General features: G+C 44.5%; 2 protein-coding genes across 2 annotated transcripts; both read left to right on the top strand.

Moving 5' to 3' along the window:
* Positions 1-117,608: 117,608 nt before the first annotated feature.
* Positions 117,609-391,309, top strand: BRDT (bromodomain testis associated). The gene is made up of 20 exons (XM_077452924.1): positions 117,609-117,720; positions 117,831-118,045; positions 140,739-140,876; positions 144,017-144,161; positions 188,079-188,278; positions 246,017-246,382; positions 250,360-250,488; positions 253,110-253,280; positions 261,896-262,083; positions 264,232-264,515; positions 265,062-265,178; positions 266,926-267,057; positions 302,873-302,919; positions 304,729-304,873; positions 345,156-345,268; positions 346,191-346,290; positions 347,603-347,703; positions 356,658-356,821; positions 381,948-382,134; positions 390,931-391,309. The coding sequence occupies exons 2-20, from the start codon at positions 117,857-117,859 to the stop codon at positions 390,997-390,999; spliced, it is 2,985 nt and encodes a 994-aa protein (XP_077309050.1). The 5' UTR covers positions 117,609-117,720; positions 117,831-117,856; the 3' UTR covers positions 391,000-391,309.
* Positions 391,310-441,100: 49,791 nt separating this feature from the next.
* On the top strand, positions 441,101-546,798 carry EPHX4 (epoxide hydrolase 4). Its single transcript, XM_077452923.1, has 7 exons — positions 441,101-441,404; positions 475,379-475,464; positions 493,428-493,585; positions 502,186-502,314; positions 521,937-522,040; positions 527,687-527,835; positions 542,757-546,798. The coding sequence occupies exons 1-7, from the start codon at positions 441,114-441,116 to the stop codon at positions 542,989-542,991; spliced, it is 1,152 nt and encodes a 383-aa protein (XP_077309049.1). The 5' UTR covers positions 441,101-441,113; the 3' UTR covers positions 542,992-546,798.
* Positions 546,799-575,479: the final 28,681 nt, after the last annotated feature.

The following is a 575,479-nucleotide window of genomic DNA, read 5'->3' as shown; positions in this document are numbered from 1 at the left end:
CTCCGCCTGTGATAGGCGGAACACTCAATTTCCCAGCAGCCTGTGTTCCGCCTATCACGGACATCCTCTCATACTCGTCCGTAGTATGAGAATGAGCGGATGTCCGTGATAGGCGGAACACTGACTGCTGGGAAATTCAGTGTTCCGCCTATCACAGGCGGAGGCGGAGAAGGAGGCGCGGCTTTTGAATTTTAATGTCCGCCGTCTGTCTGCTCGATACGCTGATCGAGCAGTCAGACAGCGGTGACTCGAGTATAAGCCGAGGGGGCACTTTCAGCCTCAAAAAAGAGGCTGAAAATCTCGGCTTATACTCGAGTATATACGGTACTCACTTTTGTTGCCAGCGGTTTAGACATAATTGGCTGTGTGTTGAGTTATTCTGAGGTGACAGCAAATTTACACTGTTATACAAGCTGTACACTCACTAATTTACATTGTAGCAACATGCAATTTCTTCAGTGTTGTCATATAAAATGATAATAAAATATTTACAAAAATGGAAGGGGCGTACTCACTTTTGTGAGATATTGTATGTATTGCTGTGTTGTTGCTAATAATGTAAAGTTATCACAAAAAAATAGGCCCATAGCTAAAATGTAAAATATTGTGCTGGTCCATAAAGGGTATACGGGTGCAAGAGTTGAACTGGTTAAAATCTTATTCAGTTTAGTCATCCCAAAGGAACTACCGTATATACTCGAGTATAGGCCGACCCGAATATAAGCCGAGGCCCCCAATTTACCCCCAAAAAACTGGAAAAAATTATTGACTCGTGTATAAGCCGAGGGTGAGACATGCCTGTCCATCCCTGTGTGTCCGTCCATCCCTGTGGGTCCATCCATCCCTGTGTGTGTGTCCATCCATCCCTGTGTGTGTGTCCATCCATCCCTGTGTGTGTCCATGCATCCGTGTGTGTGTGTGTGTGTGTGTGTCCATGCATCCGTGTGTGTCCATCCATCCCTGTGTGTGTGTGTGTGTGTGTGTGTGTGTGTGTGTGTCCATGCATCCGTGTGTGTGTGTGTGTGTCCGTCCATCCATCCCTGTGTGTGTGTGTGTGTGTGTGTGTGTGTGTGTGTGTGTGTGTGTGTGTGTGTGTGTCCGTGCAGCCTACCTGTGTCCAGCCTGCCTGTGTCCGTCCAGCCTGTGTCCGTCCAGCCTGTGTCCGTCCAGCCTGCGTCCGGTCCGGCCCGTCCCGTCCCGGCCCGTCCCGTCCCGTCCCGTCCCGAGCCTCCGTCCTTCAGCTCTTCGTCGGCGGCCATTCTAGGATTCAAAAGCCGCGCCTCCGTCGGTGATAGGCGGAACACTCAATTTCCCACTGACTGCTGGGAAATTGAGTGTTCCGCCTATCGGATGTCCGTGATAGGCGGAACACTCAATTTCCCAGCAGTCAGTGGTCCGCCTATCACGGACGTCCGCTCATCATCATACTACGGACGAGGATGAGAGGATGTCCGTGATAGGCGGAACACAGACTGCTGGGAAATTCAGTGTTCCGCCTATCACCGACGGAGGCGCGGCCTTTGAATCCTAGAATGGCCGCTGTCTGTCTGCTCGACACGCTGATCGGGCAGACAGACAGCGATGACTCGAGTATAAGCCGAGGGGGGCACTTTCAGCCTCAAAAAAGAGGCTGAAAATCTCGGCTTATACTCGAGTATATACGGTACTTGTTAAATGTGTCCAGTTGTTATAGGCAAAAGAACTCCTTAGTCATGTTGTTTTTACTGAAAGAGCTATAGATTTTTCTTAAATTATAGAGAAGTTATTTTATGTTGCCTTTTATTTAAAGTTCTTAGTAAGTTTTTAAAAAAAATTACTGCCAATTTGGAGTATGAATTCTTGGCGCAACATTTGGAGGATGAAAGACGTGTTATGTTTTTATCCGGCGATTTCAAAAAATACGTCTAATGCGGGAAAATGTCTTGAAGTGAAGGCTTTTCAGACATCGGTATGGCAGCTAACAATTTGTCATGGAATAGTCAAATCAAACTGAAAAGGCAAAAGACTAGTCAGAGTCTGCATAAGGCTCTTTCTTAAATGATATGACAGAATACATTAAAGCCACCTTTAGTTATTTCAGAGCCTTTATTCGGAGAACTGAAAAAAAATGTTTGCGAATGATATTCATAACTTTGATTTGGCCTCTGGTTCATCTGTCAGGCAACATCTTCCTGACAAGAGTGGGAGGTTTACAACACTCAGAATGTGTATCAACAGGATAGTGCAATTATTCAGAGCTCAGGAATTTCTTTCTGATCGGTACGAAGCTCAAAATCAGACATTTTGAGAGTTCATAGATTTGTAAATAGTGCAGAGAAGGAACAACTGTGTACAATACCCAACGGACCATTACAGTAAATCACGCTTTAGTACACACAGTTACACAACTTAACATGAAATTGGGCACAGCAGAGGACTGAATAAACATGCACTTAAAGTATTTGTAAAGGCAGAAGGTTTTTTACCTTACTGCATTCTGGGCAATAAAATAAAAAACCTTCTGCATGCAGCTCCCCCCACAGACCGGGTCTCTCACTCCTGATTGGCTCAGATACAGCAGCAGGAGCCATTGGCTCACACAGCTGTCAATCAGAGCCAGTCACAAGGGAGCAGGGCATGGGGCTGGGGCTGACCTCTGCTCTGTGTGTCTTATGGACACTCAGAACGGGACTCGGGAACGAGCACGCACAAGTGAAGCCAGGAGCGCAGAAGAGCAGGATCAAGACTGCTCTGTGCAAAACCCTAGATTTAACACGCTTGTTATTTTAAGCAAAACAGGGCTTAATTATCACTTTAACACAAATCTGTTGAACGCTCACAGAAAGTGATCCTAAAGGTAGAGAGCAGGCACTTTTTGATGCCTTTAATGCTCCAGCACCGTGCCCCAATCTGTCGCTGCAAGGGCCTGTGTTGATAAGCTCTTATTTGCTTCAAACTGGCAGCATTTTTGTCAACAAAATATTTTTGTCACAGCGTCATTGTCATTGATAACATGCAGCTGACGAGAACTATGATGAACATATTTAAAATTCAGTTTCAAATTCAGATAAGGAAAATGCGACTAAAACTAAAATAGGATTTTAGTCAAAAGACTATAGCTAAAACTATATCAAAATTTGATGTCAAAATTAAAGTGATACTAAAGTCTCGTTTTTTTTTTCTTTAAAAATAACAAGCATGTTATACATACCTGCATTGTGCAGTGGTTTTGCACAGAGCAGCCTGGATCCCCCTCTTCTTGGATCCCTCGTCAGCACTTCTGGCCCCTCCCTCCTGCCCCCACAGCAAGCAGCTTGCTATGGGGACACCTGAGCTGAGCCGCAGCTTTGTGTGTCCATTTAAACACGGAGCTGTAGTTTGGCCCTGCCCCCCCCCCCCCATTTGCTAACTGACTTTGATTGACACCAGTGAGAGCCAATATCGCCACTGCTGTCTCAGGCAATCAGGAGGGAGTTGTAATTTGACTAGTAGGTGGGCATCCACATTGGGCAATATGCTTTCCCCCAATTTGTTCAATGACAATGACCAGAACTCTGGGACATGGTTATCTACTAAGGGCTTGTTTTGTTGCGATTATAGTACCTGTAGGTATTGTAACAAACACAAAAAAGCAATGTAGTTTTTTTTCTTACCACTGGTAAAACTTTAAAGATTAATCAGGACATACATTGTAATATTACATCAGTGGTATAGGTTATAGAATGTAAAAGTTGCAAACTACAGTATCTGGGATGCACTATACTTCCCTTGAGGATCAGGATTTCAGAGCACTCCAATGACACCAATAACCACAATGCCAGAAATATTTCAAATGTCTCTAGACATTTTTGGGACATCCATAAAGGTAATCTTAATTTTTTGGCATTGAACAGGTTAAGAAACCCCCAAGAGATGGTAATGTGCACTGCTTACTCTTGCAGGGGGAAGTGTGGTAGATCCACACTTTGAATATTAGAATGCCAGCTGGTTTAAACAATAAATGTAAAACATTTTTGGGGATATTTCTGGCGTATTTGAACATCTAAAAACTTTCTTTTTAAAGTCTATAGTCATTTATATACTATTGGTTTTCTGATGTGTTGTCATCTGGCGTGTGACCCTCCATGTGTATCCAATTCATGTTAATTGGTTTTCATTGTAATTATGTTCAGTCCGGCCCCTTCCATTAGTTGGATGGTGGGTTTTTACAATATTTAAGTAATGTCATTTTAATGTTAATCTCATAGTTACATAGATAGTCAAGTTGAAAAAAAAGACACAAGTCCATCCACTCCAAAAAAAAATAAAAAATAAAATACAATCCCATATACACAATCGTATACCCACAGCTGATCCAGAGGAAGGCAAAAAACCCCAGCAAAGCATGATAGACTGATCAGTTCTTTGTCAATGGGCAAACATACTGTAGCACTAACCCCCGAAGGAGCTGCTTGTTTTATTTGAGCTTACCGTTACCTCACCTGCTCGCTTCTCCATCATAGGGGTCCCGTTGGTAAGTAGCCCAAATGATGTTGAATCCGACACTTAAGCCCCGTACACACGAGAGGACTTATGTCCGACAGACTTCCGAAGGAGTTCCGTCGGAGTTCTGCTGGAATTCCGACGGAGTTCTGACAGACTTTTCGGCTGAGCGGACTTGGCCACACACGATCACACTAAACTCCGACGGATTCGAACGTGATGACGTACGACTCGGCTCGAATAAGGAAGTTCATAGCCAGTAGCCAATAGCTGCCCTAGCGTCGGTTTTAGTCCGTCAGACTAGCACACACACGAGCGGATTTTTCCAAGGGGACCGGGTCCGGCGGAGTTCCTTCGGAAAAATTTGAAGCATGTTCCATATTCTAAAGTCCTTCGGACTTTGGCGAGTCAAAAGTCCGTTGCAGCCCACACACGATCGGATAGTCTGACGGACTCAGTCCTTCGGACTTTGGATGTTGAAAAGTCCGCTCGTGTGTACGCGGCATTAGTCTTTTTTTTTTTTAACGTTTATTCAGGATAAGCACAAAAGTCCTTCAATAGAGGGTCAAAGGATAAAGGTGGAGTTCAGGCACCTAGTATTTGCGGGTTAGAGGTATTGGTTAGATCCAGAGGACAAACAGCTCCACAGACTGGATCCAGCAACCATCGGATAGGCCCCTCTCACGTGACCTAGCAGCCGATGAAATGCTCAACAAGTCTCTGCCACAGACTTGTCAATTAAAGTAAGAAATCTTGAGAGTTTTGAAGAACTACCATACAGTACCAGGTTCTTTCAGCCGACCTGGCGATACTGTACGTGTGTTGATCCGGGTTGCGTCCTCTGAGTTTCCAGGCTCCTCCAGAGACACCAGCCTTGCACACGGTCCTCTACTAAAGAAGTCCTCCCCTTGATCATCCAGTTTTCTTGGCTTCTAACCACAGACGAGACAGCACAGGACGACCCCTGAATCAGTAGGCCCCAAGACTTTTCTGGACGCTCAGTTGCATAGCCTCAGGCCAGCCGGCCCCGAGGCGCAGAACCATGCGACACAGTCCCCAGGCCAGGAGGGCCATGAGGCCAGGATAACGGACCCCGCAAAAAGAATCACCAAAAATGGCATTGGTACCTTAAATACCCTCTCCCAGAATGCACAGCAGGGAAGACACTCCCACTGAACTATTTCCGAGCAAGAGGTAGTATTCAATACATCAGCCTCCTGCATTTCCACACCTACCGGCGGTGACAGCGACACCTACGGTCAAGTGGGAACCAGTGCAACCCAGCTGGACTGGCACAGAAACCAGAACTTTTAGGAGAAATTAGCCTGAGCCAAAACTATAGCTCCGGACAACTAAATTTGAAAAAATAATAGCGTCTGCGCATTAGGAGCAGGGCGCTACAATACAAAATCAGCAGGGGATCAAATACTTTTTTCCCCTGACTGTATGGAACGGAAATTGAAAATAATAACTTAGGGTTGTACAGGTTAAAATAAAATACCAAGTTAATATTTAAACACAAGTCTGCCAGCTGGTTTCTGTACAGGACAGCCTGATCCAATTTAAAATTGTCCACAGGGCATACCCCACACAAGCTTCATAAGCCGATTCACTCATCAGCCTGTTGGAGATGCGGTCACTCAGACTGGGACTTTTACCACATCTTTGGGACATCTCCTAGTTCTGGCTGGGGTATCTCAACGCGATTAATATGGTCGTCCAAGCTCGACTTACTCCAATGCCAAGAATATGGGCATGGTCGAAGAATTGGCCCCTATTGTGGCTCAAAGGATGCTCCTGGATTTATTACTCTTTTACGCTAGAATTATGCTCAATCACCAAGCAGTGGAAGAGGACTTCCTCCCCCCTCCACTTTTTTTCAGAAAACGTAGGGTTATTTTGAATCTTACTCTATTTAGGATAGGGGTAGTAAGAAAAACTTCAACAAGGTATAGGCAAGGTGGCTGGAGGCAGGGCTGCGGATAGAAATCACTGAGCCCTGAACAGCCTAGCTGACAGGGCCCTCCCTTCTCCGAAAATATCTGCCATGCAGGACCGGTGTTCTAACACCAGCCGCTGATGTTCCGCCAGTGGCGTACTAAGTGCTGTAGTTGGGCGGTGTAGTGGGGGGTGGGTGCGTGCGAGCCTCCTCGGCGCACTCGAGTGACACCTGTCGGCACATCAGGGGGCCGGGACCCGCAACAATCCCCTTCTCTCTGGCACGGTGGCTGCGGCTCTGATCAGTCTTGGCTCGGCTGTCTCACACAGCCGAGCAGAGTGAAGCCGCCTCCCCCTTTATGTCTACACAGGGGGAGGGGCCTCGACATGCAGGCCTGTGCGGATCTGAGATACATTATGGGTCTGAAGGGGGGGTTCTGTAATGTAGGGGGGTCTGTATTGTAGGGGGTCTATAATGTAGTGGGGGGTTCTGTAATGTAGAGGTGTCTGTAATGTGGGGGGCCTGTAATGTAGGGGGCCTGTAATGTAGGGGGGTCTGTAATGTAGGGGGGTTCTGTATTGTATGGGGGTCTGTAATGTAGTGGGGGTTCATGTAGGGGGGTCTGTCATGTAGGGGGGTTCTGTATTGTAGGGAAGGTTCTGTAGTGTAGGGTTCTGTAATATAGGGTGTTCTGTAATGTAGGGGGTTCTGAATTATAGAGGGTTATGTAATGTAGGGAGGTTCTGTAGTGTAGGGGGGTTCTGTAGTGTAGGGGGGTTCTGCATTGTAGGGGGTTCTGCATTGCAGGGGGGTTCTGTAGTGTAGGGGGGTTCTGTAATGTAGGGGGGTCTGTAATGTAGGGGGGTCTGTAATGTAGAGGTGCTTCTGTAGTGTAGGGGGGTACTATGTAACGTAAAGGGGTCCAGAGGCACAAGGTGCTGGAACCTCATATCATCAACCTCCCCCACGAAGCGCCGTCGACACCCCCCCCCCTCAGTCTAAAATGCCCAGGCCTATTTTTTGTCCCAGTCCGGGCGTATCAAATCGCTCACTGTGTTCATTCAGGGTAGCGTGTTCATTCAGGATGGTGAGCAATCCCCCACTCACCATGCTGAAATAACCCACCTGTGTGCCCTTAGCAGCTGCCGGCAGGAGAGGAAGGAAAACCGCAGCACTGCGGGGGAGAGGGGCACACAGAGATCCCAGACAGCAGGAGTAAGGGGGCACAGATCCTGGAACCAATCCCCCTGCAGTGCCGACTGTGGAAGAGAAGAAAAGTCGAAGTTGGCAAAACAGCATAAGTTTCACAAATGCCAGCAATAAGGCAGCACTGCTGGCCCTCTTGCCCGGGCCCCCCCTTTTGAACGGATGAGGCCTGGGCCCACGACACGGGGGCTGGCTGTACTGCCTTATCATCGGCCCTGACTGGAGGACCCATCTACCATTGTGTATTAGGCCCCTGACATTTGTCTCCGATTCTGATAAGGTTATATGAACTCCCCCAGTTTTTATTTGTTCCGACCAGTGTTAACCACTTGCCGACCGCCGCACGACGATGTACGTCGACAGAATGGCACGGGCAGGCATAAGGGCTTACATGTACGTCCTTGCCTGCCCGCGGGTCGGGGGCCCGATCGGGCCCCCGCCCGATGCCTGCGGCGGTCGGTATTCGTTCGGGAGCGATCCCGGACGAGGGGACGGCCATTCATTCATGGCCACCCCCTCGCGATCGCTCCCGACGAATGAAAATGTCCGGTGACATCACTTCCTCTCCTGTAATGTAAACACAGGAGAGGAAGTGATGTATTCTCTCCTCCGTGTCGGTATTTTTCGTTCCGGCACCGAGGAGAGAGCATCGGTGAGTTGCACAAGCACTACACTACACAGTAGAACATGCCAGGCACACTCACACCCCCCCTTTACCCCCCGATCACCCCCCAATTACCCCTGCCCCCCCCAGTCACAGTGACACCAATTGCTTTTTTTTTTTTTTTTGCATTGGTGTCATTTGTGACTGTAATAACTGTTAGGGCAGTTAGGGTTAGCCCCCTTTAGTTCTAATGTGCCCCCCTAACCCCCCCAATAAAGGTTTAACCCCGTAATCACCCCCCGTCACCAGTGTCACTAAGGCTGGGTTCACATTGCAGCGGTTTATGAGAACGAATGTGATTCGCACCGCACTGCAGTGCAAATCACATCCGATCTCTGTGCGATTCGAGTTCAGCCATACAGATAGTATGGCTGAATTCGTGTCACACCCGCCGCAAATTCGCACGGGACCCTTTTTTTGGCCCGCAGCAGAATCGGATCGCATGGGTGTTCACACCATGCGATCCGAGTTTGCAGATCGCACTGCGATATGCGAACTGATCTGGGGGTGTCATTAACATTTCACTGACACTCCCAGCAGTTCGCATAGGGCAGTGTGAACTGCCGCCGGGAGGCATGCGATGCGGGAACCCGCCACGGATTCGTGGCGTTCCCGCATCGCTCCAGTGTGAACCCAGCCTAATAAGCGATCATTTTTCTGATCGCAGTATTAGTGTCACAGGTGACGCTAGTTAGGCAGGTAGGTATTTAGGTTCGCCGCAGCTTTTTATAGTGCCAGGGACCCCCATATACTACCGCATAAAGCCCCCTGATTGCCCCCTAGTTAACCCTTTCACCAGTGATCACCATATAACTGTTACAGGTGACGCTGGCTGGTTAGTTATTTTTTTATAGTTTCAGGGCACCCGCCATTTATTACCTAATAAAGGTTTAACCCCCTGATCACCCGGCGGGTGTCATTTGTGACTGTAATAACTGTTAGGGCAGTTAGGGTTAGCCCCCTTTAGTTCTAAGGTACCCCCCTAACCCCCCCAATAAAGGTTTAACCCCGTGATCACCCCCCGTCGCCAGTGTCACTAAGGCTGGGTTCACATTGCAGCGGTTTATGAGAACGGATGTGATTCGCACCGCACTGCAGTGCAAATCACATCCGATCTCTGTGCGATTCGAGTTCAGCCATACAGATAGTATGGCTGAATTCGTGTCGCACCCGCCGCACCCGCCGCAAACTCGCACGGGACCCTTTTTTTGGTCCGCAGCAGAATCGGATCGCATGGGTGTTCACACCATGCGATCCGAGTTTGCAGATCGCACTGCGATATGCGAACTGATCTGGGGGTGTCATTAACATTTCACTGACACTCCCAGCAGTTCGCATAGGGCAGTGTGAACTGCCGCCGGGAGGCATGTGATGCGGGAACCCGCCGCGCATTCGTGGCGTTCCCACATCGCTCCAGTGTGAACTCAGCCTAATAAGCGATCGTTTTTCTGATCGCTGTATTAGTGTCACAGGTGACGCTAGTTAGGCAGGTAGGTATTTAGGTTCGCCGCAGCTTTTTATAGCGCCAGGGACCCCCATATACTACCGCATAAAGCCCCCTGATTGCCCCCTAGTTAACCCTTTCACCAGTGATCACCATATAACTGTTAAAGGTGACGCTGGTTGGTTAGTTATTTTTTTTATAGTTTCAGGGCACCCGCCATTTATTACCTAGTCTCACTAGTGTACCCCTAAATTTAGGGGTGTCTACTTTCCAAAATGGGGTCATTTGGGGGGGGGGGGGGTTTGTGCCATCTTGGCATTTTATGGCTTTCAAAACTGTAACGCCCTTAGAAATCCTGAAGGCAGTGCTTGGTTTTCGGGGCCCCGTACGCGGCTAGGCTCCCAAAAAGTCCCACATATGTGGTATCCCCATACTTAGGAGAAGCAGCAGAATTTATTTTGGGGTGTCATTTCACATATGCCCATGGCATGCGTGAGCAATATATCATTTAGTGACAACTTTGTGAAAAAAATAAATAAAAAAAAGTTTGTAATTTTCCCGCAACTTGTGGCAAAATATAAAATATTCCATAGACTCAACATGCCTCTCAGCAAATAGCTTGGGGTGTCTACTTTCTAAAATGGGGTCATTTGTGGGGGTTTTGTGCCATCTTGGCATTTTATGGCCTTCAAAACTGTAATAGGTAGTGAGGAGTGAAGTCAAATATTTACGCCCTTAGAAAACCTGAAGGCGGTTCTTGGTTTTCGGGGCCCCGTACGCGGCTAGGCTCCCAAAAAGTCCCACATCTGTGGTATCCCCGTACTCAGGAGAAGCAGCAGAATTTATTTTGGGGTGTCATTTCACATATGCCCATAGCATGTGTGAGCAATATATCATTTAGTGACAACTTTGTGAAAAAAAAATAAAAAAAAATTAATGTTTGTAATTTTCCCGCAACTTGTGGCAAAATATAAAATATTCCATGGACTCAAAATGCCTCTCGGCAAATAGCTTGGGGTGTCTACTTTCTAAAATGGGGTCATTTGTGGGGGTTTTGTGCCATCTTGGCATTTTATGGCCTTCAAAACTGTAATAGGTAGTGAGAAGTGAAATCAAAAATTTACGCCCTTAGAAAGCCTGAAGGCGGTGCTTGGTTTTCGGGGCCCCGTACGCGGCTAGGCTCCCAAAAAGTCCCACATATGTGGTATCCCCGTACTCAGGAGAAGCAGCAGAATTTTTTTTGGGGTGTCATTTCACATATGCCCATAGCATGTGTGAGCAATATATCATTTAGTGACAACTTTGTGTAAAAAAAAATAAATAAATTTATTTTTTGTCATTATTCAATCGCTTGAGGCAAAAAAATAAAATATTCAATGGGCTCAACATGCCACTTATCAATTTCCTTAGGGTGTCTACTTTCCAAAATGGGGTCATTTGGGGGGGGGGGTTTGTACTGCCCTGCCATTTTAGCACCTCAAGAAATGAGATAGGCAGTCGTAAACTAAAAGCTGCGTAAATTCCAGAAAACGTACCTTAGTTTGTAGATGTGACAACTTTTGCGCAAACCAATGAATATACAATTATTGACTTTTTTTTTACCAAAGACATGTGGCTGAATACATTTTGGCCTAAATGTATGACTAAAATTTAGTTTATTGGATTTTTCTAATAACAAAAAGTAGAAAATATAATTTTTTTTCAAAATTTGCGGTCTTTTTACGTTTATATCGCAAAAAATAAAAATCGCAGAGGCAATCAAATACCATCAAAAGAAAGCTCTATTTGTGGGAAGAAAAGGACGCAAATTTTGTTTGGGTACAACATTGCATGACCGCGCAATTACCAGTTAAAGCAGCGCAGTGCCAAATTGTAAAAAGACCTCTGGTCATTTACCAGCAAAATGGTCCGGTCTGAAAGTGGTTAAACTTGTCTACTAAAATATTTTCGACAACTAAATCAACACTATTTTAGTCTAATAAAGTATGACTAAAACTAAAACAATTTAGATGACTAAAATATGACTAAAACTAAAATGGCATTTTAATCAAAAGACTAAAGTTCAAAACTAAAATGGCAAAAGATTAGGACTAAAACTAAATCGAAATTTGACATCAAAATGAACACTGCACTACCACATAAGAATAAGAACAAATGGCGGGCATCAACTAAGCTGCTGAAATATATTCAGGTGATATGTGCAATGACAATTCAGCCAATAGAATTTACAGTTTTTTTTTAGTTGTTTAATTTTTGCACTTCTTTGTCAAAAAGCAATATATATATATATATATATATATATATATATATATATATATATATATATATATATATATATATATATATATATATATATATATATATTGTGGCAGCACGCAGGTAAAGTCACCTGGTTGTATCCAGGATGGGAAATATGTGTGCCCTAGATTCAGGCTTTATGCAGACTTTTACAATTAGAGGGGAAAAGTTAATGAGCCCAGCTGAAGTAAGTGGGCTCATTAAGACCTCTACAAAAAACCCCAGCATGCTTAGGGAGATGCTCCATCCTGGAACCAGTTTTGTGTTGTATAGACTGGGGAGTGCGACACCTGTTCTGTGCGGTGAGTTAATGCCTGTGTGGCAAACCTCTACAACAGAGACAGGGACTGGTGCAGCACAAGGCTGCACTCAGTTGTTAGATAGGGATTCTAAGTGTGTAATTAGAGGTCAAGATGACCAGGATTTATTTTCATGTTTTATTTTTGTTTGGCTGTTATATGTCTCACTGCATGTAGCATAAATAAACCGCATCTTTTGTTTTTTTTTGCACCTACAACGCTGTCTGCTGTGCCTGATTTTGTGTTGTGAACCCATCCAGGGGGTCACACACACCCGCTGCCGAGCTAACCCCTCACAGTTGGTGGAGAATTTTGGCAGTTTTTTTATTTTTTTGTTAAGGCCAGCATGGAGGAGATACTGAGACAGCTGGCTCTAGCAAATGCAAACCAGCAGCAAGCAAATGCAAATCAGCAGCAAACAAATGCGGGTTTACAAAAGAGCCTTGCAGCCCAGCAGCAGATAAATGCAACTTTGCAGCAGAGTCTGGAAGCTCAGCAGAAAGCTCACCTGCAGAGTTTGGAAGCTCAGCAACAAGCCCAGCAGCAATCTGAAGCCCGCTTCATAGACCTGTTGCAGAAGCAAGAGCAGAGTTTTCAATGGCAAATAGAGACATTAATACAGCAACGTCCGCAGACCAATGAAGCAAGTGGTTACAATAATACCGCATCCTTTGGTGTGAGCCGTTTACTGACAAAAATGACTGGAGAGGATGATCCGGAGGTGTTTTTGACCACATTTGAAAGGACTGCTGAAAGGGAAAAGCGGCCTAAGGGGCAATGGGCTGGACTGGTGGCCCCTCTGTTAACTGGGGAATCGCAGAAAGCTTATTATGACCTAGAGCCTGACCAAGCAAAAGACTATGTGGTGCTAAAAACAGAAATATTGGCACGGCTGGGTGTCACCCTGGCCGTCCGGGCTCAGCGTGTGCATAATTGGACTTTTCAGGTTGGAAAACCTCCCAGGTCTCAAATGTATGATCTCATTCACCTGAGCAGAAAGTGGCTGTAGCCAGAGACTTTGACCGCACCAAACATTGTGGAACGTGTGGTTATGGATCGTTTCCTGAGAGCTCTTCCTACTGCCATCCAAAAATGGTTAAGCCATGGAGACCCAGAAAATGCAGATAAACTTGTGGATCTGGTTGAGAGGTACTTGGCTACAGAGAACCTGACCACCTCTTCCAGGGACTCACGGACTTTCTACCCTAAGACCAGATCATTCCCAGTGGCGGGTAAGATGACTCCAAGGGGTGAGGGTGGAGAGAGTGAGAGGGTGGGAGTTCTACCTAAGGTCTGGCGGGAGCAGCCCAGGAAGCCCATGCTGCAAGAGGCAGCGAAAAAGATTATTTGCTACCGCTGCCGGCAAGAGGGACATATTGCAGCCAATTGCCCCGTTGTGGATGAGCCTATGCAATGTGACTTTATAAGGGAGAGACGTCAGTCGCTGTTTGCGACAGTTGCATGCACTGCCATTCGGGGACCTGAGAAACATTTATGTAAAATGTGTATTAATGGTAGAAATGTTCATGTGTTGCTGGATTCAGGTAGCCTGGTAACATTGATAAAAGCTGAATTAGTTACTACAGAGGTCTCTGGGAAGAACAGGGGGGCTGTTATTTGTGTGCATGGGGACACCCGAGAGTATCCTGTAACTTCAGTGTTTTTTGAGACCCCCAAAGGTAACCTCTCTCATCAGGTGGGGTTAGTGTCTCACTTACCACATGATGCTATTGTGGGAGGGGATTTTCAAAAATTCTGGGAACTCTGGGATTGTCCTGAGCCCCCCACTGGTGCCCCTATAAACCAGGAAGATGACCAGAATTCCTCTGGGAGTGGTGAGGACTCTCCTGAATTTCCCTTGTCGGTATTGGCGGGGGAAACTCGAGAAACTGGGGAGGAGCCAACATCCTCAGATGAAAACATGCCATCTGTGGAGTTTTCGGATCTTGAGGTTCACAGGGAAAATTTTGCCACAGAACAGTTAAAAGACCCCACCCTAATAAAGGCACGGGAAAATGTGGTGAAAATAGATGGCGAGTTAGTGAACCCAGATAAGACTTGCACTTATCCTTACTTCACTATGGAAAGGGACCTGCTGTATCGAGTGGCTCAAAGGGCAGAAGAAACCATTGAGCAACTTGTGGTGCCCAAACCTTACAGGAAGTTGGTGTTAGAATTGGCTCATGGGCACATTCTGGGAGGTCATCTGGGGACAGAGAAAACCAGAGAGGATATTGCAGGGATTCTATTGGCCTGGGGTCATGAAGGAAATAGAAAATTATTGTTCCTCCTGCCCTGTGTGTCAGAAGTCGGCACCTATGCCACATTTCCGTAACCCACTGGTACCTCTTCCTATCATTGAGGTCCCCTTTGAAAGGATCGCAATGGATTTGGTAGGTCCGATAATGAAGTCCGCCAGGGGGCATCAGTACATTTTGGTTATATTGGACTATGCCACCCGTTATCCGGAAGCAATTCCTCTCCGAAATACCTCGGCCAAAACCATAGCCAAAGAGCTATCTCTTGTTTTTAGCCGCGTGGGTATTTGTAAGGAACTGCTTACGGACCAAGGTACACCCTTTATGTCCCGGGTTATGAAAGAATTATGCAAGTTGTACAAAGTGACGCAATTGCGTACATCTGTGTATCTCCCCCAAACAGATGGGTTGGTTGAAAGATTCAACAAAACCCTAAAACAAATGTTAAAGAAGGTGGTGGATAGAGATGGAAAGAATTGGGACTGTCTAATACCCTATCTGATGTTTGCCATTAGGGAGGTACCCCAATCCTCTACGGGTTTCTCACCCTTCGAGTTGCTCTATGGGAGACACCCAAGAGGGCTGCTGGATATCGCCAAGGAAACTTGGGAAAATGAGAGTTCTCCTCACAGGAGCGTGATTGAGCATGTCGCCCTGATGCAAGATAGAATTGCACAGGTAATGCCAATTGTAAAGGAACATTTAACCCAAGCGCAGTTAGCACAGCAGAGAGTGTACAACTGTGGGGCCAAGACCCGTACTTTTTCCCCGGGGGATAGGGTCTTGGTGCTAGTCCCTACGGTTGAAAGCAAATTTCTGGCCAAATGGCAAGGTCCATATGAAGTAATTGAAAAAATTAGTGAGGTGAACTACAGGGTTAGACAGCCAGGAAGGCGAAAGCCGGAGCAGATCTATCACGTCAATCTGCTGAAAGCCTGGAGGGATAGGGAATCCCTAGTCGCAGAGACTTTGTCACAAGTACAGCCTGATTGCTTAGTTCCTGAGGTTGGAATAGCAGACACCTTATCGAAACCCCAACAACAGGAGGTTAAAGAGTTTGTACTTCGTAACAAAGAGATTTTCTCTGAGCTTCCGGGACAAACATCTGGCGTAGAGCATGACATTATCACCCCGCCAGGAGAAAGGGTAAAACTAAAACCTTATAGAATACCAGAGGCCCGACGGGAGGCAATACGTGGGGAGGTTCAAAGGATGCTGGAATTGGGTGTGATAGAGGAGTCCCAGAGTGACTGGTCCAGTCCTATCGTACTAGTGCCCAAACCTGATGGGAGCTGGCGGTTTTGTAACGATTTTCGACAATTAAATAAAGTTACAAAATTTGACACCTACCCCATGCCGCGTATAGATGAGTTGATTGACCAGCTGGGAACAGCTCGATATATGACAATTCTTGATCTCACCAAAGGGTATTGGCAAATTCCCCTGGCCGAGTCGGCCAAGGAGAAAACTGCGTTTGTAACCCCAGATGGGGCATTCCAATATAAGAGAATGCCGTTTGGGTTACAGAATGCACCGGCAACATTCCAGCGGAAAATGGATAAGATTCTGAGGCCCCATCAGAAATATGCTGCAGCTTACCTGGATGATGTGATTATCCATAGCACAGACTGGGTCTCACATTTGCCAAAAGTACAAGCAGTCCTAGACTCTATCCGGGAAGCTGGGTTTACGGCCAATCCAAAGAAGTGTACCATTGGACAGGAGGAGGCCAAATATCTTGGGTACACTATTGGGAGGGGGGTGATAAAACCCCAAGTCAATAAAGTCGAGGCCATACAGAGTTGGCCACGTCCCAACAGCAAGAAACAGGTACGAGCCTTTCTGGGAATCGCTGGCTATTATCGACGATTCATTCCCCATTTTGCTTCTCAGGCTGTGCCCCTCACCAACCTGACAAAAGGGAAAGAGTCCGTTATGGTTAAATGGTCCCCAGAGGCTGAAGAAGCATTTCAGTCCTTAAAAACATCTGGAACGGGGAAGAGCACCCAGTCATTTACCACAGCAGGAAGTTGAAGTCCCATGAGGTAAATTACGCCACGATTGAGAAGGAATGTTTAGCAGTGAAGTGGGCTCTAGATTCCCTTCGGTACTATCTGCTAGGTAGGCACTTTGACCTGGTGACTGATCACGCTCCTTTAAAGTGGATGGCTCAGAACAAGGAGACCAATAGAAGGGTAAATAGGTGGTTCCTGGCCCTACAAGAATTTAACTTTACAATTAAGTATCGCCCTGGTGTTAAAATGGGGAATGTGGATGCTTTGTCTCGGATACATGCATGTCTGACTGCTTGTGTTACAACCCCAAGGTTGAAACAAGAGGGGGGGGGGGGTGTGTGGCAGCACGCAGGTAAAGTCACCTGGTTGTATCCAGGATGGGAAATATGTGTGCCCTAGATTCAGGCTTTATGCAGACTTTTACAATTAGAGGGGAAGAGTTAATGAGCCCAGCTGAAGTAAGTGGGCTCATTAAGACCTCTACAAAAAACCCCAGCATGCTTAGGGAGATGCTCCATCCTGGAACCAGTTTTGTGTTGTATAGACTGGGGAGTGTGACACCTGTTCTGTGCGGTGAGTTAATGCCTGTGTGGCAAACCTCTACAACAGAGACAGGGACTGGTGCAGCACAAGGCTGCACTCAGTTGTTAGATAGGGAATCTAAGTGTGTAATTAGAGGTCAAGCTGACCAGGATTTATTTTCATGTTTTATTTTTGTTTGGCTGTTATATGTCTCACTGCATGTAGCATAAATAAACCGCATCTTTTGTTTTTTTTGCACCTACAACGCTGTCTGCTGTGCCTGATTTTGTGTTGTGAACCCATCCAGGGGGTCACACACACCCGCTGCCGAGCTAACCCCTCACAATATATATATATATATATATATATATATACACACACACACACACACACATATACATATGCACCTCCACTTCTTATATACTAATACTCTACTCCTCTGTGTCTACCTGATTTAACCACTAGGTGTCCGCTCTATAGCCGAAAGACGGCTGCAGAGCGAACGCCAATTGCTGGGAGCGGTCCTACAGCGCAATCGGACCTGCCAATGAGAGATGATCTCAAGTGTAAACATATGAGATCATCTCTCATTGCCGGCTCTCTCCCCTCACACAGACAGCGTGTGAGGAGAGAGAGGATCTGTGCTGAAGCTGCAAGTAAATTATTACTGTGAAAAGTATAAATCTGTGCCCATACAGTGCCCATACAGTACCCAGTGTCACAGTGCCATCTGTTATCACTGCCATCTGTTATCACTGCCACCTATCAGTGCCATCTGTCGTCAGTGCCATCTGTCAGTGTCACCTGCCACATCAGTGCCACATGTCATCAGTGCTACATCAGTGCCACGTGTCATCAGTGCCATCTGTCACCAAGTGCCATCTGCCAGTGTCACATATTAGTGCTACTTATCCGTGCCACCTAACAGTGTCACCTGCCACATCAGTATCACCTGTCAGTGTCAGCTGCCACATCAGGGTCAACTGTCAGTGTCACCTGCAACACCAGTGCCACACCAGTGCAATGTGTCATCAGTGCCATCTGCCAGTGTCAGGTCTCATCAGTGCCACTTATCAGTGTCACCTGTCAGTGTCACCTGCCACATCAGTGTCACCTACCTGCCACATCATTGTCACCTGCCACATCAGTGCCATTTGTGAGAATGTCGCAAAGATTATTTTCAGCCGAGGAGGCATACAATATTCTTGTGGCTGATGAGAGCAATGGGGAGCTCTCCGCTTCGGATTCCTCATTTTCTGATTGTGAGTCTGATGTGGACTATGAGCCTGTCCTAACCAGTGGAACACAGACAGCCTCAGAGGAGGAAGATGAGAGTCTACCCGCCAGAAGAGGGTGTACTGGTGAGGAGGCAGCGCCATCCACCAGCACCGCAATGCCATCCACCAGCACCGCAGTACCTCGGCAAAGGCCACATACCAGTGGGGTGTCAGCTCAGTCCTAAAGGGTTAGGTCCCATGCCACCATTCCCTATTCCCTTCAGAACCCCTTATGGCTTCCTCCCAATTCAGGAGAAGCTATCATTCCCCCTTTCACTGCCCAGCCAGGAGTCCAGGTGAATAGAGAACATTTTTCTCCGATCGATTTTTTCAACCTAATTTTTACTGAGGACATGCTTGCATCAGTTGTAGTCCAGTCCGACCTATATGCCCAACAATTTATTGCAAGCAACCCAACGTCCTATTATGCCTGTCCCTACGAGTGGAGAGCCCTAACAGTGGAGGAATTTAAAAATGTTTTGGGCCTCACATTTTGTATGGGACTAAGCAAAAAAAATGTTTCTTGATCATACATCACGGGACACAGGAGCTTCATTACATAGTGGGTTATATAGGCACCTCCGGTGATTGGACACTGGTTAACCCCCAACCAAGGAGAATTCCTCCCCTATATAAACCCTCCCAAATAGGAGGCACCTCAGTTTTTTCGCCAGTGTCTAAGGTGGTTGATTTTCAATTTGTGACCTTGCCGTTCAGTCTCGCTATGGCTCTTCGAGTCTTCACAAAGATTCTAGACCCTCTCTTGGCAAGCCTAAGAGCTCAGGGTATAACCGTGATGGCTTATCTAGACAATTTACTTCTCATAGAGCAAACAGTAGCGCTCTTGAACCACAGTGTTACCAAAACGTTAGAACACCTGAAACGCCTAGGTTGGATTATAAATCTAGAAAAGTCGTCCCTACAGCCTGCTACCAGGTTGGAGTATCTGGGCATGGTCATCGACACCACTCAGGGCGGGGTGTTTCTACCAAGGCCAAAGGCCATGGCTATAAGGGATCTGGTGTGCCTAATTCTGGGCAGAAGAACTTCCCCCATTCGGTTGTGTTAGACTGTTAGGGAAAATGGTCGCCTCCTTCGAGGCCGTTCCATTCGCCCAGTTTCACTCAAGGCCTTTGCAAAGATGCATATTTGTGGCTTAGAACAGGAAGCCCCAGGCCTTGGACTTTCCTATGCGTCTATCCCCAGGGACACGCAAGAGTCTCGTTTGGTGGCTACAGACCAAGAATCTGCTGAAAGGCAAAACTTTTCTTCCTCTTCCATGGAAGATTATAACTACAGATGCCAGCCTGACAGGCTGGGGAGCAGTGTTGGAGGAGGCATGCTCGCAGGGGAAATGGTCTGCGACCAAGAAGCTATTGCCCATAAATGTTTTGGAAATTCGGGCAGAAAGAGAGGTGAATCGCATACTTGCTTGGGCAGAAAGACATGTTCCATGCCTTTCTGCAGTCTTCATTCCAGGAGTGGAAAATTGGCAAGCGGACTTTCTAAGCCGCTAACAGTTATGCCCAGGAGAATGGGCTCTATACCCCGACATATTTCGGAACATACACTACCGTTCAAAAGTTTGGGGTCACATTGAAATGTCCTTATTTTTGAAGGAAAAGCACTGTACTTTTCAATGAAGCTAACTTTAAACTAGTCCTAACTTTAAACAAATATACTCTATACATTGCTAATGTGGTAAATGACTATTCTAACTGCAAATGTCTAGTTTTTGGTGCAATATCTACATAGGTGTATAGAGGCCCATTTCCAGCAACTATCACTCCAGTGTTCTAATGGTACAATGTGTTTGCTCATTGGCTCAGAAGGCTAATTGATGATTAGCAAACCCTTGTGCAATCATGTTCACACATCTAAAAACAGTCTAGCTCCTTCCAGAAGCTACAAAACTGACCTTCCTGTGAGCAGATTGAGTTTCTGGAGCATCACATTTGTGGGGTCAATTAAACGCTCAAAATGGCCAGAAAAAGAGAACTTTCATCTGAAACTCGACAGTCTATTCTTGTTCTTAGAAATGAAGGCTATTCCATGCGAGAAATTGCAAAGAAATTGAAGATTTCCTACAACGGTGTGTACTACTCCCTTCAGAGGACAGCACAAACAGGCTCTAACCAGAGTAGAAAAAGAAGTGGGAGGCCGCGTTGCACAACTAAGCAAGAAGATAAGCACATTAGAGTCTCTAGTTTGAGAAACAGACGCCTCACAGGTCCCCAACTGGCATCTTCATTAAATAGTACCCGCAAAACACCAGTGTCAACATCTACAGTGAAGAGGCGGCTGCGAGATTTTGGGCTTCAGGGCAGAGTGGCAAAGAAAAAGCCATATCTGAGACTGGCCAATAAAAGAAAAAGATTAAGATGGGCAAAAGAACACAGACATTGGACAGAAGAAGACTGGAAAAAAGTGTTGTGGACGGATGAATCCAAGTTTGAGGTGTTTGGATAACAAAGAAGAACGTTTGTGAGACGCAGAACAAATGAAAAGATGCTGGAAGAATGCCTGACGCCATCTGTTAAGCATGGTGGAGGTAATGTGATGGTCTGGGGTTGCTTTGGTGCTGGTAAGGTGGGAGCTTTGTACAGGGTAAAAGGGATTCTGAATAAGGAAGGCTATCACTCCATTTTGCAACGCCATGCCATACCCAGTGGACAGCGCTTGATTGGAGCCAATTTCATCCTACAACAGGACAATGACCCTAAACACACCTCCAAATTGTGCAAGAACTATTTACAGCAGAAGCAGGCAGCTGGTATTCTATCGGTAATGGAGTGGCCAGCACAGTCACCAGATCTGAACCCCATTGAGCTGTTGTGGGAGCAGCTTGACCGTATGGTACGCCAGAAGTGCCCATCCAACCAATCCAACTTGTGGGAGCTGCTTCTAGAAGCGTGGGGTGCAATTTCTCCAGCTTACCTCAATAAATTAACAGCTAGAATGCCAAAGGTGTGCAATGCTGTAATTGCTGCAAAAGGAGGATTCTTTGACGAAAGCAAAGTTTGATGTAAAAACAATGTTATTTCAAATACAAATCATTATTTCTAACCTTGTCAATGTCTTGACTCTATTTTCTATTCATTTCACAACGTATGGTGGTGAATAAGTGTGACTTTTCATGGAAAACACAAAATTGTTTGGGTGACCCCAAACTTTTGAACGGTAGTGTATGTCACAAGTGGGGCACTCCGGATGTAGATCTGTTTGCATCCAGATTCAACAGGAAACTGGACAAATTTGTGTCAAGGACAAGAGATGTACTTGCTCAGGGGTCAGATGCTCTGACAGTTCCCTGGGATCAGTACAATCTAATTTATGCCTTCCCACCATTCCCGCTTCTGTCACGGTTCCTGGGAAGAGTCAAGAGGGAAACAAAGTCGGTTCTTTTGGTAGCCCCGGAGACCTTGGTATGCAGAGATCATGAAGTTGGCAATAGGCAGGCCGTGGATCCTCCCTCTCCGGCCAGATCTACTCTCGCAGGGTCCAATTTACCATCCTGCTTTACACAGTCTGAGTTTAACGGTTTGGCTGCTGAGACCCACATTCTGAGAGATTGTGGACTTTCGCAGCAAGTCCTTTCTACTCTGGTCAATGCCAGAAAGCCGGCCTCCAGGCTTATTTACTACAAAATCTGGAAGGCACATGTTTCCTGGTGTGAACCCAGGGGATGGCATCCTAGAAAGTATGTCATTAGCAGGATTTTGGCTTTCCTCCAGTCAGGCCTAGAAATTAATTTGGCCGTAAGCACTATCAAGGTGCAGATTTCTGCCTTTTCAGTGTTTTTCCAGAAGCCACTTGCATCACATTCCCTTGTGTGGGCTTTCATCCAGGAGGCTATGCGGTTAAGGCCGCCAGTCAAACCTCCGGTATGCCCATGGGAACTGAATTTGGTTCTCTCGGCATTGCAGGGGCAACCATTTGAACCTTTGCATCAGGCTTCATTAGTTCTTTTGACTAAAAAATTGGTTTTCTTGATAGCCATATCCTCGGCTAGAAGAGTGTCAGAACTAGCAGCTCTCTCCAGCAAGGAACCTTATCTAATTATTCATAAGGTAGTAATGCGTCCTAATAGGTTCTTTCTGCCTAAGGTGGTTTCAGGATTCCATTTGAATCAAGATGTAATCCTACCATCCTTTTTTCTGGATCCACAGTCCGTAGAAGAAGAGTCTTTGCACACTTTAGATGTGGTAAGGGCAATCAGTATCTATCTCCACTGCTCAGATAAGAAAACCAGATTGCTTATTTATTTTGCCGGAAGGCCCTAGGAAGGGCCAGGCGGCATCAAAATCCACTCTCTCAAGGTGGATTAGACAGGTTATTTTTCAGGCCTATAGTGTAAAGGGGAAGAGTCCTTTTCAAGTGAAAGTGCACTCAACTAGGGCTGTAAGTGCTTCTTGGGCAGTGCATCACCAGGCCTCCCTGGCTCAGATCTGGAAGGCTGAAGCTTGGTCATTAGTCCACATTCACCAGATTTTATCATCAGGTGGATGTCAGAGGGAAAGAGGATATCACCTTTGGGCGCAGTGTACTGCAGGCTGCAGTTTAGATCCTCTGGTCCATGGCGGTCTATAATTCTGATCTGTGTCTCCCTTTTTATATACAGCTTACCTGTAAAATCCTTTTCTTGAGAGTACATCACGGGACACCGAGCTCCTGCCCTTCTTGGGTTTTACGTGGTTTCTTATTGCTTTGCTACAAAACTGAGGTGCCTCCCATATGGAAGGGGTTATATAGGGGAGGAATTCTCCTTGGTTGGGGGTTAACCAGTGTCCAATCACCGGAGGTGCCTATATGAACCACTATGTAATGAAGCTCCTGTGTCCCGTGATGTACTCTCAAGAAAAGGATTTTACAGGTAAGCTGTATATAAAAATCCTATTTTTACATTCGTATTGGTCTACCCTCCCCATCCACCACATGCCCATCTTTTCCTCAGTAATGCCCAGGACCAGATATCTCATGATTATGAGATTCCTACTCTACAATGATAATACCCAGTGCCCTCCCTGAAATTACCCAAATTTTGACAAGCTTTATAAAATTCGGCCACTACTGAACTATTTTTCTGATATCTTCCCCCAGTTGTTTACCCCTGACCAACACATTTGTGTGGATGAGTCCCTTGTCAAATTTTCTGGCAGGCTGGGCATAAAACAATTTATTCCCTCCAAAAGGGCCCGCTATGGGGTGAAGATGTACAAATCTTCACCGCACTACAGGGTATACCTATGCCTTCATGGTATACGAAGGGAAGGACACCCAGCTACATCCCCCCAATTGCCCAGAATACATTGGATCTAGTGGGAAAGTTGTTTGGGAACTCGTAAATCCACTCCTGGAGAAAGGCTACCATCTGTATGTGGACAATTTTTATACAGGTTTACCCCTGTTCCGCAACCTTCACAGAAAAAACAAAAAATTCCAGCACGTGGCACCGTAAGGAAAAAACGGAAGGGCTGTCCTGAAAGCCTCGTCAACAAGAAGCTAATAAGAGGGGAGACAGCGAGCTTACGGAATGAGGAAATTCTGGCTGTGAAGTGGAGGGACAGAAGGGATGTGTAAGTTCTTTCATCGATCCACAATAATACCTTCGTGGAGATCAACAGGAGGGATGGCCGAGTTCAAAAGCCAACATGTATCCACGAATACAACATGTTCATGGGGGGTGTTGACTTCAACGACCAGATGCTCAAACCCTACCTTGCCACAAGATGAACATACCAGTGATATAAAAAAAGTTTCCATTTATTTAATTTGGCCATATATAACAGTTACGTAATTTATCACAAATCCACTGAAAGACCCAAATCCTTCCTTGCCTATCAAGAGGGAATCACCACTGACCTTGCATTCCCAAACGGCCCACCAAAAACCATTCGATCTGATGTGATTAGTAGACTCTCCGAAAGACACTTTCCCGAAAAAAATCCATCCCAGACCAACAGGCCAAAAACGGCAAAAAAAAAATGCAAGGTGTGCACCAAAGGAGGAATGAGAAGAGACACAACTTTTTATTGTCCCCAATGTCCTTCCCAACCAGGCCTCTGCGTAGTTGGGTGTTTCTGCCATTACCATACTTCACTACATTATTAGTGAATTATGGTAAACATAACCCTCACTTCCTGGCATTTACCTTCACACCCCTTACCCCTCTACTTGCTCTGTAACTGACCCTGGCTTGTTATTCGACCACACTTCTGCCTACCGATTCTGTTTATACCTCTGCCTGATCTGGAACGGACCCTGGCTTGTTATTCGACCACGCTTCTGCCTACCAATTCTGTACATACCTTTGCCTGATCTGGAACTGACCCTGGACTGTTTGACCATCCTTTTTGCTTGCCTCTTGGACTGATCTTGTACCCTGCCAGTGGTCTAGTGGGATTCATAACACAGGGGTCTCACATATGTGAGGGGCTCCAGAATTGTTTTTCTGGATGAAGAAAACTTTTTTTTTTGTTTTCTCATTCGTAGATAAGGGTCTGGAGACTCGGAGGCTTCAAAGAGATTTGGGTGGGAGAAGCCTCTGCCCCTATCCCCATTCTGTCCTGAACTAGGCCCTACTTTTGCCTGCTGCCTGTAGGACCTATGCCATCATGCCTCTGGCTGTCGGTATGAACTGACCACACCACATGGATGGACCATTGCTTACAATCTCTGCCTGCACTGACCCTGGACTGTATCCCTGACTGTACATGGAAAGTGTTCCTGCCTGTTGCCTGGACAATTGCGTTTTCTTTTGCTGACCAAGTCCCTGCCTGCTGCCTGGACCAGTGCTATCCTCCTGTCGACAACTGTGCTACTAAAACCACAGGTAATCTTTTTTTTTACCCTTTACTCAGCAGAATGTTTTTTGGGGTGTAATTATTGGTATGTGCATGATATGTGTCCTTAGAACACCTGAGGTTGTGTTCCTTGTATGTGGCCAGGCTGTGTAAAAGTCTCACACATGTGGTATTGCCATACTCAGGAGGAGTAGCAGAATGTATTTTGGGGTGTCATTTTTGCTATATACATGCTATGTGTTGGAAATATCTTATAAATGGACAACTTTGTGTAAAAAAAAAATGCGTTTTCATTTTTTTCCACATTTTCCAAAAACTTCTGGAAAAAAATTAACCATTCAAAAGACTCATTATGCCTCATAGATTATACGTTGGGGTGTTCGTTTTCCAAAAATGGGGTCATTTTGTGGGTGTTTCCATTGTCCTGGTGCTCCAGGGCCTTCAAAAGCGTAATAGGTGGTTGAGAAATGAGATGTGTAATTGATGCTCCTAAAACCCTTGAAAGTGCTATTTCAATGTCGGGCCTCTGTATGTGGCCAAGCTGTATAGAAGTCTCACACATGTGGTATCGCTGTACTCAGGAGGAGTAGCAGAATGTATTTTGGGGTGTCATTTTTGCTATGTACATGCTATGTGTTGGAAATATCTTATAAATTGACAACTTTGTGTAAAAAAAAAAAAATGCGCGTTCATTTTTTCCCACATTTTCCCAAAACTTCTAGAAAAAAAAATGAACCATTCAAAAGACTCATTATGCCTCATAGATTATACGTTGGGGTGTTAGCTTTCCAAAATGGGGTAATTTTGTGGGCGTTTCCATTGTCCTGGTGCTCCAGGGCCTTCAAAAGTGTAGTAGGTAGTCAACAAGTTAGATTTGTCATTTATGCTCCTGGAACACCTGATGGTGCTCCCTGCATATTGGGCCTCTCTATGTGGCCAGGCTGTAAAAAAAAAGTCCCACACATGTCATATCGCCATACTTAGGAGGAGTAGCAGAATGTATTTTGGGGAGTCTTTTGTGGTATACAAATGCCATGTGAGAGAAATAACCTATTACAATGACAATTTTGTGGAGAAAAAAAAAATCTTAATTTTGCAAAGAATTGTGGGAAAAAAAATGACAACATCAAACGCCTCACCACACATCTTACTAAATACCTTGGAGCATCTACTTTCAAAAATGGGGTAATTTGTGGGGTATTTCTACATTTCTGGCTTGTTTGGGTCACAAGAAATTAGATAGGCCACCAGTACTTCAGGTGTGATACATTTTTTATGATTTGCACCACAACCTGTAGACTCTTTAACTTTCACAAAGACTAAATAATATCCATTAGTTTGGGTTATTTTTACCAAAGATATGTAGCAGTATAAATTGTGGCCAAAATTTATGAAGGAAAATTAATAATTTGCTAAATTTATCACAGAAACTAAGAAAAATTCTTTTTTTTTCAAAATTTTCGGTCTTTTTTCATTTATAGAGCAAAAAATAGAAAACCCAGAGGTGATCAAATACCACCAAAAGAAAGCTCTATTTGTATGAAAAAAAGGTATTGTATGACTGAGTAATTGTCATTCAAAGTGGGAGAGCACTGAAAGCTGAAAATTGGTCTGGTCACGAGAGGGGTTTAAGTGCCCAGTTGTCAAGTGGTTAAATCACCTAACAGTTAAACGGTTTACAAATTTGCCACCAACCCTAATCATTACTAATTCTGCATCCAACTTGTCACTAGACATGACTGCTCAAGTATACAGCACCTGCCTTGAGCTGTACTACATTTCAAAGCCATCCTTTACCACTTGCCTACCGGGCCATAATAAAAGGACGTCCTCTACTTTGTGGGTGGATATCTGAACTATTCCTGTAGCTACGACCATCATTCAGATATCATTCTGACTGGCGATAAGAACGATCATAGCGGCTGTTCCCCTGGTTGATCGTGCTTATAGGCACATTCGGTGCTTCTCTGGGCTCTCCCGTGCCCTCGGGGGCCCGGAGACGCTCATAGCGGCAGTTCCCCTGGTTGATCGTGCTTATAGGCACATCCAGTGCTTCTCCGGGCTCTCCCGTGCCCTCGGGGCCCGGAGAAAGAAATTTACCACCGCCGGATGACAAGCATAGAGATTTCCGGTGACCAGACGGTCACCAGTCATCTCTATGACCGTCGGAGGCCCAGGCGCGAGGTTATGACGTCACGCCCAGACCCTGTATTGTAAAAGCCATGATCGTGGCTGTCAGCATGAAATCTGAGATTTTTTTTTACAATCTTATGCTTTACAGCCTGGAGGAGATATTATTGACCGCGCATCTCTCAATAAAGAGGACCTGTCACGATAGAGTCCCATTACAAGGGATGTTTACATTCCTTGTAATAGGAATAAAAGTGATCAAAAAAAGTAAAATCATTTTTTTTTTAAAACACCCCTGTCCCTGGTAGCTCACGCTCAGAAACGAACATGCAGGTAAGCCCCGCTCACATATGTAAACGCCGTTCAAACCACACTTGTGAGGTATTCCCACGTGTGTTAGTGCAAGAGCAATCATTCTAGTCCTAGACTTCCTCTGTAACTCTAAACTGGTGACCTGTAAAAAATTTCAACGCGTCGCCTATAGAGATTTTTAAGTACCGGCGCCATTCCATGAGTGTGCACAATTTTAAAGCGTGACATGTTAGGTATCTATTTACTCAGCGTAACATCATCTTTCACATTATACAAACAAATTGGCCTAACATTACTGTTTCGTTATTTTTTAATTCATGAAATTTTTCCCAAAAAAGGCTTTCAAAAATGATTGCGCAAATACCGTGAGAGATAAAATTTGCAATGACCGCCATTTTATTCTCTAGGGTAGAGAGATATTTGGGATCAGATGGCGCAAAGAATCAGTCACTGTATAGTCTCTATTTGAGTATGAGTATTTTAAAATGTCAATAACAATAGCATTTGTAATAATATAGGAGAAGCACCGTCGGCAGCAACAGTCTTGAGAGGAGAAGCAGGGCTCTCTAAAGATTTTGAAAACACAAAAAACAGGGAGAAGGTGCGCCAGACTAAGTGCAGTATAAACGATAAAGTATTTATTAAAATAAAAAACATACGGCCAAATGGCTACTCACAAAGGTCAGAGTGATTTAGGCATGTAAATTAGATAGGGATGTATCCATGTCTCAATCCGGTCCACGGGGTTTGCAGAGCTGATGGAGTATAAAAGCAGACAGGGGGGACGACAATAGGCTTGCCTCTGTGTTCCAAAAGCTGATTTGGAGCAGCACCTCTGTATTTCTAATAGTTTTCATCGGTTTCCAGCTTTGTTAAGCGTCCGGATGGTCGGATGGCCGGAACCGGAAGTGCGTTCCAGCGTGGAACGCAAGCTCTGGGATCCGGAAGTGACGCGTGGGCCAATCAGAAGACGCGTTTCACAACTTCAGTTGTTTCCTCAGTTCTCAGAGGAAACAACTGAAGTTGTGAAACGCGTCTTCTGATTGGCCCACGCGTCACTTCCGGATCCCAGAGCTTGCGTTCCACGCTGGAACGCACTTCCGGTTCCGGCCATCCGACCATCCGGACGCTTAACAAAGCTGGAAACCGATGAAAACTATTAGAAATACAGAGGTGCTGCTCCAAATCAGCTTTTGGAACACAGAGGCAAGCCTATTGTCGTCCCCCTGTCTGCTTTTATACTCCATCAGCTCTGCAAACCCCGTGGACCGGATTGAGACATGGATACATCCCTATCTAATTTACATGCCTAAATCACTCTGACCTTTGTGAGTAGCCATTTGGCCGTATGTTTTTTATTTTAATAAATACTTTATTGTTTATACTGCACTTAGTCTGGCGCACCTTCTCCCTGTTTTTTGTGTTATTCTCTAGGATGTCTGCTAAAAAAAATTTATAATGTTTGGGGGTTCTGAGTAATTTTCTAGCAGAAAAATTATGATTTTTACATGTAGGAGAGAAGTGCCAGGATAGGCCCGGTATTCAAGTGACACTATGATGAAGGAAGGAAAACAGTAAATGAGTTACACACTATGGAGAGTAGAAGCAGAGGAGATGAGCAATGCTATGGTTAAAGGAGGCAGAAGAGATAAATATTGCAATGGAAAGGGAAGGAGGAGAACACGAGTGGGGCTATAGCGAGGGAAGGAAATGAGCAGCACTCTGGAGAGGGGAAGAGGTGAATGGTACTATGGAGCAGTGACGTGCAGTAAAGGTCAGTGGCTGGTGAGGCACTGGCTAGTATCAAAGCCAGATACACACAGGTTACATATGTCACGATTGTTGGAGCGAGAGCAATAATTCTAGTACTAGACCTCCTCTGTAACTCTAAACAGGTAATCTGTAAAAAAAATGTAAGCGTCGTGTATGGAGACTGGAGTTTGGCGCCATTCCTCGAGTATGCACAATTTTAAAGCATTACATGTTAGGTAACTATTTACTTGGCGTAAAATCATCTTTCACATTATACAAAAAAAATAAAAAAATTGGGTTATCTTTGTTTTTTTTTATATTCATGAAAGTTTAAAAAAAACATGTTTTTAAAATTGCTGCGCAAATACTGTGTAGCATAAAATGTTGCAATGACCACGATTTTATTCCCTAGGGTTTCTGCTAAAACATTATATATATATATATATATATATATATATATATATATATATATATATATATATATATAAAATAACTTGTGGCAGGTTGCAATCCACAACGTGTGGCAAGTGACAATCCGTAACTTGTGGCAGATGGCAATCTGCAAGGTATGGTAGGTGACGTGGCAAGTGACAATCTGCAACTTGTGGCCGGTGGCAATCCGCAATGTGTGGCAGGTGAAGTGGCAAGTGACAATCCGCAATGTGGCAGGTGAAGTGACAGGTGACAATCCGCAACGTATGGCAGGTGACATACCAAGTGACAATCTGTAACATGTGGCAGGTGACGTGGCAAGTGACAATCAACACATGGCAAGTGACAATCCGCAACACATGGCAAGTGACAATCCGCAACATGTGGCAGGTGACAATCAACAACTCAAGGCATGTAAAGGTTTACTAGTAATAGCAGCGATCTTCGATTTTTAGTGGTACTGCGGCCTTGTGGCAGACAGATCAGGAACTTTTGACACATTTTGGGACCATTGACAGTTATACAGCGATCCGCGCTTTAAAAATGCACTGATTATGTCACTGTCAGGGAAGGGGTTAACACCAGGGGCGATCAAGGGATTAAATGTGTTCCCTGGGAGCTGTGGGGGGATGGGATTGACTGGAGGAGGAGAGAGATCGCTGTTCCTAATCACTAGGAACAGCAGATCTGTCTCTCCTCCCCTCTCAAAATGGGGATCTGTCTGTTTAAATTGAAAGATTCCTGTATATATACAGGGATATAAACACACGTATAGCGTCATGACCGGTCCTCTTTATACTCCTTCATACAGTACATGTATAGAGCCATGACAGTTCCTCTACTCCTATACATGTAAACAACCATGACATGTCCTCTTTATACTCCTATACATGTAGACCGCCATGACCAGTCCCCTTTATACATGTATAGAGCCATGGCAGGTCCTCTTTACAATCCTATATATACATGTATAGAGCCATGAAAGGTTTGCCCTCTACCCTATATACATGTATAGAGCCATGACAGGTCCTCTTTATACTCCTAAATACATGTATAGAGACATGACAGGTCCTCTTTATACTGCTATACACATGTAGAGCCATAACAGGCCATCTTTATACTCCTACATACATGTATAGAGCCATGACAGGTCCTCTTTATACTGCTATATACATGTAGAGCCATAACAGGTCCTCTTTATGCATGTATAGAGCCATGACAGGTCCTCTTTATACTCCTACACACATGTATAGAGCCATGGCATGTCCTCTTTATACTCCTACATACTGTACATGTATAGCGCCATGACAGGTCCTCTTTATACATATATATATATATATATATATATATATATATATGTATAGAGCCATGACAGACCCTCTTTATTTTCCTATATACATGTATAGAGCCATGACAGGTCCTCTGTATACTCCTATACATGTATAGAGCCATGCCAGGTCCTCTTTATACTCCTATACATGTATAGATCAATGACAGGTCCTCTTTATACACCTATACATGTATAGAGCCATTGCAGGTCCTCTTTATACTCCTATACATGTATAGAGCCATGACAGGTTCTCTTTATACATGTATAGAGCCATCACAGGTCCTCTTTATACTCCTACATACATGTATAGAGCCATGACAGGTCCTCTTTATACTCCTATATACTTATATAGAGCCAAGACAGGTCCTCTTTATACTCCTACATACATGTATAGAGCCATGACAGGTCCTCTTTATACTCCTACATAAATGTATAGAGCCATGACAGGTCCTCTTTATATTTCTATATACATATATAGAGCCATGACAGGTCCTCTTTATATTTCTATATACATATATAGAGCCATGACAGGTCCTCTTTAGGTTTCTATATACATATATAGAGCCATGACAGGTCCTCTTTATACTCCTATATACATATATAGAGCCATGACAGGTCCTCTTTATACTCCTACACACATGTATAAAGCCATGACAGGTCCTCTTTATACTCTTATATACATGTATAGAGCCATGACAGACCCTCTTTATTTTCCTATATACAAAGTATAGAGCCATAACAGGTCCTCTTTATACATGTATAGAGCCATGACAGGTCCTCTTTATACATGGATAGAGCCATGACAGGTCCTCTTTATACTCCTATATACATATATAGAGGCATGACAGGTCCTCTTTATACTCCTACATGCACGTATAGAGCCATGACAGGTCCTCTTTATACTCCTACATACATGTATATAGAGTAGACATGTGCATTTCGTTTAGTTCCGAATCGAAATTCGGATGAATTTTCATTATTCAGACATCCGGATGCATCCGAATTACCGAATTACAATGCTAACGAATTCAAACGAAATTCGAATCAAATTCGAAAAATTACATTTTGCGACCCGAATTTGGGGCCAAGTATCTCGGGGCCACTTATAGCTAGAAACCCCAAATTTGGTATGCAAACACAGTAGAAAAGATTTTAATAGAATATAAAAGAATAGACTAGAAAAACAATAGAACAGAATAAAATATAATATATTCTATTCTGTTCTATCGTTTTTCTAGTCTATTTTCTATTATAATCTTTTCTTTCCAAATTTAAAATTAATGAATTTAAAAATTTGAATTCATACTATTCGAAATTCTAATTTATTCTATTCAAATTCGAATTTCAGAAGATGGTTGTATATTCTTTCTATTTTATTCTATTAAATTATATTTTTTTTCTATTCTGTTCTAATCTTTTCTATTTGAATTAGAAATTTTGGTGGAAGATGGTTAGTTACTTATACTTACTTTTATATATCTGTCACATCAACTTTTCATACTTGCAGTGTACCAGTGCAAAAAAAAAACCCCACACATCTTATTTCATTTACCGTATATACTCGAGTATAGGCCGACCCGAATATAAGCCGAGGCCCCCAATTTACCCCCAAAAAAACTGGCAAACTTATTGACTCGTGTATAAGCCGAGGGTGAGACATGCCTGTCCATCCCTGTGTGTGTGTCCGTCCATCCCTGTGTGTCCGTCCATCCCTGTGTGTCCGTCCATCCCTGTGTGTCCGTCCATCCATCCCTGTGTGTGTGTGTGTCCATCCATCCATCCATCCCTGTGTGTGTGTGTCTCCATCCATCCATCCATCCATCCCTGTGTGTGTGTGTCTCCATCCATCCATCCCTGTGTGTGTGTCTCCATCCATCCATCCCTGTGTGTGTGTGTATCCATCCATCCCTTTGTGTGTGTGTGTCTCCATCCATCCATCCGTGTGTGTGTGTGTGTGTGTGTGTGTGTGTGTGTGTGTGTGTGTGTGTGTGTGTGTGTCCAGCCTACCTGTGTCCCGAGCCTTTGTCCCGAGCCTCCGTCCCGTGCCTTGCCTCCTTGCCTCCGTCCCGTGCCGTGCCTTGCCTCCGTCCCGTGTCGTGCCTTGCCTTGCCTCCGTCCCGTCCCGTGCCGTGCCTTGCCTTGCCTCCGTCCCGTGCCCTCTTCGTCGGCGCCTCGGCGGCCATTGTAAAATTCAAAAGCCGCGCCTCCGCCTTCGCCTGTGATAGGCGGAACACTGAATTTCCCAGCAGCCTGTGTTCCACCTATCACGGACATCGTATCATCCTCGTCCGTAGTACGAGGATGATACGATGTCCGTGATAGGCGGAACACAGGCTGCTGGGAAATTCAGTGTTCCGCCTATCACAGGCGAAGGCGGAGCCGGAGGCGCGGCTTTTGAATTATAGAATGGCCGCTGTCTGTCTGCTCGACACGCTGATCGAGCGGGCAGACAGCGATGACTCGAGTATAAGCCGAGGGGGGCACTTTCAGCCTCAAAAAAGAGGCTGAAAATCTCGGCTTATACTCGAGTATATACGGTATATTTATGGTATCAATGAAGTTGTCAGCATGCCTGATTGAAGAAGTCACGGATGTCGATCACAAGGCAAGTGCATATGCTGTATGTCATTGTCCACTTGCCACAAGTTGTGTATTGTATTTGTCCACTTGCCACGTCACCTGCCACAAGTTGTGTATTGTCCACCTGCCACGTCACCTGCCACCAAGTGACCCCAGATATGGGCAATATGCCAAGTACTTTTCTGCAGTAGAGAATTACATTTTGCGACCCGAATTTGGGGCCACATATCTCGGGGTCACTTATAGCTAGAAACACCAAATTTGGTATTCAAACACAATAGAACTAGCACTACAACATCTCCAAATTTGGGGTTTCTAGCACTAAGTGACCCCGAGATACATGGCCCTAAAGTTGGGTTGCAAAATATTTTCGAATCCGGTTGAAATAATTTCGAATCATGTTGAAATCATTTAGAATTCGGTAGAAATATTTTCGAATTTGGTTGAAATATTTTCGAATGCGACCAATTTTTCGAATTCGGTAGAAAATAAAATCTGAACACGAATTTAACGAATATAACTAAACTAAATTAATTAATAAATTAAAACGAAACTAAACTAAACAAATTTTTTCCTTTTGCACATGTCTAGTATAGAGCCATGACAGGTCCTCTTTATGCATGTATAGAGCCATGACAAGTTCTTTTTCTACCCCTATATACATGTATAGTGCCATGACTGGTCCTCTTTATACTCTTATACATGTAGGCTGCCATGACCGGTCCCCTTTAGTCATTATGATATAAAATAATGGATGTGGGGGCCTTTTGATGGGCATGATTTCTTTTTCTTTTTTTGGGGGGGGGGGGGGGGCAGCATTTCATTCTTGGTCCCAGGAAGCACAATGTCTTTGGCTGGCCCTGCTCCTACTCTCAAAGCAAAAGCAAAATAGAAGACCAGGGTTGTCATATGGCTATGCTAAGTGACTTTTCCCCCATTTCTGCATTAAAGTGGATGTAAACCCGATTCATTAAATTTTACCTGTATATATATATATATATATATATATATATATATACACACATACACATACACATACACATATATATATACATACATACATACATACATATATACATACATACATACATACATACAGTGCCTTGCGAAAGTATTCGGCCCCCTTGAACTTTTCAACCTTTTGCCACATTTCAGGCTTCAAACATAAAGATATAACATTTTTATTTTTTGTGAATAATCACCAACAAATGGGACACATTTGTGAAGTGAAACGAAATCTATTCAATCAGCTCACACATAGTGTATGCCCAGACTCCACACCCAATGCTGGAAAAGGAAGTAAAACATGCTAACACCATGTTCACTTTCTAAAGGATACAGAAAGCTGAAGACAATAGATACACAGTATCCCACAAAAGTGAGTACACCCCTCACATCGTATCTTTTCATGTGACAACACTGAAGAAATGACACTTTGCCACAATGTAAAGTCAGTGTACAGCTTGTACAACAGTGTAAATTTGCTGTCGCCCTCAAAATAACTCAACACACAGCCGTTAATGTCTAAACCGCTGGCAACAAAAACGAGTACACCCCTAAGAGAAAATGTCCAGATTGGACTCAAAGTGTCAATATTTTGTGTGGCCCCCATTATTTTCCAGCACTGCCTTAAAGTGGAAGTAAACCCTTCTATCGTTTTCAGTCAAGGAAGCTGCCATCTTGGCCTCTAATGATTCTTCAACTGCCATAATGCTGCACATGTGATCAGTTATGAAACCAGCCATTGGATGGATTGAAAAGTTTGGTTGAGAGCACAACCAATGTGAAAGTTAGCATTTCCGGCATGCCAGGAATGCAAGTATTTTTTGAAACTGGGTTTACTCTTGCTTTTTTTGGCATAGCTCCCAACTGCCCCCGATTTCGAGGGACTGTCCCCGATTTGGAGCAATGTCCCTCATTCCTCCCCATTTGCCCCTCATTTTGGTCTGATCTATAAAGTTGTATATAAAGTGAACTTTTTATCTTTCAAAAAGTGTTTCCCAGTGTTAAACCTTTCATCTAAATTCTAAATTGGTGCATTTGTACATTTTAAAAGCCAATGTAAAGGAATAGTAGTGGTAAAAAAAAAGCACTTGTGGATTTAATGAACCTTTTGTTTTTGGTTAATTCTCTTTAAAGGGGGTGAGGCAGGGGGCATCTCCTATGCCTACATAAGTTTGCTAGTAGGTGTTCCTCATTCCCATTTCAAAATGTTGGGAGTTATGCTCTTTGGCATGCAGTTCACCAGAGCTTCACAGGTTGCCACTGGAGTCGTCTCCCACTGCTCCATGACGACATCACGGAGCTGGTGGATGTTAGAGACCTTGCACTCCTCCACCTTCCGTTTGAGGAAGCCCTACAGATGCTCAATAGGATTTAGGTCTGGAAGCATGCTTGGCCAGTCCATCACCTTTACTTTTAGCTTCTTTAACAATGCAGTTGTCGTCTTGGAGGTGTGTTCGGGGTCGTTACCATGGTGGAATACTGCCCTGTGGCACAGTCTCTGAAGGGAGGGAATCATACTCTGCTTGCTTCAGTACGTCACAGTACATCTTGGCATTCATGGTTCCTTCAATGAACTGTAGCTCCCTAGTGCCGGCAGCACTCATGCAACCCCAGACCATGACACTCCCACCACCATGCTTGACTGTAGGCAAGACACACTTGTCTTTGTACTCCTCCCCTGATTGCCCCCACACGCTTGACACCATCTGAAGCAAATACATTTTTCTTGGTCTCATCAGACCACAAGATATGGTTCCAGTAATCCATGTCCTTAGTCTGCTTGTCTTCAGCAAATTGTGGACTTTCTTGTGCATCATCTTTAGAAGAAGCTTTCTTCTGGGACGACAGCCATGCAGACCAATTCAATGCAGTGTGCAGCGTATGGTCTGAGCACTGACAGGCTGACCCACCACCCCTTCAACCTCTACAGCAATGCTGGCAGCACTCAGATGTCTATTTCCCAAAGACAACCTCTGGATATATGACACTGAGCATGTGCACTTAACCTCTTTGATTGACCATAGCGAGGCCTGTTCTGAGTGGAACCCGTCATGTTAAACTGCTGTATGGTTTTGGCCACTGCAGCTCAGTTTCAGGGCCTTGGCAATCTTCTTATAGACTAGGCCAGGGATCTCCAAACTATGGCCCATAGTTTGGAGACTCCTAGCCTAGGCCATCTTTATGTAGAGCAACAATTCTTTTTTTCAAAACATCAGTAAGTTCTTTGTCATGAGGTGCCATGTTGAACTTCCAGTGACCATTATGAGAGAGTGAGAGCGATAACACCAAATTTAACACACCTGCTCCCCATTCACACCTGATACCTTGTGACACTAATGACATGACACCAGGAAGGGAAAATGGCTAATTGGGCCCAATTTGGACATTTTCACTTTTGTTGCCAGCAGTTTACACATTAAATGGCTGTGTGTTTAGTTATTTTGAGGGGACAGCAAATTTACACTGTTATACAAGCTGTACACTCACTACTTTACATTGTAGCAAAGTGTAATTTCTTCAGTGTTGTCACATGAAAACATATTTACAAAAATGTGAGGGGTTTTGTGAGATACTGTACATGTAAAACCTATGTAGGGAGATTTGTTTTATCTTTTTATATCATCTGGGGCTGATCACTTCACTGGGTATATGTGAGGGTTTACATCCACTCGAACGTAATTCCGATGCTTCACCTACTTTTGCCACTTCCTTTTTTTTTTATCTGATCCTCTGACTCCCCTCGCCTTGTATCTTATGAAATAAATACTAACATAGTCTAACTGTAAAAATTTTTAAAAGGTCCAATATTTTTTATTTATTTTTTATCTTGACCAAATAATGAAGTCCAATTACAACAAAACAAAGTGTAAAGTGACTAACACATCTGCAAAAGTCACATCAGAAGAAACCCGTGCTAGCAGACTGTTTGCCTTGGCCTAGCTGGTCAGTATGCCTGAAAAGAGGGCATACCCTGAATGTAAGAATTAGAAAATACTATGAGTATGTATGAAAGGCTGGGGGAATGGGTGGGTGGGAACCCAGAAATGCTGACAACACTGGCTCTGACAGAGGAGGAGGATTGAATAGCCCTCTCAGGCTCCTCCTACAAATACAGGCTGGCCTCTGGCCAGCCCTTACACTTGTAGTCAGAGTCTTCAAGAGGGAAATGCGATATTCCTAAGAACCAAGGCCTGAGGTGTGCCTTGGCCTAGCTGGTCAGTATGCCTGATAAGAGGGCAAAAAGACACAAATTTAGGTGAAGAAGGGAAGGTAATGAGCCAACACATATAATAGCGTGCGCCCAGATGGAAACAGTAAGTATCGGGTAAGTATCTGCTGTGACAAGAGAAACCCACCGACTCCTGACTTGGTGATGAGAAGGAACCCCTATAGAATCTGCAAAACTACCCCAAACCCAACTGAACATCTCGTGAAAGATTGGAATGAGCCCGATACCCGAGACAACCCAGACATGAGAATGAACTGCTTGTGAAATGAGAGGATACATGGGGGAAAGGAGCAAGGCCTGGTCAGAGGAATCCCTGCAAATGATGGCCGAGAAGATCGAAATTACTACAAGCGGACACCAGTGAACTAGCTCAGTGACATGCCCCCCCCCCCCCCCCAATACTTGGTATGGGGAAGTGAGAGGGTGAGTGCCAAAAGACCACTGGCAGGAGTACAAAATGCTGGAAACCCGATGAATGTGATGGCGTAAGCGGATAAGGCCCATGTGCCATGGCAATAACACCGTCAAACGTAGAGAAACCATGCCAGACACAGGACACGGGTCCCACCGAATACGATTGGGTCGTGCTTCAGCCAGAGACCTAACAACCGAGTCTGAATCCTGAACCAAAGGAGGAGGGCCAGATTCCATCCCTTGGAAATAAGTCCCATGGCATGATACAGACAAAGTGACTGAAGCCCCCCCTACCTGGAACAGGCTGGGGATCGGAAAGGACGATTGGACTGACGTCCCTGAGCAGTACTCCAGGCAACAGGCTAGACAAGATCAGAGCCAAGAGTGGAATCCAGAATCATGACGATGTTTGCCCAAACCCACCACCCAAGGAACGTCAAGGGGGACGTGGCTTAGCACACACCCTGAGAGAGACTATATATCCATGGGCGGTAACCAGGGCCTCTACGCAACAGTACATCAACTGAAGAAAAATTGACGACTGCTTCTGACCCAAGGGTGAGCACAGTGGTGAAACGGCATCAGCACCAATCAACTAGCCCCAACAACGGGCAGGGCTGATGGAAGTGAGTGCAAGCATGATTGAGATCGGTATGGATGCCAAGACGGCCCAACCTGAAAAACACAAACTAGAGAAATGACAGACAACCAGACATGAGAACAACACCCCTCTCTGCCTACCTAAGAATGAGAACATGAGCAGAAACGTCAAGGCCACTACACGTAAATGAACCCGACGACGGACCCCCCCCCCACCCTCGTGTAAGTGGTAAGTGAGCCCGAGTAACCTGCAGTACAGAGACAGGTAATTAACTGAAAACTCAGGGCTAGTGTACCCAGAGACCGTGGTGGGTAGGTAGTCGTATAGATGTGGTGAATGAACATGCATCGTATAACGTATGGTATACTGATATACGGGCGAGAAGATTGTGAACAACAACCAATTAACAAACAAAACCTCAGCCCATATGGATCTGTAGACGTGACAGATCCTGAAGTGTGAGCCCTAGCTAACTGACCCAGGTACAAACATGAACACAGATACGATGAGACATGACAATCAACGAAGACGAAAAACTACCAGAGTATGCCATAAGTGAACAAAGCCCCTCTGAGAAACCCTGAGGCTGAAACACTATGACAGAAATGCTGGGCAGCAACAAAAAGACAGCAACGCTATGACAAATGCTATGACAAACGCCATGACAGAAACGCTATGACAGAAACACTGACAGGAAACACAAAAACGCCATGACAGGAAACACAAAAACGCCATGACAGAAAAACGCAGAAACGTAGTGATAGAAATCCATGGGAAGAAATGCAATGTCAGAAATCCTGGGGCAGAAACGCTATGACAGAAAAGCTGAGAAAGCAATGCAACGGCAGAAATCCTGGCCAGAAATGCAATGACATAAACACGCTGATACCGAAAAGCAATTTCAGAAATCCTGGGGCAGAAACGCTATGACTGAAAAGCTAAGACTGAATGCTGAGCCAGAATACAAAGACTGAACGCCGAGCCAGAAAATGAAGGGGCAGAACACCACGACAGAAATGCACGCAATGACAGAAATACCAGGGAAGAGACGCAAAGATAGAAATGCCGGGGCTGAACGCTTATGACGAAAATGCTGGGGCAGAACGCTGTGACGGAAATGCCGGGGCAGAACGCTATGACGGAAATCCCGTGGCAGAACGCTATGACAGACATGCCGGGGCAGAACGCTATGACACAAAACCAGGGGCAGAAACGCTATGACAGACATGCTGGACAGAACGATATGACAGAAATGCTGGACAGAACGCTGTGACAGAATTGCTGGACCAAACGCTATGAGAGAATTGCTGGACCAAACGCTATGAGAGAATTGCTGGACCAAACGCTATGGCAGAAAAATGCTGGACCGAACGCTATGGCAGAAAAATGCTGGACCGAACGCTATGACAAAAAAAAATGCTGGACCGAACGCTATGACAAAAAAAATGCTGGACCGAACGATATGACAAAAAAAATGCTGGACCGAACGATATGACAAAAAAAATGCTGGACCGAACGCTATGACAGAAAATGCTGGACCGAACGCTACGACAGAAAATGCTGGACCGAACGCTATGACAGAAATGATGGACCAAACGATATGACAGAAAAATGCTGGACCGAACGATATGACAGAAAAATGCTGGACCGAACGCTATAACAGAAAAATGCTGGACAGAACGCTATAACAGAAAAATGCTGGACAGAACGCTATGACAGAAAAATGCTGGACCGAACGCTATGACAGAAATTGCTGGACCAAAAGCTATGACAGAAATTGCTGGACCGAACGCTATGACAGAAAAATGCTGGACAGAACGCCATGACAGAAATGCTGGGCAGAACGCTGGGCAGAACGCTATGACAGACATGCTGGACAGAACGATGGCTGTGATAGAACCACTGACCAAAGAAAGTAAAATAACAACAAGTAAAAGCAGCAAACCTGGCAGATCTGTCACCTCACGTCTGACCGTTGCCATGACAGCTGTGGGTGGTCTGATATCCTGTGTAACTGCTGCAGAGATGCCAGTTTTGTGGGGAGGAAAGGAGCTACGGGCGGGTGACCGCCCATTTCCCCCCCACCCGTGAGCACCGGGACCCACCAGGCGTGCGAATCCCTCGTGGGGATAGATGTGCATGGGGAGGGGAGCCGGACGATCAGAACCGCCCCCACACCCACACCAGCCGCCACATGGAGAAATATGAAACAAGGGGAGAGAGGAGCTGGCGGGCGGCCTATCACCAGGCTCGTGGAGCTAAATGCATGGGGAGTAGGCGGGCGGGCAGCACGCTAGCCAGATGGAGCCGTGGGGGGTGGAGGATGGATGGACTGCCCCCCCGACATGAGCGCCGGGAGAAGCGGGTGGCTGCCCCCCCCCCCCCCCCCCAAGATGCTGGAACCTTGGGGCTGCAAAGAAGGATGGCAGGGTAGTCTCCACAAGCTGGAGCAACCCAGGGATGACAGGGGGGACCATTGCCGCGGCTGACCGCCGCTCTGAAAGGTGGCCGGAAGTGACGTGTGTCCACCCAGAAATGCCGACAACACTGGCCCTGACAGAGGAGGAGGATTAAATAGCCCTCTCAGGTTTAATATTTTATTGGATCTTTTTAAAAGGATTTTGACTACACAATGACAGTTTTTTTATATTGTGAGATATGAGAGGGGAGGTGGAGGCATGAATGAAAGGAAAAAACGGAAGTGTCAGGAAAAAGCACACAAATTTTTCTCGTTGCATGGCAGGTCCAAGGCAACCAGGGGGCCATAGTTTGTCTGTGCAGATGGTGTAGCTCTGCATATAAAGGGGAGGCTCTGGGGGGCACAGAGAGCCCTTAAAAATGTGAGGGCCCAGTTTGCCTGCTTTAAACAACAACCCTGCTGGCAGGCATGTTTAAATACAGGACTGGTACAGTTGGAGTGTCATGGGAAAACAAAGGATGTCATAAAGTTGCAGTACAGATCAACTATGAAATACACTTCAAACTGGAAACAGGTATTTGGACATTGTGCAAGGTATCCAAGACAGCCTGTATTGAAGAAGATGAATAGGATGAGGAAAAAAACACAAGCCAAATCATGATAACAGTACTCCAGATATAATCCTATACTTTTGCATTACCAACACCTCCCCCTTACCCCAACTAAATATACCATAAAAAAACACAACTCAAATTGCTGGAGTAAAATCAGCCATTTTGGCCCCTTTATTAAATAGTAACAAATATAATAAACATTCCTTAAAGCGGTTGTATACTCATTTTTTTTACTTTTACCTACAGGAAAGCCTAAAATAAGGCTTACTTGCAGGTAAAAAAAAAATATCTCCTAAACCTGTACGGTTTAGGAGATATTCCCCTCGGTATGCACCGCTGACTGCAGCGGCGCATGCGCACAAGGGGGTTAGCGGCTGAAAGTGCGGCAGAGGCCGGACATGGCCAGGATGAAATCTCCCGCGCGCGCATGCCCGGAAGAAATGCAGAGGGAGCATGTCAGCTCCCTCTGCATGGATCGGGCCAGATGTCGGGGCCTCGTTCTAAGGTAAGTATTTCATAATGAGCTAGTATGCGGTGCATACTAGCTCATTATGCCTTTTGCTTTGCAGGTGGTAAAAAAATAAATAAAAATTACTACCGCTTTAAGGGCCAGTTCACACCAAATGCAGTCCAGTGTGTTTTTTTCTGCATCAAAAACGCATAGAAAGTAGGTTATATGGTTTTCAATGGCATAATTAACACCAGTGCTTGCAGTTCCAGTGCATTCCAGTTCCAAAAACATAAAAAAATAAGAACATGCTGCATTTTTTCTACACAGGACTGTACTGGAACGCTGTAAAAATAATCAAAAGCTCATGGGAACGCACCGGAACGTACTCAAAAACACACTGGAACACTCATGTTCTTATTTAAGGTTAAGGGGAAAAAAAGGAGAGGAAAATGCACTGGACTGCATCAAAAACGCACCAAAAACGCACTGGAAGGCATCAAAAACGCACATGCAAAAAGCATCTGGAGCGTATCCAGACTGCGTTTCTATGGTGTGAACTGGCTCTTATAATGGAAAACAAAATACTACAAGAACCATCAAATTAAGTTTAACAACGAGGGGGTTTAGGTCGCGCTATGGATTGTGATTCTGGTAAAAGCAGCCCCTATTTTAATTTCAACCCAATGAGGGTGGAAACAGAGAGGTAAAGTGGGGGGGGGGGGGGGGGGGAATAGGTTTGGCGCTATACCGTTTAGTATTTAAAATTCAGATTAAGCAATAAGCAAGAATTTTCCAGCGTGCTGGATAATAAAATAAAATAAAGATAGAAAATAAAAATAAAAATAAAAATAAATATGTGTTCCCAACTGGTATAAATGTGCTTATCAACAAACGATCATTATATCTTAAAAACCATAAATGTCATAGAAATCATAAATTAATGAGCCATAAATTAATTAAAGCAACATACAGTTACTAAATGCCAATATTAAAGTGCAGAGTGCCAGTGACAAAATGCAAAAATATAATTGCTAGTAATGTGAAAAAAGGAACTATAAGGGTAAAAAGGTGAAGACCAATAGTATGAAGATTGAAATATAAAACATATAATATATATAGTCCGATTATCTGTTCCATATATCGGGTCCTCACATAGTGCAACTGTGATTAAAAGTACGTGCAAAAAGTAATTACATAGGGTAAAAATGCGTAAAAATGCAAAAGGTGAAAAAATGTGGTAAAATTTAAAAAGTAAAAAATAAAAATAAAAATGACACTAAAGTTGAAAAGTAACAAATAGAAAATGAAATAAAATAATGTCCCAAAAAGTGGTGAGAAAAGTAGTGGGGTATCCTCTATAAGTGGAGGTGAAGGGAAGAGGGAAGGTGACTTCAACTGTTGCTCCCGGTGCTCTGTGACCACTTATGCAATTGCTCTCACCAGAGTTATGACCCCGTCCGGGGTGGATCAGCCTTCACAGTATTAGCCACTGTGTTGCTCTCTGGCTTGCCTCTATTGTGGTTCTGGGAGTCCCTCGTTCCTCCGTTCGTATGCCGTGCTCGATTATATGTAATGAGTAAGAAGCATATCCATGGTGTAGTATGTCTTTTAAAATTCCATTTTTATTAGATAGGTAAAATTACTCACAAACATCCGTTCGTATATGCTTAAAAAAGGAAAGGAAGGAAAGATCCCGTTCGGCTACCTCGCCGTATGAGTTGAAGGTGTATGCTGTCTGGCCACGCCCTACGCGTTTCGTCATCAAAGACGATATGACAAGCAATATGTGGGAAGAACCACGCGTGAACTACATGAAAGAATCAGGGAACACATCAAAAATATTAGAAACGGATATGACAAACATAGTGTCTCAGGCCGCGTACACACGGGCGGACTGTTGGCTCAACTTTGTCCGCTGAACAGTGTTTCAGCGGACAGTCCGCTCGTGTGTGGGGCTTCAGCGGACAGTTTGACGAACAAAGTTTTTCGGAAATTCCGAAAAACTGTCCGCTGAAACTTGGTTTGAGCGAACAGTCCGCCCGTGTGTAGGCCACTTTCGAAATGAGCAAATTGTTCCCGCTCGGAGGGAAGTCTGCTCATTTCGAGCGCGTGTGCAGGTAGGCGGGGCCCGCGACGGAGACGTTGCGGGCTCCGCCGCCTGGAATGAACTTAAAGGGGAACCCCAACGCCAAAAAAAATCGGCGTGGGGGTCCCCCCAAAGTCCACAACAGACCCTTGTCAGAGCACGCTACCCGGCCGGCCAGGAAAGGGGGGCGAGCGAGCGCGCCCCCCCTCCTGAGCCGTACCAGGCCGCGTGCCCTCAACATGGGGGGTGCCTTGGGGAAGGGGGGCCGCGCGGCCCCCCCACCCCAAAGCACCTTGTCCCCATGTTGATGAGGACAAGGGCCTCTTCCCGACAACCCTGGCCGTTGGTTGTCGGGGTCTGCGGGCGGGGGGCTTATCGGAATCCGGGAGCCCCCTTTAATAAGGGGGCCCCCGGATACCGGCCCCCCACCCTATGTGAATGAGTATGGGGTACAATGTACCCCTACCCATTCACCTGTAAAATAAAAGTACCCAAAAAAACAACAACACACGAGATAAAATATTTTATTGCACAGCTCCGGGGGTCTTCCGTCTTCGGGGGTCTTCTCGCCGGACTCCTCCGCTATCTTCTTGTAGCTCTTTTGCTAGCGGAGGAGTCCGGCTTTCTTCCTCCCCGCCGCCGGCCTCTTCTCCCGACTTCGGGGGTCTTGTCCCCCTCTTCGGTTCTTCTGCCGGGCCACCGCGCCTTCTTATAGCTCTTTTGCAGGTGGTGGCCCGGTCTTCTGTCGCCGCTGTCGCCGCCGCCTTCCGTTCTTCTTCTTCTTCTTGTTCTTCTTCTTCTTCTCCAGGAGATGTAGACACGTCGCTCTCTCCGGCCGGAATGCCAGAGCCGCGCTGTGCGGCCACTTATATAGTGACAATGGGGCGGTGTCACATGGTATATGTCACATGGGTTGGTCACATGGGTTGATGTCACATGGGGACTATGACATCGTAAGGGGGCGGGGTCACCATGTGACCAACCCATGTGACATATACCATGTGACACCGCCCCATTGTCACTATATAAGTGGCCGCTCAGCGCGGCTCTGGCATTCCGGCCGGAGAGAGCGACGTGTCAACATCTCCTGGAGAAGAACAAGAAGAAGAAGAAGAAGAAGAAGAAGAAGAACGGAAGGCGGCGGCGACAGAAGACCGGGCCACCGCCTGCAAAAGAGCTATAAGAAGGCGCGGTGGCCCGGCAGAAGAACCGAAGAGGGGGACAAGACCCCCGAAGTCGGGAGAAGAGGCCGGCGGCGGGGAGGAAGAAAGTCGGACTCCTCCGCTAGCAAAAGAGCTACAAGAAGATAGCGGAGGAGTCCGGCGAGAAGACCCCCGAAGACGGAAGACCCCCGGAGCTGTGCAATAAAATATTTTATCTCGTGTGTTGTGTTTTTTTTTTGGGTACTTTTATTTTACAGGTGAATGGGTAGGGGTACATTGTACCCCATACTCATTCACATAGGGTGGGGGGCCGGTATCCGGGGGCCCCCTTATTAAAGGGGGCTCCCGGATTCCGATAAGCCCCCCGCCCGCAGACCCCGACAACCAACGGCCAGGGTTGTCGGGAAGAGGCCCTTGTCCTCATCAACATGGGGACAAGGTGCTTTGGGGTGGGGGGGCCGCGCGGCCCCCCCTTCCCCAAGGCTCCCCCCATGTTGAGGGCACGCGGCCTGGTACGGCTCAGGTGGGGGGGCGCGCTCGCTAGCCCCCCTTTCCTGGCCGGCCGGGTAGCGTGCTCGGACAAGGGTCTGTTGTGGACTTTGGGGGGACCCCCACGCCGATTTTTTTCGGTGTTGGGGTTCCCCTTTAAGTCCATTCCAGGCGGCGGAGCCCGCGACGTCTCCGTCGCGGGCCCCGCCTACCTTAACACGCGCTCGAAATGAGCGGACTGTTGCCTTGTGTGTGGGCGAGTCCGCTCATTTCAAAAGTTGCGCGGACTTAGTACGACGAACAAAGTTTGCCGTATTTGTCCGCTCAAAAAGTGCCGTGTGTGGGCGTGTTCGTTCATTCAAAAGTTTGAGCGGACTGTTTGACGAACTTAGTTTCGGCAGACAGTCCCCGCGTGTGTACGCCGCCTCACAGCATTTCAGAGACTTTCACAATCAGGACCCCAAAAAAATTACTTTTTACGCAATTGACAAGATTAAGGGTCATTGGAGAGGAGAAGACAAAACTATAAAAGTCTCACAGAATGAAACCAGATGGATTTTTAACATGGAAACTTTACATCCTGCAGGAATGAATATTGATCTAGATCTTAACTGTTTTTTAACTAATTTTTAATTTTTAATTCTCAACCAATTTAATACTTTTTACAGATCGAATGTAATACATTCAACAACCAGGTCTAGAATATACCCATATATTTTAATATTTTTACCTTTATATGAATTTCTACATCAATATTATACTCATTCCATTATCTCCTTCTCCTCCCACACCCTATTCTAGATTTTACCCACACAGTCTGCATAAAAGGGTCGAATGTTATTCATTCAAGGTTCCTAAATAACACATACCCCATCTTCTTTTCAATTATTTTTAATTATTTTAATTATAAGGATAAAGAACACAAAATCATTGGGTGTTTTAACATTTCCATCATTACTATACATTTCCTTTCCCTTCACATTTTATATATATATAATATATATATATATATATCTTTTATATTTTATAATTTGTCTTATTTAATTTCATATTCTCTTGTATCCACTATTTTCACAATAGCCTCATGTTTATTCCCATCTGAAACTTTTAATTATTTTAGAATTATTTTAGAAATAAACAAATCCACAACACTTCACGCCCATAATCTAATTTTAATATTCATATCACTTCCCCTAGAAACTTCTTTTCCAGGAAAGGATAAAACGTACACACATAATTTTCGGTAAAAAATCCTTTTTCAAAAAACTCCCTTTTAAAATTAAATGCTTTACACTATTCTGTTGTATTCACACAGCATTTTCCACTTCCCCTTTATTTACGAATTCATTTAATGTTCTTATTTCATGTTCCGTTTTCATTGTATTTTATATCATGTTCTGTTTAATGTAAGGAGTGTCAGTATTTTTATAGCCAAATCCCAGACACATAGATTCCCCCTATATACACAGGAGTAATGTCCAACCATATTTCGGCATTATATATTTATATTAACAAAGGCGCATTGAACAATCACCTGCCTAGCCTAATAAGTTCAGCATTACACTAATAGAGGGCATTCCCTCTATCAAAATGGCGGCGGGGTCTTCCGCGCATGCGTGTTGGCACCCTATATATAGAAAAAGGTGTATGCAGATGGCCGCTCCAGAGGACGTCTTTGATGACGAAACGCGTAGGGCGTGGCCAGACAGCATACACCTTCAACTCATACGGCGAGGCAGCCGAACAGGATCTTTCCTTCCTTTCCTTTTTTAAGCATATACGAACGGATGTTTGTGAGTAATTTTACCTATCTAATAAAAATGGAATTTTAAAAGACATACTACACCATGGATATGCTTCTTACTCATTACATATAATCGAGCACGGCATACGAACGGAGGAACGAGGGACTCCCAGAACCACAATAGAGGCAAGCCAGAGAGCAACACAGTGGCTAATACTGTGAAGGCTGATCCACCCCGGACGGGGTCATAACTCTGGTGAGAGCAATTGCATAAGTGGTCACAGAGCACCGGGAGCAACAGTTGAAGTCACCTTCCCTCTTCCCTTCACCTCCACTTATAGAGGATACCCCACTACTTTTCTCACCACTTTTTGGGACATTATTCTATTTCATTTTCTATTTTTTACTTTTCAACTTTAGTGTCATTTTTATTTTTATTTTTTACTTTTTAAATTTTACCACATTTTTTCACCTTTTGCATTTTTACGCATTTTTACCCTATGTAATTACTTTTTGCACGTACTTTTAATCACAGTTGCACTATGTGAGGACCCGATATATGGAACAGATAATCGGACTATATATATTATGTTTTATATTTCAATCTTCATGCTATTGGTCTTCACCTTTTTACCCTTATAGTTCCTTTTTTCACATTACTAGCAATTATATTTTTGCATTTTGTCACTGGCACTCTGCACTTTAATATTGGCATTTAGTAACTGTATGTTGCTTTAATTAATTTATGGCTCATTAATTTATGATTTCTATGACATTTATGGTTTTTAAGATATAATGATCGTTTGTTGATAAGCACATTTATACCAGTTGGGAACACATATTTATTTTTATTTTCTATCTTTATTTTATTTTATTATCCAGCACGCTGGAAAATTCTTGCTTATTGCTTAATCTGAATTTTAAATACTAAACGGTATAGCGCCAAACCTATTCCTCCCCCACTTTATCAAATTAAGTTTGTTGATCCTTGGAGCCACCAAATATAAAAATTATCACTTCATAACATCATCACAGCAGGTTCATTTTAAAATGCCTCCTAAGACCAACCACCACAGCGCAAAGTGTGAAGCCCCGCACCTTTGTGCCCCTCCAAAAAAGCAATGCCCACTGACCCCCATCTTGTAATCCCAGCGACCACAGATCCGAGCCCATCTCATTAAGATGCACCCCATCGTGGCGTAGGTGGCGCCACGTAGCCACCTACAGCTTCCTATACCTAATCACCAAACCACTGATGTGCACTACGGACTTGCAAACTTCCTTATTGATCTTCACCCTGGCCTTGTTAAATTTTTCCATGGATGTGGAAAAACGCAGAGACATGCAGCCTACAATGTTGGACCACACTACTACTGTGCAAGGAAAATCTAACTACAGCCGCAGGACATCAAACTTGATATACCAAATGAGGTGTCGGCTGGAACGGACACCCAGATCATTAGACCCGAACGTCTGGGGGCCTATCCCATCATGAAACCATATGGGACCACCCTGCTTCACAACATTCCCGCAACACCTATCCACCTGATGCTGGCCTCAGACCTAGAGAAACACAACTGACAGCCATTAGGTCTGACGTCAGCACTCTTAGCCCCCAATAAACGAATGAGTGACCCAAAATCCACATGAGGCAAGCATGATCTGAAAAGAAATTCATAAACACAACACATACCATGAAAAACTAACCAAACACACAGAATACGAATAACAATAAGACGTCCCAAAAACAAAAAACAAAAAAAAAAACAGTTATGCTTAAACCAAATGAAGACAGACAAAGTCTAAACCGTTCTGATTCCCACCTGCTGATGCGTCTGACCACTGTGTCATCTAAACCCCACCGGGTGGCCTCAGTGGCACCCCGATGCTGAACGAATGGGAAGAGTAACTGTGTGCCTCCAACCCTGCAGCGGTTAAACAACGCCGAAGCACTGACACAAACTTGAAAGTGGACCATCTAAATGAATTAGAAAATAATCAGTCCCAACAGGGCGAAACTGTAAATACTTCACCACCACGGAAACTGGGCAGATGGGAGAGCCATGAACCCTCAGCAATCACAAATCACTCCCCTGCCCGCTTGATCCGTCTTAAATCAGCGGATAAAAAGGCCCACTGAGGAGCCATCACAGCGGACGTCCGCCACTGACAAGCCCCCTTGGGTGGCCTTGGACTTACTGAACAACTCACCTATCCTAAGAGCTCCATAAAAGGCTAAGGCAAAAGCCGCATGGAATAAACGAGTTTCAAAAACAGAAGAACATATCAGCAGGAACAAAGATTGCTGTATGTCAAAAGTAGTAGGCCGGTGGCCGTCCGGCCTGCAAGCCCCTTTTCGGTAACCGCACAGGGTCTGTTTCACCAAAAAGTCCTTGGTAAAATCTGGGTTGCCCTGTAATGTAAAGGAGAAGGCCAACCCTGCCAATTTACAGTTCATGGCGGAGATAGTCATGCCCGCAACAAAACGTAAACAGACAAAATAGATCAAGAGATGTCTCCCCTCAGAGGTGCCCATATCCACCCTTGCCTGCTGAAGAAACTCCCCCCATTTTCAACAAACCTTATGGTATGAGGACCACATAGACTCCCTGAAGGAGCCTCGAATCAAAATGGAGGGGACGTCAACGCAATCTGCCAATCTGCCACAGGGGAGGAGGACAAGGGGTTTCATGTTGCTCCACGCCCGGCCCCAACTCCTGGAACCTGTCCAACTGGAAACAAGAAAGAGCATCAGCCATGAACAGCATAAAGAAACATACTGTATTTAGCTGAAGACAACATAAAACAAGATGTTGCAGAAGCCGGATCACAGGAGGGGAGGAGCCCGACAGTGAGTTGATGACCTGAACCACCTCTAGGCATGTAAAGATTCCCCCCAGATTGCTACAGCGACCAGAGCCGGAAAAAGTTCCAGAAACACCAAATTTCTTAAGAAGCCTGCCTCCTGCCATTCGGCATGCCACCATTTCACACTCCACCATCCCCCTAAGAAAGCTCCATAGCCAGTAGAGCCAGTGACATCAGTAAAAAGCTTGAGATCATAACTGCTGACCGGGTCCTCCATGCATAGTGACCGGCCATTTAAAGCTTCCAAAAAAAAATAAACTTGCCACACTCGCAGGTCGGCCTTATGCTCCCTGTTTAAATGGACAAAATGCCTAGGTGAACATACCCCCGTCATGGCTGCCAACAAAATCTCTGCCCATTGGCATAAAACGGCATGCAAAATTCAGCTTGCCGAGGAGGCACTGTAACTCCTGTAGCTGGATTTTATGTTTGCCACTCACCAAACGGACCTCTTCCTTGAGAGAAAGTAACTTGTCATCAGGCAGACGACACTCCATCACCTGACAATCAATTACTACCCCAAGAATTTGATAGACAACGTGGGGCCCTCCATTTTTATCAGCTGTGAGGGGAATCCCAAAACGCCAAACCGTAGCCAAGAGAAACCCACATAAAATTAGAAGAGGGAGGGCCAACGAACAAAGTCATCTAAGTAACGAATAACTGAATTGACACCCACCACGTCATGAACCACCCATTCCAGGAAAGAGCTAAAAGTCTTGAAAAGGGCACAAGATATGGAGTCGTCCATATGAAGGCACCGAGCCACATAAAAAAGAAGCCCAACCACCTACTGTACAACCCAACAGGTGAAAACTGCGCAGGTGGACTGGCAACAAGCGAAAGGCTGACTCAATGTCAGTCTTAACCACGAGAGCACCCTTACCATAGTGCTACACACCAAAAAAAACGCAGTATCAAACGAGGTGTAAGACACCGCACACGCCTCTGGATCACTGGCATCCTTAACCGACCCACCTTTCGGGAACCAAAGATGATGAATCAAGCTAAATTTATTGAGCTCCTTTTTAGGAATGACACCCAAAGGAGAGACCACCAAGTTGTCCAAAGGGGGGTTAGGAAAAGGACTGCACATCTGGCCCAATAACATCTCCTTAGTGAGTCTTTCTGAAACCACCTCAGAGTGTAAAAGAGCCGACTGCAAATTGTCTGCGATGGGAGGGATCTGATAAAGGCAGCAAGTGATTAAGAAACCTTTGCTGAAACCCACCTGCAATAACTGGGCTGCAGGCCAGTCCAGATATTCTGTCCGCCCTCACCGGAGTCTTGTCTTTTTCCCGCAACATCGCCCGGACAGGCCCTCCCGGCCTTGAAACAGCAAGACAGGGGGTGAGCTCCCCCGCACCCCGTGAGAGCATTCCTGTTTGTATTTGCAGCCGGTGCGAATCTGCAAGAATGCTCATTGAACTGCCAGCACTGGCCCCGCCGTTTTGCAGCTGGTTGTCTGGGGGAAATTGGACTTCCAGCCCCCACTGGAAAAAATTAAGTGGAGACCCGAGGCGAGGTCATAAGGTTCATCCATAAACTGATGTCTTTATGATAGCAATGTAGTGAGGGACAAATAGCCTTATACTGACGAAACTGTTCATCGCAACGCAGCCAGCCCATGCCCCTGTACACCCTCTGGTCCTCAGATTTTTAACCGATCACACTAACAAATGGTGAATGCCTGGAGCCAGTTACTAAACTCCACGGAATCAAACAGTAGCAATGTTATTCCTCACCCTCCTCATTTGATTCATCCAGTTTAATCCTATCCAGGTTAAATTTCTCAAGATTTCCACATAATCCCTCCGCCAAATCTTATCCCGCACCTCAGATTTGAGATGCTCACCCAAATCGAAACAGACATAAACCTTGCAGCCATCCCCAGAGCCGCAGTGTTCCCCGACATCCCTCCAGGCACCTGCACAGGAACGAAACAGCCTGGGCCTGTGCCACTGCACTGCTAGCCCCCAATGGATCTGAAACCCATGCCACCACCAGCTCTGAGCCTGCATCAAAACATTGTACTTCCGAACGCAGCCTGGCCACAAGATCATGGACAGCTGTGGAATCACCATGCACAGTGGGCCCAGAGCCCACTGGCCATAGTAAGAGGGGCCCGCTGTAGCCGTAATAGTACCCACAAACCCCGTAGACCGGACCCACCCTAATCCCCGACCTAAGAAGATATGGCGTTAGACATGGACTTGCCAGGCTGATCATGACCCAATCCCACAGCCGCAGATCCGGAATCCCCCGTCGCCGATCGCAGTGAAATGACCATGTCTCCAGAGTCGGAAAGCTCACCCTCGGATTGCGAGGAATCCAGGGGATCATCTTGCAGCCGAGGGTCTGGCACAGATGCGCCGACCACAGAGGGCCCTGCAAGACTTGCGCGCCTGGCTGTCGCAGCACGACTCCTCTTCACCCCTCCGCTGGTATGAGGGGCCCCATTGTGTAGACCGCCTCCCGCACTTTGTCGATCCTGCCAGTGAGGTGGTCAACCAGCCACTCTGCCTGTCTGGTCAACACCAGCATGAAAAATCCTCCCATGCCGGGCCACCACTCCCGCTGCGGCATCTACCTGGGAAGTGACCGTATCCCTCTGAGATCTCCTCTGTGCAGGGACTGGGAACAATGCTGGACTCTGCCCCATCCCGCTCGGCTCCACTCCCGTCCTGTCCCGCGGAGCTACGCCCATGGTGGGGTTCCTCCCAGCGCTCACACCAGAGCTAGCCATAGGAGGCTAAGCCAGCTGGGCTGGAGGATCCACAGCTGGGCTCCCTGACTGGCTCTGCACAGGAGAGGGGGGTGAAGGGCTGAAGTGCTCCGGGGGGCAGTGCCTACCGTGCGCGCCTTACAGGGGAAGCAGCCGGAGCCGAGGAGGAGGCTCCCTGCATGGCAGCTACCTTTCAGGAAGCCGGATGCATGGAATCCTATGGCGGGTGGCAGGAAGGGGTGCATTTTTTTTTAAGCACCTGACTAGAGCCAGAGGCTCTAATAGGCTTCCAAAAAGAGTGGCTTGGGGCGCAGAGAGTGCGCCCTGATCCCACCCAATTGGAGGCACGTCAGTGAGCCATGTTTCCTGATTGGCCAAAGCGCCAGGTACCCTTATTGGGCGCCCATCGATTTGGTGAAAGTGGGACAGAGCGGAGGAAGCTGACTAGAAAGGAGACGCCAGAGAGGAGGACACCCGGTAAGCGCTGAACCTCCTGCACAGGAATCCATCCGTGAAGGGGGTTGTGCTGTGAGCGGGGTGTCCCACGATCCATCTGTGGGGGGGGGGGTGTTGTGCTGTGAGCGGAATGTCCCAAAATCCATCAGTCAGGTCGGGGAGTGCTGTGAGCGGAGTGTCGGGGGGGGGGGGGGGGGGTATTGTCATGCTGTCAGTGTGTCGGTGTCTGTGGTGCTGATCTGTATACCATATATGTGGTGCTGATCGGAATACCGTATCTGTAATGCTGAGCTGTATACTCTGTTCTGTGATTCTGGGGCTGTATACTCCTAACACTATGGGTGAAAGCAAGTAGGATACAGGGGAAAGAGTGGGTGGATTCTATAAGGGGTGGGGCTTATGGGAAGTGGAAGGGATCAAAAAGGGCTAGGTCTGGTGCCCCCAACCTAAAACTTCGCCAGCTTCCACTGCTGAGAGAGAGTTAACCCCTGGCTTACCCGATTCCCCTGTGAACCCTTTTATGCTAGCCCTGTGCTTTTTTTTTTTTTTTTTTTTTTTTTTTTTTGCTGCCGGCTGTACTTAATGCTTATCTAACATTTTACAGCAATGCCCAAATGATCATCATAAGTCATTGTGTAGAAAATGTCATTATTTCTTAAAATTGTGAAAGGTTACATCTTCTTATCTTCAAGTATTCCATCAGGTCTTATCTTTAATGACGTTTATACCCATATTAAGTACATAATTAGTGCCTGTACTTACTCTGTACAAAATGTGCTATTTCTTGAACAGCACATACTGCTTTGTCCAGATAACCGTCCAGGATATTATATCATGCATATTTCTTTCTGTGCAGATTGGCAACATTTATGTGTACATCAAAAGTATTCAATTTTCAGTTCCAGGTGAGGCCTGGCCTGAGATTCAGAACAGCGAATACTGATACATTTACATTATATTTGTGGCTGCTGACCAACAGCTACAACACCTTTCTTGGTAATGCTGCTTCTTTTTTTTTTATAACACAAAAAATGAACCAATATAACAGATGTTTCGATATTTTTCTCCTGGTGAAGAAATTTTAAATTTATGAACTGTACGTCTCGTAGAGACTCAACCTGCCAATATTCCTTTAGTTTTCAGCTTGGGCTGCTAAAACTGACTACAGTACAGCCAAGTTAGATTCCAGTATGATAGCAAAAAGTAATTTGCCCAACAATAAAGGCTTTGTACAGATACTGATTTAGGCAAATAAAAAATAGCCACAAAAAGAAGATTTGTCTGGAAAAAAAGAAAAAAGTTTTAGGCCCCTTTCACACAGTCTTTGCAATTAGGTCCCCACTTGTCAGTTTTCCAGGTGGACCCGATCGGAAGCACAAACCATATCTATGGGCAAATGGATGCAAATGGACTTGTGTCCATTTACATCAGGCTAGCTCCAATTAGGTCGGAAAAAAGGAAAAGGACACAAGTCCATTTACATTTGGCCACCCATGGAGTCATCGCAGGTGTACAGATGTCCACTGCCAAAAGGCAGACTGAGAGGCTGAATAGACATGGATGTCACAAAACTGACATATGTCCCATTTCACTCCAATTCAGTAGGAAATCTATTCATTAATCCCCTACTTAATGGAGCGGATGAAGCTCATGTGAAAGTACCCTTATACCCGGTACACACTAATCAGTTTTTTGTGTTCAACCTGTCGGGCTGAACAGAAAAAAAAAAAAAAAAAAAAAAAATGAAGAACTAGGGAGCAGATCGCTGTACTAATTATCCAAAGTTAGTAAAGCGATCTCCCCACTGAGCTATTATGTTCTGACAGGGGGACTGCTCCCTGCCAGAACACACCGGTTAGCGCTTGCAGCCACTGGCTTCCAGCACTGATCAGATTCTGATCAGATTCGGTTTTACCAGTATGCCTGTTCGACGGAAGCCGCCCATAGACACACTCCTAAACCTTGTGAACATCCTTCCCAGAAGAGTTGAAGCTGTTGTTATAGCTGCAAAGGGTGGGCCAACTCAATACTGAACCCTATGGACTAAGACTAGGATGCCATTAAAATTCATCTGCGTGTAAAGGAAGGCGTCACAATACTTTGACAATTTAGTATAATTTATATTATATTATATATATATTCATAGGAGGAGCCCAGGGGTATTTAAGGAGCCCACTCACCCAATTTCCTTGCTGTTTCCAGTACGTGATACTATACGTCACTGAGCCGACTCTTCCCAGCTCACTTTGTGTACACGAGTCTGTGCGTTTGATTAGAAGTGTGTTGCGGCTTCTCTGTTCGTGGTCTTAGTCGGCGGTTCCCGCTCGCTATCGCAGGTAGGATTCAAACTTTGTATCATACTCAATGTTGCAATTTGTTAGGTTTCATTACCCGCAGCCATTTTCGTAGTTAGCTGCCTCCGACATCATTCGGGACAGGCGTAGTAGATAGGTATGTAGTAGATGTGTATGTTCCCTCTGCCTTGGGTGTCATCCCATCCACAAACATACGATTTTTCGTAGATCCAAGCCTGAGAGTCGCTGGTGGTCACGCAACACAGGCTTCGCTGGTTAGAGGGTTCAATGTCTATGGGGCTGCCGCCTCGTCCATTGGAGATTAACATGTATTGATTGCACGGGATCTGTGGCTGATCGAGGTGGTAATTAGATCCACCTGATGCCTTGTCTGCACTTGATTAGCCTGGGGGGCTGGTTGGTTTGTATGTGTTCGATTTTAAAGTAGTGAGACGGAACCCTAAACACTCACCACAGTCCGATTCGTATCGGAGTAATTTCATACAACCGATTTGTATAGGATACATTGCATACCCACTACAGTCTGATTGGAACCAAGTCTCATTGGTGGCACATCGGTTTTGGATCGGACACTTTGCACACTGATTCATGTTGGATCATGTCTTTTACCCTACCTACCATTTCGCATCGACCTACCTCATTTTACCCTGCTTAAGCATCTACCCTAACTACCGTTCTACTCCACAACCGATTCGTATCGGATCCATTTGTTCATCACAGTCCAATTCAAATCCAGTCGCATCAGCGGCACGATTCATAATCGCTTACACTATACTTAACGATTCGGACCAGTTTCATGTCCTACCCTACAACTGATTTGTATCAGGTCATTTTTCCATACCTGTTACAGTCTGATTCGAGTCTAGCCCCCCTATGGAACTACGATTCATATCCAATTCATTTTCTCACACCATAAGAGCACAGCCACAGACGCTTTAGGGTTACGTTTTTAGTCGTACACATTCAAAATTCTCCTATCTTTTGTTGTTTCGCCTGCCAAAGGCCACCTTTTGCTACTCAGACACTTGTGACGTGACCCAATGCAACCACATCTCCTGCAGCACAGACACTTGCAATCACACATACAGCATCCCAGACACTTGTAAACATTGCAACCATGTCTCCTGCAACCTAGACACTTGTAACCCATTGTAACCATGTCTCCTGCAGCACAGACACGTGCAAATCTTTGAGATACTTGCAGTCCTTGCAACCATGTCTCCAGCAACTCAAACACTTGTAACCCATTGCAACCACATGTAGCACCCCCTGGGTCTACTGGGAGCAAAAAGGTACCTCCAGATACGGGGAGTGAGATTACATTCACCCCAGGGCTGAGTCCATGGCTATAATGGTAAGTTAGAACAGAATTTAGGCACCAGTCACTTTAGGTATTTTTCAATGCTGTAATGAGAACTTGAAAGAAGTAGTAGGAGAGGGGGTTAGGGGAGGTTTCAGATACCCTTTTTGCAGATCACTTACGACTCCTTAAATCCAAAGGCAAAACAGCTTTCTTTTATAAGATCTCAGATACCTGGGTAGGTCTCTCACACAGACCTAGCAACCAGTAGAATGTCTAGACAAGCCTCTCTCAAAGACTTGGCAGTCAGCATAACTCCTGAATAAGTCTCTCTCACTGACTTAGCAGCCAGGAGCTAGTTACCCTATTTAGAGTGTAGAACAGCTTGACAGTACCAGAACCCTTAAGCCAATCCAGGGATACTGTAAGGGTAAGTTAGATATAGGTGCATCCTCCAAACGAGTCATCAGGTCACCCTAAGAGACCAGCCTTCATCCTGGCTCTCTCCAGCAAGGGTCCTCCCCTGGATCTCCTCAGCTTGGCTCGGCTCCACACAGGCAAGACAGCCTAAGGACCACCTCATGATTAGTATGCCCCAGACAAATTTCTGGGCCTACTTGCAGAACTTGCAGCAGTAAATCCTCAGGCCAGGAGGGCCCCAAGGCAACGAAAGACTAAGAGCACATGGCATCTGTCCAATAAATACCCCCTCCCAGAACGCACAGCTGCCAGGAACCTCCTACTGGGCTATTTCTGGAAAAAGAATAGTCATTACAGCTCAACCTAGTTGTAATTCTCAGACTGTCCTGTGGTACCAGTGACATCTACTGGCAACAGTGGGAAATGCACAACTCAAGTCAAGCCAAGTTTAGAACAGAACCAAATATACAATCAAATCAAGAGCTATAGCTCAATTTTTAGGAACAGGGAGCGACACACTTCTCCTGCAGCACAGACACTTGCAGTCAATGTAACCATGTCTCCTGCAGCACAGACACTTGCAAATCTTTGAGACACTTGCAGTCCTTGCAACCACATCTCCAGCAACCCAAACACTTGTAACCCATTGCAACCATGTCCCCTGCAGCACAGACATTTGCGGTCTATGTAACCACGTCTCCTGGAGCACAGAAACTTGCAAATCATTGAGACACTTGCAATCATTGATATCACATCTCCAGCAGCACAAATATAAAAAAATAAAAAATAAAAAAATGCTGCACACACCGAAGTGCAAGCACGCATAACAAGAATAACTTCTTGCAATCATTGCATCATTTATCTCCAGTGGCATGCGCGCCACTCATCGTTTTCCCTGTCATTTCTCCCTTAGATCAGATGAGTTCAGGTTCCATCCTGCACCAGGTTGGATGTCATCTCCCTGAAAAAAGAAAAAAACCATAGGAATCGCATCTTCACCAGGGCCAGTCGCAGTGGTGGCTGGTGAAGTTTTAGGACGGGGGCAGACCCCGCCCTTCCTTTCTGACCCCTCTCACTTGGTGAAAATGGCCATGATTTCAGCGAAATAGTGGGCGTGGCTCTAAGGTGGTGTGGTTAGTGTCTGAGATGAACGAGGGACAGAGGGAGAGGGAGACAGGGATGGAGGGACAGCAGGGACAGATCCTACACAACAATAGAAATATGTGTATTCTAGAAAGTTTAACAAATCAGCAGATAAAGATATTTCAAACACCTGGTGTTAGCACTTCAATTACCCCGGCACCATGGTTGTTATGGCGTTAGGATGATTGAAGTGCATTATTTCTATTATAACAATAACAACAATATAAAATTAAATCATTCATCTCACCATAATTCAGAATCAGTGGGAGCCCTGAGCGTGTCACTAGCCACATCGCCTGCCACCAGATGCCATCAGGTGTCCCCAGCGGAGTCCCTCCTTACATGCAGCCTGTGTCCCACCAAATGCAGCCTGTGTCATCAGCAAATTGCAGCAGCATGTGTCACCATCAATTGCAACAGCACGTGTCACAACCAAATTGCAGCAGCATGCCTCCCACCAAGTTACAGCAGCATGCGTCCCACCAAGTTGCAGCAGCATGTGTCCCACCAAGTTGCAGCAGCATGTGTCCCACCAAGTTGCAGCAGCATGTGTCCCACCAAGTTGCAGCAGCATGTGTCACCAAGTTGCAGCAGCATGTGTCACCAAGTTGCAGCAGCATGTTTCCCACCCTGTTGCAGCAGAATGTGTCACCAAGTTGCAGCAACGTGTCACCAAGTTGCAGCAGAATGCGTCACCAAGTTGCAGCAGCCTCACATCAAACCCCCCCCTTACTTACATTGCAGTGTGTTGTCCTCTCCAGCGATGTCTCCTCATACTTCCTGGTACCTCTCTCCTGGGTGCAATTGGAGAGAGAAAAACAGGAAGTGACATCATCTCAGATGTCAATCAAACCGCCCAGCCATAGTGAAATATACTACGAACGGGCGGAAGCTACTCGGCGCTTCACAAAGCGCCGCAAGGTGGGCTAAACGCCCACAAATGAAGCGCCACGTCTGCAATCTCGTGATTGCATAGATGTGGCGCTTCCCAGAGGTGCTGTGTCTGGTGTCCGAACACAGTGCACTTAAGGACTTTTTTTAAAGGGCCAGCTTTAAAAAAGAGCGGGAGTGGGACAGTTCGTTCAGATTTTTTTTTATTTTTTTAAGTTACACTTACATTGTCCCCATTACAGGGTTTTTAGTCAACCAAGTTTCAATCCTTACCAGGACCTCGCTTCTAGGGCATCAGTCAGATTTATTTTGCAGGGTCCTCTGTCAAATTATCCTGCAGCATCCTTACACTATACGTTTACTTCACATACACAATTTGACATGCTGATTGGGCGCTAGTTATTGTCACATGTGTCTCCACGTTACAATCTGTTATCGAAGGATGACCCTTCACCTTACGCAAAGGAGGTTGCTAATATGTCAAGCTTGCTGACAGTGCAAGTGTTAGCAGGCCGAGCATACGTCACTGACTACAGACCGCAACATTCCTACGTAGGCCGTACCAGAATTCAGCTGCTCGCCCCAGTACGCCCTGGGGATCTGGTCTACAGGTTTGTGCTCGGCACAGACAGGCACCCGAGCATCAGGTACTTGGCCAGTCACCTCCTGGCTCACCTTGGTTGTCACGCACTCTTGAGTTTTAGGGTTCTACACAATAGAAACCAATTGGCTCCTCCCTGCGCCTGCCGTTTCTTTATCCGTACTTCTCCTTTTTCCTTCTTATATGAGTTTCTGTATCCCGCTCCGCTCACTATCATACTGCTACACCTCAATTTAACACATACACCCCCTTTTTTTGTCTTATAGCCAGTGCCATGTTGCAGGCTGGCAGTGATGACTTCACCCCTGCCCCTGTAACCCTCTGTGGGCTCAGAGGAGCAGCAGCGTGAAGTCCCTCAGGGGATGGACCATTGCCAAGTGCATAGCAGAGCTGAGGCACAAGGGCATTTCCTACCCTGCCATGGCCAGGAAGGCAGAGCTCTTCAAGTTCCTCTTCCCGCAAACCACCTGCAGCCGAGCCCAGCACCGAGCAGGCTTCCTTGAAGTCCATCTCTTGGGCCATCTCCCAGCAGTCACTGATGTCCAGACCAAAGTTACAGTTCTGGAAGTATACCCAGCCATGGCCCTCCCTGACCCAGTCATAGTCCCGGTACTAGTGTAGCAAGGTCTCTGCCCTTGTCAAGTCTAATGAAAACTTTCAGGACCAAAAGATTGCCGACATCCTTCTGTATGTGGCGGGTTGTGAGGCATAGTGGGTGCAAGGTGGATAAAGTTATTGGGCGCCAGACACTTCTTGGGATGTAAAAGAGGTTTTATGTCTCTTGACTGTCCTTTTTATATTTTGAGGGGAAAGAGGGTTAGGGCCAGGACACCCTTAAGCAGTTGCAATTTCAATTGGCAGACTTCAAGGACTTCAATAGGAAGACAGCCATTCAGGGAAAAGCCCCAGCAAGGTGCCACAGCTACACGTGCAGGATTGCTGTCTCCTATGGCAACAGTCCTTAACAGTTCCTAACACAAATCATTAGCTTTCTCTTTGTTTCACTATAACTTCTACTTGTAATTCTTCAGCCCCTTGAGCTCCCGGTCTCTCACCAGGCCCTCCAATTCACTGACTGAATCCCTGGAGCCCCTCAAAGTTTTGCGGTGGTATGTCCCTCAAGAGTCACCCATGCTTCCCTGCCGGGGCCCTGACTTGACTCACAAGGCTGCTCTGCAAGCGTCACCTCAGCTGGTGGGGACTTGATCACCTCCTGAAGTTTTCCCCACCTCTGACCACTGACAGATTCTCCGGCCGGCAGAACCGTCACTTCTGGTTGGACTGCAAGCTGCAATCCCAACCCTGCACTGCTCTCTTACTTCTGGATAGGCCCTCACACAGCCTAGCAGCCATATGCCCCTGGGATAGGCCCAATCTCTGGCCTAGCAGCCTGGGGCGTACAACACACATCCACCCAGACAGCCGTCCAGGTGTCACAGAACATAAATCACCTGACCTCATCTGAATATATAGGGTCTCCCAACAGGCTAAGGGATTCAAGAAAACACCTGTCCATTGGCTGAGATCCCCATGTACCCATAACCTGACTTTGGGTTGCCCTTGTCATATCTAGTACCACCAAGTACCTGACTACCTAGAGAAAAGCGCAACAAAGCCAAACTTAGGGAGAAATCAGTGGATCTCTAGAAATTGACCAGGGTAACTACTATTGGCAAGTACATTTGTGAGGCGCTCCCTGACTAAACCCCAGGTTGCTACACTAGCAGGCCCCTTCTGACAGCCTCCTTTTCAGACCTGGAGAGTCAGCACTACTGTGCTTGTCCAAGGCAAGTTCTCCAATGAACTTTGGTTATTATTGCTTTGTTCTCTCTTGAGAAGAGGCGGTTAAGGGGGATATGATCAACATAAAAATATATAAGAGGTCCATATAGTGGACTTGGTGTAGAGTTATTCACCAACAGGACAAGGGGGCACACTTTAAGCCTGGAGGAAATAAGATTTAGTCTCCGAATATGGAAATGTTCTTCGCAGTAGGAGCTGTAGGATGTGGAGTGGACTCCCTCCGGAGGTGGTTCTGGCTAGCTCAGTGGATTTCTTTGATTAGGACCTGGATCCTGTCCTAAATGTACACAATATAACCGGGTACTGACATTATAGGTAAATTTGAGCTAGGGTATATCCGATTGCCCCTCGGGAGATCAGGAAGGAATTTTTTCCCCTGTTGTAGCAAAATTAGATCATGCTTTGCTGTTTTTTTTTGCCTTCCTCTGGATCAACTATGGGTATAGGGTTGTGCATGGGTTCAAATGATAATATTTTTTATTTAATTTTTAGGGTTGGGCTGGATGGACTTGTGTCTTTTTTCAGCCTGCCTAACTATGTAGTTATGCAACTATGTTTAGTGTACGATTTGTTTGCGCTTAATTTTCCTCGATGATTTTCTACTCTTAAAACAGCCAGGCATACCCCAGGTAGACCTAGACAGGTTAAGAGTGGTGTTTAAACCTTAACGCGCCCATAGCCAAAATTAAAGTGGAAGGCCCGACACACTCCATAACCTTCCTAGGCATCACTCTGGACACGTGTGCCATACAGGCCAGCCTGCCTCCCAACAAACTAGTCTGCATCGGGACGGTCGTTCCCGACTTTACCCTTCTGCAAGGGCGTGCTAAGAGTTATATTTCTTCCTAGGGATGTTCAATTTTGCTGTGAGGATTATTCTTCAGGGGTGGTACTTCATTTTATGACTCTTGATTTTTCTTTCAAGTACAGACCCTGATCAAATTCTCACACTAGACCCAGCAGAGTTAGCAGATTTAACAATGTGGGATGAGTTCCTTACAGTACATCAAGGTTAGCCCATCAGTATCAACTCTGTCACCACAGGTAGTCACAGATGCCGCAGCCTTCAATTTTTGGCCATCACTGGTTCGCATGACCTTGGCATCCAGAAATCCAGGTTTCATTAAGTCTATCGTACTGCCACATGCAGCTGGCTCTTTTTCATAGTATCATCAGGCTATACCTAGCTGGCAACCAGCCTTTTTGTCCTTACAGGACCCTGGAAGTCATCAGTGTTTAAGGCTCTTTCAGTCAGATCTCTCCTACATGGTATCCAAAAGCACCAGCCCGTAGTCAGCGCCAAACGCCTACCCATCACAAGTGCAATCTTTAGGGACATGTCTAAAATCCTCATACATTCCCCGTTTTTTTTTTTTTTGCCCGGTCTAGTTATCCAAGTGGCCATCTACTTTAATGGCACCGGCAGTCAGATACTGTACAGATGTGACCTGACTCGCTTCCAAAACAATTATGTCCTTCATCTTTTTTTTCTGTGGCCACCATTATTTTCCAGCACTGCCTTAAACCTCTTGGTCATGGAGTTCACCAGAGCTTCACAGGTTGCCACTGGAGTCCTCTTCCACTCCTCCATGTCAACATCACAGAGCTGGTGGATGTTAGAGATCTTGCGCTCCTCCACTTTCCGTGTGAGGATGCCCAATAGGGTTCAGGTCTGGAGACATGCTTGGCCAGTCCATCACCTTTACCTTCAGATTCTTTGGCAAGGCAGTGGTAATCTTGGAGGTGTGTTTGGAGGTCGTTATTTTGGAATACTGCCCTACGGCCCAGTCTCCGAAGGGAGGGGGATCATGCTCTGCTTTAGTATGTCACAATACATGTTGGCATTCATGGTTCCCTCAATGAACTGTAGCTCCCCAGTATCGGTAGCACTCATGCAGCCCCAGACCATGACACTCCTACCACCATGCTTGACTGTAGGCAAATCACACTTGTCTTTGTACTCCTCACCTGGTTGCCACCACAAATGCTTTACACCATCTGTTATCTTGCTCTCATCAGACTACAGGACATAGTTCCATGTCCTTAGTCTGTTTGTTGTCTTCAAACTGTTTGCGGGCAGTCTCTGGTTATCTCCTGTAGTGGCATTTGCAATCTGGTCATCTCCTGTAGTGGCATTTGCAATCTGGTCACCTCCTGTAGTCGCATTTGCAGTCTCTGGTTATCTCCTGTAGTCGCATTTGCAGTCTCTGGTTATCTCCTGTAGTCGCATTTGCAGTCTCTGGTTATCTCCTGTAGTCGCATTTGCAGTCTCTGGTTATCTCCTGTAGTCGCATTTGCAGTCTCTGGTCATCTCCTGTAGTCGCATTTGCAGTCTCTGGTCATCTCCTGTAGTCGCATTTGCAGTCTCTGGTCATCTCCTGTAGTCGCATCTACAGTCAATTTAAAAGTAGTACCTGCTGTTGCACAAATCACTTTATTGCACTTTTATTTCTGATATTTATGGCTATGCAGATTTATTTAATCCATATCGAGCACTATATTGGATTGGCTGCTTCTGCTTGGCACACACGCACAAATAGTGCTCAATAAGAATTAAATAAATAGATATAAAGTTCAATAAAGTGATTTGTGCAACAAGGTCATTAAACATTCTACATTCAGTGAAAGTTTGTGTAGTGCAAACTTTGCAGTATATAAACTTTCACTAAATGTAGAATGTTTAATGAGCAGGGGCGGACTGACCCATCGGGCTGTTTATGTAGCGCCAATCCATAATTTGTTAATTGAAAGATTAAAGTGGTTCTAAACCCTTACAACACACTTTGACCTACAGGTCAGCCTAGATTAAGGCTTACCTGTAGGTCCAAGAAATATCGCAGGTGCACTGAGCGCGGCACCGCCAACGGCGATATAGCGCATGGCGGCTCCCTTGCGCATGTGCAGGAGTGATGTCATCGCGGCTTCACCGAATGACAGTGGCGGAGCAGCGAGACCCACCGAGAAGATGGATGCGCCGGACTACAGGGGACAGCGGGGACATCTCTGGCTCCTGTGTTAGGTAAGTGACACATAATGGACTACTATGCGATGCATAGTAGTCCATTATGCTTTACCTTTGCAGGAAATGAAAGAGGAAGTAAACTCATCAGGGTTTACTTCCTCTTTAAAGAGCTTGACTTGTAGTTTTGTTAGCTGTTTTTTTTGTTTGTTTTGACAGGGGAGCAGTTTCAGTGCTTGCCATAGGCGCCATTTTCACTAGATATGCCTCTGGTCTCCAGTAGGATGCCATGCTGCAAGGTGAAGAGGGATTCAACAACACTGTATCTTCAATCAGCAGATCCATTATTTCAGCTGGTGTATTGGAATTCATCAGCACTGCCTGTAAACACTGCCTGTTACCATCAGCTGTAGAGCTGTTCCATCAAGTTCTATGGTATATCATTTATTGTAACCTCACCTTTCCACTGACCTCCTTAATTAAAACCTTGTACCAGGGCTAGCTAAACTTATTTCAAAATGACTACTTCTAAATTCAAAAGAAAACACACACATCTGCTTTTAATACAGCATTTTAAAGATGTGGCAGGATGTCAAGAGAGGCCACCAAATAGCTGAACCATATAACACAGACTGACTCGATTCACCAATTGAAAGAAACAATATGGAAAAACGATCACATCATCCAATTTAGGAGACATCTTAGCTTTCTATTTAAAAATACATGGAAGCCGGTTTATCACAATCAGTCAAAGGCTTAGTTAGTTGTGCTTGCTCTGCAAAAAAAAAAAAAAAGGTTTTATCTTATATAATATCTATTACACATTAGTTTTTAATGCATAAATCGGGAATTACTTTTGCTAACTGGCACAAAATCTGAAACCAAGAAAGAAGAAAAAAAAAAAAAAAACTCGTGAATTTCATGTCTGCAAATCACATCAACGTATTTTATTTCTCCACGTTTGAGGTGGCTGCAAATTCAATAACATTGCCGTAAAATAGGAGACTAAATCAACACGTCCAGTATATCGAGAGCTTGAGGAAATCCTTCACCACCTAATTAAAGCCAGCGCTTACAATTCACCCACGTTAAACATCAAATAAAACGTGATGGCCCACTATTTCAGTAGAAGAAAAGCAACATCAAACTGAATGTAGTGATAGAGCCGAACACATATTTAGGCTACCAGAAAAAGGTAGATGGCCGTGTGGCAATGCCCATCCCAACCCGTTTTCAGCTGATGTCTTTTTGGCGTAGTTCAAAAATAAAAAAGGTAAAAGTTGAATTCTAGGAGCAAAGCCCTTTCCCTTTTTCTTTCCCCATCAAGTATAAATTTTTATTATTTAAAAAACAATAACAAACAAAAACTGTAGAACCAGTAAAAATAAGTAAAAATTTAAAAAAAGCCGTAAACCCTGTTGTTTGCTCATAAACAAATTGCTCTTAAAAGGATGCAGTCCTCCCTTCCCTCACTTTGGCACTAGTTGTGGGCAATTAACAAGGTTATACATTACGAAAAAGTAATTTACAAAAACAGATTTTGCCCCTACAAATACAGTTATATAGCAGTTCACAAAACTTACATTTTTGAAATTACTCTAGTTGCGAACCAAAATGGACGTGAACCGAGGCAAATTTTCCCATAGGGTTCTATGTAAATCATGTTAATCCGTTCTGAACATTTTTTTTGTTTTTGAACCACAAAAATATGAAACAGAGTACAGAACAGTATGAAGTGAGAGAGAACACTAAACTTACTTGACACAACTTCTCACGTGGAGGAAGGTGGGTGTGATGTGGTTATTGTTTAGACGGAGAGCCCCCCTCCATAAGGACATTGGGGGAGAGCTCCTCCAGGGGTTTCCGGTCTTCTTTGTCTCTTTGCCGCAGGCCAAGTTTTGCTGAAAAATCTGTCCAGTGTCACTTTTCTTTTCCTACGCTGCATAACCCCCCCCCCCCCCCCCCCCCCCTGAAAATGAGACCATGGTATTGGACATGCTGTTCATTACAGTTATGTTGGAGTGGTTCTTCTAAAAAAAAAAAAAATCATGGCACTCATTCCATTTTTCGATAATAGATTTTATGGCATCACTGCTAACCTCCTCCCTGTCTCCCTCTTCCTCAGTGACATGCTCCTCAATAAGTGTCTTCTGCTGCTCACTGTGGAGTTCAGAAAGTTTTTCCATGGTCAGCTTCTCCTCATGTTCCTCAACAACAGCCTCTATGTCTGCACTATCGACGTCCAGACCCATACTGTTGCCTATGGACATAATCTCCTCCAAATCAAACCCTTCAAAGTCACGTTCAATGACACATTCTGGCCACAGTTTCCTCCAGGCTGAGTTTAAGGTTTGGCAAGGGACATCTTCCCAGGCTTTGTCAAGGAGGTTAATGCAGTGGAGAACATTGAAATGTTTCCTCCAGAATTCTTTCAGATTGAAGGACATCTCTTTAGTGACATTAAAACTCAGAGTGAAAAGTGCCTTTGTGTACAGCTTCTTGAAGTTGCAGATCACATGCTGGTCCATGGGCTGCAGAAGTGGTGTCATGTTGGGGGGAGGGGGAAATTGGCCCTCCAAATGACAGGCAGTCTGGCCTCATTCACATTCTGTTCCCTGAATGCACAAGGAGTCTGGGAATGGTACACCAGTAATGGCTGAATCTTCAGATTGGCGCTTGTGTTCACACACAGCAAAAGGGTCAATCTGTCTTTCATGGGCTTGTGCCCCGGCAGTGCCTTTTCCTCCTGCATGATATAGATTATGTTCGGCATCTTTTTCCAGAAGAGCCCCGTTTCATCACAGTTGAACACTTCTTGAGCGAAAGATCCTTCTGTCTTCGTGAATTCTGCAAATTCTTTGTTGGCTTCTGCACCGGCCTTTTCAGAACTAGAGGCCTCAACATGTCTTGTCACACTGTGTATGCCACTTCTCTTGCGGAATTTTTCAAACCACCCTCTACTGGCTTTAAATTCTTCACTTGCTGCACTTGTAGAGGGTTGCTTTTTTGTGCAATTTCTTGGCTTTTTCACAGGTCAGAGCTTCACTAATGCTATCATCTGCCAGCTGTTTCTCATTCAACCACACAAAGTTTTTCCACCTCTTCTAGCACTTGCATCCTCTGTTTGGTTAACATCCTTACTCCTTTTGCCACAGCAGCTCCTTTTATGGCAGCTTTCTTCTTCAAAATAGTCGACTTCACCATCTTGTACTCCATGGCCAGATCAGTCACACAAATACTACGGTCATGCTTTTCTACAATTTCCTTCTTCAGCTCAATGGTTATTTTCTTCACAAACTTATTCTTATGCAGTGTACACATGAGTGGAATGTCCGACAGAAAGTCAGACGGGAGCTTTTCATCATATATTCTGATCGTGTGTATGCCCAATCGGACTTTTTAAGTCGAATATTCTGATGGACCTAGAAAGAGTACATAAAAAAAAAAAAAAATAGAAATAAGGAGTAAACCGGCGCTCCCTATACAGTGAGAAACAGCAGTCCTAACATAATATACTGATCCTGACATACTGTAATAGTGACAAAATATCTAATACACAATGAAAAGTGATGGATAAAAAGGTCCTAAGTCACCTTACAGAGTACTAAACCCCTCAATTGCTACAATGTACATGTGTCATAAGTGTAATATGCTGTACGATATGTGCCATAACGGATATTACCAGTCTAATAATAAGACGTGATACTCCTTAAGTGCCAAAAAACAATAAAAATCGCATAAAAAAACTAACAAGATGTGAACTAGATGCAGATGTGAATTGAATAAATGAACCAAGTCCAAATTATAACATCCAAAACCATGGAAATCTAACAAAACCAAAGTCTTTAATAATACTTAAGTGCTTGGTGACTTCCTATTGTAGTGAAAAAATCCAGATGACTTTCGGTGCTCCCCCTTATGGGTCCCCACTCACCAGCTCTAGTCACCCCTGCAGGGGTATCTCGCCTATAAAGGGGGCTTTGGTGCCCAGATGATGTTATTATCCTAAACATCCAGTATTCAGCTGTTATGGATCATCCAAGGGTATCCCGCTCCTGGATCTGTTGGGGTACACCTGATGTGCTCAGGGGGCAAATCACCCAGCTGTATTGGTACTTACTCTCACCACTCTCCGGTGCAGCCAAGGGTATGCATGCGAAAAAAGATAAAGGGCTCCCATACTGTAGTAAAAAGTATTTTGAGTAAAGTTTTTATTAAGTAAAAAGCAATAACAAAAATCGTAAAAAATCCATAAAAAATAAAATAAAATAAAAACCTGAATAAAAACAGGCTTTCCACAAAATTAAAAATCCTCAAAAACCAAGTCTACATCTACGGGACAACACAAGTGGCTTTTAGGGTCATGGAGTATCGCTAGCAGCATGCGTTTCAGATGCGCTCCACAGACACCCACAGCCGCTATCATACCCGGAAGTGATGTTAGTACGTAGTAATGCCCTACGTACGTTTATTTCGTGAACATCTTTTGAGGCGAGAAAGAGAACATGTTCTAAATTTTTCAGATGGAACCAATTCCTATCGGGAAAACTGCTCGTCTGTATGCTGTTCTGACGTACCAAAAACTACGCATTCTCTGAAGGAAGTACAAGACGGAAGCGCTCGGTGTGGTAAAACTAGCGTTCAGAATGGTGATAGCACATTCCTCATGCAGCAAATTCTGTGATCTTTTAATGCAGCGCATCCATTTCTTCTTTATAATGCTAGAATAATGAAGTTGTTTTGCTGCTCATATTCACAGAGTTCTCACAAACGTATTTCTTGATTATTTCTCCTGATCTCATGAATAATCTTTTACATTTTTAAAAGCCAGATCTCCATAATAATGTTTAGGGGTTTTTTTTGTCTTATTTTTTATTTTGTTATTTCATCAATACCTTTATTTTGGATTATTGAAAATGTATTTTCTAGTGATCTCCATATATAATTTTATTCTTTGTGTATCAAGTTACCACAATAACTTTATTATCTTGTATTTTTTATTAAGCTCAAGGGGGTTGGTGTCCCTTGTTAATTTGACATTGTCTTTTAGAAATGTACCTGCCTACTCACAAATGAACTTTCCTTTTTGTAGAAAAACACATAGGCAAGTATTTTCAGACAATAAAATCTCCATTATTCTGGGTAACAAAATAAAGAGGAAGGCAGCGCTGGAGAAACTTTTGGAAAATTGCGAAGCCTTTTGGCCCCAAGGGCACACATCAAGTCTGTGGAAAATAAAAATTGGTAGCTTGAGAAGTCCATATAATTTGGAGCCCAATCTGGTCTAGGACTGCCAAAGATTAGGACCAGCAGCAGATGACATATGTTCCCAGGCTATGGTGGTACACCAGCCTTGTGTCTATCAGACCAGACTGAAGCCAGGTCATCACTTTCTTCTCTTCGCTGCAGCCTTCGTTCCACGCTTACCTGCAGCCTTCCTTATAAGCTGTGGCTCTGGTGGTGGACTTGTGGCAGGAGGAGGAGGAGGAGGAGGAGGAGGAGGAGGAGGAGGAGGAGGAGGAGGAGGAGGAGGATGGACAAGCTCACATACGTGGCTGTTCTCAGTCAGCTGACCCCTCAACTCCTTCTTTAGGGCCTCACCAAAAATTCCCTCACAGAGGAGGCGTTGGCCCTCCTCCAATTTCATCAATCTTGTGGCTAGATAGCAGCCATAGGCCTCTGGGGGGGCTTCTGAGGACATCACTCGCTTCCCTAATGAGGTCCAGTGCTGCCTCCTCCATCATCATCCCCTTCCTGGGCCTTTTTGTTGTAAGGCGGAGGGGAGGCACCTGGCATTGGGTGAGGCCCCTGCTGGGCCTGCCCACCTCTTGGCTCACACTGGACATGGCCTCCTCCTGGCTGAGCTCATCCTGTGTATAAAAAAAAGGGACATGGTTTTAGTTTTTGCTTTGTCAGTCACACACAATTTTCAGCTCATGACTTGCAAATTGAATGTTTATAAATAGAACAGACTATCATTCTGACCCCAGCATTTTTCATTCTTTTGCCAAACATTTTTGTGGCCACTACTGTCTATTGATATGTAAATCTCTGTTTTAAATCATTAATTTGTTATCAATTATAACATCATTAATATTAGGACAATAAATATGTCTAAAAATAGTATACCTGGCTCCAGCCAGGTGCATCCACTTCTTCCAGGATGGAAAGCCCAGGTTGTTCCTCGTCATCCTCTGCTGGGGTTGAGGGAAGGTTGGAGGGAAGGCTGCAGGGAAGGATAAAAAGTGACTCCCTGGCTTCAGTCTGGTCATCCAGAAACCGCAGTTTGTTGAAGTACCACAGCCTGGGTACATACACTTGCGCTGCTGATGCTCCTGATCTGAGTGATTTCTGGATCTTATTATGCTGCTCCTTATACACGTTCCTCAAGATCCCAATTTTCTTTTCCAAGAACATGATGGTTGCATCGGGGACCCGAGTCTTCACAAATTCCAGAAGTTTCTCCAGTGTTGACCTCCTAGCCTGTTTATTATAATATAAGCTGTGTTTCACCTTCATCTCCCTGTATTTGTCTATGGAACTGGCCATGAATTCTGGGTCCTTAAAGTGATTCATATTTGCTGTAAGACAATACACAAGACAAAAACACTAATGTCAGCCTAAACTCTCAATCTTATCCCAATATAGGCCTCAATCTTGAATCAGTATAGGTCACTGATGGCCCAAGTTTAAATTTTACCTTTGTTTAGGACGCTCACCACTTCCGTTCCTCCTTCCTCTGCACACAGATCATACATACGACACATGCATGTTAGCTTGATATACACTGCACATACATGAAACTCCGCCTGCGTCACCCGCCCCTAAACGTTCTTTCTAGAATATCCCCCCCCTTCTCTTCCGTGTGTAGTAGTAGGGACATGGCGGAGATAGAGCAGGTTAATTCCAGCAACGAGGAGGAGGAGGAAAGCACAGAGGCCGAAATGTCCTGATCCCGGAGGGGAAGATTTAATGCCTCAAATATGGCCTTTCTTGAGATGGTGGAGATTATTATTATTATTATTATTATTCAGGATTTATATAGCGCCAACAGTTTACGCAGCGCTTTACAATATAAAAAGGAGGCAATACAGTTACAATACAATAAAATACAAGAGGATTACGAGGGCCCTGCTCAGAAGAACTTACAATCTAATAGATGGTGGACATCTTGAGGAGGAACGACTATGATGGCAAGAATGGACCATACACCAACCCAAATGTGAGAAAGGACAAAATAATGACGAAAGTTTTGAAGAGTCTGCACACAAATTTTGGGGTACAACGATTAAAGGAGCAAATAAGGAAATGCTGGTCAGACCTGAAACTGAGGGGAGCCAGATCAGTATAGAAGGATCAAGAAGGTGCTTCTAAAAAGTAAGTAGTTGTCGTGTGCTCCGATTATTATTATTACTTGCATGCTGCACCATGTTATTTTCATTACTGTTGTAGAGTTTAAAATGGCGACTTTCATGTTCGTGGGCACATTAATCGGTCGTAGGAAACATTGTTCGCTCATTAAATACGATGTTTTGGGCAGATACAGGTTAAATACATTTGGTCATGCCCATTTGTCTAAAAATACGTTTGGGACATTGATATCTACTGACTGCACGCACTGAAAACCAGATACAAACCCACAAGTATAAACTGAACAGCAGTTCAAATGATCTGAAAAGCAACATTCTTGTCACCTGCATTTCTGCTCTGCACATTTTTGTCACCTTCATTACTGCTTCGTACTTTTTTCTTGCTACCATGCTTGCTCTGAATTTTCTTTACAGCCATACTGGATGTACAGTACAGTATGTGGTAAAGAAAATGGGGAGGAGATGAACTCAGGACTTTAAATGGGACGTGAGGGAAGGTTCATGCCCCCATCCCTTGAATTTGTATAAAAGAGGGAGGAATTGGGACTTTGAGTGAGGAGTGCATGGTGGGACCAATCAAATTCACATAAGTCCAAACATTTGTATGTTTGAGACCTATGATCGACAAGGCATAGAAAGCCGCATTACATGCATAAATTATAGGCAAGTAAATTATAATATATTAAATAAACAGCATAGATGACAACATGGCATAATAAAATGTACATCCTGAATCTCCATGTATTCAAGTAAACCATTACACAATAGACACAGAGGTAAAACCATCTAAAATCGATCGATGTATGTTGAATGCATAAAGGAAGGCTCGACACGTTTCATGGACTTCTGTCCACTCCTCAGGAGCCAAATGCATCCATATTCTGTAAGAAAAACTTATAACTACTGTTCTGGTTAGTGTATCCTTGAGGGTAAAAAGAGGAAGAATGGATATAAAAGTAAACAGGCGTGCCAATCAATAAACAGATTTGCACAAAAAAAACAAAACAAAAAAAACAAAAACAAAAAAAACAGGCATGCCAAAATAGTACTCACATACAGCCACAAGTGGAACCGTGCATAACCATGTGACAGGGGTCGATTAAAATGAGCCTGGCCTGGGAGCTGAGGGGGGGAGAGACAACCAGAAGTCCGGGACACAAATACCATCCCCCATAAATAGCTGGGACTTCTAAGGTATGTAAAGTAAAAATGGTATATATCTATGACAATGTAAGTCAATAGGATAATCTGAAGCTAAAAATAGCAGCAAACAGAAAGCCCATAGCCCTAGTAGTAAAGTATAAATTGTGGGTTTACCTAATGGATCCAAGGAAGACGGAAAGCCAAATGGCAAAAAACAAGGATCCAGATGTATGGACATGAGGCTGGCTCATAAATGGGGCAGCAATAAAGAGGAAAGGGATTCGGACCCAGCGCTCCAGGCGGTTCCCCCCCAGCATCACACTAGTGCTGCACAAAGGGAGAGACATCCCGGCAGAACGCCGGAGTGACTCCCCACGTGTCAGCCAGATAGATATCACAGGCACATGCGTGACCGACCGCCCAATAGGACGTCACACGCACAAAAAAGCTTTACAGCAAGTGTGCACAGGGATGTACAGTAATATGTGCTAAAAAGCACACCAAAAAGCTTCTCAACACTGTAAGTGTCTTTACAGTACACTTTCAGTGTCTGTGTCTGGAATCTCACCTACAGGAAGTTGCAACCACGTGTCAGAGCAGGGAAGATTGTTGCGGCTCGGGTTTGTGAAAATTTTTTGTGAACCGAGGTATCACTGTATAACAAGATCTGGGATGTGATCTGCATCAACCCTAATGTCAACAATGCCTAGAGATTGAATACAGCCTCCCCTATATACCCACAAGCTCAGTCACTCTGTTACGTACCTAGTGGACGAGCCCGACCTACAGGGAGTGACCTCTCTTGCGGCTCTGACTCGAAGGCCCTGGTAGGGTATACAGGAAGCACAAGAGTCAGGAGTGGCATGAGTGCTTGGCAGGATCAACAGCAGTGGATGGATCTGGAACCCAGGAGCACTGTGTAGCATAACCTCCGACAGGATCAGAAGACAGCTCGGGACCAAGAAGGAGCTGGATCGGCAGGCGGGTGCAGCAGGCTGGAACTGAGCAACAGGTAAGCAACAGGAACCAGGATACCGGAGCAGGACCTCAGACTGGAACTGGACTGCAGGCAGGAGCTGGACCAACAACTGGAAGCTGCGAAAGAGGGAAGGGGGCTCTCAGTGGATCAAAAGATTCTAGTGTGGTGGTCTCATCCCTAATACATTTTGAACAAAAAAAATCCCCCTATATAAATGGGATTATAAGTGACCACCAACACCACACACAAATCAAAAACATGAATATTTAATTAACAAATACAGAACAAACGATACACAAATACATTAAAACCAGATGGACCTCTGGTTTTAATGTATTTATGTGTATCTTTTGTTCTGTATTTATTAATAAAATATTCATGTTTTTAATTTGTGTGTGGTGTTGGTAGTCACTTATAATCCCATTTATATAGGGGGATTTTTTGTTGTTCAAAACAACTGGAAGCTGGACAGCAGACAGGCACCAGGAACCAGGATACTGAGAGCAGGGTAGTCAGACAAGCCGGGTCGGTAATCAGGTGGTCAGCAGAGGTACCAGAGGATCAAGCAGGAGGGTAGTCGGGCAAGCCGGGTCAGTAATCAGGCAGGTAGCAGAGGTACCAGAGGATCACACAGAAGGGTAGTAAGACAGGCCGAAGTCAGGTGCAGGCGGATGGCAGGGATGGTAGGAGACAAGCCAGGTAAGTAAGCACAAGAGACAGGTTTTCAGGATACACACACACACACACACACACACACACACACACACTAGATCAGATTGTCTGGCACCAACAGGCACATGCGCACACCCGCGCACACCCCACGCGCACATGCAGCGGAAAGCCCAGGATGTCTGTCACTGGCAGGATCTTACTGACATTGCCCCCCCCAAGGGGCAGCCTCCGGATGCCCAACCGGGCCCATTTCTCAGGATGGGATCTCTTGAAGGCTTGGATTAAACTTCGTGTGGATGTTCTCCTCAGGCTCCCAAGAGTTCTCTTCCGGGAGATACCCTTTCCATTTGATTAAGAATTGGGCTAGATTATTCCTTTTCCTACAATCCAAGATTGCTTTGATTTCAAATTCTTCCTTGCCATCCACTATTACAGGTTCCAGAGGATTCACGTTCTGGTCAGGAAAAGGGTTAGAGACAAAGGGTTTCAACAGGGAAACGTGAAAAACAGGATGGATCTTGAGTGAATCTGGGAGCTCTAGCTCATAAGCCACCTCGTTAATTTTCCTTTTTACAGGAAAAAGGCCCAAGAATTTGGGACCCAACTTCCTTGAGGGACAAGTCAATTTTAGATTTACAGTGGACAGGCAGACAAGGTTACTGGTTTATTGTGCTCCTGGGATTTTGCCATAGTTTTCTGTAGTAACTGATTGTTAGAGGAAAAAAAATGTATTGTTTCCAGGACCGCTGGCCCAGAACATTCAGGAATGGAGTTAGGAAGAAAGGATGGATGGAAACCGTAATTAGCAAAAAACAGACTTTGCTTTGTACCGGAATGCATGGAATTATTATAGGCAAATTCAGCTAAAGGGAGCAGAGTGACCCAGTCATCTTGAGAAAAGGATGAAAAACAACACAGATATTGCTCGAGGGTCTGGTTGTTCCTCTCGGTCTGACCATTTGTCTGAGGGTGGTAAGCGGTGGAAAATGATAATGCAATTCCCAGGGCTTTACACAGAGCTCTTCAGAATCAGGAGGTAAATGGTACTCCGCGGTCAGAAACTATACTGGCTGGGATTCCACGGAGTCTAATTACCTCTCTGATAAACATTTGTGCTGTTTCAGGAGGGAGTATCCTTCATCGGGATGAAGTGGGCCATTTTAGATGGCCAATCTACCACCACAAAGATGGCAGTATGCCCTTCCGGAGGTAGGTCGACAAAGTCCATGGACAACATTTTCCATGGCCTATCCAGAATGGGCAGGGGTTTCAGTAATCCCCAGGATCTGGTTCTACTGATCTTATTGCGAGCATAGGTAGTGCAGGACTCTATGTAACTCTTATGCCCCGTACACACGAGCGGACTTTTCGACATCCAAACTCCGACGGACTGAGTCCGGCGGACTATCCGATCGTGTGTGGGCTGCAACGGACTTTAGCGAAGCTAAAGTCTGACGGACTTTAGAAATGAAGCATGCTTTAAATTTTCCCGACGGAACTCCGCCGGACCCGGTCCCCTTTGAAAAATCCGCTCGTGTGTGTCCTACTCCGACGGACTAAAACCGACGCTAGGGCAGCTATTGGCTACTGTCTAGGAACTTCCTACGTCGAATCCAGTCGTACGTCATCACGTTCGACTCCGTCGGAGTTTGGTGTGATGGTGTGTGGTCAAGTCCGTTCGGTCGAAAAGTCCGCCAGAACTCCGTCGGAACTCCGGCGGAACTCCTTTGGAGGTCTGTCAGACTTAATTCCTCTCGTGTGTACGGGGCATTACAGTCTTTAAGCACTTGTGGCCACCAGAAGGTGCGCTGGACAAGATCAGCAGTCTTAGTGACACCAAAATGCCCTGCCAGTGCATGGTCATGACAAAGTTCTAAAATTGAGACCCGTAGGTCTTAAAGTACAAAGATTTTGCTTCCGTACCAAAACAGTCCATCCCTGGCTTGTAGTTCTGCTCCTACGGCAGGCGCCGACCCCAGTGAGGCTTGCTTTATCCGTGTGAGCAGATCTTGTAGTGGGAGAAAGTTCCCCGGGGCCAGAATAGTGTCAGGAGGCAAAGTTTCTTTGGATTTATGGAACATCCTGGAGAGGGCATCAGGTTGTATTTTTGGAGCCTGGCCGATAGGCAACATGGAAAGAGAACCTGGAAAAGAACAGGGCGCACCTGGCTTGTTGTGGTCTCAATCTCTTTGCGGACTTCAGGTATTCCAGGTTCTTGTGATCTGTGTAAATCAGAATAGGATGAGCAGCTCCCTCCAAAAAGGTATCGCCATTCCTCCAGAAAATTTTATGGCCAGTAATTCCCGATCACCTACATCATAATTCCTTTCTGCGTAAGACAGTTTGTGAGAGAAGAAGGCAACTGGAAATAGCAAGGCTTTGGTCCCTTGTCACTGGGAGAGAACCACTCTTTTGAGGGACTCAAAGGCGGCTTGAGCTTCCGGGGACCAATGGAAACAAATCCCTTGCTTGGTTAGTTGCATTATAGGGCAGATGATAACCGAGAACCCCTTGATAAAATTTTCTATAAAAATTGGCGAAGCCAATGAAACGTTGGACCTCTCTTGTCCGTGGGGGCTGGCCAGTCAAGGATTGCAGTAATCTTCTGTGGATCCATCTTAAATCCTTCTACAGAAATGATTAGTCCCAAAAATGGGATGCTTTCTTGCTCAAACGCACATTTTTTAGCCTTAGCGTACAGGCTGTGCTAGGACACATCTAACATGTTTACGGTGGGAGTCCAGAGAAGAGGAGAAAATGAGGATGTCGTCTAAAGTAGACTATGATGAACAAATCCAAGTAATCCCAGAAGACATCATTTATGAAACAGTCTCCGAAATAACTAAGGTACCAAAGGAAGCTGGTACCGGTTTTTAACTGTAATTGTATTCAGTTTTTCTATACAGGGCTGAAGGGAGTGTTTTTTTTTTCCACAAAAAAGATGGCTGCATCTGCTGGGGAAGTGAAAGGTCGAATGAAACTCTTCTTCAGGTTTTCATCAATGTATATATTTTCAATGTTTCTTGTTCCAACTCGGTCAAAGGGAAAATCCTGCCAAAGTGAACTTCGGCTCCGGTAAGGAGCTCAATGGGGCAGTCATATGCCCGATGGGGTGGAAGGGTTCCTGCCCCCTTTTTACTAACGACGTCTAGGTAGTCATGATAGACTATGGGGACCAACTGGCAAAGTTCAGAATTAGAGTCCAGACATAATAGAGCAGAAGGTTCACCGGAACTCTTTAGGATACAGAACTGCTGGCAATACGGAGAGAGGAACGCGATTTCTCCGGTGAGCCAATTTATGGGTTATTAGGGTTGTGGGCCTGCAGCCATGGCATGCCAAGAATAATAGAGAACAATGGAGACGAGATAATGTCCAAACAAAGCAGTTCTTGGTGCAGGTTGGAGATAGTAACTGAAAGGGGGGCAGTTTCTTGTATAACTGGTCCAGATTTTATTTATTGCAGATCCATCGGCCAGGTGGATAGAAAGTTCTTGGGTCTTTTAAAACAGACGGATCTGATGTTTACTGGCAAGAGAGTCGTCCATAAAGCAACTAAAAGCCCGGAGTCAATGATAGCAGGGACTTGTAAAGTCCTTCCTGGGAGCTGCAACGAGACAGAAAGGGCGAGGTGAGAGAAAGTCTTAAGCCAAGCAGTTGTAGCACCAGAAGAGATGGACATGCACTTACGGAGCTTGGTAGGGCAGTTCCCGACATAGTGCCCAGGTTCTCCACAGAAAAGGCATAAAGTTGTTGACCCAACAACGTTGGCGTTCCTCCATCGTGAGAGCAGGGCGAACAACTACAAGCTGCATGGGTTCAGGAGTGTCGGGTGCCAGGGCTGGACTAGAAGTAGGAGCCGGATAGGTGTAGTTAGGAACTCTGGGCAACATCCAGAGTGGACCCAATACCTCTTTCAGCTCTTCGCTCCCTCAGCCGCCGATCAATAGCAAGGTTAATCTAGGCATCCAAGGTTTGTGGAATTCCTACTCGAACCAGATAATCTTTTAGGGGGTCAGAGACCCATACGGAACTGGTAATGGAGGGCCGCATCGTTCCAGTCTGTATCTGCACTCCAACAGTGGAATTCTGCGACGTAGTCCTCTACAGCCCTACGCCCTTGTTGCAGGGTGGCTTTTGCAGTTGCGGAGAGCTGTGGGTCCTTGTAGAGCTGGGCTAGGCTTAGAGCTGGGCCATCGTGTCAAAAAAGGTGGTCAGGTTAGTTAACACCTTGGCTTTCTGCTCCAGCAAGTGATGAGCCCAAGCTTGAGGGTCACCCAGGAGTAAAGACACCACGAAACCCACTTTGTTGTGAAAAGGTGTGAGATTGTAGAGCAAAGTACAGTTCGCATGAGTTCCAGAATGCCCTAAATTTACTTCATTCCCTGGAAAACTTTTCAGGAGTGGGAACTCTGGGTTCTGGAGGCAACATGACTGCTGTTGGAGAAGTGGTGCTGGAGGCAGAAGTAGACGTAAGCTTGGGCGTTAGTGGGTGAAGAAAGTGCTTGGACCTTTTCTTCCAGACGAGTATATCCTTCCTGGAGACTCTTGACAGCCTAGGTAAGGCCTGCCAGATGCAAACAAAGTTCCTCCATGGGAGAGGCTCCCCGTGCGGGCTCTGTCATGGCTGTCCGATACTGTCACGTACCTAGTGGACGAGCCCAACCTGCAGGGAGCGACCTCTCTTGTGGCTCCAACTCAAGGGCCCTGGTAGGGTATACAGGAAGCACAAGAGTCACAAGTGGCACGGGTGCCTGGCAGGATCAACAGCAGTGGATGGATCTGGAACCCAGGAGCACTGTGTAGCGTAACATCCGACAGAATCAGAAGACAGGCCGGGACCAAGAAGGAGCTGGATCGGCAGGCAGATGCAGCAGGCTGGAACTGAGCAGCAGGTAGGCAACAGGAACCAGGACCTCAGACTGGAGCTGGACTGCAGGCAGGAGCTGGACAAACTACTGGAAGCTGGACAGCAGACAGGCACCAGGATACTGAGAGCAGGGTAGTCAGACAAGCCGGTTCGGTAATCAGGCAGTCAGCAGAGGTACCAGAGTATCAAGCAGGAGGGTAGTCGGGCAAGCCAGGTCAGTAATCAGGCAGAATGCAGAGGAACCAGAGGATCAAGCAGAAGGGTAGTGAGACAGGCCGAAGTCAGGTGCAGGCGGATGGCAGGGATGGTAGGAGACAAGCCTGAGTAAGTAAGCACAAGAGACACTCTGTGGTGAACTATTTGGTAAAAAATTTTACCCAAATGGGACTCGATAAAATACTCGGCAGATCAAATACCACCCATTGTTCGCACCTGGCTGCGGTAAACCCCAGCAGTTCTCCTGGTGGACGGCTAATGGTTTTACGGACATTCATTCTCATTTATCCGGATAATCTTGTTTGAGGCCTTACACTCCTCCCATAAGATCCCTCTACGAGAACACTTTAGCTACCTACAGATTCGACATTTCCTCCAGGGGCTTATAAAATCTCGGGCAACTCCTTACACTCCGACCCCTTTGAAAGTTTCTGTAGAGCTCGATCCCAAACCTTGGGTTTAATATCAACAATCTATTCCTCTATTATCTCCAAAAAAAAAAAAAAAAAAACACATATATGGCCTTATCACCTCCAGTGGGAAAAGAAGCTAGGGAGGAAGCTAGACCCAGAAGACTGGCATGTCATTCCTTTAATGCCATCCAAATGCTCAAAGAACGTTCTCTTTTGGGAAAACGCTTACAAGGTACTCTACAGGTGGAACTACACACCGGCTAGATTGGCTAGTTTCATCCCAGCTTACTCTCCTTTGCGTTTCCGAGGGTGCCCTCAAGAGGGCACCATAGGGAACATTTGGTGGACTTGCCCGAAGGTGTGCAGATTGTGGATCAGAGTCTACTCCCTTCTTCGCAACATACTCCATACTGACCTCAAAAGAGATCCATTCGAGGCTCTTCTCTGTAACCCGATTGCAGAATTGGTCTGTCCAGAACGCCAGCTGGCTCTGCACCCCTTTACTGCAACCAAGCTAACAATAGCAAGGGTATGGAAGACACCAGTACTTAGTTTTGAGGTGGTTGGACAACATAATGGTTAATGAAAAATTGACGGCTATCCTCTCAGACACCCACGATAAGTTGCTTAGGGTCTGGCAGCCCTGGGTTGATTATACCAAACCTACTAGATTTGACACCACCTTTCTTCAGATCTAATGTGCTCCTGCTCCCCACCGCAAGGACCCCCCCCCCCCCCCCCCAATTAACTCCTCTCTTCTTTGCTAATCTTAGACCCTGCTTCTTCCTTATTCTCCCTTTCTGTACTCGTATTTCTCATTCTCACCTTAAAACCATAAGGTCTCTGGGCTTGGCCTGGATAAGTTGGTTACATGGCTAGATACCCAGTACTGTTCAGTTAGTCTCTCGTTAATATAGACTTTTGAAATATCTGTTTAACATTGAACAATGCCCTACTGCCATTCCTGGAACCTGAGAGCATATTTTTTTTTTGTTATTAGTATTCCTATTTCCTTCCAAGTAAGCTCTCTGTTATGTTCATTTACAATGTAGCCTTCAAATTGTCAAGCTGTAACATTGCTATGGATATTAATAAATTATTTTTTTACCAAGAAAACTTTACCCAAGCGCTTGCTGTTTACAACTTTCAATGCTGCTGGCTCCTGGCATCTCAGTGCTGCTTCCCTGAACTTCTGGTCTTCACAGGAATAGGTTATCAGTGGACAGTGCAGTCCTGAGTCAGTCTGTTAGCTTGGAGAATTAGGGAGGATGCCCTACTCTTGCCATCATAGGCTATGCTGTGCAATTCTATTGATGAGATAGATAGATGTATAGATAATAGATAGATATCTATCTATCTCACACATATACAGTCTAGTGTATGTGTGCATATTTACACAGTATCTCACAAAAGTGAGTACACCCCCCACATTTTTGTAAATGTTTTATTATATCTTTTCATGTGACAACACTGAAGAAATTACACTTTTCTACAATGTAAAAATAGTGAATGTAAAGCTTGTATAACAGTGTAAATTTGCTGTCCCCTCAAAATATCTAAACACACAGCCATTAATGTCTAAACTGCTGGCAACAAAAGTTAGTACACCCCTAAGTGAAAATGTCCAAGTTGGGCCCAAAGTGTCAATATGTTGTGTGGCCACCATTATTTTCCAGCACTGCCTTAACCTTCTTGGGCACGTAGTTAAACAGAGCTTCATAAGTTGCCAGTGGGGTCCTCTTCCACTCCTCTATGACATCATGGAGCGGGTGGATGCTAGAGACCTTGCGCTCCTCCACCTTCCATTTGAGGGTGCCCCAGAGATACTCAATAGGGTTTAAGTCTGGAGACTTGCTTTGCCGGTCCATCACCTTTACCCTTAAACTTCTTTAGCAAGGTATTTGTCATCTTGGAGGTGTGTTTGGGGTCGTTATGGTGGAATACTGCCCTGCGGCCCAGTCTCCGAAGGGAGGGATCATGCTCTGCTTCAGTATGCCACAGTAGAGGTTGATATTCATGGTTCCCTCAATGAACTGTAACGCCCCAGTGCCGTAAACACTCATGCAGCCCCAGATCATGACACTCCCACAACCATGCTTGACTGCAAGCAAGACACATTTGTCTTTGTACTCCTCACCTGGTTGTCAACACACGCTTGACACCATCTGAACCTCATCCCTTCAACCTCTGCAGAAATGCTGGCAGCACTCATACATCTGTAGCAGCCATAACCCATTGCAGGATGGCCTTGACTTATTGGGCTTACCAGTTACCTTCTCTTGGCCTTCTCTTCCACATCTAGGGGTTCCCAGGGTTGATACTCAGTGACTTGAACACTGACACAGATGACACAGTCTCTTAGGGAACAGAGGGCATGGGTAAAGAACTCAGGCACCTTGAACTGCAGGTCTAGCAAAATCTCTATTTCCAACCAGAGAGTAGCCACCTCGCAGTTGGGTACTTCAAGGCTAAACAGATCTGTAGCCAGAGATCATGGCAGTCAGCACTTTGACTCAAACTTTATCAATAAACTAAGGGTGAACAGGAACCTTTTTCTGCCGTACCTGGAACGTTTCCCGTCTCCCCAATGGTACTGGAAAAGTGTGAATTTGTCAATGTCCTTCCCAACTCAGTAACCAGGCACTTCTCAGGATGCCTCCTGCCGGCCCTCCTCCAAAGAGTCCTCCCCCGGTCACTTCCACGAGCTGCGGTGTCCCTGCAAGCCGAGAGCACACCCGGACACTTTGAATCCTCCCTCAGTTACCGCACTTCGGACCAGCAGATTCCAAGACTCGGGAACAGACGGATCCCTACCCCAGACCAAGCAGGTCTATCAGTGGCCACTAACAGGAACATGTTGTGGGATGTCAAACCCCCCCGGGACCCCTCACGGGGCTACCCCAGTCCTGGAACCATAACAGACCACAAAGGTCTCACGAACACCTCTCTCAACCACGTGACCCACACCGCTTAAGTACCCCCTTCCCAGACTCCTCAGTGGGCCCTGGCACTCCCACTGATTGGCTCAGAGAAGGCCGATACCCAAACATCCAACCAGATATGGTTCTGGCCTGTCATGTGCACCTCACCGTCCACATGACCAGGCAGAACTTCTAAACACAGCCTGGCTAGACTGGTGTCAAGGCCCACCTATATAATGAACCCTCAGAACCTTTATTGCTCTGAGGCAAAAACTAAATTTACATGCGTATGACATTTTGTCCAAAATGTCATCCGCTACACATCTATTTCCCAAAGACAACCTCTGGATATGACGCTGAGCACGTGCACTCAATTTCTTTGGTTGACCATGGTGAGGCCTGTTATGAGTGGAACCCCATCCTGTTAAACCACTGTATGGTCTTGGCCACAGTGCTGCAGCTCAGTTTCAGGGTCTTGGCAATCTTCTTATAGCCTAGGTCATATTTATGTAAAACAATAATTATTTTTTTCAGATACTCAGAGTTCTTGAGAGTGCCACGAGGTGTCATTTTGAACTCCCAGTGACCAGTATGAGAGAGAGAGCGATAACACCAAATTTAACACACCTGCTCCACATTCACACCTGAGACCATGCAACACTAATGAGTCACGTGCCCCCGGGGAGAAAAAATACCTAATTGGGCCCAATTTTGACATTTTCACTTAGGGGTGTACTCACTTTTGCTGCCAGCGGTTTAGACATTAATGTGTTGGGCTGTGTGTTGAGTTATATTGAGGGGACAGCACATTTACATTGTTTTACAAACTGTACACTGACTACATTACATGCAAAGTGTAATTTCTTCAGTTTTGTCACATGAAAAGATATAATAAAATATTTACAAAAATGTGAGGAGTGTACTCACTTTTGTGAGATACTGTATAAATATATTTTTTTCAAATGTGTGTCTTTTTTTGTTTATAGCTCAAAAAATATAAAAAAAACTCCAATGGTCATCAAATATACCACCAAAAGAAAACCATTTGTAGGGGAAAAAAAAAAAAAAGACAAAATTTAATTTATTTGAATGACTGCACAACTGCCAGTTAAAGTAACAGTACCAAAAAACAATGGTCATGAAGCAGGCATACATTTTCTGGAGGTTAAGTGGTTAAATAAATGTTACTCTTAATAAACAGGACATGATAAATGTTAAAGACCTGTCTCTCTATGGCTGCTTTGCTGTTTTTTTCAGTTTTGTGTTTCAGGTGACAAGCAGCCTGCTGTTGCTAAGAAGATTTACCTGAGCTGCCGAGCATTCGATTAGTGACAAATCTTTTGGCGGAAACATCTAGCCAATAACTGTAACCTTTCCCTCGTATAGCCTGTCCTGTCAGTGGGCGGAGTCAGCATTTACCTCAAGTCTGTCAGCTGGTCTCATATCTGGATTATTTTCAGCCTCTCTTTTGGATCTTTTGACATTCTCCCTGCCAAGAATGGATCATCTACTACAGTAATGAACTACTTCAAAAAGGACCAATTCCCTTTCTGGATGAAATGGCTCAGGCTTTTAATACATTCATTTTTTTTAACCCCCCCAGTTTTTATTAGTGACATCTTCATTTTCTTCTGTGTGCCCTGTGCCTGTATTTTGCCCCTCAGCCCTGAAGTGACAGGGCTACCCTATATACTAAGCAGTAGCCTACCTGAGGTCTGTCAGGGGAATTTTCATCTACCTGTGGGCAGAAAAGGACCTGCAGCAGAACTTTCATGAGCAGCATCAGGACTGTCACCTTTGTCTGGGGAGGATGGAGACATTGAGGTACTGCGTGGTCAAGATGACTGGCAAGCATCAGCACATCGCTCTCCAAGAGACCGCCAGGCAAACAGGTAGATGTAGAAGATGGTGAAGCTGGACAAGAAGTGCCTGAGTATATCACCACCACTGGGACCAGATACCAATAAGGCCTTGTAGGGAACCAGAATAGGAAGACCGCAGACCAGAAGTGTTACCACGAAGGCCGAAAGGACGGGGCTACCATGGACGAATGTGCAGGCTGAGGAAGCTCTGCTCTGTGCCACTGCTCCTGCCACTGAGTGAGATAGGTCATGGTAGCAGCTTTAAGGCCACTGCCTAACAGCCTGATTCCTCTCTATCAGGACCCTCAATCATCACAGGCTGGGGGCGAGTAGGGGCTTGTTTACACTTGCTTCAAATGCTCTGAATACCAATCAAAGCACCTGTCACTAAACAGAAGGGTAAGCTTACAGTCCTGTTTAAATGTTGTGTTCGTGTCAAGAATGATACCCCATGTCGCCATTTGGTGCTTCAAAGCCTCCATAGAAGTCTATCTCAAAGCTTGCTTATAGCACCTGCAGCTTTTGAGAGGCTTTTATTCAGCTTGGTTTTGTTGATATTGCAGTTATGAGGTATCCCAAGATGCACTGGTAAAGCAACACGCGAACCAGAAAGATGTCATCACAAGTCACTTCCGGTTCATGTGACTATATTATAGGCGTGTCTGGTGCAGACGTCACATCTAGTGTACAGCATGGAGCAGCAGGAAGCTGAACAGGGTCTGGACCAGAGCAACCAGCACTGCAGAAGGCACATGTGGTTTGTAACACGGGAACACTACAGCAGAAGGTGAGCAGGGACAGGAGAGAGAGGACTAAGCGGCAGAGGACCAGCAGAGCTGGCGGATCAGAGCATAAGAAACTAGCAGGTGTTATACATGGTGAGCTGCACGGGAGCAATATAGTGAGAGGTGAGCGAGCACTGGAAAGGAGGATCAGAGGAGCTGAGGGATCAGAGCAGGAGAAACTAGATTTCACACATGATGAGCAGCTTTATATAGTGAGAGGGGAGCGAGGACCGGAAAGAGGAGAGTATCAGCAAACCAGAGGATCAGCAGAACTGGGGGGTTAAAGTGGTTGTATGCCCAATTTTTAACTTTTACCTACAGGAAAACCTATAATAAGGCTTACCTGTAGGTAAAAAAAATATCTCCTAAACCTGTACGGTTTAGGAGATATTCCCCTCGGTATGCGCCGCTGACTGCAGCGGTGCATGCGCACAAGCGGGTTCTCGGCCTGAAAATCCGGCAGTGGCCGACCGGCCAGAATGAAATCTCCCACGCGCGGGAGTGACAATATCATGGCTCCGGCCACTCACAGCGCCGGAGCCGCGATACCCGGAAGAAACACAGAGGGAGCATGTCAGCTCCCTCGGCGTGGATCGGGCCAGATGTCGGGGCCTCATTCTAAGGTAAGTATTTCATAATGAGCTAGTATGCGGTGCATACTAGCTCATTATGCCTTTTGCTTTGCAGGTTTAAAAAAAAAATAATAATTTGCGGGTTTACTACCGCTTTAATACTGAGAGGGAGCATCAGCAGAGGTGGTGGTACTACTGAGCAGGAGATATGCTGAACAAGTGTACTAATGAGCTTGGGATCTGTTGAAAAAGGACTACTTATAAGTGGGGATTCTACTGGGCCCCTTTAAATCAAATAGAAAATCAAAACACAAAGGGCATTTGCCAAGCTTCATTAAAACTTCAAAAAAGCAACACTGAAAAAACACAGAAGCATCAAAAAAGCATCTTGAAGCGGTAGGCGCTTTTATTTTCTCTCTCTTTTTTTTTTTTTATAAAAATTATTTTTATTCGATTTTCGTAGAAAAGGTTACAAAATAGAGCCTCTGGGCATACCCCAGCTCAAAATAGTGCAAACACAAAACAAAAAAAACTGTTGAGCACGCCAGAAGCCTATCCCACGGACACCTGTCTGCTATGCTGCCTGAGGCCTATCCAGGAGCAGGAGAAACAGCGTAGGGCTGGGGCTGCAGGATTGTGAGTAAGCTGAAGTACCAGAACGGTCTTCTCACCAGCTGGTTACAGTGAAGAAGTGGAAAAGCATTAGCAAGTGCCATGCCAGGGACCCAGCAGGTTAGTGGGAATGGGGCTTGAGAAGTATACAGCGGGATAGCTGTGGAAGACCTCAGAAGATCCAGTGCCGACTGGGATCTGGAAGTCTAGGGAGAAACTGGGAGCTCAGTGAGTGAAGATCTACATTGGGATACTGTGAGTTAAGAGAAGGACTATTCTGTGTTACCAAGTGTTATATACACAACTACCTTTAGTGACTGTTGCAAGATTAGTTGCCATAGGAGACAGTGGTCCTACCTATACAGGAGCGTTAACTGGTTGGAGGCCTTCCACTGTATAGCCGTCTACCCATAGTGTCTCAGAGTCTGCTAATTATCATTGAATCTACCTAAGGGTGTCTTGGCCCTAACCCGCTCTCCCACAGTTCTTGTTAAACAATAAATCTCTTGTTCGCATTCAAAAAGTGACCGGCGCCCATCATTTCATCTTGCATTACACCCACCATGTCTGTTAACCCACGCTACAAGGAAGGATGTCAGCTCTCCCTAAACCTGGATGTCACCATTAGGCCTCTGGGGCCCCCGGGACTTTGCTACATTTGGCGCCCAACGTGGGGCATTATTCATGCAGCGGTCGCCCCTAGCAACTGGCTACAGCTACATCTGGATTTTGACTAGCTCCATGGGAAGGTGGCAAGTAACATCTGCGTATAGATGGTGTTATTGTGCATTCCTGCAATGTGGGGAAGAACCAACATGTCTCATTGCTCAAGGGAGAGGGTCAGCCTGGTCTTTTGTCACTTTACGCCAGTGCTGCAGGGGTTTAAATGGGCTCCATTAAAGTTTTGGCGTGCCGTGGGCAGAAAGAGGTGGGCGCTGAAGTTTACAGAGAGCCTATACATCAATCCCTTGGCAGAGGGAGGAGATATTTCTTTGCAGAGGAGGATAAGGAAGTGCCACCACGTGATGCGATTGTTGGATGGAGAAGATGGCGCAGTTTGGAGATACCATGTCGGATTGGAAGGTGTGTGTGTTCCGGGTGTTGGTCCTGGTCTGAGTGGGCCTAAGGGCATTCTGACTGACAGACATTGGAGTAGGGCACACACCTAAGGGTAGCCTTGCCTTGTACACGCCAGAAGCTACAAAGCTTTGGGACCGATCTGTGAGAAGTGTTCCATTTTGGCCAAGCAGCTGTGGCCTTGGATAGTCTGTGGACACTGCAGGGAACACTTGCTTGAGGGAGTCTCACCTGCCCGGATACTACAAGCAGATTGGGACAGTAATGTCGCCATCCCAGCTGAGGACAGCATCGAGAGTCCCCCAGCTATCACCTGGCTTGTGCGAAAAGCTGCTCCTCATCTATGTGGCTGCCCCAGGGCACCGCGCTCCAGTTATCCCTCGAGGCTGTGGTCGGGCCCACCTGCATTTCTTGATGATGGAACCTCCTGGTGGAAAAACGCCAGAGGCAGGTAAGCCTGAAATGGATGAAAGTAGTTTGCCAGCGGGGGGGGCTGGGTGAAGCTGTGATACCTGTGGCCAGTAAGGGGGATATGGTTGCTTTGGCAGTTTATGTTAGCTCAAAAGCACAACCTGCTCCCGGCCAAAGATTGCTCCACTATCTCCGATTTGGATATTTCATCCGATCTAATCTCTGAACTGTTCTCAGGCACTTTATCATGGACTGGAAAGTGGACTGATAGTGCAGAGGAACAACTGTGCGACTTTGAGGAGGATGAAATTCCTTCTGTGCCAGCTGCCAGTGTTAAAATTGAAGTGTCCGCCAGTGCAGCTCCATGTTTGTGTATCACTAAATCCTTTGAGGGAGATCGTTGGGCAAGCTAGGTCCCTAAAGCTGTGATAGCTAAGGCCAACCCCATTGACCACGTACGGTTGCAAACCTGATATCATTGCTGGACATATAAACAAAACATAAACAACAAAAAAGAGTCACTGGCGCACAAACAAATATTTCCTTTGTTCAGAACGGTTATCCATGTACCGGTATTAAGATACTCGTTATTTAAGACGATGTCCAATACGTAATGTAATACGATAAAAAATAAAAAAACAGCGCAACAAAGAGACTTGTGATATGGTGTAAGAAAACACATAAAAAACATTAAATATGAAGAAAACAATGGCAAAGACATCAGATCCTCCTGGGATCTTAAAAGCATAAAAATCATCAGTCATCAATCATAAAAAGATATATAAACTGACAGATGTTTTGTGATGAATCACCCCTGGAGTCTTTTGTTTGTGACTTTAGGATGATAAAAAAGCTGCACTGCCACCAATCAGCTGGAATATGGGGACTTGGTAATTGTGAACAATCCTCCAGAAAGGGGTGAGGAAAAAGTTAATGAAGTGCAGGTAAATGGAACTATGTTCCTGGAGTCACTCACTGTTAGTGGATGGACTGCGGCGCCGCCACTCTGAGCCTGTGTAGTGGAGGGGAGATGTACAATCCTGCTCCGTGTGTTGATGCAGACTCTGGGACGGAGGTGCGGTGCACGCTGAGTGGTGTAAACTAAAGTTGGGCGCGAGGTGGCGCGCATGCATGAAAAAGCGCATGCGCGCGAAACATGTAAGCAGGCAGTCGGCATGGCAACCCTCCTCACTACGGAGCTCTTCACGTGACACCCAGCCGTTCGGACAGACGGCATGACGCGTTAGACTTGTGCATTGCGCACCAGGTCTTCTGTCACGCCAGGCGGACGCCACCTCGCGCCCAACTTTAGTTTAAGATCTGGATCTAAAATTTTCTGACAACAAAATCTGATCGTTTAACTTCCATATGTAGACAATTCCGACAGACAAAGTGGCATGCATGCCCAGAATAAATTACGAAATGAAAGCTATTGGCTACTGGCCTCTTTATAGTCCCCGTTGTACGTGGTTTACGTCACCTCGTTCTGAATGATCGGATTTTCCAACAACTTTGTGCGACCGTGTGTATGCAAGGCAAATTTCGGCCAAAATCCATTGGAAAAAAAAAATCTGATGGATTTTGTCATCGGAATGTCCGACCGTGTGTACAGGGCATAATAAAAAAGGCATGAACATCCATGTAGAGGTCCCTGGGAAGCTCAAGCCCAAAATTAAGGGAAAAGGGAAGGAAAAGGGGAAAGGAAACCTGGTGGGCTTCAAAAAGAGACTGATGGCAATTGAAGAGAACAACTGTGAAGGCAATATGATTGTGAAAAAATAGAAAAATATGTATGATAAAGAGCAAAGTTGTTGCACCACAAGGAATTAAATGCTGAGCTGCAGAAAAAGCGGTATATCCATAATCATTTCAGATGTCAAGGAAGTAGTTCGCTAATCAGGGACAAGATAGAACTTCAAAGCCAGACCTTAATACACCTAGTTTCTATGGATTGAGAGAAAAGGCTGTAAAAAGAATCAATTCTTGATGTATTGCCAACGTATATTGTAACTTCGGTGTATGTCCTGTATTGCATGTATGATGGCACGTAGGGGTATAGGGTACCCGCTATTAACAGTCACCACATCAGCATTGAGAGTTTGTTTTATCCGATACCCTCCTCAGAAGAGCTCGAGTGTAAGGCACTTGCTGACTACTGACCATCCATCCATCCATTCACAAAGATTCCTTGTATTGTGTGTTGCTCAGGCTCGAGAGGGTGCACAGATACTCCTTCTGCCAATCAGCAGAAGAACCGCTGGGTTAACTACAATCAGGTCCTCTCAGTCTCTCGTGCCCGCTGAGGGCTTGCTTCCGGGATGAGGGCTTGCTTCCGGGACGCTGGTGACGTCAACACGTTTCACAAGTGAAGTCACATAGCTTCATCTGGATGTATGGGTGGGCTTCTGACTGTTTCTTATAATGGCATCAAGCCACAGAAGGTAACCGCCCCATATACAATAATAAAGGAACAAAGTGTGTTCTGTCCAGTATTTAACGATCATTGCTCAACTCCAAATCTAAGTGTCATAATGCTATGGCATATAGTAACAAACCATTTACAAATATAAATACACAGAGGGAAAGTGAAGGGAAGGAGATAATAGGGAAGAGGGGGGAGAAAAGCAAAATGGGAACATGGAAAAGACCACAGAGGATTATCTATATGTAGATTCGTAAACAGAATATATACATAGAATGTAGAGATATTTATCGAAAAAGTATATATTCCTGTTTTATGTACTTTGATGCATACATAGCAACAAATTTTGTGGTGATATTGCATTCCAGAAAAGATACACAGTAGAGTATAGGATTAATAGAGTCAAGATAAAAAGCAAAAATCAAAAAATGAAAATAGTGATAAAAACAGAGTCAAAATCAAAATCACGGTCAAAACTCCATATATGTATATTGTATATAGATTTTGACCTCCGAGGTCGGGGCCCTGATTCTGATTACATAAGGGCAACATACAATTAAAGAGCTACATATGGCATCTTCAATGGACATGCCAGGAGTATGATTCCGTGATATATCGAGCATGTTTAAGAGTGAAATAGAATAGAGATAAAATGCAACAAAGTATGTTCTAGGTTTCTAGAAAGACCTGTAAATATAATTCTGTATTTAGGCCTAGCTGCGTGAGCGATTTTTTCTTTTTGCAATAAAACACGATTAAAAATCGCCTCTTCTGGATGGCAACTTCAGTGAATAGATTCCTTTCACTGTCATGCCTTCCAAATTGCCATTGTGATGTTGGGCAAAATGTTTTAATTTCACGAATATGTTCCCCTATTCTTAATCTTAACAACTTTTATCATTGCTGGACACCCGGTTCAATGCGCACGTAATGCACAGGTTTTACTTGGGTATGGAGATCCTAAAATGCTTTCCAGGCTGTCTAAGCTACAACGGATAGTCATTAAGAAAGTGGCTGAAGATTGTGGCTACTTGTACCCTTATGTACCAGCTTGGCTAGAGGAAGAGATTCAAGAAAAGAAAGCACAGTGGGTAGATGTGGCCGTGTTGAGTTCTCAGGATTCCTCTATACCTCGAGTTCAAAAAGTTGTCACCCAGATATTCTAAAAAGTATGCTTCTGTCCTGCAAACTTGGGACAAGGGACGTCAAATTAATCCAGATTGTCTCATTATCTGCAGGCCTAATAAGAAAGACATTCGGCATTATATTATCACTGTTAATTCAAGAGTAGGGATGAGCCAAACCCCCCTGGTTCAGATCGCATCCAGAACATGCAAACTTTCGAACACCGCTAAAGTCTATGGGACTCGAATGTGAGAAATCAAAAGTGCGAATTTTAAAAGGCTAATATGCCAGGTATTGTCCTAAAAAGGGTTCGGGGACCCGCGTCCTGCCCCAGGGGACAATGTATCAATGCAAAAAAAGTTTTAAAAACTGACATTTTTTCGGGAGCAGTGATTTTAATGATGCTTAAAGTGAAAAAATAAAAGTGAAATATTCCTTTAAATATCGTACCTGGGGGGTGCCCGTTTCACGTGTTTAGAACAGTCCCTGAACAAAATGACATTTCTAAAGGAATAAAAGTAATTTAAAACTGCTTGTGGCTGTAATGTAATGTCGGGTCCTGGCAATATGGATGAAAATTGATAAAAAAATAAAAAATAAATGAGTAACCCCCCCAGCCCATTACCAGGCCATTTGAGTCTTGCATGGATATTAAGGGGAACCCCGCACCCAAATTTAAAAAAAGAAAAGGCGTGGGGCCCCCAGGCCCTATATACTCTGAACAGCAGTATACAGGCGGTCCCAAGAAAGACAGGGGCTGTAGGTTTGTCCTTATGTTGAATCTGTTTGTAATTTGGAACGAACAGTTAAATTTTGTAAGTGTAGCTCCAGCCAAAAAAATAAATTTTTAAGCTTTTTGGAAAACATAGGGAAGGGTTATCACTCCTGTAACATTTGTGTTGCTGTCTGTGTCCCTATTCAGATGATTTCACGTCACTTTCTGTCCCAATGACAATTGGATTTTTTTTTTTTTTTTTTTTTTTTTTTTTTTAGGGAAACAAGGATTGGTGATAAAGCATTAATGGAGGAGACACCCTTTTCCCATATTAACTCTTATGCCCTGGCCTACACAGGGCTGGTGCTAGACTATTTTGTGCCCTAGGCGAGACCAGCTACTTGCTCCGCCCCTCCCCCCCAAAAAAAAAAAAACTTCTGAACCGCTAAAATATAATTTATATACCTCTATACGGTATAGAATGGGCGCAAAATAGTCTAGCACCGGCCCTATCTATACCCCCCTGTGATGTTTGTTGCCCCCTCATTGAACTGCTGTACACAGTGAGCATAGTTGACAACATTTAAAATTCTTTTTTTTGAGAAATGGGCGACAGCAGAGGGCTGGGTGAACGCAGGGCAGAGGGCTGGGTGAACGCAGGGCAGAGGGCTGGGTGAACGCAGGGCAGAGGGCTGGGTGAATGCAGGGCAGAGGGCTGGGCAACAAAAGGGCACTGAATGACAGCAGAGGGCTGGGTGACAGCAGGGCAGAGGGCTGGGTGACAGCAGGGCACTGAATGACAGCAGAGGGCTGGGTGACAGCAGGGCAGAGGGCTGGGTGACAGCAGGGCAGAGGGCTGGGTGACAGCAGGGCACTGAATGACAGCAGAGGGCTGGTTGACAACAGGGCCGAGGACTGGGTGACTGCAGGGCAGGGGACTGGGTGAAACCAGGGCAGGGGACTGGGTGAAACCAGGGCAGGGGACTGGGTGATAGGCAGACGAATGGGAGACAACAGGGGATTGGGTGACAGCAGAGGGCTAGGTGACAGCAGTTCAGAGGACAGGGTAAACGCAGGGCAGAGGACTGAGCGACAACAGGGGACTGGGTGTCTGCAGAGGGCTGGGAGACAATAAGCAGAGGACTGGGAGACAACAGGGAACTGGGTGACAGCAGAGGACTGTGTGAACGCAGGGCAGATGACTGGGCGACAACAGGGGACTGGGTGACAGCAGGGCCGAGGACTGGGTGACAGCAGGGCCAAGGACTGGGTGACAGCAGGGCCAAGGACTGGGTGACAGCAGGGCCAAGGACTGGGTGACAGCAGAGGGCAGGGTGACAGCAGGGCCGAGGACTGGGTGACAGCAGAGGGCAGGGTGACAGCAGGGCCGAGGACTGGGTGACAGCAGAGGGCAGGGTGACAGCAGGGCTGGGTGACAGCAGGGCAGAGGGCTGGGCGACAAAAGGGCACTGAATGACAGCAGAGGACTGGGTGACAGCAGGGCCGAGGGCTGGGTGAACGCAGGGCCGAGGGCTGGGTGAACGCAGGGCCGAGGGCTGGGTGAACGCAGGGCCGAGGGCTGGGTGATAGGCAGACGAATGGGAGACAACAGGGGACTGGGTGACAGCAGAGGGCTAGGTGACAGCAGTTCAGAGGACAGGGTGAACACAGGGCAGAGGACTGAGCGACAACAGGGGACTGGGTGTCTGCAGAGGGCTGGGTGACAGCAGGGCAGAGGGCTGGGTGACAGCAGGGGGCTGGGTGACAGCAGGGCAGAGGACTGGGTGAAATTGGGTTGAAAACTGCTCTGCCCAATATCTCAGTCAAGACACTGCTACAGGAAAGACCAGATATCATCTTGATCTTTGTCACTTTTGTTTAAAAGTCTAAAGATAAAAATAATAAAGTTGACAAAGACCAAGATGATATCTGGTCTTTCCTGTAGCAGTGTCTTGACTGAGATATTGGGCAGAGCAGTTTTCAACCCAATTTTACCCAGTCCAGTGGCTGCATAAAAAAAAAAAAAACAGAATTTTTAGAGCCTTTTTGTACCTAAATGATGCTCTGCCCAGAAGGACTTGCGATCATCCCTGAGGCTGGCTGCTCCGCCCCCTGTCCCCCAGTGACATGTGGGATCATCCCTTGGCTGGCCACACCCCCTCACGAGTCCCAACCAGTGACAATGAAGGAGGTGGGCCAACTCCTCGGTATCAGAGCCCTGAGCCGAACAGCTCTGCAGCTGGGGGAGCCAGGGGAGGGATCTGTCATTGTAATACATGTGATAGTTCCCTCCCCGCGCCCCTGCACCATCCCTGGCAACAGACATTCCCTCTCCTCCTCCGGACACACTCCTGCAGACCTGCTACACGGGGACAGCGGCTCCATAGGTTACATCCAGCGGGGATGATGAGGTGACAGGCCATGGCTGCACCCTAGGTGGTTGCCTAGTCCGCCTAGTGGTAGCGCCGGCCCTGCCTGTACACACGGTCAGAAATTCTGATGGAAACTGTCCGATCAGCTAATGTTGTTGAAAAATCCGATCGTGTGTGGGCTCTATCGGACTTTTACCATCAGAAATTCAGACAGAAAAAGTTTGAGAGCTGGATCTAAAATTTTCCAACAACAAAATCCGATCGGACTTTTTCTGATCGTTTGTAGAGAATTTTGACGGACAAAGTGCCATGCATGCTCAGAATAAATTACGAGACTAAAGCTATTGGCTACTGGCCTCTACATAGTCCCGTCGTACACAACAAACGTCACCGCGTTCAGAACGATCGCATTTTCCAACAACTTTGTCCGACCGTGTGTATGCAACAAGTTTCGGCCAAAATCCATCATAAAAAAATCTGATGGATTCTGTGGTCGGAATGTCCGGCCGTGTGTATAGGGCATTACAGGAGAGAATTTCCCTTCCTAGGGGTAGATTTCCTCTCACTTCCTGTTGTCCCTCTTCATTTGTAAGTAGGAGTCGTTTGTAAGTCGGATGTTTGAAAGTAGGGGCCTGCCCTATATGCTCTGCAGAAATTTGGGCCTTAGGTGTTGGTGGTACCAGAACACTGTAAGCCCTCACAGTTACTCGAGGGGCGCTGGAATGGGCCTTGCTGGGATATATTATATCAAGAATAGTAATTACGCGCCCCTGTCGACCAGGGTCATAAAAATTGGGCCTTTGGTGGTGGTGTGGTGGTGTTGCCACAACACAGCAAAAATTGTAATTACACGCCCCTGTTGAACAGAGGCAGAAAAATTGGGCCTCAGCCACTGGTGGCGGTTCCCAGAACCAATAATTTTATTATAGGCCATCAACATGAACAGTGAGGAGGAATATGATAGTCACTCAGTATCAGCATAGGCAGTCTTGAAGGGATCTCGCGTTCATAAAAAAAATTTATTCAGTTACATCAGTATCAGGTTCTTCGTAGCTGGTGATCCAAGACTGATTCATTTTTATGAAGGTGAGCCAATCAACTGAGTCGGGGGACAGGCGCACTCTGATCGGTTACAAAGCCTCTAGCAGCACTGAATGTGCGTTCCGAAAGAATACTGGATGCAGGACATGCCAGTAGCTCAATTGCATACTGTGCAAGCTCTGGCAAGTGATCCATCCTCGAGACCCAGTAACCCAGAGGATTTTTGGTTGGAAAGGTCTCCAAGTCTGATCTTGCCCCTAGGTATTCCGGCACCATGTAAATAAGACGCCGGCAATGGTTGCTGGAACCGATCAGACCTTGGGACTGCGGACTAAAAAAATTTGTCTGAACGCATCTGTCAGATGGCCACCTTCTCTACCACTTCTTCTGTGACTGACCGAAGCCTCAGCAACACGTTGTCCAGGACCAAGAATTTTTAACCTCCCAGGCTCTGGAAACACGTTGCACAAACCTTTCTATAAGGCCTCCCAAAGATGTTTGATCCTCTGCGATGGCTGGATAAGTTCCGCAACCTTACTCTTGTAACGTGGATCAAGGAGGGTTGCCAGCCAGTAGTGATCCCTCTCCTTGATACCACAAATCCGAGGTTCCTTTCCCAGGCTTTGCAGGATCAGGGAGGCCATGCAGTGAAGGTTTGCTGAGGCATTCGGTCCGGAGTCCTCTGGATCACTAAGGGCGACCTGATCTGCAGCCACCTCCTCCCAGTCACGTACAAGTCCATGGGTTTCTGGTGACTGTAAATGATCCCTTTAAGAATGCTGCTGATGCTGAGTGCTAGGCTCCACCTCCATGCTGACACAATCCTCCTCCTCCTCTTCCTGTGTGATCGGACCTCGGGCCTTTCCCCTTGCTTGCACGAACACTGTCTGGATAAAGGGGGCCTTGAGAGGTAAGAAAGTCCTCCTCTTCCTCCCTCTGTTCTGCCTCAAGTGCCCTGTCCATTATTCTATGCAGAGTGTGCTTCAACAGGTAGACAAGAGGGACAGTATCACTGATGCATGCACTGTCACTGCTCACCATCCTCGTGGCCGCCTCAAAATGATGACAGGACAGTGCATGTATTCTTGATCATGAGCCACTGGCGTGGCAAAAAAGAGCCAAGCTCCACTTACCCTGTCCTGGTGCCATAGTCGCACAGGTACTCATTGATGGCCCTCTGCTGCGTGTGCAGCCGCTGCAGCATGGCCAACGTTGAGTTCCATCTGGTGGGCATGTCACAGATTAGGCGGTTCTTGGGCAGTTTGTATTCCTTTTGAAGGTCAGACAGCCAAGCACTGGCATTATATGACTGGCGGAAATGCACACAGACTTTCCTGGCCTGCCTCAGGACATCCTGTAAGCCTGAGTACCTGCACAAGAACTGCTGCACCATCAAATTAAGGACGTGAGCCAAACAGGGAACATGGGTGAAGTGTCCCTGTTGCAGGGCAGAGAGGAGGTTGGTGCCATTGTCGCAAATCACCATTCCTGCCTGAAGCTGGTGTGGCGTCAACCCACCTCTGAGCCTGCCCCTTCAGTCAGTGTGCGCCTGTCCCCTAAGCACACCAGCTCAAGAACCGAATGGCATCTTTTTGCCTGAGTGCTTGCGTAGCCCCTTGAACACCTATTGAGCATCGCTGGTTCCAAGGACAAATCTATAGAGGAAGAGGCCATGGAGGAAGAAGAAGAGGAGGAGGGGGTGGAGGAGAGAGGTTTGTCAGAATCACCACTAGTAGCATTATGAAGGCATGGTGGCGGATCAAGCTCCAACAATACTACACCCTGTCCTGCATCCTTCCCAGCTGCAAGCAGGGTCACCCAGTGCGCCGTGAAAGATAGGCAACGTCCCATTTCACAAATTCACAAAGGGGGCAGAGTCTACCAGCATAAAAAGGCAGCAGTTGGAGTGCTAGCAATTTAGCCAAACTAGCAGTCAGCCGCTGAGCATGTAGATGGCTGGGACCAAATTTATTTTGCCGGTTTAGCAACTGGGGTAGGGAAATTTGCCTGCTACAATCGGACATTGGTGTAGCAATAGCAGATCGTGGGTTGGAGATCCCAGCTGATGAGGAGCAAGCAGAGGTCTGCCTTGTTCTTTGGTGTGGGTCTTTTAAGTACGCTTGCCAACGGACTGCATACTGTAGGTCGACATAGGTCTGGTCATAGGTTCGACATAGGTCTGGTCAAGCATGTGGTGCCCAAGCGGCTGGTGTTTTGGCCCCGCTTGATATGCTTCAGACATATGCTGCTGCACACGTCTCAAAAAATGGCCACACCAAAGAACTTTTGGAAAAACGTGGAGTCAGCAGCGCCCTGCACATGTGGAGCTCTGTGGTGGGAGGCGGTCGGTTGGCTGCCCTTAAGCTGGCTCCTGGAGGACATCCTGCCTAGTTGAAGATGTGCCGCCTCCTCCTCCTCTCTCCTATCAGGCACCCATGTCGAGTCAGTGACCACATCATCCCTTCCCTCCTCGTCACTGGATCAAACCTGGCAGTATGCTGCAGCTGGGGCAACATGACTGCCAGTTTGATGTCCTTCTTGAGCACCCCCTCTCTCTGGGCTCACGTTACTGCCTTCCTCAATCTGGGTACCATCATTGGGTCCTTCAAAACGCTGCTCATCCTCCTGCAGCATGTACCCAACACTGTGATCGAACAGTTCAGGGGACTCCTCAGGGCATGATGTTGGGGCTAGGGAAGGAGTAACTCATGACATTAAGCCAATGGAAGAGGCCGCTTTGGCAGCCAAAGTACCGAGGAAGATGACGACGGCTTGGTCATCCACTCTACCAACTCTTCTGCATGTTGTGGCTCAACACGGCAAGCTGCTGAAAAAAGGACAAGTGTTCCCCACAGCCATGTGCTGATGCATCGTGTCCATGACCAGCAATGTTGGCTATAGACACAAAGCCTGCTTGCCCTCTTTTAGTGGCCTGTGAGCGTCTGCCTCTCCTTGGTGGCCTTCCAAATATACACATATACTGTAGCTAACTGAATCAACTGCCTGCCTGTAGTATATTAGGAAGAGAACAACAGGAATGGTCTGCAGTGAGATCTAGCTGCACAGGATACAGTACTGAATATACTGCAGCTAACTGAATCAACTGCCTGTAGTATATTAGGAAGAGAACAACAGGAATGGTGTGCAGTGAGATCTAGCTGCACAGGATACAGTGCTCAATATATACTGCAGCTAACAATGAACTGCCTGCAGTGAGATCTAGCTAAACTAGGAGAGAGATAGAGAGATAGAGAGACACGCACTCGCTGTTACAAAGAAAATCATTTATAAACAGCTTTGATTGGCCCACAGCTATCACATAGCTGGGGCTAGAGCCCATAGCAGCAGTCACCAACCTTTTTGCAGGCCCGGGGGGAGCACGCCGGTGGTAAGCAATTTTTTGCGGACAAAGGCTGGTGTTGGTGTTTCAATCATCAAGGCACCATGGATGATATGGTGTCAGGGTTATCAAAGCGCATTGTTTCTATGGTTACATTCTCATATATAATGAAGTAGTTCAACTCACCATAATGCAGAATCAGTGGAAGCCCTGGGCATGTCACTTGCCACATCTGCCACTATATGTGGATTGTCACTTGCCACCAGGTGTGGATTCTAACTTGCCACATGACCTGCCACCATTTCCAGATTGCCACGTCACCTGCCACCATTTGCAGGTTGTCACTTGCCATGTCATCTGCCACCGTTTGCATATTGTAACTTGCCACGTCACTTGCTACCATTTGCAGATTGTCACCTGCCACCATTAGATTGTCACGTCACCTGCCACTAGATGTGGATTGTTACTTGCCATGCCAGCCAGTGCCACCAAATGTGCATTGTCGCTGCATTGGTGGCAGGCTGGCAGCACTTTTCCATTTAGTTAGGACAGGAGAGCGGAGATGGGGGGGTGGGCAGTGAGAGATGATGTAACCTCTCTGCTCCCCGCTGCACCTCCGACATTGAAGTGGCCCGCGCACTGAGGGTGGAAGAGCGCCGATGTGTGGCGGGCAGTGAGAGATGATGTAATCACTCTGCTCCCCGCTGCACATCACTCCCACTCGGCTGTGAGGGCGGAAGAGTGGAGGAGCAGGCGGAGAGAGATAATGTCATCTCTACTCGTCCACCCGCTCATCTCTCTTCTCCACCTCTAATGCAGCCCGCCTACCGCAGCCGCAACCCTGCGGCAAGAGACTCACGGCTCCAGCCTCGATAGCCACCCCCTGGCGACGCCTAAGCACACCACCCTGCACCATGTGATTAGCTGTAGCCAATCACAGATCACTAGTTATCACACTTGTCATTAATGGTTAACCCATTCATGACAGTTGAAAACTTTGCTATTACAATGATCTTCATTGTAACAGCAAACAGTGTTAAAAAAAAAAAAACACAAACAATAAAACCAAACAAGCCCTGATCAACCCCCTCCACTATGGTAACACTGAACTACTATGAACTGACCTACATATGATGATGCTGTACTGCACTGGTGACACTATGTGAAAAAAAAAAAAAAAGTTATTACATTGCTTCAATTTTCAAAAAAATTGTGACAAAAAAAAAAAAAAAAAAAAAAAAAGACAAAGTGAGAAGAGAATAAAACAAAAAAAGTAAAAAAAAAAAAAAAACAAAAAAAAAAAAAACAAAACAAAAACACACACACTTACCATGCCTCTAAATGCCTTAGACTGTCTACTTTCCCAGCAGTCAAAGCGTAATTTTGGGGGGAGGCAGGGGGGGAGGGGGGATTTGAACGGTCCCGGCATTGTAGGGCCTCATGCCACTTGCTGGGAATTTGGATTTTTAAAATATCTGTCTGAGGATCCCCTTTATTTTCCTTCTGCAGAAGCTGAAAGCCAGCTTCTCCACTCCCTCCCACCGGCATTTGGCTACTTCAGGAGGAAAATCCAGTGGATTAGCTCCAGGAAACGCCTCCTGCTGCCCCTCCTGTCCTTCTTCCTCTTTTCTGCTGCCCGCCCCCCCCCCCCCCCCATGTGCTGCTCTTTCACCAAAGTCACTCAACAGGGCTTCTTAAAATTGTAAAGAAAAAAAAAATAATAATATATAAAAAAAATGTAAACATTGAAAAAAATTAAACAAATAAAAACTACTGGACACAATCTACTGCTCTTCTGACACCAATGTTTGCCTACTGACACTGTCCTCATACCCGGTCACTGTAATACAGACCCCGTCATTGGTATTTGGTTGGTATGAGAAATCACTACTTGAGTCTTAGCGACCTAAGCATGCTGGTCTGGTAATGGTTAACAGAGGATCTGTTTGGTAAAGGTTAACGATAATTTCATAATTTAAATTGATTTAAACACAATTTACTTTTTAGGTATGTTTTTATGGTATGAGGAGTTTTATTGGGGTGTACAATTCCAATTGTGTGTCACTATCCAGAAACAGATTAGATACTCTAAACCAGTGGTTGTAATCCTATGAACTGACATCACCAAGGAGCCACACATATTGTGTAGTATATGTAACGCTTGAGAGGACTGTCAGAAGCCGCAGACCTAATAAAAAGGAAATGTTGGTCAGAGAGTGTGGACAGGACACATTGTTGGCTAGGGATATCACACTTTTTAATAAAATGGTAAAATGGCATAAACAGAGCAAACATAGTCAAAACATATAAGGAGCTGCGCTAAACAAATGTATAATTGTGATCAAAAACGGATGATAATAATCGAATCAAAATATAAAGTGCAAACAATCCTGGATAAAAAAACTTAAATGACAAGAAACACCTACACCCAAAATGAAAAAGTCAAAACCAATACCATGATAGGGTAAATTTCATATATGTGCTCAAAAATTCATGAATGAATTAATGAATAAATTACAGTAAATTAAATAAATTGATAAATTTGATAGAAGCACTTGATATAAATACATTAAAGAATTGTCAGTCCATATATATACTGTCCCATCAAAAACCGAAGAAATTCATGCAGAGGGATCAGCAGGAACTCAGTGGGGAATCAAACAAACGCCCTTTGGAAAAGTGCTGTAAAGTGTAGAGGATGCCACCATGAATACTCTGGCCGCTTACCAGAACCATAGGTCCCTATTATATGGGACCTAGAAAGGCATGGATTGATCGTCAGGATTGACACTCAGGATGGCAGACAGGCAATCTCTCCTCCCCAGCAGCAGGATGTAGATGTAAACTCACATTATCCGGATACAGAAAAAGCCATAAAAACGCTAGTATGTTTTTATGGCTTTTTCTGTATCCAGATAATGTGAGTTTACATCTACATATTATGCTAATAAACGATAAAGGTTTTATGCTATGCAAGCATTTCTCTTTTTTTTTATATATGAAACTGTTTATCGCTGTTTGACATCCCGCTGCTGGGGGTGGGAGATTGCCTGTCTGCCATCCTGAGTGTCAATAAATCCATGCGTTTCTAGGTCCCATATAATAATAGGGACCTATGGTTCTGGTAAGCGGCCAGAGTTTTCATTGGTGGTGGCATCCTCTACACTTTACAGCACTTTTCCAAAGGGTGTTTGTTTGATTCCACTGATCCCTCTGCATGAATTTCGGTTTTTGATGGGACAGTATATATATGGACTGACAATTCTTTAATGTATTTATATCAAGTGCTACTATCAAATTAGCAATTTATTTAATTTATATCTATTTAATTCACCGTAATTTTATCAATTCATTTATTCACCAATTTATGAATTTGAGCACATATATGAAATTTACCCCATCATGGTATTCAGAATTTTGTTTTGATTTTGTTTTGTTTTTTTATTTCATTTTGGGTGTAGGTGTTTCTTGGCACTTACGTTTTTTATCCAGAATTGTTTGCGCTTTATATTTTGATTAGCTTATTATCATCAGTTTTTGATCACAATTATACATTTTTTAGCGCAGCTCCTTATATTTGATAATTGTTGAGTGTCGTTTTATAGCGATTTGAGCTGCTGCTCACTGGGTGGCTTTAGGTAACAGAGCAGTTTTTCTTTTTATTACTATTTATAGTCAAAACATAGCCAGGGTTTAGTAAACAAAGCGGGTAGTCGGAACAAGCCAATGAAACAGGAATCCAGAGATCAGCGTAGTAGAGGCAGTAAACCGGACCAGGATCCAGAAGGGAAGTCAGCCAGGTAAAAGTCTTTAACAGGAAAACACAGCAGAGAGTATACGGATATGTTGTCCAAAGGCACAGGAGCTTTGATCCAGGCAGTAGAATAGCCAACAGGGCTAGCTGACGAGCAGGAAATGAAGATCAGGTGAGTCGCTGTGGAACAAAGAGTACTGGCAAGTAACCAACAGCTGAGATCAGAGCTCTGAGAAGGAAGGGCTGAGCCCAGCCCTGACAGTCCCTCCTCCTCAAGACCCCTCCTCCTCAGAGGACCAACTGGTTTGAGGGGAAAACGTCTATGGAAAGTATGGAGGACGACAGGAGCATGTACGCCTGGGGATGAGACCCAAGAGTGTTCCTTCGGACCGTACCCTTTCCAATGAACCAGATACTGCATGTGCCCATGAAACCTACGGGAATCTATGATAGATTGTATTTCATACTCCTCATAGTTCTCAATCTGAACTGGGTGAGGATATAGTACCGAGGTGGTGAAGCTGTTGCATACCAAAAAGGTTTTAATACGGAGACAGGAAAAACATTAGAAATATGCATATTAGAAGGAAGGTCTAAAGTGTAAGCTACTGGGTTGATCCTACGGAGAATACAGAAAGCCCCAATAAACTATGATGCCAGTTTCATTGAGGGAACACGGAGTCAGAGGTTGCCAGATGAAAGCCAGAGCCTGTCCCAAACTTGGTAGGAAGGCACAGGTAGGCATCTGCGGTCAGTATGGGGTCTGTACCTATCCTTGGCACGTTTCAAGGATTCTTGGACCTGTACCCAAGTGGAATGAAGACCAGTGAGATGCTCCTCCAATGCAGGAATTCTCTGAGGAACAAATGAGTCAGGCAACATGGATGGTTGGAAGCCATAAAAATTGCCATGAATGGAGACAATCGGGAAGCGTATTGACGGCACTATTGTGAGAAAACTCCACCCAAGGTAAGAGGTCTGGCCAGTTATTGTGGTCAGAAATGTAGCAACGTGAAAACTGCTCTAAGGACTGGTTGGCTCGTTCTGTGGCCCTATTGGACTGCATGTGATACGCAGAGGAGTAGGAAAGCTGCATTCCCAACTGTGCACAAAAGACTTGCCAAAACAGGGACACAAATTGGCTACCCCTGTCCAAGACGATAACCTTGGTAGCCCATGTAAGCGAAAGATCTGCTGAGCAAAAAAAATGGAAGCCAGTTCTTGGATGTAGGCAACTTCTTGAGTGGAATACAATGAGACATTTTAGACAACCGGTCAACCACCATAAGGATGACTGTTGACCTGAGAGTTGGGTAACTCTACAATAAAATCAATAGACAGGTGGGTCCAAGGCCTCCATTGGGTATGGGTTGTAGGAGGCCCACTGGAAGGTTTTGTGGTGTCTTACTCTAAGCACACACGGTACAAGCAGCTATGAAGGCGGCTACATCATTGCGTAGACTGGGCCACCAGAATTGTTGGGAAATAGCCCAAAAGAGTAGATTCTTCGCTGGGTGGCCAGCAACCTTGGGAGAATGGCAAGTTTGGAGAACAGCGGTGCAGAGACTCTCAGGGACAAAGCAGCGGTCACACGGTTTCTCAAGAGGAGAATGGATCTGAGCTGCAAGAATTGTCACCCAAAAGGTGAAGTGAGACTTGTACAAACCATAGCCAGAATACGAGTGGGAGGTATCACTGTAACAACAGGAACTGACTCCATCTTGGAAGCGGAGGAAAACTATCACAACAAAGTATCAGCCCTTACATTCTTAGTCCTGGGTAAGAATGACACTACGTAATTGAAGCATGACAAGAAAAAGAGCCCATTGTGCCCTTCTGGGAGAGAGGCATTTAGCCTCAGACAAGAATGTGAGATTCTTATGGTTAGTCAGAAGAAGAACCGGCACAATGGTACCTTCGAGAAGATGCTTCCATTCTTTAAAGGGCTAAAATGATCGCTAACAACTTTCCCCAATCTCATAATTGCATTCCACAGGGGACATTTTCTTGGAAAGGTAGCACTCTCAGGAGGTTGGACTTGGAGACAGTAGGGCACCAAATCCAGTCACAGATGTATCAACATCAACGATGAAAAGGTACTATAGGATCAGAATGAACCAACACAGGAGCAGAAACAAAGGCAGCCTTCATCTACTCAAAGGCATTATGGAATCCAGAGAACAATTCTGTGGGTTACTGTCCTTTCTGGTCATATCATTCAGGGGTTTGACCAGAGACCACAAGTTTCGAATAAACTTCCGATAATAATTGGCAAAGCCAAAAAAAACATTGCAATGGACGTAAACCCACTGTTTGGGGCCACTGTAGTACTGCCGAAACTTTGGATCCATCAAAAAAACAGCAGTGGAAATGACAAAACTCAGGAATTTAAAGGGGTTGTAAAGGTAAATGTTTTTTCACCTTAATGCATTCTATGCATTAAGGTGAAAAAACATCTCACACTGCCGGCGCCCCCAGTCCCCCCGTTTTACTTACCTGACCCCTCGAAAATCCCGCGCTCGCCCCCGCCGTCCTCTTCGCCGCTCAGCCTGGCCGCTGATTGGCTGGATTGAAAGCAGCGCAGCCATTGGCTCGCGCTGCTGTCAATCACATCCAATGATGCAGCGCGCCGGGGGGCGGGGCCTTGTGATACAGAGAGCGGCTGTATCACGGGAGCGCGCCCGCAGTGCTTCTCACCAATGCGAGGGAGCTCGCATTAACGTGAGAAGCACCTGCGGGAGGAAGCAGAGACAGCCGCCGAGGGACCCCAGAAGAGCAGGTTCGGGGCCACTCTGTGCAAAATGAGCTGCACAGTGGAGGTAAGTATGACATGTTTGTTATTTTAAAAAAATAAAAATTTTTACTTTACAACCCCTTTAACCTGTTAACAATGAAACTCGCACTTTTCCAATATACAATACAGGATATTTTCTCTCAGCCTCTGAAGCACGCATCTGTGTGGTGGCACTCTAAGGACTTGGAAAATATGAGGATATCATTGAGATAAACCACAACACATAGCTGAAAAAAAAATCTGAGGACATCGTTGATAAATTCCTGGAAAACTGCCGGGGTGTTGCCCAGACAAAACGGTAATTGATAATGGCCTGTTCTGGTATTAAATGTAGTTTTCCACTCGTCGCCCTTCATGATCCTCACGAGATTGTATGCCCCTCTCAGATCAAGCTTTGTGAAAACTGTTGCTCCCTTGAGGCACTCAAATAACTCAAAAGTAATCAACGGAATTGGATAAGCATTCTCAATTGTGAAGCGATTGAGGCACATATAATCAATACAAGGTCTCAGTTCACCACTCTTTTTCACAAAGAAGAAACAGTAACCAGCAGGAGACAAGGATTTACAGATGAATCCTTGACAAAGTGTGTTGGCAACATACTCCTTCATGGCTTTGTACTCAGAGACAGGTAAACCTGGCCAGAAGGGGGTATGGCACCAGGTCGAAGGTCAATTGCGCAATCATACGACCGGTGTGGGGGCAAACTACCGGCTTGACCTTTGTCAAAGATATCACTAAATTTGCTTTACTCCTCCAGCAGGGAGGGTGAAGAGGTGCGCAAGACCTTAGCCACTTTCTGAAAACATGTATTCCTGCATTATGGTGACTAGGAAAGAACCTCAGAACGAAGCCAATCAAAAGAGGGGTTGTGCTTCTGTAACCAAGGATAACCAATAACCACCGGGAAAAAAAGTGAGGAAATTACTTAGAATTGGATCATCTCATCGTGAAGAGCCCCTACGGCCATGGTCAATGGAGCAGTCTCATGAGTCACATGGGCAGGTTGTAGAGTGCTCCCATCGATAGCCTCAATGGCAAGTGGAGTGGCAAGAAGCTGCAGCAGAAGCGAGTGCTTAGACACAAAGGCACCATCTATGAACAGGCCTGCAGCTTCAGAGTCGATTAGAGCCTGTGTCTCGATGGACGACTCAGACCAAGAAAGGGTAATCGAAAACCAGGGGCTTATCCAGTGGCGGCTGGTGAAGTTTTAGGATGGGAGGGCGCCAGACCCTGCCCTTCCCTTCTGACCCCTCCCACTTTGTGAAAATGGGCGTGGTTTCAGAAAAATAGTGGGCATGGCTCTAAGGTGGTGTGGTTAGTGTCTGAGATGAACAAGGGATGGAGGGGGAGGGAGAGAGGGATGGAAGGACAGCAGGCCCAGATCCTATACAACAATAGAAATATGTGTATTGTAGAAAGTTTAACAATCAGCAGATAAAGATATTTCAAACACCTGGTGTTAGCACTTCAGTCATCCCGGCACCATGGTTGTTATGGTGTCAGGATGATTGAAGTGCATTTTTTCTATTATAACATTGTAATATAAAATGAAATCATTCAACTCACCATAATGCAGAATCAGTGGGAGCCCTGAGCATGTCACCAGTAGGGATGAGCTTCGTGTTCGAGTCGAACGTACGTTCGACTCGAACATTGGCTGTTCGTCCGTTCGGCGAAATCCGAACACTTGGTCTGTTCGCGTCAAAATTCGCGTGGCGCTCACGGCCCACAATGCACTGCGATGGCGCAGTGCATTGCTGGCTCATGATTGGCCAAGCATGCACTGTGACCCTGCATGCTTGGCCAATCGCAGCGCCAGCAGCGAGGAGAGCCATGATTGGCCAAAGGCAGGATGCTTGTGGCCAATCATAGCTCAGGCTGTGTAGTGCACGCCCCACACTATATAAGGCCGCCATTGAGGCGGCCTCGTGTAGTATGTTGGCATCTGAAGCAGTGGATGTTCTGTGTACCTTCAACACAGTACACACTGATCGTTTTTGGCTGATTTCCTATCTTGCTGTTGTGTAGTGGTTATTGTCTGTGCCCTGACCGCAGTATACACCACTATATTCACCTCACCTATATAGCTAGTGATCTATCTTTAATAATAGAGCTTGCAGTCAGTAGTGTTAGGAGATAGTGCGTGCTGTCTGCGTGCTCTGTACCCAGTACATACCGCTATAATCCACCTACATAGCTGTTCTCTATTTGAGCCCAATTGCCATCTGCAGGAGTTATTGGAAGTTGTGTGTGCCTCCAGCACAGCACAGTATACATCTGTATATACCCCTTTATCTCTGGTGTTCTATAAAAAAGGCATCTGCAGGAGTTAGTGGGTGTTGTGTGCCTCCAGCACAATATAAACTACCCAACTGCTGTTTTACCCAACTCCCTTCAGGCCATTACCATGTCTGGAAGGCCAGCAAGGAGAGGCAGACAGGCGCGAGCCGATAAAAGAGGGCAAGCAGGCTCTGTGTCTAGAGACAACAGTGCTGGTCGTGGATGCGGTGCATTGTCATCAGCACGTGGCCATGGGACATGCTTGTCCTTCTTTTCGGCAGCTGGACATGTTGAACCGCAACATGCCAACGACTTGGTAGAGTGGATGACCAAGCCCTCTTCATCCTCCTCATCCTCTCTCACCCAGTCTCAGGGTAGTAGCAAAGCAGCTGCCAACGCATCGTCTTCCCTCCTCTCAATGTCATCATCAGTGACTCCTTCCCTAGACCCACCACGTCCTCCTGACGAGTCTCCTGAACTCTTTGAGCACAGTGTTGGGTACATGCTCCAGGAGGATGCCCAGTGTTTGGTGGGCTCTGATGATGACACTCAGCTAGAGGAAGGCAGTAGCGTGAGCGCAGAGAGAGGGGATGCTCAAGAAGGACAGCAATCTGGCAGTCATGTTCCACAAGCTGCAGCATACTGCCAGGTTTGCTACAGCGATGAAGAGGGAGGGGATGATGAGGGCACTGACTCCACGTGGGTGCCTGGAAGGAGGGAGGAGGAGGAGGAGGCACATGTCCAACGAGGCAGGATGCCCTCCGGTGGCCAGCTTAGGGGCAGCACACCGACTGAATCACACCGCAGAGCTCCGCCTGTGCAGGGCGCTGCCTCTGCACGTTATTCTAAAAGTTCTTTGGTGTGGGCCTTTTTTGAGACGAGTGCATCAGATCGCACCGCTGCTATTTGCAACATATGTCTCAAGCGTATCTCACGTGGCCAAAACATCAGCCGCTTGGGCACCACATGCTTGACCAGACATATGTTGACCTGCCATGCAGCTCGTTGGCAAGCGTACCTCAAAGACCCACACCAAAGAACAAAGCGGACCTCTCCTTGCTCCTCATCAGCTGGCATCTCCAACCCCACTAGACCTTCAGTCCTCTCTGAAACCTGCTCTGAGAGGAATGAAGGTGTAGAATTAGGTGTGTCACAGCCAAGTGCTTCCAGGAACTCTGCTAGTGGTACACCCACGTCCGATTATAGCAGGCAAATGTCCCTGCCCCAGCTGCTGGACCGGCGGAAGAAGTTTACTCCCAGCCATCCACATGCCCAGCGGTTGAATGCTAGCTTGGCTAAATTGCTAGCACTTCAACTGCTGCCTTTTCAGTTGGTAGACTCGGCCCCCTTCCGTGAGTTTGTACAATGTGCGGTTCCTCAGTGGCAGGTCCCCAAACGCCACTTTTTCTCACGGAAGGCGATTCCGGCTCTCTACCGGCATGTGGAAGGCAATGTCCTTGCCTCGCTGGACAGGGCGGTCAGCGGTAAGGTGCATATTACCGCTGACTCATGGTCCAGCAGGCATGGACAGGGACGTTACCTGTCTTTCACGGCCCATTGGGTCACTCTTCTGGCTGCTGGGAAGGATGCAGGACAAGGTGCAGTAGTGTTGGAGGTTGTTCCGCCACCAAGCCTCCAAAATGCTACTATTGGTTGTGACACACCTCTCTCCTCCACCCCCTCCTCTTCTTCTTCCTCCATGGCCTCTTCCAGTGCTCTGTCCTCAGAACCAGCGGTGCTCCGTAGGCGTTCCAGGGGCTACGCAAGTACGCAGGCAAAACGATGCCATGCCGTACTTGCACTGGTTTGTTTGGGGGACAGGAGCCACACTGGGGCGGATGTTTTGTCAGCTCTGCAGGGGCAGGCCGAGAGGTGGTTGACGCCACGCCAGCTTAAGCCAGGAATGGTGGTTTGCGACAATGGCACCAACCTCCTCTCCGCCCTCCGACAGGGACAACTGACCCATGTGCCCTGTGTAGCTCACGTCCTTAACCTGGTGGTGCAGCGGTTCTTGGGCAGGTACCCCGGCTTACAGGATGTCCTGAAGCAGGCCAGGAAAGTCTGTGTGCATTTCCGCCGATCATTTAATGCCTGTGCTCGGCTGGCTGAGCTCCAAAAGGAGTTGAACCTGCCCAAGAACCGCCTTATATGTGACATGCCCACCAGATGGAACTCAACATTGGCCATGCTGCAGCGGCTGCACACGCAGCAGAGGGCCATCAATGAGTACCTGTGCGACTACGGCACCAGGACAGGGTCAGGGGAGCTTGGTTTTTTCTCACCACGCCAGTGGGGCATGATCAGGGATGCATGCACTGTCCTGTCACCGTTTGAGGAGGCCACAAGGATGGTGAGCAGTGACAGTGCATGCATTAGTGACACTGTACCTCTTGTCCACCTCTTGGAGCATACGCTGCGTGGAATAATGGACAGGGCACTTGAGGCAGAACAGAGGCAGGAAGAGGAGGACTTCCTTGCCTCTCAAGGCCCCCTTTATCCAGACAGTGTTCCTTCTGTGCCACCCATCACACAGGAAGAGGATGAGGAGGAGGAAGAGGAGGAGGAGGATGATTGTGTCAGCATGGAGGTGGAGGCTGGCACTCAGCATCAGCATCAGCAGTCTTGTAGGGATGATTTACAGTCCCAAGAAACACGTGGACTTGTACGTGGCTGGGAGGAGGTAGCTGCGGATCATGTTGTCCTTAGTGACCCAGAGGACTCCGGACCGAATGCCTCAGCTAACCTACGCTGCATGGCCTCCCTGATCCTGCAAAGCCTGCGGAAGGATCCTCGTATTCTTCGGATCAAGGAGAGGGACCATTACTGGCTGGCCACTCTCCTTGATCCACGGTACAAGGGTAAGGTTGCCGACCTTATCTTGCCATCGCAGAGGATGAGACATCTCCCGGAGGCCTTGCAGAAAGGTCTGTGCAACGCGTTCCCAGAGACTGGGAGGTTACAAACTCCTGGTCCTGGACAACGTGTTGCTGAGGCATCGGTCAGAAGGAGCGGTGGAGAAAGTGGCCGTCTGACTGATGCTTTCAGACAATTTTTTAGTCCGCAGCCCCAAGGTATGATTGGTTCCAGCACCCATCGCCAGCGTCTGATTTACATGGTGCAGGAATACCTAGGGGCAAGGTCAGACTTGGACACCTTTCCCACCGAAAATCCTCTGGCTTACTGGGTCTTGAGGATGGATCACTGGCCAGAGCTTGCACAGTATGAAATTGAGCTACTGGCCTGTCCTGCATCCAGCGTTCTTTCGGAACGCACCTTCAGTGCTGCTGGTGGCTTTGTTACCGATCACAGGGTGCGCCTGTCCACCGAATCAGTTGATCGACTGACCTTCATCAAGATGAATCAGTCTTGGATCACCCACAGCTACCAAGCACCTGAAGCTGATGTAACCGAATAATTTTTTTTTAAATACCACATCCCTTCAAGACTGCCTATGCTGATGCTGAGTGACTGTCCTGTTATGTTGATTGTCTATCCTCTTCCTCCTCCGCTGATATGTTGGAAGAACATTTTTGGTTCTGGGTGATGTCAGCAGCCCAATTTTTCTGCCCCTGTTTAACAGGGGTGTTTAAGTACAATTTTTGATGCAATGCTTTGCAGCAGGGCTAATTCCTGCAATAAAACTAGAGTATATGGCAGAGGTTGCAGTGTGATGGCACCAGTGCCTAAGGCCCAATTTTTCTGCCCCTGTTTAACAGGGACATGTAATTACAATTCTTGATATAATATTTCACAGGAGGGCCCCTTCCTGTGCCCACCCAGAGTAACGGTGAGGACTTATAGTGTTGTAGCACCAGCACCACAACCACCAAAGGTCAATTTTTCTACCACTGTTCAACAATGGCATGTAATTACAATTCTTGATATAACCGTTCACAGCAGGGCGCTCCAGCGCCCACCAAGAGTCACTTTGAGGGCTTACAATGTTGTGGCAAAACCAACACCTTGTTCCGCCATTTCTGCAGAGCATATAGGGCAGGCCCCTACTTTCAAACATTCAACTTACAAACATCTCCTACTTGCAAACGCAAGGAGACAGCAGCAAGTGAGATGAAAAAAGATGGACGACAAAACAAATTATACAGGGGTGATAACCCTTCCCTATGTTTTCCAAAAAGCTTAAAAATAGTTTTTTTGACTGGAGCTACACTTTAAAAATGTACCAGTTGAAAATTACAAACAGATTCAACTTAACACAACAAACCTACACAGTCCCTGTCTTGTTTGCACCGCCTGTATACTGCTGTTCTGAGTATATAGGGCCTGGGGGCCACACGCATTTCCTTTTTTTAATATGGGTACAGGGTTCCCCTTAATATGCGTACAAGACCCAAATAGGCTGGTAATGGGCAGGGAGGGCTACCCATGCCATTTTTCTGAATGATTTTCAAACATATTGCAGGAACCAGATATAACATTAAAACCGCAAGCAGTTTTAAATGGTGTTATTTCCGTTAAATGTCATTTTGTGCAGGGACTGTCCTAAACACGGGAAACACGTGGCACTTCACAGGCATACTACAGACACCCCACAGGCACCATATTTAAAGGAATATTTCACTTTTTTTTTTTCACTTTAATCGTCATTAAAATCAGTGCTCCCGCCAAAACGACCGTTTTTAAAACTTTTTTTTGCATTGACCCATGTCCCCTGGGGCAGGAGCCAGGTCTCCAAACCCTTTTTAGGACAGTATCTTGCATATTAGCCGTTAAAATTAGCACTTTCCATTTCGAACGTTCGAGTCCCATAGACTTCAATGGGGTTCTAACGTTCGTAACGAACGTGGGGTCCGTTCGAAAGTTCTGGTGCGAACCGAATCGGGGGGTGTTCGGCTCATCCCTAGTCACTAGCCACATCGCCTGCCACCAGATGCCATCAGGTGCCACCAACGTAGTCCCTCCTTACATGCAGCCTGTGTCACCACCAAGTTGCAGCAGCATGTGTCACCATTAAGTCTATTTTATAGGCCCTATAACTTTTGTGCAAACCAATCAATAGACACTTATTGCCATTTTGTTTTACCAAAAATATGTAGCAGAATACATATTGGCCTAAACTGATGAAGACATTAGATTAAAAAAAAAAATAATAATTTACTGGATGCGTTTTATAGAAGTAAAAAATTTTGTCGGTCTTTTTTGTTTATAGCACAAAACATAAAAACCGCAGAGGTGATCAAATACTACCAAAATAAAGCTTTATTTGTGTGAAAAAAAAAATAGGACATCAATTTTATTTGGGCACAGCGTTGCACGACTGCGCAGTTGTCAGCTAAAGTAACTGCAGTGCCGTATCGCAAAAATGGCCTGGTCATTAAGGGGGTAATGTAAGGATTGTACTGTATACTAAAAGTACTTTTTAGACTTTGTCCGCAACTAACCACGAAGGTGCTGTGGGTTAAAGTAAGCAATGTTTTTTCACATGTTCAACATGATTGGGCTGGCATGCACCTCAGCTGACCAAAATTTACACTTGTACCTCTTTTGACAGCGCACCACACTACAACACCTCTTTTGGCAAAGTGCATTGAGAGGCCATTCGGAATAATTGGAATCGCATCATCACAAGTAGCATTTGGTGACTCTTATGCACAGTGAGATAACGTGACCAAGGCCTTACTAACTGCTTTGTCATGAATATCAAAGTTGCATGACAAGTCGCAGCCCATTTTTTTCAATGGCACCCGTTAAAATCGGTGCGACTTTAAAAAGGTGCCCACACTACCTTGGTGCGGCTTTGGTCCAGAGAATGTAAAGTCAGATCATAGTCGTACCAAAAGTCTAATCAAAGTCGCACGACTTCTAGACACGTTAATGTGAATAGAGCCTTAGCCAAAAAAAATAAAAAAGAAAGATAAAACGATCTATATATTTTTAGGGATTTAGCTTACCTGTAATGATATATAACCCATGCTGTTCAGGCAGCTGGATCCTGTAGAAATAGTCTGTGAAGGGATGCCCTTCCTCTTGCTGCTACTGAACTTCCTGGACTGAGGAAGATAAAGAAAAATCTATAGTCACAACATACACAATAACAATATAAACAATAGATTTGACAATCCAATATAAGATTTCTTCAGAAGTCTCATTCCATGTTGTGAGTTCTGCTTGTCTGCTGCCTTTTCATCCACAACTTCCCTGCATGCTTTGCAACTTCTCCTCTGCTGTTTACTTTCAATGTCTAAGGACTACATATCCCATGGTAGCTTGCTGCCTGATTCCTGTACTGACAGCTTTTCCTCTCAGGATCTCTGTAGTTACGTAGGCAGGCTCAGTGAAATGTGTGACACAGTAGTGCCTACTCAAAGGGCATAGTGAATAAATTTCACACAACTCAAGGTAGCAAATGTGTGGGGATTTTCAAAAAGTAATTTTTGCAAACTTAAAGAGGAGTTCCACCCACCCCTTGAACAATTCTGTGAATGGTAGCCACATACTGTAGCTGCTGACTTTTAACATTAGGACACATACCTGTCCTGGAGTCCAGCGATGTTGGCACTGCAGCCGATGTTTATACCTTAATGCATTCCCTGCAAAGAGGTAAGAAGTGTTCCACTGCCTGTTCCTTCCCCAACACTTGCTGAGCCCTCTCACAATCCAGCGCTGTGCCCATCTGTAGCAGCTCTGCTCTCTCTTCCTCTCCTCACATGACAGAATGAGTCAGTCACATCCTGTGAGAAGGTAGTGGGGCAGAGCTTTGCTGCGCTGCGTGTGTCTATGGACACACACAACCTGGCTCTAGAGTGCACCTGCACGTGTGCCCTCATAGCAAGCAGCTTGCTACGGGGGAAGATGCAGGAGAGGAGGAGTGGACAAAGCCAGACCCCATAAGAGTACAAACCTTTTTTTTTTTTTTTTTTTTTCTTTTTTTTTTTGGTAAAAAAAATAAAATAAACTTTACAGTCACTTTAAAGATTACAGCAGTAGGCTAGAAATCAAATAAAATTGAAAGTTGAAGTGAATATATGGCTTTCCATTTTGACCACACATTTTTTAGCTCTGAGTCTTTTGTGAAGTTGCAGTAAACAAGTTCCCAATGGGGATCCCTCCCTACTCCATCGAAAAAGTTGTGTCTTAAGCAAGCCATAGATTACACAATTTTCTTTTCTTCCACCATGGGTGGAATCTGGTGCAGTTGTACATGGTAGCCTATCAGCTTCTAACTTCAGCTTGTTAAATTAATCTATGACAATAAAACCTGGAAGCTGATTGGTTACTGTGTATAGCTGCACCAAATTCTGAGTGCACCATTTTTAGTAAATTTCCCCCAGTCAGGGTAGATGGGGGAATCCCTCCTGACACCAACGATTGGGGCACAGTTACTCCCAGTGACACCAATAATTGGGGCACAGTTACTCCCAGTGACACCAACGATGGGGCAATATTCCGCTGACACCAAAGATGGGACATTGTTCACTCCCATTTTCTGCTTTCAATGGCCACAGTCCAGCCCCTTTAAAGTCTGAAGGAAAGTAAAATGGCCCTTAGAAAGTTTGCAGACCCCTGCTGTAGCCCACTGCATGTTTGGACTGCCAGTGCCTACCTGTATCCACTCTTAGGCTGCTTTCACACTGGGGCGGTATTCAGGCGTTACAGCGCTAAAAATAGCGCCTGTGTAGCGCCTGAAAAAAACCAGCCCCTTTCACTCCAGTGTGAAAGCCGGAGGGCTTTCACACTGGAGCGATGCGCTGGCAGGACGGTGAAAAAAGTCCTACTAGCCGCATCTTTGAAGTGTATTCACCGCTCCTATACCGCTCGTACCCATTGAAATCAATGGGACACCGCGGCAATACCGCCGGCAAAGCGCCGCTGCAGCGGCGCTTTGCGGGCGGGTTTAACCCCTTTTCGGCCGCTAGCGGGGGTTAAAACCACCCCGCTAGCGCCCGCACACCGCCGCTAAAACGACGGTAAAGCGCCGCTAAAAATAGCGGCGCTTTACCGCCGACGCTGCTCCCGCCCCAGTGTGAAAGCAGCCTTAAGTCCAGCTAAATGCCTCTTTACTACACACAGCAGACACTTACATTGCACATGTTGTAGAGACATTGATCCGACCTGCAGCAACTAAGCATAAAGAAAGATTTCTGTGTTAAAAAAATTTAAGAAGTGAAGGGTGTTCTAAATTTGGGTGGAGTTGATTTTTAAGTTGGCCTGGGATATACTGCTTGATAATGTAGGTGATTCCACCCATCCTATAGGAGCTCTGAGTTCTACCCAGCACATGCTTGCTTAATTGTCCACTTCGTGCCACCTGCTCTGACTTCCATGTGTGTTTTAACATAGCAGGGGGGAGCAAATCATCAGGCTGTGCATCATGGTCTGGATTCACAAACTTTTAGGGAAATCATACCCCTTTAACCTCTGGGAGACACAAGTCATCATCAGTGGAAGATTCAGCTCACAGGTGTGCATCCAATACTGAACTACCTGCAATTGTCAGGCCATTTAAAAGATTGCTCACAGAAATGTTCTGTGGCATGATTAAGCTGTGATATTTGGAAGTGTTTGCTGATCAAGCAAGACCAGGATTTATACAGGGTCAGCTATAAATCAAGAGGCTGATCATTTTTTTTAGATTGGTTAAATAGATACCTTATTAAAATAATTGCTTGATCTTTAATATATATATTTTATTTTATTTTTTGCAGTGTAATGTATACTGAATCGGTGCACCATGTTAAGCCGGCAACTGCATTCATCTATTGCAAATCCTCCACCCCCGGAATACATTAATCGGAATAAGACTGGACGCCTGACCAATCAACTACAATACCTAGAAAAGATTGTATTAAAAGAGTTATGGAAGCACAATTTTTCGTGGCCGTTCCAGCAGCCTGTGGATGCTGTAAAGCTGAACCTCCCTGTAAGTCAAAAAAAAAAAATGTAACATGTTTAATGTTGGCTAGCTGTTATGATTGCATTGTAAGTTTATTTTTGCACCCATGTTGTGTAGATCCCTGGTGTCCAACCTGTGGCCCAGGGGCTGTATGCGGCCCTTTGTGCGTCTATCAGTGCCACAGCAGACACTGATCTGTGTTTCCCTATTGCCCTGTTTTTATGCACTGAGGGTTATTTACAAAAGGCAAATCCACTTTGCACTGCAAGTGCACTTGGAAGTGCAGTCGCTCTAAATCTAAGGTGTAGATATGAAATGAGTGGAAGCTCTGCTGATTTTATCATCCAATCATGTGCAAGCTTAAATGTTGTTTTTTATTTTCCTTGCATGTCCCCCTTGGATCTACAGTGACTTTACATCCAAGTGCACTTGCAGTCCAAAGTGGATTTTCCTTTAGTAAATAACCCCCTATGTCTCCAGTCTATGACTGTTTACAGAAGCCTTTCCACAGTCTTCCCAACAACTCCTATAGCATGTTCACACTCACTGACAGTCTCCTGCAGCATGTCTCTTGTATCAATCCTTTCCTATACTAGGTCTGCAATCTTTGAACATCTCTGTTTCAAGTCTACAGTCTTCCCTGACTATCTTCTGTTTCATGTTTTTACACTCTCTGATCATCTCTTGTGTCATGCCCATAGTCTTTGACTATAGCCTGCATCTCTTGTCTCTGACACTAAATTATTCAATAACCTGAATGGGCCGCACTTGGGAACCTGCATATCAAGAACGTTAACCACCACTGGTCTAAATAGTGTGAAGGTGGGCATATTATGGGTTGAACCAATATTTTACTTTTCAGTTTACATTGGGCAGTAAGGGTCAATTTTGTCCTTTTTATGTGTAAATGTTTTAGTTGCCTCTTTAAAAACCCACCAAACTGCAGTGTGTAGATGTGAGGCAAACACATTTTGTCTTTAGTTATACTTTAAAGGCTTGTTTGCATCAGTGGGTGCATGTTATGACCTGTATAATGTCCACTGTTAACCCTATGCATTGCAGCAGCACTGCATTGATTTTCTATTTTTGAGGTTTACACTGCAAAAAAAAAAAAAAAAAAATGCAGACCTGCTGCATTTTTATGTAACGCACATGTATAGTTTGAACTGGCCACATAGAAAACATTTGTTCTTTTATGTGCCCTTGCTGGTGTGAATAAATCCTAGCAGAATACAAGGGTAAGTTGTCACTAAGGTCCAAAATATTTGATTTTTATTTATTTTTTTGTGAACCCTATTCTATACCACAGAATGGTTGAAACATACGGCTAATATTAATAATAGCCATCTTAACTTTTTTTTTTTTTTTTTTTAAGGAAAAAAAAAAAAAACTTGTTATACCTAATGAAGGATAATGTTACATTGTTAGTGGCTATGCAGATTTGAATGACCGATACATTCCTCTTTTATCGGTGATTTTATCTGAAAAATATGACTGCAATTGTACTGCAGATCAAGTATTCCAAAAACGGCAAAAAAAAATTGTATTTTAAGGTCAATAAAATGCTATGAAATTCCATTTGTCATAGGAGAAGCATAGATTGCCATTGCTGAAAATATTAGCCCTCTTGCTTTTCCTCCTGACTTCAATGATTTGAGGTACTGACTTGATACAAGTATGCGGATGAGTATTTTTGGCTTTATCTGTGTACCGTACTTGTCTTGCGCCAGGGATTTAGAAATTATTATAGCCAGGCAACTACATTTTTCAGTAGGATGGCAGCCTTGGTATCGGACCAGCTGAATTGTTGCTTTTTCAGCTCCACAAACCGCATTACTAATGTATAACCTATTTGCTTCTGTTATCAACCTGTACTCCAACCTTACCATATTTATCAATAAAAATCATACAACTTCTGGAGTAAAATAGGCCTTAGCAGCCTTAATTTATTAAACAAAAATATAGATATCAATATATAAATATTTAACGTAAACATTAACAAACATCTGTTACGAACAAACATTTAACTCCTCCTCCTAGTGTTGGTCTTTGCAGGTCCACCAATAACAACTCCTCCTCAGTATCCAAAGAATTACGACACTGTGGTCTCCCTGACGTGGTTTTTTTTAGTCCTCAAGCCGACACGCTGGCTCAGAGATGCCCACTTACCGCAGTGCCCTCATAACTAACTTCCGTTATCTGGGGTACCACAATCAGGACCCATACCACTAGCAGATCCTGACTCTCCGTTACAAAATCTCTTCCTCACCCGCAAAGACCAAACGCCAGCCACAGCAACCAAGGGGAATCCCTTTACCCTTGGAAACCCCTCCACACCCTCAAGGCTCGCTGCGTGCCACCCTGGAGCCCTAGGGCCCACAGATCAATACCCTATGTCATTTAAGTACCGCCATGTCTCTACCTCCAGCTCCAAATGCCTGATTCCTAGGCCCACATTCCTCACCACAAATCTGATGTCCCTGCTGATCTTTCGTCGGGCCCTATTCACCCAATCTACTGATCTGGCCATCCTCCACGATGTGCGAGCCACCATGTCCGACCACTCTATAATCATGTCTGGAAAAGGCTTACACAGCCACAACAAGTCAAATTTCATGTCCCTGGTAATATCCAGCATAGACCTGACCCCCCAAATCGTTCCCACCCACATGTAAAATCAGAACATTGGGTGGTTTATCCAGCTGTGAAAAGACTATGTACCTCCAATACCATCCTGCTCCATAACATTCCCAAAAATCCCAACCAACGGACACAACCTTCCTGTCTGGAAAAGCCCAATTGTCACCCATTTGAGCTGACGTCTGCCCTTCTCGCCCCCCAGCACACATGAGTGGCCCAAAATCCAAATCGGGCACGACTCGGCACCTGCAACAGAAAACAAAACGCACCACCATGACCTAACAACCCAATGTACACCATATCCCCCAATGCCTTTTTACCTAGCGAAGCCAAGTTCTACAACCTCCCAGACTCCCAACGCCCAATGCGCTTAACTGCCTCATCTAACCCGCACCTAGCTGCTTCTGTCGCTGCCCCTATTTGAAACAAATGAGAAGAGAACTCCTTGTCTGCTAAACTCAAAACCCTCAAGCATTTTCTGAAAACAGAAAAAAAACTGAAACCGAGACAGGGAGGAACCATCACCATGTATCAAAAAGGAACCTCCGGCCTTCACCGGACATGAGGACGATCCCTGCAAAGGATAAACATGTACCACCCTGCCTCTACCTAACTGGTCTGCTTTGGATCTGTATAGAAAACCCCCCTCTGCGTTGCAATGAATATCCCGATACCCAATGCCCCCTTGAACATTCTTGGAGGGGCTAACCAATTTGCAGATTCTAAAGGCCCTAAAGAAAGCCAAAAGAAAGGCCACCTTGAACAAAATCAGCCTCATAATCTGAGGAGCAGACAGCAGCCAATTGCTTTAGCATGCCACATAGGATATCAAACGACACCGGACGCCTAGCGTCTTGGCGCCTCACTGTCCTCCTATATCCTTTCAGGGCTTGGCACACCCAAAAATCCTTCATAAAATCCGGCAGCCCTTGCCATTTAAACAAAAAACAAAAATAAAGCACCAACCACTTCACTTCATGGCCCAAGTGGATCCTCCCTCACCTCTTAAACAAAGGCCCACCATTCCTGCCATACTTTACCATATGCAGCCCACGTGGACTCACTCACCGAATTCCTGATCCATCTGGCGATTCGTCCAATGCATTCCTCCACAACCAGTCAGGACAAGGAACTACGTGTAGCTCCGTGGCCGGTGCCAACTCTCGGAACCTGTCCCAATGAAAGCAGGATAATGCATCAGCAATCACGTTCTCGATACCAGGCAAGTGCATTGCAAGAATAAACACATTCAGCTGCAGACAGCGCAAAACGAGGTGCTGCAGCAGCCTCATAACCGGCGGGGATGATGCAGATACTCTGTTGATCACCTGTACCACCCCCAAATTATCGCCATAGAAAAGCACCTTCCTGTCTTTGAACAATGCACACCACAGCTAGTACCACTGGAAACCATTCCAGCAGCACCAAATTCTTTGTGAACCCTGCGGATATCCAAGACTGGCCACGGACCCCCACTCCACTGACCCTGAAAGAAGGCCCCGAACCCAGACTCTCCAGCTGCATCAGTGAACAACTCCAGATCAAAATTGCTCACTGGCCCCATCATCCACCACGCTCCCCTTTAAAGGATTCCAGGAAGCAATGCCAGACTCCCAAATCCTCCCTATGCACCTTCAGCAGTCGCACAAAGTGCTTGGGCAACCTTACCCCCACCGTGCTCTATGACAGCCGTTGGCAAAACACTCTACCCATCGGCAGAATCCGGCACGCAAAGTTGAGTTTCCCCAACAGCGATTGAAGTACCCTCAGTTGCGCCTTGCGTTTTTGTCGAGCATGTCTTGTATCCCCTTTTTGAGATACTCGAGTTTGTCCTCCGGCAACCTGAACTCCATTGCCTCCAAGTCTAGCATTATCCCCAAGAAGGTGATCACCTTCCTGGGCCCCTCAGTCTTCTCAGGTGCTAGAGGTATGCCAAAACGCTCCGCTATGTGTTCCAGCGTTGCTAGCAGAATCCCGCATATCCTGGAATCCGGTGGTCCCACGCAGAGAAAATCGCCCAAATAATGAATAATGGAGTTCACTCCTGCGACATCCCTCACCACCCATTCCACGAATGAGCTAAATGTCTCAAATAGGGCACACGATATGGAGCAACTCAAAGGGAGGCATTGGTCAACGTAAAACTTGTCATTCCAATGAAACTTTCCGGATGAATGGGAAATAGCCGAAGGCCGACTCAATGTTGGTTTTAGCCATCAATGTCCCCCGCCCGTAACGGCGGACATAACCCACCGCTGCATCAAAGGACGTGTAACTCGCTGTGCATTCCTCCGGGTCAATGGTATCAAAAGACAAATGGTGAATTAGCCTAAACTTATCTGGTTCCTTCTTAGGAACCACCAAATCAGGAAATGGCGCTTTGGTGAAAGGGCCCCCCAACTCTACTTCCTTACATAGTTTTGGCAAAACTACGTCCTGAATGTAACGAGGCTGATTTTAGATTCTGTGGAACAGAACCCCTCTCCAATAGCCTCGCCGCCTTTCGATCCAGATACCTACCGAGAAACGGCCCCATCCTTTCCACCATCACCGGCATTCTCCCTCTTGTGTGCAGAGTCTCCAGTCCTACTCTTGCCTTGTTTGAAGCATCTAGACAGAGGGTGCATTCCTACACAGCCGGAACACTCGTGCTTGTACCGACAGGACCCCCCAAACCTACAAGATCCCTCATTGTACTGCCAACACGTCCCCTTTTTTTTCTTACCGGCTGATTGTCCTTGGGAAGAAGATCCACCGGCTCCCCCCTGAAAAAACTGACCAGGGACTTTTGCCGACGTCATGAGCCTCATCCACAGACTGATGTCCTTTGTGGTCCCATCTTACCGACGGCCGGACCGCTTTCCGCCTGCGAAACTGTTAGTCATATCTAAACCATGCAGTGCCCCTGTACACTCGGTATGCCTCACCTACTGAATCCATATAACAAAATGGAGCCGAGCAATGTTCAGCGTTCTTTTCTCCAATCACACTCGCCATGATGGTGAATGCTTGTAGCCAAACGTTCTTGGAATGAGGCGGTACCTTCTCGTCTTCCTTTTTAGAGTCGTCGGGTTTCACTCTATCCAGGTTGAATTTCTCCATCGGCAGTAGGGAAAATCTTTCCACATACTTGCCCTCCCCATATTTTTCCCGCACTTCAGATTTCAAGTGAGCCCCTAGCGGCCCTTCGAAGCACACATATATATACCTCGCATTTCGATGAATCTGCCAAACTGACAATATCTAGTCTGTTAGTGTACATAATTTAATCTGAATTATGTGATGAATCAGAACACAATAGTCTAAATTGGTGCAGTAAAATTAGAAAAATGTATACATAAAACTATTTTTCATAAAAAAAAAAAACTGATAATTGAAATGTGCATATGTATTCACCCCCTTAAGCCCATAAAAAGCTCTGGTGCAACCAATTACCTTCAGAAGTCACATAATTAGTGAAATTATGTCCACCTATGTGCAATCTGAGTGTCACATGATCTGTCATTACATAAAGGCACCTTTTTTTTGAAAAGCCCCAGAGGCTGCAACACCTAAGCAAGAGGCACCATTAACCAAACACTGCCATGAAGACCAAACAATAAGGCACAATGTTGTTAAGTATAAGTCAGGGTTGGGTTATAAAAAAAAAAAAATCTTTCATCCCTAGGAACACCATCAAATCTATCATAACCAAATGGAAAAAACATGGCACAACAGCAAACCTGCCAAGACACGGCGCACACCAAAACTCAGACTGGGCAAAGAGGGTATTAATCAGAAGCAGCACAGAGACCCAAGGTATCCTTGGAGGAGCTGCAGTGTTCCACAGCAGAGACTGGAGTATCTGTACATAGGACGATGATGAGCTGTACGCTCCATCGTTGGGCTGTATGGCTGAGTGGCCAGCTGAAAGTCATTACTTTCAGCAAAAAACAAAATGGCACGTTTTTCAGTTTGCAAAAAAGGCATGTGGGAGACTCACAATGTATGGAGGAAGGTGGCCTGATGAGAAATTTTACTTTTTGGCCATCAAAGAAAAAGCTATGTCTGGTGCAAACCCAACACATCACATCACCCAAAATATACCGTCTTTCAGCAGTCGGGACTGGGAAACTGGTCAGAGTTGAGGGAAAGATGGATGGCGCTAAATAAAGGGATATTCTTGAGCAAAACCTGTACCACTCTGTGATTTGAGGCTAGTTCACCTTCCAGCAGGGCAATGACCTCAAACACACTGCTAAAGCAACACTTGAGTGGTTTAAGGAGAATCGTGTAAATTTGTTGGAATGGCCTAGTCAAAGCCCAGACCTCAATCCAACAGAAAATCTGTGGTCAGACTTGGATTGCTGTTCACAAGTGCAAACCATCCAACTTGAAGGAGCTGGAGCAGTTTTGCAAGGAAGAATGGGCAAAAATCCCAGTGGTAAGATGTGGCTGGCAAGCTCATAGACTTATCCAAAGCGACCTGTAGCTGTGATGGCTGCAAAAAGTGGCTCTACAAAGTATTGACTTTTGGGGGATGAATAGTTATGCACATTGACTCTTTCTGTTATTTTCTTTCCTGACACTATGCACTAAAACGCACTATATTGCCCAAATGTTTGGTAAAATATAAAAGATCTTATGCTGAGTACACAGATGCCAAACACGACGTGCTTTAAAATTGTGCACAACCGTGCAGCGCCGACAAACTACATACAATTTTTAAAAGCCTTTACAGGTTACCACTTTAGATTTACAGAGTCGGTCTACTGCTAAAATGACTGCCCTTGACCTGACGTTCGTGGTGATGCCTCACATTCATGGTGCAATTGCTGTTTACATATGACACGAGACCGACGCTTGCATTCGCCTTTGTGCATGAGCACGGGGGGACTGGGGTGCCTCCCTTCCCTCCTTATATCCAGCAAAACCAAAATCGTGAAATGCTCGTAGCTTCAGGCCATAGAGATTATTGGAGCCGTTCTGGTCTTTTATCTGCTCTATGGTCAGCTGGCGGAACCACCGGTTGTATTCTCAGGTTCCCCGGCGGAACAAGACAGCCTGAGGAAAAACCATGGAAGGTGGGGGGGTGGGGGAGAGATAACGTTCTGTGTTTTTTTTTTTTTTTTTTTTCCTTTTTAAAACTGGTGGTGAAATCACTTCCTACAGCACTGGAGTCGCCGATTTTACGTATCATGAGAGCAAACACTGTTGCTGTCAGGATAAACCGGTGCTGCAGCTGAATGGCTTACCAGAAAATAAAGTAATGGTTAACAAAACACTGTTAAGTATAAAAGAATTACATACCTGAAAAGCAAACCTGATAAAACATAGTGACAATAAAACGACAACTATTTTTGGCTTTTTTAATTATACAAACATTTTTTATTTTTATTTTTTTGTTACTGTAACGGTTCCAGGTGAAAGTGTGCTCTAGATTGTGCCATGCTGTACCCTACGCTAATACGCCGTGTGTGTGTTAGCGTTGGAAACATTCACCGATGCAGAGACCAGGTTGGCCAGGACAGGAGGGACCATAATAGCGCGTATATAGGCTTGACACCCGCTTTCTACAGACACATCATCTTGGGTGTGCTCGTTGGGTAGAGGTACCAGGGAGGGCATACGGAAAGTGCCTCATGCAGCCGGCTCACTGAATTTGCATTCAGAAGTTTTTTTTTTTTTTGGCACAGCTGTGACGATCTCTTCCTGGAATTTAAGGAAGGATATAATTTTTGTCCTGACACTTTATATAGCACATAAGAGTTCAGCAGGGCGACTAAAGTGGCACGCTAGTGTAATTAATAATTGTCCGTGTACAAGTGGTACCCCTTTCCCAATAAGGGTGACACCAATTCTCAAACAATCTTGTCAGCGCTCCCTATGTAGCCTTGGGCTCCATGTGACTATCTCTTCCCTCGTAAACCTTAAAACTATATGTATAGCCTGTTTCCCTGTCACAGAGCTTATACTACTTTAACCCCATATCTAGCATGCTTTGCTAGGGAGATACTGTTTGAAAGACAAGCAGCCAGGAAATGTAATCTAGGACTCCTCAACGCAGACAGCTTGATTTGGAATAAACAAGGCTGCAAACTGTTGATTGAAGTGGTTTACAGGGGGCTGAATCTTGTGGAGCTAATCATATCCAGGGTCACCCCAAGGATGAGAGGGTTCATTTTCAATGAAATGCATGAACCGCAAGATCTGCTCATATCTAGCCCTGGGGGAAGCAGAGAACACGGGCATATGGTGAATTGGGTCAGTGGACCAATAGGACCGCAACTCACTTTTTTTTTTTTTTTTTTTTTTTTTTTTGATAGGCCCAGAAATGTCTTAAATTCGGAAACCGTAACCCGTTTCCAATCCCTGGCAAGGGTTAACTGGGGATTAGCGACGATTAATTGACCAGCATATAAATGGCTTTGATCCACAATGGCTCTATAGAAATTTTGCGTGAAAAACGGTAAATAAAAATCAAGTGATATAAAATCAACTGTTTCCACCTGAATTCTGGGTTGGCCAGTGAATGGGGGAAGTGCGGGTGGGCTCCCGATCAGGGTTGGCATATTCTGCAGGAAAGGGCACTATGGGCTCGACAAGCCTGTCTTTGTCTTCTTGGTGGCTGCGAGACACTACTTATGCTAGCCACTGCAATAGCTTGAACTGCACTTATTGGACTCGACGCATCACCACTTGATCCTGCAGTGCTGGATGTACGACCAGGATGTACTAGGCCGCTGGTGCTTGCCAGTTCACAGAGGGATGAGCGGCACTAGTACTGGCTCTCTGCTCCATACGAGAGCCCTGTGGTTCTTGCACCTCAACAGAACAGGGTCGAGTACACCTGACCTTGGCTCTGGCGATGGAGTAGTGGTCCCTGCTATCTGTCAGGGTGCTGCTGCTGTCTACCAGTTTGTATACTGAGCCTGAATCTGCCAGTGAGGCGGCTTCCCCTTTGCTCTCATCAGTCATGCTCGGTAACATGTAGGCTTCTTCACTAGTACAACACGCACCAAGTTTCTCAAGTTCTAAGAGCTGTCAGTCAAATTTTGTAAATGTGGGACCTGGGAAGGTATAAAAGGTAACGATAACCCAGTGCAGCTGGCTAACCACTGGTAAATGGAGGACAAGAGACAAAAGGCAGCGCTCTATGGGTAAAGTGATTGATTAATTTCATCCAGACCAATAGATAAAAAAAATAAAAATTGGTTTATTGCACTAAAAAGATGACCAACCACTACAAAAGTCTGTGTAGTTACTAAAAAACTCAACGAATAATGTTGACAATAATGGACTTTTTAGGCATAAATATAGATATAACAAAAAAAGGGGTGGTCATTTTTAAACTATTATTTCTAAAAAACAGACAAGATCTCGGTGCCTCAGAGCATAATCTTTCACTGTCTAGCGTATTATAAGTACATCATATTCTACGTATATTCCCATAGGCATCCAATGTGGGAGCATCAAGGAACAAACAACCATAAGTACAAAAATTCGTTTATACAGACAGTATATCACAGACGAATCAGCTCAGAGATACTCAAATGCTCTACATGTTTCGCATTCACCATAACGCTTCATCGGGAGCTAATAACTTTTTATTCCGTATGGCTAGCCAAAAACAGCTCTTCAGGGGTAAGGCAGTAGTATAGCCCGTATATCGTATATATAAAGAGGCACAAAAGGAAGCGAGGACTCTGGAAATACAGGACAAGAAAAAAGAAGGGTTGTATAACCTGTGATCTTCCAGCTATTTCACAATGGTTTCCGACCTATCCTTGATGTAGAGGGGGAGAAGAAAACCAACCCTCAATGGCTTCCTAGCCACACACCAGGTCTGCTGTGAGAAAAAAGTCTGTGCAGGACTGTAAGCTATTGAGACGAATGCAGCAATCAGTCATATAGCATAGAAGCATGTGGCAAATGTAATGATTAAAATGTTTTAAAAGCAAAACGGTACCACACAATGAACCAGGTGGTCTGGATGAAATGAATGACTTTACCTATGGATAGCTACCTTATTGTTTTTTGTCTTTTCACTACTGTACCTCCTGTTTGGACATTTTAGCCTCTAAAAATGTATAGGTACAACTAATGCGACTCAAAGGCAAGAGTCCCTGATTGTCAGCGACTGCTTCAAACGCTACCAAAAAAACTGTTGGCGTTCGCAGGGATCAGGCCTGACTGTGCAATTGCTTCAGTTATGTGTGTTGTGTTTTTGTAAGTGACAGTGATGGATTGATACTGCACTTGGGTGGGCTGGGCGGAGGGTCTAAACGCAGGTGCTAGCAGGTATCTAGGTTGATTCTACTAACGCTGTATTTTTGGGAACCTTAAACTACTTAAAGTGGTTGTAAACCCTTACAACACACTTTGACCTACAGGTAAGCCTAGATTAAGGCTTACCTGTAGGTCCAAGAAATATCTCCTAAACCTACACGGTTTAGGAGATATTTGCCAAAACACAGGCACCGCTGTCTACGGTGCATGCACCATAGACAGTGGCGCACTGAGTGCGACACCCGTCAACGGCGATATGCCGTGGGTGGCGGCTCCCGTGCGCATGCGTGGGAGTGATGTAATCGCGGCTTCGCCGAATGACAGCGGCAGAGCAGCGAGACCCACCGAGAAGATGGATGTGCCGGACTACAGGGGACAGCGGTGACATCGCTGGCTCCTGTATCAGGCAAATGACACATAATGGACTACCATGTGATGCATAATAGTCCATTATGCTTTACCTTTGCAGGGAATGATAGAGGAAGTAAACTCATCAGGGTTTACTTCCTCTTTAACCACTTCAATACAGGGCACTTAAACACCTTCCTGCCCAGACCAATTTTGAGCTTTCAGCGCTGTCGCACTTTGAATGACAATTGCGCGGTCATGCTACACTGTACCCAAATTAAATTTTTATCATTTTTTTCCCACAAATAGAGCTTTCTTTTGGTGGTATTTGATCACCTCTGCGGTTTTTATTTTTTGTGCTACAAATAAAAAAAATACCGAAAATTTTGAAAAAAAAAAAGTTTTTTTTTTTTTGTTTCAGTTTCAAAACTTTGTAAATAAGTACGTTTTCTCCTTCACGGATGGGCACTGATGGGGCTACACTGATGGGCACTGATAAGGCGGCACTGATGGGCACCAATGAAGTGGCACTGATGAGGTGGCATTGATGGACACTGATGGGCGGCACGGATGGGCGACACGGATGGACACTGATAGCTGGCACAAATTGGCACTGATAGCTGGCACGTATTGGCACGGATGGGCGGCACGGATGGGCATGGGTAGGCGGCACAGATGGGCATGGGTAGGCGGCACAGATGGGCATGGGTAGGCGGCACAGATGGGCATGGGTAGGCGGCACAGATGGGCATGGGTAGGCGGCACAGATGGGCGGCACAGGTGGGCACTCATTAGCGGCACAGGTGGACACCCATTAGCAACACAGGTGTTATACTGTACTAATGGATGCCAATCGGTGCCAAACAATAATGCATGCCAATCAGTGATGCCCATTGTGGGCACTGATTGCCATCCATTATGGGCACTGATTGGCATCCATTGTGCCTGACTGGCATCCCTGGTGGTCTAGGGAGGATTACCTCTGCTGGGCATCCCTGGTGGTCCAGTGTGGGCATCCTTGGGGGGGGGGGGGGGGGGGGGGGGGTGCTGATAATCGATAATCAGACCCCCCCCCCCCCCTGTCAGAGGAGCAGCCGATCGGCTCTCCTCTACTCGCGTCTGACAGACGCGAGTGAGGAAAAGCCAATCACCGGCTCTTCCCATTTACACTGTGATCAGCCATGATTGGACACGGCTGATCACGTGGTAAAGAGTCTCCGTCGGAGACTCTTTACCGAGATCGTAGTTGCCGGGTGTCAGACTGACACCCCGCAACAACGATCGCCGCGATGCGCGCCCCCGGGGGCGCGCAGCGGCTCATAATCCTGATCACGTCATATGACGTCCGGTTAGGATTATGAAACCACTTTGCCGCCGTCTATTTGTAATAGGGCGGGCGGCAAGTGGTTAAGAAGCTAATATAGTTCTGATCCAATAAAATATATTGATCCGTTCAGACACTATACTAGTAAGGGAGGTGTCGTGCGTGGGTGTTAGCGTTACTGGCACTAATCTGACACTCAAGCTTTATTAGGTAATGTATAGCAGGTAGTCTGACGCTATTTAAAAAAAAAAAAAAAAAAAAAAAAATGGAACCAACCAGCATCACCCGTGACACTAATATGGTGATCACTGGTGACAGGGGGTTAAAAGGGTTAATTGGGGGGGAATCGGGAGGTTATTACCTTTTTTATTAGGTAATATATGGGGTACCCTGACGCTATAAAAGAACGGTGAAACTAACTAGCATCGCCCACGACACTAATACGGTGATCAGAAAATGGATCTACTAGCGGCACTGGTAAAAAGGGTTTAACTGGGGGGTGATCAAGGGGTTAAACCTTTATTGGGGGCTTGCCTAACGCTACCTGGGCCTACTACTAACTGCCCAAGTGCTGATTAGTGTAACACTTGACATAAATGCAGTGATCAGTGAAAAATCGGAAAACTGCAATTTGTGACAGGGAGTGAAGGGGGTTAACTGAGGGGCGATTGGGGGGGAGGGGATGAAATGTGTGCCTACGTGTAGTGTTGGTGCAACTCTCAAGTTTGGATGTTCTCTACTCGCTCTGGAACCGAAAAGGTGACATCACTTCCTCTGCCTGTGCTTACTCTACATTTTACAGGCAGAGGAAGCATTTTCATTCGCCAGGACCGATCAGCAGGTCCAGCCCAGAAATCATTGGCCTGGACCTGAACACTGGTTCTGCAACGAATCCAATTTCTGCGGGGGCACACGAGATGTACAGGTACATCACTTTGCGCAGCAGTGCCATTTTGCCGGCGTATATCGGTGTGAGCTGGTCAACAAGTGGTTAAAGGCAATTTCAGGTTAAGGATTAATGTAAGGGCTTGGATCAATGATCAGGTTATGTTGCGAACCATTTTTAGGCTGTATTTAATTTTGTACGTATCCTCTCGCGCCCTAGCTGTGTGGGTCATATGAGGAGCTCTCTGGCACCTTGCGTCTCAAGACCAGCAGTTTTTCAGCTTTTAATTGGGGGGTTAAGGTAAGAAATTACATTGTGGCTATGGCCTTGTTGAGAAGGGAGGACTTAATGTTTTAGTAACCAGTCCAGACCGAGAACTGTTCTGCTGTGATAGTATGAACAAGCTAGTTAAATACACCACACTAAGGGAAGAACTTGTCTAGTAATGGAAGTTGTGTAGCCAAAAAAAAATTGCAATAAAGGTGGGTGTACATAGGTGTTTTGGTTTTGCAAAAAAACATACTGGTTTAAATCAAAGGAATTTAGCATTTGAATATCGTTGGCCCTGGCTGATGTAGCTCTGTAATAAAAAATAAAAATAAAAAATAATAATTTTTTGCTACCAGTGTAAGCACCTGAGTTTGTCTTGATATCCGTCTCTGGCAATGTTATGTACAACAGCATTCAGGCTGGTAGGGAAAGGGAAGGCCTGGCAGATGATCAGGTGGGGTGCATGCAAATGTGCTGGCGGGCAACATGAAAGAGGAGACTGAGTGACTGAATAAAAGTTTAAACAAAAAAGGGTATAGACTAGGACCGTGGTGTGTTTGGTGTGTGTGGGGGTTTTTTTATTATTTTTATTTATTTTTTGCGTTGTCTAGAAGTAGGCGCTTCTTCAGTTCATTGCTGTGTCTGCTAGTAAAGTCTGCCAAAAATAAAACTGCGAACTGGTTGTGCAAATGATTTTAGTCAGTTAACACATAAGGTGCACTAATCAAAAAAGTAAAGCTATGGCAAATGTGTGGGGTGTTTGTGGTGTTTTTTTTTTTTTTTTTTTTTGTTTTGTTTTTTTGACATCTTAAAATGAAAAAAGTATTAAAAAAAAAAAAAAGGATTAAGAAATGCACATTTTGTCCTGATTTTTTTTGACAGTTTATCCCATTAGTCTGTTTTTTCCAAATCTGAGAAAGAAATGACTCAAGGGGTAAAGACACAAAGGTCACTGTTTCTAACCAGTAGCTTTTTTTTTTTTTCCCCCAAATTTTTTTCAAATAATCAAAAATCACCCACACTGTCTGCTCCATCATATAATGGGAACCATTATACCTTTTTTGGATATTTTATATCCAATATTTTTCCAAGCAGTATCAGAGAATGGAGGAGGCTAATTGATCTGCAAAAGCATCAGGCTCCTCCTCCCTCCCTCCCTCCCTCCCTTCCCTCCCTCCCTCCCTTCCCTCCCTCCCTCCCTTCCCTCCCTCCCTTCCCTCCCTCCCTTCCCTCCCTCCCTTCTCCCTCCCCCCTCCCTCCCTCCTCCCCCTTCTCCTCCTTCTCCCAGACTCAGGGCAGAAGGTACTATTGCAGGAGCCATTCATCTTTGTAGACTTTCGGCGTCTCCATTGTCTAACGTACTGCGCAAGTGCAGTACAGGGCGGACACTATCCGGGGGACAGTATTCAACAAGACACTGGTGCCGCCATCCTCACTAATGGAAACAGGCAGTGGAGCCTTGCGGCTTCACTGCCCGTTTCCTACTGCGCATGCGCGAGTTCCCCGATGATGATTTCTGAATAGACGGCTGTCTTCTGTGACACACACACACACACACTGTTCCAGAAGACATTGCACCCAAATTTCCTAGAAATCAATGTGAGGAGGAGAAGACTGAAGATCACCGTGGAATATGAAGTGGCAGATTAGGACGTTCTGCCTAGCAACAGGCATTTATGGTGAGTAAAAAAAAATTGTGTGGGGGGGGGGTTTATTTTATTTATTTATTTTTTTTTTGGACCTCCACTTTTAATGACATTTCTAATCATATGAAGTTAATGACAAGAGTCCCCCTTTACATCCAAGTCCAGAGTTCCCCTTTTTTTATATCTGGACTCAAAGTTCACTTACACTGTAAGTGGGGACTCTGCAGAATCTGATGTAAGGGAGAACTCTGGAACTCAACATAAGGGATGCTCTGGGAACCCTGCATTAAGGGGCAACATTGAACTCTGTAAGGGGGAACACTGTGGCCACTGGTGTCAAGGGGAACTCTGATGTATGGGGTGCTCTGAGAACCCTGATTTACCTTTTTGTGTATTCAGAGGCAGGAGAGAGAAGGGGGGAGATGGTCAGACAGGGATGGATGGTGATCTCGCTCACCCTTTGGCAGTCAGAACCTCTCATCCAGATATAACTGAGGCTGCTAGACTTCAAATTTCGCACCCACCCTTTCCTTTTCTGAGACACAGCCCCAGGGATAGGCGTGTGGGCAGATAGATGGGTGGGCAGGAGGAAGAGGAACAGATTGAGAGTGGGGGGGTGGGGTGGGGTGTTAGTGCTGGCTTTGGGCAGTGAAACCCGGACGCATGATTCCAATCCCGAACATTCCGGGTGATTCCCAGACAGGTGGCAACCCTACCCTAAACTGCTATGGCCAGTTAGGCCAGGCACTTTTATTGCACAGGCATTAAGTGAAACTATAAAAGAGAGGCTCAAAGATCGCACATTGAATTTGTAATAGTTAAACCCTGAAAGCATTGCTTTAAACGCTCTGAAACTTTCATATACTGTATTAATATCCACGACTTGACTGAACAGCAAAGTAGGTATCTGAGATAAGGTGATACAGCACGATTTGAATTCTAGGGAGGTGTCCATATCAATGATTAAAGTGTGTGTGTGTGTGTGTGTGTGTGTGTGTGTGTGTGTGTGTGTGTTTTAAAACACAAACCTGTTCTACTTGCCTAGTTTTGCATCGAGCAGCCCCTATCCTCTTCTTCTCAGGTCCCTCATTGGTGCTCCTGGCCACTCCCTCCTGCCAAGTGCCCCCACAGCAAACATGCAGACACAGGGCCATCACCTGCCCCCTCTCCCTCCTCATTGGCTCAGTGACTTTGACAGCAGCTGGAGCCAATGGTGTCTGCTGCTGTCTTAGCCAATAAGGAGGGAGACTTTTTGGACAGCCAAGGCTCTCGTATAGCATCACTGGATCGAGATGGGGCTCAGGTAAGTATAAGGGGGCGTGTCTTGTCTGCCTTTTAGAACCCCTTTAAGAAATAGATTTGAAGGAAAAGAGGGATCCAAACTAAACCTGTGCAGAACGGAAACTTTTTTCTTTTTTTTTGGATAGATTTGTTAGTTTACTGATGTCGTCTTTGTTTCATTTATTTTCTAACATCCAAATTTCTAATTTACAGTGCAGATTAATTATTGAGGACCTCCAATTTATCTGAAACCACTATGCTTAGTTTTCGTTGTGTGTGTGTGTGCATAGTTGCCAACAGTCCAGATTTTCCTGGGAAATTGGCTTTTGTCCCAGTGTTCTGTAGGCGACCCGTCAGATCACTGGGACTGCTGCAGTTTCTGGCTGTGCAAAAACACAGATGCGGCATCTCCCTCATTCTAGCAGGTCTCTACCCTGTGGAGAGAGGGGTGGAGCCTCTGACCCGGGCAGCTAATGGCCTTCTCTCTTCAGTGTACAAGCAGAGCAATTCACTTGTACACCGAAGCCATTTAGCTGCCTGGGTTGGAGGTCCCTCCCCTCTCCAATGTACACAGGAGAAAGACCCGCTAGCTGGCCGGAAATCCCGGCCAGGCACCACAGAGCAAACCCCCCCCCCCCCCCCCCAAAATCTCATTGAGCTGATAGGCCAGAGGTGCAGGGGGAGATGCTGTGAGTGGCACAGTTTGCAATGAGTGCCCATGGGTAGGGATGAGCCGAACACCCGCCCCCGGTTCGGTTTGCACCAGAACTTTCGAACGGACCACAGATTCATGCCAACTTTAGAACCCCATTGAAGTCTATGGGACTTGAACGTTCAAAATAAAGTGCTAATTTTATTGGCTAATATGCAAGATGTTTTCCTAAAAGGGTTTGGGGACCTGGCTCCTGCCCCAGGGGACATGGGTCAATGCCTAAAATGTTGTTAAACGGCCGTTTTTTTCGGTAGGACTGATTTTATGACAATTAAAGTGAAAAAAAAAAGTGAAATATTATTTTAAATATCGTGCCTGGGGGTGTCTCTAGTATGCCTGTGAAGTGCCATGTGTTCTCGTGTTTAGAACAGTCCCTGCACAAAAATGACATCTAACGGGGAAAAAAAGTCATTTGAAACTGCTTGCGGTTTTAATGTAATATCTGGTTCCGGCAATATGGGTGAAAAATCATTGAGAAAAATGGCATGGGTAGCCCCCCCCCCTGCCCATTACCAGCCCCTTTGGGTCTTGTACGGATATTAAGGGGAACCCCATACCCATATTAAAAAAAAGGAAAGGCGTGGTGCCCCCAGGCCCTATATACTCAGAACAGCAGTATACAGGCGGTGCAAACAAGACAAGGACTGTGTAGGGTTGTTTGTGTTAAGTAGAATCTGTTTTGTAATTTTGAACTGGTACATTTTTAAAGTGTAGCTCCAGTCAAAAAATCTATTAAGATTTTTGGAAAACATAGATGAGGGTTATCACCCCTGTATAATTTGTTTTGCCGTCCGTCTTTTTTCATCTCACTTCCTGTTGTCTCCTTCCGTTTGCAAGTAGGAGACGTTTGTAAGTTGGATGTTTGAAAGTAGGGGTCTGCCCTATATGCTCTGCAGAAATGGCAGAACAAGGTGTTGGTGTTGCCACAACATTCTAAGCCCTGAAAGTGACTCTTGGTGGGCGCTGGAGCTCCCTGCTGTGAACAATTATATCAAGAATTGTAATTGCATGCCCTTGTTGAACAGTGGTAGAAAAATTGGGCCTTTGGTGGTTGGTGCTGGTGCCACAACACTACAAGTCCTCACAGGAATGGGCCCTGCTGTGAAATAGATCAAGAATTGTAATTACATGCCCCTGTTAAACAGGGGCTGAAAAATTGGGCCTTAGGCGCTGGTGCCACGACACTGCAACCCCTCCCATATACTCTAGTTGTAGTGCAGGAATGAGCCCTGCTGCAAAGCATTGCATCAAAAATTTTAATTAAACGGGCAGAAAAATTGGGCTGGTGGCATCACCCAGAACCAAAAATGTTCTAAGATATCAGCGGAGGAGGAAGAGGATAGACAATCAACATAACAGGACAGTCACTCAGCATCAGCATAGGCAGTCTGGAAGGGATGTGATATAAAAAAAAAAAAAAAAAAAAAAAAAATTTATTTGGTTACATCAGCTTCAGGTGCTTGGTAGCTGCTGGTGATCCAAGACTGTTCATCTTTATGAAGGTCAGTCAATCAACCAAGTCGGACAGGCACACCCTGTGATCGGTAACAAAGCCACCAGCGGCACTGAAGTTGTGTTCCGAAAGAACGCTGGATACAGGACAGGCCAGTAGCTCAATTGCATACTGTGCAGGCTCTGGCCAGTGATCCATCCTCAAGACCCAGTAAGCCAGAGGATTTTCGGTGGGAAAGGTGTCCAAGTCTGACCTTGCCTCTAGGTATTCCTGCACCATGTAAATCAGATGCTGGCGATGGTTGCTGGAACCGATCATGCCTTGGGGCTGCGGACTAGAAAATTGTCTGTCTGAACGCATCGGTCAGACGGCCACCTTCTCCACCGCTCCTTCTGACCGATGCCTCAGCAACACGTTGTCCAGGACCAGGAGTTTGTAACCTCCCAGTCTCTGGGGACGCATTACACAGACCTTTCTGCAAGGCCTCCCGGAGATGTCTCAACCTCTGCTCCTTCTGCGACGGCAAGATAAGGTCGGCAACCTTACCCTTGTACCGTGGATCAAGGAGAGTGGCCAGCCAGTAATGGACAGTAATGCTCTCCTTGATCCGAAGAATACGAGGATCCTTCCGCAGGCTTTGCAGGATTGGGGAGGCCATGCAGCGTAGGTTAGCTGAGGCATTCGGTCCGGAGTCCTCTGGGTCACTAAGGACAACATGATCCGCAGCTACCTCCTCCCAGCCACGTGCAAGTCCACGGGTTTCTTGGGACTGTAAATCATCCCTACAAGACTGCTGATGCTGAGTGCCAGCCTCCACCTCCATGCTGAAACAATCATCCTCCTCGTCCTCGGTGATGGGTGGGACAGCAGGAACACTATCTGGATAAAGGGGGACTTGAGAGGCAAGGAAGTCCTCCTCTTCCTGCCTCAAGTGCCCTGTCCATTATTCCACGCAGCGTATGCTCCAACAGATGGACAAGAGGTACAGTGTCACTGATGCATGCACTGTCACTGCTCACCATCCTTGTGGCCTCCTCAAACGGTGACAGGACAGTGCATGCATCCCTGCTCATGCCCCACTGGCGTGGTAAGGAAAAACCGAGCTCCCCTGTCCTGGTGCTGTAGTCGCACAGGTACTCGTTGATGGCCCTCTGCTGCATGTGCAGCCACTACAGCAGGGCCAACGTTGAGTTCTACCTGGTGGGCATGTCGAATATAAGGCGGTTCTTGGGCAGGTTCAACTCCTTTTTGGAGCTCAGCCAGCCGAGCACAGGTATTAAATGATTGGCAGAAATGCACACAGACTTTCCTGGCCTGCTTCAGGACATCCTGGAAGCCCGGGTACCTGCTCAAGAACCGCTGCACCACCAGGTTAAGGACGTGAGCCACACAGGGCACATGGGTCAGTTGTTCCTGTCAGAGGCCGGAGAGGAGGTTGGTGCCATTGTCGCAAACCACCAATCCTGGCTTAAGCTGGCGTGGCGTCAACCACCTCTCAGCCTGCCTCTGCAGAGCTGACAAAATATCTACCCCAGTGTGGCTCCTGTCCCCCAAACAAGCCAACGCAAGCACAGCATGGCATTGTTTTGGCTGCGTACTTGCGTAGCCCCTTGAACACCTACGGAGCACCGCTGGTTCCGAGGACAGAGCACTGGAAGAGGCCATGGAGGAAGAAGAGGAGGTGGAGGGGGTGGAGGAGAGAGGTGTGTCGTAACCAGTAGTAGTATTTTGGAGGTGTGGTGGTGGAACAACCTCCAACACTACTGCACTTTGTCCTGCATCCTTCCCAGCTGCCAGAAGAGTGACCTAATGGGCCCTGAAAGACGGGTAACGTCCCTGTCCATGCCTGCTGGACCATGAATCAGCGGTAATGTGCACCTTACCGCTGACCGCCCTGTCCAGCGAGCCAAGGACATTGCCTTCCACATGCTGGTAAAGAGCCGGAATCGCCTTTCCGTGAGAAAAAGGGGTGTTTGGGGACCTGCCACTGAGGAACCGCACATTGTACAAACTCACGGAAGGGGGCCGAGTCTACCAACTGAAAAGGCAGCAGTTGAAGTGCTAGCAATTTAGCCAAGTTAGCATTCAACTGCTGGGCATGTGGATGGCTGGGAGTGAACTTCTTTCGACAGTCCAGCAGCTGGGGCAGGGAAATTTGCCTGCTATAATCGGACATGGGTATACTGCTAGCAGAATGCCCGGAAGCACTTGGCTGTGACACACCTAATTCTACACCTTTTATTCCTCTCAGCGCAGGTTTCAGAGAGGACTGAAGGTCTAGTGGGGTTGGAGAACCCAGCTGATGAGGAGCAAGGAGAGGTCCGCTTTGTTCTTTGGTGTGGGTCTTTGAGGTACGCTTGCCAACGAGCTGCATGGCAGGTCAACATATGTCTGGTCAAGCATGTGGTGCCCAAGCGGCTGATGTTTTGGCCACGCGAGATACGCTTGAGACATATGTTGCAAATAGCAGCAGTGCGATCTGATGCACTTGTCTCAAAAAAGGCCCACACCAAAGAACTTTTTGAATAACCCGCAGAGGCAGCGCTCTGCACAGGCGGAGCTCTGCGGTGTGATTCAGTCGGTGTGCTGCCCCTAAGCTGGCCCCCGGAGGGCATCCTGCCTCGTTGATGTGCCTTCTCCCTCCTCCTCGTGAGCTCTTCATCGCTGGAGCAAACCTGGCAGTATGCTGCAGCTTGTGGAACATGACTGCCAGATTGCTGTCCTTGAGCATCCCCTCTCTCTGCGCTCACGCTACTGCCTTCCTCTAGCTGAGTATCATCAGAGCCTACAAAACACTGGGCATCCTCCTGGAGCATGTACCCAACACTGTGCTCAAACAGTTCAGGGGACTCCTCAGGAGGCTGTGGTGGGTCAAGGGAAGGAGTCAGTGATGATGACATTGAGAGGAGGGAAGACTATGCGTTGGCAGCTGCTTTGCTAGTACCCTGAGCCTGGGTGAGAGAGGATGAGGAGGAAAAAGAGGGCTGTGTCATCCACTCTACCAAGTCTTTGGCATGATGCGGCTCAACACATCCAGCTGCCGAAAAGGACAAGCGTGTCCCATGGCCACGTGCTGATGACTATGCACCACGTCCACGACCAGCACTGTTGTCTCTAGACACAGAGCCTGCTTGCCCTCTTTTATCGGCTCGTGCCTGTCTGCCTCTCCTTGTTGGTATTCCAGACATGGTAATGGCCTGAAGGGAGATGGGGAAAACAGCGATTGGGTGGTGTATATTGTGCTGGAGGCACACAACACCCACAACACGCGCTGGCGGCCTTATATAGTGTGGGGCGTGTACTACACAGCCTGAGCTATGATTGGCCACAGGCAATCATGGCTCTCCTCGCTGCCGGCGCTGTGATTGGCCAAGCATGCGGGGTCATAGCAATGCACTGCGATGGCGCTGTGTATTGTGGGTCGTGAGCGAAACACGAATTTGGCGCGAACTGCCCACAGAGTTCTGGCTTCGCCGAACGGGCGAACAGCCGATGTTCAAGTCGAACACCAAGCTCATCCCTAGCCATGGGGTGATCCTGCTGGTTGGTATGTGTGTTTTGGAGGGGGGGGGGGGGGTAGGTGTTACAGAGCTGTATTGGAGGTGCACATCAATTTATGTAGCATGTCTGCACCCTCTCTGACCATCTTCTGTAGCATGTCCGCACCCTCTCTGACCATCTTCTGTAGCATGTCCGCACCCTCTCTGACTGTGTCTTGTATCTGTTTGATGGGATCTGCCTGGGGTATGGTATCTCTCTATATGGTGTCTCTTTATCTGCTGATTGTTAAGCTTTCTGGAATACAGATATTGCTATTGTGTAGAATCTGGGCCTTTTCTCTTATGCTCCTGTGTTTAGTGGTATTTTTATGTTTTTTTTTTGTTTTTTTTAGGATTATTATAAAATCATAAAGAATCCTATGGATTTGAGTACCGTAAAGAAAAGGCTGGAGTACAACTACTATACAAATGCTATGGATTGCATGAAAGATTTGAACACCATGTTCACTAACTGTTATATTTATAATAAGGTAATATGGAATCGGTAAATTAAGGCGCTTACCTCAGTAAGAACTCTAACCTGGTGGTTTGGTTGTGAAAAAGATGAGATGATTCATTCCGAAACTACCTTTCTCACTGATTCCCACTGAACATGGTGATGTATATTAAGATGCAAATCATTTAGGGCTGCCACCTTTTTCTTCAAGCTGAACCGGATTGTAAAAGACCCAGGACACTTTTGGGTGCCCTGAGGAGAGTAGCAATGCAGCTTGGTGCGTCACAGTGGACAGTGAGCGTGGCAAAATTGACAACTGGGAGGCCCCGGATCGTGGGCGGAATAACTGTGATTCTACCCATGAGTCCGGAATTGGTGCAAATTGTGGGACATGCTCGTGATCCTGTTATATTGGCACCCTATCGCGGCACAATTTTGCTGCGATTATTTATTTATTTTTTTCATGACAAATCGCGTCAAAATTGTGCCAACAGAATTGTGGGACGGCTGTTGCCCAAAAGAAGTTTTCACTCACTAATTAGGGTGCCATTGAAAGTAAAGGGGATTGCGAGCACACAGGAATTGTGGGCAGAATCATGGTTCTTACACCTGCGATCCGGAATGCATAGATGTGAATGGAGCCTATGAGGCTTATGCACACAATGCAGGGGCAGGAGTATATAATGCATATTAGGAGTCATGAGAACAAAACAAAGCGTTCTGGAGTTGGGTATGTAACGCAGAGTGTAGTGGGTAAGAAGAGTGCAAAATTCCCTCTGCGAACAATTCTTTCCTCCACTTTACCCTTTCATTAAAAACCCCACTCCCTCTCCTGCAAAAAAAAAAAATCCAGCACTAGTCTTTGTTTACCCTCCACCCCACCAGCAAAAATCCCCCCCCCCCCAATCAATTAACGGGGGCAATAGGGAAGAGAGAGAGGCACCAGGTAGCTGATGGTAGTCGTTTTTCTTAATGAAAATTTTTAAAATGATCTGTATCACACTCGCACATGTGTTGGAGTGGTAGGCATAGATCAGTCTGAAGTCCACTGCCAGCATTCTTCCACTCCACACTGCTGTGATCACTGAATCGCTGGAGGAAGCCGGTATAAGAACACAGAGAGCCATAGAGAAACTCAAGTGAATTGTCAGAGAGCCTGAGGTGCTATGACCAATCAGAACGTTTTTGAGGCTTAACCACGCCTCCATCATCTGAGGCTGATCGTTCACTGGAGTTTCTATGTATCCTTATACTGACTTCCTCCAGCGATTCATGGATCAGGAGAATGCCGACAGTGGACTTCAGACTTTAATCTATGCCTACCACTCTGACACCTGTGCCAATGCAATACAGATTCTTTTTAAAATTGTAATCTGTACTGCATTCGCACATGTGTCGGAGTGGTTGGCTTAGATCAGTCTGTGAAGTCCACTGTCAGCATTCTCCTGATCCGAGAGCCATGGAAAATTCCGGTGAATGGTCAGGCTCTGATGATGGAGGCGTGGTTAAGCCTCTGAAACGTTCTGATTGGTCATGGCATCCCAGGTTCTCTGACAGTTCACTGGAGTTTCCCCACGGCTCTCTGTATCCTTATACCGGCTTCCTCCAGCGATTCAGTGATCACAGCAGCATGGATCGAGAGAATACTGATAGTGGCCTTCAGAGACACAGATCTACCTCTCTGACACATGTGTGAGGGATTGTTTTTAAGCATTTAATTTAAGAAAAACGATGTTACCAGAGGCTCCCTGGCGCCTCCCTCTCCCTTCCCTTTTGTCTCCTTTGTAATTGTCCCCCCCCCCCCCCCCCCCACACACACACACACTGCCACTAGGATCCCCCTGCTGTCCAGGTCCCCCTGTATGCTGAAGCAATGTGGGACCCCTGTTGGCAGCACTGGTGTCCAGGTTTCAGGCAGAGGGAAACCCAGGCACATCATTCTAAACCCGGACTGTCCAGGTCTAAAGCGGACAGGTGGCAATCCGAAGACCCCTTTCACACTGGAGAGCTTTGCAGGCGCTACAGTGTGAAAGGGGCCTAAAATCATTATAAGGCTGGGTTCACACTGCTGCGGGGGGAGATCCGGATGTGATTCGCACCGCAAATCACATCCGATCTCCGTAGCGATGCGAGTTCAGCCATACAAATAGTATGGCTGAATTCGCATCGCTCCCGCAGCAAACTCGCACGGGACCCTTTTTTTCGTCCGCAACAGAATCGGATCGCATGGGGGTTCACACCATGCAATCCGATTCCTGTGCGAGTCGGCAGATCGCACTGTGATTTGCGGACGGATCTGGGGGTGTCATTAACATATCATTGACACTCCCAGCCGTCCGCATAGGGCAGTGTGAACTGCCGGCGGGAGTAATGCAATGCGGGAAAACGCCGCGGATTCGCGGCGTTCCCGCATCGCAGCGGTGTGAACCCGGCCTAAAGGTATAATGTGTCATTAACTGTTAATGCCTAGAAGCACAGTGACCAAATGCATGCATTTCAGACTGCAAGTAACAAAATGTGATTATTTTAAGGGAAGAGATTATTTTTTCATACACTGTGTGTGTGTTATATATATATATATATATATATATATATATATATATATATATATATATATATATATATATATATATATATATATATATATATATATATATATATATATATATATATATATATATATAAATATTTATTTATTACATGTCTATATTATATGTCTTTTTAGAGTGGACCCATACATTTATTTTTATTTTGGTATTTTTTTGTTTCTTGAATACCAGAATGTTTTTGTCACTTCTGTATAAATAACTGAAAGAACAAACATTTTTGTCTGTGCCAGTAATTTTGCAATCATCAGGCCCTTGGATCTGTCACTATTAATAAAGCCTCCTCTTAGTGGTGTCCCTAGACTTGGAGTGTTCCAACACAGTAATGTTTAGTTACAGAACAGAAATGTGCTATAATTTTGGCATTTGGCAGAAACGAAGTCTCTTGTTCAATAGCAATTTCAATGATTGGGTGAAAACATCAAAGGCAGACTTCTTTTTAAATGTTTTCTGGAAAATGGAAGAAGGTGATGACATTTCCCTTTTTTTTTTTTTTTTTTTTTTTTTGAAATATCACATTTTGTTGTTTGTGCTATTCATTCATGGTAGACTACATTGTGTCTTTCAGCCAGGAGATGATATTGTGCTAATGGCACAAGAACTGGAAAAGATCTTCATAGAGACCATTGCTGACATGCCCCATGAAGAAATCGAACTGTCAGTGGTGGGGAACAGAAGTGTTAAGAGCAAGCTAAAGCTTTCTTATGAAGGAGGTAAAAATTTATAAATAATGAATAAAAAAAAAAAAGTGTGTTACCAAAAGTATTGGGACACCTGCCTTTACACGCACATGAACGTTAAATGGCGTCTTTAGTCTGTAAGGTTAAATATTGCGTTTGCCCACCCTTTGCAGCTCTTCTGGGAAGGCTATCCACAAGGTCTAACAATGGGTCTATGGGAATGTTTGACCATTCTTCCAGAATGTGAGGTCAGGCACTGATGTGGACGAGAGAGCCTGGCTCAGTCTCCACACTACTTCATCCCAAAGGTGTTCTATCGGGTTGAGATCAGGACTCTGTACAGGCCAGTCAAATGTTTGGGATGAATTGGTGCAGAGACTGCGAGCCAGGCCATCTCGTCCACATCAGTGCCTGACCTCACAAATGCGCTTCTGGAAGAATAGTCAAACCTTCCCATAGACACACTCCTAAACCTTGTGGACAGCCTTCCCAGGAGATTTGAAGCTGTTAGAGCTGCAAAATGTGGGCCAATGCAATATTGAACTCTACGGTCAAAGACTGGGATGCCATTAAAGTTCATGTATGTGTAAAGGCAGGAGTCCTAATGCTTTTAGTAATATAGTGTATATATTTTATACATCTATCTCTCTATTTATATCCTAGCGCTGTATTTACTGGTTTACCCACTTCAGCTGGATTGTTCTCTTTACACATTAAAGTGATTGTAAAATCTTGTTATACTTCCTCTGTTGCAGTGGATTTGCACAGCCCAAATCCTCCCCTTCTCTTCTTGCCCCCCTCCCTCCTGTTCAGTGTCCCCACAGCAAGCAGCTTACTATGGGGGGGAACCTGAGTCGAGTCATAGCTCCCTGTATTCAGGCAGCTCCCGGGGGGGGGGGGGGGTACACATGCTGCGATGCTTTGCAGCCACGCCATAAATTAAACCCCCATTACTCTACAGCATTGCGCAACCACGTGCAATTCATATGGTTGTGGCATGCCAGTGGAGAGGTTCAAGAGGTTAAAGCAGGCAGTGAGAAGGTGATCAACGCATGTTTGTGTTAAAGTATGGCTTATTTTGACAGTTTCTTTTAAAAAGTCGTGTTTTTTTTTTTTTTTTTTTTTTTTTTTTTTTTTTTTTTTCTAGATTATTAGAGAAATGCACAATTTTTTATATATGTTTTTAAAATAACTAAATTACATTTCAGGATGTTTTGTATGTGTGTTACACATGGAATTGTGTTCCTTTTCATCTGTGTTTGATAATGAGCAACAGCTGCGGTCTAGCAGAGCCACTGATAAGATTCTCAGAATGGCATTACAATGGCAGATTTTTCTATCAGCTGTTTTTGATATTATGCTAGTTTATTAAACTTATTTTCAAATGTAGTTTTTAACATGTAAAAGGAAATACACTTAAAGTTCACAATGTTTGTTTTATTTTTTAATTGTCGCTTGTATTTCACGGTTTAACCACTTCAGCCCTGGAAGGTTTTACCCTCTTAATGACCAGGCCATTTTTTGCGATATGTCACTGCATTACTTTAACTGACAATTGCACAGTTGTGGGATGCTGTACCCAAATAAAATTGATGTCCTTTATTTCCCACAAATAAAGCTTTCTTTTGGTGGTATTTGATCACCTGTGGTTGGGGGGGGGTTATTTTTTTTTGTGCTATAAACAAAAAAGCATGACAATTTTGAAAATAAAAACTTTTTTTTTTTTTACTTGACCAGTGTAGATCAGATGTGTCTGCCCAACCATTCGTACTCACCCTACCCCTTAATATTACCTAAATTAATGAGACCTCACATGAAAAGGACACATGGAAGGAAGGAGAGTTCCACTTTATTGGAAAATTACCGTCTTTGAACACTTCGTATTTCTACATATCATAGATCATCTATAATGCTGCATTCTGAGCCCTAATCCAGAGGTAGCTGACGCTCACGAACCCATGCCGCCCATAGTTTATCAAACTCTTTTGGCCGATTTTGTCCAATATAGGTCAGCTTGTACAGAGGCAGTGCTAAGTCTATCAGAGTTTGCAATTGTTGGACCAAGGGTGGGGGGGGGGAGGGGCTTGTTCCATTGTAGAAGGATTTCTTTCCTAGAAAGCTGCATAGAATATGAATAGTTTCTTAGATTGGGGGGCCTCTAGTGTGTTGCAGATGCACATTAGCAAGGGTATTGGGTCGCAGGGGACCCTCAGTTTACCTATGGAGTTTATAGTCTCTACCACCCCCGCCCAGAAGGGCTTCCGCTGTGGGCATAACCACACTACATGGAAAAAGGAGCCAACCTCTGCTGCATCTGTGGCAGGCCAGTCATCTGTCAGGGTATATTCTAGCCAGTCTCTCTGGGGAGTAGTAGATCCAGTGTAAGAACTTCAGTTCGTTGAGTTGGTCTCTGGCTGAGACCATTAGTGGGATGTACTGTTGGATGTCCTCCTCCCAGGCATCATCTGCCAGTTCGGGGATGTCTGCTTGCCATGCCAAAGCTAGCTTGGAGACCTTTGAGGTATCAAGTCCAGCCAGAATAGAATAAAGAGCAGAGAGAGCTCCACCTGACCCCAAGGCCCTCAGTAAAGCTTCAACGTCTTGAACCTCTAACCTAATGGCGCATGGAATGCTTAACTCCGCTGTAGGTATCTAAATGGCATACTGTGAGGCAAGGCCCAGTCCCCTTTGAGGTCATTAAAGCTAAGCGGTCTACCATCGGACACTGTTTCTCAAGGTTTTAATTTCAAACTGAGCCCATATTGCTGGCCCAATAGTATTTAATAAAGCAGGGTAGGGCCAGGACTCTTAAGAAGATCGGGAGTTGCAGTGTCTTTTTCGCTATCCTGAGTGTTCTGCCATGCCAGATGAATGAGGTCATTATGCTATCCAGTTTATTACAGAAAGTTGTTGGGATTGGGGTCTGCCTAAAAAGATACAAAGATTTAGGGAGAATTGGCAGGGTTAATGTAATAAAAGACAACTAGGGTAAGGGGCAGGTTTTCCAGAAAGAGCATCTCGACAGGGAGGAGACCACCGTGGTCAGATTAGAGTTTTATATACTGTGATAGATCTCTGTGTATTATGACACCTAAGTACTTAAATTGAGAAACTTGCTGTAGTGGGACATTGGTCGACAATGGGAATAAAACTGACTTTCTCCAGTTGATGCGGATGCCAGAATAGCGACCAAATGTGTCAATAATGGATAAGGCCTTGTAAGTCATTGTCGTTCCTCAGATACAAAAGGGTATCACTGGCGTAGAGAGAAATTCTCTCCTGTACAAGGCCTATGGATATACCGCATACTGCCTCCAAGGAACATAAGAGTCGCCATTGGCACAGTGGCCAGCGCGAAGAGGGCTGGAGACAGGGTACATCCCTGTCCCATGCCTCTGTGTAGTTGGAAGGGTGAGGAGAGGGTCGATTCAGTATGTACTCTAGCCAACGGAGAACTATACAAGGCCTGGACCCATGAGATGAAATTGGGTCCAAAGCGACGCAGGACCTCCCACAGATCCATTCTGAATTGAATGCTTTTTCAGCATCGAGGGAGGCCACTGCGTCAGACTGGGGCGCTATGACCAATCAGAAAATTTTGGAGGCTTAACCACGCCTCCATCATCAGAGGCTGGCCGTTCACTGGACTATTCCCATGATCGACAGCTCAAGTGCATCAATTATTACATGTAGCAGCTCATACCTGCCCTCCGGGCCAAGTTTTAACATCTAGGAGTTTGTAGGTCAGGGATTTGTGTATCGAGATACTAACTCCCGTGGCATAACCAGTGTAGGTAGCGTGATAGTAACGTTCCACCAATGTATTTTTAAGGCTCGTTCTTTCTACCCACTAAGTGGGTCTTCTGCAAGATGCATATGTGGGGGTTATGCTGTTTGAGAAATGCCATAACCAGGGAGCACTTGATTTTTATAATTTAAGACCCCTGACATTCCAGGAGACAAGTCTTTATGGGGGCCATACAACACATATGTTTGGAGTAACAGTAGGATAGGGAATCATTCCGTGATCCAGAGTGGAAGGTCCCATCTTCAGCATTAATAGCACTGCAACCTCCTCACCCCCCCCCCCCCCCGACCCTCACACAGCCACTCGTCCATGTCCTAGGCACACCATGCATCATCAGAAAGGAGAACCACTGCATTCACCAGACTGGAACAAAAAAGAAAACATTCAATCTTTGGAAAACATAGGGAAGGGTTATCACCCCTGTATAATTTGTTTTGCCGTCCATCTTTTTTCATCTCACTTCCTGTTGTCTCTTTCGTTTGTAAGTTGGATGTTTGACAGGAGGGGCCTGCCCTATATGCTCTGCAGAAATTTGCGCCTAAGGTGTTGGTGTTGCCACAACACTGTAAGCCCTCAAAGTGACTCTTGGTAGGCGCTGGAGAGCCCTGCTGTGAACAATTTTTATATCAAGAATTGTAATTACATGCCATTGTTGAACAGTGGTAGAAAAATAGGGCCTTTTGGTTATGGTGGTGCTGGTGCCACAACGCTGTAAGTCCTCAGTTACTCTCGGTGGGCGCAGGGACGTGCCCTGCTGTGAAATATTATATCAAGAATTGTAATTGCATGTCCCTGTTAAACAGGAGCTAAAAAATTGGGCCTTAGGCACTGCTTGCTGGTGCCATGACGCTGCAACCTCTCCTAGATACTCTACTTGTAGTGTAGGAATGAGCCCTGCTGCAAAGCATTGCATCAAAAATTGTAATTACACGCCCCTGTTAAACGGGGGCTGAAAAATTTGGGCTGGTGGCATCACCCAGAACCAAAAATGTTCTTCCAAGATATCAGCGGAGGAGGAAGAGGATAGACAGTCAACATAACAGGATAGTCACTCAGCATCAGCATAGGCAGTCTTGAAGGGATGTGATATTTCAAAAAAAATTATTCGGTTACATCAGCTTCAGGTGCTTGGTAGCTGGTGGTGATACAAGACTGATTCATCTTTTATGAAGGTTAGTCGATCAACCGAGTTGGTGGACAGGCGCACCCTGTGATCGGTTACAAAGCCACCAGCAGCACTGAAGGTGCATTCTGAAAGAATGCTGGATGCAGGACAGGCCAGTAGCTCAATTGCATACTGTGCAAGCTCTGGCCAGTGATCCATCCTCAAGACCCAGTAAGCCAGAGGATTTTCGGTGGGAAAGATGACCAAGTCTGACCTTGCCCCTAGGTATTCCTGCACCATGTAAATCAGACGCTGGCGATGGTTGCTGGAAGCGATCATACCTTGGGGCTGCGGACTAAAAAATTGTCTGAACACATTGGTCAGACGGCCACCTTCTCCACCGCTCCTTCTGACTGACCGAAGCCTCAGCAACACGTTGTCCAGGACCAGGAGTTTGTAACCTCCCAGTCTCTGGGAACACGTTGCACAGACCTTTCTGCAAGGCCTCCCGGAGATGTCTCATCCTCTGCTCCCTCTGCGACGGCAAGATAAGGTCCGCAACCTTACCCTTGTACTGTGGATCAAGCAGAGTGGCCAGCCAGTAATGCTCCCTCTCCTTGATCCGAAGAATACGAGGATCCTTCCGCAGGCTTTGCAGGATCAGGGAAGCCATGCAGCGTAGGTTAGCTGAGGCATACGGTCCGGAGTCCCCTGGGTCACTAAGGACAACAGCTACCTTCTCCCAGCCACGTACAAGTCCACGGGTTTCTTGGGACTGTAAATCCTCCCTACAAGACTGCTGCTGCTGATGCCGTGTGCCAGGCTTCACCTCCATGCTGACACAATCGTCCTCATCTTCCTGTGTGATGGGTGGGACAGCAGGAACACTGTCTGGATAAAGGGGGCCTTGAGAGGCAAGAAAGTCCTACTCTTCCTGCCTCTGTTCTGCCTTAAGTGCCCTGTCCATTATTCCACACAGCTTATGCTCCAACAGGTGGACAAGAGGTACAGTGTCACTGATGCATGCACTGTCACTGCTCACCATCCTTGTGGCCTCCTCAAATGGTGACAGGACAGTGCATGCATCCCTGATCATGCCCCACTGGCGTGGTGAGAAAAAACTGAGCTCCCCTGTCGTGGTGCCATAGTCGCACAGGTACTCATTGATGGCCCTCTGCTGTGTGTGCAGCTGCTGCAGCATGGCCAACGTTGAGTGGGCATGTCACATATAAGGTGGTTCTTGGGCAGGTTCAACTCCTTTTTGGACCTCAGCCAGCCGAGCACAGGCATTAAATGATTGGCGGAAATGCACACAGACTTTCCTGGCCTGCTTCAGGACATCCTGTAAGCCTGGGTACCTGCCCAAGAACCGCTGCACCACCAGGTTAAGGACATGAGCCACACAGGGCACATGGGTCAGTTGTCCCTGGCGGAGAGGAGGTTGGTGCCATTGTCGCAAACCACCAATCCTGGCTTAAGCTGTCGTGGCGTCAACCACCTCTCAGCCTGCCCCTGCAGAGCTGACAAAATATCTGCCCCAGTGTGGCTCCTGTCCCCCAAACAAACCAACGCAAGCACAGCATGGCATTGTTTTGCCTGCGTACTTGCGTAGCCCCTTGAACACCTACGGAGCACCGCTGGTTCAGAGGACAGAGCACTAGAAGAAGCCATGGAGGAGGGGGTGGAGGAGAGAGGTGTGTCACAACCAGTAGTAGCATTTTGGAGGCATGGTGGTGGAACAACCTCCAACACTACTGCACCTTCTCCTGCATCCTTCCCAGCTGCCAGAAGAGTGACCCAATGGACCATGAAAGACGGGTAACGTCCCTGTCCATGCCTGCTGGACCATGAGTCAGCGGTAATATGCACCTTACCGCTGACTGCCCTGTCCAGCGAGGCAAGGACATTGCCTTCCACATGCCGGTAGAGAGCCAAAATCGCCTTCCGTGAGAAAAAGTGGTGTTTGGGGATCTGCCACTGAGGAACCGCACATTGCACAAACTCACGGAAGGGGGCCGAGTCTACCAACTGAAAAGGTAACAGTTGAAATGCTAGCAATTTAGCCAAGCTAGAATTCAACCGCTGGGCATGTGGATGGCTGGGAGTGGACTTCTTTCGACGGTCCAGCAGCTGGGGCAGGGAAATTTGCCTGCTACAATCGAAAGTGGGTGTACTGCTAGCAGAGTGCCCGCAAGTACTTGGCTGTGACACACCTAATTCTACACCTTCCTCTCAGTGGGGTTGGAGATCCCAGCTGATGGAGAGCAAGGAGAGGTCCGCTTTGTTCTTTGGTGTGGGTCTTTGAGGTAAGCGGCTGATGTTTTGGCCATGCGAGATACGCTTGAGACATATGTTGCAAATGGCAGCGGTGCGATCTGATGCACTCATCTCAAAAAAAAGCCCACACCAAAGGACTTTTAGAATAACGCTCAGAGGCAGCGCCCTGCACAGGCGGAGCTCTGCGGTGTGATTCAGTCGGTGCGCTGCCCCTAAGCTGGCCCCCGGAGGGCAATCCTGCCTCATGGAAGATGTGCCCCCTTCCCCCTTCCCCCTTCCCCCTTCCCTCCTGCCAGGCATCCAGGTGGAGTCAGTGCCCTCATCATCCCCTACCTCTTCATCACTGGAGCAAACCTGGCAGTATGCTACAGCTTGTGGAACATGACTGCTAGATTGCTGTAATTCTTGAGCATCCCCTCTCTCTGCGCTTACGCTACTGCCTTCCTCTGAGTATCAGAGCCTACAAAACACTGGGCATCCTTCTGGATCATATACCCAACTCTGTGCTCAAACAGTTCGGAGGACTCCTCAGGAGGACGTGGTGGGTCTATGGAAGGAGTCACTGATGATGACATTGAGAGGGAAGAGGATGCGTTGGCAGCTGCTTTGCTAATAGCCTGAGCCTGGGTGAGAGAGGATGAAGAGGGCTTGGCCATCCACTCTACCAAGTCTTCGGCATGATGCAGCTCAACACGTCCAGCTGCCGAAAAGGACAAGCGTGTCCCATGGCCATGTGCTGATGACGATGCACCACATCCACGACCACCGCTGTTGTCTCTAGACACAGAGCTTGTTTGCCCTCTTTTATTGGCTCATGCCTGTCTGCCTCTCCTTGGTGGCCTTCCAGACATGGTAATGGCCTGCAGGGAGATGAGAAAACCAGCAATTGGGTAGTGTATATTGTGCTGGAGGCACACAACACCCACTAACTCCTACAGATGGCTCAATTAGAGAAGAGCAATATAGGTAGATACAGGTGTATACTGCGCTGAAGGCACACAGACAACACCCACTAACTCCTGTAGATGGCTGATGGCTCAATTAGACAACAGCATCAAAGGGTAGATACAGGTATATACTGCGCTCAAGGCACACAGACAACACCCACTAAACTCCTGCAGATGCCGAAGCACTACACAAGGTGGGGCGTGTACTACACAGCCTGAGCTATAATTGGCCACAGGCATCCTGCCTGTGGCCAATCGGGGCTCTCCTCGCTGCCGGCGCTGTGATTGGCCAAGCATCCAGGGTCAGAGTGCATGCTTGGCCAATCATGAGCCAGCAATGCACTGTGATGGCGTAGTGCATTGTGGGCCGTGAGCGGCACACGAATTTGGCGCGAATGGCCCATAATGTTCGGTATTTGCCGAATGTGCGTACAGCCGATGTCCGGCTCTAACACCAAGCTCATCCCTAGTTAGGACCATGTGATCTACTCGGTCCGCAGCCAGTAGCTAAAAATATCTGCATAGAAATAACAGTACCAAAATGGGATTATGTTGTGTAAAAAGAATAAAATAAAACACCTAGCGTACTCTAGGGGCAAAAATGTAGTTGCCTGTAACACAGTAGAATGTGGTGCAGTCTGTCCCCAGTATACATGTTGCCATCTGTGCCTGATAATTGGAGAAAAGTCCCTGAGGCTCACCCATCAAGAACAGAGTGCAATAGGGGGAACCTAGAGGAAGCTGAAAAGATCAGGAGTCCGAAGCACAAGAACGTATAGATGGGGAGATCCCACTTGTTCAAGCAGAGGAAGAGTCTAGGTTGTTGGTCCCAGCAGAAGGAGGTTGACCATGTTGCAAGTGGAATGGCTGTCACTGTCTTCGGTTCAGTCCTCTAGGAAGACGTAGACTGGTCAGCCATCCTCCAGAGACAGGAAAGTAGGAGGGATGGGGGAGCCCGGAGGAGCCCAGCGATGGTGGGAGCACATTATCGGGTTGTCATCCTGCAATCACTGGTGCAGACTGAGTGCAACCAGCCACAGATCCAAGGAAAGTGCACCATGTGCAAACTACAGGCCCCAAAATGGCGGGGGCAGTCTCCCAGCAGGGGCAAAACTGAAATTGAATAGGCAAAGGGTGAATGGCACAAGATAGTTGCTGTGCTCTAGGTTGTCAAGCCATTGGGAGGCATCCTTCGGGGAGACAAAATACTTTTGTAGATTCCCCGTCCACAACTTGAAGGCATGCAGGGAACAGCATGCTGTATTTCATTCCTCGTGTGCAAAGTTAGGCCTTGACATGATCGCAGGTTCTGCGGAGCATTTGTGTTTCAACAGAGTAGTCCAGGAAGAGCATGAGTTTGTTTTCAAAATGAAGCTCCTCAATCTTCTGCGCCTCATGAAGGATAAGATCCAGGTCTCTGAAATTCAAGAGCCAAAATATAAAGGTGCATGGTGGGGAACCCTGTCGGCCCCGCACCGCTGGCATCCTGTGGGCTCTTTCCACAATGAAGTGAGGGGAGAACTGTGTTCTGGGGAAAAAGGTGTGGAGGAGATGTTCTGTGAAGATAGTGGGCTGTTGTCCCTCCAGCAGGCAACTACCCTTAGGTTGTTTCGTCTGTTGAGGTTCTCGCTGTCTTCAGTGCGGAGCTCCAGATCTTTCATCTTAACTTGTAAAATGTGAATTGACACCCTTTGGTCATCTTCCAATTCACCAACCCCTCTCCCTACCTCTCCCAGTCGGTCCTGGAATCTATCCAGGTCTCTCCGCATAAGCCCAAAGTCAGCGTGCAGAAGATGGACTTTCTTCTGTCAGGGTAGTTTTGCAGCTGGTAATAGCCTGCATGAGGGCTGTGAAGTGGTCCTCCTCCAGGGTAGACTGATCTGTAGGGGCCGTCTGTGTCACTATGTTTGTAAGGCGCACAGTAGTCTGCTTCTGTTGCTGTAGGGAGGCCTTAGGAGTTGAGGCACCTTGTGGTCCAAAGCCAGACTTCCCCCTTCTCATACCCCAAGGTCCTCTGGCGTAGAGGACAGGTGTCGGTTGTGATGAAATCCCAAGAATTACGGGTAAAGTTTTGTGTTTTTAGTCTGGGCAAGAATGAAGAGGTGGTGTGAGGGCACATGCAGTACATCTCTGCAATCCATGCACTTAGCCATGATTTGTATATTTTTTTTTTTTTCAATAATCTTAGGGGAAGGTGTTTATTACAGAACAGGAAAGAACTCAGACAGGGTTAATAACACTTCGGCACTGCATAGGCAGCACATGTATTTTATATGTAGCACTGGTATTTTTGCTTGCTAATGTAATGCAAAGTTAATCTAATGAGCAGTGTAATAATTTAGTATTTGGCAACATCTAGTGGACTAAATGTGAAATGGACTTCAATTATTTTCTGTTCCAAGAGTATTAGAAATATAACAGGAAGTGACTGTTTACATTTTACAATGACCTACCTACCCAGAATGCCAAGTGCCCTACCCAGGAACACTGAGTACTGAATTGCATGCTGGGTAGGATATAAAACACACACAGCCATTTTCTTTCTCTTTCTGGATACGTGGCCTGCCTACAAGGACCTGTGCGGAAGTTTCCAGAGAGCGCGGCCTATACCAACTGCGGAGCAGAACAGCCAGCGACTCTGCTTTACACCTGTGTGTTGGAAAGACACTGGGATCAGATCGGGAAGGATCCAGAGACACCGGTCGGAGCCACCAGAGTCCCAGTTCATTTTGCGGCATGGTGTGACGGCGCTGGCTGGCTTGAAGTAAGACTGCGACAACCGGAGCGGAGTTGTTTACTCTTCAGGCCTGATTGGGTGAGAGGGCTGCCGCCCATGGTTATTAACGCACTTTTTCACACCTAGACTCTAAGCACAGTGTCACTGGGACCTGTAGTCCCACAGAGGAGATCTTATCTAAAGGACTGAGTTTAAGCAGCCCTCAAGCCTACATTTCATTGATTACTGACACTGTGCGGTTCAGAACCAATTACACCAAGGGCAGTTCTAACACTCACCCTACAACAAACCTTGTTTGGATTACAATTTCTACAACAGAAATGGCTAGCAGAAGAATAAAAGACTGCATCTTTCATTGCAAGGCCTTGCATCCTATTTTATAGTAAGAGGGATGGCGTCATAAAGTAGGGGGAGCTCCCTAGTAATTGTGTTGTACTATATTGATAACTTTATACCCCAGTGGTAACCTAGGTGTAGTGGGAAGGTGCCTAGAGTTAAAGTGTTGTCACTGTGAGCACTAGTCCCACTTGGAGATGCACTCTCAGGTGTCATCAAAGACAACTTTATATGTAAAGACTGTTGTGAATACCCATTGTGCTGTTGCATTACTTTTGTGCGACAGTGCAAATACTGGAATTACTGTTTTATACCAGTTTCAGTAAAAAAAAAAACATTTCTGGTTGCGTACAATTGGTGCGAAGCGTTATTCCTTTTCTAGGTGGAGCATCGGATACCCAGGTAATGATAAAGGTACACTATTATTATATTGTACATTGTGGGGGTTATCCTTTTGTTGTTGGCTTCACGCCAACATTGCACACAGCTGTGTCAAGGGGATCGAGCCAAGTTATTGGATATAATAGCAGAGTGCAGGCCCAATCAAATAGCAGCTCCTATAGTGTTACAGATATTTGGCAGGACCAACGCTTACTTTTTTGTTATGAATATATGGGGGGCGTTCACGTCAAACCGGGAATTTTGTTTATGATGTAGCGCCCCCCCAAGTGAGTGCTAGTGTAAGTGTAGTTTTTGGTATCTCTGCTTAACGGGGAGACAGCTAGGGAAATCTATGTGCTGTCTAGGGATGAGCTTCGTGCTCGAGTCGAACGTGCGTTCGACTCGAACATTGGCTGTTCGGGCGTTCGGCGAATTCCGAACGTTTTGGCCGTTCGTGTCAAAATTCGAGTGGCGCGCGGACCACAATGCACTGCGGTGGCGCAGTGCATTGCTGCCTCATGATTGGCCAAGCATGCACTGTGACCCCGCATGCTTGGCCAATCGCAGCGCCAGCAGCGAGGAGAGCCATGATTGGCCACAGGCATCCTGCCTGTGGCCAATCATAGCTCAGGCTGTGTAGTGCACGCCCCACACTATATAAGGCCGCCTTTGAGGCGGCCTCGTGTAGTGTGTTAGCATCTGAAGCAGTGGGTGTTCTGTGTACCTTCAACACAGTTACACACCAATCGTTTTTGGCTGATTTCCTATCTTGCTGCTGTGTAGTGGTTGTTGTCTGTGCCCTGACCGCAGTATACACCACTATATTCACCTCACCTATATAGCTAGTGATCTAGCTTTAACCACTTAACAACTGCCCATTGCCGATTAACGGCTTCAGGGCGGTTGTTTAACTCTGAGAGGCCGTTAATTAATGGCCTCCCAGAATTCTGCTCTCGCGCGCCCCCTGGGGCGCGCACTCGAGAGCATCCGTGACCGGGGTACTGCACTGCAGCGTAATGGCGGGGTACTGCACTGCAGCGTAATGGCGGGGTACTGCAGAGTAATGGCAGGGTACTGCAGAGTATGCACTGGTATTGCAGAGTATTGGCAGGGAATTGAGGGGTTAAATTCGGTGAGCAGCGATGTGGGCACTGCAGATGCAGCCCACATCGCTGCTGACACCGATCTCTTTCCCCTCCGCTGTACCGATCGGTACAGAGAGGGGAGGGAGGAACCGGCGTCATAACATGACGCCGGTTTGTTTACAAGTGATCACTCCGTCATTTGATCACGGATCACGGCTCATAGCGGCCGTTTACCACGTGATCGCTCCGTCAAATGACGGAGTGATCACTTGTAAACAAACCGGCGTCATGTTATGACGCCGGTTCCTCCCTCCCCTCTCTGTACCGATCGGTACAGCGGAGGGGAAAGAGATCGGTGTCAGCAGCGATGTGGGCTGCATCTGCAGTGCCCACATCGCTGCTCACCGAATTTAACCCCTCAATTCCCTGCCAATACTCTGCAATACCAGTGCATACTCTGCAGTACCCCGCCATTACGCTGCAGTGCAGTACCCCGCCATTACGCTGCAGTGCAGTACCCCGCCATTACTCTGCAGTGCAGTACCCCGCCATTACGCTGCAGTGCAGTACCCCGCCATTACTCTGCAGTGCAGTACCCCGCCATTACTCTGCAGTGCAGTACCCCGCCATTACTCTGCAGTGCAGTACCCCGCCATTACTCTGCAGTGCAGTACCCCGCCATTACTCTGCAGTGCAGTACCCCGCCATTACTCTGCAGTGCAGTACCCCGCCATTACTCTGCAGTGCAGTACCCCGCCATTACTCTGCAGTGCAGTACCCCGCCATTACTCTGCAGTGCAGTACCCCGCCATTACTCTGCAGTGCAGTACCCCGCCATTACTCTGCAGTGCAGTACCCCGCCATTACTCTGCAGTGCAGTACCCCGCCATTACTCTGCAGTGCAGTACCCCGCCATTACTCTGCAGTGCAGTACCCCGCCATTACTCTGCAGTGCAGTACCCCGCCATTACTCTGCAGTGCAGTACCCCGCCATTACTCTGCAGTGCAGTACCCCGCCATTACTCTGCAGTGCAGTACCCCGCCATTACTCTGCAGTGCAGTACCCCGCCATTACTCTGCAGTGCAGTACCCCGCCATTACTCTGCAGTGCAGTACCCCGCCATTACTCTGCAGTGCAGTACCCCGCCATTACTCTGCAGTACCCTGCCATAAATTGCCATACCCAGCCATACTCGGAGATACCCAGCCATACTCGGTGATACCCTGAAATACCCAGCCATAGACGCCCCCCACCCCTCACCGCCCTCCGGTGCTTCTACCAACTCGCCAGTACGATCAAAGCCAGAATCTTTTTTTTATTTTTTATTTCAGGCTTCCCAGCCTAGAGGTGAGATGTGGGGTCATATTGACCCCCAGATTTCACTGTAAAGAGGACCTGTCACCCCATATTCCTATTACAAGGGATGTTTACATTCCTTGTAATAGGAATAAAAGTGATCAAAAATATATTTTTGGGGAAAAAAATGTCAAACTAAAATAAATAAAGTAAAATGAACAATAAAAAAAAAAAAAATTAAAGCGCCCATGTGCTCGCATGCAGAAGCGAACGCATGCGTAAGCCCCGCCCACATATGAAAACGGTGTTCAAACCACACATGTGAGGTATCGCCGAGAACGTTAGAGCGAGAGCAATGATTCTAGTCCTAGACCTCCTCTGCAACTCAAAACATGTAATCAGTAAAAAAAAAATTAAAGCGTCGCCTATGGGGATTTTTTAAGTAGCGACGTTTGGCGCCATTCCACGGGCATGGGCAATTTTGAAGAGTGACATGTTTGATATCTATTTACTCAGCATAACTTCATCTTTCACTTTATGCAAACATTGGGCTAACTTTACTGTTTTTTTTGTTTGTTTTTTAAGCACAAAACTGTTTTTTCCCCCCAAAAAACGCGTTTGAAAAATTGCTGTGCAAATACCGTGTGAGATAAAAATTTGCAACGACCACCATTGTATTCTCCAGGGTCTTTGCTAAAAAAAAATATATATATAATGTTTTGGGGTTCTCTGTAATTTTCTAGCAAATAAATGATGATTTTTACATGTAGGAGAGAAATGTCAGAATTGGCCTTGGCGCTCCCTGCATGTTGGGCCTCTGTATGTGGCCACGCTGTGTAAAAGTCTCACACATGTGGTATCGCCGTACTCTGGAGTAATAGCAGAATGTGTTTTGGGGTGTAATTTGTGGTATGCATATGCTGTGTGTGTGAAATAACCTGATAATATGACAATTTTGTGGAAAAAAAAAAAAAAAGGAAATAGGCCATCAGTACTTCAGGTGTGATCAATTTTCAGATATTGGCACCATAGCTTGTGGACTCTATAACTTTCACAAAGACCAAATAATATCCACCAATTTGTACTTATTTTTACCAAAGATATGTAGTAGTATGAATTTTGGCCAAAATTTATGAAGAAAAAATGACTAATCTGCTAAATTTTATAACAGAAACAAAGAAAAATTCATTTTTTCGCAGAATTTTCGGTCTTTTTTCTTTTATAGCACAAAAAAAAAAAAAAAAAACTGAGAGGTGATTAAATACCACCAAAAGAAAGCTCTATTTGTGTGAAAAAAAGGACAAACATTTCCTATAGGTCCAGTGTTGCATGACTGAGTAATTGTCATTCAAAATGTGAGGGCACCGAAAGCTGAAAATTGGTCTGGTTATTAAGGGTGTTTAAGTGCCCAGTGGTCAAGTGGTTAATAATAGAGCTTGCAGTCAGTAGTGTTAGGAGATAGTGCATGCTGTCTGCGTGCTCTGTACCCAGTACATACCGCTATAATATAGGGCAGGCCCCTACTTTCAAACATCCAACTTACAAACATCTCAAACGCAAGGAGACAGCAGCAAGTGAGATGAAAAAAGATGGACGACAAAACAAATTATACAGGGGTGATAACCCTTCCCTATGTTTTCCAAAAAGCTTTAAAATAGTTTTTTTGACTGGAGCTACACTTTAAAAATGTACCAGTTGAAAATTACAAACAGATTCAACTTAACACAACAAACCTACACAGTCCCTATCTTGTTTGCACCGCCTGTATACTGCTGTTCTGAGTATATAGGGTCTGGAGGCCGCACGCATTTCCTTTTTTTAATATGGGTACGGGGTTCCCCTTAATATGCGTACAAGACCTAAAGGGGCTGGTAATGGGCAGGGAGGGCTACCCATGCCATTTTTCTCAATGATTTTCAACCATATTGCAGGAACCAGATATAACATTAAAACCGCAAGCAGTTTTAAATGGTGTTTCCGTTTAATGTCATTTGGTGCAGGGACTGTTCTAAACACGGGAAACACGTGGCACTTCACAGGCATACTACAGACACCCCCCAGGCACCATATTTAAAGGAATATTTCACTTTTTTTTTTTTTCACTTTAATCGTCATTAAAATCAGTGCTCCCGCCAAAACGGCCGTTTTTAAAACTTTTTTTTGCAGTGACCCATGTCCCCTGAGGCAGGAGGCAGGTCCCCAAACCCTTTTTAGGACACTACCTTCCATATTAGCCGTTAAAATTAGCACTTTCCATTTCGAACGTTCGAGTCCCATAGACTTCAATGGGGTTCTAACGTTCGTACCGAACGCGGGGGTCGTTCGCAAGTTCTGGTGCGAACCGAACCGGGGGGTGTTCGGCTCATCCCTAGTGCTGTCTAACAGAGGCTGTGATTGTTTGACAGTCTGCTCAGTGTACTCTGGTGCACCTCATGCTGTTTTGGAGATGTCCACAGTGGTCCAATAGTAATGACATAGTGAACAGTGGGTGGAAAGCTGGCAGATGAGAGCATGGATGTCCATACAGCACTGGCCAATTAAAAGGAGATGTACCCCAAGGAATGCTGGGTACCTGTATTTATATATGAAGAGCTCTTGGTCCAGTCTACCTCAGAGGGAGGTCTAGGTGGGGCGGAGGCTGCTGGTCAACCTGAGTGGCAGGAATGCTGAAGCCACAACCCATGGTTCTTCTGCAGGCTGTCTGAGGGATTATGTTCACAGATCCTGTCTTGTGAAGAATGGTCAAACATTCCCATAGACACATTCCTGAACCTTGTGGACAGCCTTCCCAGAGGAGTTGAAGCTGTTATAGCTGCAAAGGGTGGGCCAACTCCATATTTAACCCTACGGACTAAGTCTGGGATGCTGTTAAAGTTCATGTGTGTCCCAATACTTTGACAATTATAAAAAAGTGTATGTGTGTATGTATGTATAATATTTATTTTAAGGGCGGTGTAGTGGTTGGCACTCTCGCCTAGCGGTAAAAAGGGTCGCTGGTTCGTATCCCAACCATGACACTACCTGCCTGGAGTTTGCATGTTCTCCCTGTGCCTGCGTCTGTTTCCTCTGGGTACTCCAGTTTCCTCCCACACTCCAAAGACGTGCAGGTAGGTTAATTGACTTCTGTCCAAAAATTGGCCCTAGTATATGAATTGGGGCCTTGGATTGTGAGCTCCCCAAGGGTAGGGACTAGGGATGAGCTTCGTGTTCGAGTCGAACATACGTTCGACTCGAACATCGGCTGTTCGCCCGTTCGGCGAATTCCGAACGTTATCGGCCGTTCGCGCCAAATTCGTGTGGCGCTCACGGCCCACAATGCACTGCGCCATCGCAGTGCATTGCTGGCTCATGATTGGCCAAGCATGCACTGTGACCCCGCATGTGTGGCCAATCACAGCGCCAGCAGCAAGGAGAGCCATGATTGGCCACAGGCAGGATGCCTGTGGCCATTCATAGCTCAGGCTGTGTAGTACATGCCCCACACTATATAAGGCCGCCAGCGCGACGGCCTTGTGTAGTGTGTTGGCATCTGTAGGAGTTAGTGGGTGTTCTGTGTACCTTCAACACAGTATACACCGATCGTTATTGACCGATTTTTGCATTCTTGCTCTTCTGTAGTGGTTGTTGTCTGCGTGCCCTGACCGCAGTATACACCGCTATATCCACCTATATAGCTAGCTATATTTCTCTTTTTTAATAGAGCTTGCAGTCAGTTGTAGGAGATTCTGCGTGACCTGAACCCAGTATACACCGTTATATCCACCTACATAGCTCTTCTCTAATGGAGCCATCTGCCATCTGCAGGAGTTAGTGGGTGTTGTGTGTGCCTCCAGCCCAATTGCTGGTTTTCCCATCTCCCTTCAGGCCATTACCATGTCTGGAAGGCCAGCAAGGAGAGGCAGACAGGCGCGAGCTGATAAGAGGGCAAGCAGGCTCTGTGTCTAGAGACAACAGTGCTGGTTGTGGGCGCGGTGCATCGTCATCATCAGCACGTGGCCATGGGACACGCTTGTCCTTCTTTTCGGCAGCTGGACATGTTGAGCCGCAACATGCCAACGACTTGGTAGAGTGGATGACCAAGCCCTCTTCATCCTCCTCATCCTCTCTTACCCAGGCTCAGGGTACTAGCAAAGCAGCTGTCAACGCATCGTCTTCCCTCCTCTCAATGTCATCATCAGTGACTCCTTCCCTAGACCCACCACGTCCTCCTGAGGAGTCTCCTGAACTCTTTGAGCACAGTGTTGGGTACATGCTCCAGGAGGATGCCCAGTGTTTTGTAGGTTCTGATGATGATACTCAGCTAGAGGAAGGCAGTAGCGTGAATGCAGAGAGAGGGGATGCTCAAGGAGGACAGCAATCTGGCAGTCATGTTCCACAAGCTGCAGCATACTGCCAGGTTTGCTCCAGCGATGAAGAGGGAGGGGATGATGAGGGCACTGACTCCACGTGGGTGCCTGGTAGGAGAGAGGAGGAGGAGGAGGCACATGTCCAACGAGGTAGGATGCCCTCCGGGAGCCAGCTTAGGGGCAGCACACCGACTGAATCACACCGCAGAGCTCGGCCTGTACAGGGCGCTACCGCGTTATTCTAAAAGTTCTTTGGTGTGGGCCTTTTTTGAGACGAGTGCATCAGATCGCACCGCTGCTATTTGCAACATATTTCTCAAGCGTATCTCGCGTGGCCAAAACATCAGCCGCTTGGGCACCACATGCTTGACCAGACATTTTTTTTAATTTTTTTTTGTTTAATTTATGTTTATTGAATGGAAAAAAAAGCAGATAACAGAGAAACAATAATAGAAAGCCTGGCACATACAATATTTAGTGCAAAATAAGGCAGGGATTGCAGAAGTTATAGTACACGGCCAAAGACATAGAAGATCTAACAGCTCACAAGTAAATAACCGTATATGTTCTAAGCTTACCAGCTTAACACGAAGAGCATCCACCCTCTCACGAATGGGACTGCGACTGCTAGGTTGCAAGGTCCCCAGATGCATCAGTCAGACAACGTTGTACCAAGCAAATAAAAAGAAAGCGGGGGAAGAAAAGAGTGGATAGAGCAGAGTAAGAGAAGATCAGGAACCAGGAAGAATAGAGGAGGGAAGGGAGGAAAAGGAAAGGGTCTGCCTCGGTCCTATCCCCGCCAGCGAGATGGGACCTATGAAGATACTAGAGCTGCCACGACGCGTCGACGTAATCGACTACGTCGACTAAGAAAATTCGTCGACGTGCGTAAATGGCGTCGACGCGTCACGCACGTGTCATCTCGCGGGTAAATGGCGGTAATGGCGGCGGCAGCTGCTGCTCCTGCTCCCACTCCCACTCCCGGGAATGGGGAAAAAAGTTCCGATGCAGCACGAAAATCCAGACCACGACTTTCAAAGGTATGGGAATTCTTTAAACAGAGGCCAGATAAAATGGTCCTTTGTTCCCTCTGCAAAACCGAACTGGCGTACCACGGCAGCACTACTGCGATGCACGAGCACCTCAGAAGAAAACATCCTGGCGCACTACGGCCTCAAACGGACGAGCCATCTTTGTAAGTACTTACTACTTACTTACTAGTATTTTGTTCATTTTGGGAGTAATTTGTGGTCAATATTTATTAATATATTTTATATGCTCATGCTGCTACTGCTAGTAAGTAAGATACATCATTATTAGTGCATGCTCAGGGGCCAGGGGTATTTGTTGCTGTGCTGCTTTGCTAATTTCTTTTTAGTGGCCATCTCATGTATTTTTTTTTTTTTTTTTTTTTTTTTTTTTTTTTAATGTTTCACATTCACAAGGCACTTTTTGCACTGCAGCCGTCTTGCTGATCTGGGGATCCCTCAGGGCATGGTTTGACAACTTCCTGCAATGTATGAGCTGAGAGAAGAGATGCCATGCTTTTCTTCCAATACACAGAGCAGCAACAATATAATAATTTAATTGCAGACAGACATTTACTACACTACCCGTACCCTCTTTTAAATATGCAGTACAAGTACATTATTAGCAGCATTGAGCATTCATGTTGGTTAAACTTGGTTCAGGTTCCTAAATGTTAATTATTATTGTCTTTTTTTTTTTTTTTTTTTTTCTCAGGAAGAGGCAAAGCTGTGTACAGGAGTTCTTCTTCCATAAAAAGGCTGTCGCTGTTTGCTCACCCCAAATGGCCGTTGCATATACCAATAGCATACTCAACATGATTGCAAAAGATATGAGACCAATTTCCATTGTAGACGGTCAAGGATTTCGTGAGATGATCAACACGTTTTACCCAGGATACACACTTCCCTCCAGGTCCCATTTCACTAAGCTGATGGAGAAGAAATATGAGGAGAATTTTGAAAGATTGAAAGCATCACTCAAAGATGTGAAATCAAAAATGGCTCTCACCACAGACGCATGGACCAGCATTGCCACAGAGGCATACTTGGGTGTCACATGCCACTTCATCAATGAAGACTGGAATCTTACATCGTACAATCTGACCACTATGCCACTTGAAGATCGGCACACAGCTGAAAACATTGCTAACTGGGTGGAAAAAGCAGCTGAAAAGTTTGAGATATCCATGGCCAATGTAAATGTAGTTGTCCATAACGCAGCAAATGTTGTCGCTGCTCTGCGTATTTTGGAAGAAAAGCATGGCATCTCTTCTCTCAGGTGTGCTGGTCATACATTGCAGTTAGTTGTCAACCATGCCCTGAGGGATCCCCAGATCAGCAAGACCCTGAGGGCTGCAAAGTGCCTTGTGGAACATTTTAAAAAAAGTGAGCTAGCCACTACAAAGCTTAAAGCAAAGCAGCAACAATTGGGTACCCCTGAGCACACACTAATAAATGATGTATCCGTAAGATGGAACAGTACTTTACACACGATCAGCCGCCTGCTTGAACAGAGGTGGCCTGTGACTGCAACTCTTTCCGATCCTGATGTCGCACCACGAGGGAAGCGCTTCCAAGATTTAAAACATGATCAGTGGAGCTTATTTGAGGAAGTGGAACAAGTCCTGAAGCCATTTGAGTGTGCTACTGTTTTCTTGAGTGGAGAGTCCTATGTGACTGCTTCTGCTCTACCTCCTCTGGTAAAGGGCCTCCAGAAATCCATACAGAGCACAATTTGCGAGACAGCAGCAGTCAAAGCTTTCCAAAGTGTTGCTGCACAGGAGATGACATCAAGATGGGAGCGGGAAACTAAATTCAGAGATGATGGTGGAGAAAATATATGTCTTATTGCAGCAGCCCTGGACCCCAGATTCCGCAAACTAAAATTCCTGCCAGCAGAGGACAGTTTAAAAGTTCACCTCAAGGTCCAAGCTCTTGCTCTTGAAGTGAAAAGAAGATACGAGGAAGAGCAAACGCAACATCGATGTGAGGAACAACGGTCAACCAGTGCAGACATTCAATTTTCTGAGAAGAGGCAAGTGTCTCTGTTCTTCAGATTCAGATGACCACCACAGTAATGGCGAGGATGACACTGGTCACATCCAAGATCAAGAAACCCACAGTGAAGTTGTGCGGAATGAGATACACATGTATTTCAGTGAGCAGGCTATTCTAAAGGAAGAAAATCCCCTGAAATGGTGGAAGGAAAATGAAAAGAGGTTTCCCATCTTGGCCATGCTGGCAAAGAGTTACTTGTCTGTGCCTGCAACATCAACCCCATCTGAAAGGCTTTTCTCAGTTGCTGGCAACATTGTGACTAAAAAAAGAGCAAGCCTAACATCAGAGCATGTTGATATGCTAACCTTCCTCCATTGCAATGCTAAAATATAGCATTGTAATGGAGGAAGTAACACAGGCCCCCAACCTTTTGCACTTGTCATGACTGTGTTGTGTTCTTGTTGGGCTGTATTAGTGTATTTATGTTGAGATGGCTCATGGCTGCCTTCAGTGTTGTATTGGCCATATTTTTGCACAGCCACAGTGTTGAGCAGTGCTTTTGGTGGGCTTGGTTCTTCCTTGCTTCCTTCCTTGAAAACTATTACCTCCTCAGGTATGTTTTACATTACAATTAAAGTAACACACCACAAAAATACTGCTCAATCAGCACTCTGACTCTACAATAACACTATGTATTCAATCATCAATGATTATAGTTACATAGTGTTATTGTATGTTGACCAGCATTTTTGTGGTGTTAAACAACAACACTTTAGGTCAAGAGGCATAATGCCATATAAATTCTGCCTAACACTTTGCAAAAGATGCATTCTGAAGGCATTATGTGCGGTTGAGTAGTAAGGTTAGTTAGTACCACACATTGTTGCACAATGCCTTCTGAAAAGTGTTAGGCAGAATTTATATGGCATTTTCATGCCTCATGCCCTAAAGCGTTACCTTGTATTTTTTGCCACTTGTGTTTTTTTTTTTTGCAAACAGTGTTGAGCAGCAGTTCAGACTCGAGCAGCAGTGCTTTTGTGGATATGGCTCCGCCTCCTTCTTGAAAACTGTTACCTCCTCAGGTATGTTTTGCATTAGAATTAAAGTAACACGACACATAAATACTGCTCAATCAGCACTCTCTACAATAACACTATGTATTTAATTCAATCAAAGATGATTACAATACATAGTGTTATTGTATGTTGACCAGCATTTTTGTGGTGTTAAACAATAACACTTTAGGTCAAGAGGCATAATGCCATATAAATTCTGCCTAACCCTTTGCAAAAGATGCATTCTGAAGGCATTATGTGTGGTTGAGTAGTAAGGTAACACACAATGCCTTCAGAATGCATCTTTTGCAAAGTGTTAGGCAGAATTTATATGGAATTTTCATGCCTCATGCCCTAAAGCATTACCTTTTTATTTTTGGGCACTTTATTTTGGTATATTATGTCTTTCATGTGTTTTGTACACACTACACAGTGTTGAGCATGAGCAGCAGTGCAGAGCAGCAGTGCTTTTGTAGCATTTTTATATGGCATTTTTTTTAATGCTTCAGGCTCTGAATTAATGGCAATGGCATAACCATTATTCGTGCCTGATGCTAAAGTGTTGTTTACATTTTATTTTTGGCACTTTTTTATACTGTAAAAACTTTACCACATTGAAGTACTTTTTGGAAAAAATGTAATAAAAGTTGAAATATTATATTTAGAAGTTGTACGTATCATTTTTTTGTAAAGTTATCCAAAGGATTATTATCTAATCACAAAAAGAACACACTAGATTCATTAAAAAAATTAAAAATAAAATAATCGGATAGTCGTTGACTAATCGAAAAAATAAACGATGGATTAGTCGACAGACAAATTAATCGTTAGTTGCAGCTCTAGAAGGTACACTCACTTAGCCAACCTGTGATATAATGTCCGTGTACTCCTTTGTACATTTGAAGGCTAACCAGCAGGACCAAATCTTTTTCCCCAGGTCCAATTTATTCTGTAAAGAGTAGGTAAGATCCTCTAAATAGTACAACGATCTACCTCCATCAACCACTGCCGTAAAGAGGGGGCCGTGGGCTGCTTCCAACTACGGGGAATGAGAGCCTTTGCCGCATTAAGCAAATGAGTCAAAGATTTTCTGTATGATCCTGCCGGAGAGCCTGCGCCATGAAAAAGTACGACCCACGGGTCATTGGGTAACTCATATCCTAAAATAACATTCATCCAATATAAAATAGCTAGCCAGTATGGCCGTATAAGTGGACAGAATCACCATATATGAGCATGAGTGGCACGTTCCCCACAGCCTCTCCAACAGAGAGCCGATGCCTGAGGGAACAACTTATGTAGAACGGCTGGGGTGTAATGCCAGCGCGTCAATAATTTATAGTTCACTCCTGCCGCTTGGGATGCTGAGGATGTTAGATGAGCCATCAATAGTATAGTAGATTTTTGTGCCTCTGAAACCTCACTGCGCAGGTCTTTCTCCCAATTGGACAAAAAGGAGGGAAAGCTCTTAATCAACAGAAGCTGCAAAGCGTGATAAAAAAAGGATAACTGTCTCTCCACTGGCTGGGCCTCCACGAAAGCCGATTCAACTGGCGTCAACTCAGCCAGTGAGCGCAATGGCTTCGGCAGGGAGTGAACAAAGGCAGCCAGTTGACGGTAGGTCCAGTGATCCATGGGTGTTGCCCGTGCGGGAGGAATTAATTGAGATAACGGCACAATGCCATCCTGGTTGGCGACGTGGTGCACCAGAGGTGTATCCCCCAGGTTCCAGGAGTAAATTCTGGGGTCAATGTTGCCAGGTGGGAAGTAATTGTGACCCGTCAGGGGTATAATGGGAGAGTGATATGACCATTTATGCTGTTTACAAATCGAGTCCCAGATCCGTAAAGTAGAGTAGGTGAGCGGCGAGGAGCTGGACGCTAACGACCTATATTTCCTGGGAATCCATACTTGAGTGTAAAGATCCGTACCACTGAGTGCCAATTCAAGAGCAACCCAAAGTTTAGAGTGTTTGTGATATTTCCAGTCTGATATCCTGTTTAGAACAACGGCTAAAAAATACAATTTCACATTAGGTAAAGCCAGGCCCCCCATCCGTTTTAGGTCTGGATAGAAGGGCTCGGGACAGTCTCGGACGCTTTCTGTTCCAAACATATCTGCATATCAGTGACTCTATGAGCGTAAAAAAACTAGCTGGAATACCCACCGGGATCATCTGAAATAAAAACAGAATTCGAGGTAAGATATTCCTTTTAATCACACTGATTTTCCCTAACCACGAGTGTGCGACTTGGGACCATTTCTGTAAATCCACTCGAATAGCGTTAAGGAGGGGTATATAATTAACGCGGAATAACGTCTGTGGTTTTGATGTGAGGTATATGCCCAAATACTTCATTTTATATGGTTGCCAGCTAAAAGGGAAGGATTCTCTAAGATGAGCTACAGTTGCCCTGGGGATAGAGACATTAAGGATCTCCGATTTGGACATGTTAATTTTAAAATTAGAGACACGACTGAATTGTGAGAAGGCAGACATCAGATTGGGGAGTGAAATCAGGGGTTGTTGTACATAGAACAAAATATCATCCGCGTAAGCAGCGTATTTATGTTCTCCATCACCAACTGTGATCCCATGGATATTTGGATTGTGTCTAATTGTAGAGAGGAAGGGCTCCAGAGAGAGGGCAAATAAAATCGGTGAAAGGGAGCAAACCCTGGCGTGTACCATTATGGAGTGTAAAGGAATCGCTTAGGGTGCCATTAACACGAATTTGAGCTGTCGGGGAATGGTATAGAGCTGAAATGTGGGACATAAAAGTCTGGCTGATTCCCAAGTGTGACAGGGTCGCCATGAGATACTCCCAATCCACCCTGTCAAACGCCTTTTCCGCATCTGTAGAAAGTAACAGGGTGGGTTGGGTGGACCCCCTAGCACAAGCCATCAGGGACAGAGTGCGGAGAGCATTGTCGCGCGCCTCCCTACCCAGGATAAGGTCTCATGAGTGAGGGTGTCAGAAGCTGTCTTAATTTTCTCAATGAAAGCCCTGGTTTTTGCCTGCTGTAGGGAACGAGCCAGAAGCCTTCCCGGCTTATTGCCCCATTCATGGAACTTTTGTGATACCCTGCGGGCTTCCCGCTTCCATTGCTCGTGGTACATGGCTTTCAACTCTTCCCTCTTAAGTGTTAGGGTATGCAGTGTTGCGTTGGCGAGACTGGCCTTGTGTTGCGACTCAAGAGAGCTAATTTCTAACAACAAGTTAGATTGTTGTTGCGCCAATTCCTTTTTCCTTCTGTAGCCCAATTCCATAAATTTACCTCTCATATGAGCCTCCCATAATACTCCCGGAGAAATGTCCGGGTGGGTATTATCTATAAAATATTGATTTAGTTCTCCTTGCATATATGTTTTGTCTGCCTCCTCACAAATAAGGTTCTCATTCAACTTCCAGGTAGCTGGTTTACGGGGCAACGAGGAGATATTAATGGTGAGCAAGATGGGGGCATGATCTGATATAGTAGATGAAGCAATTTCTGAACGTGATAACAGGGAAAGGTGATGGTGGTCTAGAAAAAAAAAAATCAATCCTGGAGTAGGAGTGGTGGGCGCTTGAGTAGTGCGTATAGTCTCTTGCTCGTGGATGCATTATCCTCCATACGTCCATCAATTGGGCATCATACAAGCGTTTACGAATGTACGCAAGACGCTTACAAGAAACCGAAGACCTGCCCAAAGACGTATCAAACACTGGCTCCAAGGGGACATTGAAATCTCCCACCAGGATAACACATCCGGTAGCAAAATCCCGTAGCCTCCCAAGCGTAGCAGCAATAAAAGTGGCCTGATCTCTGTTAGGGGCATAGAGGGTCGCCAACGTGCATTGCAGCCCGCCCAGGTTGCCCCTGAGGAACAGAAAGCATCCGTGAGGGTCACTCAACATCTCAACCATATTAAAAGGGGTACCCCTACGGAACCCAATGGCCACGCCCTTAGCCTTATGCACATCAGAGAGACTATAATACCAGGTTGGGTATTGGGGGGAGAATAATTTCGCCGAAGTGGTGTGAGTAAGGTGGGTCTCCTGCAGGAAGACAACATACCCCCGCAGGCGACCCAGTTCCCGATATAGGTTATGTCGTTTACCAGGGGCATGGAGGCCCCGCACATTTAACGATAGCAATTCCACCGCGGCCATGGCCCCAGAGAACCCAAAGTGCAACACATTACCCGGGAACAGGACCTGAGACAGAGGAGGTAGAGAGCAGGGGGGAGAAAGGAAAGAATGTGAAAAGGAAATTGGAGGAGAGCAAGGAAAAGGTAGCATTTACGAATTATGGCCCGCAAACCCTACAGCACACGCGGCCCAGACCCATTTGGGTCTAACGCAGCACGCGCAGACAGCAGGATGTAAGGCAATAAGGAGGCAATCGACCAGGCCCCCACCCCCGGAACCCCAGCCATCGAAACGGCCGGAGCCCGAGGGCCAAGACCCGCCCGACACCCCCCGGGGGGAAAACTCATGTGGCCAGGCAGCAGCAACCCGCAACCGTTCAAAACAGAAGTCACAGCTCCGGCTCCAACCCCAAATTACAAAATATATAATAACATATAAATGAAAATAACTAGCACAGAGATCATGTACAGTTATGCAAACACTAGAACCAAGAACACCGTTCACCAATGTTCACAATAGGGGGTCCCAGCGTCATGAGGCTGAGACAGACAGAGGCAGAACCCAAACGTCCCCGGTGCAGATCCGCCCGCTGGCACTCCATCAGTACGTTTCCAGTAAGGCATGCACCCCATAGGCAGCTTAGGGAGTATAGCGGTGAACACCAAAACAAAAGTAAAAGTGACAATGTAAAACAGAAACAATTCGGTATACTTGCGGGACCGGGGAAGCCGCATCAACAGTGTGGATTATTAGGCCGAAGAGCAACATCCAAAGTGCCATCTATGCGTGCGAAGTAGCCAGGCCAGAGGAAGGAACGCTTTGTTTGCGAGACACTTTCTGCCACTGCTCCTCAGGGGTATTCGGTAAGGGTGGGATGCCCTCCTGCCAACCAGGCAATTCCGGCGGGGATATGTTCACATCCATGCAGAATTTCTCCAGATCTTCTGGGAACCGCAGAACCGCCGTCTTCCCATCTCTGTGAGCAATCAGGGCGGCAGGAAAACTCAACCAGTAGCTGATGGAGGATAAGCGCAGCTTCTCCGTTAGGGGACGCAGGGCCCTGCGTCTTTCCAGAGTTTCCCTAGCCAAATCAGGAAAAAAAGAGAGCGACGCACCATCAAAGTCCAGTACCGGGGTCCCTTGATTTTTTTCATGATGTGTTCCTTCTCCTCAAAATAGTGCACTCTGCAGATCACATCACGCGGAGTTTCCGCCGCTAGGTTGCGAGGGCGGAGGGCCCGGTGCACCCGATCAATTTTCAAAGGGTGGTCCGCTGCATTCCCCAGGAGGCCATTAAAAATACCCCTTACTGATGGGAGGAGATCTTCATCCCCGGTGGCCTCCGGGAGCCCCCGAATCCGAATGTTGTTCCGTCGGTTACGGTTCTCCTGGTCCTCGATCTTATAGAGGGCGGACCGATGGGCGATAGCAAGAGAGCGGGTAGTAGCTTGCAATGACCTAATGGCGGTAGCGTGCCTGTCTAGCCGCTGCTCGGATTCTTCCACTCGGTCCAACACCTGCGCGAGATCCGAACGTACCGCGGACACTTCCCTCTTGATGGACTTCTCGAGCCCCAAGAGCATCGATGCCAGCTCCGATTTCGTAGGGAGTCTGCTCACTAGCGCCGCCACATCCGACCAACTTGGTTCGCCCTCCTCCCCTTCAGAACCCACCGACGAGGCCGGGGACTGCGATCTGTGTATAGGCCTGGGACGGGGGGGGGGGGGCCCGCGGCCCGCGGCCGCGCTCGTGTCAAGCGGAGAGCGGCCTAGGCCATCCATGTCCCCCACCTCATCAGGCTCCGCCAGGAACCGTTTAATCGATCCCTCTGGCCTGCTATTCATTCGGCAGGGACTTGCCAGTTCTCCTCCCCATCTTTCCCGGACGTGTGGAGTGGTTCATGCGGCGACTAAGTGCTAGAATACCGGGGTCAGCGCCGGAGCTCAGGGACGATGCGTCCTCACCGCTGCATGCCGAGACCACGCCCATGCTTGACCAGACATATGTTGACCTGCCATGCAGCTCGTTGGCAAGCGTACCTCAAATACCCACACCATAGAACAAAGCGGACCTCTCCTTGATCAGCTGGGATCTCCAACCCCACTAGACCTTCAGTCCTCTCTGAAACCTGCTCTGAGAGGACTGAAGGTGTAGAATTAGGTGTGTCACAGCCAAGTGCTTCCAGGCACTCTGCTAGCAGTACACCCACGTCCGATTTATAGCAGGCAAATGTCCCTGCCCCAGCTGCTGGACCGGCGAAAGACGTTCACTCCCAGCCATCCACATGCCCAGCAGTTGAATGCTAGCTTGGCTAAATTGCTAGCACTTCAACTGGTGCCTTTTCAGTTGGTAGACTCGGCCCCCTTCCATGAGTTTGTACAATGTGCGGTTCCTCAGTGGCAGGTCCCCAAACGCCACTTTTTTCTCACGGAAGGCGATTCCGTCTCTCTACCGGCATGTGTAAGGCAATGTCACCACGCCTCCAAAAAGGTAACCGCCACCACGCCTCCAAAATGCTACTATTGGTTGTGACACACCTCTCTCCTCCACCACCTCCTCTTCTTCTTCCTCCATGGCCTCTTCCAGTGCTCTGTCCTCAGAACCAGCAGTGCTCTGTAGGTGTTCCAGGGGCTACGCAAGTACGCAGGCAAAACGATGTCATGCCGTGCTTGCGCTGGTTTGTTTGGGGGACAGGAGCCACACTGGGGCGGATGTTTTTGGCACCTCTGCAGGGGCAGGCCGAGAGGTGGTTGATGCCATGCCAGCTTAAGCCAGGAATGGTGGTTTGCGACAATGACACCAACCTCCTCTCCCCCCTCCGACAGGGACAACTGACCCATGTGCCCTGTGTGGCTCACGTCCTTAACCTGGTGGTGCAGCGGTTCTTGGGCAGGTACCCAGGCTTACAGGATGTCCCGAAGCAGGCCAGGAAAGTCTGTGTGCATTTCCGCCGATCATTTAATGCCTGTGCTCGGCTGGCTGAGGTCCAAAAGGAGTTGAACCTGCCCAAGAACCGCCTTATATGTGACATGCCACCAGGTGGAACGCAACGTTGGCCATGCTGCAGCGGCTGCACATGCAGCAGAGGGCCATCAATGAGTACCTGTGTGACTACGGCACCAGGACAGGGTCAGGGGAGCTCAGTTTTTTTCTCACCACGCCAGTGGGGCATGATCAGGGATGCATGCACTGTCCTGTCACTGTTTGAGGAGGCCACAAGGATGGTGAGCAGTGACAGTGCATGCATCAGTGACACTGTACCTCTTGTCCACCTCTTGGAGCATACGCTGCGTGGAATAATGGACAGGGCACTTGAGGCAGAAGAGGCAGGAAACGGAGGACTTCTTTGCCTCTCAAGGCCCCCTTTATCCAGACAGTGCTCCTGCTGTGCCACCCATCACACAGGAAGAGTATGAGGAGGAGGATGAATGTCAGCATGGAGGTGGAGGCGGAAGCTGGCACTCGGCGGCAGCAGCAGCAGTCTTGTAGGGATGATTTACAGTCCCAAGAAACCCGTGGACTTGTACGTGGTTGGGAGGAGGTAGCTGCGGATCATGTTGTCCTTAGTGACCCAGAGGACTCCGGACCGAATGCTTCAGCTAACCTATGCTGCATGGCCTCCCTGATCCTGCAAAGCCTGCGGAAGGATCCTCGTATTCTTTGGATCAAGGAGAGGGACCATTACTGGCTGGCCACTCTCCTTGATCCACAGTACAAGGGTAAGGTTGCCGACCTTATCTTGCCATCGCAGAGGATGAGACATCTCCGGGAGGCCTTGCAGAAAGGTCTGTGCAACGCGTTCCCAGAGACTGGGAGGTTACAAACTCCTGGTCCTGGACAACGTGTTGCTGAGGCATTGGTCAGAAGGAGCGGTGGAGAAGGTGGCCGTCTGACTGATGCTTTCAGACAATTTTTTAGTCCGCAGCCCCAAGGTATGATCGGTTCCAGCAACCATCGCCAGCGTCTGATTTACATGGTGCCGGAATACCTAGGGGCAAGGTCAGACTTGGACACCTTTCCCACCGAAAATCCTCTGGCTTACTGGGTCTTGAGGATGGATCACTGGCCAGAGCTTGCACAGTATGCAATTGAGCTACTGGCCTGTCCTGCATCCAGCGTTGTTTTGTAACACACCTTCAGTGCTGCTGGTGGCTTTTTTACTGATCACAGGTTGCGCCTTTCCACCGACTCAGTTGATCGACTGACCTTCATCAAGATGAATCAGTCTTGGATGACCCACAGCTACCAAGCACCTGAAGCTGATGTAACCGAATAATTTTTTTTGAAATATCACATTCCTTCAAGACTGCCTATGCTGATGCTGAGTGACTGTCCTGTTATGTTGATTGTCTATCCTCTTCCTCCTCCGCTGATATGTTGGAAGAACATTTTTGGTTCTGGGTGATGTCAGCAGCCCAATTTTTCTGCCCCTGTTTAACAGGGGCATTTATTTACAATTTTTGATGCGATGCTTTGCAGCAGGGCTCATTCCTGCACTACAACTAGAGTATATGGGAGAGGTTGCAGTGTTGTAGCACCAGTGCCAGCAGCCCAATTTTTTCAGCCCCTGTTTAACAGGGGCATGTAATCACAATTCTTGATATATTTCACAGGAGGGCCCATTCCTGTGCCCACCCAGAGTAACTGTGAGGACATAGTGTTGTGGCACCACAACCACTAAAGGTCAATTTTTCTACCACTGTTCAACAATGGCATGTAATTACAATTCTTGATATAATCGTTCACAGCAGGGCGCTCCAGCGCCCACCAAGAGTCACTTTGAGGGCTTACAATGTTGTGGCAAAACCAACACCTTGTTCCGCTATTTCTGCAGAGCATCTAGGGCAGGCCCCTACTTTCAAACATCCAACTTACAAACATCTGCTACTGCAAACGGAAGGAGACAACAGCAAGTGAGATGAAAAAAGACGGACGGCAAAACAAATTATACAGGGGTGATAACCCTTCCCTATGTTTTCCAAAAAGCTTAAAAATAGATTTTTTTGACTGGAGCTACACTTTGTAATTTTCAACTGGTACGTTTTTAAACAGATTCTACTTAACACAACAAACCTACACGGTCCCTGTCTTGTTTGCACCGCCTGTATACTGCTGTTCTGAGTATATAGGGCCTGGGGGCCACACGTATTTCCTTTTTTTTTTTTATGGTTACGGGGTTCCCCTTAATATCCATATAAGACCCAAAGGGGCTGGTAATGGGCAGGGAGGGCTACCCATGCCATTTTTTTCTCAATGATTTTCAACCATATTACAGGAACCAGATATAACATTAAAACCGCAAGCAGTTTTAAATGACGTTATTTCCGTTAAATGTAATTTTGTGCAGAGACTGTTCTAAACATGGGAAACACGTGGCACTTCACAGGCATACTAGAGACACCCCCCCCCCCCCCCGGCACGATATTTAAAGGAATATTTTTTTTTTTTTTTTTTTTTTTTTAACTTTAATCGTCAATAAAATCAGTGTTCCCGCCAAAACTGCCATTTTTAAAAACATTTTAGGCATTGACCCATGTCCCCTGGGGCAGGAGCTAGGTCCCCAAACCCTTTTTAGGACAGTATCTTGCATATTAGCCATTAAAATTAGCACTTTTAATTTCGAACGTTCGTGTCCCATAGACTTCAATGGGGTTCTAACGTTCGTACGAATTTGGGGTCCGTTCGAAAGTTCTGGTGCGAACTGAACCGGGGGGTGTTCAGCTCATCCCTAGTAGGGACCAATGTGAGTGTGCAATGTACAGGGATAGGTACAATTGTAGACTCACTCAGGTTGAACTGGATGGCCTGGTGTCTTTATTCAACCTTGCTAACTATGCAACTATATATATTTTTAGTGTGTTTTACCTCCTGGGGTGCACACCCTAATGCAATAGGCTGCGCACGCCTATGCCTGCTACATGTATACACTTATCCCAGTATGTAACTAATGCCTGGAAATCTTCAGCATAGAAAGATTTGTCCGTACACCTGAACCATCCTAGGACTCCCTGATTCACTTCATCATCAGTGCTGAATTGCTGACCTCTGAGGAACTTTTTTTAGGGGTCCAAATGGGTGTAAATCATTTGGAGCGTGGTCTGGGCTGTAAGGGGGATGTGGTGATACCACCTAGCTGATTTGCTGTAATGTGCATGTTCGGTGAACAGTATGAGCTTGTGTGTTTTACTGGAGCAACAGGGCGCCCTTAGTGCTCAAACCAGGCCATTTTTTCTGCAGATGAAAATATTCATGGATGATTGTGTTCACTGTTCACACAAAGATGTCTCTCTTGTGCAATTGCACAACAGGTTATGCGTCGATTATCCAGAATCCACTGTTCCACGCACTGAATGTTCACAGGAATAACTACTGTGGGCTGGGATCCACCATGGCTGGGATCATCACTAACAGCCGCACAGCCATTTTTGAAACTTTTACCCCATTTAGATGTCTTACTGCGGCTGAACGTCTCATCACCATACTGTGCTTGAAGTCTTCTGTAGATATCCGCATGTTTTACGACTTAGTTAACAAGAAACTTCATCGCCACATGTTCCATGCACGCACAAACACTGCCTGCCATCTTGATTAACAGTCTCTGGACTGGTCTACGGCATGTGCCACCTATCAGTAATAGGACACACTTGCCTCTTACTACTGTAGTACCATCATGCTTGCATCCCTTTTGTACCTGTAAAATGTAAAGTTGTGGTTTGACTTGAACAGAACACCCCTCGTATAATTGTACCCCTCCACAAAAGAAAAACTAAAAGTAGCTTGCACTATATATAAAAATGTGTCCGGAATACCCTCTAAATTTTATATATACCATAAGAAGCAAATGGTGTGTAACAAAATGTATATAAATATTACAAAAAAACTTGTGAATAAGGTTGAATGCTAAACAAGGGCCCACATAAATCTTCTGTAAAGAAAAAGTTGAATTTATTTAATTTTTCCAATCCTTCACTGTAAATTGACTTTCGTTCTCCAACAAGCCAAAACTCCAAATACAGATACTATTGATGCACAAGCCTCTTAACAACTTGAGCTCCGGAAGATTTTACCCCTACCTGACCAGGCCATTTTTCTCAAATCGCCTTTCAGGACAACCCCGGAGAGAGTGTAGCTCCACCTTGTCATTAGGAAACACATGCCCACTTTAAAAACACCTCCTCTTCCTCCATGGCTTCAGTTATTGTGTTTCCTCCACGGAGGAAGCATGTGCCTGAACCAGGGGAGACCTACACTCTCTGTAGGGGAGTAAGGCTTACCTCACGTACCGGTTGTTTGTTTCTTTTGACCCCCAGCAGCATCTCCAGTGGGGGAGGACTCTTGGAGCTCCTGGTCTCGCCATCTCACGGGAGTAAGGACCCTCGGAGTGCCGGCGTCGGGTGCCCGGTGTCCGCTGGATTAGCGCAGGGAGGGCTCTGTCGCTGGCAGAGGTCGCTGCAGGTCAGCGGCGTGGCTCCGTTTTCGGTGTCGGGTCCCGGGCGGCGACAGCGTCGTTTACGGTGACGCGCGGGCGCTCTGAGGTGGCGTGGCGCCATGGTTCAAGCGCCTGGAACGCAGGGATCATGGGGCGGGTCAGGTGACCGTGTGCTTCCGCTTCCGGCCGGCCCTGATAACGCGACGGCCGGGAGAATTAAAAAAAATGACGGAGCTGTTTGTGTATAGCTGCCTTACTCAGCAATGGAGGAGTGTAAGCCAGCTATGGCGGAGACAGGTGCCCCTAGCACCGGTCCAGCCCAGGTATGTAAGGTGCACTGGCACCCTCTGCTTCACTGTTGGGCTATGTCTTTGTCTGTTCCCCCCTCTTGGGGGCCTGTCGCTGCAGGTCAGAGGTGACTTCGCTCTGACCCTTTGCAGCCTAGTTCTGGGGTCTCACTAGTGGTCTGTTTGGTGGTTGGTCTCTGCACTAGCTTGGTGTTAAGCGACTGGTTGTTGAGAGCTTTTAGTGAGTTAAGCCTGCATGTCGTTTCAGGAAAAATCACTAGGAAAAGCTAGACCAGGTCAGAGAAAATGTCATTCTTGCAAGACCCCCCTCAGAGATTCGTGGCAGAAGGCAATTTGCAGAAATTGTATCAGAGAATTGGTGGAAGAGGAAACATCCCAGCAATATAAGGATTTGTTTTCTTCGGTTAAAGAGCTGACAAACTCCTTGAGTTCAGTCAGGTCCATCCTGATACAAAACCCTCCCGCACAGACCGAGCCTCAGAACTTGCCGCCCAGCCCCAGGGCGTCGTCGTCCAGACAGGTGGAGACCGAGGATTCTGGAGACGAAGGGGGTAGTACTCTCATCTCCTTCAGGGATTCTGAGGAAGAGGAAGAAGATAGCAGGGGCTCTAAATACAAGCTATCACTAGAGGAAGTAGATGAGATTCTTAAAGCAATCTACACTACTCTAGAAATTCAAGAGGAAAAAGTACAGCTGTCAATTCATGACAAAATGTACCAGGGGTTGGACAAAACAAAACTGAGTTTTTCCAGTCCACAAGGTCCTCTCAGATTCGGTGAGAAAGGAGTGGAAGGACCCAGAAAAAGCCCCTTTCTTCTCTAAAGCTCTCAAGAGAAGGTTTCCCTTCGAAGATAAAGACTCAGAGGTTTGGAACAAAAAACCCAGAGTCGATTGCAGCTTTCTCGCAGGTATCCAGACGAAGGGATCTAGCCTTTGAGGATATGGGGATCCTTAAAGACCCAATGAACAAAAAAGCTGACTCATCCTTAAAAAGGCTTGGGATGCTGCGTCAGTCAGTCTAAAGCCAGCTGTGGCAGCTACGGTAGTGGCCAGGAACCTGGAATGTTGGGTAGAGAAGCTGAAGAGCCATATTGAAGCGGGGACACCCGCAAGGATCTCTTAGAGTCCTTTCCACTGATCCTGAATGCAGTCAAATATATGGCGGATGCATCAGCAGAATCAGTTAAACTGGCCGCCAGGTCTTTGGCTCTTGTAAATTCAGCCAGGAGAGCAGTTTGGCTGAAAACATGGTCTGGGGACACGGCTTCCAAGATCAAACTGTGTGGTCTGCCCTTCTCGGGTGACTTGCTCTTTGGACCCGATTTAGAGTCGGTGCTGGATAGGACAGCCGATAAAAAGAAGGCTTTTCCAGCTAAGAAAAAGCAGGTTGCCAAAAAGAATTTTCGTGCTTTTTCAGCAGTCCCATAAAGACCAGGATCGCAAGAGCAGATGGGGTTCGCAGAAGGGCAAAGGCAGGGGTGGAGTCCTCTTTAGATCTCCCCCAGAGCAGTCCCCCAAGAGCAAGTGACAATCTCTCCCCAGTGGGGGGGAGACTGTCAGCTTTTCGCGAACAATGGGGCAGGCTGTCTCCAAATCTGTTCGTGAAGAGCATTGTCGATCAGGGGTACAGGTTGGAATTTTCAGAACCACCCCCGAGCAGGTTTTATGTGACAACATTGCCAAGGGATCAGGAGAAGGCCTCTGCAATGAAGCTTTTATTACAGTAGCTGATACAGCAAGAGGTTCTGATTCAAGTCCCAGTAAACCAACAGGGCAGGGGTTTTTACTCACATATTTTCCTGGTGAAAAACCCCTCAGGGAAGTACCGTTTAATCCTGAATCTGAAAGTTCTGAACAGGTTCATTCGGTACAAACATTTCAGGATGGATACAATTTTTTCCATCACAAAGTTGTTGACTCCAGAATGCTTCATGGCATCCCTGGATCTAAGGGATGCCTACCTTCATATACCCATTCATCAGGCATCACAGCAGTTCCTGCGCCTGGCATTGAAGGTGGGGATTTCGGTATGGCACCTCCAATTCAGGGCTCTGCCATTCGGACTCTCGTCCTCTCCCAGGGTCTTTACAAAGATTATGGCAGAGGCTTTGGAGCCCCTGAAGTTGAAGGGGATTCCAGTTGTCCCTTATCTGGACGACCTTTTGTTTTTTGCGGACTCCAGGGAGCAGGTCCTAGTCAATCTCCAGAGGGCCCAGTCTCACCTCGAAGGCCTGGGGTGGCTTCTAAATCTAGAGAAGTCGAACCTAACCCCTTCACAGGAAATGAAATTTCTGGGGTATACGTTAAACTCGATTCTCCAGAAAGTTTTCCGCCGCTGGAAAAACGGCTGTAAAGCGGATACAGAGCAACCAGGCAGTCTGTCAGGACGGCTATGGCAGTTCTGGGCCTGCTTACGGCAGCAATCCCGGCTGTTCAGTGGGCCAGGTTCCATTCCAGACCCCTTCAGAGGGAGGTTCTGTCAAGCTGGTCCTATCAGGATCCCTTGGAAAAGCAGTTAAAAATGTTGTCAAGGACGAAAAGGGCTCTTTGGTGGTGGAGAGACCAGGCGAACCTCTCAAGGGGCCTGGTGTGGACCTTTCCTGTGGACAAGCGTCTTACCACAGACACAACAGCGGTTACCTACATTATGAAGCAAGGGGGAACCAGGAGCAGGAGCTTGATGGAGTTGGCCAATCTGTTGTTAGCCTGGGCAGAGCAGAACACAGCCTCACTATCGGCAGTGCATTTGAAGGGCTCTCAGAATTTGTTTGCGGACCTCCTAAGCAGGCGCAAATTGCTAGAGGCAGAATGGAGCCTGAATCAGGAAGTGTTCCTGATGATCTCCGAGGCTTGGGGGGTTCCACAGGTAGACCTTTTTGCCAGCCAGCAGAACTCAAAGGTGGACAGATTTTTTTTCTCTTCACCGAGGAGATGCAGCAATAGGGTTGGATGCATTTGCTCACCCCTGGCACTACCAGCTGTTCTACGCCTTTCCCCCCTTTCCTCTAATTCCACTAGTGCTGAGGAAATTCAAGGAAGAAGGGACAGACTTAATACTAGTTACTCCTTTTTGGCCAAAAAGGCCTTGGTTCGCGGGTCTTCGCAACCTAGCCTCGAAGCCCCCATGGAGGTTACCACTCAGAAAAGATTTGTTATCCCAGGGGACAGTAAATCATCCAGAGGTGGAACTTCTACAGCTAACCGCCTGGTTTCTGAGGAGGACCTATTAAAAAGCCAAAGGTCTCTCAGATAAAGTAGTAAAGAACCTGCTGTCTAGCAGGAAGGCAGTTACACAGGCAATTTACATGAAAGTCTGGAAAAAGTTCAACTCCTGGTGTAGTTCTAGAGAGCTCAAGGTCAAGAGCACGGTGTCAGTCTTTGGAGTTTCTCCACGAAGGAATGGAGAAGGGTCTCGCAGCCAGTACCCTGAAGACTCAGGTGGCTGCCTTTATCAGTTTTCTTTGAAAAGACTTTATCTAAAGAAACTTTAATTTCTAGGTTTTTTTAGGGCTCTTGCTCGAAGTAGACCAGTAGACCAGTAGCCCTTAAAGACTTTCCCAGTTTTGTCTACAGGATTTGTCTACAGTTTTACAGGGTCTCTCGGGAGCACCGTTTGAACCCTTACAAGAAGCTTCTTTACAGAAGGTGGTTTTAAAAACAATCTTTTTGGTGGCCATCACCTCGGCCAGGAGAGTCAGCGAGCTCCAAGCTCTAGCTATTACAGAACCCTTCCTTAGAGTTTATCAGGACAGGGTGGTACTGAGGCCAGATCCAGCATTCCTACCGAAAGTATCCTCAGCTTTTCATCGATCGCAGGAAATAGTGCTACCTACATTCTCTGCAACCCCAGCGAATGCAGGAGAGGAAGTTTTTCACACATTGGATGTGAGAAGGTGTCTTTTGCAGTTTCTGAATATGACTAAAAATTTTAGAAGATCAAACGCCCTTTTTGTGATATTTTCTGGATCACGCAAGGGGGAGAAAGCTTCTAAGAGTACGCTGGGTAGGTGGCTTAAGCAGGCTATAACAGAAGCCTATAAATCAAAAGGAGAAATACCTCCCTCAGGTATTGCTGCCCACTCTACTAGATCCACGGCAGTTTCCTGGGCTGAAAGGGCCGGTGCAACGCCTGAACAAATCTGCAAGGCTGCCACTTGGTCCAGTTATTCGACATTTCTCCGGCACTACCGGTTAGATCTACTATCTGCGGCAGATCAGGCCTTCGGCAGGAAGGTACTGCAGGCAGTAGTCCCAACTTAGGGTAAGTTTCTCGGTTATCCTCTCCGGGGTTGTCCTGAAAGGCGATTTGAGAAAGACTAAGTTAGACTTACCGGTGACGGTATTTCTAAGAGCCTTTCAGGACCACCGTTACTTCCCTCCCTAGGTTATGCTTAGTAAATGTATTAAGTTCTACCATGGTGTTGTGCTTTCTGTGCTTTGTTTTCCAGTGTCGGAAGGCCACAATAACTGAAGCCATGGAGGAAGAGGAGGTGTTTTTAAAGTGGGCATGTGTTTCCTAATGACAAGGTGGAGCTACACTCTGTCCGGGGTTGTCCTGAAAGGCTCTTAGAAATACCGTCACCGGTAAGTCTAACTTAGTCTTTTTTGCTATTACCTAGTAATTCATGCAACACTGTACCCAAACAAAGTTTATTTCATTTTTTTTTTTTTTTTCACTCAAATAGAACTTTCTTTTGGTAGTATTTGATAACCCACTGGGTTTTTTAAGTTTTTGTGATTTATAAATGAAAAAATACTGAAAACTTGAAAAAAAGAAAAAAAAGTTTTACTTTCTGCTATAAAACCTATCCAATAAATGGGGGGGGGGGGGGGGGGAAAGTCTTCATAAATTTTGCGGTGATTCTGCTGTATGTGTTTTGCTTAAAGGAAAAAAAAAAAAAAAAAAAAAACATGTATATTGACTGGTTTGCATGAAAGTTATAGCACCTACAATGGATATTGTATAGTGTGTGTGTGTGTGTGTGTGTGTGTGTGTGTGTGTATACGATAGTGCCATGCCCAAACAATAGTCACCCTGCATTCTGTCAGGCAATACATCACTTCGCCCAGAAAATTGTTGCAATTACAAATGTTTAGGTATTTGCATATTTATTTCTTTTGTTTGACTTACCAATACAATCTGACACATTCCACGCAAAACTCCAAATTTGTACTGGACAAAATTATTGGCACCTTCACAAAATAACTGCATGCTAAGCTTGTGATGCTCCTGTAATTTGTAATTTAACTTGCCTGTATTAACAAGTGCTGACAATATAGAAATCACACCTGCAACCAATTAAATGGTGAAAAATTGCTTCAACCTTTCTGTTGTGTCTGTGTGTGCCACATGGAGCATCAAGAAGAGAGAGCAGCAAAGAATTTGTCTGAGGATTTGAGAACAAAAATTGTGAAAAGCATTGACAATTTCGAGGTTACAAGTCCATCTTCAGAGATCTTAATGTTCCTGTGTCCACTGTGCACAACAGTGTCAAGAAGTTTACAGTCCATGCCACTGTAACTAATCTCCCTGGATGTGGATGAACGTAAAAAATTGATCAAAGACTGCAACAAAGGATTGTTCAAATGGTGAATAAAGACCCTTGACCCCCTTCCAGACAAATTGAAGCTGTCCTTCAGGCACAGAGTACAACGGTCAGCTCCAACTATACGTCGACATCTGAATGAAAAGGGACACCATGGTAAGAGACCCAAGAGGAACCCCACTGCTGACACAAACATAAAGCCAGATTGGAGTTTGACAAAACTCACCTAAAAAGAAGCCAAAATCCTTTTGGGAGAAAGTGCTGTCGACAGACTTTTGGTAAAGCCCATCATTCTACGGTTTTCAGAAACCGAAATGAGGCCTTTTTAAAGAAAAGAATACAGTCCCTACAGTCAAAGATGGTGTAGATTCACTGATGTTTTGGGGTTGCTTTGCTTCAGGCACTGGATGGCTTGACCGTGTGCATGGAATTATGAAACTTGAAGACTAACAAAGAATCCTGGAGTGCAATGTAGGGCCCAGTGTCAGAAAGTTGATTCTCTGTCAGGGGTCATGGGTCTTGCAGAAGGACAATGACCCACAGCACATGTCAAAAAGCACCCAGAAATGGTTTGATGGTGGGTACCCAACCGCTGGCCCATGTGCCACATGTGGCCTGCGACCTTCTGCTCTAGGATGGTGGGTTGGCAAGCCTAGATTACGGGTTCCTTACCCGCCATCCCAGAGCATCACTGTTCTGAATGGAGCTGTCCCTAATGAAAGCACAGCTGCAGGGGAGGAAGACCCCCATAAGCTGATGCTTCCTGTATAGTGCTGTCTCCAGCCACAGGTGGAGTAATACCAATTTCACTCTGCCTGGGACAAACAGCCGGCAATACCTGCAGCAAGGAAGATTCCTGAATGGAAGTTTTTATTAAAGGTCAGTTTATATTCTAAAATCTGTGTGTGTGTGTGTGTGTGTGTGTGTGTGTGTGTGTGTGTGTGTGTATGGGCATATCTTTTGCACTGGTTATTAGACTGCTCTCAAACTGATTCACAGGTGCACCTGCGGGCTGAGGCACCTAAGGACTCATGGGCTACAGCTAGCTGTGTCTGTGTCCACGCTCTCTGCTCGGACCGTGACAGTCGCTGAAGTGGCCTTCACTCTTTGAAAGGTTCGGCACCCCTGGTTTAAGACCAAAAGTGCTGGAGTGTACTGAACTGGCCAGTAATAAGCCCAGATCTAAATCCCATACAGCATCTGTGGAGAAATCTCAAAACAGCAGTTGGCAAAATGAACCCTTCCAATCAGAGACCTGGAACAGTTGGTGAAGGAGTATAAGTTCCAGTAAAAAGGTGTAAAATTCATTGATGGTTACAGAAAGCCATTGATTTCAGTGATTTTTTTTCCAAGGGGTGTGATGTATATTTTTGTGCCTCTGTTTGTTTGTTTTTTTTTTTTTTTTTTTGCAAAGGGTTGAGGCTTTTTTTTTTTTTTTTTTTTTTTTTTTTTCCTTTTTACACTGTATATAGCTGGTTGCTAAGGAGGGGGCTGGAAAGCCGGCCGCCGCATCCTTGACAACAGATGAATCGTCAGCTGTCAGCGGGCTTCCCCACTGAATGTTAAAAAAAAATGCCAGCTAAAAAAAATAGTGGAAAAAAACAAAACAAAAAAAATAGCGTGGGGGAACCCCCCCCCCCAGGTCCATACCAGGCCCTTGGGTCTATGGGTCTAGAATGGATTCAAAGGGGACCCGCCCACACCAAAAATGGAGTTGGGGTACCCCCCCCCCAAAATCCATGCCAGACCCTTATCCGAACAGGCTGCTCAGCAGGTCAGGAAAGGGAGGGGACAAGAGAGAGCCTCCCCCGAATCATACCAGGCCACATCTGGAAGCCCCCTTTAACAATGGGGTCCCCAGATTCCGGCCTCCTCTCCTCCCAACCATGTGAATGAGTATTGGGTACCCATTGACCAAAAAAGTAGTTATATATATATATATATATATATAACTACTTTTTTGGTCAATGGGTACCCAATACTCATTCACATGGTTGGGAGGAGAGGAGGCCGGAATCTGGGGACCCCATTGTTAAAGGGGGCTTCCAGATGTGGCCTGGTATGATTCGGGGGAGGCTCTCTCTTGTCCCCTCCCTTTCCTGACCTGCTGAGCAGCCTGTTCGGATAAGGGTCTGGCATGGATTTTGGGGGGGGGGGTACCCCAACTCCATTTTTGGTGTGGGCGGGTCCCCTTTGAATCCATTCTAGACCCATAGACCCAAGGGCCTGGTATGGACCTGGGGGGGGGGGGTTCCCCCACGCTATTTTTTTTTGTTTTGTTTTTTTCCACTATTTTTTTTAGCTGGCATTTTTTTTTTTAACATTCAGTGGGGAAGCCCGCTGACAGCTGACGATTCATCTGTTGTCAAGGATGCGGCGGCCGGCTTTCCAGCCCCCTCCTTAGCAACCAGCTATATACAGTGTAAAAAGGAAAAAAAAAAAAAATATATATATATATATATAATATTTTTTTTTTTTTTTTTTTTTTAAATAACAGAAAAAAACTAAATCTTCATCCTCCATCTTCTCCCACATCTTCATCCTCCCGGGCTTCTCCTTCCTTCTCCTGTCTTGAAAAAAAGTGTGTATATGTGTGTGTGTATAATTTATTCTATCTATCCTTTTTAATTTAAAGTGCAAGCAGTTACAGCTTACCAGGGCAGATGCATGTATATTTAAAGTGGTTGTAAACCCTTGCAAACCACTTTGACCTACAGGTAAGCCTAGATTAAGGCTTACCTGTAGGTCCAAGAAATATCTCCTAAACCTATACAGTTTAGGAGATATTTACCTGAAGACAGCCACCGCTGCCTACGGTGCATGCGCCGTAGACAGCGGCGCGCAGACGCACTGGGTAAGCCGCAGATCGCGGCGATATGCCGCAAGTGTCGGCTCCCGTGCGCATGCGCGAGAGTGACGTCATCGCTGCTCCGGCGAATCATAGCGCCGGAGCAACGAGACCCACCAAGAAGATGGACGCTCGGAACTACAGGGGACAGCGGTGACTTTGCTGGCTCCTCTGTCAGTTAAGTGACACATAATGGACTACTATGCGATGCATAGTAGTCCATTATGCTTTGTCTTTGCAGGGAATCAAAGAGGAAGTAAACCCATCAGGGTTCCTCTTTAAGTGCTGCAGCACATATTTTTCTAATGGATGGCCATATCTCTTCTTTAGAACTAACTGAGGTGGAAATCTCCTAAATCCAGATTCAAGGAACTCCTTGGCTCTCCTGCGCAAAACGTCATAGGTGTACATCGGTCTTTGCACAGGAGATGGTGGGTGTGCTGCTGGAGCTTGCCCACGGGTCCGGCGGTCTCTGTGTCTGCCGGCAATCGTGATGTTCAGCAGCAGAATCGGGTAAACAAGGTGATTCCCCGTTCTGCCAGATGACATCTCAGAGGTCTTCTGTTCCCATTGGTCGGGAACAGCGAGCTGTCATGTCCCTTGTAGCCCCCCCTTCTACAGTTAGAACACACCCAGGAATCACATTTAACCTCTTCCCTGCCAGTATAATTTTTACATTTGATCAGTGCATTTTTATAGCACTGATCAATGTAATGTCACTGGTCCCCAAAAAGTGTCATTTGGGGTCAGATTTGTCTGCCGCAATGTCACGGTCCTGCTAAAAAAAAAAGTGCAGATTACCAGTAAAAACAATAAAAATTTAAAGTCCCTACATTTTTCCCATAGTTTGTACACTCGATAACTTTGTGCAAACAAATCAAATATAGATCAGCCTAAGCTGATGAATACGTTTTTTTTTTTTTGTTTAATATATTTTTTGGATATGTATTAAAGCGGGAATTTTTTTTTTTTTCTTTGCGCAAAAAATAAAAAAAACGCGGAAGTGATCAAATGCCACCAAAAGAGAGCTCTTATTTGTGGGGGGAAAAAATACGTAAATTTTGTTTGGGTACAGCATCGTGCAATTGTCAGTTAAAGCGACGCAGTGCCGTATCGCAAAAAATGGCCTGGTCATTAAGGAGGGGAATCCTTCCGGGGATTAAGTGGTTAAACAGAGATCTAAAAGAACAAATTCAGACAGTGCAGCCATCTTTTTGATGTTAATGAGCAACAAATGAAACCTGTACGGATAAAGTACCAACATCTCTCTCTTTCCTTGCAGAATCTCGAGAGGAAAGTGAGTATACTACCATAACTGAAAAAATAACTGAAAAAAAAACTTCAAAAAAAGTGCCTTCACAAAAACTTCACAGAATTCCATTTCCACGTCCAGTTGTAGCATTGCTACCACAGCGAACTACCCTTGTGCCTCTATCTATTTTTCGGAAAACAAATTCTGCTCCTCCTAGCCCCGGAACCAAAGTAAGTGTGTTTTTGATGTTGTAACATATACTGTGTTAGATTTTTTTTTCATGTAGTTTAACATATTGTTGCCCTCTTACAGTTAAAGAACACCAGTTTTTCATCCCCAAAAGAGATACATTGTGCATGTAAATGAATCAGAACCCCAATACATAGCTCCCAACTGTCCCTGATTTGGTCCCTCTGTCCCTCTTTCCTCCTCATTTGTCCCTCATTTTGGTCTGATCTACTGTATATAGTTGTATATAAAATGCACTTTTTATCTTTCAAAAATTGTTTCACACTGCTAAACCTTTCATCCAATTTCTAAATTGATGCATTTGTAAATTTCAAAAGCCAGTATAAAGGAATAGTAGTGGTAAAAAAAAGCACTTGCGGGTTTACTTAATCATTTTTATTTGTACAATTCTCCTTTTTAAGGGTGTGTCCTATGCCTACATGCTTTTGATAATAGGTGTCCCTCGTTCTCATCTCAAAAAGTTGGGAAGTATGCCAATATCTGTGTGTAACTTACCTCCTTTAGCAGGTTTCCGTATCTGTCACTCCTCCTTCTGGCTGAATTTCAAAGTTCTCTGACCTCCTGTTTCCTTCCTTTTGCCAGCCCTGATACTACATGTCCCATCATGCTTTGAGCCTCTGTAGTTTCTGGGCAGGTGTTTCGTCAGATTAGACGACCTGTCAGAATGGGTAACAGAAGTGACAGTTTTTAGTCACCGCCATCTTGCTACACCCTGCACTCCTCTACAGTTTGGATACACTGAGATGGGGGCAAGCGGAAATTTTAACCACTTCCGCCCTGGAAGGATTTACCCCCTTCTGACCAGAGCACTTTTTGAGATTCGGCACTGCGTCACTTTAACTGACAATTGCGTGGTCGTGTGACATGGCTCCCAAACAAAATTGGTGTCCATTTTTTTTTTTTTCTCACAAATAGAGCGTTCTTTTGGTGGTATTTGATCACCCCTGCAATTATTTTTTTTTTTTTGCGCTATAAACAAAAATGGAGTGACAATTTTGAAAACACATTATTTTTTGCTATAATAAATATCCCCCAAAAATACGTATAAAAAAAAACCCCTTTTTTTTTTTTTTCCTCGGTTTAGGCCGATACGTATTCTACATAGTTTTGGTAAAAAAAACCGCAATAAGCGATTGATTGGTTTGCGCAAAATTTATAGCGTTTACAAAATAGGGGATAGTTTTATGGCAATTTTTTATAATATTTTATTTTTTTATTTTTATTTTTTTTGGGACTGCGACATTATGGCAGACACATTGGACATTTTTGGGACCATTGTCATTTATACAGCAATCAGTGCTATACAAATGCACTAATTCCTGTGTAAATGACACTGGCAGTGAAGGGCTTAAGTGTGTCCTAGGGGCATGTTACAAACTGTGGGGGGCTGGGCTGTGTGTTGGTGAACACTGATCTCGGCTCCAATCACATGGAGCAGAGATCAGTGTCACTTGTTGCTAGGCAGAACGGGGAGACACTGTTTACAACGGTATCTCCCTGTTCAGCCTCCCCGTGAGATCATTGCGGGTATCCCTGCGGCGATCGAGTCCGCGGGGCCCGCGACCGGACTTACGGGGGTCCCAACCAGCATGCACCGCCGGTGGCGCGCGCGCGCGATGGCAGGGCGGCAAATACAAATTGATGTACCTGTACGCCAATTTGCCTGCCCGTGCTATTCTGCCGACGTACATTGTCGTGCGCCGGTCAGGAAGTGGTTAATGTGGAGGAGTGTGGGGTATAGCAAGATGGCGACGAAACGTCACTTCCGTTACACATTCTGACGGGTTGTCTAATGTGATGAAATGCAGGCTACGGTAATCACTTGGAGCAGCTGTGGGAGTTGATGGGGATAGATCTAATGCCCGGTACACACAATCAGAAAATCGTATGAAAAATACCAATTTCTGAGCGATTGTACGATAATCTGATCATTGGTACAGAGATTTTGAGAGCCGATCAAAAAATATCGGATGAACTGCCCTGATCGGACAATTTTTTTATTTTTTTCGGACGATGCCAGATCGTACAATTTTAGTTTAATCAGTACAGCTGTCATTCAAAAATGCAATACAAATACATTACAAAACATGACATCGCTTATCTGAATTTTTAATTCCGTCACGCGCAAATTTTCTTGACTTTAGTAAACTTGTCAGATTCGATCTGAGATTAGCTTGCAAAAAAAAAGACTATCACTCGTCCTGTTTCTGGCCCTTCATGTGGGTGGTGATTGGGGGAGGAATGGTATTTTGTCCCCCCCCCACACACACTTCATTCCTCTGTGCAGGGAATAGGGAACAAGCAAGAAGTTGAAATTTAGTCATAAAGTTAAAGAGGAGTTCCAGCCGCAAAATTATTATTATTTTTTTTTAAGTCGGTAACTACAAACACTGTAAAAAAATTTGGCACTTACCTGTCCAGGTAGCCCATGATGTTGGTCCCCTGAGGCCAATCAATCTATCAGATTGTGTGCAGGCACCGCCATTCTAACTAAGGGAAACGGGCAGTGGAGCCTTCAGGCTTCACCACTGGTTTCCTACTGTGCATGTGCAAATTGCTAGCTGAATGACCATGTCATCTGTGGCAGTGAGGGAGAGGCCCTGGGCTGCGGCTGAGCTAGGACTTTATGTACATCATTTAAGGTAATAATCGTTATCGAATAACTAGCGGTGGAGGTCATTCCTTTTAAGATCAAGTCGTAAAAGTGGGTGGAACGCTACTTTAAAGTGATTCTAAAGGCAATGTCTTTTTCTTTTCTTACATCAGGGGACACAGAGCCGTAGTAATTGCGTGGGTTATATCGGCGTATCAGGTGCTGGACACTGGTACGCCCCTTAAGCCGTGAAATTCCCCCCCTATAACCCCTCCCACTACTGGGAGTCCTCAGTTTGCTTTTTTCGCCAGTGTCTAAGGTTTTAGGTACGTGTAAGGATGTTTACTGAGCTCCACGGGCAGTAATCTTTTGAGAGCCAGCCATCCTGACCTGATCCGTTCTGATATCTCTGTAATGGACTAAATGAATGGTACCCGGGCCTCGTAATCCGAAGACATGAGGTTTTGCTTGCGAATGCTTTTAAGAGCTGGGCCCTGGGATCCAATACTTTTTGGTAGTAAGGCCAATAAAAGTTTACTGGCAGGGTCTTCTCGCAGGTCCAGGACTGTGGGTCAACCTGAGTGTTCCCCGGTTCCTGAAGGTTTCCTTTTAAAGGTCTCGGAGCCTAACGTGAAGGGCGAAGATTGGATTTTTTTTTTTATCTCTGATAAACCCTGCTGCGAGGATAAGGTAGGGGAGATTTTCTCAGGTATCTCTCCTTCCATGTATTGCATTGTCATGTCTTGTCTGTGTCCCCACTGGAGGCTGTATTGAGCACTCCTCATTGCGACGCTGGAAACAGCAGAAGCTCTACTCTCCTCTCCGTTCAAGCCAGCTCAGACCCTCAGGTAAGGAGGGGGGGTCTGATCACTTCCTGAGCCCCCAGATTGGCGATTTTGGTCTATTTGAATGCCAGCCAGCTCCCTCCCTTTTTCTTTAAAAATAAAAAAAGTTTTCTCTAGTCGTCTGTCCAGGACAGCACTAGAGAGATAGGCTCCACCTCCAGAGGCAGGAAACACAAACCAGATCTTTAAAGGGCGGTCTCCGTCCCTTCCCCTTCAGTCTTTGTGTTTTCTCCACCGGAGGAGGAGGCTGGATCAGGAGCTCTCCTTCCCCTGACGGTGGGATAGCCCATAAGAGACGGGGAAGGAGTTCTGGGTACCTGTTGGTAACAGACATCTGAAGTCCTCCGGTCGGGTTGACAGCAGCTACGAACCGGCGTTCTCCTTCTGAAGCCCGGGGAGGGCTGTCGTTTCCCCACCTGACAATAGGTTCAAAATTGGGCGCGAAGTCAGGTGGGGGGCAGGCACAGGCATCGAGTTCCGGCCTGTGGAACGCAGGAGGAGGATAGAGGACTTCCGGCAATCCACTACCGGTTCCGGGTCGCGCGGCGAGCGTGGACGTTCGGGACCTTGGCGGCTATTTTAAAAAGCCGCGGCCACAAAGCGTTCATGCTGCATCGCTTACGAAGGGAAAAGCCTCCAGGCGGTTAGGCGAGATTCCGATCGAATATGGATGCAGTGGAGAGTGGCAGTGGAGCCGAACCAGCTCAGGTAGGCAAACACAGAGGTGTCTTGTACCTACAGGGCTGGGAGAGAGGGGGGGGGGGGGAGTAATGGACTAATCAATGCAAAGGCATTCTGAAATGGTCCAGGTGTGTTTTTCCTCCCTCCCTCTCTCAAACAGGATCCGGACTAAAGAGTCTTGCGAATCCTGTTAGCGGTTGGTGGGGTGCACATAGGTGTTTGGTGAAGGCGTCCTATTTTACTAAGGTTTCGCTGACGTTAGCTTGTCTGTTTTTCCCTTCCTTCTTCTCTCCTCCTCTTGCCTTAGGCTCTGCCCAAAGAACCAGAGAGGTCAGGGGGGAAGAAGAGATGTCCTTCATGTATGAATAAATTAAAAGAAGGATGGTCTAAGCCCCTTTGCAAACCATGCATAGACAAATTGGTCTATAAGGAAGCTACGGGAGCTTGTAAGGATTTGATTTCTGGAGTACAGAAAGAAATGGAGTCCATCAAAGCAATGTTAGCGAACCTTGAAACCCCAAAACCAGCCGCAGTTCCCTCTGCTTCCACCCCAGTGGAAGGTGACGAATCAGAGGAGGAGGAACTTGATTCTCTGGATGGCCTAAGTGAGGCGGCATCATCCAGAGATGTTCCTGTTCAAGGGTCAAGCTCTCCCAGATACAGGCTCTCACTCGAGGAGGTTGATGCCTTATTGGGTGTGATTTATGAGACACTCGAAATTAGAGAGGAGCCAGTCTCCCTGTCCTTGCATGACCGGATGTATCAGACCCTAAAGACAGATTCAGTTAGGTTCTTTCCGGTTCATAGCACACTGATAGATTCAATCAAAAAAGAGTGGGAGGAACCAGAGAAAAAGCTATTTTTCCCTAAAAGTATGAAGCGGAGATTCCCCTTCAGCGAGGACCCCTCTTGTGTTTGGAATAAAGTGCCCAAGGTAGACGCAGCTTTTTCCCAGTGTGCAAAGTCAACAGACCTCGCCTTTGAGGACATGGGTGTTCTTAAGGAACCCATGGATAAAAGGATGGAGGTACTGTTGAAGAGGTCATGGGAAGTAACCATGAATAACTTAAAACCTGCAATGGCCACGACCATAGTGGCTCGCAACTTGGAGGTCTGGCTGGAACAATTACAAGGCCATTTGGAAGGGGGTACCTCCAGAAAGGAAATTCTGGATTCCCTTCCTATGCTACATAAAGCAGCAGGTTATATAGCAGATGCCTCTGCGGAGTCTGTTAAATTGTCAGCCAGGACCGCTGCCCTCGTAAATTCATCTCGCAGGGCACTTTGGCTGAAGTCTTGGTCAGGAGACTCGGCCTCAAAAGTGAGGTTATGTGGCATCCCCTTTGAGGGAGACTATTTGTTCGGGCAGTATCTTGAGAAAGTCCTGGACCGTACTGCGGACAAGAAGAAGGCCTTTCCTGTCAAATCTAAAAAGACTACAGGTAAACGCTTTATTCGTCCTCAAAGGCAGGGACAGTCACAAGGACAGACCTCTAAGGAGTCAACCCCTAAGAAACAGTGGATGGGAGGAAAACAGGCAATCTCTTTTCCTCTTCTAAAAAAAAACCACTAAATCCCAGTGACGTGGTTCCTGTGGGGGGGGAGACTGGGGCAGTTCTTCCCAGTGGGAAAACGCTACCCCAAATTCTTTTATTCTGAGGATCATCAGGGAGGGTTACATCCTTGCAGGTGGGATGTGCTTGAACTGTATTTTGTGTCTGACCAAGCCTCCCAAAGATCCCCAGAAATTGGCGATTTAATAGATCAGAGGGTTCTAGTGCCAGTCCCGCCACAGGAAATAAATCACGGTTTCTATTCGCACGTGTTTGTAGTGAGGAAACCGTCAGGCAAATTCCGGTTGATTTTGAATCTGAAGTTACTGAACAAGTGGGTAACTTACAAGAAATTCCGGATGGAAACAATTTTTACAGTGAGATCAGTACTCCCTCCAAATTGTTTCATGGCCTCTCTCGATCTTAGGGACGCGTATCTACACATCCCCATTCGAGAAGACTCTCAAAAGTATTTGAGGATAACGATTCTTTGGGGAAGTCAGATTCGATACCTCCAATTCAGGGCTCTGCCATTCGGTCTGTCTTCTTCCCCCAGGATATTCACCAAGGTCCTGGCAGAAGCATTGGCTCCCCTAAGGCTGAAAGGGATCGCTGTCATACCGTACTTGGACGACCTTTTATTCTTCGCCCCCTCAAAGCTCCAACTGCAGGGAGATCTGAGGGTAGCTATCTCTTGCCTAAAAAGGCTGGGGTGGTTGGTAAACGAAGAAAAGTCGCACCTGATACCAACACAGGCCATACGGTATCTAGGTTTTCTGGTGGATTCAGTGTCACAGAAAGTCTTCCTCACAGGGGAAAAAGTGGAAAAGGTGAAAGATATGGTAACCTTCTTGCAGTCCAATCGGACAATTTCCATCCGGTCAGCTATGGCAGGGTTGGGCTTATTAGTGGCAACAATCCCTGCAGTTCCTTGGGCAAGAGCTCATTTCAGGTGTCTCCAGGACAATATTTTGAGCAGCTTGGACGGAACACAAGAGTCCCTGGACGGCACTATCCATCTATCCTCAAAGACCAAAAGGTCTCTTTGGTGGTGGAAGAGAGAGGAGAACCTAGTACGGGGTCTATGGTGGTCTCCTCCAGTGTCTGTTCGCATCACCACGGATGCCAGTGCTTGGGGCTGGGGGGCCCACTTGGGGTCGAAAGTAGCCCAAGGATGCTGGGGGAAGACACAGTCCCAGAGGTCGGCCAATTGGAGGGAGTTGCAGGCAATCTGGGAAGCCTTAAGGGCGTTTGCCAGGGATCTGAAGGACCACCATGTACAGGTCCTCTCGGACAGTATAGTGGCGGTTTCCTACCTAAACAAGCAGGGAGGAACAAGATGCCCGTCCTTGATCAAGCTAACAAGTACGATCATGCATTGGGCAGAAGAAAACCTAAAATCGGTTTCAGCGGTCCATCTAAAGGGGGTGGACAACCACCTGGCAGACTTTCTGAGTCGACACCGGGTGTACGAATCAGAATGGTCACTAAAACAAGGAGATTTTCCAGCTGTTAGTGCGCAAATGGGGTCTTCCGGAAGTGGACTTGTTCGCCAGGAAAGCGAACACCCAGGTCCCAGTATACTTCTCCCTATAGAGGGAGGCAGGGGCAAAAGGGATAGACGCTTTGGCACAAAGCTGGGCATTTCACATTTGCTACGCCTTCCCCCCATTCAAGCTAATTCCTCTAGTCCTGAGGAAATTTTTGCAGGAACAGACCACATTAATACTAGTGGTGCCGTATTGGCTGAAGAGACCATGGTTCTCGATGCTGCTGGGCCTGACAGACGAGCCTCCCCTCATACTGCCCGAGAGAGATGATCTGCTGTCCCAGGGTCCAGTTCTGTTGCCAGAACTGCAGACCCTAAAGTTATCGGCCTGGCGTCTGAAGAGAGTCTCTTGAAGTCTAAGGGACTCTCGGATAGGGTAATTAAAACACTTCTTTCTAGTAGAAAGAAGGTAACCCAAGCAATTTATGTTAAGTACTGGAAGGTTTTTTGTTCATGGTTGGACACTAAAAAGGTGTCTAAGTATCCCGACAGTCTTGGAGTTTTTACAAGACGGTGTGGATAAGGGACTGGCCATTAGTACCTTAAAGGTACAAATTGCGGCCCTGTCTGTTTTTTTGGATCAACCTCTGGCGGTAGACCCGCTAGTTAGCAGGTTCTTTAAGGGGTTGACCAGGATTAAACCTGTTCCTTTCAAAATTTTACCCAAATGGGACCTGTCAATTGTGTTACAGGGATGGGTAAAAAAGTCTCTGGAAGAAGAACCTTCCTTGAAATGGATCACGCTTAAAACTGTGTTCCTAGTGGCTATTTCCACAGCCAGACGCATTAGCGAGCTTCAGGCACTTTCGGTGAAAGAGACGTTTTTACAAATTTTTGAAGATAGGCTGGTGTTGCGCATGGACCCTGGGTTTTTACCCAAAGTAGTGACAAAGTTCCATAGAACACAGGAAATTGTTTTACCTTCATTCTGTGGGTCTCCCACTAATCCTAAGGAGGTAGAGTTTAACCAACTGGATGTGAGAGCCTGTGTCTTACAATATCTGGAGATGTCAAAAAACATTAGAAAATCTGATGCATTATTTGTTTTACATGCGGGTAAAAAAATTAGGGTCACAAGCTTCAAAAAATACAATTGCAAGGTGGATCAAACAAGCTATTGTTGAAGCCTACAAAGGAATGAAAATGGAATGTCCTTTTTCCCCCATGGCTCACTCCACACGGGCACTATCGACCTCATGGGCAGAGCGAGCTGGAGCAACACCAGAACAAATTTGTCGAGCAGCAACTTGGTCAAGCTACTCGACGTTTATGAAGCATTACAGATTGGACCTTATCTCAGCGCAAGACCAGGCGTTTGGGAGAAAGGCGGTAGTGCCCCCCCTAATCTGGTAAGTTCTTGTTGATCCTCTCTAGTGCTGTCCTGGACAGAAGACTAGAGAAAACGAGAGTTAGACTTCCCGGTAACTCTGTTTCTAGGAGTCGTCCAGGACAGCATGGATTCCCTCCCTATATGCTGTTATAATGCTGGACAAGTGTTTGTCGTTACAGAAGCCGTTTCCGGGGAAGTTCTCGTTTACAAGACTGAAGGGGAAGGGACGGAGACCGCCCTTTAAAGATCTGGTTTGTGTTTCCTGCCTCTGGAGGTGGAGCCTATCTCTCTAGTGCTGTCCTGGACGACTCCTAGAAACCGAGTTACCGGTAAGTCTAACTCTCGTTTTTGTCAAGTTGCGGCCGCTCGCCGAGCGGAGAATTTACCCCCCCGCCGCCTCCCACCATGATGCCAGCGCTCACGCGCGAGATTCGACTTCCCTGTTTGAAAGAGCAAGGGGGGGGCTGTTTTCAAGCGGCGGCAGACGCTGACCACACATGTAGAAAGTATTTGCAGCTGTGCAAGAGAAGCTGCTGCCTGGCAGTGGAGGAACAGAGCAGAGTGGTTGCTGGTCAGGTTTGGTGACACAGGCATCCTCCTTTTTTGACAATATTGTACTGTATATCTAGGACTAATAGCAGTTATTGTACTGTACTATAGCCTAGCAAGTGTTACATTCTTTTGCTGGTAGTGCCTCTGCTTTCTACTGTAAGCTATGAGTGGCAAGGGGGCCAGGAACTCTTCTAAGGGGTCACAACAAACTAAGACGCTGTCCAAAAGAACGTCTTCCTCCTCTGAGAGTGTTGCGGTCAGTCAGATTGAGCCATCAGGGGAAGCTTCAGCCCCTGAGTATGTTACATGTGAAGTGTTGTCCTCTACCATCGCTGGTTTAGAGAAGAAACTTGATGCGATTTTATCCCTTCAGAGCGGAATGAAACGCAGTAGATCCCCCATCAAGTGCTCAAGATCTTCCTCTGGAGGTTCAGGATGCCGGGGATCAGGCAGATCTTCCTAGAGATGTGGAAGATACTGGCTTATCCCCTTCTGAGGATCTTAACATGGAAGGAGTATCACCGCAAGAGAGCTTGCTTGTGCACACTCTCTCACTAAGTTGGTTCGTTCAACTTTTTTGCTACCTGCAGTGCAGGCTTCTGATGATCCCATCTCTAAGTTGGGATCATTAAAACCTCCTCTAGCTGGGGATGCCTTTCCCATCGATGTGTGGCTAAGAAAGCTTATGTATGCAGAGTGGGAACATCCGGATAAACAGCTTTATCCTCCTAAAGAGATTCTCCAAAATGTATCCTATGGAAGAGTATTTCTATAAGAAATAGGGGGTTCCAGTAGTTGATGCTGCGATTACCTCTGTAAATAAGAACCTCACATGTCCGGTTGATAATGCGCTCTTGTTAAGGGATTCAGTAGATAAGAAGCTGGAGCACCTTTCTAAGAACCAGATGGCTTTAGCAGGTTCAGCAGTGCAGCCGGTTCTGGGCGCAATGACCACAAAATGACCACAGGATTTTGAAACCACTTTGCCTTCGTCATTTTGTTATAGGGCGGGCGGCAAGTGGTTAATGTTGAAACTTACAACTATGCCTTGCCTTGGCTTTTTCCAGTGAAAATTTAGGTTCTGGGCTATACTTGCCGTATAAGACTACCCCCTTCCGAGGCAACACCATTAAAAAAAAAAAAAAAAAAAAAATCAGACTTAATATCAGATTTGATTTAAACTGTAATTTTAATGGTTGATTTTCTAGCACTTAAAATCCTTCAAAATCCTCTGATATCATAAGTTCATCAATGACATCTTGTGGTACATTCGTAAGACAATCATCATATGGATCTAATTCCACATCCGATGGTGTGGCTTCAGCTTCGGCTTCTCCTTCATCTTGCCACAAGTCATCGTCCTCCGTACCATCCAATGAATTTGATATGCCACACTTCTTGAAAGACTTGATTACTTTTTCTGCATCAATATCATTCCAGGCTTTTATGACAAAGTTGCACAAAACATCCAACTGTGGAGCACGCATGTTTCCTCCTTTTTGTGAATGACTTTTCTCACGTTCTGACCAATGTGGGGTGCCTCTTCTTAATGCACACTTAGCCCTTGGCCTAAACTTTAATGTCCTTGCTTTCCAGTCTCGGACCATCTTTTCCGTTACTCCATATTGTCTTGCAGCAGCACAGTTATGATCCTTGGCAAAGTTTACAACCTTGAGCTTGAAACTGGCTCATGTTTCCTTCTCCTTACTGGAGCCATGCTTGGGCCCTGTCTATCAGCCATTTCACACTACAGGAAATCTGAAATCTGTCAGGTATTGTAATCTGTCAAGTATTGCACTTTTCAGATCACTTTTATGAAATAAATAAAAAACTGGTGAAATACAAGTCCCAGAGATCCCACAATTTGTAGGTAGCAACAATGACTCCTCTCCTCTAAAGCACCATAAATCATACCAGTATTTTATATGAAGGGGAGATCTGGAGCTGGATGTGCAGTACAGGATGTGGCTACCAGTACTCGCAGTATACCATATGCTTTGTAAAATACCGTACAGTAGCGCCAGCAAGACACAGTACCGTATATGATGCTTTGTAATTCCCGTACAATAGCGCCAGGTATACACAGTAAACGGTAATATGATGCTTTGTTAGTAGGTACAGTATACCGTATATGATGGTACAGTATGAGAGTTTGTTACTGCAAGCTTGTCAAGTTGTCACTTCCTCACTGGTTAAACTTTTGATGCACGGTATGATGGGGCTTTTAAATGACAAAGTACAGTATACCAGTATTTTGTATAGTCCGGTAGAATACAGTGTGCACCACTGAGCCAATCACGGCAGGCAATGCATTTTACTAATCTGTTGATGGATGCAAAGCCTGCTAGGATTGGTAGAGGCTGTGACATCAGCCCGCACCGCTCCAATTCGTGCAGGCTTAACAGGCTCTGCATTCAGCAACAGAGTGCATCGCCCGCTTGAATTGGCTGAGCGGCACACACTGTATGCACACAGGATTACTGAGCACCCAGCGACCTCTCCACCTGGTACGGGGCACCCGGCGGGCTTTACGATCATATGGCGGCCTGTTCATCCAGCTACTGAGGAACCCGGCGGGCTTTACCAGGTACTGGGCACCTGGCGGGCTTCACATCCGTCTTTCTTCCTCTTCACCCGGCCTATAATTGACACACAGCCTTCATAACAATAGGGTTATATCGCCTCTATTGGGAGTAGGACTAGGCAAAACAAAAAGAAAACGGGCACCTGGCTACGCCCATGGGCTGTCCTTCAATCAGTATATTGCCCTCGCCCTGCTCTAGGTATTTAATGTTTTTTTTTTTTTTTTTTTTTTTCTGCCTAGTCAGGACCAAGGACCTGGATCCCTGTTGGGACCTGTGGTTCTTTTTTATTTTTTTATTTTTTATTTTATTTTTTTCCTGTGATCTGTAATCAACTGCTGGGCTGGGTTGCAGGCTGGATAATATAGATCCTGGTAGTCTACCCAGCCTGGCTATCGAGCGCGCGCAGACCTTGGCTCCACGCTGGGTCGGCCGCGACAAGCCCATTCTGGACCAGGGCGGCCGGCGAGATCAGTGTAGTCATGGCCGACAACAACTCCATCTAGGCGAGAGATGGGTCTGTCTGGGAGCGTTACCCGCGCACTTCACTGGAGCGGTAAGTAAAGGGCCTCCTGCCTCTCCTTCCCTGGAGAGGTGGGGGCGCGGGTACTCCCTGGGGTGGTCAGTCCCTCGTGGGGGGGGGGTCTCCTCCACCCCCCTTCCTCTACCCCCATCTTACCCGGGTGAGGTCCAGGCTTCTGTCCTAGGGACTTTTTGGGACAACAGCCCTGTTTTCCACCTTCAGGTTTTTAGATTGGGGGTGTGTATCTGGGGTAAGGGTAAGGCCTGTAAGGAGGTTGTTCGGAGGTCCTGGGGCTAATTTAGACCTCTGCCTACCAGCTGAGCCCCACTCACGGCTGGTGGGCAATAAATTTAAGCCGTGGCTTTGTGGCCTACCGGCCAAGCTGTCGCCATAGCTCAGTCGGCCCGGCTCCCCCACGGGCCGCATACTCTGGGCGGGCCAAAATTCTAGGCTGCGGCTTTTGTGGCCTACTGCTAACCCCCCACGGGCTGCGTGCTAAAAAAATAATGCCATGGTTGTGCTCCTGGGCCAAGGTTTGTGTTCCCGTGTATGGGGCCACGGTTTGTGTTCCCCTGTGGGGGGCCATGGCCTGTGCCCCCTGTGAGGGTTTGTGTCCCGGCTTCGGCGGCCTCCTAGGGGGGTGGCACTGTGGAGGTTTGTGCCCCTGTGAGGGGCCATGTTTTTGTGCCCCCTGTATGGGACCACGGTTTGTGCCCCCTGTATGGGGCAGTGGCAGACTTGTTGGTCCAGGTACTACAGTTGACCGTTGGGTCACTTGGCCGCAGTTTCCCTATTTGCTGAGCTCAGTGGTGCTGAGACATGTATTTTAGGATTTTAGGATGGTAGCATATTCACGTCTTGACATTCTAACAAGATTTCCGGCTGTGTTCCTCTAAGGACTTTTTTTGCCTCCAAGGGCGTTTGTCGCCAAACTGACTGTTATCAGTGGGGGCTGTGCAAGCCCTGATGCGGTCATGGGGACTTTCTAACTCTAACTGTCGACATCACAAATGCTACTTATGCATTCTGTTGTGTACCCATCTCCAGCACTCCCTCTTGTTTTTGCTGTGGATGCATTATGAGTGGGGGGTGCTGCCACTTCGGGTCTGGCCACCGCTCCTCGGGTGTTCACAAGGTGTTGGCCTCGGATCTGGAGTGGTTATGTCCGTGGGGGTCTTGCGTTCCTGGGCTGCCTGGATGATCATCTTCTCTGATTACTCCTAGGAGCATCGGAATTCTTATACAGAACTTGACTGATCTCAGTTGGAGTCTATACTATCAGATCTCTGCTTGGCCCTGCCCAGATCGTTGGCTTATCTGAGCCTGACCCAGGCTTCGGCTCTGGACAGAGTATGCTTCTCCTGGACAATACTCAAGTTGCACGTTACGTTTTTTTACTATTCGGCAGGTGGGCTCCTCTGCGGATCTACATGCGGGTGTTGGGTCCAATGTTATCTAATTAATTTTTATTTATTTTTTCTCAAATCGCCTTTCAGGGAAACCCTGGAGAGAGAGCAGCTCTGCCTCTTTCTTCAGGAAACGCCTGCCAACCTTTTAAATCCCTCCTCTTCCACCATGGCTTCAGTTATTGTGTTTCCTCCTCCATGGTGGAAGCACCTGTGGGAACCAAAAGGGGGGGGGGGGTTTGCGCTCTCTCCAGGGTGGAGGGAAAAGGATTACCTCTCGGCTTGTTTTCTGTGACCGTCCCAGCACCCTCCCGGCACGTTCGGAGGGTGTTCCGAAGCCCCCAGCTCTTCCCGTGCTCAGTGTAGCGGTGGTCGGCAGGAGGTTGAGGCGTTTTCCTTTCCTGACAGGCGGGTGACGCTGCGGCCAGTGACGTGGCTTGCTGTTCTGGGTGGGTCGACGAGTGGTTCCGGTCACCTGGAACGCAAAGGCCAAGGGGGCGGGTCCATAGGCCGGTGTTTCTGCTTCCGAGCCAGCGGAGGATGCCAAAACCAGGAAGATTTAAAAGCGGACGTTTTTTACATTCCCCGCTGCACTCTCTGCAAGAGGGAGGGGAGGCCATCAGCGACGGTGGACGCAGACACCATAAGCACCGGTCAGGCCCAGGTAAGAGGGGCACAGCGGTGCCTTTTTTGATTCTTTCCTTCATGGCCTGTGGGGGTTTTTTATTTTATTTTTTTATTTTTTTTGCTAGGTCTGTGTGTTTCCTTCCTAGGGGAGCCTGCTACTACAGGGTCAGGGGTTACTTATCTGGGACCATGTAGCTTTGGTGGAGGAGGTTGCCTTTTGTTTGTTTCACTCAGGTTTCTGGAGTCTTCCTTTTGGCTGGGTACAGTAACACGTTGTAGTGGACTTGCAGTAAGGAGTGGGTCACCTCCCCTTTTTTCCTGCAACAAGAAAAAAAAAAGCTTAGTGAAAGGGAAACCCTTAAACCCAGAGAAAAGGTGCCCTTTGTGCAAGAATCCACTCAGTCGTGGCAAAAAGCCTTATGCAGGTCATACATTAAGGATCTAGTGGAAGAAGAAACCTCACAGCATTAGAAAGACTTGTTTTCTTCGGTCCACAAGCTTACAAGCTCGCTGAGCTCGGTTAAGACGTTACTGGTCCAGAATACACCAGGCCAGACCGGGAGTCAGCAACCACCACCACTCGATCCCAGGGCATCTACCTCTAAACCAGTGGAGGTTATTGAGTCAGAGGACGAGGGTGCAAGCACTCTTCTTTCCGGGATTCAGAGGATGAGGTGGAAGAGGAAGATGACAGCCATAGCTCTAGGTGCAAACTGTCCTTAAAGGAAGTGGACGAGCTGTTGAAAGCAGTTTATACAACCCTGGATATTCAAGAGGAGAAGGTCCAGTTGTCGGTCCATGATAAAATGTACCAATGTCTGGACGACACCAAATGCAGGGTGTTCCCAGTCCATAAAGTATTGTCAGACACGCTCAAAAGGGAATAGAGAGGGGCCCTTTCCTTTCCAAAACCCTCAGAAGGCGTTTTCCCTTTGATGACAAAGAATCAGAAGTGTGGAATAAAAAGCAGAGGGTTGATGCCGCTTTTTCACAAGTCTCGTGTCGAACAGACCTGGCATTCGAGGATATGGGGGTACTCAAGGATGCAATTGATAAGAGGGCCGATTCCCTTTTGAAGAAAGCATGGGATTCGACATCGGCCAGTCTCAAACCAGCTATGGCATCCACAGTGATGGCAAGAAATCTGAAATGCTGGGTAGAGAAACTAAAGAGTCATGTTGAGGCAGGAACATCACGGAAGGATTTGTTGTAATCCTTTCCGTTGATTCTAAAGGCGGTGAAATACATGGCTGATGCATCAGCTGAACCAATTAAAGGGGTTCTAAAGGTAAATGTTTTTTCACCTTAATGCATTCTATGCATTAAGGCGAAAAAACATCTGACAGTGCCTGCCCCCCCCCCCCCCCTGTTTTACTTGCCTCACCCCTCGAAAGTCCCGCGCTCGTCCCCCGACATCCTTTCCACCATTCAGCCTCGCCGCTGATTGGCTGGAGTGGATGGATGGAAAGCAGCACAGCCATTGGCTCGCGCAGCTGTCAATCACATCCTCTGACGCTATAGCCGCCCGCTGTATCACGGGAGCGCGCCCGCAGATGCTTCTCACCATGCGAGGGAGCTCGCATGAACGTGAGAAGCATCTGCGGGAGGAAGCCGAGACAGCCGCCGAGGGACCCCAGAAGAGCAAGTTCGGGGCCACTCTGTACAAAACGAGCTGCACAGTGGAGGTAAGTATAACATGTTTGTTTATTTAAAAAAAAAAAATCACTTTAATCACTTTAATCACTTTAAATCACTTTACAATCCCTTTTAAGATGGCAACTAGTTCATGAATTTATTGGTGAATTTGGCTAGACGAGCTGTCTGGCGACGCAGCCTCCAAAATTGGGCTGTGCGGGTTACCTTTTTCGGGGATCTTCTTTTTGGTCCAGACTTGGAAACAATCCTAGATAGGACAGCGGACAAGAAGGCTTTCCCTGCCAAAAATAAGCAGGCAGTGAAGAAAATTTTTCATGCTGTTCAACAGCCCCAAAAGAGTAGGGATGGCAGCAAAAGTCTGTGGAACCCCCAAAGGTAAGTGTAGGGGAAGAGTTCTGTTCAGATCTCCCTCCGACCAGCCACCCAAAAACAAGTGATGGTCCATTTCCAGTAGATTGTCGGCCTTCCTCCTACAGTGGAACAAAACATCGTCAAGCCTGTTTGCAAGAAATATTATTGCTCAGGTTTACAATCTAGAATTGTCAGAGCCTCCTCCAAACAGGTTTTATGTTGCGGCCCTTCCGAGGGAGCGAGAAAAAGCCTCCACAATGATGAACCTGTTACAGAAGCTGATCCAGCAGCATGTAGTTGTCCAGGTCCCGAAGCCCCAGGAGGGCAAAAGTTTTTTTCACACATCTTTCTGGTAAAAAAGCCTTCGGGGGAAGTATCGGTTGATTCTGAATCTGAAAATCTTAAACGGGTCAATCCGTTACAAGCATTTTCGCATGGATACAATCCACTTGATAACAAAGTTGTCTCCAAACTGCTTCATGGCTTCCCTAGACCTAAGAGATGCATATCTACACATCCAGATTGCCCAAGCCTCTCAGCGCTTCCTCCGACAGCGGTCAAACTGAGGACATCAATCTGGCAAATAAGAGTTGCGCTAAACCAGTGACACAAAATAATTGAATTGTGTGTAAATAACCAAAAACGCGCTGACCATATACAAAGGTGCAATTTTGCGTGACAACAAATATGTGAGGATATTAAACACAAATCTGTACATGTGTATATACTCTGAAGTTTTTTTCACTTATTTTTCATTATATGATTGCAAACGGGTGACATTAGAGTCCCAAATTGGTGACCATTTAAAAATAAATGTGATCACACTAATAACAAACACCCATGCAAAACTAAAACTGTAGACTTGAAAATTGAACATATAAATTCCATCCATAAATGAATAAAATCTTCAAATTGTGAGCAGTGTTCAATCTACCACCAATGTGTAAAGATTTACTTATCAGAAGTCTATGACCCCCCCCCCCCCTGTTACAGAGAGTCACAGAAAGCTTGTAATGGAAGTGTATCACTCCTGGATCATCGGACAATCCTGCAGATCTCTTTAGTACGCAGCCTCCAAAGTGTAAATAAATACCCAGTGCTCTTCAATCCACTTCTTAAACTCAAGACTCATCGGTATATAACAATGGCATGAAAGAGATAAGAGGTTCCAATAGTGTAAAACCCACAGTTTATTACGAATAAAAACAGTAATTGCACTTAAAACAAGTGAAGATTTCCAGAGCCTTAAGTCTGGTGCGCCGGCTGGCCACACACGGACAAACCCGTCCTTCCAGAATTCCAATTGCAACCACAAGGTGACGTCAGTGCGTAGCTCCGCCCTACGCGCTTTATAATTGCGTCATCCAGGGGCACGGGCGGCGCACTGCGTCACCTCCCTTTTTATGCAGTCGCTGCCTGACCAAGCCTTGCTCCGAGCCGCCAATCGGTTTTACCTGCCCGACCCGTATCAAGCTTGCAAAATCTGCCGATATCAACTGGCGGAATTACATCAGTGCTGGCTACCCACATATAAAAAACATATATCTAAAAACAGCACCGCTGGATTATTGAAGGTACTTATTAATAAAAAGTTTTTATGATAAAACTTATAGTAAACTGGGAATCCATCAAGCATTGGGACCAACCAGGTCACGATGCACGAAAGGGATATGGACTCACAGTGCAACCAACTCCGCTGTTCCACCAGCGGAAGTGGATAGAATAAGATTCAGGGGACACTGCCATACAATGCACCATATCCCTTCCAATCATAATGCATATACAGAACCCGAAGGCGCACGACGCCACAGCGGAACCGCATACACACACCAGACCACATAGATGACTGCGGAATCCGACATGCACAAACGGCCCCAGCCTGACACCGCACCCACCGGTCCACCATACACACAGCACGACTGAGCCCAAATCGAGATTAAATAATCGATGGTAAACACAAATTAATCTCAATTAAGATTGCAAAATGACAATCCAAATTAAAACCTTATATCCCAATTTAAGGGCATATAACCGTATTCACCCATAACTATGGGGATACCTCACACACCTGGGGGCCCCCCCAAGTATTAAAAATAGATACTTCCGAGGAGTGCGCATGCGCGGCGCCCTGTGATGGACGCTTAAACACAGGGCTCCGCATCGCCCCAGCCAGCCCGCACACTTAGCGGCCGAACACCGCAGCTGACAGGGACCAGGTGAATTGCGGAGGTGCCCGCTGACACGGGGGCACATTTTCATGAGCGGAGAGGCAGCCAGGAGAGGGCTAAGCTCCCGTTTTGCAGGACTCTTGGGAGCGGACGAAAAATCCAAGATGGCGGCGGAGCGGCCGCCTCACGAGGCTCACACAGGCTCCTCAGGCTCCTCTCCCTGGCGTGACAGGCTTCATGAGGAGGTATGCGGAGGGGGTCTTTCACACCTATCCCAGGGAGGTCCTTTATCCCCTGCTACCACTGTCTCTCTGCTAAACCAGACTTTGGAGGACATTCAGGGGCTATCCCCTGGAGGGGAACACTCATGCAGGATTCAGAATACAACTGCTTATAAGGAGGCAGCCCTGCTCATCCCTCAGCCATCCCAGTCTCCTCAGACACAGGACATGTCAGTGCTCTTTTCTAAATTTGCTGAAATGCTTGATGGGGGCTTGCACAGACTGCATCTGTAATCACTTCTGATATCAAAGCTGATCTCCACATGCTGGGGAACCGAATTGAAAATATTGAACTCAAATTGGATGCCACAGTTGATCGAGTGAACCAGAATACAGATCGATTTCAGGAATTACATGAGCAACTTGAAGGGGCGTACGCCAAAATTGATGATTTGGAAAATGGGTCCCGCAGACTTAACTTTCGCATCAGAGGACTGCCTGAGTCTGTTACTGATGTACAGGAAGCAGTGCATTCACTCATCAAGACCCTTATCCCTGACATAAGATCCCACAGATTGGAACTAGACCGTGCACATAGAGCCCTGGGTCCCCCTCGTAAGGATGGACTCCCGCGCGATATAGTGGTCAAGCCTCACTACTTTAGCGTTAAGGAAGAGGTTATGAAGAGGGCCCGGTCCACACCCCAAATTCTTTTAATGGGTCATCAAATACAAATTTACGCTGACATCTCCCCCTTCACCATTCAAAAGCGGCGTTCCCTCAAGCCCTTGCTGACGGTCCTGACACAGAAGAATATTAAATACTGGTGGCTGTTCCCGTTTGGTCTGAAATTTGACTTTAACGGTAAACCTTATCGCTTCACTTCACTGCAAGAAGGGGAACATTTGCTACGTAAGCTTGGTCTTCTTCCCGCGGATCCTCCTTCCCCCATGCAGACCTCCTCTTCTGGGATGTCCAAGCGACCACCACCATCTAGCCCGCTCGCCTCCCTCTGGATCTCTCCCAAGCACAAGAAGGCGAAAGATGGACTTCCTCCATGAATCTGAGACTCTCCTTTCTCGGGTTCCTATTTTTGTGACACGGTTTTTAGGTCAGAGTCCTCTCTGACCATTGGCCTCAAGGCCAGTTGAAAGATTATATATATATATATATATATATATATATATATATATATATGTATATATATATTTTTTTTTTTTGTTGTTGCTCCTTATTATACCTCAGTACAGGCCTTATCTCCGGTCTTAAGTCTTAATTATTTGTTTTTTAGTTTTTCAAATGTTGGATATTGGTGTTTGGTTTTTCTCTAGATACTGTATGCTTATTTCTTGGTGTCGTGGGGGTTGGGGCGAACCTCCTGCGCGCTCACTCCATCCCGGGTGAGGAACTCCCTAGTGGATTGTACTTGCCTAGGATGGGCACTTCCTCCTTCGGGGGGACTCTGATGTTGGTGGCCTCAGGAGGGGGGATTCTGTCCCTTCCTCCGCCTCGGGTCCATCGTTTTTCTTTTATTTCTCTTTCTTCTCTCTATATCTTCTCTTTACCCCTTTTTGTCTTCCCTTTATGCAGCTCAAGAAGTGGACCCTCTCACCTGTGACACACGAAATGACGCTTGGTGGCTATCATGGATTTACTGGAACTCGCATCTGGCATTTAGCGCGAAGGTAGGCTTGCAGGGCTTTCCTGCCTTCGGTTCCTCTCTGCTCCATGGCTAATCCTCCCCATGACGGCCCTACCTTACGCTTAGCTTCTCATAATGTTCAAGGCCTTAATTCCCCGGTTAAACGGAAAAAGATTTTTCAACAGTATCACGGCCAAAAAATTGATATCTTATTCCTTCAAGAAACGCGCTTCCCTAAATCGTACCAGCCATCTTTCATTCATGCCAAATTCCCCAACTTTTTCTTGGCCAACGCTGACAACAAAACGAAAGGGGTGGGTCTTTTCTTTTCAAGTAGGGTTCAGTTTTCCATGGTTTCCAACTTTAGAGACCCTGGTGGCAGATTCCTTCTTGTTAAGGTTCTCATAGATGAACAAATGTATTCTCTTATTTCCTACTATGCACCGAATAAAGGAAAAGCGCAGTTTTTTCAATCCATGTTCAGTACCCTAGCTCCAATCACAGAAGGTATAGTCATTTATGGTGGGGACTCTAACCTTGCGTTCGACTGTGGTGTTGACAAAACACATCCCCCAGGAAAGGGCAGGGTTCGTCCGACCAAGCAGAGTCTAAAAGTTGCTAGACAACTGTTTCATTATGGTCTAGTAGACATATGGAGGGAACTTAATCCCAGAACTCGGGATTATACTCATTATTCTAGCCCTCACCAAACCTTTGCTAGAATCGATCACTTTTTCATCCTCCAACAACATATTCCGCTGGTTCAACGTCCGGTTATTAAGGACTCTGCTTTGTCGGATCACTCCTTGGTTCTTCTCTCTCTCCAGGGTGGGTCAATCCCTCGATCTGGATTTCATTGGCGCCTGAATGCTTCCATACTTAGTAACCCGGTTCATGTGACGGAGATAGAGAAACACATACAGGATTATTTCCGCCTCAATGACGTGGACGATATCTCCCCTTCTTCACTCTGGGCGGCTCATAAGGCCACCATCAGAGGTACTTTCATTCAAATTTCCTCTAGACTTTGCAAGGCAGACATAGACAGGCTGGAGAGGGAATTCTCCTCCTTAAGCAAATTACACAAAGCCCATCCCTCTAAACTCACTGCTGACCAACTTAATGCTACCCGCACCAATCTAAACCTAGCACTAACAGCTGTAGCGGAAAAAGATCTCAGATGGGAAGGGGGACGCTTCTATCATCACAATAACAGATTAGGCACACTACTTGCTAGACAACTAACCCCTAAAACCGGACTGTTTACACTTCCCAAAATAAGGTTGAAAGACGGTTCTCACTCTCAGAATCCCTGTAAAATAATGGACGCTTTCCACAACTTTTATCTTTCTCTTTACGGTAACAAGGTAGCCTGCTCATCCCCAGATGATGTCCACTCATTTCTACAATCGATACAAATCCCCAATCTAAAAGGTCACCATAGGGATGAAATGGACGCTCCGTTTTCTGCTGAGGAAATGGAAGGGGTCATCAAAAATCTTAAGACTAACTCAGCTCCTGGGCCGGATGGATTCTCTGTCCCTTACTACAAACACTTTTCTCATGCACTGGCCCCTTACTTAGCACACTTCCTTAACCACCTCCGGTCTGGTTCTTCCCTGGATAAAGCCCTGAACTCGGCTTTTGTTACGGTCATCCCTAAACCGGGGAAAGATCCCGGTTGTGTATCTAATTATAGACCGCTATCCTTGATCAATAACGATCTTAAAATCCTAACGAAACTCTTAGCTAATAGACTCTCTAACTTTATCAGTCTTTATGTTCATGCTGACCAAGTGGGCTTTATCCCGGGAAGACAAGGCCCGGATCAGATTAGGAGGGCAGTGGACATAATCTCACTCCTGGGTTCTAAGTGGGATGGGGGACCCCCCCAACAGGGTTTCCTCCTTTCTCTTGATCTTATGAAAGCGTTAGACTCGGTATCCTGGTCTTTCCTGTTTCCTACACTGGAAAGATGGGGATTCGGACAGTCATTCATGAACATTATTCATGCCCTCTATTCGAACCCAGAAGCCCAAATAAAGATGCAGGGCTACTATTCCAGCCCCTTCCCGATTCTCAGGGGCATGAGACAGGGATGTCCCTTATCGCCCCTGCTCTTTGCCATGATCATTGAGACTCTAGCAGTAGCGATTAGAGCAAACCCAGACATTAAAGGTTTACGGTGTGGCCCACAAACTCATAAATGTGCCTTGTTTGCGGATGACGTTTTGCTTTTTATTACTTCTCCGACCACCTCGCTCCCAGTCCTATGCAAACTTCTCAATGATTTTGGTGAAATTTCGGGCCTTAAGGTCAATTATGCTAAATCCTCTGCGCTTAACATTAACTTGCCCTTGTCACTTGTCTCGCGTCTTAAATCTAGCTTCAAGTTCGCATGGTCAGGCTCATCCCTCCCTTATTTAGGAATACACCTGACGGCTTCCATTGACAAATTATACACTGCTAACTTTCCCTCGACATTTCGCAAATTGGAAGAGGATCTCGTCTTTTGGGATTCACTTAAATTATCTTGGCTAGGCAGGGTGAATTCAGTTAAAATGACACTTCTCCCACATATTTTATATCTTTTTCGGTCTCTACCTATCCCTGTCCCTAAGGACCGTATCCATATCTTTCAGTCCAGAATTATGAAATTTATTTGGGGATCCAAAAGCCACAGAACATCAAAGGAAACTATGTTCCGTATTAAAAATCAAGGGGGGTCTAGGGGTCCCTAATGTCCTCTGGTATTATCAGGCGGCACAACTCTCCCAACTATCTACTGTCTACTTAAAAACCGCTCACCCGGATTGGGTTAATATGGAAAGACAGGCAGTGCCCAACTTTACACTTGACTATCTTCTATGGTGTGCACCTAAGATTAGACCGGCCATACTAGCACCTACACTCTCACACTCAATTGCTCTTTGGGACTCCATGAAAGCAAATCCACATATTACCTCCAATTGGAAGCCCCTCTCGCACATCTTCAGGAACCCCCTGTTCCCTCCGGGCCAGGACATTAAGGCCTTTCGTTGGTGGCTAGATAAGGGAATATATAGGATTGGCCACTTAGTCTCCCCCTCTGGTCCTTTTTCTCTAAGTCATTATCTGAGGAAACTGCACATGCCAGTCTCGGAAAAATTCAGATTCCAACAAATTTCTCATTTCCTCTAATCTCTAGGATTGTCATCAGGCTCTCCTCTCTCAATCACTGAATATGAACTTTGGGGTGGCCAGGCCATGGAGCAGAGAGGGGGGATTTTTGTGATCTATCGTGCGCTTTCCCAAACAGATTCTAAAACGCTTTTTATGCGAGAATGGGAAAATGATCTCCAGCAATGGTCTTTAGGGGATTGGCACACGGCATCTCGTGCGGCATCTAAAGGCTTACGCAATACAACTCTAATTGAAGCTAACTTAAAGGTTCTTATGAGGTGGTATATGGTTCCTCTGAGACTAGCAAAAATATACCCGAACGCTTCTCCCCTTTGTTTTCGCGACTGTGGTCATATTGGTTCTATGGTACACATTTGGTGGGAGTGTCCCAAAATTAGAAATCTATGGAATAAGGTGTTCCATATTATTATCCGGAAGATCACAGCCTTGCCTATCCACAAAACGCCTCAAATAGCCCTACTAAATTTCTCCCTACAGGGTGTCCCAAAATTAACACAAAACCTCATTAGATTTATTCTCATCGGTACCAAACTTACCATTGCTAGAGCCTGGAAGCAGCCCACTGTTTCCTTGCGATTGGTTAAAAGAAAGATATCTTGGATTATGATTCAAGAAAAAACAGTGAGCATCTTCCTGGACAAGGTCGATAAACACACAGCAACATGGGATCCATGGATCAGATACACCTCCAAGTGTCTACATACTCCTGAGCTACAAACATGAAGCCAGGTGAGAGCGGTCCACTTCGACAGTATCTTCTATTTCAACCGTCTCTTCCTCTCTCTTTTTTTCCTTTTTCCTCCCTATTCTTATTCTATTCTTTCTCTTTACCTTTTTTCTCTATCAAGTGCTCTTTCCTACCTTATGTAGGTTCAACGTTGGGTTTCTATACTCTATAGGAGTACAACATTACAATGCTAAATATGTTAAATGACTTTTTCCTGGTATTGGCCTCTCTTTCGCTCAACTATTCCTTACAATTACCTGATACTAGGGTTGTTTTTCACTGGCTTAGGTAAAGGTTCCTTTTTGCCTGGATCAGTCGATAGTTTTTCTGTAGGCTTAAGTTTTTTTTTTTTTTTTTTTGAGAGGGTTTGAGCCTTCAGGTGTCCGGCACAGCGTGATCCCATTTGGGGTGCCGGATGTGGGTGTCTTGCCACTATTGTTTCACTGAAGGTAATATAGGTTCATAAACCCAAGTGAAGTTATGCATCCCTGCAGGTATCTCTCGAGATGTTGTTTTTGATTACTGTCTTATTAGCCTACTTCAGTTATCTCCATTATGATAGATTATTTTAGCAAAACTCATGCTTTGCTTTCAGTCTATGTGAAACTCTTTGTTGTAAGCTATTAATATGAGCACTGTTCTTCTGTTCTGTATTTCATTGTATTTTCAATAAAAATCTATTGAAAAAAAAAAAAAAAAAAAGATACTTCCCAAAATTACACTAATTCCACAGATGGTCCGACCCAATATAGAACTAAAATGTCCCTATATATGCCACATAAATTGATTTCCATCCATTCTTCCGACCAATTGCAAAAGGCGCATACTAAATATAAAAATAGCTTATAAAATCGCTATTCAAAGAAATTTTAATAAAATACACTAAAATTAAGCAGCATGGCCATATTTTCATAGATCTATATATATATAACTATACACCCCAAGAGCTCAGAGCGGTAGGTCAGGCGGTCACCTTCATTATCTTGATTATCTTCATTACCTTCATTATCATAACATATCATCACATTATGTCAACACAACAGTTGCATATCCCACATCAATCTAACATATGCTTAACACAATTCAAATGCTAATGTGTACCCCCACAGATGTCACAACTGTGATGTCACCCTTATACTCAAACACCCCAAGGGCTGTCTACTCGCTCACAATAGACTCAAGACCACCTGCACCCCCACATGTACTATACATACGACGTGAACGCGATCCTGAAATATTAATGAAGGCGTTCACATCACTATCAACATTAAGACCGAAAGGTACATAGGTCTTCAGTCTATGTATCCAAGCCATTTCTAATTTAAAAATGTCTCTAACTAGTGACCCACCTCTCCAGTGGGGCCTGTATTTGTCTATACCCATATACAATGTAACTGATGGGTCCCTATTATGCATCTGATCATAGTGCCTAGAAACTGGATGTTTATCAAAACCTCTCCTGATGTGTTCATTTAGTCTGACACGAGGAGCCCTCTTGATCCTCCCTACATACTGTAGACCACTCCCTCACAGGAGCATGTAATAAAGGACTCAACTTCATAAGATTTTGAGGTACTGATGGACCCAAAATTGCAGAGCTTTCATTCCTTGCACCTATTCAAGGTACAAACCTGACAATTTTTGGTACCCCGTAAGGTTCTGGAAGAAACACCTGTTGACCTTAGGTGGATCTTGTACATTGTGTGAAATCCTACTACTCAGAAAGGAAGCCCCTTTAAAGATGACTCGTAGCTTCTTGGGTAGTGCCGCCCCAAGTACCTGATCACTGTCTAACAAATGCCAGTGTTTCTGTATCAGGCCCTTAATACAGCGATGCTGAATCGAGAATGTGGTAATAAATGGTAAATTAATTGGAGCAACTACCCTGTCAGGTTGTCTATCCAACAGCAATGCTGACCTATCCTTTTCACATGCTCTTCGTACTACCTCAGAAAGATTCACGGTCATAACCCTTCTCTAAAAATCTGTTCACAAGCAAAGTTGCCTGCTTATCAAATGTCTCGAAACCTCAGTGCAGTTGCGCCTTTAAATGTGTATTCTGTCCCTGAGGGACTGCTTTCAGCCATGGTTCATAATGACAACTTTCTAGAGAGATTATATGAATTGCTATCACTTGATTTAAAATAAGTTGACGTGACAAAACTGTCATTCACCACCTTGATATTCAAATGAAGGAAATTGCTTTCTTCCAGACTGGCTTCAAAATTCAACTTAATGCCTCTATCATTTTATATTCAGGGTTGCCATGAACTCCTGTAAATCTGGTTCACTGCCATCCCATAGGAGGAGGACATCATCGATGTACCTTGCCCTCAAGACCACCTCCGGTCTCCTGGGGGCATCGATGACGTTCTCTTCCCACTTGGCCATGAACAGGTTGGCCAAACTGGGGGTATATTTAGCCCCCATGGCCACACCCCTGTCCCGACGATAAAATTGATGGTCAATCCAAAAGCAATTGTGGCCTGCCGCATACTCTAACAGTTCCATAATTAATTCAATTTGCAGCAAGGCCAGACCAGATCCTTTCATCAAAAATAGCTTGACCACCTCCAAACCCAAATGATGGGAGATGATGGTATATAGCAAAGTGACATCCGCAGTCACTAGCCAGAGAAATTTCGAAATTAGAAATGGCTTGGATACATAGACTCAAGACCTCTGTACCTTTCGGCCTTAATGTTGATACAGACGTGAGCGCCTTCATTAATAATTCATGATCGCGTTCACGTCTTGTGTATAGTACATGTGGGGGTGCAGATGGTCTTGAGTCTATTGTGAGAGTAGATGGCCCTTGGGGTGTGTGAGTATGAGTACTATCACAGTTGTGACATCTGTGGGGGTACACATTAGCATCTGAATAATGTTAACAAACCTATGTCAGATTGATGTGGGGTATGCAACTGTTGTGTTGCCATAATGTGGTGATATGTTATGATGACGGTGACCGCCTGACCTACCGCTCTGAGCTCTTGGGGTGTTTAATATATATGGTCATGGATCTATGAAAATATGGCCATGCTGCTTAATTTTAGTGTATTTTAATTAAATTTCTTTGAATAGCGATTTTATAAGTTATTTTTATATTTAATTTGTATTTAGTATGCGCCTTTTGCAATTGGTTACTAGGCGGCGCTTTTCATATTTTGAACTGCTCTGTGACGTAAGTGGCGTCAGAAGAATGGATGGATCTCAATTTATGTGGAACATATAGGGACATTTTAGTTCTATATCGGGTCGGAGCATCTGTGGAATTAGTGTAATTTTGGGAAGTATCTATTTTTAATACTTGGGGGGGCCCAGGTGTGTGAGGTATCCCCATAGTTATACGGTTATATGCCCTTAAATTGGGATATAAGGTTTTAATTTGGATTGTCATTTTGCAATCTTAAGATTGATTTGTGTTTACCATCGATTATTTAATCTTGATTTGGGCTCAGTCGTGCTGTGTGTATGGTGGACCGGTGGGTGCCGTGTCAGGCTGGGGCCGTTTGTGCATGTCGGATTCCACAGTCATCTATGTGGTTGAGGGGTCTGGTGTGTGTATGTGGTTCCGCTGTGGCGTCGTGCGCCTTCAGGTTCTGCATATGCATTATGATTGTAAGGGATATGGTGCATTGTATGGCAGTGTCCCCTGAATCTTATTCTATCCACTTCTGCTGGTGGCACAGCGGAGTGGGCTGCACTGAGTCCATATCTCTTTCTTACATCGTGACCTGGTTGGTCCCGATGCTTGATGGATTCCCAGTTTACTATACGTTTTTTTTTTTTTTTTTTTTTTCTTTTATTAAGTACCTTTTTAATAATGCAGCGGTGCTGTTTTTAGATATATATTTTTTATATGTGGTTAGCCAGCACTGACGTAATTCCGCCAGTTGACCTCAGCAGATTTTGTGAGCTTGATATGGGTCGAGCAGGTAAAACAGTGATTGGCTGCTCAGAGAGGCTTGGTCAGGTGGCGACCGCATAAAGGGAGGTGACGCAGTGCGCGCTGACATCACCTCGTGGTTGCGATTGGAATTCCAGGAAGGACGGGTTTGTCCATGTGTGGCCGGCGCACCAGACTTAAGGCTCTGGAAATCTTCACTTGTTAGTGCAATTGCTGTTTTTATTCGTAATAAACTGTGGGTTTTACACTATTGGAGCCTCCTATCCCTTTCATGCCCTTTGTTATATACCGATGAGTCTTGAGTTTAAGAAGTGGATTGAAGAGCCCTGGGTATTTTTATTTACACTTTGGAGGCTGTGTACTAAAGAGATCTGCAGGATTGTCTGATGATCCAGGAGTGATACACTTCCATTACAAGCTTTCTGTGACCCTCTAACGGGGGGGGGGGGGGGGGTATAGACTTCTTACCAGAAGTACATCTTTACACATTGGTGGTGGATTGAACACGTCTCAAAATTTTGAGATTTGATTCATTTATGGATGGACTTTATATGTTCAATTTTCAAGTCTACAGTTTTAGTTTTGCATGGGTGTTTGTTATTAGTGTGATCATTCATTTTTTAATGGTCCCTAATTTGGGACTCTAACGTCACTGTCTGAAGTTTTTTTTTCCACTTATAATTTTTCATTATATGATTGCAGAGTATATATGTACAGGTTTATGTTTAATATCCTCACATATTTGTTTGTTTCCTTTGTATATGGTCAGTGCATTTTTAGTTATTTACACATAAATCAATTATTTTGTGTCACTGGTTTAGCGCAACTTCTATTTACCTATTTACTCTTACAAATTGGCGAGAGCTTAGAGCCATCTTTTTGAGTCTTCTAGCTTTTCATCAGACAGTCAGGGGGCATCATGTTCAGGTCCTTTCGGACAATATGACAGCAGTAGCTCATGCCCTCAAACAAGGGGGAACCAGGAGCAGAGGTCTTATGAGTTTTGCCAATCAACTTTTCACTTGGGCGGAAGAGAATGTGCCCTCTCTAACGACAATCCACCTAAAGGGTTCCCAAAATCTGTTGGCGGACCTGCTCAGCAGAAAGAGATTGGTAGAGGCAGAGTGGAGTTTGAACCAAGAAATCTTCCTATGATCTCCTAAGCTTGGGGGCACTCCCAGGTGGACCTGTTTGCAAGTCAACAAAACTCAAAAACGCACAAGTTCTTTTCTCTTCCCTGAGAAGATCAAGCTATAGGCATAGATGCTCTAGCCCATCCATGGCATTACCAGCTGTGCTATGCCTTTCCCCCATTTCCTCTAATACCGATGGTCTTCAGGAAATTGAGAGGAAAGGATCAACATGATCCTAATAATTTGGCCAAAAAGGCCTTGGTTTGCAACTTTACTAAATCTGGCCGCAGAACCTCCCTGGAAACTACCATTCAGGAAGGACCTTCTAACTCAGGGTTCAGTGATGCGTCCAGAGGCAGACAGGCTTCACCAAACTGCTTGGCTTCTGAGGAAGACCTCCTGAAGGCCAAAGGTTTATCAGATAGGTTAATAATGGCCCTACTCTCCAGCAGGAAGGAAGCAACGAGAGCCATATACCTGAAGTTCTTGGAAGAAGTTCAATTCCTATTGTGCCTCTAAAGACTTTCAGGTAAATAGGGTCGTTCCAGTCCTTGAATTTCTCCATGATGGAATGGAAAGGACTGGCAGCCAGCACCTTAAAAACACAGGTAGTGGCTTTTTTGGTTTACTAGGAAAGGACTTAATCGAAAAACTCTTTAATTTTAAGATTTTTTTTTTTTTTTTTTTTTGGTCCATGGCACAGAATAGGCCGGTGCCCCTCAATAATTTTCCCAGCTGGGACTTGTCTATTGTTTTGCAGGGTCTCGCAAGGACACAGTTTAAGCCCTTACACAAAGCTTTGTTAAAAAGTTTTGTTCTGAAAACAATCTTCTTAATAGCCATTACGTCGGCGAGAAGAATCCGCAAACTGCAGGCTTTAGCAATCACTGAACCTTTTCTCAAAGTCTTTCCAGATAGTGGTTCTTCACAGACCCAGTCTTCCTACCCAAAGTTTCTTCGAACTTTCACCATTCACAAGAAATGGTGCTGCCCATGTTTTCTTAGACTCCTGCTAATGCGGATGAAGAAACTTTCCATACTTTGGATGTAAGGAGGTGTCTTCTTCAATTCCTTTCTGTCACTAATGAATTTAGAAAGTCAAATGCCCTCTTTTGTAATCTTCATGGGCTCTCGTAAAGGGGAGACAGCCTCTGAAAGCACTCTGGGCAGGTGGCTCAGATGGGCATTTTCAGAGGCCTACAGAGCTAAAGGAGACGTACCACCATCAGGGATTGTTGCCCATTCCACAAATTGCAAGGCGGCCACCTGGTCCAACTACTCAACATTTCTCCGACACTACAGTCTGGACTTACTGTCAACGACAGATCAAGCCTTCGGCAGGAAAGTACTGCAGGCAGTAGTCCCACCCTAGGGGGGAGAGAAGTCCTAGGCCTGAGCTCTACACAGGGTTGTTGGACGTTAGTGAAATCCGGACTACCGAGTGATATCTTGGAACTTCATGCAAACAGACTAGTTCTGGACCATGAAAGGATCGACTTCAGGGGCGGACTGACAACTCATGGGGCCCCCGGGTAATAGGAGATTATGGGGCCCCCAGGCAATGGGTTATGGGGCTACACAGTGTATATATGTGCGCACGCACACAGAAAAGGTACTGGCTAGGCGGGGCAGCTATAATCTTAGGATTTAAAAAAAACTGATTTTTGCATACTGTCCCTGGTTTTATTGAGGCTGGCAACACTGATGGGGCCCTCGGGCAGTGCCGGAATGGTCAGTCTGCCCCTGCTCTCGGTACGAATCCAGGTGGACAACGGCTGTGACGTATGACCTTTGCCAGGGCAGGCCAAAATAGGCTGTTGCCAGTATCCTCCGGTGGGCAGAGTTTCGTTCTGGCCTTTTCTGACATATGCGTTCCAGGAGTGGAATACTGTAAATCAGATACCTCAGTTGGTTAGGGTTGGACCACGGGGTGGGCCCTTCAGTGGCCTGCGTTTCATCGTATTGGTCTACGCGGGGGCATGCCTGAGGTGGTTCTGCTTTTGCGTCTTGGCTCAACAGGACAATACAAAGGTTTTGGGCAAGGTCACAGGATCTTCTGGCGGCTCTAGTGACCCGTGTTTACTCTATGCCTTTCCTTATTTCCAGCTTTTGCTGTGGCTTTTTGGCAAGATCACAGCTGCGGTGATATTGGTCATCCAGTTGGATCCAGATGGGTCCTGGTTGTCTGGGTGCGCCCGGTCGCCGTTTTTCTGGGCGACTGCTTTTCAGGAAGGGCCTACGGTCCCATGGACTGTTCTTCCATCCTGTTTTTAAAGGTGCTGGTTTTCAACGGCCTGGCTGTGATGAGCCAGGTGCTGCGGTCTCCAACACGCCTATGGGGGGGGGGGGGGAGGGGGATAGAGGAAATGGGCCTTGAGTACCATCAAGGCCCAGGTGTCAGCCTGGGTGATATTTTTCAGCATCTGCTGGTTTCGCACTTCCTGGTGCGTACCCTTTTTTCCAGGGGTTGGACATCTTTTTCCACCAGTGCGGTGGTTCTACCGCTTTGGGACCTGAACTTGGTAATTTCGGTTCTCCAGAAGTCTCTTGATCTTTTTCAAGCTATTCAGGAGAGTCTATTACTTTCTCTAGCTCGGAGGGTGGTCTCCTGGGACTATCATCTCCGCTCACAGAGTGTAAAGAAGGGGGCGTTATCTTGTCTTTCACCTTACCCAGGTTAAGGTGGTGCTTTTGCCTATTTGTTTACAGAGTTCAGTCCTTAGATTTCCATTTGAATAAGTACTTTGTATTGTGTTTCTTGTGTCCCTAGTCAGCACTTTGTGGAATTTTGCCTTATCTGCCCTGAAGGGGTATTAGCGGATGGGCCAAGAAAGGGGCGTTCTGGTTTTGTCTACAACCCTTCTCCGAGTTGGGGGGCTGTCCTGTCAGAAATAGGGTGCCTCCTTTCCTGTTATGGTGCTTTCTTCTTGCTTCTTGGGCTTTCTGTCATCATGCGTCCATTGTGCAAGTTGGCAAGGCGACCACTGGTGGTCTGTGTACTGGTTCACAAGTCTACGAAGTGAATGAGTTGGCATCTGCGGATGCTTCTTTTGGCCACAAGCTTTTTTTGCAGGCCGCTGGTTAGAGGGTCCCTCTTGAAGGAGTATCGTTCAGGTTGGGATCCAGCTTGTCCTGGGTAAAGTTCCTGTTACCTGGTTGGCTATTGTATTAGCCTTGGGATTTTTCATTTTCTCAACCCCCATGTTGGCACTGCTTTGGGGCGTCCCTATCATTATGAAGGCTGTGTCTGTCAATGAACGAATGGGAAAACAGGATTTTTTTTTACGTACCGTAAAATCAATTTCTCTGAATTTCGTTGACAGACACGGCACCCGTCCCTCTGTGGCGTTCTTTTGATACTTCTATTACTGCTTGCTACTAAACTGAATACCCAGAGCAGGGCGGGGTTATATACTGACTGAAGGACAGCCCATGGGCGTAGCCAGGTGCACATTTTTTGCTTTTTGTGTCTGTCAAACTGCAGAGAAATGGATTTTACGGTAAGTAAAAAATACTATTTTTTTTTTTTTATGCCGTTCAATTACAATATGACTTGTTTAGCAATTGTATACCCTATATTACCTTAAGGCTACTTTCACACTGAGGAGCTTTACAGGCACTATACTGCTAAAAATAACGCATGTAAATCGCCTCACCTGTCACTCCGGTGTGAAAGCCCGAGTGCTTTCACACTGGAGCAGTGCGCTGTCAAAAAGTCCTGCAAGCAGGATCTTTGAGGAGCTTTAGGAGCAGTGTGTACACTGCTCCTAAAGCACCCCTGCCCATTGAAAGCAGGCACGTTTAACCCTTTTTCGGCCATTGCCGCGAGTGTGCCATGCTAGCAGCTGAAAAGTGCCACAAAACGACAGTGAAACGTCGCTTTACCGCCGACGCCTGCCCAGTGTGAAAGGGCCCTTACTCCCCCCCCACGAAGGTGGCATTACCCTTTAACAGACATTTAGCTGACAATTTGTGGTGCAGACACTGCATCAAAAATACGATAAAGTGCTGCTGACATACAGCAAAATATTATAGGCACTTCTTAGGTCAGATCAGGTGTCTAGGATTAGGCCGTAAGACTGAGCACCCAACTTTAAACCCAAATGGTTGAAGGGCCTCAATATAGGCCTAAAAATTAGATCTGACCATACGCTGTACCAGAAGAGTTTCATCCACTAGTTCACAACATACAATCGCAGAACCCTCAAAAGAGAGCAAGGAATATCAGATGAAAGAGACAAAAGAAAGGTGGAAAAGCTAGGAAAAAAGTAAGCTCTCCCCCCCCCCCTTACCACGGACCCTAAAACTTGTAAAAGATAAGTGGCTGGAAATGTCTAATTTCCTCGCCCAGGAGAGGACTTGTCCAAAACGGTTTCATTTTTGAACAGATCCACCATACTTGGAACATAGTACTCATTTACTGCAGCCTCTAAAGCAAACCAGCGAGTCAGGATAGATCCTAGCAAGGATTAGATACCAATGAGAAGACCTTGTACTTGACCACGCAATGCCCTCAGCCGATTATGTCACAATAGGGGCTTGACCCTTACATATTTAAAGGGGTTGTAAAGTAATTTTTTTTAAATAACAAACATGTTCTACTTACCTCAACTGTGCAGCTCATTTTGCACAGAGTGGCTCCGAACCTGGTCTTCTGGGGTCCCTCGGCGGCTGTCTCTGCTATCTCCCGCAAGTACTTCTCACGTTCATGTGAGCTCCCTCGCATGGTGAGAAGCACTTGTGGGCGCGCTCTCGCGATACAACCGGCGGCTATAGCTGCTCACTGTATCACTCGGCCCCGCCCCTGGCACGCCGTGTCATTGGATGTGATTGACAGCAGCGCGAGCCAATGGCTGCGCTGCTTTCAATCCATCCACACCAGCCAATCAGCGGCCAGGCTGAGCGGCAAAGAGGACATTGGGGACAAACACGGGACTTTCGAGGGGTCAGGTAAGTGAAACTGGGGGGGGGGGGGGGCGTGGGCACTGTGAGATGTTTTCACCTTAATGCATAGAATGCATTAGGGTGAAAAAATATTTACCTTTACAACCCCTTTAAGAGCTGTCAGATGAGGGGAGCCTTCAATGGGACCAGAAGTTTGTGGGGGGGGGGGGGGTTTTGCTGCCATTCTTTTGTTTACATTTAGCGGTCAGTGGAGAAACATGCTGATGAGTCATCAGTTAAGGACGTGGTGGCTGGCTTCCCAGCCCGCTCCTTTAACAACCAGCTATTCTTCACACACAATTCAAATATGTTCATCAATTTTTGACCAATTCGAATAGTTCTGAAAATAAAGCAAACTAAACAAATTTCTGTTCTGTTCTGCACATTTCTAGCAACTCTGTAGCGCACAAACAAAACTATTACATTGGTCAGTCGTATCAAGTCGCACACTGAAGTCGCAATTGAAATTTCATGAATTTTAAGTTACACGAGTGTAAATGGACACTTAATTTGACTTGGTAGCAGCCTTATGTGGATCTTGTAAAGCACAGCTTAGATTGTGAGAAAAAGAAGCAGCCCAAGGACCAGTTGTGCTGAAAAAGCAATAAGCATGTTACAGGAGGAGAGAGCAGAGGGATAGAAAGATGGCCTTACAAGTATACCATTTTGTCCAGTCACAGGATGTTGGGGAGGGGGGACGACATGACCTGCAAGTGTTACAAAACTATGAAGTAGAAAATTATGTCATTCCATGCCAAAACGGGGCTGTGGGGTGTGGCAGACTTGAATTAATCTCATCCACCTGGATGAACAAATACAAATCCTTTTGTTAAGGAAAATTGCTTCCTTATGTTTGTTCATCTGTGTCCTGTATGTGCCTAATTACTGGAACGGTTCATTCTGTTCTCAAAATGCTTGATGTGAGCAAGACATTTCATAGCCAGTATACTGTATTACAGCAAGACGTAAAGGAATACTTGAATTCATAGTAGAAAAAAAAGTAGAAATGCTTTTTAAATGAATTTAGCCACTTTGTAAAAAGTGAAGAGAATGGGATATTATGAGTTAAGTCCAATGAGCTGCATGACATCTCCTGGGCTTATCTCTATTATTTAAATATGACAGGTTTATTTCTCTGCCCTCCGGGCAGAAACACTCTTAGAGGAGAGAAGTGCAGAGCAGCTGTGCCTGCCTCTTCCCTCTGCTGCCTATTCACAGAAGCCTTGGTATTTTGTGAATGTGTTCCCATAATACCAAGGCTTCTGTGAATGGGCAGGAGGAGAGGGAGGGGCAAAGCAGATGCTGCGACTCTACTGTTCAAGATGCAGAGCTCAGAAGGATCTGCACTGCTCTCCCACAATTACAATGATATCTTCTGGGAGTACTGCAAAGCTGTCAAATGTGAATAATAGAGCTAAGCCCAGGAGGTGTCATGAATCTCACTGGACTTCACTCATAGTGTGTGTTCGTTTTTTACAAAGCAGCTAAATTCCTGGAGTTCAGTTTTAAGTTAGTAAAACGTAATGTGGTATTTAAACCAAAAACAAAAATGTAATAGTAGCTTACCAGTTGAGCTGAACGATTAATCGTTAATCATTACTGTGATTTTTATTTTTATTTTTTTCTCCCCCTGTCCTTTAAACTTCCCTAATTTTCACACCAAACACTAAACCTTTTTCTGACGTTTGTTGCTAGAGAATAAAATGGTAGTTGTTGCAAAATTTTATGTCACACTGTATTTGCACAACAGTCGTTTAAATGCAATATTTTGGGGAAAAAAAAAAATAGCCAGTGTATTTATTTATTTTTGTATAAAAATATTGTGATTCTCATTTTGCCCAGAATCTAGCAGCTCTATTTACCTGTTCTGTTCATTTGGTGATCCTGCCAGTAAGTCTATTCATTTTCAACTTGCTTTTACAGACAAAGTAGCAGTTAGAAGGTTGAAACAAACCATTTAAAGTGGTTGTAAACCCTTACAACACACTTTGACCTACAGGTAAGCCTAGATTGAGGCTTACCTGTAGGTCCAAGAAATATCTCCTAAACCTACACGGTTTAGGAGCTATTTGCCGAAAGACAGGCACCGCTGTTTATGGCGCATGCGTCGTAGACAGCGCCGCGCTGGCGCACTGAGTGTGGCACCCATCAACGGCGATATGCCGCGCGTGGCGGCTCCCGTGCGCATGCGCGGGAGTGACGTCATCGCGACTTCGCCAAATGACAGCGGCGGGGCCGCGATGCCCACCGAGAAGATGGATGCGCCGGACTACAGGGGATAGCGGTGACATTGCTGGCTCCTGTGTCAGGTAAGTGACACATAATGGACTACTATGCGATGCATAGTAGTCCATTATGCTTTGCCTTTGCAGGGAATGAAAGAGTAAACTCATCAGGGTTTACTTCCTCTTTAAACACTTCAAATCAACATGTAATGGCTTAACTTCCTAGATAAACTGTCCCATAGACTCTCACTGCATGTACAGATCCCTAACTCATCAGGGTTTACTTCCTCTTTAAAACGGCTGCTTATATATATAACCTGTGCCCATTTACATATTCTGAACTAGTAAAAGTAGGGATGTACTGAAAATGGCCCTTTTTGGCAATTTGCCGAAAGAGCCAAGGATAGGGCGGGGTGGTGCTCTGCCCCCCACCCCTGGTGCCGCCCATTACGGAGGTGTCGTATAGCACAGAAGAGAGGAGAGCCACCACCACCAGGTTGATTGGAGCCCCAGGAACATCACAGCTTTTATGTAAATAGCTGTGTTCCCTGCCGCGTGCTGTCACATACAGCTCCTCCTCTTTGTCCAGGCACTTTGATAGACAGATCACCCGTCCAATCCTGGGATGGATGATCTGTCTATGAAAGTTCCCTGGACGGGGGGGGCGCTGGATGTGACGGCACGCAGTGGGGAACACACAGCTATTGAAATGAAAGCTGTGATGTTCCCGGGGCTCTAATCAACCTGGCGGCGGCTCTCGTCTCTCTCTTCCCCCACACAGGCTGGCTGCACTGGGGGCACACAGGCTGGCTGCACTGATCTCCTGTGCCATCTCCCCAGTCTCTGACCATCTCCTGTGCCATCTCCCCAGTCTCTGACCATCTCCTGTGCCATCTCCCCAGTCTCTGGCCATCTCCTGTGCCATCTCCCCAGTCTCTGGCCATCTCCTGTGCCATCTCCCCAGTCTCTGGCCATCTCCCCAGTCTCTGGCCATCTCCTGTGCCATCTCCCCAGTCTCTGGCCATCTCCTGTGCCATCTCCCCAGTCTCTGGCCATCTCCTGTGCCATCTCCCCAGTCTCTGGCCATCTCCTGTGCCATCTCCCCAGTCTCTGGCCATCTCCTGTGCCATCTCCCCAGTCTCTGGCCATCTCCTGTGCCATCTCCCCAGTCTCTGGCCATCTCCTGTGCCATCTCCCCAGTCTCTGGCCATCTCCTGTACCATCTCCCCAGTCTCTGGCCATCTCCTGTACCATCTCCCCAGTCTCTGGCCATCTCCTGTACCATCTCCCCAGTCTCTGGCCATCTCCTGTGTATGTATGTATGTATGTATGCATGTATGCATGTATTTCGGTTTCAGCCTAGTGCATTTTTCATTTTCGGTATCTGTTTCGGCACCAGAAAAACCCATTCGGTGCACCCCTACTTTAAAGGCAAATTCCACCTATATGGTTTAGGAGATATTTGCCCGAAAACGGGCACCTCTGGCGCACTGAGCGCGGCATGCGCGGGAGTGATGTCATCGCGGCTTCGCCGAATGACAAGCGGCGGAGCTGCGAGACCCCACCAACAAGATGAATGCGGCAGACTACAGGGGACAGCGGCGACTTCGCTGACTCCTGTGTCAGGTAAGTGACACATAATGGGCTACTATGCGATGCATAGTAGTCCATTATGCTTTGCCTTTGCAGGGAATGAAAGAGAAAGTAAACTCATCAGGGTTTACCTTCTCTTTTAACACTTTATTCAAATCAACATGTAATGGCTTAACTTCCTAGATAAACTGTCCCATAGACTCTCACTGCATGTACAGATCCCTAAATATGTGTGGGCGGATCCATATGGCACTAGTAGCTTCAGTCCTTTTTTTAAAGAAAATATACGACTTTGTAGCTTCAGCTAGCCACTTTCATTGATGCACTTAAACTCCTGAATAGCAGGGCCAAACAACACAACTTGCCCGGATAATCAAGTGAAGAAAGCAGGATCTTTTAGCAAGGTGAAAGGACAAAGGTGTCTGCATATAGTGTCCCTGGAAATGGATGGCCTTATCCTTTACCCCTGTGGCACTAAGTGTCAGCGAGATGACTAACAGCAATGATGTCTGTATACAGTGTCCATTTAACTTCTTCTTTGGTACAGTGTCCCTGATTCCTGCAAATGGGCAAAAGCCCTCTTGCCCAACCCTGCAGTCAAGGGAACAGCCTGGAACAGCAGGCTCTCCCAGTGTGAGAGGACCAGTCAGGTCACTAGAACCCTTCACTGGTGGTGCAGGTGCACCTGGGATCCCCCTCTCTCCCGGGAGGCAGCATCTCTCCTTCAGGTCTGATCTTTTCCTCCACCTCGTGCTGTCTGAATTCTCCTCAGGAAATCAAAATGGAGTCCCTCCTTTCCTGCATGCATGCTGGTCTTTTTAGTTCCATACAGTTAAATCTGAATATGAAACCTGAGTCCTGAAACTACAATTCCCTTTATGCTTTGCTCCCTGATGGTAATAATCACTCTGCTGACAAGATGTGATGACACTAGAGGGAAACGGTCTCATTGCAGCAATGTTGCAGAGTGTCTTTTGATACTGCAGGTAAGATGGCCAGCTCCCTACTACATATGCATTAAGGAGAAAAACCTTTTTGTGTTGCAGCAGCCCCCCTTTTACTTGAGCATGATCGTTCCAGCAACAGGGACAAGCACACCAGCTCCAGCGGCTGTCTTGGGTCCTCATTCTATAGATTTATAGCAGCAGGAGCTATTGGCCCCTGCTGCTGTGAAGCAAATACAGTGAAACAGGAGCCGGCGGCGGGGCAGAGTCCTGCTGTCTGTGTCAATGGACGCAGCAGCAGGACTTGGGAGCGTGCCCACATGAGTGCCCCCAGGAAGAGCGGCTCTCTCTGGCAGCACTCCAAAAGAGGCAGCAGCAGCACCACGGGGGGACCCCAGAAGAGGAGGATCGGGGCAAAATTGCTGCACAGAGTAGGCAAGTATAGACATGTATGTTTTTTTTTTTTTTTTTTTTTTTTTTTTTAAACGAAGCCTTACAATCACTTTAAGGCCTGTTTCGCATGGGCTTCAGCTTGTATAAGAGAAGTATGAACAGCAAGTGTTGACAAAGCATTTGCAGAGCCTTCAGCAAGCTGTTGAAAATTTTAAAGTACCATTCAGCTCCAGTTTGTAAATATTGAACATATCTTAATGGTTTGTGTTTGCCACGATTTGCATTGTTGTTTTTTTTTTTTTTTTGGGCCGATGTAAATGCAGATGTAAACGCGCAAATCGTAGTAAAAATGCACTACATGCTTTTCTGGAACTTCTCCATTGAAATCAATTAAACCAAGAAAAGCAAGGAAGCAACATTTTTTCCATAAAAAAAAAAATAAAGAATCCCTGACCCTTTCCAAAAACGCAGAGGCACAACAATGCATTGATCTGAACATGTTCCATAGGAACCCATGTTAAAAAATGTCCTACATTTCTGCAAAATAAGAAAAACGCATTAGTGTGAATAAAGTCTAAACAAGCTGCGAGAAGACTTCAGAACTTAAAAGCCTGCTGGAGCCTGTTGGCAATTTGTTTAACCATCTCAATACAGTGCATTTTCACCCCCTTCCTGCCCAGGCCATTTTTCAGCTTTCAGTGCTGTCACACTTTGTTTTTTTTTTGTTTGTTTTTTTCCCATAAAAGTTTTTATTTTTCTTCAAAGAAAAGGGAAAATAGAAACTGCATTTCAGAGTATGCCAGAGTTACAATCAGATAGGTAACATACAGACGTCCCAAACATTGAAAAATAAGAAATGCAAAATCTAAAATTTTTAGTAGACATGTTACTGGGTGTGTGATCTGTTAAACAATTAGAACACCTTAACTGGAAAAATCTCCTCACCCCGAGAACTCAATTGAAGAAATGGGGGATATAAATTTCCAAGGGGGAGGGTGTGGGGAAGAAGTGCCCTATGTGTCTGCCTTCGCGTTATCACTGAATCGTTCCATCAGCGGAAGGAAAAAACGCGGTGGCGCTTTGCCTGATTAGGGTCAAATTGGTCCATCCTGTATCACAGGGCGGTCTCTCCTGGGCATCGTACACGAATGGTGTCGTCAAGAAGTCGTTATTTTTCCTTAATAAAAGTCTCGTCTACAACGGTCTTCAATGTAAGGGCGCGGGGGGAATGTGTCTGGTGTCGGGTCTTCAGGTATGTGGGTAACAGTCGGGGGGCAATGTAAGGGATGGGGGGAGGGGTGGACAGGGGGAAGGGAGAGGAGGGGTACCTAAGGAAGGGAAGGAGAGGAAGATAGGGGGAGGGGGTGAGGACTTTCACGGTCCGCTCCACTGACTCCCGTCGAGACAAACCGTTAATAGGGGCTAGGTATGGTAGCCCCATCTACAAATGTGGGCACCCCTTCCATTTTCGGGGTTGGTAAGAGAGGACCCATCTGGTCCCGGACATGTCACCTTCGGAGGGGTGTATAGGATCAATTTTGCTCAGAGGTATGAGTAATCCTGGAGTTGTGTGATCGGGTTTGCAAGGGCCCCGAATTCTGCAGAAGAACGGAATTGGGTCCAACGGTCCCAGGTACGGGCGTATTTTTGGGGCGAGTCTCGAGCAATATGGATAAGCTCTTCCATTTCCGCTATCTTTCCCACTCTATTTAGCCATTCTGAAATAGTCGGGATCTCTGTAGATCCCCAGTGTACCGGTATGCACAGCTTGGCTGCATTAAGCATATGTAGGCACAAAGACTTTCTGTAAGAGGAGTTAGATGTGGAAGAGAGGTGAAGAAGGAGCGTGGCTGGCGTAAATTCAATTTGCTGGTTTGTGACTCGGGAGGTCAATGTGTGGATCTGAGTCCAGAAGGTCTGGATTTTGGGGCATGACCACCAGATGTGAATGAAAGATCCCAGTTCTGACTGGCATCTCCAACAGGTCTCCGATATTGCTGCGTTAAATTTGTGTAGGCGTGTCGGTGTACGATACCACCTGGATAGATTTTTGTAGTTATTTTCTTGTGTGTGTGTGTACATTTAAGGATCCCTTGTGTGTGGTGATCAAAATGCTTTCCCATTCAGCTTCTGAAAAGACCGTTTGCAACTCTCTCTCCCAAGCAGGGCAGGCCCAGCCGTCTTTTGGGAACAGAGAGTCTCAAACGGGGTCAAGTTCCGTGACAAAGCTCCCTCACGGTTGGACGCTCTAAGAAAGTGGCGGATCTGAAAGTACGACCAAAACGGAAGGGGCTCTCTGTCGGGTCTGACAGGGAGGCCCTCATAATCTAATAGCTGACCAGCCTGGTAAAAGTGATGAGCTTGTATGTCTTCATGAGGCCAGTCCGACTTCAAAAAACAATCATTCATGCCAGGAGCAAATGCCGGGTTCATGCGAACCGGCATAAGCGGTCCTGGGTTGGATGATAGCTGAAATTGTTTGCAGGCTGTCTTGAAGTTGTTTAGGGTGGCTGCTATGAGGGGATGTTCTTTAGCTCCCTTAGGTATGTGGGGGGGGGGGGGAATCCACGGCAAAGTTTTAAGGGGTAGGTTTGAGGCTAGGCTTTTAAGGTGGACCCAACTCTTGGATTTCTCATGGGTAGCCCAATCTACGATTCTACCCAAATGACAAGCAAGGGAGTAATATCGTAGATTTGGAAGGCCAATGCCGCCCAAATGTTTGGGCTTTGTGAGTTGGGAAAAGCTTATCCTTGGTTGCTTATCTTTCCAGAGGAATTGTTGGGATAGGCGTTTGACGCGTTGAAAGAACGAGTCAGGGATCGTGATAGGGATTGTCTGTAGCAGATAGAGAAAGCGCGGGAGAACGTTCATCTTTAAGATGGCCGCGCGACCAAACCATGAAAATTGGGGTTTGTCCCATCTGCGTAGGTCTTCCGCTATTGTGTGGACTAAAGGGAGAAAATTTTTTGAGAATAAATCAGATAAGCGAGTGGGGAGCTGGATACCTAGATATGTAATGGAGTCCCTCTTCCAGGAAAATGGGAAGTTCTCCTGACATTGCATGACAGTGTCTGGAGGGAGGGATATATTCAGGGCATTGGATTTGGAGAAGTTTATTTTAAGGTTAGATAGTCGGTTAAACAATTCAAAATCTTTCAATAAGTTGGAGATAGATGTGAGTGGGTCCTTGTGAAATAAGAGAATATCATCGGCAAACGCCGCTAATTTGTGGGTGTGTCCCGCCACATGTATTCCCTTGATATCGTCATTTGCTTGGAGGCGTCGTAATAGCGGTTCCAGTGTCAGGATGAAAAGAATAGGGGAGAGAGGGCATCCCTGCCTCGTTCCATTTTGGATGGGGAAGGCGTCTGACAGCTGGCCGTTGACCCTAATTCTAGCTGTAGGGATGGTGTATAGGGACATAATCATATTATATAGCCTACCTGGTAGGCCCAGGTGGCGCAGTACCGCCCCTAAGTAGTCCCAGGCCAGCCTGTCAAACGCCTTCTCCGCATGCAGGGATAAAAAGAATCCTCTTTGTTTATTGGATGTTAACCAGTGATGAAGGTTGATCGCTTTTACGGTGTTATCTCTGGCCTCTCGGCCAGGGACAAAGCCTACCTGGTGAGCTGTCACACTTTGAATGACAATTGCGTGGCCATACAACACTGTACCCAGATGAAATTGTTTATCATTTTGTCCCCACAAATAGAGCTTTCTTTTTGGTGGTATTTGATCACCTCTGCGGTTTTTTATTTTTTGCGCTATAAACAAGAGTGACCAGTTTGAAAAAAAAAGTATATATCCATTTTTTGCTATAATATCCATTTTTTTTTTTTTTTAAACACATTTTTTCTTCAGTTTAGGCCGATATGTATTCTACATATTTTTGGTAAAAAAAATATTGATTGGTTTGTGCAAACGCATTTTTATTATTTTTTTTTTTTTAACTAGTAATGGCGGTGATCTGCAATTTTTATTGTGACTGCGATATTGCCGCGGACATGTCGGACACTTTTGACACATTTTTGGGACCATTCACATTTTATACAGCGATCCGTGCTATAAAAATGCATTGACTACTGTATAAATGTGACTGGCAGGGAAGCGGTTAACACTAGGAGGTGGTCAATGGGTTAATATGTTCCCCTTGGAGTGTTTCTAACTGTAGGGGGGGGGGCATTCACAAGGGGAGGAGACCGATCGGTGTTTCTCTGTACTGAACACACCATCGGTCTCCTCTCCTCTGGCAGGACCTGCTGTGCTACCGGGCAAACGCGGGTGCCCGGCAGACATCGCGGCCATCGGGCATGCGCATAGAGACCCCACTGACACGGCGGGTGTGTGTGTCCCCTGGTGGGCCGGGAAGACGAGGGCGTCATATGACCTCCTCCCACAACGAGAGCTGCGTCGCCTGGCCCTCAATTGACAGCCGGCGGTCGGCAAGCAGTTAGTGGCAATCAGCACTCCTATTAGGATCAGTGTACAACATTTACAACCTGTAGCTGAATGGTACTTTAAAGCAGAGTTCCACCTGTGTTTTGAAGGTCCAATCACTCTCATGGCCATCCTAAATGCTGTAATAGCTATATATTCTTTTCTTTGTACGTATGTTTTTTCACTTTTTCTTCTGCAGCACTTCAGGCTGTAGCCGCCCTATGTGATTACGTCACTAGGCAATCTGCAAGGGCTCCTGGGATACATGACGCCTCTATCCCAGGAGTCCTTGCGAATTGCCTAGTGACAAAATCTAGCATTATTTCCAGACTGGAAATTTGGTGAACGGGAGGACTGGGAAGTCATGATTGACAGGTTGCTATAGCAATGGGATGGGAACGTCCACCACCATTGTTATGGTGACCTGTTGGGAATAGAGCAAGCTGCTCAGGCGTGAGATCAAGAGGTGCATGCTGGGTAGCCAGCTGCACCGAATCCCAGAAATCAAGAGAAGAGGGCTTCAGATGCCCACAGATGACATGGAACCTGACTGCTTCCGAGATCTGGTTAGTCTTCAAATATTTGAACACAAACTACAGGGACTACACATAGGACATGTTCTAAATGTTGATAGATATGTTTAAACAAGTATGAAGGAGTGCTTATAAAAAAAAAGTATTTGGGGGACTGGAACTCCGCTTTAACACTTTAGCCCCGGAAGGTTTTACCCCCTTAATGACCAGGCCATTTTTTGCGATACGGCACTTCGTCCTTTTAACTGACAATTACGCGGTTGTGCAACGTTGTACCCAGCCGAATTTGAACGACCACTTCAACCAACGTTTTGCAGCCTTGTTTACTCCTCATCAAGTGATCTGCGTTGATGAGTCTCTGATTGTTTTTCTGGCCGCTCATTCAAACAGTATCTTCCCAACAAGCGTGGCAAATATGGGATCAAGATGTATAAGCTCTGTGACAGGGCCACATGCTATACATATAGTTTTCATGATTTACAAGGGAAGAGATAGTTGCGTAGAGCTGGAGAACTGCCCTGACTACATAGGGAGTGCTGGTAAGATTGTGTGGGACTTGGTGTCACCCTTATTCGGAAAGGGGAACCACTTGTATGTGGACAATTATTACGAGTATGCCACATTTTAGTCACTTGTTTGATCATCAAATTGGCGCATGAGGCACCGTGCAATCTAATCACCGGGGCTTTCCCCAGCGGTTGATGGATTCCCGTCTTAGACTGGGGGAGAGAGACTGCTTGAGATGTAATAAATTGCTTGCTGTGAAGTGGAGGGATAACAAAAATGTTTTTGTTCTTTCCTCCCTTCATGCAGACATGACTGTCCAAATTACTATGGCGACTGGTGTTAATGAATGAAATACTTGTATAGCGCACAATGCGAACTGAATCGCCTCTAGGCGCTGTGGTGAGCTTTGATCATCTGCTAAAAGAGGAAGGTCTTGAGTTTTTTCCTAAAAGCCAGGTGATTTTCTTCCAGGCAGATGTTGATTGGTAGTGCATTCCATAGCCGAGGCCCTTGGACAGCGAATCTCCGATCACCCTTGAATTTATACCAGGCTTTGGGCAGGAGGAGGAGGTTTTTGTTGGCTGATCGAAGACTGCGGTTTGGTGTGTAATGATTTATTTTCTCCATTGGGTATTGCGGAGCTTCTCTCTGCACGCATTTGTGGGTGAGACAAAGGGTCTTGAACATGATCCGATTTTTTACGATTAGCCAATGTAAGCTCCTCAGCAAAGGAGAGATGGATTCCCAGGTTTTTTTTTTTCCTGTTATCAGCCTTTCCACCATGTTTTGGATCAGTTGTAATCGCGCAAGTTGATATTGTGGTAATCCTATGTAAAGTGAGTTTGCGTAGTCCAGTCGTGAATTAATAATTGTTCCAACTACCACTGCTTTGTCATTCTTTGGGATAAAAGGGATGAGTCTGTGAAGCAGATGGTGAGATCCACTGACTACTGCTCCTATTTGTGCATCCATTGACATTTGTGCGTCTAAAATAACCCAGAGACTCTTGGCCTTGGTCTTTGGGGAGATGGTCTGCCCAAAGACGGTTGGTGGAGACCAGGAGGTTTTGGTTACGGGATTATGATTTGGGTGTAAAATAAGAAGCTCTGTCTTTGATTCGTTCAGCTGGAGGGAGGGAGAAACTCCTCTGTGTCCCACGAATATAACCTCAATATGGGAGGGGTGGACCTCAACCACCAGTTGTTGGCTCCATACCTACTTGCCCGTAAGGCCAGACGCTGGTATAAAAAAGTGTCTGTATACTTTATTTCAATTGGCTTTGCTGAACGTTCATGTGCTATACAGTGCTTCAGGACGTGCTGGATCCTTCCTTAAATTCCAGGAAGAGATCATCAGAGCCCTTCTGTTTCCAGATGGTGCTCTGGCCCAACTTCCCAACGCAAATGCAATAAGCTGGCTGCATGAGAGGCATTTTCTGCACGTCCTCTCTGGTACTCCTACCCAAAGAAACCCCCAAAGAAGATGTCGGTAGTGCGGATTTAGGCGTGACACCGCTTTTATTGTCCCTCCTGTCCTGACCAACCTTATAAGCACTCCTTCATATATAATGTTTGGGGGTTGAAAGTAGTTTTTCTTGAAATTTTTTTTTTCATGTAAACAGTGTCAAAGGGCTTTGTCTTCAACTGGTTAGAGTGGGTGACATATGACATAAGCTTCTAAATGTTGTGCATAAAATGCCAGAACAGTTCAAACCGCCCCCCCCCCCCCATTTTGACCCCATTTTGATAAGTAGATACCCCAAACTATTTGCTGAGAGACATGTCTGGTCCATGGAATATTTATATTTTGACAAGTTGCGTGTCAAGTTACTTTTTTGCACAAAGTTGGCACTAAATGATATATTGTTCAAACATGCCATAGGAATATGTGATATTGCACCCCAAAATACATTCTGTTTCTCCTGAGTATGGGGATACCACATGCGTGAGACTTTTTGGGAGCCTAGACACGTACGGTACCCTGAAAATCAAGCACCGCCTTCAGTATTTTGCAGACCTTGCTTTTTGTCACAGTTTTGTAAAAAGAGAAAAAAATATGTATTTTCTTCATTTTCAAAACAAATGAGAGCTGCAAAATACTCACCATGCCTTTCAGCAAATAGCTTGGGGTGTCTACTTTCCAAAATGGGGTCATTTGGGGGGGGGGGGCCCATCTTGGAATTTTATGGCCTTCAAAACTGTGATGGGTAATGAGTGAAATCAAAAATGTATGCCCTTAGAAATCCTGAAGGCGGTGCTTGGTTTTCAGGGTCCCGTACGTGGCTAGGCTCCCAAAAAGCCCGACATGTGGTATCCCCGTACTCAGGAGAAGCAGCAGAATGTATTTTGGGGTGTAATTCCACATATGCCCATGGCATGTTTGAGCAATCTATCATTTAGTGACAAGTTTTAGTAAAAAAAAAAATTAATTCAATCACTTGGGACAAAAAAAGTAATATTCAATGGGCTCAACATGCCTCTCAGCAATTTCCTTAGGGTGTCTACTTTCCAAAATGGGGTCATGGGGGGGGGGGCTGGGGTGGGGTTAGCACCTCAAGAAGTCATAAACTAAAAGCTGTGTAAATTACAGAAAATATACCCTAGTTTCTAGACGGTATAACTTTTGCTCAAACAACTAACTAAAATTTAGTTTATTGGATTTTTCTTATAACAAAAAGTAGAAAATATCATTTATTTTTTATTTTTTTTTATTAATTTTGGTCTTTTTCCGTTTTTATATTGCAAAAAATAAAAATCGCAGAGGCAATCAAATACCATCAAAATAAAGCTCTATTTGTGGGAAAAAGACGCAAATTTTGTTTGGGTACAACATTGTATGACCACGCAATTACCAGCTAAAGCAGTGCAGTGCCAAATTGTAAAAAGTCCTCAGGTTTTTAGGTAGCCAAATGGTCCAGGGCTTAAGTGGTTAAGATAAAGTGGTCTTTGCGGTGGATTCACCACAAGATCACTTCTATTTATGGTGGGAGAGGGCCCCGTGCCCTCTGCCGCTTACTGGAGGTGATCGGATCCTCTGTCCTCTGTTGTATGGAGCTGAGTGAGGGGAAGATGAGTGTAAAAATTAAAATTGGGTAAAATAAAATAATAATAAAAATTTTTTTTTTTTTTAACGTGCCCCCTTCCCGCCGAAGTGAACGCATACTGGAGTAGCTCCCGCATATGAAAACGGTGTTCAAACCACACGTGAGGCATCACCGCGAGTGAGAGCAATAATTCTAGCCCTAGATACCTCCTCTGTAACTCAAAAGGGTAAAAGTTTGTCGCCATTCTACGAGCAGGCACAACTTTAAAGCGTGACGTGTTGGGCATCAATTTACTTGGCATAACATCATCTTTCACAATATGAAAAACAATTGGGCTAACTTTACTGTTGTCTTATTTATTTTTAAATTTAAAAAAAGTGTATTTTTCCCCCAAAAAAGTGCGCTTTTAATGCCACTGCGCAAATACGGTGTGACAAAGTATTGCAACGACCGCCATTTTATTCTCTAGGGTGTTAGAAACCCCAAGCGTTATATATATATTTTTTTTAGTAATTTTCTAGAAAAAAAGATTTTAACTAAGGCCCCGTCCTTAAGTGGTTAAAATTTTCTAATCGACGCTCGTTTTCAACCACAGTAATGGGAACATTCGAAAGAGCAGAATAGAAAACTTCTTGATCAAAGGAATTTTAAAACTGAATGCTAAAAGCAAGAAATTTTCAAACATCATTTCATTCAGTGAATGTACAAAGATTTTTCGTAATGAATATTCCCGCCTGAAAATTGTGCATAAGGCTCAGTTCACACCTACGCAGTTTGCTTTTGATCTGTTTTGCCAGTGCTTTTTGCTGTGCATTTTTGCACACGTGATTTTGCTGCGATTTGCATTTGTTATGCTTTTTTTTATTTATTTTTTTGCCCAATTTGAGCAGATTCAAAAACGCAAATTGCAGCAACTACGCACTACATGCTTTTCTGCAGCTTCTCCAATTGAAGTCTATTGAACCAAAAAAAGTTTTTGTCCTTTTTACACCCCATTCACACCTGAGCGTTTTGTAGCCCTACGCCTGAAGCTACAAGACGCTGGAGGGGAAAAAATCCATTATTCTCAATGAAGATGGTTCACATCTCCACTCCATGTCGCCTGAAGCCGAACGCCTGAAGCTCAAACAAGTTCCGGAACCTTTTTTGTCGCGCAAATCGGGCTGATTTGGGCGTTTTCATTCCCATAGAAACTAATGTAAACGCTCGATTCGAGCGTTTAGCGCGACAACGAGCGTTTCTACGGGCGTTTTGATGCTGTATCTGCTCAAGAAAAAATATGATTTACATAATTTAAATAAGGAAATGACATAAAGGACATAAAAAAATACACAGGAAGTGCACAGATCACCATTTTTAGCTCACATGGAGAACATGAATATGGATGAAGAACTGGATGAGACAGTATGTCTCCTAGAGCAGGAGAGGTTCATAAGAACGGTGAAGGAGCACCCCTGTCTATATGATACGAGAGATCCATGCTACAAACTGCGAGCGAGCAAGAGAAGGGCATGGAACCAGATTGCCATCCAACTTTTTACAAACTGGGCAGACCTAACCGGCCATGTGAAGGATGAGAAAGGTAAGAGAAACCCCTGCAAACATAACCACAATAGGGACATAATAGATTGATTAGTACATTATAAGGCCCCTTTCACACTGGGACAGTGCGGGTGTTGGTGGGTTGGCGCTTTGCCGTTATTTCGTATGTGCTATGCGGCGGCTAGCGGGGCTGTTTTAACCCCCGCTAGCGTCCGAAAAAGGGTTAAAATCGCATGCAAAGCACTGCTGCATTAACCCTTTTTCGGCCGCTAGCGGGGGTTAAAACTGCCCTGCTAGCGGCCGCTAGAACGCTGGCAAAGGGCCGCTGCAGCGGTGCTTTGTGTGCGATTGCGGCCCTTTGCCAGCGTTCTAGCGTCCGCTAGCAGGGCAGTTTTAACCCCCGCTAGCGGCCGAAAAAGGGTTAAAATCGCATGCAAAGCACCGCTGCATTAACCCTTTTTCGGCCGCTAGCGGGGGTTAAAACTGCCCCGCTAGCCGCCGCTAGAACGCTGGCAAAGGGTCGCAATCGCACACAAAGCACCGCTGCAGCGGCCCTTTGCCAGCGTTCTAGCGGCCGCTAGCAGCAGCGCTTTGCCAGTGGTATAGCCACGCTGGCCCATTGATTTCAATGGGTAGGAGCGGTATTCACCGCTCCAAAGATGCTGCTAGCAGGACTTTTTTTTACCGTCCTGCTAGTGCCCCGCTCCAGCACTCCTGCTTTCACAGTGCAGTGAAAGGAGTCGCTTTTTCAGGTGCTATACCGGCTCCTTTCTCTCAATTGTGAAAGCCGGAGGGCTTTCACACTGGAGCGGTGCGCTAGCTAGTGAATACACTGCTCCTTCACTGCTTCTGCCTGAACAATGCCACAGTGTGAAAGGGGACTATGCATGGGAGTATGAGTATAGTATTATCAGAATGTCCTAAATACATGATGACACACTCTGACCCCTAGTGGATATTGGAAGGATACTGCATAAAAAAAATATATATTTCTAAAAAAAAAACATGGGACTTCTTGTCAATACATTTTTAATAATCAGTACAGCATAGGATATACTATGGTTGTATTTACAAAGAACTAAAGTTTATTAGATTGCCTCAAGCTGCCATGGGACCTGTCCTGCTGGTGACAAAGTAGGAGGCAAATTGTTCCCTGACCTGTGTCCCTTGCCTGCTTCCACGAACACCGGTCCAATGAGCCCTTTCCATGTTCTCATGGACTGGGTCCTCAAAGTCATATCCATCCCGCTGGCGAACAAAATTGTGCAAGGCACATGCAGCTTTGACCACACAAATTGCATTTTGCATGTTGAGACCAATCGGAGTGTGCAGTACCCGCCATTTGTTGGCCAATATGCCAAATGCACATTCCACAACGCGACGTGCTCGAGTTAGTCTATAATTGAACACACTCCTATGTTCCGTCAGGTTGTGCCCCGAGTAAGGCCGTAGCAGATGCTCACTCAGAGCAAAGGCTTCATCTCCAACAAAAACACTGGGTAGGGGAGGGCCATTTGTGCCAGGGAGTGGCCTGTTTTCTGGAAGGTCCAGAGCATTGTTGCGCAGCAGGTGTCCAAATGATGAATGTGCACTGCTACCATATGCTTCAATGTCGATGTAGCTGAAGCAATAATTGGCATCAGCCACTGCCATTAGAACAAAAGAAAAATATTTCTTATAATTGAAAAACTGGCTTCCACTACCCATGGGCTTTACGATACGAATATGTTTCCCATCGATGGCTCCAACACAGTTGGGGAAGTTGCAGCGTTGCCAGAAAACATCCGAGATCCTTGCCCAATCTTCCGCTGTCGGTTTTTTGAATACAATATCCTTTAGTACAGGCATGTCCAAAGTCCTGCCCGCGGGCCAATCGCGGCCCGCGGTCCGGTTTTGAACGGCTCGCCTGGTTATTTAAACATATACATCTTTTGTGGCCCCCGGCGATCTCCCAGCGCCGGGGTCACAAAAGATATATAGTCCAGCTGCCTTGGAGGGAGGAGGCAGGACGAGTGCCGTGCACACAGGCTGAGAATTTCCTGTGTACATGGCAGCTGTAATAGGAAGTCCCATCTCTGATGGACAGAACAGTCGTCCAATGGCAGAGGAGGCGGGACTTTCTCGTAAAGGGGCCGTTGTGTAAACAGGAAATTCTCCTGTAGGATGTCTTTGGCGCTCGTCCTGCCCTCCATGGCTGCACTGATGGTAATGGTGGCTGCATTCCTGGCAATTGCAATTGTGGGGCTGCATTCCTGGCAATGGTGAGTGAATTCCTGGCAATGGTGAGTGAATTCCTGGCAATGGTGAGTGAATTCCTGGCAATGGTGAGTGAATTCCTGGCAATGGTGAGTGAATTCCTGGCAATGGTGAGTGAATTCCTGGCAATGGTGAGTGAATTCCTGGCAATGGTGAGTGAATTCCTGGCAATGGTGAGTGAATTCCTGGCAATGGTGAGTGAATTCCTGGCAATGGTGAGTGAATTCCTGGCAATGGTGGGGCTGCATTCCGTGCGATGGTGGGGCTGCATTCCGTGCGATGGTGGGGCTGCATTCCGTGCGATGGTGGGGCTGCATTCCGTGCGATGGTGGGGCTGCATTCCGTGCAATGGTGGGGCTGCATTCCGTGCAATGGTGGGGCTGCGTTCCGTGCAATGGTGGGGCTGCGTTCCGTGCAATGGTGGGGCTGCGTTCCGTGCAATGGTGGGGCTGCGTTCCGTGCAATGGTGGGGCTGCGTTCCGTGCAATGGTGGGGCTGCGTTCCGTGCAATGGTGGGCGCTGCGTTCCTGGCAATGGTGGGCGCTGCATGCCTGGCAATGGTGGGAGCTGCGTTCCTGGCAATGGTGGGAGCTGCGTTCCTGGCAATGGTGGGCGCTGCGTTCCTGGCAATGGTGGGCGCTGCGTTCCTGGCAATGGTGGGCGCTGCGTTCCTGGCAATGGTGGGCGCTGCGTTCCTGGCAATGGTGGGCGCTGCGTTCCTGGCAATGGTGGGCGCTGCGTTCCTGGCAATGGTGGGCGCTGCGTTCCTGGCAATGGTGGGCGCTGCGTTCCTGGCAATGGTGGGCGCTGCGTTCCTGGCAATTGTGGGTCTGCAGATGGGCACTGACCCTTATTTTGCTTCAGTTCTTTATTTAAATATTTTTTTTTTTTCCTGAAGCTTCCCTCTTAAAGTGAAGGTGCGTGTTATACCCCAAAAAATACGGTGTATCCAAATAATACACTTGAGTTCATCTCTTCACCGCACACAGCCACAAAGGCATGAGAATTCTTGTTGGGTAGTGTATTAGTGCTTGGCCGAACACACTTAGACCGAATTTGAATGGTTCAAAGAATGTCAGGCAAAATGGTCGGCCCTCGAGCATGTTCAGTTCATCAAATCTGGCCCTCTTTGAAAAAAGTTTGGACACCCCTGCTTTAGTATGTCGTTAATGGCAGAGCAAGTGTCCCGAATTATGTAGCTTGCTGTGGATTTCCCAACTCGAAAGGCATAATGTATGCTCGCTAAAGATTGTCTGGTTGCTAGGTACCTACAAAGAAATAAACATATATATTTTAATGTGTTTTTTAACAGTTAAACAGCTCAAAATAAAGTGGAAGAGTATACGTGATGCCTACACTCCACATTTAAGACTGCAAAGGGAATTTAGGAGTGGATCTGGGGCATGTGCTCCGAGAGATTATCTGCATGCAAAAGAAATGGAATTCCTTCTGCCAATGCTGGCTTTGGGGCGGTAAGCTATCATCTGTGCACGAATGTCATTAAACAAAATTTAAAGAGAAAGTTATAATAATTCAATTCTATTTTCAGGACTGAAAACTGCTGGGAGGACAGTAATCCAAATGAGGATTTGGACACAGATGCTAGTCAGCAAGCAAGCCAAGCATCAGGTGATCAAAGTCAGCAAGCAAGCCAAGCATCAAGTGATCAAGGAGGCCGAGATCTGGAGAGCCAATTGTCGACTCCAGCACGGTCTACATCTGAGACACATGTTCGAGATGAGACGTCCCCACTATCTATTTCTGCTCGTGTACCTGCTAGAGCAATAAGAAGGAAGGCTCCTGATCCTGACTTCAACCGCATGCTGGACATTATGACCAGTATGTCAGAAAAAATTGGCAGCAACAGGTCTCATGTGCAGGTTTCTGCAAGATGTCTGGAAGGTCTGATGGAGAAGGTACCATCAGAACTCCAGGCAGACATGTTGGCAGGTACCATACGCTATATTGCGACTTTTATACCACCAACCCCCACATATAGGTCCTCAGAGCCTCCGCCACCTTATGGTCCCTATGCAAATCACCCCCCGCCCCATCTGCCAGCACCACCATCCTCTCATTACCTTCCTCTGCCAACACCACCACCTTCAAATTACTTTCATCTGCCAACACCACCACCACCTTCTATTTGGCAGCAAAATGAGAATCCCTCTACCTCCAACTGGTCACAATATGGCCATGCAATGAATGTGGTGAATACACCCAATGAGGGAGACAACTCCTCCCAAACATTCCATCGTCTCTAATTTTTTTTTTTTTTGATTCATGAGCTACGTTAGCTCTATTTCTTTGTTGAGCTGTATATGTGCAAAACACACAAACGAACAGAAAAAGTTATAACAGAAAAAGTTATATTTCAGTAATATTTTAAATAAAAAAAATAAAGTTTTTATTTGGCTTTACAAATGTGTGATTGGTGTTTATTTTAGGCATATAAAAAATTATTCATATTAGGTTCTTCATTAAAGTGGTTGTATACTCATTTTTGGGACTTTTACCTACAGGAATGCCTATAATAAGTTTTACCTGTAGGTAAAAAAAAATCTCTCCTAAACCTGTATGGTTTAGGAGATATTCCCCTCGGTATGCGCTGCTGGCTGCAGCGGTGCATGCGCACAAGGGGATTCTCAGCCTGAAAATCCAGCAGTGGCTGGCCGGCCGGAATTAAATCTCCCGCGCGCATGCGTGGGAGTGACAATATCACGGCTCCAGCCACTCACAGCGCCAGAGCCGCGATACCCGGAAGAAACGCCGAGGGAGCATGTCGGCTCCCTCGGCGTGGATCGGGCTAGATGTCGGGGCCTCGTTCTAAGGTGAGTATTTCATAATGAGCTAGTATGCGGTGCATACTAGCTCATTATGCCTTTTGCTTTGCAGGGGTAAAAAAAAAAGCGGGTTTACTACCGCTTTAATCTCAGTTAAGCCCCAAACCAATTTGCAGCCAAAGGACCAGGACCCTTTTTGTGATTTGGCACTGCGGCGCTACAATTGCGTGGACGTGCAACGTGGCTCCAAAACAAAATTTATGTCGTTTATAGGGGATAGTTTTATAGCATTTTTATCTTTTTTTTTTTTTTTTTTTTTCTCTTTAATGACGGCGATTAGCAATTTTTATTGTAACTGCGACATTTTTGCAGACACATCGGACATTTTTAACACATTTTTGGACACTGGCAGGAAGGTGTTAACCACTAGGGGGCAGTGTAGGTCTTATATATGACGTTATGTGTTTTTTTTATTTTAGTGGGCGTGGCCTGGCATGTGACATCACTGATTGTCTTTCCGATCGGTGACAGCCACAGTAGGACGCACAGGGAAAGGTTTGTCTACTCGGATCTCTCCTCGTTCTTCAGCTCTGTGACCCGATTGCGAGACACCAGCTGCGATCAGGTCCGCTGGTTCTGCGGCCACGGTCACAGAGCTCCGGGCCGGGTCAGGAACGCACCACCGGCGGGGCACTCCCGATCCACGGCTGGGCACTGAGCAACGTACAGGTATGTGCTTGTGCTCAGCCGTGCCATTTTGCCGATGTACATTGGCGTGAGGTGGTAAGTGCTTAAAAAATTAAATAATAATATGACAATATTACCTCAGTGTGATAATTAGTCATTCCACAGGGGGTATACTGTTCCTAAAATATGTGTCCATTCGCTGCAAACAACTACTGAGTAAACCCAGTAACTCATCAAAGCTGTGAAAAAAACAAAAAACAAATATGGAGTTTATGGGTGGACATTATAATATAAGACAGGAACAATGTCAAACATCATGAATTCAACTATTTTGACTAACCTTTTTATGGACATCCTGGTGTAGTCCAAAAATGTATCTTCATGGTCACGTAGGTCACTGTACATAGCCCAAAATTGCCCTCTCTTCCTGATCGGCAATTACGGGGTGTATACAATATCTGCGTGCCCTCTTCTTCCTCCTCTCTTGTTCACGCAGAAAAAATGTGGCAACAGCGGATGCTGCCACAAAACATGCCATCTCATCGTCGCTCATCTTTATAGTAGATATGGCGCAGAGAGCACAATGCTGAACCGGAAGTACATGAGCACAATGCTGAACCGGAAGTACATTAAGTACAGTACTCAGGAAGCTGATGAAAATTTTTTCCTATTGGCTGAAAAAAACGGCAAAGTTAAACGCCGGAAAACGCTGTATGCAAACGCGCGTTGTCGCGCGACAAAACGCCAGTAAAAACGCTCAAACGCGCTACGCTCAGGTGTGAATGCAGCCTTAACCCTTTCCAAATACGCAGCGCCTGGAAAAAAGCATAGATGTGAACATATCCAATAGGAAATCATGTTAAATGAACTGTAGTGCGTTTCTGCAAAAAAACGCATCAGTGTGAACCAGGCCTAAGAAGTTTAGTAATAATGGGGTTATAAAAAAAAAAAAAACTAAAATTAGCCCTTTATAGTACAAAAAGAGCAGATAATCGCTACAATAAGGGGTTCATGTATATTGTGAAATGGTGTGTGTAAAAGTCAAGATGTGCCATGCTGATAGACTCATACCCAAAATGAGTGATTGCTGTGATAAAATCAAAAGGTGCTTCAACAAAGTATTAGTGTAAGGGTATGCACACTTATGCAACCATATTATTTTAGTTTTAAATTTTTACTTCCCTCCTTCTAAAAGATTTCAGTTTGTTGTTCAACTGAGTACAGTTCATAGGTCATATTAAAGGTGGAAAAAAATCTGAAATTATTTCTGTCTAATTTTTTTTACATCACAGAAATCTGACATTTTAACAGGGGTGTGTAGACTTTTTATATCCACTGTATACTAAACTGCCTGCACTGTGTGTGTGTGTGTATGTGTGTATGTGTGTGTGTATGTGTGTGTGTGTGTATATATGGGCCTTTTAACTAGGATACTATATGCCGGGTAGAAGGAAGATAAAAATCCTTTATATTAATGATTAAAGAAGTACTAAGAGCTGAGACTTTTTTTTTTTTTTTTTTCATGGATATAATCATTTTTAAATATAATGCACAATGCTGGTAAACGTTTACTTTAAATGTAATTGTAATTCCTTATATTGCTTAAAGTGTGTGTGTGTGTATGTATGTGTATATATATATATTTATATATATGTGTATATATATGTGTATATGTATATATATGTGTATATGTATGTGTGTGTGTGTGTATACATACATACATATATAGCTTGCTATTGGGACACTCTGAAGGCAGGAGGAGCCAGAAGCAGCGGTGGGGGACCCTAGAAGAGGAGAATCAGGATTGCTCTGTGTAAACACAGAGCAGGCAAGTATAAACATGTTTGTTTAAATTTTTTTTTTATATATATATATATATATATATATATATATATATATATATATATATATATATATATATATATATAATTTTTTTAAACAAACATGTTTATACTTGCCTGCTCTGTGTTTACACAGAGCAATCCTGATTCTCCTCTTCTAGGGTCCCCCACCGCTGCTTCTGGCTCCTCCTGCCTTCAGAGTGTCCCAATAGCAAGCTGCAAATTATAGTATAGAGTGCCCCTATAGCAAGGTAAAAAAAACCTTCTGCCTTTTTAAAATCGTTCACTTCCTGCCCAGGATACTGACATGTATGGACGGTGTACTGGGCTGCATTTCCTGATAGGTAAACAAAATATGCATTCTGTATGCAGGCCAACTAATTGATTATGAAAATAGTTGACAACTATTTTTTCACAACTGATTATTTGTCGACTAATCGATTTGTTTCGGCGCTAATGCCCAGTGTGTGTCTCTGGCTGCAGATCCTATTTTGGTTGCCAAATATAACCCACCCATGTTATAATGGCCTAGGAGAAAATGCCCTCCATCCCTGTCCTCCCAGAGTGAAGAGATATGAATTTCTCTTGAATATGGTAGTCTCAAGTTGGTGTTTTCTAGTAACCAGTCGTGTGTGTGTGTGTGTTTGAAACGCTGTCTATGTGTTATTATCAGTAAAGTTTACTTTCATGCTTCTCTCATTTTGTGCCCTTGTATGTGCTTTCGGGTTGGTCAAAATGGTTGTTTTTTTTTATTCCTAGGTTAACAAGGGCATTAAAAGGAAAGCAGATACCACTACACCTACTGTATCAGTCATTGCAAAGAGCTGTGAGTCTTCTCCCTCTAGTCATAAACCAAAGCAGATTGATATACCCCCAAGAACAGAGGACACGATTGCAGACACTTCCAGCAAAGATCTTCCAGATTCTCCACAACAAGTTGAAACCATCAAGTTTAATCAATCAAGCGAACAGCTAAAACACTGCAATAGCATTTTAAATGAATTAATGTCGAAAAAGCATGCGAGCTATGCTTGGCCTCTCTACAAGCCTGCTGATTCTTCAGTGCTGTCCTTTCCGGGTACAGGTGACCTTGTGGCCTGTCCCATGGATTTGACAACTATCAGAGTAAGTTCATGATGAAAATTCACTGTTGTCTTTTAAATATTTGGGAGTGCTTAAAGTGTTATTAAACCTACATTTTTATTTAAATGACAAACATATCATACTTACCTGCTCTTGCAGTGGTATTGCTCAGGACTGCCCCGATTCTCCTCTTCTGGGGTCCCCGGTGGTGATCTTGGCTCCTCCTCCTCTTCTGCTGTGGGACTACCATAGCCAGCTGCTGGCTATGGGGAGAGCTAGTCCCGAGCTGTGTGTCTTGCATGGACTTACACAGCGGGACTTGGGCCTGCCCCCCACTTCCTCAAACAGCAGCTGCTGCTCGAATGCGGGGGGGGGGGGCACAAAAACTATTATTCTCTATCTCACTGACCTCCGAAGGAGCAGCTGGTTTAATTGAGCTTACTGTTACCTTCTTGACTTCGTGTACGTCTAGGGGTTTTCTGAGGAAGATGGCCCAAAGAACTGCAGAAACTGACACTGGATCCACTTTTGGGATATTTATTTGACAACAAGTAGACAGAACAGTCTCTCAATGAAGGATAGAGGGTTGGGTAGGAAGTTCAGGTACTCTTTGAACTGCAAAAGTTAGGAAGTCTCCCACCATAGAAATCCAGAGATTTACTGCACACAACTGGATTCTCACTGCTACCGGATAGACCTCCTCTCACTAGGCCTAGCAGCCGATAGTATTTGAGTAAAGCAAAGTCTCTGTCGCAGACTTGAATATAGAACACTTGTGAATAAAGTCTCTGCCACAGACCGGAATGTAACTGAGGGACGTAGGTAAATTTTAAAGAGCTATCATACGGTACCAGTATCTCGCCACCGGTCTGGCAATACTGTGTAGATTAATTTGGTGTCTTTCAACTGAGCCTCCTGTTTTTTCTGAGATGCCAGCCTTATGCGTGGCCTTCTCCCGAAGAGTCCTCCCCTGGTTGCTTCTCCAGTGGCTGCTACACACAGAAGGTTTTTTTAATTTAATGCATAGAATGCATTAAGTTAAACCTTCTGCCTTCACAACTCCTTTAAGATAAAAAGCCTTCTGTGTGCAGCAGCCCCCCTAACACTTAACAACCATCACTTAACAGCTGTCCGAGATTCTCACTCCTGATTGGCTCAGACACAGCAGTAGCGCCATTGGCTGCTTGTGCAGTCAGTCAGCTAACCAATCAGGGGAGAGAGGGGGCGGGGCCAGGTCAGGGCTCCGTGTCTGAATGGAAACAGGGAGCTGTGACTTGGCTTGGGTGTCCCCATAGCAAGCTGCTTGCTGCGGGGGCACTAAACAGGAGGGAGGGACCCAAGAAGAGGAGGCTCTGGGCTGCTCTGTGTAAAGCCACTGCAACAGAGCATGTAAGTATAACATGTTTGTTATTTTTACAGGAAAAAAATACTTTATAATCGTTTTAATAGCTTTTTTTTTTTTTTTTATCAATAAAGAAAATAGAAAGTAAATGAAAAGAAGGGAAACCCAAATCAAATGTAATATTTGGTATGACCACCTTATGCCTATGTTGATGTAAACCAGTGTATTAACATGCAAACACACTTAATGTGTAAACTAATATAATACAGTGCAACACAAATAATGTATTCTAGGACACCGGCATGCACGCCGAGCAGCAGCCATCATGGATGCAGGCAATCTGGACTTTAAGATGTAAACAGCGCTGTGAACTCTGCAGAATATTGAGTGCATTTTTTGTTACTAAAAGCCTCTTGTGTGTGTGTGTGTGTGTATGTATATGTATATGTGTGTGTATATATATATATATATATATATATATATATATATATATATACATTTTTTTTTTTAATTTTCACTATGGGAGGTGTCTGTTTTTATCTATTTGTGTGAGCTGCTGGTCCCATTGAGCTGGAGAAGAGTGTTGAGGTTATCTCTACCACTGCCCCTATGGTGCTGGGAAACTGGAGGCGCTGCAAAGTGTTTTCCAGTTTGAGAGAAGTCTGATTCAACCAACGCTTTGTAATCCCTCTTTCCTGGTGGTCGCAAGCCTTCTGGTAAGACTTTTTTGCATGTAGTGTGTGGGGTGAAAGCATTAGAGGCGGCTTATCTGGATGTCCTGTCACCAACAAAAAACTATTGCTTTGGATGTTTTATCACTGCTATCAAGTTCCTTTTTGATTGGACTTTTTATATATTCACTGCAGATTTTTGCTTCACTGATGTTCATGACGTATGCATTGCACTGTATTATATTGGTTTGCACAATAAGTGATTTCATATGCTTATACATTGGCTTATAGTTTTTGAAGTTGTAATTTTGTCATCATTTTGGGAAAAATTAAGAAATTAAGAAAAATATTTCCCTTCTTCTTTTTTTTTTTTTTTTTTAACACACTATGACCAGAGTATTATGTTACCATAGTAAAATTTGTACTACTCTGGGATAGTGATCATGATTTAGTTTTTCTTTTACACATTGATTGCTTATAGAAGTGAATTTCATCGCTCTAAGCAAGCATTTTACTGAATGGAACTGATTCAGTTGGTTTTGTTAGCTGGGATTGGCCAGAGCTAATCATATGGTACAGATGGGCTGTGATTGCACTGACAAATCACCCCTAGCAACACCATTGTACACAATGGATGGCATGAAAAAAGCCATCCATTGTTTACAACTGTCATGTGACCTGCTTTGATTGGTCACAGTGGCCACATAATACCTGCAGCAATTGGGTACACTGATCAGTTATCGATCTGTCCATGACATATTGTGCTGCTGCATGGCCCCGTGGGCGGCGCCTTTACAGAGGTCATTATATGATGACAACTCCAAAGGAGGAAAGCCCTGTCCAGCTAACAATCTGCTGTAGGCTGGACAGGATCGTGATAAATGTGTAATTTGTAGCATTGCACTTAATGTTTTCAGTGTTTTTTGTATAGTTGTATTTTGTATGCATTTCACACCCATCTGGAATGCTATTATAAATGGCATTTTTTTAAAATTTGTAAATCCCTTCTTTGCAATTATTTTCTGTAGCACCTTTTGGCTGTGGCCCCCTAGGTGATTCGCATAGACTCCTGGGATATCGACATCATCTATCCCAGGAGTCCATGGGAATCGCCTAATACTGAAACAGTGCAGTGGCATTAACTGAGTAGGCGCAAGATTGGGAGGTGCATGCTGGGTATCCAGCTGCACCGAATCCTGGAAATGAAGACAAGGGCTTCACATGCTAACAGCAGAGATGGACCCTGCCTGCTTCCAAGATCAGGTTAGTTTTGCACGATTTAAACTTTGAAGGATCACATTAATTACCTAATCTAAATGTTGAAGTGGACACAATTGCGTCAGCGTATTTAAAAAAATAAATAGGAAAGTGGAACTCCGCTTTAAGCACTGTAGCCTATTACATGGTTTGTAGCCTATTAAAAAAAAAAAAAAAACTTGATGTACCACTTGGTTCTGCTATCACTCTAGTTTCTAACTTGTTAAAGCTTGTATGATATTATAGTGATTGGAAAACTAGATATACAAAGTAACAATCTGCTGGATCACACTGCTGAAGAACAATAGTAGCTATACAGTATTTCTAAGATGAATTTAGCTAAAAAGAATTTACTAGAAGCCCCTTTAGTTGTACTTGTCTCTAGCCGCCTAGTGTTTAATACCTTTTAAGCAGAACCTCACCCTAAAAGGGAAGTTCTGCCTTTTGTAATCTTCTCCTCTCCTTTAATATTTGTGGTGGGGGGAGCTGGTAGTGGCTACCTATGTCTGGCAAGTACCTGCTTCCGCTCCGACCGCCTAGGTGATTGGCGCAGATGTTCGGCCGCACATGCCTCCCCCATCCACCTCCAAAGTATTTGTAGCTGCTGACTTTTTTTTTTATTCTTTAACCAGATCAAAAACTTCTTTAAAATTAATTTATATTATATTTGTCAATGGGATATATGGAGAATAAACACTTTGGTTTTCTTTCCTTTTTGATTTTAATCATCCTGTGCTTTTTATATTAAGGATAAAATGGAGAATGGACAATACAAAGATACCCGTGAGTTTGCTTCTGATGTTCGCTTAATGTTTGCCAACTGTTATAAGTGCAATCCTCCAGACAGTGAAGTAGTTAGTATGGCTCGAAAATTGCAGGTATGCTATTGGGTTACTCTGTGTAATTATCATGTTTAAATAAAATACATTTTGTACACCTAAACCACCCCCTTGTGCTTCCTAGGAGGTCTTCAGTGGGAGCTAGTGGTAATGTTTGTGGGGGGGGGGGGGGGCGGCAAATGGTGCACCCGACATCCACCCCCCGCTGTCTGGTTGGGTGGTCAGTCGTTGCACTTGCCTCACCCATGGTGGGCATTAATGGGTGTCTTCCCCGGCTCTCCTCTGCGGGCATCACGAGCAGCTTCTCCTTACCCTGCTCGATGGTTTCCGTCTCCTCCCTCCTCCTCGGCAGCCAGTCAGAAGGCTTCTCCTTTTGAGCAATCGGGAAACGTGTCTCAGACCCACGCTTTCTGAATGGCGGAGAGGGGATTCGGTGTGAGAATAGTGAATATTCATTTGCTATTCTAACACACCTGGGTGGGCTCCAAGCACAGTACTCTGCGTCTGGAGTCGACCCTATTTTGAAACATAGTAGAGCCTCTGGTTCTAATCAGTGCATCAAAAAACAACCCTGCCACTGTAATTCATGCGCCCATCTACCTGAAATAGGCTGGACGCATGGATAGGGGGTGGCGGCAGCATGGATAGAGGAGGTGGCGACCATGCGCCCTTAATAGATGGGCCGCCCCTGAATGTCTTCACATTTTTGTGGCGTGCGTGTTTTTTTTTTTTTTTTTTTGTTTTTTTTTTAGTTCAGAATATGTGTACCAAGTGTTTTTCTGTCTCAAAGTGATAAGCTATAATGTTTCCGTTGGACCTAATGACTCATTCACGAAAGCATCAATGTCCCAGATAGTAAGAAATTGTGCTGCAAGTTTGAAAATGACTTGGTAAGCTATTGCTAGACTTGCCAGGCTTCACAAGTTTGTTGCACAATTGCAGCAAGTCTGCATTGCATGACTCCAGAAAAACTGCTTCTCTTTTTTTTTTTTTTTTTTTCTTTTTTTTTTTTTTTTTTACAAACCTTCTGCAAGTCTGCTGCAAGTTAGGGTTCAGTTATGTTGTGCAATAATCATCCCACCACACAGGTCGCTGAATTTTCATGCTGTAGACATGCAGAGCTCATGCTGTAGACTCACCACTGCAACTTTGCTCTTGCTAGAGACTTGCACAAGTTTGCTACAAATTGGAAAAGTGCCAACTAGAATTTGCTCTGCAAGTGTACAACTTGCCAGTGAAAATGTACAGCAAACTAATGGACTCACAATTCAACACTGCCACAAATTTGTGGCAAGTTATCCTTGCTACATGGGGTAGACGTGCATTCACTATATATATTATATTATATTATATTATATATTATATTATCCCAAACTTTGCTTCTTTTGTAGATAATAAGATATTGACTTTTATGTAGTGCATCCCCTAAAGAGCTTATGAGGAAATTGCTCCTCCTATTTCCCCCCTATAGGGCACACACAGAATTTTTTCTTCACTCCACTGGCTCAGAAAACAGTCCAGGGGCTCTTTTTTTGGGCGTTTTTATTGGAACAATTAAATTGGATAGTGAGAGGGAGCATGAGATACCCTAGTACTGCAAATTGAGCAATTAAAAAAAAAAATGTTTCTGGCTGCAGGTTATAAACTGCTGGCTGCACTTCACAAACTGTGTCCCACAGCATTCCTAATGCTGCTGGTGGTGTTTACTCTCTCAAGAGTTAAAAGCTACAGTTCCCTTTAGCATTTTTGGTCGTCTTCTTTTGCAGCCACAGGATCACCAGTTGACTCCTGCTGATATCCCCCAAACTCGCTTTGTAGACTCCCACCCCCATAGGACAGTTGAACTCTTTCGCACCAACTTCCTCCTGGCCCTCTCCTGTCGGCTTCCTCCCATGGCAACTTGATCCCTGGACACGGATCTATCAATAGCGCCCCCCCCAGCTAAGCCTAGCTGGGACCTTGGTATCTTCCTCAAAGCTTTCTCAAATATCCTGTGCCTGGGGGAAGAGCCCCTGCAAAGGGATCTCATCCTGCAGGAATGGAACCAGACCACTGCTTCAGGCCTTAGACTGGGATTGGCTGGAGTCCCATAAATATTCAAGCAGTCTGCCCTGCTACTTCTTCCACCATACTTCTAGAACCCTCTAGAAGATGGGAAAGCAACAGAAGCAGCCTGGGAAACACTGAGCAGACCTAAGCAATCAAACCTCTGCGCCACTGATGGAGGTAGGTAAATATAGTTTAACAACCTGTTCCAAACTAGGAAGGTGCTACATTTTATTACAGGAAACATTTGACACTTTTGTTGCAAACAAGGCGTGGTTTGGTCAGGAAACAGCCAGTCATGTCAAGTCAATTTATCAATTGCACTGCAGTGTAATAAGCTTGAAAATTGGGGGCCGTCTACCCCACCACCTATAGTGGTAACAAAGGGTTTTTTTGGGGGGGGGAGGGGGTTAAGTTGGTCCCTTTTTTCCTAAATAAAGAAGGAACAGATGGTATTAATAGTGCTAGAGGTATCATGGATCATGAAATGTATTTTGCAATGAATGGATGAGTTTAATAGAACCTCAGTTCAGGGAGAACAGTAAAGGACTTTCTTAGTTCACCTGAAATGTTCTTTAACATTTTAATGCTCAGTTGTGTATTTTTTATTTTAGGATGTTTTTGAGACCTTATTTGCAAAAATCCCTGATGAACCCGTAGATGTTACAACTCAAAATCCATACAAGACATCTTCCAGTGAAAGCAGCAGTTCAAGTTCCTCCTCCTCTTCTTCTTCTGATTCTGAAGCTGAGAGGTCAAAACAGTTCGCTCTTTTGCAAGAGCAGGTGTGTGTGTGTGTGTGTGTGTGTGTGTGTGTGTGTGTGTGTGTGTGTGTGTGTGTGTTTTCCTTTAAACTGAACATGTAAAATTTAGACAACAAAACTAGTGGCAGTACTTGCTTAAACCTGCACTGGAATTTGGGCTGACACTTAATCTAAATCATGTCAATGCAGGATTAGTGGGGGGTCAGTGGTTCCGCATTGTACATGCGAATATCAATGAGTGGCTTGCTGCCCTGTGAACATTGTTTAGAGACTAGCAAAAAAAAAGTCACATCTGGAGACTAGTTGCATACCTCCCAACTTTTTGACATGGGAATGAGGGACACCTATTAGTAAAAGTATATAGGCATGGCACACACCCCCTGACAAGCCCCCTTAAAGGTGATTTAAAAACAAATATATTAAACCTACAAGTGTTTTTCTACCACTACTATTTATTTATACTGTATTTTGACGTTTACAAATGCAGCAATTTAGAAATTGGATGAAAGGTTTAGCACTGTGATAAAAATGTGCATTTTACATACAACTATATAGATCAGGCCACAATGAGGGACAAATGAGGACAGAGGGACTTTGTTTCAAATCAGGGACAGTTGGAACCTATGCTAGTTGTCACAACTGGAACTGACAATTGAAGACTTTTGGGCCGCTGATTAAGAAAAGTAATACTGTTGAAGCATCCTATTAATCGGCTAAGGAGGCACAAAAATATATTTCTCTTATATTCGACTGACACAGCTTCTTCTCTTTAGACCATTGGGTTATGCCACCTTCAGGAGAAGACTAGGCATTGCATGTTAACATGTGATAATAAAACTAGAGCTTTCTAGTTCCGCCCAAGGGGTGGTCCCTTAGGTAACAACCCCTCAGCATGCTACTGCAGCCTCAGTTTTATTTTGCCTAGTGAAGAAGTACCTAGGAACCCCGAGGACCCATCGGCCTTTTTTTTTTTTTTTTTCCTGCAGAAGCTTGGCTTTTTGCGCAAGATGATGGATCCTGTGATCTGCTATCAACGGCCGGCTGGGCGACAGGATGGATACCCTAATCCTTGTAGTCTCCTCAGCCTGGCCATCGAGCGTGTGCAGACCAGAGCTCTGCGCTGGGTTGGTCACGATGAAACCTCAGCTCCAGAGGTGGTCGGTGAGCTTTTATGCTCCGGGGCGCACCTAAGACTGGGCTACTGATGGCTGCGTCAGTGTGCCGAGGCCAGCAGCCACCCTGTACTGATCGGAGAGTGGGCCTGTAATGGGATGTCTCCCAGCTCTTCAGGACTGGTAAGTACAGCTCTCCCTGCCTCGGTGGGGCTGAGCAGCTGGGCATTCCCTGGGAGGTCGATTCGGGGGTCCCTCACCTCCCTCTCTCCCCCCCGGGGGATGCTGCATGTGGCTGCTGAGCGGTGTGTGTGTGTGTGTCTGTACAGGGGCTCTCTGGGGGGGCTATCACCTGTGGGGGGGCTGCGCTGGCTGGCTGTGTCCTCAGGCACTACTTGCTGGATATCGCAGAACCCTTCAGGGTGGTGAGTCCTGTGGGAAAGAGCCCCTCAGCCAGCAGCAGTAAGGAGTGTGGGACTGTCACTGTCCTAAGTCCCCTTCGGGTGGCAGAGAGGTTAGGGTCAGCATGGCTTCAGAAACTGGTGTTTCTTCCCCCGAAGTCCAGGCAATTGCAATGGCTCACCTGCGGAATGCACAGTGCCCCTGGATGCCTTGTCAGCGGTCCTCAATTAGTTTGTTGCCAAGATGGAGGCGGTGTGTGGGCGCAAGGTGCTAAAAAGTGGCCCCTGACCCCCCCCCCCCCCCCGTCCTCTGGGGAGAGCTCTGACGCAGATTCGGACCCTGCTGAGGCTGGTGACCCCTGCTCTGTCGTTTTCAGATGACGCTTTCCAGGACCGTTCGAACAGGGAGGATGAGTCCCCGTCCGGGTCTGTGCTCGACAAAGCACTTATTGGAGCACTTATCACAGCTGTGCGTGATACCCTGAAGATTCAGGAGCCAGCAGATCCCTCTGCTGATGTAGCGGTCCCTTTTGGGTCACGTAAGCCAGTCATTCACCTAAGGTGTTCCGTATCTGACTTATTTTGACAAGTTCATTTACAAGGAATGGGGTCGACCAAAACCAACCTTTTTGGTCCCCAAATACATGGCAGTGTGTTGCCCCTTTGAGGAGAGCCTTCTCAAAAAGTGGTCGGCTCCGGTCATGGACCCCCCAGCATCCAGGTTAAATAAAGTAACCACGATCCCGGTAGACGGGACTCCTGTGTTTAGGGATCCCACAGACAGGAAGGCTGAGGCAGTGGCTCGTTCCTAGTTTACGGTTGTGGGGTCAACCATGCGACCAGTACTGGCATCTGCACTTGTGTCGCAGACACTGAGTGGGCAAAACTGTTGCACCGCGAATTGGGAGAACAGCAGGCTTCTCCTGTCTGCATGGAACTAGCAGACCAACTAGTGCATGGCCTTAAGTACGTTTGATGCAGCCCTGGATACCCTCCCCCTTTTATCCAGGGCTTCAGTGTCAGCAGTGAGGCTGAGGCACCTGATTTTGCTTGAAATGCTGGTCTGTTGACCAGGCATCCAAAAAAGCCCTGATGGATCTTCCCTTCCTTGGCAACCGGCTCTTTGGAACCTCTTTGGATGACATTATTAAGAAGGCCACAGGTGGTAAGAGTACTCTACTCCCACAGGCCAGGAAGGCTAAGGAGCCATGCTGTAGGCAAGGGCCCTCTTTTTACGCTCACAACCGGCTTTTTCATCCACCCGGAGTTTTGGCTAAACAACCCGAGCCCGACAGGACGACCATGGAAGGGCAGAAACGTCCCTAGAACCACAAGCCTGTCAACAAAAGTGCTACCGCGTGAAGGTTTGCCCCCACCCATGACTCGGGTGGGGGGGTGGTCGCCTTCGGGAGTTTGCAGCCTGGTGGTCCTCTCGACTGTCCGACCAATTGATTTGCGATCTGATTTCCTCTCTTGGCCGCAAAACAGATTCTTCCCCTCCAACATACCCATTCTCCAGGCTCACCGGGAGGCACTCTTGGGGGGCAGTAGGGGACCTGCTGAATCGCAGGGTGATTGTACCTGTTCCGGAATGTTTCCAGGGGTTCTACTTAAACCTGTTTGGACGTACCCCTTTCCTTTTTGGGAACTACAATCTTGGATCTAAAAGCCCTCAATCACTTTGTGAAAGTGCAGAGGTTCAGAATGGAATCAGTTCGCTTAGTAGTCGCTGCACTCCATCAAGGGGACTCCCTGGCGTCCTTAGACATCCAGAATGCATACCTGCACATACCCATATGCCTCCGGCATCAAATGTTTCTGCGCTTGCAGTCGGGGAAGCCCACTACCAGTTTGTGGCTCTCCCTTTTGGTTTGGTATTGGCTCCTGTGTAGGCGTTGCTACGGCAAAGCGGGATCGCGATCGTGGGTTACTTAGACAATCTCCTCCTGAGGTGGAAGAAGCTCTCAGAGTTAGAAGAGGATGTTGCGATCACCATGCAGACCCTGCAAGAATTTGGGGGGCTGTTGAACATAAAGTCGGTGATAGTACTGACTCAGCATTTGGAGTACCTAGGCTTGCTACTGGACTCCAGGGAAGCGAGAGTTTCTCCCTTCAGACAAGTTGCAGACTCTCAGAGCCGCGACAAAACTGCTGATGAACCGCACGTGGTCGTCGCTGTGCTTCTGCAAGTGAGTCCTGGGCCTACTACTCCATATGGTACTACTCCTTCGAGGTAGTACCATATGCCCAGTTCCACAGCAGAGACCTGCAGAAGGAGATCTTGACAAAGTGGGACAGATCCAGGTGAGCCAGTTAGTCAGGGGTTCCCTGATCTGGTGGCTGAGATCCCCGGTGATCGCAACGGACACCAGCCAATTCGGCTGGGGTGGAGTGATGGGAGTTCAGTCGACTCGGGGCCTCTGATCGGCAACTTGGATTCCTCTGTCGACCAATCTGCTCTAACTGAGCAATCGGGCTATGCCTCTCCACATGGTCAATGAGATTGCAAGGACGTCCGATCAGGATCCAGTCATACAACGCCACTGCTGTGGCATACTTCATATAATAAAAAAAGTGCTAATGCGCTTCACCTCACTAATAAAAAAGTGTCAGCAAAAAAATGTAAAAACTGTGTAAAGTAAATATATGTACACGTGTATATAAAAATCAAGTAAATGGGTGGAAGCAGCCAAGCAAAAAATAGTGATCTCAGCACTACAAGTAATACAAATATTAAAATAAAAAATGCGGCGCTGCCAGCAAACTAAACTAAAAAATTCCCAAAACACTCTAAACTAATAAATAGGTGAAAAGTGAATACACCTCACAAAGTGATCCAATGTGCAATATAGGGCAATACACTATAGTATCTGAAAATTGTGCATAGATATACAATCGTGCAAAAATAAATATATAGCACAATCAAGAAATGATAAAAAAGTGGCTAGAATAGAATGTGCAAACAAATGCAGTAAACAATAAATCGTGTCCCTTAATACAAGTCCATATGATTGCTTCGTGAACATATATCAAAGTCCATGCATAAAAATGTGACTTCCAAACAAGTGATAATCCAGCGACAAACTTCAGTGCCAAACAGGTGCACCACCAGTTTCCCCCAGCCTCTCACCTCAAATGCTTAATAAGCAGACTCTGTATGAAAGCAAAAAAGCTACTCCATCTTCATCCGTCCAGCAGATAGTATACAACTGTACATTTCTTTCTCAAGTTCTTCACATATCTCCCAGTACAGTGTGCGGTACATAAAGTGTGGAATAAAAGGACAGGGGGGCTCTCATGTGTAGTATTTAAAGCAAGTAATTTAATAAGGTAAATGGACACTTACATCTAAGCAAAAAACAGCAAATAGCGTCGTACGATCCGAACTTCCGGTCTCGGCCGCGACCGGAAGTAATAATTGATGGTAGTGAAAATGGGGGAAGACTATATATGGGTTCATTTTAAGATTTATTCTTATTAATTTTAATTCTATATTTTTTATGTCATTTTTATCATATTTTTTGCATCACATATTAAAAGGAGATCTATTTTATTGTCTAGCACTATTATAAAGATGTATAGACAATTTTTATATGTTTATATTTTTGAATGGCTAATTTCATTAGAGGAAGAGATTCGGGATTTTACCACTAGATGTCGCTCTATATCTATTAATATATACTAGTATTCATGTTTGAAAGTTATTGGTTATCCCTGTATTATAATAACTTTCTATATGCTTTATATATATTTTATGAAGATTGTTATTACCATTATTAAACGTTATTGTTGCTCGTATTTGTTATGTGTATGTGGCGGCGCCGCCGTGGTTACCATGGCGACGGCGCTGACCACATATAAGCTCCGTAGAACACCACAACTCCCATAACCCTTTGAAAAAGTCACGAGGGTGTGACGCAACGCGTCAGGGAAGGAGCTGTGGTGTTACACTCATTACTTCCGGTCGCGGCCGAGACCGGAAGTTCGGATCGTACGACGCTATTTGCTGTTTTTTGCTTAGATGTAAGTGTCCATTTACCTTATTAAATTACTTGCTTTAAATACTACACATGAGAGCCCCCCTGTCCTTTTATTCCACACTTTATGTACCGCACACTGTACTGGGAGATATGTGAAGAACTTGAGAAAGAAATGTACAGTTGTATACTATCTGCTGGACGGATGAAGATGGAGTAGCTTTTTTGCTTTCATACAGAGTCTGCTTATTAAGCATTTGAGGTGAGAGGCTGGGGGAAACTGGTGGTGCACCTGTTTGGCACTGAAGTTTGTCGCTGGATTATCACTTGTTTGGAAGTCACGTTTTTATGCATGGACTTTGATATATGTTCACGAAGCAATCATATGGACTTGTATTAAGGGACACGATTTATTGTTTACTGCATTTGTTTGCACATTCTATTCTAGCCACTTTTTTATCATTTCTTGATTGTGCTATATATTTATTTTTGCACGATTGTATATCTATGCACAATTTTCAGATACTATAGTGTATTGCCCTATATTGCACATTGGATCACTTTGTGAGGTGTATTCACTTTTTTCACCTATTTATTCGTTTAGAGTGTTTTGGGAATTTTTTAGTTTAGTTTGCTGGCAGCGCCGCATTTTTTATTTTAATATTTGTGGCATACTTCAATCACCAAGGAGGAACAAGAAGCTCGGCCACCGCACGGGTGGTCGCTCACATACTTCGGTGGGCAGTGCGACATGTACCGGCCCTGTCGGCCATTTACATCCTGGGTGTGGAGAACTGGCAGGGGGACTATCTAAGTTGTCGGATGCTGAACCCAGGAGAATAAGCGTTGCATCCGGAGGTGTTCAGGCTACTGTGCCTGGGGTGGGGCACACCAGACGTGGATCTTCTGGCCTCCCATCTTAATCGGTAGGTGCCGAGATTCATGTCCAGGACGAGATCTGTGGGCAGATGCATCTGATGCGCTGGTGGCTCTGTGGGATCAGAACTAGCTGATCTACGCCTTTCCTCCACTGAAACTGTTACCATGTCTGCTTTGCAGAGTGGAAGCCGAGGGGATCCCAGTAATACTGGTTGCCCCAGATTGGCTTCAGCGTCCTTTGTATGCAGACCTAGTGTGCCTGGTGTAGACGCTCCCTGGTGACTGCTGCTGCGAGAGGACCTTCTGTCTCAAGCTCAGATTCTCCATTCTGCTTTACCATCGCTGGCTTTAACGGCATGGCTATTGAGAGCCAGGTCTTGAGGAACGGGGTCTATCGGACTCTGTGATCCCAACTACGTTGAGAGCATGGAAATCATCTTCTCGGAAGATATAGCTTCGTACCTGGAAGGCCTGAATCTCCATGTGTGAGGAGAAAGGATGGCATCCGCGCTCCTTTTTTCTATATACATAATCCTGCTGTTTCTTCAGCAAGGGGTGGACCAGAAATTGGCGTTAAGCACCATTTAAAGGACAAATATCAGCTTTGGCTGTCCTTTTTCAGTGACCCCTGGCGCCTCACTCTATAGTGAGTACTTTTGCTCAAGTGGTGCGACATGTAGTCCTTCCAGTGCGTCCACCGTTACCCCCGTGGGATCTGAACCTGGTATTGGCGCTTCAGAAACCGCCATTTGAAAATATCAGTTTCCCCTGTTGACTCTTTCCCAGAAAGTGGTCTTTCTAGTGGCCATCACATCGGCCGGGAGGGTTTCGGAACTGGCGGCCCTGTCCTGCAAGTCGCCCTATCTGGTTATCCACAAGGATAAGGTGGCGTTGCGTCCACAACCTTCTTCTTTTCTGCCGAAGGTAGTCTCGGCATTTCACATCAATGAGGACATTGTGTTACCATCTCTGTGTCCTAAGCCGACACATCCTAAGGAGGTGGTCCTTCGTGCTCTGGACATAGTTCGGGCTCTGAAGGTGTAGTTGTCTGCCACGGTTCCCTTACGGAAGTCAGACTGTTTGTTTCGGTGGCTGGTCCAAAGAAAGGCATGGCGGTCTTGTCGGCCACCATTTCCAGGTGGATCAGATAGACTGTAGTACAAGCCTATGCCTTGAAGGGGCAGGTGCCCCCCTTTCCAGTCATCGTCCACTCCACGAGGGCAATCGGAACGTCTTGGGCCTTCTGACTTCAAGCGTCTGTCGCTCAAGTGTGTAAGCGCCGACCTGGTCGTCTGTCCACACGTTTACAAAGTTCTACAAGGTAGATGTCAGTGCACCGGGTGATGTTTTGGACGTAAAGTTTTGCAGGCGGTTGTATAGTTGCAATTGCATGTGCAGTCTAATTCCTTTTTTTCCGTTTTTTTTTTTTTTGTAAAAACGCAGTACCTTTTTAAGTTAATGCACTGTTGCACTTGTTACCACAATTTTTGGTACGGTTTGAGGGTAGTGCTTCTCTGTTGAGGAGCATCCTGTTTTTTTTGTGGTGGTTTTTCCACACCCTGTCTTTTTTTTTTTTTTTGTGGGTAAAGTTTGTACTAGCTCCCACATGCCATGGTGGGTGAAGTTTTTTTGTGCTGTTTTCCCACCCCTCATTTTGGCACTGCTTGGGGATGTCCCAATGGTCTAAAAAGAAGCTGTGTCAGTCGGTGAATATAAGAGAAAACAGGATTTTTTTTGTACTTACCGTAAAATCCTTTTCTCTGTAATTCACTGACTGACACAGCACCCGCCCCTCATATTTTTCTTTACGTTATACTGCTTGTTGACGTACTTGGGTGAAACTAGAAGGTGCTAGTTTTATTATCAAATGTTAATATGTAATGCCTAGTCTTCTCCTGAAGGTGGCATAAAGAGAAGAAGCTGTGTCAGTCGGTGAACTACAGAGAAAAGGATTTTACGGTGAGTACAAAAAATCCTATTTTTTTTTAATGCAGCCCAAAGTTAGGCTTTCGTACCATCATACCCAGGGTTCAATGACATTGGACATAATTTAACACTGGGGCTGATCTCAGGGGAAGAGCAGCCAAAGCTAAGTGCATTATTATGCTTTTTATTTTTTTTTAAAGCACAGATTGAATGGAAAAAATAATGATGGACTTTGAACTTTAAATTAGCTCTTACTCTCATACTCTTTAGTTGGTTATTGTAATGAATCATGTATGCGTCTTCATCGTTATACCAACAAACACGCTTTGCTTTTCAATTAGCTGAAAATGGTACAAGAGCAACTTAAGACTTTAACCAAAGGAGCTGTTCCCATTCCCAAGAAGAGTGTAAAAAAACAGAAGAGAGAGAAAAAAAATAAAGGCAAGAAAAAACGAAAGATAACGAAGAAAGACAGCCAAAAAGCAAAAAAGAAAAGGAAACGCAAGGAAGTAAAGAAGAAATCTGTGAAGTAAGGCATGGTGTTTACTTCAGCCCAGCATGTGACTTGAGAACTCATCTTATAAATATTATCTGCTTTTACATGTGTTTCTTTGAAATGTACACATGATGGAAATAAGAATCGTTTTTTAGTTGATTACTGGATAGTTCAAACACTGATATTAATGTGGTTCTAAAGCTAAAAAATGTTTTACTTTAAAGTGGTTCTAAAGCCTCAAATCTTTTTATCTTAAAGGAGTTTTAAAGGCAGAAGGTTTTTTTTTTATCTTAATGCATTAGTATAAAAACCCTTTTGCATGTAGCAGCCTCCCCAGCACCCCCTAATTCCTTACCTGAGCCCCATCTCTCTCCAGCAATGTCCACGTATGTCTAAGCCATCTGGGTCACTCCTCCTCCTGATTGGCTGAGCCACAGCAGCGATGCCATTGGCTCCCGTGGCTGTAGATCAAAGCCAGTCAGGGAAGAGAGAGTGCAGGGACTCCGTGTCTGGACACATGGAGCTGTGACTTGGCTTGGGTGCCCCCATAGGAAGCTGCTGACTGTGGGGGCACTCGATGGGAAGGAGGGGCTAGGAGCAGAAAAGACAGACCCGAGAAGAGGAGGATCCAGGCTGCTCTGTGCAAAACCAACTGCACAGAGGAGGTAAGTAGAACATGTGCTTTTTTTTTTAAAGGCCTTTACAATCACTTTAATGCATTGAGGTGAAATACCTTCTCTGCTGTAGAATTTCCCCCCCCCCCCCCCCAGCTCCCCCTTATTCTCAACTGAGCCCAATCCAGTCCTCACGCTGTCTCCCTCCTCATTGGGCAGATTGATGGCAGTCATTGGCTCCCACTTCTCAGTTAACTCCAGTGATGACGGAGCAGGGCCAAGTCCTGCTGTCTGTCAATGAACGCAGCAGCGTGGCTCAGAAGCGAGCATGCACGAATGCCCCCACGGGACGCAGCTTCCCATGGGGGGGCACTGGACAGAGGAGGAGCCAGGAGCGCAAGCGAGAGACCTGAGAGAAAGATCGGGGCCACTCTGTGCAATTCCATTGCATATATTAGGTAAGTACAGAGATGTTTCTTCGTTTTTTTTTTTTTTTGTTTTTTTTTATCACATTAATGCATTCCGTACATTAGGGGTGTTCTCTCCCCCCCCCCCCCCCCCCCACCTTTTCTTTTATAAACCTTCTGTGAATGCTAGGTGCTTGGTCCCATTAGGTTGCAAGTCACTGACCCAAATAGAACATCTGAAGTCAGAATACCGGACTTGTTTTCTTATTATTTTGGGTCAATTTGGAAGTCTTCATTTCAGCATTACAGACAGACAACAATGTGTTCAAACAGAAGGTATAGGCAAATTACTTGATACACAGTTGAAATACAAATACTGTGAACTATTATCTGACCGTGCATTTGTAACACTGTTCTTCTGGTTTTGCGATTCAGATACCCCTACCAGGCACAAAGCAGGTGCAGGTGGGCTGTTTTCACTGCAATCATGGCAATACAATTTTTTTAAGACTATTCTTCAATAGTAAAGGGACAGCAGCTTACTAATAAGGGCACCTCATTGCTCTCTCCTCCAATCGGCTTTATTTTATTAATTGTAATACCACTTTGCAATGCAGTAAAGCTTTACTGGCTTACAGTGCTGTCTTCCCCCAATGTGGATATTGATGTACAGATGTTTATAGCAGGGTAAATCCCTACTGCCCAGCCCCTGGTGAAACTTTGTGAGGCTTGCAGCTGCTGCCAGTGGACAGGTCTAAACGCTGTACCGGTACTAATCTTTTTATGGCAGAATGTTCCATGGAGAAAATTCTCAAGATGCAAGAAGTCTGTGTTCTGGACATTTGTCCCTGGGTGCATACTGTCCTAAATGTTAGTACAATTAAGTCTATTAAGCTCTTAAGAGTTTTGATAGGCTGCTGGCAGCAGAGTGCTAGGCTAAATCCTGAAGCCTCCTGTATCAGGGCTAAATGCCAGTGGGCATGGTGCCTAATAGATGCAGATTAATGTACTATTTCAAAATACATTTCTTAATCCATAATGAATTATAGATCTTTTACATCTTCGATTGAATTGTAATACATTTGAGTGTATTACAGCTTGCTTTCAGTGGAGAATTAATTTTAGAAGTTTTAACTTGTGATAATTCTTTTATGTTAAAGTGATTCCAAGAACAAGAAAAGGAAGTTGGCTGTTTCAGAAGATGAAGATAATGCTAAACCTATGAGTTATGATGAAAAGAGACAGTTGAGCTTGGACATCAATAAATTGCCAGGGGAAAAACTGTCTCGTATTGTGCACATTATCCAGTCTAGGGAGCCTTCCCTGAAAGAATCCAATCCTCATGAAATTGAAATAGATTTTGAAACCTTGAAACCATCTACCTTAAGAAGCTTGGAAAAATATGTTGCGATTATCCTGAGGAAGAAACCAAAAAAATCAAATGGTATGTAACTGCTGCCGGAATAAAGCTGTCAAACTTTAACCTGTGTGGTGAGGTGTAGAAATTGAAAAGCAATGTTCTAAATAAACTGCATTTTTTTTTTTATCTGAAATGTGCACTTCAAAGCATTCCCCTTCCTCTATTTTTTTTTTTTTTTGAGTGAAGTGAATTGGTAGCACAATTCTTGAGTATTTTGTTAACTGCCAATCAAACTCCATTATCGGATTCAAAAACGGATTTTCCAGTAATTGGCATGCAAATAACCCTAGATGTCATACAACTGTGAACCCCTATAACAATGGAGAAGTGTGTACAATGGATTATGTGGCTCCTACATAAGTAAGTTGGCTTGCGCTATATTGCTACAGTCGCTTTGAATGTCGTATATCTACAAAACCTGGATGCAAATAATAAACAGACAATGTGGCCTTTTCCCAGCTTTGAACCATATACTGTTACATTAGGCAGGTGTGGTCATTCTGGTTTCAAATTGTACGATGACTTGCAGTGTTTTGCTTATTTAACAGTAAAAATACATTTTATTTTTAGCTGAAAAACCCTTAAAATCAAAAGATGAGCTAAATAAGGAAAAGAAACAGAAACTTGAGAAGAGACTTCAAGATGTTAGTGGACAACTAAACTTTGCCAAGAAGGCTAAAATCTCAGGTCTGTGACTGAAGATAGTTTATTTTTCATATGTCTTTTATACACCGATGTGCATACAGTTTTTTATTTTTTTTTATTTTTTTTTAAATGGATAACTCCTTTCTACCAAAAATGTTTGTAGTGTCCTACCTTGGTAGATTGCACATGGGTTTTAATCATGTAGTCAGCATTACAACTTCTCTTGATGTCAGAATTGTATTAGGTGGCATCATGGGCGTCCGCAGAAGTTTTTTCAGGGGGGGGGCATAATTTTAGGGTCACCCATGCGCCACCCCTTTTTGACAATGTCATTATCACATTATCATGGTCAGACTGCAGACGTAGTACAATCCCTAGGATAAGTAATGGATAATGGCCAACAGGCCCTCTTACCAGACCCAGCGAAACTTACAGCAGTGATCCGGCTGGACGATCGCTCACTCTGGGTTCCCCGGGGGCAACTCTGGTCAGTAGTGTAGCATATCTGTACCCTGGTAGTGGCTCAGTCTTTCTCTCTCTGGTGGTGCTGGGCAGCGTGGCTCTCTCTGGTGGTGCTGGGCAGCGTGGCTCTCTCTGGTGGTGCTGGGCAGCGTGGCTCTCTCTGGTGGTGCTGGGCAGCGTGGCTCTCTCTGGTGGTGCGGGGCAGTGTAGCTCTCTCTGGTGGTGCGGGGCAGTTTAGCTCTCTCTGGTGGCGCTGGGCAGCGTGGCTCTCTCTCTGGTTTCTGCCCAGCACACTCCTCGTTCTTTTTCCTGTAGCGCTCTCTCCCTCAGCTTTTTTCCAGGCTGCAGTCTCTCAATCTCTCTCTTGATCAAGCTGTAGCCCCCTCTCTGTGGAAAATGGGGCCGCCAATCTTTGGGACTACATGTCCCATGATGCTCTCCAGTCCTAGCCTCCTTTGATTGACTCTCAGTTATGGCCAATGGCAAAGGAACCAAGCGGGCAGGAAGCTGGGGGAGGAACCTGGTGAGGGCCATCGTCTCTTCTCCCTGACGGGAGAAGGGGGGTGACCGGGGGAAACCTTGATAGCTTGCCTTTCTCACAGCACCACGAGTTCTCTACTGGACTGAGCAGGAAAAAGAGCACGCAGTCACACTACACTGATAGAGAACCTTGATGGTGTCACCCCACTGGCGGGTTGCACACGGGTGTAGGCTGCCCACACACTGATAGTGATGGAACTGTGTTGAATTTAAGATCTGATCCCTGATTCCGGGGGGGGGCACTTGACCCCCCTTGCCCCTACCTGCGGACGCCCATGGGTGGAATGGGGCCTTAGGTAAGGTAATTGATCCCCAATGACCTACAATTGACACTGAGCAGGTTTGTAATGGGAACATAGAACCTGCCCAACTAGCCTTGTCTGTACTGACATGACCCACCTCCTCAGACAAAAGCAGCCTGCGTGTGGATCCCACCTTGTAAAGTGACAGGCAGGTGCACAGCTTTGACCAGTTGCACAATCCCCCTGATTTCCTGAAGGAGCATAAAAACTGTTACTATGTCCCATGGACATTCTAGCTACCTTGGTAAATGACCCAGCTCTACTTAATCTCCTGCAGTTCATCCATACAGACCTATTCAGGCAGATTAACGCATCTGCTCCTTTTATTTCTGCTTGAAAATTACTGATTTGTGCACCAATTTGCTGGTGTCCGAACATTTCTTATTGCATGCAGTGAATATTAAAGATTCAGCACCATTTTTTTTTTTTTTCAATTGTTTTAGAGCACCATGCACTAACATTCTGATTTGTGTCTGGTCACACAGGTGAAGCCACGGCTGTGCCGCAGGTGATTGGAGGACCAAGCCGATTAAGTGAAAGCAGCAGCAGCAGCTCTTCATCCACATCGGATAGCAGCAGCGATTCCAGCTCTTCAGATAGCAGTGACTCAGATGCAGGTTAGCTGACAACCTGGCATTATCTAGGTGGCAGCACTTTGATTTGTCCTAGGCACTTGCAGTATATATATATATATATACTAACTTAATGCAATTGGTGGCTTTTTTATTTTATTTTTTTTCACTTCTTGAGTTAAGTTGCATAAATACAATTTTGTGACACATGCTTCCACTCAAAAATTGAGGGTTTGGATTTGGGTAGATTGTTAATATAGAATAAAATTAATTTAATTACCCATGTTTAGTTCAGAGATGTTCTATATCTTTTATATACAGTATAGCAGCAATATAAATTGTTTATTTTGATACTTTCCTAAAGTGTGAAGGCAAGGTGCTTTTATGGCCACATTTGACAATTTAAACACGGTTTAGTTCCATTCACTGGTGTTTTTCTGCACAGCTCAGTTGTCCTTTTCATAAATGCTATGGTGTTGATTTACTAAAAGTGGAGAGTGCAAAATCTGGTGCAGCTGTGCATGGTAGCCAATCGGCTTCTAAAATCAGCTTCTTCATTTAGGCTTTGACCAAACAACCTTTTATGCAGAGCTGCACCATATATAGCATTCTCCCCTTTTAGTAAATTAATGTCTATATGTTCAATGTAACCCTTTGCCCAGTGCTTGCCATAATCCAGAATAGCACAGTGTCTGGCCCTCTTTAATAAGATGCTGTGGTACATTTATGTAAAGCAAACTGTCGTCAGCTGATCACAAAAATGCAGGGTTAAGGCCTCATTCCCAGCATGATGCAGAACGTCAGTTTTTCTGCACATGTTCTGCAAGAGCACAAAAGAACATTGGTTCTCTATGTGCCCTGTTTACACCACAATGTGCATTTTTTTTTCTATACAGGAATCTGCAACATGTATGCAGTTTTTTGCACGGGAAAAAAAACTGATGTGACATCAACATTGTGTGAAAAAGGCACATAACTGACACGCATGAAAACTGATGTCAATGTGCATGTAAACTGATGTCTCTGCACGTGAAATCTGTTTGGTTATCTCATCACTTTTTTTAATGTGGATAATGGTGTGAGCGAGCCCTAAAAGCTGAGATTTTACTAAATGCAGATTGAAACTTGTAAAATAGTTGATTATGAAGGATCTGTTGCATTGGACCATTTGGGTCTGTATTCAAAATCTTTTAATGTTCACTGCTGTCTCAGAAGATTGTATTTATGGTAGGCCATGGGCACAGTGCACACATTTCTCCATATATTTCCCCATAAAGATCATTCTTCTCTATGACAAATGCAGATTACTTTTTCCAGTAGTGCTTGAAGTAGTGTTCGGGGTGCTTTCAATGGTTAGCAAAATCAAAGGGCTTTTGGTTATCAAAGTGTCTGAAGGAGAAACTGATGCCCATAGCAACAGCATGATTTTATTTTTATTTTTTATTTTTTCCAAAGTGCAGTATGTGAGGGAAAGGGAGGATCTGGTTGCTATGGGAAACTAAATTGCTATTACTTTATTCAGCAAGGTGAGAAGTGATTTAAATGATGAAATTTCTAACAACTTGTAGGAACTTCATCCAGAAGTTTAATATTTTTAGGAGCAAAAATAGTGTGATTATTACGCTAAAATAGAGAATATGCATGTGGTAAATTCAGCAGATCAATTCAATAAAATATTTATTGTACAGGGAAAAAATTGTAATCAATACATTAGCAAATATCGAACAGATGTGAAACTAGGTGTTATACTTTAGCATCAATTCACAAAAGACTATCTGTGGCATCAGCGAGCTTAGTAACTGCTTCTGGGTTGTTGTAGCAGATATTCTAGTTGCCTGCAAATATCTCCTACAGCTCCCCTAGGAGCCTTGAAATATATAACACTATATTAAAAATAATGACTTCAGCTTATCAAGCATAAATGTGATAAGTGGTCTCACTGATTGGTAGTAAGCATTAAACTGGGCAAACCCAAACTCTAATTAAATCTAAAGCTGGCAATACACGGTTCGAATTTTGGCTCCGGATTATCCTGTTTAAATTGAATCACTGAGCTGCCCTGTTGACACTTTCCCATCTGACATCCTTCAGTTGAAGGAGCTTTGTGAAAAATTTGGCCAAACTTTAGCAGCTTCCAACGGGATACAGCACCTGATCAAATAGCAGCGGGAATTGTCCATCAGCGTTGTATAGCATGGATAGAGCAATGTGTTTTTTTGTATAGCCTGTTTAATTACCTTCCAAAACAACCTTGGGCCCGTAAGACTAAAGCTAGCCATAAAAGTTAGCCATCTGGCAGCTGCAAAAAAACAAAACAAAAAAAACCTGTCAATGTAAAACATTGATCAAAATTCAGCTAGTCCTTGCTGGACCTGTCGCATTTCAATCAATGCTTGGCCAGTTTAAGGAAATATTTTTATAATTATTATGCATGCTAAAGATACACTATTGCCAAAAGTATTGGGACACTTGCCTTTAGATGCACATGAAATTGAATGGCATCCCAGTCTTGGTCTGTAGGGTTCACTATTGAGATGGCCCACCCTTTGCAGCTATAACGGCTTCAACTCTTCTGGGAAGGCTGTCCATAAGGTTCAGGAGTGTGTCTATGGGAATGTTTGACCATTCTTCCAGAAGAACATTTGTGAGGTCAGGCACTGATGTGGATAAGAAGGTCTGATTCGTAGTACCTGCTCTCATTAATCTCAAAGGAGTTCTATTGGGTTGAGGTCAGGACTTTGTGCAAGCCAGTCAATTTCCTCCACCCCAAACTCGCTCAGCCATGTCTTTTATGGACCTTGTTTTGTGCACTGGTCCAAATGATTTAATGGAGGGGGGGGCTATGGTGTTGGGGGGGGGGGGGTGATCAGGGGTTGGGCTTGGCCCCTTGGTTCCAGTAAAGGGAACTCTTAAGGCCTCAGCATACCAAGACATTTTGGACAATTCCATGCTCCCAACTTTGTGGGAACAGTTTGGTGATGGACCCTTCCTGTTCCAATATGACTATGCACAAACAAGGTCTATAAAGACATGGATGAGCGAGTTTGGGGTGCAGGAACTTGACTGGCCTATGCAGAGTCCTGACCTCAACTCGATAGAATGCCTTTTAAATCATAGTGGAGACTGCGAGCCATGCTTTTTTTTGTCCACATCAGCGCTTGACCTCACAAATGCGCTTCTGGAAGAATGGTCAAACATTCCCAAAGACCCACTCCTAAACCTTGTGGATAGCCTTCCCAGAAGAGTTGAAGCTGTTATAGCTGCAAAAGCTGCACCTACTCAGTATTGAACCTTACGGACTAAGACTGGGATGCCATTAAAGTGTGTGTAAAGATGGGTGTCCCAATACTTTTGGCGATATAGTGTATGTTTGGTCACCTTGATTTACCATCTAAAACATCCCAGAAGTGGTTTACGAAGCTTGAAATACTAGAGGTTTAAGGTACACCTGTCGCCAGTCAATTCAAATTGAGCACATAATAAAAACCTAATGGGAGGTTACTGCCAAAGAATATGAACAGCATATAACTTTTCTTTGGCACCTTTGAATGCATTTCTAATTTAGAGGATTAATCTGGGCACATTCAGTAATTTCAGGCAGTACTCATTGCAACTAAAGATTAGTGATTTCTGCAAAGACTCTTCAACACAGTTTGGGTGCTGATGGAATACAAACCAGGCCTTGCGGTGGTGATTGCATGCACTATGACCAATGCATACCTATCCAGCAACTGCACATGCTGTAAGATACAAACCCGTTACATATGTTCCAAAGTATTAACTGAAATGATATAACCTGTTAAACAGCTGTGTTATCCAGCTGACCATAAAAAAACTTTCTAGCATACAGTTTCTATATCAGTTTTGTTAATTAAGCTGCTGTTGGCTATATTCATTAAAAATGCACTGCAATGCATTTGTCACTGCATCCAAACTTAATAATAAAAAATCATCAAATGATTTGTGTCTTTATTTTATTCATGTTACTTTTTTTTTTTTAACAAGAAAATTCATGTGAAATTTTACAAATCTTTAATCAGGTTTATATTATATATAAAAAAGTGCCACAAATATATAGTCTTAACAAATATCCTTTTTCTTCACATAGAAGAGGACATAGACCAACCTTAAGCCTCGTACACATGATCAATTATTGGCCAGCAGTGCATCAAACTTTTGTTAAAAGGGCGTGTGCCTGGATCTTATCTTGCATACTAACAGCACACAATTGTTGGCCAACAAACGCGAACGTAGTGACTTACTATGTGGAATTTCAGCTCTTGAGCAACACCCTTTGGGCACCTTCTGCTAATGTCGTCGTATTTTGTGAGCATTGATTCAGAGAATGCGTGTTTGTACTTTGGACCGCTGTCTGCCGAAAATTTACTAGCCTGCCATCCAACATTTATTGGCTGAAAGTTGGACTACAATTGTCTTGAGGGGTGTACTAATGGTCGGATTTTAGGCCAACAGTCTGTCATCACACAATCCCCTGCCAACAATCTGATCGTGTGTACGGGGCTTTAGATAATCGGCGACTGGGCATATCGTCGCCTGCAGGCGTAGGACAATTGGGTGCATAAAAAAAAAAAATCAAGAACCTCGTCCAAGGGGCTGCCTTTGCTCCTCAAATATGACCAAACCCTTTGTCTAGTATCAAGGGGTTAAGGCATGGATTTTCCTTTCTTAAACCCTTTATTTTCTTCAAGTAATTGCCTAGCTGGGTGACAGGCTGCTGGTGCTTGGTTACTGCAGGCTTAAAGGGGCAATGTTTTCTTCACTCCTCTGCTGGCCATGTGGTCACAATCTGCTGAAATGGTGGACATTTGGGATTGTGAGTATACCAATCTAGTATACTTAATCCAGCACTTTTGTGCTTTAGGTTTATTAAAGGGGTGACATGTTGGGAGGCGCAGTCGGGCATTAGTGGATGGCCTACAGGACAGGGGCCTTCTATTTTTGTTCCAAATGTGGAACGATGATGCAAGGGGGTTTATGGGAGCCATTTTGCAATACCCGTAAGCCAATGCCTGTGTCATTAATCTCTCCTTCGGTTCTCCTCTCCAACCCTCAGGTAAACCAGGGCCATCCAAATCCCTGGATTTTCTGGTGGCGATTTTGGAGGTCTTGGTTCCTTGGATTGAATGCAAAAAATACACACCTATTCCATCTGTGCCTTCGAAGGATTAGAAAGGGAAGTCTTCTAAGGCAGCTCAGCATCCTCAGGGAGTGATGAACAACACGCCTCTAACCTCAAGAGGAGGAGTTAGTGTGAGTGCTAATTGTTGGTCAGGGATGCATATAACTGTGCCTGTTCAACAGTAGCTTTTAGGATACATAAGCTGAGGCGCTCTGCAAATGTTGTGGTGGGTTTTTTTTTTGTTTTTGTTTTTCTTATCCCTCCTTTTTTGTGAATTTTTTTTTTTTTTTTTTTTTTTAATCTAAAAGGAGTGGTTTTGCAACAGCACTTTTTGGCATGTTATCCACTTGATTACTAAACAGTAGTAGTCTCCCACATGTGATAGTAATTCCAGTTTACTGTGTAAACACAGCTACCGTTATTCAGGTGGTGGAAGTAATCTTTATAGCATCAGCTCTTGTATCAAAAGTTCTAAAGTGGGCAAAACATTTTCATAAGGGTTTAAATGAGGAATGAGTTTTTACTTGTTTAGGTGGGTTTTCGGTAACAGCTGGTACAGGGTTTAAACTTTTTGCAATATATCACTGGTTGCTTGGGATCTAGGCTGTCAGCCTTTTGCAGCGGTCATCCGTAGATGGTGTGGATATGCCATTCACATTGGCGATTAGCTGGATGAGATCATGAAGAACCTCACCTCCTCAGAGGCCAAGCATCCCTGACAGTCCTCCACTTTGATCTCAAAGTGGAGGAATGACCATTCTGCAGACTTTTGGCTTGCTAATTTGTTAGATAAATGGGCTAGCCAATATGTAGCCTTGGAACTTTTGGTAGCCTCCACAGATCTTTTTCATCTCCAAACCTGCTCCTGTCTCAGTGACTAACAGACTTGCATCTGGCAGTTGAGAGGTTCCTGGCACTGTAGTGTTGATACCTGTTCTCACTGCATCGGGGAAACTTCCTGGTATCCATGTTTATCAAGGATGTTTTTCTAGCATGTGCCCATTTTAGAATGGACATGGGCAGATCATGCACTTTGCTGTCATAGAGGAACACTATCCATTTACAACCTTGCCTTTTGGGTGTTCTTTAAGACATTGGCAGCGGTGTAAGTAGCTTTGAGGTGTTGAGGGTTGCCAATCATAGGGTACTTTCCTGTTAGAGGAAGCGTCTTGCTCAGAACTGTAATCCCACTTATCACCATTTGGCGCTGAAGAAATTTAGGTGGATCCTGAACCTACTGAAATCCTTGTGGATTCCATCACTTTGCCTGAAATACTTGGACATGATTTTTGATACCAGTCATGCCAAGGTGTTTGTTCTGTCCGATTTTACAGCATGGAATGCTGTCACAGTGGAATTTAATCTCCTGTCCTTGGACAGGAAAATAAAAGTAAGTCCTCTGGCGAAACCATCCTTGTTTTGGTGGCTCTGCTCTGCCCTGCTACTAGCTAGGAAGTTTTTTTCCCATCTCTTTATTGGCAGTAACAATGTGGGGAAATAACTGTGTATGCCAGCCTACATGGCTGGAAAGCAGTAGTGAATCTTAGTCCACTCAAGGGTCTCTGTGCCCAGAGGAGTCCGTTTCTAGCCAATGTACTTAAACTTCAGCTGATAAGATGGATGCTCCATTATTGTATGAATCCCCCAGAAGGACACTCTCAATGGGGTGCAATTGGACAACACCATGGCCATTGTGTATGCTTTTGATTGTAGGGGCCCGAGGGTACACAAGCAGCACTGAAAGTGTCCCAGATCCTGAACTGGGAAATGCTGTGTCTCCGCTCTGTCTGCCTTATAAATACCAGGGGTTGAAAACTGGCAGGGAAGACAGTCTGTGATCATGGAGAATGGGTCGTTCATCCAGAATTTTTATTTTTTCAGCAAAGAAGTTTGTAATGGGGAAAAACTGTTTTTGATCTTCTTGCATCATATCTCAATTGAATGGTGGACAGGTTTGTAACTTGGACAAGGGATACTTTGGGCAGATGCAGCAGACATTCCTAGTCCCAGGGGATTGCTGTGCTCCTGTTGGTAAAACACTGTCTGCTATGGCAAATAGAAGTCAAGGGGATTCCAGTGATCTTGGCTTCAAATTGGCCATTGCAGGTCATGGTTTGTGGATTTTGTTTCTTTGGCATCTCCCAGTCACAGAAGACCTGTTTCAAGGATCCATTTATCACCCTGGTTTACAGTGGCTGGCTTTAATGGCATGACTGTTGAAAGATAATGCTGGGGGAAAGTGGGTTCTCATAAAAATGTTCAAGGCTGGCACAGCAACATTGTCATTCAAAATCCTATGTGGATGACTTGTATTGCATGGTGCAAATCACTAGGGGTGAGCCCCTGCTGCTTTTTTCAGTTACCCATCTCCTAGCCTTTCTCCAGCGCTGGGTAGAGTAGAGAAAACAAACATACTTTCCTCCACTGTGGCCTCGATCATCGCCCTCTGGGGTCCCCCAACGGCGCTCGCAGCTCATCCCCACATCAGAAACCCCCCTAGGAGAAGCGCTCTCCCTGGTGGTTACTGTGTGGGCATGCTCCGGAGTCCAGAATTTGTGTCCATAGACACAGAATGCCGTACTCGGCGCCCACGTCCTTGGATTTGATAGCAGCGGGAGCTAATGGCTGTGCTGCTATCAATCTATCCAATCAAGAGCCGACACCCAGGCCAGAGCGGGTTTGCACGTCTCTGGCGTGGGAACGAATGGGCTCAGGTGAGAAAAAGGGGGGGTGCTGGGGGGCTGCACAGTGACACGTTTTTTCACCTTTCACCAAGGTGAAAAAACAAGGGTTTACAATCCTTTTAAGCACAGTTTTAAAGGTCAGGTGTCAGCATCCGCAGTCTTTTTCAACGTCCGCTGGTATTATTGCTACCGGTTTGTGACCTGAGGGAGTTATGCATGTTGCCCCTTCCAGTCAAGTCACCATTGTCACCGTGGGCTCTTGGCAACGCAGTCTCTGGACTGATGGAGTTATCCTGAAAACCTTGATTTTTGGAGCTTCAGAAGGATAAAGCCATCCTGCATCCATGACTTTCCTTGCCAAAAGTGGTGTCCACTTTCAACCAGAATATGGACAATGTGCTTCTGTCATTGAGTCCCAAACGAATCCACACTAGGGAAATGTACTCTGGTGTAGTCATGGGGATTAAGGTGGATTTTAAAGCCATGTCTGGGTTTAGCGGGGCAGCCTTCTCTATTCATGGTTATAGAAGTCCCACAGAAGGCCCTTTTCAGCATCAACTGTTATGATCTCAGGCTGGTTCCAGCAAACCATTGTTACAGGTGCATCCTAAACATTTTGCCATGAGACCTCAATTTCAGTTTGAAAGTTGGCCACTTGGTAGTCATGCCAGTTCATACTTTCCCAACGTTTTACAAGCTAAATGTAACAGCATCTGTAACCACATCTGCCAATGGCAGTTTTGGCCATAACGTTTTGCAGGTGGCAGTTTGAAAGGCCTGCATCCTTCTTTTTTTTTTTTCTTTTTTTTTTTTTAAGGCTATTTGTCAATTCTATTTTCACCTGGCCCATTGTGACTGCTTTGGGACATCCCAGCCAGTAGTCCTCTCCAATTAAAATGGAAATAGTGTGGTGAGATTTTTTATTTTTTTTTATACTTTCCATAAAACCTCTTTTGTTGCATTCACTGGAGGGCACAACACCTTCCCTCCTGGTTTTCTGCTGCCTGTAATGTGTATTTTTTTAAGTGAATTTGGCACCCTACTCTTGCAGGTGGTGATATACCCCAATCAATTGTACCAGAAACAGAAATGCTGTACACCAGGGATATGCAATTAGCGGACCTCCAGCTGTTGCAAAACTACAACTCCCATCATGCCTCTGCCTCTGGGTGTCATGCTTGTGGCTGTCAGACTTGCTATGCCTCATGGGACTTGTAGTTCTGCAACAGCTGGAGGTCTGCTAATTGCATATCCCTGCTGTACACCAAGATGCAAAATAAAATTATTTTAATAAAATAGTCAGCAGGAATAAGTTCTATTAGGACATGTTTTGCACTAGGTGCATTGCTTTGTCAAAGAATGACAAAACCACTACCTACTGTATATACCCTTATGTAGAAAAAATAATTATTGATAATTAGCCTTTTCATTAATTAAACCTGTTCAAGTCCAATATGCAATACAGCAATAAATGAAAACCTCCTTGCAACAAAAATGGTTATCACAACATTGGCATTAGAATCTATGTTTTGCTAGAAGAGGCCATTGGGTTAAGCTTCCCCTACAGGCGATTGGACACTGGTAAATGGCAAAGCTTGACCTAGCTCTACATTACTGGATCTGCATCAGATCCTTCAGAACACTCTTTCCAGTGGAGCTGTGACCAGACCCCGGTGAGAACAGAGGCAGCCTGTAAGTGGCTACTTGCACTGGATCCCACCTTGACAGGTGGTTGGATCATATGAGTTAGCTGGTGTGGTGCTAAACAGGTCCAGGGCTGTGGTCTGCTGTGGTGGAGCCCCTGTCCCTGAAGAACCTGCAGGGTAGCCTGACCTTTTAGGGGCAAGAATTGAGATGTCTGTCCGTTGCACTAGTGAGTGATTGCCCCCTGTGTCTGGGTCCACAGTACTGTATTACTGCCTTTGTGCTGTGGTGAACTGGGAGCAGTTGGTGGGCTCCCCTACTGCTTCCTGAAGCTGAGGGGAGCAAAACAATCTGGTGCTACTAGAGGACACCATGGTATATTGTTGAATCAGGCTGCTCTCAGCCTCATCCAGCACTTTGACCTGTCAGTGTGTTTGTAGGCACTGGGTGCGTGTGCAACACCCACATTGGCATTGGGGAAAGTTTTTTTCCTTTCATAAATTCATTTACGGGGCAACAGGCTGGCTTTAGCTCTGAACCAGCATCCATTTCTTTATCATACATCATGGGACACACAAATAAGCTATTGTTCATTACTTACTGGGTTATATGCCATCTCTAGGTGAATGGACACTGGTAGACACAGTATTGGACAGGAAGACTGCCCCTATATAACCCCTCCCATACAGGAAGTACTTCAGTTTACCAGTGTCTGCAAGGTGCATCTTGAGACCGGAGGTGTCTACCCTAGTGAATGCCAGAAAGCGATCACTAGGAAGATCAATTATAAGGTCTGGAAGACTTAGTGCTTGGTGTGAAGCCAAAAAATTGCATTCTCTGAAATACGTGATTGGGAGAATTCTATTTTCTACAGTCTTCTGTGGAAATCGGATTGGCTTTGAGTACAATCAGGGGTCTGATTTCAGCCCTGTCAGTATTCTTCCAAAGGCCTTTAGCCTCCCAGTCGCTGATCTGAACCTTTATGCAGGGGGAAACTTGTTTGCTTCCTTCTATTAGGTCACCTATGTGTCCTTGGGGCTTAAAGCTGGTGCTGTCTGTTTTACAGAAGCAACCATTTGAGCCTATCAAGGCCATCACCTCGGCTAGAAGGGTGTCGGTATTGGTGCCCTTTTATGTAGGGAACCATATCTAATCCTTTCCCATGACAGGGTGGTGTCTTTCTTGCCAAAGGTGGTGTCGGCCTTTCATTTGAATCAGGACATTGTTTTGCCGCCTTTTTTCTCTCAGCGTCGTTGAACGCAGAGCGGGCAGTCTGCGTTTTTATTTGTCTAGATCTTCAGAGCTCTGAGTACGAGACTTTTTTTGACCCAAGAAGGGGCAGGCAGCTGACAGTCAGTCTCTCTGTTAAGGGAAGACTGAGAATTTGGGCAATCAACAGTATTTTGGTCGCTTAGTTCTCAATCTTAGAAGTGTTGGACAGATGCAGCTTCAGACCAATGCTGCATACATCTAGGAATATAATTTTTTTTATATATTTTTTGTAAACCCAAACTTTTTATGGACCCTGTGGACAAAGAGACCTTCAAGGCATCTTTTTTTTTTTCTTTTTGGGAGTGTGGCGTTGCCACCCACCAATGCCTCCATAGGGGTTTTGCAGGCCTTGGAGGTTTGGATGAAGCACATGGCTAGGGATGCTGGGGCCCTTTAAAAAGGGGTTCTTCATCTAGACAGCACTTGGAGCCGTTTTAGAAAAACATTGTCGCATGGGCAAGTTGGAAGATTCTCTCTTGACAAATCTCTCGCCTGGACCCTAGGTCAGTTCACATGAGATGACTGCTAGGGTTGATATACTGGTCATTGGAGCTCTCTTGCAAGATACAGCTGGAATGCGTACCTTTAGAAGTTGGATACCTCTTTGGCAATGTCTTGGATACGTTTTATCCAGAGGTTTATAGGAGTAAAGAGCGCACTCTAACCTCGTAGCAGCAGAAGTCTTGAAGGTAAAATTAATCTATATCTGGGACCAAGAAGGGTTCTTTTCAGAAAAGATGGCTGGATCGAAGAGGACAATAAACCCTCTTTTCCAAAAGATGTAAACTGAAGTTTTCTCCTCCATGATTATGTAATTGAATGTCTTTTGCACCTGACAAAAAAGCAGCTCTGTTGTCTGCACTGGACCTGTTGTTGTTGCCTTGTTCCAGAACCCGAAAATATCATGGGTGCTATTCCAATCTTTTCACGATGCTCAAGCCGAATGGCAATGTATGGTGTATTTTGGACCTAAAGCCCTTGAAGTTTCTGCATGTTCAAAAGTTTTTAATTTGAATCTGTACAGTCCAGTAAGGCCAATGTGCAACACTGTTGTAATCCTGCAGAACATCCGCTGGGTCCTCGGTCTACAAAAGTCAACCCAGGAACTGTTGCACCACCTATAATATATAGACTTCATCTGGCATAGGTTTTTTTCTTCCTCAGGAAAGACTTTGGACTCTGTGGTCCAAGTGTGGGATCTATGTTCCCTGGTGCAGCCTACTAATCTCTACTGTATGAGTGTACAAAGTTTGATCGTTTTTCAGTAACTCTGAATCATGCTTTGCTGGGGGTTTTTTTGCCTTCCTCTGGATCAACTGTGGGTATAGGATTGAAAAAAAAATATTTTTTTTTTCAACCAGACTATCTAACAATGCCCCCACTGGGGAACACCCAACATGGATCTAATGGGGTCCAACCATACCATTCTCATGCTTTTATGGTAGATGCCCTTGTGACTCAATGAGATCCGTTTAATCTCATTTGTGTTCCCACCCCTTTCTCAAACTCCTCCCTCATCTGCTTTGGAGGCTCAAGAGTGAGCATACCAGTAATTGTCCTTGCATTAATCTGCCCAGGAAGGCATAGCTCTGATGTAGACCGACTCTGTGGGTCCTGCCAGATTGCCCAGACCTTCTCTGACCTGTGTATCATCCTGCTTCACAGCTGCTTGCTTTAACGGATTGATTGTTGACGCCCAAATCTTGTGGGAGTTGGTGATTGCTATCGCGCTGAAGGCAAAAAAGAAATATTTTCCTGCAAGATTTACTACTGCACATGGAAAGCATACTTTTGCTTCATGTAAATGGAAGAAGCTTCATCCCAGGAAATACTCTGTGGAATGGGTTTTATCCTTCCTTCAGTCAAAATTGGATAAGTCTTTGGGCATGACGATAATTAAAGGTCAGGTTTCCTGCTTGCTGAAGCAACACAGGGAGTGAGAGTCAAACTTTGCACTTGACAGGGTCAGATCACCTGTATGTAACCCTATGGTCCAAGAATGAATAATTTTGCTCTGGGATTTACTCCACGAAAGGGGATTTACAAGCAAGTCAAAAATCTCACTTTTTTCCATAGTGTTGTGTAAGCAGATATCTTAGTCACTGCACTAACATTATGTCATTGAATGCAAAATTTCCTCCCTGTGTTCGGCCATATCGGACTAAGGATTAGCTGACTTAGTCTTGTCACTAGACCACTTATTTCAACAAAAAATATTCCTGTAAGACTTTAGGGCAGATTTCTAAAGCGGTTAATTTGACATTCGCTGTAGGTGAATCTTACTGGTGCATATCAATGACTAAATCAGCGCCAGTGAATGATTGGTTAAAAGTCCTCTTCACTGCTTTATAAATACAGTGTGCATTTCACGCATTTTATGCATATTGCGCTGTAAAAGCCTCGGTTGTGTAGACATCCAAAGGCCTCAAGACTGCTACTGGTTGCTGCCATCTTGGATGTGATGTCATTATCCCCAACAGATTTAGATCTGTCACTCAAGTAACCCTCCTTTTTTGTGGTCTCCCTTTTGTTTTCCTGAAGCTGCATAAAAGGGTATCTTATAATTCAGTTGCCACAGCACAGGCATCCAACAGAAAATGGGGCCCAGGTGCTCAGCAAAGCATAAAGTACATATAGAAAATATAGAGCGGCACTCCCAGGTCTCGAATGGTGAACGCACACCGCGATGAAGCTTCATTTCGACAAGACACAAACTCTTCCTGAGGAAGATGTGCGTGTGCCTCATTGATGTAAAAAGGTATCTTGGGTGTCTTAGAATAGCTGAAACAATCTTTACACAGACATACTTTAGAAAACTTGAAGCATTCACACCAAATGGGTTGTGTTTTAGTGTCGGTTCACACTGCAGTGATGCAGGAATCCTGCAAATCCACTGCGGGTTCCCACATTGCATGTCTCCTGGCAGTAGTTAACACTGCCCTATGCAAACTGCTGGGAGTGTCAATTTAAAAGTTAATGACGTCCCCAAATCAGTTTGCATATCAGTGTGTACTGCAAAATCGGACAGCAATCGAATCCGATTCTGCTGCAGATCAAAAAAAGGGTCCTGTGTGAGTTTGATCCGAATGTGATATGAATTTAGCCATGCTATCTGTATGGCTGAAATTGCATTGCACAGGGATTGCATGTGATTTTCAGATCACATCTGATGTCAGACATTGCTGCAGTGTGAACTAGCACTAAATGGGAAGAAAAGAGCTCTGCGCAGACATGGAAAGCAATGTTTTATCTGTTTGAGTTCTGTCAGGTAACAAGGCAGTTATGTCAAAGGTTCCCCTTTTCTCTGTCAATTCTTGCTACACCAGATTGGTTGGAGCTCACTCAAATGGTGTTTGGGCCAGACACTGCAAAAGAAACCTGCTCGACATTGGGGTGTAAAAGGAGTGAATGTACACCAATACCGTGTAAGGAAAATGTGTAAATATCACCTGGTTTTGTATTTGATATGAAAGAATAGCTGAGTTTTTGTTTAGAACAGTTTTTTCTATGTGCAAGTGGCATTATTACCCATACCAAATTTATTTTTAAAAGAATACATTTTAAGTAATTTTACTGAATTGATCTGTGTACTTCCACCTTTTACACTTTTCGGGTATCTGCAATACTGTTTCATTTCTATTGCAGCCCACCAAATTTAAAACGGTATTAAACTCCTAAACAAAAATGTAATCTAAATAATTTTACCAATTCTGGCTTGCCGATCTGGCTATTAACACACTTGCTGTCTTATGGTGTCTCCAATCCAATGGAAGAACAGGTACACCTATGGAAAGCGGCATTGTCAATCTGAGGAGAGGCCATAGTGTTAGATGCCCTAGCATATTTTAGATGAGTGTCACTGACAAATTAAGGCTGAACACCTACCAACATTGTTTTTTGTTTTTTTTTGGCAGTTACAGCAACAATTTTTTTTATTTTTTTTTCCCTCTTACAAGGATGCATGAATAAAAGCATGCTGTTTTTGTATGCATCCTTGTCATTGGTAAATTATTTGTCCCAACTCGCTGACACTTTTGCTGGACAGCTTGGTCTGTTAACCAGCTAGCCTACAGGCGAATGATGGCTGGGCGGGAGCTCTCATTCTGGGTGGAGGTCAAATGACACGGCCAATGACAGTTCGGTGTACTGGCCTGCAGCTGGTACCATGTGATCAATCACAGCAGATCACATGACAATTGCACATAATAGGTGGCTTCCATTCATTGTGTACATTTGCGTTTCTCACTGTGATTGGTCACAGTGATCACATGGTACAGACAGGGCCAATTGCTGCTAATGACAATAGTAAACACTGAATAAATGCCTTTTCGTTCAGAAACATTGGTTGGTTAGAACAGTGAAATTCACTGTAATAAGCATCCATAATGTCAATAAAAAAAAAAAATACTGATCACCTCCTCAGAGTAGTACAATGTTGCTATGGTGACACTGTATTGCTCTGGTCACAGTATGTATGATATATAATGATGGGGCTGTACTGCACTGGTGACAGTATGTTTAAAAAAAAAAAATTTGATAAATGGTAAAAAAAAAGTGTTTTTTTTTTATTTTCCAAACAATTGTGAAAAAAAAAATACAACTTCAAAAATTCACCATGCCTCTTAATAAATCGCTTAGACTGTCTGATTCTCAAAAAGGGGTAATTTGGGGGGATATTTGTACAGTCCTGGAATTTTCAGGCCTCAAGAAATGATAGTCCGTCAGTACATCAAGCCATAGTTAGTGGACTCTCTAACTTTCCTACAGACTAAATTTATACACAGATTTAAGTTCTTTTCACCAAATGTAGCTGCATAAATTCCGGGCTTACATTTTTATGAAAAAGATTTCCAAAATGTTATAACCGAAACAAAAACACGCCCCCCCCCCCCAAAATGTTTGGTCTTTTTTTGTTTTAAAAAAAACCCAGTGGTGATTAAATGCCACCAAGAAAAAGTTCTATTTGTGTGAAAACAATTAGAAAAATTTCATATGGGTGCAGAGTTGCATGAGCAAGGCGGTGAAAGTATTAAAGTGGTTAAAGGAAGTTGGAAGCGCAGACGTACTGGTTAGATTACTAGATGAAAAGGACTATAAAAAAAAAAAAAAAACTCCTAATAGAAAAATATTGCAACCATCACATCTAAGAATTGGTGAGCTACAATACAGTATATACATTTCTTGTTTTGCATTTATTGCTGCTTTCAATGTTTTGCATGTTGGTACTAATGGAAAAGGGGGGTGCAAGGACTAACCCTGCTTGTAATGGACTTTATTGGCATTTGCATGAGACTGAAACCATTTTAATAAAATTATAGAATTTTTATTTTGACATTTTAAAATCAAAAATGCATAGTGCGTAATGGAATTAAAAACACCACAGTGATATATGAATATGATACAAATATAATCACGTAACACCTTCTACAGCTATACCTGTACACAATGATAGAGTGGAGGGGTTTGATCATCCATAGGTCAGTGCATTTTGCTAAACGCATATCTTTCTCAAGACCCGTTCATTAAGTATCATATTCTACTTGATATAACATGCATGTCTGTATCCAAAAGTTTTCATATACCTTTAGCAGTTGTTGTTGAATCATTTCGATACACATTGAGATATGCCCTATTAACTCACAATATAACATGGCAGGACATCAAATGCATCAGTAAACGTCTATCAGGTGGACACGGGGGGGATAGAGCTCCTTCATAACAAAGGCAATTTTTTGGTCATTGGAAATGTGGAGGTCATGTGCGCACACACAATCCTAGCGTTCTGTGTGGTTCGCTTGAGCTTCCAAAATGAATTTTTAAAAAAGATACAACATAACTAGAGTAAAAACTTTTACAGATGATGGCCAGCAAAATATTACTTCCCAAGATACATTTTTAATTGGAACTTTATGCTAGAAAATCAAAATGAGTGCACAGGCAGGAGTTTTAATGCAGAACAGACCTGCTTTGTCTCTTCTGTATTAAAGCTACTTTCCTGTGGAAAAAGAAGCCCAAATGCTAACGCTGCGCTAAAAACAACTTAACTATGTAAAATATAGTGAATAGACTAGACTAAGCTACCAGCACCATAAAGTCTAATACAAAAACTCAAATGGATAAATATATACAAAATAAATGCAGCGCTAATGGAATAATATTGCAAAATTTTAAAATGAAAAAGAGAAAAACTAAAGCAAAGACCCAGTGAAAATGTAAGTCCATCAGATAGGCAGGAAAAATACTTTCCTGTCCATGTACAGTATGCTACGCAGTTAGGCTTGTTGCCCTTTTTGCCCCCTTATAAATCTGGCACTGGCTTCAAAATGGAAGAGTTTTTGGTAAAAATTGGTACAGATGGTATAAGCATTGGGAGAAGGGTAAAGTAAGATATTTTCGATTGATGTGCAAAACGTTTTTCATTGATAAATTCTGCATTCCTTACAAGTACTGACAATTTTCACCTTTTATCACTGTTACTACCTACTTGAGGCTAGTGTGTATGTAAGCAATAAACTGTATACATAGGTTATCTCCTATCTAGTATATAAAATATTTTCAATGCAGAAAGGTGCATTAACTTAATATTGTCACTAGATGGTGCTATTAATCAAGGAAAAGTGGTTCAGTTTATGCTGGTCCTGTGAGAAAGCAGTTTTAGTATCTTCATAAATGATCTATGTGCTGGTAGGTAGCCTTTAAAAAATCATCCCTAAAACACATCAATTCTCATTTCTTGAGCTGTAATGTGATTTGGTGCCTATATAGTAGATGGGACGATTGCACAACTAATTAGACCAAAAGTTAGTTTTTTATGAAGGAGTGCCTGAGCTGATAGTGGGTATTGTACACATTTCTAAATGTTGTGTTTTAAGCAACTTCTCTTGTAGCTGTTTGCTTACATTGATCAGTAATATGCAATTAGTCTGCAGAATTCACTGCACTCTTCAGTTAAAGCAAAGACTACTATGCTGGAGAATGTTTTTGATTGGACGTGTCAAACTGGTGTTTTCTAAACCACATTTAGCCCCAACTAAAGTATAAATATAAACCATGCCTAGTTGCATGAGTGGTCCTACTACACGGCCAAAACTACAACACACTCATGGGCGACTGCAGAACTTTTTTTTTTTGGGGGGGGGGGGGGGGGGGGCGGGCGATGACATTTTAAGGTCACCCATGCTCCGGCCCTTTTTGAAAATGTCATGAAGGGACGGGGGCTTAATCATCATCGCTTAAAGCGTGGTAACCCTCCCCCGTTCCACTGCCTTATTTGGCACTTTTTTGGGGGGAGGGGGGACGTACCTGGTTTTGCCTTGATCTGAGCCACATGCAAAACCCTACAAAATATGCTGCGACCACAGCAAGTAACGGTATAAATAAACCTATAATTAGTCAATCGACCAATTACAAAAAAACTACACCTGCATGGTGCAGCATTGGCTTAAAGTGTTTGTAAACCCTTAAACACTTTTGACTACAGGTAAGCCTATACTTAGGCTTACCTGTCGCTATTGTGGATATCTCCAAAACCTGCACGGTATAGGAGATGTCCCCTGTATCAGATACATACAGACACAGAAGATGGCGCACACAGGTTAAAATGGCAATTAAAGGTTAATTTCCCACATTTGTGGCTTTTTAAATCACAATTGGTGTCTGTGCATAAATAGTAAATGAGTTTGTTAGCTCTCACGTGGATGCACTAAGCAGGCTAGACACTGAGCCATGAGGAGGTAGAAAAGAACAGTCAAAAGACCTGCGTAACAAGGTAATGATCCTTTACAAAGATGGAAAAGGATATAAAAAGATATCCAAAGCCTTGAATATGCCAGTCAATACTGTTTAATCACTTAAGAATTGGAAAATTAGGGGCTCTCTTGATACTAAGGTCAGGTAGACCAAGAAAGATTGCAGTCACAACTGGCAGAAAAATTGCTCAGTATACAAAGAAAAACCCACAGGTAACCACAGGAGAAATGCAGGCTCTCTCCAAAAAGGTTGTTTTTAGGCAGCGCAATTCAACGCTACTTGAACAAAAAAGAGCTGCATGGTTGTGCGCCAATGCCACAAAAAAAGCCAATGAGGCATGTCAAGGTGTTTGGGCATATTGTACCCATGCTTTTTTGTGGAACTTGACCCAAAAAGAGCTGCATGGTCAAGTTGCCAAAAAAAGAAGCCTTTACTGTACAAGTATCACCGTATTGTGCGCCTTAAAAACAACCACACCATCTTTTTCCAGAGCAGCCTGTTTTTCCCCTGAGGTAACCTGTGGGTTTTTCTTTGTATCCCAAACAGTTCCTGTGGCAGTTGTGGCTAAAATCTTTCTTGATCTACCTAACTTTGGCTTGGTATCAAGAGATCCCCACATTTTCCACTTAAGTGATTGAACAGTACTGACTGGCATATTCAAGGCTTTGGATATCTTTTTCTATCTTTTCCCATCTTTGTAAAGTTTCATTACCTTGTTACACAGATCTTTTGATTGTTCATTTCCACCTCCTCGTGGCCCAGTGTTCCACAATTTCTGCCAGGGTGTGCAAACAGAGAGAGACCCTGACTCCTGTAAGCGACTACTGGCACTGGATCCCGAGTGTTGCGCTCACCTTGGCACGCAGTTGCATTGTGCAAGTTAGCTGGCGGGGTGCTATACAGGTCCAGAGCCTTTGTCTGCTATTGAAAAGCAGAGACCTTAAAGACCTTGCAGCCTGACCAAGATTTGTGAAGTTTGTAGCTCTGCTCTCTATCATGTAAGTTTTCCCTATATATTTGGGGGGGGGGGGGCTTGTGCTTGCTCCTTTATGGCTCTGAGGGGGCCTTGCATGTGTCTAGCAGTTTTCCCCACAGGGCCGGGGAACTGCGACATTGGCTGGTGCAGCTAGAGGGTCACTGCAGGTGCCAAGCATGTGTGTGCTGATTTGGGAGAGAGGATGGCTGCCAAACTGTGCGCAGGTGCAGCTCGCCCAACGAGGCTAGTTTGTACTAACGGCTGGAAGGTTGTACTGCACAGGTATGGGCACCATTTTGGCCTTCAACCCTTTTTAGACTGGACGAAGAATTCGCAGAATGCACTCTTAAGAATTGTCACAGGCCACAGAGCGAAACACCTCTGGCATTGGCTATTGGGAAATGGGGATGCCAATCCTCCCCTATTGATCTGGTACTGTATTGCATTGCCTCATTGTGGGCACTGCAGCTATGACAGATTTGATACCAGGGGGCACAGGAAGTGGGGAAAGAGCTCCCACATTGCTGTTGGAGACAGTCATTCCTCAAATACCTTTTATGTTCAAAGAGGAATTACCTGCCTCTACCATAATGCTAAAACAATTGACCGCTATCCATAATGATAGATGCATGATGGTAAATGGTCTAGGTCTCAGTCACCATAAGAACTACCTTGGGAATGTCCCCTTCCACCCTTTCTAGGGTGGGAACGGGAAGGGTCTGCAGAATCGGATTCCTCAGAAGCAGAAGAATTCTCAGAATTCTCCCACCTCAAATAAATCTTATGGACCACCTCTGAGCAAACTCACCGTGGACCATTGGTAGATGAGTAAGAATCTGAAGCTGTCACTTCAGAAGCCTTAGAGCCTAAGATTAATGGTTGGGATGGTTGGGGTCTTGGAAAGCATCCAAGCCAGCTAATTTCTTTCTGTTGCATCCTCATACTGAAGGTGATCTGTAGGTGGTCGTGCCCCCTTATCAGTTTGCACAATGATGGACAGCTGTGGGCAGTCACAGATGTGGACCCTGTGTATTATCCTGAATAAGAGCCTGGTCTTGCTAGTGAACAATGTATCGGCGTTGGACCTTGTGGACAAAAAATGTTATTCCTTCTTTAAGGCATAATTTTCTTTGGCAAGTGTGGCCATACAATCCATCATTGCTTCTATGGGAATCTGTCAGGCTTTTACTGGTTTGGGCAAAGAGTATGGCTAAAGAACTAGGGCCTCCTAAGGCAGGTTCTTCAGGTAGTTAGCACTTGGAGTTCCTTCTTGAAGGATTATTCTCCTGTCTTGATGGGCTCTCTTGCCTGTGCCTTGTGTCTGTCCACAAGAGATGAGTGCTGTGCTGGTCAGCAGAATTCCCCTGTAGAAACCGTTAGTGTCAGGGCTGAGCTCTCCCTTCTCAGTGCTAAGGTTGCTCAGCTGTGAGTTAATTGCCAGCACTCATCGTTCCACAGTGGCTCACCTGGTGATCATTTCCTGCTCGTCAGTCCAGCCTACAGCTAGCCCCTTCTGGTTATTTAAACTGCTTGGTTCATTTCTTCCATGCCTTTCTTCTTGGTCAAACATATCTGTAGACTCTGCTGTGTTCCTGTCTCAGACTTGCCTGGCTGACGTCCCTTCGGGTTCCTGATCCTGTCTCAGACTATGCTGATCTCCTGGCTTCCTGATTTACTGGCTTGTTCTGACTACCCGCTTTGGCTACCGAACCCTGGCTATGTTTTAACTAAGTTTACTATTTGTAGCCATTTTTACCTTTTTATTAAAAGGTGTTCTTTTTACAGCATTTTCTGTCCCTGTCTGATTTATGGTTCCTGACAGTTGGAAAATATGCCTTTTTGATAGCAAATGCCTTGACAATGCCTTGAATATATTAATCCATTAAATCACAGGTGAAATTTGTTGAAGTGGCAAAAGCCTCTTTGGCAAAAGCCATCTTCTGGAACCAAGAAGGATTATTTTGCAGAACTTGGGAGCTAAACACAAAACTGCCTTTTAGAAGAAATCCTGGAGTTAGTTTAATTCACACAGGAAGATTGTTAGCTGTTCACAACTTATTGAGTCAATTGCTTTACTTTACCATCTAAAATTTCCTTGCATGCAATTAACCATCAAGGGCTAGCTGAAGATCAACTGGACTGCTACACAGCAATACAGGACTACTTTCACCTCCCTCCCCACTTCAGGGATTTGTTTTACTGAAGCTCATAGAGCTATAATTCACCAAGAACTCTGTAAGAGCAGGTTGAATTGCAATACAGTTTTCTCCTTGCTAAAAGTTGTATTTGTTTACTGTTCTGCATTTGTGTGAAGTAGCAGTAGAGCGGGGTCTGCAATCAGTGACATTGCCCTGTCGTACAGGGATTCTACAGGTTAGGGGTGATTTAATTGTTTGCATTACTAACGAGCCAATGGGCAGACAGGCGAGAGGAATACAACTTTCTTTACCCGGTGAAGCGGTTTGCTGTAATTTTTAGGCGAGGTCTACACAAGCAATTAAATATTTTTATTACTGAGAGTTTTCATGATTTGCAGCCAATCCTGTCATTTTCACATTGATTGAAGCAGTTAAATTTCTTTGCTATAAAGAGTTTGAATCGCTAGTATAGCCCTAGCCTTTTTTTGTACAGTTTATGTAATGAGATTTTCATTATAATGTTGAAATATTTAGCTTGCATTCTAAAAATAACCTACCTAAAATGCCTCATTAAATTTTTTTTGTAAAAAAAAAAAAAGTTTAAACATATGTATGTGTATACATATATATGACCCCGGCACATTGATCCCCCTACCGGCACAGTGAAAGATGTGTGTAAGCACTTCTTTGATGGTAGAGCCGATAAGAGGGAGATCTTTCCGATCTCCCTGCCCGCACACAGAGCGATAATGCTAATGCACACAAGGTAATTAGTATGGGTCCAGGCACACTCGGCACTCCTGGTGCACATGCATATGCCATCTATTTTTTTTTTTTTTTACAGTATCCAGCTCAGTTTGAATTGTATGACAAAATACAGTTCCACTTTAAAGTTAAACTCCAACCAGATGTAGCAGACATTAATGTAAGCAGTGGAAGTGTCTAAATGTAATTTCAGACCAGCCTTTAGCAGTTCCTGTACAGCAGAGCTCAGATTGGGAAGGGAGAAAGTGCAGAAAGAGTCGATCAGGTAATGTGTTGATAAGAAACATGCTGATGGGAGAAGATTACAGAGTGACAGAAATAGGAGCTCATTGCTGTGCTGCTTCTACTTCACTGTACAGTCAAGGCCAAGGGCAGGCCCACAATAGTCTGGGTTTACAGTAAGTTGAATGATGCTGGCTATCATTTAACATGGAACACTTAGTGTTACTAAACCCAGGACACTGCATTGACTACGGTATATCTGGTCTCCCACAGTACACAGAACATCGACAAGCATTAGTAAATATAAACTGCTAAATACCTTTTCTCATCAACAGTATATAGCAGTCTAGTGACTTGTATCAGTGTCTGGTTAAAGCTTGTAGGAGGAGCTTTTATTCTACTCTCACTGTCCTATAAGATTGCTGGACCCCCTGACCCTCTGTCTGGGCAGTGCAGATTGTCCCTGTGCTAATCACATGCACTCTCCTAAGAAAACAAAAAAAAAACTCTCTAGCAATACACACCAAACTGAGCATGTGCAGCATGTCCCCTGGCCTCTATAATATCCCGAGATGAGTTGGAGACACTGGAAGAAGGGGAGGATCAGAGAAGACATAAACAGCCTTTTTACACAATGCAAAGGATTAACCCATTGGGTTCCACCGTGAGTATAACAAGCTTGCTTTACTACATCTATACACTGATTTTACTGTTGTGGGTTTTGTAACTTCAGGATGAAAGATAAATATTGTAGAAAAATCAGTTTCATTGTATACTGGACTATTATTTTTATAATTTTGCCTGGAGTTCTGCTCTAAGTATATTGGCATCTGCCTTGAGGGCCTTGGTCTTGTGAATATTTATGCCTACTGATCTTTGGTAAATTCTAACATATTTGAAATTATAGACTAGATTTTTGTGTGCATGTGTATATTTAATATAATACAAGTTAAGTACTCTGCAGACAACAGGATTGGTAATCGCTGCCAAACTGCACATCAAGGTGGCTACTTCAGTGCTTGGGTGAAGTCCTCCCAGACAAAGTCTGTTTCTCGGGATGGATATAGATTAAAGCTAGGCCACAACTCCTCAGTGTAGTTTAGGAGCAAAGCAGCCCACAGCTCTGGGTCTCCCTCTCTAGCCTGTGCCCCTTGGTGGTGATTCACTTCTTGCAGCTTAACACAGTATGTGGCCCTCTCACAGTAACTTACTGCCTTTTTCATCAGCCCAAATCCTTGCAGACAGCACAGTAGTGGAGGCTGGTCCTCAAATTTTTTTTGTAGGGGGGGTGGACGCAAAGAAACAAACATTCTGAAAACTACTGAAAAAAACATCAAATTCAGCCTCACTGTGCTCATCATATGCAGCCTCTGTGACACATCCCCCCACCCCCACGCGGACTGGCACGCATTTACCCCATCCTGGTAGCAGGTGATGGCAGCGAGCTGAGGGACATGTAGCAAGTGACAGCGGCGAGCTCCTGTGTCCTCCATGGCTCTGTCCTCCTGTTCTTGTGTTCCGATCAAGGCACCTGTGCCTTTAGCCAATCAGGTGACGGGTGTTGGATATTATATCTGCGCCTCCTGATTGGCTGAAAGGCGGTTCAGTGTTGGCAAAGCAAATATTAATTTCCTTTGCTAACCGACCTGGGTGAACTGTGAGTGCAATGCTCTGCGCTCGCAGTTCACCTTTGTTTGAAGCCTATTAGAGCCTATGACTCTAATCAGGTGCTTCAAAAAACCACCCCTGCCACTGGAATTCAGGCGCCCGGTGTCCAAAAAGGGGTCGGACGTCTGAATAGGGGGTGACTACAGCGGCCATGGATAGATTCATACAATGCATGAATCTATCCTATCCATTTTACACAGAGGTGGTGGCTAGAGAAAGGGGGCAGTGCCTGTGCGCCCTTAATGGACGGACCGCCACTGCAGCACAGTACAGTCATGTGTCACACAGTTACCTGGTCCCCACAGGTTGATTCTCAGCAGTAGCTTCCACAGTAGTCACTTGTGCAGCACAGCCTCTCCTACTTGATGCCATATGACCCAGGCAACTTTCACAGCAGGCTCCCAGCCACTTTGATGTCTGGCCTCTCCTGCAGCATGTCCAGCTCCTGATTGTTCCCTGTGTTCCAGACTCCAAGATCAACCCCACTTCAACACACAAGTCCCAGCAGATTTGCTCACAGGTTCAAGTTCCATTGGCAGCCCAGGCCATGCTGTAGGAACCCTCCTGCCCTGTTGCTAGGGGAAGGCATAGTCCCAGGCTGTTGTGGCAGCCAATAGTTTTTCATCTTGCTCCCTTTCCCTTTCGCTGGTGGGGAGGGTTGGCAAACTGAAGCCACCTGGAAGGAATTCTCGTTCAGGCAGCTTAAAGGAACCACAGGTCCAGTACCACTTAATTCACATGACTACATTAGTAGTTTCCAAATAACCTAGTCTGCCATTGAGAACATGTCACTGTCAAACACTCTCTTGCGCAAAAGTATGATAGCCCACCTCAGGTGAGGGGGTGGTGATCCACTTCACCAGGGGTATTGCTTCAGGCCTTACTCCCCTCTAGGACTGGGGATGTCCTTGATATCTATAGGAAATGGGAAAAAAATAGAGCGCACCAGCCTAGTGTATTATCTTGCATAAATGTATTGAAGGGAAAATGATAAAAACGACTCACAAGCATAAGTTGAAAATTCCCTTGGACTGGCCCTTTTTTTTTTTTTTTTTTTTTTTTTGTAGGGGGGGGCATACTGGGGCACCTACTGATGCCTTTCGAAAGACATGACAATCCTTCGAAACGCATTAGACAGGGGACCCTTCATGGTCCCCCCACGGTCTGGAGACTATTGATTCCAGGACTATCAAGCTATGGAAGAGTGGCTAGTCTAAACAAAATTACATTTCATACGTGGGAGTAGTTTTTTATTGTTTTTACTTCAATAAATATATGTGGGATAATGCACTAGGCTGGTGCACCCTTCTTTCTTTCCTATAGCGGCATGTCCTCACCATGTCTGTGGGTGGAAAGAGTAAACTGATAATAAAAACAAACTGATTGTATTTCTGTTTCTTAATTTTACTTCTAATTTATTTTATGCCTGTCATTATTACTTTGTGCTATGTCTGTCATTTTTCTTCTGCATAACAATTGCTGGCAGATCCTCCACTGAATGGTAGAAATGAATTCCAAACTTATTTAAAATGTCTCAAAAATGCATAATGGTCTTGAGTAAAATTTGAATATTGTAGTTTACAGCTAAGAAAACATCTGCCCTGGAATACAATTATTCTGCATAGTCTGGTGTATGACAGTCATTACATGAACCAAGAGAATATTTTTGCCTAATAGCAAACTTGCTCATGGAAATTGTAATGATTTCTTATGTGTTTTCTACCTACCATTAATAGACCAATTTAAAAATATTTTATACAGCTGAGACATTTCAGTTCATGTTGTACCCGTATGTTCTGTTCTAGCTGTGTGAATTCCAAAATGGGTTTACTAACACATTTAGGTAAATTCAATAATTCAGTGAACAGAAATGTAAATTTTATGTGTGTTTATGGTTTGCATGTAATTGCAAATGATCAACCCCTAACTAAACGAACATTACTGAGTTTTCACTTTAGGGCAGCCACATACATGAACAGATCTAAAATTACTTTGTATTGTCCCCAACAGTAGTACTGCTACTACTCTACTTCCATTATGCATGCAAAATGGGGGAGTGGATACGTTTTACTAAACACCTCACATAGGCCCACCCGTACTTTTACACCTTCGTATTGGGCAAAAATGCACAGGTCCATTTTTAAAGTGACTGACTTTTCTTAGTTTTAGGCCATATTTATGATAATAGCCGCTCATGAAAACGCATCTACAATGCATTATAAGTGCCAGTTACCCAGCTCCTCCCAGAACAACCACATCTTTACTCAACATTGGCTGACGGAAGCCAACAGCAGTTTGCCAGCTTGAACATGTATTGCAATATATGGTAATCAAGAATTCCGATTTTACGTGTAAGAATTTTCTGTAGGTAAGGGCAACACCTCTTTAGTATCTGATGTTTTCTATATACTGTTGGTATAGAAAAGAATCGCCCCCTTTAAAATAATCACATTATTTTGCTTTCAAGCCTGAAATGAAGACCGTTTTTTTGTTTTTATCCTGCTGTATTTACTCAGTACAACTTATAACAGTCAAGTGAAAGCTAGAACACCGTGTCAGAAAAAAATTAAACCTTTTCAAAAACAGAATTGTGGAGAAAAAAAATAAAAAATTGCTCCCTTGTCAGTATTTTGTTGAACCACCTTTTTGCTTTATTTTTTCAAATATAAAGTTTTATTAAACTCCAACCATGCGGCGGGGCCCCGCAATACAAACAAAAATACATTAAATGTCAAGCTTATAGCAGTTATTCATAGAAAGAGGTAGTCATAATTGTACAGTATAGCATGCGGGCATGGAACAAAAGTACAGGAGGGTTCCTTTACATCCAATAAGTCTCTGTGCGACCATGCTCTTTACTTGGGGGTATATGACCGCGAGGGTCACTGCACCAATTTCCCGTGTTCAAAAGGGTGGAGAGTCAGGGTATGCAAGGGGGGGAGGGAGAGGGGTAGGGAGGGGAGAGGAGGGGGGGCAGAAAAGGAGGAGGAGGGGGGGGAGACATGGCGGCAGTTAGTACCAGGAGGACTGTGAATGGGGCGTGTATAGAGGGGGCTTATCTGTGTCTCAGGAGGCGCTGACCCTCGTCAGAAAAAATAGACATTCCAGATGTCCCAAGTTTTCTTATGGGATTCCTGCTTGTACTGTGAGTAGGGATGAGCTTGGTGTTCGAGTCGAACACCGGCTGTTCGTCCGTTCGGCGAAGCCAAAACTCTGTGGGCCGTTCGCACCAAATTCGTGTGGCGCTCACGGCCCACAATGCACTGCGCCATCGCAGTGCATCGCTGGCTCATGATTGGCCAAGTATGCACTGTGACCCCGCATGCTTGGCCAATCACAGCGCCGGTAGCGAGGAGAGCCATGATTGGCCACAGACAGGATGCCTGTGGCCAATCGTAGCTCAGGCTGTGTAGTACACGCCCCACACTATATAAGGCCGCCAGCGCAGCGGCCTTGTGTAGTGTGTTGATGTCTGCAGGAGTTAGTGGGTGTTCTCTGTGTACCTTCAACGCAGCATACACCGTCCGTTATGCACCTATTTAGCATTATTGCTCTTCTGTAATTGAGCTATCAGCCATCTGCAGGAGTTTCTGGGTGTTGTCTGTGTGCCCTGAGCGCAGTATACACCTTTATCCACCTATTTTTCTCTTCTCTAATTGAGCCCTCTGCAGGAGTTAGTTGGTGTTGTGTGCCTCCAGCACAGCACAGTATACACAGGTATGTACCCTTTAATTCCTGTTGTTCTATAATAAAGGCATCTGCAGGAGTTAGTGGGTGTTGTGTGCCTCCAGCACAATATACACTACCCAATTGCTGGTTTTCCCATCTCTCCCTTCAGGCCATTACCATGTCTGGAAGGCCAACAAGGAGTGGCAGACAGGCACGAGCTGATAAGAGGGCAAGCGAGCTCTGTGTCTAGAGACAGCAGTGCTGGTCGTGGAGGCGGTGCATCGTCATCAGCACGTGGCCATGGGACACGCTTGTCCTTATTTTCGACAGCTGGACGTGTTGAGCTGCATCATGCCGAAGACTTGGTAGAGTGGATGACCAAGCCCTCTTCACCCTCCTCATCCTCTCACCCAGGCTCGGGGTACTAGCAAAGCAGCCGCCAACGCATTCTCTTCCCTCGTCTCAATGTCATCATCAGTGATGCCTTCCCTAGACCCACCATGTCCTCCTGAGGAGTCTCCTGAACTCTTTGAGCACAGTGTTGGGTACATTCTCCAGGAGGATGCCCAGTGTTTTGTAGGCTCCGATGATGATTCTCAGCTAGAGGAATGCAGTAGCGTGAGCGCAGAGAGAGGGGATGCTCAAGGACAGCAATCTAGCAGTCATGTTCCACAAGCTGCAGCATACTGCCAGGTTTGCTCCAGCGATGAAGAGGTAGGGGATGATGAGGGCACTGACTCCACGTGGGTGCCTGGTAGGAGAGAGGAGGAGGAGGAAGCACATCTCCAACGAGGCAGGATACCCTCCGGGGGCCAGCTTAGGGGCAGCACACCGACTGAATCACACCGCAGAGCTCCGCCTGTGCAGGGCGCTGCCTCTGCGCGTTATTCTAAAAGTTCTTTGGCGTGGGCCTTTTTTGAGACGAGTGCATCAGATCGCACCACTATTTGCAACATATGTCTCAAGCATATCTCGCGGGGCCAAAACATCAGCCACTTGGGCACCACATGCTTGACCAGACATATGTTGACCTGCCATGCAGCTCATTGGCACGCGTACCTCAAAGACCCACACCAAAGAACAAAGCGGACCTCTCCTTGCTCCTCATCAGCTGGGATCTCCAACCCCACTTGACCTTCAGTCCTCTCTGAAACCTGTGCTGAGGAATGAAGGTGTGGAATTAGGTGTGTCAAAGCGAAGTGCTTGCGGGCACTCTGCTAGCAGTACACCCATGTCCGATTGTAGCAGGCAAATTTCCCTGCCCCAGCCGCTGGAACGTAGAAAGAAGTTCACTCCCAGCCATCCACATGCCCATCGGTTGAATGCTAGCTTGGCTAAATTGCTAGCACTTCAACTGCTACCTTTTCAGTTGGTAGACTCGGCCCCCTTCCGTGAGTTTGTACAATGTGCGGTTCCTCAGTGGCAGGTCCCCAAATGCCACTTTTTCTCACGGAAGGGGATTCCGGCTCTCTACCGGCATGTGGAAGGCAATGTCCTTGCCTTGCTGGACAGGGCAGTCAGCGGTAAGGTGCATATTACCGCTGACTCATGGTCCAGCAGGCATGGACAGGGATGTTACCTGTATTTCACGGCCCATTGGGTCACTCTTCTGGCAGCTGGGAAGGATGCAGGACAAGGTGCAGTAGTGTTGGAGGTTGTTCCGCCACCATGCCTCCAAAATGCTACTACTGGTTGTGACACATCTCTCTCCTCCACCCCTTCTCTTCTTCTTCCTCCATGGCCTCTTCCAGTGCTCTGCCCTCGGGAACCAGCGGTGCTCCATAGGCGTTCAAGGGGCTACGCAAGTACACAGGCAAAACAATGCCACGCCGTGTTTGCGCTGGTTTGTTTGGGGGACAGGAGCCACACTGGGACAGCTCTGCATGGGCAGGCCGAGAGGTGGTTGATGCCACGCCAGCTTAAGCCAGGATTGGTGGTTTGCGACAATGGCACCAACCTCCTCTCCGACCTCCGAAAGGGACAACTGATCCATGTGCCCTGTATGGCTCACGTCCTTAACCTGGTGGTGCAGCGGTTCTTGGGCAGGTACCCGCACTTACAGGATGTCCTGAAGCAGGCCAGGAAAGTCTGTGTGCATTTCCGCCGATCATTTAATGCCTGTGCTCGGCTGGCTGAGCTCTAAAAGAAGTTGAACCTGCCCAAGAACCGCCTTATATGTGACATGCCCACCAGGTGGAACTCAACGTTGGCCATACTGCAGCGGCTGCACACGCAGCAGAGGGCCATCAATGAGTACCTGTGCGACTACGGCACCAGGACAGGGTCAGGGGAGCTTGGTTTTTTCTCACCACGCCAGTGGGGCATGATCAGGGATGCATGCACTGTCCTGTCACCGTTTGAGGAGGCCACAAGGATGGTGAGCAGTGACAGTGCATGCATCAGTGACACTGTACCTCTTGTCCACCTCTTGGAGCATACGCTGCGTGGAATAATGGACAGGGCACTTGAGGCAGAACAGAGGCAGGAAGAGGACTTCCTTGCCTCTCAAGGCCCCCTTTATCCAGACAGTGTCCCTGCTGTCCCACCCATCACACAGGAAGAGGACGAGGAGGAGGATGATTGTGTCAGCATGTAGGTGGAGCCTGGCACTCAGCATCAGCAGCAGCAGTCTTGTAGGGATGATTTACAGTCCCAAGAAACCCGTGGGCTTGTACATGGCTGGGAGGAGGTAGCTGCGGATCATGTTGTCCTTAGTGACCCAGAGGACTCCGGACTGAATGCCTCAGCTAACCTACGCTGCATGGCCTCCCTGATCCTGCAAAGCCTGCGGAAGGATCCTCGTATTCTTCGGATCAAGGAGAGGGACCATTACTGGCTGGCCACTCTCCTTGATCCACAGTACAAGGGTAAGGTTGCCGACCTTATCTTGCCGTCGCAGAGGGAGCAGAGGATGAGATATTTCAGGAGGCCTTGCAGAAAGGTCTGTGCAATGCGTTCCCAGAGACTGGGCGGTTACAAACTCCTGGTCCTGGACAATGTGTTGCTGAGGCATCGGTCAGAAGAAGCGGTGGAGAAGGTGGCCGTCTGACCGATGCGTTCAGACAATTTTTTAGTCTGCAGCCCAAAGGTATGATCGGTTCCAGCAACCATCGCCAGCGTCTGATTAACATGGTGCAGGAATACCTAGGGGCAAGGTCAGACTTGGACACCTTTCCCACCGAAAATCATGCGTTGCAGCAGGGCTCGTTCCTGCACTACAACTAGAGTATATGGGAGAGGTTGCAGTGTCATGGCACCAGTGCCTAAGGCCCAATTTTTCAGCCCCTGTTTAACAGGGGCATGTAATTACAATTCTTGATACATTTCACAGCAGGGCCCGTTCCTGTGCCCACCGAGAGGAACTGTGAGGACTTATAGTGTTATGGCACCAGCACCACCCCAACCACCAAAGGCCCAATTTTTCTACTACTGTTCAACAATGGCATGTAATTACAATTCTTGATATAATCATTCACAGCATGGCGCTCCAGCGCCCACCAAGAGTCACTTTGAGGGCTTGCTATGTTGTGGCAATGTTGTGACAACACCAACACCTTGTTCCTCCATTTCTGCAGAGCATATAGGGCAGGCCCCTACTTTCAAACATCCAACTTACAAATGTCTCCTACTTGCAAACGGAAGGAGACAACAGGAAGTGAGATGAAAAAAGACGGACGGCAAAACAAATTATACAGGGGTGATAACCCTTCCCTGTGTTTTCCAAAACGCTTAAAAATTTTTTGACTGGAGCTACACTTTAAAAATATACCAGTTGAAAATTAAACAGATTCTACTTAACACAACAAACCTACACAGTCCCTGTCTTGTTTGCACCGTCTGTATACTGCTGTTCTGAGTATATAGGGCCTGGGGGCCCCACGTCTTTCCTTTTTTAATATGGGTACGGAGTTCCCCTTAATATCCCAAAGGGGCTGGTAATGGGCAGCGGGGGGCTACCCATGCCATTTTTCTCAATGATTTTCATCCATATTGCCGGAACCATATATTACATTAAAACCGCAAGCAGTTTTAAATGACTTTTTTTCCGTTAACCACTTCAGATCCGCGCTATTGCCAAATGACGGCATTAGCGCGGACCTACATTTTCAGGACTACGTCTATTGACGTCGTCCTGGTTACGAGCGGCCTGCGCGCCCCCTGAGGGGCGCGCGCGGCGCGCTCTGTGATCGGCGAGTCCGTGAGACTCGCCTGATCACCGATCCGTGTAAGGGGTCGATCCCGACCCCTTATCACGTGATCAGCTGTCAGCCAATGACAGCTGATCATGTGATAGAACGGAGCCGGTAATCGGCTATTATTCCTTCCTTCAGTCCCGATCACGGCCATCAATACATGTGCCCACCTGCCACCTGCCTGTGCCCACCTGCCTCCCGCAGTGCCATCCTGAAGTAAAATAAAAGAAAAAGTAAGTGCCCCCCGTCAGTGCCCCCTGTCAGTGCCCATAGTGCCCACAGTGCCACCCACAGTGCCACCCACAGTGCCACCCACAGTGCCACCCACAGTGCCACCCACAGTGCCACCCACAGTGCCACCCACAGTGCCACCCAATCTGCCTCAAAGGTGCTGCACCCCAGTGCCGCCCATCAGTGCCCAGCAGTGCCGCCCATCAGTGCCCAGCAGTGCCGCCCATCAGTGCCCAGCAGTGCCACCTATCAGAGCCACCTATCAGTGCCACCTATCAGTGCCCATCAGTCCCATCTATCTGTGGTACCTATCAGTGCCCATCCGTGCCACCCATCCGTGCCACTTATCCGTGCCACCCATCCGTGCCATCTTATCTGTGCCCATCTTTGCCCATCAGTGCCGCCTTATCTGTGCCCATCGGTGCCGCCTTATCTGTGCCTATTAGTGCCGCCTTAACTATGCCTATCAGTGCCCACCAGTGCAGCCCATCAGTGCCCACCAATGCAGCCCATCAGTGCCCACCAATGCAGCCCATCAGTGCCCACCAATGCAGCCTATCAGTGCCGCCTAATCAGCGCACTTCAATGAAGGAGAAAAATGACCCGTTTGCAAAATTTTATAACAAACTATTAAAACATGATTTATTTATTTTTTTTTTTTGCATCTTTTTTTGTTTGTTTAGCAAAAAATAAAACTCCGAGCTGTAACTAAATACCACCAAAAGAAAGCTCTATTTGTGGGAAAAAAATGATAAAAATTTCATTTGGGTACAGTGTTGTATGCCCGCGCAATTGTCACTCAAAGTGCATCAGCGCTGAAAGCTGAAAATTGGTCTGGGACTGAGGGGGGTTTAAGTGCCCAGTAAGCAAGTGGTTAAATGTCATTTTGTGCAGGGACTGTTCTAAACACGGGAAACACATGGCATTTCACAGGCATACTATAGACACCTCCCCAGGCACGATATTTAAAGGAATATTTCACTTTTTTTTTTTTTCACTTTAATCGTCATTAAAATCAGTGCTCCCGAAAAAACTGCCATTTTTTAAAAACATTTTAGGCATTGATCCATGTCCCCTGGGGCAGGTACAGGTCCCCAAACCCTTTTTAGGACAATATCTTGCATATTGGCCATTAAAATTAGCACTTTTTATGTCAAACGTTCGAGTCCCATAGACTTCAATGGGGTTCTAAAGTTTGCACGAATTTGCGGTCCGTTCGATTGTTCTGGTGCAAACCAAACCGGGGGTATTCGGCTCATCCCTAGCTGTGAGTATCAGGTCTTCAAACTTCTTCACCTCCTCCACCTTCCTCAGCCAAAGTGTTGTGGAAGGGACAGATTGCTGTCTCCACCACAGAGGGATGCAGGCCTTGGCTGCATTAAGCATGTGCCCAGGGCTGGACTGGGACTGAAATTTGGCCCTGGACTTCATCCAGACTGGCCCACTTACATTTTGAGTGTCCCATCAGCACCCACTTACAACAGAGTGTCCCATCAGCGCCACCTTACATCAGAGTGTCCCATCAGCGCCCCCTTACAACAGAGTGTCCCATCAGCGCCCCCTTACAACAGAGTGTCCCATCAGCGCCCCCTTACAACAGAGTGTCCCATCAGCGCCCCCTTACAACAGAGTGTCCCATCAGCGCCCCCTTACAACAGAGTGTCCCATCAGCGCCCCCTTACAACAGAGTGTCCCATCAGCGCCCCCTTACAACAGAGTGTCCCACTGAGCCATCGGTCCACCGGGAAACTCCCGGTAGTCCCGATGGCCAGTACATGCCTGCATGTGCCTCAGGAGTTACTTCTTATAACTGTTAATAGGAATCTTGGAATGGTGTAAAAGGAAAAATGCTGCGTCATCTGGAATGTTGTATTCCGTGAATTTCTGGTATATACGGCGGACTTCATCCCAAAACTCTTTCAGTCTGGGACAGGACCAGAAGATGTTGATTGGCGTTCCCCTCCCCTCAGCACAATGCCCACCTTTTTGCTTTAATTACAGCCTTTAGTCTATTGGGCTATGCTTCTACTAACTTTGCACAGCTAGACTTTGCAATATTTGCCCACTCTTCTTTGCAGAACTGCTCATGTTCAGTTAAATTTGATAGTGACCGTTTGTGGACTGCAGTCTTCAAGTCATTCCACAGATTTTCAATGGGGTTCAAGTCTGGGCTCTGACTAAGCCATGCAAGGACATTCACCCCTTTTCTCCTTCAGCCACTGTGGTAATTTTTTGCTGTGTGCTTTGGGACATTTTCATGTGGATAAACCTTCTTCCCATTGACAACTTTCTGGCAGAGGGCAGCAGATTTTCCTCAAAAATTTGATGGTGTTTTGCCCCATACTTTTTTTCTTCTTCTATCCTGACAAGTGCTTCAGGCCCTACTGCAGAGAAACACCCCCATAACAGGATATTACCACCTCCATGCTTTACTGTTGAAAATTGTGTTTTTTGGATGGGGAGCTGTATTGTATTTCCACCAGACATACTGTTTGGTGTTGAGGCCAAATAATTCAATTTTAGTCTCATCGAACCATAATGCCTTTTTCCATCTGGCCTCAGCATCTTCAAGGTGTGTTCTGGCAAAGCTCAGTTGTAACTTTGTGGCCTTTCTTGAGGAATGAGTTTTTTTTTACACCCATCCCACGCAAGCCACATTTGTGGGGAATTTGTGATATTGCTGTCACATGCACACAGTGGCCACTCTTTGTCATAAATTCCTGCAACTGCTTCAGAGTTACTGTAGGCCTCTTGGTAGCATCTCTGATCATCCTGATCCAGGGAGGGTCAATGTTGTGCCAAATACCTTCCACTTAATACTAGACTTCACTGTGTATGTAGGCATTGATAAAGCATTTAACATTTTATTTTTTTTATTTATTTTTTTGTAGCCATCTCCTGACTTGCACCTGTCCACAACTTTATCCCGGAGAACTTTTGACAGTGCCTTGCCCCCTATGGTTGATTGTTTGCTTCAGTTACACTACGGGGAAAGAAATGCTCCAGGAAAGCTCTTTTAAACGCGGAGTTAATCAAAATGACCAATTTACTTTTTTCACAGTTGAAAGTTAGATGGCTTCTTGTGCTATTGAGAAGGTGATTCGCTACACCTGATTTGAGGGATGGGGTGATCCTTTTTGCAACTCAGTGATTCTGTTTTTTATTTTTTTCTGACATGTTTAATGAGTAAATTCAGATGGATAAAACAAAAAACTGTGTCTGTCTTTATTTCCGGTTGCAAACCAACAAAATGTGATTATTTTAAAGGGGGTGATTCTTTTCTATACCCACTGTATGAAACTATCTAGGACACGGACATCCCTTTTCACTGTATGGTGCAGGTTGGTAACTATAAAGTGCTGTAATGCCTTTGCATGATCTATATCCTCTGTACATTACGTTTACCTTGATGTATGTATGATGGTTCTAGCTCTTTATATCCTCCTGAAATTTAGCTTCTTGGAAGATTTATAAGGCATAAGTAACATGTTTGCCTTCCTCATTTTCAGAAACTCAGACTTCTAATAAGAATATTCTTGATGTGAAGGAAAACCGGGTAAATACTAATCACTAATGCTGACACTTTTTGCTACTGTATTTTTATGGTGCAAACCTGTGAGATTATTGGTTCAAGTAATGGAATATACAATCAGTGCAATATACACTATATTGTCAAAAGTATTGGGACACCGGCCTTTACATGCACATTTAACTTTAATGGCATCCCAGTCTTAGTTCGTAGGGCTCAATATTGGGCTGGCCCATCCTTTGCAGCTATGACAACGTAAAATCTTCTGGGAAGGCTGTCCACAAGGTTTAGGCGTGTGTCTATGGTAATGTTTTACCATTTTTCCAGAAGCACATTTGCGAAGGCTAAGTGAAAACTTTGTAGCCTCTATTTTATCCTTTCATTCTTGAACTTTAAAAGATGTATGCAGGGGCGGCCCATCCATTAGGGGCGCCCGTGCGCTGCCCCCCCCATCCATGCATCCGGCCCCCATGCAGGATGCCGGATGCATGAATTCCAATGTTTTTTTTTTTTTTTTTTTAGCGCGTGATTAGAGCCTGAGGCTCTAATAGGCTTCAAAAAAAATGGTGGGCTTGGGTCGCAGAGCACTGCGACCCAAGCCCATCCAGTTGTGTGACAATCACAAATGAATATTCGCTATTTTCACACTGATTCTCCTCCCGGCCAATCAGGAAGCGAGTCTAAGACTTGTTCTTTGATTGGCAATAAGGAGCAGCGTTTCTGACTGGCTGCCAAGGAGGGAGGAGACTGAAGCCACCGAAGATGCCCCCAGAGGAGAGCAGGGGAAGTGGAAGGCGCATATCGCCTAGGTAAAGCGCTGCCCACCATAGATGGGGTAAGTGTTCTGGGACTGACCGTAGAGGGGTGACTGTGGGTCCACGGTTTGCCCCCCCAAAAAAAATTACCACCAGCTACCACTGGATGTATGTATGCACTTTTGCACTTTTGTATGTGTATATACAGTGTGTGTGTGTGTGTGTGTGTGTGTGTGTGTGTGTGTGTGTAAAAATTTATATTAATATATATATATATATATATATATATATATATATATATAAATATTAATATACATTTTTTGTGTATATAATATACATATACACATACTTGGAGATCAAATAGAGGGATCCTCCATAAGGAAGGGCTTCTGAAAAAGGCAGTGTAACGTTTCAGCAAATGGTGCTGGAGAACCCAGACCAAAGTAATTAAAGCTGAACTTCAGGCACACCTTGACGTTTTTAAATACATTCCTCAATAGCTGCAAAGGACATAAATCCACTTTGTAGTGTGGTGTGGTGTACAAAGCCTTTGCAAAGAGCAGAGTTGTAGTAGGGGCCCAGCAAGCCCCACCCACTACAGGCTCCCTGCTGAAAACTACAGAAGCAGGTGGATACAAGATCAGTCACCCTGCACAAGAGGAGAGGGCAGCAGTGACCGGTTGTATTACAAAAAGCTCCTGCACAGAGGAAAAGATTCACAATGGATTACTGCACAGATCTGGAAGAAAAAAAGCAAAGCGCACCAAGATTCAAGTAAGAATACACATAACTCTTGTACTTGGACAATATTTGCTTAGCTTGAAGTTCAGCTTTATTTTACACAAGCATTCTTGTGGCAATGGGTGATTTTATTTGCCAAGTGCAGTCCTTTTTGAGTGGGATGGTTTTAATGGGCAGCTGTGGTTGAATGTATAATATGTATGTAATGTAAGCTTACAGTTTAGGCTTATTATTGTTCCTTTATGTCTCAAAAGTTATGGATAAATTAAGCTTCTTGCTTCAAGTATGCGATTTTAATTCTGTAAATGCATTGTTTTTGTTTTGTTTGTTTTCCCCACAGTTATCTCATACTGTTGCATCTAAAGTGCCCTCCACTGCTAAGTGTTCATTCTCAAAAGACCAAAAACATCCTGTAAAAGGCCCAGTGAAATCTCTCCTTCATGATACACTTGAATTACCAGACTGCCTTCTTCTTCCACCATTAGGTAAATGACTCTGCTGATCTCTCCTTTTATAATCCTAACCGTTTTGCACAGTACTGTACATCGTGTATGTCAACAAGTCTTAGGCATGTGTGAAAAAAATGCTGTAAATTATGAATGCTTTCATGACTGGTGAAGTGGTCATATTTACTCCCCCAATAACCACAACCCTTTCCCAATTACCTTATGCCCCCGAAAACAAACGACACTTTTTTCATTAGAATTACGTAAAATATATATTTATTTATTTTTAGTTCTATAGCGCCATCAATTTACGCAGTGCTTTACATATACATTGTACATTCACATCAGTCCCTACCCTCAAGGAGCTTACAATCTAAGGTCTCTAAACTCACATTCATACATACTAGGGACAATTTAGACAGGATCCAATTAACCTGCATGTCTTTGGAGTGTGGGAGGAAACTGGAGGAAACCCATGCAGGCACAGGGAGAACTTGCAAACTCCAGGCAGGTAGTGTGGTTGGGATTCGAACCAGTGACCCTTCTTACTGCTAGTCGAGAGTGCTATCCACTAAACCACTGTGCCACCCCATATATCTATGTATATATTGGCCACAGCTTCAAAGATAAACACCATAGTCATTGATGTCCAAAATATACAAATACCAAAAAACAATCCCTTTTAGGCTGAGGCCAATACTGCCCTCAACCGCTTATTTTGGTTTGGGAGCTTACTAGGGCTTCATCCATTTCAAAACCTGCAATAGATGTTAAAAACATAGCTGGCATATCTAAAAACTTTTTAATTCCCTTGGTCCTAGTGGGACTGGTAAGCCGATCAGTTTTTGTGCTGCTTCTAGCCCTTATCAATAACCTCCAAGCTGGGCTTGCTCTGCCAGACTTTTTACTGTCATCTCTGTCAGCCAAGGGACACCTCCAACTCAAGCTGACAAGGTTATCTCATTGATATGACCTTTTGCTTGCTGCTTCAATGAGGGACTAAGGTAATTTCAGTTTTTTTTTTTTTTTTTTTTTACTTAATCACAGCTGTGACCCACCCCCTGCCTTTCTCTATATAGTATGCAATGTGCTGTCTGCTCCCCCCCACTGTCATGCAACACTGTGCTTAAAGGCACAGCGTGATCCTGAAATAGAAGTGTTAATTCTTCTAGGAACACTTACACAGTGTGTTTGAGGGTATTCGGCAGGTAGGTTGTTCCAAACAATCCAAAAAATCCCTGGCAGATTCGATGATGAGGAGATCAGGACTCTGTGGGAGCCAAAGCATCACTTCCAGGACTCCTGTTTCTTTACACTGAAGGTAGTTTTAATGACACTGGCTGCATATTTGTGGTCATTGTCCTGCTTCAGAATAAATTTGGGGCCAATCACACACCACCCTGAAGGTATGGCATGATGGCTACGTATCTGCCTGTATTTCTCACCATTGAGGACACAATTGATCCTGACCAAATCTCCAACTCCATTTACAGAAATGCAGCCCCAAACAAGCAAGGGACTTCCACCAGACTTTATTGTTGCTTTCAGACACTCATTGTTGTACCATTCTCCAACTCTTCTTGAACAAACTTTCTCCGCCTACAGCCAAATATTAAAAATTTTGACTCGGTCCAGAGCACCTGCTGCCATTTTTTTGCTCCCCAGTTCCTATGTGTTTGTGCAAAGCTAGTCTCTTAGCCTTGTTTCCATGTCCTAAGAAATTTTCACTGCACTTCCTGTTCTGTAGACTTAACAGGAAGTGAGAGGATATCTTTACAATGAGGGAAATCCACCCTTCGATCATTGTCACATGAGAAAGTGTTCTCATTTGGAAGAATTCCTCACTGTTACTGTTACTGTTCTGATGGTTCTCTAAATATATCAGTGATTAGGACAATTATACACTAAATCTCCCTAATGGGGAGACACAGGCAGCAATACAAACCCTTATAAGTGTTTTGGATCTGAACAAAAGCCCGATATTATTATATCTACCCAGATTATATTCAAAAATCTGAAGCATGCATGCTTCAAGCAACTCATACTGACACTTAAGAGTCAAATTGCTTTCTGTTTTTATTTCCTCTTTTCCAGACTTTTATACAATTTCGTTAAAGATTAAGATATGTTAATAAGACATGCATGCAAACCACAAAACAGCCAGAAAAATGTAAATGCATATAGTGACAGAATATTGGCTTTAGCTGGGTGCCCATTTGAGGAAGTATCTTTGTTCTTTCAGCGTTTCTTGCTTCTTTTAAATTGTTGGTGTTATATTTTGAATGTATTCTTGGAAGTAGGCACAAACTCTTCTGTTTACTGTTGCAGTCCAGTTCCTCAGCAAGGGAAGGGTGAGCTTTGCAAAATATCTGAATGTCTTATTAAGCATAGAAGCTGATATATATAAAGCATGTGTTGGAATAGACCTCTCACCATGATCACATTTCTTAATCACATCCATTAGTGTCTCCCCTAGAAACTGTCTATTTCAAACTGTCCCTCATACTAAAAGTCCTACTCCCCTGGCCCATTCTCTTCTGAAACTGTTTTGGGCTGTATATAGAGAAGAGCAGTGACTAATTCACTACCCCACTCGATACAGCTTAGCGAGGGCAATCAGATGCTGTCTGTTCCTGTAATCCTATGGTGTTGCATCTCGGGGGAAAGTGACTGTAATGGAGCTCAACACATAATCGTCATCAAGTCTTACATAAGCATCATCATCATCTGGTATTTCCTGGTTCGCAAACATGGGAGTAGATTGGTCAACAGGTTTTTCTACACACTTCTTAAAGCAGGGAAGAACACAGCAGACCATAACAGCTAGGGTCACTAGAAGTATCAGAATGGCTATTCTAATCTGTGTTAAAATTCCCTGCCACCCCCCTTGATCCAGATGAAGTACTGATCCCAGGGGTTAGAGAGCCCTGAATTCAAGTCTTTGGACAAATCCTCAAGTTTCTGGATGGCTAAAGTCACTTTACCATTTTGGGCCTGTGTTATCTGGGATATAAGTACAGCATGTACTCGTTTCAGGTAACCTCTTACACACACACACACACACACACACACACCCCTTTTCAGCTAGGACCATATCTAAGGCCGTACGGTTTTGGAAGGTCATATGTGAAGCCGCTTCTAGTTTGGCTAAACCTCAGAGTGCATCTCTGGTGTAATTAACAAACCTTTGGTTGTAGTTGATGTAATTTATCCAGTCTACATTTGTTTACAGTGATGCTGGAGATCAGAGATTCAAATCCTGCTGCTACTTGAGCTCTTGCTTTGAACTCATCTGGGACCCCTATGGCATCTATGTATACATGAGGGTCAAAGCTTCCTGCTGGGGCACTCCTATGCATTCTGTTAGGCCTGGGTGCATTGTTTGTATCTGGCTTTGGGTTCTCTGAGAGAATATGTAGAGGCATTATGGCCTTGGGCAGTGCACTTTCTCCTGTCCACTGTCCTGTCAATCTGCTTCTAATTTTAATGTCTCTACATATCCAGTACACGTCTCCCAAAGACTGGACTTGATTTTGCACCAAATCTGCAGATACCTCACTATAAGACCTACAGTAACCCTTAGTGAAATTCCCAAGAGTTTTCCCCCACTCCCTGATGCTGTCCATAGCATGTGTAATTGCCAGGATATATGGTGATACCTTCTCCTGGCTTGGGGGTCTTGGTGACTATGGGATATTGCTTCTTCCAATTTTCACACAGGGAGTGGTTGTTGGTAAACAGGCTGAGGAAGCATGTCTCATGTTCGGGGGATATGTTCAGGGGTACCGTCCCTAGATGTGGTCTAGCTCCCCACACACATAGCAATTGGTCTTATTGTGTTTTCCTGCACTGTACCTTATCACTCGAGCCACAAGTTGACATCTGAGAACCCGGTTTCTGCAGCCATAGTATCCTCAAAGGTAGGGTCTGCTATGGCCACCATGTCCTTTAATGTCTGCATATGGGGCCTCAGAGGGTTTGAGCTAGATGTGGCTTGGGGAGCTCCCCACTCTGGGTTATTAAACATATCTTTCAGTTGGAAAGGTGTTCTGTAACTGGGATACGCACTCCCCCACCATAGGACCAGAACATATGTCCCGCTATCTCCTGGGCTAAGATTCTCAATGGTCAATTTGAACTCTTTGGTGAAATACTGATCTGTGTGCTTGTTTGTCCTTTCTATTTTGGGTGTTTTCAGGTTTGTACCCCCAGTGTTCCAACCCACTGCTCCCCAGGAATCACAGCTGTTACTCTAATAGGAATCAGTAACGCATACATACAGTCATGAGTCTTACTGCTTCATCCCAGGACCGGATCTTGTACATAGTACCTGGAATTATCTGTTCATAAGAGGATATAAAAGTGGCAATGTGTATTGGATGAGTTATACCAGAATTGGGTTATACCATCTTTTTGTTTTGATGGCTACCTCTTGTGCCTGAGCAATGATTACTATGAAAAGGATATACAGGATCATTTGGTCCCCTTTGCCTCTTCCTCAGGTACAGGGACTTTCTTGCAGTGGGAGGCATCTATCCACGTTTTCTTCCCGGCCACCTTGACTGATGTGGCGCAGTTAGAACCTAGAAAAATATCTGGGTTCAAGAGTATGTTTTCTCACAAACTTCTTTATCAGGACCCAATTACCTGGAACCAGCTTGTGTGTTCCTGTATCTAGCTCGGGATCTAGAATGGAAGGAAAAACTTGCAAATGGATACGCATTAATTCTCAAGATAAAACAGTCACATAATCAGTCAATACATCAGATTGGGGGCTGAACCAAACAATATCTCATAGGGTGACAGACCATGGTTTCCCCTTGGAGTGTACCTAACACTGAATAAGGCAATGGGTAGGCCATCTGGCCAACTCATTCCTGTTTTCTGAGACATTTTTAGCATTCTAGATTTTATTGGGCCATTCAACCTCTTCACCTTCCCACTGCTTTGAGGATGGTATGGGGTGTGAAAATTTAGTGTGACCCCCCTAAAGCTGCCCATATTTCCTTGGTCACTGAGGCCATGAAAGCCGGCCCCTGATCACTCTCTATGACCTCTGGGACACAATATCTGCACAGTATTTCCGTTAAGTCTTTTAGCAATGGTTTTTGCCATCATATTGGTAACAGGATAGCCCTCTGGCCACGCGGAGAACATGTCAATGACAATCAATGCATATTCATATTGGCCACTCTTCGGCATCTGGATGTGGTCGATCTGTATCCTTTGGAAGGGGTACTGGGCTTTTGCTAGATGTTTCAAAGGTACCTTCTCTGTTCTTCCAGGATTGCACTTAGTACAGATGGTGCATGACTTGCTGAAGTTGGTGAGTGGTGTGATCCCCGGAGCCAAGTAGTAGTTGTTGATCAGGGCGTTCATCAAAGTTTGACAAAAGAGGCACCGTGGGCCCACTGTACCACTGCAGGAAACATTGATCATGGCACACACGGTCTCTTTTTAATTCCATGAATCCTTCAACATCTTTTTTTTTTTTTTTTTTTTTTTGATCCACACTTGTTTTTCTTCTTTGTCAGCTGCCTTTTGTTGCTCCTTGAGGTGAGTCCTGTTTACAAGAGGGTTTTGTAGAATCATGGTGGTTTGTACAGTCTCTTCAGGGATATCTATTGGGTCATCCAGGATGGGTGCATTCACTGTGACCACTTCTTGCGTCCCATCTGCAACTTGTTTCTCAGTGGTATCTGCCAGGTGATTTATTTGTGCTTCTTCGGAAACCAGGTTGCTATGCGGCTTTACCTTAAGTATAGCCACTTGTGCTACGAGGAGTAGGGCATCCATCAAGTCCTTGATAGCTGCACTGTGTATTTTACAGGTCCTTCTGCTGCTGTCAGGAACCCTCTGGCTTTCCAGATATTCTCAAAAATAGCAGGCCACACCAAGGAGATATCTTGAGTCTGTATAGATGTTGGTTCTTTTTTTCCTTCTGCATGCCATAGTTAGGGCCTGGAGTTCTGCTTCCTGGGCAGACATGCAGGAGGGCATTGCTGAAGCCTGAAGAACTGTATCTTCCGTGGGGACTGTGTATCCTGCCTATTCTGTATGGTACCGTTCAGTGCTGTCTGCATACCTGGAACCATCCACAAAAATAGTCAAGTCAGGCTTCTCAAGGGCTGTTTCACTGACTGTCGGTAGGTGTGATGTCTCCATCTTCAAAGCAGTCATGAGCGGTGAGGTGGGGATCATTCTCCAAGGAGGTTCCCCCCCTCGAGAAGAGGAAGCAGAGTGGATGGGTTAAGTGTATCGCATCAGAGGATGGTGATGTTATTGGGGAGAAGCAAGGCACACTGGAGTCTGAGGTGCCTCTGTGAGGACATGTGTTTGGGCTGTACTTGATTTAGTATGGCAGTTATGTCATGAGGGGCAAGGAGGATTAAAGGATGGCCCAATACGAGGTCAGTTGTCTTGCCCAAGAGGGCTTGGGCTGCAAAGACAGCTCCTGAGGCAGGAGGGTCCCCCCCCCAGCCACTGAGTCCACTTGACAGGAGTAATATCCAATGGCTCCGAGTCTGTTGCCATGGGCCTGAGCCAGAACCTCTGTGGCATGTCCTTGTCTCTCTGAGACAAATGGTTTGAAAGTCTTTTCATAGTCTGGGAGGCCCAAAGCAGGGGCTGTTAAGAGGATCTCCTTCAGAGTTTCAAAATTGTCCACAGTTTCTGGGGAAGTAGGAAGGGATCAGATTTCAGTGAGTCAGAGAGGTTGCATCAAGAGGGAGACTCCTGGGATCCAAGAATGGCAGTAGACAGGCGTGAAGGGGATTTTGACCTTGAGGCAAAGTGATGGCCTTGATTGCAGCAACTTTCTTCAGGGGGATGCAGTGGCCTGGGAAAACCACCTTCTCTCTGCACCACTGGACCTTTACTTTGAGGCCTTGCATCCCTGCTCAGCCAGGTAGTGGAGGAGGCTTTCAGAGAACATTGAGGTGTCACCAAGGGTATCTGCACATAGCAGGAGGTTGTCTACATACTGAAGGAATACAATGTCTGGGTGTAACTTCATTCAGGTGTCCAGAATGAGGGTCATTGCTTTGGCGAATTGGGAGGGGGAGTTCTGGGCCCCTTGCGGCATAACGGTCCAGGTGTAGCTCTGCCCCTTGTGGGTGAAGGCAAATGGGTATTGGCAATGGGGTTCGAGGGGGACACTAAAGAAAGCATTCACTAGGTCCACCACTGTAAAGTACTTTGCTTTGGGCTGTATTCCTGACAGCAAGGTGTGGGGGTTGGCCACGATGGGCGTTTCCATTATGGTAGCTTCATTCACTGCCCTGAGGTCCTGTACCAGTCTGTATTTCTCTGGCTCTCCTTTTGTGGTTTGTTTCTTCACTGGAAACAGTTGTGTATTACACGGGGATGTGCAAGGTACCAGAGCTCCATTTGACAAAAGGACCTTGACTTGCTTTGAAATGGATGCAGATTGAGCTGGCTTCAAGGGGTATTGTGTTTTTTCTGGGAAAGGGGGCTCCAGGTTTCAGTTGCACCATATTTGGTGGCACCTTCAGGTGTCCTATATCCTCAGGCCCTGTAGACCACAGGCATGTGGGGACTCAGTCCAAGACTTCCTTTGGGATTTCAGCCTCACTTTGGGCATCCAGTGATAATAGAAGGGGGTCGGAACATAGTGCTGAGGCATCGTCGATAGCTAGTGGTGTCTGGACAAGACATCAGTCCCTAACAGATTTAAGGGGCATGTGGATGAGACCACAAATCTTGCTAGTAGGTCAGGAAAATTGCCAACTTGTAGAGGGTGGGTCAAGGGGTTCTTCCTGGGCGTTCCATCAACCCCCACGCATGTTATATCAATGTTTGATAGGAATGAGGTATCGGGTAGCTCCTCTGCCCTGATTACGGACCTGGCCACACCTGTGTCACATAGAAAAATAGTGGGACGGCCCTCGATGGGGAGGGTTATTTTTGCAAGAGGGCCTCCTGAGTCTCCAGAGGATACCATAGCAGGGGCAGGTGACGCAGGCTTGCCTGATTCCTAGCGGAGTTGGTCCATGTCAGGGCGGGGTGGTGGGCGAGGTGGGGTGTCATGTCCCTGGTACTGAGTGCTTTCATGTGGACCATGGTTGGGGCTTTGTTGACTGTGGGTGAATTTCTGAGGGCTTCAGCACTCCCTTCGGAAATGGCTAGGTTTTCAGCAGTTGTAGCAGACACGCTGAGTTTGGTACTGGTGGGCGCAGATAGTGTGTTCGGAGGCCATCATGAGGAGCTACCACCTTACTGCTCTTGCAGATTCTAGGCCTTTTGCTACTAACATCTCAAGATCCATTACTTTATACTCTGGGCGTGATAGGATCAAACCCTTTCGGATTGATTCTTTAAGACCTGAGACAAATGTGGCAACTAACATGTGTCTATGTGCTTTGGTCAGTGTGTTAAAACCCAAATCGGTAAACATTTGTGCTATTCTATTGTGATATTTCTCAATGGATTTGCCTTTTTCTTGTGTGACCTCTTGTATATTAGTCGCTTGGTCTTGAGCCCATTCTTTTCAATTGATTCACGAAGTTGCATCCTGAATCATAAGTATCGTCACAGTAGTACCGATTGAAACATTTTTCCATCACCGGTCAATAGGCATTTCCTGCCTTTATCTCACACAGGCTCACCAAATCCTGCCACGCAGCCGTGTATGTCTTTTGGATTTGGGTGATCCTTCTATAAAAATGGCAAGGGGTGCTTTTCAGGGTCTGGTAGGTCTTTGGTTGGAGAAGCGACTTGGGAGGGGGTGAAGTTGATGTACATCAGGGGAGCTCCTGGTGACGTGTGCATTCCTCTTGGTGATGTAGTGATGGGGCCGTATTTGGCCCATTGTCTTTGATGGTGTGAGGGTCTAGGAGTCCCGGGTTTCGGCACCAAGGGGAAACCCATTCTAGGAGGGGTTTGGGGAGAGCTCTGGGGGTGGCTGTTGGATTTGTGTATTCGGCTGTGGGGGGCGTAAGAGGGACTGTAAATGTGTCACCAAATAGGTGGTCAATTGGGTTGTTTCCCCTGAGTCATACAGGGGAATGGATTCAATGTGGGGTGTGCCTTGAAATGTAACAGTCTGTCAACAAACCCCTTTTTTACGTTTCAAAATAATATGCCATTCATCTATTTGTAGCCTTCCGCCCAACTGCATATCAACCCCACACACTTTTGCTAATTTCTTTCCCTTTTTGACAGCACCCTTTCCTTCCCTTTCTAATACCAAATCACAAAGCCAAACTGCCCTCTTTGGGCCTCACTATCTTTTGCCCCATCATTCCCTTAGCTATTGAAGAGTTTGTGTCTGGGCTCAGGGTTTGTATGGCGGTTTTATGAGGCTGTCTTGAACTCAAGGGGTCCCACAATCTTCTGAATGCCTCCTGTCCTCGTTGGGACCACTTTCCATTATATAACGCTACCTTGTGTTCTGTTTTGATGACTGGGATATTTGTGTCTGCTCAGGTTTTCAGATGGGTCACGAGGCTGTCTTGGACTCAAAGGTCTGACAATTCCTCTATACATCACCTGGTACCGGTTCAGACCATGTCACAGTCTCAAGTTAACGAGGACAAGACAGACAGTGAGAGAGAGAAAGGAACGTCTACAGTGTTCAGCTGCCAAGCAAGCCTCCTTGCATGCGCCTTCCCAAAACGTAGACCAGTCTCAGCCCTGTCCACCCCGAGGTGGCCACAGGTAGAGGAGCAGAGTAATATGTGACCACTTATTACTCTCAACAAGACATTTGACAAACCGATCAGGAGTACAGCAGTTAATCAATAATGCACCACTTCAACTTTCAATTACAAGTCCCAGCTCAAAGCCCAAATTCCTCACACTTTTTCTTCCTCTTCAAACTGTTCTGGTTGATAAGTTTTGTAACGGACACCTTTCAACTGCGTGTCCCCTCCTTCTAACTTTACTTTCTATAGTCTGTGGTGACTTTCCAACCTCACGTTTAACTGGTTAGTGCACTTTTAATCTGAATACCAACACATGTGTGGTCTCTGCTAACGGGTGTATAACCAAGACGTTCCCTTTTATATCACTTTACCAGCCCCCAACCCTCTTCATGTATAGCAAATAACAGACCACAAACACACTTAGGACATGACATTACCATCAACAACATGTGACCAACAAGCAACAAGACGTGTGACGACCGTAGAGAAATACAGGATTGTTCAATTCTCACGGGATCCCCATGCCACTGCTGGGCATATTCCTGATGCCCCCTCCTGGTTTTCCCATGCTTCGTTGCACCCGTGCTTTACCACACAATTATTTATACCTCCAGGAGGAGTTTAAACCATGTCCACTAATTTCATCCGTAACTATACAATCAATCCCTCATTCCCAACAGCTGCCACAAAACACAAAATCGATCAACAAAACAGAACAAAGCAGGCGGCAGATATAATTAGTACAGGTTCAATAGGCTATGGGCAAGATATATGCCTGTCTCTTTGCTGACCGTAGAGAGCCGATATAGACAGAGATTAGCCAATCACGGGGGATACAGGAATAACAGTAGACTAGATATCAAAAAGTGTCTTACCGTTTTCAGAGGTGGTTTGTCCCGGCCTCTTCTCGATCGGCTCCCTCGGTACAGAAACCAAATAGCCCCACGTTGGGCGCCAGATGTTTTGGATCGGAACAAAAGTCTGATGATATATCTACCCCGATCAGATTATTGAATATAAAGCATGCATGCTTCAAACAACTCATGCTGACACTTGGTTCAGAGTCAAATTACTTTGTTTTTATTTCCTCTTTTTTAGACTTTTATACAATTTCGTTGAAGATTAAGATACACCAATAAGACTAGCGCATGCAAACCACAAAACAGCCAGAAAAATATAAATACATAGAGTGACAGAATATTGCCTTTAGCTGGGTGCCCGTTTGGGGAAGTAGCATTGTTCTTGCAGCGTTTCTTGCTTCTTTTACACTGTTGGTGTTATCTTGTTATATTTTGAATGTATTCTTGGAAGCAGGCTCAAACTCTTCTGTTAACTGTGGCAGTCCAGTTCCTAAGCAAGGGAAGGGTGAGCTTTGCAAAATATCTGAATGTCTTAAGGCTTAAGTGTAGAAGCGCGTGTGTGTGTGTATGTATGTGTGTGTATATATGTATATATATGTATGTATGTGTGTATATATGTATATGTGTATATATATATATATTATATAATATATATTGGGTATATAAAGCATGTATTGGAATAGACATTTCACCATGATCACATTTCTGTTGTTTTATTGGGGGAATAGAACTTGAATGGGGATGCCCACTTAACAACTTCAGGGACAACTTCTACAATGTCTATATATACACTCCTCTCTTCCTTCAGCACACTTGCTTGCAGAAAAACTCAGCTGGGACACTTTAATTGCTCTGATCAAACACGCAGCCAGATCAAAGCAAAAGCCCTTTACAGGGAAGGACCCCGGGCCCCCTGGTTGTTTAGCAAAGTCCAATGTCCAGCTTACTTTCCTGTGGCTACTGATCCTAGCACTACCTCTTCAGACACTGCTAGCCCACCTGGCTGCAGCTGCCCCTTTCACTAGCCCTCCTGGCTAACTTCTCCACAGTAGGCTTGTGCAATTCATTTCGTAACGAATCGAAATTCGGCCGACTTTTGCATCTTTCGGACATTCGGATGCATCCGAATGTCCGAATAAAAAAAATAACGAATAACCACGAATATGAAAGAAATATAACGAATGAATTCAAATGAATTCAAATGAATTCGACATGATTCAGTAATTCTTTAAAGATCTAATGAAACAAAAGTTTAGCTCAAAGTAAATCTTATAGTCCAATCGGCTAATTAATTTTGTGCCGGAGGATGGATTACTGGCAAAGTGCATTCCTGAGAACTGAGTTAGAAGGGTGTTGTATTGTATCTGAGCCGAGGAGAAGAGACGTTGTTGTTTTTGTTGAATCTTTTAACACACACAACGACATTCCAAACTACGAATCATTATCACAAATGTCTATACATACATAAATAGCGAATTTCAACGGATGCGAACGAATTCGACACTCTACGAATAATAACGAATTATCCAAAAACTTATTAACGTAACATAACGAATATAACAGAACGAAATGATGTATTTTACGAATGACAACGAACCGAAACTAAACAAAATTTTCAGTTGTGCACAAGTCTACTCCACAGTCCTCCCAGACTGCCACTGTCTCTCTCTACAGTCTTCCCAGACTGCTCACTCATCAGTCCACCCGACTGACTCCACAGGAGATCTCCTAGACCTGCTGACCTGCTCCTGCTGTCCTCTCCTTGCTCCCGTGACTCCAAGAAGGATTTCCTGTGTGTTGTAAAGGGTCCCTCTGGCACCCAAGCCCAAAGTCACCCCCCCCCCCCAGACTAGGGGCACCCTCAAGAGTCACCGACGGCCTCCTCTGCACCCCTTCTCCATCTTCCACCCCACTGCCTGCTGGCATGACCCCTGAGTATTTGAGGTGCCTGCCCCCCACCAACCCACTTTGCTGGTAAATGGTTGGGGCCCTCATCAGTACTCCAAGCAGCTCCTCTGGAAGCTTCTCCAAGAGAGAAGAGGGAGTTACCAGAGATCCTGCTTGCTGAGTCAATCAGCCATGACCCAGATTCAACCCAGGCCTGGCTCTCAGTCAAGCCAATTTTCCTACACAAACTTCTAACTATGTACATCCTATCTAGCACGCTAGAGGGTGGCACATATATAACACACCAAGCTATCCCTTAATACACAGAATCCAATTAGCAGATTATAACCATAACAGAATACATTTTAAAAGTTTGCACAATTTCTAATGACCTCCATGGGGATCAACAAAAGCAGTTACACAAAAAAAAAAAGGTGTCATACCCATTCAACCATCATATCAAAGCCCCAACGACAATCCACCCCCAGTGGATTTTTACGTTTTATCACTCAATTGTAGGGATGAGCCGAACACCCTCCCGGTTCGGTTCGCACCAGAACTTTCGAACGGACCCCAAATTCGTACGAACGTTAGAACCCCATTAAAGTCTGTGGGACTTGAGCGTTCGAAATTAAAAGTGCTAATTTTAATGGCTAATATGCAAGATACTGTCCTAAAAAGGGTTTGGGGACATGGCTTCTGCCCCAGGGGACATGGGTCAATGCAAAAAAAAGTTTTAAAAATGGCCGTTTTGGCGGGAGCACTGATTTTAATGACGATTTAAAGTGAAAAAAAAGTGAAATATTCCTTTAAATATCGTGCCTGGGGGTGTCTATAGTATGCCTGTGAAGTGCCACGTGTTTCCCGTGTTTAGAACAGTCCCTGCACAAAATGACATTTAACGGAAATAACGTCATTTAAAGCTGCTTGCGGTTTTAATGTTATATAAAATGAGAAATCAACCAGCGCTAAATACAATAATTAAAGTAAAAATAAAAAAGTGACAAAAATGCAGCTAGAATACTATAGGTCAAATTACCAAATCCCACATTACAAAATCAAAAAGTGACAGTACAGCGCAAATAAATAATAAATAATCAATATAAAGTCCATATAGTGAAAAATGATATATGCAGTAATCAAGAAGAATCCGCTTGTGCAGTGTATCTTCAATCAATATATCAAGTGACGATGTGATCCCTTCACCATTGAACAAGTTGGACTCTCACCTCAACTAGTGGACCCCTGATATATCAGACAGGTCAAAAACACATGTTCCCATCAAGGGTAGATCATATATCATATCATATCATTTTTCACTATATGGACTTTATATTGATTATTTATTATTTATTTGCGCTGTACTGTCACTTTTTGGTTTTAATGTTATATCTGGTTCCTGCAATATGGTTGAAAATCATTGAGAAAAATGGCATGGGTAGCCCTCCCTGCCCATTACCAGCCCCTTTGGGTCTTGTACGGATATTAAGGGGAACCCCGTACCCATATTAAAAAAAGGAAATACGTGTGGCCCCCAGGCCCTATATACTCAGAACAGCAGTATACAGGCGGTGCAAACAAGACAGGGACTGTGTAGGTTTGTTGTGTTAAGTTGAATCTGTTTGTAATTTTCAACTGGTACATTTTTAAAGTGTAGCTCCAGTCAAAAAAACTATTTTTAAGCTTTTTGGAAAACATAGGGAAGGGTTATCACCCCTGTATAATTTGTTTTGCCGTCCGTCTTTTTTTCATCTCACTTGCTGTTGTCTCCTTCCGTTTGCAGTAGGAGATGTTTGTAAGTTGGATGTTTGAAAGTAGGGGCCTGCCCTATATGCTCTGCAGAAATGGCAGAACAAGGTGTTGGTTTTGCCACAACATTGTAAGCCCTCAAAGTGACTCTTGGTGGGTGCTGGAGCGCCCTGCTGTGAACAATTATATCAAGAATTGTAATTACATGCCATTGTTGAACAGTGGTAGAAAAATTGACCTTTGGTGGTTGTGGTGCTGGTGCCACAACACTATAAGTCCTCACAGTTACTCTGGGTGGGCACAGGAACAGGCCCTCCTGTGAAATGTATCAAGAATTGTAATTACATGTCCCTGTTAAACAGGGGCAGAAAAATTGGGCCTTAGGCACTGGTGCTGGTGCCACGACACTGCAACCTCTCCCATATACTCTAGTTGTAGTGCAGGAATGAGCCCTGCTGCAAAGCATTGCATCAAAAATTGTAATTAAATGCCCTGTTAAACAGGGGCAGAAAAATTGGGCTGGTGGCATCACCCAGAACCAAAAATGTTCTTCCAATATATCAGCAGAGGAGGAAGAAGATGGACAATCAACATAACAGGACAGTCACTCAGCATCAGCATAGGCAGTCTTGAAGGGATGTGATATTTCTAAAAAAAATTATTCGGTTACATCAGCTTCAGGTGCTTGGTAGCTGTGGGTGATCCAAGACTGATTCATCTTGATGAAGGTCAGTCGATCAACTGATTCGGTGGACAGGCGCACCCTGTGATCGGTAACAAAGCCACCAGCAGCACTGAAGGTGCGTTCCGAAAGAACGCTGGATGCAGGACAGGCCAGTAGCTCAATTGCATACTGTGCAAGCTCTGGCCAGTGATCCATCCTCAAGACCCAGTAAGCCAGAGGATTTTCGGTGGGAAAGGTGTCCAAGTCTGACCTTGCCCCTAGGTATTCCTGCACCATGTAAATCGGACGCTGGCGATGGTTGCTGGAACCGATCATACCTTGGGGCTGCGGACTAAAATATTGCCTGAAAGCATCAGTCACACGGCCACCTTCTCCACCGCTCCTTCTGACCGATGCCTCAGCAACACGTTGTCCAGGACCAGAAGTTTGTAACCTCCCAGTCTCTGGAAACGCGTTGCACAGACCTTTCTGCAAGTCCTCCCGGAGATGTCTCATCCTCTGCTCCCTCTGCGATGGCAGGATAAGGTCCGCAACCTTACCCTTGTACCGTGGATCAAGGAGAGTGGCCAGCCAGTAATGGTCCCTCTCCTTGATCCGAAGAATAAGAGGATCCTTCCGCAGGCTTTGCAGGATCAGGGAGGCCATTCAGCGTAGGTTAGCCGAGGCATTCGGTCCGGAGTCCTCTGGGTCACTAAGGACAACATGATCTGCAGCTACCTCCTCCCAGCCAAGTACAAGTCCACGGGTTTCTTGGGACTGTAAATCATCCCTACAAGACTGCTTCTGCTGCTGAGTGCCAGCCTCCACCTCCATGCTGACACAATCCTCCTCCTCCTCCTCCTCCTCCTCCCTCCTCTTCCTGTGTGATGGGTGGCACAGCAGGAACACTGTCTGGATAAAGGGGGCATTGAGAGGCAAAGTCCTCCTTCCTGCCTCTGTTCTGCCTCAAGTGCCCTGTCCATTATTCCACGCAGCGTATGCTCCAAGAGGTACAGTGTCACTGATGCATGCACTGTCACTGCTCACCATCCTTGTGGCCTCCTCAAATGGTGACAAGACAGTGCATGCATCCCTGATCATGCCCCACTGGCATGGTGAGAAAAAAACGAGCTCCCCTGACCCTGTCCTGGTGCCGTAGTCGCACAGGTACTCATTGATGGCCCTCTGCTCCATGTGCAGCCGCTGCAGCATGGCCAACGCTGAGTTCCACCTGGTGGGCATGTCACATATAAGGCGGTTCTTGGGCAGGCTCAACTCCTTTTGGAGCTCAGCCAGCCGAGCACAGGCATTAAATGATCGGCGGAAATGCACACAGACTTTCCTGGCCTGCTTCAGGACATCCTGTAAGCCCGGGTACCTGCCCAAGAACCGCTGCACCACCAGGTTAAGGACGTGAGCTACACAGGGCACATGGGTCAGTTGTCCCTGTCGGAGGGTGGAGAGGAGGTTGGTGCCATTGTCGCAAACCACCATTCCTGGCTTAAGCTGGCGTGGCGTCAACCACCTCTCGGCCTGCCCCTGCAGAGCTGACAAAACATCCGCCCCAGTGTGGCTCCTGTCCCCCAAACAAACCAGCGCAAGCAAGCACGGCATGGCATCGTTTTGCCTGCGTACTTGCGTAGCTCCTGGAACGCCTACGGAGCACCGCTGGTTCTGAGGACAGAGCACTGGAAGAGGCCATGGAGGAAGAAGGAGGGGGTGGAGGAGAGAGGTGTGTCACAACCAATAGTAGCATTTTGGAGGCGTGGTGGCGGAACAACCTCCAACACTACTGCACCTTGTCCTGCATCCTTCCCAGCTGCCAGAAGAGTGACCCAATGGGCCGTGAAAGACAGCTAACGTCCCTGTCCATGCCTGCTGGACCATGAGTCAGCAGTAATATGCACCTTACCGCTGACCGCCCTGTCCAGCGAGGCAAGGACATTGCCTTCCACATGCCGGTAGAGAGCAGGAATCGCCTTCCGTGAGAAAAAGTGGCGTTTGGGGACCTGCCACTGAGGAACCGCACATTGTACAAACTCACGGAAGGGGGCCGAGTCTACCAACTGAAAAGGCAGCAGTTGAAGTGCTAGCAATTTAGCCAAGCTAGCATTCAACCACTGGCCATGTGGATGGCTGGGAGTGAACTTCTTTCGCGGTCCAGCAGCTGGGGCAGGGACATTTGCCTGCTATAATCGGACTGCTAGCAGAGTGCCCGGAAGCACTTGGCTGTGACACACCTAATTGTACACCTTCATTCCTCTCATAGAGGACTGAAGGTCTAGTGGGGTTGGAGATGCCAGCTGATGAGGAGCAAGGAGAGGTCCGCTTTGTTCTTTGGTGTGGGTCTTTGAGGTACGCTTGCCAACGAGCTGCATGGCAGGTCAACATATGTCTGGTCAAGCATGTGGTGCCCAAGCGGCTGATGTTTTGGCCACGCGAGATACGCTTGAGACATATGTTGCAAATAGCAGCGGTGCGATCTGATGCACTTGTCTCAAAAAAGGCCCACACCAAAGAACTTTTAGAATAGCGCGCAGAGGCAGCGCCCCGGACACAGGTGGAGCTCTGCGGTGTGATTCAGTCGTGTGCTGCCCCTAAGCTGGCCCCCGAAGGGCATTCTGCCTAGTTGGACATGTGCCTCCTCTCTCCTACCAGGCACCCACGGGGAGTCAGTGCCCTCATCATCCCCTCCCTCTTCATCGCTGGAGCAAACCTGGCAGTATGCTGCAGCTTGTGGAACATGACTGCCAGATTGCTGTCCTTCTTGAGCATCCCCTCTCTGCATTCATGCTACTGCCTTCCTCTAGCTGAGTATCATCATCAGAGCCTACAAAACACTGGGCATCCTCTTGGAGCATGTACCCAACACTGTGCTCAAAGAGTTCAGGAGACTCCTCAGGATGACGTGGTGGGTCTAGGGAAGGAGTCACTGATGATGACATTGAGAGGAGGGAAGACGATGCGTTGGCAGCTGCTTTGCTAGTATCCTGAGCGAGAGACGATGAGGAGGATGAAGAGAGCTTGGTCATCCACTCTACCAAGTCGTTGGCATGTTGCGGCTCAACATGTCCAGCTGCCGAAAAGGAGGACAAGCTTATCCCATGGCCACGTGCTGATGATGACAATGCACCGTGTCCACGACCAGCACTGTTATCTCTAGACACAGAGCCTGCTTGCCCTCTTTTATCGGCTCGTGCCTGTCTGCATCTCCTTGCTGGCCTTCCAGACATGGTAATGGCCTGAAGGGAGTTGGGAAAACCAGCAATTGGGTAGAGTATATTGTGCTGGAGGCACACACAACTTCCACTAACTCCTGCAGATGGCAGATGGCTCAAATAGAGAAGAGCTATGTAGGTGGATTTAGCGGTGTATACTGGGTTCAGAGCACGCAGACAGCACGCACAATCTCCTACCGCTGACTGCAAGCTCTATTTAAAACGAGCAAGATAGTTAGCTATATAGGTGGATATAGCGGTGTATACTGGGTTCAGAGCACGCAGACAGCACGTACAATCTCCTAACACTGACTGCAAGCTCTATTTAAAACGAGCAAGATAGTGTGATTGTGTGTGTGATAGTGTGATTGGCCAAGCATCCGGGGTCACAGTGCATGCTTGGCCAATCATGAGCCAGCAATGCACTGCGCCATCGCAATGCATTGTGGGCTATGAGCGCCACGCGAATTCGACTCGAACACGAAGCTCATCCCTACTCAATTGTATGTGTCTTTATGTGGAAACAATGTATGCAGTTTGCAAGTAATGACAGTAAGGGCCGAGTCACATCAGGTGCGATAGGCCTGCACTGGGGGCTATTCCAAGGCAGTCCTACTGCAAGACCCGGTAAAATGCCTGGTCTCTTACCTGGCTCGTTCACACCACTGCATTGTGGTGATGTACACTGAAAACAGTACCGAATGCACTACTTTTTTTTTTTTTCAGCGCAGTGCAACGTAGTTTGCCACCTGACGCCGCAATGCAACCAATTGACCTTAATGAAATATTACACATTTCAATAAAGTAAAAAAAAAAATTTAACTATGCTATGCGCCGCAGTTTAGCACTGCTGTCATCCTACGCCAAACCAGCAACTGTATTACAATGCAGGCGCTGGTATGAAGCCGCCATTGGACAAATGATCCATATACATCTACTGCAACTGGTGTGTGGGTGGGGCAGTGTTATGAGATAATGGTAGAATAGGTATTTGTCTGCCTCTATCATTTGTTGATCTGCACTGAGACTAATAGAGAATGTGCAAACCCTTTAAATGTACAGTATGATGTTCATCATTGACAAAAATTATCTTTCTCTTTTAAGCCATACTTTTCTTTCCTCTTTCACCCCCTTATAAATGTTACATATGGGAAATTGAGATTTAGGCTTGAAGAAATAAGGAGAAAAATATTTCTTTATCGTATATCACGGGACACAGAGCACCATAGTAATCACTATGTGTGTATATAGGCACCTTCAGGTGATGGACACTGGTATACCCAATACAGGAAGTTCACTCCCTATATAACGCCTCCTCCTACCAGGAGTATCAGTTTTTTTGCCAGTGTCTAAGGTGTTGGTCACGAGTGAAGATGTGCTCTGAAGAGTTCCACTGGAGGGATCCTTGCTGGATTTAAACAGCCTCCATAGACCGGATCCATCCAAAGTGCCATTGAGGCCAAGGTGGCTGGTACCCAGGCCTCGTTTACGAAGCACGAGGTTTTGCCTGTAATGCCTCTCCTTGCAGGGCTGGACCCCGGGACCCAGGGCTTTTTGGTCATACCTACATTACCTAAAGCTTTTCCTCCAGGGGTGCTAATACGGGTCCAAGGGAGTGGAACCCTGATGAAAGGGGACCCGGTCCTTGAAGGCTTGCTAATGCAGCCGTGATGGGTGAAGTTTGGATCTGTCTGTTACAGCAGTATCCTCCAGTGAGGATAAGGTAAGGGAAGAAGCCTAGGAACTGTAAAAAGTCCACCTATGGCTTTTTTCATGATTAAAATGTTGTCATGCCTTAAATTCTCCACTAAATGCACATACCTTGGTACGTTGCTTCTCAGTCACCTCAATGTCCAGCTAAAACAGTATGTGTGTGGTCTCAGCAGCCCCCCACGGGGGCTGTGATGGTGGCTTCCCTGTGTTATATTCCCCACATAGCCATAAAACAAAGCTTTATTACTCCCCAGCCTCCCCCTGTCCTCCCCTCCTACGGGTCCCGCGGACTGCTGTTAATTTGAAACAGGAGGGGGAGCGGGTTAGTGGCGGGTTGTAGCTTAGGCGCAGTGCACCTGAGGCAATTAAAACAGATGCTTCTCATTAACAGAAGATCTCTATCAGATGCAACTGGAGAGGTGGAGGTCTGAGACACAGGAGCGCTGGGGCACATAAGGGATGCATACAGGCATTTCCAGTTCAGGAAATACATTTTTACTAAGGACTAAGCTGGACTTTATGGCGGTATTGTATTGCTAGTCTATTGCTGAGCAAATAGTGCATTTACATAGTGCCTCTACTTTTGTGCTTAGCACTATGGCTTCCAAAAAAGACACCACAAAGGTACCAAAAATTCCACCCCCAGGGGCTGGGAACTCCAGACGTGCCTCCACACTGTCATCCTCTCCTGAAATACCAGCTGTGGCAAGCCAGGGTGAGTCATTGGAACCAATTAGAGGTGCAGCTGCTTCTCACATCTCAGCCCCTGTATATGTGACTGAAGATGAATTTTCCTCCGCCCCCTGCAGGGCCTAAAAGGAAGATTAGCAGCTTTAATCACATCCTCCATCTAAATGGATAAGAAGCGTGTTAAATTCCCTCTCCCCACCTCAGACCCTTTACCAAGGGGACAGTGGGTAGAGGATGAGGGGTTACCCTTGGGTGATCAGGAGGAAAGACAAACGGATTACTACTCTGCGGAGTAGACAATGGTGGATGAACCATTTTCAGCCTCGCAAACTGAGAAATTGCTGGTACAATCTCTTACGGAGACGGTTTCTTCCACTTTCAAGGTACCCCTAACTGAGTCAGCTGAAAGTTCTGTTTCTTCTTTAGGTTCCTTAAAACCTTCAAAGCCTTTGCACGTGTTTCCTGTCCATGCATTACTAGAACAGCTTATTTATGGTGAATGTGTTCCCCCGGATAAGCATTTTCTCCCTCCAAAGAGATTCATAGCACTCATATCCCGTAGAGGAGAAATTCACCAAAAAATGGAATGTGCCAGCAGTTGAGGCTGCGATTCCCAGTGTGAATAAAAGTCTAACTTGTCTAGTAGACAATGCACAAATGCTTAAGGATCCAACAGAAAAAAGGTTGGAATTCCTTAAAATATTCTATTTCCTTGGCAGGTGTCATTAGCCTGCAGTCGCTCCAATAGGCATCTGTCAGTCCCTAAAGGACCAGTTTAGACATGCCCTTAAGCAGGTTCCTGCACAACAAGCATGGGATTTGGCCGAACTACCAAAAGTATTGTTTTTCCATAGACGCCATGAAAGATTCTATTCACCAGGCATCCCGCCTTGCGCTTGTGCTATTAAACGTGTGGGATCATGTGGTTAAAAAAATTGGTCAGCCGAAGCATCATGCAAAAGCCTCATGACTGGTTTTCCTTTTCATGGCGATCAGCTATTTGGGGATGATTTGGACAAATACATCCAAATGATTTCTAGTGGGAAAAGTACTCTTTTGCCAGTCAAAAGAAAGTATAAATGCTTTTCATTTAAGTGGACTCTTTTCCTGCACCAGGTGCATTTGCATTTGCCCCTAGGCAGTGGCGACGGCCTCTGCCATCAGACTCTAGAGGAAAGCCTCCAGGTCAGGCCCAGGCACAAACGTTCTGGGGGTGGAAACCTGCAAAGCCAAATTCTAAAGCCTCATTATCAAGGGGCGCCCCCCCTCTTGCCAGAGTGGGGGGAAGACTTCTGCAATACTCAGAAGTCTGGCAATAGGAAATTCAGGACCGATGCGTCATCTCCATGGTGTCTCTAGGGTACAAACTAGAATTTTGGGAGTTTCCACCGTCTCGTTTTCAAACGTTCCCAAAGATCCAGGAAAAAGCCAATCTGTTTCAGGCACTAGACCGATTACTGCCTCAGGGGTGATCAAACAAATCCCCACAGATGAGCAAGGTTTGGGGTTTTATTCAAACCTCTTTACGGTACCAAAACCGAATGGAAATGTTAGACCCATTCTAGATCTAAAATATCTAAATCAGTTCCTAAAGATCCACTCCTTTCACATGGAGTCAATCAGGTCAGTGGTTTCTATTCTACAAGGAGAACTTCTGGTGTCTATCGACATCAAGGATGCATATCTGCATGTCCCTATATTTCCCGCTCACCAAAGGTTTCTGCGGTTCGAGATAGAACAGCAGCATTTTCAGTTTGTAGCCTTGCCCTTCGGGCTAGCTACAGCACCCTTGGTGTTTTATAAAAGTTTTGGCCCCACCTCTAGCCAGGTTAAGGGCACAGGGCATAACAGTTTTGGTGTACCTAAACAATCTATTGCCAATAGACCAGTCGATGGCTTGTTTTGGAGCAGAGTGTGTACATTGCAACCAGTTACCTGGAAAGTCTAGGTTGGATTCTCAACCTAGAGAAGTCTTCCTTAAAACAGCTAAAAAGGCTGGAGTACTTGGGTCTGTTCATAGACACAGCTCAGAAAAAGGTGTTCTTGCCTCAGGCAAAGATCAACTCTATAAGAGAGCTGGTGCAGATGGTCAGGTTGAAAGGAGATCCCGCCATTTTGCCTTTACATCAGGTTCTTAGGAAAGATGGTGGCTTAATTCGAAGCGGTTCCCTATGCCTAGTTCCATTCGAGACTGTTACAAAACGGTATCCTGTCTGCTTGGAACAAAACAATTTAAGCTTTAGACTTGCCAATGCAGCTTTCCCTAAGGGCATCCCAAAGCCTCAGTTGGTGGTTGCTAACCCAGAATATGCTGAAAGTAAAATCCTCAGACCAGTTATCTGGAAGGTGGTAACAGATGCCAGCCTTTCAGGCTGGGGAGCAGTGCTAGAAAAGGCAACTGTCCAGGGACAGTGGTCAAGGACAGAAAGGACCTTGCCCATCAACATCCTACAGATCCAGGCAGCAGGTCTGGCTCTAAAGGCCTGGACATTCAGGTTACGGGGTTGTCCTGTCAGGATCCAATCTGACAATGCCACAGCTGTGGCGTACATCAATCACCAAGGGGGCACCAGGAATCTCGCAGCAGAGGGAGGTGAACCATATTCTAATTTGGGCAGAAAGGAATGATCCATGCCTATCAGCAGTCATTCTGGGAGTATAGAATTGGCAGGTAGACTTATTGAGCCACCAGCAGTTACTCCTGGGGAATGCTCTCTTCACCCCAACATTTTTTGGGCTGTTTGCCAGAAATAGGGGACTCCAGACGTAGATCTTCTGGCGTCCAGGTTCAACATGAAGTTGGTCAACTTTATGTCTAGGATGAGAAATCCACTTGCATGCGGAACAAATGCATTAGTGATCAGGTGGGATCAGTTTTCACTGATTTATGCATTTCCCCCTATTCAGTTTCTGCCACGACTTCTTTGCAGGATCAAGCTGGAAAGAATTCTGGTAGCCCCAGCGTGTTGCCCAGAAGGTCCTGGTATGCAGAAATTGTAAATATGGTGGTGGAGGATCCATGGTCCCTTCCACTACGGCCAGACCTACTCTCACAGGGGCCGATATTCCACCCTACCTGAAATAGCAATCTGGCTGTATGCTATGCACACAGCCACATCTACTGTGCTCCTATAAGCACCCATTTCCATCTTAATGATATAATACTTTAGCTTACCTTCCAGCCCATTCATCCCAATGAACAGACAAGACCATCCTTCTTACGTACTCAGTTCCATCCTTATGCCCCCCCCCCCCCCCCCCCGGGGGTCCAGCATCACCTTTTATTATCTCCAAAAGAATGACAAACAGGAAGTGATTGCCCACAACAGGCAAGCACTTCCTCAGTACAGAAAATGACATCACAGGAAATGACACATACATTAAAGGGGAGGGCACTCACGAGAGGAAGTGCACACACCCCCTTTTAGTCAGCATGGAGTACAGACAATAGTGTTTTCAAAGTAAACAGTAAGGAGTGAGCTCATTCTAATGGTTCTTACAGGCTTGAGACAATCTGCGGGGACATTGCTACTGGTGTTGTCAATATACGGTACTAGTATATTGACAAGGCAGATACCAATGTCCTCTTATTAAAGCAGATATGTATCCAAAAGGGATAACGTAGCCACACAGAGATAAAATATGTTTATCTCGTCTTGTGGACTTCGCTTCTCTAATGCGCATAGTCATTTGAAGGCAAGAAGCCCAGCGCATTGCGCTTGGTACCTACAAACCGACAAACATCCACAGACACAGAGAACACGTCTCAAATCCCATGAGAAGGTTTTCATACTGACCGTTTTTACCACTGGTCTCGATTTGATCCAAGTGCGCTCTGCTAGAGCGCTCCTCGATTAAACCAGACACAGGGAGACGGATGACAATCTATAAAACTCACATCCTAGAATAAAATGTTATACAATCAAATTTCCACAACAGTCCTTCCTTTTTGTCATATGCTCCCATGTGTCCCTCGATGACTTTCGATCTTCTTCCTTCACCTGGCCTTACAGTCCATAGGAGTCCATAAAAAGGAAAACACGGCTTGACATGTAGACTCTTTTCCTCAGGAGAGATGACATGGTGAGCTGTAGTAGTCGCTGGTTGGTCTGGGATCCTCCTGGGTCGGGCTTCTTGGGCTCATCTGCTCCAGCCCTGGTCATGCGTCCAATCAGGCAACAGGAGCGCCTCATCACGGCATATAGAAGAATAGAAACAAAAATAACGAGTAAATATACCCATACTTCCTTCAACTATGATCCGCTGCAAAAATAAAGATTAAATGCCCACAGACTCCTAGACCCTTAAAAGGATTCCGACCTTCACTAGCTATAGCTTTGGCTTTGCCTTTTTAGGTTTCTTAGCCTTATCCATATGGGCCTGAACTTTCACCAGTATCCCAGATCCAGGTATAGCAATCTTTACTTATGAAATCCCAGGAACCACCCTTGGATTGTGGGAACTTCCTTGTAGCTTCAACGGTTACATGAAAACATCCCATCTTCAGTGGATGAGAAAATTGTTCCATTGTTTCATAAGCTCAAGCCCCCACTGTGTACAAGCGATTTCCTTCCAGCTGTCCCTGCCATTCTTACCTTCTCTTGCGCCATCAGAATCGGCTGCGACAGAAGATGCTGGGACGAGATTCACCAGCACACATGAACCTCTTGCCTTAGGGCAGGCATGTCCAAAGTCCGGCCCGCGGGCCAATCGCGGCCCGCGTTCCGGTTTCAGACGGCCCGTCTGGACATCTTCACATATATATCTTTTTTTAACTTCTTTATTTATTTATTTATTTTTCCTCATTGTACAAAATATCATAACAAACAGCTTATATACACATCAATTAAGCTTATCCACTATATGTATTCACACTTCCTTTGGTGTCAATTTATCCCACATTCTATTACCCCCCCCCCCCCTCTTTTCCTCCCGTCCCGCCTTCCCTACCCCATCCTCCCCCTCACCCTCCCTCTCCCAGTGTCCCTCTTATCTAGATCTATCTTGTTATCTCTGTACTTATTTTTAAGCCTGTATTTCGTGGTTTTCAAGCTACTTTGTACCTCATTTACCCTTATCCTTCTTCTTTTCCTTCCTTCCTTTTCTTCCTTCCTTCTTTTCTTTCTACCACTATTGTTGGTTAGGTGGGTACCCTATTTCATTCAGCCACGGCCTCCAGATTTTCTCAAACCCTATGAGGTTTCCTCTACGTATATATACAGTTTTCTCCTTCCAGATTAAGTCATTGATAACTCGGGACCACTCACTCACAAGAGGTGCGCTCTCGGACTGCCATTTCTGTGCTATCAGTTTCCGTGCTTGATATAAGCAGCGTATAACTGCGAGCGTAGTGTTTTTCTGTTCGCCCGGTGCTTTCCTATGTCCTAGTATACAGGTTTTAGGATCGAGATCCAGATTAATCCCGAATGTTTTATTTATAGTTTCTGCTATTCCTTCCCAGTATCGAAACAGCTTTGGGCACTTCCACATCATATGTAGAAGGTCCCCGCAGCCTCGGCATCTAGGACAATTGGCGTCCGTCCTCCTTCCGAACAGAAACAATCTCTTAGGAGTATAGTAGGCCCTGTATAGTAGCATCAAGTGTGACACTTTCTGTGACGGAGAAACTGATAATAGAGGCCCCAGTTCTAATATTCTCTTCCACTGTTCCTCCGTGATCTCTCCTATGTCCTCTTCCCACTTCTTTCTTTGCTTGGCTAAGCCAGGTTCTATTTTTAGTCCCCTACCTAATAGCCCATAGAGGGTGGATATAACTCCCCTAGATTTATCTATCTTAATTATCTCCTGGGATAGGGATATCTTATCCCACTCAGGGATCTGTGGTCCAAACTGCGCTTTCAGAGCATGCCGGAGCTGTAGATATTGAAAGAATGTTTGTTGCAGTAAATCATATTCCTTTTTTAAATCCGTAAATGTTTTCAGTATTGTACCCTCATAAATTTGACCCAACTTGACTATTCCTTTCTTCTCCCATATATTAATTCTCCCCATTAACAATATTTCCTGCAAGTTCTTATTATCCCACAGGGGCGTATGTTCTGACCAGCCTGTACATCCCAGCATCTTTTTTACTGTTCTCCATACTTTGTTTAGCATATTTATTATGGGGTCCTTACGCTGAATGGAACTTGCTTCCAGTGCATCTACCAATTTTTCATGTGGAGCTCCAATCAGCATTGCTCTGCCATTTGGGTTACCCTCCCCCTCCTGATTACATCTCACCAGATGTTGCAATTGCGCTGCTAAGTAATAATTCCTAGGGTTGGGCACGGCTAGTCCCCCCTTATCCATTGGCTGCTGTAACGCCTGGAGTCGAATTCTCGCTTGTCCCTTTTTCCAAATTAGCTCCCGAAAGAGAGTTTCAAATTTTTTAAACCACTTTTTTCCTATCCACACCGGGGCGTTGTGCAGAACATACAACAATTGTGGCAGCCATATCATTTTTATCAAGCTGCAACGACCCGCCACCGACAAGGGAAGTCGACTCCAGACGTCACAGCTTCGCTTGAATTTTCCCAATAGCGGAAGCATATTTTTATCAACGTATTGCTCTAAGTTTACTGTTAAATATATACCTAGATATTTCATTGAGTCTACCATTTTCAATTGCGGTATCCCAGTCGCAATCACTGCGGCTGGGGTATCCACTTGGAGCAGTTCTGACTTCCCCCAATTTATTGTCAAACCTGTGAAGCCTCCAAAGTCCTCAACAAGTTTAATTGCCTTTACCAGAGAATGACCAGTGTCTCCTAGAAAGAGAAGAACATCATCTGCATAAAGTGCAATCCTCTCCTCTCTATCCTCTTCCCTTTGAAAACCAGATATCTCAGGGTCTGACCTAATAGCAATCGCCAACGGCTCCATTGCAATAGCGAAGAGCAGAGGGGAGAGAGGGCACCCCTGCCTTGTCCCCCTGCTCATCTCTATTCTTTCAGATTGTTCTTTATTTATTCTTACTTTTGCACTGGGGTCACTGTACATCATTTTAATCCATCCGATGAACGCGGGGCCGACCCCACACCCCTCCAGGACACGCCACAGGTATCCCCATTCTAGACTGTCAAAAGCCTTTGTCATGTCCAGAGATAGGATGGCCCTCGAGCCCGCGTTCATCGGGGGGGTCTGAATATTTAAAAATGCCCTTCTTATATTCATACTGGTTGATCGTCCGGCAATAAAACCTGTCTGATCTATGTGTATCAGTCTATTAATGACTTTATTTAGCCTATTTGACAATACCTTCGCCAAAATTTTAGCATCAGAACATAAAAGTGATATCGGCCTATATGAGGCTACCTCTTGAGGGTCTTTCCCTTCTTTAGGTATTACAATAATGGTCGCCTCCAACATGGATACTGGCAGCTTCCCCTCTACCTTTGCCCCTTTCAAAGTCCTAAGTAGTTCTGGAAGTAAAATTTCACTGTATTTCTTGTATAGTTCCACCGGTAGGCCATCTGGCCCAGGGGACTTTTGGTTAGCCATACCAGTCACTGCCTGCTGTATCTCGCTAAGGGTTATAGGGGCTTCCAGATCATCCCTCTCCTCTTGAGTGAGGGTTGGAAATTTCACTTTTTCCAAAAATGCGCTCATGCCTTCTTCATTCCTCTGGCCTCGAGTTCTGTATAGTTCCTCATAGAAGACCCTGAAGGCCTCTACTATCTCCTTTTCACTTGTAAGAACTGTCCCGTTCATGGATTTAATCGCTGGGATTGTAGCTGAGGGGGAATTAGTTTTTACTAGCTGGGCTAATGTTCTCCCGACGCTCTCTCCCTCCCCAAAATAGCGTTGCTTCTGAAATAATCGCTTATTTTCTTCCCTTTTTATGATTACCGACCTATACCCATGCTGTTTGTTTAACCATATTCTTTGTTTTTCATAGGTGGGATCCTGGACATAGTTCTCCTCTGCCTCTATTACTTCCTTCCTAATTTTTTCCTCCCAGCTCCTAGATTTTTGTTTAATTTTAGTCACCTGGTGAATCAGAATACCTCTAGTGTATGCTTTTAATGTATCCCATATTGTGTTAGTTGGGGCAGTGTCTATATTGAATACTATAAACTCTTTTAATCTTTTTGGAATTTCTTCTACATCTTTCATTAATTCAAGCCAAAACGGGCTTATTCTCCAATCCCCCGGTGTTTTTCTTTTTTCCCCTGTTCTCAGTACTATTTTCAAAAATGAGTGGTCAGATATTCCCCTAGGTAGATACTCTATATTTCTTACATCTTGCAACGCTTCCTCATTACCCAGGGCTAGGTCTATTCTGGATAGTGTTGAGTGAGAACTTGAAAAGCAGGAGTATTGCCTTACATTCATATTCCTCACCCTCCACATATCCAGTAGTCCTACTTCCTTCAGGAAGTGACTTAATCTTGTTAACCCCGTTTCTCCTGATTGAAGTTTACTGGGGAGCCTGTCAGCCCCTCTATCAAGCACTTCGTTGAAGTCCCCCAGAACTATTACCGGTACCTCCTCTTTATCTGCCAAAAAGTCCATTAGTCTATACACCACCTCCATCTTAAACGGGGGTGGCACATAGACACACGCCAGAACACATGGCCTGTCCTCCAAAACACAATATAAGAAGATATAACGGCCCAGTTCATCTAAACTGGCCTGTCTGCAGATGAATCTAACCCCTGTTCCTATCATCACACACACTCCCCTCGAGTAGGATGTGTGGGTGGAGTGGTATTGATTTTGATACCTCCTATTTTTAAATTGGGGAATAGTTAATTTTGTTAAATGTGTCTCCTGCAGACAGGCCAGGCCGATCGCATGTCTATCCAGCATCGAAAACACTGCTGCTCGTTTAATCGGGCTCCCCAAGCCTCTTACATTCCAAGAGGCAACATTAAGTACCTTATCCAACATTATTCAACATATACCGAAACAAAATTAAAATAAATAAGCAAAAAGGGGGTGGAGCTTCAAACTTTGTGAAAAATATCCTATAGTATCTCATTCTACCCATATTCCCCCCATATCCACCTAATTTACAAAATCTATACCGGTGTATCATCTTTATAATGGTAGCTTCCAATCGAGCCACTATTTGTGTACAAAATATACAATATATAGCTTTCAACCTTCTGTGATCTTCTGTGTTCAAAATTTTTTTTTGATCCCTTCTACCCTTTCTCCTTTTGCAGTCCCTCCCAGCTCCCCCCCCTCCCACCCCATCCCTCCAACCCGCCCCCTCCCTCCCCATCCCCCCAGCCCACCACCACCTATCTAGGTACTCCCTTAAGGGGGTATACATGGCCCTTACACACTCCTCCCTTCCATCCTTCCCTCCCTTTGCATCCCCACACTTATTACACTCTACTTCCACCCTAGGGGAGACAGACACCACAAAAGTAAAACAGATATAAAGAAAAAAAAGAAATAAAACCTTAATCCCTATCTCCCCTATTATCATTGTTTCATACCTCATTTAAGTCTCCCGCAACTCTCTCCCTGTACTCCTAAAAAAGAATTGTTCAAAAAGAAGAGACCCCTATTCCCCTCCCCCACCCCCTTAATGCGTCTGTAATGACTCCTTGTTAGCCTCGAGCCATAAGGTTACATCTCCCGGGGCGTCAAACACCCGTATTCCCCCCAGTGTCGCTATTCGCAAGCGTGCTGGGTATAAGAGGGCATATGTAATCTTATGGGTTCTTAAGGTACGTTTAACCTCTAAGAAATCGGCCCTTCGCCTCTGCAGTTCTGGTGAATAATCTGAATAAAAAGAAATCTTTACACCATCATACATAACACTCCCCATGTCTCTAGCCTTACGCATCAATGTCACTTTGTCATTGTAATTAAAAAATTTCAAAATCATTGGTCTAGGACGGCCTCCAGGAGGCGGGGCTTTAAAAGGGACCCGGTGGGCCCTTTCTATTGAAAAGAAAGGTGAAAATTTTTCTCTGCCAAATAGTTCTATGAACCATGTCTCTAAAAATTTTATAGGGTCAGAGCCTTCACATCTCTCAGGCAATCCTAGCACCCTAATATTGTCTCTTCGAAGTCTATTTTCTACTTCATCCATTCTGGCAGTTTGGCTGGTTAATTGTTTTCTCAAACTGTTAACCTCCTGATGTAATGGGTGTAGAACATCTTCCATTTGGCTTATCCTTATTTCTAGTGCTGCCGTTCTTTCCGCTGCGTTATGTATGTCCTGTCTAATCAATAGTAGCTCTTCCTTCATATTTTTAAATTGGCCGCATAGATCTCCCAGCGAGTTTTTGCATGCATTAACAGCTTGAAGGACCTCTCTTAATGTTGGTTCCTCTTCAATAGGGGGGTTACTTTTGGTACCTAATTCGGTCTCATTATGGGTTATCCCTTGATGTTTGCTTGCATTCTTTGAGCTGGGTGCTGCTACAATTTTTGAGCCTGAAGGACCTTGGCTTTTTCTATCCACTGATCCCCCCTGTTGAATTTTTACTTGAATAGGCTGGGCTTGTTGTTCCGTTTGCTCCCCCTTCATTGGAGACTGACCCGATGTACGGGTATATCGCTCTAGTTTTGCTGCAGCTGATCGTGCAACCTGGGTGTTTTTTTCCTTTGAGGAGCGGAGATGTTGTGCCCCTTCGTTCTCCTCCAGTGCCTGATCCTCTCCTCTTCTCCTTGACATCTTTAATATTCAGGTATGGTGCAAAGAATCTAGGCCTAACCCCAGAAAAAAGGCAAAAAAAAAACAAAATAATAAAAAAAAAAAAAAAAAAAAAAAAAAAAATGGGGGGTAATAATAGTAGTAGAGCAATAGCTCAAAGCAGCTCAAAACAGCTAAAAAATATAACAAGAGGGGGGGGGGGGGGGGGGGGGGGGGGGAGGGGTGAGTCCCTGTACTGAGTCAGCCAAATGTATATAGACCAGTCAGTTTTTCCCTTCAGCAAGAGCGTGCGTCAAGTATCTTGTTTATAGGACCGCACCTGCGGAGGGCTTATAACATTTGACCTTTAAGCAGCTGTCCTTTCAGAATTCTTTTTGCCCAGGTATCAAAGCGCTGATATTCACACAGTCATTATACCTCCCAGTCAGAATTACAAAGATATTAACCAGCCTGGGATGTCCTTTAAGAATCTCCTCAAATAGACAGCTTATTTCCACAAGTAAAAGCAAAAGTTTTCCTACCAGGAGGGAGAGTGAGTGCTTACTCCAGTCCTGGTCCCAGCTGCTCAGCGCTTCTGCGTTCTGTCAGGCCTCCCCCACCTCCACTTCACATACCTCGGGAGCCTTCTAGTTTCCTCCGGGCTCAGCTGCTGGGGCGTCTCTCAGAACGATATTCGTCTGTGCCGCTTCTCGCTGTGTTCTCGCGGTCTTTGCGCTGCTCTCCGACAGTCCTCGGCTTCTCTCGGCGATCTTCGGCGTGCCTCGGCGATCTCCGGCTGTTTTCCGGATGCATGCAGGTGCCTTCGGAAATCTCCGACCTCAGTAAATTCTCCGGAGCTCCTCAAGCGTTCGTATATACGGCCGCCTCGCCGCTCTGCCTTCCCAGCCAGGGTGCACTAGACGTCGGAGCACAGAGAGAGAACCCGTCGGCACGCCATTCACCTCACATCACCTCGCCGTCTCCGCACCTCCCACACCTTCCACATCCGGCCACCACATATATATCTTTTGTGGCCCCCAACGAACCCCCGTTCGCCGGGGGCCACAAAAGATAGATATGCTGGCTGCCATGGAGGGGGCGGGACGAGTGCCGTGGATACAGGACAGCGTCCTGTGTAAAAGGAAGTCCCGTCCTGCACTGCCATTGGACAACCGTTTTGTCTATCACAGAAGGCGGGACTTTCAATTAAAGAGGCCGTCGATAGAAACAGGAGTTTCTCCTGTATGTCTGTCGGCGTTCATCCCGCCCCCCTCCCTGTCTCCTCCAAGGCTGCAGAACAGGAATCAGGCTGCACTGATGGCAATGGTGAGTCTGCATTCATGGCAATGTGTGGGCTGCATTCATGGCAATATGGGGGCTGCATTCATGGCAATATGGGGGCTGCATTCATGGCAATGTGTGGGCTGCATTCATGGCAATACGGTGGGGGCTGCATTCATGGCAATACGGTGGGGGCTGCATTCATGGCAATACGGTGGGGGCTGCATTCATGGCAATACGGTGGGGGCTGCATTCATGGCAATACGGTGGGGGCTGAATTCATGGCAATACGCTGGGGGCTGCAGATGGGCACTGACCCTTATTTTGCTTCACATGTCTTTATTTAAAATGTAAGATTTTTTTTTTTTTCCTGAGGCTTCCTTTTTAAAGATAAGGTGTGTGGTATAAGCCGATTAAATACAGTATATCCAAATAACACACCCAAGCTCATCTGTTCACCACACACAGCAAAAAGGCAAGAGAATTCTTGTTGGGCCGTGTATTAGTGCTCGGAGGAACACGCTTAGACCGAATTTTAATGGTTTAAAGAATGTCAGACAAAATGGTCGGCCCTCGAACATGTTCACTTCATCAAATCTGGCCCTCTTTGAAAAAAGTTTGGACACCCCTGCCTTAGGGGAATTACCTTATACCTTGTAGATCCACATTAATACCAAACTAAAGCTGAGACACGCCTGTGGGCTATCTAGTTATCCCGATACCAAAACTGGCAAGAACCAGAGCAATTTTTAAAATTATAATTAATTTTACCCTCTAGAAATGTATTGTTAAATTCTATTGACAAGTGTCTGTTTGTTTGGATTTTACTAGTTTGTCAAAACTCCTCACACCAATATGCCTATATATCATACACTGCTGTCATTGCTGGGGCACTTAGAGCTCGGGGGAGACTCAGAGTAGACCCAACCATGTGTCCTGTTCACTTTCTTAGCTAGTTGGAAAATACACTATAAAAATATAAATAAAAATATACTTCTCATCCTTGTCTCCTTCTGCAATCTTCTTTACAACGACCCAGTCACCTGTCACAAACTTGGCTAGAATTAGAGTAGTTAGTATCATTAAAATAAATTATAAAATCTGCGCTTGGTAAAAAAATTTGAAAATTTAAAAATGTAAAAAAATTTAAAAAATCAGCGGCTGAACACAATAACCCGGATACTGGGCACAACAACGTAAAAAATAGCTAACAGTGCAGCGCTTACCACTAAGTGAATATACATATAATTAAATATGAATAAATAAATTTTCATAAAAAAGAAAAACTTAAATATTTGGTGGATCCAAAAGGAATTTAAACCTTAATTAGAAAACGTGTTCGCAAAAAAAAAAAATTAGTTAATTACCAAAAATAGTTGCCTAAAAAGATTATTATATTTGCCAAAAAAATGACATCCAACAGCAATTCAAAAAAAATCCCATGCAGTTAAACATGTGAAAACTAATTTTCAAGTCCCATACAAAACATGTGAAGATAAATTTTCAAAGGTGTAAAGTGGCGTCCAATATAAGTGAACAAAAGTATAATTGATCCTGTGTGTTCAGGAAAGAGTGCTTGACCACGTGTGTTTTTCCCAGCTACAAATCAAGTAAGTAACGGAGGCTTACCAGATCGCCAATAAGTGTACACAGATACGAATTTCCAAATGATTCGAGACGGACAGTCGGACGACGACCCAGGCCTTCAGACGCTCCACAATCACCGGAGCGATTCGAATCCTCTCTCTGAAGGGTCCACACAGCCGTGTAGGGTTTTCAATGTGGGAAGCTAAAAGCCAGCCCACACCTTCAGGTGTTACGTAGTCCGGGTCCGTTCCGGTCTTTTCCAAGGTTTAAATTCCTTTTGGATCCACCAAATATTTAAGTTTTTTTCTTTTTTATGAAAATGTATTTATTCATATTTAATTATATGTATATTCACTTAGTGGTAAGCGCTGCACTGTTAGTATCATTGGTTTGAAAAATTTTCATTCTCACCACTCTCATCCACCCCTTTTTCCTCCTCATTACAAACTGGAGGAAGACGCACAGAGTTTAGAATGGTGCAGAAAAAAAACAGTGAAATAGCCTATGATACTTTTACCTTCTTATACACTTTCAGAAACTCCTTGGACCTGAAAAGATACTTATAAACAAAATGTATTACTCTGTCCTTCTTAAACAATACAACATTTGTGTACATTGGTAATTTGTCATTGACATTCCTCAAAACCGATAATGGCTAAACCCTCTGTAACCCTTACTTTCACGTTCTTACTAAAATATAACACCCACGACACACGAGGGCTGTCGCCGTGGGTTCAGACATCTTATTGTTACTACATACAAACAATGAGAATACTAAAACCTGAGACAAATACTTAGATAAAAATGTGGGGGAGATATTTCATAGTTCCAAATCAAAAATTACAAATTAAAACAACCAAATGGAATGCTGCCTTCACTCTTAGCAATTAGAAAAAAAATAAAACACATACATTGGGAAAGACACGAGAACATCTCAGAATATTGTATGGACCATCCACACAAAGTTCTAAAATGAGCATGAGAATTTTAACCACAGTTCCTCCTCCAGGAATCACAAAAGCAAGTACTACACATCCATCAACTCACTCATCATTACAGATTTCTGAAGCCGCAGCTGCGATACATCAACTCCAGAGGGATACCCAAAATAGTATCCTTGGACCACCTATGTCAATCTTTAAAGGGGTCTAATGGCCTTTAGCCCCAAAACTAGGCTCTTTATGTACTGTGCAGCAGTCTGGCTGCGGGAAACCTCCAATCATTCCCTTGCATGAACCTCCTAGTGCCCATGGCGATTCAAAACGGTTTATCTTACCCCTGCGTCCAGGGAAACCGTTGCACCTACTTTGGGGACCACCGCCAGGTGCCATCTTCTGCGGTGGATCGACTGACTACAGCTAGTCCCCCAACTAGAAACCCCATCCAAGGTGTTATCACCCCCCGACTTAGGTCTCTACCCCTCACCGTGTATGCGCACACAAGCGTTTCCTTTGTACGCCCATAAACTGCATCACCAGATTTAGCCGCACAGAAAACGCAATTACGCCCGCTTACTCTACAGAACAATGTGGCTTCTCTCTGTACCTAGATATTACAACAAACATGGATGCCTCCTGTTTGCTCTCTACCCAAAACTGTATTACAGTATAAACCTTAGGGAAAAAAACAATGAATTGCCCTCTGAGCAACTTCAAAAACTCAGTTGAAGCTAGTTTCACTATCCACTGAAGCCCAGTGCAAAGTAGAGATTTCCACAGATAACTAAAATTCAATACAGAAAAAAATGCAATAGCTTTACTGAAAAATCATGTAAAAAGTACAAAAATAGAATTCACTTAAAGGAAATGGCACCTAGAGAGAATGTGACAGCCCAGACCACATTGCCTAGGAACAAGATGGTGGCTCATGTCACATGGTTTCACACACAAGGGAATGGTGTCTGCACCTTCCCCTATAGGAAGACTCAGAGATTTTCAAAATGGCCACCAAACCTGGTCACATGGCAGACAACAAAAGCTAGGCTACGACAAAATGGCGCTTTTCCTACCAAAACCAACATTTTCTCTCCACAAACTTACACATTTGAAAATGCACACTTAAACAGACACACAGTTTAGGAACAGTTCCGCTGAAAAGTATGTAATCTTACCACACAATTGAAAATGCACACTGTTGGCCAATGAAACAAAAACACCACATAAAACCACAATATAACACACTATATCCCAGCTCAAACCACTTTTCTTAAACAAAATTCAATTCTGGCATGAGCTTCCATAACAAGCCATTGAGACATACAGTGAGGATTGCTCAGAACATAAGTTCCCTTCCCACAGGGCGTAGCCCGTTCAACACAAAACATTTCTTATTGTCCACAACATGGGGTAGCTACTTTGGCTGCCCCTCCCCCTGGTCACATGGCACACAAACTTCCATACATAGGTAAAAATCTAAATTCATCCATTTCTCATTCAGTTACTTACACAACTTGTTACACAACATGCAGTTTCCATACACATACACTCAAACTAATCCAAATCGCACACACCTTCTCACACACACACACATACACACACAATCAAACTTCCAGCATTATCTCAAAAAGACGAAAAAATTGTTATTTTCACAAAGCAGGACCTCCCCAATGCATCAGGCAGAGAAAACATACTCCTTTTGTCTCAGGACAACAACGTTTTGATGTCCTGGACTGGGTTCTGCCCCCCTCCCTTTCTGCCTGTGCAGAGGGGGGCTCTGTTTGGTCCATAAAAACCTAGCCCACCATCTGTAATAGCAATCTGGCTGTATGCCATGCTCACAGCCACATCTACTGTGCTCATATAAGCTCCCATTTCAATCTTAATGATATACTTTAGCTTACCTTCCAACCCATTCATCCCAATGAACAGACATGACCATCCTTCTTACGTACTCAGTTCCATCCTTATGCCCCCCCCTCTTCTGGGGGCCCAGCATCGCCTTTTATTATCTCCAAAATAATGACAAACAGGAAGTGATTGCCCACAACAAGCAATCACTTCCTCAGTACAGAAAATGACATCACAGGAAATGACACATACATTAAAGGGGAGGGCACTCACAAGAGGAAGTGCACACACCCCCTTTTAGTCAGCATGTAGTACAGACAATAGTGTTTTCAAAGTAAACAGTATGGATTGAGCTCATTCTAATGGTTCTTGCAGGCTTGAGACAATCTGCGGGGACATTGCTACTGGTGTTGTCAATATAGGGTACTAGTATATTAACAAGGCAGATACCAATGTCCTCTTATTAAAGCAGATATGTATCCAAAAGGGATAACGTAGCCACACAGAGATAAAATATGTTTATCTCGTCTTGTGGACTTCGCTTCTCTAATGCGCATAGTCATTTGAAGGCAAGAAGCCCAGCGCATTGCGCTTGGTACCTACAAAACGAAAAACATCCACAGACACAGAGAACACATCTCAAATCCCATGAGAAGGTTTTCATACTGACCGTTTTTAACACTGGTCTTGATTTTACCCAAGTGCGCTCCTCGATTTAAACCAGACACAGGGAGACCGATTACAATCTATAAAACACACATCCTAGAATAAAATGTTATACAATCAAATTTCCACAACATACCTTACGAACTTTAAATTTTAATGGCTTGGCTATTGAAACCCACATTCTTAAGAAACGTTGGCTTTCCCAGGTCAGTTATTTCTACCTTGATTTAATGCAAGGAAGCCAGTTTCTAGAACTATATATTCTAGTGAGTTGCCAACATAAGAGTTATGGGCGACTCTAAAGGAATTGAAAAGTGTGGTGAGCTATGTTGGCCACTCACCTTGAAGAGATTGGGAAGAAAAATGCAGTGTGCCTGTGCCAATGGGCATGGCCAAAAAGTGAACATGATCGGTGACGTATGTGTTACTTCCTGGTGCAAGGCTTGTGATGTGCCATCTTTCCCCATTGTTTTGCTGTGACTTAAGTAAGCGGTGGTCGACTTTCATAATTAGAGGGGCTCCCAAGTGTAGCCCTTAAAATCACTAAAGGGCAGCACAAGTTCAGTGACTATTGTATCTCAAAGATGATAGACACACACACACACACACACACACACACACACACACACACACACACACACACACACACCAGAATGTACTTCATCTATGGGCATTATACAAGAGATTGACAGACTGTAGACATAATGCAGAGGACGGTCAGAGCCTGCAGACTGGGTACAAGAGATTGGCAGTCTCCTGCAGCATGTCTGCAGTTTCTGACCAAGACTGCAAGCATGCTATAAGAGTTGTTGGAGACTAGGGACATGCTTCAGAAGACATAAACTAGAAATATAATACAGGCATACCTCACTTTTAAGTACACAATTGATTTACTAAAGCTGGAAAGTGCAAAATCATGCTCACTCCTGCATAGAAACCAATGAGCTTCCAGGTTTTATTACTAAAGCTTTAATGAAAGAGCTGGGGTTAGAAGCTCATTGGTTTCTATGCAGAAGTGAGCCTGATTTTGCACTTTTCAGCTTTAGTAAATAAACCCAATTGTGCACTTAAAAGTGGGGTATGCCCATATATGAGACTACTAGAAATTACTGCTAAACCAGGGCAATAACGAAACCGACTAGTCTCTGTAGGGGCCCAGAGGGCCACATGTGGCCCTTGGATTGCAGGTTGGGCACTAAGGTTTTAGACAGAAGGGGGGGGGGGCTGGGGGCACACTGAAGAGATTGTGCCAGTAAAATAGTTCCTACTGTTGGTGTCAGTGGCAACAATAATAACATACAATTGATGTTCATGGCAGTAATAACCTTCAGCTTCAGTACTAACACCAGCATGTGTCGGGCCAGCAATGATAACCCCATGCCAGTGTAAGGGCCACCAATGATAAATCCTAGCAATAACACTGAGCAAGTGTCGGGGCAAGAGCTAATTCTCAGTAAATGTCAGCGCCAACAGTAACCACTTGCAAGTATCAGGGTTAGCACCGATGGCCTCCAGTGTCAGAACTAGCAATAACCCTCAGCAACTGTCAGGGCCAGCAATGATAACCCTTAGAAATAACCCCCCCCCCCCAGAAGAGTCAGGAGAAGTAAAAGCTCCCACTATTGGGTTCAATTTTACTAACCTGAGCACTCACTACAGCAAAGATGTTTCTCTCCTGTGCTGCTGCCAGAATGTATCATTCAGGCAGGGGATCACTGTGCCCAATAAGGCAAGGCAGTATAATTCCAGGCAGTGAGCTTGAACGCATAGTGTTTCTGGCACTTTTTTTTTTTTGTTGTTGTGTAGGTGTCTACAGGAGGATCCTTTTTTCCTCCATTGGACCAGTCTGAGTCTGATGGTGGCTACTGATGGAGATGCCATAGGGGTGCTTGATACAAGAGGAAAAAAAAAAGTTAGGGCTTCAGATACCTCCAGCAACACATTTTCCAGACTGCGACCACAATCTTGATGTAATTTTATAAAGGGAACATGGATCGAGGTGTATTGCAAAAATAATGACCATCGGGCAAATGCCAATCAGCACTATATTCAGAGCTCCACAGCTAAGCAGTAGGTACTTCAATGCATCCCCTCCAAGGGAGTATAAGGATCCTCTGAGGGTCAGACTCCTTTCCCCTCCAGTGGGTCTTCTCCCCCCTGGCTATCTTAGGTGCTGTATCCTCCTTAGGCAGGTAGGACAGCTGCAGGGTGATTGTGGTAGGCCCAAACAGGGATTTGTCCTTCCCAGAACATACAACTACACACACCTCCCTAGGCCACCGTCTGCAGAAAAAGAACTCGCCAAGTCCATCCCAAATTTTTATATCCTCCCCTAGCATGAATCACTGGCAATAAACCACCTTGTGGTTGGCCAGTGGGAATATAAATATTCATATTCGCATTGCTGCAGCTCCCCTGTCTAATGCCAAAGGTGCCAGTAACGCTGCAGCCAGAAACAGCAGCAACACTGAACTTAGGTGAAAACCAAGTGAGATGCTACAAATTAGCCTTGACCGATTACCACCCGGCAGAACTAAATTTCACGAGTTGCTTTCGGCAAGGCGGCTTTTACAAAAAATATCCAGACATCTTTAGGACTTATGTACGTGAGAAAATGCAGCACACTTTTAGGTGCATTGCGCCAGCATTTGGGGTCAGTTTTGAGATGCTCCTGAGATTTTTTCAAATGTGCGTCTGACTGGAAGTTGACCCACATCAAGCTGTTTCATGCTTATTTTCCACTCAAATTGATTTGTATAGACAGAAAAAGCTAATGTACACAGACACTTTCTATCTGGATATGTTTTTTATTAATTTTTTTAAGCTTCCTATCTTTCCCCTTTCCTTCCGCCATTTCCTTTGCCCCAGTAAATAATTTTAAGAGTACAAATTAACTATTTACTGTAGTGTTTGTACATGTAACAACATAATCATTGTGTTATCTCCTATTTGTAGCTATAAATAAAGTGTTGACACCTATCAGATCACCTGTATTTGAAGGTTCCTGTGATAACAGGGTTCAGACAGCAGAATCCTGTGTAAAACGCACAAGTGGTACATCGATAAAGGTACATTTCAAGAAAGGTACATTTTCTTTAACTTTGGTATAATGTGAACCATTTCCTTATGCTGGCCATTACAAAAATGTGTTTTGTTGTCCTCTGCCAAGATGCTGTTGGAAGCATTTTACTGGTCAACAGCTGCCATTTGAACAACCTAAATATGTTTGCAGATCTGAGAGGCTCACCTTATCTGGACCACAATCTTGTATCTTTAGATCTTTCATGACCTTAGCCAACATTGGCTGAACCTATTGGTTCTAGGACTACTCACTGTAGTTACCCACATATGACAAGCTCAGCTTCTGAGCACAAGCATGCACGTTTACTCAATGCAAACCTACATGCTTCTAGAATGATTCAATAATAATTTTTCATTATTAGGCTCCATGTACACTAGGCTTAAAATAGGCCAAGAAAAAACCCTCATATAGAGCACTTTTGTACACGTTTAGGCGTATTTCCCATTTTGGTTTCTGCTGCCAGAAAGCTCCAATCAAAATGCAAACCTATGCATTAAGTTGAAAAATCCATCCTGCAGCATCTCCCCAGAGCCCCCGTTTACTTACCTGAACTCGTTCATTCCATCAAGGATGAATCAAGCAGCTCCAGCCGCTGTCTTGGGTTCTCATTGGATAGATTGATAGCAACAGGAGCCAATCAAATCCAGCGGCATGGTGCGGGCCCGAGTCCTGCTGTCTGTGTAAATGGATGCAGCAGCAGGACTCGGGAGTGCCCCTGCACGAGTGCCCCCATGGACGTAGCAAAATGGCAGCTGTAAACAGAATCTGCAATTGAAGGCTAATTTCTCAACAGGGGCCTATAATATAGTACACCACCTTCTAGCAAAAAAATTTAATTATTCTTTTTAGTTATTAAGCTTCAGAATTACAATGTTAACAAATTTTGTCTGTTTTTGACATTTTTGTAGACTCCATTAACCATAAAAAATGATGAAACAGCTAATCGCTTCCAACATGGAGGAGGTGTAGCATGCAAAATTGATATGGGTACTATACTCAAACCAGAAAGTAAGTATACATTTGCAGTCACTCGAAGATTATATATACAGTAAGGATAAAATATAATGGCACTTTTCTGGCAGTAGTTCCCTTAATAATTACCTGCACCTAATTCAGGAAATTGCGCCAGTCTCCGTAACATTATTGATGTGCAGCAACTCCTGATAGTTCTTACTATCACCACTGTCGCTATGGCAGTGACAAATTTTAAGGCCTCTTTCACACAGGGTGGATTCCATTCTGATCAGCAGGGGATCAGCTCCATATCCCCTGCTGATCGGAGCAGAGCAGGTGGATGACACATCAGTATCTTCTCAGTTTCTGCAGAGTGGACATGGACAGAGCCCACTCTGATCTATGAGCGGCTCTGAATGAGTGGACTCTGCTGTTCATTTACACCCAACTACCCTCCAATCTGTTCCTCCTTAAAGGGGAAGTAAACCATCCATAAAACAAAGCATGCACCAGAAATGTTACACTCCCATTGGTTGTGCTCTCAACCAAACTGTCAAATCATCCAATGGCTGGTGTCATAACTGATCACATGCAGCATCATGGCAGTTGTAGAGTAAACAGAGTCAAAGATGGCAGCTTCCTTGGCTGAAAACAATAGGGGGTTTACTTACACTTTAAGGGAAGAGCACAGACCCGCTTCCGTTTTTTAGCAGACCTGATCGGACCCACAGGTAGGTGGGTGTAAATGTACACAAGTCCTTGTACACCTGCCTGTCCATAGGGATGATTGGACCACCTTATCTGGTCTGCCTGAAAAACTGACTAGCGGACCTGATTGGAATGCCTGCATGAAAGGGGCCTTAGTAATACCACCAGTTCTCAAACTGGCAATATTTAAGGCCAACTCTGAGCGGACGTACAGAAAAAAGGTAGTACTCAAGAGTGGCCTTGCCTATGCTGAGAAGCTGCCATAAATCTGTCTATTTCCTGCACAGTGCTGTATCCCCAGCCCCATTTAGCTAATGTAAATTGGGATACAAGTGATGTCATTAACCAGATATGGGCATTGCTTTGTCACTGGGTGGGTGGAGCTGAATGGGGACCTGAGAGTCTAGTTGCCCATCAGGTCCACTTTGCACAGCATATGGAAGTGGGTGGATTTGAATGCCGCTGCTTGTGTGACTGACTGTTTTCATTTAACAAAAAAATTTACGAGTTGCCATTAACAATAAATTTGTATTGTTGATCTTTCTTGTGATTGAAACCAATTAGGAACAATTATAAACATTTAGTTACAGAAGGGTGTACTTACCTTTTTGAATTCAAAGGCCAAGTTGCATGTTTGTTTTTTTCCCTAACTATGTAGGTGTTGTACCAAATGAGATCCAAAAACTTGACATGGAGCAGATTCCTACATCATGCAACAATCCATCCACTGTGGGAGATGATGCTAAAACTCCAACAAAGGTATTTTCTTAACATCAGTCCTCTAGTCCAGTGTTTCTCAAACTTTTTTCAGTCAAGGCACCCTTTTAAAATCCTGCACATCTCGAGGCATCCCATTCTAAAGTGTCAAAAATTGAACTAATCATTTTACATAATGAAGCAACATCCACACACGTAGGGCACTCGATGTTACAAATTATTTAGGCTACTTTCACACTGGGGCGTTGAGGGCGTCGGCGGTAAAGCACCATTATTTTTAGCGGCGCTTTACCGTCATTTTTGCAGAGGTTTTCGGCCGCTAGCGGGGTGCTTTAAACCCCCGCTAGCGACTGAAAAAGGGTTAAAAGCTTTTGCGGTTCGGCAGCGCTGCCCATTGACTTCAGTGGGCAGGGGTGCTTTAGGAGCGGTGTATACACCGCTCCTACAGTGCTGAAAAGATGTGGCTTGCAGTACTTTTTTTTCAGTCCTGCCAGCGCCCCGCTCCAGTGTGAAAGCACTCAGGCTTTCACATTGGAGTGAGAGGAGAGGCTCTTTCAAGGCGTTTTGCAGGTTCTATTTTTATCGTTATAGCGCCTCAGTGTGAATGTAGCCTTAAGCTGGCCATACACCTATAGATTATCTGCAGATTTTCTATGGTTAGATGGAAAAAGTGGGAGATTCCTCCATCCACACAGTTTAGCGAACATGGAGAAACCTGTTGCACTTTTTCCATCTAACCATAGAAAATCTGCAGATAATCTATAGGTGTATGGCCAGCTTTAGTCTTCCCAAGCAAATACATCATTGCACACTGGTACTGTCTAGTAGTCCAATGTTTCACTTTTCCCTCAATTTCTCTGCCATACTCAGCCGATGTGACCCCAGTGTTGACAGAGAAGGGCAGGGGAATAGCAAACAAGGATGTTGTGCAGGTGCCTGACGTCCTCCCCATCAACCAATCACATCATTGGTTGTTAGGATGCCGGCAACTGAAAGGTTGTAATGGTATACAATGAAAACTTTTGGCTTTGTGTAACTTAAAGGCAGGCTTGATCCCACCTGCTGGCTTATATACAGTTTTTGGGCAATTTTTGGACATTTTGTCATGGCACCCCTGAAGGAACCTCAAGGCACCCTGGTTGAAAAAGGCTACTTTTAATCTTTCCCTTTGTATGTATAGATATAAAATAAAAAATCAACCAGCGCTAAATACAATAGTAAAGAAATAAATAAAATAGTGAAAAACAATGCAGCTAGAATACTATAGGTCAAATTACCAAATCCCACATTACAAAATCAAAAAGTGACAGTACAGCGCAAATAAATAATAAATAATCAATACAAAGTCCATATAGTGAAAAATGATATATGCAGTAATCAAGAAGAATCCGCTTGTGCAGTGTGTCTTCAATCAATATATCAAGTGACGATGTGATCCCTTCACCATTGAACAAGTTGGACTCTCACCTCAACTAGTGGACCCCTGATATATCAGACAGGTCAAAAACACATGTTCCCATCAAGGGTAGATCATAAGTTTGCAGCAGACCAGACGGAAGTACTCCCAGGTAAGGTTCTCCTCCGTATCATCAGATCAATGTGATAACATATGAAAAAAGAACAAGCAAATCTAGTGCTCTCCGTTGGTACCAATTTATTAAAAGCAAGTAAAAGAAAAAATTACACTCACATTTGTGTGCACTGATCTCCAGTGCTGAGTGCTAGGCAAAGAATACCATGCGTGGATCAGTGTGTCAGCTTGCGGATGACGTCACGGCGCGAGTCACGTGGTCCGTACGCGTTGCGTCCCAAAAAGTAGGCGGGACTTCATCAGCGGTGACGGAATGACGTCGGACGGCCGCTTTTAAACCAACACACTAATATTAAGCCAATAGAAAACAGAGTTGTGCGCCAGACAAGTGCCAGGAGAAGCACGTATCAAACGTGACACCGGAACACAGATCTGCGCTCAAACACAGTACAAGAGAGAGAGAGAAGATATATTTAAAAACAATACTAATAAAAAGTTTTTATTAGTATTGTTTTTAAATATATCTTGCATGAGGACATTCACTCGGGAGGATAATTTCAAAATATCAGGCCAATTCATGACATGATGAAAATGTATAATAGATGTCTATTTTAGCAATCCAATTTTGTTTTGGACTTTTGAATCTGAACAAGATAAATAATCCAGCTGCGTCCAAATGTCACTCACATCTCCTTTGCCTTTTTTATCATGCATTTATAAAAGGGGAATAACCTTTTATCTCACATTTTATAAAAAACATAATTTATCATACATCACGGGACATAAGCTAATATTGATTACCTACTGGGTTATACGCCATCTCTAGGTGAATGGACACTGGTAGACGACAAAGTCTTAGACAGGAAGTGATCCCCTATATAACCCCTCTCATACATGAAGTACTTCAGTTTGTGTCTGCAAGGTGGATGGGCACGTTTGTTGAGCTCTCTGAGCTCCAGGTCTTTAGTCCCAAAAAAGTTTTTTAAATTAATCAAGGGATTCACCGATCGGATCCATTTGAAACAGCATTATATGCTTGAATAAATGATACCTGAGCCTCGCAAAAGAGACGCAAGGATCCAGCGAGCTTTTGCCTGTAATGCGGCCTTCAGCCGCTGGACCCCTTTGTAGTGGAATCCTGGATACCACAGAGCTAAAGCTTGCCTGCAGGGTGCTGTACAGGTCCAAGGGTGTGAACCCTAAAACCTGAAAGGGCACCCAGTCCTTTAAGGTCCTCAAGTGACGGGAATCCACTGTGATGGGTGAAGTTTGGGCTCTTGCCACTCGTAGCATGAAAGCTCAAACGCATTGCATGTTAGTGACGTCACAGCCTCACGCCGCACCATGCCACCACGTGCCTCTCTCTGAAAGAGATCTGACACCACAGGCCTGTTCTCCATCTTGCAATTGGCGATCAGCGAGGACATACAAGGAACAGCAGCGCTGAGCTCCCAGGCTTTGACAGCTCACCGTCTTCATACCTTCTCCTGGATATCTGATGTCCCAGCAGGACTCTACTATACTAGTGAGTTCATATTGCTTTTTTTAATTAAAGTGTATACTATTTATTCAGAAGCGCCCCTGTCCTTGTCTTTCTCAACTTCAGTGAGGGAACACTGAGTCAGAGGTTGCAAGATGACAGCCAGACCCGGTCCCCAACCTGGTAGGAAGGTGCAGGCAGGTGTTTGTGGTCAGCATGGAGTCTATACCTATCATTGGCATGTCACAAAGCCTCCTAGACTTGTGCCAAAGTGGAACGAAGACGCTCCTCTAACGCAGGGATGCTCTGCGGCACAAATGAGTCGGGCAACATGGAAGGTTGGCAACCATAGTTTACCATAAACTGAGACAATCGAGAAGCCGAATTCAAGGAACTATTGTGAGCAAACTCCGCCAAGGTAAGAGGCAGGGGCGTAACTATAGGGGATGCAGCAGTCGCGACCGCAACTGGGCCCTATGATGCAGGGGGCCCATGCAGCCCCCTCTACATATGGCCAGCAGCAGCATAGGCAGCTAGGGGTACCAGTGCACCATGCACACGGGTGGCTGGAGGTGGAGGGTGACTAGCAGAGCTCCATGCTCGACTATCGCATTGGCTGCTCTTTAGTTGTGCATTCCCCGCATGACCTGTGTCCTCGGCCGGCTCCTCAGAGTACCCCTCTCCTGCTCCATGCATTTCGCTCAGTCCGATGTCTGTTCTCCCCAGCCAGAGTCCCGCCCCCCCCCCCCCCCCCCGAGTCCGGCCCACACTGCACTGCATACTTCTCCCAGGTAAATAAACTTTAGGCACACAGATGCAGTGCAGCCCTATGAGAGCCCCCCGGAGGACACTGCAGGCTTGTCTGCAAGCCCCCCTCCACTTCATCTGCCCTGGAGAAAAGAACCTCATCTCTTCTGGGGTCGGGGACCCCATCCTGCCTACGGACAGTCCCCCAATGGGGCACCTAAAAATGTAAAAAAATAAATTAAATAAAAACTACTGATACCAGTGGTGGAACTACAGGGCTGACAAAGGCCATACCTGTGACCACGCCCTGGAGTTCCACCGCCAGACTCAGAGGGAAGGGCCCTGGCTGGGGTTTAAGGGGGGCCCTTCATGGTTTCTTGCATCGGGGCCCTGAAGGTTCTAGTTACGCCGCTGGTAAGAGGTCTGACCAGTTGTTATGATGGTCAGACATATAGCAATGTAGGAACTGCTCCAAGGACTGGTTGGCTCATTCTGCGGCCCAATTAGACTGCGCGTGATATGCAGAGGAGAAAGAAAGCTGAATTCCCAACTGTGGATAAAAGGATCGCCAGGACCGCAACACAAACTGACTACCCCTGTCCAAGACTATCACCTTGGGTAGCCTGTGTAAGCGAAAGATCTCCCCAGTAAAAATGGAAGGCAGTTCCTTAGATGTGGGCAACTTATTAAGTGGAATACAATGAGACCTCTTCGAGAACCGGTCAACTACCATAAGGATAACTGTGTTACCCTGAGAGTTGGGTAACTCAACAATGAAATCCATGGACAGATGGGTCCAAGGCCTCTCTCCATTGGGTATGGGTTGTAGCAGGCCCACTGGAAGGTGTTGTGGTGTTTTACTGTGAGCACACATGGAACAAGCAGCTACACAGGTGGCTACATCAGCATGTAAACTAGGCCACCAGAATTGTTGGGAAATGGCCCAAAAGAGTTGATTTTTTTTTTTTCCAGGATGGCCACCAGAATGGTAAGGAGAATGGTAAGTCTGGAGCACGGCAGTATGGAGACTCTCAGGGACAAAGCAGCAGTCACAAGGTTTCTCAGGAGGAGCATGGACCTGAACGGCAAGAATTTTGTCACCCAAAGGAGAAGTGAGACTGGTGTGAGCCGTAGCCAGAATATGATCGGGAGGAATCACAGGAAGAGATTCAATCTTGGAATTGGAGGAAAATTATTGCGACAAATAGTCAGCCCTTACATTCTTAGTATTGGGTAAGAATGTAATTGAAACTTGACAAGAAAAGAGCCCATTGCACCCTTCTGGGAGAGAGGTGTTTAGCCTCTGACAATGTAAAATTCTTATGGTCAATAAGAATGAGAACCAGCACAGGGGTACCTTCGAGGAGATGCCTCCATTCTTTAAGGGCATTCCGCAGGTGACAATTTCTTGTAAAAGTAGCCACAAGGAGGTAGGACGTTGAGACAAAAGGGCGCCAAGTCCAGTTTCAGAAGCATCAACCTCAAGGATAAAGGATAATGTAGGATCATGATGTGCCAACACAGGAGCAGAAACAAAGGCAGCCTTGAGACTCCAGATGGACTCCGGAGACCAACTCTGTGGTTTACCATCCTTTCTGGTCATATCAATCAGGGGCTTGACCAGAGATGAGAAGTTACGAATAAACTTTTGACAATAATTGGCAAAGCCAAGAAAACTTTGTAGAGGACTTTTACCCACGAGTTTCGGGGCCACTGTAGGACTGCTGAAAGTTTCTCTGGGTCTATCAAAAAACCGGCCGTGGAAATGACACAACCCAGGAATTTAACCTGTTCACGATGGAACTCGCACTTCTCCGATTTACAATAGAGATTGTTCTCTCTCAGCTTCTGAAGCAAACGACAGACATCTGTGTGGTGGCTCTCTAGGGACTTGGAAAAAATTGAGATATCTTCAAGATATAAATCACCACGCATAGCTGTGATAAATCTTGGAGGACGTCGTTGATAAATTCCTGAAAAACTGCTGGAGCCTTGCAAAGGCCAACTGGCATTACAAGGTACTCATAATGGGCTGTTCTGTTATTAAACGCAGTTTTCCATTTGTGCACATGACCTTGGCCACATTCTGGAAACATGTCTTGCTGCATTGTGGTGACCAGGAGGAAACTTTAGCCAATCAAAAGGGGTTGTGCCTCTGTAACAAAGGATAACCAATAACCAGAGGGTGAGGGTGAGGAAATAACTTGGAATTTGATTATCTCATGATGAAGAGCCCCTACGGCCATGGACAACTGAACAGTGTGTGCCGTGATGTATGATGAAGAAAATATTTTTTTTCGTCATGCTTCCCTGTAAAATCCATTTTCTTTGAGTACATCATGGGACACAGAGGTCCATCCCCTTTTTTTGAGGATTCAGTGCTTGCTACAAAATTGACTTCTTGTATTGGGGGGGGGTTATATAGGGGATCACTTCCTGTCTAAGACTGTCTACCAGTGTCCATTCACCTAGAGATGTCATATAACCCAGTAGGTAATGAATATTCGCTAACTCTGTGTCCCCTGATGTACTCCAAGAAAAGGATTTTACAGGTAAGTGTGACAAAAAATCCTATTTCATCAACCTGGTGTATTCTATATTGACATAAACCTTGATATTTTTAAAATAAGCCATGTAGTAAGCCAAACTCCAGCCAGACTGTTTCTCTCTTGTCCATTGTTGAGGGACATAATTTGATAAGCAACCTAGGGTATACTGGATATACAGGATAATGTGACACCAGGCACATAGAAAACTGAAAGCCAGCTCCTTTGAGTCTATAACCCCCCCACTCGCCGCCTACCTCCCACTTGCTTAGTTATGCTTCGTGTCCTTAGGAGAATAGCTTTTTACTCTGTCTACTTGACAAGATCAAGGCTCAGAATTCTGCTTTTCATTTTGCTTCTGATTTCACGCTTGTTTGCATTTGTTTGATTTGATGTGTCTACTCACTTTGGACTGATTTTGGCTTTTTTTTCTTGGCTTCTTATCTAGCTGGGCCTCTCAACGGATGATAGAGTAAATGGAATTTTTGTACTCCTCGCCTTTTTTCTGAAGTCAATTGAGGGACTCAACTCCCTCTCCTCATATATATGCTATTGTTTCTTCTGCTTGCTACAACTTGGAAGGTGAGGTTGGAGGAGGGATTTTATCCTCAAGGCAGCTGAGCTTTAGTTTCTATGTGCCTAGTGTCCTTTGCTGCTCTAGGCTTTAAGATAGCTCTAAATTGCTTTAGGCCTCATGCACACTGGATGGTATAAAAACAGCAATGGTATTGTTGTGTTAAAAATGCAAGTTTTGCTACATTTTGCTGCTTTTTTTTTTTTTTTTTTTGCTAGCATTTTGCCGTGTTCGCATTTTTTAGCAAGAAAACACCACTGCTATTTTTAACTCCCACTTTCCCACAATGCATTCTCTGTCCAAATATTTCTCTTGTGGACATGATCTCACAGTTGTTCATGTGCTTGGACAGCTGAGATGGTCTGTTTGAGATGCATCACTAGCCATGATGTCTTCACTCTATATATCAGCTCAAAATGGAGATCTACCCAGCTGAGACAATGAGGCAGATTAGCAAAGGACATTGGGAAATGTCCATAAGAAATTTCCAGTTACAGTGTTTTTCATTATTGTTGCGTTTTTTTTATAGCTGAAAAACCCTGCAGTAGTTCTGGGGGGGTCCAGCCTGAAAATGCCCCTACCAAAAAACGCTGATAACCGCCTATGTGTGCATGGACACATTGGATAACTCCAAAAGGGGAGAGAATTAAAGGGTCAGGGGCCCTCGTTTTGGACTTTTCAGGCAATGGACAAAAGTATAATAAAACAAATATTTTATTAACAAGATTACAACAGACAGGTCATATATAGAAAAGAGTTAAAAGCATACAAATACATATTGACAAAAAATTGACACCGAATAGATGCTAGTGAGCCCCTGTGCATCAACATGTTTCGCTATTGCTTCTTCAGGACACACAGGCTTTTGGTTGAAAGAAAACAGGTCTCACTCACAGATAACCGTTTGTCTACACATGGAAATCTCCCGGATGATCAGAAGTAAATCACCATTTATAACAGGAGGTGGACTCTCAATGATACCAATAGCCAGAGGATGGGCTGATAACGTGCGTTGATATACGTCACCCGGGGGAGAGAGGGGGATGAAAAGTGCAAAACTTGAAAAATCCTGGATAATCCAGGAGGAGGCAAGGAAAGCCTCTCTTACCCTTAACAGTCCACATTCATTGGGAGATTAGACTTGTTCCAAAAGACTGAAAAATATGCTTTCAAATTCAGCAGGCGCACTTGTGCATCAACCCATCAGATGCCTGTAAAGTCCACTGTAGTGTTTAAACATGCAGCGGTAACTAATCATTCAGTAATCCCCCCAGGAACCTCCAGAGCGGAGACGCTATCTGTACCTGGGGTCTGCTTTGCCCTTTACTACTTTGATTAGGAGAGACCGTGGAAATATTTAGTGAGTCACTTGAACTTGCTGCCATGTAACAAGACCAAATGTATCCACGTTATTATTCTCAGTGTTTTATGCTAAACCAACATTGTACTACATGGTCAAAGTGGATGAAAGAATTGCTGCTGGTCCTGATCATAGATGGCATCCAGTTTGACAAATTCTTTCTACCGTTTTGAGTTTGGTTTTTTGTTGTAAATAAAATAAGTACTATTTTATATAAATATGCAATCTGTCTAGTACCTACTTTATTTTCCCCCTGTGTTTAGTATATATATATTTTTTTCTACTAATTCAGCAGAGCTTTGGTGCTGTTCTGAGATCTACTTTAACGTACAGCTCTAACTTTTAAAACAAGTTGGGACTGACTGCCCAATCTCACTGTCCCCATGCTATGGATCTGCCATACTACTTACTACAAGAGAGCTGGTGTTCTTTGATTGTCATGGCCTGCTCTGGCTCAGGCGACTCGGGTATATTTCTCCATAGGATGTGATGAAGTAACTGGCCCCACTACTTACTACAGAGCTGTTAGTCTTGTTCAGTGTTCATGGCCTGTCAGGCCCAGATAGTTCATAAAACACTATTTCTCCTTAGGATATGATGGAGAGGTTGGCTATTGCAAACCCAGCAAATGGACAATTCATCTGATGTGAGTAGTGGTACATACTGTAGCTATGGGATGGTAAGCACTGTAAAAAACAAAACAACAAAAAACAAACCTTGACATATTTTACTCACTTACCACTGCTTATTTACTCTAGATCTGTAAGGCTGCCAACGGCAGTTGGGCCAGTTTTTCCAAAGCACTAAACCCGATTCCTGTGACCATCAAATCTTCAAGTGACAGCTTCCAGCAATTTAGGAAGGCTGCAATAGCCAAAGAAGAGAGGGAAAAAGCACTTAAAGCTTTGGAATCAAAGAAAACGCAAGTATACCATGTTTTCAGGGGGAAGACTTTAAAGTATATCTAAAGGTTTCTGTATGACAGCCTAAACGAGTTCCAAATCCAGTTCCATGTTATGTACACTCCTCATAAATTAAGGAAAGGTAATGTTTTTGGCTGAGTAAGCAAGAAATCTAGAATAAAGTGCTGCAAAAGAGGTTGTTAGGAAAGATGTGTATTTTCCTGCTGATTTTGTTTTTGAAGGGCCTTAAGGAGAGGTGAGGTTGGGTTTCCCGCTACTTATGGGTTATAGGCAAATCCTGAGGCTTTGAGATTCTTGGTCCTGGTGAAAATATTTTTCGATTCACCTGAGACCATTTCTTTTAAACCATTATGTACTGTATTACCTTTAAACTATTGCTAGCATATTTAAATAGACCAATAAGAGTTTTTGCATACCCATTCCCCTTCACTATGAAAGCTGTGCGGGATATAAAGCAGATATGGTATTTGTGTATAAGGAAAGATTAAAGTTCAGATAGCGTACTTTAATTTTGATTTCTAGTTCTACTGTAGCAGTGCCCCCATAAAGGCTGCTAATAGACTCTGTACCCCACTAATTACCTTGACTCTGCAGATCCTCCTTTACCTCGGACACCCTGGGTTCCATCATGTCACCAGCTGTGGTAGTAAATAGACGCGCACAATATTAAAGAAACAGTCCAAATGTGTTTATTGTAGTATCAAAACACAAGATACATATGTATTAGGGCTGTTACTGATTAAAATTTTCTTGTTCGATTCATCGTTTTTTTTTTTAATCGATCGACTAATTTAGATTAATTATAATGCACATACAGATCCAACTACTTTTAGCTAATCTCCTTGCATTGCAACTTTGCATCAGTCAGTGGTAAATGTGGTATACACTATATAGAATCACCCAACACTAGTTAGTTTACACAATCCATGACTTAACTTCACAGTTCACACAAATACATTTTAGATTCAAACTGTAGCACTGACGTAAGTAACTTTTTTTTCCCACAGTAGCGTGACAATCCCTCCACCTCTGGTCTAATCACTCTCACCTTATGGCATGGACCCCTGTGCAAACAGGTTGTCATGCAAGAGGGTATCAAAAGGGTTAACACGGACCATAAACTTCTCTCACGTCTCCTTAGATCTCAGCAAGGATGCCAGGTCATGGGTAGAAAGCAAAGATCGAAGTGCTCACCGCTTAAGTATAAGATTTAATTTTTGTGTTCAAACACAAACTACTCGCATAAAGATGATAAAAACACAGCATGTAAAGCCGGCGATCGTGTTAGTTCCGTAGGGCAGCAGCGGGTGATGTCATGCGTAGCTCCTCCCCGTACACATTACGTTCAATCAGAACTTTGATGTCACCGGACTCCTCCCCCCTTCCCTTCGTTAGCAGACAGAGGCACTTGGGGAAGGGGGAGGAGTCCAGTGACGAAACTCCCCGAAGACCCGAAAGCCAGCGAAGAGGTGAGTACCGATCAAAAGAATTTTGATCAATCAAAAAATGAATTGATTCATCGAGGAATGAATCTTTAATTTCCACAGCCCTAATATGTCAACTTTAGCCAATGATAGAAACATTCCTGTATATACCGCCCTTTATCTCAAGCTTATCTCGTAAAAGCAATGTATTGGTGTAAAGTTCCCTTAAAGCGGTCCTCCACCCTGAAGTGGAAGTTCCGCTCATCTGATGCCTCCCCCCCCCCCCTCCGGTGCCACAATCGGCCCCTTTCAGGGGGGAGGGGGTGCAGTTACCTGGATAATCCCATGGCACAGAGGGGACCAGCAGAGACACGCAGCGTGACTCGTGCATGCGCAGTAGGGAACTGGGCAGTGAAACCGCAATGTTTCACTTCCCAATTCCCTGACAGAGGATGGCAGCGGGGGCAGCAGAGAGACGAGCGATTGCTCATCATCTGCCGCCGACATCGCTGGACCCTGGGACAGGTAAGTGTCAATTTATAAAAAGTCAGCAGCTGCAATATTTGTAGCTGCTGGCTTTTAATATTTTTTTTAAAGGTGCAGAACCACTTTAATTGTGAATAAACACAAATATTAACTCAATACAGGGACTTATGTGAACAGGTTGACCGGAGAGTAGACACCAGGCACTATCTTATGTGTCAGATCTCTCCCTTCTGCCTCAACTCACAGGCCAGCAATCCTGCACAATATTGAAAACGGTATAAACAGTATTATATTCATTAAGATGGCTCCCTTTAGCAGTTCAATGCAATTTGAGAAGAGAATTTTATAAAAAGGTGAGAAGGGGTATGCCTTGAAATCCAGATGTCTTCACCTGGGGGTCTCCAGTGCAAAGGGTGCAGCGGAGACCCCTAGGTGCATACCTGCTGTGTGTGCAGTTTGGGCGTTCCAGAGCAGAGGTGTCCGCTTAAATGTTCACCCTGCCTGGTGGCGTACAGTACCTTTTTGGAGGGGAGTCCCCTTGCAGAGGGTGTTGCAGCGATGTTGAAGGCACACAGGATCCTGGCAGCATGCTTCAGCATGTCAAATGGCTGGAAGCCATGTTTGGGAGGTCCAATGTCATCAGGGCAGGCATTTTCCCTTGGTTTGGTTGGTCTCCGGGCGGCGACCATGTTTGTATAGCAGATGACATCACGGCAGCCATTTTTCCTTAGTCTAGTGAGACGCTGGAGCCTCGTGGAGATGCCAGGGCATCTCCTCTTCCTCCCCTCTTTTCCTCTTCCTCCCGGGATTGCTGAAAATGATGCCGACCATTGGTGTTTGCTGGGTCCGAATTGGAGCGCTCTTTCGGCTGCGATGGTGAGTCTTTGGGGGTCCTTGTTTATCTCCCTCTCTGTTGATAGGTACTCTGGCCATTGGGGTTTCCCTTGGTGGTGCCAAAGATTCCTTTTGTACTACAGGGTATGCTATGCTATGGAGCCTTAGGGTCACATCTCACTCACTGGTCCCCTCATGGAGGTGGCAGGTCCCTCGGAACCCCAGTGTTATGGATATGTTTCTTTAAATGCAACTCTATGGTCTATCTCTGTACTTCTTCCTGTATGGTGTTTCTTGTTCCTGCTGGTTTATTCAGTAAACATGGCTTCTGTAGAGTAATGGCTTGTGCTGTCTCATTACATATCTCACATCAAACATGTCAGAAGATTTCTGGATCCATGCTCTTTCTTCATACTTGCTGCTGAGAGCCTGCTAGCCTTGATGTGAGTGTTCTTGGAACTGATTGTGCCTCCTGACAATTGCAATCCTGTCCTGGATGCTGAGTATTTGCAGCAAGGAAAACAGCATCATGGCAGCTAACCGCATTCCACTGCCTGAAGCAATGAGGGCGAGTGGAGATGTCAGCAGTAACTGGGACAATTTCAGAACAGAGTTTGAGGACTACTCCCTAGCCACAGGGTTAAATGAGAAGCCTGCAGCAGTGCAAGCAGCCACACTGAGAAGTAGGTGATGGGCGGTGAATGCCTCCATGTTTACAAGCATAATCTGAACCTCACAGAGGAACAAAAGGGTGACACAAAAACCATTCTGGATGCATTAGAAGCTTTCTTCAGACCCTCTGAAACTGTCATATATGAAAGATATAGATTTGGCTACTGTGAATCAATAGACAGGTTTGACACAGGGCTAAGAGAAAAAGCTGCAAGCTGTGAGTATGGCTCTCTGAGAGATTAACTTATTCATGATAAAATTGTTTTGGGTATCCCCAGTGAAAGCACACGCCGCCATCTATTGAGGAAACATGATTTAGATCTACAAACAGCAATTGACATATGTCGCACTGCAGAACTTACTGACAAACCTATGAAAGCTATGGAGATGGATAAACTGATTGACAATATCAATGCAACCTCTAAATCGCAAAGCTTCAATAACCACCAGCATAAGTTTCATCACAAGGGTCACCTACACAGCTAACCTACACAGCTAACCTGGGAAGAAGCCTGCATCATTCAAGTATTGTGTGCATGTACAAGAGAAAGAAAAGTGTCCTGCATATGGGAAAATCTGTACTGCATGTGGTAAACCAAATCACTTTGCAAGAGTGCGTCTCTCCAGTAAAATGGAAGCAAGAAAGCTGCACACAATTGAGCTAATTTCAGTTCTGGAGGATGCACACCTGCTTAGCACTGATATGCTTTACTCCTCAGAATGCATTGGTGCTGTAAACACAATGGGCAAAAAATTGTAAACCTCAGATTAAACAATATAATCCAACCCTGCCAGCTGGACTCGGGTGCAACGTGTGATGTCATAAGTATATGACAAAATGAAACTGCCACCCAGAGCATCCCTTCAGCATAGTTGCACCAAACTAAAGTTTTATTCAGGGGAACTAATGGAATTATTGGGGCTATTCTAAACAGAATGCAACATACGTGATTGTATACACAAACTGAACTTTGAGATTGTTGACACCGATCCGAAACCAGATATTATCTGGTTCAACATGTGAGCGCCTTGGATCGATGCTGTTCACCATTCCTGCTGAGCTACATAATGTTCATAATCAGCCTGCACAATCTCTGACTAGGCCACTGACAAAACAGCAAATTCTTCACGCCTACAGTGATGTGTTTGAGGGCCCGATGGTCTTTGTTCCAGGAGAGGTTCATTTTGAACTTGAGTCTACCATTCAACCTGTACAATGTGCTCAATGCAACGTGCCTATCACCCTTAAGCCTCAGGTTAAAGCTCAACTAGATAAATATGAAGCTGAAGGACATCTAACTTCAGTATCAGAGCCTACAGATTGGATCAGCAAAATGGTTGTTCTCAGGAAGCCTGAGAAGATCAGAATATGCATTGATCCCAAGCTTCTGAATATGGCCCTGAAATGGTCACACTACTTAATGCAAACACTCGATAATATTTTGGCCAAACTACCTGAAGCACGTATCTTCACACTTGTCGATGCTAGAGATGCCTTTTTACAGTGCACACTGGATGAAAAGAGTAGCTACATGACCACGTTCTGGACTCTCTGGGGCAGCAAGAGATGGCTCAAACTACCATTTGGAGTCTCTGTAGCACCTGAGGTATACTAGTGAAAGGAGCATGAACTATTAGGTGGTCTTCACAGAATTGAGCCACTAGCTGATGACATTCTTATAGTTGGCTGCGGTAATGCAGATGAGGCTGAGCATGACCATGATGAAAAGGTAATAGTGCTACTGGATCATTGTAGGCAGGTGATGCTAAGGCTCAGTGTAAAGAAATGACAGTTCAAGGTAGAAGAAGTCTGTTTCCATGGACATATCCTGTCTTCACAAGGCTTAAAAGCTGACCCAGATAAGATTAAAGCCATTGTGGACATGCCACAGCCTGCTGATGCCAAAGCAGTACAGAGATTTTTTTGGCTTTGTTACATACCTAGCAAAATTCCTGCCACACTTATGAGGTGTGAGCCATTAAGGCGACTTCTGGACAAAGATGCAGTTTGGCACTGGTTTCCCAAGCATGATCAGGCAGTAGAGGATATAAAACGCTTGGTCACCTCTGCTCCAGTGTTGAAATACTATGATGTCGCAAAGCCTGTTACGATACAAAGTGACTCCAAGCCAGGATGTGAAATGTATATTGGCAAAACCCTGAGTAGAGCTACGTCAGATAATGTGGCACCTGGAGGTGAACATGAGCATCGTATAATTTGTCTGCTACAACAGGAACAACATTTCTTTGCTGATATCAATCAAGCGGACTATCTTAATGTCACAAATCAGCGACTACATCAACTCATACAGCACACCAGTGATGCAACTTTACAAATCTATTGTTTTGAGTGGGTAGCCAGATGAAAAAGAGGCAGTACCTGGAATTATAAGGGAATACTGGTCCTTTAGAGATGAGATCGGCATACAAAACGGTATCTTGTACAAAGGTCCAAGGGTCATCGTGTCAGTCACTGAGAGCAGAGATGTTAAGCATACGCTCCAGCCATATTGGTGGTGAAGCATGCTACAGACAATCTCGTGATACTCTTTACTGGCCCAACATGCATGACGAAATCAAAGACTTTGTCAGTAATTGACCCACCTGCAATGAATATGCCCATTTACTACAAAAAGAAACCATGATGTCACATGAGATACCTACACGTCTGTGGCAGATTATCAGTATGGACTTATTCAACTACACAGGCAAGGAATATCTGCTATTAGTCGATCATTATTCACACTTCTGGGAAATGGACCTTCCCGACTTATCCACTGAAGCTACAATTAAGAGGTGCAAGGCTCCGTTTGCACATCATGGCCAACCAGATACAGTGATACCGACAATGGCCCTCAGTTTGCAAGCCTACAATTCCGAAAATTCGCCACTGAATGGGAGTTTGAACATGTTACTTCCTCGCCATGTCATTCACAGGCTAATTGCAAAGCTGAATCAGCTGTAAAGATTGTTAAAAATGTATGCAAGAAAGCACAAAGTGATGGTAAAGACCCATGGAAGGCCAGTTTCCCATAGCTGTGCTGACGGTGGTCCTTGAGTCATTGGTATCCTAGTTGGAAGAAGCGAGTGGACAAAGACGGAGGAGGAAGCATCCCCTGCCTTCCCCTGCTCAGTCTATCTCATCTGATTCTGAGCTTGATGCCGCCAGGGATGTAGCCCGTCCAAGGGTGTTTGTCTCTCCCCCTGACCCGCCTGATAGTGAGGATGAGTCCTCCGCGGTCTCGGCAGTGAGTGAAAAAGCGCTGGTGGCGCACTTGTTACTGTGGTGCGGGAGACTCTAGACATGGAGGATGTGTCCTTTGTTATGCATAAGTCACCTTGCACACCAAAGATGTTTCCTTATCTGCCTTATTTTGATAGGTTTACCTATAAAGAATGGGAACAACCAAAGTCACCCTTTGTGGTCCCCAAATGTTTCTCACTACGCTACCCCTTTGAAGAATAACCTTTTTTTTTTTTTTAAGTGGACTACCCCACCAGTGGTGGACCCTCCTGTTTCCAGGTTGAATAAAGCAACCATGATGCCAGTAGAAGAATCCCTGTCCTTGAAGGACCTGGTTGACATGAAATAGGAGGCTGTGGCACGCAGCATGTTTACTAGGGCTTGTTCAGAATTACAAGCCATCCTGGCCTTAGCCCTGCTGTCTCAGGCCCTGGTGTCTCAGACCCAAACTAAATGGGCCAAGCTTTTGTGCCAGGGTCTGGGTAGTGAGCAGGTTCTCGCTGCTTATGTTGATTTAGCAGACCGGTTGGTCCATGGGCTGCAATATATTTGTGATGCAGTCTTGGATGCAGCTCCTGTGCTATCCAAGCTTTCTGTTTCAGCGGTGGTGATTAGATGTGTGCTGTGGCTCAAGAATTGGTTGACAGACCAATCCTCTAAGAAAGCTCTCGTCGATCTGCCTTTTCAAGGCGACCGCCTGTTTGGGGCTACCATAGATGACCTCGTTAAGGGTGTCACGGGGGTAAAGATAAAGGAAACCGATCATTCAAGTCTTCCCCGGGAAGTTCCAAGCAATCTTGGTCTGGTAAGCCTAGAGCAGGCTTCTCTGGATCCACTGACAACACTCCTTCAGCATGAAGGTCTGCCCTCACCCATTGCTGGGGTTGGGGGACATATTTACTGGTTTCCAGATTCATGGACCTCCTTCATGAGGATCAAGGGGGTCCACAAATTGAACCTTTTTAGGTTACCAAAGTTTGTCCACTTTGGGGGGCCCTGTGTCTCCTTGTACAGGTATAATTTCGTAAAGGTTCGGGTGACGTCCGAATTACCCAACCCCTTTCCGTCCAGGAAATTGGGTTACCTGGGTCTGACTCTGGAGTGAATGCTGACCAGGTTAGTAGTTTTTCTTCTCAAACGTCAGGCCCCTTCAGCAGGTTCAGTGCAACTGGAAGTAACTGAGGCTTGTTGCAATCTTGTGGGTTTTTCTGGTAGATGCCACAGTTACCCTATTGCCACTGCAGGGCCAACACCTTCCTCTTCTGCGGTGCCTGTGAATGACCAAGGGCAAAAGTCTTCTGGTGGCCATAAACATGCCTTGGAAGCTACATCTCAAAGAGGACCAGTTGTACCAAGGGCTGAGCTTCCATCCTGCTTTACAGTAACTGGTTTTAATGGCCTAGCAATTGAAAGCCAGGTACTGAGAGATGGAGGTCTGTCGGGATCAGTAATCCCTACTATGGTGAAGGCAAGGAAGTCAAATTCTACTAAGATATACCATTGTACTTGGAAAGCATACATTTCTTGGTGTGAGTCGATTGGCGTTCATCCTCGATCCTTTTCTGTGGCTAGGATCTAAGCTTTTCTTCAATGGGACATTGAGCAGAAGTTGGCCTTAAATACTATCAAGGGCAAGGTGTCTCACTTAGCAGTCTTCTTTCAGTGACCCCTAGCCACTCACTCTTCGTACATTCATTCAAGGAGTCTGGCATGTGGCTCTGCCTGTACGGTCTCTCTTGCCAACATTTAAATTTGTTACTATCGGTTCTCCAGAAACCTCCATTCGAGAATATTCAGGAGATTCCTTTACCTATGTTGTCCCAGAAGGTGGCATTCTTGGTGGCTATTACCTCAGTCGGCAGGGTTTCGGAGTTGGTGCTTTTTTCCTGTCGTCCCTACTTAGTACTCAATAAGGATAAAGAGGTTCTTTTGTCCCTGTCCGTCATTTCTGCCCAAGGTTGTCTCTGACTTCCATTTGAATGAGGACATTGTGTTGCAGTGCTCGTGTCCCAAACCGGCTCGTCCCAAGGAATGTGCTTTGCATACCTTGGATGTGGTTTGTGCGATTCTGGTGTACCTGGCAGCCACTGAGTCCTTCCGGAGATCAGACTCACTTTTTTTTGTTAAACAGGAATCAAGGAAAGAGCTGGCCGCTTCCTCGGCTACCATCTCCAGATGGATCAGACAGACCGTGACTCAGGCCTATTATATTAAGGGTCAAGTTCCTCCTTTCCCTGTCACGGCGCATTCTTCTAGGGCGCTTAGTACTTCTTGGGTCTTCCGTCTTCAAGAGTCAATATCATAGGTTTGCAAGGCAGGCCACCTGGTCATCCGTGCATACCTTCCCTAAATTCTATAAAGTAAATATTTTGCCATCTGTGGATGCTTCTTTCGGCCATCAGGCTGATGTTCAAAGAGGGGTGTTTTTTCTTCAAATATTTTTTTTTTCAGATGGGTCTCCTGTGACCCAGTTAAGGCTCCTGCATCTTGGTTAGGGCTCCTGTGGTTATTTTGGCCACCCCTCCCTTCTTTGGCACTGCTTTTAGACATCCCAAAGGTCAAGGTTAAGGAGGCGATGTGTCTGTCGAACGAAAGAGAAAATTGAATTTTTGTACTCTCCGTAAAATCCTAAACTGAATACCTAGAGCAGGGAGGGTGTTATATACTGACTGAGGACAGCCCATGGGCATAGCCAGGTGTTTTTGTTCTGCCTAGTCCGCCTCCTGTGGAGGCAATATAACCCAAAGGAAGCGATGTGTCCGTCGAACGAAAGAAATTTATTTTATGGTGAGTACAAAAATCCCATTCTCATCCTCCCTATCATTTGAGGAGAGCCCTTCCTCACAATCCCATTTTTTTCTGATGTGACAATGGCACGTACCCTGACTTTACTAACAGGTTTACGGCCCTTCCTTTTCCTTAAGGCGTTAATTGATTTGGTCATGAGGGCTGCACACCGCTCTTGCAAATCATTACCCCGACCAGCAGTTGAACGACCACACTCGAAGCAACTGCTAGCTTGTCTTTAAATACCTTAACGTCTGCCTCTGCCTTCTCCCTAGTTTGTGATTCAGTATAGATAGCTTGAAGGAAATGCCAATCCACTGTGGACACTGTCCTCTTCTCTGCTTTTCTTAAATCCAACCCCTTAAGGCTAAAATCTACAAAATGATCTGAGACTTTATCACCCCCAACTCATATTCAAGGGAGAAACAAATTCTTTAGCAAGAGGCTCCCACTCATTCTCTGGCCCAGATAGGTAAGCTGCACACTTCCTTCTGGCCACCAGAACCCTCTGCAGCCTTGCTATTCCTAAACAGCTTACGCAGCATTTTTACCTAGCACAAGCTACACAACACACCACAGAAAAAACAGGTCTGCTTCAGTTGAATTATAGCGCAGATTGTGGCACGAGCCCCCAATTGTTTTGCTAGCGTCGAACAAGCAAGGTTACTTTGCAGTATAAGCAAGGAAACTGAGACCACTGCAGTGTGTAAATGTGCTTTTACTAAACAAAAATGCTGTACATACAAAACTATTACAATGTTAGGCATACAAATCACGACTGACCGATATCTAAAGCAAGCTGCCTAGCAAATAAACTATGGTCTGTAACCGTAGAAATTCACTTAAGTTACTTAGCTTCAGTAACTGTGTTTATGATCTCTATTGACAATGAGGCTTCTGGAGATCAGACACCACCTTGTTCGCGGATTACAGATTCTTCCTCCTGCTATGGTGTTAATTCATGTTGAAGTTTCACTATAAGTCTTTACTGCTTCTCTTATTTGGGCTTTTGTTGAGAATGATTACAAACTTGTTTACCTTAACCAACTGGCAACTGTGTACTTGTTACCAATGCAGTCATTTGAGAAGCATCCGCAAACAAACCTGCAGTAACCTAATTGCTATTCTAGAGCCATAGTAATAACTATGTGGGTTATATCGGCATCTCAGGTGCTGGACACTGGTATGCCCCTTAAGGCATGTACTTCCCCCATATAACCCCTCCCATTACTGGGAGTCCTCCGTTTTTTTTTGCCAGTGTCTAAGGTTTTGGGCACGTGTAAGGATGTGTTGTACTGAGCTCCACTGGCAGTAATCCTTGGTGAGAGCTAGGGATGAGCTTCGAGTTGGAGTCGAACTCATGTTCTACTCGAACATTGCCTGTTCGCCTGTTCAGCGAACAGTGAACAATTTGGGCTGTTCGCAGCAAATTCGAAAAGCCGGAACACCCTATACAAGTCTATGGGAGAAATCTAAAGTGCTAATTTTAAAGGGTAATATGCAGGTTACTGTCCTAAAAAAGGTTTGGGGACCCGGGTCCTGCCCCAGGGGACATGGATCAATGCAAAAAAAAGTTTTAAAAACGGCCGTTTTTTCAGGAGCAGTGATTTTAATAATGATTAAAGTGAAACAATAAAAGTGTAATATTCCTTTAAATTTCGTAGCTGGGGGGTATCTATAGTATGCCTGTGAAGGGGCGCATGTTTCTGGTGCTTAGAACTGTCCCTGCACAAAGTGTCATTTGTGCAGGAAAAAGTCTTTTAAAATCACTTGCGGCTATTGTCGGGTCCCGTAATACAGAGAACACTCAATGAGTGTTCTCTGCATTAGCCGACAATTCATTCGTTCATTGATAAAAAAAATAAATAAATAAAAAAAGCGTGGGGGTTCCCCTAAATTCAATTACCAGGCCCTTCAGGTCTGACATGGATATTAAGGGGAACCCCGTGTCAAATTAAAAAAAAAATTGACGTGGGGGTCCCCCTAAATATCCATAACCAGACCCTTCAGGTCTGATATGGATATTAAGGGGAACCCCGCATCAAATTTTAAAAAAAATTGACGTGAGGGTCCCCCTAAAAATCCATATCAGACCCTTTATCCGAGCACGCAACCTGGCAGGCCACAGGAAAAGGGGGGGGGACGAGAGAGCGGCCCCCCTCCCTCCTGAACCGTACCAGGCCACATACCCTCAACATTGGGAGGATGCTTTGGGGGTCTGTGACCCCTCAAAGCACCTTGTCCCCATGTTGATGAGGACAAGGGCCTCATCCTCACAACCCTGGCCGTTGGTTGTGAGGGTCTGCGGGCGGGGGGCTTATCAGAATCTGGAAGCCCCCTTTAACAATGGGACCCCTAGATCCCGGCCCCCCCCTGTTTGAAATGGTAAGGGGGTACAAAAGTACCCCTACCATTTCACAAAGAAAGTGTAAAAATGGTTAAATAAGACAAACACACTTTTGAAAAATTCCTTTATTAAAAATTAAAAAAATTAAAAAAAGATTCCAGCGGTGCTAATCCACTCTTGCTATCCAGCGACGGGTCTCCGGGGTCCAGCGATGGATGATCATATCCAGCGACGGGGGATCTCTCAGTCCAGCGCTGTCCATACATCCTTCTTCTGTCTCCACTCCGGAGACACTGCAGAGATCCCAGCGCTGACGTTTCTTATATTAGGAGGGCGGGGACACCGTCACCTTACCCCGCCCCTCTGACGCTGGAGAGGGAAGCCAGGGGTTCCCCAGTGACGTGTGGGTGACCCCGCCCCCTCTGACGTAACGGAAACCTGCGTTAGTTCTGTTCGCAGGTTCTGGTGCGAACCGAACAGGGGGGTGTTCGGCTCATCCCTAGTGAGAGCCAGCCATCCTGACTGGATCCGTTCTGATGTCTCCGTAATGGACTAAATGAATGGTACCCGGGCCTCGTCATCCGAAGACGCAAGGTTTTGCTTGCAAAGGCTTTGAGAGCTGGGCCCTGGGATCCAGTGCTTTTTGGTAGTAAGGCCAATAAAAGTTTACTGACAGGGTGCTGTCGCAGGTCCAGGATTGCGACCTGAGTGTTCCCCAGTTACTGAAGGTTTCCTTTAAGGTCTCGGAGCCTACCGTGAAGGGTGAAGATTGTTTTTTTGTTTTTTTTTCCACTGATAACACCCTGCTGCAAGGATATCTCTCCTTCCATGTATTGTGTTGTCATGTCTGTGTCACCACTGGAGGCTGTATTGAGCACTCACCATTCTGACACTGGAAACGGCAGAAGCTCCACTCTACTCTCCTCCTAAGCCAGCTCAGACCCTCAGGTAAGAGAAAGGGGGGTCTGATCACTTCCAGGGCCCCCAGATTGGTGTTTTTTATTTGATTTGATGCCAGCCAGCTGCCTTGTTCTTTTTGTGAAGGAAAAAAAGCATGTTTTTTGGCAGGCCGCGGCCGCTCGCTGAAGTGGAGGATTTACCCCCGCGCCATGATGCAGGACACTCGCACAGGAGACTTGGCTTCCTTTTTTGAAAGAGGAAGGGTGGGGTGTATTCCAAGCTGGGGGCATGGCTAATGGTCTCAGACGCGGGCCACACGTGCAGGAAGCATTGTAAAGCCCTGTGAAAGAAGCTGCTGCCTGGCAGTGGAAGGACAGAGCAGAGTGGTTGCTGGTCAGGTTTGGTGACACAGGCATTTCCCCTTTTGACAACATTGTACTGTATAGGTAGGATTAATAGCAGTTATTGTACTGTACTATAGCCTAGCAAGTGAAACATTCTTTTGCTGGTACTACCTCTGCTTTATACTGTAAGCTATGAGTGACAAAGGGACCAGGAACTCCTCTAAGGGTTCTAAGGGGTTAATGGTATACAACAAACTAAAAATCCTTCCAAAAGAATGTCATCCTCCCCAAGAGGTATATATGGCCAGTCAGATGAGCCATCAAGGTTAGAACACTTCTCTCCCAGTACATATCATACAAACAGGTTTTTTTCTACTACTGCTTTCTTCTACTTTAAAAGATTATTGCTATGATGTCTCTCCATAGTAGGACTAAACATAGCAGATTCCCATCTAGTCCCCGGCCCTTTTTTGTTGAGGTGCAGGAGGCTGGGGATCAGGTAGATCTTCCCAAATATGGGAAGATACTTATTTTTCCTCTTCGGAGGATCCTAACAGGGAGGGAGTAGCTGCACAAGTCAGGTGTTTGTCTACTCCCTTAACCCTTTTGTTGCCTGCAGCACAGGCTCTTGAGGTATCTACCTCTAATGAGGTTAATTTGAACCTCTCCCACCTGGGGATGTTTTTTCCTATTCATGCATAGCTTATGTATTCTGAATGGGAACATTTCTATGAAGATATGGGGGGTTCCAGCTATTAATGCTGCAATCGCGTCAGTGAGCAGAGTCTCACATGTCTAGTGGATAATGCACTGATGTTAAAGGCTCCAGCAAGTTAAAGTTGGATTTTTCCTTTAAAAACAGGATGTCTTTTGCAGTTCTTGCTGCAATTGAAGTATCTCAGTCCATTAACCCTTTAACGTCTGCTCCACTAGTTTGGTGGAGCACCTTTTGAGTCACGTTAATGCATTGGAATATGTGGACTCCAAAGGGTTAAGGAACAGGTGTGAGATACCTGAAAATTCTTTCTGATCAGCAGGCCTGGCAAGTGGCTGGTGTATTTGACGCACTGTGTCTCACAGATGCTATGAAGGACTCAATCGTTTAAACCTTATGGCTTAAACTTGGACTAGTACATTCTTACAGAGGTCCGTGGCTGAAATATTGATCAGCCGAAGCACCATGTGAAAACCCTTAGCCAATTTGTGTCACTTCCTGATGTACGGCTATTTAGAATGGATAAGTACATCCAAAAGGGGTAAAGCTCTCTTTACCAGTAAAAGGAGGTTAAACATATCTCCTCTTATCGTGTAGCCTCTCCTATGCCTGGAGCATCTTATTTGTCAGGTTCAGGAGAAAGTTCCCAAGGGCAGCACCAGGATCTTAAGGACAGAGAGCCCATAAAGCAGAATGCTAAGGCCTTCTCATGAAGGAGCACCCCCACTCATTTGGGTGAGGGGAAAGGTCCTGTGGTTCTCAAGGTCTGGCAGGAACAATATTGAGAGCAAAGGGATTTCTGCGTTTTTTTTTTTTTTTTTTCCTTTTCCTCTAGGTAACATCGAGAGTATACAGTTTAGGAGATATTTACCCGAAGACAGCCACCGCTGTCTATGGCGCATGCGCTGCAGACAGCGTCGCGCAGGAGCACTGGGCAGGCCGCAGATCGCGATGATATGCCGCGAGTGTCGGCTCCCATGCGCATGCGTGGGAGTGACGTCATCGCGGCTCCGGTGAATCACAGCACCGGAGCCGCGAGACCCGGAAGTCGCTCCAGGATCCATGGCAGCGGCGAAGAGGAAGACGGAGGACCGCTTCGGGGGCTTCGTTCTCAGGTAAGTTATTCATAATGAGCTAGTATGCTATGCATACTAGATCATTATGCCTTTGCCTTGCAGGGTGTTTTTTTTTTCCCTTTACTTCCTCTTTAAACTTGTAGGAGTAGTTTTCATTCTACTCTGGCTGTTCTGTGAGGCTGCAGGACCTCTGAGCCTCTGTCTGGACAGTGCTGATTGGCCCTGTGCTGATCACATGTACTCTCCCAAGAAAACAATCTTGCTAGCAATACACACCAAACTGAGCATGTGAAGCTTGTCCCCTAGTCTCTGTTCTATCAGGAAATGGATTGGGGACAGTGGTAGAAGGGGAGGATTATAGAACACGGGATAAAACTGGCTTTTTATACAATGCAGAGGACTAACCCCCTACGTTCCACAGTGATTATAATAAGCAAGCTTTGCTGCATATACAGACTGATTTAAATGTTGTGGGTTTAGTAACACTTTAAGTCTGGGGTAGTGAGTATAGGATTGACACATCTTTCCCTAGGGTCAATGTTTGCTAAGCTTTTCTGGTGGGTAGAATCATGAATGAAATTGGTATTTACTATTATGCTTGAATATCAACAATAAAAGCAAGCCATTAATACTTATAACCTGTTCCTGTGTAAGTTGTCTTTTCATACCTGGGCTACCTACATTTGGCTTGGCTGCAAATAGTTACAACTTGTAGGTGCTGTAACAAAGACTATAAAGCTGACTTGTAGAGTATCGATGTGAAAAAATATATTCAAAATTTATATACTCGCGGTAAATAAAAAATGTGAAGATAATGAAAAGATCATTTTCCAAAATATCTTGTAGCTGCTGTATACAAGGTGCTATTCACTTGACAAATAGAGAGAGAGAGAGAGAGAGAGAGAGAGAGAGAGAGATCTCTACCTCCTTGAGAAAGTATTCGGCCCCCTTAAACTTTTCACCCTTTTGCCACATTTCAGGCTTCAAACATAAAGATATAAAATTTACATTTTTTGTGAAGAATCACCAACAAGTGGGACCCAATTGTCAAGTGGAACGAAATCTATTGGATATTTTAAACTTTTTTAGCAAATAAAAAACTGAAAAGTGGTGCGTGCAAAATTATTCGGCCCCTTTACTTTCAGTGCAGCAAACTCACTCCAGAAGTTCAGCGAGGATCTCTGAATGATCCAATGTTGTCCTAAATGACTGATGGTGATAAATAGAATCCACCTGTGTGTAATCAAGTCTCTGTATAAATGCACCTGCTCTGTGATAGTCTCAGAGTTCTGTTGAAAGCGAAGAGAGCATCATGAAGACCAAGGAACACACCAGGCAGGTCTGTAATACTGTTGTGGAGAAGTTTAAAGCCGGATTTAAATACAAAAAGATTTCCCAAGCTTTAAACATCCCAAGGAGCACTGTGTAAGCGATCATTTTGAAATGGAAGGAGTATCAGACCACTGCAAATCTACCAAGACCTGGCCGTCCCTCTAAACTTTCAGCTCAGACAAGGAGAAGACTGATCAGAGATGCAGCCAAGAAGCCCATGATCACTCTGGATGAACTGCAGAGAACTACAGCTGAGGTGGGAGAGTCTGTCCATAGGACAACAATCAGTCGTACACTGCACAAATCTGGCCTTTATGGAAGAGTGGTAAGAAGAAAGCCATTTCTCAAAGATATCCATAAAAAGTCTCGTCTAAAGTTTGCCACAAGCCACCTGGGAGACACCAAACATGTGGAAGAAGGTGCTCTGGTCAAATGAAACCAAAATGGAACTTTTTGCCCACAATGTAAAACGATATGTTTGGCGTAAAAGCAACACAGCTCATCACCCTCAACACACCATCCCCACTGTCAAACATGGTGGTGGCAGCATCATGGTTTGGGCCTGCTTTTCTTCAGCAGGGACAGGGAAGATGGTTAAAATTGAGGGGAAGATGGATGCAGCCAAATACAGGACCATTCTGGATGAAAACCTGTTGGAGTCTGCAAAAGACCTGAAACTGGGACGGAGATTTATCTTCCAACAAGACAATGATCCCAAACATACAGCAAAATCTACAAAGGAATGGTTCACAAATAAACGTATCCAGGTGTTAGAATGGCCAAGTCAAAGTCCAGACCTGAATCCAATCCAGAATCTGTGGAAAGAGCTGAAAACTGCTGTTCACAAACGCTCTCCATCCAACCTCACTGAGCTCGAGCTGTTTTGCAAGGAAGAATGGGCAAGAATTTCAGTCTCTCGATGTGCAAAACTGATAGAGACATACCCCAAGCGACTTGCAGCTGTAATCGCAGCAAAAGGTGGCTCTACAAAATATTAACGCAAGGGGGCTGAATAATTTTTGCACGCCCCACTTTTCTTTTTTTTTTATTAGTTAAAAAAAGTTTCAAAAATCCAATAGATTTCGTTCCACTTCACAATTGTGCCCCATTTGTTGGTGATTCTTCACAAAAATGGTATATCTTTGTCTGAAGCCTGAAATGTGGCAAAGGTGTGTGTATGTGTATGTATGTATGTGTATATGTATATATATATATATATATATATATATATATATATATATATATATATATATATATATATATATATATATATATATATATATATATATATATATATATATATAATATACGTGCTCCCAATAATGAAACAATGACCTAAATAATCGCATAATAATTCATTAATAAGTGAATGTCCATATACTGGTGAATGATGTGCTCCAAAATTGGGGTGCGCAACACCCCCTCCTGTGTCCCCACTCACCGGAAGGAATGGACCTGTTATCGGTGAAATGCAACAGCGGTATTTCCTATTGCTATCTCTTGCCAATATATGCTGTGTTTACTCTGCATTTTGTAAATATTAATTTTATTTGCACAATAAAGATATTGCCCAACAGTACTTCACAATAGTTCCCTCCTTTCTATCATTTTGTGTGCCATTATCCATGGATGATTATTATGAGCATGGGATATCTGCTTTGTGAATCTATGTGAATCTGCCATCCATGGCTACCATTTTAAGCCTGAAATGCCCCCTAGACTGAAAAACCAAGGGTCCATAGCTTCCGGTGAGTGGGGACACAGGATGGGGTGTTGCTCACCTCGAATTTTGGAGCACTTTGTACTTTTTTGCATACCATAAGACATAGAGTAAATTGTAAGACAGTAGATGTCATATATTTAGCTACCTGCTGATGTGGCTCTTGTTATGTTGGTAAGACTAAACAACCTTTCCATGTCCGTATCAGGGATCATATTAAACTGATGTATAAACGAATTACAACTATAGCTATCAGACCTGTTGGAGCACAACACAGGCATGTACTGGCCATCGGGACTACCGGGAGATTCCCGGTGGGCCGATGGCTCAGTGGGCCGGTTTCAGTGACAGCCTAGCCAAATGAATGTCTGCACTACTCGCACAGCCATTCATTTGAGCACCGCTGTACTTCCGAGCGCAGCGCGGCACACTTCGGCTCTTTCCGCCCCCACTCGGCGCTCTCATAACACTAGTATTGCACACATCTTCGGCCACCTCCGGCCCATAGTCGTCCTCTTCCGCCACCGCTCGGCTTCCCCCGCCCCGCTTCTCTCCGACAGCGCTTCAGCAAACAAAACTCGGTTATCTCCGGCGGCCCCCGCGGTAACAGACGCTGTGAGTTTAAATGAGCCGGGGGCCGCCGTGAGAGCAGCCGACAGGCAGAGAAGTCCCCGGAGCAGACGAGGGAGCCTGGAGGATGGCGGTGCTGCAGGAACCCATCCAGGTAACCGGCCGGCCCAGCACAGCCATTGAATACTGTATATAGCACATGGCTATATATATATATATATATATATATATATATATATATATATATATATATATATATATATATATAGCAAAGGATGTGGTGCTAAATAAAATAAAAAATCCATTTGGTGAAAATAATGGTTAAAATAATATGCAAAATCCAACATAGCTAAAAGTTCACCAAAACTTTCAATTAATATTAAAATGTGCATAAAAATATTTTCAGCAAAAAAATCATATATAAACCATGGTCATAATTAAAACCCCCCCTTTTTTTGCATTCTTTTTGCACTTTAATACCAAGGACATAGTTTGGATAAAATGGTTTTAATTATAAGCATGGTTTATATATGAATTTTTTGCTGAAAATCTTTTTTATGCACATTTCAATATTAATTGACACGTTTGATGTACTTTTAGCTATGTTGGTTTTTTTTGTATTATTTGAATCATTATTTGCACCAAATGGATTTTTTTATGTTATTTTGGTTAGCATCACATCCTTTGCTATATATTCAATTTATCTGTGGGTTTGTGTTAACCTGTTTGATGTTGGCAGCTTCTCATTACTGCGGTTGATCAAAAATAGGTGTGCGCATTAGTTGTTTATTTTAAAATATATCATGCAGAGCCAGACTTCGGGCAGGTGACAGGGGGACACCAGGGGGTAGAGGGGGTAGGGGGGGGGGGGGCTGGAAAATAAAAGATCACCAGCAGTGTGCTGTCGGCTTCTGAGTTTGCATACTCCTGCTATGTGTCTAGCCGGGCCCTGATGACTTCACTCTCGTGCAAGTGCGCAGCATACTGTTTTTGTGCGTGTTTGCAAAATTGGAGTGGGCCGGTCTGGATGAAGTCCAGGGCCAAATTTTTGTCCCAGTCCAGGCCCTGGCACAACACTACTATGATCCACACACTGTCAGTTTCGCAACCCTAGAAAATGTACCTTTACATGTGTGAGGGGGCGGAATTGACAGAAAATTACTTCAACTTGAGAGTGGATCCATAATTTGGATGCAATTCACTTTCTGGGGTTAAATGAATATATACTTTTTTTTGTCTTTTTTTTTTTTTTTTTTTTTTTATTATTTCTAAAAATAAATTCTTATTTTTCTTCCCTCCTTACTCCATGTTTCCGTTCCTTCTGCCTATTATTGCTTTCTTTTCCTTCTCTCACTGTTTTCTGTTTGTTTTTTTCTCACAAAATATATGTCATCAACCAATAATCTGGGCTGCCAATTATTCTAGAGAATAGCTTTTTCATATATCTCTAATAGTTGTAAATTCTGTTCTGTACCATGGTAATATTAATGTAAAAGAGGATTTATTTCTCATTATGTGTATAATGTGTATATATAACAACTTTTTTATTCTCTCATATATATATATATATATATATATATATATATATATATATATATATATATATACACATTTTCATTGTGTGTGTTTCTTTTGTTGATCTGTTCACATTTCGTAATTGATATATGTCTGTTTGGATATGATTTTGTTTTGGTTTCTGTTTCTGAATGCACGCCATGCTCAGTATTTGTTACAATGTTGAGGAGCCGTGCCCTTACCCCCCTTTTGGGTATTGGGCTGATGTTGAGGGGCATTATTTGGCCCTCACCTTGTCCCATATTTTACTCCACTTGTCTGGGTCCTTGGTGTGTCCTGTTGTTAACCCCTGGTTCCCTGTGTGCATATGTGGGATGTGTGGTTCCCTGACCTGAGTTGTATTTCACTGTGCCGCTGTTGATTGTATGGACACCCAAGGGCTGACACTGACTTTTCAGTGTCAGCCCGCCCCCAGCTCTCGCCTACGTCACGATCCCCTCTTTTCCATCTATACTGCACGCCATTTGATCTGGTAATGTGGGCACATCCTAGCTGTCAGATCAATTGTCCATTGATTGGCTGCCTTGTACGGAGCCCGATGTCCCGCTGACGCATCTGTCACGTGACTTGCATATGACCACACGTTGCATTATGGGGATTGTAGGTCCACTGTGTTTGCATTGCGGGCACATGCACGCAAGCTCCTTCTGTCCGCTCACTGATCGGTGCTTTACGCCAATCAGGTGTGGGGGGGCCTATAAAGCCAACTAGTCCTGTCACCACTCTGTTGGACTCAGGGGCTCCCTTCTTTGTTGTTGCCATATCTAAGGTATTTTATCAACTTTTGGACACATTGTTTCAACCAGTGATCTTTATAAAAAAAAAATCATAACTGACAACTCTTCCCTAATTTATTTTTAGGCTTTTTACTGTTGCATATTAGCCCAGAAACCTTGCTGTTACAAACAAAATACCATCATTGTATACAGGCCGATTTTTTTTTTTTTACACCCCAATTGGGGGTTGTGGCTGTCTGCTAGTTGTGGATAATTAGGTGAGCCCCTTTTTTCATGACCATTAGGCTTATTTGTGATTACGTTATATGCATCCCTTGGGTTTAATTAATTGGCCTTTTTATTTATTTATTTTGTTATTTTTTTTCATTATCCACACATTTGGGATGATTTTTTCAATTGCCCGTTATATCAAAATTCTTCTTGCAACTATTCCATCCCAGGCCCCCCTGCTTTATTGCTGTATTTTAATCTATGGTTGTAAGTAATTGAGGCTATATTAGCCCTACTTATTTGCGATTCTGCATATCCCAATATTTCTTGTTCAAACAATTGTGTTTTAATTTTCTAATTGCTAAGTCTTTCTCAGCCTCCTGCAACCATAAATGTGGTACAGGGCTAGTGTCTTTTCTTGGGGTGCCCTCTCTCATTGTGGGGCTCACTTGGAGTCTGGGGGCATGTATTCGTGGCATGCTTTTTGGACTACCAGTAATGAGAGGGTCTGACCATGTCGTGCATTCAGAACTTATACAAGATGTACTTAATGTTGAATAATTGCTTTTTCTAGAACCTCCATTTTTGGCACAGGCCTATATCATTTCCCTGAGGAAGCCAATGTTTTGGCAAAACATGTAGGATTTGAGTACTTGTACTACTAGTCTTCTTAAGACTGAGGCTTGTTCTTCCCTCTCTGTCTATAAATTGAAATTTATATGTATTCTACCCATCTACATTACTGTGTGTTGATATTTCGATGTTTATGTTCCTTTTTATATATGTGAAAGTATTTTTTGATATTTTTATATATAATTTTGTACCTTTTTGGCACAGCTATAATCCCCTTTTTCTATCCCCAGTTTAAAATTTCTCGTTAAACCAATTGGGATGAGGTGCCGTATATTTTGAGGTTTCTCCAGCCACACCCACGTTTTCCTAACTTTGCACTTTATGGATTGAAGCACATCGTTCACCAATATATAGACATTTACTTATTAATGAATTGTTATGTGATTATTTTGGTCATTGTTTCATTATTTAGAGCACTGTAATATATACCGTATTTATCGGTGTATAACAAATACAGGGATAATCCAACACTGGCGAAGCTACAATGATGGGAAAGGTGAGGCTGCAGTTGGGCACTGAACAGGCTGCATTGTTGGTCAATTTAATGGCTGCAGATGGGCACAGAGCAGGGTGCATTGATGAGCTGTGGCCCTAATTGTGCTGCAAAGTTCTTTATTTATCCACTTGCCGACTGGCTCATGCTCATATACATTGGCAGAAGGGCACATACAGGCATACTAACGTACCTGTACATTGCCCTTTTAAGAAGTGGCTTGCGTGCGCCCACTGAGCAACGCAATTGTGATCGCGGGTCCTGCGGACTCTACGTCTGTGGGGATACCTGTGATCGTCTCACGGAGAGGAAGAACGGGGAAATGCTGATGTAAACAAGCATTTCCCCCTCCTGCCTACTAAAACTGACACTGATCACAGCTCCACGTAATCGGGAGCGGTGATCAGTGTTGTCACACACAGCCCCTCCCTCCACAGTTATCACTGCCAAGGACACACTTAACCCCTACAGCGCTGCCTAGTGGCTAACCCCTTCACTGCCAGTCACATTTACACAGTAATCAATTAATTTTTAATCACACTGTTCACTGTATCAATGTGAATGGTCCCAAAATATTGCCAAAAGTGTCTGCTCTGTCCGCCATAATGTCGCAGTCATGATAAAAATCGCCGATTGCCGCCATTACTAGTAAAAAAAATTATAAAAATGCCATAAACCCTATTTTGTAGACATTATAATTTTTGCGCAAACCAATCGCACGCTTACTGCTTTTTTTTTTATTTTTTGTTTTTTTTTTACCAAAAATATGTAGATGAGTATGTATCAACCTAAACTGAGGACAACGTTTTATATATAATATATATAATTTTTTTTTTTTTTGTATATTATAGCAAAAAGTAAAAAAAAGAATTTTCAAACAATTTTTTTGTTTATAGCAGAGGTGATCAAATACCAAAGCTCTATTTGTGGGGAAAAAAGGACGTCAATTTTGTTTGGAAGCCACGTCGCACGACCGCACAATTGTCAATTAAAGCGACACAGTCCCGAATTGCAAAAAGTGCTCTGGTCTTTGGCCAGCCAAATGGTCCGGGGCTGAAGTGGGTTAAAATGTAAGTTGTTTTTTTTTTTTTTTCCCTTAAACTTCCCTCCTAAAATTGGGTTGTGTGTTATACACCGATAAATGCGATGCATATTTTTGTAGAGTATTGAGGCTCTCAACTACCACTAACCTGGTAAAAATGATCTAACCCCCCAATCACAAGATTACAAATGTATTTGGGATTTGAATGGCTATAGCAGCCCTTAACCACTTCAGCCCCGGACCATTTTGCTGGCCAAAGACCAAACCACTTTTTGCGATTCGACACTGCATCGCTTTAACTGACAATTGCACGGTCATGCGACATGGCTCCCAAACAAAATTGACGTCCTTTTTTTCCCACAAATAGAGCTTTCTTTTGGTGGTATTTGATCACCCCTGCGGTTTTTATTTTTTGCACTATAAACAAAAATAGAGCGACAATTTTGAAAATAAGCGTTATTTTTTACTTTTTGTTATAATATCCCCCAAAAATATATAAAAAAACAATTTTTTTTCCCTCAGTTTAGGCCGATACGTATTCTTCTACATATTTTTGGTAAAAAAAAATCGCAATAAGCGATTATTGGTTTGCGCAAAAGTTATAGCGTTTACAAAATAGGGTATAGTTTTATGGCATTTTTATAATTTTTTTTTTACTAGTAATGGCACCGATCAGTGATTTTTATTGTGACTGCGACATTATGGCGGACACATCGGACATTTTTGACACATTTTTGGGACCATTGGCATTTATACAGCAATCACTGCTATACAAATGCAGTGATTCCTGTGTAAATGACACTGGCAGTGAAGGGGTTAACCAGTGGGTGGCAGTGTAGGGGTTAAGTGTTCCTAGGGGTGTGTTACTAACTGTTAGGGGCTGGACTTTCATTTAGTGAACACGGATCTCTGCTCCAATCACATGGAGTAGAGATCAGCGTCACTTGTTGCTAGGCAGAATGGGGAGATGCTGTTTACAACGGCATCTCTCCATTCAGCCGCCTGTGAGACGATCGTGGGTATGCCCGCGGCGATTGAGTCCGCGGGACCCGCGACCGGACTTACGGGGATCCCGACCAGCACGCGAGCGTGTCGCCGCGGCGAGCTCGCGACGGCAGGGCAGCATTAAAGATTGGACGTACCTGTACGCCAATATGCCTGCCCGTGCCATTCTGCCGACGTACATCGGTGTGCGCAGGTTGGGAACTGGTTAAATACAATATTGAGAAGAAATGCAATAAATGCATAAAATAGTCACTACATAACCAACAACACATCAGATTGATCCTAGCATGTCTAAGGCCTTTAAAGACAGAAAAAAATCATGAGTAAACTATCTGCCACTAATGGAAAAAAGGCCCCCAGCCCCACCTACACCTCCTAGGAGACAATTGGGCACTTCTGTACTCCCAGATACAGCCTCCTTAAACCCCAATGTTGCCAAAATTATTGTTAGTAAGGGACACGCTTACCTAAGATGAACCCCACGCACAATTCTCCAAAAATGTTAAAAATGCAACACCTTCAAGGACCCATAGACTCCCTGACAGGGAAAATAGAAACTAAAAGACCTGCACACCAAAGAGTGAGCCAGAATGCAAAAACTGAGAACTCAAAGCTTGGAGTGAAAAAAGTAAACCTCTGAAGGCACATGATGCCACAAAGTAATTTGAGGAGGGAGGGTGAAGGAATCCTATCCAATGATGGCACAAGCGCTGAATGAGGTCCAAAAAGATCCCCCCTCCTCTCTATATACTACAGGCCATATACTTTTTGCATAGCCAAAAGCCAAAAAAAATGTCTGTTCATAAAAAGGTCAACTGGGACATTTACCCAAAAGGAATGAAAGAGTTGGAGGGTGAAAGCCAGTTTCTCTACCACTTCTGGAGTTGGAATTACCCAACCATTATGACCCCCTATTGTTTTTAGAGAAAGAAAATGAATATGCATTATACTGTTTTTTTTTTTTTTATCTTTAATACAGGGAACAGAAGGATATAGAGAAAGTTGCCGATCCAACAACAGAAACCAAGATTCTTGATGTGCAATGTTTAGTTGTACTGGAGACGACTAAAGAGGCACAACCAGTTGATATTATCCTAAATGATCGTGTTAAGGAGGAACGTGACCTTGCAAGGAAGCGAGAGCAGGAAAGGCGTCGCAAAGAGACAGTAAGTTATATAGACCGACATTAGAAATAAGTTGTATGCGATGGCATACCACCATAGAATTAAGCCAATCCACTGCTGACAGAGGTTTATCTCAGTTTTGCTCCATTAATGAAGACTGATGGAAAATACTTTGCTATCTGAGTGAACTAAGTGTGTGACTTTTTACATTGTATCTTGGAAGACTATGGCAACATCTTTTGTACTGTACTTGACAACAATTTCTTCCAGTATATGGCCACATTATGGTCATCTACATACAAAACCTGTGTGAAAATGCCATGAAATGTTCTGTCATTTAGTACTTTCACCAGAGACAAGATTGTTGCTTTAAACATTCAATAGCTCATAACTCTAAGTATAAGTCTAAGCATAAGTATTTTGCAGCACAGTATAAACAGAAAAGTCAGTGCTACTACCCATACAACCTATATAAATAGAGCTCCCAGCTGCTCGATCCACAGTCGCTTGCTGAGTAAAGTATTATAGGAAAAAAGATCCACACTCCGGTTGGAAAACCGGTGGGCTGACATTTGACCTCAGGGGTTGGATCCTTGAAAGGTCTGAAGAATTGTCCTGCTACTGCTTCACAGTCAGAAGAATAACCCTGGATGAGCCAGCAGACTTTATGGCAGGACCAAGTTTAAAATTCTCTGGACACTCCTCCTGCAGCTGAAATTCACCCCTGGTTTTCAGCTTCACTTCTCCTTGTAGATTAAGTCAGTGCTATTAAAGTAGTATTGCCTGTTGCTCAGAATTAACACCTGGGTCCCAATACAATTCCCCCATCCTTGTAAAGATGAGGGTAAATGAACTGTCACCTCACTGGGCCTCAAAGGAAAGATCTAGCAGAATTGTCTACAAGCCCAGCAGGGAACAAGGCCTATACAATAAAGAGGGCCCCGAACTGTGCACCAACCATTGATTTATGTCAAAGATCAGAGGAATTTACTTTCTCTTACATAAAAACTAAAATATTGGAGAAAGATGAAAATTATTCCTTCTGATTGTACACATTTTGGGGTACGTGTGCATATAAAACTGTATGTGTAGTGTGAGTAGAAGAAATCCCCAAACCGGTTTTATGGATCTTGATCAAGACAGACTAGTGGTGATTGGTCTTGTTGTGATCAGACTGATGTGCTGTGTCGGAAATCCTAGCCTTGATCCAGCCATCAGAATAATTTATGGCCAATTTAACTCTAGTCACTTCAGAACACAGAAACATCCCATGGGCTGGAACGGAAACACCCCCAGGGTTGGTAGGTCAAGGGCTAAAGAACAGCCCCCACACCCATATCTCAAATTAAGGCGCATGAGATTTGGATGAGGTGATCCCTGTTCTGTTGGAAGTACAACAGCAATTTGCTTATATACTGTGACTATGTATACTGTATGCATTGTACCTGTCTATGCAGCAGGGGGCGCTGTAGTATTATAGTGTAATGTGCATGTACATCTCTATTGTATTGTAACTCTCTTGTATATGAGAGGAAGTGCTTCTCTGTGTTCAGTTCCTTTCTCCACGATGTAAAGGCCTGCATTGCAATCCTCCATGTAAGTAAAATTATTCTCTGCAGTCAACAAGCTTCCAGTGCATCATTTCAATACTCAGCCAACAGGTTATGGGCCCAGGCACTGGAGAGAATACGTATTACAAGTCAGTACTGTATATAAGCTATTGAAAGATGGCAAGCGGTTCAGATGTGAAGTTTGCAATCGCAAAGCTGAACAGTGCCAATTACCAGCTGTGGAAGTTCAAGCTAGAAATGCTTCTCAGCAAGGACAACTTGTGGCAAGTGCTGAATACAGACAGGCCCACAAACGGACAGATGGAGGAATGGGACAGGAAAAACAGGCAAGCAAAAGAGACTATAAGCTTACTAATGGAAGATGACCAGCTTATCCACATAAGAACAGAGAAAAGGGCCAAAGGTATGTAGACAAAAACTGCATGAACGTTCAAGCCTAAACAGCAAGTAGTTTCTGCTAAGAAAGCTGAATAAGATGAGGCAAGGAGAAGGCCAGAAAATGTGTGATCACATGAAATTTATGCTAGAAATCATAGAGCAGCTTCACATCATTGGAGAGGACATCAAAGCTAATCATATTGTTGCCCTGCTCCTTTACAGCCTTTCAGAGACATATACTGCTCTTAACACTTTAAACTCTAGAAACCAGACCCGAGCAGGAGCGAACGCTTGAATATGTAAAAGGCAAATTGATGAATAACAGAAGGAAAGAAAATACGCACCATGATCATAAAGCTCTTAAGATGTACAAAGACACAAAGCACACCAAAGAAAGCAAAACCTGTTTTTGCTTTAAAAGGACCGGTCACTTGAAGGACTGTTCTGTCTGGAAAGCCAAACAGCGAAAGCTAGAGCTGTCCACAAGAGTCAAGGCAGCCACAAAAGAAAACTGCAGACACATCATGGAGTGGCACCTTTAAAGTGACACAGAGCGGCAAGGCACAGGGCTGGTGCATAGACTCGGACGTGACAAGCCCCATGACTAGCGATGAGACCTTTACAGACATTGATTACAGTGAAAAAGACAGTTTTCCTAGCAAACGGGAAAAGCATCACTGCAGAAGGTAAAAGCCAGAGCTTCCTGAGCTGCATTACACCACAAGGAGGCAAGCACAGTATCCTTGTTAAAGTGCTGTATGTACTAGAAGGCAGCCTTCTATCAGTAAAAGGTCTTGCAAACAATGGTCTCCCTCTTGAGTTCCAGGGTGATGAATGCACAATTCACAATAAGTGATTCCTCGCAAAAGCGAAACTGGATGATCAACTATACAGGCTCATCACTACAGACCAGCAAGCCAATATAGTCTCTAATGATCTACACAGCATATGCATTCACTTATGGCACAGAAGTCCAGAAGCTATACAGGATGTTATAAAGAGAGGTTTATAAAAAGATTTGACAATGCCTTGCGAAGTGCTCATGAAATGCAAGTGCTATATAGAAGCAAAAGCCACACAGGCTTCTCAAAGAAAAAACACCCATTCCCTGCACACAATGATGTCCAATGAAAACTCCCACATCAGGCGCGAACAGATATCTACTGACATTTTCATTGATTATTCCAGGTACACAACTGCTTATCTGATGAAAAACAAGAATGAAACAGAGAATAAGGTAGAGTAGGGTCGTGTGTGTGTGTGTGTGTGTGTGTATATATATATATATATATATATATATATATATATATATATATATATATATATATATATATATATTATATAAATATATATATATATAGTCAAGACCCACCAGGCATAAAAATTGTTGTGGTCATGGAGTGCCAACCCTGGTAATGAATAAGGGAAAGGATAGAAGAATAGACAAAGACACATACATATAAAAAGTTGAAAAAATACAGACAAAAATACATCCCTATAGGATCATAAAGGTACAGCAAGTAAACTAAACAAGCAATTAAGGCCGACATGTTTCGCAGTTATTACATATCTGCTGCTTCAAGGCTGGATTGTTTTTTGCTTTAACAAAAATCTATTTACAAAGAAAACAGTTTATACATAAACAGGTCTGTATATAAAATATGTGGGTGCGTCAAGCAAAAAAAAGGGGGGAGGCAGGGAAAACAAAAGATAAAATCCAAAGATGGGTACCTCCATAGGTCATCATATTTTAGGCAGGGCTGCAATCCCAGCCACTGTAGGCACCCACAGAGGAGCAAGAAGGCTGCCAAACAAAAGCCTACGTGCACAGTGGCATCTTCCCGCAACACGGAGTGACGTCATGCATGTGTACGCTTCACACCTCACTGGTGTTGTGTTCCGGTGAGGTGTGAATCGCGCACAAGCATGATGTCCCTTCCAATGTCGTGGTAGGATGCCGATGTGCATGTGGGCTTTCGTTTGGCAGCCATCTTGGTGCTCTGTGGGTGCCTGTAGTGGCTGGGATTGCATCCCTGCCTAAAATGAATATTTTAATTAATAGAATAGATTGCATGTGGAATCTATATCTGCCTGTGTGGTCAGCCATCTAGATTGGAGTGGAATCTCCCTCTAATGGTTGCAGTAGCATGGGCTGTGATAAGGGTAGCACAGATAGCCTGTCTTGCTCAAAGTAAGCTTCCCTGTCATTCCTTCCTACCCCAATCAAGGGCCTCGGCCTGGTTAGCTAGTTGTTGTGGGCTTGCGTCCTTGACACCTCCTCCAGCATGCAACACATGACATGCAATAAATATCTCAGTGGTTGGCCAGGGAGATAAATATTTAAAACCCAGGCAGTTGGATGTGCATACACTATTGCAGGGAACATTACCCAACACAGCAGGCAGAAGCAAACATAAATTTTAACTTGTGTTTGGGGGGGGGGGGGGGTTGTGAACCTGAGGGGAGCAAAACTATCAATTTAGGCCTAAGCAGCACTATATTTTTAGATTTTTAGATTAGGGACACTAAAGCAAAATCTGCAAGCATGTAGCTCAATCTGGAGTCATGGATATAGGGCCCAGGACCCACCCCATCTAAACCAGGATTAAGCACATTATTAAAGTCTTCCATCCAAATGGCAGGCAGCATAGAGTATTGGGCCATAAAAGCAAATCCTTCACTAACCACCACAGAATTGAATGGAGGGGGGATGTTACAAGCCAAATTGAGCAAAACCATATACATGTATAAAAATAAATCTGCCCTGGGATTATGACTTCAGTTTCAGTAGTTGGAATTGAACAGCTTTTGCAACAAGGTTTGACTTGTGATATGTGTTTCAACAAGCAAGATATTGTCATCCCATTGAGATTTGAAAGAGGATAAAACTGCTGAGTCAGGGAGTGTAGTTGTTGCTGCAGATGGTCAGGTGCAGTTTTGCAACTAGGGCAGCTAGTCCTCCATCTTGCTGAGCCAGGTGTGTGCTTCAATCACCTGTTTCTGGAGGTCTTGCCTGATTAGGGAGATGTCTATTTTCACCTCCTTCAATCTCAGAAGTGAGCCTTACCTGATATGCGGAGATCGCCTCCAGTACTTTTGCCGTGTCTGCGGCTGTTTTAAATCTGCATGAGACTGTCCACCATCTTCCTGCTGTGTCTCTTGTCACAGCAACTTATCCAGTTTAGGGCTAGTATCAGGCGCTACGCTCCCAAAAACCTGTAAAGGACAGAATCTTCACAAAGGAACTAAAGATACAAACACGAGAAATGTAAGGTCGACAGAATTCATAAAAAGGAACCTGTAAGAAAATTATAGATTGATCACGGGAGAGGATCAATCTTACATTAACCGGGTCCCACCAGGGCCTCTGGACCTACAGTGTCCCACTTATGGTAATTCTAAACCGAGTAATTAAGTGTGCTGGCTGCTGGCCCTCCAGGAAAGTACATGGCATATTCACAATGGCTACTTAGTTTCAAGGAAGAACAGAGTCACACTCACATGCAGAACCCTCATTTATCAGATGCAGGGATTTTGAAACCATACTTTGATTTCAGGAAAAATAAACTGTGGCCAAGAAAGAGACACCCCCTTAGCTGCCAAACTTACCATAGCTCGCTCCTGGAAGAAATCTTCAGTTTTCCTCATTCTATTGAGATGCAAGGTTTCCTGGATTATGCTGAATGAACACCTTGCCAGCATGCCTAAAGATACCACTTCACTGTTTAGGAAAGTATGAGAGACATGGGCTAGCTAGGTCAATAATGGGATGTATGTTTCAGGGCTCCTCCTCTTGAAGATTTTTTTTTTTTTGCGTAACTCTGGGGTTTCCCCCTCTGTCTCATCTTTTTTTCTCTAACTTCTTTCTTATTATGATCTGCTCTCTTTTCCGGTTAGCCCCCCCCGCTTTCTTGTTCTTCTACTCCTTGTGTTTTCAGTGACGGGGCTAGGCCCCGTATTACTCCTAGTATGAGAACCCTGCCAGTAGGTTCCGATGGCCTTCCCTTGCCATTCGAGAAAGTTTGGGGGCATATTTGTTTTTTTTTTTGCCGATTATATGGTTTATCTTGGGCATTATATACTGTAGTCATTAAGCTGGAAGATTGTGCCTGTTATTTTAGAGCCAAAATAAGCAATGGTTCCTCTCTGGAGGCTAGCGGTGTGTGTGTGTGTGTGTGTGTGTGTGTGTGTGTGTGTGTGTGTGTGTGTGTGTGTGTATGTATGTATATGTATGTATATAATATAACCATCTTCTGAAATTCGAATTTCATATAGAATAAATTCAAATTTGAATAGAAAAGATTAGAACAGAATAGAACAAAAGAAATCATATCTGTTCTATTGTTTTTCTATTCGAATTCAATCTATACGAAATTGGAATGTCGGAACACGGTTATATAGATATAGATATATCTATTCTATTCTTTTCTATTCAAATTTGAATTTATTCTATATGAAATTCGAATTTCAGAAGATGTTTTTTTATATATAAAACATTTTCCAAAATTCGAATTTCGTATAGAATGAATTCGAATAGAAAAGATTAGAATAAAAAATAGACTAGAAAAACAATAGAGCAGAATAAAATAAAATGTTATATATATTTATTCTGTTCTATTGCTTTTCTAATCTATTTTCTATTCTAATCTTTTCTATTAAAATTCAATCTATATGAAATTTGAATGTCGGAACATGATTGTGTATAGATATAGATATAGATAGATATAGTCATTACAGTTTCTTCTTCAGGGGTATGCAGATATATGCTGTAGTGTCTAGCATAAAGAAAAAATAAGTACAAATTAGAAATATAATGTATGAAATTCAAGCATCGAAACGTTAGGACACAAGCATATACACATGGCGATAGATTTGAAACAAAAAAACTGAGGCACTTACTAGAAATGTTTGATTACAATTTTTATGATGCTGGTACAAGATGATAACTTGATTCAAGCAGAGAATGTTCCAGCGCTCTGGTTTCCAAGATTGGTATACTCAAAATTGAATATTTTTAGTTTTTCAAGTATTAAAGTTTTTTTTCAAAAGTATTTATGAGCAGGCACATATGGTAAGCCTGCATAGGCAGGCAGTCAGATTTAAAAAAAAAAAAACAATCAAAAAAATTCCAAAAATGGCATGAACAAACACCCAGCTGAGGGTGTATGAGTCAATACCACTGAGAGGGGAAAAAAACAAACATGCACAAAGCTGTGAAACAGCATTTGTGTTTTAGACATTTAGTCCTTAGTAATGGCTTAATGTTCATGATGGACCTTGGTTGATTATGTGATTATGTCTTATGAAATTTTGTGCGTTTTGTGATCTTATGGTGCCACCATCAATTTCGAAATTTGACCAGCCAAGCCTTCAATTTCACCTCCTGTTACTACAGGAATTTTTTTTCGTGGCTGGGAATCTTTTCTTTCTGGGAATTTTTTTTTTCTTGCACATGCGCATTTCTTTTTCGTTTACATTTCTCGCACAATTCTCCCATTGTTGATTAGAAAATCATTTGTTTTTCAAAACATTTCATACATGCCCGATTACTCAAATTTGATGGCTGCACGAAAATCGTCTGCTGCTGCAACCCACTAATGGTGCGACATTCGAATGAAAATTCTTAGATAAGATTTTCGAAAGAAAATTCTTTCGAAATTCGACCCATGTATATCCTCTCCTTCAATGTCATGCTAAGGATTTTAGTGAAGTTTTTATTGGTGTCCTGTTCCCCTCCATTTTCTTTTTTTGTCCTGCAAAAAAAAAATCCTCCTATGGTGTTACAAATCACAATGAAAAGTACTAACAGGATTTCTGTCCTGAGCAAGGCTGATATAGACAGGAGCAGCACTCAACTCAGGTACTGTTGTGGAGGAGGGTTGAGTTCCTATGCTGGTATAATTTGTGGGGCTCAGATGTCCGACTAATAGTCAGGTCTCGCTCTGTGTTCCAGCTGTTCCTGGGTGATTGAGGCCAATTTTTGACTTTATTGCTACTTGTATATTTTGGAACTTTTTTTGGAAACTGTATTATCTAGATTTAGAGTTAAATATTTTTCAGTAAATCATCTAGCTGTTCTTAAAGTATAAAATTACACAATATAAATCTAAAGCCCCCTTCACCTTCCCCATATTGTGTATAATTTCATTATACAGACTTTACAATACCTGACAACCTGAACCATGAATGGAGCTTGGGCTGAATGGTGTTCCTGTCCTATTTGTAAGCTTGCAGGACTATGCGGTACATTACATTTGTGCACGTTTTTCTATATGATATAATGACACTGCAGGCTTGCAAATGGGTAGCTGTCAGTTTGTAGAATGAGATGTACTGTACATACCATGGGGAGAGCAAGGCAAGTTGCTAGACTTGTATTATACTTACATATTATATTTTAATGTGAATCTGTCCCAAGTAAGGCAAAATCATTGCAGATCCAAGTATACTGATTTATCCAGTATATTTATATTGAAATTTTGAGGCGTTTGTCATTGCAGTGGTAGTATGAATTTTGATTTTAAAGTGAAATCTTTAGCAAGCTGTATAGTGGCTGCACAGAGCTGGAGCCTACATCACTGCTGTGTGCCTGGACCCTGCACAGAAATATTCAATATGCCTGCATCCAGACATACTTTGTCAGTTACACTGTAACATCTGATTACTGAAAGGCTTGATTAAATAAAAAATGTTATGTGTGTATATATATATATATATATATATATATATATATATATATATATATATATATATATATATATATATATATATATATATATATATATAGCTAGGCAGTTACTGAATGTTCAAACCTCCATTTTTATAGGTCAATAGGTTCTCTTTAGGTGGCCAACATTCCTTGATAATGATTTCTTCTTTTTCTTTCCAGATGGATGGGACCATTGATATGTTCTTTCAGAGCAATGTTATGGCAGATTTTGAAGAGCATCTATGCTGATAAATCTAATCTTTTGCAATGGTGGTTTTCATGCAAAATTCGAGCATACAAGAGCTCACTAGGGAGACTTAACTGACAAATCCAGTTGCACTTATTTAATATGTATTCTCAGCTCTCACTGTCATTTAAACTCAATTCTGCATTAAAAGGCAGAATCACTTTTATTGTATGTACAAAACCTAAAGAGCACATACCCACTTGTTTTTCAGTGTGAAACTGCATTGTCTGATTTATTTATTTTTTTCCCACTGTTAATTCACATTGTCTTATTCCTTATTCCAAGATAAAAAAAAAATTGTATACATCTTCAAATCCATAAAAAATAAATAAAAAACACTCAAAAGTAAAATGTCTTTGAAAAAAAGCATACTTTAAGGTGTTAAATATGTATTTGATGTTAAATATATTTTTTATTAATTTATGATTTGTATTCAAGCTTATTTTGTTATTTTTATAATTGAAAGGCTAACTTCATTTTAGTTTATGCAGGCCCTAACTTTGACATACTATAGCTTGTACAGAGATTACTGTAATAAAAGATGATTTTTTTTTTCAAAATATCAGTTGTTTAAAAATCAGCTTGGCTTTATATTTTAAATTACTTTATGCCACTAAATTTAAGAGCAAGTGCATCTTTGGAGCATAAAGGATCCCATACTCTCTTCTGCACATTAGCATTTTGCAAAAATAACATTTTATGATCACATAGATGTCTCTGATCACTACAGTTAGGAGTGGATTATCATGTTGAGCAGCCTCTACTACATTGATTTTTGGTTGTAAGGCAAGCACAAGAAAATATTGCCCCTAAAGCCGACCATAGACAATTCGAATCTCAGTTCAGCAGGGACCGGCTGATTCAAACCATGTATGGTCAGGCTGAAAGTACCCAAGCTGATCGATCAACTTGGGTACAACTAGCCTGTCAAACTTTACATGCGATTATTCTTATCGGCTATTATAAATTTTTCAATTAGTACAGATATCTACCTGCGCTTGGGCAAAAAAGTTGGGAAAGAAAGCGCTAATCAAAGAAACTACAAATATAATAAATATTAAAAATAGCATGCAATGCTAATCATTAAATCAAAGTTATAAGAAAGTCCATAATGATAATCATTTGGGAATATCCAGTGGGTGACATATCTAGACCACTTGGAAGCGTGTCTAAAGATGTAATGGTGCCCACAAGAGAAGATATCCTCACCTTCAAATTGTACACGCTGCCTCTTACCAAATAACTTTGACCACTAAAATCAAGCAGTCAAAGAAGGCATTTTTATATCTTATAATGTCCGAACTCTCGAGATCCCACTCCACTGGTGCTTATATGCTGTGATACGCTTCCAGGAAAACTGGGCTGCTCCGCCACAATGAAATTTTAACTCTTGATAATTAAAAGGTCACAAAACCTGAGCAAAAGGATAAGAACTCATCCAGAAACTGCCTCCATCTCCTGCAGTGTTCTCAGCCTGAGAACTGGGCAGGCCTGAAACTAAAAAGCATATGATGAACGTGAATTTAACCAAACATTCACTGGTGGTGCATAAGTGTCATTTAAGACACATGCTCCTGCAAGAATCATCTATAGTGAATATCTGCTGACTGTCAGATTTACTGCTTTATAAATATAACCCCAAGTCTTGTAATTTTAGTCCACAAAAGGCATGTATCATGTCACAAAAGAAAATCGTAAGGTCCAGTCAGGGTAAATAGCAGGCGAGTGTAGCTTCACATTTAACAGCTTCCCTAGTAGTCCAAGGGGCAACCTAGTATCAGTAGGCAAGCAGGCCTACTGATACTAGGTTGCCCCTTAGACTTAACATCCAAAATTATACTTTCTGGCTGCAGAATGTCAACTGTGGGTATAGGATTGTGTATATGGATGTTTTCTATTAGTGTGTTTTAATTTTTTTTCCCCTATTGGTAGAACTGGATGGACTTTTTTGATCCAGCTATGTGTAGCACATACCCCCCCGTAGGGGCTGTTAATGAATCTGCATTCCCCTCTCCTACACAGCCAGGCACACAACATTTTCACAGCACCCAGCGTCAGAAAACAGTCTGTGATTTTGTTTTTTATTAGAGGGTTAATAACTTGGATAGGGAGGGGAGGTTGTGATATGCCCACTTGACTTCAGCAACATCTTTATATATATATATATATATATATATATATATATATATATATATTTATATATAATTTTTTCTCCTTCGTTTTCCTCCTGGACACACTCCAGCTGAATCACTTGAGAGATCTGACAGGCTGTCAGTCAGATTAAATTCCAAAAGAGTCGAGCCTCAGCGCTCACTCTATTGGGAATAGTATTTCTAGTGATGCTGCTCTTCTTGAGTGGGGAAACTCCAAATGACTAAAAACAGAACGAAGGGAGCAAACGCCTAGTTCATTACTATTCCAATGAAAACGTATTAAAAAAAAAAAAAAGCCAAAAGCATACTCAAGCATGAAACGATAAAACTGTCATACACAACTCCAGTATAAGGGATGACGCATCTCTACGGTTGGAAAGCTCTGAGAAAGCGAGCTTGTTTCCCAAAACGCATCAACTTTCCAACGGTAGCGATGTGTCATCCCTGATACTGGAGTTGTGTATGACGTGTTTTATCATTTCATATTTGTGATTATGCTTTTGGTGATTTTTTTTAATACGTTTTCATTGGTGTTGAAGTTAATGTACTAAACGTTTGCACCCTCCTTTTTCTGTTTTAAGTTGTCCATCAGATTAGCAATGGCCCATTAGACGGGAACATTGTAGCACCACTGGAACAGTGACCCCCAGAACGCAGCAGGGTATCGGGGCCCCACAGGGTTTGCTCGGCTGAAGATGTCTGCTGGGCAGAGACAGGAACAGGCTTGATTTGCTGTGGATGCAGGGACGCTGAGAGGCAGCAGGCAGCTGCGCACAGAGGATTGGTGCAGTTCGGGTGACAAATTCAATGAGCGTTTACATACCGCTTTCTGGTAAGCGTGCATTCCCACTGTTGACTCACGGGTTTCTGGCTTGGTGAAGGTGGATCGCACGGCTGACTGGCACCCTCTTAAAGAGATATCTCTTCCATTATAAAGACTTTTTGTTTGGACTTTTTCTCATTGGTTGTGGTTCACTGGTTCACCTTTTTTATGGATATAATTTTTTACTAATTTGTTACTGGGTTTTTATCTTATTTAATTATACTTAATCACTGTATTTATTTATAATTGATTATAATTTAAATTTGTTTACTTATAGTCAATAATTAATGAATTTATTCATTTATAATTCACTTTTTGAATATAATCAACTGTTATTAATCACTATATTTTAATCATATTTAATGTTTGAGCATTTATCACTTAATTTTGATTGTATATGAATTGTTCTAGCTGATTTCACTTAATCTATTGGAATTATCTGATTAATTTTCATTTCCATGCACAAACAGTAATAGCCTCAGTGGGGGTAGGTAGCGCAGCTAATTTTGGTCTTTAAATGCATTGTATTTTGGATGTTTATCACATCCTGGTAGCTGCAGCTGTAACTGGGTTTTTGTTTTTTAATCTTTTAGATTAGGAGCGCAGTAATTTTTTCCTCTTATTAGCTGTGCACAGATGCAGGACTGCAGGCAGGAGCAGGGTCAGACAAGCCAGGCCACAACAGCGGACCAACCAGACAGATACGGCAGGCAGAGAACGGTCAAAGTTCAGGCAAGTTCAGCAACAGGAGATCAGACAAACAGACAAACACCAGGGTCAAGGCAAGCCAAAGGTCAGGACTGGAGACAGCAGTGAGGCTAGGAAGCCGGGCAGACACTAGACCAGATGCGGGTTCAGGAACAGGTTACAGGATAAGCTGCAGATCAAACCACGAGGATGCATTCAGAAGAGGCCCCCTTTAAAGATTGCTGGGCGCCAAAGCTGTGTCACCGTGCACAATCTCTGCGATCTGCACATGTGCCTGCACGTTGGCGCAAGTCTGTTCACCGCTGGATGCCTGTGGACTGGAACACATCTCAATGGACCCATACGCCCATGAAAAAAACAACTCCTGCGCTCTGGTGTCTCGGTCTTCGAAGTGTGATACCAAAAGTTTAAGATGGTAGTGTCAAAAAGGTCTTGCCGCCCTCCTTTAGAACATTGGGTGTTCAAATATTGGAGAAAAACAAAACAAAAAAGGACCTAGTGCATTACCATAAAAAGAGCTTTATTAAAAACAGAACAAATAGCAAAATGGCTATGCACAAACGAGTATTGATCAAAGGCAAAATCAATACAATTGGATCCATCGCACCGAACATCGACACATCCAGATCTGATGTCAGATGAATACCTCAACGAAAACGGCTGATGCGTTTCGGGGGTGAACCCCTTTCTTCAGAGCCAAAATAAGCAATGGTTCCTCTCTGGAGGCTAGCTGTGTGTGTGTGTGTGTGTGTGTGTGTGTATATATATATATATATATATATATATATATATATGTATGTGTATATATATAGGTGGAGGTTTCTGAAAGCATGTGGTCAGAAAGGTCATGGAGCTCCACCCAAAAAAAAAGGGGGTATAAATAAATATAGGTGAATGGGGGAAAAGGATTAGTTCATACAGAGTATGTCTATAAAGGTGTGTGTATATAAAAAAAATGAATTAGTAGTTTTTTTTATTTACTATTTTTACTTTTATATAAGAAAAACGTTTTCCAAATTTCTTACAATATCCATATATATTAAACAATAAGGGAGAAAAACCTCAAAATTGCGCTTCCTCTATTTCTCCCACCTCGGGGCTAAAAGTTTCAAAAATCGCACTCAACATAAAATTATAGTAGTATTTGGTTTGCACCCAAGACAGCAGTTACTTTAAAATATACAAAGAAATAACTAAACAGATTATAAGAGCTTATCAATCTACTTAAGTAAAAAAAAAATTGATTCAAAATAATCTAAGCAGCGCTCCCATCAACTCTACATATTCACATCGTTGATTCATATATATTCTCACATAAATCTCATAAAAATTACAAAAACACCTAAATAAGATTAAGTGAAATCAATCGATTTGCTGTTGCTAGAAATTACTCAAACAATTCCTATGCTCAGAGTAAAGCAAAAGCTGAGAAGGTCAACAAGTCCATAAAAGGGCCGTAGTGGGTGACTCTAGTGGGTATAGATGGAAAATAAGTGCACTTCACACAAACTCCTCCACACGGTGCTCCACACTTCCACAGGGGGTTAAACTCACCAGAAATTCATATATAATGAGCCTTACTCCAACTGTCATCACAATCACTTCAGATTTACATTTGCGTCCTCTGGTAATAAACAGAAGATAGTTGTGTGTGTTGAACCCACGCTTCCACTCCAGATTTATACCTCCGTTAATCAGCAATAGCAGCAGCACATAGAAAAAAATAAGCTCCACATCGAGTAGATCCTTTTTTGTTTCAATTTATTCTTATTCAAAACAGTTTCTTATTTGGCAAATGCAGTAGGCACTTAACATAGCCAATGAATCGTTACACAGTTAAAATTGCCAAGCACAGCGGATCCCACAGCAGATCACATAGCCAGATAGCATACGGTAATGTCCGCCAGCCCTGCTCCACTTAAATTATCTATTGCACTAATCCAGCAAATACCTGAATCGATATTTAGCTCGCAGCAGGGCTTCTATTCCATAGCTGTGTTTGTCCGGGTCTCGGCGCCCCTTTGACAAAGTCATAATGATGAAACCGGTCAGGGATTGGCTTCACGGCGACCGGAAGTGACGCCTATGCACGCTGAAGGCGGGGGCGTGGGGGCAGTATAGCCTCAGTATAAACTCTGCTAAAGTATTGGTACAGAGGAAAGAAGGGGAGGAGGGAGGGTTTGGGGGACCGGCACCTGGATCCAAATGTACACAAGGAAGAATTTATATATATATATATATATATATATATATATATATATATATATATATATATATATATATATATATATATATATATATATATATATATATATATATATATATATATAAATAAATAGTAATTGCATAAAAAATTTAATATAGGATTACATTTAAAATAATTTATTTAAAAAAAAATAAAAAAAACCTCCAAAGGACACACCAACTCGCCAGTGAGAAGCCGCATGCCCATTGTCAATGGCGTGGACCGATATATACTGTCATATTATTAGTATTGTATTTAATATTGTTACAGATGTAAAATGAAAAACAGGGAAAAAGATTAAAGAACAACTAAAATAAAATTAATTAGAAATAATTAATTGGTTGAAAACTAAACCAAGACTAAATCTGTCTATCCAACAAGTCTTATACCTAAGGCTAAGTCTACCACTATTTAAATATGTATACCGTATCTAAAGGGATATGGCCGGAATACATCACCCTATCTAAAAGCTTGGGACCTCATATAAAATGAAATGAGCAGATGAAAAAAGATTAAAAAACAACTAAAATAGAATTAAAAATTAATTAAATAATTAGTTAAAAGCTAAACCAAGACTAAATCTGTCTATCCAACAAGTCTATACCTAAGGCTAAGTCTACCACTATTTAACTATGTATACCGTATCTAAAGGAATATGGCTGGAATACATACACCCTATCTAAAGGCTTGGGCCCTCGTGTGGCCGAAGGACCCCATAGACAGATCCCATGGGCTTCATATAACCTCATATAACTTCATATAACCTCGATCGAATAAACAAATTGCCTAAGCTTCATATGACCTCAACCCACCCCAGGGCTCACAAGAACCACCAATCTTACAGGAGATTGTGTAATTCGATTTCTTCATTTAGGCCCTTAGGGGCCATAGTTCCTAGACAGAATATCCAGTAGGCCTCTCTATTACAGAGTAGCTGGTGTTTTTTGCCATTGTCCACATTGTTTGGCATAGCCTCGATCCTGAAGACCTTTATGCCATCCACACTACTGAATCGCTTTAAAATGTCTCCGTAACGAATACTTGTCCTTCTTCATCTGGATGCTACTTCTACGTTCGTTCATTCTGGTTCTCATCTGTCTTGAAGTACGGCCAACGTAGAGGAGGCCACAAGAGCACAAAACACCATAGATGACATAAGGGGTCCCACAATTAATGAACTGCTTAATCTTATGGACTTTTCGGTCAGTGCCTATTACCTCCTTTTTCCTATGGCACATATATGTACAGTTGGTGCAATTGGTGCTCCCGCATTTGTAGCTACCCTTTTGGTCGAATATTGTGGTCCAAATGCTGTTTAGGCCTCTACTTTTGATCTTCTTTACCCTACTTGGGGCAATGATGCTCCTCGGATCTTTTGGTCTCCTGAAGACTACATTCGGGCATGGGGGGAGGCTAGTTTTCATGATGGGATCTGATTCAAGTATCTTCCAGTTTTTCTTAAGGATCCTTTGTATTGCTGGAGCTCTATTATTGAACCTAGTACAAAAGCGTGTCTAAAGCCTCATACACACGATCAGACTTTGTACAAACTTTCCCGTGAATTTTTGTACAAAGGGCTTCGGACGAGAACTTGTACTGCATACACACAGCAGCACTTTTTCAGCCAACTTTCACCAAATCACATGGTTTTTCTGCTCTTTCCCACCACCTTTGGTCAACTTCTGCATTGTTGTCTGATCTTTTGCATTGGTTCTGAGCATGCGTGTTTGTACTTTGCACAAAAGTCCTATGGTTTTCTGTACACACGATCAGACTTCGCTCCATCGGACTTTTGTTGCCAGAAAGTTTGTCTGTTCGCACAGCCAACAAAAGTCAGATAAAAAGCGAAAAAGTTTGTCCGATGGAGCGTACACACGGTCGGATGTTGCTCCAAAATAGCTAATTTGCATGTTTGTTGTCAAAAAGTCTGATCGTGTGTATGGGCCTTAAGAATGTTTGTTACTGTGGGATGCTATCTTCTCCGCTTCTTCTCCAGCCTTGTCATACAATAGCAGATATTTTGAGATTTCCTCGATATGCTCTTCTTTATATCCCTTTTCTTTGAATTTGTTCCTAAGAAGGCTCTGTGTTTCGTAATCTTGTTTGAGGGTACAAGTCCGCCTTAGTCTGCAAAATTGCCCGGATCCATCTTGGATGGTGGTGGCTATGGGCATGGAGATACAAATTTCCAGAACTTGGTTTGAAGTGGGTTTTAGAAGAAATCGATCCTTCATCATCGACACGCAGTTCTAAGTCTAGGAACACCAAAGACACCTCGTCAACCACATGCGTGAATGTGATTCCAAAAGGGTTTGCAGCACAGTGCGTTAGGAATCCTTCTAAATCTTCGTCGCTACCATTCCAGATGATGACGTTGTCAAGGTATCGAGAGTATAGGACTAGATTCCTTCCAAACAGGTTATTGGTCCAGATGTACTTGTGATCTTAGTAGCCCATAAAAAGATTAGCGTAGCTTGGTGCAAATCTAGCCCCCATCACAGTACCTTTTACCTGTCTATAGAAGCCTTCCATGAACATGAAATAATTGTGGGTTAAGGTAAATTCAGTGCTGTCATAGATGAATTTAGTTCAATTGCTCTTAGGCCAAACTCGTGTTGGAGTATCACTATACACTTCCATCCAACACGAGTTTGGCATAAGAGCAATCGAACACTATCTGGCAGAAGCACATTTGTTCAACCCTGCCCAGGCTAAATTCATCTATGACGGCACTGAATTTACCTCAACCCACAATTATTTCATGTTCATGGAAGGCTTCTATAGACAGGTAAAAGGTACTGCGATGGGGGCTAGATTTGCGCCAAGCTACGCTAATCTTTTTATGGGCTACTGGGAGCACAAGTACATCTGGACCAATAACCCATTTGGAAGGAATCTAGTCCTATACTCTTGATACATTAATGACGTCCTCATCATCTGGAATGGTAGCGACGAAGATTTAGAAGGATTCCTAACGCACTGTGCTGAAAACCCTTTTGGAATCACATTCACGCATGTGGTTGACGAGGTGTCTTTGGTGTTCTTAGACTTAGAACTGCGTGTCGATGATGAAGGACTGATTTATTCTAAAACCCACTTCAAACCAAGTTCTGGAAATTCGTATCTCCATGCCCATAGCCACCACCATCCAAGATGGATCCCGAATGTCCCTTTCGGGCAATTTTGCAGACTAAGGCGGACTTGTACCCTCAAACAAGATTGCGAAACACAGAGCCTTATTCTTGGGAACAAATTCAAAGAAAAGGGATATAAGGAAGAGCATATCGAGGAAGCCTTCTCAAAATATCTGCTATTGTATGACAAGGCTGGAGAAGAAGCGGAGAAGATAGCATCCCACAGTAACAAACCTTCAGACACGATTTTGTACTAGGTTCAATAATAGGGCTCCAGCAATACAAAGGATCCTTAAGAAAAACTGGAAGATACTTGAATCAGATCCCATCATGAAAACTAGCCTCCCCCCACGCCCGAATGTAGTCTTCAGGAGACCGAAAGTTCTGAGGAGCGTCATTGCCCCAAGTAGGGTAAAGAAGATCAAAGGTAGAGGCCTAAACAGCATTTGGACCACAATATTCGACCAAAAGGGTAGCTACAAATGCGGGAGCACCAATTGCGCCAACTGTACATATATCTGCCATAGGAAAAAGGAGGTAATAGGCACTGACGGAAAAGTCCACAAGATTAAGCAGTTCATTAATTGTGGGACCTCTTATGTCATCTATGGTGTTTTGTGCCCTTGTGGCCTCATCTACATTGGCCGTACTTCAAGACAGATGAGAACCAGAATTAACGAACATAGAAGTAGCATCCAGACGGAGAAGGACAAGTATTCGTTACCGAGACATTTTAAAGAGATTCATGCCAGTAGTGTGAATGGCATAAAGGTCTTCGGGATCGAGGCTATGCCAAACAATGTGGACAATGGCAAAAAAACACTAGCTACTCTGTAATACAGAGGCCTACTGGATATTCTGTCTAGGAACTATGGCCCCTAAGGGCCTAAATGAAGAAATGGAATTACACAATCTCCTGTAAGATTGGTGGTTCTTGTGAGGCCTGGGGTGGGTTGAGGTCATATGAAGCTTAGACAATTTGTTTGCTGTACACAGCGGACGCTATCTGATGGGGGACCTAATATGATAAGACACCGGTCCCCCAAACCCTCCCTCCTCCCCTTCTTTCCTCTGTACCAATACTTTAGCAGAGTTTATACTGAGGCTATGCTGCCCCCATGTCCAGGCATTCGGCTGGTGAACCGGGCTCTGGTTACAGCTTGCGCCCCAGCGACTGGTGTACACAGGAGCAGAAGCCGAGCACTGTAGGTGGCCGGATGCTTGCGCTCATGCGACCTCTATGTGAGCATGAGTGGAAGCGTCCATATTGGGGTGGCCGGAAGTTGCGGGTGGAACGCATTTCCACCCGCACTTCATGTTATATGGGACTAGGTGCGCTCCAGCCACTTATGGAGCACAGAAGAGAGTGAGGCATGATCACCAGGTATGACTTCCTTTCTGTACACACCGGTGCAGACATTAACTAATTGGTTGCTTACGTGGAGACTGGTGGAAACTTATGGTAATGCCTTTATTCTCTCTTTATATATGTGTATACAGGAATAAATATATGTAAGGAAGATTTTTTTTTTTTTTATATATACACCTTTATAGACATACTCTGTATGAACTAATCCTTTTCCTCCATTCACCTATATGCCACTCTATTTATTTAAACCCCTTTTTTTTTGTGGGTGGAGCTCCATGACCTTTCTCACCACATGCTTTCAGAAACCTCCACATATATATAGCGCTAGCCTCCAGCGAGGAACTATTGCTTATTTTGGCTCTGAAGAAAGGGGTTCACCCCCGATACGTGTCAGCCGTTTTCGTTGAGGTATTTGTCAATTCATCTGACATCAGATCTGGATGTGTCGATGTTCAGTGCGATGGATCCTATTGTATTGATTTTGCCTTCGATCAATACTCATTTGTGAGTAGTCATTTTGCTATTTGTTCTGTTTTTAATAAAGCTCTTTTTATGGTAATGCACTAGGTCAGTGCGCCTTCCCATACGGCCGTGGTCAGTTGCAGTGCTATTTGCGGCGCGTCCATGACATTGCCCCCTCCTTAAAGGCAACCTCCGGGTGCCCAAAAGAACCCTTTTCTGAGGGTGGCTGCGAAAAAACGCCCGGATCAGTCTTGGGGCATGAACATCCTGCTGGGGTTCCCACAAGTTTTCTTCTGGACCATTCCATTTAATTAAATACTGTAGTTGGTTACCCCCTTTTTCTGCAATCAAGGACAGCCTCCACCACATATTCCTGGTCCCGTAGATTATTACAGGTTCTGAAGGGCCTGTCTGGGAAGGTGTCTGGCATTGTGGGTTTCAGTAAGGACACATGGAATACTGGATGGACCTTGAGTGAATCTGGTAAAATGAGTTCGTAGGAAACTTTGTTTAGTTTCTTTTAACCAAAAAGGGGCCAATAAATTTAGGTGCCAGCTTTTTCGAAGGGCAAGCCATTCTGAGTTTGGTAGTTGGTCACCTGGCTGAAGAGACAATTCTCTTCTTTTCTGATCATATGCTCTCCTGTTGGTTGCTTGTGCCTTGACCATAGTTTCTTGCAGTAGCTTGTTATTTTGTTTCAGGAAGTCGACAGTCATTTGTACTGCTAGAACCAGAGACTCCGGAATAATGTCGGGTAGAAAGACTGGATGAAACCCGTAGTTTGCAAAAAATGGGAACTGGCCTGTAACAGAATGGCTGGCGTTATTAAAAGTGAACTTCGCTAAGGGTAAGAGTCCTACCCAATCGTTCTAAACAAATGTAGTAGAACAACGGATATATTGTTTGATGGTCTGGTTTGTCATCTCGGTCTGGCCGTTAGTTTGGGGGTGGTAAGCAGAAGACATGGATAGATCAAACTTTAGGACCTTACATAGTGCTCTGTAGGAACAAGAGGTGAACTGGACTCCTCTGTCAGATACTATTTATTGGGATTCTGTACAACCGGACAATTTCCTTGATAAAAACCCGGGCATTCTCTATGGCAGAAGGTGTGTTTTTTAATGGCATAAAGTGGGCCATCTTCGACAAGCGGTCAACAACTGTGAAGATAGCCGTGCATCCTTCAGACAGGGGTAGTTCTATGTAATCCATAGCAATCATGCTCCCTGGCCGGTCAGGAATTGGTAGCGGTCTGTGAAGCCCCCAAGACTTAGTTCTAGTAGACTTGTTCTGAATACAGACAATATATGACTTGACATACTCTTTGCAGTGTTTCTCAGGGTTCGGCCACCAGAACATGCGCTGAATCAGCTCAAAAGTTTTGTGAACCCCAAAAGGGCCAGCCAGAGGATTATAATGACAAAGACTCAGTACTTTTGTCTTCTGGTACAAAAATTTTATTATCTTTCCAAAGTAACCCATCCTTGGGCAACAGGGTGACTCCTGGGGGGCTGGATATTCCCGCTGTAGGAAATTGTTGTGGGATAGTAAGGTATCAGGAAGTTAAGTTTCTTTGGGGTCATTGAACATACGTGAGAGGGCGTCTGGTTTGTTGTTCTTTGACCCTGGGATATGGAAGGAGAATCTAGAGAACAATAGCCCATGGAGCTTGACGGGGCTTCAGTGGCTTGGCAGTTCTCAGATACTCCAGATTCTTGTGATCGGTGTAAATGAGTATAGGATGTGCCGCTCCTTCCAGCAGGTACCTCCACTCCTCAAGTGCAGCCTTAATAGCCAGGAGTTCCTGATCACCCATATCATCATTTTTCTCGTCAGGAGAAAGTTTACGGGAGAAGAAGGCTATAGGATGCATCAAATCCTTAAGACCCTGGCGCTGGGAGATGACTGCTCCTACCGCTCTTTCTGTGGCGTCCACCTCGAGTAGATAAGGTAAGGGGGGATCTGGATGACTCAAGATGGGGGCAGAGGTAAAAAGTCCTTTCAAGGTAGTAAAGGCCGTCTAGGCCTCATAATTCCAATGGAACCGGACATTTTGCTTAGTAGCTGGTAGGGATGAGCTGAACACCCCCCGGTTCGGTTCGCACCAGAACTTTCGAACGGACCCCAAATTCGTACGAACTTTAGAACCCCATTGAAGTCTATGGGACTCGAACGTTCGAAATTAAAAGTGCTAATTTTAACGGCTAATATGCAAGATGCTGTCCTAAAAAGGGTTTGGGGACCTGGCTCCTGCCCCAGGGGACATGGGTCAATGCCTAAAATGTTCTTAAAAATGGCCGTTTTGGCGGGAGCACTGATTTTAATGACGATTAAAGTGTAAAAAAAAGTGAAATATTCCTTTAAATATCGTGCCTGGGGCATGTCTCTAGTATGCCTGTGAAGTGCCACGTGTTTCCCGTGTTTAGAACAGTCCCTGCACAAAATGACATTAAACGGAAATAACATCATTGAAAACTGCTTGCGGTTTTAATGTTATATCTGGTTCCTGCAATATGGTTGAAAATCATTGAGAAAAATGGCATGGGTAGCCCTCCCTGCCCATTACCAGCCCCTTTGGGTCTTGTACGCATATTAAGGGGAACCCCGTACCCATATTTAAAAAAGGAAATGCGTGTGGCCCCCAGGCCCTATATATTCAGAACAGCAGTATACAGGCGGTGCAAACAAGACAGGGACTGTGTAGGTTTGTTGTGTTAAGTTGAATCTGTTTGTAATTTTCAACTGGTACATTTTTAAAGTGTCAAAAAAAAAATATTTTTAAGCTTTTTGGAAAACATAGGGAAGGGTTATCACCCCTGTATAATTTGTTTTGTCGTACATCTTTTTTCATCTCACTTGCTGTTGTCTCCTTCCGTTTGCAAGTAGGAGATGTTTGTAAGTTGGATGTTTGAAAGTAGGGGCCTGCCCTATATGCTCTGCAGAAATGGCGGAACAAGGTGTTGGTTTTGCCACAACATTGTAAGCCCTCAAAGTGACTCTTGGTGGGCGCTGCAGCGCCCTGCTGTGAACGATTATATCAAGAATTGTAATTACATGCCATTGTTGAACAGTGGTAGAAAAATTGACCTTTGGTGGTTGTGGTGCTGGTGCCACAACACTATAAGTCCTCACAGTTACTCTGGGTGGGCACAGGAACAGGCCCTCCTGTGAAATATTATATCAAGAATTGTACTTACATGTCCCTGTTAAACAGGGGCAGAAAAATTGGGCCTTAGGCACTGGTGCTGGTACCACGACACTGCAACCTCTCCCATATACTCTAGTTTTAGTGCAGGAATTAGCCCTGCTGCAAAGCATTGCATCAAAAATTGTAATTAAACGCCCCTGTTAAACAGGGGCAGAAAAATTGGGCTGATGGCATCACCCAGAACCAGAAATGTTCTTCCAACATATCAGCGGAGGAGGAAGAGGATAGACAATCAACATAACAGGACAGTCACTCAGCATCAGCATAGGCAGTCTTGAAGGGATGTGATATTTCAAAAAAAATTATTCGGTTACATCAGCTTCAGGTGCTTGGTAGCTGTGGGTGATCCAAGACTGATTCATCTTGATGAAGGTCAGTCGATCAACTGATTCGGTGGACAGGCGCACCCTGTGATCGGTAACAAAGCCACCAGCAGCACTGAAGGTGCATTCCGAAAGAACGCTGGATGCAGGACAGGCCAGTAGCTCAATTGCATACTGTGCAAGCTCTGGCCAGTGATCCATCCTCAAGACCCAGTAAGCCAGAGGATTTTCGGTGGGAAAGGTGTCCAAGTCTGACCTTGCCCCTAGGTATTCCTACACCATGTAAATCGGACACTGGCGATGGTTGCTGGAACCGATCATACCTTGGGGCTGCGGACTAAAAATGTGTCTGAAAGCATCGGTCAGACGGCCACCTTCTCCACCGCTCCTTCTGACCGATGCCTCAGCAACACGTTGTCCAGGACCAGGAGTTTGTAACCTCCCAGTCTCTGGGAACGCGCTGCACAGACCTTTCTGCAAGGCCTCCTGGAGATGTCTCATCCTCAGCAACCTTACCCTTGTACTGTGGATCAAGGAGAGTGGCCAGCCAGTAATGGTCCCTCTCCTTGATCTGAAGAATACGAGGATCCTTCCGCAGGCTTTGCAGGATCAGGGAGGCCATGCAGCGTAGGTTAGCTGAGGCATTCGGTCCGGAGTCCTCTGGGTCACTAAGGACAACATGATCCGCAGCTACCTCCTCCCAGCCACATACAAGTCCACGGGTTTCTTGGGACTGTAAATCATCCCTACAAGACTGCTGCTGAGTGCCAGCCTCCACCTCCATGCTGACACAATCATCCTCCTCCTCCTTCTCCTCATCCTCTTCCTGTGTGATGGGTGGCACAGCAGGAACACTGTCTGGATAAAGGGGGCCTTGAGAGGCAAGGAAGTCCTCCTCTTCCTGCCTCTCTTCTGCCTCAAGTGCCCTGTCCATTATTCCACACAGCGTATGCTCCAAGAGGTGGACAAGAGGTACAGTGTCACTGGTGCATGCACTGTCACTGCTCACCATCCTTGTGGCCTCCTCAAACGGTGACAGGACAGTGCATGCATCCCTGATCATGCCCCACTGGCGTGGTGAGAAAAACCGAGCTCCCCTGACCCTGTCCTGGTGCCGTAGTCGCACAGGTACTCATTAATGGCCCTCTGCTGCGTGTGCAGCCGCTGCAGCATGGCCAACGCTGAGTTCCACCTGGTGGTCATGTCACATATAAGGCGGTTCTTGGGCAGGTTCAACTCCTTTTGGAGCTCAGCCAGCCGAGCACAGGCATTAAATGATCGGCGGAAATGCACACAGACTTTCCTGGCCTGCTTCAGGACATCCTGTAAGCCCGGGTACCTGCCCAAGAACCGCTGGACCACCAGGTTAAGAACGTGAGCTACACAGGGCACATGGGTCAGTTGTCCCTCTCGGAGGGCGGAGAGGAGGTTGGTGCCATTGTCGCAAACCACCATTCCTGGTTTAAGCTGGCGTGGCGTCAACCACCTCTCGGCCTGCCCCTGCAGAGCTGACAAAACATCCGCCCCAGTGTGGCTCCTGTCCCCCAAACAAACCAGCGCAAGCACGGCATGGCATAGTTTTGCCTGCATACTTGCGTAGCCCCTGGAACGCCTACGGAGCACCACTGGTTCTGAGGACAGAGCACTGGAAGAGGCCATGGAGGAAGAAGAAGAGGAGGGGGTGGAGGAGAGAGGTGTGTCACAACCAATAGTAGCATTTTGGAGGTGTGGTGGCAGAACAACCTCCAACACTACTGCACCTTGTCCTGCATCCTTCCCAGCTGCCAGAAGAGTGACCCAATGGGGCGTGAAAGACAGGTAACGTCCCTGTCCATGCCTGCTGGACCATGAGTCAGCGGTAATATGCACCTTACCGGTGACCGCCCTGTCCAGCGAGGCAAGGACATTGCCTTCCACATGCCGGTAGAGAGCCGGAATCGCCTTCCGTGAGAAAAAGTGGCGTTTGGGGACCTGCCACTGAGGAACCGCACATTGTACAAACTCACGGAAGGGGGCCGAGTCTACCAACTGAAAAGGCAGCAGTTGAAGTGCTTGCAATTTAGCCAAGCTAGCATTCAACCGCTGGGCATGTGGATGGCTGGGAGTGAACTTCTTTCGCCGGTCCAGCAGCTGGGGCAGGGACATTTGCCTGCTATAATTGGACGTGGGTGTACTGCTAGCAGAGTGCCTGGAAGCACTTGGCTGTGACGCACCTAATTCTACACCTTCATTCCTCTCAGAGCAGGTTTCAGAGAATACTGAAGGTCTAGTGGGGTTAGAGATCCCAGCTGATGAGGACCAAGGAGAGGTCCGCTTTGTTCTTTGGTGTGGATCTTTGAGGTACGCTTGCCAACGAGCTGCATGGCAGGTCAACATATGTCTGGTCAAGCATGTGGTGCCCAAGCAGCTGATGTTTTGGCCACGCGAGATACGCTTGAGACATATGTTGCAAATAGCAGCGGTGCGATCTGATGCACTCGTCTCAAAAAAGGCCCACACCAAAGAACTTTTAGAATAACGTGCAGAGGCAGCGCCCTGCACAGGCGGAGCTCTGCGGTGTGATTCAGTCGGTGTGCTGCCCCTAAGCTGGCCCCCGGAGGGCATCCTGCCTCGTTGGACATGTGCCTCCTCCTCCTCCTCTCTCCTACCAGGCACCCACGTGGAGTCAGTGCCCTCATCATCCCCTCCCTCTTCATCGCTGGAGCAAACCTGGCAGTATGCTGCAGCTTGTGGAACATGACTGCCAGATTGCTGTTCTTCTTAAGCATCCCCTCTCTCTGCATTCACGCTACTGCCTTCCTCTAGCTGAGTATCATCATCAGAGCCTACAAAACACTGGGCATCCTCCTGGAGTATGTACCCAACACTGTGCTCAAAGAGTTCAGGAGACTCCTCAGAAGGACGTGGTGGGTCTAGGGAAGGAGTCACTGATGATGACATTGAGAGGAGGGAAGACGATGCGTTGGCAGCTGCTTTGCTAGTACCCTGAGACTGGGTGAGAGAGGATGAGGAGGATGAAGAGGGCTTGGTCATCCACTCTACCAAGTCGTTGGCTGTTGCGGCTCAACATGTCCAGCTGCCGAAAAGAAGGACAAGCGTGTCCCATGGCCATGTGCTGATGATGACGATGCACCGCGTCCACGACCAGCACTGTTGTCTCTAGACACAGAGCCTGCTTGCCCTCTTTTATCGGCTCACGCCTGTCTGCCTCTCCTTGCTGGCCTTCCAGACATGGTAATGGCCTGAAGGGAGTTGGGAAAACCAGCAATTGGGTAGTGTATATTGTGCTGGAGGCACACACAACTTCCACTAACTCCTGCAGATGGCAGATGGCTCAAATAGAGAAGAGCTATGTAGGTGGATATAGCGGTGTATACTGGGTTCAGAGCACGCAGACAGCACGCACAAGCTCCTACCGCTGACTGCAAGCTCTATTTAAAACGAGCAAGATAGTTTTGCTATATAGGTGGATATAGCGGTGTATACTGGGTTCAGAGCACGCAGACAGCACGCACAAGCTCCTACCGCTGACTGCAAGCTCTATTTAAAACGAGCAAGATAGTTTGCTATATAGGTGGATATAGCGATGTATACTGGGTTCAGAGCACGCAGACAGCGCGCACAAGCTCCTACCGCTGACTGCAAGCTCTATTTAAAACGAGCAAGATAGTTTGCTATATAGGTGGATATAGCGGTGTATACTGGGTTCAGAGCACGCAGACAGCACGCACAAGCTCCTACCGCTGACTGCAAGCTCTATTTAAAACGAGCAAGATAGTTTGCTATATAGGTGGATATAGCGGTGTATACTGGGTTCAGAGCACGCAGAGAGCACACACAAGCTCCTAACACTGACTGCAAGCTCTATTATTAAAGATAGATATATCGCTAGCTATATAGGTTAATATAGCGGTGTATACTGCGGTCAGGGCACGCAGACAACAACCACTACAGAAGAGCAAGAACGAAAAATCGGCCGATAACGATCGGTGTATACTGTGTTGAAGGTACACAGAACACCCACTAACTGCTACAGAAGCCAACACACTACACAAGGCCACCGTGCTGGTGGCCTTATATAGTGTGGGGCAAGTACTACACAGCCTGAGCTATTATTGGCCAGTGACGCTGAGAGGCAGCAGGCAGGTGTGCACAAATGCAGGCAGGAGCAGGGTCAGAGAAGCCAGGCCACAACAGCGGAGCAACCAGCCAGATGCGGCAGGCAGAGAATGGTCAAAGTTCAGGCAGGATCGGCAACAGGAGATCAGGCAAATGGACAGAGCAGAGTCAAGGCAAGCCAAAGGTCAGGACCGGAGACAGCAGCAAAGCCAGGAAGCCGAGCAGACACTGGACCAGATGTGGGTTCAGGATCAGGTTACAGGATGAGCTGCAGATCAAACAGAAAAAATGCATTCCAAAAAGGCCCCTTTTAAAGATCACAGGGCGCCAAAGTTGCATCACCGTGCGAGCGTGTACAATCTCTGCGATCTGCGCATTTACATGCGCATTGGTGCAAGTCTGTTCACCGCTGGATGCCTGTGGACTGGAACACATCTCAAGGGACCCGTGTGCCCGTGGCCAGTTGCAGCGCTATGCGCGGTACATCCATGACACTCTGCCCTCTCTTGCTCCTGTGCCTCCAGGGAGGGCTTACTTTTGTGTGTTATGGCAGTATCCTTCCGGCACCTGAGCCCCAGCCCTTGGCAAGACACCCCCCCAAGACTAGGGGGCACCCCTGAGGGCTACTGACAGCCTCCTCAACACTGAATCTTAATTTTCCACCTGACTGCTCCTGTCGGCTCATCTCTATTTATGGAGTGGTCTCAGCCGCCTGCCAGCCTACCTCTGAGGATTGGCTAAGGCTCGATTAATATTCATGGCAGCTCCCCTAACCTCCACCCAATAATTCTAGAAGTTTCTCCAACCTTCTAGACCAGGGGGCGTCACCAGAGAGCTGCCAGGATGAGTCCCCCAGCCCTGAACTTTAGTAAACCCTGACACAGATCCCATAGCTCCAGGCTTAGCCCTGAGCTATTCTACAATTTGCCTACTCTACTTCTAGCACACACTAGAGTGTGCTACATATATAACTATGTAAGTGTAAAAGTACATTACAGCAATAGAGGAAGCATGGTAGTAGATCCTATGATGGAGCGAGTTCTGGTGGCAAACAGCAAGCATATCCATGAAAATAGCAAAGTTCAGGGCAGGTAGCAGACAATAGAGGAATCTATGAAAATAGCAAAGGTCGGGTCTTGCAGCAGACAGTAGTGGAACCCGTGGAAATAGCAAAGGTCAGGGCTGGCGGCAGACAGTAGAGGAACTGTGATCATAGCAAGGGTCAGCAAAAGGTCACACAAACTAGCAGGTGCCACTGCCATCGGGAAACACTATCTTAAGCATGAAGGCACAGGTTAATGATTTTCAAATAAGGTGTCTCCTATGCCAGGGGCCATCTTAGAGCTGGGGTTTGTGGCCAAAGTTGTATACCCAGCAGCTGGGGGAAATATAAAGAGGCAGCAAACAAATGCTGGAAGGTTGGATAATGTTGCCCAGCAACTAGGATGTTAGCTGAAAAGAGGTGGAGTGAAGCTGTGTCCCGTAGCCCGGCAACTGGGACACAGGCTGCAACTGGGAAGAAAGACACAGCCAGCCCAATAAATAATAAGCCAAGTTATTTTCTGGCAAACCAACAGGTATTATCTGGGCTTGCATGATATTTAACTATTTCGCTGCTAGAGGTTGTGTAAAGTAAATTGTAAACAATTATGTCAAACCTCTATGATACCCAAAATTATCCATAAATTATACTTTAAAAGCCTTTACAGGTCATCAATTTAGGGTTAACAGTGACTGATGGCTCTAGAATGATTGCTCCCACTTCAACATGCATGGTGATAGGTTTAGGCAAGGTTGTTGGGTAAATTTAGTTTGGCTCCACTGTAATCCGGGGTTGATTGGTTAGGGCTGTTCAGGGTTTCACAGGCTGCTGTTCTGCTACTCCAAAGACATGGACAAAAATGCTGTGTGCCTGGCTGTGTGTGCAATAAGAGGGGAAATAGACCCAACCTACCAGCAGCTCCTTCGGGGATGCACTACCCTAATATGTGTGGCACAACCACTGTTTTAGTATGTGTGTGCACCCAAAGCATCTATTTGCATTCATATGAGGGAACAATGGGAGGGGGATTTTAGATATTTTTTTTATATTTTTAAAACTGATTTTTCTTAATCCTTTTTTTTTTTCGGAAAGAACAAGTGTACTTCCACACAAAGTGCACTTATTTTGTTTGCCTCTTTAAGCTGCCCCAACAAATCCCAATCCCCCTCCAGAAAAGCATACTTATATCAGTCCTCCAGCCACGGCCTTTGGGAATTGTTTACATCCCATGCTGCAGGTCCTCTTGCCTCCTAGACAAGTAATAAATGTGTGCTTGGTGCAGGTATCCCCAATTACTGCTTAGATCCAGTCAAGTTACCCACTTTTTGCCATTTTGGACAACATTTATAAAGAAATTAGATTTTTAACCACTTAAGGACCGGGCCTCTTTTTGAGATTTGTTGTTTACAAGTTAAAAACAGTTTGCTTTATCATACATCATGGGACACAGAGCCTAAGTAATTACTTAATGGGTTATGGGCCACCTTCAGGTGTTGACACTGGTATACCCAATCAAGGAAGTTCACTCCCTATATAACCCATTAAGTAATTACTTGTTGTTTAAGGTGTTGGTCACGAATGAAGATGTGCTCTGAGGAGCTCCAGAAGGGATCATGCGAGATTTAAAAAACCTCCACAACCAGATCCATTGGAACCTATTGGTGGTACAACTGCTTCTCACACTTCAGCCCCTGTATACGTTACTGAAGATGCATTCTCCTCTGCCCTGCAGGGCATAGAAGGAAGATTAGGGGCTTTAATCTCATCCTTCATCCAAGGGCATAGGAAGCTTGCTAGATCCCCCTTGCCCACCTCAAACCCTTTACCAAGGGAACAGTGGGCACAGGATGAGGTATTACCCTCAGGCAATCATGTAGAAAAACAAGCCGATTTTTCCTCTGAGGGATTGATGGTACAAACTCTTATGGAGATGGTTTGTTCCACTTTCATGCTACCCCTAACAGTCAGCTGAAAGCTCGGTCCCTTCCTTGGGTTTTTAAAAAACTCTTTACAGCATTTTCATGCATTACTAGAAAGGGTTATTTATGCTGAATGGGATCATCCAGATAAGCATTTTCTCCCTCCAAAGAGTTTCTCAGTTCTCTATCCCATGGAGGAGAAATTCACAAAATATGGAAAGTACCAGCAGTAGATGCTGCGATTTCCAGCATCAATAAAGATGTAACTTGTCCAGTAGACAACACACAAATGCTTAAGGATCCAACAGATAAGAAGTTGGAATTTTTGTTAAAATCCTCTTTCCTGGCAGGTGCCATTTCTCAGCCTGCAGTCGCTGCAATAGGCACCTGCCAGCCCCTAAAGGACCAGTTCAAAGAGGCCCTTAGGGAGTCCCTGCACAACAGGCCATGAGTTAGTCAAACTACCAAAGGCACTATGTTTTGCCATAGACCCCATAAAAGACTCTATCCACCAAGTGTCCCGCCTTGCGCTTGTGTTAAAAAACATGCATCGGGCCCTGTGGTTAAAAAGTTGGTCATCCGAAGCATCTTGCAAAAAAGGCTTCTGACTAATTTTCCCTTTTCATGGGGAGCAACTATTTGGGGAAGATTTGGTCAAATACATCCAAATGATTTCTAGCAGGAAAGGTACTCTTTTGCCCAAAAGAAGGTATAAACATTCTTTTATTTAAACTGACTCCTTCCCCCTGCACCAGGGGCAGCTGCCTCTAGGCAGTGGTGATGGCCTCCACTGTCAGATTGTAGAGGAGAAAACATTCAGCCCCTGTATATATAATTGAAAATGCATTTTTTCCTCCACCCTGCAGGGCCTAGAAAGAAAATTACTACTTTAACCGCACCCACTATCCAAGGATAAGAAGCGTGTTAGATCCCCCTCCCACACCATAGATCCCTTATCAAGGGAACAGTGGGTAGAGGGTGAGGGGGTACCCTCAGGTGCAGGGCCGGACTTACCATTGGGCTTGACTGGGCTCAAGCCCATGGGCCCCGCCGAGATACATAGCTGAGTGTACTTGGCTCGGCTCTGCACAGTTATGCCCAGTCCTGCCCTATGATGGACATAACACAGGGACTGGGCGTGACTGTGAGCTGAGCCGAGTACACTCGGCTACTCTCGGCTCCGGTCGGAAACTGCGAGAGGACCCAAGAGCCACCGAGAGCCGCTAAGAGGACCCGAGAGCCATCGAGAGGACTCGAGAGCCACCAAGAGGACCTGAGAGCCACCGAGATGCACAGGACTCTGTGTCTCGACGTCGCCATTTTTAAACTTCAAGACTGCAATGACAAGGCTACAAAGACACTGGAAAAGGCTGCAGATGGACACTGATAAGGCTGCATTGATGGGCATTTAAATGTAAGTTTTGTCCTTAAACTTCCCTCCTAAATGTTTTTTTCCTAAAAATTCCCTCCTAAACTTGGAGTGCGTGTTATACGCCAGCGAGTGTTATATGCCGATAAATACGGTAATATATAGAAGGTAGGGCCCGAAAGTGACTCAAGCCCAGGGGTCCCCACCACCCTAAGTCCTGCCCTGCTCAGGTGTTCAGGAAGAAAGGCAAACCTATTACTCCTCTGCGTAGGACACAACTGGAGTTGAACCTTCTTTTAGCCTCGCAATCTGAGATATTGCTGGTACAAATCTCTTTCTCCAGAGATTGTTCATGCCTTTTTCGAGTTACCTCTAGTAGAGTCAGCTGATAGTTCTATTTCTTCTTTATGTTCCTTAAAACCTTCATTGCCTTTTTCATGCGTTTCCTGTACATGTACAGATCCACGCAGAAATTCAACAGATCCATTCTAGATCTAAAAAAATCTAAATCAGTTCCTGAAGATCTGCTCGTTTCTTTGGAGTCAGGTCAGTAGTTTCTATTCTACAAGGAGGAAAACTTCTAGCGTCTATCAGCATCAGCTACCGCACCTCAAGTGTTCACAAAAGTGCTAGCCCCACCTCTAGCCAGGTTAAGGGCACAGGGCATAAACAGTCTTGGAATACCTATACGATCTATTTCTAATAGACCAATCAGTGTTTGGAGTAAGGTGTACGCATAACAACCAGTTACCTTGAAAAGTTTAGGTTGCATTCTCAACCTAGTGAAGACTCCCTTAAAACCGCTAGAAAAGCTGGAGTATTTGGGTCTGATCATAGATACAGGCCAGAAAAAGGGTGTTCTTGCCCCGGCAAAAAACAACTCCATAAGAGAGTTGGTACAGATGGTCAGGTCAAAAGGAGATCCCTCCATTCTCCTTTGAAGGAGGTTGTTAGAAAGGATGGTGAGGATTGAAGTAGCTCGCTATGTCCAGTTCCATTCAAGACTGTTGCAAAACACTATTCTATTTGCTTGAAACAAAACAATCTAAGCTTTGGACTTGCCAATGCGGCTTTCCCCAAGAGTGTCCCAAAGCCTCAATTGGTGGTTACTAAAGAATCTACTAAAAGGTAAATCCTTCAAACCACTTATCTGGAAAGTGGTAACAACAGAGAAAACAACTGTCCAAGGACAGTGTTCAAGAACCGAAAGAGCCTTGCCCATCAACATCCTAGAGATTCGGGCAGTGCGTCTGGCTCTGAAAGCCTGAACTGTCCTGTCAGGATCCAATCCATTAATGCCACGGCTGTGGCCTATATCAATCACCAAAGGGAGCACCAAGAGTCTCAGTACAGAGAGAGGTGAACCATATTCTAACTTGGGCAGAAAGAAATATTCCGTGCCTATCGGCAGTCTTCATTCCAGGAATAGAGAATTGGCAGGCAGACTACTTAAGTCGCCAGCAGATTATTCCCAGGAGAATGGTTTCTTCACCCTGAAATATTTTCAGGCTGTTTGTCAAAGATTGGGGACTCCGGATGTAGATCTTCTGGAGTCCAGTTCCACATAAAGTTAGTCAACTTTGTGTTCAAAACAAAGGATCCATTCGCATGTAGAACAGATCCGTTGGTGATACCGTGGGATCAGTTCTCACTGATCTTTGCATTTCCCACTATTCAATTGCTGCCTCGACTTCTTTGCAGGATCAAGCTGGAAAGAAGACCGGTAATTCTGGCAGCACCAGCATGGTCCAGAAGGTCATGGTATGCAGAAATCGTAAAGATGGCAGTGGAGGAGCCATGGTCCCTTCCACTAAGGCCAGACCTGTTCTTGCTGGGGCCGATATTTCACCCTACTTTACGAACGCTAAATTTAACGGCCTGGATATTGAAACCCACATTCTGAAGAAACGTGTGCTTTTCAGGTCAGTTATCTCTACTTTGATTAATGCAAGGAAACCAGCTTCCAGAGCTATACATTATAGAGTTTGGAAGGCTTCTGTTTCCCAGTGTGAATTCAAGGGTTGGTATATGGTGAGATATATCATAGGCAGAATTCTTGCCTTTCTACAATTAGGCGTAGAGATGAAGTTGGCCTTGAGTACTATTAAGGGCCAAGTCTCAGCCTTGTCAATTTTATTTCAAAGACCGCTTGCTACGCCTTCTTAGTCCGGTGTTTTTTGCAAAGGGTGATGCGGATTAATCCGCCAGTTAAATCACCTTTAAGCCCTTGGGACTTGAACTTAGTTTTGTCAGTGTTACAAAAACAGCCATTTGAACCTTTACAGCATATTCCCTTAGACCTTCTGACAAGGAAGCTGGTATTTTTGGTTTCTATTTCCTCAGCAAAGACGGGTTCGGATTTGGCTGCTCTTTCTTGTAAAGAGCCATATTTGATTATTCATGAGGACAGAGTGGTGTTACGCCCTCGTCCAGGCTTTTTGCCTAAGGGGGTTTCAGGTTTTCACCTAAACCAAGATATTGTCCTGCCATTGTTTTTTCCAAAACCATGTTCCAGGGAAGAGAAGTTACTACATTGTCTTCATGTGGTGAGAGCAGTGAAAATGTATTTAAAGGCAACTGCTCAGATTCGTAAGACTGATGTCTTATTTATTCTGTCAGAGGGTCCTAAGTAAGGACAGGCAGCATCAAAATCCACTGTCGCTAAGTGGATTTGGCAAGTTATAATTCAAACGTATAATTTAAGGGGTAAGATTCCCCCTTTTAAAGTTAAGGCGCACTCTACCAGGGCGGTTAGTGCTTCTTGGGCAGTGCATTACCAAGCCTCCATGGCTCAGATCTGTAAGGCTGCAACTTGCTCTTCAGTGCATACATTCAGAAATGTTTTATCAGGTGGATGTAAGGAGGTATGAGGATATCGCCTTTGTGCACAGTGAACTGCAGGCAGCAGTTTAAGTCTTCAAGTATGGGGGTACCCTGCAGGTTGTCTCTCCCTCCCCCTCAAGTAGCATTGCTATGGGACATCCCATTAAGTAATTACTCTGTGTCCCATGATATATGATAAAGAAAATAGGATTTTTATTACAGCTTACCTGTAAAATCCTTTTCTTGGTGTACATCATGGGACACAGAGGTCCCTCCCCTCTTTGGGGATTTAAGTATATTGCTTTGCTACAAAAACTGATGTGCTCCTGGAAGGAGGAGGGTTTATATAGGGATTGAACCTCCTTGATTGAGTACACCAGTGTCAAAACCTGAAGGTGGCCCATAACTCGTTAAGTAATTACTTAGGCGCTGTGTCCCATGATGTACTCCAAGAAAAACATTTTACAGGTAAGCTGTAATACGAATCCTATTTTTTATTTTTTTTGCTAGAATATTACTTAGAACCCCCAAACACTATACATTTTTTTTCTAACACCCTAGAGTATAAAATGGCGGTCATTGCAATACTGTGACCCCGTATTTGCGCAGCGGTCTTACAAGAGCATTTTTTTTTTAATTAAAAAATAAGACAACACTAAAGTTAGCCCAATTTTTTTTTATATTGTGAAAGATAATGTTATGCTGAGTAAATTGTTACCCAATATGTCACGCTTCAAAATTGCGTCCGCTTGTGGAATGGCAACAAACTTTTCCCCTTAAAAATCTCCATAGGCGACATTTAAAAAATTCTACAGGTTGCATGTTTTGAGTTACAGAGGAGGTCTAGGGCTAGAATTATTGCTCTTGCTCTACTGACCGCGGCGATACCTCACGTGTGATTTATTTTAATTTTTACACTGTTCTTTAAATAAAAAAAAAAATAAGTGTCACTTTTTTCCTATTATAAGAAATGTAAACATCCCTTGTAATAGAAAAAAAGCATGACAGGACTTCTTAAAGCGGGGTTCCCACTTAAAAAAAAAAAATTAAAAGTCAGCAGCTACAAATACTGCACCTGCTCACTTTTAATAATTGGACACTTACCTGTCCCAGAGTCCAGCGATGCAGGGGATCGAAGCCCCGCTAATCTCCCCCTCTGTTCCGTGGTGCTGGCATTGTAACTGTGGGCACCCGGCTGTGGCTTCTCAGCCGGGCACCCACTGCGCATGCGTGAGCTGCGCCGCATGCCATGATTGGCCGCGCAATAATCTGGGACCTGTCACGTGTCCCAGATGATTGGCAAGAGGGAGGGGGCAGAGCTGAGCCCTTCCTGCGCTGAGGGGAAGTGACATCAAGAGCCCAGGCACTGAAGGAAGCAGACTACATGGGACCTCCTAGCAACAGCTATTTAGAAGTGAGTAAAATAAAAATAAAAATCCAAATATTTTTTTTTTTTAAGGCACATTCATGATTTTATTTATTTATTTGGGGTGGAACACCACTTTAAATATGAGATCTGGGGTCAAAAAGACCTCAAATCTCATATTTACACTAAAAAGCAATACATTTTTTTTTTTAAATGTTGTCATTTAAAAAATAAAATGTCCCTTTAAGAGCTATCGGCTGAAGTGATGTTTTGACATCGCTTCCGCCCTGCAATGGTATGGAGACGGGTGGGGGCCATCTTCCCCTCACTCGTCTCCATACCCAGCAAGAAAGAAGATCCAATCGCCTCCAGTGGCTCCGGTAAGCAGCGGGGGGCACCAGAGCTGGGCGGGAGATCCCGCCACCAATGAAAGTGATCTTGTGACGAATCCGCTGCAGAGACCACTCTTATCGGAAACCAGACTGCCAGCCGAAGAAGAGGATACCGGGGTTATTGCAGCTAGCTGCTGCCATAACAACTATATTCCTCTTCAAATTTATTTTTTATTTTTTTTCCAAAATTTGCAGCCTTTTTTCATTTATATGATAAAAAATAAAAAACCCAGTTTTGCCAGGATGTAAGATCTAGGTTGATGGGTTTCAGGATGCTATATAGTGGATGGAAAAATAATTCCCTATGCGCCATCTCATGGGCATGATCTAATGATGCAATTAACCTCTGAGAAATCAGGAAAAGAAGAAACCAGTAAATACCAATTCGTAATGACAGGGCCCTGGATCAGTTGCATATTATATTTAATTCCTTTTCACAAAGCCTAGACTAATCCAAACCTTACTACACAATGCAACCAGACTATCAATAACCTGCACTAAACCTTTCTAAGAGAAAGTATCCAACTCATCAGAAAGGTTTAATGATGCACTGCAGACAGATATATAAAGCTTCTATTTAATCCATCCCAAACTCTTTATTTAGATTTATTGTATAACTAAAGGCAGTTTTAGAGGAGTGGAGAGGGATTAAATCCCCCATCAGGTTTTTACTGCTGTCTGCACACCTTCCAACTTTTTTGAGATGGGACTGAGGGACACCTATTAGCTTAAGTATATAGGCATAGAACACACACACTCCCTGTCCCGTCCCCTTAAAGGAGAATTATACCAATAAAATTGTTAATTAAAGCGGAGTTCCACCCAAAAATTGAACTTCCGCTTTAAGTACTTGTGAGCCCTGACATGCCACATTTGGCATGTCATTTTTTTTGTGGGGGGAGCGGGTAACTAGTTCTCACAGATACTCAGCTCCCACTTCCTCTTCTGGCGCCGTTGCGCAGAGTGGAAGTTCACCTCTTCCCCCCCCTCCCTCCCTGCAATCCTTTGGGACCCATCACAGGTCCCAGAAGATTGCCTGGCCATTCATAACGAGCAGTGCGGCTCATGCCAGGATGTGAAGTCACAGCCAGGTGCCCACATTTGCAATACCGGCATCGCAGAGAGGTGGGTGAGGACCCTGGACCATGGGACTTTTTGTAGCTGCTGAATTTTAAATGGGTGGAACTCCGTTTTAAACCATCAGGTGCTTTTAATTAACAACTACTATTCCTTTAAATTGGCATTTAAAATGTAAAATTTAGCATTTGGATGAACTGTTTATCAATGGGAAACACTTTTTGAAAGATAAAAGGGTGCATTTTATATACAACTAAATAAATCAGACCAAATTGAGGAAAGAGGGACTTTGTTCCAAATCACGGACAGTCCCTCGAAATCGGGGACAGTTGCTATGCTGTTTGTGCCCCCCGTTAGGGAGAGTCACCCTATCTATTTTTCAAATTTACCATTATTACAGAAAGTGAAAGTAAAAGAAAATCCCAAATTTGGGGTGGTCCCCAGAACAGGAAGAGTAGGGGAATCTTCCAATGGGACACTAGTTCTGGTGACATCACTTGTCTATAATTTTCTGTTTTGCTGTGGGATAGGAAGTGAAGGGAAGTCCCCCAATGAGACACAGATGGCAAAAATAAACCGTAAAGGGGTCATAATTCTTTCTGACTCTATCCACAATTTATAAAATGGCTTTAGTTCAACCTAAATTTGCAAAAGAAAGAATAAATAACCTCTAGTTAAAAAAATAAAAAGATACATAGTAACTGATTTAAGGAAATTGGAGCAAAGGTAGATTTTTTCCTTTTTTTTAAATTTCCACATTAAAGGGTAAGAGCTTTTGTAGACAAGCATTGTGCTATAGCATTTCAATTGCAACAAATGCAGGTTAGCAAAATCCCACTGTCTTTAATGGAGCAGTACACATGGCAATTCAGAGGTTGTGTTTGACCTGCCTTGCACTGCATTTCTCTAGGCACAGAATGTCCTATGGAGGTGCGCTTAATATTCATGAGAGGTAGGTTGTACTTTGCCTTTTCTTATCAAATGTGTTTTCCATTCATAAAGCAAGCACATTGTTTGAAAAGAATACCTGTTGATCTGAGCTCTAAGGGTCACCATACACGTTACAATCTGACTATATAATCACTTTTAAATTTACCAAAACTATGTAATATGAGGGCCTACATAATCTATCCGATCAGACATGCTCTTGCACTACATAGTTGTTAGTAGATTTAAAGAAAGCTGTGCAATCTGATTGTAAGGTGTGTGGTAAGCTTTGGGGGCTATATCAGGATAGGGATTTTGTCGCTGTTGCTTGCTCAATAAATAAGCAGAACACCTACCTGATTCCTCAGGGCTGCTCCTATGATGGCGAAAATGCTACACTATCCCTAGGTATCCAAGAGAGCTGCAAAGGTGTGGCCAGTAAGGGGGTTACCCCATAGAGGCAATTACGTTTTTTTCTTTGCTCTCCTAGCAAATCTGGTACATTGTTAGTGGATCATTGGTCAGAGAACTAAACGTTCCCAATACTGCAGTGCTAGTGTATTCAAAATGCTTTACACAGTTACTGTGTTCTGCAAGGGAACAGGTGAACTCTCCCACTTTTCTTGTGCTTCAATCCTAAAACTCCCGCAAAGGCCAAATACAGTGCCTTGAAAAAAAAAAAAAGTATTCACACCCTGGAAATTTTCCACATTTTGTCATGTTACAACCAAAAATGTAAATGTATTTTATTGGGATCTTATGTGATAGACCAACACAAAGTGGCACATACCAGTAATTGTGAAGTGGAAGGAAAATGATGAATTGTTTTCAACATTTTTTTACAAATAAATATTGAAAAAGGGTGGCGTACATTTGTATTGTCTCTTTCTCTTTCTCTTTCCTCTGATACCCCTAACTAAAAGTGTGGAAGCAATTGCCTTCAGAAGTCACCTAATTAGTAAATAGAGTCCATCTGTGTGTAATTTAATCTCTGTATAAATACAGCTGTTCTATGAAGCCCTTAGAGGTTTGTTAGTGAACAAACGGCATCATGAAGGCAAAGGAACACCAGACAGGTCAGGGATAAAGTTGTGGAGAAGTTTAAAGCAGGGTTAGGTTATGAGAAATATCACAAGCTTTGAACACCTCACAGAGCAATGCAAAGAGTATGCCGCAACTGCAAACCTACAAAGACGTGTCCCTCCACCAGGGCTGGACTGAGACAGAAATTTGGCCCTGGACTTCATCCAGACTGGCCCACTTACATTTTGAGTGTCCCATCAGCACCCACTTACATCAGAGTGTCCCATCACCAGCCCCCTTACAACAGAGTGTCCAATCGGCACCCCCTTACAGCAGAGTGTCCAATCGGCACCCCCTTACATCAGAGTGTCCCATGAGCAGCCCCCTTACAGCAGAGTGTCCCATCAGCACCCCCTTACAGCAGAGTGTCCCATCAGCACCCCCTTACAGCAGAGTGTCCCATCAGCACCCCCTTACAGCAGAGTGTCCCATCAGCACCCCCTTACATCAGAGTGTCCCATCAGCAGCTCCCTTACATCAGAGTGACCCACTGAGCCATCGGCCCACCGGGAAACTCCCGGTAGTCCCGATGGCCAGTACATGCCTGCCCTCCACCTAAACTAAACTGACAGGCCAGGCAAGGAGAGCATTAATCAGAGAAGCAGCCAAGAGTCCCATGGTAACTCTGGAGGAGCTGCAAGAGATCCACAACTCAGGTGGGAGAATCTGTCCACAAGACAAGTCGTGCACTCCACAAATCTGGCCTTTATGGAAGAATGGCAAGAAGAAAGCCATTGTTGAAAGAAAGCCATAAGAAGTCCTGTTTGCAGTTTGTGAGAAGCCATGTGGGGGACACAGCAAACATGTGGAAGAAGGTGCTCTGGTCAGATGAGAACAAAATTTTACTTTTTGGCCTAAAAGCAAAATGCTATGGGTGGCAAAAAACTAAAAACCCATACACGCGCTTTGATTTTCGGACGTCAATTGTGTTACGACGGCTGATCGTCCGCAAATCTTACCGTTAGTACGGTGCTTTCAACAGCCAATTTCACTTTTTCGGCAGAAAAAAGCTGACTCTCTCCATCCTATCTGACAGAGCTTGAGCTATTTTGCAAAGAAGAATGGGCAAAAATGTCACTCTCTAGATGTGCAAAGCTGGTAGAGACATCCCCAAAAAGACTTGCAGCTGTAATTGCAGCGAAAGGAGGTTCTACAAAGTATTGACTCAGGGGGGCTGAATACAAATGCACGCCACACTTTTCACATATTTATCTGTAAAAAAAATTGAAAACCATTTATCATTTTTTCCTTCCACTTCACAATTATGTGCCACTTTCTGTTGGTCTTTCACATAAAATCTCAATAAAATACAATTACATTTTTGGTTGTAACATGAAAAAATGTGGAACATTTCAAGGGGTATGAATGCTTTTTTAAGGCACTGTATCTGCTTGATTTATGTTCCTCCCATATTGAGTCTACAACTCATGGATTACCATCAGAGCTCATGAGGGTGGGTCACTGCAGCATTCCAAAAGTGGATTTACACTTTAAAATTATATTAAAGGTTATTTTTTTATTGGTTGTGGTACTCACCTACTCTGTGAAAAAGTATTGCACAGATCAGTTCAACATCTCCGTCTTGGAAGTCCCCTACCAGCGCTCTCCTCCTTCCTTAGCCAGCTGCTAAGGGGGCACCAGTGGACGTGCCCTCCTGAGCTGGGCTGTGTGCATCCATAGACACACAGTGTGTCGGCCATGCCCCCCGCTCCCTCTTCATAGTAATTGACTGACAGCAGAAGGAGCCTATGAAGAGGAAGCAGCGGGGCTGCAGATGGGGACAACACTGAATCGGTGGAGAAGTGAGGTAAGTAAGGTAGCGCTATACAAGTCACTCACTCACTCTAAGTGTTTAGGGAGCTGGGGGGCGCAACAGGTTGTTCGATTTTTTTTAGCTTAATGCAAAAAATTTTGACCTTAGAACCACTTTAACCGCTTCAGCCCCGGAAGATTTTGGCACTGCGTCGCTTTAACTGACAATTGCGTGGTCGTGCGAAGTTGCACCCAAACAAAATTGATGTCCTTTTTCCCCACAAATAAAGCTTTCTTTTGGTGGTATTTGATCACCTCTGCGTTTTTTATTTTTTGTGCTATAAACAAAAAGAGCTATAATTTTGAAAAAACTCAATATTTTTTACTTTTTGCTATAATAAATATCCCCCAAAAATATATAAAAAAATGATTTTTTTTCCTCAGTTTAGGCCGATACGTATTCTTCTACATGTTTTTGGTAAAAAAAAATCACAATAAGCATATATTTATTGGTTTGTGCAAAAGTTATAGTTATAGTTTTGTTATAATTTTTTTTTTATTAGTAATTGCAGCGATTTTTATCAGGACTGCGACATTATGGCGGACACATCGGACACTTTTGACACTATTTTGGGACCATTGTCATACAGCGATCATGCTATAAAAATGCACTGATTACTGTGTAAATGACACTTGCAGTGAAGGGGTTAACCACTAGGGAGCAATGAAGGGGTTAAGTGTGTCCTAGGGAGTGATTCTAACTGTGGGGGGGGTGGGCTACTAGTCACATGACAGCTATCACAGCTCCCGATGACAGAGAGCAGTGATCTCTGTCATGACGCAAGGCAGAACGGGGAAATGCCTTGTTTACATAGGCACTTCCCTGTTCTGCGGCTCCATGACACGATCGCCCGGAGACCAGCGAATATCGAGTCCGTGGGTCCCGTGGGTACAGTCACGCTGTACGCGGCGGGCACACACGTGCCTGCTATCCCGACCTCTTAAAGGGGATGTACAGGTATGCCCATTTGCCCACTGCTGCCATTGTGCCAACGTATATCGGCGTGCAGCAGTCGGCAAGTGGTTAAGCTCTGCCAGAGGCAGTAACTGATGTAGATAGTCCAATGTCCTCAAAAAAGTAATCCAAAGAATTTGACTCATCATCTAATAAAATTAATTTTTCCTGCTGTTGAAGTGGAACTTTACTCACTGAATGAAAAAGTGTGAACAGATAGGATTTTTAATGCAGAAGATAATGCAACTAATGCCTGGTACACACTGAGGTTGATTTACTAAAGGCAAATTCACTGAAAGTGCACTTGTGGTGCAGTCGCTGTAGTTCACTGTAGATCTGAGGGGAAGCTCTGAAAGGAGGGGAAGCTCTGCTGATTTTATCATCCAATCATGTGCAAGCAAAAATGCTGTTTTTTATTTTCCTTGCATGTCCCCCTCAGATCTATAGCAACTTCACTTCCAAGTGCACTTGTAGTGCAAAGTGGATTTTCCTTTAGTAAATAAACCCCAGAGGTTTTTTTGGATGCTAATCTCATATCAAAAATGCATAGGTTACTAAAAGTATGAAAATTCTCGTGTGCTTGTCCGAACGGATTATATCAGATGAACTAATTGGCTTTAGAAAGCTATGTACTAACGATCAGTTTATCATATAATCGATTTGAAAACTGTATTTTTCGTATGATTTTCTGATTGTGTGTACAGTTCTTTAGTGTATATGTAGTGGGGATATAATGGTGTATTAATGCAATGAATGTGAAGTACATCATGAATGTAAATCTATAGACAATGTATTCACTAGTATTGGATGCCATCTAGTGACCAAAAACTGGAACTGGACCTTAGCTATTTTTATTTTCTATGGTGTTGAAAGATAACAAGAAGTGACTGTGTCATCTGACCTCATTTACCCAGTAGTCTGTGTGACCTACCCATGAACACTCTGATATGTAGTGCATGCTGGGTAGGGTATAAAAAGGACTGCAGCGGCCATATTTGGTCTCTTGGATCCACGTTGCCTACCTGTGCAGAACTGTGTGTAAGGTTCTCGGACGAATTGGTAGATAGTCACCACGGAGTGCAAACCGGACTGTTTGCTGGGTGACTGGATGGAGCCAAGAGCTTGTGATCAGACCGACGGGGATCGGAGACGCTTGTTGGAGCAGCGGAGAGCCGGATCCATTGGGTGGAGTGACACGGAGCATTTGGCCTAGTCAGCGGAAGCAAGCTGCAGCTGTAGGACCCAAGCCATTATTATTATTATTATTCAGGATTTATATAGCGCCAGCAATTTACGCAGTGCTTTACAATATAAAAGGGAGACAATACAGTTACAATACAATTAAATACAAGAGGATTAAGAGGGCCCTGCTCAGAAGAGCTTACAATCTAAAAGGTTGGGGCAGGTGGTACAGAAGGTTATAACTGTCGGGAATGAGTTGATGGAAGGGGTAGGAGATTAGTTGGAGACGTGATAGGCTTCCCTGAATAGATGAGTTTTCAGGGATCGCCTGAAGGTAGCAAGAGTAGGGAATAGCCGGACCGGTGGAGGTAGCGAGTTCCAGAGGATTGGAGAGGCTCTGGAGAAGTCCTGGAGACGAGTGTGCGAGGAGGAGACGAGAGAGCTTGAGAGTAGGAGGTCTTGAGAAGAACGGAGGGGACGGTTTGGGTGATATTTGGAGACAAGATTGGTGATGTAGCTCGGGGCAGAGTTGTGAATGGCTTTGTATGTGGTGGTTAGTATTTTGAATTTAATTCGCTGGGTGATTGGGAGCCAGTGTAGGGATTGGAGGAGAGGGTTGGCAGACACTGAGCGGTTGGTAAGGTGGATAAGTCTGGCAGCAGCATTCATGATAGACTGAGGAGGAGATAGCCTATGGAGAGGCAGGCCAATGAGAAGGGAGTTGCAATAGTCAAGGCGAGAGATAACAAGGGAGTGAATGAGGAGCTTGGTAGTTTCATTTGTTAAAAAGGGGCGAATTTTAGAGATGTTACGGAGGTGAAATCTACAAACTTTTGACATCACCCATCACCCATCACCCAGAACTCTGATCCGATTGGTGAGTGGGTTGCGGCCCACCTTTTAATCTATTACACGTACTTAGACTTACTAATGGGCCTTGCTGGAACCTGTTGTTCCACGGAAGTGCAACTGAGCAACTGACACTTGGTAGGCCCAAGGCCCGTTACACTTTGGTATCTAAGTTTGATTACAAGTTTCTGGAGTTACACCTGGAGTGTTCTAAGTTAACGTTCTCTACTTACCCATTTGGATTACAATTATTTGAGAAACTAAGCTAGCGAAGAAAGAAGATAAAGGAGAAAATACATTAAGTGAGGCCTCACGTTAGACTTTAAATAAGGGGAGCTCCAAGGTCTAGATAGTAACATACCTGCATGCTGTTTATTGTATTTGACTGTTGATTTATGCAACGTTCTACGTTGGAACTACAGTGCAAACTCTGTAACCACCTATTTGTTATATTTTCAGTAAAAGTATTTCTGTTTAAGAGTACAAGTGTGTGGTTTACTGTCTTTCCCCACCAGGTGGAGTCAGAGACTCCTGGGGGATAGACACGGGTACATTATATTGTTTACACTGTATTGTATTATTATTGCACCACAGCTGCGCCAAGGGGACAGAGTCATTCAGAAGGGGGGTTTCTCAGTAGAGTGCAGGCCCAATTTAAATCAGCAGCTCCTTCGGGGGTCAGTGCTACATATACTTTTGGGAATTTGTTGAGTTGTGTGTGGGAGGATGTCGTCCTTTACCAGCCAATCAAAATGGCCAAAGATCAGAACCAAGAATACTCACCAAACATGTCAGAAGCTGGTAAGGGACCTCTTTACTGGAGTGGAGGCGAGTAGAGTTCCCCTTTATGTTTCAATGCAAACTGATACTTCCCTTTCATTGAAACAGGGTTGTTAAGATATTTATACTATTGGTCCCGTGAACAAAAAAAAAGAAAGAAACATGAAAGAGAAGAGTTACCCATTTACTGTTTATTGAAAGGGCCCACTTGAAAACTATCACTCTGTCACTTGCTATCCTGGAAAGCACTGTCACCAGGACCAAGGTGAGGGGAAAGCTGACATTTTAGAGATGTCCATGCAACCAGAGTAGAGGGGGGATCTGCCAATAGGCACATTTGTTCCACTAACAACTGTCTGAGAGGGGATTCCAGGGATTCCTGAGAAAATCTCCAGGAATATGATTTAGGGCCAAGTCACACTATTTGCGGTGACAGACATTTTACCGCATGGCAAAACGTCTGTCACTGCAGGGACACATAGAAAACAATTGCTTCCTATGTGTCCCATTCACACTGCAACACAGCCTAGCGCTGTGCTGCAGCATGCTGTGATAAAATGCAGACACGCTGCATTTTATCACAGTGCACCGGCCTGAATCGCACTACAATGTCAGACACCATCTGACATTAAGGTGAATGAAGTGTGTTTTGTGCACTTTTAAAAAAAAGCTAGTGCAAAAGAAAAACAAAAAGGGAGCAGCACAATGCGATGAATTGCGCATCACACTGCCCCCTAAAGCAGCCAGCAACGCAGAACAACTGGAGCGATGATCGCTCCGGCTGCTCTGCAATTTGCCACCTTGTATAGTGTGAATCGGCCCTTATTGGGTACCTCCCCAGTAAGGCAAAAAAACAATAAATACCTAGCATAGGTCACATATTTAATAGGTCTCCTTGTGTAATTTGTTAAAGTGGAACTTCACCCACAAGTACTGTAGGTGCTCACTTTTAAATCAGCTACTTACCAGTTCATGGAGTTCAGTGCTTTCTTTCTGCAGCCAATTCTGCTCACTGTTGTGGGTCCCTGATGCCACTATATTGGATTTGGGAGCCAGTCTGATTTCCTGATGAGTCACAACCGGCTCCCACTGCACATGCGAAGATTGCTCAATGCATTTAGACTGGTCCTGCAGCCTCCTGGGATGTGTGACATGTCCCAGGAGGCAGCGGTTTGGAATGGGAATAGGATAAACAACATCATTCTTGTCTAAACACGAATTGAGAAAGTTGAATCTGGTAGCTGCCAAAAAAGTAACCCCCAAAAAAGCCTCTAATGTTGGGAGTGTAGAAGGATGAGCGGTACTTAAATGTTTAAATGAAGGTCTGCTTTAAATACAGCGATATTGCTTCATTGCATTGAATAAAAAGGGAATGTTAGCAGGTAGATTTGATTTCTTCTAGCAGCTTGAAATGTGTGCTTATAAAGAGAATGTGATTGGATGACTCATGTGTTATCCAACCAGACATGGCACCCAATGCCAACTACACGGTGGGGATGTGAACAAGTACATTTTTCATTTATTAGACAAGGAATGTATTTTGTCTATAATTTAAAGAATTTACTGTGAAACAACTATCTGCAGATAAAAGAAGCCGAAATCTGGGCCAAGCCCCTAAAGGTGTACGCTGCCTATAGCAACCAGCTTCTTCCATTAACTCCTCCAGTACAGGTACATTTACAATATAGAAGGGGGCTATGAGCAAGAGATAACTGGGATCACCAAGCTGCTTGATATCAGTAAATCACTACACTGGTTTCTAGCAGAATGCATTCAAGTTTCTATATTTTAGCATCTCTTTTAAGATTATAAGGGGTTTACAGGGCTTTTTTTATAGCGGGACACTGGGGGAACGCAGCACCTCCAGCATGGAATAAATGCAATTGCAAGGGGTGCTGGAGTATGATGGAGGGTCTACTGATACTGGCTGCTGGGGTATCTATTGTTGCTGGAGATCTATTTTTGTGTGGAAATCTATTGTTGCTGGTGAAAGATCTTTTGTTACTGGGGGGTCAATTGTTGCTTGAAGGGGTCTACTGTTGCTGGCTGCTGGAGAGTCTATTGATGCTGGCTGCTGGGGGGATCTATTGTTACTGGCTACGGGGGATCTGTTTTATTGCTTTTCTTGTTATCATTACCAAATTCCATTTAAATTACTTAGCACTACAACATGATACTTGGCTCTATATTCTCTAAATGGAGCCCTACTGGGAGCTGGGTAGGGGGTGGAACCAAGGATGCTCAGAGGTGGGTATGGGCGGCGCAATAAAGGGTCAGAGGTGGGTAGGGTGCATAGACACAAAGTGACTTAGAAGGGGGGAGTGCACCTATTCTCTGAGAAAAAAGAACTGGGTGTTTACAATGTTTAACCACTTGCCGACCGCCGCACTACGATATACGTCGGCAGAATGGCACGGGCAGGCATATGGGCGTATATATAAGTCCCTGCCTGCCCGCGGGTGGGGGGCCCGATCGGGCCCCCCCGGTGCCTGCGGCGGTCGGCATTCCTTCGAGAGCGATCCGGGATGAGGGGGCGGCCATTCATTCATGGCCACCCCCTCGCGATCGCTCTCGACGAATGGAAATCCCCCGTGACATCACTTCCTCTCCTGTAATGTAAACACAGGAGAGGAAGTGATGTATTCTCTCCTCCGTGTCGGTATTTTTCATTCCGACACGGAGGAGAGCGGATCGGTGAGTTGCACCAACACTCTACACACACAGTAGAACATGCCAGGCACACTCACACCCCCCCTTTACCCCCCGATCACCCCCCCAATTACCCCTGCCCCCCAGTCACAGTGACACCAATGTCATTTTTTTTTTTTTTTTTTTTTGCATTGGTGTCATTTGTGACTGTAATAACTGTTAGGGCAGTTAGAGTTAGCCCCCTTTAGTTCTAATGTACCCCCCTAACCCCCCCCAATAAAGGTTTAACCCCGTGATCACCCCCCGTCGCCAGTGTCACTAAGGCTGGGTTCACATTGCAGCGGTTTATGAGAACGAATGTGATTCGCACCGCACTGCAGTGCAAATCACATCCGATCTCTGTGCGATTCGAGTTCAGCCATTCGCCGCACCCGCCGCAAATTCGCACGGGACCCTTTTTTTGGCCCGCAGCAGAATCGGATCGCATGGGTGTTCACTGCGATATGCGAACTGATCTGGGGGTGTCAGTAACATTTCACTGACACTCCCAGCAGTTCGCATAGGGCAGTGTGAACTGCCGCCGGGAGGCATGCGATGCGGGAACCCGCCGCGGATTCGCGGCGTTTCCGCATCGCTCCAGTGTGAACCCAGCCTAATAAGCGATCATTTTTCTGATCGCCGTATTAGTGTCACAGGTGACGCTAGTTAGGCAGGTAGGTATTTAGGTTCGCCGCAGCTTTTTATAGCGCCAGGGACCCCCATATACTACCGCATAAAGCCCCCTGATTGCCCCCTAGTTAACCCTTTCACCTGTGATCACCATATAACTGTTACAGGTGACGCTGGTTGGTTAGTTATTTTTTTATAGTTTCAGGGCACCCGCCATTTATTACCTAATAAAGGTTTAACCCCCTGATCACCCGGCAGGTGTCATTTGTGACTAATAACTGTTAGGGCAGTTAGGGTTAGCCCCCTTTAGTTCTAAGGTACCCCCCTAACCCCCCCAATAAAGGTTTAACCCCGTGATCACCCCCCGTCGCCAGTGTCACTAAGGCTGGGTTCACATTGCAGCGGTTTGAGAACGGATGTGATTCGCACCGCACTGCAGTGCAAATCACATCCGATCTCTGTGCGATTCGAGTTCAGCCATTCGCCGCACCCGCCGCACCCGCCACACCCGCCGCACCCGCCGCAAATTCGCACGGGACCCTTTTTTTTGGCCCGCAGCAGAATCGGATCGCATGGGTGTTCACACCATGCGATCCGAGTTTGCAGATCGCACTGCGATATGCGAACTGATCTGGGGGTGTCAGTAACATTTCACTGACACTCCCAGCAGTTCGCATAGGGCAGTGTGAACTGCCGCCGGGAGGCATGCGATGCGGGAACCCGCCGCGCATTCGTGGCGTTCCCGCATCGCTCCAGTGTGAACCCAGCCTAATAAGCGATCGTTTTTCTGATCGCTGTATTAGTGTCACAGGTGACGCTAGTTAGGCAGGTAGGTATTTAGGTTCGCCGCAGCTTTTTATAGCGCCAGGGACCCCCATATACTACCGCATAAAGCCCCCTGATTGCCCCCTAGTTAACCCTTTCACCAGTGATCACCATATAACTGTTACAGGTGACGCTGGTTGGTTAGTTATTTTTTTATAGTTTCAGGGCACCCGCCATTTATTACCTAGTCTCACTAGTGTACCCCTAAATTTAGGGGTGTCTACTTTCCAAAATGGGGTCATTTGGGGGGGGTTTGTGCCATCTTGGCATTTTATGGCCTTCAAAACTGTAACGCCCTTAGAAAGCCTGAAGGCGGTGCTTGGTTTTCGGGGCCCCGTACGCGGCTAGGCTCCCAAAAAGTCCCACATATGTGGTATCCCCGTACTCAGGAGAAGCAGCAGAATTTATTTTGGGGTGTCATTTCACATATGCCCATGGCATGCGTGAGCAATATATCATTTAGTGACAACTTTGTGAAAAAAAAAAAAAAAAAAAAAAGTTTGTAATTTTCCCGCAACTTGTGGCAAAATATAAAATATTCCATGGACTCAACATGCCTCTCAGCAAATAGCTTGGGGTGTCTACTTTCTAAAATGGGGTCATTTGTGGGGGTTTTGTGCCATCTTGGCATTTTATGGCCTTCAAAACTGTAATAGGTAGTGAGAAGTGAACTCAAAAATTTACGCCCTTAGAAAGCCTGAAGGCGGTGCTTGGTTTTCGGGGCCCCGTACGCGGCTAGGCTCCCAAAAAGTCCCACATATGTGGTATCCCCGTACTCAGGAGAAGCAGCAGAATTTATTTTGGGGTGTCATTTCACATATGCCCATGGCATGTGTGAGCAATATATCATTTAGTGACAACTTTGTGAAAAAAATAAAATAAAAAAAAAAGTTTGTAAATTTCCCGCAACTTGTGGCAAAATATAAAATATTCCATGAACTCAACATGCCTCTCAGCAAATAGCTTGGGGTGTCTACTTTCTAAAATGGGGTCATTTGTGGGGGTTTTGTGCCATCTTGGCATTTTATGGCCTTCAAAACTGTAATAGGTAGTGAGAAGTGAACTCAAAAATTTACGCCCTTAGAAAGCCTGAAGGCGGTGCTTGGTTTTCGGGGCCCCGTACGCGGCTAGGCTCCCAAAAAGTCCCACATATGTGGTATCCCCGTACTCAGGAGAAGCAGCAGAATTTATTTTGGGGTGTCATTTCACATACGCCCATAGCATGTGTGAGCAATATATCATTTAGTGACAACTTTGTGTAAAAAAAAAAAAAAAAAATTTTTTTGTCATTTTTCAATCGCTTGAGGCAAAAAAATAAAATATTCAATGGGCTCAACATGCCTCTTATCAATTTCCTTAGGGGGTCTACTTTCCAAAATGGGGTCATTTGGGGGGGTTTTGTACTGCCCTGCCATTTTAGCACCTCAAGAAATGAGATAGGCAGTCGTAAACTAAAAGCTGCGTAAATTCCAGAAAACGTACCTTAGTTTGTAGATGTGACAACTTTTGCGCAAACCAATAAATATACAATTATTGACTTTTTTTTTACCAAAGACATGTGGCTGAATACATTTTGGCCTAAATGTATGACTAAAATTGAGTTTATTGGATTTTTCTAATAACAAAAAGTAGAAAATATCATTTTTTTTCAAAATTTGCGGTCTTTTTACGTTTATATCGCAAAAAATAAAAATCGCAGAGGCAATCAAATACCATCAAAAGAAAGCTCTATTTGTGGGAAGAAAAGGACGCAAATTTTGTTTGGGTACAACATTGCATGACCGCGCAATTACCAGTTAAAGCAGCGCAGTGCCAAAGTGTAAAAAGACCTCTGGTCATTTACCAGCAAAATGGTCCGGTCTGAAAGTGGTTAATCTGTTACCAAATCATAATATGTTAATGAGATATTGCATTAGTATAGATAGTACACTTGGTGAATTTAAATCTAATTTCCTTTTTTGCACTTTAAATATGTTTTATGAAAGGAAAAGGGATTGTGATGTGTAAAATAAATGGGCTTAGTAATAAAATTTATATTCAGTAATATTTTTATGAAAATAAACTTGTTTCATGATGCCTTATTTGTTTTTTCTGTCAGTCAATTTAGCACCATTTTAAATTGGTGAATTACATCAACAAAGTGCTCTAAAAAGCAATTGTGATAGTGCACAAATATATATAATCAAATAAAAAAAAGTCCCATATTCAATTCTGTGCCAGGTGAGAAAGGGATCCAAGAATAGCCAGGAGATATCCACATAAGGGGCTTACCAGACAGCCAGTGCTCTAAAAAGCAATTGTGATAGTGCACAAATATATATAATCAAATAAAAAAAAGTCCCATATTCAATTCTGTGCCAGGTGAGAAAGGGATCCAAGAATAGCCAGGAGATATCCACATAAGGGGCTTACCAGACAGCCAGTGACCCCCCCCCCCCACCCCCCTTACTCAGGGTGGTCAGTGAGCACTTTATCAAACAGATCAAATGGCAGGAACTTAAGCATCAGTTCCGGGGGCACTCTAGAAGGGCAATCCACCGGGTCCTCACCCAGATCACAAGGTCATCTATACGCAAGACAAAGTCTCCACATAGTACAGTATTGTAAAAACAACTCTATTTATCTAAAACGTATTGCACTTACGTTTAAATCGGTAATAAATAGTGTTTGTACCATCAAATGCAGACAGGTCAGTTTGCCCCTAATGACGTCACCTCTGACGAAACACTTAGGACGGAGCCCCGCACACACGCTACAGCGTATGCTTGATCATTGTTCTGCCATCTTTAGTGTTGGAAACAGACCTGTTTGCTTTTAATGATACACACACTGTTTATTTCTAATGTAAATGTAAGTGACAGCAATAGGCAGGGACAGGTACTGTTTATGGAGAGAGCCGGGCTCCAGTAGACCCTAGATGTCTCCTCTGCCCCTACAGGTATCTGATCACACCAATATCAGTGTGATAAGATGCTTTAAAAATGGCCTTGTTGTTCCTTACATATCTAAGGCTACCCACTAGTTGCCCCCTTCTCTGGGTGGTCTCACACTTCCTTGTTTTCAGAAATTTTACTGGGCTGATGTCTTCATATCATTAAGGCTGTAGTGGTGGTCTTCACAGATGCCAAATAACCCAGCTGTGGATTTGGAGGCTGCCCTGCTTAGTTCCTACTACAAATTCAGCAATTTCTTTGGGGGCTTCGGGTAAGTGGTCCTTTGTGGGTAATGGTACACTGCCACACTTCCAGTCTATGCCAGATGCTGCTATCTGGGCACGGTATGGGATGAGCCTTAAGGCTCTTCACCAGCTTCACAATGAAATGTTCTTTCACTGCATACAATTAAGGCATGCAGCACTATCGCAAAAGACCTTCCCTCCGGAGTTAAGTTCCCATCAGATGAAATCGCTTCTGTGAACAGAGCAATTGGACAAACCTCTCTCCTCCATATACCACTGTATAGCTCAACAATGTCCTCCCACTTTACAAACTCTACCTGGGTGGTAACTGCCCCAAAAAGTTCAACAAGGTATGGAATTACTGGGTTAAGGCTCGTGACCTCATGCTTTGATGGTCTTCCATATGCTTCTGTCTCACCCTCTTCCGCCTACCCTCTTCTCCTTTCTTTTGTCTTTTTTCTTCTCCCTTTCATTCCCCCATACTACACCTATTTCCCACTTCAAAGCATGTCCTATCTGGTGGTTTGTGCCCCCTTGCTCATTATACTATAGAACAGACATGTTGCGGCCCGAGTTTCGGTTTTAAATGGCCCCACTGGTAATTTGTATATATCTTTCGTGGCCCCCAACGATGCCCTGAGCGCTGCAGAGGCAACATAAGATATATACCCATATTTATCAGTGCCAAGGCTGCAGATGGGCATGGATCAGGCTGCATTGATGGCAATCGTGAGGCTGCATTCATGGCAATGGTAAGGCTGTATTCATTGCAATGGTGAGGCTGCATTCACTAGCTGTGGAAACACTAGCACTGGTTTGGAGCAAGCAGAAAAACTGTTGCTAACTTACATTGATCTGGTGACACTAGGACTTGTGTGGTGGTGATCAAGAACACTGTTGCTGCTATACACTGGTCTGATGATATTGTGACTGGTGTGATGGCAACCAGAAAGACTGTTGATGATGTACTTTGGTCTGGTGTACTCTGGTTCTTGCGTTTTCACAAAGGAAGGGGAGGGATATAACAAAACAAAACTATATGGTTAGCAACACGTCACAGAATGCACTCTTGTGGCTAACATAAGGCGAGGTTCAAAAAAGACTTGAAAAACTTAATGTGAATAAATCACCAGGACCAGATGGCTTGCACCTGAGAGTCCTCAAAGAACTTATCCATGTTTGAGCCAAGCCATTGTTCATAATCTTTAAGGACAGCTTGGAGACTGGAATGGTACTGGTTGATTGGCAAAAACTCCCTTCCACAGCTGGTAATATCAGCAAGGGTATATTGATATTTAAAAAAACCTTTTAGATGGGCATCTTAGCAAAGGCAATATACATGGATATAGGAAATGGTTGTGACTTAAACACACACAATACACAGGTTGAACTGAATGAACTGGTGTCTTTTTTTCAACTTTGGAAATTTGATTCTAGTAGAACCTTACCTCCTTTGCAAAAAAAGAAGAAGTATGGGGTTCTGAAAAAAAAAACATCCATACTTACCTCAATACTTACATCTATGCCCTGGTGTGATGCTGTAGCTGTCCCACATTGGCACTAAGGCCATTAACCTAAAAGATTACATGACTACTGATCACTCCATGTAGATCAAGAGCTCTGCTCCTCCAGTGTTCACTGAGGAGGGGACAGGCACAGCTCTGAGCCATATACTGAGAGACAAGGCCAGCTGTTATTCAGGCATCTAGGTGGATCCTGACAATATTGTCGAGGTCCTTTCAAAGCCTGGAGCTGCCCTGCCTCGTCAGCTGTAATGAGCACAGCTTGCACCCTGCTCACACCCCTTCCACCTCAGAACACTAGTCCCAGGGCATTTGCCCCTCCTGGCCCTTCCCCCACCTTGACCTAGCCCTGATTGTACATATTATTAGGCCTTGTGCACATTTACATGCATAAAATATGTCTAGTGTAAAATTCCCAGCACTTTCCCATGCTGAAGATGCTGCAAGTGGGGTGGAAAAAGCCAACCATAGAAGTGAATGCCTGTACACCCATGTACATGTGCTTCTGTGCATCAGTGTTCACCTGCACATGCAAGTTCCATATATTTTCCGAACACAAAACATCCATACACAGAAGCATCGCTGCTTACATGAGTACAAGGGCGTACAGCCATTTACTGCTATATCTGGCTATTTGCCAGACCTACAACACCTCAGGCACAGGAAAAAGACAGGAATTTGACTCTAATGCCCCATACACACGATCGGAATTTTAGTCGGAAAAAGCTCTGATGGTTTTCCCGACAGAATTCCAGTGGGATTTCGCTCAAGCTGTCTTGCATACACACGGTCACACCAAATTCTGACCGTCAAGAACGTGGTGATGTACAACACATACGACGGGACTATAAAAAGCAAGTTCAATAGCCAGTAGCCAATAGCTTCCATCTCATAGTTGAATCTGAGCATGTGTGAGTTTTTGCGCTTCGGAATTGCATACACACGATCGGAATTTCCATTTGAAAAATTGAGAACATGCTCTCAATCTTTTGCTGGCGGAAATTCGGCCAGCAAAATTCAGACGGATCATACACATGGTCGCATTTTCCGACGAAAAGCTCTCATCAGTCTTTTGCTGGCCAAAATTCCGATTATGTGTACGCGGCATAAGCATATTTAATGCCTGACCTCTCTAGATAACTAGAGATACGACTTTATTTATTCTAAAAGATTACAACAAAGACTCCAAATCTGGGTTCCAGTTGGTTTTCTAAGGCAGTAATAAATAGACGGTTGAGTCGTGAGTTTACCATCCCTAACCCCCCCCCCCCCCCCCACCACCACCACCTTAAACTGCTAAGCAGGTGAACAGCTTTGCTTTGCTTCACAGCAAACATGATTCCCCCTGTTATGTTTGGCGGGCAGGACCCGCCGCTGAACATGACCCATTCAAATGAATTGGACCGCACTGCAACCGAGATCCAAAAGCGAGGCTCAAGGCTGGAGTGCAGTATTCCCAATCAAAAATCCTGTTCGGCTGTCAATAAAAAAACAAAAAACTGACATGTAGGAGGAGACAGCCCTTCCGTGTACTGCTCTCTGAAAAGTGATCCCCTGTAAATCACTCTCCAGAGAGCAATGCAGGTGCAAAAAAAAAAACTACATCTTAGAAACACCTGCTGGACGTTTACAGTAGAAGGTTGGTAGATTTTACTGCTTGTGTTTTGAATATTAAAAATGTATTTTTGCAACGATACTTATAGATACAGAGATGAATGTAAGACTTGTTTAAAGTGATTTCACTGCTTGTTCAGAATCTGGTTCACTTTAAAATGTATGTAAAACAGTTTTTTTTTTTTTTTTTTAGATTTTTATAGATTTAAATAGAGCAGGGAAGGAGGAGAACTCCTAACAGATTTTGATTGATGTCTGTGTCCCCTCTAAACAGATTCATTATATTTGTCCTGGTGACCATTCAAATCCAAAATTTAAATTGTCACTGAAACGAGTAAAAGGGGAAAGCTTCCAATTAAGACACTTGTTGTATAAACAGACATCTTAGGTCTAGGTTCACAACTATGCATTTTTTTGTGTGTTTTGCAGTTGGCAGAAACGCACTACAGTCCATTTAACATAGTTTTCTATGGCACATGTTCACATCTATGTATTTTTCAGCCAGTGCATTTTTGTAAAGGTTCAGGGACTTTTTTCTCGCAGCAGATTGCGTTTTGCGTGTAATAGACTTCAATGGACTTGCACCAAAAATGAGAGTGTTGCGTTTTTTATTTATTTTTACAAGCAATTTTTTTTTTCAAACTATATAGGAGCGAGCTGGGAAACTGGCTGCCACGTCCTAAACAATTGAGTCGTCAGCTGTCAGCGAGCTTCCTCGTTGACAGCTAAATGTAAAAAAAAAAAAAGAATTGTCAGAAATAAAAAAATCAGGGGAAAAATGGCGTGAGGTCCTCCCCAAAATCCATGCCAGACCCTTATCCGAGCTTGCAGGACAGGAAAGGGAGGGGACGAGTGAACTTTGGAAGCATGTTGATGGGGACAAGGACCTCTTCCCCATAACCATGGCCGGTGGCAGTGGGGATCTGTGGGCGGGGGAGTTTAATGGAATCGGAAGCCTCCTTTAACAAAAGGGCCCTCAGATCCCAGCTACTCCTATGTGAATGAGTATGGGGTATATAGTACCCCTACCCATTCACCAAAAAAGCATAAAAAGTGAGTAAATACACAACACAAGTTTTAGACAAGTTTTTTATTAATAAAGCAAAGTGTGTAGATTCATTGTCAATCACAAGGCCCGCCGTCACTGCCAAACCAAAAAAAGAAAGAAAAAAAGAGGCTCTGCTCATGCTGAGGGCTCCCACTGTCTGCCTGCCCGACTGACAGTTCTTAAAAAGCTAAGGGGCAGGACCACCCATCAACATCACCTGGTGGCACTGCCCACTGTGATGCCATCGACTGGTGCATGCTGGACCACCGATGTCAGAAGGGAACAGAGTGCCAGCTCCTTTCTTCACACGGATGCTCGTGGATGGCAGGTCGTGAACCCACAATCTGGGCTTGCCGACCCGCCATCCCAGAGCAGGAGGTGGTGAGCCACATGAGAGGGCCACATGTGGCCCACCAGCCAGCAGTTGGACACCCCTGCTCTAGTACTTTGTTTCCCACAAGCTCCCTCTAGTGAATGGAAGCAGAATGGCACTGGCTAGATCAGCATAGAAATCCTTTGTTGGACCAAAGTTACTCTGTAGTTGCTTCTTAACTTCCAGCTAAGCACCTGGCTACACTTTCTTTTGGTCAGAAATAAGTTAATGCTGCACCCAAAAGCTTAATAAATGGCCCTAACAACATAAAATAAAAAAAACAACATACACCTAAAAGAAATTAAAACCCCAAATACCACCCTCTGAGGTTGTTATGGAAGGGACAGCAGCTAAAAGTGAGCCCTGCTGTTAAATCAGCCACAAAGAAAATTAAAGGATAGGTCCACTTTTTAAACATGTTACATATTACATCGATATTTAGAGTATGACATGTAACATATTCAAGCAGACCCCCTTCTCCCACTTAGTCCACCCCTAACCTGTGACAGCGGCCAAGAGTTGTATCTCCCCAGCCCCCCCCTCCCCCCCTCCGCAGCTGCCCGTTCTCATTTAAATTTGGCGGGGCTGTGCGGGGATTCACCCATACAGCTGCGTTATTCATTCACAGAGATCCGTGAATGAATGAACTACAGGCAGACTTGCAGTTTTAAATAGGCAACAAGTGTGCTGATCAGTGCACTTGTAGTTCATTCACACTCTACCAGTTTTCAAACTATATGCCCGTACACAGGTACAAGCAGATAGCTGGAGGAGGGATGTGCAGTGTCCTGACATTGTACTCATAGGCATGCACACAGAGTGTGTTGGATGTGCCTGGGCACACCCCAATCTCCCTGTGCAGTGCCAAATTTCCCCTGCTTCCCGGTGCCCCCTTGCAGTGCTGCCAGTTTCCCTCCTCTCTTCTCCTTCTGGCTGCTGTACGGGATGTTACAGGATGGGCAGTGGGGGAAGGACATGGTAAATATTTAATTTACCGGTCCCTTCCTTTTCTGAATGAACACAGTGAGTGATCTGTACTGGTCACTCCTGTGTTCATTCTGAACTGAAGCATGGCAAACTATGTTTACTATGCTTCAGTTTATGACTGAACAGGAAGCCGCTCAGCATAGAGCACTTCCTATTAGTTCACTGTCCAATGCAGCTGAAGCTGCAGAGAAAGGGACTGGGGAAGCTCTGCCCCTTTCTCTGTCTCAAAAGTGAAGCATCAGGAGTCTTTTTATCCTTTTTTTCACATTTCTTCATAAGTGATTGAGTACTCTTTGCATAGTGACCTTTCACCACATTCCCTAAGCTAAGGGAAAATTCCCTTGCAAATTGAACTTCCTTTTTGCTTTTAGTAAATCAGCCACAAAAAGTCCATGGATAGTACTGAAATGTGCACTTTATTTTTATTTACCGCTGATGATTAAACTACTACTAAAAAAAAAAGAATCATCCTAAATTTGTGATTTCTATATACCAGGACAGAATATTATTGTGTATTCAGGACATATAGATGTAAAGGAGTCAGGCTCCATGCACACTGGAGCTCATAAACAACCATTTTTTGGAGTTTGGGCATTTTTTTGAATGGCCCATAAACTCCACTCTGTGTTATCCTATGTGTCCATGTACACATGGACGTTTTTTTACTTTTATCAGCAGTGGAGTTTATGGGCTGTTTTCTGAACGCCATAAAATCACATTCAGGAGTTTTATGACCACAAAAAACGTCAAAAGCTCATAAACTCTGATAAACGCCGATAAATGCTCGAAAACGTGGCTCACCAGCTTTTTTTAACGTTTTTATTCCATTGAAAAAATATAATAAAAAATAAAAATAAAATAAAAGATAAAAACGCTAATAAACGCTATTGCAAAAACGTTATAAAAAAACTTTGAAAGACTCACTGCAAAGCTACTGGCGTTTTGATAACGTTATTTTAACGTCTAGTGTGCATAGAGCCTTACGCTGGAAACAGAACATGCAGTCAAGGCTGCATCCTATTTTCATTTGTTCCCTTTAAGAGGCAGCAGCATCAGTCACAGCACTAAGCTCTAGTCACTCCCTCGCTCTCCCTCATCGCCTCCTCCTCTCTTTTCTTCCCCTTGTTTCCATGACTTCTCGCACAGACTCTCCTTGCCACTTGAGGGTGTCCTCTCTAAGCTGGATGCCTGGGCACAGTATGGCGCTGTTTGTGGACAGCCTGCCGGGCTGTCTGCGTGCTGCAGCGTTTTGGACGTTGGTGTACTCCTATTGCCTGCTCTGCGCTTGCACTGCGTTCATCAAACTTTTCTGCAGCATTCTAATCAGGCCAAAGAGGACCTTTAAGAAGACCCCCAGAGAGGTCACCCCGAGCTGCCTAAATGACCCTTTCCTAGGCACCCACTGCTATGTGCGGATCAAGGTAATGCCATTGTCATGGACTAACCAACTTTTACCAATTCTTTCCCTTCTGCCAGCAGCGTTAAATTGACATGCTGAATTATTCTCACTCCCCCCATTCTAATACCTAGAAAACACTGGAGAAACTTCAAACTTGGATTCAGCATGGCAGCAAATAATTCTCACTTCTCTAGGCAAGCTGGATGGATCCTGCAGACACACAGTTGGATCTAGATCTAGCGTGTATTCCAGTGTTCTCACATATTACCAGCTGCTGATACACGCTATCAGACACACTATCAATTATTATAGTATATTCTGCAGAGCAGACCATAACTGATAATGAAAGCTCTGTAATTAATCTACATAGCACCGATATATTAAACCCTTTTTTCTGCAGCGCTAACGGTGATTAATAGTTAATAGACTCCAATATAAATATCATTTAATGCATGTATATTTAATACTGCTCGCCAATTACTATCGCTTGTGATTTTGAATATAAAACCCATCAAAACACGGCTTCATCTTGGGTATAAAATAACCCGCTACTTTGCATAATTAGGTCCTGATATACTATCGAAAGACTATTAGCTATTGCCTTGTTTTAATAATAGGTCCATCCGTCATTCAGGAATCTGCTTTGGCATGTTTGTCATTCACTCCCTCTGTAGTAATTGCAGATCATTGTATGAGAGATGCTGCTTGTGTCTCTAAAGTCAATACACATAGAGAATTGGATGTGTGTTACTTTGTGTTTGGTACTCCTTCCCTCCACATAACAATGGCTCGGTCCTCCTGGTGGGATTATCCAGCATCCTTGCTGTCAAATGACCATGTGCATTTTTGCATATCATCTGTACATGGCACTGCAATGATTATTCTGTGTTTGCTATGCCTTGCTGTTAAGATAGGATTTTTTAAAAAAAATTTTTATTTTTTAACATTTTTTTTTTTTTTGATCCAAAATCACACTTAGGCAGTTTTAAAGAGTTTAACCCCAAACATAGTAAATGGTCACAGTTTGCTGACCTTCCCAAAAAAGGGACATTTATGTCATTACGAATGTGTTGCCCATTTCATTGTCTCTCTCGTTCTCTTTGTATAGTGTGATATTTTCCTCCTCTCCTCTGAGCACGTAGCAGTTTTGCAGGTCACCTTCTTTCGCTGTGTGTTCCATGCCACGTTAGTAGAATAACAATTCCTACTGCCAAGTTGAGTGTAAACATGCTGCTAGCCTTTTCATTGAAGCAATTACTGCAACTAATAGTAATTATCCGTTCAGTTGGCATCACAAGTGGGATCTAGAACCCATAAAATGATTAAGCACTTGAAGGTAATTATTAGAAGGCGTGATATGGTTTTGTATAGTGTCTTTTAGTAAATACATCTCATTTTTCAAGGTTATCTGCTTTTTACTACATAGCGTATTGTTTGCTGCCATAGCTCTTATGCATAGAGAGTTTAATGCTATATATTCTGCCTATACATAAAGTGTGTGCATAGTTCTTTTGCCAAACGGAGATAAAATATGGCAAAGAGAGTTACAGCTGGCATTTTAATCTGGCTGCAAATATAGGAATGTACCTTGGGCAGCGGACCGAATTATTGGATATCATAATCTGCACTTTATTTCAGGGTTTTCTAGGAATGCAAGAATATATATTTACTTGTATAAGTGAACTATGTATTTTGTTAGAACAACACTAAATGGTGACTTTTTAACAAGAAGCATGACCAATAAGGATGGAGCTTAAATGAGAGGGGATTCATATTGCTATGACAAGAAAAGAAATGTCACCTATCAGTCAAAAATGCTCAGAAAGATAGCTTTATTATGACATGCCTTGTTTGTTGAGTAGTGTAGGTCAGATACCATTGACGTGTCATGCTACACTTCACATATGGTTGCCACAGGAGTAACTGTGCAAAGAAATGAAAGAGCAGGTTATAAGTTATGACCATAGGTGTGCACACAGAGTGTTCCGGCTGTGCCTGGGCACACCCTACTCACCCTATGTGCATTAGCATTATCACTCTGTGTGCCAGCGAGAAGATAGGAAATATCTCCTTCTGACCTGCTCTGCCATAAGAGAAGTGCTTACGCACTTCTCTTTCACTGTGCTGGCAGGGAGATCGATGTGCTAGGGCCATAAATTTGTAGACACACGTGTTTTTGAGCTTTAGGGTGCACACCCTAATGCAATAGGCTGTGCACACCTATGGTCATGACATCTTATATTGTTTCATTTTAGGACATCTCAACTGTACTTCTATGCTATATATTAGATACCGCTGCTGTTTTGCAAAGGTCATACATGAGGACAGGTCACCGCTTTTTAAAGTGGTAGTAAAGGCCTTTTTTTTTTGTAAAATATTTATGTGATGTCCAACATTTGTATCTGAATAAAGTCTCAAACCCACATGGGCTCATAGCACATAGACATTACATACAATCAGGCTGAACGAGAAAGTAAAAATAAAAAAGGAAAGGAAATACCAGGTCAAAATTTTACGGGGTAGCCAAAGGGCTATCCCCATTAGGGGTTAATGGAAGTCTTATTGGAAGTAACAATCACAGTGGACATCTTTAGTATGCATATAAAACAACTGGTATAGAAGAGACTCTGCGTGATAGCCCTACCGCAGGCGCTAAGCCCGCGGGTGCTATCATTCATTTTTTAATGGAAATATGGTCACCTTGTCAGCGCCCGGCGCAGAGGGAGGGGGGGGGCCAAAAAAGCGTCCAACTAACCTCCCTCTGCCTTCCACGCGAGCCTGGTGTACCTGAGGTTTATGATAAACACTCAAGGGGATAAACAGTACCACCTTTGAAGAAGGGGCCCTCCCCTCCAGCGAAGAGGCATTAGGCATTATGTTCATCAACATTATGGTGTGTAATACATAAACCACCATCCCTGGGGGATGTATACAATTTTTGAAAGGTATAGGAGAGAAAAGAGGGACAGATGGAAGAGGAAACAACCAGATTCTACCTGCGGTCTTGTGAGAAGCTTTTTTCATGCCCATACCAAGCATCCCGCACTTGATTGGAGTAGGTGGCCCATCAGGACTCCGAAAGCTGCCACGCAGCAAGGGATGTCTCCCTGCCCCCTAGGTTCTTAGTGGCACACAGGCTTTAAGGAATGGTTCTGCCAGTTCCAACAGAGCCACCTCTAGGCTAGAGGGCATGTGTCCAGGGTCGGAAACGTATTCTATCCAGGGTGTTCAGATACCGACAAATTGGTCTCGAGAACCTCGACAAGTCTTTATCCAGTCTTCTGCCTCCCGGATGTCACTAACCCATTCTTCCCGGGTAGGGACTCTGGACTGTTTCCAGTAAGTTGGAAGCAGGCGCCGTGCCGCATTTAGCAAGTGAGGCAATGTGATTTGTTTGTATTGGTTAATTTGAATTGGAGGGATGTGCAGGAGGAAGTGAGTCGGGGAGAAAGAGAAACATTGAGCCCTAGTATGTCTTTTATTTTGTCCTTGATATCTTCCCAAAAGGGTTTAATTAAGGGACATTTCCACCATACATGGATAAGTGTGTCCCTGTGCCAAAAGCCCCGCCAGCATAGCTCGGAACTGGAGGGATAAATATGTGCCAAGTCTGTTGGCATCCAGTAACAGCAGCACATTATCTTATAGTTTGTTTTCTGGGTTTTAGAATCAATAGAGCATGAGTGGGTGAGCTGATATAAGTGGGTTAACTGGGTCTCGGTTAAGTTCGCGCCCCAAGTCTCTTTCCCACACCCGAATATAAGCAGGCTTAGACTCGGGTGTGGCAGGGCTCGGTAGTCGGTATAGTTCAGATACCATATGAGATATTGGTTCTTCATCTACGAATAGGTTTTCAAATGGTGTAAGGGAGGAGAGGTCTCTGATTGAGTGGCCGTGTATCTAAAAGAAATGGTGAAGTTGCCTATACCTCCAAAAGTCTATTTGTGAGTCCTTGTGTCTAGCCTGCAGGGCATCAAAGCTCAAGAGCTTACCATCTTTCATGAGTTTACCACAACTGCTGTTGCCATCATCTACCCAGGGCCCAAAGAAGGCCATTTGCTCACCAGGGGGAAACCATAGGAACCTGCCCAGTGGAGTCAGCGGGGACACAGAAGGGACCACTTTCAGAATGGGGTTGATCTGGTCCCAGACTGAAAGCACATGGGCTGTCAACGGGGAGGTTGTATCAGGCAGTCCCCTGTGTTGCCAGGGTAGCCATGGTGCATAGGATGAGTTCCTGCCCGCCAAGCATTTCTCCAGGGAGACCTATAGCTTGAAGTGAGTATGGAAGCGCCAGTTGAGTATCCACTGGAGAACAATGGCCCAGTAATAGGACTGTATGTCGGGGATTCCCAAACCACCTTCATGCTTTGGGCGTTTCAGCACCCTTAGGACTATTCTGGGTTTGCGTGCATTCCAAAAAAAAACAGACAGCATGCTGGACATATAATCAAAGAAGTGTCTAGGTAGAAGTATCAGTATCATCTGTAGGAAGAAGAGTATAAAGAAAAATCTTCATTTTTATGTTTACCCATCCTAGCCATGTGAAGAAGGCAGTCTGCGTCCATTGTGCGAGGTCTCTTTTAACCTCATTGAGTAACAGAGGGTAATTGGCAGCGCAAAGAGCGACAAATCGGTCCGTGAGTTTTATGCCCAAATATCTAAGAGACGACTTAGCCCAGGTGAAAGGAAAGGCAGTCCGGAGGCTATTTGTTAAAGGGGAAGTCAAATGGATGGATAGGACTTCTGACTTTGCATAATTAATCTTAAAGTTGGAAAGTGAACCAAAATGTTTGAGTTCTTTCATCAGGTTGGGCAACGAGATCAGGGGGTCCAAGAGGTGGAATAATACATCGTCGGCATAAGCCAACAGCTTATGTTCCGAGTTGCCAACCTGCAGGCCCTTAAAGGGGTTATAAAGGTAAGTGTTTTTTCACCTTACTGCATCCTAGGCATTAAGGTGCAAAAAACACCTGTCAGTGACCAGCCCCAGCACCCCTGTTTTACTTACCTGAACCCTCGCACTTGTCCTACGGGGATGGGGGTTCTCTGCTGTTGATTGGATAGATTGATAGCAGCACAGCCATTGGCTCCCGCTGCTGTCAATCAAATCCAATGATGCGCCCGCCGGGGGGGGGGGGCCGAGTCCTGCATTCGACGTCTATAGACACTGAATGCTAAATTTGGGAGTGTGCACACAAGGTAACCGCCCAGTAGAGGACTTCTCCCAGGGGGTTATCTAATGCTGGGAGGAGCTGAGAAAGCCGCCGAGGGACCCCAGAAGACCAAGATTGGGGACACTCTGTGCAACACGAGCTGCACAGTGGAGGTAAGCAGGACATGTTTGTTATTTTTAAAAAAAAATTAACTTTAGTGTCACTTTAATGTCCTTGCTAGCTTGTACAGTGCGTAGTAGTGGCTCCAGCACCAGGGCGAATAGGAGGGGGGAGATTGGGCACCCCTGTCTCGTGCCATTCGTGATCAGGATTCGTGAGGAGAAGATTCCGTTTACTTTAACTTGCGTGCAGGGATTATTATATAGGGCCATGATCAATGTCAACATACGCGGTCCCAGCCCCAGGGTCTCTAGTACTGATTTCTGTCGAAAATATTACATAGGGTCGAGGATCTTGGCGGGTGCGGGCCCAGTGGATGAGTAGAATTATCTCTAGCCGCAATAAAACCCTATGTTCTGGTGTTTGATATTTTGCACTATATATTGATGCATTGATACTTTGCACTATAAAGCTATATAGTTTTGATGACTGTATGACTGTTTGATGACTTGTATATACACTTTAGAATCAGCGCAGTTACCGTATTTATTGGTGCATAACACGCACCCCAAGTTTAGGAGGGAATTTGCAGGAAAAAAACTTTTAGGAGGGAAGTTTAAGGAAAAAAAACTTACATTTAAATGCTCATCAATGCAGCCTCATCAGTGTCCATCTGCAGCCTTGTACAGTGTCATTGCAGCCTTGTCAGTGTCATTTGCAGCCTTGTCATTGCAGCTTGGTCACTGCAGCCTTGCCCCAGTGACATTTGCAGACTTGTCAGTGTAGCCTTGCTCCAGTGTCACTGCAGCCTTGTCATTGTAGCCTTGCCCCAGTGTCATTTGCAGACTTGTCAGTGTAGCCTTGCTTCAGTGTCATTGTGGCTTTCCAGTTTAAAAATGGCACCGCCGAGATACAGAGCTGGATGCCGCTCTCAGGGGCTCTCAGCTCCTCTTGCAGTCCTGCCCAGTACCGCCCTATGACGGACATAACACAGGTCCAATGGTGGGACAGGGCGTGACTGTGAGCGGAGACGTGAGGAGCTGAAAGCCACCGAGATCATAGCCGAGTGTACTAAACTAGACTCTGCTCCGCTCACAGTCAGTCACGCTCAGTCCCTGTCTTATGTCCATCATAGGGTGGGACTGGGCATGACTGTGAGTGGAGCCGAGTCTAGCCAAGTACACTCGGCTATGTTCTCTGCGGCTCGCTCCTCCGCTCACAATCAGCGGGGGATCGGCTGGGGATCGGAGTATAACACGCACCCACGATTTTCTCCTGATTTTAAGGGGAAAAAAGTGTGTGTTATACTCTGATAAATATGGTACATGTCCTATAATACTTTTTACCCGTAATGTTAATAGGGGACTCTTTTTATCTTTTTGCCTATTTTATAATTAATCGCACACTATTTTTTGCACCGGTGACACACTGTTTAAGCCTATTAACTAAGATTTTTGCCGGAATTTTAATGTCTACATTCAAGAGGGAGATGGGGTGGTAGCTCTGGGGGACAGTGGGATCCTTGTCCCCCTTCGGAATCACAGTGATGTAAGCTCAGAGTCCAGCTGTCCATCAAAAGGTGTCACTGGAGGGTCTTACGAAAGTGTTTGAGGAACACATAGGAATGCGAGGTCCTTGTATGAGACGTGTCAAGCAGGGGGTCTGGGCTAATGTTAAAGTCTCCCCCAAGGACCAGGAGACCCTCCTTAAATTCAGCCAGCTGTTCCAAGGTGTCGATGAAGGTGAGTTGGTTAGTGTTAGTGGCATAAATCTTGGTGAACATATACGTTTGTCCAGCAATGCTGCCCTATAGGAAGATGTATCTTCCCAGAGGATCTATTTTATTCCCTATGGGCTGAAAGGAGCAGGATTAGTGGATTGCGATAGCTGTCTCCCTACATTTGGATAGCGGGGAGGTGCTAAGGAACCACTGGTTGAAGAGGTGAGTGGGCAGCTTAGGGGTTGACTGGGGTGTAAAATGGGTTTCCTGCAAGAAGATCACCTGTACCCCAAGCCTTTTTACCTCCCACCACAACTTACTACTGTCAGAGTAGCCATGGAGTGTCTAGGTGACAGTTGGAGTGCCAGAAACATTGGTGTGCTCGGTGTGGGTGATGATGTAGTAGGTCGTTCCTGTAAGAATAAGATAAGAGAAAAGGGGGAAGAAACGTAAATTGAGCATCAAAAACATAACATACAAAACAATATGGCAGAAGCCATTGTAACGGTCTAGACATCTGTGAGTCATGCCCGGGGGCCCCATCCCATAGGTGGGGGTCCCGAGCCCTGACCCAGGATTTCAATGGGGATCAATACCCAAGGAAGTGTAGCCTACGTGGGGAACGTGTGCCAACATGGGGGGGGGGGGGGGGGCGGTAAGGAGTCTCCCTCTCCCTCCAACACATCAAGCGATGTGCTACAAGTGAGGGAGAGGGGGGAGTTATTTACTCTAATAACTGCCCGCAGGTTGTAGATTAAACTAGGTAAGATAAAGGTGGTCAAGATACAGCTAGGGCATTCGGATCCCAGACCTACTCAACCAATCTGGGGAACATAAAGGAAATTTATGCCAATTGGCACAATACGTGTAGTCATTTAAGACCCAGCTTGAGTGCCCCAGCGAGGTCTAAGGCACAACAGGGGGGACACCACTTGATAGAGAAGGGTCATGAACAAAGGACAGGAAGACTTGCTCCATCAGTCTCCAGAAGTAGGTGGGACTGTGAGGAGTCAGACAGGTGACGTCACCGATCACTTCTGCCACTTCTGCGTTTAGCAGGTAGCCACAGTTGAGGTGGTCGGGTGGATGCTAAATCTGTTGATCCCCTCCAACTCGGAAAGTCCACAGGATCCAGTCCAAGAGAGAATAAGAAATTTGGAAGGTCATCTTTGGTGCGTAGGGTCACAGGTTTGCCTTCTTTGGTCACTTGTAGAAAAAAGGGGAAGCCCCACCGGTATGGTAGACCTGCGTCTTGGACCGCTGTCAGGAGGGGGCAAAGTGCCCTGCGTTACATGAGGGTGCACCTGGAAATATCTTGATAGAAGGATAAATGTGTGCCATCAAAATCAATGTAAGGCATGCCCCGCATTTTTTTGCATAATGCGGTCCTTAAGCGTCCTGTGGGCGCGATCAATCTCTATCGTGGCCATGGCAGGAAGTTCTAATATTGCTTTAAATATGCCCACAAAGGTGGGCATAATACCTTTGGAGGCTGTAGTTTCTGGTAGGCCCCTAATTCTGATATTAGCCCGTTGACTGCGGTTTTCCACACCCTCCAACTGGCAAAGCAAGGTTTTAATCTGCTAGTCCTGTGTGATGCATTTGTCCTGTAGCAGAGAAATGACTGGGAGGGTTTCTTCAAATCTCTGCTCCAGGGACTCCATTCTGCCATCCAGGTGTGAGGCGTCCGCTGTGCAATGTCCTCTTTGAGAGCTTTCTCTACTCTGTCAGCAAAGCGTTCTAGGTCCTCCCTGGCAGGGAGCGACCAAATATGGCGCTTGATGTCTTCATCTCCCAGGGGGTCTAGGGATTCATAGCCCCTGTCTGGGGAAGGCGGGGAGCTCAGGGAGGTAGGGGGGACAGATCCACTCACCGACCCTGGGGAGGGAATCAGGGAAGTTGCAGGCTGCTGGAGCCGGGCGGAGGCTATCTGGGAGGCTTTAGCTGCCTTCTGGGCCTTTGTGGCTGGTTCCATCTTGGCAGCCTCATGGTTCTGCCCACAAGTCCTGGGGAAGAAGAAATTCAGCTGCCACTGTCTCGTGCGGTTGGTCCTTGGTGGTTGTTAGGACGGCCGGTTCCTCTGGGACATAGCAGGCGGTGTCTGGGGTGAAAATACCCCTCGTAGTGGTGGTTAAGTGCGTCGGTGGTACGGAGCTGTGGAGACACACTCCTCCATTGCTAGGACACGCCCTTCCAGTAAAGGCCTTTTAATAAGTTATACCTACAGGTAAGCCTTTAATAAAGCTTACCTGTAGATACAGTAAATATCTCCCAAACGTGTACCATGTAGGAGATATTTACTTTAGCAGCGCCAGCGATGTCATCGGTGCATGCGCTCTCAATGGAACCCGTGTCGTCTATAGAGAGAGAGCCTTGCAGTGGCCACAGCCCACGAACCCGGAAGGAAGACCAGGTGAAGATGAAAGCCCCAGGGGAACCGTGACAGCGATCTTCTGGAGGGCTCTGTTTTCAGGCAAGTCTTTAATAATTTGCTAGTATGCAATGCATACTAGCACGTAGTGCTTTTAACTTGCAGAGAGATTTTTTGTTTTATTTTTTAGAGTTTACCAGTGCTTTAATGCAGAAGGTATGCTTATTTTTTTTTTGTTCTGTTTGGGTCAAGAACCAGTTCCAGACATGAATTTTCCATGCAGAGCTAACTTTAGTCAAGATTACCTTTACCAGAAACCTAAATCTTTATATTAAGCCAAAGCTTCTGTAGCCCTCTTTTGGGGAATTATGACAAACAGCCCTCCTCAAACAGGATATTGCACTAAACCTGTAGGTAAATAACATAACCAGAACCTTCGCTAAGTGGAAGAGTGGGTTTGGTAATAAAGTTGGCAGTGCCACCACCCTGGACAAGGCCTTTGTGAACAGAGGTGGATCATTCCTGGAAAATTAACCAGTAATCTGAGTAATTGGTAGAAGAGGACTACTGCAACTCACATATAACATTTACCATAAGTATATAAATGCACACCAGTATGGAAATAATAAAAGCTTTATATAGAAAAAGATTAACAATATTACATAGATCCAATGCCCATACAGGTATTATCATCAAAGATACCGATAGGAGTCCTGGTGGAATTGTACACATATTCCTGGGTATAATTATTTATTGATAGAAATACCTCCAGGTGAATGTTCCAGCAAAGTTCAGTTAAAGCAAAATCCAGTTGCAGGGCCCCTGAGGATGATTGTGATGCAGTGTCTGTCTTTGTGTCAGGGACCTATAGACAAGATCAGTGGGGAGATTCTCCAACTGTTGTCCAACCAGCCTGGAACACAGCTTCTCACAAGCAGAAACCATGGTGTGGCACTGGAATGCAGAGTTGTATTTTCTACTCTGCACGTTAGTCTCTCCCTGATAGTGTCTAATCTGACATGCAACCGGACCTCTAACTACCTGGCTAACATAGTTTTCAAAGCTTCTCCCTGAGACAGGAAGTGTTAATAAATAATTATACATAACATTGTGATATTAGCAATTAACAGCAGAGTGCAGTAGATCCCTACATGTGTATTCCTTTTTTTCTTCAATGTGGATTTCGTTTTGCTTAAGAAAATGAATGAAAATATGTATTTCACAGAGCATGAACCAAACCTAGTTCCAGTAAAATCTGAGCAGCATATAATGCAGAACCCACACTGATATTTATTACTACAGGCATTTACATAGAGCAGATGATTTAAAAAAACGATTTATATATACATTATATCATACATTCACATGAAGGCATGCCCTCAAGGAGCTTACACAATCCAAGGTTGCCTACCTCACATACATACAAGGGTCACTTTAGACAAGAGTCAATTAACCTCCAGAATGGCCTTTGGAGTGTGAAAAGAAATCCATGAACCAGATGGAGAATACTCGAACTCCAAGCAGGTAGTGCTGTGATTGAGATTTCAGCCAATTGGCCTAGTGCTGCAAGACAGATAAGGTAACGGCTAAGCCACTCTTCTGTCCACACAAATGATATCAAATGTTCATTGAAGAACCTCCAAAAGGGGCATGAACAAGAAGGTGTTCTGAAATGATATATTTTGTATCCCATGTGCACCTAACAGCTAACTGCTTAGTAAGACCCAAAACTGCTATAACCATAAAGTTCTCACTCGTATTCCTTGGAGAATCCAGCAAAGAGATAATGCAAATACTAGGCAGCCAGAGGAGGTTTGCTGAGTCATGAAATTGCAGACATCCTTCATCATTGAGCACTGGCATTAGATTGTCTTCTTTTTAGCTACTGGGTTGTAGATAAGAATGTGAACTCCTATCTAAGCCATAAAAGACAAAGATAAAGAACCACCATCCATCAGTAAAAGGACATGATTCATGATTCCACTGCACACTGATATTAAACAGTTTACGAATCAAACGAAGAACTGTAGCTTTGAGGGAATCCACCACCTAAGGGACCATACAGTAGGCTTTAAACTTACAGTCAGACATTCTGGACATATTCTGGACATATAGAACCTTATGGTACTGATGAAAAGCTATTTATGAGAGCTTGGAGCCAGGGATTTTACCTGCTTTTGGCCCAAAGTGGTGTTAATTCAGCTCTGGCTCAGGTGTACTATTGTACATACTACAAGGCCCTTATAAAGTTTCATTCCAACTTCTCACCTAATTCTGCACTTGAGACAGGGTTGAATTAACCATTAAGAAAAATAGGCATGTGCTCAGAGCCTGAAGGGAGGGGGTCATCGCAGAGTTTTTTCCCCTAGCTTTCATGTCCCTAAAGGATAAGTGCACTTTTAAACAAAGTACCCATGTATTTTTTGCCAATTTTTCCTTAGCTAACTGATTTTAATCTTCCCCTTCCAAAGATGTATACCTACTGAGATTTGACGGCTGCAGCCTCTTGATTTTTTTTTACATACCATAGCCTGCCCTCTCTCTTCTGACCATGCAAGTGCATAACAGTCCCATAGTCTACCTAGTCTGGGGCTAGCTTCCTTACTTCTGACCAGAAAACAATAATTATTTTTAATTATAATTTATCAAAGAAGTTATTTCCCTTATTATTCCTAATTCCTAAATAAAAATACCTCAGTCAGTTGCTTGCTTTTATCCCATGCTTTTATCCTGGGATATGGGTTTATTTAAGTTACAGGGCCTGGGGCTGGCCTGAAAGAAAAGGGAAGAAGGATTAGAAATGTTCAAACTTTTTTTTTTTTAATTTTCAGCACTTTATTCTTTAGGATTCTGTTGGACATTCTTTAAAATCATACAGGTACCTTGAAAAGCAATCTGTCCAGCTGCTGCCTCATTTGTGACTACCTTTTGCCGCTTCATTTGTGTGGCCTTACTCATTCCTACAGTATTAAAATTGTATTGTAATTGTACTGTCTGCCCTGCAAAGCGCATACACACGCGACCGGACTTTTCAACGGACTTGGACTGGAATCCGTCAGACAATTCGATTGTGTGTGAGCTCCAGTGGATTTTTTCTTCCCAATAGCCCGGCGGGCCTAGAAATAAAACTTGCTTCCAATCTATCCGACAGACTCGAGTCCGGTCTAAAAATCCGGTCGTCTGTGTGCTAGTCCGACACTAGGGCAGCTATTGGCTACTGGCTATGAACTTCCTTATTCTACGTCATCACGTTCAAATCCATCTGACTTTTGGAGTGATCGCGTGTGGCGAAGTCCTTTCATTTGACAGTCCGGCAAAGTCTGTCAAAGTCCGGCCGTGTGTGTGTGGCATTAGCGCTATATAAATCATGTATAATACTATAATAACAATAGTCTCACAGCTATGTCATTTGCATTCTACAGCCTTCTAGAATGGAAAATTGTCAGAACCAATATACAACATAATCTGTAACTGATTTTATCTTTGTATTTACCTCTTTAATAAATGTTGATTTGATAGATTTATTTTGGGCCTCCTCTTTAAAATTGTTGGTGCCAGAGGCCAGCACTGGGTTCAGAGTTTCCATATTGTTAGTTTTAAATGGAACTACCACTGGAAAACTGTTACTGCTTTATGGAAATCAAGAGGATAAATTTTAAAGTGGAACTTTACCAAAAAAATGCAAATGGGAAGAATTTCAAAGCAGAAGAGACATGCTACAACTCTTTTTCATTAAAGAGATATTAAAGCTTCAGCATATAAAAAAACAAAACAAAAAAAAAAACATGCCATACTTACCTGTTCTGTGCAATGGTTTTCCACAGAGCAGCCTTGATCCTCTTCTTTTGGGGTCCCCCACCAGGGTTCCTGGCTCCTCCCCCTTGACCAGTTCCCCCAATAGCAAGCAAATTGCTATGGGGGCACTGGTGCGTGCTCACACCCGAGCCCTGCTCCATGTGTCCATTAGACACACAGAGTGGCGGCTCAGCCCGCCCCCTCCCCGCTCTTTCCTCATTGGCACACTGGCTGTGATTGACAGCAGTCTCAGCCAATGAAAGAAGAGAGTCCCAGAACAGCTGAGGCTCTCATATACATTGCTGGATCAAGAGGGGGCTCCGGTGAGTATTGGGGGGCTGTAGGTGGAGCAGCACACAGAAGGTATTTTACCGGTATGCATAGAATGCATGCAGGTAAAAAACCTTCAACCTTTACAACCCCATTAAAGTTACTTGCCTGCCAGGCTGCACTGTACAATGAGTGTTTCATGCACAGCCCAGTGTACAAATTTCAGCAATGCTAGGATGACGGAACATCATCTCAGCCCAACCAATGGAAATGGTTGGAATCGATACCTGCATTCCCGCTGGGCTGAAGATGTCAGGGGTCGGCATGGATCTCCAGAACATCGCAGCGCTGGGGAACAGGTAAGTAAAGTTCTACTTTCATGTCTTGCCAGTTATTAATGGAAGGTCTTAAGGTATACCATCTCTGAGCTGTGCTTACAGTATCAGTAGCCCTTAAGCTAGTCCTGCCATGAGATATTTTGCTTAGGCAAAAAAATAATCTAATTAGGAGACTTGGAAATTTGTTACTACACTGGTACATTCCAATACAAGGAGTTGCTGAAAATGTAATATTTCAGATATGAACTGTTTACTCAAAATGCTGTGCGCAGCACTGCAAGAGAAAAGGTAAGCAAATTACAGGAACCAAATCATATTGATTCTGTGAACTCCTGTCTACGAATGGTAACCTGTTCTTATGCTAGTAGCTGAAGCTTATGTTTCAAAAATTGAAATCAGTCTTAGGAATGCTATCTATAATTGCATTTTGAAGCATACATTTTTATTACATCTTTTACAGTATATGCTTTACATGCAAATGTCAAACTAGCTGTGACCTGTCACACTGAATGTGACTTGTTACAGGCAAGGCATACGTCCATTGTTGGTAGGGTTGCCACCTGTCCAGGATTCACAGTTCGGGTTTGGAATCATGTGTCCGGGTTTCAGACTGCCTGAAACCTGGACACATTATTCAGACTGGACTATGGCCTCCCAGCAGGGTTTCTGGCTGCAGCTGTCTAAGCTGAGAGTATCTGTAAGGCCGCGTACACACGGGCGGACTGTTCGCCCAACCTTGTCCGCTGAACAGTGTTTGGGCGGACAGTCCGCTCGTGTGTGGGCTTTCAGCGGACAGTTTCAGCGGACAGTTTGACGGACAAAGTCTTTCGGAAATTCCGAAAAACTGTCCGCTGAAACTGTGTTTGAGCGGACAGTCCGCCCGTGTGTAGGCTACTTTCGAAATGAGCAAACTGTTCCCGCTCGGAGGGAAGTCTGCTCATTTCGAGGTAGGCGGGGCCCGCGACGGAGACATCGCGGGCTCCGCCGCCTGGAATGGGCTTAAAGGGGAACCCCAACGCCGAAAAAAATCGGCGTGGGGGTTCCCCCAAAGTCCACAACAGACCCTTGTCCGAGCACGCTACCCGGCCGGCCAGGAAAGGGGGGCGAGCGAGCGCGCCCCCCCTCCTGAGCCGTACCAGGCCGCATGCCCTCAACATGGGGGGTGCCTTGGGGAAGGGGGGGCCGCGCGGCCCCCCCACCCCAAAGCACCTTGTCCCCATGTTGATGAGGACAAGGGCCTCTTCCCGACAACCCTGGCCGTTGGTTGTCGGGGTCTGCGGGCGGGGGGCTTATCGGAATCCGGGAGCCCCCTTTAAGAAGGGGGCCCCCGGATACCGGCCCCCCACCCTATGTGAATGAGTATGGGGTACAATGTACCCCTACCCATTCACCTGTGAAATAAAGTACAAAAAAAAACACAACACAGAGAAAAAATATTTTATTGCACAGCTCCGGGGGTCTTCCGTCTTCGGGGGTCTTCTCGCCGGACTCCTCCGCTATCTTCGTGTAGCTCTTTTACTAGCGGAGGAGTCCGGCTTTCTTCCTCCCCGCCGCCGGCCTCTTCTCCCGACTTCGGGGGTCTTGTCCCCCTCTTCGGTTCTTCTGCCGGGCCACCGCGCCTTCTTGTAGCTCTTTTACAGGCGGTGGCCCGGTCTTCTGTCGCCGCCGTCACCGCCGCCGCCTTCCGTTCTTCTGTCGCCGCCTTCCGTTCTTGTTCTTCTTCTTGTTGTTCTTCTTCTTCTCCAGGAGATGTTGACACGTCGCTCTCTCCGGCCGGAATGCCAGAGCCGCGCTGTGCGGTCACTTATATAGTGACAATGGGGCGGTGTCACATGGTATATGTCACATGGGTTGGTCACATGGTGACCCCGCCCCCTTACGATGTCATAGTCCCCATGTGACATCAACCCATGTGACCAACCCATGTGACATATACCATGTGACACCGCCCCATTGTCACTATATAAGTGACCGCACAGCGCGGCTCTGGCATTCCGGCCGGAGAGAGCGACGTGTCAACATCTCCTGGAGAAGAAGAAGAAGAACAAGAAGAAGAACAAGAACGGAAGGCGGCGACAGAAGAACGGAAGGCGGCGGCGGTGACGGCGGCGACAGAAGACCGGGCCACCGCCTGTAAAAGAGCTACAAGAAGGCGCGGTGGCCCGGCAGAAGAACCGAAGAGGGGGACAAGACCCCCGAAGTCGGGAGAAGAGGCCGGCGGCGGGGAGGAAGAAAGCCGGACTCCTCCGCTAGTAAAAGAGCTACACGAAGATAGCGGAGGAGTCCGGCGAGAAGACCCCCGAAGACGGAAGACCCCCGGAGCTGTGCAATAAAATATTTTTTCTCTGTGTTGTGTTTTTTTTTGTACTTTATTTCACAGGTGAATGGGTAGGGGTACATTGTACCCCATACTCATTCACATAGGGTGGGGGGCCGGTATCCGGGGGCCCCCTTCTTAAAGGGGGCTCCCGGATTCCGATAAGCCCCCCGCCCGCAGACCCCGACAACCAACGGCCAGGGTTGTCGGGAAGAGGCCCTTGTCCTCATCAACATGGGGACAAGGTGCTTTGGGGTGGGGGGGCCGCGCGGCCCCCCCTTCCCCAAGGCACCCCCCATGTTGAGGGCACGCGGCCTGGTACGGCTCAGAAGGGGGGGCGCGCTCGCTCGCCCCCCTTTCCTGGCCGGCCGGGTAGCGTGCTCGGACAAGGGTCTGTTGTGGACTTTGGGGGAACCCCCACGCCGATTTTTTTCGGCGTTGGGGTTCCCCTTTAAGCCCATTCCAGGCGGCGGAGCCCGCGACGTCTCCTTCGCGGGCCCCGCCTACCTGTACACGCGCTCGAAATGGGCGGATTTGCCTCCGCCTTACGTGGGCGAGTCTGTTCATTTCAAAAGTTGAGCGAACTGTTTGGCAAACAGTTCGCTGAAACAGTCCGCTCGTGTGTGGGCAAGTCCGCTCATGCAAATTTTGAGCGGACTGTTTGCCGAAACTGTTTGACAAACAAGGTTGGGCGAACAGTCCGCCCGTGTGTACGCGGCCTTACACTCTTTCATGCTGCTCAAAGCCAGCATTAACAACCCCCCCTCCAAACACACACACAGATGGGAGAGGAGAGAGGATGCTATCTTCGTCCCACCCCTACTCATCTGTGCCTGCCCACACTCCAATCCCTGGGGCTGTGCCTCAGAAAAGAAAAGTGGGGGCTGGAAATTTGAAGTTCAGCAGCCTCAGATACATCTGGATGAGAGGTGCTGACTGCCAAGGGGTGAGTGAGCTCACCATCCCTGTCTGTGACTGAAGTCTCCTCCCTTCTCTCTCCTACCTCTGAGTGAGTACACAAAGGTAAATCAGGGTTTTGAGAGTGTCCCTTACTTTAAAGTTCCTCTTTACACCAGAGGCTGCAGTGTTCTCCCTTACACCAGAGTTCTCAGTGTTCCCCCTCTTTAAATCAGGGTTCCCAGAGCATCCCTTATGTTGGGATCCCCAGAGTTCTCCCTTACATCAGAGTCTGCAGAGTCCCCCCTTACAGTGAAATTCAGATGTAAAAGTGGAACTCTGTGGACTGATGTAAAGGGGGACTTCTGTTATTAACTTCATATGAGTACATTTTTACAGTTTATACAAAAAAATTTAAATATTGCTGTGCACCACTAAAGTGTTCGAGTTTGACTTGAAGGAAAGGTGGCAACCCTGATTGTTGGTTGCTGTCATGATCTGACTCCCAGAGGTAATGCTAGTTCCAAGGCAGGTACGGTATATCATTGTTTGTAATGCTGCATGGATGTATTCTGCCTTGAGAATAGAAATTGCCCTGGTGTTAGTGGCAGTAAACAATGCCCAAGAATCAGTTTTCAGTGGGAGTAAGTAAAGCCACATGGTTGGTTATGGGTGTCAGTAGGAGGAATAGTGCCCCATCACCTTCCCACTCTACCCTCAACTTCCCAACCCACATCTTCAACCTCTCCCTCTCCTCCGGCACCTTTCCTTTGTTAAAACATGCACTGGTTATCCCCATACTCAAAAACCCCCACTAGACCCCACCTGTTTGAATAACATAAGACTCATCTTCCTGCTCCCGTTTGCCTCCAAGCTCATCGAACGCCTTATCCATAACCGATAAGTCGTTACGTCACGGACAACAACCTTCTCGACCCCCTACAGTCTGGCTTTCGCCAACAATATTCTGCCCTACTAAAACTCACCAATGACCTACTAACTGCTAAAACAAATGAGCACTACTCCATACTCATACTTTTAGACCTCTCTGCTGCCTTTGACACAGTTGACCACCTGCTCCTCCTCAGCAAATTACACTCCCTTGGCCTCCGTGATTCTGCTTTATCCTGGCTCTCCTCCTACCTATCTCAGCGCACTTTCAGTGTCACTTACAACAACATTTCCTCCACTCCCCTTCCTCTTTCTGTTGGTGTACCCCAAGGCTCCGTCCTTGAGCCTCTCCTATTCTCACTCTATACTTCTTCCTTGGGCCAGTTAACCTCCCATGGCTTCCAATACCACCTCCATGCCGACGAGACCCAGATCTATCTCTCCACTTCTCAACTCACGCCCTTGATCTCCTCACGTATCTCAAACTTACTGAATGACATATCGATATGTATGTCACACCACTTTGTCAAACTCAATCTTTCTAAAACTGAGCTTGTTATATTTCCTCCTTCACGGCCCCCCACCCCCCCCGTGACTTCACCATTAATATCAACAACATAACCATTGGTCCCTCCACACATGCCAGGGTCCTGAGTGTAATCCTTGACTCTGACCTCTCCTTCAGCCCCCATATCCAATCACTGGCTAAATCCTGCCGCCTTAACCTCCGCAAGATCTCCAGAATTTGACCCTTCCTGACTAATGACACCACAAAGCAACTTATTCACTCCTTGATTATTTCCCGCCTTGACTACTGCAACTCTCTCTTTAATGGCCTACCCTTAAGCAGGCTATCCCCCTTCAGTCTATTATGAATTCTGCTACTAGACTAATACACCTCACTAACCGATCCATGACTGCTGCTCCTCTCTGCCAATCCCTTCACTGGCTTCCCCTACCCCATTGTGTAAAATTCAAATTGCTAACCATAACATACAAGGCCATTCAGAACATCGCCCCCATCTACATCACCAACCTCATCTGCAGATATTGCCCAAATCGTCCCCTCCTGCTCTCTATCTCCCTTTTTACCTCCTCCCATGCTGGTCTTCAGGACTTCTCCAGAGCCTCCCCCATCCTCTGGAACTCCCTGCCCCAGTATATCCAATTTGCCCCTACCCTGTCAACCTTTAGGAGATCCCTGAAAACGAAACTGTTGGTGCTATATAAATCGCGAATAACAAAATAATAATAATCATTGGTGTAAGTGCACCACTAAGAATAATGCACCATTGTTAGTGGGAAGATCAATAATGCTACAAGCAGGGCTGCTGTTAGAAATCATGGAGTCACATACGGGGCTACCTGATACCACTCCCCCACCCGAGAATATCAAATTATAATTTTGCTAAAAATACACTAGAATCATCATTAGTGCACACAAACACAACACGATTCCTGCTAACAACTGTGTGTGTGAATGAGGTATTAGGCTCATTCACACGGGCAGAGTGGCCTGTACAGTGTGAGTCAGTGGTATTTTTATGTGGCTGGAGCCCTCTGGAACTGTGTGTAGGCAGCCTATGTTACTCAACAGGGATGCAGCAGCTGCATGCACACAGCCACGGGTCCTAATTGGACAGGTGTGTGGGTGCAGGTGTACAGCCCCAAACAAAGACAGCGTGCATTCAGGGCCACTCACCCATTGCCTGCACACCTGCCGAATTAGGATCGGTGTTCATACATTCACTGTGTCCACTTGGAGTGACAGGCGGTTCCAGGTGCATGAACAATCCACTCATTCACACAGCCAGAGTTATCTGTGTGAAATTCATCAATTCCCTTTTTCTGCAGCCTCAGCTGTACAGATGAATAAATAGGAAGAACTCTGAGGCTTCCTGTTCATTTACAAATGGAAGCATAGTAAATACACCTTACCATGCTTCAGTGATGAATGGATACAGGAGTGATCGGTACTGATCACCCACCGTGTTCACGCAGGAAAAGAAGAGGCTTGTAAATATGACATATTTACTGACCCCTTCCCCCACTCTCCATCCTGAATCATCCTCCTGTGTACCCACAGCTGCTCCAGTAGGAGATGGGAGAAGGGAAGCTGGAAGTGCTGTGGGGGCAAAGGGTCACACAGCGGACAGCACATTAAAGGGGGGCACAAAGGGGACCGGAACAGCAGGTGGGTGTGGGTGCAGATACTAGAACAGATCCCCCTGCAGTGCAGCTGGAGGGAGGAAGAGGAGTAGAAGCTGGCAGTGCTGTAGGGGAGGCCCAGGGGGATTGATGTCAGCAATAAGGCATTGCAGCTGACCCCCCCCCTGCTCAGCAGGTGCCTGGGCCCCCTTTTCAACTGATGGGGCCGGTACAGGAGGGCTAGCTGGCAGGCAATGGACAAGGCTTGGGGACCCCTCCTGTAGAGTAATCAGAATGATGAAATATGGTGCACTGCAATAAAAAACATCAAGCTTACATTTAAAGCACAACTGATCCCTACTATTTTTTACAGGTGAGGAAGTTGCCATCTTGGCCTCTTCTTGGTCTGCAGTTGCCAAGGTGCTACACATGTGATCAATTATGACACCAGACATCTAAAGGTTTGCAAAGCTAAAATGGTAGCTTCCTTCACTGTAAAGGATAGGAGGGTTTTATTTTGCTTTAATTTCCATCTGGTGCATTTGCATGCTCCATGCATAAAATATGTATATAACAGGATAGAAAATAACCTGCTTAATCAGGAAAAGTAATCAAACAATGACTATGAAAAAAAAAATATGTTTTAATTTCTTGCACTTTTGCACAGGTATAGCAAGAGCAATAGATCACTTAAAAGAAGCTTGTAATTCATGCCAGCTAAGTCATGTAACACAGCTGCTGTAAAGCAGGCTTCATAAGGTAACCTTGATGGTACTTGTCCACATCCCCCATCTGGAGTGATGTCACCATAAATGCTCTCCAAGGTCAGCGCTATTTTATCCAAGGGTGAACATGTTTCCAGTCATATGCCAAATCATTCTGGGCATCCCTCTCACTCATGACAGTAGTGCCAAATCTATTTGGAAGGTCTGAGGAATTCAGTACAGTTGGTGGTATTTCTCAACCTTTCCACCCAGAGAGATATTATAGATATCAAACTCGGGAGGCTGGCTTTGATGTCTCCCATAGGGTTTATTCCCTGTATGGTGACGGATGCATCATTGGTTGTGGTTTCTATGGCAACAGAAGATCGTCAGGTTTGCTGGCACTAAATGTAATAGGGCTGAAAATAAAAGGGCAATTATTATGAAATAACAAAAAGTTGATGTTTTCTTTCTGACATTCTTGGGCAGAAGAGCAACCCACCTAAAAAGATCTGCCTACTATAAGAGCTTACTTCTTACTATGACCGTTTTTCTTTTACAAAAAAAACAAATAATAAATTGATAACTAGTAGTTCTACAAGCTCTTGTTTTCCAATTACTGATATTATTTGCAAACATACGTGAGCTGGCAATATGTCCTCTATTTTGATGAGGATCTGACCAGAAACAAATTCCCTACTGTCTCTGTCTCTTTGTCACGCTGCCAGCTCTAAAAAAATTGCTCATCGTGCTTTCTCCGACCAACGACATGCTCTCATTCATTTTAACTCTGGAGTTTCTTGCACCCTGAGAGCAATCAGCTACTATCACTCAGTCCCGGAAATCTCTTTACCTAGTATCCATCACTCCATACCCCAATATGACCCACTCCTTATGGTAACGAACTCTCTACTTCTGAACATCACTCTGTAAACTCTTTTCTAGAGTTTATTTAGATGTAGCTCCTTATGAAGCAGGTCATGATGGTTGGCTTGAGACTCTCCCTGGTTATCATATTATGAGTTTTTTTTTTTTCTTAAAGGAGTTCACAGCATACACTTTCATTGGATAACATCAGCACTGTAATAACAATGCGATCAATAGTGATATTTGACAATCCAATATAATCTTTCTTGAAAAATTTCCTTACATGTTGGCTGTCTCTTGGGCATCTCTTTTCACAACTTCGATTCCCATCTCTTTACACCACTACGATTCCCTGCATGCTTTGTGGCATCCCCTTTGTTTACTTTCATTTTCAATTTACGTTAAATTTCTAAGGACTACATATCCCATGGTACCTTACTGCCTGCAAGCTGTGATTCCTGTACTGACTCCGCCTCTTGAAACTCCTCCTCTCAGCACCTCTTTAGTTCAGAAGGCAGGCTCTGTGAAATATGTGAAACAGCAGTGCGTAATCACAGGGCATAGTGACACAGAATTCAAGGAAGGCAATATCTTCTTGTTGTTCAGTTGTTTAATCATGTTCGACTCTTCATGACCTCATCGACCATAGCACGCTAGGCTTTTCTGTCCTCCACTGCCTCCCTGGGCTTACTTAACTTCATGTTCGTTGTTTCGATGATGCTATCTATTCATCTTGTTTTCTGTTTCCTTGTTTTCTGTCATCCTCTTCTCCTTTTTGCTTCCATGTTTCCCAGCATCAGGGTAAATGTGTAGGGATCTTATATGTATATGTATGTACATAAATATGTAGGGATCTTCAAAAATGACATTTACAAACTTTCCAGTTAATCAGACGTTCAGATTAATTGGAGCAGGCTAGAAATAATTAAAGTGGGGAAAAAATAGCAAGTAAAAAAAAATATCATAGCGTATACAATTGCGACACAAGTCATATTGTAATTGAATGTTATTAAAAATTACCTTTCCTTTTCGATCTGCAGCTCTAATTTTCTAAAAATGCAATGCAATATTGCTACCTAGAGGTGTTCTTTAAACAGAGTGTGTACAGAACTCCCCCTGGAAAAACATAATGTTGTGCTTGTGTGATTGGCTCACCAATTTTCCCTGAACTCTGCACTAAGATACAAGTCAGATTTTAGGCATCCCCTGCAACAAAATTACTTTTTTGGTGAGATACCTGCAATAGGAAATCACAGCTAAAGGGATGCAGGCCCAGCAGCTTTCCTCATTAGAGCTCTGAAGGTGCTGCAGCTGACTAATAATTATGAAACCACCCCCATTAGACTCCCTTTCCCACATGAGCACAGGCAAACACACAGGGATTTCTTCAGAATAACAAAAGGTAGGAATCTGCAACAAAGTTTGTTAAAATCCTTGCAATGAACATAGATCACCCAGAAGGGAATGTTTTTTTTCCCACCAAAGTGGGGTTTCTCTTTAAAATATGTGGAAATTAATATATGATTTTACATTTAGACTATAGATATACTTTTACCATTTGCTGACCACGCTATAGCTGAATGACAGCTACAGTGTGGCCGGCTAGTTCTGAGAAGCCGTCATATGACGTCCTCCCATAATCACACTCGCACGCTACAGAGCGCAGGCGTCATGCTCTCTGATTGTAGTGTCCTCTGGACACTGCAGATCATAGTTTGAGGTAAAGAGCCAATCAGCGGCTCTTTACCACGTGATCATCTGCATCCAACCACAGTTGAGGATGATGTAAACAGAAGCCGGTTATTGCCACTCCTTTCCTCACGCTGACAGCAGACCTGAGAGCTGATATCCGGTTTCTTTAAAAGGAACATGTACACTGATAATCAGGGCACTGATTATCAGTGTCCTGATTATCAGTTTAGTCCCAATAGTGCCTACCAGTGCTGCCAATCTGTGCTCATCAGTGCTGCCAATCTGTGCTCATCAGTGCCTCTTCATCAGTGTCGCTGCTTGCTGCCAATCTGTGCCCATTAGTGCCGCCTCTCAGTGCCCATTGGTGTCACCTATCAGTGCCCATCGATGCCACCTATCAGTGCCGACTATCAGTGCAGCCTCATCAGTTCCTCCTGATCAGTGCCCACCAGTGCCACCGCTTCAGTGCAGCCTCATCAGTGCACATCAGTAAAGGAAAAAAATTACTTATTACAAAATTTTATAAAAAGCTATGAAAAAGTTTTTTGTGGTTTTTTTTTTTGGTCTTTTTTTTGTTTATGAAAAAATAAAAACCCAGCAGTGATCAAATACCACCAAAACAAAGCTCTATTTGTTTGAAAAAATATATAACAGTTTTGTTTGGGTACAGTGTTGCATGACCACGCAATTGTCATTCAAATTGTGACAGCGCTGAAAAGCTGAAAATATGCCTGGGCAGGAAGGGGGAAAAGTGCCTAGTAGGCAAATGGTTAAAGTAGAAGTCCACCCTAACACTAAAGTCTCTAAATCGACAGGTATCCACAATCTAAGACTAACCTATTTAACCCTGTAAAAAAATAAATCACTATACATACCTTTTCTGAAGCCGCTTCGGTCCGGTCCCATGCTGAGCTGTGAGCGGAGGCTTCATTGTGGAGGCAGATGCAGAGGAGACAGCTGGCATCAGAAGCCCCATAGTAACTCTATGGGTGACATGACTTTCTATTAATTTCACAGCCATTGTCGGCTGTATCCTCTGCAGAGCTTCCGCCACTGGAGACCAGAGTGGCTTCAAAAAATGTATGTATATGGATTTCTTCTTTACGAGGTTAGTGTTAGATTGTGGATGTCTGTAGATTTACAGATTTTAGTGTTAGGGTGGACTTCTACTTTAAAGCTTCCTGATTGTTGTCTAAAATGGGTCAGACCAGATGATGGGTAGGCTTCTAATACATTGGACCTGCAGCTCCTTGTTGCTAAGTAACAGTGCTGCAAGTCTCTGCTGCTTATACTGCAAATAAATAAAACATATAATATTAACAACAAATTGGTAAACAATATAGAAAATATGTCAATGTAAAAGCATATAAAAGCACAGTGGATTAACTCTCCACTCTACTTACATTCATGTTGTGATTGGCCCGAAATCCAAGCATGTGGAAAAGCAAGCTAATTAAAATTAAAAACTCAGAATAAAGGTCATTCTGGAGGCAGACTACCCACCGACAATGCATTTTGGCTAGTACAGGCACAATGATTGACTACTGCATTCACTGCCTGTTTCCGGGTTTAGCGCGCGTGCATGTGCGCCAGGGCCGTCTTTAAGGCAGGGCAAAAGGGGCAGCTGCCCTGGGCCCTGTCATTGTTGTGGGGCCCAAAGCAGCTGCCTCATACTTGCCAACTATCCCAGTTTACATTCCCTTGTCCCTTGAAGTTTTAGTCCTGTGCTGCTACTAATGCCGCCCAGCTCTGCCCTATTGTAGTGTACAGATGACTCACCTGCAGACCTGTGTTTACATGTAAATACTGGCATTCATATGTAAATAGCAGTGACATGCGTATGTAAATAGCTGAGGCCAACTGCATTGATATGTAAATAAAGGCAGCATTCATAGGTATATCATGCCCCCCCTGCAGTGAGGAGAAGATGTGCTGTAACCTATAGCCACCAGTGAGCAGTATTACGGTACAGCAATCTCTAGCAGCCAATCAACAAGCAGAAATGTGCTGTAACCTCTAACAACTAATCAGTGAGCCTTAAGGAGTGCTGTAACCTCTAGCAACCAGTCAGTAAGCAGTAATGATATGCTGTAACCTCTGGCAACCAATCGCAATCGCTGCCTGATCTTCTACAGTAAACTGATTTTATGTCTAGCTGCTATTTATTGTATGTCACAGAGAAGGTGGAGAGCAAAATTGCATGGGGGGAGGGGGGCCCTAAGAAAATTTTTGCCCAGGGTCCAATCAATATTAAAGACGGCCCTGATGTGCGCCCCCCACTGCCGACACCTGCTCTGATTTTACACAGCGAGAATTTGTCAGGTCCTGATGACAAGCCTGCAGTTTTTCTGTTTGACTTACCTTTTACTGAATAAAGCTTACTTTAATTTTACTGGACTGTCTCTGAGCCGGCTGTTCACCCCTCTGATCCCTTACACTTGGTGGAGGATGCGGGCAAAGTGTAAGGGACCAGAGGCTTGTCTTGTAGCACAGTTGCACACACAGGTAAAGTTCAGTCTCTGTAGCAAACAGGTTTATGTGCAAAGTTCACAGCTCTACCCAGAGCTATAGTCTTTTAGTCTTTTAGGTTTAGGTTTAGCTCACCCTAGTAGGCCACAATCTAGCAATGGACCTCTCCTCTCAACATGCTGATGTCTCTCTCACTCCAAGCACAATGATCCACTGACATTTTAGAGCACCTGATTAATAAGCAGGTCTGAAGGGGAAGTACATGCCCTCCTCAATTAACCCCTTCCTGACCCTGCCTCCACAATATATATTTATACAGTCCCTTGAAATTTTCCATATTTTGTCACATTACAACCAAAACAGTAAATGTATTTTATTGGAATCGTATGTGATAGACCAACACAAAGTGGCACACAATTGTGAAGTAAAAGGAAAATGATAAAATAAATATGTGAAAAGGGTGGTGTGCATTTGTTTTCAGCCCCCTTGAGTGAATACTTTGTAGGACCACCTTTCTTTGCAATTACAGCTGTAAGTCTTTTGGGTATGTCTCTACCAGCTTTGCACATCTAGAGATTCACATTTTTCCCATTCTTCATTGCAAAATAGCTCAAACTCTGTCATATTGGATGGAGAGCGTCTGTGAACAGCAATTTTCAAGTCTTGCTACAGATTCTAGATTGGATTTAGATCTGGACTTTGACTGGACCATTCTAACACATGAATATGCTTTGATATAAACCATTTCATTGTAACTCTGGCTGTATGTTTAGGGTTGTTGTCCTGCTGGAAGGTGAACCTCCACCTCAGACTCAAGCCTTTTACAAACTCTAACAGGTTTTCTTTTAAGATTGCCCTGTATTTGGCATCATCCATCTTTCCATCAACCCTGACCATCTTCCCTTACACTGCTGAAGAAAAGCATCACCACAACATAATGCTGCCACCACCATGTTTCATGTTGGGGATGGTGTGTTCAGGGTGATGTGCAGTGTTTTTCACCACCATAGCGTTTTGCTTTTAGGCCTAAAAGCAAAATTTTGGTCTAATTTTACCAGAACACCTTCTTCCACATGTTTACTGTGTCCCCCACATGGATTCTTGCAAACAGGACTTCTTATGGCTTTCTTTCAACAATGGCTTTCTTATTTCCACTTTTCCATAAAGGCTAGATTTGTGGCATGCACGACTAATAGTTGTCCTGTGGACAGATTCCCCCACCTGAGCTGTGGATCTCTGCAGATCCTCCAGAGTTATCATGGGCCTCTTGGCTACTTCTCTGATTAATTCTCTCCTTGCCCGGCCTGTCAGTTTAAGTGGATGGCCATGTCTTGGTAGGCTTGCAGTTGTGCCATATACTTTCCATTTTCGGATGATGGATTGAATAGTGCTCCGTTATATAGGATATTCTTTTATAACCTTACCCTGCTTTAAACTTCTCCACAACTTTGGTGTGTTCCTTGGCCTTCACAATGCTGTTTGTTCACAAAGGTTCTCTAACAAACCTCTGAGGACATCACAGAACAGCTGTATTTATACTGAGATTAAATTACAAACAGGTGGACTCTATTTACTACTATTACACTTTTCACATATTTATTTGTAAAAAATGTTGAAAACCATTTATCATTTTCCTTCCACTTCAAAATTATGTGCCACTTTGTGTTGGTCTATCACTTAAAATCCCAATAAAATACATTTACGTTTTTGGTTGTAACATGACAAAATGTGGAAAATTTCAAAGGAGTTTGAATACTTTTTCAAGGCACTGTACATGTGTGTGTGTAAACCACTATCATATATATTCCCATGCTTATGGTGTAAGTGAAAAAAAAATATATTAATGTGGGTTGGTGCTCTAGAAGGTGCTGCTCCTTTAAATAGTCATAAAGTGTATATAAAGAGGGCTACCCTATATGGGGTCTTTCTATTACCTGGTGTTTGGTTATAAACAAAAAATATATTAATCGCCCATAAATGATTAATACAAATCAAATACAATGCATCAAAATTTATATAAAGTCCATTATCTCAAATCTCCTTAATGGTGAATTAAAGATACATCGCGCTAAAGTGCCAAGTGCTGTAAACTCAATTGCGGTACAAATCGTGTCCCCCCTCCTGTGTGCCCACTCACCAGCTGCTATGGCCTTCCAATGACAGGAGTCATATGTACTTTTGCAAATATCCCAGGTCTGATGAATTTTGTAGACCTCCTTCGTCATCCTAGCTGCTATGGACTCCCAATGACAGGAGTCATATGCACTTGTGCAGATATCGTGGACCTGCTGAGCTTTTCACTCCTTAATTATTTACTTCCCGAATGTAATTAGGTAGGAGTGATGGGAGCGAGGGTGAGGCCTGATGGCAAAGGGTCTCACTAAGCTCCTGGATCTCCATGCCTTTCTGGCTGGGGTGGGGGCTGTTGTGGTCTGGGCTGGGGGGTTGGGGATGCTTCTTTGGAAAAGCCTATGGTGATGTGCCCCTGAAGTGGCAGTCCAGGGGTGCCTTACATTCACAGTGATTTATCACTTTGAAGTCTGGCACCACGGACAGTTCACTATATACACACTTTTTCACACCTGCCTCTAGGGCCGGCCTTTTGGCTAGGACCAGAGGAATTTTTGATTCCTGGCCGGAGGGCCTGGCCATTGTGTTGCACAATGGCCACCTTTTCACTCTCCTCTTCACTATCCCTTTCCTCACTTTTTATTTATTTTATATGTGTGGTTTGTCATGTTTTGTGTTGTCACTTGCACGTTTGATGAGTAGGGTGTCTGTCTCGGACCTATCCTGAAAGTCTTGTGGGAGGGTGGACATAGGCCTTCTGGATTGGTTTGCCCTCTCTTTGGGGGGTCTCCCTTCGGGGGAGCCCCTACCCTAGTACCTGGGTGGGTCTGTTTCGGCAGACCTTCCGGAGAAAGGCAGACGTCCGGCTTCGGGTGGATGGGCCATGAATTTGGTACCTCAGTCCCCCTCTGGAGCCTAACGCCTCGGGGGATCAGGGTAAGGTCCTTCCTAGTGGAGGACAGCAGACACCCATGGCACGGTTTTGTGTTTCACTCTTTAGGTGTGTGCACTTTTTTTGGCACCGGGTGGAATGTTTTTTGGGGTGTGTTTTGCACGCCATAGGCTTTTTAAAAAAAAATAAAAAAATAAAAATGGGATTGTATACATGATGCAAATAAATGGCAGAGAAAGATCCACATAGCATAATTCTGTTTTATTATAAAATCAAATAGTTTAAAATATATCCACTCACATGGTATAGGAAAAAAATAGGCATAAAACGGAATCCAGAAGTCTACAACAAGCTGCGTCTCACTGGCCGGAAATTATGTCACCAGGGATAAGAAACAAAGAGATATTTAGAAAAAAGCAGCACACATTACACAAATTAACACTTGTTAGGAACACATTTAACCCCTTCCCAGCCAGTATCATTGGTACAGTGACATTGTATAGTATTATCACCGATCACTGTATTAGTCAGTGGTAGTTAGTCAGTGGTAGTTAGTCAGTCCCACCCAGTGTAAGTTAGTGTCGGATTGTCTGCCGCACCATCACAGTCTATAAGTCGCTGATCACCGCCATTAGTAGTATAAAAAAAAAATCCCATATATACCATAGTTTGTAGACGCTATAACATTCATGCAAATCAAACAATATACACTTATTTGGATTTTTTTTTTTTTTTTAACAAAGACATGTAGCAGATTACATTTTGACCTAAATTTATGAAGAAATTCGATTTTTGAAAATATTTATATTGGATACTTTTGGGGTTTTTATCAAAATGTTCCTTTTTATCATTTATGCAATTTAAAAAAAAAAACAGTAGTGATCAAATACCACCAAAGGTAAGCTCTATTTGTGTAAAAAAATGGTCTGGCCACACCATTGCTTGGCCGTGCACAGTGCTAAATAGCAAAAAATTACCTGGCCATGAAGGGGGTAAAACCTTCCGGAGCTAAGGTAGTTGAAAATGTTCATACATTAGGCCATTCCAAAAGATAAGAGTCCAATTTCACTTATGTAAAACCTGTATCCCAAGCCCTGGTTTCCCAGCATGTCCCTTCAACAAAAGCCAATCATTTGATTTTCTGTTGTAGATGCAGCTATACACACTGGCTGATTTTCGACTAGTGTGTACCTGGCTTAGCACTATCTTCTCTGCTGTTCAATGGTGTCTAAAAATATCACACTTAATAGACACACTTAGCCCTTGTACACACGGTCGGAGAATCCGTCGGAATGTGTCCTATCGGACCGTGTCGTTGGATAATCCAACTGTGTGGTATGCATCGGACTGATTCCGTCGGAATATCCGTCGGACCCAATTTTCCAACATGTTGGAAATATTTCCCGACCAACTGGGCCAATCGGACATACTCCGATCATGTGTAGAGAATTTTGATTGGACCAAGTGCCACCCATGCTCAGATCAAATTCCTACATCAAAGCAATTGGCAACTAGCCTGAATGTAGTCCCATCATAAGGAAATTACATCATCACGTTCTGAAAGATCGGATTTTTTCGCCAACTTTGTCCGACCGTGTGTATGCAACAGTTTCGGACAAGATCCGACGGACAAAATCCGACGGATTTGGTTGTGGAAATCTCCGACCGTGTGTACAGGGGCTAAGACTGGATCAGTTGGTGAAAATGAATAAAAATAAGCCTAAAAAAAAGAAAATGAATGCAGACACCACATTTAAGGATTGGTAAGCTGCATTCTAATACTTGTTTGTTTTTGGGTTTAACAATGCTTTAATATGCAATTACTTGATGTGACCATCAGGGGGTGCCCTTCATTATCCGCAATCTCAGAATCTCTGAGCTCCCCTAGTTTTCAGATGACGAGAGTGTAAAATATGGGGTATTTAAATTTTTCTAGTTCTTCTCAATCTGTACTGTAGAGCTTTTCAGAGTGCAGTTTGTATGCAGGTCACATGTACACTTCTCCCTCGTGTACTTCCAACTTCAAAGCACAGCACTTTAGCCTGAAGGCTTCTACCACTTCCCACTCTTTCAGAATCGCAATTGGGATCTGACCTACATTTTAATATAGTAAAAAGAATGAATTAATCTCTTTATCATGTTCCCATAAATTATACAGAGCCATCTTCGGGATAAGACAGATTCATGGTTCCTGGGGTAGAACCATATTAAAAGACATAACTAGCAACTTGAGTTGTTTAAATATGCAATGGTGTAACAAAAATAATAATGATCCATTTTTATTGAAGCTAAAACTGAAAGTTAGAGGAAAGTCTCAAAAACAGATATTTCCACGAGTTGGCCCTCGTCTGGCCTTTACAATTCTCTTGTGCCTATTTGGGAGAGCCCATCCATAGCACTTCATTTACATTATGCCATGAACCCATTCACATCAATGTTTGCCCCAAACTGTCCTGTCCCACAGTCATACAGATATACTAGCAGTTAGGCCAGGCTGTTGGACGTCAACGAACCCACCCAAGAAAACTTATGTTGAAACAAAGTGAATTGAAAGTCTGTACAGATAAAGTGGAAGCAACAGCAGGAATCAACGACAATGCTGCAATCCAAGAATAATAACCACCATGCTGTCCATATTACACTTAAAATTACTAGCAGGCAGATGATCAAGCTTTCTTGTACTAAAAATAAACCCTTTATAGGAATATTTTTGATCTCATCAGCAGATACCATTGTAAGGCCCAAAAAAAAAAGAAACGGATGTGATGTTGACCACTCACTAGACTTTGTAGAACAACCTTCCTCAATCAGGGTTCCTTCAGTGGTTTCTCTGGGTTCTATGAGCAATGGGGACCTTCTTTCTTTCCAATAATTGTTATTGTTTTCCAAAAAGGTAAGACAATAATACAATGTATAATAGTTCAAAAATGCTCAAATACAACAGGACATAAAGTACTAGGATTATGTATAGACCAACTCACTACAGGAATATGATGTTAGCATACAAATAAAGTGCGTACAAACTGTTGTCCAGCAATGGGCAACATCCGCCTCTCAGATGAGTAACCACTATCAACAATAATCTTTTTAGCTATCTGTAAGGAGGAGGGGGGTCTTTCCAATTTGAGGGGCATTCTTCTCCATCATCTTTATCATCTACATCACACTGATGTACTGTGAACCTTTTATTTTGTAATTATTAGCAGAGGTTCCCTGAGCCTGGAAAATTATTTCAAGAGTTCCTTCCTGTTAGGATGAGAAAGGCTGCTGTATAATAATTAATACACATGCATTATTGCACTGGTATACCATGGATTTCCATGTCCTCAGTAGACACCACTATGTTTAAATTAAAGGAGAAGTTTGAGGTGACTAAAAGAATAAAACAAAAATAAACATACATACTCACATCGGTGTGATACTGTAGCTGTCCCGTCCCTAAGCCCAATAACCGAGCGATCACATAACTGCTGATAGCTCAGTTCTCATTCTTCCCGGAGCAAAGACAGGTGACTGTCAGTCACTGCTCTCTACTCTGCCCACTGGAGAGCCAGTCAGGAGGAGGAGTGGCCACGGCTGACTCACATACATGTTTGAGCAACAAACTTCAAGCAGCACCATGCTCAGGTGTAAGTGGGTACCACTGAATATAATGGAAATCTTAGGGGTGTATTTATAAAAAAAATGCATAGCTGTTTGTCCAAACTTAATGTATAATTGTTCTGTACAAATAAGACAAAATTGAAGTTCTTAATTTAAATTTTTTTTTTTATATCAATACGCAAATGTTTTGCCTTTCATTTCTATTTTAAATCCAATGGGTTGTTTTACAAGGTGAGGGTTTACATATGCTTTAAAAAGCAGCGTGTTCAGTCCAAACCATTCTCTGTTCCTTATTTTGATGTCTGCTGTCAGAAACAATCTAGAACAGTGATGGATAAAATCACCTAAAGGGCACCTGTACAAGGGCAACTTTACATACCCCATTCACTGTCCTAGTACAAACACATTTATAATAGATAGATAGATATGAGAGCTGTTAGGTCATTATGAAGAATGCCTCCTGCTTCTCATCTTCCCTAGAAGTGAGCAGTGCCCAGACCTGTTTGACAGCCAGAGGAAATCCCGGATACTGTTTGTCCTATACAATAAAACCTTGGTTTGAGAGTAACTTGGTTTGAGAGCATCTTGCAAGACAAGCTACATTTTTAAATAAATTTTGACTTGATATACAAGCGATGTCTTGATATACAAGTAGCGTCACGTCATAACTGAGTATAAAAGAGAAGAGAGGTGCCTCTAAGTGTAGCAATATGTTACTAAATATGCTTGTAATCCAAAGCACTTGTATATCAAAGCAAATTTCCCCACAAGAACTAATGGACATTTAGCAATATATTGCTTCACTTAGAGGCGCCTCTCTTCTCTTTTATACTCTGCAGCTCCTGCTGGATTTTACTTCTAATCTCCTTGTGGAGGCTTCCATTTCTAGATGGACATTTTATGGTTACACAACCTGGTCACATTACTATAATCTTTTTAGATGGAATATAAATTGAAGGACTTATGAATAAATGGTTGTGGAACAAATCATTTAAGTTTCCATTATTTCTTATGGGGAAATTCGCTTTGATATAAAAGTGCTTTGTATTACAAGCATATTTCCGGGACGAATTATGCTCGCAATCCAAGGTTTTACTGTATCTAGTAGAAATAAGTCCCAGAGGACCCCTGGATATTGGAGCACATGTGGGAACAGTAACTCACAGGAAGGAGAAGGCTCTGGCTAAGAAAGCATTTAGCCCTTTTCTTTTTTCTCTCTGCAGCAGACTCTTTGTGGCTTTGCTGAAGTGATGTTCTTTTCAGTCCACTCAGATCAAAGAATCGAATAAAAGGGAATTTTCAGTGGTTCTGTATACTCTTCCTTCTTTACCATTTTGTTTTGTGTTGGGGTCCTTTTAGATGAGCACTCTGATTAAATCCGCCTGTCAGTTTTTCAAGTGGATCTAAATAAAAGCTCAATGTGCATCCTTTACCTCTGGCTACATATGAGTCTGAGTAGGTCCGAAAAAAACAACAAAAAAGGTTTCCATCTTTATCATTTTTTTTGGACCAAAATATGATGGATTGGAGGTAAAAGGACGCAAACAGATGCACATTCTTTTCCCATCGACCTAATAAGGGTTCCTTACAAGATTCAGGAAAAAAAGAGAAAGGTGTCACAAAAGTCAATGTCTCACAGATCTAACTTCTTTCTTGTATTTTAATTGCATCCACAGGATTCTGGATTACGATTCCACTATGTTGCTGCAGGGGAACGAGGGAAACCGCTCATGCTGCTTCTACATGGATTTCCAGAATTCTGGTAATACATTTTCTCCTCTATAATCTAAAAGGCTAATGTCTTAAGGATATTTTTTCACTTCATACACCCTTTCAGCACAATGTAACAGGTTCTCCTAAACAACAACCACCCACCGATTCTCACCTTTGGTATGCCCCATCTGCCCCCCCAGACACTCCATTTCTTTGTTGGAGCAGCTGGGAAATACCCGGTGCTTCCAAGCATGGAGGATTCCTGAAGGATGCAGTCTTCAAACAGGAGGGAGGGGAGGAAATCATTAACCATGTTTAAGTTCGAACATCATCCAAGAACAGTGGGTATTAAAGTGATTGTAAAGGCTATTTTCTTTTCTTTTTAAATAACAAACATGTTATACTTACCACATCTGTGCAGTTGGTTTTGCACAGAGCAGCCTGGATCCTCCTCTTCTCGGGCCCTTTTTTGCTGCTCCTATTAAAGGCCCATATTGAAGAAATGCTGACATATGATGACTTATGCTGACATAGATGTTCATGTTGAACACTAAAGGCCTATTCAAACCTTTGCCTTTTGATAAAGCATGGCTACGCTTATTACATGGCATTCATTGGGAATGGCACCCCAACACTCCTCTGAAATGTATGTGTGCTGTAATGCAGTGTAGCACAATGCAAGGTATGCAATGCATTGTGCTGTGATAGAATACAACCTGCATGTATTGCCATAAGTTTCAGTCCATTCATTCTGTGTTCCAGTGCACAGTGTTGTGGTGTGCATGAACACCATTTTAGAACCACTATTTTAGAAAGGATTTATTTTTCATCTTAAATCTGAGCTGTAGCTTGTCTGTGGGTAGACCGCCCTAGCCATAATCTCCATGGATGAGTAGCATTCATGCATTAAGGCAGACTTACCTCTAGATTTGCCCTCTTCCGGCACTGACAGCTCTGTTATCTGTCACTTCTCCATGCCCCATCTCAGCCATCGTCTTCATTTTCTGGCTCCAGTGTCTTCAGTCCTCAGTCATTGGGATGTCACTGATGTTGTAATTTGCGCTGGAACACGGGAGTTACATTATCCCAGCACTCAGCTCCAATTTATCAATCTCAGCCAGGAATAAGCAAAAGGTTAAGATTGCATTGAACATGTGCCACATTTAGTACCCTAGGTAAAATATTTCCAGGTGCCAGGGCAAATAGTTGTCAAAGGAGAAATTAAAAGTCTCTACTACCAAAAAGCTCTCCCTCTTAACATATTTGTTTTTGCAGACTTTAGTTTCCCTTCAAAGCTGATCTCTATCCACCCCAATTTAAAAAACAAAATAAAAATTACATTAGCTATTCTGAAGCTAAATTATGTTATGAAATGCCTGTATTTGAGTATTTTAAAGGAGTTCTAAAGGCAGAAGGTTTTTTATCTTAATGTATTCTATGCATTAAGATAAAAAAAACTTTGTGTGTAGTAGCCACCCCAGCATCCTCTGAATTACCTACCTGAGCCCCTTCACTCTCCAGCGATGTTCATGATCCCCTCAGCCATCCAGGACACTCTTCTTGATTGGCTGAGACAGAGCAGTGGCGCCATTGGTTCCCAAGGCTGTCAATCAAAGTAAGTCAGCCAAGAAGGGGAGAGAGGGGGCTCCATGTGCCCTCGTGTGCCCTCGTGTTTGCTTAGCTGCTGTAATGTATTTTCAAAGGGACATGTGGAAACAGGACCTGGGAGAAAGAAGACCACCGTGACCTTACAAGTGGGGGCTGTGAGTACAAGTGAAGGGAGGAGGTCGTTTGTGTGTGGGGGGGGGACAGAGCTGTATGTGTGCTTACAGATCAGTGTCTGGGGGCCTGACATATACAAATGAGGGGGGCAGCTGAGAGTATACAGGTATGATCAGTGAAGGGGGTGCCACATATAGGAAAGATCATGTCACCTATCCTGTCCTGTATACAGCTATATACACCCATCCTCCTTCCTGTATTCCTCCATCATTACTGACTGCAGATATACATCATCTGTCCTGTATACAACTATATACACCCACCTTCCTTCCTATATATACTAATACCATCCACCCCCTCTATATACACATACTGTACACCCTCCGTCCTGTACAGGCCACATTTGATTGGCACAGTGAGGCTGCATATGATGGGCACATGCCTGCGCTTTGTGGGATAATGACTAAGTCCCTCCCCTTCATGACACTGTCAAAGGGGCGGAGCATGGGTGACCTTAAAATTTTACCCCCCGAAAAATGTTCTGTGGATGCCCATGGTAGGAGACACAAACAAATTGAAGCCAAACTGCAGCTAACACTTTATAATCAGCAGATAGATTTTTTTTCTTTCTGGAATAAAAGTTTTCCAGGAATAAATAAAAGCTGTTCATTTGAGAACTCCTTCCAGTATTAAAGGGTTTGTCTCCCCCATGTAAACTGATACATTCAGCTGGAGAACTAGATCACCAGATGAAAATAAAAGAAAAAAAGTAGACATCTTTTTTAGAAAAAGAAAAATGAATGCAGCCATCATATCTAAAGAATGGTAAGCTGCAATATAATAAATGTTTGCTTTTGGTTTTATTACCACTTTAAATGTGAACACCATGCAGTGGGTATTACTGAGTGGTCAGAGCATGGCCAGTATGTTTTTCTGAGACCTTTCCCCGACTAGCGCCTGTATTAGCACTTTCCAGCCATAAACTTTGGGGGGGGAGCCAGTTCTTGAACACAAACAGAAGCCATTAAAATGTATACTTTTTAAAATGGGGGTGACATCTCTGGAAAAATACAAGTCTATCTGCATTATATTGACTTTTCTTGATAGCTCTAGTAGTACAGATGTAACCAAGAGCACTTCTGTTCCACCTACTGGAACAGGCCTGCCCCCATCCCACCATACTAATACAATACACTAGTATATAGGGGCAGTTAAGGGGCCTGGAGGCGAGTGATTGTCTGAGGCAACATTTTCAGTTATCTTTTAATAGAAATGCCCCTGGACTTGCCTGCCTTCTGTTATTCAGCTTATTGAATCAGAAATCAGCATGTTAGAATCAACATGAATGATTCATCTTGACTAGCAATTGATATAGTTCCCTTGACATTTGGTTTTTTTTGTGGGTGTGATTTACCTAGCACTTATTGTTAAGAGTTGCTGGGAAAATCCAAACCTAATATGAACAAAATATTGCTGTTACAACGCCAATGAAGTGCATATTGTGGACTACTTGAAACGCACTTTATGCAATGTGCTATGAATAAATCTCTTTCTTTGGACAGAAGAATTCCAGACTGCAGCAGTTCACTGCAGAAGCTCCAGTTCTAATTGATGTGACATTCTGTGTGATGGAGGCACATCCACTCTGCTTTGCGGTACTGAAATCCACCCCCCCCCCCCATTACTGGAAAGATCAGCAAATATCCCAAAATAAAGCTGTATAATATCTCCGGGTGGGTGTCTTATCCACTTTTATCCATTTTTATGCTATATTTCCAAATAAAGGAATCTGGTGTTATTAGGGAATTTTCACAAGTCTAAATGTCATGTTCATTTAAAATTTTAATAAAGCATTTTCTCATCTCAGGCCAATCATCGTGGGCCCTTCCACATTTCCTCCATTGGTGGTGATGGGTAGTCTTTTGTCCTGCATTGTACAGCATTTTTACAATGGCAGGTCAGTATGATGATGCACCCCTAAGGGGTGTGCCCATGACAGTTTGGGCTCAGAAGAAGTATGTTGAAGGACACCAGTTACATTTCCTAAAGGCTAAGTTCGCCTTTTTTCTTTTTTTTTTTTAATCCAGCTCCCCTATGTACCAACATACTATTAGTATACCTCAGTTGCAGAAAAATACAAGCTTTCTTTGATTTTGAGAACAGGGCCTTACCTTAACCCTTGCTATATTTCTTAAAAAGCTTCAGAGACTCCCTGGTATACAGACAGAGAAACCAGTAAGATACAGGAAGGAGTTTACCAGCTGACCTCATTAGCACACACCTTTCACCCATCAACAAAGTTTTCACAGCATTTCTGCATGCATGCTTTTGCCTGGCTTCCCCAGCATTCCTTCAGATGGGCTCAGGCTGCATGCTAAACTCCCTGGGGCCACATGCAGCCCATGGGACACCTCTGATATAGTGCAAGGATCTTCTGTGATGCAACAAGGAAGTGAAGGCTTCTGGGAGATGGCCTACAGGAAATTAATGCTGAGAGAATCTACAGGAAGTGATGGAATCCAGAAATAATTTTAAAAGATTTAAAGATAGCAAGGATAACTTGCCACAAATTTGTGGCAGTGTTGAATTGTAAGTCTTGTTAACTTGCTGCACATTTTCACTGACAAGTTGTACACTTGTATAGCACTTGAAGCACAAGTTCTTGTTGACACTTTTCCAATTTATAGCTAATTTGCATGGCAAGTCTGTAGCGAGAGAAACGTTGCAATGGTGAGTCTACAGCAAGAGCTCTGCAATTCACAGTGACCCCTGTGGTGGGATGACTATTGCACAACATAACTGAAGCAGAACCTGCAGCAGACTTGCAGAATGTTTGCAAAGAAAGTTGACCTTGAGTCATGTAATGCAGACTTGCTGCAACTGTGCAACAAACTTGTGAAGCCTAGCAAATCTAGCAATAACTTAGCAAGTCATTTTCAAATTTGCAGCACAGTTGCCTGCTATCTGGTAAATGGCATTGGAAAACACTTCTATTTATTATGAAAAGCAAAATTCTACCCGGAAAGGTGAACTTATCCAGTATCACATATAAAGCCAATTGCTATTGTAAATTGGCTTTGACAGACTTTTTTTATTATTATTGCAATTTATAGTTCATAGGCATACAGTAAATGCTTTAGTTGCCAAAATGTAAAAATGTGGTTGATAAGATAGTTTTGTTTTTTCTAGTCTCCTAGAACTAATATTACTGTACTAGGCATATTTTCAATAAAGAAAGTGTAATCTATCATAGGGCAGTAAAGAGCAAATGCTAAGAAAGTCCAAGATAGCAAGAAGAACTTGCCACTAATTTTAAAGAGGAAGTAAACCCTGATGGGTTTGCTTCCTCTTTCAGTCCCTGCAAAGGCAAAGCATAATGGACTACTATGCATTGCATAGTAGTCCATTATGTGTCACTTACCTGACACAGGAGCCAGCAAAGTCACCGCTGTCCCCTGTAGTCCGGCGCATCCACCTTCTCGGTGGGGTCTCGCAGCTCCATCGCTGTCATTAGGCGAAGCCGCGATGACGTCACTCCAACACATGCGCACGGGAGCCGACACGCGCAGCATCTTCGTGGTTGACGATGCCGCGCTCAGTGCGCCTGCGCGCCGCTGTCTACGGCGCATGCACTTTTCCAATTTGTAGCAAATTTGCATGGCAAGTCTCTAACAAGAGCAAAGTTGCAGTGGTGAGTGTACAGCAAGAGCTCTGCAAGTCTACAGCATGAAAATTCAGCCACAGTAACCCCTGTGGTGGGATGACTATTGTACAACATAACTGAACCAGAACTTGCATCAAACTTGCAGAATGTTTGTAAAGAAAGTTGATCTGGAGTCATGTGATGCAGACTTGCTGCAATTGTGCAACCAACTTGCGAAGCCTGGCAAGTTTAGCAATAGCTTAGCAAATCATTTTCACACTTATATCACAATTGCTTGCTATCTGGGTGTCAGGGCTGGGCTCAGCCTTTCCTTCTCTGAGCTGGCCGCTCAGCTGTCAGATAATTGCCAGCTCCCCTCTCTATACACAGTTACTCAGCTGTTGATGTTCCTGCTCATCAGTCCTGCCTACTTAAGCCGCCCAGTCCAGAGGAGCTCTGGCTTTGCCTTGATCACATCACAAGAAACTATCGCCTGCGTTCCTGTTTAAAGACTGGCTTTGCTAATATCACTTCTGGCTCCAGATCCTGCTTGCTGTTCCACTACTTTGATGCCTGACTTCTGGCTTGACTGACTATCCATTCCAGTTACTGAACTTTGGCTATGTTTTGACTAAATTTGTTCTTTTTACTTTTATTATTAAACAAGTGTGTTTTAACTGTACTTCTGTCTCGGTCTGATTTAATGGTTTCTGACAGTAGGCGAAGGCCATGAATTCAGAAGATACAGTCAATCCACTCATTGGTAATATCTTTTCCAGACTGGATGAGAAAGATCACCTCATGGATCAGTTTGCCATAGCGTTACAAATGCTCCTGAGTCGCAGGCTCACCTGGAATCTCCCACTGTGGCTGCTCAGGTATAACCTGAGTTGCAGGCTGTCCATGCTGCTGCACCAGTCTCTGTGCAGGCACAGCTCCGCTTCTACTGCCAAGTGCCTCATGTCTATCAAACATAGTAGGAGAACTGTTGCCAACTACTCCATTGAATTCCGTACTCTGGCAGCAGAGGTTGCTTGGAACAATGAGGCCCTCATGGCTGCTTTTTCTCATGGTCTCTCGGATTCCATCAAGAATGAGATAGCAGCCCGAGATATACCCACTGAGCTGGAGAAGTTGATTATGTTTGCCATCCTCATTGACTCCAGACTCAGAGAAAGACTTTCTTTTAAGGAGCACGTGCAGAAGCCTCCTGTACGTTTTGGAGCTTCCCAGTCCCACTCATGCCTCCCTCACCTCCCATGCCTCCTGGCTCCTTCTTGGGCTGAGTCGTCCATCGAGATACAGGCTCTAATTGACTCTGGGGCTGCAGGTCTGTTCATTGATGCTGCCTTTGTATCAAAGCACTTGATTCTGCTGCAGCTGCGTGATACTCCACTTGCCATTGAGGCTCTTGACCTCTACAGCCTAACCATGTGACTCATGAGACGGTTCCATTGTCCATGGCTGTAGGGGCTCTTCACCATGAGATAATCCAATTCCAAGTTATTTCCTCAATCAGGTTTCCGCTGGTTATTGGTTATCCTTGGTTACACAGGCACAACCCCTCTTTTGATTGGCTACATGCTGAGGTTCTCTACTGGTCACCACAATGCAGTGAGACATGCTTCCAGAAGGTTGCCAAGGTCCTGTGCACCTCTTCACTCTCCTCCCTCCCGGGGGAGTGCCACAATTTTAGCTTTTTCTTTGACAAATATCAAGCCGGTAGTTTGCCTCCACACCAGCCATATGATTGCGCAATTCACCTTCAACCTGGTGCCATACCCCCTCGTGGCCAGGTTTACCCTTTGTCAGTCTTGGAGGATAAGGCCATGGAGGAGTATGTTGCAGACACACTGTCTCAAGGTTTCTTTCACAAATCCTTGTCTCCTGCTGGTGCTGGTTTCTTCTTTGTGAAGAAGAAGAGTGGTGAACTGAGTCCTTGTATTGATTATAGGAGTCTCAATCGTTTCACGATTAAGAATGCCTATCTGATTCCGTTGATCAGTTATTTGGCCGCCTCAAGTGAGCAACGGCTTTCACAAAGCTTGATTTGAGAGAGGCATACAATCTCATGAGGATTAAGGAGGGTGACGAGTGGAAAACTGTGTTTAATACCAGAACAGGCCATTATTAGTACCTCGTAATGGCTTTTGGCCTTTGTAACGCCTTAGCAGTTTTCCAGGAATGTATTAATGATGTCCTCCGAGATTTGTTGCAGTTATGTGTGGTGGTTTATCCCGATGATATCCTCATATTTTCCAAGTCCCTGGAGAGCCACCACACAGATGTCTGTTGTGTGCTTCAGAAACTGAGAACAATCTCTATTGTAAACTGGGGAAGTGCGAGTTTCATCATGAAGAGGTTCAATTCCTGTCATTTCCACTGCTGATTTTTCGATGACCCAGATAAACTTTTGGCAGTCCTACAGAGGATTTACGTCCTCTGCAGCGTTTCCTGGACTTTGCCAACTATTATCTGAAGTTTATTCGTAACTTCTTGTCTCTGGTCAAGCCCCTGACTGATATGACCAGAAAGGCCGTAACCCACAGAGTTGGTCTCCGGAGTCCATTAAGGCCTTTGAGAGTCTCAAGGCTGCCTGTGTTTCTGCTCCTGTGCTGGCACATCCTGATCCTCTGTTACCTTTTATACTTGAGGTTGATGCTTCTGAGACTGGTGTTGGTGCCCTTCTGTCTCAATGTCCTACCTCTGAGAGCGCTATGCATCCTTGTGGCTACTTTTCCAAGAAATTGTCACCTCATTTTAGCCCTGAAAGAATGGAGACATCATCTCTGCTCATTCTTACTGACCATAAAAATCTCACAAAGAAATTGTCACCTCATTTTAGCCCTGAAAGAATGGAGACATCATCTCTGCTCATTCTTACTGACCATAAAAATCTCACATTCTTGTCAAGTTTCAATGACATTGTCTCATGCTTACCCGTACTAAGAATGTAAGGGCTGATGCCTTGTCATGACAATTTTTCTCCTTTGGGTGACAAAATTCTTGCTGCTCAGGTCCATGCTCCTCCTGAGAAACCTTTTGACTGCTGCTTTGTCTCAGAGAGTCTCCGTACTGCCGTGATTCAGACTTACCATTCTCCCAAGGCAGTTGGCCACTCTGGGAAGAATCAACTAGTTTTCCCAACAATTCTGGTGGCCTAGCCTACGTGCTGATGCAACTGGCTTCGTAGCTGCCTGTTCCATGTGTGCTCAGAGTAAGACTCCACGAAACCTTCCAGTAGGCCTCCTACAACTCATACCCAATGGAGAGAGGCCCTGGACCCACCTGGCTATGAATTTCATTGTGGAGTTCTCCAACTCCTAAGGCAACACTGTTATCCTTATGTTGGTTGACCGTTTCTCAAACGTGTTATTGTATTCCACTTAAAAAGTTTCCCACTTCTAAGGAATTGGCTTCCATTTTTGCTCGAGAGATCTTTCGCTTACATGGGCTACCCAAGGTGATTCTCTCAGACAGGGGTAGTCAGTTTGTGGTTTGGTTCTGGTGAGCCTTTTGTGCACAGTTGCACACACTCGCAGTCTAATGGGGCCGCAGAACTAGCCAATCAGTCTTTGGAGCAATTCCTACATTGCAGAGTTTGCTCACAACAGTGCCTTGAATTCTGCTTCACGATTGTCCCCGTTTATGGCGAATTATGGTTTCCAACCTTCCATGTTGCCTGACTCATTTGTTCCGTAGAGTATTCTTTTGTTAGAGGAGCATCTTCGTGGTCTTTATTCCACTTGGGCACAAGTCCAAGAGGCTTTGTGTCATGCTAATGATAGGTACAGACTCCATGCTGACCTCAGACGCCTGCCTGCACCTTCCTACCAGGTTGGGGACAGGGTCTGGCTTTTTATCTCGCAACCTCCGACTTCGTGTTCCCTCACTGAAGTCCACACCTTGGTTTATTGGACCTTTCCGTATTCTTTGCAGGATTAACCCAGTGGCTTACGCATCAGACCTTCCTTCTAATATGCGTATTTCGAATGTATTTCATGTCTCCTTATTAAATCCTTTGGTCTGCAACCGCTTAACCACCTCAGTGCCACGTGCTCAGCCTGTAACCATGTTGCGAACCATGAGGAGTATGAAGTACAGTCCATTGTTGACTTCCGTAGGTTCCGTGGGCGCATACAGTACCTGGTGCATTGGAAAGGGTACATTCTGGAGGAACCCTCTTGGGTCTCATCCTTGGACGTACATGCCCCTGTCCACCTCCGTGATTTCCATAGATGTTTTCCCCTCAAGCCTGGTGGTCCACCACGGGGGAGGGGTAGTTGAGGAGGGCGTACTGTCAGGGCTGGGCTCAGCCCTTCCTTCTCTGAGCTGGCTGCTCAGCTGTTGGCTAATTGCCAGCTTCCATCTCTCCAGTTACTCAGCTGTTGATGATCCTGCTTGTCAGTCCTGCCTACTTAAGCCATCCAGTCCAGGGGAGCTCTGTCTTTGCCTTGGTCACATCACAAGAAACTATCTCCTGCGATCCTGTTTAAAGACTGGCTTTGCTGACATCCCTTCTGGCTCCCGATCGTGCTTGCTATTCCACTACTTTGATCCCTGACTTCTGGCTTGGCTGACTATCCATGCTGGTTACTGAACTTTGGCTATGTTTTGACTACGTTTGTTCTTTTTACTTTTATTATTAAACAAGTGTGATTTAACTGTACTTCTGCCTCAGTCTGATTTTCATGGTTTCTGACACTGGGGTATTTACTTACATCAACTTTTCTTGCTCCATTTTAGAAAAATCTTTTCATGAGTACTCTTCTTTGTGCTTAGAGAAATTAGATTGAGTTGGAGTGAATTGATTTGTATTTGTACGCTCTATGTTATTACTATCATTTCTAAATTCATTGACAACCATCCTTTACTAGAGAGATAAATCAGGTGGTATTAGTCAACATGATATGTTCTAGTAGATAAATTATCCACAGAGTCATCTCCTGTACTAGATTTACAGTCTCTGGTTATCTCCTGTTCTAGATTTGCCATCCATCCCTGATCATCTCTTGTACTAGATTGGCAGTCTCTGGTCTTCTCTTGTACTGGATTTGCAGTCTCTGGTCTTCTCTTGTACTAGATTTGCAGTCTCTGGTCATCTCTTGTACTAGATTTGCAGTCTCTGGTCATCTCTTGTACTAGATTTGCAGTCTCTAGTCATCTCTTGTACTAGATTTGCAGTCTCTGGTCATCTCTTGTCCTAGATTTGCAGTCTCTGGCCATCTCCTGTACTAGATTTGCAGTCTCTGGTCATCTCCTGTACTAGATGTGCAGTCTCTGGTTATCTCCTGGCAGCCAATTGCAATTGCTGCCTGATCTACTGCAGTAAACTGATTTTGAGTCTTCCTGCCATTGTTATATGTCTAAAAGCGGTTGGTGGGCCCAAGAAAATGTTTGCCCAGGGTCCAATCAATATTAAAGTCAGCCCTGATCAGTCCGAGCTGGTCCATTTGTAGTCGGTAGCAAGGCAATGCAGTAGCTTTTGTAAACTTTACTCAATGTTCCATAGAGTACCCCGAAAGCATTCCACTGCACATTGCTTCCTCAGTTGTTGCCTGTGCTCCACCAACTTTTTTATGCTCTTTCCATTTAGTCTTTATGCTTCTTGTTGCTTCTGGTCTGCTGTTGCCTAGTTCCTTCTTTTATACAGACTGTGCTTCTTGCCAGTCCGTATTTGTCAGTGTTTGTCACTAATAAAAGCTGCAGCCTTGGAGCGCTCCATGTACAAATCAAAACCAATCGCCAGGATTTCTAAGAAAGACCCCCCCCCCCCTCCGTACTCTGAATGATCAATGTGATGGACTCACCTGGGACAGGAGCTTTTGGAGGGGATTGAATGCTGGCCTAGCATACTGATTATGGACCCTGGATTATAATTTCACCTTGAAATCTATATTAATGATACAAATCAGAGTTACTTATGTTTCACCCATCTCTACATCCATTGCTTGCTACCCTTTATCTAACTTTCCCTGTCAATCCCAGTTTCTGGAATGACTGGTAAATGACTGTATACATATCCTTCTTTTCTAACTTTAGATTTTCTTCCCCTCATAATATAAACTGAGTATATCAAGGATGTGTTTTCCCGGCCCTTGCTGGCTGTCACATGAGTTAATATTCTAATCTGTTTTTTTGGCAGAAAGCTAAACTACTGGCTTTTGCATAATGTCAGCAAGAAAAACATGCATAATCACCTTCCTAAGGGAAAGGTGGAAAACATCTAACTTAAAGTAGATGTAAACACTAACTGGATTAGTTTGCTAAAGCCTTGTAAATCATAAACAGGTCCCATATTTTTTATACTATAGAATATCATTTTCTCCTTTTTTTACATCTCAGCTCTCGCTGATAGCCAGCATTTGGGGATCATGTGTCCAGAATATCACCCAGGTAGCCATGCACTCCAGCCAAAACCTCAATAGGATCAAATGGGTAACACAGCTGACACTAACTGCCCCAGTACGGACCACTACTTCCAGGGTATAATACACTCCATCACTCCATCACATACGTAGGTAGAGAGAGGGGGGTGATCTGGGTGCTGCCTCTTGATACAACACAACTCCATCCCTGTAATTCATACATAGAAAAAAAATTCGCCCGTGGGACTTTAAATGAGTTGGTCATATAGGTCATCTTAAATAGGTGTAAAAGTATTTTTATTCAAATTCCAAGAAAAACATGGTTGAATACACATAAACATAGTAGCATCATCAGGCATGATTTAACCATTGACATGTTATTTACAGTAGTAAAGTAGGTCATATACATATACAACATAATACTCGACGCGTTTCGCGAGCTCGGCTCGCTTCCTCAGGAGTTGGTGTATATGCAGGATATCTAAAAAATATATATAGTAGGTAGCCGTAAGATATAACATTCAATGGTGATTTTGGTTAAAAAGAAAGTATGTGGCCTCATAAGAGGCTCTACATACTTACAATATGGACAATGAATCCAAGGCACTGATCCATATAGGCAGCGGCAGAAGGTATTCCAACCGGGAGCTGAAGAGGCGTGACCAACAGCAACCAAACCGGGGGCCAGCAGGGGGCAGACTAGGCGAGAGAGAAGGCTGAAAGTGAAATGTATCCTGAACTGCTCCATAGACCACAGCTGTAATAGTAGCTGTAATAAAATTATATATGTATCTAAGTAGGGTAGAATTAAGTAAATATGATGTAGTATCACTGTTTTGTCAACAAAACTGTGATATTGTGGGCATGGATGCGAACAGGAAAGCAAAAGGAAGGAATAAAGAAGTGTGCAAGGGGAAAAGGGAAGGAATAGAGAGAAGATAAAAGTGAATGAATGAGATGAACAAGTGGCTGGAGGAAAAGAAGGAAGAAATACTGATCCTAGGTGTGCCACATTACCCATACACAGCATAGATAAAAACATTAGCAAGAGATTGTTTGTAAATATTGGAGTAATCACCAAGAGATGGTGAAGTAACAGTATAAGAAATATATATATATATTGATAATATCCATATAATATGCTGGTACGGGAAAGGAGCACAGACAAGGATAAGTAGAAGGAAGGTATGGGAGGTGAAAGCAATCAATCAAACTAATAAAGAGAGGGAGAGAAAAATAAATGGTGTGTGCTGTTGAGTAGTAGTGAGTGAAAACAATGAGCACGCAGTATGTGTAGATAAGTAAGGATGGGTTGAGATAATATATTAGGTATCTCTAGTGTGCTTACTGCAATATGAGACCTCTCAGGTATGAGAGGACAATCCAAGTGCAAGGAGAAAAAGAAGTTCGCCATGTCTGAACCCCCAGCTTAAATCCCCGAGTAGGATCGTTCGGCCACACCCCTAACGCCATACTAACGTGGCTACGGTACGTGCCCGCACTGCGCATGCACGGGAACCCCCCGCCAACGTAATGACGCACTGCACACCAGTACGTGGAGACGCCACAATGCGGACGTTCCACGATTGGCGGAGATGTATGGCGCCGATGTACAGGTGGCCCCGCCCAATTAAGAAATTTTCTTTACGGGAGGGGACAGCAGGGGGGAAAAAAGAGAAACCTCCCATTTATACATCGCAGCTCCCGGGACGGAAAAACCCGCAGCTGCCCATGGTTACAGTACACTGGGAGCAATGCCATACTTAAACCCAGATGGCATAGCAAATAGTATGGTAATCATGAGTACGTATATAAGATTCATTGTCCATATTGTAAGTATGTAGTGCCTCTTATGAGGCCACATGCTTTCTTTTTAACCAAAATCACCATTGAATGTTATATCTTACGGCTACCTACTATATATATTTTTTAGATATCCTGCATATACACCAACTCCTGAGGAAGCGAGCCGAGCTTGCGAAACGCATCGAGTATTATGTTGTATGTATATGATCTACTTTACTACTGTAAATAACATGTGATGATGCTACTATGTTTATGTGTATTCAACCATGTTTTTCTTGGAATTTGAATAAAAATACTTTTACACCTATTTAAGATGACCTATATGACCAACTCATTTAAAGTCCCACGGGTGAATTTGTTTTCTATGTATCACATACGTAGGTATTGCTTTAGGAAAGTTAACAATAACATGAGGGCAGTGGGTAACATGAAAGTCCAGGCAGATTTGGACTCTGCTTATGAGGAGAGGTTTGGGTGGCTGGAGTTGCTTTTGGAGGAAAATAAGTCCAGTTTTCATTTAGATTTAGTGCAATATATGAAATTAGATGTGGCACAAACATATTTTAGAAGTCTATATTTAACGCTGCACATATAAAAGGGCATTTCATTACAGCATTTAAGAAATTATTATAAGTTTATTTATTTGTATAAGAATTTAAATAACTTATACTATGACCATACTTTGAGTGGGGGACATAACTAGGTGGAGCCAATCACTGTTCTCCTTTTTAGCCTCTGTGGGGGAATCCCTCCCTGTCTCACTTTAGAACTATTCCAGATCCTCAGCTATGTCCATGTTTTGGTAAAGAAAACTTTTCAAGATGTCATACTCCATGGTACATTGTTTTTGATTCAGGATCTATATACAAAATTTCAGTAACCTGACTAGATGATGTTCTGCTATTTTCAGTTAGGCAATGCTGCTTGATCTCAGTTTCTACATTCACCTGTACTCCAAGCTGATTTGATAGAGAGACTCTTGTCCCAAGATACCCTTCAGAAATCTCACCCCCTCTATATATGCATAGCTCCCAACTGTCCCTGATTTCGAGGGACAGTGCCTGATTTAGAGCAATGTCCCTCTGTCCCTCATTCCCCCTCATTTAGTCTGATGTATATAGATTAGGGCTGTGGAAATTAAAGATGAATTCCTCAATGAATCTATTAATTTTTTTGATCGATCAACATTATTTTGATCGGTACTCACCTCTCCGCCGGCTTCCGAGTCTTCAGGGAGTTCCATCGGAGATCCTGAGATGTCACGGACATTGCCGTCACTGGACTCCTCCCCCGGTGATGTTGAAGTTCTGATTAAGCATAACGGGTACGGGGGGGAGGGACATATGACGTCACCGATTGCTGCACTACGGAACTAACAAGATTGTCGGCTTTACATGCTATGTTTTTATCATCTTTATGTGAGTAGTTTGTGTTTGAACACAAAAATTTAATTTTATACTTAAGTGGTGAGCATTTAGATCTTTTCTTTCTACACATGACCTGGCATCCTTGCTGAGATCTAAAGAGACGTGAAAGAAGTTTATGGTCTGTGTTAACCCTTTTGATACCCGCTTGCATGACCACCTGTTTGCACAGGGGTCCATGCCATAAGCTGAAAGTGATTAGATAGGCCAGAGGTGGAGGGATTGTCATGCTACTGTGGAAAAAAAATGACTTTGTCAGTGCTACAGTTTGAATTTAAAATGTATTTGTGTGAACTGTGAAGTTAAGTCATAGATTGTGGAAACGAACTGTCGGGTGATTGTATATAGTGTATACCACATTTACCACCAACTAATGCAGAGTTGTAATGCAAGGAGATCAGCTAAAAGTAGTTGGATCTGTATGTGCATTATAATTAATCGAAATTGGTCGATTAATCGATTTAAAAAAAAATTGATTATTCGAACACGAAAATTTTAATCAGTAACAGCCCTAATATTGATGTATATAAAATGCACTTTTTTGTCTATCAAAAAGTGTTTTCCAGCACTAAACCTTTCATCTGATTTCTAAATTGCTGCATTTGTAAATTTCAAAAGCCAATGTAAAAGAATAGTAGTGGTAAAAAAAACACTTGTGGGTTTAACCAATCTTGTTTTTTTTGTACAATTCTCTTTTAAGGGGGCGTGGCAGGGGTGTATCCTTTGCCTGCATACTTTTACTGATAGGTGTCCCACATTCCTATCTCAGAAAGTTGGGAGGTATGTATATAGTATTTCCCTGTACAGTTAACTGGGAGAGGGAGAGAGAGGACCCAATCATCTGTTCTTCATGCACTGTGTGCTCACAAGGAACACGGGGACAGGACAAAACAATAGGGTGAGCAGAGTGATGAGCTCATCAGTCTGCTGCTGCTCCATCACAATCCAGTTACAGGCTGAAGGCAGAGAAGTAACTTAACTTTATTGTTGAACTGCAGCAGAGAAAAGCGAAGTCACCTGCCTGGCTATTGGGCTGTTTACATTTTTACAAATGAATGGACAGAAATGCGAATTTTTCTGTAAAAAAACAATTACACATTTTAAATTTTTGTATCTGTTTGCATAACGATCAGCTTTAATGCATATATTGAATCAGAAATATTTGTGCTGTGAAGAAAAGTCTGCCTTAGGTTAGCAATGCAACAATCGGGACAGTCACGCTCTTGGTACTAAAGAATTGGACACATGATAGCAATAATTATGATTGAAGTCACAGAGTCAGATTAATGATGTGTAGCTGGGTAGTTTATTGTTCCTCTGGACAGGGTACTGCCCACATAACTGCGGAGCACAAGCTGCGATGGGAAATATCAGATGAGCTGCAGTCTGGCCATCCACTGCAAATCACAGCTGAGCCTGCTGTTCTTGGTATTGATTTTCTACAGAAGAATATCACTGCTGTGTACAAAGACCTGATAATGAGTTTAAAACTCAGACTTTTCACTTTTTATGCATCTTATGACCCTACTTATTAAGTTTATTTTGAGTCTTACACTTGTACTGTTTTGTCACATCATTTCACTTGACACAAGCATTTCCTCCCGCTTGTTTGCATATACTTCCTTTTGTGCCTTGTCCCATTTGGAGTTTAGTTACGCCATTAATAATCACAAAGCATAGGCATGTTTTATTGCCGGCAGTGTAAATCCTGCTGGGCTCATCACAAATTTCATACTGGTTGTATAATGATGTCCCAGTTGTAGACACAGTCTGCCTAAAGTAGATACAAACGCCTGACTTAATAAATAGCATATTCATAACATTGTTCCTCATAATAATACATTGGAGGGATAAGAGTTGTTCATTAGCCATCTGCTCATGAACTTTTCACAACTTTTGCATTTTAGAAGAACTCTGCAAAGGTGTAAAATTAAGTAGAACTAAAGACACATCATTTTGGTCAGGTTAAGCCCCATACACACTATCAGATTATCTGTTGAGTTTTTCCTTCAGATTTACCAAAACCATGTAGTAGAAGGGCCTGCCTGATTGCATACACATTGAAACTCCTAAGGTTTGTCCTCATATTATATGGTTTTGGTAAATCTGAAGGAAAAAGTCAGCAGATAATCTGATAGTGTGTATGGGGCTTTAAGGGGAGGTTTATAACCCCTGGCAATGTTTTTGCCATTTGTGACCCATTGGGGAGATTTCCATTCACTTCCTGTACCATAGCCAAAACAGGGGGTGAAAGGAAAACCTTCCAAAGTGAGGGAATCCCTGATTGTCATCAGGATCACCAGAACTAGTGTACCAATTGGAAAATGTCCCCTCTATTCTTTTGGTGACAACCCAAAATTTGGGATTTTCTTTCATTTTTACTCTTGATGATAATGGTAAACAGGATCAATTAAGGGAGCGGACCTCCATAACATGGACATAGACAGCAGTAAAAGCCTGACAGGTGATGTAATCCGTCTTCACTCTATCAATAAAAATGTAAAAAAAGTTTGCCTTTAGTTATACTTTAAGCAGTGTGAGTGTTAAGTGTAAAACTGTAGAAATGGGATAATAAGTGTCCAACCACTCTAAAGGTTTTGCCACCGCAGGCCCAGGATAATGTGGCATTTCCACAAATATTGAAGCATTAGGGAATTTACATTTCCTGATAGTGTAAGGGCTCACTTATACTGGTACAGAAACATTTAAAGCATGGAAGAACTGTTTGTTTATGTGTCCAGGGCAATATGGAGCTGCATGCAGGCAGCCTATGTTAGTCAGTGGAGACACATGGGCTGTAGGAAATGGCCTGCAAATCCAAGTTTTGCACGCATGCAGGGACGGGTGAATGGAACTAATAATAGGTTGGATTTAATGTATCTTTTTTCAACCCCATCTACTATGTAGCTACGTAACTGTAATACTTTTTGAATTATTAGTTGCGTTATTTTTAAATAATATATACCAACTTTTTGGATGCTAAAAATAAATGATGCTTTGGTCGATTGGCATCATTACTTATATTTCTTATATTTCTCATTTAATGCAGGTATTCTTGGCGCCATCAACTGCGGGAGTTTAAGCGTGAATATCGCGTGGTGGCTCTTGATTTACGAGGATATGGGGAAACAGATGCTCCCTCTTGTAAAGAGAACTACAAACTAGACTATATTATTGTGGATGTTAAAGAAATTTTAGACTCTTTAGGTAAGAGAAACAAATCCGCTTCATTGCAAACTCAATGTCCATGCTCATTCTTGAATTGTTATATTGGTGCAATCTTACCTCTCAGGGATGACTTGACTTATGGTTATTTACTTGCATTTTCTCCCTGTCAAACAAAAGTTAGCCCAAGTATCTGGCCTTCTTATCCCCTGCCTGAGATCTGTACTCATAGTTTTAAAATACTAGCATGTAAAGGTACTGTTTTAGCCTCTAGCAGCCATAAAAGTTGGTCAGTTAGTGGGTTGGAAAGTTGCATAGCTATTATAGACTTTTGCATTGGGTGGCAGGACAGCCATGGTTGACACAGACACTTATCATGTTACAAAAGAGGTAAAGTGGTCCAGAGCGTGTGGTTGGATGCGTCCTATGGTGTTGTGTGGCCAGTTTCTCTTTATCCTGATTGGATGTGGATGGAGATAGGGAGCCATCAAGCAGAGAGGTCCAGGGACCATAATGGGAAAGAGACAGAGAACAGGACCCATGGGAAGCAAAAAAAAAAGTCACATACTACTACTTATTGCTATTACTGTCGCTTACTACTACTGGAATGTAACGCTCATCAGAACATTGGGTTTGCCCCGAAGCTGCTGCTGGACAATGCCTCTGATAGACTCTGTATTTACATGGACCCTGCCTTTGCAGGTATCCCGGGGTTAGCCTGTTAAGATTAGGGATGTAGGGAAGAATAATGTCTCCTTATGCCTAAACAACAGTTTTTTCAAATAGAAGAAGAAAGGCCCAAAATATAAAATAGAGCCTTGTGGGGGGAAATTTTGTTCTGGAACACATAAGGAGCTTTGCCAAGCAGCTAGTAAGCTCTGTGTCCTTTAATATCCTTAGTGGAAGTCACCATTGTTATAACCATAAGAATAGATGTTATCCATGATATACATGAATGATACCAATAATTGGTTACAATCAAAAAGACAAAAGATGGGTTCTCCACATTCAACGCATTTCACAGGTCAGTGCCTGCTTCTTCGGTAATAACAATAAATGTTCCCCTTATCTGTAACATAAATAGACAGGTTGTAATTTTCAATATTCTATCATAGCCACAATGTCATCTCTATGTTCCAAAGCGCAGCCTACCTAGAACAACAGCAACATGTTCAAATACTGTATACCATTTTAAAGAAAGCCAGAGAAGACATCATCAGAGATGGACAGATCCAGGTGCTACAAAAGAAAAGCCTTTTAATTCGACTTATATATTTTTTAGAAATGTTTGGAGTGCTGCCAATATTGTGTACAAAGGTATTTTTTTTTTTAATGCTGACATACTGTATAGTGCAAGTAGGCACTGCCAACATACAACGTCGCTGTTGGGAATCCCATAAATTAGCCTTAGTGATTCTGTAACAGTGTTGACAGCATTAAGGTATCCTGCAAAGCTTTGTATTAAGATTTGCATCTTTGCCCTGTTGCCCTTCAATTGCCTGTTGCCCTTCCTCACTGCTGTAAACATTTTTCTCAGACATGTTCCCCAGAGATTTGATGAGCTTCCCATGCTTCAAACATAGGAACAAACCATCAAAATTTTTCTTCTTTGACTTCAATGGAGTTCGGATTCAATGACTTCTGAATCATGTCAATTTTGACCTATTCAACCGAACTGCCCTCAAATCACACAGAGGCATGTTTGAGTAACACCAGTTATGAGATACAGCATCAAGACAACAAAGTAAAGATCATCTGAAACCTTACCCTGAAGCCTGTGGATGAGCATATCCACCATCTGTTGCATAAAATCTTCATGTGTGTACCATGATTACCAACCTGCTTTTTCCATACAGCTCAGTTACCATTCCACTTTGGTGTAGACCTGTTACAGAATATTTTCCTTTCCTGGAGGAAGGCTTTTAAAGAGGAAGTAAACCCTGATGAGTTTACTTCCTCTTTCATTCCCTGCAAAGGTAAAGCATAATGGACTACTATGCATCGCATAGTAGTCCATTATGTGTCACTTACCTGACACAGGAGCCAGCGAAGTCACCGCTGTCCCCTGTAGTCCGGTGCATCCATCTTCTTGGTGGGTCTCGCTGCTCCGCCGCTGTCATTCGGCGAAGCCGCGATGACGTCACTCCCGCGCATGCACACGGGAGCCACCCACTCAGTGCGCCTGCGCGCCGCCATCTACGGCGCATGCGCCATAGACAGCGGTGCCTGTCTTTTGGCAAATACACGGTTTAGGAGATATTTCTTGGACCTACAGGTAAGCCTTAATCTAGGCTTACCTGTAGGTCAAAGTGTGTTGTAAGGGTTTACAACCACTTTAAAGATTATTGCAGTTTCCTGACACAGTCTTGATGGTAGGTTCTATAATGTACTAACTTCATACCAGGCTTGATTTGTAGAATGATTGATGATTCATCATGATATGATGATATATTATAGAGTATTAAAATACTACAAGGGATGTTCAAGTCACACCAGGACTTTTGAGTTTATATAATAAAAGAACACATTTTAAGGAGTGGAAACTGCATTTAATTTCGACATGCTCCTCTGCTACACTTGTCCCAGCGTTTAACTAATGCCTGGAAAGCTTCAGTATAGAAATATTTGTCAGTAAATCTGAACCATCCTAGGACAACCTCTTCACTTCGTCATCAGTGCTGAAATGCTGACCTCCGAGAAACTCTTTTAAGGGTCCAAAATCCTGAAAACACTGTTAGGGGGATGGGGCAATACTTCCTAGCCAAGTTGCTGTAATGCATGGTGAGCTTGTGCATTGTCTTGGAGAAACACAACATTTTCAGTGATCAAACCAGGCTGTTTTTTTCTGAAGACGTGCATGAACATCATTCAGAACCTGACAGTCTTCTGTGTCAGTCAAAAGCTTTCTCGGTAATCTGCAAATGCTTGTGAATGATTTTGTTCCCCATTCCCACAGAAAAATGTGTCTCTTTTACAACAGGTTATGTTGATTATCCACAATCAGGTGTTCTGCATGTTGAATGTTCACAGTAATGACTACCGCGGGAGCGGGAAGCACCACAGCCAGAATCGTTACTGACGAACATACCGCCATCTTTGAAACGTTTACACAAGTGGTCTCCAAACTGCAGCCCGGGGGCCAGATGCGGCCTTTGCTTGCTTTTATTCGGCCCTTGGGACACTATTCTTTTCAGTGATACGAGACACTATTCTGCCAACTGACACCAACAATAGGGCACCATTTCTCCCACTGACACCAACAATAGGGCACTATTTCTCCCACTGACGCCAACAATGTGGCACTTTTTCTCCCACTGACACCAACAACGGAGCACTATTCCTCCCAGTGATACCGACAATTCCTCCCGGTGATACCAAGGATGGGGCACTATTCCACCCACTAATACCAAATATGGCAATGTTTACTCCCTGATGCCAAGAAAACTTCCACTCCCACTGGCCACAGTCCAGTCCCCCTAAAGTCTGAAGGACAATAAACTGGCCCTTTGTTTATAAAGTTTAGAGACCCCTGATTTACACCATTCAAGTGTCTTGCTGTGCTTGAAGTCTTCTGTAGCTATCCGCGGGTTTTCAATGCCTTTGTTGACAAGAAACGTAATCACCACATGCTGTTCCAGGCACGCACTAATATTGTCATCTGCCATCTTGATTAACAGTCTCTGGACTGGCCCATACAGTGTATTTCGTCTATCAGTAATAGGATACACTTTCCACTTACTACTGCATGTAGTACCGCCACGCTAGCATCCCTTTTTATACCTGTAGCATTAAAAGTCCCGAGGGGTAATTTACTAAGAAGAAGGCACTGAACCAGTTCATACATTAATTGTTGCGCCGGAAAAGTAATTAATTGAACGTGCGAACTGGCGCACATTAAAGCGCAAATAGCGTTAATAAATACTCGCATATGTAAACTGCAACTGTCGCTAGGGTAACTGCGGTTTTCTCATTGGCTAATTTCATCTCATTGGATGTGCCTTCTTAGGCAATTAGTAGGTGTTCTCAGTTAATTAACACTTTTGATGCTAATCTCATTACTATCACTTCTAATATTTGAAATGTGTTTTTTTCTTTTTTGACCCAAATCTTTCAATACATTACAAAGAACAGAGAAGAGTTTTTAAACCCAATAAATTAATATTTTCAGATCTTGATCTTTAAAGGTGACCATACACTGCAATCAGTTAGATTTTAAATAAATTAGATTTAGTGCAAGAGCCTGTTTGATTTCCTATAATTTGAATTAATTGTTCAAGTGCATCTTCCTATTACATATTTTGCCTAAATATCGAGTTGTACAGAGATTGGCCAATCAGATTGCATAGTGCATGACCATCTTAAAGTGGTGTTCCGCACACACCAAGAAAAAAAATGCTTAAAAAATAAATAAAAAATTTAACTCACCTCTAAGTACCTGTTGCTAGGGGGTCCCTCATAGTCTGCCTCCTTCAGTGCCTGGGCACCTGACGTCACTTCCCCTCAGCGCAGGAAGGGCTCAGCTCTGTCCCCCTCCCTTCTGTCAGTCATCTGGGACACGTGACAGGTCCCCGATGACTGCGCGCCCAATCATGGTGCGCATCGCCGCTCACGCATGCGCAGTGGATGCCCGCCTGTGGCTTCAGTTGCCCACAGTTGCAGTGCCGGTGCCGCCGAGAGGAGGGGGGGACGAGCGGGGTTTCGTTCCCCCACATTGCTGGACCCTGGGACAGGTAAGTGTCCGATTATTAAGTCAGCAGCTGCAGTATTTGTAGCTGCTGACTTTTAATCAATTTTTTTTTTTTTTTTTTTTTTTAGAGGAAACTCCTCTTTAAGCGCCAAATTTGGTATGTAGATGGGCCATGACCCACTTGTATTTTCCAAACAATATTTCTTGGGCATTGTAAAACACCCTTTTTTCACAACATGCTAGAGTGATCAGGAATCTTCAAACTACGGCTCTCCAGCTGTTGCAGAACTACACATCCCATGAGGCATTGTAAAACACTGACATTCACAGACATGACTAGGCATGATGGGAATAGGTAGTTCCTGAACAATTGGAGGGCCGTTGTTTGAAGACCCCTGTGCTAGACCATTATTATGCCTCCAGAATTGGGAGTGTGGCATCTACCCAACTTCTCTCTGCTGGTGGACACAAGAACCTGAATCTATTTATATATATATATATATATATATATATAGATAGATAGATAGATAGATAGATAGATAGATAGATAGATAGATAGACACACAGACACACAGACACACACTGAAGCAGGAACCAATATACATTGGCCCGGAAGTGACCCTGTACACAGTGTGTTTTGAGGCCAAATCATTTAGACATACACACATGACCCACACAAACACCACCCCATGTAAAAATAAATAAAAAATGATCTTAATTAGCAAGTAAGGATCACCTCTTCCTCAGAGAACAGTGATTGGTAATCACAACAGCTTGAGGAAGATTTTGCAAAATAATGCAGCACAGACAATTAAATCAAAGTGAAACTAAAAACCTACAAACACACATTGACAACATCAAAAATATTTCAGTGAACAATATCCCCCCCCCAAAAAAAACACACACACACACACACACAATAAGCCACCCCCTATCGAAAATTAAGCACATAACACGGTCCGGGGGGGTAAACACAGAGCCTAAAATGGGCAAAAGTTATACAACAAATACGATTGCAGTCTATGGGAACAGACTTGTTAATTTTGCTAGTTCCCACTTGGCTGGCTTATAACCTAGTTATTGGCCTTAAAATGGGTAGGGGGGCCTAGGTCCCACCCTGAGAGACATATATCAATGTCACCAATTTGGCAAATCATGACAACCACAAATACGAAACAAGGAGAAGTGCCTTTAACCACTTGCCGCCGCCCCTTGTCAAATGACGGCGGCAAAGTGGTTTCAAAATCCTGACTGGACGTCATAGACCGTCCTCAGGATTTTTAGCCGCTGCACGCCCCCGGGGGCGCGCATCGCAGCAATCGTTGTTGCGGGGTGTCAGTCTGACACCCCGCAACTACAATCTCGGTAAAGAGTCTCCGACGGAGACTCTTTACCACGTGATCAGCTGTGTCCAATTACGGCTGATCACAGTGTAAATAGGAAGAGCCGTTGATCGGCTTTTCCTCACTCGCGTCTGTCAGATGCGAGTAGAGGAGAGCTGCGCCTCTGACGGGGGGGGGCTGCGCTGATCGATTATCAGCGCAGCCCCCCGAGGATACCCACACTGGCCCACCAGGGACGCCACCAGACTACCAGGGATGCCCAGCAGCAGGTATGCCACCCTAGACCACCAGGGATGCCAGTCAGTGCCACAATGGATGCCAATCTGTGCCCACAATGGATGCCAATCAGTGCCCACAATGGGCATCACTGATTGGCATGCATTATTGTTTGGCACTGATAGGCGTCATTGTATTGTACTGATGGATGCCAATCAGTGCCCATCCGTGCCACCTATCAGTGCCCATCCATGCCACCTATCAGTGCCCATCTGTGCCAACTATCAGTGCCCATCCATGCCGCCTATCAGTGCCCATCCATGCCCATTTGTGCCGCCTATCCATGACAATCCGTGTCAGCTATCCATACCAATCCGTGCCAGCTATCAGTGCCAATGTGTGCCACCTATCAGTGTCCATCCGTGTCACCCATCAGTGCCACCTATCAGTGCCACCTATCAGTGCCCATCAGTGCCGCCTATCAGTGCCACATATCAGTGCCTATCAATGCCACCTCATCAGTGCCACTTCATTGGTGCAACCTCATCAGTGTCGCCTTATCAGTGCCCATCAGTGCCGCCCCACCAGTGCCCATCAGTGAAGGAGAAAACGTACTTATTTACAACGTTTTAAAACTGCAAAAAATAAAAACTGTAGAGGTGATCAAAAACCACCAAAAGAAAGTTCTATTTGTGGCAAAAAAAATTATAAAAAATTAATTTGGGTACAGTGTTGTATGACCTCGCAATTGTCATTCAAATTACAACAGCGCAGAAAGCTCAAAATTGGTCTTGGAGGGAAGGTGTTTAAGTGCCTGGTATTGATGTGGTTAAAAATGCAAAATTGCTTAAAAGCCAGTAACTTGGGGGGGGGGGGGGGGGGGGCTTATTCAGCCTGTAAAGTGGTGCATCTGTAGCATGTATCCAAAATGCTGCTTCAGAGATGTACGATTTACAAATCTACTTTGCAGCTACAAGATTTTAACCAAAAACAAAAAATAGCCTGCCCCCAATACATACAAGGCCATTTGGGCCTGTTAAGGCTTAAAATGAGAACCCTCACGTAAAAAATACCACCCCAAACTTAAAAAAAAATTGTGCCCCTCTCACACACTTACAAATCCCTAGTCAAACACACAGCAAGCCAGCCCATGAAAGGGGGTGGATGCTTGGGGGCAGGAGGGGCTCAGGCACCCCAAAAGTCAACCACCTTGTTCCCATATTCAGGGTGACAAGGGCCTCTTCCACACAGCCTAGGTTGGGCTTTGTGGCTAGTATTGGGCTGAGCCCAACATGCCCCCAACGCAGCCAGCTATGTTGACTACATGGTTCAGGAGGGGGTTGTGCGATTGTTCGTCTCACCCCTTTCCTAGCTAGCCCTGTTGTATGCTCTGAAAAAGGATGTGGATTGGTGAAGGCAGCTCACAGCCTTTTGAGAATAGAGTGGAATGTGGAGTTCCCCTTTAAAAGCAAAAGTTAGCCCATGGAAATCCAAGGGGTTAGAGGGGGGAGACAAAAGCATTGGAGAATGGAGTGTGGAGTTCCCCTTTAAAAGCAAAAGTTAGCCCATGGAAATCCAAGAGGTTAGTGGGGGGAGACAAGAGCACTGGAGAAGGGAGTGTGGAGTTCCCCTTTAAAAGCAAAAGCTAGCCCAAGGAAATCATATGCATTAGAGGGGGAAGGTTAAATGCCCTTTTAGGAGGAGCTAGAGGATTGAGAGTCTTTTTACATAATTTTAACAAGGTGCATGTCACATGTTGGCAACGTAACATGCTAACATGACCTGTGTGCAAATCTCCTTAAAAAAATAAAGGTGAACCGGCGTAAAAAAAAAAGTTTTCAAGTTTAGAGGTGCACCCGTTCAACCCGTGCAATTGCATGTACTTGCTGCTTAACATTTACATGAACAAACGCATGTGAATGAGCAAAACAGCCGCTTGCGCATGCGCACTGCTTACATTGATCTCACGCAGTTATAAACGTACTTGCAGGCACAGCAAACTCTCTGAAAAAGTTACTTTCTAATTCTATTTTGGGCATATTTGTTACTTGGGCAGTTGTTACTAAACTTCCTCACATCGCTCCATAATATTGGAACCGCCATCTTCTGTCAATATTGATTTGGAGATGCCGTGGGCCATGTCCATAGTGGCGCACAGATTGCATTCTTCCCTGCGCCAAGTTCGCTATAGTAAATGGGGGATTTGTGCTCTGTTACCGGCACACCATTTCGTAAATATGGAAATGTGCGTTGCGCCTCACCGTGCGCCTCTACCGATGGCTCACATTTTTCTTAAATCACCCCTATGGTTTGACTTGAACACCCCTCATATTATATGTGCACATGCCTACAGTGCCATATGTCTAGCTATAAATATGTTTCCTATTGTCTTTCAGGTTACTCAAAATGTGTCCTTATTGGCCATGACTGGGGTGGGATGATTGCATGGTTAATTGCCATATGTTATCCAGAGATGGTCACCAAGCTTATAGTTCTAAGTTTTCCCCATCCGACTGTTTTTACAGGTGAGTTTTAAAAAGTACATCACTTTCTTTCACTTGGATATACAATTAACAAATTGTTTTATCATTTTAATCTTCACATTTTAAGTAAAAAAATACAAATGAATTGTTACCTGCTACAATTATAAACAAAATGACAAGACCATATTACATATTACATAGTAAATACATATTAAATAGTATTTACTTGCACCTATTTACCTGTACCTTCATTAACTAACAAACATAACATGACTTAACCCAATACTTGATAGTAGTAAATGTATGGGATTAATGCCCATATTAAGCCTATAATATTTACAGCTGTCCAAATGATATACGTTATGACACTTGATTTAGAAATGTAATTTGGTGTTTAGAGAGCTCCTTTCAGAGGTAGAAGTCGTTTTACAGGTTGATGAAGATTTGGCATACATCTATGCTTGAGTTGGACATTGCATTGGCTTTCTATTCTGATTAGGCTTGTACTATTGCTTTTTTGACAATGCTTTTTTGACAATGCTCTTATTATGTATTTAATTGCTATCCTGCGTTCATCTAATGCAAATCGCTGTCCCGTTAAATCACTATGCATGGAAGGTATCTCTATTTTCCTTATGGTTCTGAACCTAAACCTTTAAAAATACAAGGTGGTATACTCTTTCGATCAGTATCTATGACACCAAAAGCTCAACACTGTAAGTTAATTGTGACTAGGGATAAGCCGAACACCCCCTGGTTCGGTTCGCACCAGAACTTTCGAACGGACCCCAAATTCGTACGAACGTTAGAACCCCATTGAAGTCTATGGGACTCGAACATTCTAAATTAAAAGTGCTAATTTTAACGGCTAATATGCAAGATACTGTCCTAAAAAGGGTTTAGGGACCTGGCTCCTGCCTCAGGGGACATGGGTCAATGCAAAAAAAGTGAAAAAAAGTGAAAAATTCCTTTAAATATCGTGCCTGGGGGGTGTCTGTAGTATGCCTGTGAAGTGCCACGTGCTTCCCGTGTTTAGAACAGTCCCTGCACAAAATGACATTTAACGGAAATAACGTCATTTAAAACTGCTTGCGGTTTTAATGTTATATCTGGTTCCTGCAATATGGTTGAAAATCATTGAGAAAAATGCCATGGGTAGCCCTCCCTGCCCATTACCAGCCCCTTTGGGTCTTGTACGCATATTAAGGGGAACCCCGTACCCATATTAAAAAAAGGAAATACGTGTGGCCCCCAGGCCCTATATACTCAGAACAGCAGTATACAGGCGGTGCAAACAAGACAGGGACTGTGTAGGTTTGTTGTGTTAAGTTGAATCTGTTTGTAATTTTCAACTGGTACATTTTTAAAGTGTAGCTCCAGTCAAAAAAACTATTTTTAAGCTTTTTGGAAAACATAGGGAAGGGTTATAACCCCTGTATAATTTGTTTTGCCATCCGTCTTTTTCAGAGCACGCAGACAGCACACACAATCTCCTACCGCTGACTGCAAGCTCTATTTAAAATGAGCAAGATAGTTAGCTATATAGGTGGATATAGTGGTGTATACTGGGTTCAGAGCACGCAGACAGCACGCACAATCTCCTACCGCTGACTGCAAGCTCTATTTAAAACGAGCAAGATAGTTAGCTATATAGGTGGATATAGCGGTGTATACTGCGTTCAGAGCATGCAGACAGCACGCACAATCTCCTACCGCTGACTGCAAGCTCTATTTAAAACGAGCAAGATAGTTAGCTATATAGGTGGATATAGCGGTGTATACTGCGTTCAGAGCACGCAGACAGCACGCACAATCTCCTACCGCTGACTGAAAGCTCTATTTAAAACGAGCAAGATAGTTAGCTATATAGGTGGATATAGCGGTGTATACTGCGTTCAGAGCACGCAGACAGCACACACAATTTCCTAACACTGACTGAAAGCTCTATTTAAAACGAGCAAGATAGTTAGCTATATAGGGGGATATAGCGGTGTATACTGGGTTCAGAGCACGCAGACAGCACGCACAATCTCCTAACACTGACTGCAAGCTCTATTATAAAAGATAGATATATCGCTAGCTATGTAGGTGAATATAGCGGTGTATACTGCGGTCAGGGCACGCAGACAACAATCACTACAGAAGAGCAAGAACGAAAAATAGGCCGTTAACGATCGGTGTATACTGTGTTGAAGGTACACAGAACACCCACTAACTGCTACAGACGCCAACACACTACGCTGGCGGCCTTATATAGTGTGGGGCGTGTACTACACAGCCTGAGCTATGATTGGCCACAGGCATCCAATCATGGCTCTCCTCGCTGCCGGCGCTGTGATTGGCCAAGCATGCTGGGTCACAGTGCATGGTTGGCCAATCATGAGCCAGCAATTCACTGCGCCATCGCAGTGCATTGTGGGCCGTGAGCGCCACACGAATTTGGCGCGAACGGCCCATAACGTTCAGAATTCGCCGAACGGGCGAACAGCCGATGTTCGAGCCGAACGTATGTTCGACTCGAACACGAAGCTCATCCCTAATTGTGACAAATTGTTGAGGACTGTTAGATCTGGGGCCCTATAAGACAGCTTTAAGGAATGAACTTAGGGTTAGGGATTAGGTAAAAACTAGGTTAGTGTTTGTGCTTTTGATTTGGTTGCTTTTATTCTCTGTACCTGTTGTGACAACTTGGGGAATTTATAGCTCATTGGTAGTACCACACAGTGAGTTTAGTCCATGTCAGAATTACGTTTTAGAACTTTTTCTGACCACTTTTATTTAAAACAAACAGTTCACACTTGAATAGTTAGTTGTGGGGTTTTCTCCATCAATGCAACAAAACATAGAGTTCAACCGTGTGGCTCTCTTCACAGCCTCACTGCTCAGGCCTCATGCCTTGGTCCTCCAGACCATCAAACACGCAGTCCCAGTGCTTGTGCACAAACCACTGTACCTTTGTCAGCTTGACTGTTTCTCCTGCAGCTCCCAGCTTCTACATTGTTACAGCCTGGGCCTTTGTCTGTCCTGACCTGGACAGTACATTGCACCTGTCACAGCTCCCTTCACACACTGACCCCCTCAGGAGGGTGGAGCCTTTAACCTCTAGCTGTGGCTCTTAGCATAATGAATGTGGTGAAAATTCAATTTGCAAAGAATATCCAATCATATACAATAAAAAGCAAAAAACATTTGTTCTTGCACATGATTGGATGATGGAAGTCAGCAGTGTCACCTCATTCACTGACCTAAGGGTAAATTCCCTTGCAAAGTGAATAGCCTAAAGTAGTTGTGAGTTAAGGGAGGGGTTTATATCTTGAAGATTCTTAGTAGATGATTTACTTTACACACAATAAAAAACAGCACTTTAAACCTTAAAGCGGGAGTCCGCCGGGACTCCGCGTTTTTTTTTTTTTTTTAAGTCAGCAGCTACAAATACTGCAGCTGCTGACTTTTAAAATAGTGACACCTGTCCAGCGCGCCCGCGATGTCGGCACCCGAAGCCGATCTCTAGATCGTCACTCGAGTGCTGCCGCCACCATCTTGGGTATGGGAATCAGGAAATGGAGCCTTTCGGCTTCATTTCCCGGTTCCCTACTGCGCATGCGCGAGCCGCGCTGCGCAATGAGGACGGTCCCCGCTGCCTCTGGGATCTGTGTGTTTCCCAGCAGGCAGCGGGGCACTTGCGGAAGGGGGCGGGCACTTGCGGAAAGGGGCGTAATCTACGCCCCTTTCCGCAGAGAGCTATCCCGGAAGTGGGTGCAGTTACCTGGATTATCCAGGTAACTGCACCCCCCTCCCCCCTGAAAGGTGCCAATTGTGGCGCCGGAGGGGGGGAGGATTCCGATAAGCGGAAGGTCCATTTTAGGGTGGACCTCCGCTTTAAGAGAACAGCACAGAAAAACAAACAGGAAGCTAGCATGTAATAATGCATGATGGGGGAAATAAATGATCAAGTAAGCACACATGTGCCATCTAGAGAAAATTAACCATATAGTCCAGGGGCGCCCCCCTCCCCCAGGCAGTCACAAATAAATGAATAAATAAAAAAGGTCCTTTAAGTGCACTGTGTTCAGGTGTCGGACGTCTATGCAATCACGTGATTGTAGATGAGACGCTTCATTTGCATGGTTTTGACCTACCTTGTGGCGCAATGAATTGCACCAGAATACTTCTGCCCTGTAGTATTACTGCGGGTGCTTTGTTTTTGATTGCCACCATCCTAGGACATGGGCAGTTCTTTCCCTCCAAGTTGCGACGCCACTTCCAGTTTCCCTGTGCCAGTCATAAACCGGAAGTGACATCGGCAGCTCTGTGGAACGCACGGCCCTCCCTCCTTTTTACACTGACCCCTCATCCCAGCCTGGAGCACGGGCAGCTATGGTTGGCAGGCTAGCCTTGCAGGATGTCCCTGAGCCGCTGGACATGAAGAAGAAGGGGGACAGGGTGCTGGACAGTCCAGACTCAGGACTCCCCCCAATTCCTTGTCCCAGCAACTGACTCCTCAGCCCAGCAACAGCAGACAAGTCCTCTGATCAGGAGGGGTCCGTGCAGACAGTTCGGGTGGTGAGTACAGTCCTGTCTATGTACTACAGGCCACTGGGCTGTCACATAACAGCCTGTATAGATATAACCTCATGGACTCTAGGGGGCACAAGGTGTACAAGGGCACACTGTGTTCCATCAATGTGATGTTCATTGATGATGTGATCATTGATGATCAATAACGGGATGATGATGATGATCAGTGATGCAATGTGATGATAATCAATGATGTGAACTGTGATGATCAGTATGCTGTGATTCTGGGCTGTATACTCTGCTGTGATTCTGGGCTGTATACTCTGCTGTGAGTCTGGGCTGTACACTCTGCTGTGAGTCTGGGCTGTATACTCTGCTGTGAGTCTGGGCTGTATACTCTGCTGTGAGTCTGGGCTGTGTACTCTGCTGTGAGTCTGGGCTGTGTACTCTGCTGTGAGTCTGGGCTGTGTACTCTGCTGTGAGTCTGGGCTGTGTACTCTGCTGTGAGTCTGGGCTGTATACTCAGATGTGAGTCTGGGCTGTATATCTGCGGTGAGTCTCGGCTGTATACTCTGCTGTTTTTCTGGGTTGTATACTCTGCTGTGAGTCTGGGCTGTGTACTCTGCTGTTGGTAATCTGGGCTGTATACTCTTCTGTGAGTCTGAGCTGTGTACTCTGCTATTATTCTGGGCTGTATACTCTGCTGTGAGTCTGGGCTGTATACTCTGCCTTGAGTCGGGACTGTATACTCTGCTGTGATTCTGGGGCTGTATACTCTGCTGTGATTATTTGTCTGTATACTGTCCTGTGATTTTGGGGCTGTATACTCTGTCCTGTGGTGCTGGGGCTGTGTACTCTGTCCTGTGATGCTGGGGCTGTATACTCCTGACACTATGGGTGCAAGCAAGTTGAATACAGGGGACGGAGTGGGTGGATGGGTAAGGGATGGGGATTATAAGTGGGAGGGGTCAAAAAGGAGGGGCGGGCCTGACGCCCCCCAAATCTTAAAATGTCACCAGCCACCACTGGTGGTTGCCCACTACTACTCCTTTATATTGATTTTTGAAATATACAAATGCAGCAATTTAAAAAAAGAAAAATTTTTTTAAGATAAATAGTGCATTTTTTTATACAACTATATAGATTTGACCAAAATGAGGAACAAATGAGGAGGAAAGAGGGAGTCAGGGACTTTGTTTCAAATCAGGGACAGTCCCTCCAAATCAGGGTCAGTTGGGAGCTATGTATATCTGTCTTCCACCCTATCATGTATGGAGGTTCATGGAACAGGCAGTGAAGATAGAATGCATAGTGGAACTTGTTTCTTTGCCCCCATGGGAGCTATGACTGTCAAGTATTGTTAAAGGGGAGTTGTTCTTTTTTATAGCTTTCAAACCCATCAGCATGTATGGGATATGCTGGCAACGTAAAAGGTTTAGGTCTGGTAGTCTGTGCATGCTTTGAATATATTCCAAGAAATGAATACCTTTACGGAATACAAAGTTCCCGCTACAATTTAAAATGTTGTTTAGCCAGCAGGTCAAGTTCTCTTTGTCCAGATCTGGAGGGAATTCTGAGTTGCTTAAGGCAGGAGATAAGAGCTTAGGAATTGATTGCAGGGGGTTTTGTTTCTATAACGAGTCCCAGAAAAAAAGAAATAGTTTTAAGGTGTAGTACACTGGCGTATGGTCTATTAGGTGGACCAATAAAAAGAAATATAGAGGGATATAGGCCAGTTTCTATTTAATCTATAACACTGTGTATACTTTAATGAAAAAGAGGGGATTGTAAGAGGGACTACGATTGAGCAGGTGTTGGCGCCAAACTGTACAAGTCCCCGCCATGCTTCTTCTCAGATAGGACAACCACCTACATGTTGTTCAGTTAAACTCTTCGCAATATTGTGTTATACTGCTGGTTTGAGACCTTAATATTTGAGAATATACTAATGTTCACACACAAATGCATTTTCTGCACTTTACTATAAATATTGTGACATTACACATTGACATATTAGCAGAATCTTCGCCGTGGTATGCCACATGCAAGATTATACATTCTGCAGCAGTACATATCTTTTAAGCCATCTTCCTTCTATTCCTCCATTCCTTTCCTTGGGAGCACCACAGAGTTGGGATTATTTCCCCATGTATACCAAGTCCCCAGCAATTAGCTTCCATAACCAAGTTACAGGACCCAGAGCTAAGGGCCAGGGTGGATCAAGGTCTCTTTCCAATGTCTCAACCATAGCTTTGCTCAGGTGGACACTCTCCCAGATGGCATACTTATTCCCCAACATCACCATTACTCACATCAGAGGGCACTGTCCAGGGCTCCATGGCCTTAAGCATCCCAATGCAGGACCTGCAGAAAAAGTTCAAGGGAGACAAGGCGACTGCAGCTATTCCTCCCATGCTCTGTGACACCTTGCCTGGGACTTCCGCCCTGCAATGGGCCCTTTAGATCAGTACTGCAGGAAACTAGATCTTGACAGCTCTGATAGGTTTAGCTCCATCTACTCTGAGCTCAACCCACCACTGGCATTTATGTAGAAACAAACTCCAACCACATTCACTAAAGGAGGGATTTCTCAAATAAGGAAAGCCAACACGTAATTACGACTTTTCCTTAATCTCCATAATGGTAACAGGGCCATCTAGTGGCAGGCAAGTTAACTGCAGCTTCCAACAACATTAACACAATTTTACTACATAGTAATAATAATTAGGTTGATTACACCCAGATTTCCAGACTGTTTAGTTATGTAAACAATCCTTGTTTTTATTCGTATTCTTGTTCTTTAAACAAGGTTTAGTAGCTGTCTGTCTTTTGAAGGAGTTTAAGCCCTTAATGGGACTGAAATATATTTATTGGGAAAGTTTTTAAAAAATGCACTGATTTTGGGAGCTCTTGACTGAAATAAATGGCTCTAGCGGCGTAAGGCTTATGTAATGCAGATAACTAATTGTTTCTCTAGCTTCCCAAACTATATATACATAAATTTCATTCAAACTTAATTCCAAAAGATTAAAAATACCTTCATGTATCACTGTTGGGCTCCTGGGCTTCCTGGTCCCATAACAGTAGAATGGCTTACTATAGCTATAGTTAAACCCTTAGGCTTATTTTAGATGGGCACTAGTGTTCCTTATAAACAAAGAAAATGTGGCCCACAAAGCAAAAAATGTAAACGCATTTAAAGTAACACATTCATGTGTAAAAGTCCAAAACAGGTACTAAAAGTTCAGTGAATCCACAACAGATCTCCCTCCACCTCATTCAGCAGAGATAAGGATAGTAGGGGTCCCATCACCATCACCCAACACGACAGACCCTTACCATCAGTGCAACAATAATGCACAAATAGAAAAGCCACTTTGCTCCACTACTCCTCACAAGCAGTACACTGGAACCAGAAATCTCTCCAATCGTGAACAGGTATTAAGATTCCCATGCAGTTCAGCAGTCATGTGGATAGAGAAAAATAACAACGTTCATTGTGCAGATATCTTAAAAAACTATGCCTAATTTATTAAGAAAAAAACAATTCCACTCACATTTAAGTGGATTAAAATAGGCAAAACAACTGAAGCATCCAGCGCTTCAGTGATAGTCGCTGTAGTGCAGTCTGTCCAGGTCCACATTAAGCCAGGCTCTGCCCGAAGTGTTCCTTCAACTGACAATTTGTCAAAGTCGTCAGTGGCAGGATCACTAAGTGGTCCTGTTTGTCCTTAAGAAATTGTTCTCTATGTAGCTGAGGCAGCAAGATGTCACATCCACCGCCAGTGATAGAGATTCAGCAGTATTTGGGCCAGTGACAAAGCAACAGCATACAGAATAAATACAGAGGTAGTAATTCCATAGGGATAGACACGCGGCCTCTTTATTAATCCTGCCTCTAGTGATTTGTTCCTAGTGTCTATCATCAGCCTGGGTTTAATAGGGTTACAACAGTGTTGTAACCCTATTAAACAAAAAGACCCTGTTACCTTAAAGGGGCTGTAAACCTTAGAGGTTTTTCCCCTTAATGTATTCTATGCAGTAAGGGGAAAAACCTCCTGTGATGCAGATGCCCCCCAAAGCTTACATTTTACTTACCTGAACCTAGGGTTGCCACCTCATCTCTTTAAAACCGAACACATATCAATTACACAGGCTCTATGGCCGATTACAGTAGTAATTAAACTCACTTGGTGCCTTATCTGCATTAAATTTGCCTCAGAACCTGTGTTAAAAGGGATGAGGTGGCAACCCTACCTGAACCTGGTCTTTCCAGCGACAAGGACGAGCACACCAGCTCCAGCTGGTGTCTTGGGTCCTGATTGGATAGATTGATAGCAGCTCAGCCATTGCTGTCATTTAAATCCAATGATGCAGGAGCCGGGGGCGGAGTCAAGTCCTGCTGTCTGTGTCAGTAGACACAGCAGCAGGACACGGGAGCACAGCCACGCAAGTGCCCCAAGGGAAAGCGGAGAGTGCCAATGGGGCACTCAAAAAGAGGGACCCTAGAGGAGGAGGATCAGGGCCACTCTGTGTGAAACCAACTGCACAGAGGAGGTAAGTATGACATGTTTTAAAAAACAAAACAAAAAATGAACCTTTAGTTATCTTTTAAAGCAGTGGTCATCAACCCTGTCCTCAGGGCCTACTAACAGGCCAGGTTTTCAAGATAACTGAAATACATCACAGGTGATATCGTGTGCTGCTCAGTGATTGCAGTATTCTAGTCTGCATCTTCCCCAAGGTAATACTTAAAACCTGTCCGTTTGTGGGCCCTGAGGACAGGGTTGATGACCACAGCTTTAAAGCATGGTACATAGCATTGTGCTTCTGAAGTGTTATCTCTCCCATTCTGTGCCAAAATACCTGGTTGATCCTTCCTGTGCCTCCCTGTGTGTGCTGACCATGGTAATCATGGCTGCTGATTCATAATATCTTGGTCATTTTACATGCCTCGGACATCCCGCTGAGTCTCTCCCCCCTCCCTCCCTGCCTGTCATTTCCTAGTTAGTGAGAGCTGATCTCCTCCTTGCCCCTCCTCTCTCCTCCTGCTGCTATTTCATGCAATATATAAAACAAAACTTGTATTCCCTTTGGTTTATAAAGATACAATCTACAATGTTTTGAAAACAGTAAAGCTAAATACCTTTTCTCACAACACCACTGTGCAGTCACGTGATCCCCCCTCTGCTGGCTGACTGATGTCAGGGGGGAATCTCAGCTCCTCCCACTGCTCTCCTTAGATTGGGGGAGGAGAGTGGAGGGGGGGGTTACATGACCTCACAGCGGCGGTGTGAGAAAAGGTATTTAGAATTGTAATTTTCGAAAAAACACATACACTGTAGTTTATAGCTTTATAAACCAGAGGCCTGCCCCCCCAGCCTGACCACTAACACTCCCCAGGGCTTGCCCACGGGCTATCCTACCGAATCCGCACACTGGCCACCTCATATGCCCCCAGTCAATACTGTATATATGTCAGCCTCCCCCACACCTGTATATATGCCAGCTCCTCCCACACACACACACCTGTATATATGCCAGCGCCCCCCCCCCCCCCACACACACACACATCTGTATAAATTTCAGTCCCCCCATACACACACCTGTGTATATGTATGCCCCCCCAAACACCTGTATGTATGTCAGACCCCTCCCCAAACACTCCTGTATATATGTCACCCTCCCCACACACCTGTATATATTTCAGCCCACCCATCACCTGTGTATATGCCAGCCCCCCCACACACCTGTATATATGTCAGCCCCCCCACGCACACACAACTGTATATATGTAAGCCCCCCACCCACACACACACACCTCTATATATGAAAGCCCCCCCACACCTGTATATATGTCAGCCCCCCATACACACATACACACACCTGTATATATGAAAGCCCCCACACACACACACCTGTATATATGTCAGCCCCCCAAATACCTGTATATATGTCAGCCCCCACCCACACACACACTCACACACCTGTATATATGTCTGCCCCCCCAAACACCTGTATGTATGTCAGCCCCCCCCCCCCCACACACACACAACTGTATATATGTCAACACCCACCCACACATACACTCACACGCCTGTATATATGAAAGCCCCCCCAACCACACACCTGTATATATGGCAGCCCAACATATACACAAATCTATAAACACACAAGGCTCTGCCCCCACTCTGTACACAAACAGCCTCCCCTCCCTTATCTTCACAGCCCCTGCTTGAAAAGAAGATCTGGTCTTCTTTTCAAGTAGGTCCCAGACCGTTTTTACAAAGCTGACATGTTGCTGACATGGAGAAGCACAGTACATGAGGGGTGCACATGCACATAGTCAGAGGTGGCAGTAAAGAGCTCCATGTCTGAGCTCAATGCCACAGATGGTAGAATCAGGTGAGATTGTTTCTGTAATGCACAGCAAGGCTCCCCTTTACCCATCCTGCCATCTTCTGGCTGGGCGGGCCCCAGGGCCACTTACAATTGTAATGGCTGTACCCCCCTGATGGCGACCCTAATCACCTGGTTCTGCAAATGCTAGTTGTCTGGATGTTATGCTGATCCGTCAAGTCAATGACCCAGATCAAGCATGCAGATGGGGTGATCTGACTTTCCTCTGTCTTCCTGATCTGCACACTTGTACATTTGCACGGGTGACTAGTGCTGGTACAAATGACAGCAGCAAGAATCTGCAGCTGTTTCAGCCACCACTAATAATCTCTGGCTAAGTGGACAGGTATGGATAGCTGTGACTGCTACTGATCTGTCAGTGAAGTGTATAGGACTCAGCAGCCACAGCTAACCCCTTAAATAGCTGCAGCAATCAGCAGATCCCTACCGCTGTCATTCGCTCCGGCACTAGTTGCCCCATGCCAATGTGGTCTTAAAGCCATTTGGGGTCACCATAGTAGCCTGGCAACTAAAATTTTACAGGGATGCAAACTATAGAACCCCACATGCTTCTCTTAGAAAATAATCAAATGATTGAACTTGATTGTATAAAGCTCAGATTAAAGGTAGATTGACTGGATTTTCTGACTTTGTGGCAATGTTTCAATAGCTTTAGCAGTTAATGGATTGATTTTACTTCTGGCCTGGAGCGGCTCTATGTGCAGTAGGCAGCCAAGCTATGGCTCTGTACAGCATTATCTGCCAGGACACTTAGCAAAATCAACAGCAATTTCAGTTAATATGTTGGATTCCTATCTGAAGGCTTATTTATTATTTACAAAATCAATGGGATATACAGTAATCCATGACAATTTAAGATTTTGATTTTAGCATTTATTAAAAGCTTACAACAGTCAAAAAGATGAAATATTATTTTTTTATTGGCAGGTATGGGTTACTGACCTCATGAAAAAATAAATAAATAGCACAAGGTTATTTTTTAATGCTTATTATACAATATATAGAACATACAAACACACATATGTTCATCTTTACAAATGAGTCCCTAATAAACTGCGTTTGTCAACGTTGCATCTGCTCACCTTGCTATGGTCTCAGCAGGGTTCTATTCTTCTGGTTCTATCTAGCAGCCGCTTGTTGCTCTGAATTGGGATATAAACAGATAAATAAGAAATGCATCCTGTACATCACTGGGAGCATGTCTAGGAATAAATGATATTTTCCTCAGGCACTACTAACTGTAGAGGCTTCCATGGTTTACAATGTATTATTTATCAGAATGTCACTAACACAGCATGACCCACATCACTTGTAATGTAATGTGTATCTCTGTGAAGATTATTACACACACACACACCACATGGAAAAAAATTTCATGGCGAAATGTGGTTAAGGCAGCATGAAATATTTCCTTTCCTTTCCTGTGCTGTTTAATAAGCACTGTATATCTAAAGCCACTTTGTTTTGTTTTGGGTAGAATAGAGAGGAGTTAGAATCCCGGTTTTTCTTGATGTAGTTGAACCAGGATGAGTGCTACAGGGATATTCTTGGAATCCAAAAAAGTGTTGTATTTAATCCGCAAAGACAAAAGGGAGCCAACATGTTTCGTGGTGAAAAATCCCCCTTCATCAGGGCTTAAAATGGAACTTAACCCCTTCATGCCTAAAGCCTCATACACATGATCAGATTTTCCGCAGACAAAACCTCTGACTTTTGTCCGAAGGTGTGTGCCTGGATTTTGTCTTGCATACAAACGGCAAGGAATTGTTGGCCAACAATCACAAACGTAGTGACGTACTATGTAGTTTTTAAGCTCTTTAGCACCACCTTTTGGTGTTGATTCGCGATTTTCATTTCACGCTTTCATTTAGCTCTTTTCAGTTCACGCTTTTCATTTCATGCTTTTCAGTTCATTTCTGAACAGCCCTTCGTCAACCAGACATGTTGCGGAATCGGAGGAGATAACGTGTTATTTATTATTGGCCTTGGAGTTATTACTTTGACCCAAGTCCAGTCCGGGAACAGGAGGAGGAGGATTTCTTGGACCAAAAATTGGTTGCTTTATTAATCGCGACCAATTATGTCATATGCCTTTGCTGCGGGAGCTTCAGGAGAATAATCCCCCCCCCCCATATTAAGAAGCAGGACACATGCATGAGTCTTTTATATTATTTTTTGTTGAATAATAATGATTTGATCTGGTATATTTTCTATATTTTTGGATGCACAGAATGGACTTTTTGGTTAATGTCTATTGGCAGATGGCATGTCAAATTTTATTTGTTTTCTTTTTTTAATGCACAATAAAAGAATTGTGGAGAATAATACTTGGCTATGTGTTTTACTTCAAATGACAGTTTGGGAGTAGGCAGTTACATTTAAAAAATACAATGTAAAATTGACAAGGAACATCAGCATTGTTGTATCTTTGATCTTCACAACCATGGGATAATGGCGTTGTGGTAACTTGCCCAAAAAAAAAATCATAATATTATTCTCGATATCACTAGAAAATAAAAGCCTTTTAACCCCCCTGGCGGTATTCCCGAGCCTGGCTTGGGATGGAGATTCTGTACCAAAAGCGGTAACTCCGAGCCAGACTCGGGATCGCATCGCTGAATCCAGGGAGAGCTTTACTTACCTTGTCCCCTGGGTCCAGCGATGTCCCCCCTCTGTACCAGCGAACCGTGTCTCACTCCATTCATCACATCGCCGGGCTCTGTTCCCTGCGAGCATTGCGAAGCACGGGGACGGAGAACGGCGCCAAATTCTAAAAGTTAAACACACACATTACATACAGTATAATGTAATCTTACAGATTACATTGCTGTATGTAATTATTTCACATCCCCTTTGTCCCTAGTGTTCTGTCCAGTGCTCTGCATGCAGTTTTATAATATAAAAACTGTTATTTATGCCTGGAACCTGGAGATTGTCCATAGCAACCAAAACTGTCCCTTTACATCAAAAATGATTTTAGACCACCTAGAAAACAGCGATAATAAATTATAATCACTCGCAGAATTAAGAGATAGCAATTTTTGGGGAGATCCGTCATCAAATACTGAAAAGTAGTGACAGTGACAATTCTGCAACTGAGCAAATTTAGTAAAAATTCTGGCATCCGAGACCTGCAGACTGGCAAAGAATCAGCCCGGGTGAGTACAGCGCTGGATCCCTGGACAGGTAACTGCTTTTTTTTTTTCAAAAGTCTGCAGCTACAGTATTTGTAGCTGCTGACTTTAAATTTTTGTTTTAAAGCTGTTGTATACAATTTTTTTCACTTTTACTTACAGGTAAGCCTATAATAAGGCTTGCCTGTAGGTAAAAAAAAATAGGAGATATTCCCCTGGCAATGAGCTGCTGATTGCAGCGGCGCATGCGCACAGGTATTTCTCGGCTGCACGCCCGGCAGATGCCGGACCCTGCCGGAAAGAAATCTCCTGCGCGCGTGTGCGGGAGTGACGATATCGCCACTCCGGCCACTCACAGCGCTGGAGCCGCGATATCCGGAACACATGCCGAGGGAACATGTCAGCTCCCTCGACGTGTATTGGGCGAGATGTCGGGGCCTCGTTCTAAGGTAAGTATTTCTTAATGAGCTAGTATGCACTGCATACTAGCTCATTATGCCTTTTCCCTTGCAGGTATGAAAAAAAAAAAATTCTGTGGGTTTACTCCCGCTTTAAGAAAGAAGATCTGCTTTAAGCATGTCGGAATGTTTATAGGATCAGAGCAAAGACCAGAATAGTGACCAGTAAGTAAAAACCTGTCAGCAGCTTCATTCTGACTAGTGCTGAAGCCCAGATAGAGGGGGATTATTTGGGTTGACATCTGAACAGTTAAGGAAGGGAAATCTTCCAATGGGAACACTAGCTCTAGTGACCCGGGTGACACCCCAGGATTCCCTCATTTTGGAGGGATTTCCTCTCACTTCCTGCTTTGGCTATTGAATGGGAAGTGAAAGGAAATCTCCCCAATGGGATACATATGGCATAAAAAAACTGATGGGATTATAACCTTCCAAAAAATGAAAAAAAAAGTTTTGTCTTTAGTTACACTTTAATGTTTAAAAAAATATCATTACTGCATATAAAAAGTATACATTTTATTCTATTATTTGTGCCATTTAAAATAATGCTAAAATTATGATTCTGGTACAAGCATTGCACACGTATCTACAAATAAAATAAAATGTTTCAATTTTAAGCTTTTAAAATGCAACAGTGAAAAAAATAACAAACAAAATGAAAGACATTTAAATAATAGTGGTTAGAACAATAGAAATGAAAAATTCAGGAAAATAATAGCTAAGCTAGAAATTGAAGGAGTTAATTAGGCCTAAGCTCAATAAGGAGGTTAAATAGGAACACATTTTATACAAAAAAAAAATCCTCTGTGTGTCTCTATATCTCCGAACAGTGTTGCTAAACACTGCATTAGATGGTCTGTTTTTTTTGTTATAGCAGCAGCAGCAATTCCATCTTCTGTATTTACATTGCAATTCCCAACTGTCATTTTTGACAGTTAAAGTGTTACTAAACCCACAACAGGAAAATCAGTCTGTATATGCAATAAAACATGCTTGTTATACTAACTGGGGGTTAATCCTCTGCATTGTGTAAAAATGCTATTTGATTCTGTCTTCTCTGATCCTCCCCTTTTTTCTATTGTCCCCAATCCATCTCCTGATAGTACAGAGCCTGTGGAGTCACTCTACACATGCTCAGCTTGGTGTGTATTGCTCGGTTTGGTGTGTTTAGCTAGAGAGTTTGGTGTGTCAGGGGTCCTGCAGCCTCATCGGACAGTCAGAGTATAATGACAATTCCTCCTCCAAGCTTTAACCAGACACTGATAGAAGTCACAAGACTGCTATATACTGCTGATAAAAGGTATTTAGCAGTTTATATTGATTAAAATAATTGCATTTTCATGTGTTGTGTTCTGTGGGAGACTACACAAAGTGAATGCAGTGTCTTGGGTTTAGTAACCACCTCCCACCTGCTGTATTGTAATATGATGAGCACAAGGTGGGTTTCTCATTCTAGGATGAGGTCATATGACATTGTTCTACTCTCCCAGCACGGACATGGCACATCACTGATCTCAGTAAAGAGCCGATGACCAGTCAAAGCTGATCACATGTAAACAAGATGAGATGAGATGCCAGTTATCAGCATTCCTCTCCTCACACTAACAGCATGTGAGGAAAGGAGAGCCAATCAGCATATCCTCACAGGGGAGATTTGCACAGATATTCAGGGTACTGATCATCAGTTCTCTGATTATCAGTGTGGCCCCAACAGTGCCCAGCAGTGTTGCCAATCAGTGTCTATCAGTGATGCCAATCTGTGCTGCTTTTCAGTGCCCATCAGTGCCACACATCAGTACCCATCAGTGCAGCCCAGTGCCCATCAGTGCTGCAAATTAGTGCTTATCAGTGCCGCCTATCCATGCCACCTATCAGTGCCCATAAGTGCTGCCTATCAGTGCCATCTATCAGTGCCGCATATCAGTGCTACATATTAGAGCCTCCTCATCAGTGCCACCTCATCAGTGAAACTTCATCAGTGCCCAGCAATACAGCCTGTCGGTGACCATCAGTGCAGCCTCTTCAGCGAACATTAGTAAAGGAGAAAAATTACTTAATTACAAAATTTTCCAACAGAAACTAAGAACATTTTTCAGTAATTTTGCTTTTTTTTGGCAAAAAATTTAAAAGCCAGTGGTGATTAAATGCCACCAAAAGAAACTTTATCTGTCTCAAAAAAATGATTAAAATGTTATTTTGGTAAAGCGTTGCATAACTGCACAATTTTCATTCAAATTGCGAGAGCGCTAAAAGCTGAAAATTGGCCTGGGCAGGAAGAGGGTAAAAGTGCCCAGTAGGCAAGTAGTTAAAATGATTGCAAAGTCTCCTTTTTTTCTATTAAAATAACAAACAAGTTATACTGACCCGATCTGTGCAGTTGGCTTTGCAAGGGGCAGCCCAGATCCTCCTCTTCTCGGGTCCCTGGCTGGAGCTCCTGGCCCCATCCGCCTGTTGAGTGCCCCCACAGCAGCCAGCTTGCTATGGGGACAACTGAGCCCAGCTGTAGCTCTGTGTATCCAATCAGACACAGAGCTCCGTTTTGACCCCATCCCCTCTCTCTCCTGAATAGCCAACTGAGCTTGATTGAAGGTAGCAGGAGCTAATGGCACCACTGTTGGGTCTCAGCCAATCAGAAGGGAGAGTCCTAGATGGCCGAGGAACTTGTGGACATCGCTGGATAGAGATGGGCTCAGATAAGTATTATAGAGGCTGCTGCACACAGAAGGCTTTTAATCTTAATGCATAGAATGCATTAAGATAAAAAAAACTTCTGACTTTACAACCCCTTTAAGGAACTTCTGGTTTAAAGTACTCTGCCATTTGTAGTGTCCAGTGTTCCAGCTATCCTGCTGTCCAGTGTTCAAACTGTCCTACCCAGTGTACTGCTGTTGAAGACATTTAGGAGAGACTCAAATACAAACACTGGCTCTCTGTGGTGGGTGCTACAAAAGTTTTGGAATTGGATACATTAGGGATTTGCAGCCGTTGCAAAGATCTTAGATGCAATTCATTTACAAGGGCAAGTGTCATGGATTTACTAAAGACAAATAGACTGTGTACTTTGCAAGTGCAATTGCTCTAGAGCTTATTAACTAAGGGGAAACTCTGCTGACTTACATCATCGAATCATGTGCAGGCAAAATAGATAGAGGTTGTACAATGGATAAATAAAAGCTGATAATTTTAGCCCCCGCTAGTGTTAAGTATTTTGTCTCATCCATATAAACTGATACATTCTGCTGGAGAGCTTGTGCTTTTGAATAAAATCAGACTTGCTGGCTTGATCACCAGATGAAAATAGAAGAAAGAAAGCCTACAAACAAAATGAATGCATCCATCCCATGTAAGAATTGACAACCTGCAATATAATAAATGTTTTCTTTTGGTTCAGTATAAGTGAAGTACAAGCATTCATTTCCTGATCTCTAATCAGTGGCTGATGTTTGTGCTGGCTGTTTTTCTCTAGTATGTATTTGTCATGCAGACGAAATTGCACTAACCTCGAGCTGAAATGCGCTTTCTTTCTTTTCTCATATAATATTGTAAGTATTGATTATATGAAGCCATGAGAGCAAGGAAGATTCAGCTCCCAGATTAGCAGATAAACTGTGCCTTCTAGCTGAAAAGGAAATGCAAGTAAACATGTTGATACTAATATGTAGTTTTAGCTTTTATATATTTGATTTAAGGTGATTCTAAAGGTATACATACACACATAAACACATATTTTCTTGCTTTGTGCAATGATTTTGGCTCCACCTTCCTTCTGAGTGCTGTTATAATAAGCCACTTGCTAAGGGGGCACTAGTGAAGACTCGATTCCGGGCTTCATTGTGTGCATCTATTGACACACATAGTGCTTCTCAGCCCCGCCCCCTGCTCTATCCTCACAGGGTTTGATTGACAGAAGCAGAAGCCAATGGCTCCCACTGCTGCTGAGCCTCCTGTGAGAGGCTATGGCAAATTGCATTTGAAAGTGATAATTTGACAGCTTATCCCCCCTTTATTTTACCGTCTCTGGGCATAGATGAAAACAGACTGAAACAATTAGATCTGTGGGTACAATTTAACATATTTGTGGTGTGATTAATATAAGGCCAGTGAGTTGCTGACAGCGGTCAGAGTAAGGTTAATTATTGAATGTCATGGCTCATGAGGTCAGAATGTGCCTATCTGTAGAATTCTGGAGTTTGACTTGCTTGGTTGGTGTGAAATTAATTTGGTGTTCATAGATGGATCATGTGCCGATAGGTATTGTCAATGCATGCTGAACATCTCATGGATGTAAATGAGACACTAGAAAAGCGATGGATAATACTAATGTTCCCAAGCTGGACGAATATCAGTAATATGTATCGATAGGCAGGCTATTCAGTTACTCTATGCAAAGAACATTAATTATGAACAAAGAGCAGTAAACAACTGTAACCAGACAGATTATCCACTTTGTATTTTGTACTTTGTCATTGCATTGGTTTAATTAATAGGTCTGATGGTGGGAAAAATGAAAACATAATTCAAATTGTCTTCATGGAAAAAAAGTTAATTTATTAGAAATTATTTAATTACAAATTACCGGTATCAACATTTTTAAACAGGTGTATATTACATTTTCTCAAATGAGAATACAGTTACTTAATTGAGATATATATATATATATATATATATATATATATATATATATATATATATATATATATATATATATACATATATATATATTGTATATTTTTTACCGAAAATATTTCAGTATCTTGATCACCATTTACTGAGAAAGACTGTAAAATCCATGTGTAGTTAAAAACTGGGTTGTAATTAGAGTCTTTGTATTGAATGCAGTCCATGCATATAAAACAGTCACCTTACACATACTATTAATTCTATGAGTATAAAAGATCCCTTTTTCTAAAGGTTTTTGTGTTCTGAGTGCTGAATGAGAAGGGAACCTTGCTGTACTGTATATTGAAGTTTTAATAGTCCAACATCTTCATAATGCCTTAACATTGTTTTGTTGTTTGATACATTATCTTGGCCCTACCCTTCATAAATAATATTCTTCCACCCAGTTTTTATATTTTGAAATAACGTTTTCAGTAGTGGTTTAGAAAATAATTCATGGGCATTTTTGTTTCAGAATATATTCTACAACACCCTTCACAATTGATTAAATCTGGTTACTACTTCTTTTTCCAAATGCCTTGGTTCCCCGAACTCATGTATACTGTAAATGATTACAAGGTGAGCTGACCTAGACTGTTACATTACAGATGTCATTATCAAAGTTATCACACTTAAATCAGTCTAACAAAAAAAAAAAAATGTAAAAAAGAATCAGCATTCCATATCCATTTTACAGCTCACTTAAGTTATACGCAATGTGCTTTGGGCATGATGTGGCCATTATAACAACCCCTTTACATTACTTTTATTTTACAGTTTCATGGTGAATTGTTTGTGATCACACGGAAACATGGGGATTTTGTACTCACTGTAAAGTCCTTTTCTCAAAGTCCATTGAGGAACACAACTTTAAAATAAGCAACCTAGGTTTTAAGATTTTTACCCCAACCTGTATTCGGGTCCAAATCCAAAAGGTGACATTTGACCCATTTGACTTGAAGGCTCTCAAAACCTTCATTCGTCTTAAAAAATACTGGATAGAGTCTATTCAGTCATTTATTGGCTCCCCTGATGGAGGGAGGCAGTAACTGACCAAATACACGCAATCCTGAACTTCTGAGGACAAATAAAGGTGTTGAGAGCCTTCAAGTCTAGGATCGGTGGAATGCTAACTTTTGACTTTGGAACTGTTAACAGGTTAAAGTAAAAAACTTGAAGCCTAAATTGCTTACTCTTTAGAAGTGTTCCTCAATGAATGATAGAGAAATGGAAGATTTGCTCATGTCTCATTATTTCTGCCTTTGGAAAGCTGTCTTGCTGAAAAGTGAAAGGGGGTTGTAACTTTTGGAGATCCTTCCTTAATCTGTGTCCCTGTGCCTAAACTTCCAAATTACTTTCAGTGCTTGACATTTAGCTCTAGGGTATGTAAAATTTTCTAATAAAGCAGTTCTTCATCTCATTTTTTATTAAGGATATGGTACCCTTACAAGGAAGAACCATAGGATTATAATACAACTGTGCAGTGATTTTAAATGTATACAGTATATACCAATAAAATCCCGTTTCAAATTAGCATCCCATGGTTAGGATATTGATCAGATTGGTTTTCTCTGTTGTTTAAAGTATATACTATTCAAAACCTTTTTTTGGTTTTGAATAGAGTGGAGAAGGATTAGAATGCCTGACAGTTTTTTTTACTGATGTCTGTCTCCATTGGGGAGATTCGGCTTATTTGTTTTGTTTACCTTTATCACTAAAAGTGAAAGAAAACCCACAATTTTGGATGGTCACCAGAACAGGGATAGAGGGAAATCTTCCAGTGGAGACAGCTTTGACCCTAGTGGCAACTTGGGATCTCACTGTCAAGGGATCTCCTTTTACTTTGGAAAAAGAATACTGACTGAGGTTTTAACCCTCCCTTACTCTATCACAAATGGGATAAAAATGTTTTGCCTTGAGTTCTAATTCACGTGCCATCTTATGGCCTGATTATTCCACATGTAGCTATTAGAATCCTCTATATCTGGGTACCTTTATGGAAGTACTGATGATTTTGGTGCTTCAGCACAAAATGGGGCATATTGTTAGTCATCGGTATAGAAAAGGAGGTATTTCCTTCTAAAGTGTGCACATGGGGCTTTTTTGGGTTAAGGATAGGTTGTCCTAAAGTGGACCACCCTCTTTAAATGCTGAAAAATATAACCTCATGTAATTGCAGCTGCTTTCCAAATGTGTTTCGAATTTTTATTTTGTTTGTCTATTAAGCCTATTTAAAATGGAGAATCCTGATTTGAAACATATATATTTTATATATTTTCTGTCTGTACTCATAAACTCTGATTGCAACATTGTGTTAGGCAGTATGTAGACTGGGAGTGGAGTATTTGGCTAGGTGGACAATTGCTTATAATGAATTAACTAAATTTCTTTTAAGAAAGAAAGCACATTTTGAAAGTGTTCTGCTGGTGTCCTAATATTTCTTTAAAAAGCTCTTCTTAAGCCTGACAGTATTTTCCTAGAACACAGTTTTTAGAATTCAGCATTGAAGGTAAGTTGGTACTAAGAGCTTTGTTTATGCAGACAAAACAGATCTTTTATTCTATCATGAACATGAATCAATGTTTTGGATCCCGAATATATGTTTTATCAAGTTTAAAGTCCATGAGATTGATTTATTAAAGGCAAATATGCTGTTTACTTTGCAAGAGAAGTTGCACTTTGCATGAGAGTTTAGAGCTTAGTGAATGTGGTGAAATTTTAATTTGTAAAGAATATCCAATTGCATGCAAGGAAAATAAAACAAAAAGGCAATTTTCTTGTACGTGATTGGATAAGGGAAGTCTACAGAGCTTTAACTCATTTACTAAGCTCTGAGTTGTGAAGAAAATTCCCATGCAGGGTGCAAGGTCACTTGCAAAGTGAAAAGTCTATTTGCTTTTAGTAAATCAACCCCTATAAGTTTGCGGAAATTTCCCCATGGGGATAGAAATCGCAATAAAAGTCTGACAGAGGTTATAAGCATTATACACTGTATTCAGAAGTAGAAAAATGTTTTGCCTAGAGTTTAACCTAAATTTTGTTACGTTTTTATTTGAAGACAACCCAGTTTTGATTTTATCTAATTACTTTTTTCGATCAGGCCCTTTCTCTTTATATTATTTTTTGAGGACTAGCAACAATCAATGCAAAAGCTGGGTCCACTCTTTTGAGCCTATTAATGACTTGTTGGTTTTCTCTTTCACCTTTTCATACCTGGGTGTATGGTGTATTTTAAATTTATATAACGGACTAGACTTGGTAAAGGATCTATTTGGAATCCAAAACACAGCCCTATTTTCATGATTAATGCTGAAGTCTAGGTATGATCTTTATTGCATAGTTATATTAGTCCTACTTGGACCAATGTAAGTATGCATATCCCTTACCTGAGGGACTGCTGTGAGAGGTGACATCACTGTAGTAGTTGCAACTACTGCAGTGATCCTACATTCTTCCAGGTCCTGTGTCGTGCGGCTTTGCTTACGCATAGTGAGTACAGGTGGTTGCTTGCTTGGCACTGTGGCCATTCACAGAGTGTTTTGTATATTTTTTATAAATACAAGGCGTTCTCTGATTGGGGGAGCTGAAGATTATGATTTCTTCTTACCTCTCTACCCCACTCAGAGAACACCTTGTATTCATACCTAGACTTCAGCTTTAAACATGATGTTTGCTTTTTACGCTGCTTAGACTTTACCCTAAAGCTGGCCATACATGTAAAGATTTCTCTCATTCAGCCCAATGGTCTGAAGATTACCCCAGCCACAATAAACAGTGTGGATGGAGAAATCTCCTGCTTCTGGCTATTGTATTTTGACAGATGGGGTGCACTGTTTGGCTGCCTTTTTTTTTATGGGTACCTTTGATTTCCCAACTGAAGTTTGTTGAGCTAGAGGGTGTCAGCAGAGCCACCACGGCTTGAATTTTGTCTGATTCATAGAAATCGGCTGAAATTCGAGCCACGTATGGCTAGCCTTAGAAACAAAATAGATGAGCTGTTAAACTTAGATAAAATAAGTTCTAAGCTCCAGCTGACTGGTATGTTAACAGTTTATTTATTAGTCTTACCTTAGGGTTTGATGGGGCATCACTTATTGCCTAATGCATACCTTCCAACTTCTGAACCTCAGAATGAGGGACACTTCAGGGAGGCAGTGAGCTTTGGCACGCATAATGTTCTGTGGCAAACAGTGAGTGTGATCAAACTGTTAACAGTGGGAGGGCCTTAAGGGCATGGTTAGACAAAACCCAGGCTCACTTGTACCTATGAAAGAAACTTTGATTTCTGTGCCACAAGCAAGAGTCTCACAGACACATACATACTTCAGTAAAGCCATTGAAAAAAGCTTCTATTTCATATGGTTTTGCACACACTGAAAATATAGAGAGAGCTAACACTTTGTCTGAGCCTAATGGACTGCATAGCAACCAGCAACTGTTAAGGCAATGAACAATTTGGTGGGAAGTATATAATGTTTAGTATTGTGTATATAGTGCAGGAGTCTGCAAGACAGGGTACAGGGGTTGGTGGTGTGCAATGCACAGAGTTCTGCAGTCAGTGTCGGGTTTAGGATACATAATGCAAAGTGCAGGTTTTCAAGGTATGTAATGCAGTTCAGTGTTCAAAGATCAGGAGTATTTAACACACAGTGGTCAGTACTGGGCTCAGTAGTACATGACGCACAGAGAGCAGGGTCCAGGAATAGGTAATTCACAGAATGCTGGGGATGGGAGTGTGTAATGCACTGAATGCAGGGCATATGAGTGTTATACAGAGAATGCAGGGGTCAAGAGTATGTAATGGATAGAATGCAGGGGACAGGAGTGTTATGGACAGAACACAGGGAACAGAAGGGTGTAATGCATAGTAGAGGTCAAGAGTACAAAACAAAAAGAGTGCAAAAGTCAGGATGTGTAATGCACAGTGTAGGAATAAAGGGAGTGCAAAATTGCCCCCCGCAGGCAATACCCTCTCCTACTTTACCCTTCCAGCAAAAATCCCCACTCCCTAAAAAAATAAAATAATCTACACATTCAATGCCCCCCCTTTCCCCTCCCCCACCAGCATAAATCCTCTTTCTCTCTCCCAGAACAAATCCTCCCCCACAATCCCCCTTCCCAACAAAAATCTTCCTCCCCCTTCCACATAACAAGTCATCCTCCACCCTTCCCAACTCACCCTTCCAGCACAAATCTTCTCCTCACTTCTAGTACAAATCATACAAATCTACTACCACCCCCAATCCCAGCACAAACCCTTCTTCTGCCTCTTCAAAGAAAAACAGCACAATTCCCCCCTCCGAATTCTCCCCCCCCCCCAACAAAAATCCTCTCCCCACTTCTAGCACAGATTTCCCCCCCCCCAAAATTCCCACTTCCAGCACAACCTCCCCCATGCTTGGAATTAATCCAATCCAGAACAAATCCTTTTAGACCCCCAAATCCTTCTTCCCAGCACAACATACCTCCATCCCGGCACAAATCCTTCCTCCTCCAAATCCCCCACACCAGCACAAGTCCTCTCCCCAGTTCTATCACAAATTCTCCCACCAAAGTTCCCTCTCTCAGTACAACCTCCAAACACAAATCCTCACCCCCTTATAGTATGAATCCATACCTTCCAGCTGTCCCAGTTTTGGTTGGAACTTCTCAAGATTTGAACAAAATCCAGGTGTCCCATGAATCTGGGCTAGGGGACACTTTGGGTAGGGAGAGGACATGTGCTAGAAGGTGGAGTGGGAGGGGTTATATTTTAAAAACCAACCCCCTTCTAGCACAAGTCCTCTACCCTTACAAAGGGCCCCTTAGCACACATCCTCTTACCCACATTGCTCCTGGGATAGTGGGGAGAGCAGTAGTAGCTGGAAATGTCCTAGGAATGCCTTGGCAACAGGGCAGGACAGGATGATGCAATTTCTAGAAGTTTTTTGGCCAGGTTTCAGGAAGTACACAAACGGCCTACACCTATAACAAGGGCACCATCCAACTTTATTCAAAGCTGCAATTTGTTTTTACGTACAGATACCTTACCTAAAAAAGGCAGTTTTTGGTAAAGGTGAACTAAACCTTGAAAGGTATAGATTCCCCATATAAAGTAATTGATACATAGCATTGAATATATACAGTAGATATATACATGTACAGTATATTTACAAAGAGGTTGTCTGTTTTTTGTGTATCTGTTTGCGACTTGATATTGTGTCTGTATTTTGACTTTTTTTCTAGATCCTTAAAGATCTTTTCACGAGTGATGAAACTGGCATCAGGAAACAAAGTTGCAGGTTCACAGAGGAAGATATGGAAGCTTACCTTTATATATTTTCACAACCAGGAGCCCTAAGTGGCCCTTTAAACCATTATCGAAATATATTCAGGTAATATATGCAGGAAATATCATTTTCTCTTTCTATCTAGTTATTATTAGTATGAAATCATAAAATGGAACATAAGGCCATACATCCTTTCTCTGCCTGTTGTGTGGCTCTAAAGGATCTGATTACCCTTTTTGACTAACATATACACTTACACGTGAGCTTAATATTGTAACTAATGAGTGCTTAGCCTAACATATGCACTAATAAGTGCTTAGCCTAACATATGCAGCCCCCCTCTGTCAGCATTTTATTGATGTAAAGTCAAGTGCCACTACTAGTATTAAGTACCATAGTTCAAGCTATCATGTTCTTTACTCGTAGACATCTTCTTTACCTTTAGGAGGATCTGTGATTTATGAAAAAACCCATTAAATAGTCAACCTAATGGAAGTTAAAAGAGAAGTATAGGATTTGTTTTTTCTTAAATCATACTTGCCTAGGTGGATGCAGCATCAGTTCGATGCTGCATCTGTCCCCCGTTGGCTCTAAGACTGAGAAGCGAGCGATCAAACACTGCCGATGGCTCGGTTCTCACACCTCCATAAGCAGAAAGTTGATGACTGACTGGTCAGTGTCTCTCTGTTCTGTCCTCCTAGCTCACTGGAGTGCTGGGCTGTTGAGGGGGTGGGAGTGGCTGAGTCGGGTGCCAGTCCAGGCATGTGGGTGGATCTCGACCATATGGTTGTGATCTTTCACAAGCATCGGCTCTGTGATGTCAGCCTGAAAACAGGTCAAAGGAGTGCAAAACGAACTGCACTCCTGTGATCTACAGGAAACGTACAGCCAAACAAGCTTTGGCTATACTTCTCCTTTAAGAAATTGCCCAATTTGCTTTTAATTAAAATAAAAAGGATTGTTTTTTCTTTCTGTTCTGTTTCCCGGGCCCACAGCTAAGAGTATAGGCTGTATATGTAAATTTGAGACATTCCATCTGCATCACACTGTGTTACTTCAGCCTAACCTCTGTCTTACCTCCTAGCAAAGCTTACTCCACCTTTTTGCTTGGATGACATAATTGAATTTTGAAAGGGTGAAACAGGTTATCATTATCATAAGATCTATAAATCAGTTGAGCTATTTGTATCCTGTAATGATGTGGAGGTTAACTTGAAAACACATTGAGCACTACAGGGGACACAGGAGGGGAAAATCCCAGAAGTGTCAGTTTCAGAAATAAAATAAGCTGGGGTTTAACTAATATGTGTGAATAAAACTACAAAATTGTTTTTGGACTTTCCATGTACCTTCTTGGGTTTAATAACCACTTGAACCACTAGTTATAAAAAAAACACATATCTTTAATCAAAACATTATACAATTCTTTAAAAAAAAAGTTTGTTTTTTACAAAACCGATTAGCAAATTGTTTGTTCAGTATGATGTTGTCCTGGACTTGAAATCCAATTTTTTTTGTCTAGCGAACACGTTTTGTGGATTAACCCGCTTCGTCAGGGCCTCAGATCTTGTTAAATATTATAGCTATAGATAAAGAAAAAATTCAAGTATAAAGAAGAAGTTTATATTTAATATATATCAAAAAGTCACATTACATATTGTGTGATATTACAGAAAATACCTATCCATTGCGAAAAATCAAAAAAGAAGATGAGTAACATTTTGCAATATAATTCATTTTTACATAAGAAAAAAGCATATATGGGAGAAATCACCTGTATAATATTACCTCATGGTTGGTCATAGATAGCCTTGGGGCCCGTGGGGAATATCGCCAAATCCTCAAAGAAGAAATGCCCACATCGTATTGGACGATGATATGTATCTGGGTAGGAAACTGGTTGCTGTGTCATGAGATGTTTTCGTTACGTTGTTTATAACCTTCTCCTCGCTGCTGCCCGATTCGTTGCTTTAGCGGAGCCCATGAAGATGCGCATTGGGTATTGGTGCATGCATAGTAGCCACATTCATTCTGGGACATGAACCACATACACCAATATTGAGAAAGAGGCGTGAAGCCATACTTCTCAGAATAAGCAAATGATCGGTCGCAGGTCATTTTGTTTATTAATACATATAATTACTACACTGTGATATATATATATATTAGTGACAGCAGGCAGGTAAAATCACCTGGTTGCATCCAGGATGGAAAATATGTATGCCCTAGATTCAGACTTTATGTCAACTTATACCACTAGAGGGAGTGCTAGGAGTCCTACAGGGGAAGAGTTAAAGCGGGAGTTCACCGGGACTCCGCGTTTTTTTTTTTTTTTTTAAAAGCCAGCAGCTACAAATACTGCAGCTGCTGACTTTTAAATAGTGACACTTACCTGTCCAGCGCGCCCGCGATGTCGGCACCCGAAGCCGATCGCTCGCTCGTGCCGCCGCCATCTTGGGTATGGGAATCAGGAAATGGAGCCTTTCGGCTTCTTTTCCCGGTTCCCTACTGCGCATGCGCGAGCCGCGCGGCGCAATCCGGACGGTCCCCGCTGCCTCTGGGAGCTGTGTGTTTCCCAGCAGGCAGCGGGGCACTTGCTGAAGGGGACGGGCGCTTGCGGAAAGGGGCGTAACGTACGCCCCTTTCCGCAGAGAGCTAGCCCGGAAGTGGGTGCAGTTACCTGGATTATCCAGGTAACTGCACCCCCCTCCCCCCTGAAAGGTGCCGATTGTGGCGCAGGAGGGGGGGGATTCCGATGAGCGGAGGTCCATTTTAGGGTGGACCTCCGCTTTAAAGACATTTCCTATGATATATCTGTGTGTATGTGTGTGTATCTATATATATATATATATATATATATATATATATATATATATATATATATATATATATATATATATATATATATACAGATATATCATAGGAAATGTCTTCAACACCCAGATACATATCATCATCCAATACGATGGAGGCATTTCTTCTTTGAGGGTATGGAGATGTTCCCCAGGCTATGAATTATATTGCAAAATGTTACTCACCTTCTTTTATGATTTTTTGCAATGGATAGTGTCTTTAAGAAATTGTAAATGACAGGTATTTTCTGTAATATCACACAATATGTAATGTGACTTGTTGTTAAATATTAGATATTCATTACTTTTTTATATTTAAATTTTTTCTTCGCATATAGCTATAGTATTTAACAAGATCTGAGGCTCTGACGAAGTGGGAAAATACGCGAAACACGTTGGATAGACAAAAAGTTGGATTTCAAGTCCAGGACAACATCATACTGGACTTACAGTTTGCTACTCTGTTTAAAAAAAAAAAAAAAAACTTTTTTTAAAGAATTGTATAATGTTTTTAATAAAGATATGTGAAATATTGTTTTATAACTAGTGGGTCAAGTGGTTATTAAACCCTAGAACAAGGATATGCAATTAGCGGGCCTCCAGCTGTGGCAGAACTACAAGACCCATGAGGCATAGCAAAACAGCCACAAGCATGACACCCAGAGGCAGAGGCATGATGGGGCTTGTAGTTTTGCTACAGCTGGAGGTCCGCTAATTGCATATCCCTGCCCTAGAAGGAACATAGAAAGTCCCAAAACTATTTTGTAGTTTTATATTTACCTTCCAAGGGATGGTACCTTCTTAGGGTAATTAAGTGGTTCATGCTCTACCCCCTCACACAATATTTTAATATGTGTGAAAAATTCAATGCAAATCTGTTAATATATATCACATGTGCCAATAAAGTGCAAACCCTACTAGTTTCAACTAACACATCAAGTGTTGCAGCTTACACTGAAATGTGTGTTCACACACCCAACCTCAGATGTTATTATTTTGCCTATTTTTGCCAATAGTTCTAAATGCCATTTGGATGCAGTGTAAGCCTCAGCTCTTCTTCTTTTTTTTTTTTCCAACAAAGTTTTATTAAAGAAAAGCATAACAAAATACCACAAAGCAGTACACGTTCCAGAGTAAGTACACCACAAATACATAGAAAGAACCCAAAATTATCATGTACCCCAACACATTCCATATCTCTCAATCAAAATAGTCATGGTCTCTACAGCATTGTCTAATACCATCTTAGGTATACAGAGTCAGGCCTGGCACCAGCATTAATAAGAAGCAATAATACCTCAAAGTAAAAAGATTGAGCACAACCACGCTTATGTAATACAGGAAGCAGAAAAAATATGAAGAATAAAAGACATATAAATATCTATATATATATAGGTTTCAGCCCCCCAACCAAGAAATCCCTGCAAGGGTTTTTCAAAATAATTAGTAATCTCAAGAAAATGTGGGGTATCCGGCGCTACCTAATATTGAAGATGAGGACCACCTTTATGTTCACTAAACCAAATATCACCTCAAAACAGTAAGTTATTCGTTATAAATTCGTTGAAAGCAATCGAGTACTCGCAATAAAAATTCAATAGATTGTGAATAAAGACCTACAAAAAATCTTATAAAGTACTTTTGTGCAAAGGTAAGTGCCACATATAATGCTTGATGTGAGTTACATTCAATTCACACAATTCCCTATGTGTTGTATTAATCAACATTAATAAACTACAAACTATCAGATGGTCACGTTAAAGTGCAGCCTCATGAAAAAACCAAACAATATGGCTATAAAATTTATAAACAGAAACTCCAAACCTCATGTAATTGTGCAAAAATGCAAAAAGACCCCTAGCTGGGTATGTATGTGTGAAATATATATCAGCCAAACTACTTATATATCATAGACAAAAATAAAATATATATATATATATATATATATATATATAATTATGTGCATAGAAATAACAAATATAAAAACAGAAAAAAAGAAAAAAATCCACAAAAAAGAGTCTATTACTGTCCACACGTGAAAAAATGAATAAAATGAAAAATCAAAAAGAATCTTCGATTGTGCAAATCCAGCAGAAATAAAGTGACTTTCGTGCTTGCGACTAAATTCTCCAGGTGACTGTGTGCTCCGCCACAAGGTTCCCCACTCACCAGAAAGATACACCCCGACAGGAGTACTGTACCTTCAGATCAATCTTTGTGTGATTCCAATGTTCAAATCCATATGCGATACGATTGCTCCAAGAAATACGCCCCTACCGGAGTACTGCACCTTTAAATGTGATTCCGGTTCTCAGGCACCATATACGCAATCCAAAAAAGAGGGAGTCCAATTTAATCCTCATAGGAGAGAAAATATAGAATCTCCATAGTGTAGTATATAATTTAAATATGATCAAAAAATGGGAGCACTAATTATTATGGCAGAAAAAACTTTTATTCTTAAGACGCACGTATGGGATAAAGGGATAAAGGGATAAAGCACTATGCAAGCTTTCTGTTTTTTGAGTGGAAGAGCTATTGTATGGTGATGTGAGGCAAAAAGCCACTTATACTGATCCTGGAGGCAAGGTGACTTGGTGACATTAGCAGGAGACATCCACAGGAGGTGAATAAGGCCCCTTAAAGTGGAATGAGCATAGGGACTCGCACAACAGCGAGGTCAATCTCTGAAGGTGAGCGCACAGTATGAATAGTGGTGGTACTCATCTGGAGAATCTTGCATGAAAATAAATATTTGGTGGATTGGATTTATATTATATACATCACACAGACGGTGGTGTGCACATTGAATATGTGATTTGTGTTGATATCAGTATGACTATATGATCCTAATGTCACCTTAATAAATGGAATAGGGATTAACCAAAATTTGTTGCAGTGTTACATTTTAAGTCTTGTTAACCTGCTGCGAACTTTCACTGGCAAGTTGTACACTTGCAGAGCACTTGAAGCACAAGTTCTAGTTGACACTTTTCCAATTTTTGTAAAAAAATTGCTTGGCAAGTCTCTAGCAAGAGCAAAGTTGCAGTGGTGAGTCTGCAGCAGGAGCTCTGTAAGTCTACAGCATGAAAATTCAGCCACAGTGACCCCTGTGGTGGGATGACTATTGCACAACATTACTGAATCAGAACTTGCAGCAGACTTGCAGAAAGTTTGCAAAGAAAGTTGATTTGGAGTCATGCAATGCAGACGTGCTGCAATTGTGCAACTAACTTGTGAAGCCTGGCAAGTCTAACAATAGTTTAGCAAGTAATTTTAAAACTTGCAGCACAATTGCTTGCTATCTGGGAAGGGGATTAATGCAGTGTTATATTAATTGCACTTTAGATATAATTTATTTATGTTGCACTGCACTTTAAAAAAAAAATTTTTTTTTCATTTTGGATAAAGCAAGGGAGAGTTATATCCTTTGTCAGTTTATTTTTCACCATCTGTGTCCATTTGCAGAGATTTTCCATCATAGTCCCATAGCCAAACAGGAAGTGAGAGGATATCTCTGCAAATTAAGGGAATTCCTTGGGGCCCCCTATATCATCAGTACTAGTGTTAAAAGATTTCCCCTCTCTTACTTTTCTGTGGATAACCCAAAATGTGGGATTTTATTTTACTTTCACTTCCATGGATAATAGTAAACAGGACAAATAGAGAGGGTGAAACGCCTTAATGGGGGCACAGACAGCAATAAAAATGGACAGGTGTTCTAATCCATCTCCACTCTATCCAAAACTAAAAAAAAAGTCTTCCCTCTAGTTATACATTAAGGTTTTTTTTTACCTAAATTCGCCCTCCCCCCCCCCAATAGTTTCCTGAGCCAAATCTCGATCCAGAATTGTGCCCTCTCTCTCTCCACATTGACATGAAGGCAGCAATGAGAGCAATTGGCTCCTGCTGCTGTCAACCAAATCCTGTGAGTATGGAGTGGGGGATGAGGCCGAGCCGGACTAATTGTATTAACCACTTAAGGACCGTCCGCCGTCATTATACGTCATCACTTTGAAGAGGAATATCATTGTTATGGCAGCAGCTAGCTACCATAATCTCAGTATCCTCTTCTTCAGTGGGCAGTCCGCTTTCAGATAAAAGTGGTCTCTGTCGTGGATTCGCCACGAGGTCACTTTTATCGGCGGCAAGAGAGGGCCCCCCACACTGCGCTCTGGTGCCCTCTGCCGCTTACCGGAGCCACTGGCAGAGCCGATCGCATCCGCTCCCCTCTGTGGTATAGAGCTGAGTGAGGGGAAGATGGCCCCCACCCCCACTCGCCTCCATACAATTGTAGGGCGGAAGCGACATCAAGACGTCACTTCTGCCCATAGCTCTTAAAGGGACATTTTTTAGTTTTTCAAAAAACATTTCTTTTTTTGTTTTGCATTTTAGTGTAAATATGAGATCTGAGGTGTTCTTTACTCTAGATCTCATATTTAAGAGGTCCTGTCATGCTTTTTTTCTATTACAAGGGATGTTTACATTCCTTGTAATAGGAATAAAAGTGACACATTTTTTTTTTTTAAAGAATAAATAAAAGGTAAAATAAATAAGAAAAAAAATGTAAATGCACCCCGTCCCGCCGAGCCCGTGTGCAGAAGCGTACATACATGAGTAGTGCCCACATATGAAAACGGTGTTCAAACCACACATGTGAGGTATCACCACAATCGTTAGAGTGAGAGCAATAATTATAGCCCTGGACCTCCTCTGTAACTCAAAACATGCAACCCGTAGAGTTTTTAAACTTTGCATATGGATATTTTTAAGGGTAACCCGGTATCCTCTTCTTCAGCGAGCGGTCCACTTTCAGATAAATGTGGTCTATGGGGCAGACTCACCACAAGATCACTTTTATCAGTAGCGGGAGAGGGCCCCCCCCAACCAACGTGCTCCGGTGCCCTCCGCCACTTACGTCGTTAGTGGCGGAGGCGATCTGGTCCTGTGCCCTGTTAGGTATGAGTGAGGGGAAGATGGCCCCCACCTGTCTCCATACCATTGCAAAACGTCACTTCCGTCCATAGCTCTTAAAGAGACATTTATTTATTTATTTATTTTCAAATGATATATAATTATTTTTATTATTATTATTGCATTTTAGTGTAAATATGAGATCTGAGGTCTTTTTTGACCCCAGATATTTAAGAGGTGCTGTCATGCTTTTTTCTATTACAAATGATGCTTAAGTTTCTTGTAATAGGAATAAAAGTGACACTTTTTTTTTAAAAGAACAATGTAAAAAGAAAAAAAGAAAATAAATAAGAAAAAACATGGGAGGTAGTGCCGCGATCGTTAGAGTGAGAGCAATAATTCTAGCCCTAGACCTCCTCTGCAACTCAAAACATGCAACCTGTAGAATTTTTTAAATGTCACCTATGGAGATTTTTAAGGGTAAAAGTTTGTGGCCATTTCACGAGCAGGCGCAATTTTGAAGCGTGACATGTTGCATATCAATTTACTTGATGTACCATTATCTTTAACATTACAAAAAAAATTGGGCCGACTTTACTTTTTTGTCTTATTTTTTAATTCGAGGTTTTTTATTTTCTAGGGTGTTAGAAAAAAAAAAAAATATATATATATATATATATAATGTTTGGGGGTTCTAAGTAATTTTCTAGCAAAAAGAAACTGTTTTTAAATTGTAAACACCAAATCTCAGAAAGAGGCTCAGTCCTTAAGTGGTTAATGCATGTAGTGCTGACTACATTGGATTGTTTTAGTGCCACCTAAATCATTCTCTCATTGGACTTCGAGATGTGTTGCTACAAACTGAAGTGGCAACCAATCAGATTTGAATTTACTGTTGAAAGATTATGAGATTATTTCTGATTGATTGCTATGGGTTACTGTAACTTTATATATAATAATTTTTCTGTTCACTTGTTGGGATAATTAAAAGAAATAGTGTTCCAAATATGCAAAATAGCTCTCATTAAATATGTAAATTGCCCAGCACTATCACAGATCTACAGCTGTCTCGGGTATTATGCCTAGATGTAAACAGCAGGAAGCCAGATTGGGAGGAAAATTTTAATTCAAGCAATATCTACAAAAATTATTACAGTTTAGCAGTCTTTCAAAGATGTTCAGAAATGTTTCTACAAAAATACATATTCAGATGGCAAAAATATATTCATTGAAAAAAACATGAACGTCTCCCCCAAGGAAGGACAAACTTGATTTACAAATGTTGCTTAATCACACTCTCGCCCATCACTTCTACTTAAAGTGTTTGTTAACCCAAATATACAAAGAACTGCAAGCCCCTCTATTACAGAGAGGCATAGCACACTGAATATGTTGATTATAAAAACAAGGCATGTAAATACCTTTTTAGGTCGATCTTCAGGGGCGTCACATGACTTGTGGCCGCTGTACAGCTCCGATACATGGCTACTGCAGGAGGGGCCGCGACCTCCCTCTGACGTCAGCCGGGGAGGTCACATGGCCACACAGCCCCTCCTGCAGTAGCCCTGGAGACCAGCCGTGAGTCACGTGGCCGGCCTGAAGATCACTCTGAAATGGTGTTTACATGCCTCATTTTTATAAAAGACTTATAAAGTGTGCTATGCCTAACTATAATAGAGGGCAGTGACCTTTTGTAAAATGTTATTTCTACTAATAGCAGTGGGGGGCAGGGCAGAGACACAGACACAGAACACGGAGCTGACAGGCAGGGAGGGAGGGGGCGAGGGAAACAGAGAAGAGTTGTGGATGATTGAGGGACGTACGCTAACCACGTTGGTCAGGGCTCAGCAGCCCTGACTATCGTGGTCAGTGCAGAGAGGGGGAAACAGGAAGTGGCAGGATCAGCCAGGTTTTTTACAGTTTAGAGAGGGGCAGATAAGGGGGCCCCCAGATACCGGCCCCCCACCCTATGTGAATGAGTATGGGGTACATTTTACCCCTACCCATTCACCTGGTGAAAAAAGTGTAAATAAAAAAACACAACACAAGTTTTTAAAATAGTTTATTAGACAGCTCCGGTGGTCTTCTTCCGTCTTGGGGGGTCTTATCGCCGGACTCCTCCGCTATCTTCTGCTCTTTTGCTAGCTCTTTTACTAGCGGAGGAGCCTGGCTTTCTTCTTCGTCGTCGCCGCCGCCGTCCGGGGGTGTTCGTCTGACTTTGGGGTCTTGTCCCACTCTTCGGTACGCGCTGTGCAGTGACTTATATAGGGACACGGGGCAGGGTCACCGGGTGATGTCACATGGTGATCCCGCCCCTTATGATGTTACAGTCCCAGCATCCTCTGGGACTGTGACATCATAAAGGGCGGGGCCACCATGTGACATCACCCAGTGACCCCGCCCCTTGTCCAGGTGACGGGGCTAGCGAGGTGTCAATCTCGCTGATGGAGGCGGTGACATTCACTTCCTTCACTAGTCCCGTCTACCTGGAGCCGCGTTCAAAATGAACAGACTTTTCTCCGTGTGTGGGCATGTCCGTTCATTCAGAAAGCCCGGCGGACCTCAGCTGTAAAGTCCGGCGGTTTGTCCGCCAGATTAAGTCTGCGGGATAGTCCGATCGTGTCTATGCAACATTAGGGGGAGAAAGACGTGGTAACAATGGTGGCTGATAATAGTTCCACAAGCCTGGCTGGGAGAAGTATGACTGCCCGGTAACTTAGAAATATGGGACAGCAGTCACACATAAATCTGGGTAACAAAGTGCTGTATAGTCATTGTTATTTCCGATGTCAGTGTCACAGGGAATGACCAAGGCGTATCAGGCAAATATACCCATAAATAGTCCTGCAAAAGCACATAACATTAGATAACTTGGCTGATTCAGGGAACAGGTAATCCAAGGAACCAAGGACAGAGACTAAATGGGACTGGTCACAGATATTAATTAATAAATTGGTAGATGTATTTTCTTTAACTGTAATTAGGTATCTCTGGCAATCCCTTATACAGCAGCACCCAGACTAAAATGGGGAGAGGCTTGGTTGTAAGCCAGTCAGGTGTACTGCATGCATATGTTGAAAAGGGACATGCAGATAGGAAGAAAGAGCAGTGTGAGCAACAGGATGACCTCAATAGTCTGCTGCTGCTCTTTTACTATCCAGTCAGCAGGCAGGAGATGGGGAGAGGACAACACTACATGCCTTAACTGTTTTTATGTTATCCACCTGTGTTGTGTGGCAGAGCTTTGTAGAGCTCAAAGATAAATGGAAAGAAATAGAATACATGTCATATCTGGCAGGTATAACAACTTACACACATGTATTTTATGTGTATTTAGATTTTTTCTTGATGTTCGGCATTAAGACATAGGTATAGTTCACCATGAAATAATTGTAAAATACATGTAATTATTTATAGATGTAGTGTCTAGCTAGTTATATTCAACAAAACATCTGAAACCCCCCCCCCCCCCCCAAAAAAAATATAGAGATCCTGTTCCCTTAAAGCAGATTAAATGCAAAAGCAGAGGTGAGCAATGACAGCTTTTATATTTCTTTTATGACAGGTGCACTTTAATATCATGTCAGTGTGCTTGTATGAAGTTGAACTTGTTATGGCATTTACATAAATGTTCCTGTCTGTGTCCCTATGATTTGACAGTACTGTCTTTCTGAATAAGGCCGCACAATCAACTCTGCCTATTCTGTGCACTGGCACCTTACCTCTTGAGGAAACCAGTAACCTCCTCTGATCCTTTCCAGATACAGATCATTATTTTCCATAATTCATTTACCCTCCAAGTTTGCATATAAGATAAACTAATTTAATTTTAATTATAATATACACATTGACCTTCAGAGGAGTAGCTAGATATCTTCAATGATCTGTGAAACATCTACAGCTGTTCCGTATATGTATAATCATGCAGAATGGGATGCCACTTGTTTCTTAAGGTGTCCAAACACAAGTAGATGATCTTCAGAGAATGCAGTGCAGAAGGAAGGCAACGTGGAATTAATTGTGTCAGATCTGCCATTTCTGCATTTATCCTTTTAGGGGTCAATATTACATCCACTTCAATGGTGGCTACATATTCAGCAATTGATATGCAACGGTGACCACTTTCAATCACAAAAATGACCAAAGGGACAAATGCAACCTTACACAAACAGTTTCTATAAACATTATGAAATAACTTATAGAGTAGTAATAGGAGCAGTCTGGATTTGTTTAAAGTTGTCCTTTAATTCCCCCCCCCCCCCACCTCCTTCAGTACCCCCCACCAAGTATCATATTTTCCTTCCTCCCCTTTCCAACCATATTCATTGTGCAGTCCTGTCCACAACCTTTTCAAGGAAATATCCTGGCCAGGTCTTCTTCCTACTGTGCTCACATCCTGCACCCCCATTTATTCCTGTAAGTGAGCTGCATTCCACTAGATGGCTGAGGGCTTCCATGAGTATGGCTCCCCTATGTGGCCAGAAAATGACATTTTAAAGCAGAGTTAGCCCTTGTACACACGGTCGGAGATTCCGACAACCAAATCCGTCGGATTTCGTCCGATGGATCTTGTCCGAAACTGTTGCATACACACGGTCGGACAAAGTTGTCAGAAAATCTGATCTTTCAGAACGTGATGACGTAATTTCGTTACGATGGGACTACGTTCAGGCTAGTAGCCAATAGCTTTGATGTAGGAATTTGATCTGAGCATGCGTGGCACTTTGTCCGATCGGAATTCTCTACACATGATCGGAGTATGTCCGATCGGAGCATTTTGACGGAAAATATTTCCGGCAAGTTGGAAAATTTGGTCCGACGGATATTCCGACGGAAACAGTCCGATGCAGACCACACACAGTCGGAATATCCGACAAAATACTCCGATCGGACACATTCCGTCGGAATCTCTGGTCGTGTATACAAGGGCTTAAACTGTATCTGAACGCTACAAACCAAAAATGCTATTTAATGAATTTTTAACATTCACAACATACTCACCTATCCATCCATGTCTATATGCATTATTGTCCTGAGAAATCACTTTGAAAAACACCCCCTATCATTTCTGGTCATGGCCATCTTGAGTAAGGGCAGATGATTCTTATGTAGCATTTATTCCCTGGAGTCCATCTGCCCTTAGCTTGGGCATGCAGGCAGGGGGTGTGCTTAGTAAACTTGGAATAGGCAGTCACAAACCGCAACTGGATGCCATAAAAACATCCTTATTGTAATGGTAACATGTTTCACGTATTTTGTGCTTAGTCATAATAAGTCATATTAGGTTATGATTAACCACAAGGTTATGATTAAGTTATGTTATGTTAGGTTAGTTAATTAGTTAGTTAGGTTATGATTAAGCACTATTCCAAACTTCCTTGTTTGTCAGGGTGGCGAGCCAGGCCAGCACCTGTTGGGTTACCTGCTGTATGATATCCTCAGCTTACCTAGAGCGGTGATTTCTCCTCTGTCTTCCTGCCTTCAGAGTGCGTGTGTCAGGTCAGGTGTTGAGTCCAGGTGACAGATGCACCCCATTGGGGTCTGGAATGCACTGCAAGATAGTGGACCCTACGGCTGACTGCTGCGGTTGGCACTCTAGGTGATACAGGAGTGCAGGTACTCTGTAGTACTAACATGGATGACACTCGGAGCTAGAGCATGAGATTTCCCAGGGCGCTGAATCTAAGAGTCAGCGGGTGTTCACCAAAGGCCCCTAGTGGTGGGAATGGATTTAGCTGCAGTCTGTCTCCAGGTTGCAACCCCTAGGGCCTCCCAGCTCACACTCATGGTAGACTACAGGGAGGTAGAGAGGAAGCAGCAGACTGCGACATCAAAGGATAGTCAGGGGCAACAAGCAGGTAAGGATAGTCAGGAGATTGGGGCCAACGGTTGGGGTAACAAGCAGGAAAGAATAGTCAAGAACAAGCCAAGATCAGTAACTGGAATCAGATGAGGCACACAGAGCAAGTAGCACATGGAAGCCAAAAACACAATATTGATCAGCAGGGCTGGCTTGCAGTGCACAGGTTAATATAGAGTTCCCTGATAGGGGCTGGGGTAGAGCCATGCTTTGAGGAGAGATTACTCAAGCAGCCAGGTGAGAGTGGCTGGCCTCTAAAGCTGAACACACGGAGAGGTAAGCTGACAGACAAACATTAATGCATATCCATGACAGCGTGCTTAGCTGAGAAAACCCTTCCTCGCTTCCTGAAGACTCCTGCGATGTATGGCATCATCTGCCTAGGACAGAGACCAGGAAGTAACTGAAGAAATGTAAAACAAAAAAGTGTAGTACAAGTAAATATAATATACTTTCTTATATATTTAATAATGCTAGCAGCATAAGGATCAAAAATAGTTCATGCTAATTGAGAGAGTGAAGTTCTGCTTAAAGCGGTGTTCCAACCAAAAGTGTAACTTCCATTTTAAGGGCTCCTGTTTGTGAAACTGAGCTTTTGGGGAGGAGTGGAGGAGCAGGTAACTGATTTTGACAGGTACCTGCTCCCACTTCCGTTCCGGTCGACTTAGGCGACTTCGATATTACCACCAGAATAATAAATCACAGCGTGTTTTGACCCACAGACTGCAAAGCTGAGGGTCCATTGTTTATGGTGAGTGGGGACATAAGAGGGAAGTGTGGCAGAAGACACTGCAATTGGTTTCCGGCACCACAGCACATTTTTCTCCTTTTTTTTTTCTTTTTGAGCACTAAGCACTTTACCAGTGACTGTGTGTTTCCCAATATTGATTTCATTTGATGATTTCATCTTCGTTTGAGCACTTTAACACTTTATATGTCAAGAGTGTATGTAGGTTCATAATAGTGTATATCTAAACGGTCACCGCTGTAAGCACTGTACTTATATATATATATATCTCTGAATTTGAGGTTTTAGCACCTTGTGGACAACTGCTGTAGATTTAATTCAGTTATTTAACTTGATCACGTAGCTTGAGTTTTTATAGTTTACTAATGATCGGAAGCAGAAGTTCTCCTTCCCAAAGTCTTCTGGGACACAGTCACAGAGTGCAGCGCCTCTTGCGCATGTGCAGCTTTGTGGTGTAAGTATTGTTAATCTAGTGATTTGGTAGTATAATATTGGTCATTATTACATAATATAATAGGATATATAGCTTTGTGTGCTTTTAAAGAATCAAAATTTGCATTTAGTAACACAGTGAAATTTTGCAAAGCTTTATGAAGATTTTTCTTTGGAAAGAAAATCACAATCCAAATGATTTCTCTTTTTCTCAATAAAGCTGCCTCCCTTTGAAACACCACCAGGTGACCATGCCAACTCTCCTGCTGTGGGGTGAAAACGACGCATTTGTTGAAGTAGAGATGGCCGAACTGACCAGGATCTACGCAAAGAATTATTTCCAGTTATCAGTGCTGTCACAAGCCAGTCATTGGCTTCAGCAGGATCAGCCAGAACTGGTCAACAATTTAATATGGACCTTTCTAGAGGACGAGAGGTTTCGAACAAAGGACTGATTTCAGGCACTGTTATTCATGAATGGATAGAAAATAAAGGTCTAATTTTGCTTTTTTAACCTCTTTCCTGATATTATAAAAACCATCTAACAGGAAGCTGGTTAACAATAAGAAAAACAGCAATTATCAAACAAAGGGCCATATTTAGCTTGTCTCAGTGAACATGGTAAATATACTGTGTCTCTTATAATGTCACTGTGTATTATAACGAGAGCGGATTGTCCCGTAAGCTGTGTCAATTATTAATGCCAGTCTGAATTGTAGTGTTATATTTTGCACATGCACATGCCTTAACATCTCTAAGTTTACACTGTACAACAAACAAAAAGTCATGGAAGTCTATGATATGTCGTGTTCTTTAAAATTGTTGTGTGGTGCCTTGTTGAACTTTTTAAAATGACAATACAGGGGTGCCATTGGCCAGCTGGTCATATGGGTATAATTTTATTTTTATTTTTTTACTGCGTTTTGTAACATCACTGAAGTGTTGTCACTAGATAAAATGACTTGTTTTAATGCTGAGTCTTTGTACTGGATTTAGTGATGGTGGTACTGTTCGTAATACTGCTTTGTCCTTGTTCAATAGAAGGATGTGAAATGCAAATGTTTTTATTTCATCCTAATAGCTAGCACAATGTAAACTATAACACAATCCTTGCGAGATTTGGCTCAGTTACTTGAAAGAGGCTGTTCTTTATAAATAAGAAAATTGTTTAGCAGTAAATCGATTTAATGAAATAAAATAATTTTATATGAAAACTGACATTAAATTGTTCATAATGTACAATGACAGCATTAAAATGTACATATACTGTAGCTTATTTTAACTTTGTGAAGACACTTTGCTGGCACATCTTAAAGTAGAAGACATGAATTATGAACAAAGCATATCTCTATATAGTGTTTGCTTGTCCCAATTAAGAGCACTAAGTGTCATTTTGATTTGCTGCTTAGTTCTGTTGCTATCATCATGAATCACTTCTGACAAGTTTTCCTGACACCAAGAGAAAAATGGTGACAGGGGAGGGACCTCCAGCTGATTGACAGCCTTAGCTCTGTTCCTGTGTGCTTTGTGAAGGAAGGTATGTCCCTTCCCTCCAATCAGCTTTTAGAGCTCTCTTCACTGAGCTTTGCAGTGTGTAACTTCAGCTTTCCTGACCCCTTTTTTCTGAACTTTCAGACAAGCTATATTAATTCAGCACTTTGAATGGATGTAGAGAACACTGCAAATAAACGGACACAGCTTATGTAGGAAAATTTGTTTTATCTCTGTGTATCACCTGAGGCCAATCACTTCACTGGGTATATGTAAGGCTTTACAACCACGTTAAAGTAAAAGGGCACTTTAAATTAAAGCGCACAATCATTTTTTGGCCCCTGTGTTCTGACCTAAACAATCCCACCCTCAACCTGCACGGATCCTAAGGGCCCTTTCACACGGGCTGTCCGATCAGGTCTGTCCATCGGTTTTTCAGGGGCACCTGACCGGACGCTCCATTCTACCCTATGGGGCAGCGAATGTCAGCAGTGACATGTCCGCTGACCTCTGCTGCTATCCAATCTGATCCTGTCCTCCAAATCCAGATGGATGATGGTCATCCATCTGGTAAATTGGATGGGATTGGATGAAAATGGACAAGCAGGCCGTTTTCATCTCATCTTCCCATAGAGGTGAGCGGGACTCCAACAGGTCCGGATCAATCCCTGCCAAACAAGTGGAGTTTGTCAATCACACCCTGTGTGAAAGCAGCCTTATCGTGATCCATAATCTGAGATTGTTTACAAAGGCCACAGGCAACAGATCTTGGTAATATGAATTGGAGCGGGTGGGCGATTTAGGTCAGGGCATAAGGGCAAATAAGTGTCTGAAAGTGCACTTATTCTTTAAAGGACAACAAAACCCAAAATGTTTTTTTTGGCTTTGGGTTGGTGCAATTGAGCTTAATCGCAGTCGATTTCTTATCTCTTTTAATGTGGTAAGATTTTCCCACAGTAGTTTGTGCAGCTACCCCTATTTAAGCAGACTTTGCAGTAAAATGCAAGGTCTACTCAAATTGCCTGGGCCCATTTCTCAACTACAAATCACCCATTGTAAGTATTAAACAATACTTTCTCAGGTATATATATAATAATAATATATATATATAAAAATTAAAAGGTACCCACATCTCAATATTATTAAATTCTAGAAAAAGGGGAGTGTTGAGGCAAGTGGGATTTTCCTGGTACCATCACAAGACATTACAACATGATTCTTTAAAATCAATAAAGTTTATTTTACATACAGTCAACATTCATTTTTTTTTAAAACATTGGATATTACATATCTTTTCATCCTCTGTTGGAGTCCCACTAAGAATGATAGGTATCTCCAGTTTCCATTGAATAATAAAATTCATGCTTCCAACATGTTTCAAGGATTCCCCACTTCTTCAGGGGAGCAAAATGAGAAAACAGGACAACTAAGTACTGGAAAAAGTGATGAAATATGTAAGTATATAAATAGCACCAATTAAAAAGAATGTCAAATATCCCATATATTTTATGGGTTTTAATAAACATTGGAGATAGGATAGCTATCGTATAGGCTGAGTTAGTAAACTAAAGGGGGCACTCAAGGTCATGAATATCCCAGCTATCCTATCTCCAATGTTTATTAAAACCCATAGAATATATGGGATATTTACCATTGTTTTTTCGCTGGCCATGACATCACTGCCCCACCTCTCCACTTTTTTCAATAAAAAAGCTTAGAGGTTGATTTTCAAAAACTGGAAAGTGCAAAATGTGGTGCAGCTGGGCATGGTAGCTTATCAGCTCCTAACCTCAGCTTGTTCAATTAAGATTTAACAAAAAAACCTGAAAGCCAATTGGTTTCTATGCAGAGCTGCACCAGATGTTGCACTCTCTAGTTTTAGTGAATCAACCCCCTTACATTCTTTGAGAAAATGCAAAGTGTTCTCTGCATGTCCTTGTGTGACACGAGCAACTTCCTGTCTTCACTCTGCAGCTGGGCAGCCGCTTGGCACAGTGTTGGTTATGTGTTAAGATGAGGTAGTGAGATCTTGAGTAATGTGGAATTTAGCTTTACTTACAGGAGAACAGCATTACACAAGAGAGCACAGAAAATAAAAACTTCCATCCTGTTCAGGCTATCCAAGCATATACAGTATAAACACACACACACTCTAGTACATGTTGCATTTCCAACACACAGGACCAAGACATTAGTGGTGATCACTGTAGTAGCAGTACCTACTACAGTGTTTTGCAGCTTCCACAAGGATGACCAGGTATGGGACATGCAAACTTATATTTGGTCAAAATAGGAAGGAAAGGATTGTCAAATGAATAACATAGGGGGTTGGACACTAACCTGTATTGACACAAAAACAATTCTTTAAAAACTATGTTTGATGGGGAGCAGCAGTTTTAAGTGTCTAAAGGGCAGCATTAAAAATGCAAGATTTCTTTAAATAACATGCCAGGCGGTGGGTGCCCTGTCACTACCCTGAATCTCTGTGATGTTATTGACGAAATATGGTAATGCCGTCACTTGGAAGATCCCACCTCTTTGTTTATACTCAGCTATCATCTGCCAGATCTGTCATTTTCGGTTAAGCAGTTGCCAGGAGAGGATCATGTTGGCAGTTAAAGAGGTTTTGTTTTCTGGCAGGTCAGCAGACGTCGGGCATCCAGATTGACAATGATTTACATCCCTGGATGACATGATTGATAATGGATGTATATTGTGGGACAATTTTTGTTGTTTTTATTATTTTTTATTAAAGGAATTGTCAAAAAGTGTTTGTGTTTATTTTGTGAATAATTAGGGATATTATATACCCCTTAAGGTTGCCATAGATGGATTGAAATTTGGCTGGTTCAGCAGGGACCGAATTCCAATCCATGTATTGCCAAATGGATCTACTTTGATCAGCATTCGTTCAACCGCCCTGTCAGATAAAAGCCACGCGATCAGCAGCTGCAGCACTGATCTGTGTATTCTGACAGCGGGGAGTCTCTCCACTGTCAGAATACAATAGCACAGCAGGGAGGATTCCCCTATTCACCTTGAATGTGAACTATGCACAGCTTTAGTTATTCACATGGGCAGGCAGTATCTGAGGGCCGTCTTATTGTTAAAAGTAGCTCTGAGATTCCAATAAGCCCACAGATCCCTGCATCTACTAGAACAGGATTGTGGAAAGGAGGCCCTTTAAAGTTATTTTCCTGGGATAACCCAACCCCATGTTGAAAGCAAGTGATTTGGTTTGATTCAGGAGGGGAAGGGGAGGGGCACAGGGTCTTCCTCTTCTTTCCTGGCCTGACAGGTTGCATCCTCGGATAAGAGTCTAGTATGGATATTTAGGGACCCCACATATTTTTTCTAGATTTTTGTGTGGGGTTCCCCTTTAAAAAACACAGATTTTTAGCCAGCAAATACATGATGCTTGCCACTTCCTTAACAACCTCTGATGGTGGAAGAAGGAAGCTGTCCTGTATAGTAGCGGGAGCAAAAACCCACTAGTATGTATGAAGTTCTGCTCCCATTGAACAAGATCCAACATTCTGATAAACACCTAAACAAGCAAAATTTTGTCTGAACTTGTGTTCAAACTGTAACCGGACCTGCTCCCCAGTGCTGAGAACTGGCAGGGGCTGGTCTTATGCTCCACAGACTATACAAATCCAAAAGAAAAGGCTGGCTGCACTATGAAAAAAAATTCAAACAGTGTTTTTTTATTCATTTGGACAACATGTTTAATCTACCAATAAGCCCAGACTTTTGGCTAAAACATCAGAGGAGGAGGAGGTCCGAGGAGGAGGTCCCAGGAAGTGATTTCCAGGTCCTGTTCTCTTGAATGAGTAAAGTACAAATGGTCATTCATTTGTATTTGCATGTTAGAATTCAGTCTGGGAGAGAGAAGAGCGGCACTATGAGTGCAGTCAGGTGTGCTGCATAAAATACACTGACAAGTATGATGCTGAGAGGAAGTGGGAGAATAGAGAAGAGCTCATCAGTCTACCACTGTTCCTTCACTGTTCAAGACCAATGGAAGCAAGGAAGTGACCTAGCTGTATTTATTCTGACTCCGATTGTTGGGAAGCGACTATCCCTTGTGAGACCTCTATGCCTAGCCTATATAAGATATAATCACTGAGGTAAATCCTCATCAGATAGTTTGAACTCACCAAATACCGATTCCATCCAAAAGATGCTTTTATTCTGAACATCAGGTTACAGCAGATGACAGGCTACAAATAGATGAATAGGCTGTGGTATTTATGCGATTAAAAGATTATATAGTCTGTAGCTTACAATGCAGAATACATGTGCCCTGCTACATGTGGCTTGTAGCTGCATCCATGACACAGGAAGTACAATAACAGGAAGAAGGGTGTAGCATTACATACAAAGGAAGTATGTGATAACATAAGGGAAAATGAACATGTGAAAACAAGTGCATTACCACAAACGGTGTCAGAAACCATGAATCAGACCGAGACAGAAGTACAATTAAATCACACTTGTTTATTAAATAAAAATAAAAAGGTAAATAGAAAAAGTGTAGTCAAAGCATAGCCAGAGTCCAGTAACCGGATGGAGTAGTCAGCCAGGCCAGAGTTCAATAACCAGATCGGGTAATCAGCCAGGCCAGAAGTCAGGGATCCAAGTAGAGCAACAGCAAGCAGGATAAGGAGCCAGAAGGGATGTCAGCAAGCCAGTCTTTAAACAGAACCGCAGGAGATGGTTTCTTGTGATGTGACCAAGTTGAAGGCAGAGGTGAAGTGAGCTGGACAGCTTTAAGTAGGCAGGTCAGACGAGCATGATCAGGAACAGCTGGTAATTGGGGAGAGAGATGAGAGCTGGCAATTAGCCGACAGCTGAGCAGCCACCCCAGAGAAGGAAGGGCTAAGCCAGCCCTGACAGTACCCCCTCCTCAATGACCCCTCTTCCACGTAGGGCCACCGGGCTTGAGGGGAAAATGTCTATGGAACTCGCGGAGGAGGACAGGGGCATGTACGTCCGAGGATAAAACCCAGGAGCGTTCCTCCGGACCACACCCCTTCCAATGCACCAGGTACTGTATGCGCCCACAGAACCTACAGGAGTCAACAATGGATTGTAACTCATACTCCTCATGGTTCTCAACCTGAATAGGGTGAGGACATGGCACCGAAGTGGTAAATCGATTGCAGACATTTGAGATGCGCATACTAGGAGGAAGGTCCAATGTGTAAGCCACTGGGTTAATCCTGCGAAGGATACGGAAAGGCCCAATAAATCGAGGTGCAAACTTCAGTGAGGGAACACCAAGTCGGAGGTTGCGAGGTGACAGCCAGACCCTGTCCCCAACCTGGTAAGAAGGCGCAGGCAGGCGTCTGCGGTCAGCATGAAGTCTGTACCTATCATTAGCATGACGCAAAGCATCCTGGACTTGTACCCAAGTGGAGCGAAGACCACGGAGATGCTCCTCTAATGCAGGAATACTCTGTGGAACAAACGAGTCAGGCAACATGGAAGGTTGGAAACCAGAATTCGCCATAAATGGAGACAATCGGGAGGCAGAATTCAAGGCACTGTTGTGAGCAAACTCTGCCCATGGTAATAGGTCTGACCAGTTGTTATGGTGGTCAGAAATATAGCAACGTAGGAATTGCTCCAAGGACTGATTGGCTCGCTCTGCAGCCCCATTAGACTGCAGGTGATACGCAGTAGAGAAAGCAAGCTGGATTCCCAACTGTGCACAAAAAGCTCGCTAGAACCAGGAGACAAACTGACTGCCCCGTCAGGATCAGTGGCTAGGGAGACCAGACACGTAGCTACACAAGGGAACTGAGACCAAACAAAGGATATATATATTAAAGTGATATTTACTTAAAGTGAAACACAGCAAACCATTAAGACAGCAAACACATGTGAACATAAACAACAGAGGTGGGGGACTTGAGTCAAATGACTTGACTTAAGTCAGACTTGAGTCATCTGTTTGAGGACTTACGACTTGCTTGACTGAATTCAATAAATGACTCAACTTGACTTTGACTTGTCACTACTGTCTTGCAACTTGACTTTGACTTGGGCTATATGACTTGGCAAGTTGGCACCATAACACTAACACCACTAACTAACACTACCCCTGACCCGTAACCACCACTTACACACTAACCGCGAACCGCCGTCTGCCTACCTGATCAGCGTGTCATGCAGACAGACGTCGGATATTGCAGTGTTCAAAAGCCGCGCCTCCTCGTCTGTGATAGGTGGAACACTCAATTTCACAGCAGGCAGTGTTCAGCCTATCATGGACATCCTCTCATCCTCGTCTGTGTTATGAGGATGAGCGGATGTCCGTGATAGGCAGAACACTGAATGCTGGGAAATTCAGTGTTCCGCCTATTACAGGCGAGGAGGAGGCACGGCTTTTGAATACTGGAATGGCCGCCGCCTGCCAGAACGCCGCCAATCAGGTACACAGCTGCCTGACCATAGAGTTTATAATATAATATACTGTATAATTTAATATAAAGTAATTTAATATATAATTTTATATATATATATATATATATATATATATATATATATATATATATATATATATATATATATATAGTAATTTTATATATATATATATATATATATATATATATATATATATTGTGAGGGGTTTGCTCGGCAGCGGGTGTGTGTGACCCCCTGGATGGGTTCACAACACAAAGTCAGGCACAGCAGACAGCGGTGTAGGTTAAAAAAACAAAAGATCCGGTTTATTTATGCTACATGCAGTGATACATATAACAGCCAAAAAAATAAAACAAGAAAATAAATCCTGGTCAGCTTGACCTCTAACTACACACGTAGACTCCCTGTCTAACAACTGGGTGCAGCCTTGTGCTGTACCAGTCCCTGCCTTTGTTGTAAAGGTTTTTCCACACAGGCGTTAACTCACCGCACAGTACAGGTGACACACTCCCCAGTCTATACAACACAAAACTGGTTCCAGGATGGAGCATCTCCCTACGCATGCTGGGGTTTTTTTGTAGAGGTCTTAATGAGCCCACTTACTACAGCTGGGCTCATTAACTCTTCCCCTCTAATTGTAAAAGTCTGCATAAAGCCTGAATCTAGGACACACATATTTCCCATCCTGGATACAACCAGGTGATTTTACCTGCGTGCTGCCACAATATATATATATAAATAAATAAATATATATATATATATATATATATATATATATATATACAGTATATATATATATATATATATATATATATATATATATATATACAGTATATAAAACTAGTGATGATAAGTAATTTAATATATAATTATATAATTAAGTATATATATATATATATATATATATATATATATATATATATACACACACTAGTGAGAAGTAATTTCTTTTTCCTCATCCCTGCCATTTTTATATGGACAACCACCTCTACATATCCTCTTTGATAGAGAAGATATCTTGTCAATATTAGGTTTAGTATATTGCATATGTATATTCTCATCAACATTCAAGTGTCCAGATGTTGGCATTATGTCCACTGATTTAGATGTTAAAATACTTTGTTATTAGTTTGAAGGTCAAACTTTGAACTTAGTTATTTTCCCACTCAGCAAGGACTACATTTTTTCAGGCTTGTTGGCCATTTAATTGCTGAGTGTTCTGCTCCTTGTCTGCTGTTGGGGCATTCAAAGTGTTTCTTTAATATGCCAAGAAAAAGCACAAAGCAGTTTTGTTAATGTTGAAAATAAAACAAAACCTTTCCTAAACACTGACTTTTAACTAATTTAAATGTGGAAATGGGGTAGATCAGTATTTTGACTTGATTTGCGACTTGACCAAAATAAAAGGCTTGACTTGACCTGCTTGACTTCTATCTAGCAGGGACTCAACTTGACTTGCTTGAGACTTGAAGGTTAAGACTCGAGACTTGCTTGTGACTTGCACATATGTGAATTACTCCCATGTCTGCTTCTGGGACACACTACTCATGGGATAAAGTATGTGAAGTACTTTTTCCTATCTCCCTAGGCAGGGCTGGTGCAAGGATGTTTGACACCCTAGGCAAAAACCTAATTTTGCTGCCGTCCCCCTTGGCCTCACTCCTGACTTCACCCTCTTTTCCCTGCCCCTGTATACCCCACATTTTTAATGAAGCCTTCATCAAATGCAGCCCACCAGCGCACATCAAATTCAGTATCACCAGCGCCCATCAAATGAAGCCTCACCAGAGCCCATCACTGAATGTTTGCTTGCTTCCATTCATTTAGGAGTCAGAACACAGACACAGTCCTTTGCTGCATACAACAAACAGGGAGTAACACCACTCCAGGTGATGGTAATACCTTCCTTAATGATCAGGTGCAGGTCCAGTCCGTGATCTGGGTAACTGATGCAGGAGACAAAATGATTGACTGCACTCCAAGGATAAGGAAAATTGCTTTATTGGTATAAAAACATCCAACATGAAAAACCATTGAGGTTACAGCATCATGACAGCACAGAGGGGAGCATGCTCCACTCTGTGCTGTCATGATGCTGTAACCTCAATGTTTTTTCTTGTTGGATGTTTTTATACCAATAAAGCAATTTTCCTTAACCTTGGAGTGCGGTCAATGGTTTTGTCTCTTGCAACAGTCCTCTGTGGCCACTGCTCCTCTGACACTATGTGCCAACGGAGCGGCGGCTGCCTGCTGATGCTGACACTTATTTGCTTGCTGCAGAGAGAAGAGAGTAGGAACAACAGTGGCCAGGCACCCTAGGCAGCAATGCGCCCTAGGCAGCTGCCTAGTTTGCCTAGGGGTAGCACCGGCCCTGTCCCTAGGTGCCTTATAACTATCTGCAGTGCAGGCCAGGGTGCCCCTTCCTTGGTGCATGGCCACCCAAAACTGCAGTTATCAAGATATATGGCCACTTTGCTTTGTCCCCAGATTTCAGCACTTGCCCGAGTCAAGCACCATCAGAGAAATGCAGATGGAGGCATCTTTCATTCTATAATATACAAGGACCTGTGGGAAGCCCTACTTGAATTAACAAAACGAGAATGTATTTAGGCACTGTACATTTTTATGGCCACTAAACAAAAACAAACCATTGCTAAGGCGTGGAAAAAAACTCACCTCTCTTTTTAGGAGGTGAAGCAACAGGTGGATGGGATATTGGTGAACAAAAAGCTCCCTGCGGTACTTGCGAACACTAGGGATACATTTCTCAAGATTTGGCAACCCTGGTTGGACCAGTTTCCAGTGATAAGCCCACCTTCCCACTTTTTGGACCTATAGAACTCCTGCCTAGTCTATCTGTGATGGCCTTAGATTCCCTGGGTTGGGGCTCCCTTTTTTTTTTCTCATCCTCACCCTGTTCTTTTTTTTTCTGTTTTCCCTTTTTCATTATTTTTTATATACCGCCAGTATGCTGAGCCTGCTCATTGTTCTCTGATTCTACATCTGCTGTCACTTTTTTTTCTGATATGGTTTTCTGGCCCTAGGGTGGGGGCACTGCCCTCTTGTACATCTGGAGGCCTATGGTTTCCTTTTTTTTTCTTCTTCTTCTTTGGCCCCTGAGAGGGCTCTTGGGCCTTTTCTCTACTTCTCTTTATTTTTATATATGAACATGGGTGCTGCTTCGTGTATTATACATGTTGATCTCTGAAACATTGTTTATGTGTAGCTCATTCCCTAGGCTTTGATCATCGAGAGCTGCACTGATCATTGTTATCCGAATGGACCGCATTGGTATCGAGACGCCTCTTGTCTTTATTTGTTGTTATTGTTTATACCATATAAGAGGCCAATTTGTCTGTGTTATGTTTTCACTTTCAAACTACTTTCAGTCACTGGCCTTGGCACCTGCTCACTGTTTTGTGGAATTGCTTTTTTACTCAATAAAGATATTATAAAAGAGAAAAGTTCTACATGTACATGGGGAACTCAATAATGTACAAAATAGTGATAATTCCCTCATAATAATAAAACAAGAAACTGTCTGTTTGAAAAAGGCTGACCCTGACAATGTCAGGGTGTGTCCAAGGCTGTGGTTGGCAGTTGCCAGGGTGTGTCCAAGGTGTGGTTGGCAGTTAGGACTGTTTGAATGTTGTGTATCCCATATAGTCCTTGCATAGGGCAAATGCGTGTATTTTGGTCAATTTTTTTTGGTCCTTCTGGCATTGTGGACAATGAATTTCACAAGCACTCTGCACCGTTTTTTTAGGAAATGGCGTTTGGGGGAACTCAATTTTGTACTATTGGAGGAACTATTTTGAAATACTATTACAAACCTTGCCAAAAGGGTTTTAACTGCTTTGGTTTAAAAGGACTGAATTGTATCCAGATGTAAGTGAGTTTTAAAACATGCCCCCAATGATGTCTGTAGCTGCAGGCATTGTGGATCAATTTATCCTCAAACTTTTAGCAGCAGCACTGAAGGTATACAAGTGGGCACTCTCAGCAGTCAGGTAAGCCTGCTGTCAAGGCTGCCAGGCTATTACTGGGAGGGGCAGCAAAAGGGGACAAGCTGGCTTCGACAAAGACTTCCACAGTGTCTGCTGCTACAAAGCTCAATGAGGGCTTGTCTTAAAGCACAGTCACACCTTTAAAGGGTTATTACACACAAAACTGGGACTTTAAATTTCACCTAAAATGTTCTTATATCTGTCAGGTACACATGATTTACCATTTTTTCTTTTTTCGCTGTTTGATTTTAACATTTATTTTATAGTATTAATACTCCTCATCCTGGAGCAGTAGGAACACCAAACCCGAACTGCTGAGAACTTTTAGAGCTTGCTCCTGGAGTCACAACAGATAAAATAAATTGGCAAATAACTCCACCTAAAACTGAAATGTCACCTTTGGAGGAAGTGATGTCAATGTTATTCATGATCAAATGGTGGGTCACAGTTAGGGTTGCAACCTCATCCCTTTAAAACCAAAAACATATTAATTACACAGGTTCTGTGGCTGATTAAGGTGGTAATTAAACTCACTTGGTGCCTTATCTGCATTAAATTAGCCTCAGAACCTGTGTAATTTATATGTGTTCAGGTTTAAAGGGATGAGGTGGCAACTCTAGTCGCAATGTCCCCTTAAAGGCCAGCAGCTCCTCAAGTAGTGTCTGCAATCACCATAGCAGATGTCTGTGGCTCCTGGTTTTGGCCAAAGGTATGGTAAGCAGTGTCTCACTAGCGCCTTCACCCCCCTGCCAACCACAGGAGCCACACTATACCCAGTCTGTGATGATCTGGAGCAGAGCTGTGTCCTCTAGTAAATGCAGAAAAAGGATTTTATTGTAAGCTAATGTAGCAGCCATAACCCTTTGTAGGACGGCCTTATCTTATTGGGCTTACCGGTTACCTCCGCTTGGCTTGTTCTTCCACGTCTAGGGGTTCCCAGGGTTGATACCCAACAACTTGGACGCTGGCACTAATAAAGTCCTTTTGAAAGATTTTATTTTGCAGGGGTAACATCCAACAACACAGTCTCGTATAGGAACAGAGGGCAAGGGTGAAGAACTCAGACACCTTGAACTGCAGACATAACAAAGTTTCTATTACCACCCAGAGAGTAGCCACTCGCAGCTGGGCACTTCGAGGCTTAACAGATCTCTAGCCAGAGATCATGGCAGTCTGCACGTTAATTCAGAACTTGTAAAATCTCTGAACTTGAACAAGTTGTAACTCAGTTACTGCGCCTCGAACCAGCCGGTTCCAAGACTCGGGAACAGACGGATCCCTACCCCAGACCAGGCGGGTCTATTGCGGGTAACCAACAGAAGCATGTTGCGGGATGTCAAACACCCCATGACCTGGACCCCTCGTGGGGCTACCCCGGTCCAGGAACAAGAACAGACCACACGGGCCTCACGAACTCCTACTGAACACGTGACTTCAACATCTTAAGTACCCCTTCCCAGACTCCTCAGCGGGGCCCGGCACACCCACTGATTGGTTCCGAGAAGGCCGATACCCAAAACGTTCAACCAGGCCTGGTTCTGGCTTGTCATGTGCACCTCACTGTACACATGACCAAGCAGAACTTCTAACACAGCCCAGCCAAACTGATGTCAAAGTTAACCTACATAATTAACCCTCAGAACCCCACTACTGTTCTGAGGCAAAAAAATTAATGTACACATGAATGACACGTTGTCCAAAATGTCATACGCTACACTAAAAAAAAAACTTCCAAATACGGTTATAGTGTCTCCACATTTGGGTTAAAAGACAAGACAGTGACCCCTAACAATTCCAGTATGTGTATGAAAAATGCATATAAAATTGCTGTTTTTCTGAGCTGATGTATGCATTTTCATTGGTGTTTTGCATTAAAGCAAAGTCACGGTCAGCTTATCCACAATTTAGCTGAGACTCATTACACAGCAAGTTGCTACAGAACATGGTAGGGTTTACTGAAGCAGGGAATTGCTTTACTCTCAGTAATGCTTAAGCTGCACATTCAGTGGTCTTTATTAATTTAGCCCATGACCTTGTCGGCAAAGTAAAGCCGGCTACTCCCCATAAAGTAAAACAAGATGATCAACTTTTTGGAATCTGGTACAAATAGAAAACAGTACTGAGCTTCAAATAGTTCACACACACACAGATGGGATCATTGTTGTTAATGTTGATGTGTATGTGAACCGTGCACGACTTTGTCAATGACCCCAGTAAAGATACAATCCGATGTACTGAATTCTTCTCTGCACGGTGTCCTTTGGGACTGCTGGTATGTTTTATTTCTATCCTGATCATTAATCTTGTAATAAAAAACATAATTGAATCTCTATAAATGTTGACATTTATTTATTTTTTTCCTGAACTTCTGAACAATCCATCTTTCTAAAGTAAAATTGATAGGGCTGTGCGGGTGAATGTATATATTTCAGATGAAGTTTGCATTTGTTATTTTGTAGCTGATTGTTATTCCAAATGTTCTTTAATATTTGGGAGCATGAACAGCATTTTTCTTTAGTATACGAAGAACACTATTAGTTGAAAAAAAGCTGAACTCCAGGCAAAAAAAGAAATGAGTGGTTGAAAAATGTAAATTTGAACTATTTTACTTGCCAAGGGATTTGTTTTTCTGTCCACCCAGTCCTGATATTTACACATCTCTGAAAGACAGCACAGCTCTGCTGTAGTGAAGCAACACAACTGGTCACCACCCTCCCTATGACTGTACTGTAAAAGAGTAAAAATTGACCCTTGAGGTCATCTCTCTCTTCCTGTTAGCATGCTTCTAATTAATCTCCTAAGTACCATATTTATCGGCGTATAACATGCACCCCAAGTTTAGGAGGGAATTTTAAGGAAAAAAACTTTTAGGAGGAAAGTTTAAGGAAAAAAACTTAAATTTAAATGCCCATCAATGCAGCCTTGCCAGTGTCATTTGCAGCCTTGTCAGTCTTTAGCAGCCTTGCCAGGCATTGCAGCCTTGCCAGTCATTTGCCGCCAAGATACAGAGCGGATGTCCTGTGTATCTCTCAGTAGCTCTCGGCCATTCTCGGCGGCTTTCGGCTATTTTAGGCCACACTTGGCCGTTCTCGGAAGCTTTTGGCCACACTCGGCCGTTCTCGGTGGCTTTCGGTTTTACAAAAGCCACCGAGAGCGGCCGAGAGTGGCCGAACGCCACGAGAACGGCCGAGTGTGGCCAAAAATAGCCGAAGCCGTCGAGAAAGGAGGAGAGCCACAGAAACCTCAAAATCGGCAGGGGATCGGTGTAAAACACTCACCCACGAATTCCCCCTGATAAATACAGTAGTTAAAGTTGGGGGAGGAAGGTAAAAAGGCCTCCTCCTATGCTTCATGGATTAGCAGGTGCCACGTTCTTTACTATTTCATTTGCTTAATGGAAAATCCTTAAAGTGCATAGCTAAATAGGACTTTAACAGGACCACACCAAAAGCATCTATGTATAAAAGCAGTCAAATTTTATTATAGCAGTCAATAAAAAAAAATCCCCCAAAAATTACAAATATAACAAAGACTATACAATTTAAAGGGGTTGTAAACCCTTACAACACATACAACACACTTTGACCTACAGGTAAGCCTTAGATTAAGGCTTACCTGTAGGTCCAAGAAATATCTCCTAAACCTACACGGTTTAGGAGATATTTACCGACAGCTGCGCGTAGGCGCACTGAGCGTGCCGCCGTCAACTGCGATATGCCGCGCGTGGCGGCTCCCGTGCACATGCGCGGGAGTGACGTCATCGTGGCTTCGCCGAATGACAGCGGCGGAGCGGCGAGACCCACGAGAAGATGGATGCGCCGGACTACAAGGGACAGCGGTGACATCGCTGGCTCCTGTGTCAGGTAAGTGACACATAATGGACTACTATGTGATGCATAGTAGTCCATTATGCTTTACCTTTGCAGGGAATGAAAGAGGAAGTAAACTCATCAGGGTTTACTTCCTCTTTAAAATCCTCATATAGACAGTTACAAGATGGGTTACATTATTCCTTCATGGCAGTTCCTTCAATAGTGTAACTTCAGAGTAAGAGGTTCTAATTATGGCATAGTTACATAGTAGGTGAGCTAAAAAAAAAAGTCCATCAAGTCCAACCTATCAACATCTTGATGGCTTCTTCTCAATAGTGTAACTTCAGAGTAAATATAATCAAAGGGGTGAACAGCGCTGATCAGCAGACATAAATAGGACCCTCAGAGGCAAAGTAAATTTTATTATTGTTAAAAAAATAATAAAATGTTCACCAAGGCATACAGCTGTCAATTTATTGTCATGCATAGACTTGGATTAAAAAACTGACAGTACCTGGAGGCTGGAGCCACATGGATGACACAGGGGCTTAGGGAAACCCAGCACAAAGCTGTTGGACAAAGGACACGGGAGCACCGCTGATAAGGGGCCCATCTAGGACCATAAGGTCAGGGGTCCGATGAAGGGGGAACCAAACTGCAGGCACAGGAACTGTTGGGGCCAGTATACAGCGGCCGCTTGCACTGTGTACAAAACCGGGAAGTGATGTCACAGCCTGGCAGAAGTCAGCCAAAGGGATCTGAAGAGTATGGGCAAACCCTGCTGCTGGTGCCAATTAGAAACTGCCGATGCCAAGGGAGCAAAGAGAGCCACACATCGCCAACTGGAGACACTACATGTTTCGGGGACACGCCCCTTCTTCAGGTTATCTGATTAGTCAGCTGAGTGTTAAGATATCTTGGCAACCTCACCCGGCTCCACCCAACGCCTGTCGTCACGGTCATGTGACTTCCACAGGGGTATTCAGCAGAAGGTTTTCATCTCAAATGTACTGTAAGTTGCTACAAGTTTTAATAAATACTTGTTTTTACATACTATACCATGAAGATGCCTTTTCTTGCATGAGTTTGAATAGAGAGATGGAACCGCAAATTTAAACATACGTATAAGATTGGAATTTTTAAAGATTTTTAATGATTTGTTGATTTAATTATATTGTGATACATACAGTATATTAAGAGATAGGTGCAGCAACAATAATTTGTTTATTTAAGTGTACATTGTGGGAACACAGTTTGGTTGCTTGCAGCCATCCACCATATTTTGATCTTTACACACAGGACATAACAGGTAGCACAGGATAACATCATTCTTCTTTAAGGCTTTAGTTTCACAGGACAGAGATAGCAGGCTATGTCCTGCAAAATGTGTTTGAAGAAGTTATCAAGATGTGGTAACTGAAACTTTTAACTCTGATGTTACACTATTGAAGGAATTGCCATGAACTGCCATGAGGGGATAATGTAACTCTCTTGTAACTGTCACATATGATGATTTTAAATTGTATTGTCTGTGCTGTATGTGTAATTTAGTCCCTCATTTTGGAATATTTTATTGAATGTTATAATAAATTTTGATTGATTTGATACATAAACTCTTTTGATGTGGTACCGTTAAAATCCTATTTAGCTATGCACGTTAGGGTTTTTTCTTTATGCGCATGTTTCTAATTAATATTGATTTGGCCTAAGTACTGCCCTTTTTTCTCATTGTGAGCGCTGCTGTAATGGGGCATTATAAATGCCTGAAATAAAGTTAAGTTTAGATATTTACACTACCTTTACTTAAAAAAAAAATTGTTTTAAATAATTACATTTTTTTAGGTGATGTTAGGCAATATTGGGGTCCCGCTGCTGTTACTAGTAAAATCTAAAAACAAATATAAATAAATAAATAAAAAAGAAAAAATATCCCATAGTTTGTAGAAGTCATAACTTTTGCGCAAACCAATCAATATACGCTTATTGGGATTTTTTTTATGAAAAATATGACGCAGAATGCATATTGGCCTAAATTGATGAAGATATTTGATTTATTTTTGATTTTGTCGGTTAATCCAAACTCCCTACACCCCCATTGCTTGCTCTTCCGCCCACCAACCCCGTACTTACCCCATCTAGGTCGCGGGCAGCTTTGGCTCCTTCCTGCGTCTCCTCCTCGGTGGCTTCACGGCAGCTTCTCCTGCATCTCCTCCTCTGCGGCTTCCTCCTTGGCGGCCAATACTGTTGCTTCGTCTCTTGACCGATCGTGTCTCAGGACCCACTTCCCGATTGGCTGGGAGGAGAATCAGAAAGACAATAGCGAATATTAATTCGCTATTGTCACACAACAGGGTGGGCTCAGGGTGCAGTTCTCTGCGCCCAGAGCCCACCTTTTTATGAAGCCAATTAGAGCCTCAGGCTCTAATCATGTGCTTCCAAAAAAACAAAAAAACACATTTAAATCCATAGGTCTGGCGCCCTGCATGTATATTAGGAGCTGGGTGCATGGATTAGGGGGGTGGCCCCTGCGCCCCCTATGAATGGGCCGAAACTGATTTATAGCGCAAAAATCAAAACCACAGAGGGGATCAAATACCAACAAAAGAAAGCTCTATTTGTGTGAAAAAGGGACATACATTTTATTTGGGTACAGTGTCACACGACCACGCATATTTCAGTTAAAGTAACACAGTACCGTATCGCAAAAAATGGCTGGCTCAAGAAGGGGAGTAAATCTTCAGAAGGTTAATATTGCTTTAAGCCTAACTATATATTTTTTTTAAACTTTTGTTCCCTGTACACACGGTCGGACTTTCTGACAGAAAATGTGTGATCGGATTTGTTGTTGGAAATTCCAATCGTGTGTGGGCTCCATCTGACTTTTCCTGTCGGCTGGGGAAATTCTTCCTCACTTCCTTCCCCTGTACAAGAAATTGGGGAATGAACCCTTCCATTCAGGTCCTCACCACTACACAAAAAAATCACAGAATTTTACCATGTCAGTCTCCCTGCTTCTCCACATTATAGTGCTTGGGGCCTAGGCAGCTGATAAGCAGGCTCTAGCACTGTCACATGGGGCTAGTTGGCCGTAAGCAGAGGCGGGGGGGGGGGGGGGGGCAATATGGATTTTTATTACAACAGGAATTCTAAAAGTAACATGAATGCAATGTTACGTTGTATGTATCCTTTAGCAGCATGCTAATTTAACTTTAGCAAGGACCAAGCCTCAGGGAAATCCTTTTTATTTATTGGTGTGCTGATTTGATTTAAATAATAGTTGACCCATGCATGGTGCACTTTAACTAAGAGAACATTTTACAGCACAAGTAACACACCCTGAGGCTCTAGTATAGTTTTTCCAATTGGAACATTAATGAATTACTATTTGACTGATGATTTTACTTTGTATAGAAAAAAATCTGTTAGTAAATATATGTTAACTAAAGTTTTGAAATCTTAAAAAGAAAATGGCAGTTAAATTGGAAGAATACTGTACTTTCATGGATGAACATTGTATGCAGCAGAAGACAAAATTCAAGTAAGTTAAGGTCCAACTCCAGGCAAAGCAATGTTCATGTATTTTTTTTCTTTAAACAACGCAAAAAAAGTCTTTATTTCACATCTTCTTGCTCAGCTCTGCCGAGACTTTCTGATATGAACAGCTGGAAGCCGCTGGATTGGAACAGAGTCTATGATTAACACCAGTTCCAATACTGCGCCTCCTCCACCCTGCTCATACTGCTGTGTAAGGGCCCTTTCACACTAACGCACTGTTTATGGTTAAGTGCTTTTGTACAGCTTAAAGTATTACTAAACCCAGGAGCCTGCATTCCCTATATCTAGTCTGCCACATTCCATAGAATGTGGAAATGCAATTATTTTATTAAGTGTTCTTGCATAGCAAGACCACTTACTGTTATCTCACATATATATTATTCTTATTATAGACAAATTTACCACCCTAACTCCTCCCACAGCTTTTATACTACAAAGACAGTAATATACCTAAACGTGTGGATTGTTCCCGATTGGTGTGCTATTACTTTGTGGAACGTTTCGCCAAATGGTTCACGAAAAAAAAAAAAAAAATCTTTTTAAAAAAAAAAAATTAGAAAAAAAGATCATTTTTGAAAAACAAAATACATTTTTGAAAAAAAAAAATTAAAAAAATATAAATTTTTGAATTTTTTTTTTTAAAAACTACAAATTTGGGGAAAAAAATCTTTTTGAAAAAATTTTTTTTTGAAAAAAATAAAAAAATTAAAAAAAAATCATTTAAAAAAAAACAAAAATCATTTTTGAAAAAAATCATTTTTGAAAAATTAAAACATTTTTGAAAAAAATGTTCAGCTCTTTCAGCTAATGATGGGACTTCTTCAACTTTTACTTTTTTACTTTTTACTACTATTTTTACTTTTTAAAATATTAAACTTTTTAACACTTTTCACAGTTACTCCAGCCACGCTAACCACACAACAGTTACTCAAGCCACTCCACCCAGTCACTCCGCCCACTCCAGTAGGTGGAGGCAAGAACACTTCACACAATTTCCCCAGAAATTGTAGCTTTCAAGTTAAATATAAACTGCTAAATACCTTTTCACATTAGCAGTATATAGCAGTCTTGTCACTTCTATCAGTGTCTGGTTAAAGCTTGGAGTTTTCATTCACTGTCCTATGAGGCTGCATGACCCCGGACTTTCTATCTGGACAGTACTGATTGGCTATGTGCTGATCACACGCACCCTCCCAAAAAAAAACAAAGAAAAACTCTAGCAATACACATCAAACTGAGTATGTGCAGAGTGCTGTCTAAGGCTCCGTTCTATCAGAAATTCGATTGGGGACAGTAAAGGAAGGGAAGGATCAGAGAAGACAGGATCAAACAGCCTTATTACACAATGAGCAGTATTAACCACTTAGGTTAATACTGTGCATTGTGTAGTATTAACCACTTAGGTTTCACAGTGAGCATAACAAGCATGCTTACTGCATATACAGACTGATTTTATTGTTGTGGGTTTAGTAACACTTTAACCGCTTCAGCCCCAGAAGATTTTACCGACTTCCTGACCAGAGCACTTTTTGAGATATGGCACTGCGTCGCTTTAACCGACAATTGAACAGTCATTGCACCCAAACAAAACTGTTGTCCTTTTTTTCCCACAAATAGAGCTTTCTTTTGGTGGTATTTTATCACCTCTGCGCTTTTTATTTTTTGCGCTATAAACAAAAAAAAAGCGATAATTTTGAAAAACTGCAATATTTTTTAATTTTTGCTTTAATAAATATCCCCCAAACATATATAAAAAAAAAATTTTTCCTCAGTTTAGGCCGATATATATTTTTCTAAATTTTTTGGGGTAAAATAAGCTTATATTGATTGGTTTGCGCAAAAGTTATAGCGTCTACAAAGTAGGGAATAGTTTTATGGCATTTTTATTATTCATTTTTTTTTATTAGTAATGGCGATGATCTGCGATTTTTATCGGGACTGCGAAATTTTGCGGACACATCGGACACTTTTGACACTATTTTGGGACCATTGTCATTTATACAGTGATCAGTGCTATAAAAATGCATTGATTACTGTGTAACTGACACTGGCAGGGAAGGGGTTAACACTAGGGGCGATGAAGGGGTTAAGTGTGCCCTAGGGAGTGATTCTAACTGTGGGGGGGATGGGCTTCAACTCACATGACAGCAATCACTGCTCCCGATGACAGGGAGCAGTGATCTCTGTCATGACACAAGGCAGAACGGGGGAAATGCCATGCTTACATTAGGCACTTCCCCGTCATGTGGCTTCCGGGACACGATCGCCGGGAGACCGTTGGACATCGAGTCCGCCGCTCCGCACGCGCATCTGCTAGCCCCCCGGCTCTTAAAGGGGACGCACAGGTACACCTATTTGCAGTGGTCAGCAAGTGGTTAAGGGCTCTTTTACACTGATGCACTTTTGATATGTTATCCTTGACTTACAATGGAAGGTGCCTTTTTGGTGCACCAAAAATGCAGCATGCACGTCATATCAAAGCGCAGCTCACCTGCTGAATGAGGAGTTACATAGGATTTCATTGGGAATAGTTTTCACGTCCTTCTGTAGCCCTGGAAAAGTGCAGCAAAAGTGCACCAGTGTGAAAAGGGCCTTATTCACAAGGCGTCTCAACTATGCTGTGCTTTGTGAATGGTACAGCAGAATGAGTGGGCGGGAGACACAACAGAATTAATGTCAATCATAGAATACTTTCACATTATGGCGCACTTACCTACAAGAGTGTCCTCCTCTAGCACTGACTGATAGAGGCTCTCAGTCGCTGTCACCATGCCCTACATGGAAAAAGTGATGTTGTCTCTTTAACCAGTTCACATCCAAAAACATCCTAGACTTGAAGTGGTTAAAGTAAACTGGTGGCTGCAGCTGCTACCAAGAGCTTGGGGCAATTATTTTCAACAGACCGGCTGTTCGGTAACAGTGATCCAGGTGACTAGATCACTTTTACATTAGTGAGAATTAGATTACATTAGATTACATTAGTGAGAAGGAACCCCTCTCCAACCCTCTCCATTCAGAGCTAGAACAATAATTTTAGGGCTATAATTCATGGTCAGCTCTAAACTGATAACCTCTAAAGGCTTTTAAATCATCACCTATGAAATATATCAGGTACCGTTGTTTTTGACTATTTCGTGGTCACACACAATTTTGAGTAATCACATGTTAATGAGAAAAATCTTACAGAAATAGGGTCAATCTCTGGGTTATTAATATTTATCTTATCCCAGCCAATCCCTAAGCCCTTGTACACATGGTCGGAGATTCCGACGGAATGTGTCCTATCGGACCATTTTGTCGGATAATCCGACTGTGTGTGGTCTCCATCGGACTGTTTCCGTCGGAATATCCGACGGACCAAGTTTTCCAACTTGTCCGTAAAATTTTCAGACAAAATGCTCCGATCGGACATACTCCGATCATGTGTAGCCTACTCCGACGGACAAAGTGCCACACATGCTCAGATCAAATTCCTAGACCAAAGCTATTGGCTACTAGCCTGAATGTAGTCCCGTCGTAACGAAATAACGTCATTACGTTATGTACAATTGGATTTTCCGACAACTTTGTCCGACCGTGTGTATGCAACAGTTTCGGACAAAATCTGTCGGACAAAATCTGTCGGACAAAATCCAACGGATTTGGTTGTCAGAATGTCCGACCGTGTGTACAAGGGCTAAAGGGGGATGGGGCATGGGTAGGGCAGGACTTAGGGTAGTGGGCGCCTCTGGGCTTGAGTCACTTTCGGGCCCTACCTTCTATACATTACCGTATTTATCGGCGTATAACACGTACCGGTGTATAGCACGCACCCCAAGTTTAGGAGGACATTTTAAAGAAAAAAAACTTTTAGGAAGGAAGTTTAAGGAAAAAAACTTACATTTAAATTCCCATCAATGCAGCCTTATCAGTGTCCATCTGCAGCCTTGCCCATCCATCTGCAGCCTTGTTCAGTGTCATTGCAGCCTTGTCAGTATAGCCTTGTCATTGCAGTCTTGAAGTTTAAAACTGGCGCCGCCAAGATACAGAGTCCTGTGTATCTTGGTGGCTCTCGGGTCCTCTCGCAGTCCCGACCGGAGCCGAGAGTAGCCGAGTGTACTCGGCTCGGCTCACAGTCACACCCCGTCCCTGTGTTATGTCCATCATAGGGCGGGACTGGGCGTGACTGTGAGTGGAGCGGAGCCAAGTACGCTCGGCTATATATCTCAGCGGGGCCCATGGGCTTGAGCCCAGTTAAGCCCAATGGTAAGTCATGGGGGTGCGCATAAATGTTTGGAAGGTTCTGTTCAGATCTCTCTCACTTTTTCCTGGGGCCTCTGATCCTAGCAGGCAGCCTGTGTTACTGATAGTATAACTAAAAGCTAAGCTTTGAGTGGAGAGGGATTAGAACATCTGTCAGGTTTTTACTGCCGTCTCTACCCCCTTTTGGGTTATTTAACCCCTCTATTAGTCCTGTTTATCATTGTCACCAACAATGAAAGTAAAAGAAAATCCAAAATTTTGGGTTGTCCACAGAACAGGAATAATGGGCACATCTTCTAATGGGGATGCTAGTTCTAGTAAACCTGGTGGCCCCAGGGATTACCTCACTTTTGAGGGATTTTCTCTCACTTCTTGTTGTGGCTATAGAACAGGAAGTGAGGGGAAATCTCCCCAACGAGACACAGAAGGCAAAAATAAACTTTCGAGGGGTTATAAATCTCCCTTACGCTCTTCAATGTTCTACTTGAAGAGCTGTTGTTATCAGACCTCAGAGCCATGTGCTTGGCTGAGGGCCTGATTGAGCCTGGGTTTAGGAAATTTTACTGGAGGATGCTACCTCAGGAAGCTGGACTGGAGAAGTAACCCTTTCACTGAAGAAAGTGGCAGGGAAGCTGGTTGGGAGTTGTCCCTGGACATTGTGAGTAGGACTTTTTGACTTGAGCTACAGATATGCCTGTGCTTTGAGCGTTATACGCCAGAGGTTGCTACAAGGACTGTGACTATTCTTACAGAGTCTCAGACTAACTGGCTGTCCCTTCTAAAGGACTTTGTCTGAGGATCTGCCCTCTAATGCCTGCATGTGTTTTTAAATATTCTGCACACTAATTTCTCCACCCGTTTACGTTCTACAATAAATCTTCAAAAAAAGACAACTCCTAGCCTCTGAATAGATAAGGAAGGCCAGGGTTATTTCCCATGACCCCTTCAGGATGAGTGTGTGGAGAGGTGCAGCGTGGCATTGCGGCAGTAAACACTCAGAGTCCAGATGCAGTAAAAGATCTGTATTGTAAATGTAGTTCAAACCCACACAACTACCTGGCAGGAAGTTAACCCGACTGGATACACTCACAGTAGGTTGCAACGAACAGTGAAGCAGCTGGTCTCGAAAGTACCGACAGCAAATGTTTCCAGGGATGGAATGCGGCCTTGCTGGTGTGTGCCCAAAAGGGGAGGTTTCTAGGAAGGATAGCATGCCCCTGCTCTTTCCCTACTCGTTTGGAACTTCTCCTATCGCTAATACTGTCCCTGACAGTACTGTACGCTAATACTGTCCCTGACAGACATGTGACCTCTGCTGAGCAAAAAGGTCACGGACCCCAGCCTTTCCCTTTTTATAATACCAGGTGGATAGGCTTGGTCCAAAAAGCCCAGGAACAGCAAGGCACAGTATTACCCCTTCCCAGGCTGGGTCAGCCACTATCTAAATAACCCATAGACATGTCTCCAGAGCACTTAGGTCTTTCAGGCATATGTAAACAGTGATCGCACCACACATGTGAGGGGTTGCCGTAAATGTCAATATTCCAGCACTGGACCTCCTGATTAACTCTAAGCGGGTAACCTGTAAGGTCTGTTAAAGCATTGCCTATGGATGATTTAGCCAATTAACCCGGAAGTATTTGCCCCCTTCCTGACCAGGCCATTTTTTGCGATAAGGCACTGCGCCACTTTGATTGATAATTACGCGGCCGTGCGACGTTCTACCCAAACAATTTATGTACTTTTTTCCCCACAAATAGAGCTTTCTTTTGGTGGTATTTGATCACATCTGCGGTTTTTATCTTTTGCGCTATAAACAAAATAAGAGCAACAGTTTTGAAAAACTATTTCAATATTTTGTACTTTTTGCAAATTAAAAAAAAAAAAAAAAAAAAACATTTTTTTTCCTCAGTTTAGATGGATATGTATTCTTCTACATACTTTTGGTAAAAAAAATCTCAATAAGCGTATAATGATTGGTTTGCGCAAAAGTTATAGCGTCTACAAAATAGGGGATAGATTTATGTCATTTTTCATTTTTTTTTACTAGTGTAGCAGGCATGTTGTAATGCAATTTCTCCTTTTGGCCACAAGATGGAGACAGAGAGATGCTGACTGGCCCTTCCAGAAAACTGAGAGAGAGAAAGAGAACACTGGGAAAAAGGGGAGTTTCAGGACGTGCTGAGGGAACAGAAGTGAGGGAAGTACCGAGGCAAAAGAGGGAGAGAGTAATGAAAGGAGACAGAGAGGAGGAGACTGTTTAAAAGAGAGGGAGATACCAAGGCCCAAAAAGTCCTTTTCTGGGACACAGTGACACTTAACAGTGAAGAGAGGAGGAATGTGTGAGGGAAAGGAACTGAGGTGCCAGAGTGAGGAGAGAGACACACGCTGACACCAGGGACTGTGTGCTCCAACAGAGAAGGAGGGATATTCTGAGGCCCAGAAAAAAGTGTCGGTGAGGAGAATAAGCAGAGCGGTCCGAGGAGAGGGGGAGAGAGAGAGAGTGAGAGAGACAGGTGAGGTGACAGATATGAGGATAACGGCTACAAGTCACCTCGATCGGCCATCAGCAAGAGATCCAGTGCCTTACAACATCGCTAGGAGCATCAAAAGCCTGAACCAGCACCTGGGACTATTGTTGTCCCACAGAGCACTGGGGAGTGGGTGTAATGAATGAATGAATGAAATACTTGTATAGCGCACAATGCGAACTGAATCGCCTCTAGGCGCTGTGGCGAGTTTTGATCATCTGCTAAAAGAGGAAGGTCTTGAGTTTTTTCCTAAAAGCCAGGTGATTTTCTTCCAGGCAGATGTTGATTGGTAGAGCAATTCCATAGCCGAGGCCCTTGGACAGCGAATCTCCGATCCCCCTTGGATTTATACCGGGCTTTGGGCACGAGGAGGAGGTTTTTGTTGGCTGATCGAAGACTGCGGTTTGGTGTGTAATGATTTATTTTCTCCATTAGGTATTGCGGAGCTTCTCTATGCACGCATTTGTGGGTGAGGCAAAGGGTCTTGAACGTGATCCGATTTTTACGGTTAGCCAATGTAAGCTCCTCAGCGAAGGAGAGATGGATTCCCAGGGTTTCATTCCTGTTATCAGCCTTGCCGCCGTGTTTTGGATCAGTTGTAATCGCGCAGGTTGATATTATGTAAAGCGAGTTTGCGTAGTCCAGTCGTGAATTAATGATTGTTCCAACTACCACTGCTTTGTCATTCTTTGGGATAAAAGGGATGAGTCTGCAAAGCATGTGCAGCAGGTGGTGAGATCCACTGACTACTGCTCCTATTTGCGCATCCATTGACATTTGTGCGTCTAAAATAACCCCGAGACTCTTCGCTTTGGTCCTTGGGGAGATAGTCTGCCCAAAGACAGTTGGTGGAGACCAGGAGGTTTTGGTTGCGGGCTTATGATTTGGGTGTAAGATAAGAAGCTCTGTCTTTGATTCGTTCAGCTGGAGGGAGTTAGTGGTCATCCAGTCCTCTATTGATTTGAGGCAGTTTTCAAGTTGTTGTTGGTGATCTTTTTTCCATTGATCCGGAAATAAAGTTGCGTGTCGTCAGTGTAAGAGTGGAAGCAGAGATCTGAGCATCTGAGCATCTGATGATTTGAAGGAGTGGGCGAATGTAAATGTTGAAGAGAACGGGTGACAAAGGAGAGCCTTGAGGGACTCCGCAGGTGACTGCCCGAGTTTCGGAGAGGAATTTTCCTAGTTTCACTGTCTGTGCCCGATTTCCTAGGAAGGACACGAACCCTTGGAGATCTATGTCTTGGACTCCGGCTACTTCTGTGAGTCGGACGAGTAGAGTATTGTGATCTACTGTATCAAACGCTGCACTTAGGTCTAGCAGTACGAGGAGACACGGCTCTCCGTCATCTGCTGCTTCGAGGGCGTCATACCAAATCTTGAGGAGAGCTGTTTCTGTTCCACGACCTGGGACGGAAGCCTGATTGAAGCGGGTCCAGGAGTTTGTGAGTATCCAGGTGAAGTTGTAGCTGATGTTCTACAGCTTTCTCCATGATCTTAGAAATGGTGTTGAGGCTTGTAATTGGCCTACGGTTGTTTGGATCCTGAGGGTCCAGGTTTGGTTTCTTGAGTAGAGGTTTGACAATGCCTTGTTTGAGGATGCTGGGAACAATCCCTTCATGGAATGATCTGTTTATGAGGTGGGTTATGGTTGGAGCCACGATGTCGGAGCATTCTTTCAGTAGTTTTGTGGGGATAATGTCAATAGGTGAGGTACTGTCACACAGTTTATTAATGATGTTTTTTGCGGTGTCTACGGTAATTGGGGATAGTGAAAATTTAGGCAGTTGCGGTATGTTGGTGCAGACATCCTCTTTATGTATTTGCTGGCTGAAGTTGGATGTTTTCTTCTGACAAATTGTTTCCCTGATGGTTTTGACTTTATCGATGAAAAAATCAGACAGTTTGTCACAGTAATCCTGGGATTCACTTTCTGGGGGTTCTAGGCACTCCGGATTCATTGATTGATTAACCAGTTTAAACAGTTCCCGTGGTTGGTTTGCGACCGTTGAGCCGTTGTAAACCCAACATCCTTCTTGACACCATACTGACACTGAATGCAGACACCAATTTCCCTTTTTAGTGTCCCGGGATGCTTGTTTGGAGCTGCCATCTCTGGTAGTTTGTTCTTTTAAATGGCTACCTAACAGAACATTCTAGAGGATTGCTGCCCCGTGCAAGCTTGTTTAAACCTTCTCTTAAAACAAGGGCCCCACCATTTGCTAGCAGAAGACACTAGTATTCTTCACCTCAGGACCTGCAACATTACAGAACTGTGCTTACTGAACTTATGTAACCCTTTTCTTTTCGTTGTGTGTTTGCCTCTCAAAGGTGTTTGCGGCCTAGAAGGTGACAGGTCTTCTCTCCTCCCTCTCAGCGCCTGTGTTAAGGCCATATAGATTACTGTCCTTTCTATACCTGCAGTTGCTAAATATTGAAAGTTGTATTTTCTAATGTATTAATTATTTGTACCAAGCTTTAACAGTGTTGTAACTTTCCATATGCTTTAAACCGTGCTAATATATTCAACTTGTTTATCACTACCGGGTGTGTGTCTATTTTTGGTTATAGTCCACAACCAGGATAACGGTATTTACCACATGTGTCCTTAAATGTGTTTGCAGTAATTTTATTTAACCAGGTGTGTCAGAGCGGCTGAGGTCATTCTTGGCGGAGAATCCAAATTCACCAAGCGGCTCCTTCAGGGGTGGCGCTACAATACTAATGGTGGCGATCTACGATTTTTATCAGGACTGCGACATTGCGGCAGACAGATCGGATACTTTTGACACTATTTTAGGACCATTGATATTTATACAGTGATTAGAGCTAAAAATAGCCATTGATTACTGTATAAATGTCACTGGCAGGGAAGGGGTTAAGACTAGGGGGCAATCAAGGGGTTAACTGTCTTCCCTAGGGGGTTCTAACTGTAGGGGGGATGGGATTGACTAGGGGAGGAGAGATGTTGGTGTTCATACTTAGTATGAACACCGATCTCTCTTCTCTCCCTTGAGATAAGTGTGAATTGTGTGTTTACATAGCTCCCAACTATCCCTGATTTCGAGGTACTGTCCATGATTTGGAGCAATGTCCCTCTGTCCCTCATTCCCCCTCATTTTGGTCTGATGCATATAGTTGTATGTAAAATGCACTTTTTGTCTTATTAAAAGTGTTTCCCAGTGCTAAACCTTTTATCCAATTTCTAAATTGCAGCATTTGTACATTTTAAAAGCCAATATAAAGGAATAGTAGTGGTAAAAAAAAGTCTTTGTGGATTTACTTAACCTTTTTTTTGGTTAATTCTCCTTTAAGGGGGTGTGGCAGGGGGGCGTGTCCTATGCCTAAATACATTTGTTAGCAGGTGTCCCTCATTCCCATCTCAAAATGTTGGGAGGTATGGTGTTTACACACAGAGATCCCGGGTTCTCGCTCTGCCACGAGCGATCGCTGGCGGTCAACGCTCCCGCTGGGCGCACGCATCAGCTCCGGGGAGAGGCGGTGGGCGCGTGCACCTGCTGTGACATCTTAAAGGAGCGACGTACAGCTACAGAGATTTGCGCAGCCGTGTCAACCTGTGTCAACCCGTGTCAACCATAGTTGCCAACATTGTAAAAAAAAATATTGGGACACTTTTTTGGCTGTAGGTGGAGTCTTATAATTAGGTGGCAGGGCATGCATTTGTAGGTATGACATAGCGAAAAAGAAAAATGGGTGTGGTTTGCATGAAATAGTGGGCATGGCTTGTGTGGGCGTGGTTTATATGGGGGTGTGGTTAGAGTCTGAGATGAATGAGAGATGGAGAAAGAAAGGGGAAAAGAGGGAAGGAGGATGAGAGAAAGAAGGAAAGGAGGGAAGGCGAGAGAAGGAAGGAAAGAGAGATGGAGACACAGCAGGCCCAGATCCTACACCACAATAGAAATGTGTATTCCAGAGTTTAACAAATCAGCAGATAAAGTTACTCCAAACACCTGGTGTTAGCGCTTCAATTATCCTGGCACCATGGTTGCTGTGGTGTCAGGATGATTGAAGCACATTATTACTATTATTACATTTTAATATAGAATGAAATCATTCAACTCACCATAATCCTGAATCAGTGGTACCTGCCACCAGATGCCATCAGGTGCCCCCAGCAGAGTCCATCCTTGCATCGGGTGCCCCCAGCAGTCTGTCCTTACATCAGGTGCCCCCAGCAGAGTCCGTCCTTGCATCAGGTGCCCCAGCAGAGTCTGTAATTACATCAGGTGCCCCCAGCAGAGTCTGTCCTTACATTCTCCAGTATAGTCCCTCCTTACATCAGGTGTCCCCAGCAAAGCCCCCCTTACATCAGATGTCCCCGGCGGTGCCCCCCTTACATCAGGTGTCCCCCACAGTGCCCCTCCTTACATCAGGTGTCCCCAGCGATGCCCCTCCTTACATCAGGTGTCCCCAGCAGAGCCACCCCTTTCATCAGATGTCCCCAGCATAGCCCCCCTTACATCAGATGTCCCCAGCCGTGCCCCCCCTTAAATCAGGTGTCCCCAGCAGAGTCTGTCCTTACATCAGGTGCCCCCAGCAGAGTCTGTCCTTACATTCTCCAGTATAGTCCCTCCTTACATCAGGTGTCCCCAGCAAAGCTCCCCTTACATCAGATGTCCCCAGCGGTGCTCCCTTTACATCAGGTGTCCCCAGCGGAGCCCCCCCCTTACATCATATGTCCCCAGTGGAGCCCCCCTTACATCAGGTGTCCCCCGCGGTGCCCCTCCTTACATCAGGTGTCCCCAGCGGAGCCCCCTTACACCAGATGTCCCCAGCGGAGCCCCCCCTTACATCAGATGTCCCAAGCGGGCCCCCCTTAAATCAGATGTCCCTAGCAGTGTCTCCGCTGCCATTACAGAAGGCCAAGGGGTAACAAAATAGTGTCTTTGCCAGCTGCGCGGTTACAATAGAACCAATGCCCACCCCCCGCCCCTTTCCATAACAGACCGGCAGCATGGCAGAGTGAGGCGGGGCAGGGGGTGGGTGAAGCAGGGGGTGGGTGGCGCCGCAGCAGCTCCGTTTCTATTGTAGCCACCCAGCTCCAATCCACTTCTTCTGGTCTTAAAAACGGCAGACAATGTCTCCGCCGGCTGTGGACCTCTAGTGGTGGCGGCAAAAAATCGGGAAAAAAAAAACTGATTTCTCTGGACATTTCCTGGGAAATAATAAAGTCGGGAAAAGTCGAAATCCTGGGAATGTCCCGGGAAATTCGGGACAATTGGTAAATATGATAACTATGGTGGCTGGTCAGCTAGTGGTTAATGTACTGTAGTTTGTCGTCATTCCATGGGCGTGCGCAATTTTAAGGCATCACGTGGCTACAGGATTGCCAACTTCCTGTGGAATTTTTAATGACAAAACTTTACTGACAGCACATTTTTAACTGACAACATGAAAAATGACAGACATCCTATTGAAAACTAAGACAATTGATATTTAATCAGCATAAACACGATATGGAAACAATGGCAATACCATAGTTGCCAACTGTCCTGAATTTCGCGGGACATTCCCGCGATTAGGACATTTGTCCCGAATTAATTTTGTCCTGGGAAATGTCACGCGAAATTCAGTTTGTCCCGGGAAATAGAATTTCCAGTTTTTCTTCCGCCGGCCGCTAGAGGTCGGCGGCCGGCGGAGACATTGTCTCCGCCGGCCGCCATTTTTAAGAAGACAAGAAGTTGGTCTACACCTGTGGCGCCGCCCACTCCCGCTGCTAGTGTGTGTTTGTGTCAGTGTAAAGGGCGGTGGGCGGTGCCACAGTTAAATGTCTGTGCGCGACAATGTGAACGGCGGCCAGTCTGGCAATGTGGATGTCGGGGCGGGGCCAGTCGGATGTCGGGGGCCAGTCGGATGTCGGGGGCCAGTGACAGTCATGGTATGTGGATGTGGGGGGCCAGTCTGTGAATGTGGGGGGCCAGTCTGTGAATGTGGGGGGCCAGTCTGTGAATGTGGGGGCCAGTGGTATGTCGGGGGCCAGTCTGTGGATGTCGGGGGCCAGTTGTATGTCGGGGGCCAGTCTGTGGATGTCGGGGGCCAGTGGTATGTCGGGGGCCAGTCTGGAGATGTGGGGGCCGGTCTGTGCAGGATGTGGGGGGGGCGGTCTGTGGATGTGGGGGGGGGGTCTGTGGATGTCAGAGGGGCACCAGATGTAAGGAGGTTCTCCGCTGATGGACACAGATGTGAGGAAGGTACCTCTGATGGGGCACCTGATGTAAGGACAGACTCCGCTTGGGACACCTGATGGCATCTGGTGGCAGGCAACGTGGCTAGTGACGCGCGCATGGCTACCACTGATTCGGCATTATGGTGAGTTGAATGATTTCATTTTATATTACAATGTAATAATAGAAATAATGCGCTTCAATCATCCTGACACCATAACAATCATGGCGCCGGGATGATTGAAGCGCCAACACCAGGTATTTGGAGTATCTTTATCTGCTGATTGTCAAACTCTGGAAAAAACATATTGCTATTGTGGTGTAGGATCGTGGGGCTGCTGTCCCTCCCCCCCCCCCCCTCCATTCCGCATTCATCTCAGACTCGAACCACACCCCTTTGAGCCACGCCCACTATTTAACGTAAACCACGCCCATTTTTTTGCCACATTTTTACCTTTTCCTATGCCGCACCTATAAATGCAAGCCCCGCCCCCTAATTATACCACGACTCCGCCCACTGCCAAAAAAGTGTCCCGATATTTTTTTTACAATGTTGGCAACTATGCAATACACATAACAAGTAGTTTGTCTGCTTCACACTTGCAAAAGTCAACACACCATGACAAAATATCAGCCCCCGATATCTACGGACAGTTAAAATTCACAGCTTTTTTTATAAACGGTCAGTAAA

The sequence above is a fragment of the Lithobates pipiens genome, unplaced genomic scaffold (assembly GCF_037356315.1).
Source record: "Lithobates pipiens isolate NorthernLeopardFrog02 unplaced genomic scaffold, aLitPip1_a1.2 Scaffold_23, whole genome shotgun sequence".
Classification (NCBI taxonomy): Eukaryota; Metazoa; Chordata; class Amphibia; order Anura; family Ranidae; genus Lithobates; species Lithobates pipiens.
Note: the sequence above shows the minus strand (reverse complement) of the source record. Positions and strands in the feature narration are given on the sequence as shown.

Bases quoted from the DNA above. Each gene is read 5' to 3' on its own strand.
- BRDT (XM_077452924.1), top strand. From the start codon at position 117,857: ATGTTAAGCCGGCAACTGCATTCATCTATTGCAAATCCTCCACCCCCG. The intron at 140,877-144,016 runs GTAATATGGAAT...TGTGTCTTTCAG, and splicing joins ACTGTTATATTTATAATAAG to CCAGGAGATGATATTGTGCT. The intron at 267,058-302,872 runs GTTAGCTGACAA...CCTCATTTTCAG, and splicing joins TAGCAGTGACTCAGATGCAG to AAACTCAGACTTCTAATAAG.
- EPHX4 (XM_077452923.1), top strand. From the start codon at position 441,114: ATGACTTCTCGCACAGACTCTCCTTGCCACTTGAGGGTGTCCTCTCTA. The intron at 493,586-502,185 runs GTAAGAGAAACA...ATTGTCTTTCAG, and splicing joins AGAAATTTTAGACTCTTTAG to GTTACTCAAAATGTGTCCTT. The intron at 527,836-542,756 runs GTAATATATGCA...TTCTCAATAAAG, and splicing joins CATTATCGAAATATATTCAG to CTGCCTCCCTTTGAAACACC.